The following is a 574,769-nucleotide window of genomic DNA, read 5'->3' as shown; positions in this document are numbered from 1 at the left end:
CTCAGCTTTTCTAGACTTTCCAAATGTAACGAGACCAAATTCCGATGGTGGAACTAATCATTTTGCTAGTTGTGACACAAAAACAACAAATAAAAATGTATCCACTGATTCACAGACGTCTCTTCCATTGCTGTAATTACACAGTTGATAACAATAAGCCTTGATATGACTTGACCCTATGAACAGTGATCAGTATCTGGTGGTAGGGTGTCCAGTGTTAAGTCATCAGCCCCAAACATCCCGATAGGAGCTCCCTTAGTTTTTGGCTCGTCCATGAGTGCATGAGCTTTCTGCCATCTCAGACAAACAAAAGGTTTTAACTAACATTACCGCCTACAGCAGGCAGTTTAGTCCTTTTTACGACTTTTTAAAAGACTTAAAAATCAGCCACTTGCTTTTCTCTAAATGCTTATGGAGGTTGTAGTAAAAGTGAAGACGCAGACAAAGAGGAGATGAAATGTGCAAGTGTGTGTTGATGTATACAGACAGGAGCTCTGAAACTATGGAATCAGATTTGTTTCAAAAGTTTCAAGCAAAACTTATTAAAAGTCAATCAAAATAAATGGATTTGAGAGAGAAAAAAATGAACTCAAGCAAAAAATTTTAACCTTCAAAATAAAAAATGTCTCTTGAAAACAAATAACTCTGTCTCTGTCAATTCAAGCAAACGGGAACAACCTCCGGGTCACAGCCACTCAAAAACTCAATAGCCAATAGGAACGCGCCCTTGAAAGAGCCCGCCCACGCGATAGGTTTGTGTCAAAACTCAAACAAAGAATCTGGCAGCGCAAACGAAAAAGCCAGAAGTGTAACCAAAAGAGAGAGAGGGCGAGAGCAAAACTACATCCTTGAACAAAATAAAAGACAGAGTTATTTGTTTTCAAGAGACATTTTTTATTTTGAAGGTTAAAATTTTTTGCTTGAGTTCATTTTTTTCTCTCTCAAATCCATTTATTTTGATTGACTTTAATAAGTTTTGCTTGAAACTTTTGAAACAAATCTGATTCCATAGTTTCAGAGCTCCTGTCTGTATACATCAACACACACTTGCACATTTCATCTCCTCTTTGTCTGCGTCTTCACTTTTACTACAACCTCCATAAGCATTTAGAGAAAAGCAAGTGGCTGATTTTTAAGTCTTTTAAAAAGTCGTAAAAAGGACTAAACTGCCTGCTGTAGGCGGTAATGTTAGTTAAAACCTTTTGTTTGTAAGTTTTGCTTGAAACTTTTGAAACAAATCTGATTCCATATGAAACCCAACATTACCCAGTAAAAAACAGGACGATAATGACTGGAGTTAAGGCATTTAAATCTCTTCGAGACTTAACATTCAGATAATTTAAGGCTTCTGCAGACGGTGTAATGACTTGGGGAAACCCCCCTCTTCTTCACACTGCAGTCAGAACAACAACAGACAGAAATATTAATGGCCTCTCAGCCCGTCTCTCCCTCTCTGAGTGGTTTTATCGTCCCAAATGCAGCCAAAGCCCTCAGGTCCATTTTTGACTATTAATACAAAACACACACATTAAATGAGTAAAAACACCAACAGACGGACTTTAAAAGGACAAAAATCTATTAAACAAAGTCTGTCAGAGCTAATGAAGAATATTGTGTTTGAGTGCTTCAAAAGAAATGAGAATATTTGGTGCAAACAACAGACAAATGGATTTAAAGCTTCAACGATTCTTTTTTTGATCTTTTAAATGTCAGAAAATAGCATCATTTCCAACAGCTAAATGGACGTCTTCAAAATGTTATCACATAAGGCAAAGATGATAATTTTTCCTGCCAATTATTTTCTGATAATTGTCAATTGATCGACTTTACAGACAAAAACATTTGTTTTGTCCAATTCAACAAATCAGAATATGATAAATATATATACTTCACCTAATTGATACAAAAAATGCATACATATATCCAATAGTTCCATGAATCTGTTCTGATCATTTTATTTTCAGCGACATACATAAAGAGAGTTTTACAGTACAAATGTACACAGTATTATGGTGCAAAAAATTGAATATGTCAACTGAGTTCACTGTTTCTGGGTATTTTGCCAACTTGGAACAGGATCCAAAATGGAACCACACACTATTTACAGTCTACTGATTGGCACCATCTCGATTATTTGGAAAAGATCCAAACAGGTCTACGTTAAGGACAACATAAATGTCTTGTATGTTGATTCAAGTACAGCTTCACCGCAGAAACTTTATAAATCAGCTGAACTGGAGCTGCATGGACATTTATTTGCTACTCTGGCAAACTTTTTGTTGCCATTTTGCATTATTGTGCTTAGATGAAAAAAAAGAGAGAACTTCATAAGCACGTGCAGGATTTAAAAAAAAAAAAAAAAAGACACTTCAGCCATTGTATTTGCTTCTGAGTATATGTGTATGTGCTCTGAGATTAGGGGTGTGTCACTCCAGGGAGCACCTTGTTTACTACAGCAGGGATCCACACACACACAGACGCTACTGGAAAAGACTCCAGATGAAGCTGTACCTGTAAAACTGTTACATTTAATCCTGATAACAAACATCCCACATGTCAGAGCTCCCATGCTCCCTAGCTCCCTTGCTCAGCAAACCCTCAGGACAAACACTTTCTGCTTTTAGTTTAAAGCTTTCATAGCACCCCCCCCCCAACTCTAGGATTTTGTCTCATTTTAGCTCCACTGTAAATAAATCAGTGTTTATAAATGAATTAAAGAGTTAGTGAAGTGTGTGTGTGTTTGTTGGTGTGTTATGTAGTAAGTGTGACAGAGGTAAACTGCCGGTCAGAGTAGAGGGAGGTGAGGAGGGATTAGCCTGATCAGACTCTGTCTGCCTGCACAGGATTAGACCGTCTGTGTATGTGTGTGTGTGTGTCAGTCAGTCTGTCTATGTGAATCTGTCTGTCGCTCCTCCATTAACAATATTAGACTTGTTAATTGCAGCAGGTCAGCAGTTTAAAACAGTGGCAGTGTACCTGAGGCTAAGCTTGTGTGTGTGTGTTGTAACCACCACTCTGCTCTCAGAAGAGGGAAAGTCATCTTCTGATATGTGATTTATCTGGACTCTAATTCCGACCTTAGTAATTTTTGAAGTGGTTTCACTGTTGGACAAATTTCCCGTCGTAATAAAATCATGAGAGTTTTGGTAGAGTTGCTTAGTCTGACAGTCTTTTTCCCGTTGTGATGTTCCGATAAAATCAATTATGTTTGATATTATCCAAAGTTTTTAGTGCTCATCCAAATAGTGAACGTCAAGAGGTGACCATTTGTTCCTCAGTACCAAACAGGAAGCAGCAAACCGAGTAGATAGTGAACATGAAGGGGACTCCGGGGTGACACAAGAACATCAACAAGTTCTCCTGGACTGTAGAAAAGGAAGACAAACTGGTAGAGTTGTGGAGTGATGAAGACTGCCTCCTCCCATTTCTGCTATGACAGAGTGGGGATGGAGAAAAAAGTGGACAGGAATCACTGCAGCCCTCGAATTCCCCAGTGAGTATGCTATAACGTTATGCTGTATAGCTAGCTAGCCAACTACTATGCCCAACAAGACATTACTTTCAAGCTAACATTAGCTTCTGAATGTTTGCTATGAGCGTACAAGCTGACCAAACGTTTTGACTGAAGATTTCAAGCTTGATCCATACAAATCTGGGTGCGGTGCTCCCTCTCTCCTTTTCACTAGCCTCACATCAGAAATGCAGTTTTGTAGCCTGATTTTTCAGGACTCCTCAGAGCAACAGAGAACTGTTGGAGCCTTCAGTGGTTGTACTTATGCTGTAATAATGATATGCATTTGTCTTAAAAGCACCACTGAATCTGTTTTCCAGATCATCTGAGTGACCTGATGGAGTTCAGGTGATCCTAGGAACCCCTTCATCTACTCGCTGTTTCTTTAATGTCAGTTCGGTCCATCAGGGCCTTTAGACCACCGGTTGCCACTCAGGTCTGACCCTGTTCGAGGACAATTCAGCTGTTTAATTAGTAACAGCAACGGAAAAAATGTCACCAGCTATTTATTTATCAGCTTGGCTCACAGGAGAAAGGGTTTTAGTCCTGGTGAACGGCAGTCTGAGAGGAGACAAAATGGCCTGATGACATTTATGAACCATGGCGAAGCCGTTTCTGCTGCTATCACCTCACAGCAGCGAGGAGGAAAATCCCTTTTAAAGCCTCCTCCTGAATGGTTACTGCTTTTTATAGCCTACAGAAACACATCAGGGTCCCAAGGTCGAATCAACACCAGTGAAATGTTAATTAAAAAGGGAAAGAGGTGTAAAATTAAGAATAAGTGAGAGGCAGTTAGGGGCATATGGAGCTTCTTGGATTAGAGAAATGGACCTCAATAAAACCCAGCTGACATTCACACTGAATAACTCACACAAACAGGACTGATATCACGGTTTCTAGCTAATAAACCTGAAGTCTATGTTAAAAAAAACAAAACACTTTTTTTACACTGAAACATCAAAGAAACATAATATCTACTCTATTCCCTCCGAGGTCTGTCCATCATTTGTCTCCGGGGTTGGAAACAAAGCTGCTTTCTAATACAAAGAAATTACAATCACATGAGAATTTGTCAAGACCATCATTGATTGATTTTGGAAATCACCTTCTCCAACAATTGTTTAGTCGATGAAATGTTAAAAAAAAAAAAAATAACTTTCTGGCTCAGGTTTCAAGTGTCTAAAAAATGTCTTGTTTTGTAAAAAGATATGAAAGAAATGCTGACAATCGTAACAAGTGATGAGAAAACATTACCTGGAACTAAGAAATGTTTGGCACCGTCTGTCGATTAATCACTCAACCAATCAATTGATGTCTGTTTAAGTTTACAATATATTTTCATCCTGTGGAGCTCAAGCTGTTCCATCTCTATCTTCAAAGACACCAGACTCTATTGACAAAAGCAGACATTTTACCTTGCAGAACACAGGAGTTGCTATTCTACAGCTGCCTCAATCAACAAACTAACACGTTAGTTCGGATGCAAATTAACCATTTAAAAACACCGAAGTGACACAAAAAACAAACTAACCAATTGGGGCAGCAGCAAACCAGCAACTCCGCAGTAAAATCAGTTTTTGTCAACGCAGTCTGGTGGCTTCAAAGAGAAAGAGAGCAGCTTCAGTTCCCTGTGAGAAAGGGTTGTAAAGCAGTGAATGTATTCTAAATATAGCATACACCTAAACTGTACCTCATACAACCCCAGTTCAAAAACGTCTAAATATTAATCTAATGTAACTGCAATAAGCCAATATAGGCTGATTGTCTTCATTATCTACATCTGCAGAGACAGTCCTTTTTTTTTCTTATTTTCCCTTTGAACATTTTAAACTGACAGCTCTGTCTTGTCATTGTCACACAGAACATAATCCTGCTTCAAACAACAAATCAACATCACATGTGGAAAGACAATGAAATGGGCCCCAGGTGACGCCTGTGTACCTGGACGGCAAACTAACCAATCAGAGTGAGGATTAGTTCAGCTGGTTAGAGGTCGTTTCCTCTCCTGGTGAGCACTGAGGCTGATTTGGTGTAAAATTGGTTATATAACAAAACGCCAGTCTGTCGCAGAGGCTTTATGCACGCGCACACACACGCACACGCACACACACAGCTATAATCACCTCTAATTCGCCAGGCTGGCTGAGTGCCGGCTCAGTGCCGGCTCCATGCAGCCACTCTGCAGGGCTGACAGGAGAGCTGCCAGGAGACAGTGGGAACACTGGGAGGAGTGGGGACACTGGGATGAGGCCAGCAGGAACAGAAACAGAGAGGCAGGGATAAAGGCTGCGGCAGCAGACAGACAGACAGGGTACTGATCTGATTCAGTCTGGCCCATCAGATGAGTTCACACCTGCCAGATTCCATTCATTTTTAGCCTAATTTTCACCAAGCTGAAGCTGCTGTTCACATTGACTGTTCCTCATCAACAAAATTAACTTAACACACTGAAGCCTCTGAAAGCATCAGAGCTGCAGAGACTCAATGCTCATGACGACAGCGTTACATCACTAAAAGACCTCTCTCACGGTGGACGTTTTGACATTTCACAGCAGGAAAGTCAGATGTTCCCTTTCCAGGATCAAGCTAATATGCATGCATGCTCGCTCACTGGACACTTCATTATACTTTGGGGCATTTTTGAGTCTTTATTAGGCAGAAATAGTAGAGCAATGACAGGAAATAAAAGAGGGAAAGAGATGGGGAATGACAGATATTCCTCAGTTTTGCAAAGAAGTTTGCTTGAAGCAGTTTTTGCGTTGTTCAAAAGAGTTAATGCATAAAATGGGAGCTGGAAACACCTTTGTCAAATAAACCTTTGTCGACATAGCGAACATTTAGACAGTCTGTCGCCGTCTTCAAGAACCATTGAGACCAAATTATTCTCTCATCTTCCCTCTCATCCATGAAAAAACAAAACCTTTTCCTCTCATTGGAGGAAAAAGTTTTTCCTCTCGTTGACAGCTGGGGTTTTGTTTGCAGTTTTGCAATCTATCGCCTTTAACACCAACTTCTGATGAAACCAGCTTAATTCATAATGCCTTTTTCACCATTTTTTTAAAACTACATTTCAAAAGGTTGCTTAAATCTCGCTTGAGATTAGATTCAAACACAACTAGAGATACAGCACATAAAACTACTGCAATATTTCTACCTCAGCGTTAAATGTTAGATTCTCGTGCATAAAAATCGGAGAAAATGCTGTATCAATTTCCTACAGCAGTGACGCCTTCAAAAACATGAAACTTGCCTGACCCTGCCATGTTTAGCACAAAGAAGCTAAAAAAGAAGGAAGAGTTATGACATCATAAAACCAACATTCTGCAACACTCTGCAACAAACAGCAGATAAATAAATGCGCCCATTTGGAAAAATCATTCAGTGTGAATGTGTGCTCTTTTATTTGGTCGAGGCATTTCTACTTCAAAGGTCAGACCATGTATGATATGTTGGGTTTTAGTGCGTTTCTACATGCATCTCCCACTGACTTCAACAGAACTGGCACCAAAGTCTGGAACCAAGCAGAGCATTAGAATGTTGGTGATATGACGTCATAACTTTTCGCAATACTTAAAAATCACAATACATGTCGACTTGCCTCTCCAGTATCGTGACAGAATCAAATGACACAGACTGAAAAAACATAAAGGACATGTCAAGGTCATCAATAGGTCGACATCAATATCTCTAAAAATGAAACGTGTAAGACGGAGAGGAAGGAGAAAACACTCAGTATGAGGGGAGGGTGGATAATCCCAGAAAGAGAGGGCAGAGAGGAGGATGAGGATGGAGGACAAAGAGGAGAGGGAACATGGGTTTAGGAGAAAATGAGGTTAAGAGCAGGCGTTTTCACTTCAGGATAAAATCTTTAAATTGAAGGCCGTTTCCTGAGGACACGACTTAAGTTCAGTCTGTGCGTCTCTTTTTGTTTCAGTGAAAGATTCTCTAAGATGCGTTCTGGGCGCTGTTTTCAGGGGCTGAAGCTCCTCTTGCTGCTGACCTCGTTGGCAGTCAGTCTGGAGGAGGATTTGGGGCCTAATGACTAAAAGGAGAGCTCATGAATATACAGCCGTCCTTCAGAGCTGCAACAGCACCAAAATAACTCAGAGAATTTGGGAATGTGGAGCACTTCAATCACTTAATTCCACCCAGTGAAAGGAGGAATTAGTTTCTTGTCGTCTCCCTTCCAGACTCTCCAGACATCTCGAGCTGCACTGTTTCAGAGGACGACGCGTCGGCTCTGGTCCAGACTCAAAGCTGTGACTGCTCCAAGGAAACATAAACTTAACACCGACAGGAAGAGCAGGAGGAGAAAATGTTCTTCTAATCAATCTGATGCTGACGTAGAGACAAATTTAAGTGAGGAAATCATCTCAAACATGCATACGGCAGCTTAAAGCAGATTGCTATTCAAAGTGTCTGCCAACCTTACGGAAAAGATCCCTTCAGCGACAGACCTGTAAGATCCTTTTGGTTTAAGCATAAACAGCCATTATGTGCCTCTCTTCAAAAGCCATCAGACTCCATTGACAAAAAAAGTAATTTTACCTCATATAGCACAGGAGTTGCTGGTCTACTGCAGCCTTGACCAGTTAGTTTGTTTGTTATTGTGTGACTTTAGTGTTGTGAAGGACTAGTTTGGATCCAACACAATATCTGTATAAACACACAATGACAGGAAGAAACTAACTGATCGATGTAGCAGAAGACCAGCAACTCCTGTGTTCTGCAAGGTAAAATTATTGTTTTTGCCAATGGAGTCTGGTGGCTTTGAAGAGAGCAATACAGCAGCCATTTGTGGTTCAAAGTTCAACAAAACTAAACTGTTGATATTTTTTCATTCCCATTAGAGGAGTTTATACATTTTATGTGTGCATATGACATGGTGAATACAGCCTGGGCAAACTCTAATGTTTCATCTTCTATCGCTGTTGTTTCCTGTTAATTCCCATGAAGAGCTCCCACCTTGATTAGTCCCAGAATTAAAAAGTCCTAGAGGATACCGATGACTGAAGGTGCTGTAACTTCATTTCTAAGCTGAATTTTTGAAGCTATTCTACTTTAAAAATGTCCCCACCTTAAAATTCTAACTTTTTCCTGTTTATGGAAGCCAAAAGACATTCAGTCGTTTCTCCTCCATCTCATCCCCTGTTGTGAATGCATTGTTCTAATTTTCTCTCTCCCACATTCCAGCAGCAGCTTCCACCAGTTGAGTGAATAAACAGTAAATCATCCAGACTGGGAGGAGCTCCTCCTCCTGTTCTTTCAGCACATTATTTTCCCATGAATACTGCTGAATAATCTCCCTTTAAGTTAAAGCTCAGCCGCGGCGCTCAAACTCACACAACATGCTGCAAACCTCTTTGTTGGTGCACAACACTGGACCCAACAGCTCTTCATCTTCCTCCAAAACTTCCCTTCCTTCCAATCACTGTGACGAAGGTTCATTCATTTCTAAAACAGGAGTCCATTACTGCTGCTGCATGGCAACCAGACCTACAGGTTTTTTTTTTTTTTTTTAAACACTGTTTTGAAGCAGTCTCTCTGCTTTTTCAGTCAGTCAAACCCCAACTTATACTGTGATGATTCATGTTGAAACACCGGAACCAACAATTACTTGGAACCAAGTCTGAGACTTCAGTCTGTACAAAGGAATGTCTGATGGATTTTGTGGGAAATGAGCTCAACAAGTCATTTCATCAATGTGTTTTTTACCATTTACATCATCTACTGATGACCAAGCAACTAATTTCTGCTATTATTAGCCAACCAAAAGCGGATTCCATTTTATCTTGCGCCGGTAAACCCTCCAACGCACCAAATCAGACTCTAAAACGTATCACTTTAAAGTTTCTTGGCTTACAATCCCGTGTGGACGCCCTGGGGAATATCAATTGACTACTTTTATAAAATCCACATGAACCACTCTTCAAATCGGCAGAAGTTAGATCCACCGCACAGCACTTATTTAAAAGGACAATGACAGACTTAGAAAACTGCTTCACCTCTCACTCCCGTTATTTTCTTCTTCCAGAACAGTGATGAAGAACACCAGGAGCAAATTCCCAGAGAACAGTTTTCACTGAAAACATTATTTTGACTGGTTTGTTACCTGCACAGCAAACTAACCGGGGGACACAAGGCCAAAGTACCTCCCGGTGTAAGAAAAGGGCTGTTTTTTTAAACGAGGTCCGGTGCAGTGCTTGCTCCACGTAGAACGCACCAGGGCTACATTACATCACTTCCAGCAAACTTCACGGAGAACAATGACGGTAAAACGGCATCCCGGCCCATTTAAACCGAATATCGCCTCTTCTGTCTCTGCTACAAACACTAAAACACCGAATACGTCTGTATATTTACCGCACGCCAGCTTGTGGTTCACCGCGGAGCCCGCTGGTCGCCGGTACCGACAGCAGCGTAGTATTAGCTAACGCCGGTGAATGAGAGTAACGGTTGCTACGTTCAAATGCAGCGACGTCATAGCACAAACGCAGACAGAAATAAACGGCAACATGGACGTTCGACAGCGGCCCACCTGTGACCCGCAGCCCGGAGGAGGAGGCAGCGATCCCGGTTCGGTCCGTCCACGGCTCCGGAGAGGAGAAGCGGCGGTTATTGTGTTTAAAGCCGTAGACCAGAGGGGGGCGGAGCTACTACCTGCAGCACTGTGCGCGGGCACGAGCGCGTGCATCAGTGTCAACATGTGTGTGTGTGTGTGTGTGTGTGTGTGTAACAGTAAGAAGTGCAGAAAACAGAGGACTGTTCACTCATCACTGCAAGTTAAGTTCCTCTTAACTTTCCCCTTAAGTGCGAAATTAGAAGTTCAGAACTTCAGCATCACCAGAGACTGCAGATGTTGAATTGATGGAAGGTTTTTTCTCTTTGGCTAACAGTTTGCAACTGCTTTCTAGTCTTTGTGTTAAGCTAGGCTAACTACGTCCTGCACCTGTCACTGTACTGGCCACAAACACATGCCACTCAGAATAAACTGAGGAAAATATTGTAGCTTTTACTAAACAACGTTTATTTGCTTGCGTCTGTCATTAAACGTCAATAGAATTTTATTATGAAATGGGCCATTCTGCGTAATCAGTACTTTTAGGACTTGAAGTATATTTTGATGCAAATACTAACCTGATATAATGTAGTATTGCTACTTTTACTTAACTAAAACATCTGAGTATTTCTGCCACCAGTGCATAAAACAGAGAACAAGACAATGTCTAAAGTGTTCCTTTAATCCCTGTGTATTTTATTTAAAGATATATCTAAAGTGCAAGTCTTGTTTAAGACAGAATTTGGGCAGCAAACTGCCCTATATTACATGTTTGTGTGCACTTTAAAAATTATTAGGAGATTTTGATTAAGTAATTAATACTGAATTAATACTAATTAAAAATCACAAGAAAATCCCTGCAGTCTGGTGTTGAAAATAAAGACACTCAGGAGTTAAACCTGTGAGCTGAAGTTGTGCTGTGTGTGTGTGTTTGTGTGTATGTATTGATCAGGATATTGATCACATTAGAAACACAGGAGGACATGTCAGGATCAATACATGGCAGCTCACCGCAGCCTGCCACAACACACAATGCAGGATTATAGAGGCCTCTGAGGCTCACAATGTTCATAATCAACATGTTTATTATAATAAACCTTTGACTGCATAACATGTCACCATCGTGCATTTCATTATTCAGTAACAGGTTTCACTAAATCATTCAAACTAATATGTTACTGTGACCCATTAGTACTGTATTAGCTAATAAAAAACACATATACAACATTTAAATGTGCCTCTGCAATGTGATCTCATGGGATGGCATGATATAAACAGCACACCATAACCCAGTCTCATGCCAGATTAAGATCCTGGCAGTCCAGTTAAGTGTTGCCATGATGAAGTTTGCTGGAAACCTCAGCAGTCCAACAACAACAGCATCATCATGCCTAAAACACAAAACGAGTTGGCCCTTTTTTTTTGGGAGATTCACTTTTCTTTTTTTGTTTACGAGAATGAGAAAGAACATTGGACACCAACCTCACAATAAAACCTCTAAAGAAATAGTAGAAATATTATCTACCACAAAAAACAGCTTCATGAGAGGAGCAACAGTAGAAACAGGAGTGGGAAAAATGTGGGGAAGAACCAAAGGGCACACAGTCAAAATGTGGTTAAAAATACATTCAGCGTGTTTAATAAAACAAAACAAGAGACGCAGTTTGTCTTACGAGTGTTTGGGTGGAGAACAGATAGGAACCACAGCTCAGCCCTCAGACATTCCTCTGGTGGGAACTCCTCAGCCTGGTTGCTATTAAACACAGGCCGAACTGGGCCAAACAGGGCTGTACAGAGCCAACCAAGGCCTCACTTGGAATCACTTCTATTGCTTATTCTTTACCAAAGGAACATTTCTCTTATTTTGTTGGACTAGAGGACTCTCTTTCTCTACACACTTTAGAGGACAAAGATTGAACATCTAAAAAAACAAAAGCTTTTCACCACTTTCAGACCTCATTCGGACTGTATGTTGGCTTTTATGACCCCTCTCTCCTCCTATAAGTGATCCATAAAATAAATTACATTCACTGTCCTGATGAAGACTCCCTATACTTCAAATTCAGTGTATTTTCAAAGCATAAATCCATTGACCTCGTAATACATTTGGTCTCATTTGGTTGCCTCAATCAGTTAGTTTGTTTATGTTATTGTGTGTTACACAAATATTGTGTTGGATCTGAACTAACCATTTAAAACACCCATAAACAAAAACAAAAAAAACTCTAAGTAGGAAATAAAAGAAAATCCTTCTTGTTTAACCAGAAACAGCCATATAATGGCTTTGAAGAGAGCCAGCCACCAGACTCCATTGACAAAAGCGGTCATTTTATCTCACAGAACACAGAAGTTGCTGGTCTCCTGCTGCCTCGATCAGTTCTTTCTGATTAACCCGAATTAACCCTTTAAAACACCATCAGTGTCACACAATGCCACATACAAATTAACTGATCAAGGCAGCAGTAGACCAGCAACTCCCATGTAAATTTACCATTTTTGTCAATGGATTCTGGTATCTTTGACTAGAGTGATAGAACGGCTGTTCAGACATTTAGGTTTAAAAAAATACTCAAGTTACCCCTTTAAGACAAAGTAATAAACTCTAAAATATTTAGATACTTTAAATATGGCGCTGGAGCTGGAGCTAGTTACCCCTAACGCCCGCTATGAACAGAACCGAATCCGCGCCTGCAGTCTGTTTCAGTTTCGGAACGCATCATGGTCTTTATCCATCGCTTTAACCTCTGTTCATGTAAGTCAAACGTTTCTGGCTGCTGCTTCACTTTAAAAGCCTTTCAGGTGCAAACCACTGGAGGGCTTTTATTGTGAAGCAGCAACAGGAAGCCTTGCCAAGGATAGCAACAATTGATAAAAGTTGATCTACAGCTAGATTTGAGCATCTTTTGATGCAAAGTACTCACAATAAACACCACAAGCTAGATTTTCAGAAAAAAGTGAACTAAACCAAAAAAGCTCAGTTTGTTGACAGACAAACAGACGGAGAGAAGAAAAGTCTTGTGACTGTCAGATGCTTGTTTTCACAAATACATGAATGGATCTGCCTGTGCAGAGAACATGCAGTAAATGTATGGAACTAGTAGTAAAACTTCATAAATGTTACAGCACGTTAGGACTGAAGGTTACACTTCACACCAAGAACCAGACTGAGACTGAACGAAACTGCTCAATTAACTAACCTCCTTGTTTTAAAATGAGCAAGAGCAAAAGAGCAGCTCTCATGTTTGGGAAGGTTGTTTGGGGGGATTTTCCAGCCGTGGAAAAAGCCGGGCCAGTTTTAACCCCCTGGTGAGAAGTTCCACTGTGGCGTGACACAAACAGCAGCGCTGATGTGATGACGTTTATCGCTGTGGATGTTTGTGGAGCGTCACATGGTGGGAGCAGCTCAGAGTCAACAGACAGTTATCTGCTAAAGTCAGAGAACCAGAGGTCACTGCTCCCGTCTGACAACAGCCACACCTGAAAACGCCTGTCATCCTCTGGGGACCATGATACATCTACTAAAAGTGCTTGTTTTTGGAAAGGATCCCTACAGAGACCGACCTGAAAGATCCTTTTAGTTTAACCACAAACACCTGTTATATCGCTCTCTGCAAAGACACCAGACTCCACTGACAAAAATGGTTATTTTATATCGGAGTTGCAGGTCTACTGCTGCCTTGATCAGTTAGTTTGTTTGTGTTATTGTTGTGTGACTTTGGTGTCTTAAAGGGTTATTTCAGATCCAGCACAGTATTTGACACATGATAACAGAAAGAACTGATTGAGGCAGCAGTAGACCAGCAACTTATGTGTTCTGTGTGGTTCTGTGTTTGTCAATGGAGTCTGGGGGCTGACTCTCTTCAAAGCCACAAGGATTATCGTCCTTTATTTCCTACTTGATTCTGTTGATGGGTACATTTATTCTTTTATGACTCTTTATCAGTCTTTTTGTGTGTTTCTAGGTTGTGTTTAATGTTTTTATTTGCTTGCGATGCAAAGCACTTTGTTGCCCTCATGTTCAGGTTGTCAAAAGCAGCTTAAGTATGGATAAAACCAGAGGCCGCAAACACACTGCAGAGCTGCTTCACGCTGTCCTGGAGGACTTGGAACATGACAAACATAATGTAGAGCACAAACAGGACACTCATCACACCTGCTCTAAAGCTCTGCTGAGAGTCTGTGATCAGGATTTTATCTGTTTTGCTTGCCCGGCAACCTCTCAGTGATGGCAAGACTACTTTGAGTGGATAAAAGGGTAAATTCTTTTTACTCTTTTCTTAAACCACAAACAGTCATTATATCGTTCTCTTCAGAGCCACCAGACTCCATTGACAAAAACATAATTTTACCTCACAGAACACAGGATTTTGTTTGTTTGTGTAATTGAGTGTTGCATCCGAGATAACCCTCTAAAAACACCAAAGTCACACAATAACACAAACAAATTCATCGATTGAGGCAGTGGTAGACCAGCAACTCCTGTGTTCTGTGAGGTTTTTGTGAATGAAGTCTGGTGGCTTTGAAGAGAGCAATATAATGGTTGTAAGTGTGTCATCATTTTTTCAGGGTTTTATCTGTTTGGTCCATGAAGTCGCACTTTGTTTGGTTTGAAAAATGTTTCATAATTAATTGGAGCTCCTTCCTTCTGTTTTCTATGCTGGTACATTTAAACAGACTGTTTCTGTGCAGAAAGGATCGAGACCTGCGACAGAAAGGAGGTCACAGGTCAGAGGTCACAGCACACAGACAACAGCTATTAATGGGGCTCCAGAGCCAGAAAACAGCCTCCAAAGCGAAGGAAAATGACAAATTAAAGCAGATTTAAGTGCATTTTATAACAGGACGTCAATGTTAATGTGGGGAAATATGTCAACCTTTTATTCTGAAGGAGCATTTAAGGGGCTCTTAACACAAATGTGAGATCTCATGTCACCATGGTGATGCTCAAGAGAAAAGGAAACACAACACCTGCTTTTATTCACTCATGAGATTCTTAAAATAAACATTTCCATCACAGCAAAGTCTCCCTGATTCACAATTGTGTTTCCCTAGTTAGATCAAGTAGAATGTAATATTTATTGTGTTTATGAAGAGGTAGAATATAATGTTAAAATTATTAGTTCAAACGAGCGAACATTTCTAAGACAAAAATGATTAAACGGGCGGTGAACAACCTGTGGTGACAAACCAGCAACTCCAGTGTTCTCTGAGGTGGTAAAATTACTGTTTTTGTCCATGGAGTCTGGTGTCTTTGAAGAGAGCGATTTAACAGCAGTTTGTGGTCAAACAAAAATGAGCTTCCAAGCCTGTCACTATAGGGATCCTTTCCATAATGTTGTCAGACACTTAGAATAACAATCTGAGTCTGTCAGTAGAAAAAACAAAACACTTTTGGTGGACGTACTTTAATCAGATGCAGTTGCCCCAAAGGATTACAGTGCAGCCTGTTTGGTGTCTGTCAGCTGAGGTGACCTACTGGACCAATTCTAACATTTTTAGTACCTACCAGTCATTTAGACACCAAAATATGTAAAAGTTAAAAAAATTGGAGCCAGGTTTAGAAAAACCAGAGTTGTCCTTTAAGTGAAGGTGGTGGTAATGGTATCTTCATCATCAGTATTACTATTATAATCGTCTTTGAAAATTAAACAGGAGTAAACTGGTTCAAACAGGACGCCCCCCCACCCCAGTAAACAGACACACACACACACACAGTGTCGGTAATGAGCAGGAAGCTGCACCACAGTTTCCCTCACGCCTGTTTTGGGCTGCAGACTCTTTGTATTCAAATCACAGCAGCTTTTTGTTTGAGAGCTGAATGAGAGACGAGTCTTCGCTCTCACTTCACTGAGCTCTTTGTTCATCATCACAAACATTAAATCACAGCCAGTGGGACCGAAAGGGACACTGACCATCAAATACAACTGTGTGACAAGATGGAAGCGACTCATTGTTGTGTTCATCTCAGTCCGTTATACAACCTCAGCTTCTCATCAGGGAGCACACAGTCACATATTTAGCAGTTTGTTTTTGATGAACTACACTAAAACTGTCATAAACTGAAGAGAAACTTATCTACCATTACATTATTGTGTGTGTAGTTACTCATTTTACAGTTAAGAGTTAAAGAGATAAAATGAGCAGATTTTTGAATGGAGTTTGGTGAGATGGTTCATCCAGAGAGAGGGGAAATGAATCTTATGCATCATAAAACTGGTAAAATCGAAAAACAACAATATTTGATTTGTTTTTTCCGTAATTGGAACCAAAAAACAGACAATTTAAGTTTAAAGTTGAAATATTTTGAGAAGAGTTGTAATTTTATGAGAACAGATAGTGGCGATTTCACAAGGAAAATTTTAAAATTTCAAGAATAAAGACATAATATGAAGAAAATAGAGGTATGAAGAAATATTTTGAGAAATATGATAAGATTAAAAGATAATACTCACTTTAATAATCTATGCTCAGTAAAAAATAGTCACATTTAATCCAATGGCATTTCTCCTGATAGTGTGACTTTATTCTCATAATACCATTATTTCTTTCTCATAAAACTACAGCCTTATCTTGTAACATTACAAAAATATTTGTTGAATGAACTTCTGTGTTTATACTTTAAATCAGCTGTGAGATGTAATTATACTCAAGTACAGTTCTAAGGTATTTTGTACTAGGGATATTATAGGTACTTTAAACTACACTTCCAATTACAACAATGATAATAATAAACTTTACTATATAGTACTTTTAAAAACAAAGTTTTCACGTGAAATATGTTTTTTAAGGGAATATCCACAAATCAACCAAAAGGGTTCATTTAAAGAAAAACACTTCTGGTTTCACAAGCTGAACGCTGAACAAACTATCAAGTGACAGCATACAGTTACCTCCGAGTGTGTGTGTGTGTGTGTGTGTGTGTGTGTGTGTGTGTGTGTGTGTTTTCATTTCACTATGTCCACTTCCTGCATGACATCACCCTCACTGTTTCCCCGTGTTACATCTCCACTGTTTACCCTCCCAGTCATATGATGGTACCACACACACACAAACGCACACTAAACAAACTATCATGTGACACCATACAGTTACCTCTGTGTGTGTGTGTGCACGCATGTGTGTGTGTTTGCTCTGTCTGTCTACTGTAACTCAGTCTTACTGTTCTATGTGACATCTTGTGAAATGTCATTTTGACTCTGATATTATTATTATTATATTGATTTTACCGATCATGTTAACGATGGAGCAAACGTGCAAGAATAACAAAAAGTCTTGAAAGGTTTTTTATCTGAGACTTTAAGAGTTTATTTAAAGTGTCTGAGAGGAAGAAGAGGAGAATTACACAGCGCTGCATCAGTACTTAACTGTAGTATGTGTGTAGTATCAGTGTCACCCGTTGGATCCCCTCACTAAATGACGTCAAGATTCATGTGAAAAAGACTTGTTGATAATGAGAAAAGCAGCGGTGAAAAGTATTTACAAAAGAACTGTACTTTAAAAGTACAAATTTTAAGTACTGAGAATACTTGTGTACTTTTACTGAAGTGAATTTTTAAACAGAGGACTTTTACGCAAACTCTGCAAGGATTAAAACGGTTTTATCATGTGACACATTTAAAGAATAAATACTATAGAGTATAAATACTAGGTGTACCGTCAAACGAGCTGCAATGGCTGCAATGTAATCCTTTGGGACAAATGCACCTGATCAAAGTAGGTTCACTAAAAGTGCTTGTTTATGCCGCTGACAGGCTCAGATTGTGTCTGACAACACTATGGAAACATTACTTTTCCACCCCACAGAATACAGACACAACACAAACAAAGTAACCGATTGAAGCAGCAGTAGACCACCAACAACTCCTGTGCAAAATTACTGTTTTTGTGAATGGAGTCTGGTGTCTTTGAAGAGAGCGCTGTAACAGCTGTTTGGGGTTAAACAAAAAGGATCTTACAGGTTTATCTCTGCAGTGATCCTTTCCATAATGTTGTCAGACACTGACAATCTGAGTTTTGTACCTACCAGTCATTTAGACACCAAAATATGTCAAATGGGGCGCAGGTTTTTTAAATACCACAGCTATGCGTTAACATAGACTTAATGAACTGATGAACAAATTATACTTTTGGCAACTTTCACCAGAGGTTCAGAGCAACAGGAAAAAGAAGATGGAGGACATTTATGATAAATGATCATGGATTCAGGAGAAAGGAAGACGTGACATGAGAGCAACGAAAGAGCTGGGAAATGTGAAAACTGCTTCCAGCCAACAACACAAACAAGTAGAGTGTTCATTTGCAACGTTACTGCGAGGAGGGTGACCATAAACAGTCAGGGAATGACGTAAAGCCAAAGCCAAACTGACCACTAAACCAAAGTGCAGCTGCAGAAATTACAGACTGAGCTCTGAATCAGCCAGTCTGCTGTTTAACTGTCTGTCTGTCTGTCTGTCTGTCTGTCTGTCCCTCCCTCCCTCCCTCCTCCTCCTCACCATACCTGCCAACATGCCTGATGTTTCCACACATATCACCATCAAATCTAAACTAAATATCATCCCTAAAACAGAAGTGTGTGTGTGTGTGTGTGTGTGTCTTTGTGCAGTTCATGATGAAATGCTCCACAGATGTTCTCAGGGTCAATGCAGTGAGTTCACTTAAGTTAGTTAAGTTATGTTCAAGATTTTAGGAAGCGTGAAGATTAGGGTGGACAGCAGTGTCTACATACTTATGGCCACGTGGTTTAAACACAGGTGAGATTATTTCGAAAATGGCCAGCAAGGGTGGAAAGCACCAAGAAAACACCGGCACGGTCCTTTAAAGAGTTGAGGTCTTAAATCAAGTTTTACAGTAAAGAGTTGAGATAAAATTAGCAGATTTTTGAATGGAGTTCGGTGGGTTGGTTCACCCACAGAGGAGGGAAAAGAATAATTAGTCATCCCCCGTCTCTTTCTCTCACCTTGACATACAGCGGCATTTCAGTGATCTCCTCCTCTTGCTCCTCCTGCTCCTCTTCTGGCTCCTCTTCCTCACAGTGACGGCTCCAGAGGAGGAAGAAGAAGTAGAAGTGAGATGGCAGTTTGATGCCTCCTCCTCCTTTATCTCTCCATGTCCACGCCACGCTCAGATGCCGTCTCCCAGGTGACTCAGCCATAGAATGACATCATCTCTGTCCGCACACACACCTGTTTCCTCAAAAAGCTCCGCCCCCTGAACCAGGGAGCCCCGCCTCCCATCTCTCCCATCACCTCAACCAAACTTCCCACCCCCTTGCTGCTATGTACTTCCTGGATCTCTTAAAGGGGAAGTGTCTGCCCCTCCTGCAGGGCAAACACAACAGGTGAGTTTGTTCTGTCATTATGTGACATGCATAACCCGAACTGCAAGTTTGCTACGCATGTAGCCTACCTACGTGTTGGTTTTATAAGCATGATTATATTTCTAGTCTTTGTCTCTGAAATGGTACTTAGCATTATAAAACTGCCATTCTTCAGGTATGAAGTAAAAGAAACTAAAACAGAGGAGAGAAAGATAAAGGTGAAGCGTTAAATGCACTGTTGGAACCACAATAAAAGAATCAGGGTTTAATAACCAAGTGCTCACAGCAGAAGTTTGACATTTTGGGAGATATGCTTCTAGCAAAGTTACATGTTCAGACTGATTCCACATGTCTGTACTCTAGATATTAAAGGAGAACTTTGGTATTTTTAATCCTGGGCCCTATTTGTACAAATGTTGGTGTCTGAATAAGTGGTAGATTACCTCAACAGCCGTCGAATAAGCTGGAATGGCTGTAAGGTGGCAGACCAGCAGCTCCTGTGTTCTGGAAAGTAAAATTACTGTTTTTGTCAATGGAGTCTGGTGGCTTTGAAAAGAGCGATATAACAGCTCTTTGTGGTTATTTCTTGGCTGGAGGCAGTGACTTTCTGAAGACTTGTTGCCTGGCAACCTCTCTGTGATGACAAGACTCCTTTAAATTTATTTTTAACCAGAAACAGCTGTTATATGGCTCTCTTCAAAGCCATCAGACTCAATTGACATAAACAGTTGTTTTACCTGGTTTAAACAAAAAGGGTCCTCCAGGTCTCTGTAGGGATCCTTTCCATCATGTTGTCAGACACTTAGAATAACAATCTGATTCTGTGGCAAAAACAACTTTTAGTGGATGTACTTAGATTAGGTGCAATTGCCCTCAAAGGATTATGTTGCAGCCATGCTAGTTAATTTACCACTCATTCCGAACCCAAAATATCTAAAAATTGGGCCCAGGTTTAAAAAATACCAGAGTTCCCCTTGAAAGTTGAAGTAGCAGAAACAAATGTGCCTGATGAGCAAGTTTTTTGACTGGATGAACCAGCAGACACAACCAGCTGCTTCAGTTATTGGGAAACGTCTCAGTTACAGTTTATCTCACATGTTCAGTGACCTGCTGATCAGAGGAGCCCAGGAGGACAGAGGAAGAAGAAATCAGCTTCACCTAAACAACAACATGACAAATTGACAGAAACAAGCAAAAGAACAGATCCTCAGGGGGAAAGATACAAACCATAAGAGTGTTTACAGGCTGAAGAAAGATGAGCAGAGTTTCATAACATTTAATACACACACATACACACACACACAGTGTAAGGCTTATCTTTATTGATTTTTTTCTTGTTCTTTTATCTTGATGGATGCTCTCTTTTGTTTCTGTAACAATTTGCTTTGTACACACACACACACACACACACACACACACACAAAAATTAAAAGCTCCGACTACACTGCACTTAGCCTGGGCCTAACAGCTCCCTTAGCTTGGGGCTGAGAAAGCTTTCACACTGGCACAGTTCTGCCATATTCCAATTCGGCTAACCCCGACTTTATGCTGGCCCTGTTCCGGAGCACATTAGCCCTGAGTTCACAGGGTAATCCCCAGAAAATATACCAAACACGGGGCTAAAAGGTGTTAGTGGGAAATGGGGCTTATGTAACCAATGGAATCAATGTTCTTGCTGTTAAAGAGTAGTGACATCAAAGTCTCGTGATCCAGTGAACATAAGATGACGACGGCCTAAATGCCAAAGTCGAGCCTGCAGAATGGCCCACAACAGGTCACATGACAGCGGCTGCATCCTGTTACATAGACTGTATTTCAGGAAATCAGATTCATGTCGCTTCTATTCCACAACAGAGTCTCCAGCTTCTGCTTAAAAACATCAACACTGAAACAATTTAGAATTTATTTCCTCATAGAGTCTCATCAAACACATCAGACACGTCACAGCAGGACACCTCACCCCATTACTGAGAGAAAGAAGGAGTGTGTGTGAGAGAGTACATGTGTGCAAGAGAGAGAGAGATGACAGATGTTCAAACTCCCTGCCTCTAATTCACATGTGTCAAACTCAAGGCCCGCGGGCCAAATGTGGCCCGCCACGTCATTTTATGTGGCCCGCGAGAGCTTAAAAGGTCTGATTGTATTAAAATAAAAAAAATCTAAAAGGTGCATTGACCATAAACTACATTTCCCATAATGCATGCCGATTATGTTACCCGCGACGGCATCCCGCCACTAGCTTGCAGTGTATTCACATCAATGCGATTGATGTGGAATTTAGAAATACAAACAATGACCCAAAATGTCCAGGAAGACAAAAATTGATGCAGATGGAAGATCTGTTTCAAGAAAGATGGGAAGGCGAAGACATGTTTGTGCTTCAAGGAGAAAAACCAGCATGTCTTTTGTGTTATGAGGTGGTGGCGGTTGTCTAAGAGTACAATCTACGTCGGCATTTTGACACCAAACACAGAGCTACGTATGCCAAAGTGTCGACGTTTGATCGTTGATTGATGGAGTAATGTGGGATTCATAACCTGACAAATTAAGAGGATTTATGTTATAATAATCTTTTTTTTACATCTATGCTAATATATAATATTTGTAAGAATGAATAAGTAAAAAATTCAGAGTTATTTAACATTAAGGAGTAGTTGCATTTATTTTACATTACATTTAGTTACATTTATACTGTCTTCCAGTTACATCTGGCCCTTTGAGGGATACCATTATGCTGATGTGGCCCTTGGTGAAAATGAGTTTGACAGCCCTGGTCTAATTGATTGGGTTTAGGCATGACCCACCTCTGATTGGTTAGTCAGCAGGTAGCCCCGCCCTAAAGCCTCCCCTTCTTCTTGGTCTATTTTCCTCTAAATGGGACCATCATTTACTAAATGAGCATCCTGTTGTGTTGAGGAAGACTGTAAACTAGCGACTGAGACCATAAACTCATTAGGAAAATGTTTACTGAGGTAATAAATCAAGTTAGAAGTTGGTTCATTTTCTCATAGACTTCCATCCAATCTGACTTCTGTTTGGAGCCAGTGGAGTCGCTCCCTGCTGGACATTAGGAAGAATACAGGTTTAAGGCTCTTCAGCACCGGCTTCATTTTCCACCCTGAGAGGACATGAACACTTTTATAGTCTGTGGTCCAGATGTGGTGACGGTAAATGACAAAACCGTCAAAACTTAAAGCAGAAAGTCGTTAATTTCTCCCTCATTAGGCTGCTGATCTGACCTGTGACCTGGACTGTCTCCATGCAGAGCCTTATATGAAGGTAAAACTTTATTTTATTTAGCTGAGTTATCGGAGTATATAATGAGGCTGAGAGTCTCCTGCCACTGAATGGGAACCATGTGATTATTCTAGAAAAACACACACACACACACACACACACAGAGGATGAGCCAACCAATTACTGAAATATGCAAATGCAGACAACAGAGAAAGATTATTTTCTTGTTAATTGTATTTTGGAGACGAAACGCCGGCAGGAAGAGGAACAAACACAAGTGAAACCCTGACAGGCTCAATATGAGCAAACACCATGCTGATGCTTTATCCGCTCCTCTTCCAGCAATAGAGCTAAAAACAAAAGAAGAAATACAACAATTTGCAGTTTTACTGGGGGGCATGTGCCAGATCAGTTCTAGCTCCAGAGGTGTCACCACTCTTTAACAGCAGGAACGTGAGCTACTTTGGGCCCGATTCACACCGTCATTGTCATGGCACATTCTAGGTTTTCTAACTCGGACTTTATTATTTGTTCTGGAGCAGGTTAGCCCTGAGTTCACAGGGTTATCCCCAAAAAATAAACTAAACACAGGGCTAAAAGGTGTTAGTGTGAAACAGGGCTAAAGTAACCAATGGTGTTAATGTTGCTGCTGTTAAAGAGTAGTGACATTTAACCAGAGCTGGCAGAATCATACAGTCCAGGGCTCAGGTTAACCCTGAGTTAACTATGTGTGTACAAAGAGGGGCTAAGCCAGCCCAGGACTAGTCTTGTGTAGCCACACATCTCTCCATACCTGGCTTATGGAGAAAGGTCATGCCGTCATCATTCTGCTACAGATGTAAAAAACGCTCTGGCTTGTTTGTATCTATTTAAACCAATCACATTTGTTTGGGGCATTGCTGAGCCCAGGATGCTGTGATGGTGATCTTACAAAATAGTACTGGGGGGAGCTTGTTGGAAACAGTAACACACACAGCGGAGCCGCAAGTCAGAAATAGTTGACAAGTGGCAGCAGCCTGCATCCTGGGAGCCAGACTAGCACCGGACTAAAAATGTGAAGTGTAAGTGTGAGTCAGCATGACCCATTATGACCCATCTGTGTGGCTACTGAACACCTTTTTACTAGAACTGCTACTGTAGTATTACACAGTACTGAAACTACAGCTACTGTCAGTACTGTATTGTACTAGTGTTTTGTGAAGAGAATGATCAGTTGTGAAGAAACAGAAAAACAATTACATCATGATGGCCTAGACAGCGTTACACACACACACACACACACAGAACATCAGCTCTATATCACTGTTATGTGTGGGAGAAGCAAACACACACCCGTCTAATGACAGCTTATTTCTGGCCTGTCTCCCATGGTAACCAGACTCCTCTCTGTCACCACGGTGATAAAGCTGCAGCTCAGGACCACAACTGATGGAAACCAGAGAGAGAGAGAGAGAGAGAGAGAGAGAGAGAGAGAGAGAGAGAGAGAGGAAAAGTTACTTTTTGTCAAAGTAATCTGGTGTGTTTGAAGAGAACATTTTTTAGATGTCAGATGTCAGACACTTAGAATAACAATCTGAGCCTGCCAGTGGAAAAAACACTTTTAGTGGACGTACTTTGATCAGGTGATCCCAAAGGATTACGTTGCAGCCATTGTAGCCTGACTGAGGTGATTTACTGGAGCAATTCCAGCACTACCTACTACCTACTAGTCATTTAGACATCGGAATATGTACTAATGGGGTCCAGTTTTTCAAAAAGAGGAGTTACCCTTTAACCTGCTGCCTGTTCACCAGCTGTTCCCTGATTAAAGTTTGGGATTCGTCACCTCCGCAGCTTTTCCAGAGAAACTTTCTGATGGCAATCTAAGAAATTTTGAACTTAATGAGTTGAAGGGATCGAACATATGACAGCTTGTTTTGTCTTCTGTGACATCAATATTACCGTTTAAAACCGAGAAATGGGCACAGTGACACCGTTTGTGTGTGTTTCATACATTTTCCCACACAGGAACAACAATAGGGGGGAAAAGGGGGGTTGGGGACACACACACACTCACACACACACACAGAGTGTGTGAAAGAATGTCTGGGAACTGAGTGTCAGTATGTAATGTTAATTCATTTGCTAATTTTACACAACAATGCAACAATACACACCCTCATTAAGAATGCGGAGAGAGAGAGAGAGAGAGAGAGGGCGAGGGAGCTTCACAAACACACACACACACACACACACACTGTGTGTGTTTGAGTTATTTTTGTTTTGATATTTTCAAATTGAATAACTTTATTTTTGTTAAACAGGTTCAGTTCTGTAGTTTGAGTTAGACTCTAAAAACACTAAATCCTATATTTCCCCTAATGCAACAGGATGGAGTGTCAGACTAACAATCTGACCCTGTCACCAAAATATGTCCAAATAGGGTCCAGGTTTAAAAATATTGGAGTTATTCTTGGAGTTAAGTGATTATTAAAGAGTAAAATGAGTAAAAAGTATTCAAGTCAAGTCTGCAGATAAAACGTTTTACATTTTCTAACATGCCAACAAAAGAACTTTTTAAGTTGTGTTTAACCAGAAATGTTAGTAAGCTCCTACTATACAATAATAATAATAAAACAAATGTTTTGGTCTAAATGTTCTGCCACCATTTTACACCAGGTTGGACGTTAAAATAGAAAAGGCAAAGCAAGTGTAAAGCTGGAGAAACAGCAGATTGTTCACATGTTGGCAACCCGGAAGTTATTGCTAATTAATTAATTAAGGACACATCAGCAGTGAGAGTCCCTACTGTCAAATAAATCAGCAAATAAACATTAACTGAAGCAAGTTTCTTGTGTCTGTAAGTTCATTTTAATAAAAAAATGTCTGTGTGGAAGGAAGGAGACGAGCTAAAAGCCAAATTAGGGCTTAGAAAATGATCAGCAGGGCTGGGAGGAGGAACCAGTGAGTGTTTACTGAGCTAGAACATATAAAACAAAGGGTCTGGTCCTTTAATAAACCTGAGCTTTTCAAAGTAACAGAAATAAACACAAAACCAATGTGTCTAATAAAGTATTTAAAATAAATATTAAACATTTCACCTTTTCAGTCTTCAGAGCTGTAACTGAAGCAAGGAAGTCAAAATGTTCCCTTTCTCTTCTAAAGGAGAAGATTTTTAAACCTGGGCCCTATTTGTACATATTGTGTTGTCTATGAGACTGGTGGGCTCAAAAAGTGTTGGAATTGGTCCAGTAGATCACCTCAGCCAAACAGGCTGTAACATAATCCTTTGGGACAACTGCACCTGATCAAAGTACGTCCACTTAAAGTGTTTGTTTTTGCCACTGACAGGCTCAGATTGTTATTCTAAGTGTCTGACAGCATTATGGAAAGGATCCCTACAGAGACAGACCTGGAAGATCCTTTTAGTTTAACCACTAACAGCCGTTATATCGCTCTCTTCAAACACACCAGACTCCACTCCAAACAGTAATTTTACCTCATTGGTCTACTGCTGTCTCGATTGGTATGTTTTTTGTGCGTTACACAGATGGTCTTGAATCTGAACTGACTCTTTCAAATAAATGGTAAAAGGTCTAATCATTTCGACTACTCAAAGCGATGAAGAAAGCGATATAACGGCTGCTTGTGGTTAAACAAAAAGGCAATCTATTGGACCAATTCCAACACTTTTGTACCTACTCGTCATTTCAAACCCAAAATTTGTAAAAAAAAAAAAAAAAAAAAAAAAAATGGAGCCCAGGTTTAAAAATACCAGACTTCTCCTTAAATGAAGGCGTTTGCGATTCTTTTTTTTCATTTCTAAAAACTCTGAAGCAGAATAAGTTCACATCCCGCCCTGCTGATGGTTTTCATGCCCTGTTTTCATGTCCTGAGACAAATCAGGTCAATATCCTGGTCTAATCCCTGCAGGCAGCTCATGTCCAGTTTTAATCCCTGGTTCAGGTCCAGGTCCCAGTCACGGTCCCGTCCTACTCAAAGCTCTCCAGGATGGGTTCGTGTCCTGTCTCTTTGAGGAAGCGCAGCAGGTCGTCAGGTAGGAGCCCCATGGTGGCAGCATTGGTCATGGGGTGGAAGTAGACCATCTCATGGGCTCCCTCCACCAGGTCCCGGTCCAGGACAAACTTCACACTCTGTTCTTTATCGAAGAGCAGAGCAAGAGCCGTCGCACAGCCCTGACCCACCTGAGAGGAGGTAGACGGAGGAAATGACTTCAATACAACCCGAAGAAACAAGACACCACCTTCTGCAGAATAACATGTACTGGTTCATAAGACACGGAGACAACAGTGCTGATGGTGGAAGCAGCTGTTTATTGACAAGCTGTCCTCTTACTAAAACCAACAACAGACGTCATTTTCTCCACGGGTTAAAATGACAGTGTTTACATAGATGACCTCTAATGGGTGTAGTAATTATATACAGGAGCAAAAGTTTAACCATAAACAGCGGTTATATTACTCTCTTCAAGATACCAGACTCCATTGACAAAATCAGTCATAAACTAACTCATCGAGGCAGCAGGAGACCAGCAACTCTTGTGTTCTGTGAGGTAAAATTTGTGTTTTTGTCAATGGAGTCTGGTGTCTTTGAGGATTTAACAGCTATAGGGCATTTAAATGCCAAAAAATTAATTGCTGGCATCAGGATTGTTTACATGACTGGAAACATCAAATCAAAAAGAAAATTCACTTAGATCACTCGTACATGTACGTGACACTGAAGAGTAGATCTGTTTACAGGAGTTCTTGCCATGTCTAATTGGTTTTGGTTATAGATGTTAAATGAGCCAGTTCTCACCTTAAGTTTCTCCAACATGGCCGCCTCATCTGCAAAGCGCAGGTTGCCGCTGCCAACCCCAAGCTTCTTGGCGAGATCGTTGAGGTTCACCTGTAAAAGGAACAGAGAGGATTGTGGGACGGAGATGGAGACAGATGAAATGTTGCTGTGGCAGCGTATGGAGGAGGGTAGCCAACCTGGCGGTCGTGGCGAACCGAAACCAGCCACAGGCCTTTCTTCTTCTTGTCCTTCAGGAACAGGTTCTTAGTGACGGCTCCACTTATTCCCTGCAGGTGAGGCATCATCTCCTCCACTGTGAACACCTGCAGGGGGAGAGGATACATTAAAACGCACCTGTAATGTAAAAAAAACAAATAAATAAAGCTACATTGGCAAAGAGGATGAGAGGTAGAAACACAGGACGGACTGCTGAGTGGAAGACCTCAGACCTACTGTACCTATGAAGGTGCAGCACAGACACAAACTATCTTTTGGCGCCTCCTGCAGGTCACAGCAGGTTTATGCAGCAGTCACGTGTCAAACTGGTTATAAAGTGATCTGTAGACATGCAACTGACCATCGTGTTCTACTTCTGGAAACAGAACATTCAGACTACTGTTCAATCTCTTCTGATGTAAAGATGTGTACTGTGTCTGTAGCTGCTACCACCAATACAAGTTTGATTTAAAAAAAAATGAATAAATAATATGCATTTAAAACACTTAGAAATGTGTGGAGGTTCGTGAGTAAATACAGTTAAAATTTCAGAATATCGCTGATAGGAGACCTTTTAAGTTTGTTGAGACTGTCATGCCAAATCCCATTCAAAAACTTGTCTCTTTTTAGATTGCCTTGATCCTCCGCCCAGATACACGGCTGCAGGAACAAATTTTGTCTGTATTTCACCATCTGTTGATCTGATGGAAAATTCAGCATGGAAGTAGCAGGCAGTGCAACTCTGCTATACTTCAAAAAGCAATTCTTGATGCGTCCACGTGTCCATTAACAATACAATGTTATAGAGAAGACACACCGATTACCAACACTAAGATTACATAACAATAAGTGTCACTAAGAGTGTTTGATAGCGCCGAATAACCGAGTGAATCCTAACGAGTCAATTAGTGTCTTCAAGTATGTTTTAAGATGTTTGTGTATATTACAGTAAGCAAGGAAACGTTAAAATGTGTCGTATCCTAACGGGATTCAATTATGTTTTGTTCATAGTTAAAAAATACACCACCGAATACTCCAGCACTGTATTCCTCTACCTGCTACATACATGTACTTTTGTTATAATTACATGATACTTTTAAAACAATCCCAATAAAATGCAGGTTGTGATTAAAAGTTTAGACGCTGTTTATCGGTTTCATTTTACCGGCGGATGTTCCACGCAGCTCGTCTGTATGTTCAGAGTCTGCAGGTACTTCTCCAGCTCTGACCGCAGATCCTCCGACATCTTTCAGAAATATCTTTTAAAAACCAATGAACAGAAACAGACGTGAACTGGACGTCAATGGGGGAAACAGCTGCATGTACCACGTGGCCCCGCTCACACCAATACGTCACCGTGCTGCGTTCAGGACACAAGGGAGCCTCGGGAGATTAACAATGCTGCATTTACGACACCTGCGAGCTGAAGGAATTCATTTTTTAGATTAAAGTTATGTTTAGATACGATCATAAATGACTGTCAGTCTAGTTTGATGTAAGAGAGACACATCGGAACAATTTCCAATTGATCTTAGGCCTAATTCATGGTGACGGGGACATAAAAGTCAATAGTTACCCTCTATGATAACTCTTTCATTTGATGCAATGTAGCACAGTTAATTTTCCTTGTGGTATTGAGCACCGATTTTAGCATTTCTTAAAAACAATCCTTGTTTTCCATGTGCTAGACCAGTCCGTGCAATCTCAACTGCCATCTTGTTGAGAGCATTGCATTATGGTTAGTGATTTTGTTCAACTTGCTCAAGTCCCAGGAAAAGGGCTTAAAAGCAAATGTGACATCATGGCCAAACCACAAATTGTATATGAGAAGTACAGGTAACCACGGCGACATCGCCCATTACTTTGTGGACTGCTGTTCTGAAGCCTCGAGTCTCACTTCACAGGTATCACCATCTTGGTTTCATGGCTGTCACAACCTTGTTTTTTGGACCCAGAAGTGATGTTTGTTGCCCGAAGACCACCTCTGATTGGTTAGTCAGCAGGTAGCCCCGCCCTAAAACCTCCCCTGCTTCCTGGTCAATTTTCCTCTCAATGGGCCATAATGACCATAATTTACTAACATCCTGACTGTGTTGTGGAAGACTGTAAACTAGAGACTGACACCATAAACTCATTAGGAAAATATTTACTGAGCCAACAAATCAAGAGAGAAGTTGGCTCATTTTCTCATAGACTTCTATCCAATCAGACTTCTGTTTGGAGCCATTGGAGCCCACCTGCTGGGGGGGAGAAAGAATGCAGGTTTAAGGCTCTTCAGCACCGGCTTCACTCTTCGTCCACGTCTTGCATACTGTCAAGTGCATTTACAACTTCTGGGTCCACAACATGATGCCAATGAGCCCCAAAACATTTTCACTCAGGAAAAGAAGCAGCTGTAAAACAGTGGATACATTTACTTTATCACAGCCGCCACAAAATGACTTATTTCACCATCAGAATTTGTTCAATTCAGTCCAACAACAATGGGAAAGTCTAGAAGACCCGTACGCTTACATCATCTTATTGCCATTGAAGTTAGCGTAGTGCTAAGTGGAAGTTAGCCGGCTCAGCTCGCCCAAGAGCTCCATGGGTTCCAGCATGAGGGAAATGTGGGTAATTTATACTGGAAATATTTTCTGCTTCATGCACCACTGTGCACATATTGTAATGTGTTCTGTCTTTTTTGTGCTGAAGAACAGAAACCTGCTGTAATCCAGTTTTAATTGAGTCAGGCCAGTTTAAATGGAACTGATAATTAATAGGAACAGGCGACAATCTGAGCAGATGTCAGCTTTAGGCTTAGATCAGCTAACGAGCTGCTACAACACATCTTCTTGCTTTACTGTGGTGTCAGACAAAGAAATCATGTTCAGTTGTTAAAGCTGCTTTCTCACCAATCATCACTAACCATCTCTCTGGCAGTAGGTACAATCAGTCCTCCCCGATCGTGTGTGACTTCCTGCTTTTTGTGATTAGCTTTGCTTCTCGGTAGGACACCTGCGCTGCCCTGGTGTTTTCTCTCCCAGTGACACATGTGGATTCAATTACTTTCTTCCGGCTCAGATACTCTCTCAGCTTGTTTTTAAAAAACTGAATTAAAAAAATGAGTGTATAACTTGGATGTTTAGTTTCTGAGAGGTGGCGTAGCTTGCATGGTTTCAATGCCTCATTTTCTAGCACACAGACGAGCAGGGGATCTTCATCTGGTCCCACACTTGTAAATCCCAGCGATAGGTGCTCAAATTAGTAATTCATTTTGTTTTCCTGGATTCATTTTCACCTTCCGATGATTCACTTGTTGAGGTTGAGTCTCAATTAAAAAACTTTCTTTTGCCACCAATCTGCCACCGCTTCATTGTAACTTTTTCCCACTAGTGATGCATTGTTCCATTGATTTTGATACCCCCCCAGTGACTGATGTAAGATACGATCCAGTGTTGCACCATATTTGATGTCCCATCAGATTCTGTGACTTCTTACCCTGGCATCACTCCTCACAACGACCAACCTAACCTACACTGCAGGTCACAGAATCTGATGGGTCACCAAATATAGCATAACACCGGTTCAAAAATAGGTCAGATAAATGAAGAATGATGTAATAAATATGTAGAAGAGCAAACACATGCATAAGGACATCATCCAGATTAGTCTTTACTATGTATATATAAACACAGTTTCTGAAACACTGTTACTGTTCTTAAAACTCTCATCATGCAGAAAAGCCACTCTAAACAAAAAGCCTCTCACTGTCACACACCTATAATATGTCCACTGTTCACAGTAACTATCATAATAGTGATAAGAATCTAATATACAAAACATTGAAGCTGATATATAATTGCACTAAATTACAGTACATATTCAAATGAGCTCCATCTTCACCAGCTGCAACACTGAAGATGAACACATTAATAATCAACAATGAGAATCCTATATAATATATATTATTCTGAAAGTCATTCACGATGATCACACGATAAAAGGTTAAAGGTTAATTTAGTCCCATTTGCCACACAAGACTTTGTGGTATTAGTACTCTTACTTTTACTGTGTTATCATGAAAGTAATTATTCTGTTACAATAATGGAGCAGGAATAATAATAATTAAAATTTAATGATAATAAATGATAATAATTAAAAATTCTAATTAAAAAGTCCTGTTTTGGGTTAATTTTTGCATCCTTCTGTGGTTACCCGCGGGTAAAGTTGTCATTTACAAACATAGTTATGGTCTACATGTGTGATTTTAGCAGACAGACAGTCAGGGAATTTTTCTGTTTTCTGAGTTGTGGCGTAGATACAGATGAAAATAATAATGATATTAATAATGATAATAATGATGATGAAACTAATAATGATAATAAAATGATACATTAATCCACTGGTATATCCACTGGTTCCCCACACAGACAGACACCCACACAGTCTTTTTGTATTCATCAAATTGAATCCCATCACTCTTTATACGATCAGGAGCTGATGAAGGACATACTGTCAGTGTCCCACTTTTACCTCAATGATGTTTGTTATGAAACGTAGTCGTCCATAATGGATAAAGCATTAACTTCTCACAACGACCCAGTTTAATACAGAACACAAGGTCGATGTCACAGCTGAACCCGTCGCTCTTTTAGCAAATGAACATTACAAAACTGTGTGAGATTTGGGTCGATGCAGCATCAAAAAGTGCGGTAAGACACCAACACTGGAGGTTTCAGTCCCACCAAGGCCACCAGATCAAATCCTAATCCGAAGATTATATCAGACAGTATCAGACCTGCTCATGTGTCTCATGTCGGATCCTTTCATGAAACTCTCTTCAATTAATTATCAAGAAGCTGAAATGACTTTAAAAAGTTCTGCTCGATTGGTCAGTTTGTTTGTGTTATTGTGTATTATAAGAATATTGTATTGGATCCAAAATAAACATTTAAAACACCAAACTATCCGATCAAGGCAGCGGTGGAGCAACTTCTGTGTTCTGTGAGGTAAAATTACAGTTTTTGTCAATGGGGTTTGGTGTCTTTGAGGGTAAAAGTGGAATGAAGAGAGAGACATGACCGCAATTACATCACTATGACATCATCAGGCTGGGTGAAGAGCGCAGGGGATTGTAGCCGTTATATCTTCAAAACCACCAGACTCGATTGACAAAAACAATCATTTTAACTGGGATGGGAGCTGCTGGTCTGGCTTCTGTGACGATGGTGTTTTAACATGCTAGTTTGGATCTGACTAACACTTTTAAACACCACAAATGAACACAAAGAAACTAAGTGATCAATGCATCGAGTCTGGTGACTTTGAAAAGAGCAAAGAGAAAGAGAGAACGGCTTCAGCTCCCTATCTGAAAGGACTGTCAGACAGCAATGTAAAGCAGTCAAAATACTTTAAATATAGTGCTCGCTTAAACTGACGGTCCTTTTTTGGGAGGCTAAAATCCATTTTCCTGCTGTCCCCATCGACATTGTAAATTGTCTGTGCTGGGACTCCTGTCTGCTTCTCCAAACTGGGTGTGTGCCAACCAGCATCTACTGTAGTTAATACACTAACTATGGAGAAGGACCACGTACAGCACACTTCAAAAAATATGAACTATCCCTTTAAGGTTGAGGCTGGTTAGCCCTCATGCTAACCTTGTAGTGACACCACATAAAAGCCTAATTTAGTTCCTTTTCAGTTTGCTGGCATCTCTGTAGTCCTTTTCACCAACTGAGAAATATCGTCAGTCAATCTCCAACTCAAAATTAGAAATTGGAGGCTGGTGTTTCCCTCTCACTCAGTTCTTGTAATCACAGTTTAAACAACATGATGTGTGTGCAGCCTTACAGAATGGTGACATAATGTAACCGTGTAGTTCTGAACCGCCACTTAAACAGGACTCCTGTCGTATGCTTCATTTAAATGTTGAGTCCATTAGACAGATGTAATGTAATTGTGGAGTGAAGTAAAGCATTTAAAATGTTAGTGTGTTTATCTGTGTTAAATGTTCTGTAGAACTGGGCTTCCTGAGAGGTTTGACATACTTTAGTGTTCGTCTCTATATGTGCCATTTGTCATAACAGCCATTCACTTCACAAGGTGATGACTCTGGTTTCTATTTGTTCGTTGATGTGCGTGTTTTCTTCTGTTCAATATCCTGTTTTCCTCAGAGAGGAGTGTGTACATTTGTATGTACGCGCGTGTGTGTAATGTTTGCCATTGATTGTTTGTCTCCATGCTGTTGTCAAGAAGCTCCCATTAGCACTCAGCTGAACAGAAGCTGAATAGAAGCCACAACAACTTTAGAAACAGGAAACAATAAGAAACAGCCTTCAGAGAAAAATACAGAAAGAGAGCGATGGACATAAAAGACATATGGAGAAGAAGTGCAGAGGACAGACAAGGATGAATAGAAACAGAGAAATGGATTGAGTAGAAGCAGTTTTAACACCTATTTTCATGTAACTGCATTTTGTTCCCAGTATGGTAACAACAATAATCCATAACAAAACAAACGGGACTTAGTGGCTTTGTGTCCCATGTGAACCCCAAAGTAAAACTTATATAACTAATGTACTTCTTCCAATCAAAACTATCGTCTTTCCTAAACCTAACCACGTAGTTTTGGTGCCTAAACCTGATGAAACTGCAACCAAGAATCTTATGCTTGTGTTTATTATTGCTATCATGACAACAAAGGTCTGGTACAAGGTCAGGGGTCAGTGCGTCTCATACAGATGCTAAAGGGAAATGATAACTGTTTGGATTGAAGGGTCAGCTGGAGCAGCTGCATCGGGTATTGCCACAGAGGGGTGCCTTGTATGTCGGTATCAGGCGCCAAGGAGTGTGCGACGGTATCAGACGATCGGGCAATGAGAACAGGTTTGATCAGCTGGTGAATCTGTTTGCAGTGCAGCCAAACAAACTTGTGTTGTTTTAGGGTGTTTTCACACCTTCCTTGTTTAGTTTAGTCTCAGTTTGGTTACAAATGAACTCTGGTTCAGTTCGTTTGTGGTGAAAACAGGATCCAATTTCGATCCCAACTAACTGCAGGAAGCAATGCACCTTTTTTTCAATTAAACCAGCTCCCGAAATGATTCATTCCTGAACTGATGTATTCCTTCAGTGACTAAAGTGCATTGACATGCTATTTTCCAGATGCATTTTCAAATTGTATTGTTTTCCTAACTCTTAATGATAGTTACAACCTGCAGTAGTAAGACAGTAAGAAGATGCTTAATCCAGCAAACAGCAGACAGTGAGGCTAACATCAATCATGTCAGATTACAAACAGTAGTACAGGATTACATGCAGCATTGTTTCCTCTCTGCCCCTCGTGTGTGTGAAGGCAATCGAGCAAGGGTATAGTGGACTGGTGGTAATTAGAGGGAAATACGTTGAATGCCAATTGCTGAGAGAATGCTGATAACTAGCATGAGACACATCGGGACCATAATTTAAACCTGATTATAATTCAACTTAAAAACAAAGTCTTCATGATAAATTAAACAGTTCCATTGTTTGATGACCAGCTGATTGGTTCCTGTATTGTTGGGAACACACACACACACACACACACACACACACACACACACACACACACACAGTAGACCCAGGAATTCAGCCTGATTGGCAGCCAATAGAGAAACAGTAGGCCTGACACCAGAGCTTCATCACTTCTGAGTGGCTGAGCTGAACACAGCAGGTATGTCTTAGGACTCACAATCATCTTTTTTATCATTATAAGTATTTTAAACATTTGATTTAACCCTTGTGTTCTTCCTGCTGTGAGTGTAAAAATAATAAGAATTCTTTTTGCTTTACTTTTTGCTGTATTAAAGACATGGTCTTAACAGAGCCATAAACCTGCATTCTTTCTAAAGTCCAGCAGGGGGCGACTCCACGGGCTCCAAACAGAAGTCTGATTGGATGGAAGTCTATGAGAAAATGATTGGTCTTTTCTCTTGATTTATTACCTCAGTAAACATTTTCCTAATGAGTTTATGGTCTCAGTCGCTTGTTCATAGTCTTCTTAAACACAGCATGATGTTCATTTAATAAATTTTGGTCCCATTTAAAAGGAAAATAGATCAGGCAGCAGGAGAGGCTTTAGGGCGGGGCTACCTGCTGACTAACAATCTAACAATCAGAGGCAGTGGTCTATGTGGAATGAACGTCCCTATTGGCTCCAGAAAACCAAGATGGTGACCCCCAAAATGGCAAACTCGAGGCATCAAAACAGCAGTCCACAAACCAACAGGAGATGTTAAATATTGGCTGTGAGTGCCTCATTTGCATATTTAAACATAACATTTCAGAAAACTGTTTTTCTTATAATTACAAAAAATAACTGTCTTAAAGTGAGTAATCATCTGGGGAAGTTTAATGATGATATCTGTTAAAAGTTTTACCCAATGGTAAAGCTGGAGCTCATTTTATTGACTTTATAAACCGCTGGCAGTTAAATCAGTAATAATACATCATCATTTATTATTGTTAATATTTTGTTTTAATGATCTAAATCCGACTAACAAACTAAAACTGTCTGATAAAAGTAGTAAAAAGCACAATAGTTCCTCAGAGGTTTGGTGGAGAAGAAGAAAGAGGCAGAAATACTGAGGTAAAGTACAAGTACCTCAAACTTGTATTAAAGTACAGTGCAGCATGAAGCAAATTGTGACTGAATTTGTCCTCAGACAGAGATTCAGAGTGACGACTGGGGGGTAAAAAGGACAGTGGAGGTTTGTGCGTCCGGCTGATTGTATATTTAGGCCAAGAGCTGATAAAAGAGGTTGAACAAAGATTATCTGCATGTTGGATTAGTGTCTTCTTATTACTTCACTAAATGCAATCAAACATTTTGACCTGAAAGGCCCAGACTGTTTTTATGTGTTTAAGCAGAAACTTAGGACAAAAGGAAGGACAAGCTTTACATGATCAGCTTCACTGCTGGTGAAACCAGATGAATCATAAGTGTCTTGTGATGATGAATATAAAACATGAAGAACCTGTTCAGATCCTCCAGTCCAGATGAACATTTACGATTTAGAGATCTTTGTGGTTCTGCGTGATATTTTTCTTTTATGTTGTTTCCTTGGTGCACTGACGACGTCCCACAGCAGAACCTGCTAACATCTGACTGCACATTAAACTTGATCCTGTTTTACTTCCAATGTCAGCGACATTCAGGATCATAAAGGAAAGCTCCAGTGTTTTTAAGCCCTATTTGTGCATAATGACTGGTAGGTACTAAAAGTGTTGGAATACAGAAAAAACTCTTTTACTTCAGATAAAACAAAATGATAGAATTGAAATCTGCTATAATTGAAATAAGAACAGTAACAGTAATAATAAAACCTATAAGAATTGTTTACAGTGCCTTTTTTAAAAACAGGAGTTTTAAGAAGCGATAGCATCGATGTAACATCTTTTACCTTTCTGCTGGTTACCTGCAGGTCTACAAGACTGCTGCAGGGCTGATGAGTTAAACTAAATATTCTGTGACGCTCCCGTTCATCTCTGCTGCACACATGATGTATATGTGGGACGGATCTCAGGGCTTCACATGAGATGAAGACTCACGAAGAAGACTGTTGTCTTTACCATCATTCAGACATACTGACGTGTCTTCAGCTTTAAATACCCTCACATTGTTCCAATCAGCTTCTATTCAAAGTGGGAGATGACCTTCAAGAATGAGTGTGTCCTCATTCCTGTAAACACTGTGTGTGTGTGTGTGTGTGTGTGTGTGTGTGTGTGTGTGTGTGTGTGTGTGCATGTGTGTGTGTGTGTGTGTGTGTGTGTGTGTGTGTGTGTGTGTGTGTGCATGTGTGTGGGTGTGTGAGTGGGTGTGCAATGCTACATTCCTCTCAGTTTCCATAAGTTTAACTGGTGATTAAACGGATGTGCTATACTGCCGTTACCTCTTATTGCTCTTTAGTGGCTGTGGATAAACACACCAGGTGTCCATTGTTTGAAATAATAAAAAAACATTGTAGGCCAACACAGTAAATAATGTGAGGTCTAAATGTGAAAATAGACAACAGCAGGTGTATAGAAAATGATATTAACAGATTTTTAAACACTGAGATGAGTTTGTTCTCATTCAACTATCCTTTGCTAATACCACAACCCACACTGTCAATTAAAATCAGTGAATCTGAACTATAAAGAGACAAAGTCCTGACCCTCCCATGGGACCCGCCATGGGACCTTATCTCAGAAAAAAACTGTGCGGTTGACAACAGCAAGAGACAAATAAAGTTTTGATCCCATCTGAATTGTTCCATGAATCACACACGTTTGTTAATTTAATTTAAATGTAATATTTCACACCAAACTAAATGGCACTTTACCATCTTTACCACAAACTGAGACTTTACAGACTTGTTTTTGTCTCATTCTGCGGGTTTTTCTCAGAATATTCCCCCTGTCCCCAGCTCCATTTCCCCCAACATTTCCCCCTAATTTTGAAGCATTTTTGAAATTGACCTTGTTGGCACTGTTACACACTGTTGCTGTTACACTGTTACTGTTACTGTTACAAAAATAAAAAGACAAGTTGGCCAATCACTGAAAATGCAGCATTTGGTCAAAGAGAAAATGTGACAAAGCTCTCCAGGCTGGAGAGCTCTACAGGAAGTCTTGTCTATGTCATACTGAATTACAGGGCAGCAGGTTGCTGCCGACACCTTGTAACTCTTCTTTAATGGGTTGAATAAATCTTCACCTGCCAGGAAGTTTAATTACAGACAAGGTTCATAGGCCGTGGCCCCCCTTTGTCATCAAAGAAGAAGAAATCACTTTCAGTTGCTCTTTGGGGGCATTTACCGGGACTGTTATGGTGATTATCTTCTATCATTATCACCATGACAACAATCTCAGTTTTAAGCACTGCTGATAAAAATCTCTAAATACAACTGGTGTGACTTTATTTACTTTATAAACTTTAATAACCTTATTTCCACTTCAAAGACTTTTTCAGCACATTTTCTAGAGTCTTATATTTGAAATCTCACAATTGATGTTTTTTTTGATACAGCTATTAGATTCAATACTAAAAAAAAATGTTCTATAGAGCGCCATGTGTGGCAACCAGAGGAAACTACAACAGCTTGGCACGGCTTGTGCAGGTACTTTAATATTGTTTTGTTTAACCACAAACAGCCATTACTTGTCAAAGACACCAGACTCCATTGACAAAAACAATAATTTACCAGGAAAACGAAATCATGGCTTCTGAAAAACTTGAGATTTTGGTTGCAAAACGCATGGTCTATATTCCTCTAAATGGGACCATAATTTGCCATAATTTATATGAACGTTGTGTTTGTATTTTGTAGTCTAGTTGTTCCTTCATTCATTCCTGTTTTATTTTGTGGTAGTGTCCTCATTTGTCACTTCCTGCCTTTGTGTTTTCCTTATGGATGTACAAAAAGAGCTGGATACAGCATTGGAGGCAGGACTCGTTAATTTCTCTGAGTTTCTGGGCATAAAATTACCTGTATCCTCTGCGTCACGAGGCCCATAGAGCATGGTGTATTAGCACCTCAACCCGCCTAAGCCCAAGTTAGTCCTCCACTAACTTGAATGGGGATAAAATTATTTAATTGTACGGCTCTACTAGACATCAAATTCTCATGGTGAAATGAGTCATTTTGTAGAGATTGTGATACTCGAAACATTTATTTTAAGATTCTGATTTACATACTTTTTGTAGGTCTAATATAGGTCTATGGAAAAAAGTCATTTTGTGCCCATTAGAGTCACGTGACAGATACCATTGTTGTAATTACCCCACCATGTAAAATTGGCTTCAAAGCCTGGCACACTTCCTGGGGGCTTGATTGTCTGCACCTGGTCCTCCCCTCATTAGTCAGCCAGCACTTCTACCCGCTGAAATCCCTTGTGCTCGTCAGCTCGTCTCCAGTTCAGTCGGTTTTGGTTCTTGTGTTTCTTGTACCTGCAATCTGGATTATCACCCACACCTTCTTTACCTTCTTTGGATTGTTTATTAGGTATTCAGATGAAATCAGGAGATCTACCAGCATCTGCGTCCCTTCCCTTTAAACCTGCCTCCCCACCGCAGAGACAGTTTCGCTATTTGAGGCCCTGGGACTGAGATCGGGTTCCTCAGGGTCAAAGTGAACTTGGTCAAGTCTTTTTACTTTGGTAGATTTGGGCTTTCAGCTTGAGCTCTGTTGTCCATTAAAGTGATAAAGAATTCAGAGTTCAGTTTAATCAAAAGCCGACACACACACACGGACACACACACACGGACACACACACACACACACACACACACACACACACACACACACACACACAGTACAATCATGTGTTTATCACCGAGAGGGTTTGTCCTCTGATGTGAATTAAGTCACCGCAGCATCAGCAGGTCAGCAGATAATCAACGTAATGACTTTTGATCAGAGTGCTGACCTACAGACCCACAAATATGTGTGTGTGTGTGTGTGTGTGTGTTTCTGTCCCTTATAAACACGTCTACCTGTGTGAACCTGTTCTCTGACCTGCTCTGTCTGACAACCAACTATCTCTGTGGATCAATAACTTCAACAGTTCAGAGCTGCAGCAGCTGATGATGAGTTCAAGTGTCGCAGTGATTGAGACCCCAGCAGCCAGGTAAAGGTACCTGGATGGTGAACGGGCTCCCTCAGAGGGTCAGGACATCTGAAGACCAAAGTCAGGCAGCTGAATTACCCATCAGCCCCCTTCACAGCATCGTCTCCAGAGTCTGGCATCAGGTTGTGTCCCGTCCCGGCTTCGTTTGGACCTGACTGTGGCTCTGGTCCAGGTTCTGGATTTTCGCCTTTGTCTTCTTGAGACTCGTTCAGGTACAGAAGTGCCTTTACTTTTAATCTGGCTCTTAATTTGGGGTCATATTATAGTCTCAGTTTGTAAATTCTTTCTCTTTTATCCCTGGAGTTATTTTATTTTATTGACTCTTATCCAGTGAGTTTTTTTTTTTAAAAAGACAACATTTTATTCTTTTTGCTCTATGAAGCACTTTAGGCAGCACCTTTGTATGAAAACTGCTGCAAATATAAAGTTCTGTAGAGAGGTTACAGTTTTCATACTGCAAACTATAATAAGTTAAGCACTTTAAAAAATGGTAACCTTATTACCTCGGGAAAAGAAACCAAGAGAACTTAACTGTGTCAAGTTGTAAGAAATAATTTTGTATTTAGAATGAACATGCGTTGATTGAGTAAAGTGCTTTGTTAAATATGTGAGCACTTAATGTGTCTCAGTATAATCGAATCCAAGTTGTTACAACTCTAAAAGTCTATGAGTCACATTAACTTAATATAACAAGTAGATTTTCCTTCAAAAGTACCAAACACTACAGAGTTTGTGTCTATGTCTAAATGACTAGTCGGTACAAAAAGTATTGGTCCAGTAGATCACCTCAGCCAGCAGCCTACAAACAGGCTGCAACGTAATCCTTTGGGACAACTGCACCTGATCAAAGTACGTCCACTTAAAGTGTTGTTAAAAGTGTTTCCACTGACAGACTCAGATTGTTATTCTAAGTGTCTGACAGCATCATGGAAAGGATCCCTACAGAGACGGACCTGTAAGATCCTTTTAGTTTAACCACACAAACAGCTGTTAAATCGCTCTCTGCAAACACACCAGACTCCATTCATTTTTCAGTCATTTTACAACTTAGAACTCAGCAGTTACACAAACTAACCAATCAGGCTGGTCCCGATGTAGTTAGAATAAAACTAATGAATAAAAGCAGCAATAGCCACATAATGTTTACAAAGTGATGCTGATGCAATTACATCTTTTAGAAAAATAATGAAATTAAATTCATGCTTTTACAATTTACTGAGGTTGAATGTCATAGTCATTAACTAATAGATGTTAAATATGGAAGGCCACATCGAGGCCACATTTGACCACGTTTAGAGCATAAAATGCTGTTTCATGCTCCTAAAATGTATGTACAAACGGACAGAGAGCAGCACAGACCAGTAAGAGTCCAGTTCTTCCTGAAACCCTGTCTGTCCTCAGCAGCAGCCATCACATTGGCGTCCTCACACTACACACCGGACGTTACAATGATTTGTGGCCATAAATTGTATTTTGTGTCCATGAATTCTGTTTTGGGTGCATAAAACTATCAAAATGTGGCCACCAGTTGTGTTTTGTGCACAGGAAAATAACATTTTGTATGCTAAATGTAGTCAAATGTGGCCACTTGTGTGTCCGTTTTTCTCTCCATGGCCACTCCAGGGCCCGTTGGCTAAATCTTTGTGTTTTATGAATTGTCTTTGGTAGCAGTGTCTGTCAATTAAACCGGCGACGCAAACAACTTTGTGTCAAACATTTAACTGAAAATCAATTAGTGAACATCATCAGGCAACATGTGATCAAACATAAATGATTCTGTCCTTTCAAACAGCAGTTTGAAATGGTTCATAAAGGAAAGATTATTTTGAATCACTGAGTATTAACGTTCCACTATGGACTAAACATTTATTACATAAAAGTTTGTGGAGTCATTATAAAAGTCTTTTTTATGGACAAACTTTTTATGTTAAAAAGGCATAAACAAAAGAGAATTAACCTTCAAACATGCAATAAATTAAATGTAACTGTATCAATAACAGCAGCTTTATGAGGGTTTGTCACCCTCATTATTTTCCTAAACTCTCTGGAGCCCCTCAGGTTTTGTTTTGTCAGTCTGTTTCACTCTTCTCTTTGATATATTACTCATCATACAAATATTAGATAAAAGCCTTTCTTTCTCCAGTTCTCTCATTTAACAGCAAACACACGCTGGACTTTGTTATTTTATTGTTTTCAGAGCCTTTGAGTTTTCTGAGCTGGATGTGAGAATGCAATATAATTTTTATGTTGTTGGAAGTGAAAGTGAACCCAGGCCTGCAGTTTTTATGGTGGAGGTGTTTGTACTCAAGCCTGGGGGGAAACAATTAAAGGGGATTTTAAATCTGGGCCCTCTTTGTACATATTTTGGTGTCTTACGGACTGGTAGGTGCAAAAAGTAGAAAGCAGCTGCTAAATTGCTCTCTTAAAGCCACCAGACTCCATTGACAAAAACAGTGATTTTACCTTTAGGAACACGGGACTTTGTGTTTCTTTTAGACATTTTTTTTGCCTTTATTCTTTCACAGAGACATGGACAGGCAGACAAGAAACAGGGGAAGAACAGGGTACAGCATGCAACAAAGTTCGACATACAAAATAGTTTTAAAGGGTTAGGTAACCCTTGTCAATGGAGTCTGGTTAGGTAACCCTTTAAAATACAAAAGTCACACAAAGTCCCATGTTCTGAGAGGTAAGATGGAGTCTAGTGGCTCTGTAAGATCCTTTTTAGTTAACCACAAACAGCCGTTATATCCCTCTCTTCAAAGACACCAGACTCCACTGACAAAACAATCATTTAACTTTTCAGAACACAAGAGTGGCTGGTCTACTGATAAAATGTGTTTTAATGATTATGGCACATTTATTTATCATGTAAATACACAGTGAGTGATATTAGTACTGACTAATATCACTCACAGACCTTTACCTGGACCCGCTGGGCCTTCGCCTAGAGTCATCTGTTAACTCGTTTTGGTGACACGTTGAATCTGATAATATTGATATTTGGACCTTGTGAACTATAACTGTGAACTGCATTTCCCATGTGCACTTGCACAGGTGTGTACGTTACTATAGGATTACCTTTGATCAAACATTTGTCCTGATGAGTCTGATGACCAGTTTGATGATGCATCACTTTGTTGTGGTGGCAGAAGTACTCGAATACTTCAGTAAATGTACTAATACCACACTATAAAAATACTCAAAGTAAAAGTACTAATATTACATTATTCTGTTTTCATCACTAACCAGTTACAAGTTGTTGTTTTTCATGAGAGAAGTAACTGTAACTGTATGCAGTGCAGTAAAAAGTACACTATGGAGTGGAGGAGTATGAAGTGGCTTTTAATTAATATACTATTGTTAAATACAAGTATGTCAAATGATCATTTATTGGTTACACTTTAAAGTTGTAGTACTTAAAAGTAAATGTACTTCCCACCAGTGTCACTCTGTAAATGTGTCAGGGGTCATGACCCGTGCTGGCACACCTTCAGTCCCACCTGCTGCACATGCGCTCACCTGCCTGTGTCTCCTTCCTCCTTCGGACAGAGCGCGTTAGGAGGAGCGAGGAAGAGGAGGAGGAGGAGGAGGAGGAGGATGAACAGTATGGAGAGCGCGCTGCCGCTGTCTGCGCTGCAGAGCGTCACCTCGTGCAGCGAGCCGAACTGCACGGCGCGCAGCACGGACACCCTGGCGCTGTCAGCGGCATCCGCGTGGAGCGGCAACGGCTCGGCGGTGGATGCGCTCCGGCTCGTGGAAATCCAGCTTCCCGCCTCCGCCGCCCCAACGGTGAGTGACTGAACTCCTAGTAATTTAATATTTACATTCGTATTGGTAGAAAAAAAAAACCCAAAACAAACGAAAGGTAGAATGCAACATAATAATTATAAGGGAAAAAGAGATGTCGGCATACATATAATTCACCAAGCACTAACAAAATATAAGGAATGTATCTGTTATAGTTGATTTTCTTATTTGACACACATGGTATGGTAGCATGGATATGGTAGTAACGAAATAATTCTAGTTAAGACTTCTTACCAAAAGCTTCAATGGTAATTTAAATAATGACGAATTGAGCAATCGTCCATACTGATTTGAAAACAATGCGATTTCATACTGTATATGGTATCTACCACTCTGAGTAAGCTAATAGGTATTTAATGCTTGTTGTTTTCTACTGAGTTCTTCGCGCTCTCCGTCACACATGGAGGTTATTTTCTCAGATGTTCAGAATGTTGCTTGTTATCACTTTTGCCACTGGGACAAGCTGCTTATCAGTTGACACGTTAGTATTGACAGTGTCATGATGAAATCAAACTTGAACGATTTTGAGTCACTTTGGCAACTGAGTTGAAGAAAAGTGATTGACAAGAGTACTAATGAGCAACAGTTTTCATGTCAGATTAACAGTTTAAATATAATATTTTGATTTCAGCCTATGATGGTATGATATGTATAAAATGAAATATACACAATCCGGTTGTTTGGCTTCATGAACTCTAGATAAACACTAACAGGCCATCACAAGGCCATAATTAATTACTGTTATAAATACTGTATGTGCTCAAATCTTCCATTGATTTCTGCAGACCAGGTTTCAGTTTATGGAACTAAATGGAACGGAACCTGCTTTTGCATTTTTGTGTAATTAGATGAGACTTAGAGCAGATGAGAGATGGAGGGAGAGACACGCCGAAACAGAAGGAGAGAGAGAGAGAGAGAGAGCTACAGAGGGATGTGCTGACAGCACAGTGTGTCTCTTGGACGCATCAGCATGAATGCATGAATGCAACTTTTCCCCCTCAAGGGCTTCGTTTGCGCGCTGCTGTCTGTGTGTCTGTGTGTCTGTGTGTCTGTAAAATCACACAAGCTGCCTGGACCACACGTACACACTCATGACTTCACACTCGGCCGCACAGGAAAGGAACAATTTTAAACTGAGTCTGAGGCTGAACCAGTGAATCTGATATGAACGCCACACATGCCGCTGCTGTGTGTGTGTGTGTGTGTGTGTGTGTGTGTGTGTGTTGTGTGTGTGATATGATGCATGAGTGAGAGTGAGGGACACCTCCGAGCTGCACAGACGTCACGCTTCACACCTGAAAGGTCGACTTAATATTCTCCTCCAGTGTTGAGGTCACTGTACAAGCCCGCAGGATGTTCAGTTGGTCGGCAGAGGACTGATAACACGGCCGTGTGCACATTTCCTGCCTTCCTGAGGATCACATTGTGTGTCTGGTATTGATTGTATATTTGCTGGCTGCTGTGTGGTGGTGTTGTCGTTGTTGTTGAACAAACACAGATTGACGTCAGTATTCAGAATGTCCGTCCATGCATCTGCAAATGCTGTGTATTGATTCATCACTGGTGCATGTGCGTTTCTATAAAACTGTTCCAGCTGCCAGCTCTGGTTCACTCTCATGCCAACTTTCCACTGATGGTTTGGGCCGCTCAGGTTTTAAAATGACAGAGACAGAGGAACTAATGTCAGTCTGATTTTATGCAGCATTTCTGAGGCTGAATATCAGTCCAGGCTCAAAGGGTGTGACGAGGGACCCTAGCCAGGGGAGTGGGGGTGGAATCAGTGGTATTCGTAGTAGTAGCAGTAGTATTCAGTCAGTCAGTAGTAGTATTATGAGTAGTAGCAGTATTGTGGGTACTGGTGGTATTGTGAGCAGTAGTGGTATATCTGTAGTCGTTTTTGTGAGCAATGTTTTGATGGGTGTGCAGTGGTTCTGGCTCAGGAGGTAAAACAGTTGTCTTTTTTTTTCTTTTTGCTAAAATGGATTGTATAGAGTTCATATTATTATTATTATTATTATCATCGTTTAGGAAGCTGTATCGAAGTCAAGGCATCTGTGTTTTGACTGATGCCCAGCTCTGCTCATGTTGTTGTAGACACACAGTGTTTCCGTTTTTCAACTGTTTCATAACCACTGTCAAAAATCTACGGGGGCAATTAAAATGTTATTCATAAAATTCAACTTCACTCATAAAAAAAACCCCAAAAAAGACAAAAAGAGTAGCTTGAAGGTAAACGTTTGTGAGGTCCGGACCTCAGTGTTGTCTTCTGTAAGGCTGTGTTGATATCCTGCTGGTCCGTATTTACTCAGCTGGTTTCTGTTCAGACCTGTTTTCCCTCCTGGCAGAGAAGTCACGGCTCGGCTGCTTCCATTTGTCACAGAGACGGATGCTGATAAGAGCTCAAATCAGAGATGGAGGGAGTCACTGCCTCTCCATCTCCTGCTGCCTCCTCCTCCTCCTCCTCCGTTTCTTATTTAAGACCTTTTCTCTCCTCCACGAAGATTGTAAGCCCTTGATTATATATATAAAAACAACTCATTGAGATCAGTTGAGAAATGTAAACATTAGAGCGATTTTTGTCCAGAAAAAAACGAAGCTCCCTTGTTGACTTTAGAGGCCAGTCCTGCCCGGTCCAATATAGCAGCCAATGTGGTGTTTATGCGTATATTAGTGTCTTCAAATATGGTTGTGTTTACTGTGCTCACGATAATTGTCCATATGAATGCCCCCCTCTTGAGGTTTCCATGACTTTGAAAGTGGAAATTTTCTGAAAGCTCCAAGTTCACAAGTTGTGATGTGTTTTTAAAAATGCTGGAGGCCATGAAGGTTAATTATTTGGTGGATGGTAAGTTAATATATTGTAATTTTTTATAGGGTTATGTACCATGTAGAGTGTTTTTATAGAGTAATTTTATGTCTGAGGAAAATGTTGACAAGGGCCTCACATTTCCTGCTAGCTAGGTGTTAGCCTCTGTGCCCTGCGGTCTGCACATTACAGTCATCTAGAGATCCTTGTTAGTGGGTGATGTTTAGAAATGTATATTTATATTTATACACAGATAACAGTGTCAACACCAAAATTATACTAATTTCAAAAACTTGCTTCAAAAAATGTAGAAAAACTTTTCAGACAAACCTTTAATGTGACAAAAGAAACTAAAGTTAAACAAAGGACAATAAAGTCTACATATCAACAAAATACACAAAGGTTATTACAAATAAGTTAATTTCACAGTTGTTGAAGCATGAAAACTAAGCTGTGCCAGCTAGCTGTTAGCTTGCTAGCTTATTCAGGTCAACTAGAGCTCAGTGCCATGCTCAAGAGCATCAGGACACACACACACAGACGCACACATGAACACACACATGCAGGCAGATTGGGAGGCATTCCAATCTGCATACATACAGCTATGCAAAGTATGTGTACACACAAACACACACACTCACACACAAACACACACTCACACACACAAACACACACACACACCGTGACATCGTAATCATCTCCTCAGTTATCAGTTTTGATAACAGGAAGTTATTTTGTGTTCCCCGGGCCGGGACTCTGTAAGCATCTGTCCACAGTTCAGGTTCAGCTCCAGTTCAACAGAAACCTCCTGCTGGACCTGATCCTGGTTTCTGAAAACTGACGACTGGAGATGAAATTCCCTCTCTGACATGAAATTACTTCAGACATGCAGGAGAACTATTCAACTGTACCGCAGAATTAAAGGGTAACTGTGGTGTTTTTAACCCAGGGCCTATTTGTACATATCCTGGTGTCTAAATCACTGGTAGGTACAAAAAGTGTTGGAATTGGTCCAATAGATCACCTCAGCCAGCAGCTGAAAACAGGCTGCAATGGCTGCAACTTAATCCTTTGGGGTAACTGCACCTGATCAATGGGCTCTTTTTCAAAGCTACAGTTAAGTTATGGCTATCATATGAAAATAGACAATCTAGGTACCAACCATATCACCAAAAATGTCAATAGTTCAAATAACCTCTACAACAATTTTATGTTTGATTTGAAGGATTTTAAAGGCCAGAGGAGGAGAAAGAATCCAATCTTTTACAATAAAAAGGCAAAAATTAAGCCAGAAAAATAAGCCTTGTTTTTGTCTTTTTTTTCTTTCTTTGATTCATTGAAGTGATCGACATGATTAAAAAATGTGGACCGGATACAATTAAGGATGAACGTGCGTTACCTTGTTTCTAACACATTTGCATCAGTAAAATCCGATTTATTATCTCAGCCAGATGAAAGCCTGGAGGGGATCATATGTTCGATCGTGTGTGTGTGTGTGTGTGTGTGTTCGCACGTATCTGTATCTGTCTGTTTGACAGCAGCTTAAAAACTGTCAAGTTTGAAAAGTTTGGTCTCATTTTTAACCGGGTCATTTGCAGATTAACTGCATACCTGATATATTCTGATCTACTAATGTTAGACATCATGCGAGACAAATAAATCCCCGTTTCTGCTTTCTTCACTGCCATGTTGAGTGTACTCTAATACTCTAATGGTCTCTTTCTGGAGGAGAAGGCTCATTTGCTTGTTGTCTTATTCACCCTCTGCGTGAACAATTAACAAAATGCCATAATCATTTTGCAAATAAATCAATAAAGGGAACATTAATATTGTAATTTTAATCCTTTTGAAGTATCAGCTGAGTACTGGTAAATATCAACACTGACAAACAGCAACTGCATCACTAAAATCCTAATGACACCCAAGTCCAAACACTTCCTGTGACATCACAGATGGGGTCGTAGCCACAAATGAACTTCAGTAGAAATCAATGAAAACAAAAACATGGTTAGAAACCAAACATTATGATTTATGCCAAAGTTTCTTCTTTGTTGTTCCATACACCGCTTCAGGACCGAGCTCCACTTCCAGCATATATCAAGCTAAAACCTGCATCAGCATGTTAAGGTTACAATATGTCATAATTTGATTCATCCTGTGTCAATATATGGAGTAGAAAAAGTGAAGATGGCTCTGAAATGTCATAAGAAGGCCGTCAACACTCAATTTCACTCTGACATTTAAGTGTCACGCCAGCCAGCGCTTTGCGGTCACAGGAAACAGACGTGCACATATGTGCACATCCAACAACCCACTGCAGGCATCACAACCTCCCTGCTTAGATAAAATCTGTTTGCCTTACAGACACACACACACACACACACACACACACACACACACTCACAAAGATCCAAAAAATGGGCCTCACAGGACCATGATCCGGCCGTCTGACAGGGGGCCTGTCTGCCCCACAGATTCTAATGAAGTCGTTTTAGATTTACTTAATTTTCACGGTGGCTTTGTAGATTTCTCGTCCTGGTTAAACGCTGTGTGGAAGTGCTTCAAGGGATCTGCATTTCTAGTTTTCCAGCTAAGATTAGCAGAGTAACGTCGAAACACATCAATCATTCACTAACATTAGAACTTCTATGTAAGTGATGTCCATTCCGCAAAGACCTCAGCCTCTGATTGGTTAGATTTAGGCATGACCTACCATTAATTGGTTAGTCAGCAGGTAGCCCCGCCCTACAGCCCCCCTTTTCCTGGTCTATTTTCCTCTTAATGGGACCATATATTACTAAATGAACATCATGCTGGGTTGAAGAAGACTGTAAGTTAGTGACTGAGACCTTAAATTCATTACAGAAAATGTTTACTGAGGTAATAAATCAAGAGAAAAGTCGTGTCATTTTCTCATAGACTTCCATCCAATCAGACTTCTGTTTGGAGCCAGTGGAGTCGCCCCGGCTGGACATTAGAGAGAGTGCAGGTTTAAGGCTCTTCAGAAGGCAAGCAAACTAAAGTCCTGGCGGATCCAAGTACAATTTAATATAATATCACACAGTCCGATACAATTTTTGATCCTGTTTGAATTGTTCCACAAATTACACACATGATGTTTTTCAGTGTAAAAGTTAAATTTTAAGCCAAGAAAGTCAGTGACTCCTTGTCCTTTTATCAGCTGTGAAGCCAAAGAACAAGCTGACCGCTCTACCTGCTTCAGCACCGCTGGCTAGGTTGACGCCACTCATGAGACTTTTGGGTGTGTCGTTTTTCTAATTACTTATTTTCACAATCTGATACTTGAGCAGTAAAGCTACTTGTCTCTCACTGTTGACGACCATACATATTTTTTCTGAAATAACGTTCCTTGGCGATCCATGACGGGGTGTGGGACATCACCTCTCTATTCCACCGTGGGTGCAAATGGCATCTTCCACTAAAAATCTTGCTGCTATAGTGGCAGGCCGTGAGAAAAGTTCATTTCAGACCCTGATCATGATGGTTTCTTAACCTCATTCAGAAAGCATCACATGAATCCTGCACTGTTGTTGGTTGTAACTGCTGCAGCCGACAGGGATGTCAAGCGAGAAACTGCTGATGTGGGTCATTGTGGAGAAAAATGACAACATATTTTGTCATTTAGTTTGGGGCCTGAAAAAGAGGAATGCTCAGGAAATCATCTGTGAACAAAAGAAATCTTCTATAGGGTAAAGGGAATTAAGATGAATGAAAACCAGGTATAGAGAGATGAAATGATAAGAGGAAGTATGTGCAGTTGATATATATCATATCATCCTCCCACACACACACACTGGAGGGATTTGAGGCTTGAGATATATGAAGCAGGTAAAGTCTGTCCTACTGTATGTGTAGCAGATAATTCCCTGGAGGTGAAGCTGAGGTCTGGATTTATAGAACCAAAGGAGCTGCGGTTTAACTCTTCTTAGACCAAACCTCTCTGTCTTTTCTCAGACAGGATTACAGACTCACTGCAGCTGGATGCAGGACCAGCTGCTTTTACAGCAAATTACTACAACTGCCACTTTATACTCCTACTCCACTTCAAATATTGTACTTTTTACTTCACTAATTTCATCTGCCAGCTGGAGTTACTTTTCATTAAAAGATGATATGTTAAAAAAATGAACCTTTAACTACACGAGGCTAAGAATACTTGTGTACTTTTACTTCTACTAGTTAAGTGAAATCTATTTGCAGACCCTTGACTCCATCGATTCGCCGTGTTCTTAATGTTTTTTCTGTCGGTGCTATGCGGTGATGCCGCCATGGAAACAGGCTGTTATTATAAAACTCCACAATGACACGTTCAGAAGCACTTTGACGGCGATAATGTTAGAGCCGGCTGCCAAAAAACACTTCAGTGCCAAGCTCATTTACCTGAGAGTCGAACTGCCAAACGAAGAGAAAACACAGACGTGGTAGAAAGACGCTGTTGATTGAAAGATGAATTTCAGTGATAAAAATCAGACATGTTCTGACCCATGAATTCTTTAACGTATTCATTAATGAGGCGTAAACGGGCTCGTCCTGCTGAAGTCGAGGAAAGAGCTGTGGCTTGTTTGGCCCCCTAGAGCCACTGGCCCATAGAGGACGTGGGAACAAGTCAAACTAAACTTTTAAACCTCTCTTCACACTGGTAATCTGTAAATAATCCCCCTCTGGACCTAAACGTGTATCGTTCAAACACCAAAGGATCTGGTGTCGTCAAAGCTTGTGTAATTAGAATAAATTCCTGATCTGTTGACTCTTCTCTGAGGAATGAAGTTCACAGATGGGTCAGGTTCAAAAGGCCGGCTCTTGATCCGGCTAGCTGTAAACCTGTGTTTTTGCATGTTTGATCTCCAGGGAGGAAAAACTTGAATGTAAACCGGCGTTAAAACCAGCTGATGGTGATGTTCAACATGTTTCTGTCTCCAGTCATCTGTGTCACATGGCTCTACAAGCATCGCAAAATGTCTCAGTAAATGTTTTTCATGTTAGCATGAAAGCACCATTGAGCAGTCCATCTTACCAAAGGTGGTGTTGTCGAGGGATGTGGGTGCATCCCGGGTCTCTTATTTCCTCACTCCTTGATCTCCTTCCATCAAACCGGAAGTCGTTCTGTTCCGCCATCCAAAGCTCTTATTTCTGCTCTGAGGAGTCATGAGTGAGGATATACGAGAGCATCCTTCATGGAAGTCTTTTTCCAGCCGACACACCCCCTCATTTGATATCAGTTATTGATTGGGTATTGTGACTGATCTGATACATCACAACATCAGTGGAGTTTCACACGGGAGTGTGAGGAGTGTTCTTTCTGTCACCTGTGAAGCTGATCATTCCTCAGCGTCAGGAGTGATATGAGTTACATCATTTACATTTTCCCTGAAACATTTAGTCTGATAAATAGCTTTTTTTTTCCAGCATTCAAATGACACTAGAATAATATTCTTAATAGATAATATTATTAATATATATATAATATTTATCAATAAATACAGACATGCAAAATGAATAAATCATGTAAATGCATTCTTCTGGTAGAAATGGTTTCTGAGAGAATACAGAGAGCAGGTTGTTCATGTGCAGCTGTTTGTTAAACAGGTAACAGGCTGCACAGAGGAAACACTGCTGCTCTGAAGAGCCTTCGTGCCTTCTTTAGTATTAGTACAATCCTACAGCAGCTCAACGGCTGTGCGGCAGCTCTTGCTGCAGGAGCCTGTCAGCACACACATCAGTAGCACCAGTCCCATACAGCAATTGAAAAGAATGTGTATATTGTGGTTGTGGCGGTTTCTTGACATCCACTGTGTCCATTGTGGTTAGCTTGTCAATAGAGCTGCGGACATTGCAGTGGTCCCACAAACCTCCTTTTCCCAGGGTGTCAACTGTCACTGCTCATCACGTCAAAATTGCCCTGAAATGTTTTTATAACATTTGAATTGAATAATGAATTGAATTGAATTGAATAATTTTAGGTGCAACTGTATATTTATTTCAAGATCAATGTTGGCAAGTTTCGATTCAAATTTAATGCAAATTTTAACTGAATTTCCAGAAAATTGTCCCAAAAAAAATTTAAATAAAAGCTTGTCTCCATCCAATCCTGTTGCATAAATATGAATACACTGGTTAGTGGAGATAAACAGCAGGTGGAGCTGATCCTCCAGTCAGTGCCTCTAAACCATTGCTGAACTATTTGAACCACCATTTGATTATCTATTTTTGTGCATGGCTACATTGAACCTGTGTCTGCACTGCAAGTCACAGGCAAAACAAGACAGTGACCTTTTGCTTTTGGGACCCAGAACAGTGCTGCTTTAGCTTTTACACTGAGTTTGTGTGATACGTGTATCTGCAGACTACAGTATGATATGTAGAATTTTATGGTAGTTTCAGTTTTCATTTTTGCACAAGATGGCCGTGCACACCTTGCATAAAAAAATAAACAGAAGACTGGCCTACTTGTACGTCTTTTCTGTGGATCTCCGTGACTGATATGCACCACTGCAGCTGCCCTCACGCCTGGTGGAGCCAGCCTTGTTGCTTACAGTGGAAGCGTCGCTTTGCAGCTTGACCTACATTTTATTTTCAATCAATGGAAGTGACTCACAATGGCCGCTGTACTGCCGCTTTGTCTTGTTTCCACGATCCAATATCTATTAAGAATTTCAATATAGAGTAAAACTTAGACTATTCTTTGACAGCACTAGATACCAGCACACATGGTTCCCAATTTAGATGCTCAGAGTAGCTGCTCCAGCCGTCCCTTCGCTCCAAATGGTTCACAGCACCTGCCCTTGCTGCAGGCGTACTGAACCTTCATTCTGAAACAATCGCAATTTTGTTACGCTTATGCACCAAAATGACTTGGTTATATTTGGGAAAAGACGATGGTTTGGGTTTCTCTTTTTTAGTATTTTAAAGGGTTAGTTCAGATCCAACTCAGTATTTGTGTAACACACAACACAAAGAAACTAGCTGATTGACGAAGAGATAAAACAGAAGATCCATTCTACAAAGCTCTGATCAGCTCGGTTGCTTCAGGAACGTATGTGTTGAAATTCAGAGAATCACACTAGCGGTGAGGATCACAAAACATCCATCCAGCTGTGTAGTTCCCTGCTGTGTTAAGAGTGTAATTACTGCAGACTTGTGATCTTGTTTGACGTGCAGATGAAGTAAAATTAAAAGTATTTATATGGCTCAGTAGAGCTCCACATCATCCATGTGAGGTAGAATCCATGTGTAAATAAAGTGCAGCTCCGTCTCTCTATGAGATCTGTCAGGTTATTCAGCCTGATCTCTCAGGGATGTCAAACTATTTCATTTCAGTTCACTGCTACAAAAATGCATTGTGTTTTTGTCTGTGTATCATAAGACTGGATTTTACAGTGAAATCAGTGAACAAAATCTAAAAGTTTTCACACCCTAAAAATGGTTGATGTTATGTATTTCAGCCATACCCATTCAACATGTTTACTCTCTGCAATTGCTGTTCTATAAAGTGATTTATGTTGTTGGATTTCAGATTGTTCCACAATTTACAAGATTGTGCATGAGAGATCTACAAGTTGTGCATGTGTAGTTTCTTGATCTATAAGAAACTATGCATGCACGTACTGGACCTGGGGACCAGCCATTGTTCTGGAAAAACCCCAGTAGTCCAAAAAATTTACCGTTGGACCGCAAGTCCATTTGTCCGACAGACTGTTATCCTGAAAACAAAAGTCCTTTGTTCCAAAGTGGTTAGTTGGGTGACTCAATTTAACCTCAGTTGTGTGCCATGACTTTGGTGTTTTAAAAGGTTAGTTTAGAACTGAACTAATCCTGTAAAACATCAAAGTTACGCAACAACAGAAACTAAATAACTGATGGAGGCAGCAGTAGACCAGCAACTCCTGCGTTCTTTCGGGTAAAGTTTTTTTTCTGGTGGATTTGAATATATAATGGCTTCTGATTAAGCATAAAGAATCTGCACAAGCTGGTCAGCCAAACCTCTCAAAATCTTAGCACTCCATTGTTTTCTGCCCCCTAATATGCTGCTATCTTTGGTGTGGGCCCTGTATGCTGGGCTGATGTTGGGAATGTTTTGGTAGTGTTTGTACTTTTTTGTTTAATGAGCATATACCAGTGCTCACTATGAAAAACCTGATAATGTACAGTTGCACCTAAAATTACATTGTATTTACAATCAAAATCAAATTGTATTTTCAAAACTGTGTTAAATGAACAACTCAAACAAGAACAATTGAAACAGCTCAACACAACTAATATTGCAGGGGATTTCTCTAAATTCAACACAATATGCCACTTTTAATGACGACTGCAGTCTCATAATTACTCAACCCCCTGAATAGAATCCCTCATAAGAGCACTCATTTGCAAATCAGGTGTTGTCTCAAGGACACCTGAAACAACTAATGAATAACATGATTAGTTGTTTCAGGTGTCCTTGAGATAGAACACATCAAATACCTGGACTGGCTACAGGTTTGTTCACAGTGAAGTTTGGTTGCATGTTAGAAATATGGATAAGTCAAGAAAAAAAGTTAAGAGAGGAGATCATTGCTTTGCACAAACATGGAAAATGATACAAAAAGACAGCAAAGGCACTGAATGTTCCTACAGATACTGTTGGCAGCATAGTTCACAAGTTCAAAGCTAAAGGAACACTGGCTACACTACCTGGATGAGGCAGAAAGAGGAAGCTACCAACGGCTGCCACCAGATTATATACAGACAGGACCCAGGTTTAAAAACACCAGAGTTCTCCTTTAAGAGGTGACCTTTCCTCAGCCAATAAGATCTCCTCAGGCAGGTCGCTCATGATTAAAACCAAAGCTCTTGTCCTCTTCTGGCTTTTTATCAAGCTGTCAGTAAAAGGCAGGAGGTGTCAGTGAGAGCCATTGTTTCACTGCACTTAGTGTTGGTTGGTTTTATTGATATGTGTGAGGATCAAACACAGATCCAAATCAGTTCTGCAACACTGGTTGTGTGAGAGACCATGAGCGCGCGTGCACACACACACACACACACACACACACGTAATGTCGATGGTTGTCATGTGATGCAGTAGTCAGTCAGCTGTGGCGTGGGAAGTTTTCAATGCTATACATTGCGGATGAAAAGAGGACAACACAGTAATTCTTTTTTTGTGATCAGCTCATTCAATCCAGAGCACCATCTTCAGTCTGCTTATTTTGTGTGACCAACAGTCCAAATGAAAAGCCTCTTTTAAACATGAGAAAGTGTGACTTAGTTTTATTTTTCTGTGTAAACAAGTTTATCCTGCATCTCTCTCCGTGTTGCTTTAAGGTTTTCACTTTGACATTTTATCCCTGCCTGTTGTATTTTGTCCAATTGTATCCAATTGTTTTTTCATCAGTCTGGCAAAAGCACAAATATGGGTTTAGGGAAGATATTTTTTCACTGTATTCCTCTGAAGAGTCTGCTGCTGTCTATTTTTGACGGAAGCACAAAGATGTAGCAATGTAGTTTTGGTGCGAAACCAAACTACAACTCTTTAAGAACGTTAACCACGTCGTGTTTATTATTGTTACCATGACGGCAAAGGTCTGGTATACCTGCGGGGGTCAGGCGATGGTGCGTTTCATACAGACGCCCCAGAGGCATCAGTGTCTTAAGGCCTGGGAATGAGAACCAATTGGAATGAAGGGACGGCTGAGAGTTGCAGCAGAAGAGCACCTCTTGTGTCAGTATGAGGCTAAGTGGAGGTATTTGACGCCCTGGGAAGAGAACAAGTTGGATATCAGCACACAGACACCTGCAGTCAAGTTAGAAATTCAGAAAACAAAGTGTTGAAAACATTATTATTATATTGTTGAGTTTGTTACTTTAACGTGATAAAAATGTACATGACACTTAGTTGGCAGCACATTATGTAACACGTACCAGCAGGGGCGTAGCACCAAATTCTGGGCCCTGTACACTCTCAATGTCAGTGGGCCCCATCCCAGTGGAGCCTATTACTATGACAACTAAAGATAAAGAGAAAAAATAATATAAAAATAAAAAAATCAGATATTGATTTATAATGTGTCAAGTGTTGTGATGGTTTCTCTCTCTCTGTCTCTCTCTCTCTCTGTCTCTGTCTCTCCCTCGCGAACCAACATACCAACGTAAGTTAATTGGACTTTGCATAACAAGCAAACTCGGTTCACCTTTGGGAAAGAAAGCAGTCAACAGCTGCCACTGCCTCCCCTCATTCTGCCTTCTTTCTTTTTCTTTCCTCTTCTGATACCCCGACTTGTGCTCCTTGGGCAGCATGATGTCTAGCCCCCAGGTCATTCGCCGGTTGCTGTCGGGCGGACTAAACCATTTTGCGCCTCCAAGAGGGGGCCCCCAGAATGTCCAATATGTTGGGAGGACTTTGACATAAAGTTCATTCTCTCAGTTAATGTTATCAATATATTTGAAATAAATTATGACACCAATTAATTGGAGGGCCCAATTCATTCGAAATGAAAACATCACAAAATATATATATATATATATATATCAGGATTTTCATGGGCCCCTCTCCCTACTCGGGCCCTGGGTAGTCAGGTCCACTTTTCCCCCCACTACCACGCCCATGATGTTAACTGTGCCCCAGGCCATTAATTGAGACATGGTTTTTATTTATTAGAAAAAATACGGTAAATGCAAGTTAATGGTCACAGCTGTGCTGACTGTTATTCTACGCTGATATTTAAAAGGAGGGATCACAGATGTGACCATGAAGTGACCACAGAGCCCCGACCCTCCGTGGACAGCTTTCATTTACGCAAAGCTTTAATTTCATTCACAGTAAAACATTTATCATTTACTGGTCACAGGCAGATTGCACATTATTCAGATTAGGCTTTTTTGTCATTAATAATTGGACTTTAGTTGAGAGTAGAGATCAGACTGGTTGTTGAGTCAGCGGATTATGAGCCAGCTCAGTCTGTTGAACAGAAATGTGAACGTCTGAGTGTTTGACTGGACTTCTTCTTTTTCCTGAACAAGATGTCATAGAAAAAGTAACGTATAGATGATTAAACTGTTTCTGCTGATGGAAACAGCCATACTGCGGAGACAAAGGAACCTGGAAGTTTTTAAATCCAGATCCAGAGTCGACAAAACTCTGACCTCAGACAGTGGAGTTCTGTTATCATCAGCTCAGAGAGTCACTGCTGGTCCTGAAGATCCTGTAATCGTGACCCTGAAACTAATCCAGACCTGCACCTGAACCCAGAAACCAAACCTGAGCCCTCAAACAGCTTTTTGAAGTATGTGAAGTTGGAACAATGTGTCCTCACTTTGTAGGTGAAACACACATACACACTCACACACACACACACTCAGCCACATCAAGCCTATGATTTGAATTTTCTCCACAGATTCTCTTCACAGTTTGACTCTGTCTAAACCTGTCATAATATTCCCATTGTGTGTTTGTGTCTGTGTGTGTGTGTGTTTATGTCTTTGTATAGTCATGACAGCAAACTTTGGCTTCCCACAGTGTTAGAGGAACGGGTCCTCACAACTTCAGAGGGCACTTAGAGTTAAGACTTGGTTTTAAGCATAAAGTTAGATTTAGGTTAGGGAAAGGTTCAAGGGAACGAGTATCCTCACAACCATAGACAGACAAGAATGTGCATGTGTGTGTTCAGATAGAACATACATCAGTGTGCGCTTGTCTTTTATATCAGTATGATGCAGGTGCGTTTGAAATGGTGCATGACAGATTTTTTGTCTGTCTTTGTGAAAACGCTGCAGGAGTGTGTGGTCTCCTGTCTTAACAGTGTCAGTGGCACGTGAGCAACGCAACCCAAATGTTCTTAAATGTTCTTCATCACCACATGCACACAAAAGCTCTAAATGTACATTGCACCAAACGAAGCAAATATTCGCCTCACTTGTGTGTAAACACAATGACAGGAGAGCCGGGGCTAATGCTTGTGCTTACGCTAACTTGCTTCATAGAAAAGTACAATCGAACACTAGAATCAAGTAACAGACACACGTTTTCAGAATTTAACAGGTAATCCAACTTTCTAGCTGGCTTTTCTCCAGCCTTCTCTTCTTCCTTCTGTCTCTCTGTCAGCATGGTGAGTGGTATCATTGAGCTCTGGATGCCCGCAGACTTTGGCCGGGCTGCTCCATGTTTGATTCACAGTCAAGACAGCCTGTCGGCGCTGAGATCCCCTCGCAAATACGTTCACTGAAGCTGTCTCCGCGGGAAGTTGAATATTTTCAACTCACATGACACACCTTTTTGCCTGATTCGCGTCATTTGCGCTGCATCACTTGCATCCTTCACGTCGTCTGCCGCAATTTTGCTTCTTTGATTTTGGATGCAATTCGCTAACGGGTAAAATTCGCCTTGCATTTGGTGGAAACACACCGTCCAAATATAATATGATATATTCATCAGCGTTCAACATAACAGACTGAATTTCCCCAGTAAAAGGTCGTGTGGTCGACCAAATGCAGACCTGGGGGGAAAAATGACAACTCGGTCAAGTCAGGATCAAAGAGGGCAGACACAGAACAGGACGATTATCTCATGTGTCGATCGTCAGGGTACATTTATGTTAATCAACAGGCTGACATCATTACAGCATGTGTGACAGTTCATCCTCCACACACACACACACACACACACACACACACATACACGCATGCATCAATAATGATTATATATACAGTGCATGTAAATGTTAAAAATAAAAAAAATGAGGCTGATAAAAAAAGTAAGAAAAAGATTCAAATAATTAAAAATAGATACATACTGCTCTGTATTGATCTGGTATCCCCCCCATCTGCTCCCCCTCCCCCCTCCCTGCATTACACTGAGGGCTGATGGGAACTGGAATTGACACATCAGGCTGTTTTTTTTGCCTTGCTCTTATTCCTCCCATCGTGCTCCTGTCGCCTCAGTCGTTTTTTATCCGCTGATGGCTGTTGACCCGACGTCACAGCTGAGCTGCTCAAACCACCAACAACACTGACAAACAGCCACACAACCAAAATACTCTCATCACCTCTCAACAAGAGTTATATTAAGGAGTAACCTCAGTATTTTAAAACCAGGTTCCTATTTGTACATTTTTTGCTGTCTAGATGACTGCTAGGTAGGGTAGGTAGCCGCCAAACAGTGATTGCAACTTAATCCTTTGGGGCAACTGCATCTGATCAAAGTACCTGTTTTTACCACTGACAGGCTCAAATTGTTATTTCTGACAACATTATGGAAAGGATCTCTGCAGAGACAGACCTGTAAGATCCTTTTGGTTTTACTACAAACAGCCGTTATATCGCTCTCTTTAAAGACACCAGACTCCATTGACAAAATCTGTATTATACCTTGCAGACCAACGGAGTCGCTGTATCTCTGTAGTGGGATCGACTGCTGCCTCAATCAGTCAGTTTGTTTGTGTGATCGTGCGGTTAATTTGGATCCAACTAAACCCTTTAAAACACCAAAGTCACACAAAGTCTCGTGTTCTGTGAGGTAAAATTACTCAAACAATGCTTTCTGGTAGGAAATGTGTGTGCGGAAGGCCAAAAACAACTGCAGACTGGCTGGCTGACTTTTACAGAGACAGCTTCAGTTTGAGATGATTTCATGACTTAAAGATGAGTTCATCAGCAGTGGGTGGGGTGGGGGGGGGGGGGGGGGGCAAAGACCATTAGATGGACTGTAATGAGAAATGGAACTTATGAAGGAGATATGGAATGATAATATACATTAGCTGTGAATTTTAATTACATTCAGAGCCATTCAGACAGGAGTGTAATTACAGTGTGAGAGTAATGTGGGTCAGCTGCATATAGAAAAGGTACACGGAGCAACATAATTAAAGTAGTACTGGATTCCTGCCTGCTGTAAGCCAGCTCTGATCCACTTTATATCCAGTTCAGTGATGATTTTCTATCTCCGTTCCAGACACTCGCTGTAAGTAATGCTGCGTTCACGGCATGTTTGCATGAGTGGGAAACACAGGAAAATGTCCCATTGTTTCAACTGGGCGATTCCCACAGTTAGTTACCCCATTATTAGAACTGCGTTAGCACAAGATATACTGAAATGTAAAATTTATAGTTCATTTCAGCACCGTATACATTTGTGGCTGGTTGTACAGTGAGTTGCTGGTTTCAGCTGAGCCGAGTTTCAAATCGTTGGTATTTTCTTTTTAAAGGTTTTAGCCGACAAGAATAAAAGATACAAAGAAAATTTATTTGATTTCAATTCACTCATTCATTCCCCAAAGAGAAAAGAGCACTAGTCATTAAAAGTGAACACCCTGTTCCCAACCGTACCACTCTACACACCCACCGGTAGTATTACATGTTATAAATATAATGGCATAATCAAATAATTGTATTCATTACTCAAACAAAAGGAAGAAATTTCATTATTTTAGGGGCAAGGCTACTTGGCTTTTGGGCACAAAGGCTAGATGCCAGGGCAGGTGATTAAATAAAACAGTGAAATAAGGCATAGCTCAATGGATTATTCTATGTTTAATACAGAATAACTATAGATATAAAATAATCATAAATGGACTAAATAAATGAATAAATATAGCTGTTTATTTCAGAAAATAATTCATAGGTATTTACAAATTACCAACATTTGTACAAACTCCTTAGTCAGAAGCTCACACACACTCCGCCAACCAGTCAGATGTGTTTTGTGGTGCATTCGTCATCAGAGGTGGGAAGTGACAAAGTACAAATACTTAGTAACTGTTCTTAAGCAGAGTTTTTGATTTCCCAAAATACTGATTCGTGCTAAAATTTTCCAATAGCTTGAGGTTCACTGTAACCTTACTTTAACTGTTGTCTACATACTGTGACACACTGTAATGATGAATACATAATAATGTTCCTGCATACTCATTAAGCCCTCACATGGGACTGTTGGAGGGAAAATCGCTGTAATGAGAAGAACGACCCTTGAGTAAAGTCATAGATATAATTGACATGTGAAGCTGAACAGACTGTAATTAGTTCATTAGTCTGTAATTACAGGCCTGCCGCCAACTACGTGAAAACTATGAATTTATACATTAGCTTCATGAAATATCAGTATCAGTGTCGATTGGAATGAAGCGTGTGGATTTGGTTTCAGAAGTCAGAAAAAAAGACAGATTAAAGTTTGTGTTCTAGAAATGATACAATTTATATTAATATAAAATAATGGTAGTCTAATTACTGTTACTGTAAATTGCTGTAATATGAATACAATAACCAAACTTAAAGTCACATTTAGTTTTTGTTGATAGACCAATTTATAATACTTCATAATATATATAATTTTCAGTCGAAGGAGCACTGCCATATCCAATAGGCTATTCAACAGTTGAATGATGGTACATTCTTGTATATGTTTAGGAGAATATTGACTTAAGAAATATGAATTGTTTATTTTACCATAAGAATGTGCAGGGAAGTTTGCAGGATGTCTTAAGGCACAGATACAATCTCCACCTATTGGAGGGGCCTATAAAGAGGTGCAGTCCCTCCTCTCCTCATGGTGGGACCTTATTTCAGAATAAATCTATATGGTCGTCAACAACAAGAGACAAATTATTTTTTGATCCTGTTTCAATTGTGCCGTGAATCACACACATGATGTTTGTGAATTTAAAAGATCATTTTAAAGTCTTCAAAGTCTCAGTTTGTGGTAAAGATGGTAAAGTACCATTTAGTTTGATGTCAAACCGCTCAGTGAACTACATCCTCTCATCTCCAACGACGTATGTCTCCGGCTAGCTAGCTAACTTTGCTACTTTCCACGCACTAATGTAACGTTATCTGACCTGATGTGTTTTATCCAGCCACACACACACATCATAACTTTAGCACCGCTCGGGTAGCTGGGCGCCTCTTATGCGACTTTCAGATGTATAGTTAAATGAATAACACAAGTAATGACACCTACACCAACAATATTAGTGTTTGAGGTACTGATGAAATTCAAATGAGTGAGTAGCTAGATAGTCATCAAAAAGAACAAACAACTAACAACTCGAAGGCAAATGGTGAGGCCAAATGAAAGCAAGACTAAATTAGGACAAAGTAAAAAAAAAAAAGAAGAGGAAACAGTAGAGAGAAGACAGAAAGTTGAAGGAGAGTAAAAGAGATAAAAGGCAAGAAAAAGCATAAAAAATGAATCAATACAAGTAAAAGCAATAAAAAAGACGACATCAATGAAAGACATCATTAAGAAGTTACTGATCTCCTCAGGCTGGGGTCCTGTTGGCAAAAGCACAGTCACCTTTAGACGTGCTGTAACGGGCCGTCGCTCTGAAGTCACGTGGTAGTTCACCTTGTCGGCCTGTCAGAGACTTCAAGGACTGTCATGATGGACTGAAGTCACATCCCAGCGACAGCCCACATGCATCCATCAGCTACATTCAGGCTTCAGTGTTTCTTGCAGTGCTGAAACGTCCTAGAACGTGTTCGTCGCTGTGTCTCCGCCTCCCTCTGAAAGACTGAAGATGTCAGTAAAGGTCAGCGGGGTCGGCCCAGAGACTCTGAGAAATGTGGACTTTTAGTGAGAGGACACAACCTAAAGAAGTATTCACACCATACTGGACATTATTGCTGGCTGATGGTGCGTTTAGGAGCGCTCATCAGCACATGAAGTCTGGAAATATCATGTGACCTGCTGGTGTTCCCTTTCCTGCTCACCATTACAGGCGAAAAGTCTTATGGAGAGACAATGGTGAATGTAGGGAAATGTATGATGAAATCTGTACCTGTGAAGCTGTTTGGCTCCTGATCCCACCACTCATGGCTCCAACTCCACATCCAGACACACCACTGCTCCTCAAAACACCACAATTAAAAACATGGCTCCTTCTCCTCATTATCATCTGCCCATGAATTTGCTGGCTTCCAGTGCACATGAAACTGGTATAACACTGTAGGGAATTTTTTTTCAACACTTGCTCGAATATTGTGCGTGTGTGCTGATAGGTTGAGGAGTTGGAATTTGCTCCATTTCCTTTTAGAGGTCCGCTGGTTGAAAATTTGAAATTATATTTTGTTAGACCGAGGCTCTGAGTGGCACCCCGGCTCAGTAGCCAGCGACACTAGCAAACAGAAGCTAATGTTGGCCAGCATATGTTTTTGTTTCACCGTAGCCATTAGCTATTTAACTGTTTTATCTACTGACACTAGCAAAAAAAAAATGCAGCTTGGTGGCATCTTGTGGTAGTGTGCTAACATTAGCTTCTGTGTATTGATACTAAATCATGTTTCAGATAATCCTAAATTATTAAGGTACATATTGGCCATGACGAGCAGAAACATGGAGAGGTCTGCTGACTGGATGTATCAGTGAGGGTCGAGGCTCGGAGGAGCAGACGGACTCTGGAGCGAGTGGGCGAAGCTGAAAGGCCGAATCCTTTGTGACAGGCCACGCTCCTCTCGGCATGCCAGAGTTCATCTGGTGACAAATTGGTGACTTCGCAGCAAAAACCACATCGAAAAGAGTCGCTGCTGATGAGGTGAAAAACATTTTGATAATGAAGGTTTGCTCAAAAAAAACGGTCACAGACTCTTGGAACATTTTCATCTTGGGTGTTTTTAACAAATGTGACTTCCAGGCGGCACACAGCTGTTTGTGTAAAGAATATAAAGACAGGAAGACAGAACATCCTTGAACTGAACCAGTGGATGAATAAAGCTTGTTTGAAAGGACGCCACTGACTCTTATACCCTGTGACCTGTCTGTCAAAAAGTCTAAAATCCCCATTTCAACACATCAGTAATCCTCCTACAGGTTTACATCCTACTTTTGTCTCTACTAGAGCAGATACTAGATTAAATTTTGAATTTATTTATTGGATATAGAAGTCAAGTCTGAATTAATCCCACATCCCAGAGGAGAAGACGTTGAATTTGGATATATAAAGCACTTATTTCCCAACAAGTAGCAGCTTCTGCCACTTAGAGTTGAAGTTGGAGTTGAGGTTTGTTCAGTAAGGTTCTTATAGTTTTTCACTTTTTTTAAGTTTTACTTAGTTTTAAAAGCAGGCTTGCTAGTTAATTTTATTTTTAAATTTTTTTAAGCTTTTGTTTAGTTTTTGGTTTTAGTGTTAATAGTGGGTATTTGTCAGGGGCGGCTTTCAAAAAGGCCAAAAAGTGTATTGTGTAAACTCAACTTACTCAGGTAAGCTAACTTAGCCTTCTTCTGGAAGCTTCTCAGGTGTATTTTCACAGTTTGGGGATTTTTTTTCCCCTCGAGAAAATGTTCTGCATTTAAGATCGATGTTTTCTGCTGCAAAAAGAACGAGTCCTCTATCTATTATAGTTTTTATTTCAATTACACATAGAGTACATGTTTCAAAACAGAATATATGATTGAATACAAGATTCCTAATTTTACCACAACAACTGTGAGTGATGAGTCTGTGAGCACAGATTGGATCTGTAAACCCGTCACCAGACAATCTGGGCCGAACATCGGTACTGAGTAAGGTACCAGACCAGATTTCTCCTTGGATCATTGAGTGGTTATTGATTGGTGATAAATTGGCCTAAATCTTCCAGCTTTAGGAGGTTAAAATAAAACCTGTGCAGACAGAAATGACTGAATATCCAATATGACTAAAAGCTTCATCAAATTCACACTGAGTCGAAGCGAAGTGTGACTTTTAATCATCGTTAGAGCTGACTTTCCTGCCGGTTGACACTCTGAGGCCGCGGTCAGATAGAGGCATTTCCTTCGGCCAGCGTGTTCAGCTGCATCTGCCACAACATGCCTTCCTCCATCACTGTCACCGCGCCCTTCACTGCGTCTTCCTCCTGTCTGCTGACTGTCGCTCCGAGCTCTGAGCATTAACAACCTAATACACATTTAAACCAAACCGGGCTGGATGTGACTTCTCCTTTCATGGGTCACTGCAGGAGACGTGAAGCATCAGCATCATCCACACGGATACTGAGTGCTGATTGGCCGGATGGTGTCTGGTAAACTGTTGGATGGACAAGTAGGTTTATCTTGAGTTTAATCGGATATTCTTAACCAAACTCTGTAATCATGGTGATGAAACTTTTACATGACTTGACTTTGGGTTGAGTTTTGGTTCAAATCTGCACCATTTCTCAGAACTTCTTTGTCCAAGAAGTGAGCAGACTCTCATATTTATTCTACTTCATACAGAATATTAAGATTTGGCATTTTGACCATTTTAAAACCACACACGGAGCCCGTCTGAAACTAACACCCGCCAGGCGCCAAATGTGGGTAGATTTTCCGTTTGATGACTAAAACCATGCCACTGAAAGTGCAATAAAATCATTGCGAGTAAAAAGCAGATAAGAGTAATTTATCAAAACTTTTAGAGCTGAAATGAATCATGGGTTTATTGTGATTATTATAAGACAACACCAATGATGCCATCAGTACCACCATCGATTCTGATCTGATCGGTCTGATTCTTCATTGATTCCCTCGTTGATTCCTGATCAACTTTCAGTGGTAGAACAGTCGGCCTGCACAGGTTTTTAGCAGCAGATCAACTGTTTTATTATCTGGGTCTGTACACAGAGTCTGACTTTCGTCATCTGAAATGGATGAAATGAGAGAATATTTGTACAACCACGATATAAAGGCCTTCACTTTCACAGTTTTGATGTTTGGCATCTTTCTATATTTCTATGTTTCTTGGATATACATACATACATATCTATAACATTTATACCTTTCATTGCTGTCATAATTCATTATATCATATTCTGTCTTTTGTGTGTATATATATACACACACACACACTATAATCTTCACAGCAGCGTTAGTCCAGATTGTGTAAAGCTTTAGTGTTAGTGTGAGTCGGCTGACATCAGTTAAAATGGCCTGAAAACCATTCGTAGCTGGGGGAGTGGAAGCTGCAGTGCTTACAAATGTGATCAGGTGATTGATCGTGTTTTGCTCACAGATATCTCTACTGTAACTGGTATATTGCAGCTTGTGGAAATATATACATATAGATATACACAGACAAACCTTGTCTGCATCAGAATGTACTGATGCATCGTAAAATGAAACCATACATTGGGAAGAATTACACAAATTACACTACGGGGCTCTAATCTGTAGATGTACTGAATACAATTGACTGGAAACATATAAGATGCCTCTGCCTGCACAATCTGCACGTCGCTGCATTTTGATTTATATTTTTCATCTATTTTTTTTAAAGATTAACGATGTTGGAAACATGAGGGACTCTGCACAGAACATTGCACACTGCCCAGATATAATCATATCAGCTCATGTAATGTCTGACTGGAATTACTCTGTGGATAATATGGTTGAAAAATGAAATAAATGTCTAGCACTTACTCAATCACCATGTCGCAACTTAAAGAATAACAGTCATTTTTAATACACGGTAATGATGTGAGGGAGGTGTATGTAGAAATACTGCAGTAAAGTTGTGATTCATGATGTTGTGCAGGACATCAATGTAGATGTATTAAAGACAGTTAGAGTGGGAGTGTACTGGCACGCCAGCACCCATAGATTTTTTAAAAGATTGTCATGAAAACTCCTGTTTAGTTCTCAGTCAAATTAAAGAGGCTGCTCCTCTGACTGACCTCCATCGCTGATTAGCTGTGGCTGATATTTCTGCTGGCAGCGGAGTAATTTATGCCGTTAACGTGGAAACGGGGAGACTGAAGGAAGAGATCTGAGACACGACAGAGGGAGGGAGATCAGGGCTCGGTAATTAGAAACAGTGATGTGCAGGACTTGTGGAGATATTAGTCTTTCAAAAGGAATTAAGGTGGCGATTAGTGAGGTCTGTAGATGTGAAGGCTTCTCTCTGGGTAGAATAATAATGTCATCGATATGAAGCACTTTTTAATCTCATCACATCAGAAAAGGCCGTAAAACTAAGATCAGTCTTACATGGCAGCAGATATAAAGCTTAAAACTGCAACTGAGGTTTTTATTTCTTAAAAAAAAGACACATTAATTATAGAAAGCAGACTGGATTTCACTGACATGGAGTTTTAAACTGCTGTTAACTATTATACTATGTTCGTTATACAACAGCAGAATGTGCTTCAACATCTGGTGTGTGTAACTGAGTTTTACCTTTTCCAAGGTCAGAGAGATGCATGTGGATCCTTTAAAGGGATACTTCATATTATTTGAAGTGTGGTTGTATGAGGTCCTTCTCCAAAGTCAGTGTATCACCTACAGTAGATGGCGATCAGCACGCCCCCAGTTTTGACACGCAGTCATTTTAGCTCGTAGAACACATGAGTTGCTGGTCTACTGCTGCTGTTAGTTTGCTTGTGTTCTGACTTTGGTGTTTTAAAGTTAGCTCAGATCCTGACTAACAGATTATGTTTGTTGATAAAGGCAGCGGTAGACCAGCAACTTTCATGTTCTGTGAGGTAAAATTACTGGTTTTATCAATGAAATCTGGCAGCTTTGAAGAGAGCAATTTAACAGCTTCAGTTCCCCGTCAGAAACGCCTCTCTGACGGCAATGTGAATCACTGAAAAATTTCTAAATATAGTGTACACTTGCAAATGTGGATTTTTTTAGGTGGAGGCTAAAATCTTTACCTGCTGCCCCGTCCACAGCAGTACATTGCTTAGTTTCTGTGCAGGGACTCCTGCCTGTTTCTTCAAACTGGGGGTGTGCTGACCGCCATCTACTGTAGGTGATAGACTGACTATGTAGAAGGACCTCATGTGTCTGCTCAGAGAATCCTGACAGATGTTGTGTGTTGGTGGAGGTGTGTGCTGTTTCAGCTGCTGGTGAGGTGATGAAGTTAGACGCCAAAACTCTGCACAGACACTCATTATACTGAGACTGTATTTTACAACTCTAGGAAGTCACCATGGTCACTATCATTCTATCTTTTGTTGCCTTGATTGCAAAGTAATTCACCAGGAATGTTATCCGGATGGCTTCTACCAACATTTACATGTCATGTCCTGTTTTTCCCTCCAGGTGGTGATGGCGCCTGAGGCCCCGCACCCCTTCCCCACTGTGGACGTGCCCGACCACGCCCACTACACCATCGGCTCGGTCATCCTCGCCATCGGCATCACCGGCATGGTCGGCAACTTCCTGGTTATATACGCCTTCTGCAGGTAGGATGACCTGCACCTCTGACCCTGTTAACAAAGAAAAGACGGAATAGGCAAAATACCACTATATCTTATTCATTTTTCATCTTATTCGATGTACTGCTGTGGATGGGGACAGCCAGAAAGTAGATTTTAGCTTCCTAAAAAAAGTCCCACCTAAGTAAAGCAACATCACTTTAAGTGTACGCTATCCTTAGACTTTTCACTGTTTACATTCGTGTAAGATGGCCCTTTCATTCTGCTGTGCTTTAACTAATATGACAGAGAATGAAGGCCACATCAACGGACAAAAAGTGATCTGAGACTATGAGAAAAGAGTTGTACTTTTGAGAAAAAAGTTCTAGTAATACAAGAATAAAGTTAGAATTTCGACAACGATGTCATAATATTACAAGAAAAAAAGCAGTAATTTTGAGAAAAAAAATTGTAATATTACATAAAATAGTTGTCATTTCAGGGAAAAAGCCATAATACTATCATACTCATCATTTTGAGAAAAAAATTGTAACATATAAATAAAACTTCTGTAAAAAAAGAAAATGCAGCAGAAACCTGACAATGCAGAAGAAGAGGAGGATGAACCTTCCTACACAGCAGGTACCACCGACAGATAGAAGAAGGTGGCTGTTACCAAGAGATCCTACCAGTGGCTGGAAAAGGCTTTATTAAAAGACAACGCTATTTATGGGGCAGCAGGCTCTCAGTACAAGATCAATAGAGGCAGGAGTCTACCACACCACACAAGTGGGACAGTTTCTGGATATATATATATACCCAGGTCAACAAGGTCTGCGTCAGGTGTAGGGGGGACCAGGGCAACCTGATGAGAAATTACCTACTGGAACAAATCAGAGGGAGAGGGAGAGAGATCTGCTGGAATGACACTATAGTGAGAGGGGCTGTGGGATATGTGAGCGCTTCTATGGATGCTTCGAAACCCAACATCAAAACGAACCAAGAAACAGCTATTAGCTCAGCGTTCCAACAAAGGATTGCAATCGCAACTGGCTGAAAGAGTCAATAGCGTTCTCATTCAGTGTTGCTTTTCTCTTCCATCCAAAGATGCACTTAATGGTTTCTTCTATAGATCAGCTTTGACTAAATATCTAGTAAACAAAGGTAGTGATAGTGTTTGTTTCAAATTCAGACCTGAGTTATTTTTAGTTTAGAGAGGTTTTGAATATGATTTAATTTTTTTTTCATATTCTTATTTTTATCCACCCAAGATCTTCCTCTTGTATTTTTGTTCATTTTGAAAAAAAAATCTCAAGTAAAGCGGTAAAAATGAAACGCCAAAGTATGGTTTACATTTTGTATTACCTTGTCAAGTGCCTTCATCATGTAACGTGTTAATTGTTAACAAAAAAAAGTCATACCGAGTCCCAACCATTCATCATTCACAACATCTGAACCACTGGGATATGCACCACCCCGGCACACTCCAAAAATTTCCACAGGAAATTGTCTAGTTTTCTCTAAAGTCTAGTTTTTATTCTTATTTCAGTTAACTAAAATGTTTTTTCCCACCTATTTTTAGTTTTTAGTTTAGTTTTAGCAGAGAGCAGGGCGATTTCTGGACGCTATCGAAGACACCTTAGCACTTAAGATGAGTTCGACTCACATATTGATTGGACCACTCATGGGACATAGTTTATAACTACACTTACCTGTAGTTTAAGGGTAACTTTGGCATTTTTAATCCTGGGCCCTATTTTTTTTTTTAAATATTTTGGTTTCTGGCTGCAGCATAATCCTTTGGGACAACTGCACCTGATCAAAGTACTTCCACTAAAAGTGTTTGTTTTTACCACTGACAGACTCAGATTGTTATTCTAAGTGTCTGACAACATTATGGAAAGGATCCCTACAGAGGCAGACCTGTGAGATCCTTTTAGTTTAACCCGCAAACAGTCGTTATATCGCTCTCTTCAGAGACACCAGACTCCATTGACAAAATAGTCGTTTTACTTCACAGAAGTTGCTCTTCTTCTGCTGCCTTGATCGGTGAGTTTGTTTGGTGTGACTTTTTGTGTTCTAAAGAGTTAGTTCATAGCCAACAGGACACACATACCCCTCATCACTCATATGACAGAATGATTGGGTCAAGAAGGCGCTGTGGCTTAGTTGGTTAAAGCGCCTGTCTAGTAAACAGGAGATCCTGGGTTCAAATCCCAGCATGTGATGTGAATCTTCAAAAACTTAAACAATGTTTGCCATTTATTTCTACCTTAAACATGGTGTGTGTGTGTGTGTGTGTGTGTGTAGGAGTCGCAGCCTACGGACGCCGGCCAACATGTTCATTATTAACCTGGCAATCACAGACCTGCTGATGTGTGTCACCCAGACGCCCATCTTCTTCACCACCAGCATGCACAAGAGGTGGATCTTTGGAGAGAAGGGTACACAACGCACACACACGCACACACACACAGTCAGGTAAAAGCAGTGCTTGATCTGGATCAGGAGGTGTTTTTGCAGAGCTGGCTTGACCATAAAGGAGAGAAAAACTGAATTATAAACATGATAAAAAACATGTGACTATAACATTTTATATAAAGCATGTGAGTTTATGTGTTAGCACTACACCATGTTAAATTAACTATTAAATGAGCTAATTTCTATATCAAAATGAATGCCAACACCAGTTTGATTGGTCTTCCCCTGAATGATTTAGGAAAATAAATAAAAACAGAGATATCTGAGCTGATTAGATCGGCCCCCAAATAACTGTATTTAATTCCAATAAATAACCAGCATCATGTTCAATGTCTCACATTCATTACAAAATTAACTTAATGGAAATCGGCTCAGAATTAAGTGCGTTAGAGTCAATTTTGTAGTGAAGTCTGCGTCTGTCAGTAGAGTTTACTAGTGGATCTTGACCTTCCCAATATGGCGGCCAATCGTGGATGAGAGCAGGTCTGACTGACTGAAGGAGTTTGTGGAGGATTGGCACAGAGTGTAGAAAGACCACACAAGATACCCTCAGAGGTCTTAATATAACTTGTTATAATGAAGCAGCAGCAGTTTCTCACACTTTTTTTGTGTTTTTACTGCTGAAAGTTTAGATCTGTTATGATCCGATCCTTATCTGTGTCCCACTTCTCTCACCCTCCACCTTCAGCCTCTCAGATTGGTTTTCATTTCCCACCAAGAAAGTGTAAATTAGGGAATTTCAGCTCAGAGTAAACAGTCGATCTCTCTCCGGAGAGACGCTGTGACCCAAGGTTGTTTTAATATGACACAGAGAGAGAGAGAGTTCACTTGGTTTTTAATTCCCACCATGGAAAGAAAAACAGAAGCAGAGGAGCAGCTGATTTACTTTTTATTAATTGAATTTAAAGTGATGAATTGACATGAAAGCTTAAAAAAAGGCATTGCAAAAGCAAAGATTAGTATTTCATATTAAATCATCTGTGCGTCTTTAAAGGGTCAGTTCACCCATATCACCAAAGAAAAAGAAACCCCTAGTATGTATTCTTTCATTCCTTGAACATTTTATTTTGTCAAATGTTTTATCGATTTAAAGTTAACAAGAGGTTGTTAAACCTTGTTGATCTAGTCAAGTCTATGATTCTGGTATTTTTGTCTGACAACATTATGGAAAGGATCCCTACAGAGACAGACCTGTAAGATCCTTTTGGTTTAACCACAAACAGCCGTTTGATCTACTGGACCAATTCCAACTCACAGTCAGCCCAGATTTCCGAAATTATTTTTATCAGGACACTAAAACAGACTTAAGTATAGCTGGTATTTGGTTACAATATTAAATCATATGAAATAAAAATAATTGTTGTGTCTTTGTCTTTAGGTTGCGAGCTGTACGCGTTCTGCGGCGCTCTCTTCGGGATCTGCTCAATGATCACGCTGACAGTGATCGCCGTAGACCGCTACTTTGTCATTACGCGGCCTCTGACCTCCATCGGTGTGTTGTCACGGAAACGAGCCCTCCTTATCCTGATGGCCGCCTGGGTCTACTCTCTGGGCTGGAGCCTCCCACCGTTTTTTGGCTGGAGTGAGAAGAGACACACACACACACACTAACACACCACCTCTCCACTGCTGTTCGGCTCTGCGTTCCAAAAAATCTATAATTTTTTATTTGTTCAGTTCAAAAAATACATAAGAGCTCCCCTGTGAGGCTGCACAGCTGTGTTTAAAGGAAGATTACGCTATTTTTAAACTCGGGGTTCTTTTATTTACTTATTTTGGTGTGAAAATGTAGAAGTACAAATAGAGACACAGCAAGTTTTGGAGTTGGTCCATGAACATGTCCATTAAAAGTGTTTGCTTTTACCACTGACAGGCTCAGTAAGATCCTTTTGGTTTAACCACAAACAGCCGTTACATCACTCTCAAAGACACCAGACTCCATTGACAAAAACTGCCTTTTTACAGAACTTCACAGTAGTTGCTGGTCTGCTGCTGCCTTGATCAGTTAGTTTGTTTGTGTTATTGTGTGACTTTGTTGTTTTAAAGAGTTAATTCAGAGCCAACATAATATATCTGTGAGAGAAAAAGTTTTAGTTTAGAGTCCAAAGAGGCGCTGTGGCTTAGTTGGTTAAAGTGCCTGTCTCGTAAACAGGAGATCCTGGGTTCAACTCCCAGCAGTGCCTCAGAACCTCAGTGAGGTTTTTGTGGTGATTAGTTTAGATCTTTTCCACAGGGCTGCTTTCTTTGGAAATACCACTAAGTACGATCTGATTTACAGTTCAAACACAGCAGCACATTTATACAAAAATTTGTTGTGATTTAAAATGTTACACAAAAGTAGTTAGACACAGAAACAGTCCTCCAGTGTGAGGCTCATAATGCTGTCAGATACCCAGAATAATAATCTGAGCCTGTCAGTGGGAAAAACATTTTTAGTGGACGTACTTTGATCAGGTGCAGTTGCTCCAAAGGATTATGTTGCAGCCATTTTGGCGTCTGCTGGCTGAAGTGATCTACTGGACCAATTCCAACACTTTTTGCACATACCAGTGATTTAGTCACCAGGATATGTAAGAATAGGGCCCAGGTTTAAAAACACCAGAGTTATCCTTGAAAATGATGTTGATTACTTAATTCTTACTGAGGTAATGTGATAATTAATTGTGATATTAAAGCTGGGCTTTACTGTTCTGTGTTCACCTCTTTTGTTCTCTCTGCTCTATTTTAATCTGCTGTCTTCTGCCTCAAAGCTTTTTGTATCGAATCAGACTTATTGTTCATTTAACCTCCAGATCCCTTTTATTATCAGTTCAGTTCAAGTTCACTCCGTCTCACACACACACACACACACACACACACACACACACACACACACACACGCTCTACATGTAGTGTGTGTTTCTCCTTCCTCTCACCTGGTTTTCATTCTCCTCAGCAGACTGTATCTCACTTTACATTTTTATATAAATTCTAATATTTGGAAACAGAAATCCTCCCCTAAATCTTGTCTCAGTCTCATGGAAAGTCTTTCCAGGCTGATTCCAGGTGGATACTGTCTCAGTGCAAAATTCATGTAGGTGAGCGGTGGGTTCTGTGTTGTGATATCGCAAAGTGATGCACTTCACTGACAAGAAAAATGTACCACTTTAACCACTACTTTAATATTTAAATTTATGACTTAAATCTCAGAAATCCAGACGTTATTCTGAGATGAATATTCTCCTCCCCCTGCTCCGTATTTTTTCAGTAATCAGTTTTACTATCCTGCACATCCTGTAGAAAGAGAAAAATGCTAACCCATCCACTGCCTGAAACTGCCAGACTGACAGAGCCTGATGGGACATTAAAACTCTCTCTCGCTCTGTCTGTCTGTATCTTTGTCTCTCGCCCATCAGGTGCTTACGTCCCTGAGGGCCTGCTGACTTCCTGCACGTGGGACTACATGACCTTTACCCCGTCGGTGCGAGCGTACACCATGCTGCTCTTCACCTTCGTCTTCTTCCTGCCGCTAATCATCATCATCTACTGCTATGTCTTCATCTTCCGTGCCATACGCACCACAAACCAGTCAGTTCTGGGTGTTTTATTTCTGGTGTTGTTTGTTGCTCTGGAGAACTCTGGTATTTTTAAACCTCGGCCCTATTTTTTTTACATATTTTGTGTAGTAGGTACAAAAAGTGTTGGATTTGGTCCAGTAGATTGCCAGCATTATGGAAAGGATCCCCATAGAGATAAGATCCCTTTTTGTTGAACCACAAATAGCCGTTATATCGCTCTCTTCAAAGACACCAGACTCCATTGACAAAAACAGTAATTTAACATAGGAGCTGCAGGTCCACTGTTGCCTTGACCAGGTAGTTTGTTTGTGCTACTGTGTGACTTTTGGTGTTAGTGTTAGTTTGAATTATTTGTTTAACACACAATAACACAAAGAAACTAACTGATTGAGGCAGTGGTAGACCTCCAACTCTAGTGTAAAATTACTGTTTTAGTTGTTTAGTGGACCTACTTTGATCAGGTGCAGTTGCCCCAAAGGATTATGTTGCAGTCTGTTTGCCGGCTGCTGGCTGAGTTGATCTACTGGACCAATTTCAACACTTTTAGTACCTACCAGTCATTGTACAGACAGGACCCAAGTTTAAAATGGAATTCTCCTTTAAGGCTTAGGAGGTTATTTTAGCTCAGTTTTTTTTCTCAGTTTGCTGTAGGAGCAGCTGGTAACAGCAACAAACTGAAAAGATGTCATGCCAATCTGTTAAAACTGGACCACATTTAGTTGAACATTTAAATGTTCTTGTCGGATCTCCTGTTCACAAAAGTGCTTTAACATTTGTTTGTATATTTAAAGCATAGAAGTCTCTCGACTCCCCATAAACATTTTCTTTTCTTTAAAATTCTGACAAAACAAACAGAGTGAAAGCTTTCGTGTGTGTGTTTTCAGGGCTGTGGGGAAGATGAACGGCAGCATTCACGGACACGGCGGCAGCAGCAACAGCCGCGACTCGCTGAAGAATTTTCGCCGCCTGCAGAACGAGTGGAAGATGGCGAAGATTGCTCTGATCGTCATCCTGCTCTATGTCATCTCCTGGTCACCGTACTCCAGCGTTGCCCTCACCGCCTTCGCCGGGTAAAACAAACAGATGGCATACAGCGCTGTGACGCTCATGAGTTCACTGTCACAAATTTAAACCTACAGCCATCAAATCATCATCAAAGGCTGAGGTTGTATTTCCTCTGATGGCCACTAGAAGCTGCTGCAAGAAAACTCTGCCTTTATTGAAGTGAACAGGAAAATCCCTCCACTGTTCTCAATTGTTAACAAAAATAATGATAAAAAAGAAGTTAAGAGGTGTTATGCTGCGATGTTGTCGGACTGAAAACAACGTGGCAAAAATGAGTTTCACCTCACAAGTCTGTTGTCGCTGTGATTCCTGCTGCAGGTACGCAGACATGCTGACTCCCTACATGAACTCTGTGCCCGCCGTCATCGCCAAGGCCTCAGCCATCCATAACCCCATCATCTACGCCATCACACACCCAAAATACAGGTAGTGCACGCACACACACACACACACACACACACACACAAACACACACAACTGATGCCCATACAATCAGTTTTCCCTGTGGATTCATCTTGCAAAATAGTTTTTAACACTTTAAAGGACCTATTTTTTATATACTCTGGTGTCTAAATGACAGGTAGGAACAAAAAGTGTTGGAATTGGTCCAGTAGATCACTTCAGCCAGCAGTTGCCAAACAGGCTGCAACATAACCCTTTGGGACAACCGCACCTGATCAAAGTACGTCCACTAAAAGCCTTTTATTTTTGTCTGACGACATATGTAAAGGATCCCTACAGAGACAGACCTGGAAGATCCTTTTTAGTTTAACCACAAACAGCCGTTATATCGCTCTCTTCAAAGACACCAGACTTCACTGACAAAAACATTAATTTTACCTCACAGAACAGAGAAGTTGCTGATCTACTGCTGCCTCAATCAATTAGTTTATATGTGTTATTGTTTGACTGTTTTAAAGGATTAGTTAGAATTATTTGTTTAACCCACAAAAACACAAACAAACCAACTGATCATAGCAATGGTTAACCAGCCAGCTTTAACCAGCCAGCTTCGTGCTCTGGTGTCATGAAAAAAAAATGGCTACAGGACCAATTCCAAAAGTTCTGATATTTTTACTAGCCATTTTGAATACAAAATATGTAAAAATAGGGACCAGGTTTAAAAATACTGGAGTTACTGGAGTTATACAGCATTACTATCTGAGCCTGAAACCTATTTAATTTTCATGAATACATCATGTGAAATGTGGATTTGACTGCAGTTCAGTGAACCGTCATGTTGCTCCGCAATTGATCCAATCAGAAAAAGCACTGCCGCCGATAGCACTCCAACAACTCAGCTGACGTGACCGCTGCTCAATTACCCTGAATGTTAACTGGACTGGAGAGAATTAAACACACACACACAAACATGCACGCATGCACACAGGATGGGTTGATACAAGACACCTGACCATGATTGTTATGAGATTTTAAGACTGCACGATAAAAAAAAAAACAGCTTATGTAACTGTAGTTTTATACAACAGCATCATGTAACATCACAGTTAAAGTGGAATATGAGAATTTAATTTGGTGCGAGAAGCTTTCAGAAGCTCTAACTTTTAATTCTCCACTAAAACAAAAAAAGCTGAAATGTGACATTAAATAAACATGGCTGCCCACACAGATATAAATCCTAAGAGGATATACATGGTCTAAAAACTGCTTAAAGGAAGAGTTCAACATTTGAGTGAGCTGTTCAGATGGACGAGGTTTGCCTTAGCATAGCAACACCTGGCCAGTGCAGCAGGGTATATAGGCCGGCCTGGAGAACCAGATCTCTCTCTTCTCTTCCTCTTCGCACATCCAGCCACACATGCTCTTTGTTAATTGTAAATAAAATGGTTGTTGCTTGCAGCGGAGCTTGTTGCAACTCTTCTTTTGTTGTGGCCTAGGAGCCAGCCATGACAGTGCTATAGTCAGGACACATAAATGTAGAATATAACATGGAGATATTTACAATACAGAATATGAGAAACTATCATTTAAAAAATATGTAAAATTTCTGACAAATTAAAAAGTTTGCATCAGTGACAACTTTTTGTTGTGATCTGACACTGTAGAAATAAAACTGACTTTCCAGCAGTTTCGTCAAACTTGCTAAGGTCTGGGGAAGTGGAAGTAGATAAACTGCAATTTTGGATCCTTATCTAAACATTACATTAAAACAACTTATGATTGAAAACGTTTATGCTACAACACATTTATGGCAGGAAGGTCGATGGGATAAAGATGGAAAGTTTTCTTACTTACAGAAGTTCTGGTTTCACTTTGGTCTCTCACTTGAGGCTCCAGGTACTTACCTGCCTTTCCCAATGGTGAAGTCCACCTCTGACCCGCTGAGGACTGATTACTGCTTCAGTACAGTCACACTTGCACTCTGTCCGTCTCTGTCCAGGTTAGCCTTAGCCAAGTACATCCCGTGTCTTGGCATCTTGCTGTGCGTCCAGCAGCGTGACCTCCGCTCGACCAGCAGCAGCTTCATGTCGACACGCCGCTCCACCGTGACCAGTCAGACCTCCGACATCAGCAGCCAGTTCAGGAGGCAGAGCAACGGCAAATCCCGGCTCTCCTCCGCCTCCGACAGCGAATCGGTAAGCTCAGACCTGTTTGAGGAAGCTAAGGCAGGTGGGTGTGTGTGTGTGTGTGTGTGTGTGTGCGCACCTCTGCATGTACCAAAGTGTGTGTTTTCCTGCGCAGGGTTTGACGGACACCGAGGCCGACCTGTCCAGTATGGGCTCTAGACCCGCCAGCCGCCAGGTCTCCTGTGACATCAGCAGAGACACTGCCGAGTTCCCCGACTTCAAACCCTCATCCAGCTTCAAGTCCAAGATGAGGAGCCACGACTCGGGCATCTTCGAAAAGGTACACGGCTCCTACCTGCCAATCAAATCCTTCAGTTGGATGTTGATGATTTGCCACAGGGGTGGATTTCACTTCTTTAAAGGCAACTTAAAACTGATCTGGACCTGTTGTCAGAGCAACAAGTCCTTCAACCCAAACCTACAAAAGCACAGACTTATTAACACTGGTGGGTGGATCAATAAAGTTTAATTTATACGTCTGTGTGACCTGAACTGCTGAACCGCTGTTGGAGCCAAAATGCTCTTTGAGAGTTTTTCAGGTGGACTCCAACTCATTTCCAGAGGCCAGTTACTGCTTCTGCTGGTGGTGTGATGAAAAATCGTGATGAATACCATGTATGTAAAACTAGCCTGTGATTAAATGCAGAAGAGAGTTCATGGTATTCTCCACCTCCACCACTGACCCTGAATATCCCACTGTTCAAACTTTAAAGGGCACCCAGAGACATACAAATGTTTAGGAATTTGACTGGACAGCAAACCATTCGTGATAATTCAAGATTCACGTTCAACACTTTACTCAAAAATTACAAATCAAACCAGGCTCCTAGTGTAGGATTAAAGGATGTCTATGGTGCAGTCAACCTTCATGTCCTGGACTGTGGGGATGTTGGCACATCTGGTTTCAATCAATCTATGACTGTGTTCTGTTTTGTGAATGTTGCTTCTTCTTGCTTCTTTAAGTTTGTGGTGTGTTCACAATAGAAACATGACAAAACTAACCTAAAATATGTTACATGACCGTGCTGCTTGTGTTGATGGACACATTAGTCCCACTATGCACAAAGGAAACAGAGGCTGTAATCTCAGCCATGAAAAGTTCAATAAGTTTCAGGTTGCAATGAGACATCCTACAGAAAAAATAGCATTAAATCTTTACTATTTAATGATAACAATAAAGAGGTTTAGGACGTCTTCACTCTAATACTACGAGTCAGGCTGGAGTCACAGGATGACTCGATAGGTGTTGGGGTCAGGAACTTCAAAGAGAAAATTCTGTGCATTAAGCCATTAAATTTTGTCCTGGTCAACCTCCAGGCAGCATGAAAACAGCCGGAGACAGATAACACATCTGATCACCACAGCAAGACTCCCTCAGGTTTTCTCAGAAGACATTTTCATGTCAGTTATTAGAGTTTACACTCGGAGGACATGAGGGGTCACCTGAGGGAGAGACCAAAGGATTCTGGGTCATTTCAGCTGAAGCAGATCTGTGTTTTTTTGCGTTGTTAATTTAATCTGCTCAATGTGCTGTTGAGCTCAGATCAGAAAATCCTCTTTTCCCTTTGATCTCAATCATTGACTCAAATCTGTCCCTTAAAACTCGGGGTACTTGATTAGGGATGCGTTTGATGAATGGTCCTGTGGTTTACTGCTGATGAATTTGATTAAAATCTAATTTAGGAATATTGACCTCTTTCTTGGCATTGAGTGCAACAGAAAGTTTTATTAATCAATAATAATCGAGGGCTTATATTCATTTGTTTTTTTCTTTCAGACATCTTTTGACACTGACGTCACAATGGGAGGAGTCAGTGAACGCAGCAGCATCCCAAATGTGAGTAATGTCCGACTCGTTTATTCACCGGTCTGTAAAACCCACAGAACTACACCGTAACACCATACAGACGTTGTCTTAGACATCAGTGTCTCCAGACTCATCACATAGCACAAATGTGTCCAATACTTTGATTTATGGAGAAATACTTGCTAAACTAGTAACATTCCCATCAGCCTCAGCTGTGTACATAAAGAACAAATCCAGCATTTATAAACCTGGGCCCTATTTGTACATATTTTGGTGGGTGCAAAAAGTGAAATCCTTTCCATAATGTTATCAGACACTTAGAATAACAATCTGAGCCTGTCAGTGGCAAAAACACGGTCTTTTAGTGGACGTACTTTGATCAGGTGCAGTTGTCTCAAAGGATTATGTTGCAGCCACTGCAATCCAAATAAAAAGAATAAAAAATCCCGATGTAAAACACAACATGGATTTCCATAAAAATATATAAAAGCTTATTGAAATAAAATGAAGATATAATAACTGTGCTTTCCTGTCTAACAGAACGGGGATTTTGCAGAGGGACACATGATGAGAGGTGCGATTGGTCGAATCCCGAGCATCGTTGTCACTTCAGAGACCAGCCCCTTCCTTCCCACTGGACAAAAAGGTTCCTGCACTGCCCGCCCCAAGACAGCCAGCAACAACACAAGGGCGGGGTCCGGGTAGAGCCCCGCCCTCCCAGCTGATCACCTGCAGCCATGTGACCTGCTCACATTCAGTCAAATATTTAGAAATGTAGAGAACAAACACACAGAGGGACTTCACCTGAAGATCAGAAACAAAGTTATTTGAGGATTACATGGTGGGCAATCTACTGGACCAATTCCAACACTTTCTTTACCTCCTACTCATTTAGACACTAAAATACGTAGGTTTAAAAATTGAGTTTTCCTTAATAATAATAAATACGAACAAATAGCCACTGTGTCTTGGCGAGGGAACATGATGGGGTCTGAGATTTATTTATGTCAATGGTTGCAATGAATAACATAGACTAGCACCAGAATGATCTGATATACACCAGTACAGTCATATTCTGTATTATACTAACTCATAAAAGTGTATTTAGTGTAAGTATTGGTATTAAGTATTGGCTAGAGAAGAAAAATCACCCTAAAACAATCAGTTTTAAAGCTCCATTACTGGTATTTTTATGTTAAAGGCTCTGCACACCCACACAGGTGTTTTTAGTTATTCTGGTTGATCAGACCTCTGTGCATGGATACACAGAGGTTAACTAAGTGAAAACACCAGTGTAGGGCCTTTATGAAATTGTTCCTTGTAGAACTGAAGCCAAACAAGTATCTGAAGGAGTTCTTTTACTTTGAGTTTTACCCAAAGAAAATTTTCCTGCACCTGATTTCTTGTCCCTGATTCAGAAGCAGATATATGATTTAAAAAACACGTCTTATTGTTGTATATTCCTCTTCAAGTGAGTTCCTCTGAGACAGGTGAAGGTTCCTGAGCGCTTTTTTAGGAAAAAATGTTAATATGTGATGACTTTTAGTATTGAGATGGACATTTTTTGGAGATTTTTCTACAAACCCTGTGGTTTTCTGCTTGTGTTTTCTTGTTGTGTGTTGCTTTTGATTTATTTATCTGTGTTTTTCCACCGCTGACTTCTCCTCTGTAGAGTCATTTGACAGGTGGAAAATTTTTCTGGTTCAATGTGAGGAAACTGAGATACCAGATACCCATACATATATATGACCCAAATTCATAACCCAACTTTCAATTTGAGAACTAAGGGCCTTCCAATTGACAGTTCGCTAATCCTCTCTCCAAACTAGAGAGGGGTTTATTGTTAGGATCATTAGTATGACTAGCTAACTAGCTTACTACCCACAGTACCCACCATTATTTACACGGCCTGGGGCATTTTATACAAGCATTCTATTATTTTGTGTTGTTAGAGGTTATATTGTGTCCACTTTCTAATTTTCCTCACTGTAGTGGCCAGCGGATATTTACATCCAGCAACCCCTGACAAACTTATTTTCCAACATAGCGATATATTAGCTAAACACGTTTTTATGAAACATTAAAAGGTTTTTTGGAGAGTTCATTTTCAACCAAGCAGTGGAGCCTAATTAGAAACTGCCTTGCGACAGTTGTTACTTCACAAAAATCGCAGGTCAGCGATTAGAAATGTGAACCAGCTTTTGTCTACTGTGTGAAATCAAGGGCAAATTATTTTTGAAAATTAATAAAATGGTTAACCTGCCATCTAACCATGTAATTATGAACTGAATGTGTGCCAGGCAAGAACAGAAAGATTGACAGGTGTAGCAGCAGTAACTGAGGGGGTTAGCCAACGGTTCATTTTTCTGTTGTTCAAAGGGAAAAGGCTGTAATTTAAGTTTAGGTATAAATTAAAATCTGTCATGCTAGTTAGTAAAACCAAACCAACATGTTTGTACTCTTAAGGTAGGTTTAAAGGGCTGATATATAATCCTTAAAAGGAACTGCACGATATTTTGGGAAATCCTCTTGCCATCATTTGAAATATATTTGTCCACCGTTGAAGGAGCTATTCAAACAGTTCCCCCCTGATTTCCAGAATTCAAAATCAATAAAGTATTTCTATCTATCTATCTATTCCAGTCTTTGTGCTAAGCTAGGCTAAAAACGTTCTGGACCCATCTCTGTGGTCGACACACACAGATGGAACGGATTTCCATCCACTTGTCTGATGTAAATTTCGGATAATAACTGGGTACAATAACAAGCAATAGGATTTTCCAAAATGTCAAACTGTTGTTTTGAATTAGTTGAAATGTTTGTCTTTATCTCTTTGCATCCTGAGAGCCCTGAGGCCTGCAAAAGCACTTTTATCAAGAAACAAGATTCTTTAAATGTTTTTAAAGGTTTCCCTGCATTCTGGTGTTGTTTAGTTTGTGCTTTTCTTTCCATTAGTGTTTCTTTCTTTCTCTTTCTTGTTTGCATATTTAAAGTATATTTTGAAGGGTGTAGTGGAATGTGACTGTGATGTTGTTGGTGTTCGTACTGGGGGGTGAAAAGGGACATAACTGTTGATTGTAACGCAGTGCTTGATAAGCCAATCTGACCTACTGGTCTGTGTGAAGTTATTTGTACATTCCCCAATAGTCTGTTTGAATGTTTCTATATAATAACACAGACATGACAACTGGTTTCTGCTGGGAGGGACGTTTTCATCAATTCACCCAAGTCAGAAAACCTGAAAGGAATCTGAACAAAACTGGATTAGTAAAACAAAACTGTAAAAAGCTGTTCAGCTCAGCTGAACTGTTCAGTAAACTAAACCAGCTGTTTTGGCTGATAAACTGAACCATTAGCTGAGCAGAACTAAGCTCTTTAAGTACTTAATTAAGTTGTGGCTAGTGGCTAAACTGAGTCACTAGATGTGTTGTACGTGTTAAACTGGGCTGTGAACGAATCTGAATTAATTGTTTTCATGGCTAATTTAAAGCATTAATTAATTAAGATGGTTTATCTGCTAAATTAAATTATTAGCTAAACAGCAACCAAACTACTCTAGCTACTAAACAGAACCATTAGCCAAGTGGAAATAAGCTACATTTTCATCTAACCTTTGACAAAACACTATAGGAGCTAAACTAAGCTGTTAACAAACCTGAGCTAAACTTTTTCTGGGTAAACTGACCTTCAGTTTAACCTTTTAGGATGCTAAATTATACCATCAGCTAACCCCAACTCAGATTATTTAGCTGCCAAACTGAACCATCCGTCAAGTAGATCTACAAACCGAGTTTTAGCTTTAGCTTTAACTTTTAAGCTGATTTGACAGCTTTGCTTCTATTGTTGGAGTTTTAAACATCGTTATATTCAGTCCCAGGTCTTCAACCATTTAACACCTTTATTTCTCACACCTCCAGTAACAAACCTCTACTGTATGCCAACGTAACCCGAATGCAGAGAGTTCAGTATGTAATGTGAAGCAGCAGCATGATGCAGTGAATCTCTGCATATACAGTAATGATTCTGTATGTAAATGCAGGTGTTTGTTATTAGTTCTTGTGTATTCAAGTTTCTGTTCTGAAAGACAGATGTTTGGAAACAGGACGATGAATTAATGTAGATTTGTTACTCCTGTTGACTTCGGTGTTGCTTTATTTATTTTTCTAAATAAATAATAAATATCTATTATTCACTGTATTCATTGTGGAACACCTGTTTGTGCCTCATCACTGCAGAGACTGGCATTAAAATATGATTGTCACAACTGGTATGTGACGCATGCTGAACTTAACAGCAACATTTCACCACATTTAGCTCCGAACAACGTTTAAAAAGTGTTGGGAATTATTTAAAGTAATTTTTATCAGATTTACAGCAACATTTGTGAATGTTGTCATCTACTTTTCTTACAAAAAACATGATATATTTTAATGTTAAATCTAAATATTACATCTTATCTGGTTGGTCAAAGACTCCCATCACAGGACTGATTCACTAAAGCCTGAAAACAGCCAAGAGGAGGAGCAGAAGTCTATTCTTCTCTCAGACCACCTGAAGGACAACATGGTGAAAAGTTGTTAAGCAATATTCACTAAAAATAATTCAGACCCCAGCTTTAAACCTAAATGTTAAAAGTAAATGTTAAATCTTATATCTAAAAGCTAAATATTAAATCTAAACATCACATGTGAAAGTAAATATGCAGCTAATATGCAAATTCACACTGCAAGTAAGTGAAAGTACCAAAATAAAAGCTCAATGAAGACACCCAGTGCTTTAAGACAGCTTGTTTTTAACGTTTTAAATATATTTATTTAAAATATAAATTTTTTACTTTTAGGACTAACTGATTCTACTCTGAGCAACATGATGATGTTGAATAAACCAAAACTGAAACAGTCATCTGGGGTGAAATGTGTCAAAAATGATTCAATTTGATTAAAAAGTGACTAAATTCACCTGCGTTTCATGAACAGTTTTACATTTTCTGACTGCACTTCAAAAGAGGATATTTACCCCAATAAACTAAAAATATTCTTTTTTGAATTAACATTTTACAAACGTGTAAGTTAGATAGATAGATAGATAGATAGATGATAGATAGATAGATAGATAGATAGATAGATAGATAGATAGATAGATAGATAGATAGATAGATAGATAGATAGACTTTATTGTCTGCCCCAGACGGTGACAGAAATTCTCCTTTGACAAGGCTCTAACAATAAAATACAACACATATGACAAGTGAAATGCCAAATATATGTACTGTTCAGTGTCTTATTTCATGTTGTTCAGGGTGGTTATTGCAATGGGAATAAAGGATTTGTTATAGATGTTTTTGCGGGCCAGTGGGACTTTGTACCGTCTGCCTGATGGAAGTAATGGAAGTAGTTACAGAGGAGGGAAAAATAATGAGGTCTTATTTGAGTGTAAAACACTGCAGACTGTGAAGCTGCTGATTGACTGACTCCTGCCTCTTTAAATAAAAACCCTGCTAATGAAAATCCACCGTTAACACCCCCTCCTCCTCCTCCTCCTCTTCCTCCTCCTCCTCCTCTTCCTCCTGCTCTCTGCCCGGCCGGGCACCGGAGCTGGATCCCCGGATCCCCGCAGGCTGTCCCGGTCTGTCTGTGACGGTTCTCGGAGCTTTCACGGGGATAAACCGCCTCTGCTCGGCAGGTATTCACCTTTCAGACTGTGTGTGTCCCACCTGTCTCTGCCCGCGTGCCCGGGCTCTCGCCTGCCTAATCCCGTCTTCATCTTCATCATCGTCACCAGCAGCGAGCCGCACCGCCCGCCGGGCTCTCGGCTCCCTCGGCCGGGTCACACCGGCGGCTCCGTCCCGCTGAAGTTGCGCCTGTTTCCAGGAGCCCCGCTGCAGGTGTGAAGTCTCACCTGTTGCTTTTGTTTCATTTCCAGGGGGGCGCTGAGTCTCGTGCACGGAGCGGCCCTGCTGGGCGGAGCAGAGCGGGGAGCAGCAGGTGGGCGGTGTCTGCCAGCAGGCCACCTGAGATACCAGGTGAACACACCTGACTTCATTCATGCACCAGAGGTAACATGGCGGTTTGCAGACGGAAATATATGGAAGATGCTGTTTGCCAAAGTCCTGAGAATAAAATAAAAGATCCATAAAGTCTCAAAATAATGACATGAGATAAAAGTTAAATTAGAATAAATATGAAAATAATGAACAGTTTGAAAAATAAGTCAGATGTAAATCACATGTCTGTTTGCAGACACATCTGGTACATGAATGAATGGGTCACATGATAATAATGATAGTAACAAACTTTTGTAAATCACTTTTCAAAGCACAGTTACAAAATGCTTTTCTGAACAAGGTAAAATAGTATACAGAGTGAAAACACAGAACATAAGACTTGATATAATAGCGAATAATAAGAAAACAAAGTGATAAACGAGGAGCACAAGCTAGAACAGATGGACTGGAAACAAAAGTTTTGAGGGGTTTTGAGGAGTGGTTTTTAAAAAGACCCAAACTCTTTGTGCTTAAATGGAAATTGCCCCACATTAAATCCAGAGCACACTACAGCAGTATGTGAGTGTTCCTGTCCTGGACTGAAAATACAAAGTTTAATGTGGCCTCTGAGCTTTATGAGGCCCAAACATGTCGCCCCTTATCGTGGCCCAGTCAGGAGGAAACACTGGATGTTTATCCATTGTACAAATGATGAATCCAGAATGAAAAATAATCATCAGCTGCAGTCTGATACTAAATAGTTCAAAATGAACTCAACCAACTCCAACAGTAAAATCCTACTTTTCCATCAATGATGAGGAATAATAATCTAATGATAGAAGATGTAATAGTACAACAGCCACGGGGGGGGCACTTTAATATTTGAACTACTGTTTCCTCATTATAGGAACAGGCTTTTACTGAGGAAACACTTAAATGCAGGTCTTTTCACACTGCTACATGGTTACCGCCCTGACATCCACCAATCTGAAAGAGCATTCTCCAAAAAATAAGAGCTTTTAAAAGCCGCTGCTGCCCCTATAGTCCAAGGCTGTGATGACATCATGGCATTGCTGCAACACTGCTGGACATTAGAAAGACTGCAGGTTTAAGGCTCTTCAGCATTCAGACCTGGAAGCTACATCTGCTTCTTTTATACTGTGGGTTAAAGAGCCAGCGAGCGGTGCAGCACAGGTATCACGTCTCTGGGTGCTCAGACCACCAGCATCATCAGCTCCTCCATCGCTCACATACTTTTACTGTACAAACGTTTTCAATGCAGGACTTGGACTGCTAACGGAGTATTTTTACAGTGTGGCGTTAGTACTTTTACTACAGAGAAAGAGTCTGGATACTCCCTGAATAATTTATTACACACACAGATAAGCTTCCTCTCCCTGTGTGTCTTAGACAGTGTGTGTGTGTGTGTGTGTGTGTGTGTGTGTTATTTACTGAACTGACCTTTAAGATGGCTCAATTGAGAAGCTGTTTAAAATGACAAACTATTCACAAGTGCTCAGAGGTCAGTTTAGTGTCGTGAATGCTGAGAGAGAGATCCACTATCAAATTCTCTCTCTCACACACACACACACACACACACACACACACACACACACACACACACACACGTACACACTCTTTAATGCCCTGAGATGATAGATGCGGCTGCTCTCTGCTCTCTGAAGGCCACTGAGCAGTGACTCACTGATTGCGCCGTCAAGTCAGCTGGGTTTGTTCTCTCAATTTGAATCTTCAAAATGTCATGAACTGAAAAAATACTCTTGAGTGTGAGCCTGACCCGATCTAACAAACAACATGCTAATGATTTATCTATTCTTAGAGCCTCTAGTGGTACATGGAACCTTTGTCCTGAGGGTGGCGTCAGAGGGAAGGGGAGGTCCTGGGCTCATTGAAGTCCAAAGGCTTTGTCCTCTGAAATTAAAAGAATACTGTCATGTTGTCTGCTGGGATGGCAGCATTGGTGGAGGAAGTAGTCACACCCTTCACTTCAGTAAAAGTGCCAAAACCACACTGTAGAAATATTCTGCGGGGTTTTCACACCGCAGCGTGTTCACTCACCGTCTCTGCTCATTTCAGTGAGGGGAAGCAGTACGCCTGGCTTTGGCTTGGCATCATCAAAGTCGCTGGGTCTTTATACCCATAAACTATATAAAAGAAGTCAACGTAACCTCCGGGTCTGAACAGTGAAGAGCCTTAAACCTGCATTCTTTCTAATGTCCAGCAGGGGGCGACTCTACTGGCTCCAAACAGAAGTCTGATTGGATGGAAGTCTATGAGAATGTTAATCTACTTCTAACTTGATTTATTACCACAGTAAACATTTTCCAAATCAGTTTTAGGTCTCAGTCGCTAGTTTTCAGGGCCGTTACCCCGTAGTGGTGTGAAAAGGCCTTAAAAGTCGTGCATGAAGGTATTCCTACAGTAACCGTATGTGAGTATAATGAAGAAATGTAGTTAAAGGCAATGTTGGAGAAATTAGCAGGTGAAGTTCGATTTTGAAAGCATCCTATCGAAAATATCCCACCCCCTTCCTCCAAAGTCACTCCTTTACAACACATGGTCGCTACTTGTAGGTTACTGCCGGAGGAGTCCACGACAGTGATGAGAAGACCGACCGCTACAACCGGGTCCCTTGTTCATTCTGTACACAACTGCTGACTGACTCTCTCAGCTTTTCAGACAAATAAACAGCTGTGTTAAATGCACAATCATAGTAACACAGGAAAGCGGCGAGCATGAAGGTAGCTGTAGCTCAGAGCTCCTGCTCACTGGGCTCAGAGACTCTGCTCTGTGCTGTTAGCTCACTAAACGACGGTGTGTGGTGCTCAGCAGCAGCTCTCTCTTCAGATCAGTGGGTGTGAACTTCCTGCTTGTAGCTTATGACAGTCTGTCGCTGAGCAGTAATTCAAATTTTGGCCGCACAGTGGGTGCAGTTGCAGCACAGTTGCTGTCCGGCTATTATGAGAATTTCAACCAATATGAGAAAAAGTGCTTCTAAGATAAGTTGTAGACCCTGCCTTTAAACTGTTCACGCGGTGTCCATGTGACTGCTATTATTTATTCTGTCATTAGATTTTGATTCCTCATCATTCATGGAAAAGCAGGATTCTTTTAAATATATGAATCTGTGAAGTAGCTGAAACTGTCAGATTAATGTAGAGCAGAAAACAGGACAAGATTTACTCTGAGATGTGACAGAGGCGAAGTAGAAAGACTCAAGTAAAATACAAGTACCTTAAAATTTGTACTGTACCTGAGTAAAAGCAGCTGTGCGCCAATTAAGGGAGAGCTAGCTAACAAACATGGAAGTAAATGGTGCAGTGGGTGTTAAGCATGCATGTACGTTTTGGTGAGAAACACTTAGTGAAACCTAAAACATGTCTAAGAGGTGTACTGGCCCACCGCCCCCTGAGCAGTATCTGCATCAGATTCCTCTCTGTGACAAAGCGTCTAAACTTAGCTGGTGATATAACTGACCAGATGAGGCTGCTCTGGGACCAGCCCACCACTCTGCTGAAGAGCTAGTCCTGTGCTTGACCCGTTGGTCCACCCCGACCTCCTTCCTACGCGCTCTTTGCTGCTACATTTCTGCTGTTTTTACCATGATATATATTTGAATTTAAAATGAAATATCATCACTGCACAATATAAGTCAGTAGAGACAATGTCGTTATGCACAAAAAGCAAAACAGTATGTAGACAAGACGCGTAAGATATCCTAAAAGGTGCGCTATTCATACACTATTTGGTGAGACCGGGCTGAACCAACTGTTGGATAAACTTGTTCTTTCTTTGGTTTAGTATTTTTTAGGTGGTTTTTACGAGGATATGAAACAGAGACTGTTATTGTTCAAAGTTTCTGTTGATCACAGTTGTTAGTTTTCTATCAGTCGACTAATCAGTGAACTGACTTGGTTGTTTCAGCTCTGCACTGTTATTATAAGTTGATAAATGAACATAGAGATACTTTGTTTATTTAATTAGTGCAAAAGAAAAAAGGCGTTTGTCTTACATTCATTAATAATCCTCCAGGTTTCAGTTCAGAAGAGAAGACAAAACACAGGATGGTCATGAACGTTATCTAGTTACAGTAACCAGAGGGATTATGGGTAATGTAGTGATAGTTGTAGTAGTGCGAGTTGGCATGAGGTAAAATTATTAAAGATAAAAATATTTCTGTAGCCACTGCATGAACCCTCACACATGCTGACGGATCAGCAGTGTGTGTGTGTGTGTGTGTGTGTGTTTATGTCAGGGAATTCTCACCTGTTGTTGTTAGCACCTGCCAAGATAAAAGACCATTAAGTAGACGTATAGACAGACAGTCTCCAGTTTGACTGCTTAAAGTTACAAAAAAATCAAATGATCAATTTGACAAATTATTTGAACACCTACTTTGATGTGTGATTAATGGTTTAATTTAATTAAGTCTATTTTCAAGCCAGATTTTCTCTGGATTCAGCTTCAAATATGAAGATTTGCTGCTTTTCTTCTATGACATATATGATATGAAAATAATATCCGTGAGATTTGGACTGTCGGACGATAAAAACAAACCACCTCAATGTGTTACTCTTGTCATTTAACAGGGGAACTCACATTTTTAAACATGTGCCCATATTCTGGTGTCTAAATGACTGGTAGGTACAACAAGTGTTGGAATTGGTCCAGTAGATCACCTCAGCCAGCAGCCACCAAACAGGTTGCAATGTAATCCTTTGGGGCAACTGCACCTGAATCAGAGTTTGTGTGTGTGTATCTGTGTTTTCATTACTGACTTATTATCTGTGTTCATTACTGTTACAGAATAACACAAACAAACTAACTGATAGAGGCAGCAGTAGACCAGCAACTCCCGTGTTCTGTGAGGTAGAATTACTGTTTTTGTCAATGGAGTCTGGTGTCTCTGCAGCACGTTTTGTGAGGCGATGTACTCGACCACTTCCAGAATATTTTGTCCTACCAGTCATTCTGAACCCAAGATATGTAAAACCTGCGACCCTGCTGTAATGGCCCATCTGCTGCTGACCTTTCCGCTATCGGAGCCACTTAACTCGTGGCCTTTCAGTTTCAGCTTTATCACCACAAAGATAATGAGACGTTTCCTGGCATCGCCCCTGATTGGGTCAGAGGGAGACCCTGGGCGTACCGCGATGAGCGTGGAGGGAGGGGGTGAGGGAGGGAGGGCAAGGGAGGGGGTCTAGAAGAATCTGCTGGGTCTATATTAGCTCCAGTGAATCACAGCGAGCCTGGCATACCGGGTGTCCCCTTTCACACCATATAAGTCCACCCCCCCCCCCTTTCCCCTTCTACCCCCCCGCCCTGCCTCACCCTGCCTCACCCCTCCATCCCCCACAATGCAACAGAGCTATCTTTTGGCTATTCTTAGGCTGTCACTTCAGCTCCTCTGAGCAGGCGAGTCCTCTTCTTTCTCCTCTCTCAGCTGCTTCTTCCTCCTCCTCTGACTCTCTTCCTCCTCTTCGTCTTTCTGGTTCGTGCATTTAACTGATTTTCCACTTTCTCACGTCAGGTGCGTTCCCTCGTCTCTCACCTGTGTGACGTCCTTGTCTCCGTTTCCTCTCACAGGCTACTCGGCACCGGCCCTCCCTCCCATCTCTCCAGCAGCTGTGGGTTTATTTAAGAAAAAAAACTCAATAATAATCTGGTTTAATCGCCATCGTCCATCTCGGAGGATCTTTTAGTCGTCTGGAAGAATGAGCGCCTACACTGTGTCGCTGCCCGGCCCCGGCCCCTGGGGCTTCAGGCTGCAGGGGGGGAAGGACTTCAACATGCCGCTGACCATCTCCAGGGTAAGAAACTGCTGGAAAGTTGATTAAGAAAACTCTTTTTTTTTTAGTTTAGTGTAATTTCATTTTGTCTGGACAGCAGTGCCTCCATCAGCTGGTTATCTCTTTTCTGAAACTGCAAACCCTTGATATTGCTTGTGCAACTCTTCAATTAAATTCTATTCAGTTTTAATTTTTGGCAGTGATCTTCTTTAACTTCCTAGTTAGCTCTTTTAAATCTTGAACAGTTCAGAAAAAAACTTTTCTTACCCACCAACCTTGTTGACTTTATTTCCTGTCGTCTGTTTTCACTTCGCTACCAAAATAATGCAAAATATAGAATTTGTATAGAACAAAAAACTTAAAACTGTTTTTTTTAAAAAGCTTTTTTAACTCTTTGAAGTCTGTTTTTTATATTATTGTTTTATTGTGTTTCATACATTTTTGTGAAGCACTTTGCAGCATTGTTAAGAAAAGCTAATCCTCTTTCAAAGTGCTTTACAAAAGAGCAAGAAATAAACACGTTAATGTTTTAATGTTTAATGTTCTTTCCACTTTTTCAATGACTTTTTCAAGGCAGACAGAAGTGATCTGATAAGGAGAATACTTTTGCACTGATTACTTTTTTCAATTTGTTTAGATTCATCTGGAAATCAAAATATGCTTTCAGAAGCTGGAAAATGTTTTTTATTATTGCCAGAGTTTGATTATTGTGTCATTTCAATTAAATCAGTCAAATAAACCTGCATTTTCTACCAAATCACCACTGAGTGAGAGAGAGAGTGAAGTTTTAGCAGTAAAAGCAGAGACTGTGAGGGATCACACAGTGATTTTTAAGTCTCTGCGAGTCCATTTTGATTGTTTAATCAAATGAATGGAAACCACTGTTAGCCTGGAGGGAGAGAAAACACGCGTTATAGTCCTTTAAAGCTACTGTTAGTTTTCTGTCATTCGCTTCCTGGTCCGTGCTGGCTGTTCAGTACCGGTTCTTTCCTGGTTTGTGCAGGTGGTTTTGACTATCAACTGCGATTCGCAGATGATTCAGAAACACACATGAAGCCTGTGAGGGTGAGAGCTGGGGCCCCCAGCGGCCCCCGTGGCCCCGCAGGGCATGACGGCTGCCAGGATTTGTCAGGGTAGCCGAAAGCAGAGCCACAGGCCTAAAACTGGATCTGGTGTTGGTTTCATAGACGCGTCTCTCTGAATAGAGCAGAGACAGAGAGAGAAAACACTCGTCTACCTCTCCTCTCTGCTTCACTCTGAACCACTCTGGCCTTTGACCTTTGATCTGTTGGTCGCTTGATGCTGATTTAGGCATCGAGGCTCATTCTTCCAGCTGCTCTGTTTGAAGGATAACTCTGGTATTTTAAAGCTGGGTTATGTTTTTACATCTAAGAGTAAGATCATTTTAGTTTAACCACAAAAAGCCGCTATGTCGCTCTCTTCAAACACACCAGACTCCATTGACAAAAACAGGAATTTGACTTGGCAAAACACAGGAGTTGTGGTTGATGGTCTACTTCTGCCACGATCGGTTTGTTTGTGTTATTCTGTAACTATGTTTCAAAGGATTAGTCCAAATCTAACACACAAAATTGTGTTACACAATAACACAAACTAATTGATCGATGCTGCATCGATCAATTAGTTTGTGTTATTGTGCAGACAAGCAACCCCTGTGTTATGTGAAGTAAAATTAGACTTTTTGTCAATGGAGTCTGGTGTCTTTGAAGAGAGTGATATAAAAGGATCTTCCAGGTCTGTCTCTGTAGAAATCTTTTCCATAATGTTGTCAGACACTTAGAATAACAACACTTTTAGTGGACATACTTTTTGATCAGGTGCAGTTGCCCCAACAGATTTTGCAGCCCGTTTGGTGGCTTCTGGCTGAAGTGATCTACTGGACCAATTCCATCACTCTTTGTACCTACCACTGATTTAAACATCAGATTATGAAAAAATAGGGCTCCGGTTTAAAAATACTGGAGTTACCCTTTAATAGCTGCAGCTAACTGCCTGAAATGTGCAGTGAAATTTAGTGTTGAAAGTGTTGAAATGACAATAATTATCATGCAGAATGGTGGAAATTTCATGTTGACTGGGAAAGGAACTACAAATCTTCAGGGTTGATGATAAATGTTTAATAGAAAAAAATATGTGGGTTCTTACGTTGGATACGTTGGAAAGTTGTTGGCACCACTGACACACAAACATATTCAGTTTATTGTGGTGTGAAACAGAGAGAAGCTTTAAATCATCACTCTTCAGGAGGAGGAACTGGTGCATGTTGAAAAATGAGAGAAATAATTAATCGATTATCAAATTAGGGATTTTTAGTGATCTTTAATTTTCCTTTGTGAAGAGCAGATTTGTACTGCTGGTTTACTGTGTTTACAACCTCCTCTCTTTCTGAGACAAGGTTTGGTGCTGGCTGATGCGTGAGTGTGTGAGTGATGGGCTGAGATCGACCTGAGAGGATGGAAATATGTTTCAGGATTTGATGAGCATTGATATTTTTTTCCTGAAAAGGTTTTGAGAGACATGAAGAGTCTCAGAGTTGTCTGGCTCCTTGTGAGCTGCTGCAGATAGGCAGGTTTTTAAAAACACTTGATATTTGAATGAGATTTTGCTGGACACGATGTTGTCCCTCAGTGTGATGCACAAAAGGAATGGAGGCAGCAAACATTTAAATGAACTGTGAATGAGACGACACTAAGGCGCTGTGTGAGGTGGGAGCGACAGGTGCAAGCAGGTGTTGTTGTAATTTATTGTAGTTTGACTGCTGATTTGGCAGCGAATCAAGACAGTCAGCAGTTGGTGCTGCAGCAGTGGCTGTGACACTCCTCAGAGTCATAACTCTGAACACAGACATGAAACACACGTGGATCATTTTCTTCTTAGAAATCATAGAAAAAAAATACCATCATTCTAATTGCAGAACTTGCTTAAGAATCTTCAAGTTTTTTTCAGTATCACAGCAATCCAGTGTAATTATCTGTAATTGGGTCGACTGCAGACCGACCTAATTTACTACTGTAGCTACTACAGGTACTGTAACTGCAGCTACATCTACTGTATTGATTATGACAATCATTGGTCTGTCCATTGTTCTCACCCACCTACTCCCCACCCACACACATTCACACATACACACACACACACACACACACACACACACACACACACACACACTCACTGACAGCAGTCTCCGTCATTCAGGAACAGCTGACAAGGACCACCCTCCCTTCCCCCCACTTGCCCCCGTGCACCTCCGTCAATCTGTACTCCATGTTGGCTTACATGTCACGTCACTGACAGGAAGAGACTAATCCACACAGTCTGCAATAAAATGTTCCTACAGTAAAGGTATTAGTATGATGAGGAAAATATAGTTAAAGTGGTGAAAGAAGTGAGAAACAGCGTCACAATGAGACAGAGCCCAAAGTGACTACTTCTTTATGTATAGATCTTTTTATTTTTTATGCTGACCCTTATCCTGTTGTACACTTATATTCCTTATATGTAAGACATAGTGCCTGACAAGGTCTCCATAATCAGGAATAAATGGATGATGTGTAGGTGGAGTCCATTAATGGCACCTTGAAGGTCATTATCCCTCTTATACCATGGTCACAAAAAATTAATTAAGTATAAATTGTATAAATGCACTGTTTCGGTGCGAATACCTGAGGGTTTGACTAATACCTGGAACAGTTATTACCATCCCTCAAGGTTCTTGTGTAATGAAAACGTCTTTCACTCCTCCAGTAAATAGGAGGACTCATAGATACGTCGTGGCAGCGGGAGATATTTCTACGCTAAACTAACAGTCAGTGTGTGGAGCAGGAAGCCTGTTAGACACACAGAAATCTGCAAGCTGTCACTTCAAATATGATAATAGTCAGTGATGGAGATAAACACGCACACACACAGAAACACGCTGATCTCTGCAGGGAAAATGTCTCTGTCTCTGTGTGCAGAGCCGTGTGGTGATAATCTGCCGTCATTATGACAGCTGCCGCTCACTAAATGGACCCCTGCAGCGTTTTCTAGCACTTTCTGAGAGTACTAGAGAGTCTCTGGATGAGCAGGGGACGGCAGACGCTTCCCATCATCCCCCTGGGCTCCAGGGCTCATTGTCTCATCAGGTTCAGGGAGCAGCAGTGAAACAGTGGGATTAACGGGCTGCTGAGGCTGAATCAGGCTGGGATGGGTTTATAGAGCAAGGGAGACCCAACGCTCTGCACAACGAAACAGGGCAGCCAGGTTCATTAAAGCTGGTAGAGGAACACAGAAAACTGTGTTTAGACGTAGCACAGCTTGTTGATTACTGAATTTTCTTTAACTCGGGTGATAAACACCTGTACCGGCTGTCGCTCATGTCGTGTCGCAAGACTGGGCTGATCTTTCACTCATAGACAACACATTATCAACACGGTGACAACATGTTGATCACAGACATCAGTTTCACATCATTCTGAGACATTTTACAGGCTAGTTTAACAGTTTTTCGTGACTTTCCAGAGACGGCGAGTCACACTGGACACCCCTGATTTGCATAAAGTAGCCTAGACCTCAACTTTATGCAGATGAGGAGCGGACAAAGTAACGCCTTGTCTCTCGAAACGCACCATAGTGTGGTGGCGCCGCTTGTCAGCACGTTGATAACATTTTATTAACGTGTTGGAAATTGTCTGTATTTCCACTGTTGGGTGTGTCATAGTTAATGGCATGTGTCCACAGGATCCATCATTTCAGACATGCAGTGTGTTTTGAGAGACAAGGCATTACTTTGTACGCTCCTACTTTATGCAAATCAGGGGTGACCAGTGTGACTCACCGCCTCTGTCGATCCAAAAAGAAGAAAGATTCAGCAGCTGTATGGCTTATTTCTGCCTCAAATATTTTCAGAAATGAGCTGCCATGTTGGTTTGGTCTGAAATCTGGGAGCAGACAGCCTACGAGTAAAAGCATCTAATCAGATACAACCAGGAAGTGTTTGCACAGTTGTACCCAAGCGTCCAGTGCAGGGAAGCAGCGTGACCCCTCGCAGCCATAAGCATAACTGTGGACTCTTATGATAATACTTGTGATTCCACCTCTCCACTCAGTTGAAAGAGTCTATTTTTGACAGAAACCTGTCTGGCCGCGTCAAGCAGCATGGAGCAGCTGAGTCAGGGAGGAAGTCAGACACAGGAACAGTAAAGAGAATCCAGTAAATCTTCAAAATAAAACACCCCATGCAGACTCCCGATCATATATTTCATGATTACATCAATATTTTTTCATAGGCCAGATGTCATCTGGTTTTTAACACCTTGGAAGGCGAGAGGCCCATTTTGGAAGTAGAAAACTACTTTTACTTTCGCTTTGGCTGCTACCTGGAGGCTACAGTGCAACAAAGCAGGACATTTCTACAAGAAACAACTAAAATAGACAAAATAAAACTTAATAGCCAAATCAAGAAAATCTGAAATGCTCCTGCTGGGATCTGAAGCCGCACGGAGGACAGAACAAAACCGGACTGCAACCAGAATGAGATGCTGATGTGTGTGGTGTAATTTCGTCATTAAATTCCACCAGGCACATCTGCATCGCAGCTGGAAGGGTTAGTGCGGATCCAATGTAACCCTTAAAAACATCAGCAGCACACAATAACACAAGCAAACTGACCGATCGAGCTAGGGGCAGACCTATTTGGTAAAATCATTGTTTTTATGAATGGAGTCTGGTGGCTGGACACTTTTAATAAATACCATTTATACATCAGAATATGTGCAACGAAAAACACCAGAGTTACCCTTTAAAAGCGTTTGGCTAGAAAACATGACTCCTCTCACTGATTCGGTTCCTGCTGACATTGAACATACGTATCTACATATATGCACCTCACGGAGAAGCAGCAGGAGATATAAACATCATTACAGTTGACCTTGTGTATCTTTTAGATTTGGTGGATTATGGATATCTGTTTATTGATATTTTTATATTTATAGCTGCACTGTTACTGATAGACCATATTTGCACTCCTTCCGACTTTATACAGCCGCTTTTCATCAAGATAAATAGAGTTGTGTGTCCTCCGGCTCATCGTGTGAACTCAGTGAGACTTGGACAACTTCAAACATCCCTGCAGGTTTTAGCATCTCTTGTTTTATTTTTTTCTCTCTGCTGCTCTGATGTGCGGAACATTAAGAAAACCTGATTAATTTCTTTGCCGCGTTGCTCAACTCTCAATAAAACAGACTGACATTTTCTCTGCAGAGCCACATGCAGCTGCAGGGTGACTGAAATGTCAGATGAGCTCTGAGTCTGTCAGCAGGCAGATGAGGACAGCAGCCGCCATGTTCGCAGGAGTTTTATTTGATTACATCTTACCTCCATTTTACCAAGAAGTCCTATTGAGATCAAACAGCTCAGAGACGTAGCGGCCAAACAAAACCACAACATGATAAAAAGAAACGTATAAAATATTTAATATGCAAAAAAACGGAGAACAACCATTAAAACAAAATGGCCTCTCAAGAAAAACAACCACATACCTCAGTCACCACTTCATCTGTTCATCAGTGGATATAAATGTGTCTAATTAAGTCTAAAGTCTAAAGTTTGTGGACATTAAAAGAAGATAACATTCATAAGGCAAAGAATGAACTGTAAGAGTTCAAGTTCATGGGTTGATTATGAGATTTCCTACAGCAGAGAGAGGTCACTGAAGTGACGTTTGAACTACAACCAAGAGGGCAGAACAGATGACCCTTGTTAACGTATATTAATACATGAATATTATTTTATTGTCAAAAAAATAAAAAATGTGACATTAACTTAGTTTGTATAACCCTATCAAAACAGGGTTTAGATAACAGGTGAAGTTAAAACAAAGGAAAAAAGACATTAAAACGTATGCAAATCTAGATAAATATAAATAAGAACATAGAAGCAATAAAAAAAGGAGTAAAATCTAAAAGAAAAACTATTCACAGGGAGTTCTGTCTATCATGCGTTTGATCATTTTAATTTCCGTGTTTTTTTTTCTTTCATTTTTGTAGAACTGTTTCCGTCTCCCTCAGCCGTGCCTCTGTGTGTTTATCTGTCCTGATGAAATGTCAAATAAATAAACGAGTGATAGGTTGAATACTGAAAATCTGTGTGTAACACATAAACTCAGACTTATTCAGCCTTCACATTCACTTAAACATTTCCTCGTGTCTGTATTTTCAAATAATCATTTTATTTTCAGTCAGACAAACCATTTAAAAACTCCCCCACTGCAGATATTCCTGTGTGGTCTGTGGTCCAGCTTGTCTCTGTCGGCACGTGACAAAAGTGATGTTGGCCATTGTTTTGGTTTGAGTCCTGATACGGACCCTGAATATTGGAGGTGGTGCTGATGCCGATCTCTGTGTCTCTGTGGGTCCAGACTGCTGACGTGCTGCTGAGCGTCGCTCTGAGCTGCTCTAATAAAGTTTTACAGTGTGTGAAAGCCGAGCGCTCTGTAACTGGACTCCAGCTGACTCAGTGCTCAGAACTGCTGATTCCACTGCATCCTGTTACAGGATAATCCTCACCAGGGGATCCCAAACGGGTTCTCATCAAGGAACCCCGAATGAGATCCAAGTTAGGCCCACAGAGCTCGTTGTTACGGAACTGAATTTTATAGAGATTGCTTGGTAGATTACGTCATCATGCTGCTTGTCACAGGAAGGCAGAGAAGCCTCTTTACAGGGTATCTACATGTGCCAATGAGCACAGGCCCAGGGGCTCAGGGGGGCAGGGAGCCCTAGGTGGGCCATAGTCAACCAAATGACTACCAAAAGACACAAAGTAACCACAAAGAGACACAGAATGACCACAGAATGAGTAAGACAAGGTTTTAGTGTGCACCACAGCCAGAAATCCATTGTACGTTTACAGGTGATATGAGCCGTAGAAATGAGAGTGAACAAATGAGAGTGTCTGCGCTGCAGCCTGGACCAGCAGCTCACACACAGGCCTGCAGTGTGGCAGGGAACGGCTGATGCTGCTGACAGGCAGAAGGCTGTTTTTAGCCTCTGAAGGTCAGTGAGCCTGCACACACACAGGTCTTATCTCTATTCTTCACATCTGCTGTTATGGACCTGCAGAGTCGCTGCTGTGTGTCGTCTGTGTATTTGATAAAGTCCAGATTCACATTTTTACCTCCACTGAACAAGCCTCCATTGATACTCTCATGTGTGTAGATCATTTCTCTGTGTAACTGCTTTTACCAAGAAAACTATCCATGTAGAACATGTAGAACCAGTTACATCTCGAAAGTACAGTCATCAAATACTGTTAAAGAACAAGTTATAACCTACAAAATGACATTATAATAGACGTCCGAACTTCAGCTCGCTGCTCAGTAACTCGACCTTTTACAGTATCATCAGACTATTTTACATGTGGTCAAATACTGCACTTTAAGGGTAGTTCCTGTATTTTTACACCTTTCCACATATTTTGGTGTCTAAGTGACTAGAAATGTAGGAATAGGTCCAGTGGCTCACCTCAGCCGGCAGCCACCAGAAGGGGTGCAAAGTGTTTGTTTTTGCCTCTGACAGGCTCAGATTATTACTAAGTGTCTGACAACATTATGGAAAGGATCCCTACAGAGACAGACCTGGAAGATCCTTTTTGACGTTATAGCGCTCTCCTCAAGCACACCAGACTCCATTGACAAAAAGTGTCATTTTACCTCACAGAACACAGGAGTAATCTGAGTCAGTGGCAAAAACAAGCACTTTAAGTAAATGTATTTTGATCAGGTGAAAAGGATTATGTGGCAGCTCATTTCCAAAACTTCGTTTCAAATCCGCAGAAACCTCGGAGTGGAGCTGAGGCACTGCTGGGAGTTGAACGCAGTATCTTCTGTTTACTAGACAGGCACTTTAACCAACTAAGCCACAGTGACTACCTTTGCGCTCTTTACATCTCAAATCCAATCTAAGAGGAATGAGAAAAAGGATTTTTGTTTAACCGGAAACAGCTGTTATATCTAGCGCTTCAACACCACCACACTCTATTGGCAGCAGCAGTAGACCAGCAACTGTGTGTACTGCAAGGTGAAATTACTGTGGAGTCTGGTGGCTTTCTGACTAACTCTTTACATAACGCCCCCCTATTCTTAGCCCTCATTCATAGGAGGCAGCACACACTATACACAAGACTCACATTGTGATAATACATTTTGTTTTAAAGGTGTGGGTCCGAAGCAGCTACAGGAATTAGGTTTTTGTATTTAGACACACAGATCAATGAGGACTTGTAGTCTGTGGAGAGGAAGAGGAGGTGTGCATATGTGGACAATGTGCTGTGAACCCAGGAAGTGCATGCATAGTGTATAAAGTGTGTATGGAGTGAGTAAAGTGTATGTGGGTCAGTGTGAATGGCTCAGGGTGAAAGTAGGCCACTCTGCAGCCTGGACAGGCCTCACATTGTTTGAGCTCACTGAGCAGTTTCCCGAAAGACAAACTCTCCAAACATTTGTTCACTTTAATCCAGCCGGTGGTGGTGAAATAATCTGGACGCTGAGTGACCCTAAAATCAGATGGAGTCAGCAAACCAACACAGTGACAGTGAAAAGCACAACAGGGGGGCTCAGCAACACTGTATTCACCAGCTGCTCATACATTCACACAGGTCAAGATGAGCTGATCCCTTTGCTTATGTTTAAAGGATAACTCCAGTGTTTTTAAACCTGGGTTCTATTTGTACATATCCTGGTGTCCAAATGACAAAAAGTGTTTGAATTGGTCCAGTGGATCACCTCAGCTAGCAGAAGCCAAATAGGTTGCAATGGCTGCAACGTGAACCTTTGGGATACCTGCACCTGATCAAAGTACGTCCACTAAAAGTGTTTGTTTTTGTGTCTGACATTATGGAACAGATCCCTACAGAGACAGACCTGAAAGATCCTTTTAGTTTAACCACAAGAAGCCGTTATATCGCTCTCTTCAAAGACATCAACTCCATAAACAAAAACAGTAATTTTACAACCTCAGAGAACACAGGAGTTAGTGGTCTACTGCTGCAGCAATCAGTTAGTTTGTTTGTGTTTACAAGACAGGTGCTTTAACCCACTAAGCCACAGTGCCTCTAATGTTTGATGTCTCCATTGTCCAAAACTTTATTGAGCTGATTATTCACTAAGCTTAATGTGTTGGTGTTTTTAAAGTTTTTGTAACTCAAGCTGGTCACCTTCTTCATTTTGATTGAAGGTTTCTGGTCAACTGTTTGCTTGGGAGGTGACCCAGTACATATGGCAAGCGAACACCACTTTTTATGTCATAAAAAGTCATGAGGCCTCCCACTTTGAAGACTCTGCGTTATACTCTGCGAAAACCCATTGAAAACATCGCTTTTTATGGCGTTGCTCTTACAGTAATGAGCCCTTTCTTCTGTAGCCAAACATGATTTACTCTAAAATCATCACAATAAATAGAGAGCATTAACCTGCGAAACAAGTTTACGCAGTCTAAGGCACTGCTGGGGTTTGAACCCAGGTTCGCCTGTTTACAAGACAGGCGCTTTGACCCACTAAGCCACAGTGCCTCTCTTGTGGTGCTCGCATACCAAACAAAAATGAAAAAGATATTTGAGCTACAAACACCATTAGCCGTTATATGACTCTCTTCAAACCCACCAAACTTCATTTACAGAAATACTACTTTAACAAAGGAGTGACTGGTGTTTGCTGCCTTGAATTATTGTCAGGTTAAATGACTGTTTGTGTCTTGTGTCTTTGAAGAGAGCAATATAGTGACTGTTTGTGGTTAAAGATCAAGTCATTGGAAACTAACCTTAAACTAGGAGGCTCTGAGGCACTGCTGGGATTTGAACCCAGGATCTCCTGTTTACGAGACAGGCGCTTTTACCCACTAAGCCACAGCGCCTTTGGTTCACTACTAATTGCCAGTTTAAATGGCTGTTTGTGGTCAAAAAAGGACTCTATAGGCCTGTTTTTTGTAGGGATCTTTTGATTAAGGAACTTTAGTTTGTTATCATTATCAGGGAAGCTCCATGAGGCACTGCTGGGATTTGAACCCAGGATCTCCTGTTTACGAGACAGGCGCTTTGACCCACTAAGCCACAGCGCCTCTGTGAGCTCCTGGTCATCTAATGTTCATATTAAAATACATTTTTGAAATGACCTAAATAATTTGTTCAACTGTTCAACAGGATGTCTCCTGCTCATATTTTCTTCCAGCTGGTCATTGATTTGAATAAAAATGAAGGAAGAATATTTGAAAAGGAAAAAGATCAATAAGCAAGTTTCCTGGTGACAGCAAACAAAGGAACTGCTGGGGTTTGAAACCAGTATCACCTTCAGCCCATTAAGTCAATAACACATCAGCACTGACCTTCTGGATGCTGCCTAAATGTATTCATGTATTTTACAGGGGACATATTATGCAAAATGTATTTATAATGTCTTCACAACATAAACGTGTCCAGAGACCCTCAGACTCTTGACTACTGACCGTCCTCTTTCTGTTCCATCTTACAGTAAATGTGTGTGGAAAAGCTCTATTTAGATCTGGCCCCTCTAGTGAGGTCACACATAACTGGCTGACTGACCTACCCACTGAAAACCTGAATCCACCTGGCTGTCCTCCATTGTTGTTCTCTGGCTAACGCTGCTCTACTAATAAGATGTTGAAGGTTGGAGCAGAGCAACAGATTGTTCTGCTGTCGGCTTCTTGTCCTCCCCCCATCTGAGGGGCTGAAGACCAGAGGATTCGCTTTATTTTGGAGGGAAATGTGTGTGACATTATTTCACTGGGACTACTTTCTTAATGAGGGTCAGCAACAGTCCGAGCTCCAGGATGAATCGATTCCTGCTGTCTGTGACCGACTGAAGCTGTGCTGTTTATTTAGTTGACCTTGGTGTTAGCATGTTGCTCGGCTAATGTGGCTAACCTTTGGAGACGGCAGAACTGATGCGGAGGTTGGTGGCCTGATCAATGCTGACCAATCAGAGAAGACTGGGAGGGGGTCCTTAAAGAGACACGAGCTAACGTAACTCAGAGAGAGGCTGAATGACAGTATGAGGACAATGATGTGTGTGTAAGCATATTTTAGTAGGATCCCAAATACAAGAAGGGACATGAACATGAGCAGAATGTGTCTCCTTTAAATCATCCACATAGAAATTAAAGCAGCTCTTAGCTCTGATGAACGTGTTCTGTGACTTGTTCTCAGTCCTCCAAATGGAGCTGGATCAGTCAGCTGAGGAGAGCTTAAGCTGGGACTTGCTCCCTGCTGTCTGTCACTCAGTTTCACAGCTAACTCCAGGGGGCGATGTTTCATTCACACCGATTAAACCGGCATTCTGTGGAAATGTCAGCCAGATGAGTCAGAGCAAGATAAGAACTGCAGCTGAGTGTCAGAGCATCATTTAACCTTTATCACTGTGTGTGTGTGTGTGTGTGTGCGCGCGCGCACATGTATAATACACTCTCATCCAGGTCTCAACTGTTGTATTTTCTGTTAATCCTGCAGATTTCTGTTTCCAAGCAGTCTGTTCTTACTCTTCTCCCAGCTGACAACAGGTGGTTAAAGGACAGGTTCACAGTGTTTCAAGTCTATGTTAATAGAGAACGCTGGTATTTTAAACCTCAGCCCTATGTGTACATAGTCTGGTGTCTAAATAACTGGTAGGTACACAAATGTTGGAATTGGTCCAGTAGATCACCTCAGTCAGGCTGCAACATAATCCTTTGGGGCAACTGCACCTGAACAAAGTACGGCTACTAAAAGTGCTTGTAATTTTACAGGGGGGTTGCTGGTCTACCACTGCCTCAATCAGTTAGTTTGTTTGTGTTATTGTATGATTTAGGTGTTTCTGAGGGTTAGTTCAGATGTGAACTTGAATTACTGTTTTTGTGAATGGAGTCTGGTGTGTTTGCATAGAGCGATATAACCGCTGTTTGTGGTTAAACCAAAAGGATCCTCCAGGTTTGTCTTTGTTGGGATCCTTTCCATAATGCTCTCAGACACTCAGAATAATAACTGAGTCTGTCAGTGGCAAAAACGAGCAGACCATCTTGGTGTCCACCTCACTTTCATGGTCATCCTTTTCCTTCATCATCTTCTTCACTCTTCTTCCTCCCTTCATCTTCCTTCTCCTGCTCCTCCTCCTCTCTCCTCTTCAGGTATAGAGAGGTCAAAGGTCACAGTCACAGTAACTCCTGTGGATGGAAATAGAGGGATTGTGGAGAATAGATGAGAAAGACGGAGCAGAGGGAGGCAGGGGGGGATTTTTGGGAGTAATTAGACTGAGTGGCTATGAGTCAGTCTGGGTTAGCGGTGTATGGACAGCTGTCCAGGGTTTAACATTCAGGCATGAACACTTGCGTCCTGTCATTGTGTTTGAGGCGCCACAGAGGCCTTGGGGTTACAGACTAGCCCCGAGTGAAAGGTCACAAGGTCAACCCACTCACATGCAGCAATGTTTCCATCAGCAGCCGTCTGTCCTGATATCTGAAGTCAGACTCTTCACAACACTTTGTTCATCTAATGATGAACGTTTGGGGTTCAAAGTTCATCCATGCAGCTCATGACTTTCCTGTGTAACGTAAACCTCTGCTAATCACTATTTATAGCTACTTTGGTTTAGAAACATCTGAAATATCTCAACTATTATAAGTTTGTTTACTTCGAAATTTGGATTCAGATCTCTGTCCCAGGGCCAGGAGTGACATTGACATTTTTGTTATTGTGCTTGAAGTTAGAACTAGAACTAGCACTAGCACCAGCCCAGAACCAGGACTAGCTTCACATCTGTGGATGGGGGCGTGTGAGCAGGTTAACATCACTCTGCAACCTGACAGAGGTATGAGTGTGGCTGTAGACTCCCAGGAATCACTCCCAAATTAGACATGAGACCAGGTCTAATGTGGGCAGGACTTCTGTAATAAACAGAGAAATGTTTAGCCTGAAACTGGTGCAGTCTCCTGCCAATTTGTCACAGGCGTGAACAGTTAAAAGGAGGCAAGAAACCAGTCTGATTTCACACATTTAAAACTGACAATCTGTGATTCTCTTTATATATATTTTGTATTTATTGTCCTTTCATTTTGAGTTGTTTCAGAGTTGTTCATGAGCAGCGAGTCATAGTTACTCTGCTGTATTTCTCATCACTGTGGTTTATCTGACCACAGACCGGTCGACCCTTTTGTTTTTCTGACAGTGTCGTTAAAGAAGGTCATGTCATCAACATGTTCTCTCTCAGGTCTGTAAACATCAACAGAACTCCACTCCTGAAACGCATTTTCAGATTAAAGGGAGTTTAGCGTGCATACGTGTTGATCATTAACTTATTGATTAATTCCTTTCCCATTTGATTGATTGTTTCATGGAAAACATCGGACCTTTTCCAGCTTGTCATGATTAAGTGATTGAAGGCTGCAGAGTGACATGTGCACTGACCTGGACTGGAGACCTACATTCAGAATATCTCCAAAAGGACTCATGTCCTCTTTTTGTTTCACGTTCTTGGTCTTTTTTTAAACCAGAATGGGAGAGTGGACATGTTGCAGATTTGTTCTGGGTTTCTTTAAGTTATAGAGATCAATAAAAACCCAACCAGGGAGCCAAAATGTTCTAAGATTGATCCTCTGATTAAAGATTCTCGGAGCAAACATAAGATCTAAACGTCTTCATCTTTGTGTTTTGGCAGATCTCTCCAGGGAGCAAGGCGGCGCTGGGTAACCTGATCCAGGGGGATGTAATCATCGCCATCGATGGCGTCAGCACCGACGGGATGACTCACCTGGAGGCCCAGAACAAGATCAAGATGGCCAACTACAACTTGGCACTCACCATGACCAAGTAAGGATGGAAACCCATGAGCATCACCTGGTTTTCTCATCTTCCCTCTCAAACATCATTCATCTTGCGTCGTTTGTTTTACATCTTGTTTGGAGTTTTATTTACGCCAGGGTTCAGGCCCATAATTTATACTTTACAAAACGCTTTTTTTGTCCCACTAACTTTTATCAGTTTAGGTCAACTCTCTGTAAACGGAACCCTCTCTCTGTACAGCCACCACAGTCCAGGTGGGCAAAGAGCAAATGTTAGATGCATAGATCTGAGTCGCATCCGGTGTTTACCTTCACAGTAATAAGCTTATTGAATAGACAGCATCCTTTGTGCCCTGGGTTTTACCTCTCAGGCAACATACATTCTGCCCTCCCGTAAGCCGAGTTTACGCTGCACGATATTTACCCTGATTTTCCACTGGTTTTCTGACAGTTATTTTGGAGATTGCAAAATTATTTTATTTTAAATTACTTTTTGTTTTGTTTGTTATTCGATTAGTGACAATAGATTACAAGCGATAATATTGAAACACAAATATACGGCTACGCAAATTGAGAAAAAAGTTATAATTCATTCTACAACACGTCAGGTTAGAAGTGATCGCAGGCCTGATCTGCGTGGAGCTGTTGGACCCTCCTGTGCTGTGAAATGTGTTTTGACCAGTAGTGACAGCAGGGAGGTTAAGCTGGTTAGATTCATATTCTAATTATGACAACATTTCACACAAATGTCTGATAAGATAAAATGATGAAGTGATGACATTTGATATCTAAAAGGTCAAAGGTCAGCGTTATAATGTTCTACAGATACACTTTTCCAGCTGTTATTCAACGGTGTCACTCAGGGACAGAAGGAGACTGTGACACTGATCTTGGTCTGGACAGACAATCAATCAATCGACTAATCAGTGCACAAACAACTTTGATTGCTAGCTTCTTGCTCCATCTATTTTTGGAGAAAAGAACACTGGTTTCATATTTGGTCTTGGCTCTTTTCCTGTGTGACATCTCACTGTTTTTTGGTAGTTTGGAGACTTGTCAGGGATTCGTCCGATAGGGATGGTAAATGGGGTTTTACTTGCACAGCACCTTTCTAGTCTTTTTGACCACTCAAAGCATTTTAACACTACATTCACATGCTATTCATATAGTTGTAGCTAGAGGGGATGCTCATCAATAAGAGACATAATAAGAAACATTCACACACATTCACACCCAGCAATTTGGAGTTCAGTATCTTGCCTAAAGAACACTCTGAGCCACCACAGCAGCCCAAATGCAAACCATAACCCTGTGCAGTCTGAAACAGTTATCTTCTGCAAGTACATTTATTTCACGTATTCGAACCTCAGACCAGCCGTCCCACATGACGTGGAGTGTGGACAATTGGCATGTGCAACGGGGGGAATGTCTTGTAATGTGGGACGTGCTGTCGCTGATCACTCCTGTTAATGTGTGAACCACAACAACAGACACGGTGGTGTCATGTGATCAGTGCAGCAGTCTGACAACTCTGAAACTCTGAAAGTTGTTTAGTGTGTAGGTGCTCTTATTTGTAGGGTTTGTTGGGGCCATGTGTTGGCTGAAAGGACGACCTACATTCACCACTCAGGGTTAAAAACATTTAAAATCCATCTTTTCAGTTTTTCAGGTAAATAAACGTTTAATCTGCAGTTTTACATGAAACTGCAACTAACGATCATTTTCTCGTTAATCCGATTGGTCTATAAAACATTAGAACACAGTGAGAGAAGCCTGGTACATTATCCTAAATGTCCTAAACATTATCTGTGTGACAAACATTTCGAATGTACTGTAATGTAAGCCTGAGGAAAACCGCAAATCCTCACATTAGAGAACCTGGAAATGTTGCATTTTTTTTGCATTTTTACTTGAAAAAGTGGAGGGCGAACAGCGTTTGAAGGTGCCGTGGGGACATTTATTCTTGTCCTGATTTTACTGTTTACCCTGACGAGTTGGAGGGAGGCATCACAGCGTCCTCCCTCCTGACGTCTGTGGCCGATTACTCGCTGTCTCTCAGGAGATGAACCCTTCCCCTCAGGCTTCCCCGCCATCCCTGAGTGGGAGCAGACAGTTGATTCGCAGGTGGTTGTTTGTGGTGCTCAGGGGCGTCCCACTGTCAAATCGTCAGGTGCACAAAGGCTACCTGCAGACATTTCGAGCTCCCAGAAGTCAGCATTTCAAAAGTTTGAAATTGATAATCGTTATAAAGAGAACAAATAGAACAGAAGAAGCTAAGGAATAACAAAAACTAAATAAAAATAAATATTGTCAAAGCTGTAATTTGCTGCACACTTTGCTGAGGGAAAACTACCTACAGTTCAGAGAAGGAAGTAACAAACATCAGATGAAAAGTAAGAAGGGTAACGTGACATGTCCCCAAAAACAAAACAGCTGTGGACTAATTGGTTATAATCAGTTATATATTTCAGGATGTAGTGCATCACTGCAAGCGATCTCACACCTACTAAAATCCATAACCACCATGAGCTTTACAAAATATTTATGTAACTTTTTAAAACTTTTTATTGCAGCTTTAGCCCCCCTGGCACATTTGTAATTGTAGACTTGTTACACAAGATGTTGTAAAATTTATTTCAGGTGTGACGAGTGAAGACAGGTTTCAGTACCAAACAATCACAACCACGTTTACAACACCCAAAATCCAGACTGAAACATTTCTAACTTATTGTTTGAGTAAAATAAATGATGTAACTGCATGAGGACCAGTGTTTCTCCTGTAATAATTAAAAATGGTGGCTTCTTCATTACAGATTGCTCTGTAGTTACTGGATGTTGATGGTTCCTTTTTACACATGCAGGCTTGGCTGCTGCACATGTTGACATTGGTGTCACATGGGAGTGAAATACCTGCCGTGAAATCTTCCTCCTCAGACCCTGGAGGTGTATGACAGGGGAGATCTGATAAGTTCTGTGAGGAAATGAATGTTGGTCCACACAGAGCTCACAGCAGAGTCTCATAACTGCAAACCCTCTGGGTGATGAAGATAAGGCTGAGGATGAGGAGCCTCGGCTGTCTCTTTCTTTACTCATCATTTTTTCATGTTTTATTGGTGCAAAGTGAATGGATGATGGAATAGAGGACATGGGTCAGGAGGTAGATGTGATGCCTCTGACACACATCAGCAAATATAATAGAGGCAGTTTGACCCCTGTTGACCCCCCCGCTGCCTTGTCTGATGAGGTGGGCGACAGAAAACACACTAACACAATGCAGAGAATAAAACTGTGTAAAGCTACAGATTTCTTTCCTTCCCAGCATCATAATCGTCGGTAGACCAGATTCATTCCAACGTTTACTCCAAACTAAACAAAACAATACACCATTTCTGATTGCCTTTAAAGGAGACCTCCTGTGTTTTTAAACCAGGGCTCTGTTTGAACATATTCTGGTGTCTAAATCACTGGTAGGTACAAAAAGTGTTGGTCCACTAGATCACCTCAGCCAGCAGCCACCAAACAGGCTGCAATGGCTGCAACAAAATCCTTCGGGGCAACTGCACCTGATAAAAGTATCAAAGTAATAATAGATTGTATAAGTAGTTTTACAAAAGGAATGTGTTGGCCAACCTGCAGCCAAATAACCTGCTGGCACATTTTACTGTGTCTCCAGATTAGCCATTCTCTGCCTTAATGTCACAACACCCCCCCCCCCCCTTCACACTTGTGTGTTGTGTCTGCTCGCTCTCTCACTCTCTCTTTTACTATTTCCAATAAATAGAGCTGATGGGCAGATTTGTGAGCCGACCGCAGTGCTCCACAGCCGCACAGCCCAGATAGTTAACATCAGTGCAGGGACGAAGCGCTTCAGGCCACTTCCACCTCCTGCATGTCCCCGCTGTGAGATGGATCATGTTCTAGTTGCTGTTGTTAGCTGTTGTGATAAAGGCTGAATGTTATGTAGATTGTTCTGGATCAGTGGACAGGGATGGTTGATTGAAACTAGGACACTGTGTGGTTTGTGTTGGTTTCTGTTTGGCATTCAGTACAGCGTCCTGACGTCCTGTTTGTGGTCTTTGATTATCACTGCTCTCGCATGAGTTTTTCTCCCAGCTCTTCTTTAAATCCACTGTATGAATAGTTGCTAATGTGGCAGGATTTACTATTGTATTTTTGGAAGTTCCACTTTCTGCAATTTTATTGAGTTCTTCTTTCATCAACGTGGACTATTTACCGTCTCTGTTATTTCTTGACCATGAGGTGAGAAATTCTATAGTCAGCGTGACCTTCAACCTCCTCCTCCTCCTCCTCCTCCTCCTTTTACTGGCAACTGAACAACTGAAGGCCTCTCTGAGCAACTCTGGGGCCTTCAGTTGTTCTGTACTATAGGTCCTTCTGTTGACACAGTTGTTGTCTCTCAGTGTCCTTCAGCTGATAACTAATCAGTGTTTCCTTCACAGTGACCCACACATCGATAGATTTCAAGCATCAAATAAATAAATGCTCCCGTAATGCAGCCTGATCATGATGAATTAAATAGTCTTAATAGTCAAAACAGGATTTTGTGGCACAAAATGTGTCCAAAAAGTTTGAAATTGATAATCGTTATAAAGAGAACAAATAGAACAGAAGAAGCTAAGGAATAACAAAAACTAAATAAAAATAAATATTGTCAAAGCTGTAATTTGCTGCACTGAGATCAGTTTTAGTTTGTCAAAGTTCACTTTCTTCATCTGACTTTCACCCAGCAACATGAATTGTAAAGCCGTAGACTGTTTAATGCACAATAACACTTTTAATTTAGATATAAAACACAACAATGGTTTCTACAACGTATGGACTCTCATGTGTCTCTTAAGATTCCCTTGATCATTAAATATTTTCCCACAAGCACTGCAGCCAAATGGTTTCTCTCCTATATGGACCATCATGTGTCTCTTCAGACTCCCCGTCAATGTAAATCTTTTCCAACAAACACTGCAGCCAATTGGTCTCTCTCCTGAATGCACCATCATGTGTCTGTTTATACTCAACTTTTGCATAAATCTTTTCCCACAAACACTGCAGCTAAATGGTTTCTCTCCTGTATGGACCCTCATGTGGGTATTCAGATTGAATTTCCTGCCAAATCTTCTTCCACACTCAGAGCAGGTAAAGGACTTCTTGCTCAGTTGTGGATCTGAGTTTCGGGCTAGTTCTGGTCCTCCACAGTCCTCTCCATCAGCTTCTGTTTCCATGTGTTGAGCAGAGCTGCCGGCTGGATCCTTTGCCTCTCTGTTCTCCTCAGTTTGATGAAGCTGTGAGGACTGAAGCTTCTCCTCATCATCTTCACTCTTCACAGTGACGGGAGTCACCGGGAACTTGGTGATATCAGCCTCCTCCGGTCCTTGAAGCTGCTCTCCCTCCTGATCCTCCTCACTGTCTGAGCTCTCTGGGCCTTCCTGGTCCAGACTGGGGAAGCACTCAGGGGGAACTAACAAATATTACTGTATGTTACTTCATATGAACACTGGTATCATTACGCGTTGACCACATGTATATATCTGTGTGAGTAAATAAGCAGCTGTTTGGTAACAGGTTCAACATATTAAAAGTAACATCTCTGCAGACCCCTCACGCCCCGCACATAAACTCTTCAAACTCCTCCCGTGTGGTAGGCGCTACAGATCACTGTACACCAAAACCACCAGACACAGAGACAGTTTCTTCCCCCAGGCCGTCACCCTGATGAACTCTAGCCACTAGCCTCAGAGTCTCAGGATCCACTGTACAATAGTTCCACCCCCCTGCACATTTGCAACATTTTACACCACTTTTTTGCACTGCAATTTCTGCACTACACCTACCTCTATTGTACATACCGTTGTTGTTAAAGAGTTATATATTGTTTATATTGTTTATACTGTTCTGTATTCTTGTCCTACTGTTGTAGTTTATTTCTACTTTACTTCCTCACTGTACAGAGAGTCAAGCTTCACCGAGTCAAATTCCTTGTTTGCCTATTCAAACTTGGCCAATAAAGTTGATTTGTTGTGATTTGAAAAGGTGTCAGTGTTGTGTTCACTGCCTGTTTCTGCTGCCCCCAAGTGGACAAAGCTTTTTGTTACTGCAGGTTTAACAAACATCACAAAACAAAAATGTTGCTCTCACATCTTTGTTACTATGAGGCTGTTTAGGAGATTTAGCACAATAGCTTTCTATGCTAACATGTAGCATATGTAAACAGTGTAAAGAAAAGCAAACAATAAAGACTGGAAACTGATTCAATCTTAGAAAAGCTTCACTGACTAAAACGAACTAAAGTAACTGAATCCAAACTGTTGAAAGGTGACTGAGGTTTGGCTGAATGCTATAAAATGAGTGTGAACTCTGAAAATGTACAAACCTGAGTGTAACTGACACTGGTTCACCAACGATCTCAGCTCCTGCATGACGGACATTTTCAGGAAAAAGACCCCAAACAGAAAACAATGTTTTTCTTAGTTCAAACAGTTTGTTGTCTGTCAAATGGAAACAAACAGCTGCTGTGTTGCTAGGTTACCACTCTGTAGCCGGGTTCCAGCTAGCATGCTAAGCTAACATTAGCAGTTTCAAACTGTTTTATGCAGCATGGGGTTGCTTTAGCTAAGTCTGAGTCATTTAGACAATATTAGTGTGTGCAGCTGTTAGCTATTTGCTCCATTAGCTTTGATAGCTCCTTAAGCTCTAATCTTTATTAGCTCTGTTCGCTCATTAGCTGTTAGCTCTATTAGCTCATTAGCTGTTAGCTCCTTTAGCTCTACAAACATCGACTCTGCTGCCCACTGGCTGCTAACAGATAACAGCTAACTAGCTCTCTTCCTGTAAATATAGTAACAGCATGAGGAGACGCACTCGGTTCAGTTTGTCATTTGCTGAGCAATGGACATCCATCCATCCATCCATCCATCCATACACTCCCCTCCAAAAGTATTGGAACAGTGAGGCCAATTCCTTTATTTCTGCTGTAGACTGAAAACATTTGGGTTTGACATCAAATGATGAATATGAGACAAGAGATCAACATTTCAGCTTTTATTTCCAGGTATTTACATCTGGATCTGATACACAACTTAGAAGATAGCATTATTTGTAACGGAACACCAAATTTTTAGGTGAGCAAAAGTATTGGAAATGAAGGAATTGGCCTCACTGTTCCAATACTTTTGGAGGGGAGTGTACATCCATATATACATACTTGAAACAATCCCTTCCACTCTGTCCTGGAGAAGATTGCTGTTTGTCCCAAACATATTTTCTATTGTGTCTGGGACAACAGAACATCGTTAGTCTCAAACCCTTGTAGATGAACGTGAAGAAGTGACAGTTTTTTTTTGTTTCTTTTTTTGTGCAGATCGAAGCGTCCCCCCCCGATGCAGAGAATCGACACCGCTCCTATTCCCATGATCCCTCACCAACAGGTAAGTTCACCTGTGATGCATTTCTACCTCTAGGGATACAATCCTAAAATCACAAATGTAAGGAGGCCCTGAGGGGTCATATGATAAGAAAAACTCATTTGAAAAAGGAGATTATATTAATAATTTAAATGTAAAATTTCATGAGAAGGACAAGAAAAAAAAATTTCATTCAGATATTAAAACAAAGTTAAAACAGGTGCATTCTTCCTTTTGTTTGAAGCTTAATTTTCACATCACATTCCTGGACTTCTTTTACTCTTGTTTACATTTTACAGTTATAAGGGTAACTCTTATTTATAAATCTATAAACTATTTGTATAGGTACAGGTAGGTAGGTACAAGTAACCTAACTGATAGAGGCAGTAGTAGACCAGTAACTCCTGTGTAAAATTACTGCCCCAAAAGGATCACGTTGCAGCCATCGCAGCCCTTTTGTTGGCTGCTGGCTGAGGTGATCTACTGGACCAATTCCAGCACTTTTTGTACCTACCAGTCATTTAGACACCAGAATATGTTCAGACAGGGCCCAGGTTTAAAAATGCCGGAGTCCTCCTTTAACTCCTGCAGATGTTTGATATGAATTTGTATTTTGTTTCTATACTAATTATCCTATATAGAATTATTAAGCTGCTACTATTAATCAGCATTCATTTTGTCAGCATATGTGTTTAAGTTTATTTTCTTTCTATAAACACCAAAATCTGGACAGTTTAGACTGGGCAAAAGAAAACAAACAGATGTATGTATGGGAGGGTGCAGCACATACCCACACACCCACACACACACACAAACACACACATCCACACAGTCACAGTGGTTCAACAATGAGCTGCCTCCTTCTGGTGGCTGCAGGATGAACCACCATGTGAAGTTGTGTAAAATGAAGTGTCATGATCTTTCTTTAAACAAAGAGTTACTAAGCATTAAAAACACTCATGAAGACGTTGGGTTGTCAAAATAAAATGATCAATATTAAATTACTATTTGAGGTCAACACTTTTCAGCTTCATGTATCAATTGATAGGACTGGGAAGCACATTGATAATAAAAATGTATGTAAATACAAATATACGTCTGTATTTACAGATTATAATGTGGAGCAAATGTTCAGAGATACTAATAATCACATTTTGTATTTTAATTTCAAAATATTTTTGAAACACGTAAGTAATTAATGAAATAATGAGACATTTTCTATCATAAAATATTACATATTATGATATAAAGGTAAGGAATGTTGACAGTTTTGTAGGCTCTTCTGCTGACAAGAGTCCTTGTGTGCTAAGAAAAAAATCAATAGTAATTAATAAGTAGTTTTTACATGAACAGCAGAGCTCTATAAAGGTCTATAAAAGGTCTGTAAAACATATTGATCAGATCCTGATAAGTTGCTACCCAACATTCTCTGCTGCCCCCCCGACCCTCCTCCTGCTCCACCTGAAGCCTCAGTCAGTGCAGGTCAACGGCTGCCTGTCGGCCTGCAGTGCCTCCTCTGGGCCTGAGGAGGCCGACTCCCCCGGGAGGAGGAAGCAGTATAACTCACCGATCGGCCTGTACTCAGAGGAAACTCTGAGGGAGATGGCGGCCATTCAGGCAGGTCGGCCTGCGGGGTACGTAGAGAGGGCGAGGCCCCACGGGGCGCTTTCATGATGAAGTGGAGGAGGAAACATGGCCGGAGATTCACAGCCGTTTCTCAGAGGCAGAGCTGCTGTAAGACAGAGGGAATAAAAGACAGACCTGATCAGGAGCTGGACAGCTCAGAAGTATTTACATCATATCAGAGTCTTAAGAGCAGCTGCACGAACCAAGATCTCCACATGAAATAGCTGATAGGCTAGCAGTTTCCCCTTTCCCCTTTATGCTAAGCTAAACTAACCACAATGTAACTCCAGCTCTGTATTGAAAGGGAAACTTAGGATTTGGAAGTGATGGAAGTGAAGTATTTTTACCTCGCAGAACACTGGAGATGCTGATCTTCTGCTGCCTCGAACTAACTGCAGCAATAGACCAGCAACTCCTGTGTTCTGCAATGGTAAAATTACTCTTTTTGTCAATGGAGTCTGGTGGCTTTATAGAGAGCAGAGAGAGAGAGAGTGCATTTCCCAAATTGCATTGATAGTTAACGTTCTGGAGGCAGACGTTTGATAAAGTTTAACACACTGAACCTCTCCAGGTTGTATTTACATGATATTGATGTTTTTGCTTGTTTTAGTCAAATATCCCTCAAATGGAGAACTGATGCTGTTAGCCATGAAGCTTAGTGCTCTGCTAAAAAATGATGTTAGTTAATGTATCATGGGCTTTCCACGGTCAAATATTTAATACCAGCTTAAAGCATCTTGGGTAGTTCGTCAACCAACAGGACCTCAGACTTAATTGATGAATGACCAAAAGTAAAATGTTGGTGTTTATTTATGTTTTCTTCATTCTGTAGAGTTTGAGTCCAACCATTAGCGCTCAGATAATCCAAGTTTCCTCCCCCTCTGCAGCAGCTCCACCTCTGAGATTCCCGCTGCACCATTATCCTGCCATGTTGGCTTGCACGTCAGCAGAGCGTAGGCTCCTCAGGAGAAATATTTCACTCTGATCAGAGATCAATAACTGGACCTCTGTCCATCATTGGCTCCTCTAACTCTCCGCTCTGCTCTGCTGACCTTTTATCCCGAAAAAAGGAGAAAAGTGGGCGCATCAGAACATTCAGTGTCTTAAAGTCTCTCAAAAAACAAAACATGGGCTGGATCTGAGTATAACTAATCAATAAATAACTGATGGATCATTGGTGTTGATTGATGATTAGATGTATGAGCTTTCATAGCAGATGTGGCTCAGATGTTTCAGTGAAGATAAGGGAGACCATTAGTGAGGAGGAGGATCAGGCGTAAAGTGAAGAGGGCAGCTCATCCAAAATACACATTACTGTGCTATAAACACACACACACACACACACACACACACACACACACACACACACACACACACACACACACACTCACACTCACACACACACACACTCACACTCACATTATCCCATAACAGATCGAAATACACACTTCCACTTTAGCAGTCACAGCATTACAAAGCTGTGATGAGAGCGAAGTATGTGACTGTTACCATAAGTATTCATAATCATAGCCACACACACACACGGTTACCCAGCATGCCTGTGGTGTTTCCTCAGTCCACAGTGTGATTCAGTTACTGTGACAGTGAAGACACCAAACACCTGTTGGTTCCTCTGGCTGCTTTCAAAGGTCAGGGAACCTTCTGGACACACACACACACACACACACACACACACACACACACACACACACACTTGTCCGGCTGCCCTTGTCTTGCCTCTGAACAGTAATGCTGCAGTACTACAGAACTGGTATGTTTCTAAACACACAAGTCTCCTGGACAATTGAACCATACAGAGGACTCCTCCTCATCTCCTGTGTGTCAGATGAGTCCACTCTCATGTCTGTACAGTACATATGAAGCTGCAGCCGTTATGCTGTTAGCGTAGCTCAGCATGAGGATGGAAACGGGCAGGAAACAGCAAGCCCAGCTCTGTCCAAAGGCAATAAATTCCACCCATCAGCTCCTCTTAAGCTCAATGATTAACATGTTATATTTAGTGTATTTAATCCTCAAAGAAGCCGTGGCCAAGAAATAGTCCAGCACATAACCCCTGTAAAACGTTTTGTTTTTACACCTACACATTTATTTTAACTGGATTTATGCTGAAAGTTAACTGGATTTCAATTGTATTTAAATTACATTTTAACCAAAAGTGAAGTAAATTAAAAGTCGATTTACCCATTTGCCTGGATTTATACTGGATTTAAATAGTCTGATCTAATCTAATTCAACTGTGGGTATATCTAGACTGGATATATTATTATTATTACTTTAGATATGGGGTGTTTTTTGTACAAATTAAACATAAAAGATATAATATGTTAACTTAGTGTCATATTCACTGTACAGACAAGAGAGAGAAATCAATCTGAGCATCTAACTCACTGCAAGAGAACAAAGTATTTTCCAAAATATCAAACTATTTCTTTAAAGGGAGTCACTTTGTAGTAATTTAGATTTTCCACCAGCCAGCTGATTCAATCTGTCCTCCACGCTTGAAGTCTGTGAGCAGTGGCCCAGTTCAATATCCACACTGGTCACAGAGGAAACTCCATACGCAAACCCAGTGTAGCTGACACTGAAGTGCCCTTAGCACATCACATTTCCACCCTCAATATGGAAATGTGACATTAATAAGGGCTCGCTGACTGGAGGGAAAACTGTAGAATTTGCTTTTTATCCTCTGATATGTTAATTAATAGTACAGAAAAAAAAACTTATTGAGGCAGGAAATGAAGCTGAAATCATGGACAGTATGTAAGTGGATCTACTGCCTTACTGAACAAGCTTCACGCTTTGGTGAGTGGTCACATCATTATCGTTATCTGAACCCAAAACTCTGCTCCTGGGATTTCAGTCATACGTACTCAGAAGTGGATGAAGTGGATGTGGTTTCTGGGTCTGAAAACCACTGCTGAAGAGTCTTAAACCTGCATTCTTTCTAATGTCCAGCAGGGGGCGACTCCATCGGCTCCAAACAGAAGTCTGATTGGATGGAAGTCTATGAGAAAATGAGTCTGCTTCTAACTTGATTTATTACCTCAGTAAACATTTTCCTAATGAGTTTATGGTCTCAGTTGCTAGTTTTCTAGTCTTCTTCATCACAGTAGGATGTTAATCTAGTAAATGATCCCATTTAGAGGAAAATAGACCAGGAAGAGGGAGACTACCTTGTGATGGACGAGTCGCTACCAAGATATATATTATGTCTAAAGATATAGTGAGATAAAGACAGATCTATATGTAGATCAAATACATATAAAAGATGAAGAGGTAATATAGATATGACAATATAAGACGACGATAAGGAGAAAACCTTTAATATGTAAGAGAACATTTTAAGAAAAGTCAGACATGAGGGGAAATCTTAACTTAGGGGTATTTTGTACAAATGATGTTATTTTAAGGAACTTTAACTCGGACTTGCAACCGTCTCCTTCTCCTCTCTGACCTCTGACCTTCTGTTTCTTCCCTCTCTGTAGCCTCTGTTGTCCTGACGTTTCCTCCCTGAGCTGCACCACTGACAAACAAACTGAACATGTTTTCTAACTACTCCATCTTCTCTCTCTCCTCTCTATTTTCGCCTCCTTCCCGTTGGTCGCACAAGGTGTTCTCCCCCGCTGCACCCAAGTTAGTATCTTCTCCCACTGAATGCATTGTGGGTGTGTGTTTGCTCTGTTGTTTGGACCTTTAAAGGCATGGTTTGGTCCTGTGGGCATCACAGTGTTCCCTGCTGGGATAAAGTGTCGCCTGTAGCCTTTTTTAATCATAAATGCATCACTGTCCAATAATAGATAACTGGGTAAAATTACCATAAGCAAATAAAACCATGGTGGGAATAGCTGTCAGCATTTCACATTACATTTTCACACAAGACCATGACCAATCACTGGGTAACGTTGGTCTGAATGTTGGATTGAGAGAGTTATTAGGTGCTGAAGATGCAGAAAGGAGGACATTTTACCTAAAGCATAATGACACCATAAACCTCACTAATAAATTTGTTTGCAGTTATAATCTGTACCATCGCTATATTTTATTAATCCTCAGCTCTCTCAAGAACAACGTTGTAGTAAGGTTGGTAAAAATTTATACATATCTGTAATCCAAGAAAAAGATTCCAAGATTAAAGCCATACATTCATGGGAAATTTTTTTTATTAAAGTGGTAAATTTTAGGGGAAAAAAACACTTGAGGGAAGAGGGGGATCATGTTCAGAGAAAAAACTCAGAAGTTCTGGAATTAAAGTCACAGATTTATGAGAGAAAAGTTGAATATTCTTTGAGATTATTAAATCAAAAATTTCTGGAAAAAGAATCTCTATCTTTTGACTTTTCAAGTAGGTAGGCTTTTCCAGTAAAAGATGACTTTATGACTTAATAATCTCAGAGCGTGTTTCATTGTTATAAATTTGTGAAAAATGTGTGGAAAAGTTTTTCCTTGTAGATTTTCTACTTAAGCCTCGGACATTCACAGTTTTGTATGCTCTGAATAGTGTCCCCCTCCACTGGCATTGTAATGTATTTTTGAACAACAATGGCCCTAATGTGTCATGGTATTCAAATCCATTTTACTGTACTTTTCCAGTGCTTCTTGGCATTTGGTTAAACCTGCAGGGCGCACCAGATAGGTGGAGTTTGGTGAGGTGTGTTTGATTAACTCTGTGGTGCTTTTCTGCAATCTCTCTGTGCACCTCAAACCCACCCACCTGGTACTTCAAGCAAAACTGATAGTTTCCCACCAAAGTCAGATCTATTTTTTGGAAACTTTGCCTCTTTTGTGTGTGTTTTGTCAATGCAGAGTAAATGTGCATCGTTGTGGTTTGCTGTGTTTCAGACTCAGTAGCTGTTGTTGTGGAGCTAATCACCATGAGGCTTCTCCTCTTTAAACTAAAGAGACAAATCAGAATCAGAATCAGAATTACTTTAATAATCCCCAGGGGGAAATTGCTTTTTGTTACACACAGCTCCAAAAGAATAAGAATAAGAATAAACTTCAAACACAAAGGAAAATATAAATATATAAAAGTATGAATAAAAGAGATGTATTAAAAATTATTATTACAAATTATTACACAGAGGTAAATTACTGCGCCAGGTGAGTCCAGAGTCTTATAATAATAATAATAATAATAATAATAATAATAATAATAACAATAATACCACTACTAATAAAAATATATATCAACATGCACAATCATAGTAAGGCGCCGTACTGTATAATACCAATAATACTACTACCACTACTACTACTACCAACAATAATATACAACAACATGTACACACAGAGTGAGGAGCTGAATCATATAATAATAATAATAATGATAATAATAATAATAGTAATAACATACAACAATATGTACACACAGAGTGAGGAGTTGTATAGATTAATGGCCACAGGCAGGAATGATTTCCTGTGGCGCTCTGTAGTGCATCGTGGTACAATTAGTCTGGCACTGAAAGAACTCCTATATCTAACCAGCACTTCATGGAGTGGGTTGGACACATTGTCCAAAATAGCTCCCACTTTGTGAAGCATTCTCCTCTCTGACACCACCGTCAGAGAGTCGAGCTTCACTCCCACAACGTCACTGACCCTGCGGTCCAGTCTGTTCAGTCTATTGACATCCTCTACCCTCAGCCTGCTGCCCCAGCATACCACAGCATAGAAGATAGCACTGGCTACCACAGACTCATAGAACATCCTGAGCATAGTCCTGCAGATGTTGAAGGACCTCAACCGCCTCAGAAAATAGAGGCAGCTCTGGCCTTTCCTATAAAGGGCATCAGTGTTCCTCCCCCAGTCCAGTTTGTTATCAATGTGTACCCCCAAGTACTTATAATCCTCAACAATGTCCACACTGACCCCCTGAATGAAAACAGGGGACACCGGCACCTTGGTCCTCCTCAGATCCACCACCAGTTCCTTTGTCTTTGTCACATTGAGCTGTAGATGGTTCTGCTCACACCATGGGACAAAGTTGTCCACAACAGCCCTGTACTCGACCTCATCACCCTTGCTGATACATCCAACCCCTGCTGAGTCATCAGAAAACTTCTGGAGATGAGATGAGGAGTCCGTGCAGTAGTTGAAGTCCGTGGTGTAGAGGGTGAAGAGGAAAGGAGAGAGGACAGTCCCCTGTGGGGCCCCGGTGTTGCTGACCACTCTGTCTGACACACAGCGTTTCAGGCGCACATACTGTGGTCTGCCAGTCAGATAGTCCACAACCCAGGACACGATGGCGGGGTCCACCTGCATCGCTGACATCTTCTCACCCAGTAGCCCTGGGCTGATGGTGTTGAAAGCACTGGAGAAGTCAAAAAACATGACTCTCACAGTGCTCGGCGTCCTGTCCAGGTGAGTGTAGTCAAGCAGGTAGATGATGGCATCCTCCACTCCAAGTTGTGGCTGGTAGGCGAACTGTAGGGGGTCCAAAAACGATTTGACCACGGGCCGGAGCTGCTCCAAGATGAGTCTCTCCAGGGTCTTCATGATGTGGGAGGTCAGCACCACAGGTCTGTAGTCCTTAGAGTCACCAGGGCATGGCTTCTTCGGCACAGGAACTAGGCAGGACGTCTTCCACATCACCGAGACCCTCCGCAGACTCAGGCTCATGTTGAAGACATGCTGAAGAACTCCACAGAGCTGGATGGCACAGGTTTTGAGCACCCTGGGGCTGACACCATCAGGGCCAGAGTGGCAAGGCTGCACTATCAGCTGTGATAGTCACTGAAGATGGAGGAGAGGGGGTGGGGATAGAGGTGAGAGAGTGGCCTTCCCTTGAAGATGAGAGGCTGCAAGGAGGGTGAGGGGGAGAGAGTGGAGTAGGTGTTGTGTCTGTAGGGAGTGCAGGGGCCTGGGCATCAAATCTGTTGAAGAACAGATTAAGTTCATTGGCCCATTCCACACTGCCTTCAACTCCACTGTTGCCAGCTGACTTAAAACCAGTGATTGTTCTCATCCCTCTCCAGACCTCTCTGTTGTTATTCTGCTGGAGTTTCCGCTCCAGCTTCTTCCTATATTCCTCCTTAGCCTCTCTGATCTTGTGCTTCAGGTGTCTCTGTGTGATTCTCATCTCCTCCTTGTTGCCAGCCCTGAAAGCCCTCTTCTTATCAATCAGGAGGGCCTTGATGTCCTTTGTTACCCACGGCTTGTTGTTTGGGTAACAGTGAACAGTCTCTACTGGAACAATGGAGTCTACACAGAAGTCGATATAATCCGTGATGCACTCTGTGAGCCCGTCGATGTCTTCTCCATTTGGCTCACAGAGTGCCTGCCAGTCTGTGACTTCAAAACATCCCTGCAGTTCCACATACACCTCTTCCGACCATCTCCTCACTGTCTTTATGGTCACAGGCTGTCTTTTAACCAGAGGCAAATAAGTGGGACTGAGGTGTATGAGATTGTGGTCAGACCTGCCCAGAGGGGGGAGGGGAGAGGAGCTGTATGCAGCCTCCAACTGATGAAGTAGCAACGAGTTAATTTGCTGTCAAAATTCCCTCTGGGGTTTTGTTAATGTGTGGTTTTTTTTGTTCCCCCGGTGTTTGTAGTGTGTTGATTGGCTCTGCATGCATCCTCAGACACATGAATATATTATGAAAAATGCTGAATGTGATTGATGAAATTGCGGCTGTGTTTCTGCTCTGGTACAATCATCAGCATTGCGTCTCCTGGCATTTCTGTTCTGAAAGTAAAGGTCACGTTTTCCCGAGGCTTGATTGATGCCACATTTGAACAAAACAGATAACATCAAACTTATCATCTCTTACTGAATGCTTAGGTCCTGGCATGTTGTGTTGGTTTGATGTTTTTCTATGCTTGTATGCGTATTCGTCTTGTTTCTGCAGCTGTAAAAAGGATTCGTGTTATTTCACATTCACGATAAATGACAGAAGGTTCAGACAGCGAGGGAACATTCATAGGTCAAATGAATGTGGTTATTTTTAGTCTTTATTAGACCTTCATCAGAAAATGTGCCACACAAGCCACAAAAAAACACACAAACCGGAAATGTATCTGGATTGGATCGCTTTTGAGAAAGTGAAACTCTGGCAGCTTGATTTGGAAATTAGATTTCTTTCATGTATTAGACCAATATCTCACATTTTGAGGTACATCAGCCGATGAATATGTCCCACAGTAAGTAACAGGCGTCTCATTTTGTTGATACACCTTCCAGTTGCGTTTCCATCGACGTATTTTTGGATCTCAGGAAAGGTTGATGGAAATGGTAAATTTTTTTTTTAAAGTTTTTACATTCTCTTGAGGTGGCTCACTTAGAAAGAGTTAATGCACAAAATGGGAGATGGAAAGACATTTGTCGAATAAGTTCTGATGTAGTCAACATTTAACTTACATGGCTGATCAGCTGTTCGTGCTGTCAACGTCTTCTCAGGTAATTTTCCAAAGGCCTCTCTCCATTTTTCTCTCATAGACAACTGAGCCAACTGGCGACTTCCATTTCACGACCTCTATGCAGCCTATGTAGCCAATACCACCAACTTCTGATGAAATCGTGCTTTGTGTAGCTCAGTTTATTCACTTCAAACCAGTTGATGGAAACACTCTTGATTTGAATTTTTTTTTCTTTTTTGCAAGTTTGCTTAAAATTTGCTTGACTTTAGATTAAAAAGTGATCACTGTCTCCTAGAAATTACATTTAGATATTCCGAAATTGCTTTCTCAAAGATGTTGTGCCGGCAAATGTAAGTGCTGTCTGGATTATGTTCAGAGGCAACGTTTCCTAGTGGATGATATATTTATCACCATATTTATCGCACACACAAGAGGTGGTCAAGGTGGATGGCTGGCATATGGAGTGCTTGACTTTGACACCAGATGCCAAGGTTTACATCCCAAATCCTGCCTGTGTTTTAGTAACAGACAGCACCTTGGTTAAGGTTACAGAAAGACTGTGGTGTTAGTTAAAGGCCCCATTCTAGTTGGTAGTTGGTGGGACGAGAACGGAGTGGTTGTTGCTGAGGAATGTCGCGAAAACTGTTGTTTGTCAAGGACATCACTGTTGTCTTTGAGTAAGATGCTTCACCTGCATGCTGAAGGACAACAACTATAACAAAGTCAGTGTTCAGAAGAGTTGTGTCACACTCTTCACTCTGCTGCTGCAGACCAGAGGCTACTGGTATTTTTGGCTCTTAACAGTGCTATAGTTGTGTTTTTGTGTTACCATGTGGATTCAACTATTCAACTATTAATTTATTTCATCTTCAGCATTTATTGTGGCATGAATATCCGATCTGAACTCCATAACCAGTGCGTTGAATGTCTGTATGTTGGATCTTATTTGCGTTGCTGGTCTGATTGCTGTGAGCACGACTATCGCAGATGTTTCTCCCCGTCAACGCCACCGCCGACCTTATCGTTTCCCGCCCTCCACCTTTTCCTCCAAATATCCTTCCTCTACACGTCCCCACCTCACATGCCTTCCTCCTCTTCCTCTCCGCCACCACCCGTCCTCCTCCACCTGCCAACAGCACCGGCTTCAACCCTGGTGCCCTGGACACCGCCCTCACCACCCATAAGCCCATAGAGGTGACAGGCCCCGGCGGCAAGGCCACCATCATCCACGCCCAGTACAACACGCCCATCAGCATGTACTCACAGGACGCCATCATGGACGCCATCGCAGGACAGACGCAGGGCAAAGGGCACGACGCAGGGTAAGAAGAACACCCCCACCACCATCCTCTTCCTCATCTTCACTCAGCCTCCTTCTGCCTTCCTGTTTATCCTCCTCTTCCTTTTCACCATCTCTCCATGTACTCCTCTTCCTCCTCATCTTTTTGTTTGTTCTCATCCTCTTCCTCCTCTTCCTCACCCATGTACTATCCTTCTTCCTATATACTTCCATCTTCTCCTACTTTCCTATTCTTCCTCTTCAAAATTACATTTCTATGATACCAAATTTTCCAACAGAAAATACGATTAGCGGAAACATTTTAACAAATCATTTACCAAATACTGAGGAACTACACGAAGCACAGACTTTAAAGCCAATTTGAATAAATATTAGATAAAAATGTTCTTCAGATGATGATTGAAGGCCCGTCTATATTCTGACTTTAATAACATCATCTTCCTCCTGCTCTCTGAACGCTCAACTTATGCTTAAACGGCAACGGCATGATACTGATATGATGATCTTGCCGTTCTTCTCTTAGATTATTGTGTGTAGATGATAACTACGTTACGTTACTCGTACAGATTTTAACGCTGTCACCCTCAACTCAATGGTTAGGTTTAGGAAAAGATGATAGTTTGGGTTAAGATAAACACATTGAGGTTTCCCAAAAGACAGGATCCCCAGTCTCCCCGGAGACAATCTGCTGTTTGGGGAATGAAGACCTTCAGATAAAGGCCTCGTCTCTGCAGCTGAGGGAAATAAAAGCCCGAACAATATTTGAGGAAACGATCACGTGATGAATTGTGCAGTTCCATCCCACAGGAATCCTTAAAAAAACATATTTGGCAAAACACAGTCTTTGCACCTAAAAGTAACATTAATGAGACAGGTCTGACTCTCTTTTTACTTCCTCTTCCTCCTTCTTGTTTTTCCACCTCTTCCTCTGTCTTTTGTTTCTCCTTCCTCCTCGGTCCCACACACTCACCCTCCTCTCCTCCGTTTTCCTCTTTACGTCCTCACACCCTCCCTTTTCCTTTACACTTAGCCTTCACCACTTTAGTTCAGACCTTTCTGGAGTTTGTTTGGGTGTCGTTTCAAGTTCGGAGTCAGAGCTTGTTGATTTCAGAAGGTTAGAGGGAAGATGAAGGACATGCTGACTGTCCAGAGGTTGCTGTTGTGCTCTTGGTTGTATGAGACTGTGACGTTTCGGTTCGAATGATGTTTGTTTGTTTGTTTGTTTGAGGTGCAGCAGTCTTCGTGTTCATGTGGTGAGCGTGCGTTAACCCAAGATGGCGGCTTTACAAGGCAGCCTAGTTTTACTTGCAAAGAATATACGCCTTACTTAATGCAGCTTGTTGTTTGTCCAGACGTAAGAATCAATTTTGTGTTTATGCTGGAATTTTTGAATATGTGATTTTGCAAGTTAGAAAATCAGATTAATGATATAGTATTGATTTGCTCTGATGGACGGTTTATTAAAAAGAGCCAAACAATACCAAAAGACCAAAATAAATGACATAACTGTCGATGCCTTTTGATATGTTTGTAGGAATAGGGCCATAATAACTCAATGTTGCCGTATATGTATGGACACAGTTTTAACAAAAAGCAAAAACAGCATCAGGAAAAAAAACGAAATGTTTTTTGCACCTTTATTCCAGATTTCAGCTGCTCTGCTATCATCTCAAAACTTCACTTCACATAATTGCAAAGAAATGCTTTTCCTTTTCCTGCCCCAACATCAACACATCAATAATCTACACAGGGGCTGCTCACTAACAGCAGATATTATATAATGTATACATTTTAATACATCAAGAGAAAAAATGTGTGAAGTGGTAACATGTTGGCTGTGAGTGGACACCCTAACAAATTAACCTCACAAATTAATTCCTGACATACCATGCAAACAACATAAAGCTCAGATAATTAAAAGAGAAGCTGAATTAAAATTAGGAAAGAGGAACATCTAATTGAAATCAAATCATTAAATTAAAGTCTGTTTTTAAGTGGTTTTTAAGTGGACACCTTTTTCTCAATCAATAGATTACTGTCAAGTGCTATACAAAGCACATAAATCATACATACAAATAAATGCGTGTTAGTTTAGAGATAAATTTAATTGAAATTCAATTCTAAGTTATTAATTTAGTAGTAATTGTTTTATTCCACTGATGTATTATGCATATTACATTAATTTTTATTCCTTTAAAGACATTTAAAGTGAAATAAACTTTCTAACTGTGCAGTTTTGTATAGTTTTCAGTTTGAAAATGGACTTAATAGTTAATCTTTTCCTAAGAAGATGGCAGAGTTGCATGAAAGCACTGACACTTGTGATGGAAACATGCAAACAATCAGTCTATCAGAAAAGTTGTGTTTGTCAGTTTGAAGCAAACATTGTTGTTGGTTTGTTTGCTGTTATGGCCACGGTGGAAACAGTCCTCCAGTGAATTCCTCTTCTGACACTAACAAATCAATTTTCCATCCTGGTGGAAAATTGTATCAAGAGCTGTGCTGTTGCATGAAAAATCGCTGGTTGATATTGCTCCAGACATCTACATCTACAGTCATTGTTCACTCAGCTGCTCTGATTTTAAACCCTGATGAACCCACTTTGGTTGAAAATCAACAGAAGACAAATTTTGGTGGTTTATATCTGTTTAGTCTGTGTCTAACAAACGACACACATAAAGTGTTGAATTTCTCTTGTTGTTCTTTTGTGCGCATTTACTGCAATGGCTACAACATAATCCTTTGGGGCAACTGATCAAAGTACATCCACTAAAAATGTTTTTGCCACTGGCAGGCTCACATTGTTACTCTGAGTGTCTGACAACATCATTGAAAGGATCCATACAGAGACAGACCTGGAAGATCCTTTCTGTTCAATCAACAGCCGTTATATCATTTTCTTCAAAGACACCAGACTCCATTGACAAAAACAGTAATTTTACATGGGAATTGCTTTTCTTTAGCTGCCTCGATCCTATCATTTACTTTGGTTTTTGTGTGACTTTGGTGCTTTTAACGGTTAGTTTGGGTACAGCAGAATATTAGTGTAACACACGGTAACACAAACAAACTCTCTGATCGAGGCAGCGGTACATCAGCAACTCACGTGTTCTACGAGGTAAAATTGCTGTTTTGTCAATGAAGTCTGGTGGCTATGAATACAGTGCTGTCATAGCAACAAAAAGGATCTTCCTGGTCTTTCTCTGTAGGGATCCTTTCCATAATGTTGTCAGACACTCAGAATAACAATCAATAACAGGCACTTTTAGTGGTCGTACTTTGATCAGGTTTCAAACCCGATGAACCCACTTCACTAGAAAAGCAACAGAGGACGAACTTCACTGAAAAACCAGTTACACTCCTTTGTGTTTCAGTCCTCCTTTCATGGTCTCCCAGTGGTCAAACCCTCATTTTGTGAGAATACAAAACTAAATGTTCAGCTCTCTCATGTTGAAGTAACACTGCATAGTAGAAAAGACAGACACTGAATGTTCTGAGCCCTTTTCTCCTTCTTTTGGTGGTTTGTATCTGTTTACTCTTGTGTCTAACAAACAAACATGTTACACGTGTAAAAAGCTGTATTTCTTGTGCTGTTCTTTGGTGAACATTTGTTCTCATCTGGTGAAATTCACAAATTTTAAATTATTTAACTTAACAGCCAAACACTGAACATTTAGTGCTTCCTGTTTACATTTCTGATTTTCGTTTCATTTCATGCAAAATCAATACCAGCTCAATTCTGCTTTCTCTTTCTTTTGCATTTAACTCAAGATCAGTTCAACTTCCTGCTTGTGTCTTTTTGGAAATCACATAATTTAAAGACATCTTAAGGCTCCAGGTTTCAGGCAGCAGGGCATCAAAAACTTGACCCTCTTCAACCAAAAACCATATAAGCAGTTAAAGTTCCCGACAGTCCGCTCCCTGAAGTTTTCGCTTTAGTGTCTCTGTGTTGACTTGGTTTGGTTTCGGGGGGGTTTGCGCCCGCTGTCTGTGGTTGCAGTTCTCTCCCAGTTAAAGATCGTCTTGTAGACAGCGCCTCCCCGGTCTATCAGGCCGTTCAGAGTGCAGAGAAGGACCCGGACCAGGGCGAGCCGGGCCGCCGCAGCATCAATATGCAGTCGAAGTCCTTCCGGGTCCTGGCCCACATGACGGGAACCGAGTCCTGTAAGTCCCCAGTCGTTGTTCTGTTTTATTTTAATCAAAATCAAAATATGTAGTAATAGAACCCAGGTTTAAAAATACTGGAGTTAGTTGAGCCACCTGCCTCACAGATACCTCACCTTTAAACATCTTTAAACAGAGGATGTGTTAAACTGACTAACGCCGCCTCTCCTGTGTTTTCTGTCTGTTTCAGTACCAGGGGAGGAGGACAAGGAGGAGGAGGAAGAGCTGATGAGGAGCAGGTAGGCAGCAGAGCTCCATTAGACAGCTGCTGACCCCTCCGGCTCCTCACCTGTACACTCTGCCCTGCCCCTGAACACAGCGCCCCGCCCTGCCCCTCACCGTTTCTCACCCCCCACCCGCCCAATCGTAAGCTAACCAGACCGTCGAGTTAGTCGTCTAAAATGATCCCGAACTTTCAATAGCAAACACGTAAACTCTTCACGGCTTTTTCTTACCGTCTTATTTTTAAACAAATCATAATCAAGTACATTTACTCAAATGCTGTACTTGAGTACAAAGTCAAGGTACTTGTGCTATTTCCATTTCCTGCCACTTTCTCCTTCTAGTTCACCTCATCTCGGAGGAACAACGCACAGTTTATAGTTAGATAATAGTTTTTTTTGTTTTTTTTTTATTATAATCTGTTTTTTTGTCAGACTTGACTGTATTACAATACAGACACAACACCGTATGATAGCAGCGGCCTCCCTGTCTCAGTAAACATACACCAACACCTCCTCTGGCTGGCTGACAAAGATATATATTTTAGTTTTATTTATTTTGTAAAGACACAATGACACTGCAATAGGTCTAGTTTTTATTTTTATTTCAGTAAATTAAGTTTAAAATGTAAGTTTTTTGTTTTAATTCAGTAGAATAATCCATGAAGTAGCACTTTTACAGGTTTGTCACGTGATTACAGGTGTTTCATTCATCAGAAGTCATCCATTCATTTTAAGTCCCATGTAAAGAGCTGGTGTGACCAGAAGGGGGCGCAGTAGGACTGACGAGGACCAGCCTCCTGTGCTCTGTGCTCTGTTAAAATGTTTAAATAGGTTTGTCTTAAGCAATGAAACATAAAAGTTCAAATAGAATAACTTCATAAAATAAACATTTAAGTTTCTACGAAAAAAAATGTGAGTTTCCTCTTTAAAAAATATTAAAACTGAAAAGTAAAAATTGAAAAGTAAAATTATTAGTATCAGAATATATAGTAGTATTAGTATTAGTAGTAGTATTTCTATCTAATATACTTAAAGTAAAAGTACTTATTATGCAGTTATATTGATCATTCATGTGTTCATCACTTAAATGTTGCAGCTCATGAAGGCGATTTTAACATAATTATATATTTTTTAAATATGACTGTATTTACATCCTGCTGATATAATAATACCGTCATTTATACACAAGTATTCACTCTCTGATGTGATGGAGTAGAAGTAGTAATATTCATGTAAAGTTCAAGCACCTCAGATTTGTACTGTAGTACAGTATTTGAGTAAATGTACTTACACTGTATTATTGCTACTTTTACATTAGTAAACTATCCAAATACTTCCTCCACCACTGCACATTAATGATAAAGAAATAATACACTATAGTAACTATAGTATAGAAATAAAGGCCTGATTCTCTGTTTTATTAACAGAAAAAAAGTCCCCAAACTGCTATTTGTTTTCCCACAATTCCCGGCTCCATCAGTATTTAAAGGGCTTGGACGTCATGTAGAGTCCTTGTGACGTTACCTGTCAAAGAACAATGGATGTAAAAGGAAAAACAGAACAATAATTTATTTCTCTTCTTCAGTATTGAGCAGCAGTGACTGACTGAAGCGATCTGCCCTCCTGCTCCTTTTATTATTGATCAAACTGTGTATCGATCGATTAAAGAGCTTTTTGGACAGTTTGTGGCTGTGACCAGGGGAGCAATAAAAGGGAAGAGTCTCCAGCAGTGTAATCCCCCACTCCTGTTATATATGCATCTGAATAAATAATACATTTAAATTCCTAGATCACAAAAACGACAAGAAACCAACATTTTAAAATAAGAACTTTTCACACACACACTTTCTCTAAAGTCTGCTGCCACATTTTCACAGTCTGGTGTTTTAATTTGGTACAAAATTAGTAGTATTTTTTTTATTTTTAATTGGAAACTGGAAAGTGAACAACAGCATTTGAGAAACACATTTCAGTTTTCCAAGCATAAAACGTGGACATTGAGTGTAAACATGTATGAGAGAGCGTAAAAAAGGTTAAAATTAGAGTTTGTTTATAAGAATAAGTTCCTGAGGTGCGACCATCCCAGACGCTCTACTGAGGTTTTTTTTTATCCCTAGGTTTAAAGGTATTTGTCATTTGTAAAAGATATTTTTTGATGTATTTGTGCTCATCTCTGACTGTAGTATGATGTACAAAGACAGAAGTACAGCGTTTCACGCCAAACTAGTCATATCCAGTGACATTGAGTACAGTGAGTACATTTACTGAAGTATTCTAAGTACTGTAAGTCCTGAGTCTTTCTACTTCTACTCTACACTGCATCTCAGAGTAAACACTGTACTCTTTACATGTGCTTCATTGTACGATTTTCGTTGTCATTAGATGCACCAAAGATCCGATGTTAGCTGGTAGCTGTTAGCTGCGGCAGCGCTACACCTCGGTCTGTTGGGCTGATGGCAGATCTTTACAAAAAGTAACCTGGAGGTCATATAGAAGTCTGTTTTTACATTATATATTTTATTTACTTGAGCATAAAAAAATCACATTTTTTCAGGTCTTTTTGTTTTTTTTCTCTTTAAATTACGATGAGATTCCACAAATACAACGACATGAGTGAAGGTTTGATTTAGCTTTTCAGGTACTTTAATGAACCCCACTCTGTCGTGAAGTGCTCAGCTTGATGCCTCCCTGAAGGTTTTTATTCCATTGTCCTGGAGTCTGTTCGCTTGCCCAGTTTGTTTTCTTCGTCAAGCGTCTCTCCAACAGAAATACAAGCCATGGAGGTCTGCTTAGTCTCTGAGAGGACGGACAAACCTTTTAACCATCCGCCCCTCCTCCATCCTGCCCGTCTCAGCGCTGATGGATGGAGCTCTCTCTGCTCCTCGCACTTATTTAATCATCCCTCCATTATGCACAATCGATCCAGTCCGCCTGCGAGGGCTGAAATACAACCAGACAGCCTCCCCTTGAAGCTCGTCAGTCTGTGTCCACCGTGCAGTGACTCAACATGAATCAATAGGAGCAGAGGTCAAGCTTTTATCTGCCAATAAAGAGACTGTGGTTTTTTGTTGGTTTTTTTCCCCTTTTTGTCTCTTAAGTCGTCCCAAAGGCAGTGGCTCACATGTGGCCACTTCGGAAATCACACATGAAATACAGAGAGATAACGAGGGATTTCATCTCAGATTCAGCCGCCACGTCGTTTGGTCCGATCCAATCCAAACCCTGCCCCCCAACCTGCACCTAAACACAGATCACATGAAGCAGTTGGTCCCCCCCATAGCCCCATCAGGTGTTCTGTCATTTGCGCCATCCATGTTTGAAAATACACTACTATTATTATTATTAATGTATTCTGAACTGTTGTTCTTTAACACTGTTAATTCTATAAAATGGGAAATTATTACTCAGTTTTTCATACAGCTGAACTATCAGTATTTAGGTTACTTTAAAGGAATAGTTACAAATTATTTGAAGTATGGTTATATGAGGTCCTTATTCATAGTCAGTGTATTACCTACAGTAGATGGCAGTCTATCTATTTTCCTGCTGCCACAGTCCACAGCAGTACATTTTTTGGGGGGTGTTATTTATTGGGTTGTTTTTTTGCAAATGAAACCTAACTTTAGAAGAAGAATAAAACATCACACTTAATCAACTTCCTCACATCAACCAGAGCAATATCGAGCATGTTGATTTGTGCCTGAGACCCATAAAAAGCTGGATGATTTTTTCTTTTACTAACCTGATCTGTGAACATGGAGTATGTGTACAGTATATATACTGTGTATATACAGTGCATGCAGGCAGGGCAGGACTGCATGTCTACATATATATATATATATATATATATATATACTGTATATATATTCATGACTCCAGCCCAGTCTGGGCCTGTCTGTCTCTCACTGTTGCTCCTAAACCCTTCCTGTGCTGTAGCCCTACTGAGCATGCTCCAGCTTCCGCCGGCTCCGCCCCAACCGCTCTGCCTGCTCGCGCCGTCGTGCAGCTTTTGGACACCACATCTTCATCTGACCCTCACAGGTAACCAGCCAGCTGTGGGCAGATGTAGGCATTTTATTCTGTTTGAATATAAACTGGAAAAATGGCTTTGACTGATCAAAAGAGATGATCATTGTGTTTCTTTAGTTTAGCCTTGAGTGGAGAGTGTTACTGTTGTAGAGAGTTTGTTGTTACTAATACTATGACTGAATAACAAAAAAAATAACTTTCTCACATGGACAGTTTGCTGAACGGGCCTTACTAAGGGCCTGAAGGGTCAGGAAACCCCTGGGCCAGAGCCTGTGTTTGAAGTGAGTGTTCACTACAAAGAGACATAAAAACAACTATAAAGGGACACAAAACAACCAATAATAGACTCAAAATGACCACAAAGACTTGGAAAATCCACAAAGTGACTCTAATGATCAAATAGAGATGCAAAAGAACAACAAAGAGACAGAAAATGACTACAATGAGACTAAATACAATTACAGAGAAGCACAAAATGACCAAAAAGAGGCACAAAATGATCACAAATAGACTAAAACCAACTAAACCAAACCAAAGCCAACGACACATACAACAACCACAGAGCTGCAAAATGAAAACAAACACTATAAAGAGACACCAAAAGACCACAAACATACTTGAATGGTCAAATAGAGATGTAAAACTAAGAGACTAAAAATGACAACAAAGATTAAAAAAGACTACAAAGGGAAACAAAAAGAAACTGCAAAGAAACTAAAAACAACTACAGAGATGCAGAAAACGACCAAAGAGAAGCACAGAGGCTCAAAAAGACTACAAGACACACAAAACAACCACAAAGAGATGTAAGTGAGCTCAAAGACACAAAATGAGTGAAAAAGACAAAACAAAATAACCTGTGCCTCCGGCTCTGATGTAGGTCAGGTCAGATTTATGTTTTCAACAAACGTAGAGTAACACCAGAGTTCAAGTATCTTTTAAAGGTTTACAGACGGTTGTTTGGATATTTTCCTGTTTTCATTTTTTTTTTGTCTGGTTCATGGGAGCCTGTTCAGGGAGGATGTGTATAACATTTTGCAAAAAATATTATCAATATTTATAAAATACATCAAATATGTAAAGCCATTACAACCAAATTCTGTGGAGGTTTTGAATGAGTAACCCTCCACCTCACCTGACCTCAGCGACATTGAACAGAACCTACATTTTTTTCGTGCAAATGTGATAAACACACAATTTACTTTGAATGAACAGCTGAGTCACAGATGTAGTTTTAAGTTTGTGTAGTTAAGATGTTCTGTCCAACTGTATTCATGAGCAAATATCTGTTGACACGTTACAATAAAATAAACAAACATAAACATAATAACATAAGAATATTAAAAGGGAAAAACTGAGTACAGTAAAATAAAATTAAAATACTCTTAAGAGTATTTGACAAAGGAAAAGGGTCAAATGAAAAGACCTAATTCTTCACAGTATATAAAGAGTCATATAATCATATATGTACTATACATGCAAGGATTTGATATGGCTGAATCTGTTTGACAATATTGGCCCTCCTGGCTTTCCGTAGCTGTGTCTGACTGACTGTGTCTGAAACAATGTGTGTGTTTGTGTGAGGTTGGCTGTGATGATGTCTCAGAGGTTTCTGCCACTGCAGGATAAACTATGTATGTTTTTAGGGAGGTGTTGTGTTCATGTGCTGGTAGGAAGGTCCGACAGAAAGTCTGACTCACAGGATGTCGGTGTCACTGTTTATTTGCTCATTTGTCGGCTCTTTAAAGGTGTTGATAATCATGTCTAACATGTTAGCAAACAGCTGCCTACTTCCATATTTAGCAGACGCAGGAGTGATGAATGTGAGTCCAGTATTCACTCTCTTTTCGCTCTGTTTTTGGTCTCCACCACCTCCTGAGGGAAATATCTGGCTCTTTATCTGCTAAATGCTCCACTATGTTCAACAACTGCTCTCTAACTGTGCAGGTCGAACACAGAGGATTCATCAGAGTTTGTTGGACGAAAACATGCTGGAAAAGGAGTCGATGATAGACAAATTAAAGGAGAAATCCGGCATTTCTAAACCTGGGCCATATTTCTGCATATTCTGGGGATCTACCAGACCTGTTCCAACACTTTTGTGCCTGCTGGTGATTTAGACACCAGAATATGTGGCCCAGGGCCCAGGTTAAAGACGTTATTCTTTAACCTGTCATTAGACACTGAAATATATGCCAATGAGGTACAAAGATTGAACAGAAGCATCAGCAGTACATGTGACCCCAGGCAGCCTGCAGGCACAGGTGACCTCAGGATGCAGACCGTCATGGTGACCTCTGCTGTTGTTGTCTCTACATCCGCAGCCTGAAGCGACAGTCTGCCGCTGGTTACAGCCTCCAGCACAAAGCTGCAGTCTCCAGGTACCAACATGTGCAGAGATCCAGCGCTCGAGTCCACATGCTGCAGCGTTTAGTCTGCTTCGCTGCGCACCATAACAGGCCATCTGCCATTAATCGGAGACTTTGTTATCGAAAACTTCTCGCAGCACCATGAGTGGATTTAAGGCCTCAGTATGCTTCATATTAGCTCGTCTTCAATCCATCTGACATCTTTAGTTACTTTACATATTCAGATTTTTACGCATTAAAACAAATGAGAAGTTTATTCCAGTCACTTTTACCAGTTTCCTCATTATAGGAAGAGACTCTTACTGCTAACAGTAGTATTTTACAGTGTGGTGTTAGTACTTTTACTGCAGCAAAGGACCTGAACATCATCCACACTATCAGACGGTCACTCCTGGGCGATAGTTGGCTTGTTGAGGAAGATCTGGGCCTGCGCAGAATGAATGCGACTATTTGTGTCCATCTTGGTCTCGACTCGCTCTGATGTCATGCACGTGCCAGATAATTTCATGAGTTCAAGGTGGCTGCAGTTTTTAGAGCTTATGCGTCAAGACATAAAATTAGTAAAATTGTCCGACCTGAGTCCACCATCATGTTTCAGACGCTGTTAGAAGCACACTGGTTTGAATCATACTGAGGCCTTTGTTTTATAATGCTGTTGGGAATTGAACCTCTAACTCTGCCAGTGTGGGTGCATTTCTGAGCTCAGGACAACGTAACTGCTGAGTGACAAGACATAACATCTTCATCCATTCATCTTCTAACTGTCACATTTTTTATTATTATTCTATCTTTTTTTGAATTCTGCTCTTTGTCAAGTTACTGACTTATTTCTTACAGGCTGCTTGTCAGGCTGGTTTGCACTGGTCTGCTTTCCTTATTAAAACCTTCACTAACTCTTAAATATCCTCTGTTCTATATTATGTGTGTTTTTGATCCAGTTCATTTGGTGATTTGCAGGAGAAATGATGAGGCTTTTTTATCGCTTTGTGTTTGTTTTGTGTTTTTTGTAGTCATTTTATGTCTCTTTGTGGTTTTTCTATGTGTGCTATTTCTCTGTTTTAGTTTTGCATCTCTGTGGTTTGTCTGTTTCTTTGTGGTTCTGTGTTTCTTTGTAGTTGTTCTGTTTCTCTTTATAGTTGCTTTACAACTCTTTGTAGTCATTTTGTGTCTGTCTGTGGCCATTTTGTCATTCTGTGGTTTTATGTCTCTTATTAGCCGTTTTCTGTCTCTTTGTTGTGGTTTTGGGTTTGTTTATAGTTGGTTTGCATTTCTTTGTCATCATTTTGTGTCTCCTTGTGGTTGTACTATGAAACATGAAATGTTTGTACGCATGTAGGTTACATACAACAGCATTTAATGGCCATATTCCAGCATTAGAACGGTTTCCCATTGATGGTTGAAGTACTACAAAAAAGGTCATATTGTATGGAATTTAGATGCAGATCCTGCAAATCAACAAATCAGTGCTTGGCATGTGTAGGGAGAACACGTAAGTATCTGTGCACATTTCCACAGGCATTAAATGTTATCACTAATGATGCAATTTGGTCACTGTGATGAGTTCAAAGTTGCAGGAGGGTCATGAAAATGTTCACAAAAGCTACAGTCTTTATTACAGGATAATGGTTATTGAAATGCAGGATTCTGTGTTTTTGGAGGTTTACTAGAGAACCAAAGTCCTCCTGAAAACTGCAGGCTGAAAGAGACACTATACAGAGTCATTTTGTGTCTCTTTGTAGTTGTTTTGTGTCTGTGGTAGTTTTGCATCTGTTCATAGTTGAGTTGTGTCTCTATGGTTCTGTGGTTTTTGTAGTCATTCTGTTTTTTCTTTATAATTATTTTACATCTCTGTGTGTTTCTATTGTGGATGTCTTTATAGTTGATTTGCATCTATTTGTAGTTTTATGTCTGTAGTTCTGCATCTGCAGTCTTTTCATCTCTATGGTTGATGTCTCTTTGTAGTCATTTCATCTCGTCATGGTCGTTCTGTTTATCTCAATGGTTGTTTTAAATCCCTATGTGGTTTTGTGCCTGTTTTAAGTTATTTTGTATCTCTTTGTTGTGGTTTTGCATAGTTGGTTTTATAGTTGATTTGCTTCTTTTGTGGTTCTGTGTTTTTTGTAGTCCTGTAGGTTGTAGGTCTGTGGTGGTTTGATGTCTCTTTGCAGTCAATCTACATCTCTTTGTGTTGTTTTTCCATCTCTCTTTGGTACTTTTTATCCCTTTGTGTTAGTTTTGGGTTTTTAGTGGTCATTTTGTGTCTCTTTGCTAAGGTTTTTTGGCTCTTTATAGTTGATTTCTGTTTCTTTGTCATCATTTTGCACCTTTTTTATCGTCATTTGTTTTTGGATGGTCTGTGTTTGTTGTTGTTTTGTGTCTCTTTGTGGTTGTTTCATAAAACATGACTGTTAACAGATACTTTAAGTAGAGGCTTTGTCCCCCTGACCCCGTGGGCCCCTGGCCCTGTGCCCATTTAGCTCGCTCAGTACCCTATACATTGCAAGGGGTGAAGTAAAATATCAAAAACCAAGTTCTAAGAAGATTTCAGGCTGGATGTGTTTTTCATGGATCAGATCACGGTTAGTAAAAAAATACTATATGCAGTTTGGAAACAGATGAATCAATGTTATTTCATCCCTCTACAGTCAATACAGTCAGCCTCCTGCCATGCATCAGGCTCCACAAGCCCCGCCTCCACAGCAGTATCAGCCAATCCCGCAACAGTATCAGCCAATGCCACAGCAGTACCAGCCAATGCCACAGCAGTACCAGCAGCCCCCCACACAACAGGCCCCACCCACTCAGCAGAGCTCTATTCAGATCCCTCTCGGCCCCGCTCCTCCCAAGGTGGTCAGCACCGCCTGTATCTACCCCTCCCAGCCAGGTGAGAACACCTGATCCACAAAGCACATGCAAAGACAGAACAACTGTTGTAAGAGATCCACTGGAAGCTTTTGTTTTCCTCCAGCTCCTGCCTCTGCTCCTGCTCCTGCTCCTGCTCCAGTTCCACCTCAGCCCCGCCCTCCAGCCGCTGCTCCGCCCCCCGCTCCAGCTGGCCCGGCCTCCTCCAACAGACCCCCCTGGGTGTCCGACACCAACTTCGCCGATAAGTACGACCCCAGTAAGACCACGTCCACCAGCGTAAAGGTGCAGCCGCTGCCCCAGGCTGCCCCTCCTCCACCAGCGTACATCCCCAACCCCACCTCCGCAGCACCTGCAGCTCCCAGCCCCGCCCCCATCACACAAAGTCCCGCCCCCTTCTCTCCTGTGGCAAGGGGTGTGGCCCAAAGGGCGGAGAGGTTCACCGCCAGTGGCCGTACACCTCTGTGTGGAGCATGCAACAACGTCATCAGGTAATTTAAACCTGTTTCCTCTCTGTATGCAGTATGTTGTGCCAGTCTCACAGTCATTAATGTATCATTGTGTTTATTCTGGACATCTAAGGATACAATTAAAGATTTGTTAAAGACAAGAGGACTGCAGGTAGCTTAAAGTCAGACCTGACATGGCATCCTGTTGTTGTTGTTGTTCCCAGGGGCCCCTTCCTGGTGGCTCTTGGCAGGTCCTGGCACCCCGAGGAGTTTAACTGTCACTACTGCCACATGTCGCTGGCTGACGTCAGCTTCGTGGAGGAACAGAACAGCGTCTACTGCGAGAACTGTTACGAGGAGTTCTTCGCTCCAACCTGCGCCCGCTGCAACACCAAGATCATGGGGGTGAGATGCTCCACCAAAGCAAGCATGTGCAGCAGTGTTGACATATAGTATGACACACCCCCTGCTGCTATTATGTCGTGACGTCAGACGTACTGTCAGTTTCTCCATCATATTCAATTGCAATCAAATGGATTTTTTAACATGCACGGCTATGTATGTTATACAGCTCAGGTAGTTTAAAAAAAACGCCCCATACCTGTCTAACTGTCCACCTGTATACCTGTCTACCTGTCTCTCAGGCTTATCAAGTCATTTCTGTCTGTAACTGAATCTTATAAAATGTATTTTCTGATTCATTTGGTCAATTTTAAACATTTTCTTCTCCTTAAAACACTTTAATTTTTTTACATAAATCACGAAACCCCCTGAACATATTAAAATCCTTTACTTTATCCAATATTCCAATATGCAGGATGACTGTACACCGCTTATGATCTTTACGATCTCCATAACAACAGTTTGTTATGAGAGAAAACAATCTTCCTTATTGAACTGAGCGTCATAATCACACGTCAGACATGATATTTTACTTTGTTCATCTAAAGGCAAATTTACTCGGCTGGCGGCTGTCTTCATTCGTTATTTATTTGTGTTTGTGTTCTCTACAGTCCACCAATATCAGGTTACCCTCAGAATCCATTTTGCCTACTAACTCCCTTTTGAGATGATTTATGAGGTGAATGCATATTTAACAGGCCACCTTTCAAATAGTGGAGTGAGCCTTTAAATTTGCTTAGCCTGACATGTCATGTCATGTTGTGTGTTGCAGGAAGTGATGCACGCTCTGCGGCAGACATGGCACACCACTTGCTTCGTGTGCGCCGCCTGCGGCAAAGCCTTCGGAAACAGCCTGTTCCACATGGAGGATGGAGAGCCATACTGTGAGAAAGGTACAATGATGTTCACAGACACACTTCGCCGTCTCTACAGACCGCTGGGGTCAGAGGTCAGAGGTTGGGCTGTAAACTGTAAGAATGAGCTCATAGAGGTATTTCATGTCATCTCTGTCTCTCTCTGTCTCTCCATCAGATTATATTGCACTCTTCAGCACTAAGTGTCACGGCTGCGACTTCCCTGTTGAAGCTGGCGATAAGTTCATCGAGGCTCTGGGTCACACCTGGCACGACACCTGCTTCGTCTGTGCGGTGAGAACCAGAACAAACTCATTTTCTCAATTACTCTGACACCACTTGAATGCACCATGAGATGTTAATAAGATACAGCCTCTGAGTACAGACTTCATCCGCCATGTTTGTTATAACTGCAGGTTTGCCATGTGAACCTGGAGGGCCAGCCTTTCTACTCAAAGAAAGACAAACCTCTGTGCAAGAAGCACGCTCACGCCATCAATGTGTAGACCAATCAGCTGCAGACCTGCTTCTCTCCGGGGGTAACACTGCCGGCCACAACGACAAACACAAGCTGCCGACAACAACTTTTACAGATGTGTTCTTTATGCAAAATACACTTTGGTTTGAGACTTATTCTTTGTGCATCAATGTTAGTGGTTAAAACGATGCTGCCTGATTATTCTGTTTCAAAACAGGAACTTATGCAAAGTCATTATGTTTTCTGTTGTCCATCCAACCCACTTTATAATGTACTGTAGTGTTTTTCTTATGTTTTCTACCAGATAGGACTTGTGTGTTCGATGTGACCGCTGTGCTGCTTAGTTCAAAAATAGAGGAGTTTATACGGAGTCTGAAGGGTGCCAAACAAATTAACTTTTTCAGTGTTGAATAAACTAATGATAGTAAAATAGATACATGTATCTAAATTGATAATACAATAAAGATATAATGATAATAATAATAATAATAATAATAGCAATAATAATAGTAATAATTTTATTGTGCCTCATTTGTACGTTTGGACAAAAGTGTCTGGCCAATTAATGAACATAAATGTCTTTATTCTATCCTTAAGTGATGACATTACAAAGTCATTTTCAAGTGTATAATTTAAATTAATTTTGCAATTCCATTGAAATTTAATTCAAATGCTGTTTCATTTTGTAGAGAGAAAATAAGGAAATAGAAATCTTACAAGCTAGATTTAATATTTTTTCTATTAATTCTATTGTTTTTGTTTTACTTTCAGTAAAATGTTTTAAATTGACTGTAAATAAACACTGAAAAATGATTTCAACAGCACACTTTAGACTCCATAGAACGTGCACAGCTGTAGTTTCTCTCCGGAGTTTTGTTTTTATCACATCTTTGACACATCTCACTATCGTGCCTATTTTGATTTAGACTTTTGAATGCTACCTACATTTTCTTTTCACTTTTCTAAACTAAAAGCAAATATATCATTTATATCTGGTTCTGCACTACAGTGTAAAATAGACTGACAGACAGCATCGGAGCCAAAAGGTGTATTCAGTTATTCAGAACAATGAAGAAACATCATTTACTTTTAAAAGACATGAAAAACGTGAACTTTTGGTTCCGGCTCTTGGACCTGGTCTGTACTCAGATGGTCCAGACTGAAGTGGTCTGACTGCAGCTGTCTGACAGTTACAGCTGAGCAGCACATGAAGAAGCCTTATCTGAACTGTGTCTGACATGTTTTTAGAAGTGAGATTGGCAGTGAACACAACACGACCAGGTGACACTTCACTCGCCTCTCTCCAGCAGGTGAACCTGACCTGTGGTCTACGATGAAAAACAAGTCTAAGTGCACAGTGAGGCTCTGTGTAAGTACCTGGTCAGGCCAGAACCTGACACGTCAAAATATATTCATGCATCGTCATGAGATAGGTGCTTCTGTCATGGCAGGGCCAGAGACACGAAATGACCACAAAGAGATGCAAAATGACTACAAACAGACACAAAACAGCTGCAAAGAGACATACAATGACTATAAAGAGATGCAAAAAACCACAAAGTGACAAAAACTACCACAAAGAGACCCAAAATAACTACTTAGAGACACAAAATTACTACAAAGCGGCATGAAGCAACCACAGAGAGATAAAATTACCACAAAATGACTTCAAAGAGACACAAAACAACTACTAAGAGACGAAAAACTACTACCAAGAGACGTGAAACAACCACAGAGAGATAAAATGACCACAAAGAGATGATTCGAGAAGATGTTTGTACAGTTGCCTCCTGTCTCAAGCTGACCTCAGATCTGGTATCAGTACTTTGTGGGGCTGTTTATAGTCCAGCAGATCAGATTATGTAACACGCGGGTGGCGCGACAGCTAATATGACAGCTTCCTCTATTTTGGATCTCCGGATGTCTGCGTTCCATCAAAGGTCAGAAATCACAAGACCGTCAGAGCTGATAAGTCCGAAATTACCAAACATTTAAAAAAGTGTCACCTTTAAAAAACTATTATTTCTGACATAAATCTAAACATCTGTGTGTAAATCACAAGCAGTCTGGACGTATGTCCTGCTCTCACTCAGTATTTCAGTGTATTTGGAGTTGTTTTTCCAGGTGAACCTGCTCAGGTGAGGCTGCTGCAGAGTGCCGATGGGGTGTGACGATGTGATGTGGAGTGTAGCTACTAATCCCTTTGACATTACACACAGTAGGTGTTACTAAGCAACAGATAACCTTGAATTTCATATTTATTGACTCTTTGGACTGTGTGATATTTATTTCAAAGCTAATATATCATCACTGCTGCATTCAGTGCTCATCAAATTATTAGATGTTTAATTTGTTTTGTGAATGTTTGGCATCACGGGATATATTTTGAGCGTTGATTTCTTTTTTTTTGTAATTATTCTGTTGATGTTTGTTGCTGTCCTGAACTGTATGAGCTTGAATGTTTATTATAGTGGTATTTTTCACTACAAGGCCACTTAAAGGCTCCGTTCACATTGCAGGCCATCAGACTGTTTGTTTAATGACTGCAGGAAATGTCGAAGCTCCTGAAGTCTCAAGAGATATTCATGGATCTCTTGAGATTAAGGATCTCGAGATCCTTAAACATGCAGTTACTGATTTCATTGTCTCATGAGCGCAACACTGACATCCAGTTTTAAAGGAGAACTCCAGTATTTTTAACCCTGGATCCTATTTATGCATATTCTGGTGTCTAAATGACTGGTGGGTACAAAGGGTGTTGGAATTGGTCCATTAGATCACCTCAGCCACCAAACAGGCTGTAATAGCTGCAACATACATCCACTAAGAGTGTTTGTTTTTTCCACTGACAGGCTCAGATTGTTATTCTAAGTGTCTGATAACATTATGGAAAGGATCCCTACAGAGACAGACCTGTAAGATCCTTTTGGTTTAACCACAGACATTATATCGTTGTCTTCAAAGACACCAGACTCCACCGACAAAAACACCACTGATTGTGCACAGAAACTTTGAACTTACTGGCTATCCGCAGCAGAAGAAGGGGCTCATTATGAAATAAAAAATGCCGTAAAGAACGGTGTTTTTGTGGGTTTTTGCATCGTATAAAGCAGTGTTTTAATGTTAATCACTCGAGAGCGCCATAAAAAGTGATGGGTTTAACAGCTTTTTACCACGTCAGTGTGGCGTTTAACAATGCGTGCTGTAAAAAATGGTTCCCTGACAGTTGCAGTTCCCTAAATGCTGCTTTACAGCGTGTTTAATCTTTTATATATGTATGTATATGAGTATGAAAAGTGACAATATTTGGCACTTTCTGCTGGCCATATTTTTAATTAAACACTGTAACATTTCAAGAAACATTTCAAGTGACACATTTTTTAAAAATTACACGCAGCCGCTGTTTCTGCACAATATAAGTCAGTAGAGATTAAAGGGCGTGAAATGATGTACTAAAAGCAAAAAAAGAGTTGTGATAACACACAAAATGGCTTACAGTTAGATATTAGTGTGTCACTCATACATCTTTTGGTGAGACCAGGCTGGTGCTTGAGGAAACAAAATAAAAGCACACAAAATAAAGAAACCCACATAAACTGGATCACTTTTGTCATGCAGTGTAAACACATACTGTGATCTTGAAGCACCAGACCTGATGTTTTGCAGTGTGAACGGAGCCTCGGATATTCTGAATAAATGATTTAGAACAGAGGGACTTTTGGTCGAAGAAATCTGTGTTTTCCTGATGAACTTAAATGACACAAGTTTCTGCAGGGAGGCGGTGATCGTTCACATGCGTCTCCCCACAGTGTTTTGTGCCTTAAGCCACTCTGTGATCCATCTGTCTGACTGGCACACACACTCGGCCAGCTGTGATCAGTCTGTGTGCTGGTGTACAGTTTTTACTTTGAATATTTTATACAGTTTTTCAGAGGGTGAATGTGTGCATGCCGAACAGTTTGTCACAGCATGTGGAGCGAAGCAATGTCAGTATTAGTTAGTGAACCTCACGGTGTAACATTATCACGAGTGTTTGAACTGGTTTTGAGCAGTAAGTGAAACAAAATCATGTCATATTATGTCTGACGGGAACGACAGAAAGAAGCTGGAAGACTCTCCTGGTTGTTGGAGGTTCAGCTGCTTTACTACAATTGTTTAACAAGTTTTAAATATTTGAAGAATATTTGTGTTGCAAGTTGAATAAATTGAGCACTTCAAACACTTGAAAACATTTTCTATAATGTTTTTTTGTCTGTTTTTGATACTTTTGTTTCTTGCAGGATCTCGAGTGAGTGAGAATTTTAAACCTGGGTCCTACTTGTACATAATCTGGTATCTAAATGACTGGAAGGTACAAAAAGTTTTAGAAGTTTTGGAAGTATGTCCACTAAAAGTGTTTGTTTTAGTCACTGACAGGCTCAGATTGTCTGATAGCATTATGTAAAGGATCCCTACAGAGACAGACCTGAAAGATCCTTGTGGTTTAACCACAAACAGCCGTTATATCGCTCTCTGCAAAGACACCAGACTACATTGACAAAAACAGGTCATTTGACCTCACAGAAGACAGGAGTTGCTGGTCAACCGCTGCCTTGGACAGTTAGTTTGTTTCAGTTATTGTGCGACTTTGGTGGGTTCGGGGGTTATTCTGGATCCAACACAATATTTGTGTAACACACAATAACATAAACAAACCCACCAATCAAGGCAACGGTAGCTCTGCGAGGTAAAAGTACTATTTTTGTCAATGGAGTCTGGTAGCATTGAAGACAGCGATATAACGGGTTTTGCAGCCTGCAGGCAATCTACTGGACCAACTTCAACACTTTTTGTACTTACCAGTCACTTAGACACCACAACATGCACAAAAAGGACCCTTCAATTCTCCTTAAATTATGTGACAAAATAAAGATAAAAAGATTTTATTTTGTGGGGGAGAAAAGAACTCCGAATAAAAGGTCTACAACAGAGTATCATGACTTCTATTTGATCTAAAATGATTTTAGATGTTGAGAATAACCCAGAAATAGGAAAAGCTACTATAGCTCTACAAAGTAGAACATTTACAAATAAAAATGGTTAATATTTTAAACTTTAAAAGCACAGACTAGAGCTTTTTACCAGCCACAAACTTTTCCCACCAAAAATTCATCAGAATCTAATTTTTCTCTTAATACAATTATCTTTTCTCAAAACACAAACATTTTATCTCCACCAGTGACTGAAATACTCATCCACCCACAGTGTACGTTTTTCTCACTTATCGTTGAATTCCATAGAAATTGGTTTTTATATAAAGCTATGACATTAATGTTAACTTTCATCATTTTACTGAGAAAAATCACTTCCCTCTTCTGCCAGTATAAATCATCCATTAGAAACATGATATAAAGTTACTGTTTCACTTCTTATTTCAGCTCTTTAGAAACTCTGACACACAGGTCACGACCTCACTTAGTTTTAAGTGTGGCAACACCTTCTGTATCTGAGTTTCACAAACTTTCTGCCACACCCAAATCCCTTTTTTCCTGTTTACTTACATGGATTAAGACTACATTACTATTATCATTATTATTAGTAGTAGTATCAGTAGTAGTTGTTGTTGTATTAGTAGTAGTAGTTACATTATTAGTAAAGTCAGTATGTTGATGCTCCGACCACCAGGGGGCGCCGTGGGCGCTTTTAGATTTGATTTCAAAATAAAAGCCCGCAGGTTTTTCTTGCAGCACTGAACAGAGCTGCAGTGATTGGAAGCACAGAGGAGGAAAATTTAAAGAGCTCTCACTCTGCCTCTGCGTCGGGAGACAAAACGAATCAGATAGAATGATTTAAAACCAAAATTTAGACACACTTGTCCAGCTCTGTTTCCACAGAGGAATAACAGCACTGTTACTGATGAAGACCATGAGATGAGATTGAAAGCCCTGTGGATATTGGCTATGGAGATTTTAGTCATTTGTTAGGTTACAGCTCTTAGCCTTTTCAAGACAACACTGTTATTGAAATATTTTGACTTCTACTTACTATTTTTTTCCCCCCTGAACTTTCAACAACATCTCAGAGTCTTCATCTGCAGATCGAGTCTGCTCATTTGTCGACCCTGACATCCACATGAAAACTCTGTAAAACTCTGATTTATTTGTCTCTTTAATACCACAGTTCCACCTCAGGTTTATTTATTCAGATTATTCATGTTAATTCATTCAATAATTGATTATATTTCTGTATAATTAAAAAATGTGGAGTAGTTTTTCGTTGAGTATAAAAACACTGGAATCAGCCTATGAAACACTCACCCTGTTTTATAAATTGTAGTATGAAGGCCCCTCAATTTACTAAGAAATTAATAATAAAGGGTAGTTAATTACAGCAACAACAGCAGCAACGACAATAATCCTTGTTATTTTTACTGTAATTTTTTTTATTCTATTCCATTTTTGTTATATTATTGCCCTCTATCTATTTTATTTCATTTTTATCTTATTATTATTATTATTATTATTATTATTATATTAGCATTTGTTTTAAGTCTTATATATTTATTTGTTTGTGTTACATATATATCGCTGTAAAATGAATAGAAAGAACGGAAGGAAAGAAAGAATTAAAGAAAATATCCACCTTTAAAAAATAAACATTTGAGGACACCTGACAGGTGAAAAACCAGCGCATGCGTGCAGGACACCGCCCTCCCTGCGGACCGGAAGTTCTGGGCGGTCTGTTTTTCGGCAGAGAGTGATCCCTCTGCTCGTTCGCACACGATCTTTGTCCGGCTGGTATTTGCTGTAGTCCACCATCAAACAGCCGAACCGCAGACGGACGGAGCGGGGACCCGAACGGGGGACGAGCCGGACACTTGTGCAGGAAAACAGGGAGACTAGCGCCTCTCTGCCCGCGGTTATCTGGTGGGACTTTGGACGTGAACAACTGGGATGAAGTAGCGTTTAAAGGAAGCACCACGTCCGCGGGAGGAATTAAAGACAGAAAGAAGAAGGAGAAGAGGGGGAAGAGGAGGAGGAGGAAGAAGAAAGGTGAGGCAGAAATCCTGAACTTCATTCTCAGCCTGCGGGTCTGAGCCCGACTTTTGGGCTCCGTCTATCTGCTGCAGGTAACGCACTCCCTGGGTTGGAGTGCTTCGTGTTTACGATTTCTCCACTTTGAAACTGCATTTAGTTCATCAATTTGAGGATATTTGTAAATTAATTCGTTTGTGTTTAGCTGATATAATTGAGTGTGTGTCAGAATCGTGATATTAAGCTACCAAAAACAATCCGTGTACGGATCTTTGTTTAGTGAGTGTGTTGGCGCCAGGAGATAGACGGACCCCTCTGGTTGCTGTCGTGGAAAAAAAAAGTTTGCTGCTGCTCCTTTGCTGCTGCAGTGCGAAGTTGACTCCTTTTGTTGTTTAAAATTCACACAGTTTGGCACAAACACGCCCTCACCGAGGACAGATAATTAAATTAAACACTGTTGTCGGTTATTTCGGGGATGTTTTCTGGAGTTTGTCCCGGGAAAGAGAGAGAGTGACTGTTGGACGCTTGTTAGCCGCATTCCTCGGTTAGCTAACTTTGCTGCATAGTTTGCATAGCTGGTCTTTAATTATACTTAAGATTATATTTCAAATACAGCAGCAAATCTGAGCCAAAACAGCTTAATTTTAATCAGTTTTATGGTCGGTAGTCACGCTTTTCTTCCCCGTCCAAAGTTATTCTCTCGGAGCTAACTTGACGCTAAATTGGGACGTGAACTCCAGGTTAGCAGAGTGTCTGTGAGAGCTAACCTCCTGCTAGCTGTAGCTCTGTGGGTGGTGTGTTGTGGTCACACAGGAACACACACCTGGTTAAAAAGGCTGCTTTTGGCCGTGTGTTAGTAACTCTGGTGGTTTATAGCGTTGACTCTGCTGTTTGTGGCGCTGTTGATGTTGTTATTGTAGCTAATTAGCGTCGCGGGCTAACAGAGCTGGGAAACTTTAAGCTGCTTCAAAGCGTTTATTTTCACTTTTATCAAAATGCACAGGCTGCCTGTGGGCCCTTTTTTTAAAAAAAATACTTAATGTCTATAGTTCAGTTTTTTAAAGCAATAGGCCTTAATTGTCATCAGATAGTCTTAACATTTTGTTTTTATTTATCCGTCTTTTGTTTTCTTTTTGTCAAAATTTTACAAGTTCTTCTGCATGAAAGTGCGCATGTCTGATGTTAAAAATATCTCCAAACATAACACTGTTTCTCTATTTTAAACATGCAAATTAACTCGTCACGCTCTGTAGACATTTAACTCGCAGAAGAAACCAGATTTTTTTTCCCATCAGTATCCATAGAGAGAAACACCACGAAGGTCCATGTCCTCACCTTATTAAAGCTTTCTGTCAGAAAATACTGGTTTGGTTTGTTAGCATTGCACTTTGCAGTTGAAAGTTTAAAACCTAAAATTAACCTCTGCATTATACTCCACATACTGTTGTACCTATCTGCTATGTTTGCAGTAGAAAAAGAGGGTTTATTAAAGAAATCAGTCCTAATTCTTCTTCATTCTTACCTGTCTTACACCTGTAGACACTGCGGTCTAACAGGCTGTTAAAATGTAATTATTCTGAGTTAGGTTTGGTTGGCGTGTCTGTTACCTGTGTGATGGCTTCACATGCAGTTTGAGATCTGTTGTCGACTTTTATCCTGTTGTTCAGAAGCTGCATTTAACATTTTAAATTTAAGTTAATAGACCTTAAATGAGAGGAGGACACACACACAGGCTCGCTGCTTTGTGGCCTGTGGATGTGTTGTTTCAGTTCATGCGCATGTTTTACATATTTTCACATCAGTAGCTTTAGTCTGAGCACACTGGATGATCAATAGCAGCCAACACTAAAATAATCACAATAAAGATCCGATAGATTGCTGATGTTCTCACGATGTTGGGTTTATTTACACAGCTCTTTTCTCAAACACCTGAAGATGTAACCAGTGATTATTTTCACTATCAGTGAATTATTTTCATCTATAAAACATGTGGAGCTGAAACGATTAACTAATTGTGAAAGACCTTTTTTAAGTAAAAGTTTAGATAAAATCTGACTGTTTTTCTTAGTCCTACATTCTAATGAACTGGCTATTTTGGGCTCTTGGAAAATTTGTCAAGATACTGGGATGAACATTTTTATTTCTCCTAATGTTTTATAGAACAACCGATTAATTAAGAAGATGACCAGATATGAAAATAATCGTCAGATGCAGCTCAACAAAAAAACATCAGAAAGTTGTTGACAGAGTCCCAGGTGATGTCTTCAGCTGATCGACAGTCCAGGAAGCTAAAAATGTCCAATTTAAAACAAGAAAAAAACAGAGAAAAGCAGCTGATTCTCAATCTAAATGAACTGTTTTGGTTGATAATAGCTTGAAACTGTGACTCAATGATCAGAGTTGTTGTAGATGAATCTTAGTCGATGAATTAATCAACTGATGATTTCAGCTCTGCGTAGCTCTACTAAATATTGTCTAAAGGTTCCCTTAAACTGTTAAACCCCTACAAGGAGCTTTATTGTTCTTAATCACACACACACACACACACACACACACTAAAAACACAATTGCTGTTTTGCAGCTTTTCTCTGTTTTAGGTCCTCATTAGGTGGATTCTGGTATTCAAAGTCTCGTTTATCATCTGCTGAGTGTCAGAGTGAAGGGTCCTCGCCAATCAAACTGACCATGAGACTGATCAGTAAACATGATCATTGCATCAGGTGATGAAAATGAGTATTTGAAGCCTTGATTTACCCGTAACAGGGTTCACACAGGTGCTGGAAATCCGTGAAATGAGTCGGTCAGTGGTAAAAACAAGCACTTTTAGTGGACCTACTACTGGACCAAACACTTTTTATACCTACCAGTCATTTAGACACCAACATATGTAAAAATATGACCAGGCTGAAAGCACTGGAGTTACCCTTTAATGCTTCACCTGATGCTGAAAGGATCAGTCAGGTAAACAATACGTGGATTAATTTATCAGCTATAATTTTGATAATTGGCTCTTTTTATTCGGTTGCCAGTGTGACCTTTTTACTCATAATCCCTCAGAGGTCGTGAGCAGCATTGGGTCTGCTGGCACCTTTCCACGGAGGAGGTTTACAGCGTGTATCTGAATACAGGATGATAATTTCATCATTTCAATTCTGCTGGCGTTACTGTCGGCTGCACAGTTCATCACATAATGTCGGATGCAGTCACTTGAATCAGGTGTGATGACTGATCACAGGTGGACCATCTGACCAATCACAGGCCTTTGTTTAGACTTTAAAGGTCATTGTGGCTTTCACTCTAATTTTTGCTCCTGAACAAGCAGCTCCCACGTGTCATGTTGCTGCCTTTTCCATGTCGATGACTGTTTAGTTGTGTAGTTACTGAGTCCAGTTGCATTTGCTGCCTTTTATAGTGTGTTTTTTCAAACCAAACAACGATCTTCATCTCAGTATTCCCTGTTATCTGCAATAAAGCTTTGAGACAGACATGAATGTAGGAATCACCCTAAATAGACACTGTCTGGAAAAACGGGGGATTTTTTTTCATTCATCACTGAAACTTCTCCTGTAACTCCTGTATTAAGTGACTTCATTTCAAGAAACTGAGCCTTTTCTAATGTGATGTTCCTCATTTTGTTACTGTCTGTGTTTGGGTCACAGCAGGGTGTGACAAACCTCATATAGATTAGTCTTATTTTGGATAAAGGGGAGAAATTCATATTTCACATGAATATGAAGGTGTTGTTTGTTCACCCATGTAAACATAGACCATTTTTGCATTTAAACAAAATATTTATGTCCGAATCAGGTTTATTGACAAGTAATTTGACTAGTTGTATTGTTGCATAATCAAGAAACATGCATATGAAATATCAAAATATAAATAAGACATATTTACCATAGAGAATATGAGAAAAGTGTAATAGAAAATGCACACTGTCTGTTAAAAATGAAAGAGCTGTATTTTTGTCCTCCACCAGGATCAGGAGAGACCTGTTCCAGTGTTCATACATCTGTTGTTGTTGTCAATTAGAGGATTTTCTTGTGCACTTGTTGCCAGAAAACATCAAGCTTAGCTGAATGCAAACACCCCATAACAGTAATACTCAACTTTTTTGCAAAAAAAAAAAAAAAAATGGCTTAAGGAAAAAAACTACTCAGTGGATCATCAATCCGAGATGAGAAGTCACCACATACGTGTCCAAAAGAGGCTTTTCGTATATCTACATGGACGTCCTGGTTTTATACTGTTCAGTTGTAGAATTTCTATTAACATTTGGCCTCGTTTTTGACTGAAAATAGTTGGTATCTTCAGCTCTGCTTTCTACTCCCCTACCTTTGCAGTCCATTTGCCACTGCCTTCTTCTCCTCCCCTTCCCTTCCTCCCTCCCTGTGAGGAAGGGGGGGGGTGAGTGAGAGCAGGGGCACTGGAGGGGGAGGCGGTGTTAGAAATTAAAATCTAGTATTATATCCATATGTCAGACAGCTGTACATTCCTCAGCCAAGCCCAGGATCTCTGTTACCAAAATAACAGAGTGAATGACAGTAGGCGAGGAGGAGGAGGTATTGTTTCAGAAGAAGACAAAATAAAATGAAGGATTTGTTGAACAGATGAGTTTTCTCTCAGGTCTTTTCCTCTTGTTGTTGGAGGATGAATTACAACAAATTAGGATTATTTTCCTTATCAAGTAATTTGACAATCATTTGTTTGATTAATCGATTAACTATTTGGACTACAGCGTGTCAGGAAGTATTATAAAATACTGATCACTAATCATAACAAAGCCCAAGATAAACGTCTCCAACTAAGTGCCAGCACAAAGAAAGAAGCAGAAACTTGTAGAAATGTTGCTTGAAAATGAAAATGATGAAATGCAATAAAAGATGTGTAAAATCTAGACTGACAAAACTATAGTAGATAAAAAAAGACAAAAGTAATTAGATAAAGAAAATGCTGGTGTCTCCTCAAAGGTAAATGTGTCTGCAGGGACAGACAAAGGTTAAAGGACGTCTCACCATGCTTTGTTCTCTGTCCGTCCTCCGTCTGTCACTTTGACTGACGCCATGTTATCTCTTTACTCTGCTGATTATGTATCGCTCAGTGATCAGTCTGTGGTGTTGCTCAATCTGTACTCTCTGTATGTGTGTGGCTGCAGATCTATGCTTTTAAAATGCCACCAGGCCCGGGTCAGTCCTGACCTCTGCACTGGGACCAGACCAGTCTCCTGGAAAAGACCAGTTAATGCTGCTGGAGTCTGGCACTGGGCTGCTTATGGAAAAATCAAATATCAGCCAGTAAAACCTCAGCTCAGAGAGCTCGAACGCAATGCACTGATCATGGGTTAAAGGTAACTTCTGTGTTTTTAAACCTTTTTTTAAAAAAACATAGTCTAGTGTCTAAATGACTGGTAGGTATAAAAAGTGTCGGTCCAGTTGCCAGCAGTTGTCAAATGGCTGCAATGTAATCCTTTGGGGCAAGTGCACCTGATCAAAGTACGTCCACTAAAAGTTCTTGTTTTTGCTACGGACAGACTCAGATTGTTATTCTAAATGTCTGACAGCATTATGGAAAGGATCCCTACAGAGACAGACCTGGAAGATCCTTTTAACTTAACCACAAACAGCCTTTATATCACTCTCCTCAAAGATACCAGACTCCATTGACAAAAACTGTTATTTTACTTTGCAGAACACAGGAGTGGTCGGTCTACTGCCGCCTTGATCGATTGGTTTATTTGTGTTACTGTGTGGTCTTAAGATTTAGTTCAGGTCCAAACTAACATGTTAAAACACCAGTCACATCAACTAAACCAGAGACTCCTGTGCTCTGCGAGGTAACATTACTGTTCACTGCAGCCGTGCTAACATGAGCTACCTGTGGCTGCTGTGAGGGTTGGATAGCAGAGGCGAGTTCCGCCTCTGATTGGGCTGACCCTGATATTCTTACCCGAACCCTAACCATGAATCAGTGCTTTATGGGCCGAGCCTTCGTGGTCAGACTCAGGTCGGACATTTCACCCTCACCTGCTTGATAAGTACTGCAGCAAGCATTGTTGGTGTCTAGATTTAAAGTGTAACCACACTTGCGACGACTTTCGGCTCACCATCGTCCTGACTGTTTTTGAGTTGGACAAGCTGCAGGGTGACGTAGTCTCGCTCTCGGTCTCTGTAATGTAGACTCAAACCTTCTTTCTTGGTACTTTGAGCATAATTCATTTGGTACCGTCAAAAGTACCGATTTTGGTAGAGAACCCTCGCTGTAAACGCCATTTAATCTAATTTAGTTTTATTTACTGAACTACACAATTCCACCCCAAACAGGAACTCTTTCACCCTCCACTGATTTTACTGCTTTTCAGTGCAACAGGTTTTATTGTCTCCACCAAAATACAAATACTGCAGTCTGTGCATGCATTTCTCCTCATCATTCACTTCACTTTGTGTTGTTCCTCTCTCTTCATTTTCTACATCTGTTTCTCCCTCTTCACAGTAATTAAACTACACGTGTTTTTTTCCTGGCTCTTTATTAAGACCACTATTAGAAATAACTCACAAAAGCAGCCTCTCGCGTTGTGTACGTTCAGACTATAAAACGATGATAATCTGAGTTTAGAAAATGTCAGTTTTTATGTGAGGATATGTCACGTTGGAAAGGCTCACAAACACAGATCTTTGTTTCCCCTCTGAGTGTTTGCCATCTGCAGTCCTGACCTACAACATCTCTCTTTTTTTCTCTCCATCTCTCTTCTCCTACCCTTCTTCTCTCCAGTCCTCTTTTCACTTTCTCCCTCCTCTGCCTGCTCTGCTTCTCAGTTTTCTCTCTCCTGGGACTGTTTCCAGCTCGGGGATCTCTCTCTCTCTCTCCTGCTCTATTTCTATTCCTCTCTCCCTTTTCTCTACCCCCCCCTTTTTTTCTTCCTTCATTTCTTTTCTTCCCTCCTCCACCTCTCTTTTGGAGTGTGTTTCCAGTCTCGGAGGCTGAGGATCAGATTACTCAGGGAGTCTCAGAGGCTCTCTGGCGAGGTGGCAGTGGAGGAGGTAGAGGAGGGAGGTGGTAGTGAAGGAGGGAAGAAGATCAGGTTTCACATCTCTTGCGCTCTCCTCTGTCTGCCTTGCCTCCCTCCCTTTCCTCCTCCTCCTCCTCCTTCTCTTCCCCCCCGGCGGCCTGGAGACAGAGTGGCTGAGCCAGGGAGGAAAACATGCAATCCACCCTCCTCCTCCTCCGTACGTCCAGCCTCTTTGCTGCAGCCTAGCAGATAAATAAAGGCAGTAAATGGGAGCCGAGCACACAGAGGGACGATTCTTCACCTCCTCCACCTCCCCCTCCATCCCCGCAGAGATATTTTATATCCTGCGCCGTGTGTTTTTCGTTCTCCTGGATGTGTGGCAAAGGTGAAACCACTTCAGGGAGACTTTAGTTCCTGGAGACGACCAAAGCCGAGGCTCAAACCTGGACTCAGAAATCAGTAAAATGTGTCCGTGGAAATGAAAGCAGAGAGGCCGAAGCAGCCGGGAGGTTGTAGAGGTGGTGGTGTAGCTGTGGGGCACTTGTGGCTTCAGCAGCACCACTGATGTGTATTAATGCATTTCTATCTTATTTGTGTCCCGCCAAAAGCTCTATGGGGAAAGATTTTTAGTTTAGTTTTAAAAACTCTTTTTATTGGAGTTTTCAGAAATGAACACAGCTTGGAAATAGGAGAAATTAAATTTAATGCTAATAAAGAAGAAACATGAAGAATAAATGAAAACAGACAAAAAAATAGACTTAAACATTATAGATGAGTTATCATGTGTGAGGAATAAAGGAGTTTTACAAATAGTTTATTTAATTGTTAGCGGTGCTAACTTGTTTGTAGAAAGTGGGACTTGTAGTTTGTGAACAAGTAACAGTGGAGAGAAAAAAAGATTACACTGAGCTCATGTATTTATTATTGTTTCCAGTTCGCACGTATTTATTTTTAGGGACAAATGTGATTGAAATACTCGGACTGAGGATCCCGGCTAATAGGGAAGACTGTTGACACAATCTGAGATGTTGACCAATACGGCAAAATAAGCCTGTGTAGACTCTCTCTAACCGCGTCTACTGGGGTTTCTTCCCTGCGTCGTCTCAGACTGAGCTGGGCCACTGCGGGAAATGATGGTGATCAGTATGAAGAACGGGTTTATGTGTTTTTATGATACATTGGATTCATTTGATGAAGCACTAAATCTTTTAGGTGTTTACTTTGCCGCATGAGTCAAAAGTCTAACTAATTGATTTTCCAGGAGATTTATTACTCTATAATGATCTATGTACATATTGATTCTGTGATAAATAGGGTTCAACACAATTTAATGAGTTTGGAAAAGGTTTGATTTCAGACGTCAAGTTTTCAGGGTTTGTAAAGGGCTTGAATTTAAATATACTCCCTGAAAAGTGCTTGATTTTCAACATAATCTGGCGTTTGATCTGCATAAGCGTTCATGTGAACCTTGGCAAGCCTTGAATAATCCTGAATGAAACATACAGATGGAATAAATATGAAAAGCTGGCAGAATAAAGTGACAAATGCATTGATCGCTGTGGGAATTCAGTTGACTTTAATTTTTCGCAATTATATTAATAGTGACAATTTAGATGTAATAAAGGCACCTTTAGTACCTTGAAAATGCTTGAAAAGAGCTTGAATTTTACTCATAAAAGGTGATATGAACCCTGGATAAAAGATTACATACACTAACATACATTGTCCCACTTCCAATCGGGGTTCGTACAGGTGCTGGAAATCCTTGAAAATGGCTGAATTTTAATGGCGGTATTTTCAAGGTTTGAAAAGCTCTATAGTTTAGATCGATGCGTGGGAGAGAGCCTAACTGATATGAGTATGTAACTTACCACAACCATAAGGTGCTGGAAAAGCTTAAAAATGCACCTTGAAAATGCTTGAAAGGTGCTTGAATTTGACTTTGGAAAAGGAGCAGGAACCCTCTTAGGGTTTATTTGATGAATTAGATTATTTCAGCTCACTACACTGAAAGTTAATCTTAAATTTACTCAGACTAATGTACACGCCACGCGGTTCTTAGCTTTCTGTTGGGCCACTGGTCCGAGAACATTTGGATATTTTGAAACCCGACTGTAGTTTTTGCAGCCAGACAAACGGTCCCTGCTGCAGCGCCTCCCTCTCTGCTCTGACAACAGTTGAAGGTCGAAGCGGCCTCCATGTCCACCGTCTCCAGTGGCTCCAGTCGTCCTGTAATGGTATTGATCTCTGCCTTAAATACACCCAGTCCATCCCAGTGAATAATTCAGACCACCTCACCACAGCAGCTCTGTGGCGGGCGACAGAAAACACTCCCTGTTTCTAATGGAAGACGCAGGGATGGAGTCCGGCGTCAGGGCTGTGTGCTCTGCCAGCCTCATTTCAAGTCAAACAGACTGTTGTCTTCTTTTTTCTTTTTTTTCCCCACTTGCTGTGAAAATGTGATTATTTGTGGCCATGTGTGATTTTGTGTGGTCATGTGACGGCAGCAAAGGGCAGTGAGCAGGACAGCATTCCCCAAGGGTTCAAAAATCTGAAACCACAGGAATGAAATCAGATCCTTATTTAGAGCTCACAGCTGTGTTTTCTTTTCCTTCACAACATTACAGAACAATGGCTCATAGTAGCTTGACCGTAGTAAATAACTCACCATGTCGTGTCCTCTGTTTGTGTCCTGGAACATGTCGGCACATCACATAGTAACTTTGGTACAAACTGATCTCAGAGGATTGCATTTTCTGAGCTTATTTTATGTTAGAAGAAAAGACATAAAAACACATAATGCTTCAAATGTCAAGTTCAACATAAGGCAGCATAATATTTCCATCAAACATTATTAGTACTGTAATAATATGTCATGTAATCGTTTGCCTACGCTGGTATTTTAGCTTGTTGTGAGGCCATTTCTTGGAGTATCTTCAAATGCTTCAAATCCCTGAAATCTGTACAGCCTAAACTAAAAGGTTATGGATGGCAATAAACCAGAATAACTGATTAAAGTAATATGAAAATATTGTGAATAAATCTTCAATTTATACACAATCAATCAAATACAATACATAATTCTGACTGTGGAGACATGAACAAAATATTAACACCACAAGTTATTTGAGCTCTGAATGCTTTAATATTATAGCTTTAATTTTACATCAGTTTAAGCAAGACAATGCTGACGTCTAGTGTATTGAACAGGTTAAGAGAGCTCCACTGATTTATCATTACACTCCATAACACTGTTTTTTTTTTTTAAAGGAGGATCTAAACCAATGCAGCAGAATGAGAGAGATTGTTGTTTTATACAGCACACTTTCTTCTTCCCTCTCAAGTTCTGATGCCAGGATTACCCACAATGCAACTGGATCAGTGATGGTTCAGCTAGCCATTTTGGGTGTGTTAGGCTAGCAGCAGCATCAGCTGATGTATCCCGCAAAGCTCTCACACTAACACATTTACTTAATGTTCAAACTCGTAGTCTTCATCCTGATGCTGGCTCCAGCTACATCTCGTGGACATTTATTAGACGCCACACAGCTCCCTCTAGAGGCTTTGTACTCCTTTTTAAAACGTATACCGAAGCACCCCCAAACACACTCATGTCCAGTTTGCCTTCTGCCTGAATCCATGTGAACGCAGCACTCACCGATTTTTAGGCAAAATTCTCTACTGAAGTTTTTGCTTCTCTGATGTTTGGATTTACTGCTTTGTCAAACTGCTCACTGAACTTGTTTGAGTTTCGGACCGTTTGTCAGACAGAACGAGATGTTTAAAGACCTTAGCGACTGCTGTGGCTGTTTTTTGTAACAGTTAATCAGGTAATTAGGGTGATTTTAACTTTTGACTCTAACCTGGTTTACATGTCGGCATAGAAGAACCAAACTGTTTTAACCCTTTTTAAATTGGACATTTTTAAGTGACTGGGTTGCATAAATCTTGTGTAATTGATGATTTTCAGTTACCAGGGCTGCAGATAATGATTATTTTTAATATTGATTGAAATGCAGGTTATTTTCTCAATAAAAAGAGTAATTTGGTCTAGAAAATGTCAGAAAATGGTGAAATCATCCTCAAACATCATTTGTGCACAACTCAAAGCTATTCAGTTTACTGTCACAGAGGAGGAAAGAAACCAGAAAATATTTACATTTAAGAAGCTGAACACAGAATTTTGACTTTCTTTTCAGAAAATTGTTACTCAGACTATTCAGCCATTAATTTAATTGTTGGCAACTAATTGACTAATGGATGCAGCTACAAATGTCATAATTCTGTGAAGGAAATCTGTCTTGTAGAAACTAAGCCTCAAGTTGAATTAAAGTTGAAAAAAGAAATAAAAGATACTGAAAAGAGGTTGAATTAAGAGAAAAAGCTGAAAACCAAAACTGTGTGGTTCTGTATCTTTAGGAACTCTTGAAGAACCAGTGCGCAGGGTGGAGCTTGTGTTGCCTTTAGGCGTCCTGGTTGTGCAGAGTTCCTTCTCTGTTCTTGACGGGGGATTTTCTCTTCCTTTCTCGGTAATCCTCCTGCCTGATAGGTGCACTGATCCCTCTGAAGCGACTCTGGCCCCTGACCTCCGTCGTGACCGCCGACCCCTGACTCCTTCTCCCTGACCTCGGCATCCTGAACCCCTTTCAGCTTGCCGCTAACAGAGCCGTCACCCCCTCTCTGGATTAGACGCTCTGACTTCACAACTTCACAGTGTCTGGTGGTGACGAGGCTTTCTTTACTGTTTATTCAGAACAAATACAGTCAGTGAAAGTTTTCAGGATGTTTCTGAGGCCGGACGGTGTGTTTGTGGTTTAATCTGCTCACATGGCTAAATGGAATATTCCCCATAGAGTTTGTAGGATGGAGGAGATCATGATGAAAATTAATTATCTTATTCTGCTTTATTTCTTATTGTTTTAATGCATTCCATGTATTCTACTTTAATTTTTATTTATTATCTTTTATTGCTCTTGTTAAGGGTTTTTTATTTAGCATTGTATTTTACATGGATTATGGCATTCTGTCCCTGTTTTTAATGCCATCCTTTATTGTAAAGCACTTTGAGCTGCATCTCTTGAATGAAAGGCGCTATACAAATTAGTATTAGTGATATCATTGTTGTCCATGAGAGGAAACTTGTCTTGAGCAGACAAACGTACAGAATAAAGAAGATCTGAGGTCAGTTTCAAGGTGTCATCACACCTGATCAGTGGACTGAACGATTAGCGATTGGTTGGATTTTTTTGGAGATTTTTTTGGAGGATTGGTTGGATTTTTTTGGAGGTCGGCTGTCTGCAGTGTGAGCAGTTCAGCGATACGATTTCCCACAAGGCTGCTGTAAAAAGACCTGCAACAAACTGCAGTGAAGCTGATTTTAGAGCTGCACCCAAGGATTATTTATCATCTGCTGTTCTTGACCAATTGATCAATGGTTTAGTTTATTAATCACTCAAAAATGGCATTCACAGTGAAGTTCAACTGGTGGATGCACCTGTACTTGATTTAGTATTATTGTTAATCAGTTCATTGTTTTTCAGAAACATTTGTGACAAAATGACAAAAATTCTTCACAGCTTCTCAAATGTGAGGATTTGATTCTTTTCTCTGTTTTTGACTGAATGTCTTTGGGTTTTGGACTTTTGGTCAACAAAGGCAAGAAATGTGAAGACTGGGAAGCTGCAATCAGCTTTATTCACCATTTTGCCATGGACCAAACGATCGATCAGCCTTAGTTTTCATATTCTTGTTATCAATATTGGTTTAATATTTTTTATATGTTACAGCTGACTGCAGTGCTATTAAATCGCGTTTAAATCCAACTGAACTCTGGGAGCATAGACATCGTATGTTTCTTTATTGTACTTCTTATTGCTGCCAGGATACGAGAACCGTTGGTCAGAAGAGACATTTAACATCAGGATTGTGTGCTTTTCAAAGTTTGTCATCTCAGTTGTTCATGTGAATCTTATTAGGGACCTTGTTTCTGCTGGTTAACAGCCATCCTTTGGGGTCTGTCTGATAAACTGTGTGCAGCAGCAGGTGGTTTTTATACTGTGCAGAAATTTCAGTCCAGCACACAAACGTCATCACTGAATTTTCTCCGCCTCCTGTGAAAGCAGCACCATCCCCTCCCTCCTTCCCTCCATGTGTCCTCTTGTTTCTGGTCTTTAATTTCGATTAGCTCTGGCTGCTGTGTGACTTTGATGGCATTAGTCTCTCCTCCCAGCCTCCGCTCCTGTCCCTCTGCTCTCGTCTTCCTCTGTTGGTTTTGGGAAAGCCGCTGGCTCTAACTGCAGCGATCAGAATCTGAACGCTTTGCTTCCACTACCTTAGCCCAACTGTTCACTCTCCCATCACTGTGTGCGTGAGCGAATAACGCAAAGTGAAATTTTGCTTGCCATTTGGTGGAAATGCTCCTTAAGGGCTTTAAAACATAGTGGCAGAAGCAGCTCAAAGAAGATCTGTCATACTTAAAAACCAAAAGGCCGTTTGTTGTGGTGCAGCAGTTAGAGAAATCGCAAAGAAATACCCAACAATCGTTGTCCATCACAACCTCCCAGAGTCCAAGGTGACATCTGCAAGTATCCTGTTTCGTTTGCCCAACAGTCCAAACCCTTATTGAGTTTACAGTAATATAAAACCATGTATTAATCGGTATGTTCTGTTCCCACGGCTGATGTGCAGATGCATGTTTGAGCTGAAAGAGCGAGCTGCAGGGTACGAGCCAGTGTTTGTTCTCCTGAGCTCTGCTGTCAGTCTCAGCTCGTGTTTGTCTGTGTGTGTGTTTATGTACCATCACGGCAGCCTGCATACCTCTGCCTGCCTGCCTGCCTGCCTGCCTGCCTGCCTGCCTTCCTGACGTGAGGAGGACTGGTTTCACAGCTTTCCTGTCAGACTGTGGTTTCACACCTTCAGCTGACACGTCGCTTCTCCACTGCAGGAATTTACTTTTAACCATCAGCTGCCTCGGAGCAGTTTACGCCTCAAAACAGACGTGGATTTCAGCCAACTCCACTACAAAAAGTGTTGGAGTTGGTCCAGTACATCACCTCAGCCGGCAGCCGGCTAACGGGCTGCAATGGCTGCAATGTAATCCTCAAGGCATAGAGTCTGGTGTCTTTGAAGAGAGTGATATAACGGCTGTTTGTGGTAAAACCAAAAGGATCTTACAGGTCTGTCTCTGTAGGGATCCTTTCCATAATGTTATCAGACACTTAGAATAACAATCTGAGCCTGTCAGTGGAAAAATGTGCACTTTTAGTGGATGTACTTTAATCAGGTGCAGTTGCCCCAAAGGATTATATTGCAGCCTGTTTGGTGACTGCTGGCTGAGGTGATCTACAGTCTGAGCCTACCAATCATTTAGACACCAAAATATGTACAAATAGGGCCTAGGGTTAAAGTTTTCTTTAATTGCTATATGTTGACAACAACAACAAATGTGTGGTTGAAATTTTGACTTTGACACAAACAAAATGTGACAAACTGTGGATTTACCTCAGACAGAAATGTACTTATATACTCACTTACATGACAGCAAAATGTCTCTCACAGCACACTGTATAAATGAGCCTAAAAGTCTTTGTTTTCCTGCTATCAGGTCATATGTGTTTATTTTAAATGCTGAAGCTGAAAGGACACAAGACCCTGGTTCCTACCTCATGACACAATCGCTTTCAGCTGTTTATTTGCAATTTGTTTTGCGCAACTGAAGAATGATGATTCAGAGAGATATCATCTGTGTTTTTAAAGCCATCTAATTGTAATCTTTGAATCTGCTCAGAACATCAGAGTGGAGAAAAGGAAAGTGGGGGTGAAAAACAAGAAATGTCCAGTGAAGATGAGATCGGTGTGCAGCAGCAGCAGACTGCTGCTTCCTCTGCTTCCTGTTTCTGTGTCTCTCTCACACACAGTTGGGTTTCCTTTAAATAGCCCGTTGCTCTGTTTCAGAGTGTAAACAGCCTAGAGTGATGGACTGTTAGCACAGGAACACAGGGAACTCTGGGAAACTGCCAGCGCCCATCATCGTCTGACAGGCTATCTTTCTCTCAGGCTGGTTTTCATTCAACGATTTTGGCAGAAATCACTGAGTGGAAATGGCAGAACATAATAAAATGCCAATTTAAACATGTTTTTCCCCTCTGTAAATCAGGTTCTGTGACACCACACTGAAGTCTCCACCTCAAAGTTGAATCAGATGATTCTTGGTGTGAGGCCTGGCTGCTCTTCAGATCTCACAAAGATCCACTAAATTGGGCATTTTGCCTTTTATGTTGATAGTGGCAGAAAAAATAGAAATAGGAGATGTGAGAAAAAGATTAATATGATGTGAGGCAAAGGTCACCAGCCAGAATGAAACGGACTATATTTTACACTTCTTAACCACAACGCCATGATACGGCTCACTGGTGTCCATTTTTGACATTTTGAGTGGAAGGATTTTAAAGAAGCCGGCAGTATTTTTTAAACCTTATTTCACATAATCGGGTGTATAAATGACTGGTAGGTAGAAAAATTGGTCCAGTAAATCATTTCAGGCAGCAGCCAAAAAACAGGCTGTAATCGTAATCCTTTGGGGCAACCGCACCTGACGAAAGTAGGTCCACTGTAAGTGTTTGTTTTTGCCGCTTACAGGCTCAGATTCCTACTCTAAGTGTCTGACAGAATTATCGAAATGATCCCTACAGAGACAGACCTGTAAGATTCTTTTGATTTAACCTCAAACAGCCGTTACATAGCTCTCTTCACAGGCACCAGACTCCATTGACAAAAATAGTAATTATACCTCACAGAACACAAGAGTTGCTGCCTCAATCAGTTATTTTGTTTGTGTTGTTGTGCCACTTTGGTGTCCATACCTGAACTAACCACGGTTACACACAATCCTGTGTTCTGAACTGTTAAACTACTGCGTATAACATGTCTTACTAACTTGAGTCCGTAAAAGCCCACACGATCTGGTCCATAGATATGTTTTCTGTGTAACTCTTTCTTGTTTGCATCATTTATATTTTAACCAAAACTAAATGGGGGTAAGAAATCTTTTTACTGTCTTTTCTTTTTTGCCGTGAGATGTTTCCAGTCAGCTGTTAGAATTCATCATAGTTCACATAAAAATAGTTGGATGGAAAGCAGAGCTGAGTTTCACTTCAGTCCATCCTCGTGTGTGGGAGAGCAGGATCTGTTTTTCCCTTCGTCTGTCTCTTTTTCTTGGCAGCGCCTCCCCATCCAATAATGAGGTGTGCGTGCATGTGTGTGTGTGTGTATTGGACAGAGTTGCAGCAGCTGTTTTTTTGCCAACCTCGTGACCTGCTCTCAGCCCCCGTCTTCGGACATCTATTTTCTCCTCGTCTGTTCTATAATAACTCAGCGACTGAATCCCCACCGCTGTCGTTTTTTTCCTCCCATGGGGTGGAGCCACACACACACACACACACACACACACACACACACACTGAAGCAGCTAGTCAGCTCATCAACACAGCTTTCCACATTGCCTTGAGTACATTTTCCAGCTGAGTGTGTTGGTTTTGGCGGCAGCAGGGTGGTGCAGTGTGAAGCTGGAGGAGGCGCCCTGCTGAGGAGTTGCTGCTCACTGCTGACCCCAACCTTTCACCTCAAGGGAGCCATTTTATTCTTCTTTTTAAAGTCGGGCTCATAACTGAGAGTGAGATATCTCAACACCTTCTGGTTAGATCTACATCAAGTTTATTCTGGACATTCTCTAAGTATTTTGGGTTGAAACAAATACTTCAGCCAATGTAGTTACTGCAGTAATGTCCTATTTTACTACCCACAGTCTAGATCAGGCTTGTTATTTATTAATTTCATACCGGTGAATACAAAACACACACAAGAAATGCAGATCATTAGCCACCTCATACATCCTCAGAATTAGTCTCACATGCCCCTTTCCTCATGTCACAACGCCAACGTCAGGATCAACATATATGCTAGCAGCTAGCTAGTAACTAGCTATGTAAATAGCATACAGCGTTTTGTGGTCATTACCTGCGTAATGCATGCAGACTTAGCGTGAAACGGTCTTTAAAATGAAAGTCGCAGGATTTGTGTAATTCTGAATATAAGCCATCAACTTCGTCAGCCGACGCCACTGGTAACGTTTGCCCAGCAACCAGACAAAGAAAAGACCGTGTGCAGATGGGTAGTTGTCGTATGGATTCATATTTACCGTGGATACGTCTTTTTGAACGATTTTGAGCAAGACACCTGAAAATAATAATCTGTCACCAGCCAGAGAGGGTACAGAATTGTCATTTGTTTGAAAAGTCAACACAAACTGCCAGAGCAATTGATGATGTGTGTAAGTGTTAGAGAAAGCTCTGGAGGCTAACTGTTAACTATCTAGTGGCTGAGATTGTAGCTGAGGAGAAGAAGCCATGTATGATTGCAGAGACACATCATCGCAGTGCCGTGAAAATGTGGATATGAAACAAAGGATCGTTCCATTCAATGAGGTTTTTGAAAGTCTCATTTTACCCAGAATTAGTTGAGAAATGAATACTGCTTGTTTCAGAGTGTCTGTGTCTTCACCAAATGACGTCTCCAGACTACCACAGTGTCAGCTCCACCCTGTGCCAAAGTTTTTAACTTATCATAGCGGATCATTGAAAACACTTTGGAAGGGAAGTGTTTTTTTAGCCCAGGTGTTGTTACAAACCATGCCAGCTATGCATTTTAACTTAAGATTCAATCAATTCAATTCAATTTTCGATGCGTTTTAAATCTGATTTCAATAAAGCGATTTGTAGGATGCAAATGTGAATATGAATCCGTGAGATGAAATGAAAAGGATGTGAAGATTGGCAAGACTTGACAAAATCCAACTTTCAATTTATATATCTGAGTTTCCTATATTATTTCTTGTTTTTGGATGAAATGCATAATTTGGTTAAAAAAAAAAAAGATAGAAGAAGTCTTTGGTGAGGAAATGTAAAGGGAATGGGCCAGCAGTGTGTCACCAGTGATTTGTACACATTTGAACCAAACTGAATTTTTAATAATTAAATTAATGAATTAATAATCCTGATTTCAGTGGCATTTGGATCATACTTTCAACATGTAAGTGGAGCGACAGGGTCTCCGAGATAAATGATTCTTGTCAAATGAAATTAAAAAGTGAAATCCTTCACATATGTTATAGTAAACGGGTTTACAAGGGAGGTGCCACCACAGTAATGGCGGCTTGTTAACTTCTGCCAACAACCTGGTAGTTTTCCAGGTGTCACACCTGTTTGTGTCTCTGTTGCTCTCAGCGCTGATATGACTTAATCACCTAAATTATATATTTGAAGGTCAAAGTTCACAGCCAGGTTTGCTGTAAAATCAGATGTAGCCTCAGACTGTGTGCAGTAGCTTTAGTTTAGCTTTTGTTAGTTTAGCTGCTGTGTGAACAGCTTCTTGTTCTGCCTGCAGTGTCCCTGCTCAGACTTTTTGTTTTGCCTCTCCTCTCTGCTCTCTGGCTGTGAATACTAACTCTCTCTTGACGTCGGCCTCCTTGACTAAATAAAGCCCCCTTTGAGGAGCTCTGCGCTGTCAAATAAAGGCTTCTGTGTCAGACGGGGTGAGGAGGAGGCTCTAACTGTATGGAGATGAGTGGAGCAGTGTGGCTGACAAACGGCAACAAGCCACAAACACGCACAGCAACACTCATCTAATGATGGCGCAGACTCGTGCCCAGGAGCTTGTAAGACAGTTCTGTTGGGCATCCAGGGCGCTTCAGTTAACATAAAGGGATGCAAAGTTGAGGGGGCTTGTGGTTCTGAAGAAACTACCATAGGTCGTTGGGCGCAGCGAGTCACTGGTAGGGTGCAAGGAGTCATTGTTTAAGTGTAAGGACTCGGTGTGAGGACAGAAAGGTTTGCAAGGAGTCATTTTAGTTTTTAGGGTCCAAGGAGTCATTGAGAGGATGCAAGGAGTCATAGGTCGAATAGGTTTTATAGGTTCCCGTGGGTCCTCTGATGGTTACGGGGTCATCAAGAAAGTTCTATTGGATGTCGCATGGGTTCTGGAGGTCATTTTAAGGCGTTTCTTAGGTTTCATCGATCTCTATAGGAGGCTTCAGTGGTCCTTGAGAGATTTTAGAGGCTTCAACTGATGGTAAAGGAGCATTCAAATTTAACTATAACGTGAATCATCCAATAAGAAATTGATTTTATAACAAAACAATCATTTATTAACAAATCACAGGTAAAACAATGATGTATGAAAATCTTCTGGATGTGTTAAGTAAGGAAAAATATCAGTTTTTCATTGAGCAGAACACATTTTCATATTGGCTCTCTACATTTATGTCGAATGAACTCTTCCTCTCTGTGACAGCTAATAGTTAAAATTTGGAGAAATGTGCAACTTGTTGTAACAGATCTGTTGTCGTCTGTAATTCTAACCTCTCATTCTAGGATACTGAAGTAGGTCACTTTCCACTCCTGTTCTTTGAACATGAAGCTGTTTTTTACCGAGAGGAGGTTGTCGCATCTAAATCGGTTCGATCATTTTCGTTTATCTTTCCGACAGGTCTGTGGCTGTGATGTTGGTCTGATCTGACTGGCTTCGTCTAGTTCGAGACTACATTTCCCATGGAGCTGTGCACCGACACACACACTGTTCTACCATGGAGCCACCAGTCAGGTATGGATACATGCGCACACACACACACACACACACACACACACACACACACACACTCTTTTGGATAGTTGTGAGGACACTCCCTAGCCCCTTACCCTAACCATAACCATCACAACTAAAAGCCTAACCCTTACCCTATCCTAATCCTAACCTTAAAACCAGGTCTTGAATTTGTGGGGAAGTGGAAAATTGTCCCCACAAAGCAGGAATGGTGAGAGAGTTTCTCACAACATTAGAAAGATACGTGCGTGTGCGCGCACACACGCACACAGTTCTGCCACAGAGCCACTAGTCAGGTATAAACATGCACACACACACACACACACCCCAATCAGAGTCCCGTTCCAGCTCAGCTCCCTGCAGTCAGTGTGTAACGTCTGCAGGATGTTTATTGTGGTCACATGAAAAACATTACTGGTTGGCTCTCTGCTCCTTTTGAGTTACCCTGTGTCCCCAACACACACTCACACATGCGCACACATGCGCACACATGCACACAAAACATAAACAAACCCTTTTTTGTGGACGGGCACCGGTGATTACTCCTTTAAAACTTGATTAGCCAACCCCCCTCACCTTTCCCCCCTCCTCCTTCTGCTTTCTCTTTGAGGAGATTAACCTTTGACCCCGGGGTTGAAGGCAGAGCCGGCCAATCAGGAGGCTTCCTGGCTTTTAATTGCAGGCTCTGATTGGGTCATTTGAGCTGTCATCTGGTTTGATTAATAACCACAGAGCAGGAGAGCAGGAAGAGCGGTGATTACACTGAGCCCGAAGGCTGTGTCTGGATCTGTGTGTGTGTGTGTGTGTGTGTGTGTGATATATAGGTGAAGTAATGCCTTGCACAGAGAAAGAAAGTGTAAGTGTGTGTGTGCGATTATCTGTATGTGTGTAGAAGGTGAAGTCATGCCTGTGTGGGGAAACTTTGCAGATGTGTTTTTGTGTTTTGACTTGAAATGGCTTCTTTGGCATTTTTAACTCTAAAATTGTTGAGGTTCATGGCAGCAAAGATTAATCGATTAATTGACAGGAAACAGACACTAATTTTTCAAACAAAAAATCCAAGTTCCAGGTTTTTAAAATGTGAAACTTTGAAGTTTTTCTTGGTTATAAAATTCACTTCATAAATTGAATATTTTTGGGTTACTTTTTGTTGGACAAACTCATGTGGTCACCTTGGGCACTGGGATATGATGATGGACATTTTTCCAAACCGTTAATCATTAATCCAGACCATACAAATGATTAATGGAGACAATAAAACACAAAGCAAAAATAATTGTCAAATGCAATGGTACGTACACAAGTCTTATTGATGTTGTTTGTTGGTGAGCAAAAGCTGCTTCTACTTTCCGTTGTCTAAAAGCGTTTTAAAAGGTCTGATCTGAGTCTGGGAAACTTTCATCGGTGTGTATCAGCTGCGATGAGGTCCTGAGCAGTTTGACTTTGCTGATGAGTTTTCTACAGTTCGTGTCTATGCGGTGAAATGAGGCAGATCGCTGCTGCCTTTTGTTTCAGGGCGACGTGACTCAAGTGTCTGAGTTTCAGAGCTCGCTGACAGACCTTCAAACAGAGCCGGCCAGTCTGCAGGGCGAAATCACTCCCATATGTCCCTCAACTGCTGCTCCGCCCACGCCGCCGCTGCCACCACCACTGCTCTGCCTGCACGCTGCAGCCCGGCTCAGATCAGATCGGATCGACTCAGCTTACAGTACAGCCTGGCGTACTGACAGAATTCAACCACTGAAAATTCAAGTCTGGAAGAGACTAGAGGATTACAGCTGTAAAATAAATCCTTTTGCAAAAACTGTTTTAACCCAGAGCTTCAACCAATAGTCGATTAGTTGTCAACTGTTTAAGGTAGTCACCAACTATTTTGATAATCAAGTATTCAGTGCGAGTTACTTTTTAAAGGAAAGTCCAGCTTCTTAAATGATATAAACTATATATAAATAAACAATATCTTTTCTGACATTTTATAGACGACACAACTAATCAATAAAGGGGGAAAACAAATCAATAAAATAATCATTAGTTGTAGCCATGAGTCAGATTGAAGGCAGAAAAGGAATTTTTGGCTGATTTGATAAAGTCCTTCTTCAAAATACACTTAACTTCATATTGCAGTACTAATATGCACTCAGTGTCCAGTGTTTATTTTAACTTCTATACTATTGTAACACCAGAATTATATAAGAAGTATTTCTATCTATCTATCTTATTAGGTAGAGGATGTCATGGACTATCTGGAAAGTCGTGGAATTAAAGACTTTTCCATTTCTTTGGTATTTGACTGGGGCAGACACTGTGCAGTGGATGGGTCGACTTAAATGACTGGTGCTGATGTTATCTTTACTGCCACTCAGTGAACGCTCCCCGAGTGGTCTGCAGTGTTTGGATTCTGTTGTTTATCAGAAACTGCTGAGACGGATCATAAATTCCTCAGACACCCCTCTGACTGGTTTGTGAGTCACTGTGGTGAGCTGCTTCCAGTCCCAGCTTCACTCTGCTCGCGTGTTAAGGGTTTGAACATAAGAGGAGAAAATCAAGAAGCTTCTTGTGAGGTGAGGTGAATGTTGTCCGAACAGATGGATCCTGTCCTGTCAGTGTTGGAAGGGACTGATCTAAAATCAGTTTTTAGATGTAAAGTGAGAACATTTGGACAACTTTTATATATAATTTTACATGTTTTTTTTCAGCAGGCTTGTAAGTTTTAAGACAGGGATTTATTTAAAGGAAAACTTCAGATTTCACACCCAAAGATCAGTTCATTTGTCATGAAAGGCTACGACCAGACTCCATTCACAATTCACAAGTCATTTTACCTTGCATAACATGGTACTTAGTTACACTGTTTTAAAGAGTTAGTTGTAAGGAAGGGCTATGATTTTCGAATATTCGCTAAATTATAAAAAAATCGAATAGCTTACACGACTATCGTCTAGTTTAACTATATTTTCCTCCGTTTTCACCGGCGCCTGGTAGCAGTAGATTGATATAGGGCGTTAATATGGAGCCAGTTCTGTAAAGATGTGTGCATAAACAGGCTCTTTCGTTGTTTGGGTAGCCTGAGTCCCGGACATTAGCTAGAAGCAGCGTTAAGTACAAAGCTCTGGGGGCAATAGTTCATTGTGACTATCAAATAGTATTTTTGCTTGAAATGTGCATCCCTATTTAGTTCAGATCCGAACTAACCCTTTAAAGCACCTAAGGCACATAATAACACAAATAAGCTAAGTGATCAAGGCAGCAGTGGACCAACAACTCCTGCGTTCTGTGAGGTAAAAATATTGTTTTTGTCAGTGGAAAGTGGTGTCTTTGAATAGAGTGATATAACTGCTGTTTCTGGTTGTAAATATTCTGGTGTCTAAATGAGAAAAAAGCCTTTTTGTTTCTCAAAGGACCCAGGATTAAAAATACAATAGATATAATAGTCTAAGGGGTTTCTTTGAAAGCCTCTACCCTCTTGCGGTTTCACATTTGATGCTGTTCTTCCTGACGGACCTTGTTGTTTTATTTTCATCCAACTCCTGTACTGTTTGTGGGGGGGGGGCATTTTGAGCATGTAAGCGTGAAATGTTTGGAGTTCAAAACTCACAAAATGAACTGATTTCAGAGCTAGCGCGTCCACAGACTTTGTCTCTGCATGTTTTTTACTTTGTCTTTAGTTCTTGTCAGTGTTTTTAGCTATTTTGTCTTCCTCTGTAACTTTCTTTAACTTTTTATTGCTGATTATGTATCTGTGTTTTCAGTTTCCTCTTCAGCACACACACACACACACACACACACACACACACACACACACACACACACACACACGACCACCTATATCGTTGGGTCGTCTGTGCTTGCCTCTGTGGCCTGGCTGCCGTTTCGAAGGCGACATGGTGGATGAAACCATCTGACCTCCCTGAACGAAGTCCAGTCTCTGACCAGACCACACACACACACACACACACACACACACACACACACACACACAGCCAGTATTCTGTCTGCTACAATTATAGTTATACTTTATTTTTATGTCTGTGGAGACATTCTGAGCTCCAGTCTCTCCAGTTCTCTCTTTCATACAGGGATCCGACCAGTGCAGCCTGCTAGCTGGCAGAAAATCCTTCAAAACCCACCAGAAAAGAACACTGGTGACTTCAGAGTCAGGTGACAGATAGAAAGGAAGGAAGGCAGGGCGTAACAGTGAGCTTCTGTCTTTGGGAAAGAAGTCAGATTTTAGCTGCAGTTTTCACAGTGAGGATGCTATCTGGGGTGGGATTCCCTTTACTGTGTGCGTTGGGGTGTATTTTCCTTTACCTGGTTGCCACATTACAGTTTGAGTGAGGGATGGGAAGGCGTCTGTAATTGATGAGCAGCAGAGATCAGCTGGCACTCGCTACGACTTCAAGACAGATGATGTTAAACACGGCGCAGAAAGAATTAACAGTTAACAGCAAATTAATCAGACTGTTCTGCTCATCTGCAAATTGTGATTATTTATTCTGTGGCTCCAGCTTCTCCAGTCAAAGGATTTGCCACTGTTCTCTGTTTTATGTCCAGACCTGCAACCATTAAAGGAGAAGTCTTAATCCTTCAGGACAACTGCACCTGATCATCATGCAAGTACATCCACTAAACTTGGCACAGATTATCTAATATCTATCTGCTAAGTGTCTGACAACATCACGGAAAGGATCCCCACAGAGACAGACCTGTAAGATCCTTTTAGTTTAACCACAAACAGACGTTATAGCGCTCTCTTCAAGCACACCAGACTCTGACAAAAACTACCATTTTACCTCACAGAAGACAGGAGTTGCTGGTCTACTGCTGCTTCGATTGTAGTTTGTCTTGTGGTATTGTGTGTGTGATACAGATACTATTGTTTGATCCAAACTAAACCGTTTTAACCTGGGATCTGAGAAGTAAAATTACTGTTTTTGTAAATAACAAAACGGTCACTGTTAAAAATATGTTAATTTTGAGGAATGAATCTTACCATCAGCTAAGGAGTTCACTGCTTGGATAAAGGAAGGGAAGCTATGGCTCGCAAAACTCAGGGTTTGGATCATATAATGGTTTTGAATCATGATCAGATCATTGTTCAGATCAGCAAAACAAAGATATAAATAGAAGTATAACATTGCTTTCCTTCTCATACTTTTAAGAACACTTAAACCAATTGGCATGTGCCCACTACTGTCTGTTACACCAACAGCTAAAGGGGGCACAACATTTGTTGAAGTGTTCAAAGTGATTCAGAAGACACTAACAGACCCAGAAGTGGATGACATATGAGCCGCTGCCTTGTTTAGGCCTGGACATGCTGTCCAGTTTTCCCAGCGTTGTTTCTGAGCCTGCCACCAGGAGCTCGGCTCTGTTTCCAGTTCTCTCTGCTACAGCATAAAGAAGCTAACTGGTTTAACAGGGAGGGTTGTGCTGGGAACCTTCCAGTGCAGATCATAAATCATGCTCATCAGCATGATTTATGATCATAATGTAGCTTTTATGGTCTGAGTGTGTCTGTTTCATGACTCAGCTGATGGACAAAGGCAACACTGTGCTAGTGATAGATGGAGCTGTTTCTATGACGATTAGAGTGATTAAAATCACCTTCAGGGAACCACACAGCACTGGTTTATTGCTTAATTACTTTGTGACTGAGCTCAGCGTCTGTTTGAATCTGCATGGAGCCACCTAACACGGCTCTACCTCTTCTGGAGCTGGTAAGGTGCAGGTTTGAGTCAATAAGAGGTTGGTATTGATGAAAATTAACTGATACTATATGCCATCGAAGTGTTCAGTGTACAGGGACCCTAAACTTGTGTTGCCCCAGTGGATACTGGGTAATTTGCGTTGCAGTGATATGGTAAAAGAAGACGGGGAGCTGATGTAGGCGTTCCCCTCCAGTCTGTAGCTGCAGCTGTTCAACAGATCCTCTAATGAAGTTAGGCCTCACTGCTGCCCACTCTGACACACACACTGATAAGATGTCTGTGTGCGTGTGTGCACAGCTAAAAGGCTGAAACTCTTCCAGGGTTGGGAGTTGAGTCCCATCTGAGATCACTAAGACTAAAAACTAAAACCTGTGTGCTCCTACAAGCCTGCGTGACCCGACAATTTTTATTTTAATATAAACTACCAACATCCTTTTCTCTCCCTTTCCACTTATATATGTACACCTTATTTATAAAGCACATTTTAAAACTACTAGAGTTGACCAACGTGATGAACAAAAAGTTAGCAGCTCAACAATAGAATGACATCAGTAAGGCACAAATTATGGTACCAAGTCCTCACAACTTCACATTTAGCCTAATAATCATCAACTTAAGACCTTTTTCAGTATTTACACCATTCCAGATGATTGTTGTCTGTACTGCTGCTCTGTCTGTTTAAACACAACAAATTTAAAGTAAACTAAACTATAAGATATCGGATATAAGATATAAGAACTATAAGATAAGTTGATGTGGAGGAAAGCTGTTCCCTCTCCAGTGATGCTGCAGGTCAGTTTGAAACAGCAGCTCTTAGTCTGGACTCAGTGGTGTTATATGAAACTGCTTTAAATGTCATTTCAGTATACACAACTATGGCTACAGCTAAGGATCTTTTTCTTATCGATTAATCAGCTTTTTATTCTTTTTTACCATTAATTGATCAGAATATCCTGGAGCTCAAGGTAGCTCAAACTAGCTGCTGATTAGACTCCTGTTGGATTAACTAATCAGTCGACTGATTGTTGCTGCTCTACACTTCAGATAAGAATTACATAAATTATCGATTAATTTGTAATTATTTTCCACATCTCAAATATTATACCATCACAATTTATAGGAGCCCAAAATCAATTTTTATTGCCTAATGTGATAAACTGCTTGAATAATTTACCAGTTTGTTCCAATCCTTTGAGCACTTGTATACGGTTATTGTCATTTCAATCAAGGCAAACTTTATTTATACAGCACAGGTCACAGTGCTGAACATAAAAAGGGGAAATAAGGATATGCTAAAAGGAGTGCAAGAATTTAAGAATAATTGAAGATAAAGAAGAACAAAAAAGAAAACATCTGTATTTTTTGGCATTCAATTTTCTCACTTAAACTCGAGGTACTTTAGAGAGACAAAAGATAATTTGCATCCTGATGGTCTTTCTTTTCTTTTACATTTGAATATAAATAACATTTTAAATCAATGGCTACCAGATGAAACAGGACACAATCGGGGTTGTGGCCTCTAAACCGAGAGGCTCCTGTGGCCTTAAGGTGGTTTAAAAAAAATCATCCTCTAATAGTTGTGCAGAAGAAGAAAAGCCTTCAGGATACATTTGTGGGATTATATTAAGGATGTTGATGAAGAGGAGGAGGCAGAAGATGCAGGGAGGAAGAGGCCCGCAGCGCTGCTCACCATGGTTCAGGGTATTCTGGGTATTCTTATGCTAATACATCGCCGGGGATGAGGCGCAGAGCAGCCAAGCAAACAATGGCAGTGGAGCCAGAAAGTCTGGCCTGCAGTCTCCCAGGCCCTGAAAGGCATGTCGGGCAGGGCGCCGACACCAACGGGAGGCTGCTGCAGCACCCAGAGGCCCGCCTGCAAGGAGGGGCCCCTGGAGGGGACGGGGAATTGGGCCAAGATGGAGGGAGAGAGAGAGAGAGGGAGAGAGGAGAAAGGAGGAGGAGGAGGAGGAGGAGGAGGAGGAGGAGGAGGAGGAGGAGGAGGAGGAGGGTCAGAAATAAGGGAGATGGAAAACCGGAGGGGGGAGAGGGCGAGGAAAGGCAAAAGGAAAGCAACAAATAGAAAGGGAGAATCAGGGAAGAAAGAGGAGGTAAGAAGTGAAAGGGATGGAGGAAAAGAGAGACTATAAGACACAGATATGAAGATGGGAAAGCTGCAATGATTAGTTGATTAATCGATTAATCTTTTTGAGTCCTGTTTTTCTTTCTTTTTTCATGTCATTTTTTAAGTTCATTTTCAATTTCGGTAATCATTTCATTTTCAAGTTGAAAAAGTAAAAATTTTCAGATTCCAGCATCTTAAATGTGAACATTTCCTGGTTTCTTTTAATCCTCTCTGACAGTAAATGAAATATCTTTTGGTTTTGGACACAACAAGACGAAGTCACCTGGGGCTTCAGGAAGCACTGATCAAAATGTTCACCTTTTTGTGACATTTTCACAAGAAAATGATTAAAAGATCAGAAAACAAGAAAATAATTGTTATTTGCAGCCATAGAAGGGGCTAAAGGCAAATCATGTTGAAGTGACACAAAACAAGAAACACAAAATAATGCCAGTAAGGAGAAAAAAATCTGATCCACAGAAGTCTTCTTCTGTGGTTTTGTAGCTGCTGCAGTCGACGAGAGGTAGAGAATCGGCCAAACTGCTGCCAAAATAGTCCAAACATCACAAAGAAGACCGTTCCAGGCTCAAGTTTAACACTTGGGTTGGGCAAGTTTATATATAACATTTTCGAAATCTGATCACACAGACATGAACAGTATAATTAACTTTTATAAACCTGCCAGAAATGATAGGGAAAAAACACTCTTTACAGCTACAGACCCTGCCTGAGAATCAAGTTTTTAACTTTCCTACAGTATCACACCAATACAGTGATAGTTGTCTGAACATCCAGGGGTCCACTGCAGACAGGAGCCGCTAATGGCTAATTCAGCACACTGTTAATGGAGGCATTTTAGGGGGCAGTTAATCCAGTTTGCTATCGTCATCATCATCCCTCCCACACTCATTGATTGCTAGTTTCTGGGAAGTGAAGTGCAGAATAGCACATGAAATTAAATATACAAAAATGTAGATAAAGTAAAATCCACTGAAGGTCCGTTTACCAACCTGCTCTGGGGTTTTTGACTGTATCACAGTCTTCATCAGTAGATAAGTTTGCCTACCTGCTTTTTCCATGGTCCAGTAGATCACCTCATTTAGCAGCCAGAAAACTGGCTGCAATGTAATCCTTTGGGGAAATTGCACCTGATCAAAGTACGTCCACTAAAAGTGTTTGTTTTTTCCACCGACAGGCTCAGATTGTTGTTCTAAGTGTCTGACAACATTATAGAAAGGATCCCTACAGAGACTAACAGTAATTTTACCTCACAGAACCTGGGAGTTGTTGGTCTACTGCTGCCTCTATCAGCTACTTTGTTTGTTTTATTGTGCGTTGCATAATATTGTGTTGGATATGAGCTACCTCTTTATAACACCGAAGTCTCACATAATAAACTAACTGATTGAGGCAGCAGTAGAGAAGCAACTCCTGTGCTCTGTGAGGTGAAATTACTGATTTTGTCAGTGGTGTCTGGTGGCTTTTAAGAGAGTAAGGCTGCCAGACGTAAGTTGTGTGACTTTTGGTGTAAAAGAAAAGTTTGGATTAACTAAGAAGAAAAGTCATTTACTAAGGAATGAGTGCAAACATTTGGTTTTCAGCTTCTTAACTGTAAGGTATTGCTGTTTTCTCCTTTTTATTATCATTGTAAACAGAATACCTTGGGTTTGTAATATTCGTCAGAGAGAATAAGACATTTAAAGATGTTGCTTTCTGCTCTAGAAACATTGATCAACAGTCCATCACTCTTTTTTTGCCATTTTATAGACTAAATGATGAATCAAGAAATGACTGGACAGATATGAGGAGCTAGAGGTCAAACAGTTGCGATTAACAACAAACAGAAATACGAACAGCGTCATTCTGTCCCTCCACCTCGCTGTGCTCTGTCCCAGCTGTCTTGTTAATATTCTCCACCACCACCAGCACCGATCCCAATCTCCCTCATTACTGCATTTATTTGTAGAGCTCAGGAGCTGTCGGTCTCCATCGGTCCCCCAATCAGGCCTCTGTGCCGTTTATTTAGTCTGCTGCCATTCTTCCAGTGTAGGGAAGAGGAGACGCATTAAGGCTTGATTATTGATGTCTGGCCCCTCATGCTGCAGTCCGTCCATGGGGGAAAGAGGTGGATGGATAGGGTATTAGGGGTGGATTATTAATGGCTGTAACCCCCACTACCCCTTCCCCCCTCCCCAGCAAAGGTCTAGTGTCGTTTTACAGCATTTTAACAGTTCTTTGAGGAGCTGTAAAGTTAGTAAATCAGATGTGGACACAAGGAGCTGGAACAGCTTCAGAGCTACAGCACAAAATGGGTTGTTTCCAAAACAAGCTGTCCAACATTTTGATATCGTAAAACCTATTCCTCCAGATATACACAACCTTTTCGTGAGTCTGTATTGTCTTGAAACATTTCTGAACCATGAGGCCACAGGTTTGAGTAATACTAAGGAATCAGTCGCACACTTAGTCAAGACTGTCAAGCTGAAGTGCTTGGTCAGATTTACAAAGACAGAGAAATGTTTTTGCTGACCTCCACTGAGTAGCTTTAATACAGAAATGTACTTCAGACTGGAAACTTTGAACCAGAAAGCTCAAAGACACACTGATTTTCCTACAGGTTTACTTGGCTTCAATTTGCTCATAAAGGGCGACACACACCAGCAGTGTATGCATTACGAACATAGACCGAATGAAAGAAGTGGACGTCACCACAGTGGCATGACCCATTTGTTTGTGGACCACCATTTTGAAGCCTTAAGTTTGGCATTTTGGGTTTCACTATCTTGGTCTTTGAACTAGAGGTTGCGTCCATTCTGCAAAGACCTCCACCTCTGATCGGTTAGGTTTAGAAATGTGTACTCTGCTCTCTGGTCTATGTTGCCTTTGAGCATGTTTTCAGTCCAGTTACCATGAATAATACAAATGGCAATAATGTAATGCACTTTCCGATGCTCTCCAAGTATACAAGGATACAAAAATCGGTATCGCAGCTGTCGAAATACTGCTTTAGACGCTGTTAGAAGATTCAAAAGCTGCGTTATTTGAAACGTACTGACAGCTTAGTCCTCTTCACTAAATCATTTTGCTCATTTTATAATGTATTTAGGTCCTTGTCAATCTATCAATTCATAACTATGTTATCTCAAGACACTTGCAATAAAAGAGCAGGTCTAGACCAAACTCGTTAAGAGAGACCCAATAATTCAAGAATTCAAAATTCAAGAATCCTTTATTGTGTGTTGTTGTGTTCGTGTTTACACTGAATACACTGAAATGTAAGGTGTTCATAAGACAATATCAAAAAATAGTGTAAAAATTCTCTTTGATATAAGTATCATCTTTAAATATCTTACTTTGTCCAACAGATACAGCAGAGAAACGCCGCACATTTTCACATTTTCAAATAAAAATACTGATATGTAGTTGAAAGCTGTGTCTAAAAATCCAGTAAGTCGACTTTGATTTAAGCTTTTTTGGTCAAACTATTGTGTTGTAATGTGTACCAACCCAGTGTCTAGTATCTAGTGATAGTCCTTGTGGGAATTGAACCTGTAACCCTGTCAGTGTTGGTGCTTTGCTCTGCATTCAGTTGTCTGAAATAAGACTAATCCTAGTAATAATAAAAGTAATAACTCTGTTCATTTCCTTTATGAAACTCCCCATACACATTGCTGTAGTAGCCAGCAGTCATGGTGGTGTAATATCATTTTACAGAATAGTTTTTATGGCCGGCTACCTCTCCAGCCAAATGAAAAGTTATTATACCCAGAAGCCTGCAGCTTCCATAAAAGCCTTTAAAGAGCTCTCTTTCTTCTACAAGTCTTAACCCACTGCTTGGGTTTCTATCCCACCACATTTCCCAGCATCCCCGGAGCGGTGTGACCTCAAATTCCTTCCCCTGGGGGGGCCGGCCATGGCTCAGTGGTTCCCTATAAGGGCGGTTTATTCTGTACAGGTGGGATCGCTAACAATACCCCCTTTCATTCCCATCGTCACGCTGTATGTTCCTCCTCCAAGACTCTGATGTCACGTCCAGCTAGCCAGAGCAGCTACGCTACATTAACCACTGAGACGGCCAGAGGAGGAGGGGGGGGGGGACAGGACAGGACACAGCAGGACCGGGCCTTGCTCTGAAGTGAGAGGATGCAGGCCTGAATCCCACAGAAGCCACTGTACTGTACACATTAGACTGACATGAGGGAACGCCTCGGTGCACAAGAGCAGCTTTATATCAGACTTATATTCAAGGATAAGTCCAGTGTTTTTAAACCTGGGCACTATTTGTACATATTTTAGTATCTGACAGCATGATGAAAGGATTCCTGCAGAGACAGACCTGTACGATCATTATTGTTTAAGCACAAACAGCCGTTATATTGCTCTCTTCAATGAAACCAGACTCCATTGACAAAAATAGTAATTTAAACAAAAGAACACAAATTGCTAGTCTACTGCTACCGATACTGCATACTGTGAAGTAAAATAACACAAAGTATACAGTATTTGGCTCTGAAATGTAATGGAGTCAAAGTACAGAGTAAAAGTACCTCAGAATTGTACTAAAGTATAGTACTTGAGTAAATGTACCATGTATAGACCAGATCAGATTTTATAGATCAGACAACCCACATCTTCATCCTCTTTTAAACCATACCCTTTTGTATATAGACATTTGCTTTCTTTATTCCTTGCTGTGTAATCAATTCTGCCGTTCTATTATTCTAATATCTGATTATTTATTCTTTAATCAAATAAAATCGGTATAAAAAGAGCAAAAGTAAGAAAAAAAAACTAGATTCTTTATTTTGCTGTTGTGAAGCACTTTATTATGTTATGAACGATGCTATACAAATATAAGAAGACGAAGAATTATTATTGTTATTGATAATGTTGTGATGATCGTTATCAATATTATATTTTCTCCACAAGTAATTGTACACCTTCAAAATACCCTTCAGGTCATTATACAGGGACTTACCTCACCCCTAATGACGCCTTATTATTTGTAGACCCGCACGTCCCAAACGGCTAAACCTGCAGTGAGCATGGTTTTAAAACGTATTGGTCAGTATCTGAAGAACATGAGTCGGCGGAAACAAAACACTTGTATTGACATTAAAAAAAAAAAAGTCTATTAGCTCCTGCTGGGGGAAGAAGGAGTTTGTTGTTTGATTGAGAAGCAGACAGAAGGATCAGAGACAAGTTTGAACATGAGGTGGTGGAGGAGGAGGAGGAGGAGGAGGAGGAGGAGGAGGAGGAGGAGGAGGAGGAGGAGGAGGAGGAGGAGTGAAAGTTACCCAACACCTACACTGTGCAGGGTTTTAGGATTTTTCATTTCTCTGCAAGTTGACAGATTTTATTGTTTGTTGACTAAGGATTCTTCAGTCTCTCAGCCTCCAGTGAGACATTCTGTGTGTTTTCAGTGTTTCAGCTGATGACCGTCTAAACGTCAGTCGTGTGCGTGTGTGCGTGTGTGTGTGTGTGTGTGAGAGACTTTACTTTGTGTTTTCAAAGGGAAATGTGTGTGTTGGGTGATTTAGGAAGGGTGTCTGTGAAGGGGGTGGGGGGCAGCTTCCTGTCTTGGGGGCTCACAACACAACAGACGGTCCTTCCTGAACCTGCCTCATCTTGCCTGCTCTCGCTCTGAATGTGTCTTTGTGTGTTATCTCACCCTGCTGCTGCTGTTGTTGTCGGTCTCTAAACGAAGCAAAGAGCCACAAACAAACTTCAGGTTTTGTTGTGGCAGCAAGGTGAAGATATTTCCACTTTCTGTTATCGAGACAGTGACGCCGACGCGTGCGTGCGTGCGTGCGTGCGTGCGTGCGTGTGTGTGTGTGTGACCCTCACATATAGTATCACAACACACACTCAAGCTGCCCTGCACACACACCCTGATCCTCTTTTTCATTCCGTCTTTCTCAGATGCATTTCCTTATCTGTATTCATGCATTTGAAAAAGAAAAAGAACCCTGTTGGTTTTTAAACCAGGACTTGCACCAACAGGGCAGACAGCTGCCGCACAAATAGATTCAGACAGCCATTAACTGTGCAGTAAAGCAGAAACTGTGTGAAAATTTCACAATTATAGTGACCAAAATCTCGGTTATCAGTATTACATAGTTAAAATATGCTGAAAATCCTCAAAAAATGTTGTTAAACCAAACTTTTATATTGAAAACCACAAAAAATTAGCTGCACTTTTAGGTTTGTATACACATTTAAATAATATACAGCACCTTATATAAACAAAAAACCATTTCAAATTTGCATTCACTGTAAAGTTGTATTCGCTGCGTTTGTATTTTATTATTTTCATCATAATACTGATGTTTTTTAAGGTGTATGAGTAGCATCTACACATCACTCTCTCCTCCTGCCTGCTTCCTAGCTCCGGCCCTGTTCAGACCTGCCGCATTAACATGCGTCACAGGTGGAACGCTCTCTGTACAGGTGTGAATGCACTCCTGTGATAACAATAAGTATTTGTTGATATATATATTTTTTTATTATTACTAAATTGTAATGATGGCGATTTTTCCTTTCACTCTACGCTGTTGAGTAAGGACAAGACGAAATAGTTGGCTCTGCTCGTTTTCTTTTCACTATTGAATAAATAAATTGTTCCCACCTTTTTTTTAAGATAAATGTTTGTACAAATGATGTTGATTTGCATCCAGAGTGGGGAAGTGAGGTCCAAGTGAGGCATCACAAACTGAGAGAAAACAGTTTGTAATGTCTCAGAAATACCCTCAGTCCTTGTAGGCACAATCAAACCAGAAGTTGAACCTAAAAGTCCTGAAATGTCTTCACTAACGTGGTGATAAGCAGCAGTTGGTCCCCACAAAGATAGCAATACGAGCCCACACACTGGTACATCCACTCGTTCCCTGACTTGGTACACACACTCACTTCTCTTGTCTCACATCAATACACTCCCCCCGCCTTCAATTTGAAAAATACACACACGCAAACTCGTATACACTCTCCTCAGCCTTTACTGTGTGTGCGCGCGTTTCTCTTTGTTCTCTGCCTCCTCGGCCAGAGATGTGTGAAAAGTGGGTCACAGGTCGGACCTCTTTGTCTCCCCCGGGCAAATTAAAAGTGACAGACACCGGCCGTGCATCGCCACTAATTCACTCTCACACATGCGCGCGCACACACACACACATGCCCCCACCCCTCCATCCCTCTCGGCGCCCACTAATTGTGACATGCCGTTATTAACGCTGCGCAGGGCCAGTGCCTGTAATTGCAGAACATCCCTGAACAAATAATTTGGTTGTTAGTCAGACCATCAGAGGCCAGCGCTGGGCCGGCAGGGGCCACCGGGTCACAGCACACTGAGGAAGAGGGGGACAGAGTGAGAACTGGAGCCACACAAAACCAAACCAAACCAAACCACATCAAATCACACCAAACCAGATCAAACTAAACCACACCAAGCCAAATCAAACCACACCAAGCCAAACTAAACCAAACCCCATGGTCAATATTATTGCTTGTTTGATGTTTGGTTCCATATCAGTTCCAAAATGTAAAAGGGTTTTCTCTGCCCAAGCTGCACTATTCCAGCAAGTTTGATAAAAATCGGGCCTGAAGTCTTTCAACAATCTTGCCGTCAGACAGACAAACAAACGACGCTGAAAACAGAACCTGAGTATTTTTTTTTTTTTAAACAAAAAAAACACCTACGTTTACAGATAAGTAAAAACAAAAACCACAATCCTTTAGGGCAAGTAAATCCACCCATGCAGATAAATGCTCACTGCATTGAAACTTTGTTTGCTGTAGCGACTGATGATGTCGACTTTTGGTGTGAAGACAAGTTTTAGGTCTCGTGGTTGGATGGTAAAAACTGTTTCTATGTGGAGAAGGTGACTTTGACCTGATGTGTTTTTATTCTGTTAATGTGCTAGTGATGGAAATGAACATGTTTGACTGCAGCTGTAAGTGCAAACAAAGATAATAACAACTGCAACTGTGAGCTGCAGTGGTGTCTGCCCATTACTTTAGGCCCAAACCTTTACTAGTCGGCTGATATTAAACTTTGTTTAAATCTGTGTTTCCTTCTTCAGGGTTTTGGACCCAAAGAGCCAGTGAGACAGAAGAGGACCTGATATTGTGATATCAACCCATCCCATCGTGTCTTCCTGCTGGTCCTCCTGCTGGTCTTCCTTTCCTCTCAGGCCTCATCAGGCCAGCTGGAGCTCCTCCCAGCACCTCAAGTCGCTGACTCCTGCTGATTAAAGGCTTTTTATCAGGATCTGAGCGTCTCCTCAGTCCAGCTCACTGAGTGGAAGCTCTGTGACGGAGCACGGCCCCGTCTGGGCCCACTTCAGGTCCAGTGTCAGTCCAGTCCTGCTGCAGGATGGCAGGTCTACCGGTCTGTTTGGCTCTAGTGGCTGCCGCTCTTCTGATGACCCTCAGAGCCGACGGTAAGACATTTAAAATTCAAAATGTGTATTGTGTTGATCTTTGTCACAGACGTCTAACAAGCGTATGCAGCATGTTTTACATTTTCAGCCAATCAGAAGCCAGGGCTGACACGGCAGTGAAACTATGGAACTACTTATCCTTAGCAATCAAATCTAGCAAAATCTAAATTATTTACTACAACATTTATGTTGTATAAATGGCTCTGACAAACAGATCCACAGTCATTTTTCTTTAACTTTTCAGCTTTTTCTGAACACAAAATGGGCAGTATCGTACTCACTGCTTCAGACATCTTTGTTTATGTTCTTGTACTCTGAAGACGGACCCATCTTCTCAATGGCATCATGCACATCAGAAAGTGATTATTGCTCGGGGAATTAATCACTATAATTTATCACTCTATGATCAGATAATCTGACACAGTGACCATCATAACAGACAGAAATGTTGTACTCCTGTTGCTCCCTTTGCGTTACCTGTGTAATGCTGAATTTTAGCGCTTTAATTTGCATAAATTCACAGGAAGGTCCAGATTAGATATGAAAGATGAGATGAGTGAAGATGGGAATTAGTAATGATGAGGAAAAAGCGGTTGTTGGATGGCCAGAGCTAAAAAATACTGTTTTCTGCCCAAATACAAGACAATATCTTGGTCTGTAGATTACATATTACAAAAAAGCATGTTTCATCATATTCAAGGACTAAACAGTAAGCAGGTGTCATTAAGTCTGTTTAAAGTGCATCTTTGAGTTTGTCAGTCCTAAAAGTATTGAGGGAAAACTCCTGTAGGAGTTTCTGAAGACTTGTGTTTTACTACCAGGGAGGAAATAAATTGCTGATGAACAAAACGTTCACTGAAATGAGAGCTGAGGGCTCGCAGACGATGAAGAGCTGAAAAAGACAAACTCAGAGAAAATCATTTCTGCTCATTAGACATGACGATCGCCGTCATTTCTCTGATTTTTATCCCCTCAGATGGTAGTTTTGTTTCCACATAAACTGCCTTTAAACTGAATGTTTTAGCGGCTTAGTTACTCATTAACCCTTTTGTTTGTTTTCAGTGAGATAAGCAGCACTCAGACCAACATTAGCATGAAAAGTCAGTATGCCCCTCCTCTGTAATCAGCTCCCCTCTCCTTGTACACTCAGATCTGTATCAGAGGCCTTTTGTTAAAGCTGTGATTAAGTGTCAATTGGCTGATAATGGAGAGAAGTTGGAAATGAACCCGCGGAAACAACAGAGACAACCCCCATAGAAATAACAGATCAAGTCAGAGACATGTTCACCCACTGTCATGTCTGGCAGAATAATCTGCTCTCTTAAGCTTTAGAGAACTAAAGCTAAATCTAACTCCGCCTTATGTATCCTAACTGATCTGACTGAGACGTTTACAGATTACAGGCAGTAATTTGTCTTTTTAAAGGTGTTTTTTTATTAAAGTAGAACTTTGATTGGCAGGAACAAGAAGTGTTGGAATTGGTCCAAATCACTAGATATAGATCGCTTCAGCTTTTGTCCATTGACAAAAAGAGTAGTTTTACCTCACCTGCATGTAGTTTCTAGTCTACTGTTGCCTTGTTCAGTTAGTTTGTGTTATTGTGTGACTTTGGTGTTTTAAACTGTTAGTGTGGATACAAATTGCCCCCAAAATATGAAAAATAGAGTTAGTGTGGAAATGTAACTTTTTAAAATGTTAACCTCTACCAGCCACTGACACATTAATCTTCAAATTCATCAGCCACTCATCAATAAATCATCATACTGTGTCTAAGAGCTGGTGCAAATCACCTACTGTTCTCACTGCCACATAAAGAAAAATGATGGTGAGTCACTGCCCTACTTACAATCTAACAACATTGACAACAAAGGCAAGACACACAAAATATTACATGTATCATTTAAACAAGTAAACTTTACCCACATTAAAGTTTTCATTGAGTTTTTCCTGATCTGAGTCAAAGGTCCAAGGACAGAGGCTTTGTATGTTGTGCAGACTTTAAAGCTCAGTTTTTGGGTGTGAAATATGTCAGCACAGTGTGGATAAAAGGCCAAAACACAGAGATAAATAAGTAGTTTTTCAGATTTAGTCAGCACACTGTGGATGTGATCTGAACATGAGAGGTCACCTTCTGACCTGCCAATCACTGACTAACTAACACACACAGAGCAGCAGGCTGATAAGAGCAGGGCGGTGCTCAGCCAAGTGTGACTGACCGTGATTGAGTCAGACTCTGATAGCACACACACACACACACACACACAGTAATCTGGGAAGGAAAAGGAAAGACTTTCTGTCGTCTTATCAAACTATTTTTCCACTTCTTTATTCACATCTTCAGTCTGTTTTTTTAGTACACTTTTTTTCACTTAAATGTATTAAAGAAGAAGTATCAGTATTTTTAAACCTCAGCCTTATTTGTACGTATCCTGTTGTCTAAATGACTGGTAGGTACAAAAAGTGTTGGAATTGGTCCAGTAGATCACCTCGGCCAGCAGCCAATACACTGCAATGGCTGCACAGTAATCCTCTGGGGCAAGTGCACCTCAACTAGTTTGTGTTATTGTGTGACTTTGGTGTTTTAGTTGAGTTAGTTCACATCCAACATAATATTTGTTTAACATACAATAACAAACTAATCGAGTCAGCAGTAGATCTGTGAAGTAAAATAATTTTAAAAAATTTCAATAGTGTTTGGTGGCTTCGAAGAGAGTGATATATTGGCTGGTTAAACAAGAGTGGTCTTGTAGCATATTGCAGTCAGTAATGATGATATAAATGAGGCTGTTGTCTGTTTGGCTAATGTTCTACTTATTGAGCATGTAACAGTTGTTGGTGGATATTTGCACACAATCATGCTAGTGTGTGTAGAATATGTAAGATGGATCGTGTTTGCTGCTTTTGTTAGTTGTCAGCGAATGATAAATTGGAGGGATGGATTATATTCGAAATGTAAAAAACTTAACTCTGCATCACAGTCAATGAGTTATAAAGCAAAATTAAACAAGATATTTTCCACAGTCAGCAGCTGAATAACCCCTGAGAAACTCTCGTTTCTCCATCCCGTCCACCGCTCCTCCCTGCAGGAAGCTGTTGAACTGATTGTTGCCGCTCTCACTTCCTCTCAGCACATTAAGCATTTCCTGTATGGCACTGTATGAGCTGTCAGCGGCACTAAATGCTCCAAACAGCCATTGTTCTCCGGAAATATCCTTCAGTCCCTCTGGAGACACATTGGTCCTTTGAAACAGTGTTTATTTGCTCTCTGTGGACTTTTTCTGCCAGAGCCTGGGTAGACTGAGAGCCACTGACCACCACACGGCTTCAACTGCATGTTTAAATAAATAAATCAGATTTTTGTTTGTAATCGCGACCATTAAGAAGTGAGTCACATGCAATGTGAATAAGTCTTTTATTTTCATGATTTTTTTTAAATGAATCGCTTAGTCCATAAAATGTCACAAAAATAATGAAAAATGTCCACGTTCACAAGATGTCATCAAATGTGCATCAAATCTTTACATGGATATACCTAGAACACGGTCTTTAAATAGATTTAAAATAAATAGAATTAAAAATGAATACACTGATATGTCTTATTAGGGGTTACCTGTCGATCTGCAGAAGTGATGACGGCTCGTAACAAGAGAACCAGCCTCATTTAACCTGCATAACGAATCTATTGCTGCCTCAATCAGTTAGTTTGTTTGTGTTATTGTGGAACTTTGGTGTTTTAAATGGTTAGTTCGGATCCCAAAATACACACCGTCCAAATGGGGCTTTGTTAACGTTAACTCAAACCTAAGTTGGCTAATGCTAGCTGGTGTTGAGGAGGGAATGGTGTAAGCAGGAAGCTGCAGGATATGTTGCCTTGTAACTGTGGTAAAAAAAGGACCCATACCGTCACAGCCCCATGTGAGCATGATTTACGTTATATCATTGTTTTCATGATGTGTGACCAATGAAAATTTCATCATTGACAATTTTTTGAAAATTTATTTTGAGGATGAAAACAACAATAAATCAGACTACTTAGACCCAGATTATGTGACTGCTGACGTGGTAGCTAAGACTCGGCGGAGGAGGATGAAGATTTCGGTGAAATTGCCGGTGTTGAACTTTATTTGGTAACCCATCAGATTCTGTGACCTGCAGCGTTGGTTAGGTTGGTTAAGTTTAGGCATGAGGTGATGAGGAGTGAGATGTTTGGGTGAAAATATCAGGGCACAGGTCACAGAATCTACAAGGTCACCAACTTTGGTGCAACACCAGCTTTCAAGATGACTGTAAAACAGGGAACTCCAGCTCCAACACCCCGGCCTCAGCCCTCCTGTGGCGTCACACAGTGTTTACTGACCATTTGTTTGTTAAGCCATGCATGGCATATCAGACGGGTGGAGTTTATCACCACAGGGCAGTTCATAGATAACGGTGACTTTGAGACGGTGTTCGAGACGACTTTCCTTCACACACACTTCACCTCCTGCGCTGTATTCTGACAGCAGCGTCTGGGACATGACAGTGGGGAAAACAAGCGCCCTCCGGCCTGGTTATGGCAACAGCTCCGCTTTATTCCTTTGTAATAAATGATCACTCAGTTCAGTCAGTGGAAAAAACAGACATTTTTAGTGGACATACTTTGATCAGGTGCGTTTGCCCCAAAGGATTACGATGCAGCCATCGCAGCCTGTTCTTCGGCTGCTGGCTGAGGTGATCTAGTGGACCAATTCCAAAAGTCTTTGTGTCTACCAGTCACTTAGACACCAGGATATGTACAAATAGGGCCCAGGTTTAAAAATATCGAGTTCTCCTTTAACATACTACATTTTTGCGGTGAGTCATTGTTGACTGACTCTCAGTCGTAAAGTTTGTCTGCATGAGAGCAGACCAGCTAACTTTGTGTGTGTGGACCACATTGTCCACGTTTGGCGTTAGTCTGATCAGTCAGCTGTTTAGATCAAAGTTGACAGAGGCTGCCAAGTTTTTTAGCAGATCGCTGCTGCTTGACGTAAATAAACATTGCCATGAAGCAGCGCTGTGACTTTAAGAGCTCATGGACAGAGTCTGATTACCCAGCGTGCTCTCTGCCAGACCTCAGTCTCCACTCAGACTGCCGGCACAATTAAGCCCACATGTGGATGCAGAGACACACACACACACACACACACACACACACTCAGAAACAGAACAGCCATTTCCAGCCTCAACCCACCCACCATCCCTTTACTTCTCCTTCCTTCTCGCCTCAGCCAGTCCTAGTTTTTCAGCCAATAAGATCCCTCCTAGCCTGAGAGGGAGGTGGGACGGCGAGAAACTGCCTGTGAGGTTTTTTCAGGTCTAGACAGCGATGATATCATTGCTCTGTTTTCATTTTCATGTTTTGCCACTGGAGCAGTTTGAAGCTGCACAGATTTTTCTGTAAAAACACAGTTGAAGGAGCTTGCCTGGTCATCTGCTCATGCTGACCTTTGACCTCACCAAGCAGAGACAATCAGCATGTCAGATACTTTCCAACATTTCACTTGAATCTGAGGATGTCGCTTGTCACACTCTGGATCCATCGACTTCTGCAGACATTTTGCGAGCAGCTCATGATGAAAAATATGGAATTTACTGCTTAAAATCAACAGAAATCAGTGTCTGTAGGTCTTAAGGAGCATTTAATACAGTTCCCTCAAAAACAAATCCTAATTTTCGGACGTCTTCAATATTGTTTTGCTTACCAAAGGCGGTGTCATTTTCACTTACAACATCTAGACGCTGTCACTAGTCCTGCTGTATGAAGTTGTGCCTGTGTGAAGGAGGCTTCACTGTAGCCTCTGGTGGAGTCACTGATATCAGACTCTGAACCACAGCACCAGTTTTTACTCTGAGAAGACATCTGTGGACGCTGTAGACAACAAGAGACACACATACACATGCAGTCTGTAACCATGGCGACCAGGCAGCTCAAAGTGTAGGTGTGCAGGCACGTCGTGTCCAGACATGACAACATGCACGTCTACACACCTCAGACTGTTCTTACTCTGAGGAGAGAAGAAAGGGAAGGGACTAGTGTTTAAAAGATGTAAAAGATAGAAAAAATAAATACAAGGTAAAGGAAAAGAAGTGAGGATATGAGGGAGGAGAGAAATCCTGCGGGAGGGATTAGAGAGGGAATGGAGATAAACAGAAAAGGGCAGTAAAGGTGGACTGATAAGAGATGAACAGAGCTGCATGAGGAGGCAGCAGGATTAAGACTTCTTCTCCTCCCTGTCTGACTGCTTTATCTCTCTGCTCCTTTGATAAACATTTTAAAGAATATTTTCTCTCTCCAACAAAACTGAATTGATTAAAGTGAATCAACTTATTGCATTTTGCTATACCAGCTCCGTAAAACTGTGATTGCAGTTTTAACACGGGACTTTATGTCATTTTGGTGTTTTTAAGGGTTGGTACAGATCCAGCACAATATCTGTGTAACTCTCAATAACCCAAACAAACAGACTGAAGCAGCAGTAGACAGCAACTCCTGTGTTCTGCCAGGTAAAATTGCAGTGTTTGTCAATGGAGTCTGGTGTCTTTGAATAGAGCGATATGACGTCTCTTTCCTGAGTCCTTTGACTTAAACCTGATCATCCGCACAGTCTAATCAACCAGCTTATTCACATTTGGGCTGCATTTGCACATATTTTGTTGGCTACATGTCGAGTAGGTACAGCCGAGAAACATTGACAAAAACTCACACAGTAGCACAAACAAACAAACCAATTGAGACGGCAGTAAACCAGCAGCTCCTGTGTTCTGCAAAGTAAAGTGACTGTTTTTATCAATGGAGTCTTTGAAGAGAGTGATCTTTGAGTGAGACTGTTTCACAACAGCAGCACAGGCGATATCCTGGACCAATCCCAACTCTTTTTGTACCTACCAGTCAAATATGTACAAATAGGACCCAGGTTTTTTTATTTATTATTATTCTTGAACAGACAAAGAGATTGATCAGAAAATTACCAGGAGATTAGTGGATATTGCAAATAATATCACCTGACAGTCCCTTTTACCTGCAGGCTGTGACCTCTTAAAAATGGCTGAAATGTGAAGATCATGAGAGAACACACTCACAGTTATTAGTACAGTATAAATAGCCTGTGGTCCTTATATGGAGCTTTGTCACATGTCCTCCTCCTCCTCTCTGACGGCTCTCCTGCTGATACAGGAGGAATGTTTCACCTCCAGCAGGAGTTACTCTGATAAATCTGACCTGAAGTCTGTTTCTGTGCTCCACTCTTTCCCTGAGCCCTGGACTGAGAACTGTTTATTTGTACAATATAATCAATGCTCTTAAAAGAGAACTGACTTGTAGCTATAGATGTGAAATAGGCGTAATTGCTCGTTTCAAAGCCAACAGAATCCATTAACAAAAATAATAATTTTACCTTGCAGAACACGGGACTTTGTGCGACTTTGTTGTTTCAAAGTTTGGACACAAACTTAAAACACCAAATTTATGTAAATATATGTAAAAAATAGGGTCCCAGGTTTAAAAATTTAATTTAAATGTGTCTCCTAATTTTCCAGTTATTACTGAAGAATTTAAAACACATTCAGTAAACACACAGGCACCCTGCGCTGCAGATGAGCTGTTTTGTTGTGTGTAAAACAAACTTTAAACGTGGTTCCATTTTTGATCTGGATCTGACTCTGTTTTCCAGCTGCAGGTCAGAACCCGGACCATGTCCTGCAGGGGACGGGGGTGAAACCAGAGGCTCGGCGGCCTGGTGAGGACTCAACCATTGCGCCCGAGGACGCCGCCCGTTTCCTCAGCTGCTACTGCTCTGGACACTGTCCCGAGGACGCCACCAACAACACCTGCCAGTGAGTAAACCACAAAGAAGACTCCAATAGGAAGGTCAAAGCATTGTTATTAATACATGAGGATGATCTCTCTGTGTGTGTGTGTCCCCTCAGGACAAACGGTCAGTGTTTTGCCATCATCGAGGAGGATGAGCACGGGGAGGCCATCCTCACTTCTGGCTGCATGAAGTATGAAGGTTCACACTTCCAATGCAAGGTACACACACACATGCACAGACTCTTGTCTTTCTATAGTTCCCTTGCCCTTAACCTTAACTTTAAAAGTCTTAACCCTGAAACAGAACAGGCAAAATGTCCTCATAATGCAGGAATGTCCTCACAACGAAGGTGTAAAATCAAAGACATCCATATGCACGTGTGCACACACTCTGAGATGTTTACCTGCTGTCACTGTTGCTCTACTTAAATATAAACAGTGTTTTTAACTAAGGTTTACGTATTTGAAACCGAAGTTGAGGTTTAACACAGATTACAAGACACTTTCTATGAAAATCTCAGAAAACGTTCAAATTTGAATTGGAAAAAATAGTAATTTAACAGAAGCTGAAGTCTGTACTTTTATAAAACTACATTCATATTCTGTTAGGAAATAGATTATGTCAGGAAATTATTTCTATAAGACAAGAACTGTATTTTTGCTGTTAGTTCGTACCATACATTTCCCAACACACAAGATAAACTCTCAGAGACAGAGATCTCAGTTCAAAGTTTTACTTGCAACAAGCAAGGAGTACAGGCAAATATCTACATCTGCACTGAGCAGTCTCTGTCTTTCAAGCATATATGTAACATGTACAAGCAAAGTTCCTCCTCTCAGCAGTCCTCCGCCGCACCCTGCTCCCTCTCCTCCTTGCAGGGGCGGTTGGTGAGAAATGCAGGTACGCTGACTTCTCACTGTTCAAGGCCTTCTGGAACTCTTCTTTATCTCAAGAATGCAAGCACAGTCTGATACATCCTACACCAACACACATCTCTTTGGTCTGTGTAAAGGTCACAGCAACTATCACACAGTCCTGCATCAGGCTAAAACTTCATGATAATAAAGCATACATGCCCAAAGCACAGCTCAGGTATCTCGTCCAAAGCCACTTTGACATGCAGCCTGGAGGAGCAGGGAACTGAACCGCCAATCTCTGGATTGGTGGGTGACCTGCTCTACCTCATGCCCCTGCGATCGTCGTCTGCATCATCCTGTTTAAACTTATCTAAAATATAAATCTTAAAGCTACAACTTTCATTCTTTTGTCTTCCTGTCATCATGACAGGACTCACCCAACGCTCAGACGAGGAGGACGATCGAGTGCTGCAACACAGACTTCTGCAACAGAGACCTGCAGCCGACCCTCCCCCCACAGGCTCCCCAAGGTAACATTTACAGCCTCCACAGGCGTTGATCAGCAGGTGAACGCAGACCTCAGCTAACCACAGCCTATTGGTTTGTCTTGGTTTTATTTTCGGATGTTTCCAGAAGGCAGCCCCCACTGGCTGGCCTTCCTCATCTCCATGACGGTCTGCTGCTGCACTCTGATCTGTGTCACCGTCGTCTGTTACTACAGGTAGGAGCTCACCTGCACCTCATCACCCACAGCACCTTACAGGACATAAAACCTCAAACAGCGAGTCACACTGTTCATTATCAGGTTCTCTGGACTAATAATCATTTCAGATCTTCTTTTCCTCATCTTAGTTTTCATCATCTCCCTCTTCTCCTTCTTCTAATATCTATCATAACTGGGTCAATTATGTTTGTAGATGTGTTTGTCTGTAGCTACCACAGGCTGGACCTCACCTGTACATCATCCAGACAGGAGCCGCTAACGGCTGATTCTGCACACTTTAAATGGTGCCAATTTTAAAAAATTAAATTAAGTTAAACAAAACAACTTTCATCTGATGGTTGTAGCCCACACAAAACTAATTCACTGATACTGTTTACAGCCCCCATTAAACAGAGCGGTGTTCCTGTTTGTTAGCCTACCCTCACTGATATGAAGAATACTATAGCTAGAAATTCTGTGTGTTTGTGTGAGACAGGTATAAGTGGCAGAGTGAGCGTCAGCGTTATCACAAGGATCTGGAGCAGGAAGTCTTCATCCCAGTTGGAGAGTCTCTCAAAGACCTCATCCACCAATCGCAGAGCTCCGGCAGCGGCTCTGGGCTCCCCCTGCTGGTAGGGGTGTGCACGAGCACACACACACACACACACACACAAACACGTTCTTGTCTTTCTGTCTTTGTGAGGACACTTACTGACTTAATTGTCTTCTTCTTGCTACCAGAATTGTCAGCAGTATATTTGTCAAAAATAAGTAAAATATGTTTGTATTGCTCTGTGCTTTGATTGAGGTTCAAAAAACAGCGTGCGTCACTGAAGACAGTCTTTGCTCCATGTTAGACATCCAATAGAGACAAACATAATATTGATGACACTCAGAAAACGCTGTCTTTCTCCCTCTATTGCCGACTCAGGTGCAGCGGACCATCGCCAAGCAGATTCAGATGGTGCGTCAGATCGGTAAGGGGCGGTACGGTGAAGTGTGGCTGGGCCGCTGGAGGGGGGAGAAGGTGGCCGTCAAAGTCTTCTTCACCCGAGAGGAAGCCAGCTGGTTTAGAGAGACGGAGATCTACCAGACCGTCCTGATGAGACACGAAAACATCCTCGGTACCAGACTCCATTCATAAAACAACAGGTTCTTTAAAAGCAGTTAGAAAATGACATTTCAGATTGTTTAAATCCCATTTTGCTACCATATTGGGCCCCAATAGAGGACAACCCTGACTGTAAGACAAAGACTTTTTGAAGATATGAAACATTTTTATACTTGTTCTGTTTGGAAAGTTTCCTTTAGACACTGTTAAGCCAAGAAAAAGAGATTCCTCAGCCGTGAGGCCTTTTCTTTGATAAAAGCAGAAAGTCCATCCCACATATATGCAGGTTGGACTAAATCTACAGTCCCTGCTTTCTTTAAAAAATCTTGTCCAAGGATCATCTGAGGTCAATATGAAGCTGCATATCTTGTTAATTTATAGACTTTTAAGTATAAAATTCGCCCTTCAGCTGCAGTGGAAGGTCAGTAAGAAAAGGAGGGAATTTGGCCTGAAAAAGACTTGAAGTATCCTTTAAGCAGCTTTGTACTTCAGTTAAACTCAATAAAAATCTGAACTGTGAGCTCAGAGCGACAGATGCCGTCAGAGCTGCGATGGGCTCCAGGACCGATCAATACCTTGATTGGTTTTTAATTTGGTTGATGATTTAAACTAATGACAGCGAGCGTCTCCTGTCGTCTGTCAGACTGAGACACAATGACAGCACTGTTAAGCAGAGACAGACGGCGGTCTGATGTACTGAAGACACAGTAATTCATTTAGAGATGAGGACGAGGTGTGTGTGCGAGAGAGAGAGTGAGGGAGAGAGCGAGGGAGAGCGAGAGGAGGGAGAGAGAGCGAGAGAGACTTTCCTAAGAAGACAGGAAATTAAAAACATTAAAATCTTCAAATCTTTCTTTTAAAACATGAACTGGATGAACTGATGAAGGTTTTGAATACAAGCTTCAGTTTTAATGTTTTTTCTGATCTGTCAATCATCTCTCTCTCCCTCCTGCAGGCTTCATCGCGGCCGACATTAAAGGCACGGGTGCCTTCACGCAGCTCTTCCTCATCACAGACTACCACGAGAACGGCTCTCTGTACGACTACCTGAAGCTGACCACGCTGGACACGCAGACTCTGCTGCGGCTGGCGTACTCCGCCGCCTGCGGCCTCTGTCACCTGCACACCGAGATCTACGGCACGCAGGGTAAACCTGCCATCGCCCACAGAGACCTCAAGAGCAAGAACATCCTGATCAAGAAGAACGGCACCTGCTGCATCGCCGACCTAGGGCTCGCCGTGAAGTTCAACAGGTATGCTCCCAGCTGGTTTCCTGTAGATTGGACAGTTGTGTTTTTATTGATGATGCTGTACTGTAACGTCAGGATGTTTGTTTTTGTTCTTAAGCACATGTTGCATATTAATTACAATTAACTGTAAGGTGAATTGAGGGTTTTGTTTTTTATGTTGTGTTGCTAAGTTAATTAATGTTTATTGAACCTAGTAGTAATATATACACACACACACTTTGTTTAAAATCACATTGATTCTTCTTTAATAACTAATAGATTATTGTGAAATTGATTTCATTTTAATGTAGTTTGTATAAAGCATTATGTTAAACAGCAGGGTCTCTGATCCAGAACTATTTTCCAAAATAATATTCTTACAAAATTAGAGACAGATTTCTGCTAAAAATGATAACAAATGTTCATCTGTGGCTTCTTATTTTCCTAGTTTTCTTTTCATTAATAATCTATAGATGGAAGCCCATTTCTGCCAGTGTGATGAATAAATCCTTGTGTCAAGATGAGAAATTTTCTTATTTCTCCAGGAAATAATGAGAAACCTTTTCAAAATAACTTACTGAGATACAAAGTCACTATTCAAAGATTTTGAGTCATTATTTTGAGATACTTTCTCATAATACAGAAAGGATCTCTGAGCTTCCATAATATTCTGGTAGTTTCAGAGTGTTTCACTGTAAACTGATCAGCAACCTCAGCGTCTGACTGACATGGCTCTTGTTTGTGTTGCTGTAGCGACACTAACGAGGTGGACGTCCCCCTGAGCACCCGGGTGGGGACGAGGCGCTACATGGCCCCCGAGGTCCTGGACGAGAGCCTCAACAAGAACCACTTCCAGGCGTACATCATGGCCGACATGTACAGCTACGGCCTTGTCATCTGGGAGATGGCCAGACGCTGCGTCACCGGAGGTACACACACACACACACACACACACACACACACACACACACACTCACACGATTTAATGAACACCTGTGACAGTGTCAGCATAAACCTGAAATAGAGGAAAATGGAGACACGAGTAGAATTTCAACCTGGTGTGAAGCTGTGAGTCCTTACTGTATTAATCAGTTTAATTTAAAATTAAAAAACAGATTTTTTGATTCATATCAATCGTTTATTTGAATGATTCAACATCACTTCTTAAAACCCAGGAGCGGCCTTTCAGTGCTCTCCTCTTCCTGTGGACATATGAAGACTTTACCTATTCAATTTATAATCCATCAATCAATTGAACTTTATTCGTACAGCACCTTCCACAGAGGTCAGCGCTGCTCAAAGGGCTTCACACTACCGACAATAAGACAACACACGTGTTGACTATAATAGTATAAATAATAAAACTACAGATGAAATAAAATATATATTTACCGTGCATAAAATAGAAGATTTTACAATGTAAATACAATAATAAGATAACAAATTACAATAGTAAATACAAAAATAAAGATCCAATAATGATGAATACAGATTAAATAGATTAAGATTTTACAGCAGATTGTTACTCTGTTCTTCTGCGTCATAAATCACAGTAGGTAGTAAACTAGTAAAATTGAAAAGCCACTGCAAAGGTAATTTTTTCACAGACTGAACGATTAATGTAATGGATTGAGAATAGGCCTGTTGATTACTTCCTCGCTTAATTGTTTTGTCTAAAATTATGAAAAATTATGGAAATAATGGCTTCCACTGCTGTGTTGCTTAATAGTTAATACACTTCTTAATTAATAATATTTTATATTTACTGTCAGACGGGACAAAGTAACACATCAAATCATCACATCTGAGAAAAAGGAACCAGAGAATATTTTATGTTTTTAATTGAAAACCAACTGAAACTATGAGTCCATTATCAAAATAGATCAAATAGATCAATCAGCCATCAATTTGTTGTCAGTTGTTCCAGGGTTTAGATACTCGGCTGTGATTGGCCGGTGAAGATATTCTGCTTCCTGTCTCTCAGCTCAAAGCAGACAGCCAGTTAGTTTTACCACTAAATGAAGCGGCTCCACCTGCAGGTGAAAAAGCGTCACTGCAGACACCTCAGCTGTTTATTGTTGAGGTGATTCTTACTTTTGAAGTTACAATATAAGAAGCACATCAATTTACATCTTTACCCAAATAATATTAAAATATTAGATTGTTAAACAGTCTCACATTAAAATGTTTTCAGCCTTCAACAAAATTACAGTGTAAGAAATGAAAGGATCGCAAAAAAAGGATCAATAGTCGACTAAATTTAGAGACATTAAAAAAAAAACACTTATCTTGTAGAGTTGAACATTCAACAGCATGTTTTTGATTATATGTTAATTGGTTATATTTCAAATAATGCTCTAAAAATTTTGCCAGTTTATTGAAGATGAGCTCAGGAACAAGTTATGGACATTTATCTGTACTTTCTGACATTTTATAGACCACACAGTAAGGTGATTAAAGGATAACTCTGAACTGACCCTTTAAATCACCACACAATAACACTAGAATAGCTGATCGAGGCAGCAGTAGACCAGCAACTAATGTGTTCTGTGAGGTAAATTTTTTTTTTTACCTACAGAGATAGACCTGTAAGATCTTTGTTTTGTTTTGTTTTTGTTTTTTGGTTTAACCAAAAGGATCTTCCTGGTCTGTCTCTGTAGGGATCCTTTCCATAATGTTGTCAGACACTGAGAATAACAATCTGAGTCTGTCAGTGGAAAAAACAAACACTTTTAGTGGACGTACTTTGATCAGGTGCAGTTGCCCCTGATCTGCCCAAGGATTATGTTGCAGCCATTGTAGCCTGTTTGATGACTGCTGGCTACTGGACCAATTCCAACACTCATTTAGACATCAGGATAGGGCCCATCTTTAAAAAATACTGAAGTATTCAGTAGGTTACCAATGAAAATACGTAGTTTTACTCTGATAGACTGATAGTTTTCCTTGCTCTCTCTGCTCAGGTATCGTGGAGGACTACCAGCTGCCATACTATGAGATGGTGCCCTCCGACCCCTCCTATGAAGACATGCTGGAGGTGGTGTGTGTTAAAGGACTGCGACCCACCGTGTCCAACCGCTGGAACAGTGATGAGGTCAGTTTACTCTGAAGTTTGTCTGTCAGGAGAAGAGGGAACGACTGAACCAGTACCTCTCTGTCACTGTTCCCATTGATACGTCAAATTTGTGCATCTTAAGGTGACAAACAAATACCCAGTTAACACGTCCATTTTTATCTTCAGGTGGTTAAAAGTGGGTTTCTGAGAGGAAACTCTACATACCACCCAGCTGTCTTTGTGACCTGAGGTTAAGAAATAATATAGATTTACTTTGACATGATTAACATCTGCATGTTTTATCGGCTGCTGGTCAATTATTGAGGAAAAATGTACATATGACATCAGACTGACACAAACAGATGGCAAAATTAGAGCACAAGTATCAACCTGTTGAATTTGAGCAGATTGGGGAAATATAAATAATTTGGTGTTCTGCAAACTAAAGGCAACATTTTAGTGCAGCCACAGGGCATTTTTTAACCCCTGAAGTATGATTATGTTGTGTACACTACTGCTATGTTGAAGTGGGAACTCATAAGACATTTCTTTGTGAGTCGAGTCATACAAGTTCAAAATACGACAACAACTCCTGTCAGACCAACAAACAAACACTACACTTACAAAATTGAGGAAACTCACATGTGAAGCGTCACATTAATCCACCAACCAACCATATTCAGATAAAAACAGCCCAGACGATCCACGTTTACATGCATTAATACCCACAGACAGCTGTTACATCATTTGAAATGAGGCGGCAGCTGTGCATAAACCCCAAGTTTTCTCCGTCGTAACTTCAGATTGGATGTAAACAGTGCCGTTACCATGATATCAAAATGGTGGCTGCACTCTGACATTTTGATTGACACCTCACTTGACCAACAGGATTTTCTGTGTGCTGATGATGGGCGCAGAGCAAAGATATGCTGCTCCAGTGGGTGGCTCTAGGGCCACAACAAGTCCAAGCATAATAAGATAAAGTGTCACACTGATGTGGACTGTTGGGGCACAAACTCCAGTCCAATTTAACTTCTGTCCTTACATGAACAGACATGAACAGGAATCAGTTTTCTGTTCAAAACCGCTTTTTTGTTTTGTTGCTCTCCTCAGCCGCACATCACCCCTCAAATCAATCAATCTTTATTTATATAGCGCCAATTCACAACAGCGTTATCTCAAGACGCTTTACATAAAGAGCAGGTCTAGACCAAACTCTTTAATTAGAGAGACCCAACGATTCAGGAATTCAAATGGACTGTACCAAATACTCAATCATGTTGCGTATAAAGCACATAATAAAAATATTACTACTGCAAATAATGATAATAATCTTTATTTTTACAGAACCTTTCATACATAAAATGCAGGTTAAACTGCCTTACAAAAAATTTAAAATAAAATCACACATCAACAAAGGTATTAAAAACGAAACACAATAATCAAAACGCACCAATAAACAGGACAAAACAATAAAATGCATTAAAACAATGATGATAAAAACAGGTAAGATTAATTAAAAGCAAAATAAGATTCATGATGAGGACAAAGCCCCATGTGAGTTGTGTGGCTGTGCAGCCCCTTTGTTGAAAAGGAACGAGCATGTTGACACTAGCCAATGGCTCCAGTGGCCAAAATCCCTGAAGACGTTCAACACGGACGCCTTAATAGACGGCGTTTTCCTGTCCTGTAAGTAAAGTTTCTCTAACTCTGTGTGTGTGTGTGTGTGTGTGTGTGTCCCTGCAGTGCCTTCGAGCCATGCTGAAGCTGATGTCGGAGTGCTGGGCCCATAACCCCGCCTCCCGCCTCACCATCCTCAGAGTGAAGAAGACGCTCGCGAAGATGGTGGAGTCCCAGGACATCAAGATCTGACCGCCCTCCTCGCCTCAACGCCGGACTCACCTGAACCCAGAGCGCCCTCAACCTGACCTGGACCTGATTGGACCGCATCAGACTGGACCGGACCGGCTTCCACCAGGCTCAGCACACCACTCTTCATCCAGAGGAGGAAGAGGAGAGGAGATTGGGAGATTTAAAAGAAAAAAGGACCCACCTCAGGGCTGAACTGTGCTCCTCCTCTTCCTCCTCCTCCTCCTCCTCCTCCTCTTCCTCTTCTTCTTTCAGGAAGCAAGACAGCCGGTTTGACGCTTTCTGTGAAAGCCAAACGAGACGATAGAGATAATTTTGATGACGACTTTCTGCGGGGAGGATGATGAAGAGGAGGGATGTCGTTGATGCTCATCGTGAATAAACTGCGAACTTTGTTTTTTAAGGATCGGCCTCACTCAGCCTTCCTCCACCTCTGCCTGTTTCAAGAACGCTCAAAATGCCAATTTTTGTTGTTGTTTTCTCTTCAGGACTGAGTTCTCCTGCCATATTGAAATATATCTCCGCTCTAAAAAGTAGAGTTAATTATAAAGAAATAAGGTACTATTATAATATGTGAATTTTACCGTGTAAATAGACGTTATCGTTAGATGCCGTGCCGACTCATGAGAAGATTATAAGGAACAGAACACTGCTGCAGTGGTGTTGACGTCCAGCCGACTCCTCAGAGACGTCGACAGGAGACGATGGAGTCGCTACGGAGACGCCTCCCGTCCTGTCTGTCTGTCAGTCTGTCTGTCTGTGTGTCTGTCTGTCTGTCTGTCACACAGGCTGAATGTAAAGATGGCGGCCAAGTCTCCTCTTCCTTCCACTGTACTAAAATGAAGCCAAAACATCCAGGCGCTGTTTTGCGATGCATTTGTGGAACCAGACTGCGCAGTAGTGATCGGGGCTGGAGCCACATTACAGAGGTCCCTCCCACACACCCGCTTGACCCAATCACGGGTTAGGATTAGCTGTCAAACATTGATTTGTGTTGCCCATTGGCTAACATGGAGGGGGTGGTGTTTATGAGCTATACTGCAGACAGCCACTAGGGGCAATCCAGATGCTTTGGCTTCACTTTAGGGGAGCCGTCATGTCGTCCATCTTTACATCCAGTCTCCGTTCTGTCCACATCCTGGTTCATGTCTGTCTGTCTGTCTGTTAGGAGGTCAGTTATAAAGATGGTGGCAGAAACGATCTCATTGGTCAAGTTAAACCTCTGTGGGTGGAACCAAAGGACCCGAGCCAATGGGAAGAGAGTAAAGTTGGGTTGCTGCTACAAAAATTTCAACTCAAGTAGGTTTAACTCATTTTGGCCCAGAATGAGACGAACAGAAGACTATAAGTAACAGACGATACAGAAGTCATTAAAGTACATTAAAATAAATAAAAAGGGTCAGGAAAAGTCATGGAATTACTCACCATTAGCTTGCAGGGCTAGCTGTCCGCTAATTGTTGGCTAGTGTCACCTTCAGCTACGCTAAAAACAATAAAATGGCAACAAAATGCAAATTTAATGTGGTATGCAGATTAACTTTGGCTCCTCCCACCAGGCTTCAACTCGTCCAGTAAGATTTTTTCTGAGTTTAAGAAATGTTTGTAAAAGTCAAACTGTTTGAGATTCATTTATTCCAAAGTAACATTCGCAGTTCTTTCTTGCTACTCAGAGATTCAAACAAAAGAAGATGATTAAGAATATTTGAGAAACCTGTCCTCATCACAAAGACTGCAGGCGTAAACTGTTAGCATAGCACCATTAAAAAAGAAAAAAAAAAACCCTATTATGTCTTATCTGGTTAATCGAGCAGGTGTAGAAAATGTTAAAACTGTGGTTTAAGCAGTAGCTAGCTACAACAGAGCTAGGCTAGCGAGTTGCCTCCGTTTCCAGTCTTTGTGCTAAGCTAAACGCAACACACCCTGGACTTCTCTTTCTGGACATGCAGATGAAGAAAGGTGATTCACCTAAAATGTCGGACTGCCTCTTTAACTGTTTTGTGTTGGTTTTCCTCTCCTCAGCAGCAGGACGACATGTGAGTGAATGAACGAATGAGCGAATAAATGAGTGAATGAAGCTAACGGTTCATACAGTAGCTATTTAAGAGCAGTAACTTAGTGTTTTTCTCTGTAATGAATATGCAACAAACCCCAGTATAGGAATAATCCCTAATATGTAAATCTATAATGTTCTTTTGTTTTGTTGTTTTGTACAGCATCTGGTTCGGTGCCTTATGAGTTTATCAAGGAAATGAAAAACTCTGTATACAGTCTGTCCAATGTAACGATTTTTAAGTAAATAACCTTATTTTAGTACACAAACGCCCGGCGTGCACTCTGCTTCTTTCACCTGTTCATCATGTTTGGTTTGTTTGACTTTGTTGTTGTTTGTTTTTTTCAGTCAGTCTTTCTTTGTGGCGCTAGTTCATAACAAACTTCATCTCAGGACACTTTTCAGACGGAGCAGACCAAACCATTCTAGAATTCATAATTCAGGATTCTAGAATCCCCACGTGAGCAGACGCTCTGCTCTGGTACGGAGGACCAACTCTGCCAGAAACAGAAAAACGTATGTCAAAGTCACCAATAATGGATTAGAACTACAGCCAACTCATTTACTTGTTAATATCTTCGTTATTATAAATAGTCATTTTAATATCAAGTTGGCAACAAAGTACAAACAATATAAATCACAGACTGAGCTGAAGGTAATACAAACAAATAAATCAATGTTTATTTTTTTATTTATTATTTGGTATTTACACATTTCAGTGCTTTCCTTAAAATGTTACTTGTCCATTAAGATAAAGAGTAGTGGTAGTAAGTCCCAATAAGATATTTTACAATTACAAACAAAACAATTCACGTAATATTCACGTAAATATTTTTTACAGTCACAATTAAGATAAGTCACAATTATGAGGTACAATGTCATACATGGTATAAAAAGCTTTATTTCATGAGGTCCAGTTTGTGATAGAAAGTCAACATTTGAACACAATGTAAAAGATTTCATCTATTTTCAAAATTTTTACTTGTGTTCAAATCTTTTGTTGTAGTTAATGTGTGATTTTGATCTCTTTAAAAAAACAAAACATGATTGAGTTAATATAATTTTGACAGTTATTTGTTAGTAAGAATTTTGTCTTTGCAAACCAGCTTCAAATTAATGATTTCATATCAAAATCATTTGGGTTTACTTTTTTGTCTGTTTGTTTTAATTAAGATTTCTTTGCAGGCTTGATCTTCCATACTCCCAGGTTAATCGTCGGGGACAATGAAGTATGTTATGTTGTGATGCATTTGAGCACACTGACACTGCGTCCTACCAACACACCAGAACCAGGAGCGGACAGGTGGTTTTTACTGAATGGGGATAAAAGTAATGTTTTTCATTATAGATTCACTTTCTCTGTGAAATCAGAGCAACTTGTTGTAACTTCCCAGAGTTCAAAATGTTTTCAAATAACACTTCAGTATTCCAGTATTTTTAAACCTGGGCCCTCTTGTTTCATATTTTGGCATTTGTCGTTATATCGCTGTCTTCAAAGAGTGTGTGTTCTCAGAGGTAAAATTACTGGTAGATGGAGTCTGGTGTCTTTGAAGAGAGCGATAGAACGGCTGTTTGTGGTTAAACCATCTTCCAGGTCCGTCTCTGTAGGGATCATTTCCACAAGCCGTTTAGAGGCTGCTGGCTGAGGTAGTGGACCAATTCCAACACTTTTTGATCTACCAGCCATTTAGACACCAGAATATGAAAAAATTGGGCTGTGGTTTAAAATATTGGTTTCCGTTAAAATAAGCATATCCTTCTTACCATCAGCAGTGGTGGAATATAACGCGTTTACTCCAGTCTGTACTTCAGTACAAATTTGAGGTACTTGTACTTATTTTCTATATTCTGTATTCTATTTTCTGTATCTTATTTTCTTCTCTTCCTACTTTTCTACTTAAGTATCAGTCGTTTCACACCACTACTTTAATCTGATAGTGCAGTTACATCACAAATTAAGTTTTTCTCTCACAAAACTTTAAGATTTGCTACTTTTCCTCTGATCTGAATCATTTGAATGTGTTTTTAATAACTGAGCTTTGAACTGCTGGTTGGACACGACAAGCATTGTGAAGGAATCACTTTGGGTTCAATCTGATGCCATTTTTGTTATTTTCACACACCAAAGAATCACTGGATTGATGGAGAAAATAATCAGTTGAATCCAGATTGAAAATGAGCTCCACCTCAACCGACTCCACCTGTAAAATTTCATTATAGGAACAGACTTTTACCGGAGGAACACATTAATGCAGGACTTTTTCCTGCAGTGAAGGATCCGAGTACTTCCTCCTCTAATCATGTTAATTCAAAATGTGACTATTTTCATGATTAGCAAGTTATTCCACTGTTCAGACACCATAAAATCCTCCTTGATGGTATACATTTCTAAGGGCCAAATTTTGATTAATGAATGTTTCCTGGGTACAAAACTCATATATTCAGTTTACAGTGATCAGTTTTTAATGAGGTTTAAACAGATTTTTATTCCATTTGTTTGAAAAAAAGGGTGTTAATCAAAATGGTTGCAGATTATGTCATGAAAGTTTAATTTGTGGAAACTCAGACCTTCAATGCCTTTACTGATCTGCTGAATTTACAAATCCAGAAACATCAAGTTTTTGATGTCGATACATCCCAGAATATTACAGACCACTACTATAGTGACAGACTGGTCACCATGACAATAGCTTGATTGTGAAAAGTGAGCATTTTACCATCAGTACAGTGAAATGACCCTTCAGAATAAAAACAGGCAGAGTCTGGAGTTGTGTCAAAACAGTTTCGTCTTTATTGTCGCGAGCACCCCTCTACTTGTCCTCGGGCTTGTTGAAGCAGTAGGTGAGGCAGCACTTCCCGCAGTAGTGGCGGTCGAAGTGGCTCGCCATGAACACGCCGGCGCCGCACTCGTCAGCGGGACACTCACGCCTCAGCCGGTGGATTTTACCGTTCTCGTCCACCTGAACCCACAAAACAAGTCACTTTTCCTTTTGTTCGTGATCTTCTAAACGCTTCCTGATTTCATCCAAACCCCAAATGATCCATTTCAGATTTAGTTTGGGACTAAAATCAGTTCAAATAAAAAAACCACATCAATCATCTAAACATACTGCAGTAAATACCATGTAAGGGATACTGAACAGCAAGAGACAGCCATTGCTGCAAAACCTCCGACAAGTTGACACCCTGTTCATTATCCTGCTTATTACACAGCTCCATACCAAGATCAATTATGTAAAAAATATTGATTGACAAGTGATTTTATTGCTTCCACCATCAGAGGTAGTCTGACCAATGAGAATCAAGTACTAAAAGCTGTGTAATAATGACGTAGTGTTTTACTCCAGTATTTCCATTTTTTACTCCAAACTGAGGTAAATATTGTTCTTTTTACTGCCCTACATTTATCCGACAGATACAGTTACTCTTTAGAACAGTTTCAGATCAAAGAAATAATTAGAGATCAAGATTAAACTACTGATCCCTGAAGGTAAAAGGGTACTATATCAAATCCTTAATGATCAAAATTTAGAATCCAGTGATTCAAACAGACTGAAGTGTTTGTACCTTGTAGTATTTGAGCACAGCGAGCTTGACCTTCTTCCTCTTGTGCTTGTTCTTCTTCGGGGTGGTGTAAGACTTCTTCTTCCTCTTCTTGGCACCACCGCGCAGCCTCAGCACCAAGTGCAGAGTCGACTCCTGCACAGGAGAGAACATTAAAACAATTAACCTCTTAAGACCCGAGCTCTTGTTTGATATGCATTTTTTATTTCTCCTTGCTCTTTGGGCTTATTGGACCCTGATAAGTATAAAACCTAAGCATCATCTTTTTACATGGTGTAGTTTTAGAGAAAAATTATGTCCACATATGTGGACAATCGGTCTTAATTCAAAGTCACCTTTGTGCAAAACTCTTTATTTCCACCCTGAACATAGTTTTTTTTCCTGACTGCTTTTGCATGTATTTATAACGCATACAAAACATGTTTTGAAAATCACGGTGCAAAAACAATATGAAATAAACAATTTTGCCCACATACATGTCCATACGGCCCCAGCTAAGCAGAATTAACTACTATGGTAATATAACCCAAAATGTGATGTCCACACGTGTACACCAGGTCTTTAGAGGTTAACAGACAGGCGTGAGGGCAGGAGGAGCCTCACTGTCTCCTGTGGAGAAACTCTCCAGTCTGGTCAGAGGGAGACATTCAAACAGCCACCAGACGTCTCCATTGTGCCGATTTAAGACCAGTTAATAAAGCTTCATGTTACCAAGTGCAATGACGGTTTGTATAGTAGTTGTCCTCTGCACTCAAGATAATTAACTCCAAGGTTCCTTCACCTTCTCTAGTCAAATGCAAGCACTAATCAAGCACCTCACAGCTGTGGTGATTTAAATACACTCAAATCAATGAGGGTCCAACAGAAGAATTTGATAGAAGCTTCTAAATTCCTTAAAAGACAGACTGCGGTCTGATGTGAGGGCTGGTCCCTCCTGGTTTGACCTCTCACCTTCTGGATGTTGTAGTCGGACAGCGTGCGTCCATCCTCCAGCTGCTTTCCGGCGAAGATCAACCTCTGCTGATCAGGAGGGATACCTGCAGACCAGAGAGCGACACGTTAAAGCCCAGTCCAGGTACGTCCGCCTCAGAAAGCCGTGCACGGTCCATTTAGACCGCAATGGAACAGATTAATATCCCCTGGTTTCAGCTTGAGCTTTAACAACACATCACGTTTCACTGCATCAACTAATTTAGTTTTTACAGGTTATGTAAAAATTGATCTAAGAACTAACTCACGTGACACGGCGCTGAATATTCACACAGCGTAAACAAACAGGTGACAGTGGTGCTGTCTAACAAGGGGATTAAAAGGAAACCAGGCGACTCTTACTCACTTCTGAAAGATCAAACTGATCAGCCAGTAACCATGAAGGAGGTTAGAGTGAGTGATTAGTGACAAAGTAACTAACGCTAATCTGATTATTAATCGCTCAGATAGTGAAAACTATTCTGTTCCATCTGATCTACAACATTTCAGCATCTTACTTTGTCCAAACCCTCAAGATTTGAATTACAGCAATATCCAATAAAGATCCTCAAATTTGCAGTAGAAAAATTACAAGACTTGTAACGTTTGATTTACTGTCAATACATTAATCACTCCAGTGAAGAGAAAACATTTCTCATCATCTTCAGACTCCTTTCTGAGCTCTCCGCCACCAGATAAACACAAGTTTAATGTACTCACCCTCTTTGTCCTGGATCTTGGCCTTGACATTTTCAATAGTATCTGAAGGCTCAACCTGGAATAATAATAATACAGGAGACAGGTGAGACACGTTCTTCCGGTCAAAGCTACCATAACATAAAAACGCTGGTCTAATTAACTACTTGTCATTTCATTAGACACCCTGCGCCCCGCAGTCTGACACACGTGTTTACGGTGCTCTGAGTAACCGGTAGCAGCTAGCTAGCTTAGCCACCTAGTGCCGCTTATAAAAAGATAAGACAGAACATGGCGCTCACTTCGCCTGACTTTACGCACACGCAAAGCACCGTAGAGGTTGATATAAGAGTACTTAAGTGTTTATAAGTGTGGACTTATCCGCCTAATGTGACGGTTAAACTTTGACTAACTGCGGCCCCTAAATGCCTCATCCCTCCATCACAGTCCTGCTCACCCACCTCGAGGGTTATAGTCTTCCCCGTGAGGGTTTTGACGAAAATCTGCATCCTGGCGTTCAACCCACCTACAAAGGGACACACATACAAGATTTTAGACTTTGTTTGGGCTGAAACGAGCTCCTAAAATGGCTTATTTTAAGGGAATAATCTGCTAACTTGCGGAGAAAGATCTTACCACAGACTCACCCCTAATGGCGGATCATGAGAAGAGGGCTTTCGGAGCGAGCGACGGGGTTTTCTGCACGCGTTTGCACGGGTTAGGTAACCATTACGGCGCCTGATCGAAAATATCAACAAACATTTGATTTCGTAGTCGTTTAGCGTCTTTAAGTCAACTGTACCATTATTAACCCTAGTCAAAATATATTATGGCACATCATTTAGCGTATTTAAAGAAGAAAGCGACCAAATATTAAACAAACCTCATTTCCCAGGTACCTTTTCGCTGTAACCGTAGCAACGGGGTTGTATGTACAAATGGCCGCCCCACAGGAAGAGTGATGAACAGAAAGTTAGCTTGGAAACGTGTAAATGAGGATGTCTGAAGCACACGACTCCAGCAGGTCATCTCCAACACAAGAAAAAAGACTTTCAACACCCGACATTTTGATATCTGAGCGCGATGAAGGTTTTTTCCGGTCTCTGCATGAGTTTATCGAACATGAGAAACGGTACCTGCGGTGTCCAGAAGAGGGTCCGGACGAACTGCGATACATTATCTACCGCTCTGTGTTTAATAAGGTGCTGCGCTATAATTATTCATATTAAAGGAATAGTTTGAATGTTTGGAGAGCGTGCTTGCTGCGAGGTACGAGGACGAAAATATTGTCAGTGTCGTAAATATGAAGCTAAAGCCAGCTAGCCGGTGAGCGTAGCTTAGCATAAAGAGTGGAAACAGGTGGAAACAGCTAGCCCAAAGCTTTAAAAAAAAAACTCAGTTTTGCATTAATTTGTACTAAAACTGAGGCACAAAATAACATATTTGGTCAATATCTGACCAAAAACTTTAGAAATATCTTTTAAACACCGTTTATCCATTCTGCTATTAGAAGTCTCAACGACTGATGAACTTATTACTCCCTTTTTTTTTGGATAATTTGGGATAATGGATGACTTAACCTGGATATCTCTACAGGGGTTTTTCACATTGCACTTAGCCCGGCTAAGAAAGCTGTCACACTGGCACAGTCCTGGCACATTTCAAGTGGTCGAACCCTGACTTTATCCTGGGACTAGCTGGCCCTGCTGTGGAGCAGTTTAGCCCTGAGTTCACAGGGTTATCCCCAGAAAATCAACCAATGGAGTTAATGTTCCTGCTGTTAAAGGGTAGTGACATTTAACCAGAGCTGGTAGAATCACACAGTCCTGGGCTCAGGCTGAGTTAACTATGTGTCTGTGAAAAGGGGCTAAGTTAGCTATAAGCAAAGTGAAAAGCTTTTATGTGGATTTTACAGGTTAAACAGACACTAAGACAGCTGTTTTAATCTGAGTCTGAATGAGAGAGTTAAACTGATCCTGCTCCTGTCCTGTTTTTCCTCCATCTTGTGTCTGACAGCTGATTACACGAGCGACAGCCTATAAGAGACTTCTGCTGACCATAAAGGCGGAGTATGATGATGTCATCAGGGTGCTGCAGAGGAGGGAGGACGAGGCCAGGACAGCTCAGAGAACTCTGGCGGCCTCAACATCACACTCCAAATCACTGATAACCTGCCAGAGAAGAGCCGCCCAGCTGAGGGAGAGGTGTGTGTGTGTGTGTGTAGATTTTCTTCAGTGCTTAAGGCCCTGAAAAGTTTTTTTGTGTTTATTTAAAATGATATATTTTTGTATTTGTATTTTTGTACCTGTACATCTGATCAAACCACAAGGTCACACTCCTGGTGCAGAAGATTACCTCAGTTTTTGAGTGTTAAATTGGAAAACAAAACCTGAGGATGTATCTTTCAAAATTTTACCTTCGACTGCTGCCTGTTTAGTCATGAATATTTAATGTAATCAAGAAAAACGAAGTTTTCACAGGCTATAATGTTAGAGCAGGTGCGAGGGAAGGCATTAATATATGTGCTTGAGAGAGAGGAGAGCAAACACCTGCACATTTGAATTCCTTTAATCTAACAGCTCTTTATGCAAAACGTTCCTTGAGATACATGATGTTTTTTTTTACAGAATATATCTTTTTGACATGGCAGCATAACCGAGTTAACATGGGAACACAATCAGATACAGCACGTTAAAACACGACGACAAACAGCCTTATTCACTCATTCAACTTTTACTCATACGGGGCAACCATCTTTTACAATGACACCAGGTCAATTACAAAAGAAAAACAAAACGACAACAAAAACACACCCACAGAGAAAAGGCTAGACCACAGTCCACTAATGAAGCCATTACAACTTTTCAATTAGGGAAGATCATTTCATTAGATTGATTAATCAATATCAATATTAGACCAATAATCAATACACATCAAATGTAAAATATGATACAGTTATATAAAACAATTACATGTCAAGGATGAGAGGTTTAAGATCAAATTTCTACAATGTCCAAAATGTATAAATGGTTTAATTACTGACTAGTTTATGGTCTCTGTCACTAGATTCAAGTCTTCTTCAGCACAGTCTTTCTGTCTCTTTCCAGGATCTCTGTCCTCCAGAGGGACACAGCAGAAGTTCAAGAGGAGATGAAGACACAGAAAACATTTAGGGAGCAGAGCTCCTGGATACCTGGTACTGCTGCCGCTGATACTTGTGTTGGGGGCACACTGCCTACCTGAGCAGCACCTGTTAGTTTTTATTTCAGAGTCCATGTGAACAGGTTAGAGGAACCACACAGGTTTCACAAGGTGACAACACCCATCAGCACGTCATCAGTGTTATCAAACACATGCTGATAATGGCAATGTGTTCTGAAAAGTTGAAGTTTGAGTGAAATGTTGTCTTCGTGTGAAAAATTAAATTGACTGATTGATTTAAGAGTTCATCAGAGGGGCGGCCTGTGAGAAAAGACTGTTGTGTCTGGGTGTTTCATAGACTGGATGGAAAAGTGTTTGTGTCCTCCAGGTCTGATAAGTGAAGCCACTGCTGGAGTATCTTAAACCTGCATTCTTTCTGATGCCCAGCAGGGGGTGACTCCACAGAAGTCTGATTGGATGGAAGTCTATGAGAAAATGAGCCGACTTCTCTCTTGATTTAATACTTCAGTAAACATTTTCCTAATTAGTTTATGGTCTCAGTCGCTGGTTTCAAGTCTTCTTCATCACAACAGGATGTTCATTTAGTAAAATATGGTCCCATTTAGAGGAAAATAGACTATGTATAATAAGCAGGGGAGGCTTTAGGGCGGGACTACCTGCTGACTAACCAATCAGAAGCAGTCTTCAAAGAACAAACATCCCCTCTGACCCATACAGCTGAACTCGAGGTTTCAAAACAACAGTCCAACATAACGGTGGGTACGTCCACTTCTGTTCTACAGTAAGTTCTGCAGTCTGTGGGTTATTTTGGTGCACAGTGTTCTGCAGCACCTCCCAGAGGGGACTAATGGTTAGTTAAGATGACAGTATTTAGTCACCTCTAACTCATTGATCAGAGCTGTTGTCATTAAACTGTCTGTATGTAGAGTGTCAGGCAGGCAGTTTTAATCACTGTATGTGAAAGCAAAACTCAAATCTACTACAATGTTGTCACATTACTAAAATTACGACCTCGATATGATACCTGCCTAGATATCTCGATACCAATACTGAAACGATACCACAGCAAATACTTCAAACTTCAGAAAAACTTTTACTCTCTGTATCATCTCATCTATGGTGTCTCCCAGGTTTGACGGTGTCTGAGTCTGAGGATCCTGAGGCTCTTGACGGGCATCTGAAGCATCTTGAAGCCCAAAGAGCTGCTCTGCTGGACAGGAGGAGTCACTGTGTCTCTCTGGAGGTCAAAACCAAGCTGGATGCAAAGCTGCAGGCTGCTGAGCGTCACAGAGACCAGCTGAGCATCGAGAACAAAAGGCTGAAAGTCCTGTAAGAGCAGAAACACTAACACTGCTGCTGTATCTGTCTGCACTGACTTCAGACATAATTAAAGGGATAGTTTGGATTATTTTAAGTGGGATTGTATGAGGCCCTTATCCATAGTCAGTCAGTTTTCCTGCTGCCACAGCAGTGCCTCTCCAAACACGACCTGCTCAGGAGCACACAGCAGACAGGCACAGTCAGAGAGCAGCTGGTTAACACAGTGGAGCATTTAGCAGTTTAAGAGCAGACATTCCTCTCAGGAGGTGCTGGAGACCAAAAACAGAGCTAAAAGAGAGTGAATACTGACTCCCATTCATCAGGTAACACAAACAAGCACGACTCCACATGAGGGATCGTGTTTCTCCGTAACTGCTGGATGCGGAAATAAGCAGATGTTTGTTCAACTTAAAAGGGGATGATAATGTAAATGTTTTCTCTCTTGCTGTGTTTGTCCTTTGAGCTGTTCTGTCCGTCTGTCTGCAGATACAAGCGTCTGAGGTTTGTGAGTGACCGTCTGTCCAGCTGGGAGGAGGAGGAGGAGGAGGAGGAGGAGCAGCCAGTTCCTCTGGAGGAACTCCTGGGTTCCACACTGGAGAACGTCAGGCAGACCAGCGGTGAGACGCTGCTGCAACTGTCCATCTTTCAATTATAAATTCCCACTGTGATCTCAGCATATATGGTGTCTTGTCCCTTTGTGGGAAAGATCAACCTGATGTCCAAATAAATAACATTTTTGTGAGAAAAAATTTCTTAGATTATGTAAATCTTCCAGGTCTCAGAAGGTAAAAATGGTAAAACTTCCTCTAAATATTGTGTCCGAGTTGTGTTTGTTTATTTTTATTTACCGATAATTTTCTATTATTGCAACAGATTTTCAGCTGTATTTACTGTCTGAAGAGTTCTTTCTGAAAATCAAATGGTGCCTTTGATATTTCAGTGTGCATTAATCTTTATGTTGACGAAACAAAGAAACAAAGAGTGCAGGTGTCATAATGCTCAGATATAATTTATTCTACATTTAAATACCAATAATCGTTTCTTGTTTGTCCTGCAGTGACGGATGATGATGCTCGCACCATAGACGCAGAGTTGTTTGAGGATGAAGAGCCGACCGGCGTCGACAAGTCCAAACTCCTGACAGACTACCTGGACAGGTGCTGCATTCACAGACGACTCCCGATCAGTTCATCTAAACTCTACAGACTCCCTCTGAGCCTTCTTCCTCTCCTCCTCCTCCTCCTCCTGCTCCTGCTCCTCCTCCTCCTCCTCCTCCTCCTCCTCCTCCTCCCTCTCTGGCAGGTATATTGATGTCTTTGATTCGGCTCAGTACGAGGAAGCTGCTCTCCTTGCTGCCAGAGCTCCCCGAGGAATTCTGAGGAACATCGACACCATGAAGATGTTCAAAGGTGGACACACACATGCAGTCAATGGTGGGATGAAACTAAACACATTTACTCAAGTACAAATTTGACGTACTTGTACTTTACCTATGTCTTTCTATTTCTTCTCCAACCAAATCTCAGAGTAAAAATTGTACTTTTTACTGTATTTTTCTGACAGCTTTATTTACTTTATAGATTCGGATTATGCATCTGCGTTTGTAGAACAGCCAATAGGAATGCTCTCCCTCTGAGAGGATCTGTGATTGGCCAAAGTCGCCCATCACGGGCAAAATTTTCTAAGGCCTGAAAACAGCCAAGAGGAGGAGCAGAAGTATACCACCTAAACAACATCCATCCATCCATCCATCCATCCATCCACTGGTCGCCAGCCAATCACAGGGCCTAAACTACAACATGCTGAAAGGAAATTATTTTTTTGCCCAGTGACACCAAAAATAAATTGCAGACCCCACCTTTAATCTCCCCTCAGTCCTCACCTTGAAGCATTTTCTGTTGTAAAAGTAAAACATGAAATAATACCAGCATGTTGATCCCACATTCGTGCAGCTTGTCTATGATTTTCTCTGATAGTTTCCTGCAGATCCCTAAAAAGTCTTAAATTAGATCTAAGGTCATAAAATGTTGTAGAACGTCTTATTTTTAAAATAATGTTGGTGAAGTTGTATAACAAACATCTCCCCAAAGGATTCCTGTAGAAGTGACTCAGTCCAGTGTTCAGCAAAATACTTCAAACTAATCAACCAATCATGGATGTTGCTTCTAACTCACTGCCAGTGCAACGGATTGTCTCTGCAGTTTATGTTTAGTGGTTCGTGTTTGTTATTGGAACATGTCTCCCTGTACACCTGTGTCTCTCTCTCTCTCTCTCTCTCTCTCTCTCTCCCAGGTGTGAAGGGGTCGCCGGGGTCTGTCCCCCCTCTCCTGCTTTTCTTACAGACCCTGATGTTGACCGCCCCAGCAGGTGACAAGCTGTCGGCTGCTCTCTCCCTGGAGGTGGTCCACGGTGCCCTGCAGCACGGCGCCACACAGCTCATCACCCACGCCGTCTCCCACAACAAGTAACCAACAAACACTCAGTCTGAAGCTTTAGTCTTTCGGGCCTCTGCTGATGCCGCTCAGGTCGTCACAGTCTCTGTCGTCTCAGGCTAACCATCTCCGAGGATTTGGGCGACATCCTGACTGAGCATGCTCACAAGAACCCTTGTGTGGCTGACACGTGTCTGGCGTTGGCCACACTCGTTTATGAGACCTGCGGGCAGGACAGGAAGGCCGCGCTGAGCATGTGCAGGAGAGGCCTGATCCACAGTGCCGCTGAGTTCATGAACCACTGCAAGGACCTCACAGCTGGTGTGTGTGTGTGTGTGTGTGTGTGTGTGTGTGTGGGCCTTTATTCAAGATTTGTGTGGTTGCTGAGCTTGAAAATGCTACAGAAACAATAGAAATCGGAGAGAGCCTGATTAATTTGAGTGTATGTGATCTACCACAGTCGTAAGGTGCTGGAAAAGCTTGAAAATGATGAATGAATTTGACTTTGGAAAAGGCACAGGGGCCCTGTGTATTGTTACCCTTGTCAGGACCTTCATTGAGTTTTATATTCTCATTCTGAGGACATTTCATCATTATGAGGATGTTTTGGCCAGTCCTCACCAGAATTACTGTAGTTGTCTATTTTTTATTAGAATCAGGTCATGGTCAGTCTTTGTGTTTTTCACTTTTTTTTATTTTTATTGATGTCAGCACTTATAAACATAGAACACCGACAACTGAACTTCTTAATAAAACTATGAAAAAGAGGAGCTTTCGTTTGAGAGTTACATGTTTAGCCGTCCTTCCCTTCTCACAGCTTCATCAGCTAAACCAACTTCTTTGGTGCTGTTTTGGGTCCTGAATAACATTTCTCACACTTTTGCATTATGTAGATTCTTTCTACTGTCTCTATGTATTGTTTTGGACACCCTATTTCTTTGCAGTAGCTTTTCTTCTATTTCTTATATCTACATTTTTTCTGTATAATTAAAATGTGCCATGTAGCTCATCAGGATATCACATCCGAGTGTCTTTTACTAAATTTTGTGTACATTTTCCAAGCATTCATATTTTGTGGTGTGTCCAGAATATATGTGATATGTGGTAGATATTCATGTTTAAGAAGTAGTGTTTTTTTGTGTGTGTTTCTTGCACAACTCTCACAATATTCTGTCTATGAAACTTTCTCTCAGAGGACTGTATGTGGGTTCTATGTCGCTCGCCCAGCCTCTCCTTCCTCCAACTGTTGACGGAGCCTCAGCGGGGCCAGGCAGCCATCTTGTCCGTGGGCCTGGTCTGTTCCACTCTGCTGGCGGACCCTCAGCAGCAGGAGGTAGCCGTACAGCTCCTGGACAGCTTTGTCAGCAGAGGTCGAGGTGTGTGGACCGATTGAGGAACAAAAGACTGTCAGTAACATTGTGACAATAAAACTGTAGAGACAAACCTCGCTGTGTGTCTTGGTCCTCTCAGGAGCTTTGGAGGAGGTGATCCTGGAGGACAGTCGCTCGTCAGTGGACGTTTGGATTGACATGGCGTCTCTGTGCTCTGGGCTGAACCGGGCTGACCTGAGTCAGGCCATCCTGTCCATCCTGCTGGACCAGAGCGGGACCAGAGTCCTGTCCCCAGACCTGGAAGGAGCCAGGCTCATGGAGCATGTCTTCCTGTGAAAACTGAACCTGAGACTCCTCCCACAGGTAGAATAATCATAGCATGATGACTTCAAACTTCAGCTGAGTGTCAGCTGTTGAATGCGAATGTTGATAGATTTAAACCTACATAAAATGACTGTTTTTGTTAATGGAGTCTGGTGTTTTTGAAGAGAGCGATATAACAGTTGTTTGTGGTCAAATAAAAAGGACCTATATCTGTAGAGATCCTTTACACACACACACTCAAAGCCACCAGTCTCCATTGATAAAAACAGTGATTTTACACACTTTTTTGTGTTAATGTGTGACTTTTGTGTTATAATGGGTTAGTATGGATCCAACACAATATCCACAATACAACAACACACAATTACACAAACAAATTATCCAACTGAGGCAACAGTAGACCAGCAACTCCAGTGTTCTGGGTGGTAATTTTTTTAATTTATTTTATTTTATCCTTTATGGCTACCAACTGAGGCAGTCAGCCTATTTTTCACATATATACATACATATCTTAGATACACAAGATATGTAAGAATAGGACTCAGGTTTGAAAATCATTAAGCTCTATATTAAAAACCAATTTCTTCCTCTAACATTTGTGTCAGAAAGACTTAACAACACTTGAGTTCTGCATGTTGTATAAAAGCTTTAAGGACTCTTAAATTTCATTCTTTAAGAGATTCTTCAATCTAAACTTCCACTCAAACATCAGATCCAAAGATTTTCTATATTTTGATTGATGAAATTGAAAAAATATTATATATGATATTAAATATGATGTATAATTCTGTTCCAATGCAAACACTAATTAAATGTTTGAATTTTTCAGGTGTAAATCTGAGTTTATGAGTTTATTCTCTTTCATTGAAAACTATCTAACAATGTGTTTCCTGTGTTGTCTAGTCAGCTTTGGCTGGTGTCTGTGAAATCGCTCAAGCAAAGATGTGAAACAGTGACTGCTGACGGCCAGCAGGTGGCGGACATGAGTGTGTGTCTGTATGTGGCCAGACAGGCCGCTGTCCTGCAAACACACACATACAGGGGATGAGCAGTTCTAGCTGTACTAACAATAACAGTGAAGGAAAACTTCAAAAATACCCCAAAGGACCAAAAGAACAGATTGTAACCTGGAAGCAGAGGAGAAAGAGGTACTCAGATGTTTTACTTAAAACAAGCAATACCACATTGTAAAGTACCCAAAGTAAAAGTGCTCATTATATAGGATAATCTATATTATATTGTTGTATTATAATTAATCATCAGTCACGAGTCATCACTTTAATGTTGCAGCTGGTAAATGTGATGCTCATTTTAATGACTATATATATATATACTGATGAGTAGTTTAATCTTTAATAATACATAATCATTTATTATTGATTATATTCTTATTTAAAAATCAGAATCTTTAAGGTAACTAAAGCTGTCAGATAAATACCGTGCAGTAAAAAGTATGACGTTCACCTCTGAGATGCAGTGGAGTAGCACTACTCAAGTACAAGTACATCAAAAATACTAAAATCCAGTACTTGAATAATTGCAATTAAAAAGGGGATTTTTACATTTTAAAAAGTCCTATAAAACATGTTCAGAGTCCAAATAACATTTCACATTTTCATCACTTTAATATATATATTTCTACATTGTGTCACAAATTGTTGTTTCATTTATCCATGTGATAATTTACTGATGTAATATTGAACACAGCCCTGTACGGCTGCAGAGAGAGGAGATGACGCAGTGCACACGGGGAGAGTGAGAGGTAAAAGGTCACATGTGGCAACAGAAACCTGATGCCGCCCCTCAACGTGTTATCTGTCTTCAGGGTGACGTGATGCAGCTCCTCATGTCATGCCATGAGTGGTTTACTGACTTTCCTATGCAGCCCAATATGAATACCTGCAGACACAAGTCAGGGTTGAAAAAAAGGATCTGTAAAGTACATTTTTGGGGTTAAAAAGTACTTAATCTCTATTTTTTATTTCCAGTTTATATTGGCCCAAAAGGATGCTGGATCTGTACATTATTTATCAGGAAGTATCTATAAAGAAAACCAAAACTGATTTTAAGTAAGGTTACAGTACAAATTTGATTTGTGCACTTGGTGTCCTGTGTTGTCAGGTTTAAAACATCCTTTTTGTTTCAGTGTTCTGCTTTTTAACAGTGGAGCTGAAATGACAGACCGTCTGTTTGTTTAATGAGGCAGGTTGACAAGCAAGCAGGTAAATGGAAGGTTTCCTCACCTCGGCGCCACACAGACGAGCACAAATCTGATGTGTCAGTCCTGTAAAACCAAACTGCATCAAACAGCGTGTCTGAGATCTGTGGCCAGAGGTGGAAGACGTATTCAGATCATTTACTTAAGTAGAACTTAAAAGATTTCAAAAAATGTAAAATTAAAACATGTAAAGATACTCAGTTACAGTTATTTAAAATCCCACTTGGCTATCAAGTAGCTTAAAATGAAAATAGTCAAATACCAGTACCCAAAAATTGGACTTGAATACTGTCCTTGTGTAAATGCACTTAGTTACATTTAGTGTTGATTTGAGCACCTGATTTAGATTTAATTTTAGTCTTTTGATGAAAATCTTTATTAGTTTTAGTCAAATTTCAGTAATTTTGATCTTGTTTTATTCAACAAAATCATGCAGTATCTGAATCACTGAAACTTTTGTTCACCCTCTGGGTTTATCTTGAAAGGAGAAGCTGAAATGTAAAAAAAAAATTAGTGAAAATCTAGACGTTTGACTGTCAATGAATCCTGAACAAAGTCTTTGCTTCCAACAGCAACATGAAAGAGACGTCTGACTGAAAGTGATGTTAATGTTAGCAGGCATATTGCCTGCATGTGTTTGATGAATTTAGTCCTTAAATCTATTTCTTCTATAAATGTTACTGAATTTGAAACTCTTCTTATTAAAGGGTCTGTCTTTATATCTCTATCACGGGTCCTCACAAGTCCATCTAACCTAACAACACACACCCACTCAGCAGGTCACACAGAGGATCCTTTGTGCCGCCGTAGACCTCAAATCTGAGCCACATCTCACACACGCACTGAACAAACACACTCCCACTAGTCTATAAACAGTGGGCCCGCAGCCACAGCAGGCCCACTGTTTACCCAGCATCCTCTCTGTTCATCTGCTCGCCTGTTAAATGTAGGAAATGAAGCTTTTGTTCTGGTCTGACCTCGACAGATAAAACAGACTGATAGCTTCGACGATGTAACGTCAGACATCTCTCTGTGTTCAGGGACAAATATGAGGAGCTCAGAGTAAAGAATGTTTTAGACTCAGATTTTTAAGCTGTTTAAGATTTTTTTGTGGTATTTCTATTTTATTTTCACATTATTTATTTTTGGTGACTTCTGTGTCTTGGTTTATGTTTTGGATCCATAATTTCCTGGAAATAAGTAAGTTATTTTTCATAGTTTAATTTGTACACCTCAAATTAAACATAATCAGCATCACAGCATTTGGATTTATTTATAAATGTTTGTTTTTTCCAAACTGGACACGTCACTTTTTTTCAATGGAAAGAATCAGATGAAAAGAACAAAGAGAGAAAAAGATGCAGAGATTCAGTGCTGACTCACAACCGCTTGGCTCCGTCACAGCGTATTGATCTCCGAGTGTGTGTGTGTGTGTGTGTGTGTGTGTGTGTGTGTGTGTGTGTGTGTGTGTGTGTGTGTGTGTGTGTGTGTGTGTGTGTGTGTGTGTGTGTGTGTGTGTGTGTGTGTGTGTGTGTGTGTGTGTGTGTGTGTGTGTGTGTGTGTGTGTGTGTGTGTGTGTGTGTGCTGGCCCAGCATGACACAGCTTCTTTGACTTCATTTTTTTCCCAACCTCTCCTTTTCTCCCAGAATTTTAAAGGATATGTGTACATTTTGAGTGTGAGTTCCTCCAAACATTCACTAAGAGAGAGACGTGGATGGCTCCCCTAACCACAAATAAGCTAAATTTGAAAATAAAGAACAATGAAAGTCAAACTGTCACAGTGCTTTCAGTGGCTCCACAGTCGTCAAGTTTATCAGAGTTTCATCAACAACAATAATACAATATGAGCAAAATTAGACAGCTATAAACATCATCAGTTATCACTCTATGTGTTGTAAATCTTTAGAGGTTTAATCTTTGTAAAACTTCTCCAAAGCCCAGAAAAGTCTATTCTTTCTATATGATGTCACCGCTATGGTACGAGCCAATCAGCAGCGCAGCTGGGCCAGAGGCATGATGGTATGAACACTATTAAACACTATTATTATTACCTGGAAGATAAACTTATTTGGCGTGAACACCAGGTGAGCGATTCTCATTAGACAGAATAGGCACCATTTTTGGTCCAGTATCCAGCTCCAGTGGCTCATCCACAGTCCTGTGAGAGGACATGTTTGACGTCTGATCTGTTCTTGTGGTGTTTGTTCTTAATAAACCATTATGTTGTAGTAATAGATGCTAATAGCATGTCAAATTTAAATCAATATCAAAATTAGCTTAGATGCTAACTAGTCCTGAAAGCCTCATGATAACGGCTCCTTTTTATGTGATGGCGTTATGATGGATTAGAGTTGAAAGTTCATGTATATGCATTTAGCTTTTTTTTTCTTTTTTTTATGTTTCCACTGTTTTACTACAAAGAAGGAAAGATTATCACCAAAATCTCTGAACTCTGTCTTTATCATAAGGATGTAATCTTAGCTATCTGCTAAGCCAATCAGTACAAAGCAAGATCAGAATAAAACATGTGTTTTCAAAGACACAAGTGGCCCATGACTAAGATAAGAGTCATGTAGATATTAGTCAGGATGACATCACGAGAGAAAATGTATTTAATTTAGATACAAGCAGTTTGTAGTTTAAAAATACAACAATACTTTCTATTCAATATCATCACATCTTACACATTTAGTGCATTTAGCCAAAGACTGTGATTGGGCTCATTGTTGTACAATTTCTTTCTACATTTGAAACCTTTGGATAAAAATGTGCCTTGTTTGAGACTAAAATGACATATTAATGTATTCTAAGTATTTCAGACACACAAAGTATTTTGTTTCAAATAACAGCTTATCTTTTTCCTGTCTATCAAAATACTGAAAAGTAATTCAATTTGTATTTTAAACACATTTTATTAACATACTCTGACCCTGGGAAACTGTGACGCACATTGTTTTCTGTCATTTTACAAACCTAACCAGTAATTGATCATTCTAAAAATAATAGACAGATTGAATGATAATGAGCGCGTGTCCCCTTTTTGATCTTTATCATCACATATAAATTAGGTTTTAATCATAACACACACACACATGTCACCATGCCTATCCCCATCAGTCTCGTGGCGGCTCTGCAGAATATTTTCCACCAAACCAACAGCAGCAACACCTTTAATCCATGGAAATATCAACACACACACACACACACCTTGTCAGACTTTATCTCTGTCTGTCTCCTCCCCACTAACTCCCGACTGAGCGAATTACATCAGGAATGGGCATCTGTTGTGTGTGTGTTTGTGTGTGTGTGTGTGTGTGTGTGTTAAAAATACTCAGACAGCACTAGAGAAAGTGAAAAGTGCTGTGTAATCCCCCCACCCCCTCATCTCTGTCTCCCAGTGGGTGAGGCTCAGGCGTGTGTGTGCTCTTGTACTTCTAGCTCTGTTAGGACCAGGTTGTGTGTTGTTGTTGACCATAGATACAGACACACAGACACTGTGTTCGTTCATGTGACATGCGTCTGAGCGGCAGCCATATTGGGAAGGTTATGGTCCTCCAGTAAACTGTACTGAGAGTCGCAGACTTCATGACAAAATTGACTCTAAACCGATTAATTCTGAACTGATTTTCATGAAAATTGGTTTGTTACAAATGTGAGAAGTTGAACATGATGCTGATTATTTGTTGGAATAAAATTCAGTTACTGGAGGCGGATCTACATTTAGGCTGTGATCTGCTATATTATATCATAGTATTGTATATTATTATTTTATTATTATTATTATTATATATCATTATATTAGAGTTATCATGTCATGTGTCTCAAGTGAACCATTGAACCGATTTAATTATTAATACTAAAACAAGCAACCAGGTGGCTTTACAACAATATAACAGATATAAAAATCTACATTTTTCTTTAACAACATTATGGAAAGGATCCCTGCAGAGACAGACCTTTTGATTTAACCACAAACAGCCGTTATATCGCTAGACACCAGACTCCATTGACAAAAACAGGAATTTTACCTCACCGAACACAGTTTGTGTTATAATGTCTTTTGTGTTTTAAAGGGTTAGTTTGGATCCAACACAATATTTGTGAAACACGCAATAGCACTAACAAATTCAGTCGAGGCAGCAGTAAACCAGCAACTTGAAATGCAAAATGAAGGAACGCCTGATTAACCAAGAGGATTTTACAAGTCTGTCTATGTAGGGATCCTTTCTATAATGTTGTCAGACATTTAGAATAACAAAAACAAACACTTTTAGTGGACCTACTTTGATCAGGTGCAGTTGCCCCAACAGATTATGTAGCAGCCATTGTGGCCTGTTTGATGGCTGCTGGCTGAGGTGATCTACTGAACCAATTCCAACACCTTTAGTACCTAGCAGTCAGTTAGACACCAAAATATGTACGAAAGGGTCCAGGTGTAATAATAATATTGATTAAATGTACATTCCACTCCTGCTCCAAAGGAGGGGATAAAGATATCTCACTTTTACATTTCCTGCTAAAAACTAAAAAGCAGAAATATTGCCTCCTTTTTTCTACTGGTACGACAGGATTTGCAATTGAGGCATTTTGGAAAAACAACCAAGATGGCTGCTGCTGATGTCAGTTAAACCTTCTATCGAGCCAGTGTTAAAGGAACCAGACTGTAAATTATCTCTAAAAGAAGAACAAATGAGTGCACATAAAGCTTTTAGCAATAAGAAAAATGTTTGGTAAATGTTTACACTCAGCTACATCATGTTTCATTGCTCTGATTGGTTGTGGGTCAATCCAAGTCCAGGGGGCAGTTTAATTCTGATATCATTTGTGATAAACAACGTTCAATCAACAGTATCTCCGAGAGGTGATGTCGTCTTGTGTCCAGTCGTGATGTAGAGAAGACTTATAGAGGCAAAGTCCCGCCCCTCCTGGTGGAACGCCATGGGACCTCATTTCAGAAAAAATATGTCAACAGTGAGCGACAAAGTTGTTCCATGAATTACACACTTGCTAACTAGTTAGTAGGTGAGGTATATCGTTGGAGACGAGACGATGTAGTTCACTGAGCGATTTTACACCAAACTAAATGGTACTTTATCATCTTTACCACAAACTGAGACTTTACCAACTTTAAAAATATCTTTTAGACTGACAAACATGATGTGTGCTTCATGGAACAATCCAAACATTTTCTGAAATAAAGTCCCATGGTGGTCCACCAGGAGCAGAGGGACCTGCTCAGTATAGTTGAACCATCTGCTGATAATAACATGGTTGATCATTCATTCAGTTTGCAGTATGTTAATGTGTGATTTCAAAAACACCCTCTGAAGAACACCTCCATGGGAGTGGCTGCAGGAGGATCCCATCCGATTCGATTTCCTACTGGTCCTGAATGCAGCCTGAAGCCCAGTTTGTCCACTTCACAACATATATATATATATATGTATATATATGTATGTATATATATATATATATATGTATATATATGTATGTATGTGTATACATATATACATATATATATATGTGTGTATAAATGTGATGTCTGCACACCGTATAACATAAAGTTTTATGCACATCATCTACAGCCTGACAGACGTTCACTAAAACCCCGCCATGGTTTTGCAGGCGTCTGTTAACCTCCACTGAAACTCATTGTAAACAGTACAAGCTGTTGCCAGGCAACGGCTGCTAATCAGAGCAGCTGCCATCATCCTCAGCCTCCCTGCTGGATGACTAAAGATAACTCAGTGTGTCAGCGGCTACCAGTCTGCAACAACTGGGCCACACACACACACACACACACACACACACACACACACACACACCATTTACTTGTTCTCATTTACATATTTTTTCAGCTGAACGAATGTAAAAGAGGAATTTAGATGCTGCTCAAAAATACTACCTGTTAACCCACACTTCTGCTTCCAATGTAGTTTTGGAATATGACTATGTACATTTACTCAAATGAAGTACTTCAGACACTACAGACAAAAGCATTGTGTTTGCTTGCATTGGTCATAGATTTTGGGTGATCTTGTTTCCATAACGTCCTCTTTCACACTAGTGGGAGGACAATGTTCAAAATCCACACATACAGGGTTCACAAAAAGTTAGAGATATTCGACTTTCAGGTGAAATTTATGGAAAATGTAAAAAGTGAATGCTACAGTGATATTATATCATGAAAGTAGAACATTTAAGTATCAGCATGCAATGGGAGTTTCTTCATCTTAAACAATTTATTGAAAGAAAATCTAACAACAGTGGAGGGTAAACGAGGGTAAACGTAAAATTGGGATGTGGCCAAAGGACGTCCACTCTTCTCCTCTCCAGTCTCTGTATCTCTGTTGCAACCTCCTGATGACACTCTGTGACCCTCTAAGCTCAGTGAACACTTCTGTCTGAGGACCTGTTTGAAGCCTCCAGTGTTGAGGTGCTGCTGATGGTGTCGTCTTGGTCTCATGATGTCAGAATGTGAACAGCATGATGAGGAGGACTGTTTAAATACCAATTCTAACTGAAGCAGGAAATGTATTGGTGGTGGTTCATCCTGAAATTTCACCTGAAAGCTGAATATCCCTAACTTTTTGTGAGTAGTGTAGGTGTTTATTTTACCTTATTTTGTGTCTGTGTCTCTGTAGATTTCTCCTTAATTCATGTCTTTAAAGGCTGTTTTCTCAAAATTAGAGACAGAAATCTCCACTTCAGCAGCACTTACAGACACCAAACATAAGTTAACAACATGCGTGTGTCGTTTTGGGATTCATTGGAAATTGACCTATTCTGTTATTTTGGTATGAGCATGTGTTGCAAAAAACACTGTTTTAGACAGAGGCCTGAAATGGAGGAAAAAGGTGTGTTTACAAATGTAAATGGTCTTTTTTTAGCGCCTTTCTAATCATTTCAACTACTCAAAGCGCTTTGACAGTGACTCGGCTCTCTGTGCTGTGACTCGACTCTCTGTGCTAAGACTTGGCTCTCTGTGCCGACAATGACTCGACTCTCTGCGCTGTGACTCGACTCTCTGTGCCGACAATGACTCGGCTCTCTGTGCTTTAACTCGACTTTCTGTGCTAAGACTTGGCTCTCTGTGCCGACAATGACTCGACTCTCTGTGCTGACAGTGGCTCGGCTCTCTGTGCCGACAATGACTCGGCTCTCTGTGCTGTGACTCGACTCTCTGTGCTTTGACTTGGCTCTCTGTGCCGACAATGACTCGGCTCTCTGTGCTTTGACTCGACTCTCTGTGCTAAGACTTGGCTCTCTGTGCTGTGACTCGACTCTCTGCGCTAAGACTTGGCTCTCTGTGCCAACAATGACTCGACTCTCTGTGCTTTGACTCGACTCTCTGTGCTTTGACTTGGCTCTCTGTGCTAAGACTTGGCTCTCTGTGCCGACAATGACTCGGCTCTCTGTGCTTTGACTCGGCTCTCTGTACTTTGACTCGACTCTCTGTGCTAAGACTTGGCTCTCTGTGCCGACAATGACTCGGCTCTCTGTGCTTTGACTCGGCTCTCTGTGCTTTGACTCGACTCCCTGTGCTTTGACTTGGCTCTCTGTGCTAAGACTTGGCTCTCTGTGCCGACAATGACTCTGCTCTCTGTGCTGTGACTCGACTCTCTGTGCTAAGACTTGGCTCTCTGTGCTAAGACTTGGCTCTCTGTGCCGACAATGACTCGGCTCTCTGTGCTTTGACTTGGCTCTCTGTGCTAAGACTTGGCTCTCTGTGCCGACAATGACTCGGCTCTCTGTGCTGTGACTCGGCTGTCTGTGCTGTGACTCGGCTGTCTGTGCTGTGACTCGGCTCTCTGTGCTGTGACTCAGCTCTCTGTGCTGTGACTTGGCCGTCTGTGCTGTGACTCGGCTGACTGTGCTGTGACTCAGCTGTCTGTGCTAAGACTTGGCTCTCTGTGCCGACAATGACTCGACTCTCTGTGCTGTGACTCAGCTCTCTGTGCTGTGACTCGGCTGTCTGTGCTGTGACTCAGCTCTCTGTGCTAAGACTTGGCTCTCTGTGCCGACAATGACTCGGCTCTCTGTGCTTTTGCTCGACTCTCTGTGCTAAGACTTGGCACTCTGTGCTGTGACTCGGCTCTCTGTGCTTTGACTTGGCTCTCTGTGCTAAGACTTGGCACTCTGTGCTGTGACTCGGCCCTCTGTGCTTTGACTTGGCTCTCTGTGCTGTGACTCGGCTCTCTGTGCCGACAATGACTCGACTCTCTGTGCTGTGACTCGGCTGTCTGTGCTGTGACTCGGCTCTCTGTGCTTTGACTCGACTCTCTGTGCTAAGACTTGGCTCTCTGTGCCGACAATGACTCAACTCTCTGTGCTGTGACTCGGCTCTCTGTGCTGTGACTCGGCTGTCTGTGCTGTGACTCGGCTGTCTGTGCTGTGACTCGGCTGTCTGTGCTAAGACTTGGCTCTCTGTGCCGACAATGACTCGACTCTCTGTGCTGTGACTCAGCTCTCTGTGCTAAGACTTGGCTCTCTGTGCTGACAATGACTCGGCTCTCTGTGCTGTGACTCAGCTCTCTGTGCTTTGACTCAGCTCTCTGTGCTGTGACTCGACTCTCTGTGCTGTGACTCGGCTCTCTGTGCTGTGACTCGACTCTCTGTGCTGTGACTCGGCTCTCTGTGCTGTGACTCGGCTGTCTGTGCTGTGACTCGACTCTCTGTGCTGTGACTCAGCTCTCTGTGCTGTGACTCGACTGTCTCAGTGTCCAAAGCTGCTGTTGCTGCTGATGCTGAACCTGCAGCATCGTCCGGTCAGCTGACTGCTGTTTCCAACACACTGTACAAACACTGACTTGAGACTGTCTGCTTCAACATGGAGGCTGCATCACCACAGTGTTTACATTCTTTTAAGGTTACAAATCAAGTGGTCCTAAAAGGGTACACCTCACTGTGTCACCATGGTAACCACAGAAATCACGAGGAAGATGATGCTAACACTTTGAAAGGCTTTTCACACTGCATATCCTTATAGCACTGGGCTAACTTAGCCCCTCTTTGTACACACATAGTTAACTCAGGGTTAACCTGAACCCAGGACTGTATAATTCTACCAGCTCTGGTTAAATGTCACTACTCTTTAACAGCAGGAACTTTAACCCCATTTCACACTGACGCCTTTTAGCCTCGTGTTTGGTTGTTTTCAAGAAGGATAACCCTGTGAACTCAGGGCTAACCTGCCCCAGAGCAGGGCCAGCTAGCCCCGGGATAAAGGACCACTTGGAATGTGCCAGGACTGCGACGGTGTGAAACAGGCTGCAATGTAATCCTTTGGGTGCCTGAGGCTGGCTGAGGCAATCTACTGAAACAGCTACAACAGTTGTTGCACCTACCAGTCATTTAAATAACAAAATATGTACAAATAGGGCTTACAACTATATTGTAGTTATAAAGGATTTGTTAAATGTTTACATGCTGCCAATGAATGTTAAATAGGGGGCCTTAAGGCAAAGATTTGACAAACATGTAGATGGTAGGACTGGACTGAGACCTTGAGATTGGGACTTTAGACCTTGTTAACATGCTCCTGGTTTCTTCACACACTGCAACAAGACTACCACAGAGGGATGAAGTAGACGTGCCCCTCCACCCACCTCCAGTCTGTGCATGTCTTGGCTTTCATTTCCTGTGTCTTTAAATAAAATACACAGCATGAGATACTGTGAGAGCACCTGGTGTCTCTGGACCAGGTGGAAATTAAACCTTTAATTCTTAACTGAGACCAAAACTTTGGAGTTTAGTTTTTTATATTCAGCCTGGAACTACGCATAAAGGATTTTCATGGTAAAACTTGCTCACCACCATGAAACCTCAAGCAGTGAGCTTCAGACTGCTGCAAAGTTTCAGTATTTCAGTATTTCTCAGCTTTCAGATTCTGTCAGTTATTTTTTCTCTTTATGAGAGTGAACCATAGTATGGACTGGTACAACACATCCTCACAAGTTTACGTGTGAGGATTTCCCCTTTATTACTCAGATCTCCACAGTTTCTCATTGATGTTGATGGTTCGCTGCACAGTTTGCTTCAGTAATGCAACCATAATCAGTCACTGTTTCAAAAAAGTACAGACGGTTAAAAGCTGACCAGCTAGTGCTGCTAATGTTAAAGTATTGGAGAAACAAAGTAAAACCATGTTGTTTTAAAGGAAACTCCAGTACTTTAAATCTGGACCCTATTTGTACATATTCTGGTGTCTTAAATGACTGGTAGGTACAGAGAGTGTTGGAATTCGTCCAGTAGATCGCCACAGCTGGTAGTGGCAAACAGGCTGCGATGGCTGCTACATCCACTAAAAGTGTTTGTTTTTGCCACTGACAGGCTCAGATTGTTATTCTAAGTGTCTGACAGCATTATGGAAAGGATCCCTACAGAGACAGGCCAGTAAGATCCCTTTGGTTTAACCACAAACAACCGTTATATCGCTCTCTTCAAAGGCACCAGACTCCATTGACAAAAACAATTATTTTACCTGAGGTAAAAGGGTAAGTTACAATTTGAACTTACCTTTTAAAACACCAACGTCAGACAATAACCAATAACCAATTGAAGCAGGTTGTTGTCCTTTTTTCTGGCTGCTCCCTTCCGGGGTCGCCACAGCGGATGATCCGCTTGTAGATTTTGGCGTTAGTTTTTTACATCAGATGCCCTTCCTGACGCAACCCTCGCCCATTTTTGGTAGCCGGGACTGGGAGGGAGTCGAATCCCGGTTCCCCAGGCCGATGGCATGCGCAATTATCCACTGTGCTACCGGCCGGGTCCTTTTTGCTCACTTCCGGGGTCAACCAATTGAGGCAGGTAAATTTACTATTTTTGTCAATGAAGTCTAGTGGGTTTGAAGAGAGCTCATTGGTTCATACTGTAGACATACATCTTAATGTATGTATGTTAATTCTTAACAGAAGGAAATAGTGCATTTGTTGGGGACAATTTTCAGCAGTGGATGAATCCACATTTGGTGTTCTGATGAGTATTTGAGGCAAAAGGACAGTGTATGTTTGAATGAGTCACATTAAACTACATATAGTTTTGAATTTAAGTCTGTTTCTGCATCTAAACACACATTTAGAACAAAAACATTACTTGAGCTCAAACCAGATCAATCCTATAATCAACATGTAATCACTCATGGTGTCAGAGTGGAGGAGGGCTGATTTTAGTTAGACATGTTCAACCCCCCTCTACCCTCTCGCTGCCTCTCTCACGTTATCATATGTTAGCTCAATCTATGAAGCAGCCATATACACTTACAGACATATAAATCCACATGTTATATATAGACTGCAGGCTGTCATCAGACTACCATGTAACTCTATCTGTCAGACTGAAGCCCAGGCCGGCTCCTTGATCCTCTACAGCTTCATGCTTCTTTCTAAAACCACATTTCCACCATCGACTTCCTCTGAAGAAACTTTATTGATCTTTGTGGAGAAACACGTGGCTGATTACCAGCAAAGGGGAACAGGAAGCAGCAACGAAGAGAATATAAAAAACTGAACAGGGAGGTTTTTGCAAAACATGGGACCTTTCACAATGAGTCTGGCATGTTTTCTATAGACACTCATGGTCCACAGAGGATTAAACCTACATACTTTGGTGATCCTCTGCCTTTTCCTTTAGTGTCACCATCAGGCTCATATGTTAAAGGATAACTTTGGTATTTTTAAACCTGGGTCAGGCAAAGCAGCATTGAATTTAGGGGACAGAGTGCACTAACCTCTGGCTGTGGCTTTGGTTGAACTGGGAGGCTCCCTGATCCTGTTCAGACCTACTGCATCCAGTCAGTGTTCATCCAGTATGATTTTGTTGAGTCAGACTGCAGCTCATACAGTTGCTGTGGGTCTGAAATGCTCTGAATGCTGCCCAGTTATATGACAAGGCAGTTTTCTCTCTGTCTTTAGTTTGATACAGTCAGAAAGTCTCTGATTTAAATCAAAATGCTACTGGGTTTAGTCATTATTTCATTCAGGTAAAGCCCGGAGGAGGCTGGTTTAGGGTTAAAATCCAGTTATCCAATTTTACAAGCACGTAGGAGGTGTAACCTACAATCCCCACGTTCCCTGAATGCAGCACGTCTCTGTATTGTGAAACTGTGATTAATCATCCTTGGCTGAGCAAGATGTTGCCTCAGAATGGTTTCTGCCCCTCTTTTTTAAAACATGCAACATGTGCGCTGTGGTGGAAAGTCACTATGTTAAGTGTAATTCTGACATACTTGTACTTTACTCAGGTATTTCCATTTTATGCCACTTTACACTTCTACTCCACTACACTTCTGAGGGGAATATTGTACTTTTTACTCCACCACAAACCTCATTTGACACTTAGTAACTATTTACATAAAAACATGAAATTCTTAAATGATATGATGCAGTACTGCACTACTAATCTATAAAGACACACACAAAGCATCTAACTTTGGCTTCATTTAGATGAACTACACCTTTAAAATGCTCTCATGTGTATTCATTAGTGTTAAAAACAGAATAATATAATATTCTATAATAGGTTAACATTCTCCAAAAGGAAAACGTTTACTTTTGATACTTTAAGTACATTCTGCTGATAATACTTTGAATTAATCTTTAGTTGTAACAGAGTATTTTTACACTGTGGTATCAGCACTTTTTTTTAACTTTAAGTACTTTTTGCTGATGATACTTGTGCTGAAGTACTCTTTGTCTTGTGGTATTTTTACAGTAGTAAAGTTGTCGATACTTCAGTGCCAGTTGTCAGTGTGGTACAGCAGAGGTCTGTCTGTCCACAGCGGAGGGTGAAAAAGACAAAGAGTTTGGTGAAGTTATGTAATGACTGCCCTGTTGGAGCGGAGTTATGTCAGAGCAGGAGGACGGCTCCACTCCCTGCTCCTCCTAACTTTTACAGGAGCTCTCGTGGAGGAGGTGTCTCCCCACCGGTGGGCGGGGTCGGTATCTGCTTTGACGAGCTCTGATTGGCCAGGGCCCGTGTCACTCCGGGATTAAGCCGCAGGTCATTGGTCAGCCGAGTTCCTCTTGTCTCCTTCTCAACTTCACCGCGTCCATCTGAGACTCGGGTCCGACTTTGTGGCAACTGTCGTGTGGCGCACTTGTCCAACTTCGCCCGGTGTCAGAAGCAGACTTACCGGAGGGGGTTACCGGCGCCGTTTCACAGCTCATCCCGGTGAAAGTTTGTCCCAGGAGGTACCTGAGCCGAAAAATCACCGGATCTGAAACTTTTTCCACCTCAGAAGACAGTTTGGGGAAAAGAAAAATGGCAGACAGCGTGGAGCGTGATGAAGTCTCTTCCAGCACCGCTCTGTTCAGCGACGAGGTGCACCACTACCAGGCCGAGCCGGAACCCGAGCTGCTGGTCCCCGAGCTGCTGGACAAGCCCAAACCAGACCTCTTCAGCGCGGATGATATTGTGGACCTGGTCGGCGGGGCTCAGGACGCCTTGGAGCGGCACATAGCTGAAGATAGTGCGCCACACGAGTTCACAGAAACTTCACTTTCTCCTCCAGAGGATCTGGTGACGTTACCGGAGCCTGTCCCCGTACTGGAGCCAGAACCGGTGTCAGTGCCAGAGGCAAAGGAGCCTGAGCCTGAGTTTGAGCCTGAGCCTGAGCCTGAACCTGAACCGGAGCCGATCCCAGACTCCACCACCGGCTACTCTTTTGTCCCTGACACCCCTTTACTTCTCCCGGAGCCCGAAGTTGTTGCCCCCAAAGTCGAACCGGAGAGTACAAAGATCGAACCGGAGCCACAGGCCGCCCCCGAGCCGGAACCTGCTCCGGAGAGCGACGCCCTCCCAGTGGCTGAACCCCGGAAAGCAGCCCCAGCCCCCGCAGAGGCAGCAGAACAACCTGCGGTGACAGAGGAACCACCGGCTCCAGCATCGTGTGAGTGTCTGAACGGCAAAACAGCTAGAAATTGACGTGGGGGCGAGTTTTAATCAGTTTAAATAATATAGATAAGTATAATTATGATCAGTATGACTGAAATGTAGTTTAACGGGGTTTTTGACGGTATTTTTCCATCTGATCAGTTTCTGCATCTAGGTTAGCACCGTGCGCTGGTCCAGACGTGGAGATAAATAGCTGCTTATGTCGGATTAATCAACTTTGTTTATCATAATACGTTAAATCCTAATAAAATGTGGTTATTTCGTCCAGATTGTTCACGTTTATTCGGTCCAGTCACGGTGAGGTTAGCATGTTAGCCGGTTGGCGGGCTAGTGATGCTAACTCACGGTGAGGGGAGCGGAGGGTGAGACCGACCTGCTGTTTGACAGCCGGCTGTAACGGGGCTGTGGGTGAGGAAAAGCCACACTTTAATCCAGACGTGTATATGTGGCTTAAAAACTGACGTTCCGTGTTTTTGCATGGGCTGCTGTTAGAGGAGCTAGCCGGTTAGCCTCCGGTTAGCCTCCGGTGGAGCAGTGTTGTGGGGATGCGGCCCACCTGTTTTCACAAATAAACGGCTGGAAGCTTAACGTGAGCTGCTGACTGCATGAGCCGGCGATAAACCTCCATTTTAGGCTCCAGCCTTGTACAAACAACCTGATCCATTAGCTGAATGCCAGTCATGTATTTTCTAGACATTTAACAAGAATGTATTTGGTGCATTTCACTGTTATAGGTGTCATTATTGACCGAGCAGGACCCATCTGCTCTCGCTGCGTGCCCGCTGCTGTGGCTAACAGGGCAGTGCTAACCGAGTTCCATTATCGGACACGCATTTTATCAATGCTTTTTTATTAGTCTAAACTATAATAATCAAAGAAAAAAACTCTGCTGACAGGCTATCAGGTATCAGGCCTGTTTTTCTTCCTTGTATACAAAGCTCAAGAACAGGACAAACACGCCCGATGGTGTTTGTTGTCTGTTCTCCGGTGTCAGGTTGACATCAGCGCTCCCCCGTAAACCACCGTTATAACATAAAGTGGGAGCTGGTCATTCTGAAGACTAATAATCTATGAGAATAAGTGAGGTGGACTTTATATATTTTGGATGTTGGATGAGTACGTGTCCGATAATGGAAGCACGGGGCGTTAGCACAGAGCCGTAACCCAGAGATTAGTCGCAACAAAGGAATCCGCTGTGCGTCCACTCCCTGTCGGCTCAACTGCGTTTTCATATCATCACCACACTGACTTCAGCGCTTTAAATCACTGTTGTGTTTAATTCTGTCGCCGGCCTGTTTTCAGTCATCCAGACGCCTCCCCCCTTTCCCATCCTCTCCATCTCCACCCAAACCAACACCCCAAATCCGGAAAATGATTCAGCCACAGAGGCCTGTGAGCCTCCTGGTGTCCTCTTTAGGCTGCTATCACCGGCTTCAATGCTCCTCAAGTGGCTGTTTGTGTAATGTTTGGACTGATGGTGATTTGGGGATGTGTAGTGTGATGTTGTTGTTGTTGTTTCTGCTGCTGCTGCTCCTACTGTTGTTTATCGGGATGTGGTGGCAGGTAAACAGGCCTCCTCCAGGAACGAGGAGCAGCCAGGCAGCAGAGAGGCAGGCAGGGTGGGGCTGCTTGGCAGGGCCACTGATGGAGGTGGATAAACCAGTAACAACACTGCATTCACCAGTCTGAACAAAAGACTGATGTGTGAAAATGTTCCCACCTGTCAGATCTTTACGCTCTGATTGACTTCGCTGTTCATTTGTATTGTCTTCAGACGCTCTTCCAGCCGTTATCACTCTCATACCGCCTTTATTTTTGAGAGCAACTGTGTTTAAACACTCGAGTTTGGTTAATTGGCCCTTCAGTCATTTTCTCTGACTGGGTATTTTGAATTTCTAGCAGTATACAATTGAATATTGTCTTTTGATTGTCTCTCCATGTAATTATGTCACACCCAAATCTGAGGCAGACAGGTCAAATGTGACCAAAAGGTTGTTGGCATGAGATTTAAAAGCTGCTTTCATTGGTTTCTGTCCATTAGAGGCCCTTTACTGAATCACAAGCAGACTTTTTAAATAATATTATCCAGTTTTGTTGTCTTTATGTATTGAGATGAGAGACGGACATGAGCCAGGGGAGAGAAATTGATTGTTTGAGTCATTTTTTCAAGCTCCAGCTGCTCACTGGTGAGGATTAGCTGCTCTAATTGGTCTCATTTGGAAGTGAATTGACAAATTTTGGGGTTGTGTACTTTTTGTCAGACAAAACGATTTGGTATTTGAAGACACCAACTTTAGGCAGCTTTTCACTTTATCTCATTACTTTTACAGACCGAATGAGAACATTATGAATAGAAGAAATAATCATTAGTTGCAGCCCGAGCAGTGAACCCTCACCTTTTTGGTTACAAACAGTATCACACTGATAGCTGTCAGATTTAGCACATTTTTTACTTTGATCTGAAGGTTCCTTAAATGTAAATTTTGCCTATTTTTGACTGTTTTTAATACGGAAACTTGTCGTTGCTTATTTTTAAACAACATTCAGGTTTCATATGGGTGGTAGACATCCCTGAAAATGCTTGAATTTTAATGTGGCATTTTCAAGGTTTGAAAAGTGCTTGGATTTTGACTGTGCCTGCAAGTCTAATTGTGTTGATATAATAAATCACAGAACAGTTTGCTTGTTGATTTAAATTACCATAGCTGTAAGCTGCTGGAAACACTTGACTATGCACCTTTTTAAAAAAGGCTTGAATTTGACTTTGGAAAAGGCGCAGTGAACGTTTGAAAACTTTGCTGCCTTTTGTTGAATGTTAAAAGAATTTTGAAGAAATCTGTGTTCATATTTCTCAATAAAAAGCATGGTAAAGAGTAGAGCTACAATGCTGAATTGATTAATCGATCAAATCAATGAAAAGAATCTCACTGGCGACAATCGAGCTCTCATTAGTCATTTTTCAAGCGAAAAATACAAACACTTCTCATGTGAGAATTTGCTGCTTTTCTTTGTCCAATTTCATAGTAAATAGAATATTTTGATGGACATTTTTCACTGTTTTCTGACCAAATGATTAATTGATTAATGTAGACTGATAGGCAGATTAAAGAATAATTGTTAGCTGCAGCCATAGTAAAACTTGCTTAGGGATCAGTACCGAAAATCAGTTATCATTTTGCCTCTGGTTCAGACTAGTGCTGCAACGATTAGTCCATTGATTGAGTAGTTAATCGATGGAGAAGTAATCAGCAACTATTTTTGTAATCCACTAATCGTTTAAGTCCCTTTTCAAGCAAAAACAAAAAAAAAGGGTGGTTCCAGGCAGTTTTTCTTGATTTTTGCAAGTAATAAACTTAATATTTTCGCATTTTAGATGATTGGTTGGACAAACTAAGGCATCTAGTGGAGCCACCTTCTAATATCTTACACACCAAAGGTTTCATTCGAAAAATAATCAGTAACCAAAATAACTGTTAGCTGCAGTCCGATAGATATCACCCCACACACGTGTTCACTTTACACCCCTCAGAATCATGTCGTCACTCTACAAAGGTGTTAGAAGTGAGGAGTCGTCCCGTCAGATGCTGTGACTGACGGGCTGGTTAATCGTCCGGGGCTGTGGGATCACCGCCGGCGGCCGGCCCACATCTTATTTTTGGGTCACCTACATCCGTCAGCATGTGTTTGTGAAGAGCTCGTGATGTGGTCAGGTGGATTAGATGGAGAGGGGAGATGTCAGACGCACAGTCACGGAGGCCTAAAGCTCAGTGTGTGCTGACTGCTGCTGCTGTTGTTTTCTCTGTATCCTGGTTAAGGCGACACAAAAGTGGGGTTAAGAGCTTCAGAGTCAGACCCCTCCGCCCAAAGCGCCGACACCAGCTAGCGCGGCAGCTGGCTCTCAAACTCCTAAATATAACGAGAACCACATGCTAATCTGTTTTAAATTTCTCCTCTTATCGCTCTGTTAAGCATGGAGATCTGCAGAGCTGCAGAGTGAAAGACGATACCAAGCCACGTTGTGCTGATTCATCACATTAATGCTGATTTTTAAGCCCTTAAAGGGATAGTTCAGATTATCTTAAGTGTGGTTGTATGAGGTCCTTCACCATAGTCAGTGTATACCTACAGTAGATGGCAGTCGGTACACCCCCCACTTTGGAAAGCAGGGAGGAGTCCCTGGACAGACGCTAAGCAGTGTACTGCTGTGGACGGGGCAGCAGGAAAAAGGATTTTAGCCTCCTGAAAAAGGCCCACCTAAAAAGAATTCAACATCAGTTTAAGTGTATGTTATATTTAGTTTTTATCAATGGAGTCTGGTGGTAATACAATGACACCCCAAGGTGCTTGGTCCTGGTGGACAGAATATGTTGTGGGCTGCGAGATACATACATGGTTTTGTAAAGCAGACAACGTTTTAAGAGAACTTATGAAGTGCTTTTAAAATGAGCAAAAATGAACAAGAATTCACTTGAGGCTTGTACTCAGAAGACGTACTGTGGTCAAACATTTCTTATCCCACCCTTCTTATTTTATGTTGTCGTACCTTTTAAACGCGGTGCAGTCCAGGTGTTGTCTTTGACCTGTTTTAACATGTAAGCCGCATCAGGACGTGGTTAGCTTAGGTGGAAACAGCTGGCCTGTCTCTATTGTAAAAATTACACCTACCAACACCTTTAAGCTCAGCAATAAGCTGAGTTTACTGAGGAGCAATGACCTGAACTATTATTACTACTATTATTCACAGGATGAATGTTAGAAAAATGTTATATTCTTACCATCCTGGACTAATATGTCTCATCTCCTCAGGCTCCTGGGCTCATAAATCGCATAGGTCATGTCCTCAGTTCAGTGGCAGCAGCTATTTACAGGGTGGCTGTCCAGACAACATGCAGTTGGGATGGGTTTGGTTTAGCTGGAGGCCAGTTTCCCTCTCACTCGGTGTCCTCACTCTAGACAGGAACAGATTAATAAATGGAACAAAGCTGATTCAGAAGGGTTTCAGAAGGTGATTCTGGGTTTTGTGTGTGTTTTTTTTCCTCCCCCAAAACTGCTGAATGCAGAGGAGGAGTTAGAAACATTTGTTAAATGTGTTTTTTTGCACAATTATATAACAGTCAGTACTGTTTTGTTGATGGGGGATTGCAGCAGAGACGATGAAATCAATACTCTGTTGTCTGTCTGTCATTAAACTCACCAGCAACAACCAAAATGACCTGCTCTGGTAAAGGAGGAATTCAGTTCTAAACCTGGGTCCTATTTGTACTTATTGGGTGTCTTAATGACTGGTAGGTACAAAGAGTGTTGTCATTGGTCCAACTACAATGGCTGCAACGTAATCCTTTAGGGCAACTGCACCCGATCAAAGTATGTCGACTAAAAGTGCTTGTTTTTGCGTCTGACAACATTATGGAAAAGATCCCTACAGAGACAGACCTGTAAGATCCTTGTGGTGTGACCACAAACAGCCGTTATATCACTTTCTTCAAAGCCACCAGACTCCAAAAAAAGGCAGTCATTTTACCTCTCAGAACATGGGTATTGCCAGTCTCCTGTTGCCTCAATCGGTGAGTTGTTGTGTGCTATATAAATATTGTGTTGGATCTAAATGACCCCTTTAAAACACCAAAGTCACTCAATAGCACAAAACCAGCAACTCCTGGGTTCTGCGAGGTAAAATTACAGGGTTTTTTTTGTCAGTGGAGTCTGATGGCTTTGTAGAGAGAGATCTAATGACAATTTCTGGTTAAACAAAAAGGATCTTTCGTGTACATGTACAAATGGGTCCCAGGTTTAAAAATGCCAGAGCTCTCCTTCTGCTAAACTGTTCACTTTACTTAAGTTTTACATCCCTTTTAAACGAGGGAAAGAGCAACTGCAGGAAGCAGAGCTCTGACAGGAATCGTACATTGAGTTCTTAATTTTACAAGATGGCAGCAGGTGAGTCGTTGGCCTGAAGTCGTATATCACTGTCGAGCTGTGAGGCGTTCTTGAGATACTTATAGCTTGAGGAGGAGAAAAATACGTCAACGGGTGAAGCACAGCGGTAAAGCCGGCAGAGTCGAGGATTGGACGACTCCTGGTTGTCTATAAAGATGTAGTTTGATAAATTTTAAATTTGATGATTAATTAAATTAGTTAATTAACATTTAATTAAAACTAGTACTAATATTTGAGAAACTAGAACCAGTTTGGTACTCCTACTTAAGAAATTACTTTTTTAAATAAAACAATTACTTAATTAACTGTTACAACTTAATTGTTACAGACCAACTTTTCAATCAGCTAATCTCTTCAGCTCAAGAATATTTTAGTAAAATAAACAAACAGTTTTTTCTCCCGATATTTATAACACTATGGCAAACACTTACAAAATCAACTAATGCTGCTGGTCTTCATCTACAGTTTGTTTGGGAGTGTTAGTTTTATGATGACGCTCCTGCTGTTAAGGCCATTAAGATTAAGAACACTGATGATCCAGCTGTTGTAGAAGTATAATTCTTTTAACTGAGGACAATGAAGACCACCTAAAAACTGTACAGGGCACCCACAGGTCCTAGAATTTCTGCCAAGTCATGTATTGGGGCAAGTCATGGAACATCAGGGAATCTCGTTTATTCACCAAACCAGTATATTTCTGTAAAGTTGGTAATTTTCTTCTTCGGATAGTTTCCAGTTACACTCGTGTTCTGATTAGTTACATCAAATTTTAGCGCCCATTTCTCCTCCTCAGCTCTCGCTCTAATGTTAATCTTCTCCCCATCAAATCGACGTGAAAAATGTGTCCATTTCAGGAGCTTTGGTTATAGAATAAAAATGTTAATGAATAGATGACAGAATGTTTTACTTAACGTCTGTAAGAGTGCCAATTACACAATTGTGCAACAAACACAAATGCTATGAACTGTTTGAAGTGGGTATGCGTGCGACCTATCTTTCTGAAAGCTGAGTTTCTTGTAAATCCATTTATCCAAACCATTTCAAGATATAATCACAACAGCAGGTAGCAGAGTGTCTCCTTTTTATAGAGGCAAAAACCACACATGCAATTTGATTTTTTTTTTTGGATGTCATTTTACATTTATAAGTCATTTAAATTCAGCCTTTTAGTCATGGAAAACGCCAGGGATTTTACATGCCCTGACTGTAGTGAGTCAGTGCAGCGTTGGGACTAATTGGACTGAAGTCTGATGTGTCGGCTGTAACCTGACCAGGCCCTCAGGCTACCCACACTGGACATCCAGCCCCAACTTCTCTGTTTCCAGCTGATCTTTGCCCCTCATGTCAGAAATGACAGGGTTGGCTGGTATTTGCAGCACCACAAGCCAAGAGCAGGTGCAATCAGTAGGTGCTGGTTTTTATGGGTATTATAGGTTTGTTCAACAGGAAACTGTAGGGTTATCGTATGAAAAAAATAAATAAATTGCAGAGCCGAAGTGGAAATTATTCAGAGAAAAACTCTGAGCTCAAAGTTCTAAATTAGAATTTTTTTTAGAGAATATTACTTCAAGCTTAAACAATATTACCCCCTCCCCAGGCTATGTATTTTGGTCTAACTTACAGTTGCCCTGAAATGCCATTGTAGGCTCAAACAGTCTTCTTGACGTTGATTGTTTTCTGAATTTCTGGTGATGTTGTAGCTTGATAATTAGACTGAATTTTCTCATAAATAAAATACAACTCAAAGTTCTTACGGAAAAGAAAACGGCAACAGAAAAAATATAAAAATCTTGAACCAGTACTACAACCATTACTACTGAAATACACTACTCACAAAAAGTTAGGGATATTCGGCTTTCAGGTGAAATTTCAGGATGAACCTAAAATGCATTCTAACCTTTCCAGGTGAACTTAATGTGACCTTCTCTAAACTTTTGAATGCACATGTCCAACTGTTCAGTGTTTCAGTACTTTTTGCACCAGCTGCTGTTCTCTAACAAGAAGCTTAACAGCAACATTCACAACAGGTTTGATCCATGAATCGACCAATACATTTCCTGCTTCAGTTAGAATTGGTATTTAAACAGTCCTCCTCATCATGCTGTTCACATTCTGACATCATGAGACCAAGACGACACCTAACAATTGATCAGCAGCACCTCAACACTGGAGGCTTCAAACAGGAAGTCCTCAGACTGGGGTGTTCACTGAGCTTAGAGGGTCACAGAGTGTCATCAGGAGGTTGTAACAGTGATACAGAGAGACTGGAAGAGTCACAGAAAGGAGAGGAGTGGACGTCCTTTGGCCACATCCCAATTTATTGAGACACCGAAAAAATTTTGTTGTGGTATACCTACCACTGTTGTTAGATTTTCTTTCAATAAATTGTTTAAGATGAATAAAATCACCATTGCATGCTTCTACTTAAATGCCCTACTTTCATGATATAATATCACTGTAGCATTCACTTGAGTAGTGTATGTGTGTAACAATTTGTAATATCAACTATGGTCCAAAAAATCCCTAAACATCAATCAAACACCAGTTACATGCAAATGCAAGATAGTATATTATTCTCCTTATATTTAAATATCAGATGTCAAATAGCATTTTTAATAAAGCTGAAAAAGATCAGATTTGAGTTGAAATTGGTCAAGTTTACAGTTTAGTTGTTGTTTTTGTTGTTAGCCTCGATGTGGATGTGGAGTTGGTTGGTAAACGGTGACAACGGTGACAACTAGTTTCTCTAATTTATCGGCAAAAATTATGGAAATGTGAAAAGCCTTTGCTGGCTGCTGCAGGTTTTAACAGCATAAGAAGTGGCCGTTTTTCGGAGCTATGTTTAGGATTGCATGTGATGTTGACTCTAATCTGGTTACATTTACTCAGGATGGCCCAGTTACTGCTGTATGTGCTCTAAACCTCATGTCAGACTAAATGTAAAAACTCAGAATTAGATGTTGAACAGGACAGTACAGTACTGGGAATACTGGAGGGATATCTGGATCCCGCTGGTTGAATCTCATGCTGAATGGGCTCTTAGCCTGCTGCTGTAGTTAAATGTTAAATGTGTCTTATTGGTTCAATCCTACAGGTCTTCTTCATGGCTGGAAGCTAAACCTCGACAGCAGAGGTAACCAAACAAAACAGCCTAATATGAAGAATCATTTAAGCCTAATCATTGTCAGATTATAAAAGCAGTAAATTACTATTTAAAACTGATTCTTTGAAGCTTCTGATTTACATCCATGTCCATGCATTTGATAATCAGCTTGAAGGAGAACTTCTTTATTTTTAGACCTGGGCCCTAGTTTATGTATTTTATTTATTTATTTTATTTTTTCACATATTTTGGTGTCTAAACTACAGTGTAAGATCATTGTTTTTTAATCAGAAATATCACTGTCTTCAATGCCACCAGACTCCATTGACAAAAACACTAATTTTAGCTTGCAGAACATGGGAGTTGCTGGTCTACAGCTGCCTCGATTGGTTAGTTTGTTTGTGTTACTCAAATTTTGTGTTGGATCTGAACTAAACATCAAAGTCACACAGTAACACAAACAAACTAACAGATCGAGGTTCTGAAAGGTAAAATCACGTTTTTTGTCAATGGAGTCTGGTGCCTTTTGAAGAGAGCGATATCGCAGCTGTTTGTGGTTAAACCAAAAGGATCTTATAGGTCTGTTTCCGTAAGAATCCTTTCCATAATGTTGTCAGACACTTAGAATAACAATTTGAGGCTAAGGCAATTTACTGGATACCTACCAGTCATTTAGACACCAAAATACACAACAACGGGGCCCAGGTTTAAAAATACTGAAGTTATACTTTAAGATACACCATTATGATTTATGCAGACTTTTGACTGTGATTGTCATTGCTTGATTTTTTTTGTCATTTACACTCACAATATGACTGGAATGGTAAATGGTCTGTATTTGTGCAGCGCTTTTCTTGTCATTTCGACTACTCAAGGCACTTTTACATTACACCCTCATTCACCCATTCACACATCTTTCATACAGGAGGAATCTAAGTTGGAGGAGACTATTGTTTCACACACATTCAATTCTATGCTTCAGGTACAAGTTGGGGTTCAGTGTCTCGCCCACGGACACTGGAGCGTTGTAACACTTTGTTTTCATTGGCATCACAACATCAAATATCCTTGATTATATTAACTATTGTTAACCTTAGGCATGCACAGTACATGTGGGTACCATCCTTCTTCATATTCAGGAGCTGCTAAATGCAAACAGCTTTCCCCAGTCCAGTTTCACTGATGTAGTGTCTTGCCTTCTTCTTTACTTTACTACTACTCTTTACTACTTTATCCACTAAAATTATGCCGAATTAGCTCTTAGCAGCTCCTGGTAGCAGTGTACCTGTGGATGTACAGACGGCTATCACTGGATTACTGCCTAAACTGATATCTGGAGGTTTACTCTGGATGGACATTAGAGGCAATGAAATGTAAATTGTACTGAATCTAAAAATATGTATATCAGGTCTATGCTCAGATTCGACTGAGTTATTGACGCGGTGGAGGAGTGTGATTTCACCTGTGCAGGCTCACCCACCTGAGAACACATACATATGCTAGAGTTTCAGACCAATATGGTGGGCTCTTACTGCTCACCAGAGGAAAGGCGTCCAACCTGTTTCATGTGTGTTTACGTCTTGGTTACCCCGGGAAGCAAGCCAAATCTCAAAGCCGCTCATAGTTAACCTGACATCAATCTGCCACACGCCGACCATCTGAGGGAGGTAACTCTGAAAAGTCACACTCCTGGTTTACTGCCAGCGACAGGTTTCCTCGGGTGGGAAACTTTGACTGATTTGAGTTTGTGCTGCTAAACTGAGGAAAATGCTGTTTTAATCTGGGTTTTAAATCTCTTGGTGAGTGTTTTCACTGTGTTTCTTTGTGTGTGTCGTTATTCGTGGGTTTCAAATTCCTAAAGCCACACGATGCAGCTGATGAAGCTTTGAAAGAATTTGTTGTGCAGCACTTGTTAACTCATTTAGATTTGTCTTTTGGTGTGAGGTTTTTTGTATGTAGCCTAAACAGCTGTGTTATATGTGAAGATTACAGACCACTAAGCATAATGACTTCCTCCTGATCAGAGGTGAATTCTTTCTCCTCTTGTGTCTCGTCCTGACAGCTACCTCTTTGTTTGCTTTCAGCCCTCTTTGTCTTCCTCCACAGAAAACTGTCATGTCTTGCTGCAGCTCTGACGCTCCGTCTGTTCTGTCCTTCTCACAACCAAATGAGACCTTGAGCCTTTTAAAGGTTGACTTAGGTGTTGTAAACCAGGGCACTATTTTTAACTGTGTTGGTGTCTAAATGACTGGTAGGTACAAAAAGTGTGGAATTGTTCCATGTGTACATTCACCAGAAGTGCTTGTTTTTGCCACTGACAGGCTCAGATTGTTAAGTGTCTGACAACATCATGACAGACCTGTAAGACCCTTTTGGTTTGACCACATTAGCTGTTAAGTTGCTCTCTTCAAGCACACCAGACTGCATTGACAAAAACAGTAATTTTACCTCCCAGAACAGGAGAGTTGCTGGTTTATTGCTGCCTCAATCAGTTAGTTTGTTTGTGTTATTCTGTGACTTTGATGTTTTTAACTCAGGTCCTAACTAATGTGTTGACCAAAGTCAGAGCAGCTAGACCAGCAGCCTGTTTTATACAGTTTATGCCAGCCACTCCCATGCCCTTCGAGATAAAATTACTGTTTTTGGCAATGGAGTCTGGTGTCTTTGAAGAGAGCGGTATAATGGCTGTTGCTTTTTAAACTAAAAGGATCTTCCAGGTCTGTCTCTGTAGGGATCCTTTCTATAATGTTATCAGACACGTAGAATAACAGTCTGAGCCTGTCAGTGGCAAAAACAAGCACCCACAACACTTTTGTACCATTTGTGTGTGTCATTTAGACACCAGAATATGCACAAATAGAGCCCAGGTTTAAGGATAGAGGAGTTATCATTTCACAGATGTTAACATACCTGAGAGAGCTTGTTGAGGAAGCTTTGTAAACACACAGTATCTTTAACATCTTTTAAATGTTATGCTCCTTAAAAAGATTCCCAGCCTCAGTTCTGTGCTAACTGGCTAGCCAGGGTGTTGAAATTGGGTTAAGAATACCCTGCGGGCAACCATGTGTCCCCCTTTTGGTTTGCCTTAACTACACTGATGTAACACACGCAAATTGTGATTAAGACGTCCCAGCTGAGAATTTCTGATATGTTAGTGCAGACATGTGGTTTCTGCATCAGGCTTTAAACATCTCAGACCCCTTTAATTTGTAATAGAGATGATTTCTATCACTTCCCCTGGTCTCTCTCTTGCGGGCTGACTGAATTCACTCTCTGCTGCTTTCTCTCATTTCCTCCACAGATGTACCTTCTCCTTCTAAAGCTCAGCCTCATCCTCTGATGCAATTCCCTACAGGCAAGTTCTCTCTGCTCGCTGTGTTTTCCCTGTCCTCCTCATTTTTATTTTCTTTCACCCCTGATTCAGTTAACTCCCCAGTTGTGGCAAAAATAACCCTTTTGCATGCAAGTAAGCTGTAGATTTTTGTCACCTGTAGCAGCATTTACATAGGATGCTTGTGGATCTTTCAGTATCTTTGAAACACTAAATCTGATGTTTGACTTTGCTTGTGTTTGTTGCATTGTGACTCACATGTGATTGTTGTAGAGTAGACTGACACGATCTTGCCTAACAAGTTGCTGTTGAGGAATAATGATTCTCCTCAGTGATTGATATGCCCGAAACAATATCGGAGTGCGTATAGAATTCATTATACTTGACAATATTTTGAAGATGTTCTTTGAGAGGAATCATTATCAACCATCACTTAACAGTTTGTGTTCGTAAGACACAATGAGCATGGTTTATTGGCGCCAGACCTGGGGCAAAAAAACATTGTTTTATATACTGAGAACCAGACAAATGCTGCTGAATGTTGGCTGTGGACGGTACTCTGCTCTCTGTGGTTACTGTAGTCTTGTTTAATGCCTATAAACAGAGCTGACTCTGAATCAGAAATGGCTATTAAATGTCTTCCTTCAAAGCCAACAGACCCCATTGACAAAACTGTATTTTTTTACCTAGTTCAGATCTGAACTAGCTCTTTAAAACACCAAAGTCACACAGTAACACAAACAAACTCACCAGTCGTGGCAGTGGTAGATCAGCAGCTCCTGTATTCTGTGAGGTAAAAATGACTGTTTTTGTGAATGGAGTCTGGTGGCTTTGAAGAGAGTGAAGTAACTGCTGTTCGTGGTTAAGCCTTTTTCGTACCTAAAATACGTACAAACATGGCCCAGGTTTAAAAACACTGGAGTCCTCATTTAACCCTCAGAGAAAAGATGCAGAGGTAGTGACTTTAGTATAGTTTATCTACTGACTAAACTGCCACAATATAGTGACAACAGGAGACTCTGGGTGTTTGAGTGTCACATCAATAGTATGTGCTTTTTTTTTTCTGTTACTTCCTCTCTGGTCTTTCTTATAGCAATAATGCCACATCCCCACATTTCTACATTTCAGCAATTAATGTGGTGGTTGAAACGTTAGCTTAACTGACAAAACTGATGAAACTTCAGATGGCTTTTTTTTTTAAAAGAATTTTAATTTCCCTCTTTAAACAGTTACTCCTGTAACTCCACACAAGATCTTGCTACAGTTATCCTTATTACTACACCTTATTTTTGACCACACCCAGCTGTGATGTACAGTTGTATTACAGCGCAATGGCTCTCAATCATGACCAATAATATTAATGCTGATCATGGTTTCAACTCTCTACTCATTTTGCCTTTATATGAAAGTAAAAACACGCTGTTTATAAGATAATTTCATCCAGGATTAACAGTTCTATCCTCCCATGTCTGCTTTAAAAAGGAGCCGTTGTTTAAATATAGATGAGATGTTGCTATTAAGTAGATTTTTTTTTTTTTAATTTTCTTTTTTAAATAAAATGTCCTCACTCTTTAAAATATTTATTCGTGTGCCTAACTGTAATTGGTACAGAAAGCTTAAAGGCTTGATTATTTCAGAGCTGTGTCAGACGCTGAACCATGCTCAGGATGATTATTCAAAATTGTCAATCCAAATTAAAGTTTACCATCAAAAATAATTTAAACAATTCTAAACAGAAACTAAATGATTTAATAAAACCATATAAATAAACTACTGTTACCACCATTAAGAATCTTATTATTAAGGTAATATTTTAACAGTAACAAATGTGCTTATTCAACCACAAACGGGTCATGGGAATCAAATCTGGACAATAAGTGACTTTATTTCTTACTCAAAACAAAATTGGACAAGTGAACATTTAAATCCATAGGGCATTTCACTGGCACCCCCCACCCGCAGGCAGGCATCATCTGTCGGATATAATATATCATAATCTCGGATAACCGCAATTAGATGATATTAAATCAGAAACGATCACCCAACTGTAGTGAGTTCCCTCTCATGCTGTCTGTCATTTACCAAACTGTGTGTGAACAACCAATCACAGCCAGCCTTTCAGCAGCACTTTGTGTGTTCTTTATCTCCAAGCCTTCCTCTTAATGCTTTTAGTAACACCCCCCCTCCCCCCAGGTGTGGTGGGCACTGTAAGGAATGGAGTATGTCTTTGATATGTGCTGTATTGCATTCTCCCTCCTCCCTCTCTACTCAAGCACTTGGGCAGAAGGGTGATTCCCCTGCTCCCATCTCTCCTCTCTCCCCTCTTCACTCCCCCGATTCTCTGGAGGAGCTCTCTCTGACCGAGAGTCCCAATCAGCCCCCAACTTCGGGATCTGCTGCACCCTTCGGCTCCTTCTCCACTGAACCCCCCGCTACTCATTCCAAGGACATGCCTTGGGTGGGTGAAGAGGGTGACTCTGGACCGGGCCGTAGTAAGAATGAGGAAGACCTTCTAGATCCATTAGCTGGTCCTTACCTGAGTTTAGGGAAAGACCCAGGGCCTCATAATCCGTGTGAAGACAGCGGAGTTTCCTTTTCACCTGAGGAGAAGCTGATTAGCTCAGACAAGTCCTCCACTGGCCCCTCCCCTGTGAACCCCCAGATGATGGTCCCTGAGTCTCACCTTGCCTCCTCTAACCCAACAGAGCACTGGGATTCATTCCTAGCATCTCAAGACAACTCCAAGGTCTCCATGGATACCTTCTCCAAGGACACAGCTCCTATTAGCCCCTCCAGGTATGAGTCAGACCTGCACGGCAACCAGTCTGATGAAGATGACGACCTGATGTATGAAGTAAAGAAGAATAATAACCCATTTGATGGCTTCTCGCCACTGGCCGACAGTGGCTACTCCAATTTTGGAGACTCCAAGTCTGACAGCAGGGCCTCAAAAATGTCAGAGAGTCCCACTCCAGATCTGGTCCAGTATGGCCAGCCTGGAGAATCCCAGGATACTCCACCATCTTTCTTGGACGAGGAGAAAACATTTGAGACGGGCAAGATGGCTGCTGAATCGCTTATGCAGTCAGTGAGTCAATTCTCATCTGGTCTTAAAGATGATGATGAAGAAGAGGAAGAGGAGGATTCTGCTCTGCCGCCGTCGCTTCCAGACATCCTGAAGTCTTCTCCGCTCAACCCCGACAAAATTGACTCTGGCTCCTCAGAGGGAAGCCCAGAGCAGAGTCCCATCCTGGAACGGAGGATGATGGAGTCGCCTAACCCTCCAATCAACTTGTCCGCTAACAACCCATTCGCCTTTGATGCTAAAGTGTCCCTGCTTAAGGAGATGACCGAGGAGATGGAGGTGAGAGCAGCCGACAAGGCAAAAGTCGAAGACGACAAGAGCTTTGGTGCATTTGATCTCGTCAAAGAAGCTGAAGAAACCACCCCCACTAAGGCCAAAGAGGAGGAACCCGTCAAGATCGAGCAGAAAGGATGGTTTTCTAGTCACGATTCTCCCAAAATGACCGAAAAGTTTGAGCCGCTTGACTTCCAGAGCAAAAAGACCCCCGCTGAGGAGTCAGACTCAGAATCGCCAACGGCAGACTCCCTGTCTCCAGTCCTTGAAGCCATGGCCAAGAACCCTGCCAGCTTCCAGGTGGAAATGGAGAAGAAGGACCTGACTATGGAGATGGAGGAGCCAGAGATGGCTGAGGAGGTCTCTGAGCATGAAGTCTCCTCCGAAGAGTTTGAGTTCATTGAGCGACCACCCAGGGGTGTTATCGACGAGTTTCTCGAGGCTCTGGATACTTCCAAGTTTGCCTCCTCCAAGCCCCCAGAGATCCCCATTGATGATGATCTAAGCTTTGGGCAGACAGATGTAGCCCCAGTTTCTGCTCTGCCTCCAACAAAAGTCGCACCTCCACTGGAGGTCAAAGAGGAGGCTCCAAGCCAGAGCTCATACTGCCTCCTCACCCAGGCATCTCCTCAGAAGAGCAAAGCAGAGCTTGAGACGCTCAATATCCAGCAGCCCCCACCCCAAGCTCCACTCACCCATTCCCCTGTCAGCAAACCAGATGAGGGGGCGGTCGCTAGGAAGAGCGTGGAGGGCGCCAAACTCTTTAAGATGCCAAACGTGAACGTGAAAGCAGGTAAAATAAACCAGTTCTGGCATGGAAACCACCCCCCGCCCCACCCCACATCCTTCTCAGTTTTCACTGGCACTTCCATAATCATCAACATTATTTTCATCTTCACGCTTTTGCTCTCCTCCAGTTATTTTCTCCCAACCAACCAGCCAACAGCCAGGTTTCACTTTAGATCCCATCGCTTTCTCCTTAGTGTCACCTTTCCTTTCTTTCATTGACCTTTTTTGCATTTTCTTTGAAGATTAACCCTTGCATTTTGTAAAGTCTTGTTTAATATGTGTGGTTGTGTGTTCATTTGTGGGTTGACCTTTTTTGTTTTTGCTGCATTTTGTGCATTTCTGTCTCATTAGAATAACATCATTTCTGTGCACCTGATCATTTTATTATAATTTTTTTTCTTTACATTTTAAGATGCGGTAAGTAAAATGTGACGTTATTGTTCATATTTATTTCTGTTCTCTAGACAACATGAGCTCCTTTTCATTGTCTTATTATAAATCCACCGAAAAGGGGCTTTTCACACTACTTACCATCTTAGCTCAGCGCTACACGATGGAACATGAGACTTTTGATGTCGACATTCTAGGAGGACGTGTGATGTCACTACTCTTCAACAGCAGAAACATGAATTCCATTGGTGACTTTCACATTGACACCTTTTAGCGCCGTGTTTGGTTTATTTTCTGGGGATAACCCTTTGAACTCAGGGCTAACCTGCTCCACAGCAGGGCCAGCTAGCCCCAGGATAAAGTCGGAGTTAGACCATTTGGAATGTGCCAGAACTGTGGTGTTGTTGTAGCTCTCTTAGCCAGGGGAGCTGTTAGCCCCAGACTAAGTGCAGTGTGAAAAACCCTGTAAATACAAAATGTCATGAAGATAATTTTATGCATGAGGAGCAGATATGAGAAATTGGGGGATACAGACAGAGGGAGGTTGATTTTCTCTATCCAACATGTTAACTAACACTCATACAGCTGTTTCTATTTGCCCTCTGAGCATTTTTGCTGTCGAGTTGGATTACCTTACTCCCTGGTTTTAGTTCTCTGCTCTGGAAATAACTTGAGATGCCAATGTGAAATCCAACACCATCGTACAGACCCCAACACCCACTCACAACTGTACATGCACACACACGCGTGCACACGCACACGCACACGCACACGCACACACAGAGCTACCAACCACATCCCGTCACTGACTCTGATTTATCACAGGATTTACAATCTTTACCTGTGATACACACCCTGTAGTACGTGATTCACCAGATTTTATGCACCTGAGGCCAAATACTGACTATCATTTGTGCCAAAGAACTTCAGCTGCACTGACTTCAGAGGGTGTTGATCTGTCTATCTACCACCAACTCTAAATATTTACCATTGTGGGATATTTTGCTAAGATTTATATTGAAAATGGAAAGTTAGTGCAAATTCTAATTTAGTTTGACACAAGAAATGACAGATGAAGGTTTTTAGAAGATCAAGTACACACTATACACTGGCTCACATGTGACCTGTTTTGTGTTTTGGTCCGAGAAAGCACAAGAGATCTGACCCAATATGATACCTGGGCTGACCACAGAATTCTTCTTCTTCTTCTTATCATTATTATTATTATTATAAGGTAAGGCTGTATCTCTCCCTGACTGAATAGTTCACTTTATAGATAAATACACAAAATAAGCAGAAGAAACCCTTATTGAGCTGAGCATCTCTAATATATCACAGATGTAAGACGCTGGCAAAGCGTGAAAATGCAAAAAGAAAATCCTAGAAAAGGGTTTTGCCTTTGCTAAAGGCGTGGGAACCTGGTCTTTGTAGCTGATCTTGCCCTGAAGTGTCTGTGTGGGAACAAAAAAACTCTGACATTGTGATGTTTCAGACGTGGTTTATCAGCTGCCTCCTTCAGGCCTTTTAGAAAGTGATGAATAGCCCCCAAGACAACATGGCTTAGCATTCAATTTAATGGATGACTCAGTTTTATTAAACTGATATTGATCGCTTCTCTCTCGCACGCACACACACACACACACACACACACACACACACCATGTTGTGTAGACTCAGAGTAGACAGCTACTCTGTAGCTACAGCAGCAGGACTTTGCTCATTGGGACAAGCTTTCAACGCTTTCACTGTCTGTGTTGGAGGGATGTCCTGTTAATTAAAGCCGCCTCCTCCTCCTCCTCCCTGCATTGCGACACTGGCAGGCCCACAAAGGGTTCTCCGACCCAGAAACCACTCAGCAAATGTTCTTCATTATACAACTTGAGGTGCAGAGCTGCGATCTGAGAATAGATCCCCCTCACTGTCACACCAGGAGCAGCTTGCCTCCGTTCTCGCTTCCCTCTCACGTTTCTTTGACTTTTTCTCTTAATTAGTGCTGTGTAAGTGCTGTGTATTTAAAATATTACAATAGCAGCACCATTATCAGTACCCTTAAAGTGATGCCAACACCAAAAGTACTTGATCTGCTTTTTTTTTTCTTCATATACTATTGAATGTTTTGGTGCCATCCTGGCATGCTGAGCCACCTAGTCGCACTGGACTTCTGTGCACATTACAGACCATATGGGTCATAGACGTTCAGCCCCCCCCCCCGACAGAAAGCTGCCCAACTTTAAGTCGAGGTTTCCTGTCAAAGGGAAGTATTTCCTCTGCTTTGTCTGGAATGCTTGGAATGCTTAGTTTTGAATTCTAGAATCATTGAAGGGTTTTGAATTCATTTGTATTCATTGAATTTCAGGATACTTGTCATACAAAAAGTAATTGTCTTAATGTCAGTAATCAGCTGGGGGAGTTTCATGCTGATATGTTCAATCTTCAAGTTAGATTTTTTTACCGTATTTTCACCTGGGGTGTCTTGCCTGAAGTACATGTAAAGTACAAGATGTTCATGCTCCTTCCCCCTGCGATGATAACGGGCCCGTGATAAGAACTGACACTGTATCACAATCAGAATTACTTTAACCAGTGGAAACAGGACGAGAGGTTGCCAACTAAGTTTTAATAATAATTAGTTCAGATGGTTTTGAACCTGCAGGTCAATGTTTTTAGTCTGGCATGCAAAGTGAGTTCATCTCCAAACTGCTGTACATGTAGTTTGGGAGTGAAAACATGTTTGAGTTCATCACACATGTGACAGGGAAGCTGCAACAGTTTTTAGGAGCTGAACAACAACACTGATGAAACAAAGGAAAGTGGTTTAGAGACTCAGGCAAAGGTGAAAAGTCACTTTGTTCTGCTTCGTCCTCACTCAGAAAAACGTTGCATTTTTATTAAACCACCACCGTGTGGCAGGTTTGTTTAACACACAACAAATGGAAAACGGAACACAATAATAACATTTGACACAACAGCAACAACAAATAAAAAAACTAAATAGAAATATGAAAGAAGAGTTACATTCTTAGAATAGACACAATAATATTCCACACATCAACAAAACAAACTAAATAAATAACAAAATTGAAATAAGCAATGAAGAGTTTTACAGCCTTAGACTGGACACAATATGAAGACAAATAATCAATCTATAAATAACAAGTTTGAGTTTCTCATCTGGTTTTAAGATCAGAGAACAACATTGTAAATAAATGAGGTGGTGACCGATATCAGATATTTACAAGTAATGTAATCCCATCCCAAACGATGCAAAAATTCATCCATTAATCAGTTTATTGATTTAAAATATAAACTTCAGTGTGTAGATGAAACAAGCTCTTTAACTTTAATTCACTCCTCATTGTTGTACGTAGACGAAGGATATTAAAACTTTACACTAAAACTAGGTTTGAAGAAACATTTTTGTTAACAGAAATAAAAACCAGAACTGAAATGGTGACAAGTATTATAATACTTGTCACCATTTCAGTTCTGGTATTTTTTAGAATAAAACTGAATCTAACATAAACTAAACAATAAAAACTAAACTTAAACTATCAAACCTGCACTAGAGACTAACTGAAACTTAACCTGAGCTGCACATTAAAAATAAAAGCACTAAACTACAAATAACTGCCAACCTGTCGTCTCTCAGAGGTAAATTAAATCAGATTTTATTACAAAAACATGAAACTTGTACCTGCAGGTGATCAGTCACACTGGAGAGCTGGTCAAACGTAATCATGCGTCTGTGTAGAGGAAAAGGAGGCAGGAGGGTAGATAAGGTGACAGGCGCCCTCTAGTGGAAGGAGTCAGTGATTACCCATCAGAGGATTAAAGTCGAACGTCAATTTAACAGACACCACAGGTTATAAACACATTTCCACAAGTTCAATCTGTAAACACACACCTCTTTGTTTTTTAGGTGACATTTAACAGTCTTCTTTCAGACAAGAGGAAAATGTCTAAAATTAGGTGTTTATTTCGCCTCACTTTGTCTCTCTGCGTCGGTAGATTTAAATGGACATTTTCCCCAAATTATTTTTTTCCTTACTCTGAGGCAGAAATCTCCACTTCAGGCGCACTTACTGACACCAAACACTCCAGTTTTATTGCTCTCTGTAAGATTTTACACACGGGTTTGGTCCTATCTCAGGCAGACCCTCGTTTATAGAACATTTTATTCCTAAAAACATGGCGAAAACCTATGTTTTAATGGCTTTTGACAGTATTTTCTGTTTTATGGAGTTATAAAAAAGATATCCAACATGTTTTCTGTAAAAACCTTTAGATAAAGCAAGTTCAGAACTCCTGTCTCATTTTGTTGACATATTGTTCAGGTTTCTATTAAGAGCATATTTAATTAGATAGTGCCTCATTCATAAATGTAAAATTTCAGAAAAACGTGTTATCAAAAAATAATTGTCAAATTAATGTCAGTAATCAACTGGAGCAGTTTCCTGGTTTTATCTGTTAGTTAGGTGGAATTCTTTGTTCAAAGTGAGCTGGTCGGTAAACCAACATGCAGCCACCTGGAAAGCTTTTCAGCTATTTACAAATTTGTTAATTTGGCAGGAAACCAGTCAAAGCAGCAACAGCAGTTTTTCTATTCATACTTTTGGGTATTTTGTAATGCGTGCTTTACTTAATGGAAAAAATGACATTGATTTTGTAACAAAGTACATAATAAGAGCTTGTATTTGTTTATTGTAAATACATTTAAATACATACTTTAATGTCATTTTATTCTCAAGACGTTTTTTGTTTTTTATTTTTAATAATTAGAATAGTAGTGAAGGTTATTCATACTGCACAATAGAATTATTAAAATAATTATGTTAAGGTACATTTTATTTTAAAGATGATAAAAATAAGTCTCGAGCTGTTTGTTAAAACTCCCAACAGAAGTTTCTGGTCCCATTAATGAGTTTCTGATATTTTACAGACAAATCTATTATGAAAACAATGGTCAGATTGATTGTTAAGGAAAATAATTGTTGCTGCTGTTAAGATGATTAGGAAACTGACTGGAGTCCAGTTCTCGGTACTTCACAGTGGAGGTCAACTAAAGTGGATTTTTAAAGGCCAATATAATAACGATGAGTCACACCAAAACAGAGGCGACCCACACAAATGACCACACCCAGACAGGGTCCAAAAATTTACACCTGCTCACATATACAAGAAAGTAAGCATCCCAAAAATAGATTCAGTTTGAGACTTAATGTACAAAACTTTCTCAGTGAGAACAAAACCAAGTCATCCAGAGTTTCCACCTCCCCCGGGGCTGGACGGCCTGGGAGCCGGGCGGTTTGCTGCTGAATTTATTGAGCAGAGGATGAAGCTGTTGGAGGTTAAAATTACAACTGATGGACACTGTGGCTGGTGTCCAGGAGTTAGCAGGTTAGCAAGCTAGGCTATCACGAACTGTGCCTCTTCCTCTCCACGCACAAAGGCAATGTACATCCCCATGTGTCTGATGGTGGCTGCTGATAACGATAGCTTGTAAAACACCCTGCTTCACAGCTGAAACTGAACTCAACATGTGTGCTTTGAGGTTTGTTGTACAGTTATCTGCCATCTTGTCTAATCTTCTCCCAGCTGTCGAGCTTGGTAGCGACTTTCTGCACTTTGATACGCGTGTCGATATTTGTTAATTAAAGGGAAACTTTGTCACATTTTAATGTGAATGCCCACTCAGTGTTAATGGTAAATATAGTCCACTGAGGCAATTACAACCTTGGTGTGTGCTACAGACAAAGCCAAGCTCTCCCGCTCGAGGAGCCGTGCCAGCTGTACCTACATCTACCATAATGCCTTGCACACAAGCTTCAGATGCCCAACCCCCAAATTTTCTCTGGTCTGCAGTCTCCAAAAAACTCTTTTGTTGGAAAACTCAACAAAAACCTGAAAGTCACTGCAGCGGAAGAGCTGGATTGGCCGAGCTGACAGAACCAAAGATTTTGAAGCAGGAAAACTTTTTTCAGTTTCCCTGGTCAGTACAATGCACACTGAGGTATTTATTGCTTCAGGGGACTACATTTACCATCAGCACCGACAGGACTAACGGGCGGGTTTATCCTTCCAGAGAGATCTGTAGCTGCTGCTGTGTCATTGATGCACAGAAATCAGTCATTGGCTCCGTTTCTCTGCCTCGTCAGCAAATTTGAGAAAGGAGAGAGATGGAGGGAGGGATGACAAAGGGAAAGCAGGGTGAGATAAAAAGGAAAAAAGAGGAAACGAAGTTAGAGGAAGAAAAAAGAGGGGAAAGGGAAGATCAGGCTTGGGTGGAGAGGAGGAGGGAAGGGAGAACATGCCAAAACGGCTGAGCGGAGGGAGGAGGGGGAGGGGGAGGGGGAGGGGGAGACGTTTATAGTTGCTGCGTCAGAGTGCTGGCAGCAGACAGTCAGCTGACAGCGCGCCTGCAGGAGGGAGTTCATTCGCTCGCTGCAGTCGTCTCCCCCCAGAGGAAACCTTGGTTAGGCTCTCCACCCGCCTCCTCTCTCTCTCTTTCTCTCTCTCTCCTTCCTCCTCCTCCTCTTCCTCCTCCTGCAGCCCTACACTCACACATTTCCTCACATTTACACTGACTGCCTCTGCACGGCCCTCTCTGTGTGGAATGTGTGTTTGCTGATCGGACGGCATGGAGAACAACTCTGTGGACAAACAGGAGTGCGATGAGCCTGCAGCCAAGCACTGGAGACAACAGGGTACACCTCCACCTTTCTCTCTTTGTCTTCGGCTTGTTAGACAGTTTCTCCGCCGTGGTCGCTGCCGGCCTCAGAGCAGGGGAGGTGTTCACTGGCGCAAGGTGCTGTGGGACAAGAAATCTCTTGCTCTTTGATACCGATTGCAGGAATAGTTTGACGTTGATGTGAATCCATTGGTGACACAGAGTGAGACGTCGCAGCACGTTTATCTGAACCTTGTCCACCCTTCAGTCCCGCCGCCGGTCCATTGATTCAAACCCAGCTTACACAAGCTGAGTTTAGTATACTTTGAGATGAGACATTAGTTGAATGCCAGGCTGAGTTCTGGGCTGTAGAAGATTTCCATTTGGCAGGTGATCTCAGGATCATGTCGCTTTTTAGGGGGTAAATTTGAGCGTTTTCATCTTGCTTCCTTCATCTGTAATTGACTGTTCAGCGTTTTATCGCCTTCGCTCCAGGAAGTTCTGAGCAGGTATACAGGTACACAATTGCAGGTTTTTGTGGACTGTGTTCAGGTCTCGTCCTTGGGCATCTGCAGCAGCCACAGAGAGGACCTTTGGACAGTCGGACAGTCAGCCACTGTGACCAAAGGTAGACAGTAGACAGGGGGAGGAGGAGGAGGGATTTGTGAGTGGAGTGACGTTTGCTGGCAGGTCAATGATTGGCTAGGGTGCTGAGGATATGTTAAAGAGCTGGAGGAAAGTCGGTCTAGAGCTTTTCAGGAGTTTGGCAGCTTTTTCTGCACAGACGTCATGCTTACTGTGAATGTGAGAGACAAAACTAATGTGAAAGCTGTTGTTGATTGAAGGAATCAGGATTCGGAAGCTCAGGGCTTGTATGTGTTCCAGAGTGTAAAACTGAGAATCAGTGACATACAACCAGCTTGGCCAATGTGACAAACGCTTGCTTCATCTGAGACCTGTCTAGAACTGGTGGTATATTAGTGCCGTTGTGGGTAAGAACTAACTCTTAAAAACGCTAAAGTGACACAAGAACACAAACAAACTAATCCAGTGGTGACCGTCTACGGTTAAACAAAACGGATATTACAGGTCCGTGTCTGTAGGGAGCCTTTCCATAATGTTGTCAGATACTTAGAATAACAATCTGAGCCTGTCAGTAGCAAAAACAAGTGCTTTTAGTGGACGTACTTTGATCAGGTGCAGTTGTCCTAAAGGACTACGTTGCAGCCCATTTGTTAATGATCTGCTGGACCATTTCCAACACTTTTTGCACCTACTAGTCACTCAGACACCAGGATATGTGCAAATATCAGAGTTATCCTTTAAACGTCAGTTTGTTACGATCATGAAAATGAGAAGTTGATCATATAAAGGGGTGGATTAGTAACATACTGTAACAGACTGTCCGTATCAGTGTCTTATCTGATGCTGTCCTGCTGCATCATTTGAGGCCGTCATGATGCTGTCACTCCTCACCTCAACACTGAGGCTTTTGTGCTCGTGTGTGTGTGTGTGTGTGTGTGTTCGAGCGCGTGCTTCATAAACAGAGTGTGAGCTCGGCTCTGTTCATCCAGCCGTTATTCATTGAGCTGGTAACGAGTGAGGGCCACAAAGTGTTTGCAGCACGACTGAAAGAAGCTGGCCTGTGTCCTCTGTCAGGCTGTGGACGAGGCGAGCCGCACAATGACTCTGCAGTATTTGGTGTGCGTGTGTGTGGTGGTGGTGGTGGGGGGGGACTCTGGTTATTTCCCTAATAATGCAACCACAAACTACATGTTGCAAGTGAGACAGAGCGCTGTGTCATCTGTGAGTAGGAATGAGAAACATTGTCATCGTTTTGGCCTCTTGCAAAGAGTGATTCACTATCGTCCTCGTCCAGGCTGCGGCCATAGTGACGCGTTCATTACCTGGACTCTATTCAGTCATCCCAGCATGCTTTTTTAATGAATCTGCTGGCTTGTAGTCATGCAACTGAAAACTCTTACAGCTATGCGCTCTTGTAACACTGGACCTAAACCAGAGGATAACTGGGGAAGTATGGGAATTGATCTGTTCCCTCCGACAATCATGTGGACACTCCCAATTCAGGGCTGGTCTGAAGAGATAATCTGGTCCTGATCCTATAGCATGAGGGGTTAATATAACATAATATACATGTTACCAACTTGAGCAGAGTCTTCCAGATTTTGAACCCTAAAAATAAACCAGATAACTTGAAATCCTGCAGTTTTAAATGTCCCACTTATGTTAAAAATAACAGCTATGGGCCAGTATAACTATCAGACTCTTAAAACTCTCAAAAATTGATGTCCATATTGGCCTCATCAACACAGCATGAGTCGGGCTGTTGTGGTGGTCGCTACTGAAAATGACCATTTGTCTCCAACAGTTAACAACTTCTGCTCAGTTTGTTTGAATAAAGTTAACCTGCATGTGAGACTGTTGTTCCAGTTTCACAGGTTTTATGGTCCTGCAGTTTGACAGTTCAAACAAAACTCATGTTTTGTTTAACACAAAAGAGCACCGCTGGCCGACCACAGCTGCACGCAACCTAATAGGTATCAACAGTATAGATTTCGTTTTTAATCATTACGTCAAGCTCTATGAAATCCCAAGACGTTTGTATCGTCTCCAAAGCTTTCGTTCTCTTCAAAACCAAATTGACAAAAACAATCATTTTATGTCATACAACACAGTAGTTCCACTGCTTTGTTTTGTTATTGTGCGACTTTTGAGTCATACTGTTTTTGTCAATGGAGTCTGGTGTCTGTCTCTGCAGGGATCCTCTCAACACTTTTAGTGGACGTACTTTGATCAGGTGCAGTTGCAGCCATTGCAGCCCGTTTGATGGCTGCTGGCTAAAGTAATCTACAGGACCAGTTCCAACACTTTTTGTACCTACCAGTCATTTAGACACCAGAATATGTACAAAATAAGGACCCAGGTTTAAAAACACTGAAGTTACCCTTTAAAGACAGAAGCTGACAGTAAAACGTAGCTGCTCTCTTACAGCACACGTCATATCTTGAAGGTATGAAAACCTCTATTCCCTAGGATTGTTAAATCCTAGTGGACTTGTTTTGGAGCCAGTGGCTTTCCCAGCATGCACCTGGTGTTCCTGGGCAGCTTGTAGATCCTTACATGGATTTTTACCCAGATCTCTGATGTACATTCTCTCTCTCTCTCTCTCTCTCTCTTCCTTCCCCCAGTTGGTTGGATTTGAATTCCTAACTTTTATCTTTTCTGCTTGGTGTCTCTGGAGCTGGGTTGTCCTTTTACAGCCAGGTTATGCAACACACCTCCGCCCTCCTCCTCCTGTCACAATCCTTATTAGAAAACCAGTTTCATCATGATAACAGATGGCCTTTCACATATATACAGAACAGTCCATGCCCTTGTCTGCCTTGGTTGGACTGTGAACATCATGCACTGTCACTAAGTGCTGTGTTCCCACCCTAAATTCATTCATTTATAATAACAGTTTAAACTCAACCTACTTTTATTTATCAGTGTCTGTTCGTACATATTCTGGTGTCTAAATGACTGGTAGCTAGAAAAATTTAAGATTTGGTCCAGTAACACATCCAGTAAAAGTGTTTGTTTTTGCCACTGACAAAAACTGACTGACTGCCACTCACATTGTTATTCTAAGTGTCTGACAACATTATGGAAAGGTTCCCTACAGAGACAGACCTGGAAGATCCTTTTAGTTTAACCACAAAAAAACGTTAAATCATTCTCTTCAAAGACACCAGACTTCATTAACAAAAACTGTCATTTTACTACACAGAACACAGGAGTTGCTGGTCTACTACTGCTGCCACCATCAGTTAGTTTGTGTTTTTACTAAGTTAATTGGTTGTGCAGTTGGTCATAACGTGCCTGTATGTTAACATATCTAGTGTATATTAAAAAAAGTCAACGGTAAACAAGACATTTCATTTAGATGACTGCCGCTGGCCGTCACAGACTTCTGTTTACTTTTATATCGAATACTAACCACACATTTTCTTCCACAAAGATCAAATGTGAAAGAGGATGTGGATGTTATCAGTAACACTTTATTTTACAGATCTGTTTAAAGACACATAGTTACATATTCATGTGACCTGCTGAATGCTGACAAAAAGACTCTTTAAATTAAACCAGAAAAAGCCTGTGTACTAAATGACCCAACTGCAGTGCCGAATTACAAAGTTCACATCAGGGAAAATTTAATCGGCAGCTATTTTGAAAATCCATTTGTGTTTCAAGCAGAAATGCCCAAAAAAGATCGGTCTCCAGCTCTTTAAATGTCAGGATTCCCTGCTTTTCTCTGTTTTATGTGGCTGTAAATAGAACATCTCTGGGTTTTGAGCTGCTGATTCAAAGAGACGTTTTTGATCGATTAATAGAGAAAATAATCCGAAGATTAATTGATAATAGAAATAAATGCTGCAACTCTGTGACATTATTCAGTGTATAAGTCATGAAGTTACACATTATATTGTGTCAAAATTTTGAATTTAAATAGACACTAAATTTGTTGCACTCGTCCATCCATCCAAAAAAGGAGGAGGTCTCTCCCCCTCTTCCTCCCTCTCTCTCTCCTCCTCCTCTCCCTCCTCCCCTCTCGTCAGCGCCGCCGTGCTGCAGCTGCGTGCTTAGCGGAGGTTCAAGATGGACGCCAAACAGGGTTAGTCTGCTCTTAATCTTTTGTTTACCGACCATCTCTCTCCTCTTTTGCATACCGGACTTGCATACGGTTGTGTCGCGGTTAGGGCTGGTGAAGTATTTGCATGAGCACCGGGACTGTGGCTGGGTTCAGCCCGGGGAGGGCAGGAGGCGGACCGGGCCGCCTGCGGAGGTCATGCCGGACGGTTTGACGTTTTGTCTCCGCGGTGAGGGGGACCGGGCAGCCGGTGGGGGCTCTGAGACGGCACCCCAGGGTGAATAATAAAACTCTTCGGGATACTGACCATGTTGGAGTGACAGGGAGGGGGGGGGGCAGGGCTGCCGATTAAACATAGCCGGGCTTTAGGTAGCTGTGATGCGGGTCTATTTTTAGCCAGGCTCCGGCGATGCTAGCACGCCTGCTACCATATGTAGCCAGGTAGCCACATTTGGACCGCGGACCCTCCGCCTCCTTCCGCACCCCCTCCTCCTGCTCATGTTGGCTGCTCACCCTTGTCTTTACATCCAGACAGCTGCTCTCTGTTTAAACACCCGGCCATGACTGGTGCCGTGTGTCGAACAGAGTGTTAGCATGCTGAGCAGTCGGATAACGAGGGGAGAGCTAAGCTAGCTGTCAGCTAACCTGCTAACGCACCAGCTAGCTGTCAACGCCCACATACCTACCTCAAAAAGCGAGAAGCTTCCACATTATGAAGCGGCCTGCTGTTTCTAATGAACCTGTGTGTGAATGAGCTGCAGTGAGAGAGCCAGCAGGCTGTTCTTACTGTTTTAAACGAGTAAAGAGGCGTCGTCAGTGCAGGAAACCGATCCGATCTGATCTGATCTGGGGTCAGAGGGAAGGTCCCTCTGTGTGGAACAGCTTCACCGCTGAATCCAGTTTTAAAAGGATAATTATTAAATATGTATTAATTATCCATCATTAACTGCGCAGAGTGGTTACCAGGCAACAGAGAAGGTGATGTCATTGGTATGAATAAATCAGAAGCAGATTTATTGACAAATCAGTTTTCACAATAAGACGAGTTTACTTTGGTGTGTTAGTGCCAAATAATTGTTTTAGTTACTCAGCAAATGGTGAAACGTGTCGATCAGTGTCTCTTGAAGGTGACATCCACAAAACCCAAAGATGTTCAGTTCTGTCACACGGGAAAGAAACCAGGAAATGTTCACATGTCACATGCAGGAACAGTTTAGACTTTTTTCTTTAAGAAATAACTCAAATTGATTATTCGATTATCACAGTAGTTACAGATTGATTTAATAATTGACAACAAATTGAGTAATCATTGCAGCGCTAGTTGGTGCATTCAATTAACAGAAAAATGCTAGAGTAGGCTAGAAACAAATATGAAAATGGAAACATTCACAACATAGAATGAGTAAATGTGATACAACTATGTGCAACATTTGTTTTTAAAAATGAATCTGTAGTGATTTTAATCTGCTGATCTTTGAGTTTTAAACATTGAAATATCCAGTAACTGTGAAAGATGCCTGTTAAAGCGTTACCAAGGTGATGCATGCAAGTGTCCAACAACAATCCTCCAACTTAAAGACATTTAACACCAGACAAGTTGGTGGCTTTATCTGCATAGGGAAAAACATTTATAGTTCATTTTTACTGTTAGTCTGACTTCATATATATTTGGCATTTATCATTGTGATCTTTCATAAATACTGACTCAATAATGAAAAGTAGCTTAAATGTATCTTTGTTTTCATTATTGATCATCTGTGTTGGAGGGAGATGCCAAAAACAGTCCCAAACACTGTGATACTGAAGATGCTCTGATAAAAATCACATTCGAGGAGCTAAAAGCATCATGTGTGATAACTTAAATGGGTCTGAGTGGATTATGTGTTTGTCTTTGTTTACTAAGCAGAATTGGCGTGTTGTGTCTGTGCTGATGGTGAATACATGCAGGTGTCCATTCAAAATCTGATTTGCAGTTTTCAGCTTTTGAAGCTCTTTTTTTTTTTAAATTGGCTGTGAAATAATTTGGTCAGCTGCCAAACGTATTGTGGCCGGTCGGCAGGCAGCCGGTCGGTCAGTGAGTCTGCGGTGCTGACCAACATGGCCGCTCTCGCTCACAGCACCTGCCATTGTCTCTCTGTGCAGGAGAGCGTCAGCTCAGCTCAGCCGGCAGCCTTAGTTTGCATTTTAGTGCTGCTTCCCTTATCAGCAAACACACTTTTATTTTAATTTTATTGTCTAATGATTTGTGATGTGGATCATGTACTGTCTGAACTCTGGTGTTTTTAAACCCTGTCCTATTTGTATATATGAATGATAACCACAAGTGTTTTTTTGCCACTGACAGGTTCAGATGGTTATTTTAAGTGTCGTGTCAGCTGTTTTATCGCTCTCTTCAAACGCACGAGACTGCATTGACAAAAACAGTAATTTTACCTCACAGAACACAGGAGTTGTTGGTCTATTGCTGCCTCAATCAGTTACCGTCATTGTGTGACTTTGGTGTTACAAAGGGTTAGTTTAGATCCAAATAAATGCGTTTAACACCAAATTCACAGAAACCAGAGTAGCAACTCATTTGTTCTGCCAGGTAAAAGTGAGTGTTTTTGTCAATGGAGTCTGATGTCTTTGAAGAGAGTGATATAAAGGCTCAACAAAAAGGATCTAACAGGTCTGTCTCTGCAGGGATCCTTTCCATAATGTTGTCAGACACTTAAAAAAAATAATCTGAGCCTGTCAGTGGAAAAAACAAATACTTTTAGCGGACGTACTTAGATCAGGTGCAGTTTCCCCAAAGGATTACATTGCAGCCTGTGTGGTGGCTGCTGGCTGAGTTGATCTACTGGACCAATTCCAACACTTTTTGTACCTACCAGTCATTTGGACACCACAACATGTGCAAATAGGACCCATGGTTAAAACCTATAGAGTTAACCTTAAATGATATGGGCAGAAACTGAAGATCCAGCCTGGTAGTTTGTTGAGTTCTCTCAGTGTTCAGAGTCAGAAAGTACAGCATGTGTCGTTTGTGAGCGACGTCAGAGGCTGCAGGAAACCCAGGACTCCTTCACTTCTAATATTGTCTGCTGACCTGCCTGGAATTCCCTGGTGAAATATAAGCATGCTTGGTGCTGGACCCAGGTCATGAGCTCAGCTGTTTCCCAGGAGAGTCCAACCCCAGCAGCACCCCGGTGTCAGAAAGACCCAACAACCGGCAGTTTAAACTCCAGCTGCGTGTCCTAACTAATTGAAATCAGCCGCTGTAGTTGGGGAAAATAAATCTGCAGCCTTTTCAGCAGCTAGTGCTTATTACATCTTTGTCTTTTTTGGGTAAATATATCCCCTGTTAGAGTTGATTTAATAGGAAGTGGTAAGAAAAGATCACCGCTCTGCAAAGGAGAGGCTGATGGCTCATTTCAGTTGGAAATTCAATAATTTTTTCGATCAATTTTTGTTTTCCAAAATCAGCCAGTTTTCCATTGAATTTTGACGATAATGTTCTGGGTCAAGGAATTTCTGGAAAGTCATGGAATTCAAAGGGGTGAGGTTTCAGATGCCATGAAATAATCATTACTGTTCTCAGCCCTATTTGTAAGTAGCCATTTTGTTCTTGATGAAAACAGGATAAAGAGGACAATAAGCTGGCCGAGGAGGGAATGAGTTTGTCCTCAGGAGACTGAGTCAAACATCCACTCTGAGATCCCATGAGTTAAGAACTGAGCTGTGGTCTGATGATGTCAACAGAAAACTCGGATGGAAACTTTAACTTTATTATTTTAGACGTCATAATGACATAATGCTGAGGCAAGTCAAAGCTGATGACCTCCAGTATGGCTGCTGGAGCTGGTGTTACATCACATGGAGGTTGTTTTTGTGGAGGAGAGTCCAGAGTGAGTCAGGAGCTGCAGTGAGTTTCCTCCTGCAGGCTGTTCAAGACCTCTGAGCCTCAGCAGGCGGGTCAGGGGTCAGTGGTGGAGGAGACCAACTTAGAGATGCGCCACCTCCAGACAGTCGCACTCTGCGGACATGTGACTCTGGTCTGACCTTCAGTTAGCAGTTACCATCAGTACCTTCCCTGAGGGTACTAACTTTTTTGAGAGGCTAACACTTTTTCTGGACCCAAAACAAATTGATCAGTGATTTCCTCTTTGCTCCCAGTCAGTTCACTCGCCTCATGACAGCGCTTCAAATCCCCTGATTTTAGCTAATGTAAATGCAGATTTCAAGGAACCTCTTTACTGAATCATCAGCTGTGTTAAAGAAGTGTTTCACCACAGGAAAGAGTGTTTTCATCAAACTGGGCCGTCTCTGTAGTAGGAGGGCACAAGTATTGTTGGATCTGCTGCTACATGAGCAGAGAAAACAGAGAAAAAGCAGCTGTGGTATTCCTGTGTAAACATGCAATGCAGAGAATTAATAATAATAAATAAACTTTATATATCACTGTTCATACAGGGGGTGCAGCTCAAAAAAAACCATAACAAACAACCTTCAAGCTTCATTTGAGGACATAAACTGGAGCTCAGTCACTTCTCTCTGGATGACTAACACTAACCATCATCCTTCCTCCTCCTCCTCCTCCTGCTCCCGCTGCAGTGGTGGATCTCCTCTACTGGCGTGATGTGAAGACCACTGGCGTGGTGTTCGGCGCCGGCCTGCTGCTGCTGCTCTCCCTGATGGTGTGCAGCATCGTGAGCGTGACCTCCTACATCGGCCTGGCTCTGCTCTCAGTCACCATCTGCTTCAGGATATACAAAGGCATCCTGCAGGCCATCCAGAAGTCCGATGAGGGACACCCGTTCAAGTGAGTATCACCATGGAGAAGGAGGTGGGGTAGAAAGGGTTCAGGACCACAAAATACACCACAATATTAACACACATTTGAGGCATTGAGGCAAGGCTCTGTCTTAGATTTTCTATTTTTAGATACTATCATGACATCATTGCTTGGGTGCAATTTTTAACTACTGTGATCTGATAATTATGCTGATTGCTTTTTTTTTTAGCACTGAACCAGTTGAACCATACACTTCTCGAGATAGCTCCTCATGAGGCATATTTCAAAAAACAATCACATTGCATCACATGTCAGTCAGTCATGTTCATGTACAACAGAATGAACAAAAATCTAAACTTTTTAAAGTAAACTTAATTTGCTACATTTAGCTGTCCCTGCTCACCATGCGAAGTTAGCTAACATTGAGCTTTCTGTGAACTGTTGGGGAGTTAAATCAATGATTATTTAATCCAGTGGGGGGGTAATTAGCAAGTTTCTCCGTGGTGGCGCTGCCTAGTGCTCCCGAGCAGGAAACGACATCATTAACCGCTAGCGTTATGCGAGCGTTGTCTGTGTTGTGCTGCCTTGAGTTGGGACAGAGTTAACCACGTCTGTCCACCTCAGAGTGCAGAGAGGGAGGCAGTGTTTGTGTTCACAACCTTGATACCTTCGAAATTAAAATGTGGAACTGCAGGTCGTCTCCCCACGGACCGTCTGTCTGTCTGTGTGCTTCCTCTCCGCTTCGTTTTTCTTAAAGCGAACATGACATTCATAGACCACAACAATGAAAGCACGGCCTTCTCCACATCCATCCATTCAGGCTACAAAAATGATCAAGGAATTGTAAAAAAAAATATATATATATAGATAATCATAATACAATTTGAACAGAATGCTTTTGGATTTATTCAGACACTTAACTAACTGAATAAGTATAGAAGCAATGTAGAAAAGCAAAGAGAAGTGTAGGAAATAAAATCAAGCCTTAAAGCAGTCTTCTGCTAGTCTGGTTTCATTGGCTGTTTAACGCAGCCAATCACATCACAGAGACCAGTGACCTGATTATACTACTCATCAGTCTGTACTGCAGGCAGTCTGATTCGATCTGATGTGGGAATGTATGATAGGCCAGATCAGATGATGTTTTTAATTCTGTACTGTGATGGTTTCAAAAAGAGCTCACAACAACCAGGTAGCAGTGTCACAGCATGTCTGTTTATCCTCAGAAGGGTCCTGTGCAGACTGACTCTGATTATACCGACCTGGCTGCTTCCTCCTCTTGGTGTCCTCTTGGTTCGTTTGGTTGGTGGTTCTGTCATCCTCCTTCCTGGCTCCCTGACAGAGCCGTCTTACCTGCTGGAAATGCAGCAAACTGACCTCACGGCACGTTAGAGGCCAATTAGCTCAGATTAACGTAAGCTGGGAGCACAAACTCACAGTCACATTACAAGCTGATTTTTACAGTGAAACCTTGGCGAGTGCAACGAAAGCTGTAGAAAAGAAGCTGCATGTCCATGTTTTTCCTCTGAGAGGGTAATTTAAAAACCGTGTCTGCAAAGATCTTAAAGGAAATTAGGTTTGAAACCACTGAAGTTGTTTTATTACTGTTATGAGGTAGAAATCCAAATTTGTCCACCTGTTGTTGTGACATTATTATCAGGCTGAGACATTTTCCACACACACCCATCATCTCCTCCTCCTGCTCTGTTTAACCTGCCTCTCTGCTGTCCCCCACAGGCAGTACCTGGACCAGGAGGTGGCGCTGTCCGAGGAAATGGTCCACAAGTACAGCGACATGGTTCTGGCTAAACTCAACAAGACCATCTGTGAGCTGAGGCGCCTGTTCCTGGTCGAGGACCTGGTCGACTCCATCAAGGTGAGCAGGACTCCGGTTCACTCTGACTGGACCCAGAATTGATTGTTAATATAGAGAAAAGACACAGTGGCTGGTGAAGGAGCATTTAAACCACACAAATACAAGCACAAGGTGACGTTTCATTAGTTTAAACCAAAACCAGAGTAATAATGATAATAAAGCTGATGATATTAGTAATGAGTGCATACCTAAAAGAAGAAAGAGAAGCAGACTGACTTGTCTTAAAGGCCAGGACACAGACCCTCTGACAACTTGGACCAAATAAAAACAATTAAAAATAAAGAAGCAATAAAGTCAGACCGTCACAGTACGTAGGTCTCAGTTGGAGGCTTGTGAAGGATCAGTGCGGTCACACTGAGCTCTGCAGCTGTCAGAGGCCTGTCGTCACCTCCCTGCACCCCCCCACCCTCCAACCTGCAGTCCACGTACGGATCTGCACCCGGTCAGTCAGACTGACAACACAGCAGGGTCTGTCAGAGCGGGTCGGAACAGGAACGGGAGGACGTTTGAGCCTCAGGAATGTTTTTAAATTCTCTGGTTGGATTATTACCGTGTGTCTGGGTCGTCTTCTGCCTCTTGATTAACCTCCTGTTATCGTCCTCACTGAGCCGGTGGCAAATATTTACAACCTTTGCCAGCAGGCCGTCAGAAACCTGACTTTAATAACTGCGGTGGGTTTCTTCTCACAGACAGCCATGTTGGCTCCAGGCTCCAGCTGTTTCCAGGGAAACATTCACGTTACATCACAGCGCTGTCAAATTTGATATCAAAATCACTTCAATCAAATAAACCCTCAGAATAAGACCAGCTGGAGGATTAAACGTTTGTTTACTATAAGAATGACTGGACGTCACACAAAAGTAAACAATAATTCCACTTTATTTCAACTTCAGTGACGGTTTTATCCAAATAAGAGCTGCAACGATTAATCAACTCCTAAATTAATCAACGAGTTTGATAAGCAATTAGTTTGAGCCAAATTCACTGATTCCACCATCATGTTGTGCTATGACTCATCAGGAAAATGTTTACTGAGATAACAAATCCAGTGAGAAGTCGGCTCATTTCCATCCAATCAGACTTCCGTTTGGAGCTGGTGGAGTCGCCCCCTGCTGGACATTAGAAAGAATGCTGGTTAAAGGCTCTTCAGCTTCACTTTTCAGACCTTGAGGGGACAAACTCTTTTATACAGTCAGCACAAACACCATAAAATCACTGTAAGGAAACGCTAGAGCAGCCTGTGGACCACTACATAAGCATAAACACAGGGAATAATTTCTACAAAACATGAAATGTAACATTAGGAAAAGCATAACTTTACTGATATAAATTCTAAAAATGTTTAACACCTCAGCAGCACTGACAGACTGTCAGTAAAGACAACTGTGGCTCAAATAGAGACAGAATAACAAAAGGAAAAAGTCAAAGGTAACGTCACCGTCAGCCCACGGCATTAGAATCACATCGAAAAGTCTAAAAGTGCAGGCGTGAAAGACGTTTTATAGACCAAAAGACGAGTCGACTAATCGAGCAAATAATGTTCAGGTTAATGGATAACGATGATAATAAGTAGTCGCAGCCCTGGTTGTATTTCTCTGGACCTTTGAACAAGGTGATGTCGCTAAATTGGACAATTTTTGTTGTTTGAGACATTTATTTACATTTATCAAGCTCAACATCCAGATATTTGGCAGAATATTTGATGCATATATTTTATATCTCTGTAAACTGATTATATTTTGTTGAAGTCACCTGAAGAAGCTCTGATGTCATTGGTTACAGGAAGATCCAATAGAGACATGTGGTGAGCAAACACGACCTCTGAGACATTTCTGTTGCTCTGGATGATCTCAGATATTCTCGTCTGTGTCGACTGTTTATATAAAGACAGAAACGGACGACTCGTCTCAGACAGATTGGTTCGGTGTGTCTGATCAATTTTTAGATTTGCTCTCTGGGTGTCTGTTGAATGTTAAGACTCTCTGCAGGAGACGTGATGCTCATGATAATGTGGTGCAGGGTCAGAGGAGCTGAAAGGTTATTGATTCCTGAGAGGAAACTCACAGTGGTATCGATCCTGAGCCTAACCTCAGCCCTATTTTTACATATTCTGGTGCCTAACTGACCGGTTATGATTATGGGAAAGATCCCTACAGACCATAATGTTGTCAGACACAATAATCTGAGCCTGTCAGTGGCAAAACAAACACTTTTAGTGGACGTACTTTGATCAGGTGCAGTTGCAGCCATTGCAGCCTGTTTGGTGACTACTGGCTGAGGTGATCTACTGGACCAATTCCAACACTTTTAGTACCTACCAGTCATTTAGACACCAGAATATGTGCAAATAGGCCCAGGTTTAAAAACACCGGGGCTCTTTTCTAAAAAGACTGTTATTAAGAGAAGAGTATGAACTAATGACAGTTTTCATCATCTGTGAATCTCTGGTCTATAAGTAGCACAAACCTCCATGTTTTTCTGCTGTAAATGTAAAGTTCACTGTGTCCTCTGACCGGACTGTGATGTTTTCTCTCGTCCTCTCTGCAGTTTGCTGTGTTGATGTGGATCCTGACCTACGTTGGTGCCTTGTTCAACGGGCTCACTCTCCTTATCCTGGGTGAGCAAACAGCCACGTGTGAGGTGATATGAAGCTGTCATTTCCCATCATCCACCGAGGCTTCACACCTCCATATGGAGTGGATGGAGTGGAGGCAATACTTAACTCTGGCTCCACCTGGTGGTGATGCCAAGAACACAGAAAGCAGCACACTGAAGTTATTCTGTAGACGTCAGATTTCTGTTTATGGGAGAATCAGACTGGACTCTGGTCAAAGATCCCACTAACTTTAATAATCTGACATGTACTTCTTCCTCCTCCTCAGCTCTGGTCGGTATGTTCAGCTGCCCAATCGTCTATGAGAAACACCAGGTAAGAACCACAGTCTGTATCAATAAGTCAACTAAAATGCCACAGTGGACAAATAAAACAAGCATTTCACTCACCTGATCAGGCAAGTAGTTTAAACAAAAAAATGTCTTACTGAAGAGAAATTTTTATTATATTTTTATCAGTCACAGGCAGATAGTTTTTTTTTTTTTAATAGTTTAATACTATTAAATAATAATACTTATGTACTTACACATGATCTTGAATGCAGGACTTTTACTTGTTGGAGTATTTTTACATTAATGTCTTTTACTGAACTAAAGGATGTGTGTACTTCTTCCACCTCCTGGAAATGTGTTTGTTTTTTAAATTCAGATCCACAGTGAACACTGATACAGAACAATAGACATTATAAATAAAACTCCATTTAAAATAATTATTTTAAAGAATATATAAATATAAAAAAATATTTTAAAATATATCACACCACTCATTCATGTTGTTCCACACATTTCTTTTGTTTTTTTTCCTTTTTGTGGAAACAAAGATTCTTTTATGACTTTTAAAGAAAGACGGGAGTTTATCCTTTGACACCAGATCACATGAGTGATTAAAGTATTAAATGTTATTGATCCTGATGGTGTGTTTGTGTGTTTTCAGGCTCAGATCGACCACTACCTGGCTCTGGTCAACAACCAGGTCAAAGATGTCATTGGAAAGTAAGTCGACCGTTTTATCACTGAGTCTGTTTTCACCGTTTGTCCTCATTAAGATAACCGACATCTTTCATGTTCATCTAAAGCAGACATGTCGAACTCAAGGACCACATCTGGCCCGTAATACAATTATATACGGCCTGCGAGATAATTTCATGTGACTATTAACAATGGCCCACTGGTAAACAGCACTCCCACCACTCATACCACAAATCCCACAATGCACTAAACAGCTGCCGCGCTAGTCAAGACCTGTGCAGCAGCCCCTCCTCCCGCTGGTATAATGACACACCGATCAGCGGATGAATGCATCGGTCAGCGCTGGTATAGCGACACTTAAGCTAGCCTCCAAAATAAATGGCTAAACGAAAAGTGAACTTTGAAAACGGGGACTTTCACAGCAGGTGGGAGGCAGAGTTTTACCTGTTTGTCGATATTGGAGGTAAACCTTGTTTGTCTTGTTTGTGGAGCTAATGTCGCCGTAATTAAAGAATATAAATGTAAGACGGCACAATGAGACAAAACATCAGTTAAAGTACAAAAAAGAAAAAAATAATTTCAAATTTTGGCTGTTTAAATTCATCTTTCTGAATAAAACATAGTCACTTTTAGACTCTTCAATAAATGTTGAGCCCGTTGACTTATACTGTGTTTTAAATTTCTTTGATTGAGTTTGACACCCCTGATCTAAAGTCACTGTTTTAACAAGACTTTTTGAATGTCCTCATGACTGATCTTTTTGGTACGGAAGCCAAACACTGACAGAAAAAAAGATGAAATCCATCAAATCTGTCAAAAATATGAAATAGTAAAGACTTTGAATTCCCAACTCAAGGTTTTGAGTTAATATTTGATGATTTTGACATACTTAGTACAAGTTTATTGTAGTTGTTTTATCGTAATCATTTGTTTGTCTTCCTGTTGTCCTGCAGGATCCAGGCGAAGGTGCCCGGAATGAAACGCAAAACGGAGTGAAGTAACGACAAGTCGAAGTTTGGATTCAGGAAGTCCTGAGAGGAAGATGGTTGGAGGGGAGGGGGAGGGTGTGTTTACGGGAGGGGGGAGGGAGGATATGAAGGAGGAGGAGAGAGAGGAGGGGTCTGGCGTGGACGCAGCCCTTCTAACTTTATTTGTCAAAATAATAAAAACACTTTTTTTCCAGTTCAGAATCCTTTTTTTTTTTTGTTCTCTGGAAAAGTTGAAGCAGGTCGGAGCTCAGCTGAGGTTCACGACACCGAGGTCGGCTTGACGAAACTTAACGTCTTTACTTTTTTAAATCAAGTTTTGAAATGTTTCTGTGAGATGCTGAAATTTGTCTCGAACAGAAAACACTTTTTAATCTTGAATTTACCCTCCCTCTCCCCTACCCACCCAGTGCATTGTGGGAGATCAGGTGCTCCTTCAGCCGGGTCATTTTGAGTTTTTCCTTCCCCTGCCCGCCGTCGAGCCGAGCAGAAAAGAGATTTCTTTTTTTTTCTTCGTCTGCTGTTTTTGAGGAACGACGCACCTCATTTGTATTTTTTCTTATTTTGGTATGATGACTGAGTTTAGAAGTATTTCGTGATTTTACTGTCGTGTCCCTCAAGCTTTGAGCTCGTTTCCTCGGTAACCTGCTGCATGGTTTCGCCTCGATGTGACAAATTTGTGAACGGCATCTTTGACTCCTGACGAGGCAGCAGGGGAGGTGTGTGGGGGGGTGACGGGTGGGGGGCTTGTACTACCATTTAAAAAAAGAAAGAAAAAAAAAACTTCATCGCTTCTGAGTAACTCTAGCTAGAAACATCTAGAAAACCTTTGCCAGACAAATAAAACGCATTAAATACATAAGTCGTTATTTCCATGTCATTGCAGCTGTCTAGTAATGATAAACTCTGGAAGAAACACGTTTACATTCATCCACATCAGATAAAATATTTAAAAAGTAAAAAAAAAATGAAATGGGATTTAAAGAAAAAAATAACCATACTGTCTGTGGAGCCAATATCTTAATAAAGTTGCAACTTGATGTAACTTTGGGAAACCTTCGAGCATTTGTTTGTTATGCAAGTATAATTGTGAATGATAAACTTCATACTTCAATTGTGACGATAAAAAGCTTCCAGCTGGGAGCCGTGTTTGTGGAATGCATTGTGAGATGTAAACAATTATCAATAAAGCTTCTAGACGAAGAAAGTCCCGCCTCCTCATCTGTCCGTCAACTTTGCTTACTCCAGTTAGCGTCCATTAGCTTCAGCCTGCTAAATACGGAAGCCCATTTCCATCAGGAAAAGAAATAATGGAAGAAATAAAGATTAATGAAAATATGGAGTTATGTTGACTTTGAAAGTCATAATTATCTCAAAGTCTCACTTATTGCCATAAAAGTAAAAGTTGTGATCGCTAAAATGAAATTATTTACTGTCTGTTGTGATTATGAGACAGTTTTGGGATAATATGAAAATGTACCAAAATTGAGACGCTAAATCTTTTGAGTCACAAAACTTTCTTTCTATGTTCATTAGTGTTTTCATTTCATTCCTGATATTAATTTTGTTTTTCTTTTTGGCAGAAATGGGCCTCCGTAGCTGTCAGTTTTCTGTTGTGTAGACGAGGCTAAAGTTGGCTCAAGTCTGCCCTCAGTTTTATATGAAACAAAACAACAAACAACCGGGAGAGAAAAGACTTCACCCTCCTCAGCTGAGATGATTTTTAGTTTATTTTTAAGGGATTTCGATCCTGATTCTGGGGAATCAAAGTGATAATATATTTATAGTAAAATCTGAAAGAACTGAAGGGATCAGGACAGTATGAGTTAAACAGATAAATATTCAGATCCATGCACAGGCTCAGAAATCAGAAACTCATTCAAAAAAATCTGACAGCTAATTTTCTGTCCTTATCTCAGATTTAAATTACGCTTTTCTAATCTCAGAATTACCTAAAACTACAAAATTAAATGCTTTTAACTATTGTTCACAGCAGCAGCAACATGTGACTATCGGAGAGGCAGAGGTTAAAGGGTAACTCCAGTGTTTTTAAACTAGGGATGTATTTGTACATATTCTGGTGTCTAAATAACGGGTAGGTAAAAAGAACTGTTGGAATCGGTCCAGTAGATCACCTCAACATAATCCTATGAGGCAACTGCACCTGATCAAAGTATGTCCACTGAAAGTGTTTGTTTTTGTCACTGACATACTCAGACTGTTATTCTAAGTGTCTGATAACATTATAGAAAGGATCCATACAGAGACAGACCTGGAAGATCCTTTTGGTTTAACCACAAACAGACGTTATATCGCTCTCTTCTAGCACACCAGACTCCATTGACAAAAACACGAATTTTACCTCGCAGAACACAGGAGTTGCTGATCTACTGCTGCCTCCATCAGTTTGTTTGTGTTACTGTGTTGTGGTTTGGCATTTTAAAATGAAGTGAATTTTCCTACGTGCAGCGAAGCTGTGTGTATCTGCCAATGACTTTATATTAGATACTGAAGCTTTGAGGGCTGTCGCTTTTTATTGAAGCTGCAATGACCTGTAAAGTAGTATAAGAAACTTGTATGGTGGCAAAATGACTGCAAAAAATCATGAAATTTCCATGAAAATATTTATAGAAAATAGAAAAAAAGTAGCTAAAATATGAACATTGAAGTTAGCGCAACATTTTTTGAGATATTTATTATTCTAAAGCGTCATTTATACATCTGTGTTGATTCTACGTGTACCCCACACTGTTGCCTCACAAACACATCCCATGAAAAAAGGTCTGCTTGGCAGCATCAGCTAGCATTACCTGACTTAGGTTTGAGTTAACGTTAATAAAGTCCCATTTGGACAGGAGTTATTTCTGTCTGGTCACTGATTTTAAAAGTATCTCACTCAACATTTCTTAGCTCCCACTAACAATACACATGATCCGCTCAGTTTGAGTCGCCATTGTTTGAAGGACATGAAGAAAACAGAGGAAACTGAACACAGCGGCACAGAAACCAACCAGCATTTTTTAGTGGTGAAATTAAAGACCCACCAGTGCAAAAATGCAGTGTAGTGTGAAAACAGAATAAAGGGTCATTTCACTGCCTTTTTTCTCCACCTGGACCACATTAGGACAGCAATTAAGGAAAGTATTCCTTATTATTATTGATTATTTATTGTTAATAATTGATTTGGGAATTATAGTTAGACTTGCCCGATTTGTGAACAGTTGCTTTTTGCTATCGAAGACAGAAGAAAAAATAGCCAGTTTTCTTGCACGAGTCTCATTTAATCTGTTTTTACATTTGGCTAGCACGCACACACACACACACACACACACTTTGATCACAATCACCTTGGTATAAAAATCAAACGGTGAACATAACTCACACCATAAAATCATCATCAATCACCCACAGACATGTTTCGGTTTAAAAATAAATTCATGCATCTGAGCATCTTTTATATTTCCATGTACATTATGATACAAATCATGTGGAAACAGAAGAGCTACACAGTCGGACAGCCGGCACACAGGGAAACATTTACTAACTAAAACTGATCTCAGTGCAGCATTTTACAGCTTCAACAACATTTATTTAGTTTTCTTTTTTCCTTGGCTTCTTCTCTTCTGTTGGTTCTTTTTATAAACTGCAGCCGTCGTGGAGAATCACAACCTCACATGCACTCTGCACAAACACCCTGAACATCACACCGTTAGCGAGGAACTCTGCATCGACAGCACGTGTCGTCCAACATTTGTTCTTTTCTAGATCACATGACCTCAGCAGACTTTTAGAAATTACTTCTCAACATCATTTCACAAATTCAGAATCTTTCATTTGAGCCCAAATGATTTGAGATGTTTTTAGTTTTTACTATTTTTCAGGGAAAATCCTCCACTTCAGTGACAGTATCATAGGAAGCAGGTGCTGTTGCATTCAGGGGCGCTCAAATATCTGAAGTTTGAGACGTTCTACAGCAAGAAATGTCTGAATTCACATTATAACTTCTTCAGACTGCGTGTTTGGTCAATGTTTGTTGTCCGGGTTTGATTTTAAAAGTTCAAAACTTTCACTTATTTATGGATTTTTCAGGCTGTGATCTGTCGTGTCAATTAAATCTTTTTTTTTTTTCAGACACAAAAACAGTCCGGCCTCCGTGATTACTTCAGTGACCTTCTGACATCAGGAAATCAAGCGTCACAACTGAACTTTTTTTCTTCCATCCGTCTTCACACAGACTCTTTTGACACTTTTCACAACAGTTAAGAGTTAATATTCAACAGTTCAGACACAGAAAACTCACCCACACTATAAATTAGGCATAAATAACACTTAGATATTTCCATAAATATTCCTCCTATCATGTATTTCTTTTCCTCAGATGTCTGCGTGTTTCTGTGTTGTTACGATCACAATGCTTTGGATGTTTTATGTCTTTAAAACAAAGCAGCAGCAAATAAAGTTGTTGTTTTTTTTGTCCATTTTGAATGAATACAGGTTCAAACATTCTCAGTGTAGCACCAGACAGAGTACAAAATAAGTTTGATTTTATGGATTAAATAAAAAAAAAAACTGTATGAAATATCTCCCTCAAAAAAAGAAGAAAACAAACAAACACAGATAGAAAGATCTGGAAAGGCACTTAAGTGTGATGATATCCAACGACAGATACAGTAAAGGCTCTCTGAAATTAAACGTGATTTTAAATCAGATGTCAAGTTTCTTTTTTCAGTTACAGACAAATTTCAGCAGGTTTCAATAGATATGAAATGTCCCAGTCCAGAGTCAGCTCCCAGTGATCCCAGCACAGAACGTCCTCAACGATCTGTATGATTTATACAGCAGTTTGATCATCAGTTATAAACCAGTGTGTCACAGTTTGTCCGTTAAATGGTCCCATCACTTCTGTTTGATGCGAAACTGTCTGTAAAAGCCACTTTTCTCCCTCTGATGTGGTTTTTTCCAATGGTGACCTGAATGCATCATCAGGCACAAACACATTTAGGTTGAATCTTCTTTGTCTTCACTCTTCATGTCGTTGTTTCCTTTATTTCAACTCACTTCTGCCATAACCACGCCCCCAGCCTCTGGAGCTATTTCATTGGCCAGCTGAATGACAGTTGGACACATCACACAGCGCCCATATGAACACACTTTGCTGTTCTGTAACATTATTGTTTAACATGCCTGCTAAAAAGGCAAAGAAAACGTAACTAGCTAGCTCATAACAAAAGTATTTCATGACATAAGCCACAATGTCTGTAGAAGGTCATTGTTCCTCCTAACTGCATAAATTACCTCAGAATCAATGCAGCTGGTTAGCTAGCTAGCTACTGTTAGCATTAATCAGAGACAGCTCACAACACTGTAATCATGCTAGCAATCACGGTTAGCAAGCTAATTACATTGCTAATCACTAAGGACAACTATAATTGCATTTGCTGCATGTGTTACATTTCTAGTGATATGCTTTGATTTAGAGATTTTTGTAATATGCTGTTAGTGTGATTACAGTTGGTGTTGGTGGTTAGCTAGCGAACATTAGCTTTCTAATGCTAGCTTGCTAATCATCTTAAATGTATAGTGAAATAGTGAAATGTATGTCATTTTAAATATAAGACGCAAGTCTTATGTAACTATAAATATAAGGCACGCATATCAATGCAATTATATGCATCTTTACTGATTAGCAATGTTGTTAGCCAACTACCTTGCTAACCATGATTGCTAGCATGATTACGGTATGATGAACTGTCTCTGATTAATGCTAACACTAGCTAGCTAGTTAACCACAAACGTTGTGGCTAATATTGTGAGAAACTTTTGTTGTGAGCTAAGCTAGCTAGTTAATGTCTGTTTTTCTGCTCCTGTTCAGACCAAGAAAAACCATCTGATTTCTTGAAAAGCAGCTAAAATTAGTTTTTTTTTCGTGTCCTGGTGGTTTGGTCCTGTTCAGGGTGATGGGGTCCATCATGTAATTCTCTGCCTGGTTAAAGAAAACCTGAACCAGAACTGAATCCAAACGTCTGAACACTGACGTTTGGCTTTCAAACTGTGGTGTCAAGACGTTTACGTCGTGGGTTTGATTCCCTCTGGATCCACTTGTGGTGCTGCTAAGGCGCTTCGGATGAAAGCGTCACCAGATGGCAGAAATCCCTGCATTTACAGACATTTCCACACAAACACACTGCAACAGACAAAGAGACGTTAACACAGTTTAATATTGGATACTTTGCTGTGGAGGAGCTGCAGTTTCTTACGACGGCGTATTAGTGTTGATATTTGTTTTTCAAAATAAGTAAATAAAAGGCTAAAGGGCTAATTCTGTTATTGTGTGTCTGTGTTTACAAACCTGATCCTGAGAAACGTTCCAGTGCAAATGGCAATGAACTCTATTCTATTCTAGAATTCTATTCTATTCTATTGTAATATTCCAATAAAAAATGAATGGAAAAAAAATCGATGACTCGGATATTCTCTAAAATTAAAGTGGCAAATTTATGAGTAGAAACTCACAAATTTATAATTGAATAATGCAAATTATCGAGTAAAAAACAGATTTACATAGAAAAAAATGAAATGTTTTCTGAGATTATAATGGATATATTTACAAGAAAAAAACACTACAAGAAAAAACCAAAATATTCTCTAAGATTATATTATTATGTATAAGTCACATGTTTGTGAGAAGAAAACTCACAATTTTGCAGGAAAAAAACTCAAATATTATTCTAGATTATAGTGGAAAATTTTACGAGAAATACACACAAATTTACAAAAAAAAAGCTTGAATATTCCCCTAGATTAAAGTGGTAATGTTTACAAGAAAAAACCTCACAGATATACAGGATAAAAACTCAAATATTATCCAAATTTACAAAAAAGCTTGAATATTCTCTAAGATTATTGTGGTAAATTCACAAATTTACAAGAAAAAAAATCTAAAAACTCTATCTAAAAAAATATTATCTGAGGTTATAGTGGATATATTTTTAAAGAAAAAACATGAATTTACGAGAAAGACAAGAAATATAAGAGATAACAATGAATACATTTACAAGAAAAAACATGCAAAGTTATCTCTTAGATTATAAAGTCATAAATGTACACAGCACTGACGCTGCCGGTTAACATTGAACGTCACACGTAAGTGAGGATGTTTGTGGGCTGAATATTTCCTTACAGCTAAATTAGATTGTAAAGTATCATTTGATGAGGTCGTCCACTGCAGCAGCAAATGCAAATGTATGACTTTATAATCTCTGAGAAAAAGATTTTTGGAGTGTTTCCTTGTAAATGTACCTTTAATGTTTTAGTTACAATGGCCCTAATACGCTGTGGTACTTTCTGTCACCAAGAAATAACTGTGTTACAGTTTTATTTCTTACATATTCTGGTGTATTTGTGAATATAAATAGTGATATAATATTTTTTACAAACTTGAACAAAATACGATCATATTTTGAGTGATTATCACTAAAGATTTGTACATTTTCATATGCCATTTTTAATGTATTCTGGGTTCCTGGCAGCTTTATGCTTTGTTAAGTTGACCAAATGATATCTGAACAGATTAAAATGTGATAACCAAAGACAAAAATGCTTTCTTTAGTGAAGCAATACCATGGTTCATGTTGTTCGGTTGTTATTGATCAGTGATCAGCTCACCTGCAGTCGTCCCCTCCTGTGCTGATCACGTATTTGTCTTCATGGGAGAAGCGGATGTTGGTCACGTGAGCTGAGTGGCCGAGGTAGCGTTTGTGTTTGGCCTGCAGACACAAGAAATACTCACATTTCCCTTCAATAAACAATCAATAAATGATCATTCAGTTGATACTCACTGATACTGTTTCTAAGCTTATTTCACTGTTTGGCAGATGAGACCGAACAGAAAATGTATCTAAACTTATGAAGTGAGAGAAAAAAAAAAAAAATCAGCGGGAGAAATCTATGTCTGAAGTTGACCTTTTTAATATCCAATAAACTACACTTGGGGAACGAAGGAAACGGATGCCTGTGAACGCCCCACTTTGATCATGAACGGTGATGGACGGATACTCAAATCATCCAAAAGCTCCTGTTGGGCATTAAAACAGTTCCTCAATCTTATCCTGCAAACTTCTGTCACTCATGGAGCTGTAATATCATATTTTCACTTCACTTTTATGCTGGACATTCAGGGGCTCAATCGTACATATTTATTGAACAAAATCATTTCTATCACCAGTTGTCACTAAATTATATTTCTAAATTAGTTCTCACTGTATAAGGATCTTTAATCAAACCAGTACAAGGTATTTTAATGGTTGTGACACGTTTTCAGAAATGTCTGAGGTCGTAAATGTTAATTACTCAGTGGGTGGTAAGTTAATAAATTGTCACTTTAGTCATACAGAGTTTTTCTAAGTGATTTCATGTCTGAGGGAAATGTTTCTTCCTGCGGCCTCACATTTCCTGCATTAATGCTTCTTGCTAGTTCTGACTTTTTAACAAGTAAATCCATCAAAGTTACTTATTATACAAAACTGCAAAGAAGCGAAGAATGACAAGAGCGAGGAGTCTTTTTGTGTCTCTGTTACCTAGCAGTGTTGCCTAGCAACAGCGTTGTCACAACATAAACATTAGAAAAGGGCTAAATGAGGGTGACAAAGTGGGCGACTCACAAACTTCTCTGTGCAGGGGAAGTCGAACAGTTTGACCAATCCGAAGTCGTCGCCGGTGGCGACGTTCAGGCCAGTGTGAGACACACACGCACAGTTGACTTCAGCTTTGTCAGCGTTTCGTGGCCAAATCCCCAAAACTTCATCTCCCAGAATGCTGTGGGAGGGAAAAGAGACAAGAAATGTTGACGCTGGAGCGCAAATTAACTTAATTAATTAGTGTTTATAGTACAAAAGTGTTTATAGTACAAAAGAAATGTGCTGAATTAGCTTCGTCTTCTCATAGTGATGCATCATCACCTGCTGTTTTCTCTCATCGTCATGTGTTAGTACCAACAAACTTGTAGGCTCATCTATACAGTTCTGTTTCATTGGTAGGTTAGACTTTTTATTATAATTTTTTTACAAACTAAATCAGTCATTCATGCGTGCGTGTGCATTACCTGGTCCAGGTTGCCCAGGTGATTCTGTCGATGATGGTCTGGTCACTCACCAACTTCCCTGAAGGAACCTCAAACACCTGCCGCTTATATGTTCCTGTAGACACCTGGATACACACAGAAAGATATGTGTGTGTGTGGATATATGTTTGTACTGTATACATGTGTGTGTATATGTGTGTACTATATATTAGTGTGTGTGTGTGTGTGTGTGTGTGTGTTCACCTGTATGTAGCAGCTGTCTGCAGAGAAGTCGAGCTGCAGGATGAAAGCAGGAATGTCGCTGCAGTAAACCAGCCGGTTCAGACTCGGTCCTGCGCTCACGTCGTAAACATCCACCGTGTTCTCCACCGAGCCGACCGCCAACAGCCGCCGGTCTGGACTGAACCTACACACACACACACACACACACACACATAAGAGGCCACTCAAACAAACACTCATTTATTTTGCTCTTTATTCCCTAAATTCTCTTCCTGTTTTCTATTTCTGTTGTTTTTTTAGAGGCTGTTATTGTCTCTTTCTGACACCCCCTTCCATCCTCTCGCCCACCGGATGTCCTGGATGGCGGCGCTGCGGTCCCGTTTCTTCGCCCACATCTTCAACGAGTTGGCGAGGAGGAGGAGGAACTCGCCGTTCTTCATCCCCACTGCAAGCATCTCTCCGTCTGCGCTGTAGCTCACACAGCGGGCAGCGTGACCAACGCACACCTTGTTCAACAGTTTCTACAGAAAGAGAGAAAAAGAAAGCACAAATTGTAAAACAGATCAAAAGGTTCTGAGGTTTTTAAGCTCATTATTTTACCCCAAAAAGTCACCAAAGAGCCCACACAGCACCTAAAAACTGCACTCTGCACAACACAACATGTGTTCTTGCAGCTTCCTGGTCCATGTTGACTAGTTTGTTTAAGAAAATTAACTTTACAGTGCATCTGTGCATCTGTCTGAGTACTATTTACTATATATGGTGAAATCAATAAAATACTTTCATTTAATACACTTAAGTCCAGTATGTGATTTCACATCACGTTATTCACTTGGGTCACAAGATGGGACGACAGCTGCTAAGCTAATTACCTTTATGCTAAGCTAGCTACCATTAGGGTTTAGCTGTTCTTCATCATGGACTGCTTTACCGGTGAACAAACTAAATAACCAAAATGTTAGTTCATTTAAACTTTTATTTCTAATCTACAGACGGCTAGAAAATAGCAATAAGTAAATTTAGCTTTAGCTTTAGCTTTAACTAGCTGTGGCTATCTCTAACTAACCTTCAGTTAATGTAGCCCTCTGAATTTAGCTGTTGAGCTAGCATTTCAGTGCAGTAGTGTGTGTGTGTGTGTGTGTGTGTGTGTGTGTACCTTGTCAGTCAGGTCCCACAGCCGGATGGTGGAGTCGTCGCTGGCGGTGATGCAGAGCTCTTTAGCAGGATGGGCGGCCAGACCCCAGATTCCTCCCCGGGCATGACTGTCCAGCAGCAGGTTGGACGCCGCATTCTTCTCCCCGACCTCAATGATCTCCCCGTCCTTCGTCCCCACCAGGATTTTACCCTGAGGAAGAAGAGGATGGAGGTGATGAGGAGGTGGAAGACAGATGGCGATGGTGATGGCTGAGGGATGAAGATTTAAAATCAGAAGTTCTCACCTTGCCTCTGCAGACCGATCGGACGCACTCCACCTGCTGTCCCGTCTCCAGCTGGAACGCTCGACAACGTTTCATCTCCTGATCCCAGAGCTTCACCGCCCCGCCCTCCTTAGTCCTGACACATACAAACACACACACAATCATTGTTTTTGTTGATTGTTAATCTAAGTGTCTGACAACATTATGGAAAGGATCCCTACAGAGACAGACCTGGAAGATCCTTTTTGTTTAACCACAAACAGCTGTAATATTGCTCTCTTCAAAGGCACCAGACTCCATTGACAAAAACAGTTATTTAACCTCACAGAACACAGGAGTGGTCAAGCTCAACTCTACTGGCTTGGAGCCATTTGTTTTTGGTTTTCCATTGGAAAAAGTTGTGTATAGTACTGGTATTTAAAAAAAACAAAAAAAAAACATTGTTTTTTATTCAATCAAATCAGACTTTAAAAAATAGTATCACACGACAGTGAAAGTGTCAGGAAAGCTGTCAGGTGTCAAGGTTATAGTCTGAATAAAGGTGTCACATTTAAGATAATTTTACGGCAGTTTCACATGGCATCAATATGACGACCAACAAAGACACTGAGGGGGTTCAATCTGTGGAAAACAAAGATCCTGGTACCAAAAGCGAGTGAAGTAAAGCTTTTTGATGCAGGACTATTGGTGCATTCAAATGATAGCGTGTTTACTGTGTTCATGATGAGAGTTGTGCAATTTTATGTGTGAGGAAAATATTGATTTCGGTTTCACATTTCCTGCATTATCATAATGTTAGCTAGCTAAATCATTAGATTCAGTGGCTTATAGACGTTGACAGCAAGGAGTCTATGGCGCCCATGCCTAGCAGCAGTGTTCTCACAACATAACGACTTGAATGCCAAACACGACAGAGTTGCATTTGAGGGCAACATTTGTGTCCGTAAAGATCTCGTTCTGGTGTGGCATCCATTTTCTCATTTAGAGAGTTTCAAACTGTGAAATTGAATTTTCCGTTTGTCTGTAATCAGATGTTGGTGTGCCACTCACGGCCTCTCCTTGCCGCCGGTGACGATGAGTCCGTCTCTCAGCGTGGTGTACATGGTGAAGACCGGCCCGGTGTGAGCCTTCGCCACCACCCTCAGCAGGTAGTGATCCCGCCACACGTACACGTCCCCGTTAATGGCTCCGGTGAACGTCAAGTTGTTCTGCAAACACAAATTACAAGTTACAGAACTACACTCGTCTCTGTTTTTTAGGTGAGTGAAGCTGGAGCCCAATAATCCCATAATCACATTGTTACGACCCCAAAGATGCTTAGTTGATGAGGGGAGGTACCAATAACGAAAAAAAAGAACCCACGAGGAATAACGGTGGGAAAAACAAATTGATGTGTAGAAAGCAAGTATTTATTCAAAAAGTTAACCAAAGAATTACACATCTTAAAGCGCTCAAAAGCTGAATGCCACTAATCAACTGTGGAAAACTCAACACAAACAACAAAAACACTGCAGGCTCTACTGTCACTGGGAAGCTACTGTGTCACAAAGACCACACTGATCAATGAGCACACGTCCGTTTTAGGTTGTAGCACTTTTAGTGGACCTACTTTGCGGCCATTGCAGCCTGTTTAGCGGCTGCTGGCTAAGATGAACTACTGGACCAATTCCAACACTTTTTGAACCTACCAGTCATTTAGACACTGGGTTAAAAACACCAGAGTTCTCCTGTAACTGTTATATGTGGTGATAGAAAGTGTGAAGTGTATTAACTGCTGACAGAAGAAAGGAAGGCTGATCCTGGTCGTTGTAGCTTTGAGTATTGTCAAATAAAGAGGAACAATAAGCAGTGACAGCTTACCTCCACAAAGTTTACAGTTAAAAGTTTGTATGTCTGTAAAACACAAGATAGCTGTAACATTTGTGGTTATTTGTGCACATTTGCACAACATATTTGTATTTTTAAAATTTTTTTTTTAAATCCCTGAAGTATTTTTTTCTTTGTGCAATAATCTTTTTTAACATGCTTTATGTTCTTGTGTTGTGTCCACTGAGCTTCATCCCCCCTGTATTGTTTTTAACCATCAAATTTGTTGTGCAGTACGTTTTTATACTGGGCTGTTTTTGCTGTCACTGTTTACCTGCCACATCCAAATATCTGTTTGTATTTATTTATTTATTACATAAGGTTAAAGGACGTTAATATTGTCTTGTTATTCATTTTGTTTTCATCCTGTTTTTATCTTGTTTTTATTGCTGCTCAGCTTTTCCAAATATAATTCATGGTATGTCTGGTATTAGAAAATGTAAGGGTAGAAAGGACTGTATGAACTAGAAGAGTGTCATCATACTGAATTTAAAAGTCATAAATGTATTAAAAACCTGTCCTTGACTTGAATTGTACAAAGAAAATAAAGACTGTCTTCAGTTTCCTCCTGGTTGTTTTACTTTGTGACTTCTTTGAATTCAGATTCTTAAAACATCAGCAGTGAACTCACGGCACCGAAGGCGACAGACAGCATCGTCTGCATCCTGCCGTCCTCCACTGTTCCAACCACACCCTTCTTGTACATCAGAGCGCCACCAGCCAGTGTCCAGAACTTCACGTGTTTGATTCCCACTGACACAAATTGGGAGTCCGAGTCCGGACGGAATTCCACCACGAAGATCCGGTCCGGTTGTCCGGCTTTACTGCACACTTTGGATCCTGGAGCAGAGACACCATGATGTGTTATTTTAATGGCAGATGCTATTTGCATCCTCATGTCAGTAGTCAACTACACTATTTACACCTGCAGGTGAATGTTGGAAAGAAGATATGTTGTGTTTAATATGCCCTGCCTTTATATTTGTATTTGACTTATTATTTTAACCCAAACTGATCTTTTCCTAAACCTAACCAAGAAGTTATGGTGCCTGAACCTCACCAACCTGTGACTGAAAACTGACAATAATAAAACAGTTAATACGTTAAACTGAAAGGCTAACTCATATCCACTCATCTGAGCTCAGACTGTGCTTTATTAGAAAAACACCACCATGAAAATCCCAGACTCTTCAACTGATATCTTGCATTTTAGTATGTGTTCCAAAAAAACCTTTAATTCTTTAAAGGCTCAGTCATCATGTGATGTTTTCTAATAATCAGTGATTGGATTAGTAGCAGCATTAGTTTCTAAACACACTCATTAATCATTATTTCTGTGGGTGTATTTGTCCGACCTTCCTGCCAGCGCCACACAGTCATGGTGTGTTCAGGTTCCACTCCGACAGACAGCAGCAGCTTCCCCGTGGCGCTGAAGTTAACGTAGCCGACGCCTTTAGTGTGTGGACAGCGAAGGATGGACAGAGTCTGTTTACTCATCGCGTCCCACACATGGATGGACGGGGTGGTGCCTGGGGAGAGATCACCAGGAGGGAGGAGGTGATACATACAGGATGTGTGTTTCATGAGGACGACAGAACGTGACAGAAACAGAGCCAAGAGACAATGCAGCCTGCAGACACCCTGAGAACCAGACCAGCACAGAGTCCTCAAGGGTTTAAACATCGAGCCAGAAGCAGGTGATTTAATTGTGAAGAGGAATCCAAAATAAAAACACAGAGAATAAAATATGCTTCTTGCATTATTGATGATTTAGATTAGTTTCTACTGCACTGCAACTGTGTTTTATTTAATTTTATGTGTTTTATTTCAGATTGTTTGGTTTCTGTACTGAACTTTTACTTCTTTTCATCTAATTTTTGAAATCTCACTTCGTTCTATCTTTCATAAATAATAATCAAGTCATTATCGGAGAAAAAAGACAAAAGATAGATACAGTGTTTGGTTACAGGTGAGATCATAATATCCTGTATGACTGTTTCGGTTAACTATTATCAATGATGACAGGTTAATTGATGTAGAGCCCCTCTGTGATTGGACCTTGTTATAAATTAATTACCTTTTCTGTTATCATTATTGCTTATTATTTTGAATTTGAAGTGCCTTTATGTTTAAATGTGCTGCATAAATAAAGCGACCTTGCCTTAAGCAGTAAGATATAAATGTATGCAACACTAAACTTCCTCTACAGATGTTTCTGTTACAAGCACAGGCAGCGTATTGATGCTGAAAAGCTCTTGAGCGCAGTCATGTTCGGTGGCTGGCAAGTGCAAACTAAAGCTACAACGGCCCAAAACATTTCCATTACAGAACAGCGCACACGCCACAGAAACGATTCAAAGGCAGAAACACGAAAACCCCAAAAAGTAATGTGACAGGAAAAAAAACTGCATCATCAGAGCTCAGGGCTCCAGGGGGAACAGGTGATATAAAAAGAACGTTACGTCCCTTTATTTTCTCTCGTTCAGTCTCTCCCTCTCTCTCTCAGGTTGAAAAGCTGTTCCACTCAGAGATCCCCCTGGAGACCGGGAGCACTTTGGTTGTGTTGCAGCATTATTCTGTCACATTTGCTCAGAGACAGACCTGTAAGATCCTGTTTGTTTAATCACAAACAGCCGTTACATCAGTCTTGCAGTCTTGTTTCTTTGTCTGTGGAACTATTGGACTCCATTCCCCAGTGTCCTCCAGTTTCACAGATAGGTGTGAAATCACCCCTGCACCCAGCTCCACAGTCACCATTGGCCGGAGGGGGGACACATGATTTTACGACCTCAGGCCAACAAAACCAGTTCACCCCCACTGAACTGTCTCTTTCCCACATCTCTCCCGAGGAGGAGAGACGTCTGTCCTGAGGAGGACAGACCAGCTCTTTCCATCGTTTCTCCTGAGGAGGAGAGACCTCTCTTTCCGGACGTCTCTCCTGAAGAGGAGAGACCAGCTCTCTTTCCCATTGTCTTCTCCTGGAGGAGAGACCCAGCTCTCTTCCCCGGACCTCTCCCCTGAAGAGGAGAGGAGCTAAGCTCAGCTACGCTCTGTCTCAGTGTGGCCTGTACAGGAGCAGCCACCTCCTTTATGGTAGCGACACAAGGTCCTGCCTGAACTAAATAGATCAGCGCCAGCAGGTACGAGTCTGCCAGCTGATAACCAGAGCAGACTACAGGGCACACCAGCAAGTTAGCACAGAGCTGCTAACTAACAGGAACAAAGGAGCGACCGGATTCCTCCAGCCTGCAACCACACAGAACCACACCTTTCCTCCAGCAACAGGCTGAGAAAGCAGCATCCTCAAGGACTCTTCTTCTCCCCTTTAAGGACTGGTAACAAACTCTAACTGGGCATAATTAGCATAGCATTACTGCATACATGGTTTACCCCTGTTAATGTATTGACTTGCTTTAATGTACAGTGAGTTTGATTATTGTGATGTGTTGTAGTTACTGTGCAGCCATTAAGTTTAGTTGATGTTAGTTTGTTCACACAGACACAGGGTCTACAAACTAACCATCCTTTCTTAACCTGGCACCTTTATCTCACAGTTTCCAACAGGCCACTGAGGGACAAAGCTAAGCTAACAGCACTTAGCTTCCTTTGTCTCCTTTGCCCCACACCCCAGGGGGGCTGGCCATCACCATTTGGGCTCTTCCCCCCACCTTTGTGGGCCCATCTCACATTCCTCAGCCTAATCACACACACTCTCACATACACACACTCTCACATACACACACACACACACGCGCACACACACTCTTATTATTTGTTAGTTAGTTTAGTCATAGAGACTTAGTTAGATTGTTTGATTGATTTTGTTCTGTTTTAATAAATGTTTTAATACCTGCTGCCTCCTTTAATGTTGTACAAGGGTGAACACTGCCAACCTCTACACTGTCAAGAACTCCAAAATCCTTCAGCTAGCTATCAATGTGGTAATTTTGGTAGTAATTATTAAATTAATTATAAAACATAATTCCAAATTGATAGTTTAGTATTTTTATGAGACTAAATCAATCAAAACAGCTATCTTTTCCTCGTTTTTCGAGGTGGTGCCCCAATCGAGGTGGACTTTATTCAAAGTTCCATTCATTTAATAATTATTAATTATCTTTGATAATTATTAATTATTTCTGATAGCCAAATTGAACATTACCACATGTTAATGCACAACAGCTGTTTACGTACTTTGCTCAGGCGCAGTTGCCTCAAAGGCTTTACCTTGTAGCGTGTTTGCCTTTACAGGCCATCATAGTCCTGGCTCTCACCTGCATTACGACAGTTTTGTTAATGTTGGTGTTTCAGGTCACTGCGTGGAAGGAAGGAAGGAAACACTGAGCTACTGCTAAAAATCCTGATGGACTAATCCTGCAGGTGGTGTCTGGGTTTCAGGGTGTCTGCTGTGGGGGGAGAGACGGTGCGGTTAGGTTTTTACCTGGGAGTTCACTGACGTCACCTGAGGTGTGGTGAGAGCGATGGTGACAAATGAGGCCAGCCAAAACACACACGTACAAAAAAAACAAAACAAAACAAAAAAACAGATAAAAACCTGGAGTGAGTTGTTTCAAACAAGCTAACAACGCCATGACAGAGATATTTATGGGTAATTCTTGTTGCTTAAATCAGGCTTAAACCTGCAATAACTGGTGTTTTTGGCCATTTCAGGGCAGGTACTTATCCATAGTCGGTGAATTACCTATTGATAATTTGGTTTGTAAAAAAGGCGAAAATGTTGAGAAAGGGCATCACTATGAGCCAAAGCCCAAAGTGGCTCCTTCACAATGCTTGTTGTGCCATACCAACAGTTCAGTCCTCATCATTATTAAAAACAGATTCAAACGACAGTTCATATTATCTGAAGTGTGGTTGTATGAAGTCTTTCCCCACAGTCAGTGTACCACCTACAGTAGATGGTGGTCAGCTGGGGTCCCTGCACAGACACTCAGTGATGTACTGCTGTGGACAGTGGCAGCAGGAAAACAGACTGTCGCCTCCTGAATAACAGGCCAAGCTAAAAAAATCAGTTTAAGTGTGTATTTAGAATATTTTCACCACTTTACTTTTCTGTCTGCCAAAACTTTCTGACAGGTAACAGAAGCTGTTCTTCTCTCTTTCACTTCACTCGCTTCCAGGCCACAAGGCTCTTTTGACAAAAACACTAATTGTGCCTCACAGTATGTGCGAGTTCGTTTTTTTTTAATTGAACCACATGTCTGCCGATTGTGTGGTATTTCCCTTTAAATACAAAGCTTCCTCTGCTATTGATCCCTCAGTGGAAAAAAGTAAAGCAAGCAGGTTAAACATGAAGCAGAGGAGAGAGAAGCAGGACTCGTTTAGTTGAGACGAGTTAGTAGAGAAACACACTGCCATGCAGAAACAAAGTCTCACACACACACACACACACACACACACACACACATTCACTCACACACACACAGTCAGTGTACCGATCTGTCCAGTGGCGATGATGTTTTTGTATTTCGGGTGCTGGTTGACAGTCAGGGAGAGGATGTCATCAGTGTGTTCCAGGTAGAAACTCTGAGTTCCTGCAGCACAAGAAGACATGTGAACACACCGCTCTGATCTCCTACTGTGTGTATGTCAACAACTAAACTTCCTGGACAACTAAAAGGGATATTAAAGACTAATTGGTTTGTTTCTTGATGTGATACAGCCACCTGTAGATTAGTGGAATTATTAGAGTAAAACCATCCACATTTAATTCACCCTCTTTTAACTCTGTTTTTGTTCTCCACCACCTTCTGATGGAAATATTTGGCTTTGCTAAACACTTTGCTATGCTAACCAGTGATGTTGGCTGTGCTATTCATACGCTATTTGGTGAGAGCAGACTGAAAGCTCCAGAAATCTGAGGAGAGCGTCAGATTCAGATGATAATTCACACATCATCCCTCCATACATTGTTATTAATATCAATTACAGGCACTTTAAGTGCTTTTAAATTAGTTTTTTGCATTGGGTCCCACGCAGCACTCTAGTGTGTGCTCTGTACAGCAGCAGCAGAGTCAAAGCAGGAGTGACATTTCACTGATCAAATGACAAGAATAAGGGGAGTTGTCTGACAGGATGATGGTGGAGGAATATTTCAGAATTAAGGGGAAGATCTAAAGATTTATAGACTATTGTCTTGAGTTGCCTTTTGCCAGTTCTAGGGCAGAACGGACGGTGTAGATCTGAGAAATATTTCCTTTGTCAATGTGGAGTAATAAAGTTTGCCGTATACCACAGATCATCTTTAGTAAGATGATATCAGTGGTGGATGTTGTGGCATCAGGTAATTTGACGTCCTCATAAATAAAAGGCCGGAAGCTAAGAGACAAAAGAGGAAATGTAATGACCCAATAAATGGCAATAGGGTCAAAAGTGTGTATTGTGACTGTGTGTGTTGCCGTGGTTACCGGTGCTAAGACTGTGGACGATGGCAGTGGCAGCCGTGTGGTAGACGATGTCGGTGCCGTCGTTGAGGTAGTGCAGGTTGTTACGACAATCAAAGCCCCGAAAACCAAAGACATGATCCAAAACCAGGTCCTACAGAAACAGAAGAGACAGATAAACAGGATGATGGACAAATGAACAGAGAGAGAAAGAGAGAGAGAGACAAGCAGAGAGACAGGCATACCTCGACCAGTCTCTTCTTCTTGGAGACGTTGTTCTTCTGGAGCTTCTCTGGCTGCGGCGCTGCTCGACTCACTGGAGGCCTGGATGATCAATGAATCAATCTATTATTTGATCAATCAATCAACTGTCCCTCGGTCCAAGAAAAACAATCAGACAGGTGAAGGAACGGTCAGTGAGACAGGTTTGGACAGACATGAGACGGCAGAGACAGACAGGTCAGCCGTAGACAGATTCCTCTTGCTGTGACACTGTGTGTACACCGGCATTTTAAACCTGCACCCTATTTGTACATATTTACATGTCTAAATAATTGGTAGGAATGAAAAGTGTTGGAATTGGTCCAGTAGATTGCAAAACAGGCTACAACAGCTGTTATGTAATCCTTTGGTGCAACTGCACCTGATCAAAGTACGTCCATTAAAAGTGCTTGTTTTTTTCCACTGCCGTTACATGGCTCTCTTCAAAGCCACCACACTCCATTCACAAAAACAGTAATTTTACCTCACAGTACAAAGCAGTTGCTGGTCCACTTCTGCCTCAATCAGTTAGTTTGTTTGTGTTATTGTGTGTTAAACACATTCTTTGTTGGATTGAAACTAACCCTTGGAAACACCAAAGTCAGACAATAACACTAACAAACTAATTGACCAATGCAGTGTTAGAGCACTGTTCTTTGAGGTAAAATTACTGTTTTTGTCAAAGTCTGGTGTCTTTGCAGAGAGTGATATAACGGCTGTTTGTGGTTAAACTAAAAGGATCTTCCTGGTCTGTCTCTGTAGGGATCCTTTCCATAATGTTGTCAGACACTTAGAATAACAATCTGAGCCTGTCAGTGGAAAAAACAAACACTTTTAGTGGACGTACTTCGATCAGGTGCAGTTGCCCCAAAGGATTACTCTGTGGCTCATTTGCCATTCCCATTTCACGCCTGCTGGCTGAGTTGATCTACAGGACCAATTCTAACACTTTTTGTACCAACCAGTCATTTAGACACCAGAACATACATACAGAACAACAATACATTACATACATTATACATTGTAATACATATATACATTATACATACATTATATACTTTGAAAATAGCATTACTTATTTCCAACATATTCAGTGTACTCAGTAGTATTTGTGCTGGTAACAGCTGATGAAGTAAAGTTAGTATATAAATACTTAAAGCAGTAGTATTACTAGCAGCAAAGTAGCAGTGGTGTTACAATACTACCAACAGTAATAGCAGAAGTACTAGTGTGGTAGAGGTAGTAGTGCAAAAATAATAGTATCAGTTGTCAAATTAGTAGTTCAGACTTCACGGTTTTAGCAGTACAGTAGTAGGAGGATGTGTACGGGTAATAGCTGACATAGTATAGTTAGTACTAATATGTTTTAAGGAGTAGTACTAGAAGGAAAACTAGCAGTGGTAATACGTAGTTAGAGTGGTAGTCACAGTAACAGTGGCAAGTAAGTAAATAAGAGTGGTGAGGGGAGTAATAATGTACTTCTCCTAGCAGAGGAAGTAATAATAATAGTTGGCAGTGATAGTAGTAAGAGTAAGTATAATAATGGTACAAGCCTTAGTAGTAGTTGTAATTGTGTCAGTAATGTAATAGTGTAATAATGTAATAGTTACAGTGGTAGTCATAGTAGTATTAGCAGTCATAGCAGTAGTAAAAGGAGTAACTATATCATGAGTATTATCAAGAGGGAGATGCTGTAATAGTACTTTTAGTCTCAGCAGTGGTAGTAACTAAGTTCTTTAATAATTGTCTACTTGATGAGCCAAGAACAAAAACACTATCACAACTATAACTAAGTATAACTGAAATTACTGTTTAAAATATTTAAAATAACCACAAAATGTAAATGAAATCCCCTGGATGGAAGATTAATATGACACCCCCTCGATCCCAGACTGAACTTATCAGTACCAATAAATATCATTGATTGTCTGACCTCAGAAATTTGTGTATTATCCCCCATTTTAAAGGAATGCTTAGAGAAAGATTGGTGATATTTTAACTCAGCAGTAAAACAGATACTTCATGATAATGAAGTTCTGCAGTAATGAGACCTAAAATCTGATGTGAATTTTAACACTTCTGGTTCCCTCGTCTGGAAGTCAGCGGGTTTTCAGAAATGGTTTTTGGTCAAGATGACTGAAATAAAGAAGTCCCTCCCTACCAGTGGGACCCGTGAAACCATATTTCAGAAAAAAATCTGTATGGTTGTCAACGGCGAGTGACAATTTTCTAAACCCTTTTAAATTGTGTTTAGTTTATTGGAGCTGGAAACAGGACTAGACTGAACAATACAGGAAATGTGCTGCAAAAGCGAAACTAGGAGCTAAAAGAGGCTAATACAACAAATTCAACGCTAATATAAAAACACTGACAAATATAGATTCATGGGTGATTTGAAAAAATGATCTGCAAGCTGAGGACGGCGTGAAGTAATGCCAACGCACGCACACACACACACACACACACACACACACACACACACACACACCGAGTGAAGAGGCACTGCATTAACAAACAGTAACACAGTAACAGACAGACAGCTGGGCAGACGAGTGGCCAGACAGGTGTTACCTGGATCCCCTGGAGAGCAGAGGGACAGAACCAAGGTACAGATCTTTAGAAAGCACACACAAACAAACACACACACACACACACACACGCCTCTCTACACATACAACATACTCAGTCATACACACATGCCTTGGAAAAACTACCATGCTACTGGTGCTTGTTTTTACTTCCGGGCTGTCAGGCTAACATGCACAGGCAATCTGAGAGTCCTGGGTCAAGAACAAACATGGAAGGTATCTTTTGGCCTGATGTAAAGACGAAGTATATAATATCACCACAGACCACAGTTATTTAGCTGTGGACTACATCTTCAGTCTTTTCCAGCTCGCACTTTTTTTTTTCATTTTTCAAATTGTCTCCATTAAAGGTGTGCCGAATTAACTGTTAGCAGCTCCTGTCTGTAGTGGACCCATAGATAAACAGCCAATTATCACTGGATTACTGTGATACTGAAGGAAGCTTAAAAACATGACGATTCTCAGGCAGGTTCTGCAGCGTCTTTTTTCTCTGATTTCTAAGTTGATTTCTGGAGGTTTAGTCTGGATTGGCATCAGAGATAATGATATCATCTGGAAGTGGACATCACACTGAATGATTCAATATGTGCGTCATGTCTGTGTGTGCACTCTTCACTAAGTTGACTCTAATTTGCCTCTTGCAGTATCTTTAGCCTCCTACTCAGCTCTAGAGCCGTCTGTCTCAGTCCTGCTGAATGTCTCCATGTCTATTACAGCCCAGATCGTGTCATTTCACCAGGTGTAAAATGTCGCCCTGAACAATGAGTTAAATTACTGAGGAGCACAGTGTATATTTCATTCCCCACCTTCCCCTGTACTGTTGATCCTGTCCGAATCTGGGTTTAAAGAGTTACTTCAGTGGTTTTGAACGTGGGCCCTGTTTGGAAATATTTTGGGATTGAAATGACCTGTAGGTACAAAAAGTTTTGGAATTCCCTAGATTGCTTTGGCCGGCAGCCGCCAAATGGGCTGCAATGGTGTCTTTTCAGAGAGCGATATAACGGCTGTCAGTGGTTAAACTAAAAGGATCTTCCAGGTCTGTCTCTGTAGGGATCCTTTCCATAATGTCGTCAGACCTTAACAATCTGAGCCTGTCCACTTTTAGTGGATGTACTTTGAGCAGGTGCAGCCATTGCAGCCTGTTTGGTGGCTGAGGTGATCTACTGGACCAATTCCAACACTTTTTGTACTGACTAGTCATTAAGACACCAAAATATGGGCCCATGTTTAAAAATAGAGTTCTCCTGCACATGCTTCGTCTGGAAACCTGTTTGAGTGGGATGTCAGAGTGATAAAAGAGAGGAGGTGCAGGACAGAAACCAGGCTGTGGAGGGAGGAATGATCTTTCCCACAAACCCCTAATAACACAAAGGTGATGGGAAGAAGGGTTAGAAAGAGGAAGAAGAGACACAGGAGATGGAGGGGAGGAGCAAAGAGAAATGAGAGAGAAAGAGGAAGGACACTAGGAATACAATTTCACACTGACATTATTAGAAGTACTTTGCTCATACAACAAATAATGAGAAGAAGGACAAAATGAACTGAAATCAATGCCTATGTGATTGTTTGAAATAGTAGATATAACTCATACTAATGAGAAACGTGGTTCTTACAGGACAGCGATGCTACAAACGTGATGATCTTACAGACCATGATGTGTTGCTGTAGATTAGTACCCAACAGCCTATAAATGAATTAAAATGAGCTGACCTTAAACATCTACTGCGGTATAATGCAACATCCACATTAATGTATCAGTAATCAATTCCAACACTTTTAGTATCTACCAGTCATTTAGACACCAGAATATGTAATATACAGCCCAGAGTTTAAAGTACCAGAGTTATCTTTCAAGTAGTAAGTAAATTTAGTAGTTACTTAAGTAGAACTCAGGACTGACTAAACACACACAGTTAGCAGTGGGTTTATGAATAGCTGGTGTATAATTTCCATTTTTGCAAATGTTTTCTTATTTCTGAAACAAATCCTGGAAATTTCTGTTTTCACTTTGGCTCTCTACACAGTGACTGAACCTGTACTTTCTCTAGTTTTCTCTGCATCAAATCAAACTCTGGACAGTTGTTGCTGGTTAACGGGGCAAGATGCTGATATGTTTCCTGTTCTTCAAACCCTCCTCTACAGAACCTTTTCCAACAGTAACGATTTTAATCTAAGAAATCAAATTCCCACTTTCAGTAAATAAAACACGACTAACTATTTTTGTTCTGGGTTTGATTTACTGAATTCTCAGATAAAATACTGGCATAAAAAAAAGGCAGTGAGTGCAACAAGTGACATGATCAAAATTACATTCACCAAATCAGGATTTTGGATAAAGTAGTTGTGAATTTCTGAAGCTCTAAGATGAACTCACCAGACGCTGTTTGCTTATTTTTGTAATCATAAACACGCGGGTCTACCTTACATATAACTTGATTAGGCCTATCATGGTGACATTTGGCCCGTCTGAAAATCACCTACACACTAAGTATCAGGTCATACTTACTTGACAATGCCCTGCCTCCAGGGGAATGCAAGTTAAAACACAACACAGATATTAAGAGTTTCTACATGCAAGGCCAGAGAGCAGCAGCAACACTCAGAGAGTAAGGGTACCCCAAAGGGACAAAAACAAGCTTCTTCAGGTTTACTGAGACAGCGTCAGGCCTTTTCCACTAGAGGAACTTAACAAATGAAACCCAGAGCTTCTCATGATATGAACTCTGAAGAACTCGTAAATTCTAGTTTTTAGGTTCTGCTGCTGACATTTTTGATAATGATATTGGACACCAGACCTTTGTCATTTTTATATCAATGGTGCCAATTTAGATTTTCTTTTACATTTACATATGATGAGTTTTTAACATTAGAATTTGTGATGGACGCATCTGCAGCTACACAACTTATTTCCTTGTTTTGCTTAAATTGTTAAAATATTCAAACTACACTGACTGTCCTGCTGTGTTTAATTTGTCCCGTTCTCTCTCTGCTCTGGGAACCAGAACGATCTGCAGCTCATGTTATATTTGCTCTGGCAGATCTGGCTAGTTCGCTTCCCATTCAGACAGTTTTCCAGCCGACCTAAACCAATCACAACCATTTATCTGATATGGGGTAGGGATGTGCATTTCAAGCAAAAGTACTATTCAATGGTCACTGTGAACTTTTCAAAAAATGCTACTACAATGTTGTTTTATCAGTTATCGGCCAATTTGTTTGCCTTCATTGATGAAATACATGTTACTTATGGCAGAATTACACAGCTGAATCAAGCGTTTGGATTAAAGCGGATCAACCTTGTTGATTAGAAAAATGTGTCTGCTAGTCTAGTTTACGCTCAGCGACACACATTTCATTGATCTGATTGATTGTAATCCCGTAGTGTCCAGGAGGCGGTTTGGTCTGTGCCGCCAGAAATGGGAAATTAACTGAGAGGTTCCAGACGAATCCATATTACTGATTCACTCTGGCGATACCGGTCTATCTCTGCTCCACACCGACACAAAAACATCCAGCGGCTCAGTTTTCCATTGAACCAGAAGACGACAAACTGAAGAACATCTGAGAAAATCATTTCTGAGCTTTAATTTGCTTCAAGAGAAAATAAATTGATGCTGCCTTTTGTCTAAAGCTACTAAATAAAAATAGCTCACTATTAAAACTGATGATTTTGTAAATTCCAACATAACAAAGGTTACGGGGAACTGTCATGAATTTTAAAATGAATTAGATTTTACAAATCACACAGGTTATACTGTATGTCTGGTTTTCGTCGCCTGCATACTGAAGGATTAAACATATGTGTGGTGCTTATCTAAACAGACGTCCTGCGTTTTTAATCGTGGTGTTTCCCATGATGCATACCAGCTGTTGCCATGGAAACATAAGCAGAACCAATGACACACGTGAAGTTACGATTGTTAAGTTCCTGTCGCGGAAAAGACTTTTGTGTCTCCACTGCTGCAAATTGACAAAAACTATTAGGATCTCTTTCCTCTTTTACAAAACTGGATCTTTGATCTGGAGCTTTAAAGTCACCAACTGTTTTTAGTCAGATTTTGGCGGAAACATGACTAAGGGGGTCATAATTAAAAGTGTGTCTTAGTATTTGTCTTTTTATCATGTTTTGGAACATTAGAAATTATTTTTTTATCAATTTGAATTAAGTTAATTTGAATGAATCAGAATTAATTTGTACCTTTAAGGTGCCCTTTGTTGTTGCTGGAGACAGAAACTCACTGACACTGAGTTTATAATAATCTGTTAGCACGAACAACATGGAAACAAACTGAGCTAAAATCATCACCACATCATGCAGAAGCTTGTGCATGCATGAGATGCAAAATCCTGATCTTGAATTAAACAAACACGCACATATAAACAATCACACCAATCGGACACACACACACTGACCACTGATGACACACACCAAGCAAAAGATGAAATCGTTCATAAGAAGTTTGATAAATGTTTCAGATCAGTACGTACTCACAGGGGTTTATTTCCTATTTTTATTCAAGATCCTGGTCTTTAAATTTCAAAACATTTCACGTTCAGATTTTGTGATACAGTTCCCTTAAAGCCCTGCCCTCACGCTCACCCCCCCCCCCCCAGCTGACGCTTAGATTTTCTTCTGCTCAAACCTTGACCAATGAAATGGTCCCTGCCCTGCTGTGGACGTTGCTTAGCTAACATCAGCTTGATGCACACCTAACATTAGCTCTGTTGCACTTCAGTATATTGAGTGAAAGTCTCAGTGCTGTGGTATATAACGTTATTGATTGTCATTGGCATTCCTGTTGACTATGTTATTGTACTAAAATGTCATGTGAAAACATAGCAGAGTTGACTGCACACCAGGCTAACGTTGAATGAAAGTGAAAACAGAGCACTTTCCTCCACAGTGTAAGGTTGGAAGGGAACTACAGGACTAAATTATAGTTTATTATAGCTAGCTTAATATGGGCAGACCACTTGGTTTTAGCTAGCGTTAGAAAGATTATTGCATTGCTGTTCATGAACGTGAGCGGAGGTGGTTGTGAAGTTTTGCATATGCAATGCAAATACATAATAATGATAATGGTGCCATTGAAATAATATCACGAATACAAGAAGTGTATGAAATCTGTGCAAGTAACAATATATTTGAAGCACAACACATCTAAGAATAAACAGGGGCTATTTGAGTGAGAGGGCAGGGTTTTGAGGTAAAGCATCACAAGCTATTAATGTGAAATCACTGAGTCATGCTATCAAATTTAAAGACCACACTTTTGAATAAAGATAAGAAATGAATAAATAAAGAATAAAGTTAAAAATATTTACACTGATTGTGAGGAACTGACTGACTGTTTCTACAGTGTTGACCTGCAAACAGGGAATTTTACACAGTTTAAAGCTGCACCAGGAACAACAGGACAGTGTTGAGTGGGATTTACGTAGTATGTATGAAGTAGGAAGTATGTAAGGCTTTACTCACAAAGGCTTCAAGGATAAGGAAAATATTATCCCAGACAGGATCTCAGGGAGAATGTGTTTAAATGTAAATTTAAGAAAGTGTTTTTCCAAAGACAGACATTGGTCAAAAGACTTAATTCATCCTCTGAGTTTTATTAATCTTTTCACATCTTTATCTTCCATCCCACATGATGTCCCTCCAGCATGGCCACCCACTCTGGTCACACATGCTCACCTCTTGAGTTCACAGGTCAAAGGTCACCAAATATGACATCTCAAAGCACAAAACAGATGCACATACCTCAAATAGTTTTACCTCGATGGCCGTTTTCTGGAACAGGTTTCTATTAGAGACTTTTATTCCTAACTGTTCCCCTAAAAATTTCCACGAATAAAGTTTCCTAGATTAAATTCACTGAGATTTTTATGTCATAAATTTACACGCAAAAAATAGTTTTTTTCTTTTTTCTTTTCTTTTCTTTTGGCTTTACTTCCCAAGCTTGGATCAGCCTCATTGCACCACAGATGCTGCCACTTGCCGTGTATTATACTTGCAGTGGATCTCATTAAATTATAGTTTGCTATCAGACAACAATCTGACCTTAGCCCAAAAAACATTCTTCTTCAAAGTTTTTTTTAAATGTACCATTTTATTCTGCAATACGCCATTGTTGTTCCTCAGTCACTCTAAACTGGAAATTTCCAGTGGAAACTGGAAATTTTCTTTATAAAAGAAAAGATTATTTAATACTGTAAATTCAGTTTTAGGTAAATTTTCACAGCACTTATGTTGTATGTGTAGCTTCTGTTTATCTCAATATGTCTGGTACAGCTTTAAACCCTGAACCCAATAAATTAGATGCAGGCTCTTTAAAACAACCTGTTGTCATGGTGACAGTGTTTTTGTGTGTGTGTGTGTGTGTGTGTGTGTGCATACCTCTCCTCAGCAGACAGCTCCTTCAGCTGCTGGTGAGGTTTGGTTCCTCTCATCTCTCTAATGCTGACGGAGTACATCTTCGTGGTGTAATCCACTGTCTTCTCCCGGGCAACGTCACTGTCGTAGCCTTCACACACACACACACACACACACACACACACACACACACACACACACACATTCCGAATCACTAAAACCAGTTAATTAAAAATATTTGTCCACCACTCTGATCCACTCACTGAACTGAAACACCGGAAAGAAACAGGCAGTAATGTCACTCTGATAAACAAACCAAACTCCACAGAATTCATGCTATTTTTAAAGTTTTTGTATTGAATATTGGAGATTAACGCTGATTTTGAACTTGCGAATACACTGGTTGGAAGATGAAGAAGAATAATGAGGATGAGTACCACTTTGCATTGTGGGATGTTTGAGAACCCACATTTTGATAAATGGAGGATAATTCTTATCATTCAGCAAAGAAAAAGCAAGGAAGCATGAATCCTCGTCAGCCTCTGTAGGTTCTCCAACACACTTTGAAAGGGAGGCTGGTCAACTGTTTAAAACCAGCTCCAATCAAATCGCGCACACACCCACCTCCGTCCTCCTCAATGTCATCATCAGACTCCTCACTGTCCACAGGCGGCCGGTTGTCGCGAAACAGAGGCGCCTCCCCCTCTCCACTGACCCCGCCTCCTCGCTCCCTCGCCCAGATCATCAGTGCAGTGTCGGCCCCTCCCACAGTCAGCAGGGTGGAGTCGTCCTGAGCCCAGCGGACGTTGGTCACCTGGGCGCTGTGGCCCACATAACGTTTAAAACGAGCGTACTGACCCTGGAGGGAGGAGAAACCCACCGACTCGTTTTCACCAGGGAATGATTTTAGCAGATGTGATACAAGTCCTGCATTCAAAATTTACTTAAGATTACGTTTTTACGATTAAGCATGTTTGTTCCTCCAGGTATCTACGAACTCCTGATATGAAGAGAAAAGCTTGGTTTTGCTGTTGGGTGAAAACCCCCAAATCTGAGGATTTTGATTTTCAGATCATAAAAAGTTAGAGTTAAAGAAGGAAAGGAAAGCAAGTGATCGAGGAAAGAAACTTACAAAGGAAAGGAAATGATGGAAGAGGGAAAGAATATGAGCAGGAAGGAGTGAACCGAGTGAAAGAAAGAGAAAGAAAAAGGAGCACAAAAGGAAACGAGCAAGGAAACTGGAAGAAAATGATGAATTAAATGAATCAGTAAAGAACAAGTTGGAAGGGAAAGTTGACTCCTGTCTGACGTACCCGAACGGGGTAGCTGAACAGTTTGAGGAAGCCAAAGTCGTCTCCGGTGGCGAGCAACGTTCGATCTCTGGTGAGTGTTGCAGCGTTGATGTCGGTGATGTCGCTGTGCGTCGGCCAGATTCCATCACAGCTCGAACCAAGAACACACGTCCAGCTGGACCAGTCGATCCGTTCCAACTACACACACACACAACAACAACAACAACATAATATACACAACAATAAGATAAGGTAAGCCTTTACCTTCGTTCACCAGAGACACAAATAAGTACAGAGGAACTGAGAAAAGTAATTCATTAGAAGAATATAAAATAAAAATAAGAACAAATGAAAATATGCACTTTATATATTTATGACAGTAACTAACTCAAAATGTACAAGGTAAGCACTACACATGACCAGTGGGTACTGTCTCTAAGTCCAGAACATGTAAGACTAATACAATACCATCAACTATAACTGCATAAACCAGAATACTATATGATATGCATAAGTTATGATACATGACTAGATATAATAGATATAATGAACACAATATGGTATAATGCAGTATGTTATATGAAATATATAAGTTGAAATGCAGTAATATATTGTAACCAGAGTAACTCTCTCACTCTCTTCTATAGAGCCTGTTGTTACGTTGGTTTTTGGACAGTTTATTTCTGTTTTACTAATCTATTAATTGGCCAGTCAGCTGAAGTGAAGTCACGCGGTCACGCCAGGATACTGAGGAGGAAAACTAGACGTTTATCCTTCAAGTTTACCATATTTCTCATTCTTTAACCACAATAGAAAAACGCATCCAAAAGTACCTCAAGAGAAACTGTTGAAATTATCTGTGATTACCGTAAAAGTTTAACTTATTCAGTGTCCACTGTGCTTCACTTTGGCCAGCAGAGGGGGCTCTCACCTTCCTCTTAATGTATTATAACAGATATAAACTTGATAAATTAAACTTACAATGCTCTCATACTTTGATGCTAAACATGTAACAAAAACAGACTGACCTCTGAGTTTCTTATGGTTTGTCTTTTCCCTCTCGGGGCTTCAAAGAAAAGTTGCTCTTTGGCTCCTGTGTTCACCTGCAGGAGTTTACCTGCAACACACATGCACGCATGCACACGCACACGCACACACACACACACAGACAAAACACATTCTTGGTCATATAATTAATGGGTCAGTTTGCTGACTTTATAGCCTCCACTTCCTCTACTGTTACACTACATTTTAGCATTCATCATCTTCCTGTAACTGTCACAACAGAGGTCACTGTTGTCACAGTTTCACTTTAACGCCATCTGATTATTGAAGAATAAGTGCAGTATTTTTAAACCTGGGCCCTTTGAACATATTCTGGTGTCTAAATGACTGGTTGGTACAAAACGTGTTGGAATTGTTCTTGATTTTCACCTCAGCCAGCAAACAGGCTACAACATAATCCTTTGGAGCAACTGTACCTGATCAAAGTACGTCCACTAAAAGTGTTTGTTTTTTCCACTGACAGACTCAGATTGTTATTCTAAGTGTCTGACAACATTATAGAAAGGATCCCTACAGAGACAGACCTGGAAGATCCTTTTGGTTTAACCACCAACAGCCAAACATCTTAATCTCAATGATACTGCCTGACTGAATAATGATTAAATTAAAAAGACAAAAAAAAAACTAATTGAGGCAGTGGTAGACCAGCAGTACCTGTGCTCTGCGAGGTTCAATGACTGTTTTTAATCAAAGGAGTCTGGTGTCTTAGAGGAGAGCGATATAATGGCTGTTTCTCAGTTTCATACTGGAGCCTGACTGGCTCCAAACTAGCTATGATGTCATAAGCCCTGCAGGTGTGTCCAGGAGTTAAACTGAGATTTCAGGTGAGCTCAGGTGAACTTTGCTCCTTCAGCAGAGGAAGGTGAAAACAAACTGTCTGCAGAGAGAAGCTCAAACATGTCTGAAATATAGAGTGTGTTACCTCGACTGTCCCAGTCGATGTGTGTGATGTAACTGGACGCTCCTTTGCAGATCCCAACCCTCTTACTGCTCAGCACGTTGTACAGGTCCACGAAACTGTCATGTGACGCCACTGCCAGGAATTTCCCTGAGTCTGAGACCACGTGTGTGTCGTATGAGAACAAGGAAGAGTGGACACGTCACAGAAAAATTGTGGGTGTGTATGTGTGCATGTGTGTACCTGGGGTGAAGCGGACGTCAGAGATGGCATCACGCCGATGGTGGAAGCTCAGCAGATCCTCCAGCGTGTCAGCGTTCACCACCAGCACGCCGCCGTCGCTCAGACCGACCGCTAACGCCTTCCCGTCCGGAGAGAAGGCACAGCAGCGACCGCCTGGAGAACACACACACACACACACACACACACAGAGTTAGTTAATCAGTTGATTTACTAATGAGTTTACATGTTCTGTGGTTATTTGATCATTCCCTGACTTGCTGTTAGACATCTTCTTTCTCTCAGTTGTCATTTCCTGTCAGTTTCCTGACAGCTCTCGGTTGCTTTACTATCTAATGAAAGCAGAAACAAATCTAGAAAATCTGCAATGTCACCTAAAAACACTTCTACCTCTCTGTACCGTTAAGACAGTCCTCTGCCTGCCTGTGATTGCTTTCTCCCAGGTTCTACCTTGTTTACTGTCTGTCTACTGTTTTCTGATTTATTTATAGATTTTTCATTCATTGTCTGTTCCTCTCATTCTACTAAAATGTTAACTGGGTATCGCTGTAAAAGAGCAGGTATACTCAACCATGTTACTGAGTTGTAATGTTACTTATACACTACTCAAATGTTTCGTGTGGACAAAATCTTTATTTGCAAAGCAACTACAGCTACTTAGCTGTTGTGGAGTAGATGTAGAAGCTGACATGAGAAGTAAAGTCTCAAGTAAAGCACAAGCACCTCAAATGGTGTAAATGTAGTTCATTATGTTACTACTGTGCTGAAGTGAGTTTCAAGCTAAGTAATAACCAATGTCTTTCCATAAGGAGCGGGATCGATCTAAAAACTGAAGGATGATTGGGAAAACAATGAGCAGGGATGTAAAATACACAGCATGTAGTTAACAAACAAACATATCAAATTGACGGTCTGATCCTTTATCTGACCTCTCTTCAGCTTGCGGACGGCCACCATGCGGTGATTGGCTGACGTCTCCCACAATCGCAAGGTTTTATCGTCGCTCACAGTGGCACAGACAGGGAGGAGGGGGTGAGGGGCCAGACCCCAAACCTCACCCTCCATATGACCCTGCACACACACACACACACACACACACACACATGTTAATCAATAGGAAAACATACATGTACTGTATGACTGTAGGGGCAGTATGCAGCCTGAAAGGAGTACCTGCAGACACTGCTCAGGGCTGAAAATTACTTGACGTTCTGTGTCTAAATGATTGGATGGCACAAAAAGTGTTGGAACCTGTAACACCCTTTTGGTTTAACCCCAAATAGTCATTATATCGCTGTCTTCAAGGACACCAGACTCCATTGACGAAAACAGTCATTTTACCTTGAAGGACACAGGAGTTGCTGGTCTACCGCTGCCTCAATCGGTCAGTTTGTTTATGTTATTATGTGACTTTGGTGTTTTAAAGGGTAAATTCGGTTCAGAACTAACCCTTTAAAACACCAACGTCACAGGACCTTGACTAGCAACTCCTGCATTCTGCAAGGAAAAATGACATGTTTTGTTTGTGGTTAAACCAAAAGGATCTTCCAGGTCTGTCTCTGTAGGGATCCTTTCCATAATGTTATCAGACACTTAGAATAACAATCTGAGTCTGTGAGTGGAAAAAACACTTTTAGTGGATGTAGTTTGATCAGGTGCTGTTCCAACACTTTTTGTACCTACCACTACCAATTTTGACACAATATGTACAAATAGGGCCATGGTTCAAAAATACAAAAGTTTTACAATTTACAGTTAATGTTCTATTAAAATTATTTTAACTGATTTAAAATCTTTAATATTAGAAATTATAAATGAGCATCAATCACTGGAACAGTTAGGCAATAAAGATGCAATTGTATTAAACTATATATGGTTTGAAATTATTAGCACATACACATAAGATTAAATAGCATTTCTAATCCTACCCACCACCACTTCACACACACACACACACACACACACACACACACACACACAGATCACAGACTGTTGCATACATCTAAAAGCATGCATAACACAGGAAACATCTCACACACGCTGTTGATCTTTTCTTTGTGTGTGTGCAACTGCTGATCGATCTGTGGTAGACAGCTCTCCTCACCATGGCAACAGGTGCTGTACCAGACTACCAGACATTTAAAAATACCTGATACCAACACACACACACGCACACACAGACTTAAGGAACTCTAATCGAATTGATCAAATTGATGAAAAAAAAACATGAATTAATTAATTAAATCAAAAGCATCATCTCTGGAGCTTTCAATTGTATCATATCCCATGACCTTCCTCAGCAGATCGAGTTCGCCCGGTTGTCATGGAAACGCAGACTTCTCGTTTGTGTTGGCCTTCGAGTGAAGATAGAAATCATGCTCTTTCTCGAACATCCACAGTTCCATTAAATAACAACAATGGAGTCCGTCACTTGATACCAGTGGCCCACAAAGACTTTCTCTCCATAGACTCACATTGTAAGAGACATCAGTGAACCAGTGGATGGATTTTTTGAGAGCACCACAAAACAACTTGTTTCACTATGAGAATTTGATCTATTGATCTGATAACATTCGGAAAACCTAGAAGAGCCACGCGTTAAAAGGATTTTATTCCCATTCAAGTTAGCGGAGCTGGAAGTTTTCCTGCTTGGCGGCCCAAGATGCTAGTAGGCGATGCTCTATGAGCCCAACAATGTGGATGATCCAGGTACTTTTACGCCAGTTAAGTTGAACTTTTTTGGCTTCATGCGCAACTGAGCAACTTTCATAGGCATGAACGCCTCCAACGCTGTATTCAGTGTCCTTATACGTTCACGGCTGCAGCGCAACACACAAAGTGTCCTTTCTGTAGCCTAAATTTGCTCATGTGATCACCTTATTCTCTTCAACTGAAGTGATCTCACATTTGTAGGGGAGACTGGGGTTGACTGGTCACACATTTTTACTCTTGTGTGAACTACTCATCAACAACACATCTAACTAACTAACAGTTGTTCCTACGTTAGAGGGAAGGTGAAGGTCTCGGCTTAAAATGGGAATCCTTTTCTTACTCTTATAGCTTATTCTAACAGCAGGTTATTAAACATCAAAGGGTGGTTGTCACAATGTACAGTACAATAATTATTGTACAATAACTATTGTCAGGTTGTTGAGGTTTCAGTTTTAAAAATATCATTTTAAAAAACATCTGCATCTGTATCTATCTATCTTTTTTTTTTTAAAGCTCAACACACCAAACTGTACAACGCTCTACAATTAATTGTTTAAGCCATGAATGTGAATCACAATTAGTTGCTTGAATTATTCTCTGTGACGAAAAGTAAATTGAAGGTTTTGGAAACTAAAGCCATATTATCGTTACAACACAGTATGAAAATATAAACATCTAATGAAAGTGACTCATGTGACATGTAAGGTTTTATGTTAACTGCCACACGTCTTTAGCTAGCAACTGAGAAGTAGCTGTTACAGCTGTTACCTTCCTCTTTTTGGTAAATGTTTGATTATTAAAATGCCTACTCACCTGCCCACTTTTATTGCAAAAACGAGAGCAACATGAAAAATTACTCTGACCCATAAAAGTTTACAAAATTCTTTTGAACCAGATAGAAATGAGCACAAAGTCACCACAAATATTCACTGTCAAAAGGAAAAAAATTGGCTGCGTTTAAATCAAACACACAATGGCTTTCACACTGGCACAGTCCTGGCACATTCCAAGTGTGCCAGCTAGCCCTAGGACAAAACCCCCATCTTTATCCTAGGGCTAGCTGGCCCTGCTTCAGAGCAGGTTTATCTCTTGAAAACCAACTAAACACAAGGCTAAACGGGCTCTCTCCTTGGTGCATTGTGAAAAGCCATTGAAAAGCCCTGCACACACACACACACACACCTGCACCAGCAGGGTCATGGGTCCGGTCTTGTCAATCTCCAAAACTTCTCCGTTTTTGGTTCCCACCAGGATGTGACCGTGACCCAGAGTGATGGCCCTGATGGATGGATTGTCCTCCAGAAGCAGGCCTGCACACACACACACACACACACACACAGACGCACACACACAGACACACACACACAGACATACACGCAGGATATAGTCCTTTGAGTCAGTCATGTAGTTTCACAGACAGGTGTGAGTCCCCATGTGTCCACCTGATGGCAGTGTTGGACAGATAGAGATTTCAGATTTCAACACTTAACAGTTAAAAACAAAGACCCCTCAGGTCCTCTGGCCAAGGGTATTATAGTGAACTAAAACTGTGTGTCCCTCCAGTTCTAGTTAAAGTAAAATTAAAATCTACAGGAAATGTCTTTAGATTGAGTCTTTGTCTCCCAATCTGAAGAGGCATTGGTGCACCGGTTTATTGAGACTGGGACATTGACATGACTGGGAGTCAGCTGCCTTGTTTGTGCTGTATAACCAAATTTGCCCCTGCCAATTACCCCACATATTACAATAAAAAACTACCATTGACACTAATACAAACTTAACTAAACTGAAACAAGCAAACCCACTTTGGAAACTAAAAAAGCTACAATAACTCTGCTCCAGCAAGCGGCTAAACGAGACCTCGCTGTGGGTCTTAGGCCAAGCCACTGGAACAACCAAGACACCAGACTCTATTGACAAAAACAGTGATTTTACATCACAGAACACAGGAGTTGCTCATCTAGCACAGCACCCATCAGTTAGTTAGTTTGTGTTAGTATTACAGTGAACTCCCGAAGTCTGTGAGATAAAATTACTGTTTTTGTCAATGGAGTCTGGTGGCTTTGAAACAATCAAAGAGAAAGAGAGAATGGCTTCACATAGTCCGAACTATCCTTTTAAATTATGTGGCGACAGTCTACCTTTGGAGCCCGGGGAAAGCGCTGCTCTCTTGATGGCGTAAGTCTTGAGACAGCGGTCAAACATGTCGTCCCACAGCTCCACCACACCGTCCTTTCCGCCCGTCACAAAGCCCTGAGGAGAAAATTATGTTTTTTGTTGATGTCACAGAGTGATCCATACTCAAAGATCAGAATCAGTGAGCAGTGAGAACAGATCTTTGTTCTGATGAGACGAGGCAGGAACACGTCAGCTGTCTGTGAGGCTGTTGCTGTCACACCTCCCCTTGCACTTTTACACCCCTCCTTCACTCCCTCACTCCTTCACACCCTTCATTCACTACTTCGCACTCATCCTTCGCTCCATCTCACCCCTCTATCACTCCTTCACACTGATCCTTCTCTCTTCACTCATCATTCCTTCACACCACTCCTTCACAACCTTCATTCACTCCTTCGCACCCATCCTTGCCTCCTTCGTACTGATCCTTCTCTCCTTCACACCTCTCTTTCACCACTTCACACCCCTCGATCACACCTCACCTTCACGCCATCACTCCTTCACAACACCTTCCACAACCCTCCTTACCTCCCTCCTTCCTTTCCTTTCTTCCACACTAACTTCCTCCTTTCCTACCCCCACCTCCCTTCCTGTCTTCCCTCTCTCCCTCTTTCCTTCCATCCTTCCATCCTCTTTCCTCCTCTCCCTCTGTCAGAGCTGTCAGCTGTCCTCCTTCAGTCTTGTCATCCTCCTGACAGGTTTTTATCTCTGGTCCTCCCACTCAGCCTAAGATCGTCACATCTGTTTGAATTTTCCTCTGAAGACTCTCACACAGTCTTTGTTGAGTTGGAAATGTCTGTTTTTACACTTCATTTTTTTTTGAGAGTCATAAAACATTCAGTGACACCGGGAACGCTGATCATAATAAAGATATCCTCTAGCTAAATACAGCTTCTTATAATGAAGACAGGGACGAGGTGGTCAATGATTCTACTCTGAAAGAATGTCCTGTCAAATACTTTCCAGATATAACATCTCTTAACAAGAATCAGTTCATGGACAAAATAAAATTTAACCAAAACCATAAAAACTTGAATAAAACATGAGGTTTTTGGTCCCTCCAGCAGATTCTGGAGCTTCTTAAGTGGCTCGATGAGTAAAAGGGAGGATTAGCCTAACACACCCAAATCTCTGACTGAAATTTCAGAAGTCAAGGTGCATTGTAGGTAATGTAGGCGCCAGGTTTTGACAGAAAAAAAAGTGTGTGTGGAATGAAAAAACATATTTCTGGTTCTGCTGCATGGATTTTTATACTTTTCTTTAAGGAACTGTTATTTGTGAGTTTGACAATGTTATAGGAGTGTGATGATGAATCAGTGCAGGACTCATCCAAGCCTTAAAAGATAACTCTGGTGTTTTTAAAAATGGGAACTATTTGTACATAGTTTGCTGTAAACTACTGATAAGTACAACAAGTTTTGAAATAGGTACAGTAGATTGTGAAACAATGGCTGCAATCTAATCCTTTGGGGCAACTGCACCTGATCAATGTACGTCCACTAGAAGTGTTTGTTTTTGTCACTAACAGGCTCAGATTGTTATTCTAAGTGTCTGACAGCATTATGGAAAGGATCCCTACAGAGACAGACCTGTTTTTCATTAGCCACAACCAGCCTTAAAATTGCTCTCTTCAAAGACACCAGACTCCATTGACAAAAACATAATTTTACCTCGTAAAACACCTTGAATTGCTGGTCTGTCACTGCCTTGATTGGTCAGTTTGTTTGTGTTATTGTGTGACTTTGGTGATTAGTTAGGTTAGTTTGGATTATACTAATGTGTTAAAACACGAGACTCACAGCAACTAGACCAGCAACTCTTGTGATCTGCAAAGTAAAATGATGTAATGGAGTCTGGTGTCTTTGAGGAGAGTGGTATAATGGCTGTTTGTGGTTAAAGTGGACGTAGTGGACATAAGGATCACGTTGCCACCATTGCAGAAACAAGGCCCTGACATGATTTGAAGTGTCCAGACACTGAGATCCTTGTTAAAGCTCAAATGTGTGTTGACAAGCCACTGAATTGGGTTTTAACAATGATTATAATCTGCATTGTGCTTAGAGAAAGACAAGGTGTTGTGAAAAAAAAGTCAAAAACATATGACAGCATGCAAGATAAAATCAGGGTAAATGTGAACTAACAAAGAAACAAGGTTTTGTGGATTTAAGAGTTTTTTGGTAAATCCAGACTCTCTTTTTTGCCTCTCTATTGGCTCATCTGTTATAAATCCTGTTACATAAAGAGAGAGAGCCATGTACTGAATGAGGACCGGGAGTAAAAACAATGAACAGAGAGAGGGAGGGATGGAGGGAGGGAGAAGAAAACAGATGGAAGAAGAAACACTGACAGCAAAAAAACATGTGAATATACTACACGTCTGCTCGCCTACATTCAGATTTTGGGCATTTAGCCAATGCACTGGTTAGAATTGACTAAGACTAAGAGTGCAGCAGTAGAGTGTGTTCACACTCACACACACACACACACACACACACACACACACACACACACACACACACACACAAACACACAACCAAACAGAGCTGTCAGAGTGTAGAGGGATCATTAGTAGGAGGAGGATCGTCTGGAGAACCAGTCACACTGTTTAATCAAAACCTGTTTCACTCTGAACACTGCAGTGAGCCATCACACACACACACACACATTATGTAAAAAGATGATATTCTGTTAGCTGATATCAGGCTGGTATTAATTCACTTTAGATTTTAAAACTGATGGTTCGTAGTTCATCATGTCCATTTATATATGACCTGGAAGCTATTTGAGGGGGGATGAAGGGGGATTACCTACAGTGAACAAGTGAACTCTGGCAGATAGAGCACACACAAAAAAAGCTCAGACATGCTAAGAGTGATATCACTGCACGAGGAGCTGAGCTGAGCCGTTGTGATTGCTCCCTTTGCCGATCAGTAAAAGTTTTGAAATGAACACGTCGTCGTGAGTAACATCAGGTTGGTCTGTGAGCTTCCATCAGCGTGGAAACAGCATGAAGCAGCCCACACTGTGGGCATCATGGCTGCTGGGCCCTAAACCTGGGAACTATTTGTTTAGCCAGAACCAGCCTTAAAACTGTTCTCTTCAAAGACACCAGACTCCATTGACATTTTCCTTTGAAAACAGTAGCTGCTGGTCTTGTGTTATTGTGTGTTGCTAAAATATGGTGTTGGATCTGAACTAACCCTTTAAAACTAAGAAGTCACACAATAATACAAAATAAATAACTGAATGAGGCTGGTGGATTAACGACAGTGTCCTGGATCTGTGTGTCCTGTGTGCACTAATATATTCATGGCAGTGTGCCGGGCTCCCACTGGGCCATACCCTCTGTCCAAGCTAACAAATGGCCTACTGTATATAACACTGATAGCAATTTAAATTTCTTGGCAATAAATCTGATCAGGGTTTTTTTTCCCTTTCTGTAAATCTGTACCATGAGACATTGTGCTGTTAGCTTTTTGCATTGCATCCAATCACTAGATGTTTTTATACAGAAGAAAACATCTGAATATGGTAATTATGGAGAAAGACTTGGTCTTTTTTTTCTTTTCTTTTTTAAAATTATTTTCAAGATGATCAGATAAACGCAAATTCCAGCAGCATCAATGCTTTGATTTGATTGATTTGAGTTGATTGATTGATTTAAACAGGAGGGGCACAAAGTTTGAACCAAATTGTCTCTATTGAGTGCAAGCTTCTCGCCAAAGCACCACCAGCCTATTGAATGAAGTAAAAGCATCTCACACGCAACCACACACACCTTGTCGAGAGAGAACATGGCAAACACTGGTCCATCGTGGGCTTTGACTGTTTTAAGGAGTAGTGGTTCCTTCCAGATGTAAACATCTCCGGTGGCGGCGCCGGAGAAAACCAGCGCCTCGCTGCGGCCGTAACATACCGACATCATGGTTTCTGGCCGACTGACGCTCCTGAATGCACCACGCCTGAAGGTCAGGCCGCCACCTGAAGGATAGAGTGAGAAATATTCCAACAGATTTACTGATAACCTTGATCACTGAGAACAAAACCACAGCCACAGTAATTATTTTAACCATTTTGTTCTTCAAGGGTAACTCTAGTGTTCTTACACTTGGTCTTAGTTTCATATATTCAGTCGTCTAAATGACTGGTGGGTACAAGTGTTGGAATTGGTCCAGTAGATCACCTCAGTCAGCTGCTAGAAAACAGGCTACAATGGCTGCAATGTTGAGGGATGGACCTGTAAGATCCTTTTAGTTTAACCACAAACAGCCATTGTATCAGTCGTTTCAAAGATGCAAACTAACTAGTTAAAACATCATAAATCGCAGCAACTATACTGGCAACTCCTGTGTTTTGCGAGGTAAAATTCCTGTTTTTGTCAATGGAGTCTGGTGTCTTTGAAGAGAGCGATATAACGGCTGTTTCTGGTCAAACAAAAAGGATCTTCCAGGTCTGTCTCTGTAGAGATCATTTCCATAATGTTATCAGACAAAGAGAATAACAATCTGTAAGTGGCTAAAACAAACACTTTCAGTGGATCTACTTTTATCAGGTGCAGTTGCCCCAAAGGATTACGCTGCAGTCATTGCAGCCTGTTTTGCAGCTGCTAATCGAGGCGATCTACTGGACCAATTCCTAACTACTGGGTCCATCTTCAGGGAAACCCTCATGTTAAGGGTCCATATTATAAATACACAAAAACTACTTTGCTGCAGTAACCAGAGACCTGAATTAGGTACACCACAGTAGTAATGTGGACTAAACATCCTTCCTGCATTTTTACCTGCATGTTGCCAGAACTGGATGTGTTTGATTCCCACAGTGACCAGTTTGTCCATCAGTATGGGATTACACTTCACCACAAATATCTTCTCCTTGTGACCCCTGCAGAAAGAGACACACAGGTATTTACAGAAGGAACACGGGATGTACTCTGGCTTCCACTTAATGAAAATTATAAATACTAACAGTACTAACAATTTTTTTTTACAGTTTATTTAAATTCATGCTCACAGTTAACAACTGAAAAGAAGCAGATTTAATAAAAATCTAAGTATGTACATCATTATACATCATGAAACTAAAAATATAAAGCTATACGTATATCTATATACACACATGGACATTTACAATCACAACCAAACACATACATACAACCATGCATACATTTAGAATGCCATAGATCAACAATATACAACAGTAAACAGGAAAAAGAAAAGCACAAAACAAACAAAGACTCCAGCAATCATCTTTTTCCTTTCAGTTTTGTAGTTTTCACTCTGACTGCTGTTGCAGGGTTTCTTAGGGTTTATTAAAGTAGTAATAGTAGTATTTCTTACAGTACCTAGCAGTAGCCAGTTTCTCTCCCCTCTTCCAGTCCCAGACTACTATCGAATGTCCATCGTCGACTCCCACTGACACCAGACTCTTCCCATCAGCTGTAGAGAGAGAAAGCAGATCAGAGAAGGTCTTTACAGTCTTCACTGCCCAGAGAGTGAAACTCCTGCTGGACGACCAGCTGTGGTTGGCTAAAACACAATGGGGAAAGCATAAAAAACCTGAGTGGACAGACCTGAACCCTGATCACAACTATTTGCAGTTCTTTCAACATCTGATGATGATCTTCTGTGTCTTTGGTGTTGTATCAACTCAACTTCATGTCTTAAAGTAGTGATGGACTGTCGGACTGTCGTTTCTTTATATTTAAGTTGAGTTGTTTTTGCCATAATATGGATAAGAATAGGGCTTTTCACTGTATAGACCTGTGTACCAACCCTGCCTCTGCACAACACAACTGATGGTCTCAAACACATTAAGAAGGCAAGAAATTCCATAAATGAACCTTTGACAAGGCACTAAGTGAAAACCATTAAAGGTGACGACTTTATGAAGCTAACTGAGAGAAAGCCAAGAGTATAAAGGTGTCATCAAAGCAAAGGGTGGTCACTTTGAAGAAAATATCAAATTATATATCGTGATTACATTTATACCTTTTAGTGCTGTCATACCTCATTACATCATATTCTATTTGTTACAAAGTTGTTGCAAAGTGGAGGGAAAATGGGGAATCTGGGGAGGAACTTTAAACTTAAACCAGACCAGACACACACACACACACACACACACACACACAGCGTACCTGAGAAGTCCAGAGCACACACTCCTCTCTGATGGAAACCTTTCAGCAAAGAGAGACACTTCAGAGTCTGGATGTCCCACACATGGATAGCTGGGTCCCTTCCCACCTGCACACACACATCACACTTTTTCATTAATTTAATTCAAATATACTGGATCTTGTGTGTGTGTGTGTGTGTGTGTGTGTGTGTGTGTGTGTGTGTGTGTGTGAGAGAGGTAAAGCGGCGTGAATTTTGGTTTTAAACCATCATTGTGAGGACCTTTTTCCTGGTCCACACAACTTCAAAGAGGGTTAAGACTTGCTTTTAAGATTAAGGTTATAATTAGGTTAAGGTTGGCATTAGGCATTTAGTTGTGATGGTTAAGGTTAGGTTAGGGTAATGCATATTGTCAATGAGTGTCCTTACAAATATAGAGAGACAAGAAAGACCATGTGTGTGAGTGTGTATGTGTGTGTGTGTGTGTGTGTGTGTGTGTGTGTGTGTGTGTGTGTGTGTGTGTGTGTGAGTGTACCTGTCCCGTAGCAGCGTAGTCCTTCAGTGGGTGGATGCTGAGGCTCAGGATGTCGTCGTCATGGCCGAGGTAGAAGCGCTGGCTGTGCAGCTGCCGGTTGTAGACCACGCCCACTGCTGCCACATGGTACAACACCTCCCCGCCCTGAGTGTAGAAAAGGTTGTTCCTGCAGTCGTACCCACGGTACCTGCTCACACACACACACACACACACACACACACACACACACACACAGACACACATACGCACACATACAGTCTGAACATAAGAGCTCAGTAATTTATAAAGAGTCTGACACAGTGCAGCTTTAGTGGGACCTTCCTCTTCTACTACATCTGCTGTCACACCTGTACAAGTAAACTGATCCAACAGGTAAACACATGCATCTGCGTGACTATCAGGCTCATCGGTACTGAATAACACATTTCCGAAAGCCTGTAGAATCTCGTCTCTCAGCAAATTTCACAGTTTTCTTTGAACATACTGTCGTATAACATGAAAGTACATTATTTCTATCACAGGTTTACATCTTCATGAAACTCTAAGCATAAGACTAAGACATCTCACTCTCAGTGTAGGTCCCTATAGTGAGAGTCTATTATTAGTGTATTTCATAATAAAACACTTCACTGGAATCATGTTTTATTTTGGAAAATTAAGGAGAATTTGTATCAATCAAGTTCTAGCCCAGTCTGTTATAACATAGAGATGATAGTGCAATAAAACTTTGGAAACGTTATATGAGAACTTGAGTATATTTAAACCTGGACCCCATTTGTACATATCATACTATCTAAGTGATTGGCAGATAAATATTAAAATGGATAAATAAATAAACCCTTACCCTAACCCTAACCTAAACCCAGTTCTAACCTGAAGCTTAAAACCAAGTCTGAACCTTAAAACAGCCGTTTGAAACTGTGGGAACTGGCCAAAATTTCCTAACTGCCCAAAAATGTCCTCACTCTGTTGGTTAAAAACGATATTATGGTCCTCAATATGTAGCAAATACAAGACCACACACACACACTGATCTATTACCCATGCACAAACTGCAGCCGGAGGCCTTGGTCTGGTCCTCTCTGTCTCTTCAGAGATCCAACCTGCTGCTTCTTCTCTCTGCTCTGCTGCCGCAACTGAGGCAGGTCCTCCTTATACACCTGCATAAACACACACACACACACACACACACACACACACACATATATGAAAGTGCTGGACAGAATAAACAACATACAGATTATTTTGATTTTTCAGAGTTGTAGGCCACAGCAAACTCCCTCAATCACACTATATGGCCTGTTCGCATCTCTGAAAGCAATATGGCGACGTAGTTCCAAAATATAGAGCCTGATTATCCCCAAAATTGAAGTAAGATGAAGAATCTTTTTTCATGTTGCACAATGAATATTTTTTTGACACTACAGAGTGTCAAGATCATCAGCATCTAAAAGGCAGAGATTTCCTTTTGTTCCTTCATCATCTTTGTTTTAAAATCATACACCATCTCCTGAAGAGCCTTCATCACAACGCAATCGTCAATACATGATCTAACATAATGGCATAAGGCCTCTACTGTCCACACATTTCTCTGCATCTCTATATCGGTAGAGAATGAAACTGAACACACTCTGCAGTGTTTTTCGCCCTCAGCAGAGGCAACGCCTGCTCATTTTTCATGCAAATTATTCTGTTGAGGGTGAGTTGGCGCATTTCAGTCGTCTGAGAGTTTCACAGGGAGAGACTTTGCTCCCAGGAGGTTCAGGACTGGCAGCGCTCCACTTTCATACTGCTTTCCATTTACAAAACTGCATATTTCTGGAGTGCCATGGAGGATCAGTGCGGTGAGTTATACTTCGTTTCACTGTGACTGGAATCCAGACTCCCTGTTTCCTACACAACTTTTCCCACATTTTCTTCACTGTATCTTAAAGACAAATAATGAGAAAACAATAAAACACATTTTCTTCTTCCTCCTTGGTAGATGCAAGCCCAGTCTGCACCATGGATGTATAAAGAGAGATGGATACAGCGTTGGAGGTGGGACCCTGTTCATCCCTATGAAAGTTGCTCAGTAGCGCTTGAAGCCAAAAAATGGGGTTGAATGATTTAATGATTTAATGATTTAATCTTCTAGACTTTCCAAATGTTGTTGGACCAAATTAATCTAATTCTGAGTGAAAGTCATTATAAAACACTCTCTTCAAAGCCACCAGACTCTATTGACCAAAATAGTAACTTTACTTCACAGAACACCTTGAATTGCTGATCTTCTGCTGCCTCGTTCAGTTAGTGTAACTTTGGTGTTTTAAAGAGTTAATTCAGATCCACACTAACTTTTTAAAAGACAGCCATGACACTAAAAACTCCCATGTTCTGGGAGGTAAAATGATGACAAAAATATTTGTCAATGGAGTCTGGTGTCTTTGAAGAGAGCGATATAACGTCTGTTTGTGGTTAAACCAAAAGGATCTTACAGGTCTGTCTCTGTAGGGATCCTTTCCATAATGTTGCTAGACACTTAGAATAACAATCTGAGCCTGTCAGTGGCAAAAACAAACACTTTTAGTGGACGTGCTTTGATCAGGTGCAGTTGCCCCAAAGAATTGCGTTGCAGCCTGTTTGGTGGCTGCTGGCTGAGGAGATCTACTGGACTACTACTACGACTACTACTACTACTATTTAGACACCAACAAGTTAAAAAAAAGTTTAAAAATTCCAGAATTATCCTTCCAAATAAATATATAACCAATAATCTAAAAATATGACCTTCATGATGACACACGATGGTCTGTCCAAAATTTTCTGACAATTCATCAAATATTTGTGGAGATATTTTGGTATGGACCAAGGATACAAGCACGGCTACAACAGAAACAGGCAGAGTCAAGGAGGGAAGAAAAGTAAGTTGGAAGATGGCTAGAACAAGGAAACTAAGGGGGGTTATAGGCAAAAAGGCAGGAAGAGGGAAGGGAAATAATGAGGGAATACAAAATCAACAATAATCCATGTTTTCCATCTCGTTCCAATTAAACTTTGGGTTTCTGGTAAATCTAAACACACATGCACTCTCTGTATCTTTGTCTGTCACACACATGCACGCACACGCACACACACACACACACACACACACACACACACACACACACACACACACACTTTGTGTGCACAGCACATTGTTGCACACTAGCAGCGCCCGGCAGCAGCTGGCTTTGGAGATAAGGCGTGCTTTAGCAGCACCATGGCAACCACACAGAGCCCTGCCGCATTGTGGCTGATGGGAATACGAACGAGGAGCTGATACAGTTTAAACAACATTCACACATGTCAAAATCTGCTCTGTGGAGGCACGTCGGAGCAGCCAAGGGGCTCAATGCCTTGCTCAGAGGACTGTGGGTTGCCATGGAAACAACCCATACAGATGCTTCTTATCGTACCTGTCTGTCATAGTTGATTTGTGTTTCCTGCTCAATGTCGGAGTCAAGCTCCGGGACATCCGACACGTCGCTGTCCGACTCTTCACTGTTGGAGTCCCCATGGCTGTCTACAGAGGACATAGACAGACATGTTCTGTTTTACTTGCTTATTCACACCATCAAATTGGTGAACTAAGTAAAAGCAAACGGCAAATTCAAATTACTACCACAGAATTACTTATTAATTCAGCTTAGGTTGTAGGATAACTCCATGATAAAACCTGGACAAACAGAGCTGTACATATTCATATCTAAATGAATAGTAGGCACGAAAAGTATTGGAACTGGTCCAATAGATCACCTGCAACGTAATCCTTTGGGGCAGCTGCGCCTGACCGATTGTTATTCTAAGTGACAAAACAGTAGTTTCTGGTTGCTGGTCTACAGCTGCCTCGATCATACAATTTGTTTTTGTTATTGTGTGACTTTGGTGTTTCAAAGCGTTTGTTCTGATCGAACACAAAATTTGTGTAACACACAACTGATGAAGGCAGTGGTAGACAAGCAACTCCTCTATTTTGCCAAGTAAAATTACTGTTTTTGTCAATGGAGTCTGGTGTTTTTGAAGAGAGCGATAGAACAGCTGTTTGTGGTTAAACTAAAAGGATCTTCTAGGTCTGTCTCTGTAGGGATCCTTTCCATAATGTACTCAGAATAACAATCTGAGCCTGTCAGTGGCAAAAACAGTGGACGTACTTTCATCAGGTGCAGTTGTCTAACTGGATTACGTTGCAGCCTGTTTGGCGGCTGCCAGCTGAGGTGATCTACTGGACCAATTCCAACACTTTTTATATCTACCAGTCATTTATACACATTAAATATGTAAAAATAAGGCCCAGGTTTAAAAATACCAGAGTTATTCTTTAAAACCATCTTTAGAACCCTGAATGTGTGTGTCTCACAGCAGTTTCTATATCCTGATCAAAACAACATGGAACCACATCATGAGAGTTCACAGCCCAGTTAGTGACCACTAGAACTCTTAAAAGGACCCCAGAAACCCCTTCAATGACCTCTGGAGCCCTTTAAAGACTCTACCTAGTTCCTCAGGCTCTAATCGGCTTATTTTAGATGTCCTACTCAACTCTACCCTGTTTACCCACCTTGTATATTGATATCCAGGCCTCCGTTCATGACCGACTCGGGTAGAAACCTCCACTGGAAGAGGGCGTGGTCAGCCCCACCCGTGGTCAGCACCCACTGCAGGTCATGTGACCAACGGACATTGGTCACATGGGCTGAGTGACCAATGTACTTCTTGAATTTGGCTCCTTGGAGAAAACAAACCAAACACACTTAACTATAAAAAACAAGCAGAGTAAAAATGAGTAAAAGAGAGTAAAGACAAAGAAAAGTGGAAACCTTTCTTCAAGCAGGGGAAGCGGTAGAGCTTAACAAGGCCATGGTCGTCTCCGGTAACAAGCACTCCAGCAGCGTGATTGGCATCCACGGCGTTGATCTCGGTGAGATTGGAGTATTTAGGCCAGATGCCGCTGACCTCTGAGCCCAGGACACCACTCCAGGATGCCCAGCACTGACCTTTCACCTCCTCCTTACTGATGATCGGCTTCCCCACTGCAGGAGAGTCAAAGACAAATGTGTGTGAATCACAAATTCACTGTTTTTTCATATATTAGCATGCGCCAGTTCATCTCTCTGTAGATGCTCATGATAACAAACAGCCTACTTAGGTGGTTTTTTTTTAATCAATAATAATCATTTGAAACAGACAGAGGAGACAAAAAAAGGACTGTGTGGATGGTGCAGATTTTAATCTTCCATGCTGAGTCGAACCTCGGAGCCGAGAGTCTCTCTTGAAGTCTTGTGTGGAGACAATGAACAGTCTGTTACATCAGCACCACACAAACACACTCTCCCACAGTCTTGTGTTCTCAGTTCGCTCTGTCATCAAAGATATGGTATGATCTCATCTCTCCTTTCTTTTCTCATTCTTTCTTTTATCCATTATCCATCTTCCTGACTCGTTTTCTTTCCTTTTTCTGACCTGAGAGAAAAAATCCTGAAGGTTTTCATTATATCAAACCCTATCTTTTATGGTCGGCATTCTTTAGCCGTTCAGTGTTTCCCTTGTTGTCCACTCCTGCAGCAGACTCAAACTGACTTCACATGGACGAGGAATTCATAGGAAACGATGCTGCTTGTAATGCAGTGTAGAGATCCGTTAACCCATCAGACTTGGGATTTTATTTTTTTTAATAAGCCCTTAGGATCAACAAGGCTGAGCTCCTTGCTGTTTAACATACTGATCTATCATCAACACAAAAAGCAGGTAGAAAATAAATTTGATAGAATTAGATTTCCTTGTGATGATTCAGTACAAACCATATAACTGCAAAGTCTGTGGTTTGGGTCTGACTAGGGAACCTTCAGCTCCTCATCTTCCCTGTCGCTCTTCTATGTCAATTTTCATGAAGAGGAAAATATAACATTGCTTAATGAAACATCAGTTCAGTTCTTCACTAATTTGTTATTGTTTATCCTTGATTTGTGCTTTATTTGCTCCTTAAAATACTTAGTTCTAAAGTTCTTTACTTGTAGTGTTAGTGTTAAATAGAAAAGCTGAAGATATTAGTTGATAAACATTATGCATACATATATTATTTACATGCAATACATGCTACAGTTGCCATAGACTGAACATAAGAAGTGGACGTAGCCACTGTGACGTCACTTTTTGATGTGAGGACCGCTGCTTTGGCTTGATTTTGACCATTGCCATCTTGGTTTTGGAACCAAGAGTGACATTCAATCCGTGAAGACCTCACCTGGGATTGGTTAGGTTTAGGCATGATCCGCCTCTGATTGGTTAGTCAGCAGGTAGTCCTGCCCTAAAGCCTCCCCTCTTCCTGGTCTATTTTCCTCTAAATGGGACCATAATTTACTAAATGAACATCCTGCTGTGATGAAGAAGACTTTAAACGAGACCATGAACTCATGTTTACTGAGGTAATAAATCATGTTAGAAGATGGCTCATTTTCTCATAGACTTCCATCCAATCAAAAGTCTGTATTAATATGATTGTCAGTGGCACTGGTAGCTATGTTTGAGGCCTATGAATTGACCTCTTAGTAGCATGTGTGTTTAAGCACATCACAGAGAGCTTAAAATGATACACGTGTTAGTTTTGGCCGGGGTTGGGCTCAGGTTGAAAAATTGTGGAGTTTTTTGGGAGGTCTCCAATACAATGTAATTTTATCAAGGGGATGGCTTTTGTTGTGATAGAGCACAGGAAAAAACATTTTTTTGTTACTGCGGTTAGTGTTGATCCCAATTGGGAATTGGGGAAGGAATGCGTCTACAAAACAAGACAATTTTAGCCTTTTTTTGTCAGTGGATCAATTGCAAATCTGTCAGGGATGGATGAAGAGTCAGTGAACTGTCAGATGAAGCACTGCAGGCTGAACATCTCCAACATCACCGACTCCTGTTACTGCGTCCTGCTGCTGTGTGGAAAAATACAGGCTGTGTCTCACTGCATGATGGGAAAAGGATGATTATTCACTGACGTCTTTATTAAAACAACAAAGTCAAGAGTGCCAGCCCAAAAAGCGTTTGCTGCCCCCAGATTACAATAAGAAAGTATTGCATCTGCACCTACTGTTACCATGGTAACCACAAGTGTCGCCAAACCAGACTGAGATCTGCAGGATTTTAACTTTAAAAAACATTTCTGCAGTTCTTTTGTCTCTGATTATGTGTCTGTGTGTGTGTGTGTGTGTGTGTGTGAGCGTGTGTGTGTCTGTGTGTGTGTGTGTGTGTGTGTGTGAATGTGTGTGTGTGTGAGCGTGTGTGTCTGTGTGTCTGTGTGTGTGTGTGAGCGTATGTGTGTGTGTGTGTGTGTGTGTGTGTCTGTGTGTGTGTGTGAGCGTGTGTGTGTCTGTGTGTGTCTGTGTGTGTGTGTGAGCGTGTGTGTGTGTGTGTGTGTGTGTGTGCGTGTGTGTGTGTGTGTGTGTGTGTCTGTGTGTGTGTGTGTGTGTGTGTGTGTGTGTGTGTGTGTGTGTGTGTGTGTGTGTGTGTGCCTCCTCTGGCAGGTATACTGGAGAATTTCAGTTTTATTCAGTTTATGAATACATGCATGACTTCGACTGTGTCCACTGGTATCCAGCAGTGTGTCTTGGCGTGTACACACTCTCAAATGTATTTTTTCAGGCCCACTCTTGGACATTAAGCTAAAGTGATATCTAGAAACCGTTTTCTTTCATAATATTGGCAAGAGAGGAGATCAGGGCCCCTGTAGACATTAACTAGCCAGCTCCTAAAGGGTAAATGCCAGAATCATTGCAGGAGTTAGCAAGCTAGTTAGCTACATGCCTTATATTTACAGTGACACGAGTAAAGATATGCTTGTTATATTCATAGTGACATTTATTTTCTAATGTGTTAGCGTGATTACAGTATGATGATATGTCTCTGATTAATGGTGTTGTTAGCTAACTTAGCAAGCTAACCTTAATTAAAAATAAGTGAGAAACACTTAAACACAATAAAGTCTCAGTTGGTGTAAAGATGCTAAAGAATGATTTAGCTTGGTGAAACTGCTCATTACATCATCTAATTTTCAAAGATGTACATCACCTGCTAGCTAGCTAACTTGCTAACTATGTTCCACATACTAATAATCTAATATCTTATGTTTTATCCAGGAACTCCTGATCCTTTTATCAGCCAAAGCAGAGCAGACCACTCCTCCTGCTCCTGTGACTACATCCCCATACAAAACACACATCGTAGCTTAGTGGTGTGTCGTAGTTTGACGCCACTTGTGCGACCGTTGGTTGTGTCTTCTTTGTCTTACATTTCAACAGTTTTACCACAACTTTCTTGACTGTAAGATTATCTTTTAAACTGACAAACATCATGAGTGTAATTTATGGCACAATTCAAACTGGATCAAAACTTCATTTGTCTCTCGCCGTTGACAACCGTCAATGAATAGATAGAATAAATGTCCCATGTTCCTTGTGGTCACACACAGTACTATAGCAACAAAAAATCCCCTGCAGCCCAAAAAACATTTTCTCCATAGACACCACTGTATCCCCTACAGCTATAAACATGGTCAATTACTTTTTGTGTTGTATATTTTTAAGTCATGGGGGTTTAATCTTTATTTAATCGTTTTCCAAAACCCAGACAAGTTATCTTCTGAATAAGGTCACCGTCCACACTGTGGTACAAACTGTTCACCATATTTGCATATGCACTTATTCAGTAGGCTGCATACCTGAAACCTCACCGAGAAGCTCTCAAGCAGTTCTCATTGGACAGAACGCCATTTTCTGTTTGGTATCTAGGCCTTACAATACAACCATAACTGTTGGCCACTAATATGGAAAAGCAGCAAAATTCATTAACATTGTTGGAACATTAGGCTCGACCACAGAGACTCACTGGGCATTCGGTAGAAGAGGCGCTCTCCGGCTCCATCGTTGGTCTGCAGGATTTTGCTGTCCAGAGACCAGTCCAAGTGTGTGATGAAACTGGTGGATTTACTGCACTCTCCTACCTGCAGGCAGACAGGAAATAACCAGTCAAACTACAGGAGGGAAAGCAACATGGCCTGTCATGCATGTTAAAAAAAAGGAGCTTTTTCAGCATCAGCTTCAATGTCTGATGCAATTATGTGATCATGATGGCTGTTTTCTAACTTGTTTAAGTTCAAGTTTTCACATCCACAAGTTCTCTGACCTCCAACCCTACCTTCTTGTATCTCTGGGCGACAGCGTAGATGTCCACAAGTCCATCGTTGGAGCCGACAGCAAGGTACGCTCCGTCTGGAGAAAACTTCATCTCATGGATCACCTCCTTTCTGTCTTTGATGTGAACGACCTCAGTCATGTCTCTGAGACCGACAGAGGTAAACATCCCATTACATTCAGCAGTGTGTGTGTGTATGTATATATACGTGTGTTTTTGTGTGTGTGTGTGTGTACCTGACTCTCAGCACAGTGAAGGATCCGTCCTTCATACCCAGAGCCAGCTGGTATCCATCCACACTGAATGCCACGCTCCGCACCGCTTCCTCCATGTTACAGCGAGCGATGAGGGCGTGATCCACTAAACTCCACAACCTGACACACACACACACACACACACACACACACACACACTTACAGACTTTTTCCATGACTAACTTAAACTTTTTTCATAAACCTGTAGGGCTTCGGATCTAAATTCAGCCCATTTTTTTTACAGCGTTTTAAAGACCATGTGTCTGATTTAGGAGAATAACCTTCATGTCAGTCCTAATTTTAAAACTATGTTTTAGGTCAAAGAGTGAGTGGAGATTCAGACCAAAAACAGTGCAGGTGGCTGCATTGGTGGGGGAGTGCTGCATAACTGCATACCGCTGAGACATGACACATAATCCAGGAGGTCCAGTTTGAGTAACAGATTAATGAGTTTAAAGACTTATCAGAGGCCAAAACACTACACAATGGATTGTAGTACTCAGGATTTGGATGGTTATTACAGCAGCAGCTGTTTTCTCTTTTTAGCTTGTTTGTAAACAGTGACGTTACAGAGCAACCAACCAGGGAAATATTTGGATGTTTACTTGCATCTTCCAATACAATTACCTGTTAAAAAATGTAGCCAGTAAACTCGACCGAGGATCACAACATTGACCCGGACCTTGGCACTTAAATGGTCCGCCTGTGTCAACATTGGTATTTTTGCTAATTGTGACGTCATTTCTTGAAGTATCTTCAAAAATTTCAGATCCCAGATTTGTACAACCCAAGCTAAAAAGTAAATAAACCATAATCATTGATAAAAGTATTGAGATTGTGCCATATTTAATTAAAATTTGACTAATGACACAAAGCATACAGATCAAAAACAATTCTGAATGTAGAAACATAAGCAAAATATTTCATAACATTTGAATCATTTGCATATTTTAGTTTTTGAGCGAGCCTCATTTTTCTGAGTAGTGTGATGAAGATTTCATAGAACAGAAATATTTCCCCAGTGCCCACATTGGTATTTTTGCTTATTGTCAACATAGGCCTCCACTACACACTAACACGCTACCTAATTAACTACCGTACACACACTATAGACCGACACTATCTTTTTTACACTGTACACTGAGCATCATGAGGTCAGAGGTCAATGGACCACTTTGAAAATGACTCACAAAAATTTAGACTCCGTACTTCAACAGGACTGGAGTCGCTCTGATTCATAGACATAGACACAAACATGGACGTAGTCTCTGTGACATCACCCATAGGTTTCTGAAAATCCCAAAATCAAGCTCATTGGGAGGCTCTCTGGAGGACACCATCTTGGCAGTGCCTGACTCCACCTACTCCCGGCTAATCCAAAAATGGGCAAAGAGGCAGGCTGAAATTATACATAACTTTAAGCCTTAACATAATTTAAAGGGGTGAGTTACAAAAAAATTCCAGAAGGAAGTACAGAGGAATCCTAAATCACTTTCAGTCGGTCATAAGCCTTGTTGCCTCAGCATTTAAATAATCCATGGCAACGTGGTCAACCTGGCCTCTTCTCTTTTGCTAGCATAGGAGATCTCAGAGTTCCTCAGTAAAAGTTGTTTTCAGCAGCTTCGTGGAAAGGTCTGAAGAGGAAACTTGACTTTAACTTTTCTCAGCGTTTAGAACTCCTGGTAGTGAGATAAGACCCTTTGTGGATACGGCCCCAGAATTTCTCAGAAAAACACCAGCATTTTTGCCATCGTTTCCATTTTTACCATCGACAAATGTGCTCCCTGCACACGGTAAGGTGTAATTCTCCACAAGAAAGAAATGTAGTTTTAGGAACATGCCTCCAAAGTGGTTGTAGCACAGCTACACCTTGTTGAATTTGATAATCATTGTAACAGAATAAATGCCCCGGTAGAATGGTTAGCTTGGCTGTTGTAACAAAAGGCCAATTTAATGAAAATATGATTATATTCTATAAAAAATGAAGGAGCTGCATTAGTCAGCAGACAGCAGAAGTCACATCAGCATATTTCTTTGTCTTTACTGCTGCTGTATTACTTGCTGTATTTGTATAATGATATGATATATAATTGGTCTCCGAGGAATCTCCTGCAACACTGAGGGAAAACAGTGAACAGATGATGGTGATGAGCAGAAACCGCCACACCAGAAGTCACTCAAACACTAAACATGACCCTCCAGCGTAGCAGGTAGCGTCCAGTATGTGTGTTCCTGAAACTGACCTGACGGAGCGGTCGTCACTGCCGGTGACACCCAGAGGTTTTTTGGGATGAACATCCAGCGCCCAGAGCTCGCCCTCGCTGTGTCCCTGCATAATCAGCAGCGGCTTATCCCGATCCCTCACCATCACCTGGACGAACACAAATGGATGCAAGTCAAAGTCACCTTCAGGGACATCTGTTAAAAAATCTGGGTCGTACTTTTAAATATCCTAATGTTTAAATGACTGTTAGATACAAAAAGTGTCGGAATTGGTCCAATAGATCGCCGACAGTTGCCTAATTGGCTGCAATGGCTGCGACATAATCCTTTAATCAAAGTATGTTGATACTAAGCCTTTAAAAAAGCAAAGTCACACAATGACATAAAATAACTAACCGATCAGTGGAGCAGTAGTCGAGCAACTCTCACGCTCTGCGAGGTAAAATTACTGTTTAAATCAATGGGGTCTGTATTGTGTCATATACACACTGGTTATAGTGAGGTAAAGTGTGTGCGGGCCAATGAGGAGCCGGCGTTCAGCCACTTGGAATAAAAAGGTTTTAAAAACGTCTCTGCTGGGAGGAGCAGCAGCAGACTGGGATTTGTCTCCTAACCTCGAAGATCTCGCTGTCCTGCGTCCCCGCCAGTATTCGGTCAGCTCGCCAGCAGACGCTGCGAATAGATAGACCTGGAGGAGGAAGAGAAGGAGGAGGAGGAGGAAGATTAGATCAGCAGTCAAAAACTATTAACATTATTTAAGAAGGAAGGAGCTGTAACATAAATGAACAGTGAATCTAATTGAAATGTAACTGTAATGTAACTGTATTAGCACCAGTGATCGAGGTCGGAGCAGCTTGTGATCATCTGGAATCTTGTTTCACATCACAAAGAAAACTGTGATTGAGTAAAAAAAGAGGAGAGCAGAGGAAATGTGAAGGATGGAGGAAGGAGGAAAGAAAGACAGAGCAAAAGAAAAGCTGAGGTTGGATTGCTGGAAATAAAGGTCAAGAAAGAACAGGGAATGGGAGGAAATGAGGGGACGGAGTAAGATCGATGATTTTTGATGGTTTCTGATTCAACCTCTTGGCTTCAAAAAGTGAAATATCTATATCACGTTGAAAATACACATACGATAACATTGCGTACATAATCCAGCTCTTCTTTAATCATTTCTGTCTTTCTTGTCTTTCTATCTTTGTGAGGACAGTCATTGATCTAATGCGCTCCCTAGCCCCTTACCCTAACCTTAACCTAATTCTAACCTTAACCCACAAGTCTTAACCCACAAATGGCCCTTTAAAGCTGTGAGGACCCGGCAAAATGTCCTCACAACAATGGTTTAAAACCAAAACTTTAATTGTTTTTACTTCCTGTGTGGTTACTTTGGTTTTATTCTCACTTAAACCATCTTGTCTGGTTTTCTAACTGGACGTTAGTGGCTTTGTTGACCTGAGATGCTGAGATCCAGGATGTAGAACTTTTTTGGTTTGATGCGCCACTGAGCAACTTGCATAGGAATGAGCTACGCCTCCAACGCCATATGACTTGACTGACTTGAGTTTTTCCTCTCAGTACTCCTGTTCCCCTGCAGCTCAGATTTAATTAGCAGTGCCGTTCAGCACCGCAGCTCTCGCCAATTATCTGTCACTGATGGCATGAATTGGTGTGTGATGTTTTGTGTAACTTTGTTAGAAACTCCTCTCTGGGGGTTCACGAGCGACCTGATACCAGAGGGGTTTATGAGGAAAATTGGAAATAACTGGGTGAGACTTCCTGCAGTGTAAGAGTGGCGTAGTATTTCTGATTCGTTGTCTCAGAGGTGTTTATAGCAGCCAGAAAGTAGCAGAGAGGAAAACTTCACCGCAAATCACTTCTAAACCGCCCAGAGGAAAGAACAGTGATAAAAGAACGACTATATCTTGCTCACATTTCAATTTGAAGTTTTCCTTCCTCCTCCACACACTCTGCTCCTGAGAAACAAGACTTTGATTTATTTACTTTATTATGCTCCTCACTGAGATTTTTTTAATGTTCAGTCTCAGGTTGCTCCATTGTTTTTCAGGCTCTTTTATCTGTCAGCAGTGTGGAAGTGGAGCTTCGAACAAATGTCTCGCTATACTTGCCTCTGACAGAGAATACCGGTATTTATTCTCTTGTGAATCTGACTTATTTGCCCTGAAGTGTTCAGGAGATCATCAAAATTAAACCACTGTTTCTCAGTTCCTTTGTGCAGAAGAATATTGGTGCCAGGCCTAATGGGAAATAAAAAAAGAGTCAGAAGATTCTTTATATTTTTCAAGTCGAAATGTTGGGAATAATGTTGAACTTTTAGTATTAGTGCCAGTGAAGTTCTCTTCATCTCTAAAGCTCTTCGCCAATAATCACTCGTGTTTTATTGTGTTTATTTTAAACCTCTCTTTTAGACTAGAAAATAAACTGCCTACTTGAGCTTTAAGTCCGCCTACACTGAGGGGGAAGACAGTCCATCAATTTAAGTGCACAAAAGCTGCGAGCACAGACAACAAGTCAGCAACGCTTGTAATTCGTTATCCATGATGAGTTAGTCTCTGATAGTCAAGGCTGACGTTTGTTTTCTTCGGGTTTCTACATGGGACAGGTGATAGGGAAGGGACGAATCAGGGAAGGAGACGCTGTGATTGATCCAACGTGACCCAATCAGGAAGTGAATGTAGACGTCTGGGTCATTCGTTTCCGTTTCCTTCCATTTCCTCATTAATCTCACTGTTACCAAATAAAATAAAATATCGTCAGGAGAATTTGCAAAAGTCTCCATTTTAGGGAGGTAGTGAAGATGCTCGGCGTAAACATAGCAAACATTGTGCCTTTTAAAATGAAAACGCATCAGTGTGGATGTAGCCTAAAAAAAAAATGCTACCTTCTGCAGTCTGAGCCTCCTCTAAAGCTCTCTGAGAGGTGGAGGAGTGACTTCTCCAAAATGAGGCCTTTTCCAGCTCTGAGTGGGAACTGAGATGACAAAACCTTTACCTCCCTTCTTTGGTCTTTTCTTCTCTAACTTCCTCTCCAGAAATCTTTAGAGAGGAGACTTAAAAAGGAGGCCAGGGGCTTAAATGGTTCACCCCCGCATGTTTTTTCTAAGAGGAATACGCCTCCCTCCTGCTTGGGGACGGCATTTAGGAGTGAAGAGGAGAAGAGGAGTTCAAACATTCACCAAAATCAGGTCAGTTTCTGTTTCCTGCCGACGACAGGAGACAGACTTTTACATCCTTGTTACTGAAAACTTCCCAGACGCTGTCATAGAAAAGAAAGAGAAATCAGGTCATTCCTCTCTCCGACTAAAGACAGAAGAAGTCTTCAAATATCTTCAAGGGGAAGAGAGAAGGACTGAGATGGAGATGAAGGATTCAAGCTTTCTAGAGGATGACGAATTCAGATGAGACTTCAGCTGACAGGAGAGTCTTTGACTCCAAAATGACCTTTTCTCTTCTCTTTCCTTCATTCTGCAGGGGGCAGAGGGGAGGTGGCATGCAGCGTTTGCCTTTAGAAAACAGATATGGTGATATTTATCCTCTGTGGGTTTATTCAGGTTTAGATAAAAGGTTTAAATAGCCAGGCAGGGTGTTTTTAGCCGAAAGATGCAAAGGCCAGAGCTCTCATTCATTTTCATTCGTACATTCATTCATTCAACCTTTATTTAAATCTCAGTGAATCAGTGAGGGCATGCCCTCGTTTTCAATGATCTCGAGAATACGCTTAAAACAGACTGAATATTGATTTATGATGACAAGCTGCTGTTAGGGACTTTTTGAATAAACAGAAACCAATGCCTGTCCTGTCTTTCCTATTAGAGAAACCCACCCAGCCTACTGATACCACATGCAATGATGCGCAGAGTAACTGTAATCAATCTCAGAGCAGAGACTCAAGTCGCGCCGACACATATACGGATATTTCTAAAAACATTTTCCCCATCTGTTTGCAAAAAAATATCATTCACACCAACAGTGCTTTAGACACGACAATGCAAAAGCAATGCTTTAAAATGCTCGCACAAGCACACCGGGCCAGCAGGTGGTGATAGTACATCATGTTAAACATCACAGAAGAACATGGTGAGTGTATGTTTGCGATGTACGTTGAGCTACGTACAGAGAGGTAGATTAAGAACTACTGGATGCAATATATTGGTCTCCGCACAGTGTTGTAATGATGAAGCTGGTCGCCTTGTAAACTTGTAGCTGCCATCTTGGGTTCATGGCACACGTCCAATAAATAACAACTGCCATGTACAAGTTGAGGTCAGTTTTCAGTGAGCCAGACCTGTTTTCTGCCATTTTCTTGTGTACGGGAGGCCAAAACATATCCGTGTATGTGTGGACGGGGCCTGAATCTAGTGTGTTAAGAGCAGTGTTGGTCAAGTTACTTGGAAATAGTAATAAGTTACTGATTACTGATTACTTCTCCAAGAAAGTAATCCAGTTACTTTACTGATTACTTACTTTTAAAAGTAATTAGGTACTTTAATTACTTTACTCAGTTACTTTTCAAAAACATGATGCACAACCTGAATACACTATAAAGCAATAGACCTTTCAGCCTAATTCTATTCTTTCTGCATATTCCATTATAGAAAATTGAATCAAATGAAACTGTCTTTTTTAAAACTTGTTTTATCAGTTTCAGTCTTTTAACTTTATGCACATAAACTTATGCACATTGCATCACTAAGTCCTGTCGCTCTCAAGTCTATTTTCACCTGTTTAGCAGGAGAGGGGCCCTCCAAGTTTCGCCCGGTGGAACTGGATGTGGTAGCCGCAGCGGGCATGTCGGTGGGGGGAACCGGGGGTTTGACATTCCCGTGCCGGCTAGCTAGGTGCTTGGTTAAATTTGAGGTGGAATTTTTTGATGTGGATAAAAGTTTTCTTCCCACGCAGAGTGAACAGCGGACGCTAATATTTTTGTCACCTTTTACCGAGTCAAACTCATAGTAATGCCGGTACTTCCAACCATTAAACGCTGTATGTTCCTGCTCTCTCCCGCGCTCCATGTTGTCTGTTGTTCTTCACTTCACCTGTCTGTTGTTTACCACTGACGTCGCGCCGCTAATACGTCATTGTCACGAGACAGTCTCACAAAACAAAATCACGATTTAGTAACGCAGTAGCGCAGCCTGAAAGTAACAGTAAACTAATTACTGTTTTTGCAATTGTAATCCCTTACTTTACTCGTTACTTGAAAAAAGTAATTAGATTACAGTAACGCGTTACTTCTAACGCGTTACTGCCCATCAGTGGTCAAGAGTGGGGGCAGGGGTGTGTCTGTAGATCACCATAATATCAATGAGCACAGGAAAATTAGCTAGTACCCAATTGTTTGTCAGAGCTTCCTCAGTTTCTGTGTTTATTGAGTGCTTTATTAAATAGGGGTCATTGTATTTTTGAGTGAAGCACTTTCTGTTATATTTGATTTGCATGAAAAGTGCTATACAAATACAGACTGATTGACTGGTTGATTGACGTGATACTGAAATTAGACTGTGTGGCTTCCATATATCTAAGAATTGAGGCTTAAATAAGTCTGGATTCTATTTCTAATCACAAACAGCAAAAAATTATAATATAAATCACAAGTATAATGTTAAAATAACTCCAGCTAAGAAACATAGTTCAATTATTTTCACTGGAACACTCTCCTTTGTTCCCTGAGCTTTGATGGATATTTAAAGTCCCCCTTCACTAAAAAATGCTCACTTTTCTTCAGTGTGATGTTGTATTTTTAGATGCATTTGCTGATATAGGAAAGTTTCTCTGAACTCACCTTAAATGAAAACTATTTTTAAACATGGGCCCTATTTGTACATATTCTGGTGTCTAAATGACTGGTAGGTACAAAAAGTGTTGGAATTGGTCCTGTAGATTACTTTAGCCAGCAGCCGTCAAACGGGCTGCAATGGCTGCAACGTAATCCTTTGGGGCAACTGCAATACAAAAATACATCAGTTGTTGTGTTGTTGTGTGTAGGTGTGTGACTTTAGTGTCATTATTCGGTGGTTTAGTTCCAATCTAACACAATATTTGTGTAAAATCAAACAACACAAACCAGTTAACCGGTCGAGGCAGCACTAGACCAGCAACTCCTGTGTTCTGTGAGGTAAAATTACTGTTTTTGTCAATGGAGTCTGGTGTCTTTGAAGAGAGTGATATAACGATAATGTTGTCAGACACCGAGAGAATAACAATCTGAGTCTGTCAGTGGAAAAAACAAACACTTTTAGTGGACGTACTTTGATCAGGTGCAGGTATCCCAAAGGATCACGTTGCAGCCATTGCAGCCTGTTTAGTGGCTGCTGGTTGAGGTGATCTAATGGACCAATTCCAACACTTTTTGTACCTTCCAGTCGTTTAGACACCAGAATATGTTCAAATAGGGCCCAGGATTAAAAACACTGGAGTTGTCCTTTAAATTTCAGTTTAATGTGGACAAACAACACAACTAGTCTGGAGCCGATCATTGTCCTGTATGCAACATTCAGAAGACTGGTGTGTTTCTTTTGTCCAAACTGTGTAACTGTCACTTTGTGTTTTGCTGATATCTCTGCTGTGTTTTGGTGTTTCTGTTGTTCAGTACCTTTGTATCCCTGCTCGGTCTCTCGTAGGTCGATCTTGGTGATCGGTTTGAAGTCGACGTCCCACAGTCGGACACAGCCATCTCTGCCTCCTGTGGCAAAACCCTCCTCACAGGAATACATGCTGAAGATACCAGCCTGCACACACACGTATACACACACACACACACAGATGCGTATAGTCACAGAGATATTCATTAACATTAAATGATAAAGAAAAATGTAACAATCTGCCCTCTTAAAGTGAGCAAATCATATTATGATATTCTTCTTTTTTTTCCTTACAACAAATTCTCCTTGTTGTTTGATACTAAATTTATGCATCACTACAGTATTTGAGTGTGTGTGTGTGACACATTTCCCAAGATTCAATATTCCCACAAAACTGTTTTTTATCACAGTCAGAAGTCTTCTGAAACACAGTCTTGTTTGTTTGTAGGTTCCCGCAGAAGGTTTCACTCATCTCCTGTTCATTGGCACGTTTTTGCCGCAAATCCACATGAAAAAGATTATTTTGAAATGGGGTTTATTCTGCAATAACGACCGACATCCTGTACATTATCCCTTGAAGGCCAAATGCTCACTGAATGCCCAATAATAAATTTGATTTAACTGGACAGATGGAATATATTTATTACTTTTCCAAAAAGCCAAGTGTATAGAAATTATATTTATGCATGTTGAGCAAATGCAGTGGTTAGAGCAGTTATTTCCCATTATCGATGACAAACAGCAGCCTAAACGTCATGTGGGAGACATTTTATGGACGATACTCTGCCGTTGAGAATCTGTTGAGCTTCACAACGCTGACAGAGACACTGACTTAAAGAGCCATTGCTATGGACCACAGACTGTATAAAAGAGATGGACGAAGCCTCCAGGTCTGAACAATGAAGCCAATGCCGAAGAGCCTTGAACCTGCATTCTTTCTAATGTCCGACTGTATTGGCTCCAGGGTGGCTTCCTGCTGACTAACCAATCAGAGGCTGTCCTTGATGAATGAACATCACTTCTGGCTCCAAAAAACCAAGAAGGCGGTGGCCATAAAGCCAAACTGGAGGCTTGAAAATGGCAGTCAACAAACCAATGGGTGGTAACGTCTACTTCCTATTCAAAGTCTATGCTATGGACACATGAGACAGTGTATTGTGGTAGTGGCAGTGGTGTAAACTTACAGAGTTTTAGAGTGGAGGAGATCCGCTCTTTTGCAAGTTTGCATGTTGAAAATAGTTGCATGGTTCAACCCCCCACTTCCCTTTTCGAGAATAACGACACACGGCACTGAAATTGTCCATTTCGCTCATCTCTGAGCTTATTGTTTTGTCACTATTTGTTGACAAGTCACATAACAACACAAACAAACTAACTGTCTGAGACAGCAGTAGACCAGCAACTGCTGTGCAAAATTACAGTTTTTGTCAATGGAGTCTGGTGTCTTTGCAGAGAGTGATATAACAGCTGTTTGTGGTTAAACCAAAAGGACCTCACAGGTTTGTCTCTGTAGGGATCATTCCCATTATGTTGTCAGACACTTAGAATAACAATCCGAGCCTGTCAGTGGTAAAAACTAACACTGTAACATGCTTTCACTCACATGGCACTCAAACTGTCCCTTTGGCCCATCTCTGCACTCAGTGTTTCTTCACTATTTGTTGGCAACAGTGGAATGAAATTTGTCAGTTTTTGTTTATGAAGTTCAGTATTTATTTTATTATCTTGTGTTCATTGAAGGATTTTCCTTGGGGGCCCACAGACCAGAGGACCTAAGCAACTGCTTATATCACTGTATGAGTAGGGCTAGCTTGATTAATCCAAAAATTAATCAGCATAATAATCGATAATGAAAATAATTGTACCTAGACCTACAGTCAGCAAATGTACTTTTTCTCAAACAAAAGCCATTTAGCTGTTTGCTGATACATTGAACTTTCCTTCCAGTTATGTTAAAAAACAGTACAGGCATGCCAAAGAGGTATCTGTCAGCTGTAATGACACTCACCCCGTGAGCAGCCTGAACTGTTCGTATCAGGTTGAGTCCCTTCCAGACGTAAATGTCCCCGTTGAGCGCCCCGGAGTATGTGACATCATCTTTAGCCGAAGCCACACAGAGGATGGTCTGCAGGTCGCCTGTCTTCCCGAAAATCCCTCGCTTTGGAGTGAGAGCGTTACCACACAGAGACCAGAACTACAGAGAGAGGACACACGGACCCTTCTCAGACTTGGATAATGAACATTTCTGGATTCATCTGTCTGTTATGGCATAAAAGTGACAGCTTTTATATTAGAACAAAGGGGGCCCAGGTTTAAAATACTGAAGTTGTAGCTCCTGTATGTTTTTATTACAGAGATGTTATAGTTATACTCATGCAGCTGGTGCCCTTTTTATGTTTCCCCCCCTCAGGCGGCCTGAGTCCGCCACTGTTCGAGTCTATGATATGATATGATATATGTCAGAATCACCACGCCAGCTGTGTGTATTGTGCGTTACCTTGATGTGTTTGACTCCGCAGCTGACCAGACGGTTCTGCTGAAATGGATCCCAGCAGATATCGAAGATCTGGGGAAAGAAGAGATGTTAACACACACACACACATAGACACGCGCGCATATACACACGCACACACACATTAACACACACTAACACGCACACCCTAACACACACATACACATACTAACACACACACACACACACTCTCACCCTGTCTGAGTGTCCGGTGGCCGTAGCCAGGATCTTCCCTCTCTTCCACTCCCAGATACACACTGTGTTTTTGGCGTCCAGGCCGACCGATGCTAAACGCTACAAAAAAGAGAGAGAGAAAGAGAGTTACTAATCTAAATGGGACATCGTCACAGAAAACATCTGTTTACTATCATAGAATAGACATAAATACTGTGATTTTCTTTGCGAAGTAATAAACCAAGTGCTTGGAGTTGCTTAAACACATCCATAAAACATGAATCATGCTTCAGTTGCAGTGGGTTAACCAAATAAAATACATTGATAGTGAATGTTCCATTAAATAGAAGCCAGTAGTAAAATAAAAGCCAGACCTCAAATAATGGCCTGGGGTGTGGTTGACACAAATAAATAAAAGCTGGGCCCAAATAAAGGCCCTGTCTCTAAAATAAGCCTGCTTCATAAATGATGCTGATGCTGGTATAAATAAAGATTTCCTGTCAACCCTAATAACACTGTGAAAACTAAAATGTTGAGAAGCCAATAAACCTAAATAAGATGTTTCTTTTGGCAATTAACTTTAATTTGTCAAATTATCCAATTGACTGTCTCCAAGTTAAAGAAATGTTTAGACCTGTAAAATCCTTTTTGTTTAACCACAAACAGCTGTTATGTCACTCTCTTCAAGGCCACCAGACTCCATTGACAAAAATATCATTTTACCTTGGAGAACACAGGAGTTGTTGGTCCACTGCTGCCTCAGTTTGTTTGTGTAATTGTGTATTAAACACCAAATTCACACAATAACACAAACAAGTTAAGTGATTGAGACAGCAGTGGACCAACAATTCCTGTGTAAAGTCACTGTTTTTGTCAATGGAGTCTGGTGACTTACCAAGCACTATAACAGCTGTTTCTGCTAAATAAAAAGGATCTTGCAGGTTTATCTCGGGTCTCACAAGCAAACACATTAGCATGCCCGAGGCTTGTAACGTCTGTAGCATCAGGAAAAGTTGCTCTAAAGTAAAAAATGGAGCTTGTGGGATTTGTCTTCCACAACCCCCCCAATTTAAATTCTTTTTAGTTAAATAAAACATTATTTTCTGATGGCATTGTGTTGAAAATTATCACATTAACAGCATGCTTTGCTCTTCTTTTCCCATGCAAAGCCAAAGTCAGACCAAGAGCTTTCTGAGGCTAATCCTGAGCTCTGAATTTGAAATTTGTATCCAGCGTGGCAGGAGTGCTGACAGCATAATGCAAAGTACTCCAGGTTCAGAGGAACATCCAGACTTAATAATAAATCAGCTGCAGCCTGAGCACTTGATTTATTATTAAGGTGGATTTATGATTATTTTATTGATTCTGCGTTTACTGTGATTTACTCAGAGTTGTTAAGTCATCGTGACCGAAATTTCGGCCAGAGGCAAAAACTGCCGACACAAGAGTATGAATCATTTACAGAGTCACTTCACTTCTCACTCTGATTTTGCATCATTCCTTTTTAACAGAAGGGATTATGCTCTCAGGACCAAAGCCAAATAAAACAGAACTCAATGCATTTTATTGCCAAAATATGTAAATGTAAATATGGGCAATGGGTTTGGAGCAAAGTGAACAACACGGCTTTGTTGGGAAATAATTTCAAATCATTCAGCCGACAGAGAAACTTGTGGCAGAACAGGAGTCAGAAAAGCAGAAAATTCTTTTGTTTATTGTTCCTTTGAGGTTTGCTTTTTTGGATTTTTTTTATTTAATCCCTGTAGTTTTTCTGAGGTGAGAAGAAGAATGTGGTTCAAAGAAAGCAGCAGACCGCCATTGTTGTAAAACACTTTCAACGATCTATACCAAAAGATAAAAAAGAACCCAAACAAAGCTGTTCTGCACTCGGAAAACAATCTGTGCTTCATGAAATATAAAGCTATCATGTATGCAGCACGCCAGCGACATCAGCTTTAAAAAGTCCAGCCAGAGCTGAGTTTTTAAACTACATGCCAGTACAGTGCAACCAGAGCAACACACACATGCACACATGGAGCTGCAGCTTCTCTGTATGTGTGAATGTGGGGCAAGCAAACTCCTGTGTTCTTTGAGGTAAAATGACTATTTTTGTCAATGGAGTCTGGTGTCTTTGAAGAGAAATACAAAATTTGCGTAACACACAACAGCACAAAAAGTCTAACTGATGAAGGCAGTGGTAGACAACCAGCTCCTGTGTTTTGCCAAGTAAAATTACTGTTTTTGTCAATGGAGTCTGGTGTTTTTGAAGAGAGCGATATAACAGCTGTTTGTGGTTAAACCAAAAGGATCTTCCAGGTCTGTCTCTGTAGGGATCCTTTCCATAATGTTGTCAGACACTTAGAATAACAATCTGAGTCTGTCAGTGGAAAAAACCCTTTTAGCGGACGTACTTTGATCAGGTGCAGTTGCCCCAAAGGATTACGTTGCAGCCACTGCAGCCTGTTCACTCTTTTCTTTTAATGTTGGATTGTTTCAACATGAACTCTATAAATGAATCTTTGATCATCCTTGTGACGTTCAATGATGATGACTGACATTTCACAGCTGAAGATGGTTTACAGGTTCATGTGATGAATGGACCATTAACTGTTCAAGTTACAGAATCAAAGTGATGAATAACTATCGTCATCATCTTCCTCCTACTTTGTCCTTTGCCATCGCTCTTTCTCACAGGTTTCTACCCCCCATCTTGCTGCTCTCGATGCTTGAGTGTGTGTGTGTGTGTGTGTGTGAGTGCGCAAAGCACTTTTCTACTATGACCTTTATATTGGTGCACGAGCATCCTTTAATGACAAAAACCATCTGTTGGACACACACAGCTGCAGAGATCTGCTGGTTGAATCATTATGCATCATTAATCATGCCTCCAGTGTGTGTGTTGGTGTGTGTGTGTGTCACCTGTCCGTCAGCGCTGAATGCGAGGCAGGCGATGCCGTGTGTGTGTCCGTCACGGAGCAGAGAGACGGTCTGGGCGGTGAAGGAGTCCCACACACACACGTAGGGGTCCTTCCCCACCTGACCGGTTGCCACCAGGGAGCGCTCCGGGTGCAACGCCAGGCTGATGGGGGAGGAGAGGAGGAGAGGAGGAGAGAGGAGGAATGGTGGTGGGAAGGGGAGATAAAGACCAGAGGTAGAGGAGGAGAGAGGGATGAAGGGAGAATGAACAAACATAGAGAAACAGATGTCAATAAGAAAATTTCATATTCCTCCACTTGATTGATTAGAAATGTGCATTTTAAAGATTTTTGTATAAAACAGCTGTAAAACGCAGGTTTGCTGTTCTTATTATCACATATTGAACTAATAAGCAGGTCAAACCTCAGATGGCGTCAAAATGAATGGCTCAAGGTATGTAGAAGGTATGTATGTAGATTTAATTTGAAAACTTCAGGCGTGTATCTGCCTTGTTACTTTGTTTCAATTACAATCCATTTTATTTTTCTGTCTGGAGGGTGAAATATATGACGATGTTCTTGTAAGATGGTGCATTAGGACAACTGCAGAGACCAAAGCCTTAAATGTAGGAGAAAAAAACTGTTGTCAGAGATTTTAAAAATCTTCTTTTTTTTCCTGATGAGACATGAGCCACAAATACACAAGAAAAAAACTGAAAAAGAAAAATTGTGTTTCTGTGAGATATACGGTGGTGTATTAGTACAAAGTCATATTAGGACCACTGTAGAGATCAAAGTCGTAAATTTATCCCCCAAAAAATCCAAAATTTACATGAATTTTTTTTTTTTTATATTATAAAGTTGTACATTTGTGAGAAAACGTCTTTCTGGGCCAAAATCAGGAGTATTTCCTTATTGTTAAAGTAATAATAAGTAATTTAATGAGGTTATTCCACTGAAAGTATGATACATTTCAAGCGGTAGCATCTTTGGGGTGATGAGGTTGATCCAACATTGAAAACTGAAGCTATGCTGTTACTTGACAAAAAAAAAAGCTGAATTTTTACGGCTTTAATCTGTGAAAGTCAAAGTTTTTTCTCTGAATTGTTCCCAACGCCCCCAGCTCCTTTTTTTAAAAAAAGCAAGTAATGGCCCTCACATGCCACCATACTCTCTAAAAATAAATCTACATCTATAAATAAACAAGAGAAAAGACAAAATGAGCGACGTGTCCGCCCTCTGAAATCAACTTTTAGTTCAAGGCAAGACTCTTTTTATAAATCTGTCTTCTTTATTTCCCTGTCAGAGGGTCAGCGTGTGCTCTCCTTTACAAAAAAATCTATGCTATAAATACACTCACCGCTTATTGGCATCATTATCAACACACACACACACACACACACACACACACACACACACACACTCCTCTCTGCTCTGTTGATGGTGTAATGATCCCTGATGCTTCAAGTATCCTTTTGTGTCCTTCTACATTCCTTAGCCGGGTGTTTGACAGAGTACAAGAGAAAAGTCACAGGAAAAGTCTACTGTGTGTGTATCTGTGTGTGTGTGTGTGTGTGTGTGTGTGTGTGTGTGTGTGTGTGTGTGTGTGTGTGTGTGCGGAGTCAGGGAGGGTCGGTGTTGCTGGCAGCAGTAGTTAAACATGTAGGGACTGTGTATGAAATAGAAGAATAAACTAGAATAGAAATAGAACAGGTGTGTCAGCCACAGAGACCCATTGATCTCAGAGATACTGTCTGCTCTGCACACACACACACACACACACACACACACACACACTTCAACATCGACTCTCCTCCTCAACCTGCCAGCCAATGAGCCTCCTGGCTGCTGTGGTTGCCATAACAACCCTATTGCCAAGGGCATAGGAGCTCAGGATTGAACACGACAACTGTGGAGTCAAGGTCAAACATCACAAAACACACACATACAGACACACACAGACACACACACACACCTGCACACACCTCTCTTCTGGCTGATACATGATGATTGCATGAGTTATTGCTCATTTTTGTTAATATTTACACTTTGAATCATTTGCCTGATGCTTTTGTCTTGTTTTTCCACACATTTAGACACACACCAGCTGGTCAGGGCTTTTATTTTGAAAATATCAAAACATTTGTGTGCCTGTCTGTGTGTGTGTGTGTGTGTGTTTGACATATTTACATTCATGTCATTACACCTGCAACCAGACTGCTTCACAACCAAGAATAAAATATGGAAACAAATACATCATAATCAATAACTTATAAAATGGAATGAATATAAGATACAATATAAGGAACAATCTTTAAAAAATGGGTTTATGACTTTGTGCAGCCTCATCACCCTGTGTATGTTTTTAAGATTGCTGTTTTGACATTTATTATTATCTATTGACATGTTTATTATCACCAGTTCAACATATAGTGTTTTAAGCTTAGAGCCTTTGATGGTTTTTAATTTAGTGTTTAACAGCTGCAGACAGACACAGGGACAAATAAAGTTGGATTGAACTGAAACTACAATTAAAGTGAAAATTAGTCTTTTCCAGTTATACTTATAAAAGGCCAAGAATTAAGTTGGTACCACTAATGCTATCAAAATAAATATGTTTACAATAAATATATTCTATGCCAGTACTTGTGTTTACACTGGAAAATAATGTATAATATTCTAAAGTAACTCATTTTAACAGCTTACAAAGAGAACGTGTACAGAAATGTGAAAAAAAGAACTGCAACTCTGTTGCAGAAAAATGAACTCCAATCAGAATCACACTGGCATTTATAAAAGCATAAATGATGAGAGATCAGCTCTGCTGCATCACTTTATTTAACAGTTTGTTCTGTGGTTCACTACTTTTGTCCAAATGAGGATAGTAAAGAGAAAAATGTTTATTTAACTGCTATTACAACATGATAAAAGCTCTCACCTCATTTATCTGTATTCATATTGTTATTCTAAGTGTTTCACAACATTATGGTTATCATTATATACATTATCATAATATTATTTGTGTTATTGTGCATTTTTTTTGTAAAATTTTTGTAAAATCCCAAAGTCACACAATAACATAAACAAACTAATTGATCAAGGCAACAGCAGACCAGTAACTCCTACTGTGTCCTGTGAGGTAAAATTACTGTTTTTGTCGGTGGAGTCTGGTGTGTTTGAGAAAGAAATATAACGTCTCTTTGTAGTTAAACAAAAAGGACGTACTTTGATCAGGTGTAGTTGCTGCAAAGGATTACGCCATTGCATCCTGACTGCTGAGGTGATCTACTGGACCAACACTTTTTGTACCTACCAGTCATTTAGACAGCAGGGTGTGTACCAATAGGGCCCAGGTTTAAAAATACCAGAGTTCTCCTTTAGTTTTTTCATAAAGGCTGATGAAAGAAACCCAAAACTTAAGCTGAGACAATATTGAATTACGTTAGTTAAAGAATCCAAGGATAAACAGTGATTTTAGGCCTCTGACGCACTAAACCAGTATGACCAAACATCCATCAGCTTTTATATCAAACCAAACTACCAAGAGAAACCGCTGAAGGTCATCACCAAACTAAAGGAAATCAATGAGAAGATAGAAGTCATGTCTGTGTAAAAGGGAGAGCCGAATAATGGAAACACTGAATAGAAGCCATTAGAGTGGAGGAGGTATACACACAGACACACACACACACACACTGTGACACACACTGTGACACACACTGTGACACACACTGTGACCGGTGCAGTTTACATATCAGCCGAATAGGATCTTTTTTCTTTTTGATGGAGAACGCTGAATCATTTTCACTCTCAATAAAAAAAGCTTCTGTGTTGAACCACAAAATGGTTCCTCAGGTTTCTACTGATGCAGATCTGTCATGATGAAGGTCCAGTCTGATTGGCTGGGGGGAGCGAATTATAGTCCGATAACACACAGACAAATTATTTCTCACAGGTAGACGGCTGCTGCTGTAGCGCCTCCTACTGACTGGATGATTGGATGGATGATCAGTTTAAAGCCAAACCCAAACCATCATCTTTTCCTAAACCAAATGAAGGAGTTTTGGTCCTAAACCTATAAAAACTGTGATCATTTCACAATATTAACCATGTGTTTATTATTGTTACCATGACAATGAAGGTTGCTGGTACTCTCCAACAGTTATATATGTTGTTTTAGGAGTGTTTATAATAGCGGATGATATAAACGTGATGACCTGCTGGTAGGTGCTGTCGGCTCCATCTGAAGATTTCTAATGAAAGTGATAACGACTGATAACCAGCTGTTTAATGGGCTGATAACTGTCAGTCATTAGGAACAACGTCTGGAAACCAACAATGACTGCATTAAATTTGGTTCCCATCTGTCCGTTTACAAACTGTGAGGTGAAAGGGACAGGTGCATTCAGGTGAAAACAGCAGGAAGTCAGTTATTGTGGTCTGGCTACTGATTTGGCCCTTACAATGCCAAATGGCATTAAAGTAGTTAAACCTTTAAAGATATACATATTTTTAAATCCTCAACAGTGACTGTTCATCATTACATCTGATATCACATAATTCTGCTTGGAAATAATAGAAAAAATAAGACGCTGTTCATAACTGCAGAACTTGCCTGAGAATCTTTGCATTTCTATTTTTTTGGATTTCAAGGATATCTAGTGAGAGTCGTCTGAACATCCACGGGTTCACTGGAGCAAACAGGAGCTGCTAACAGCTAATTCGGCACTCTTTTAATGGAGACATGGATTCTCCAGGCCTTTTCTTGCATTTCATTCGCATGTTTTCATTTAGTCAGATTTCCTCTTCTTCCTCCTTTCCAATCATCCCCATCCTTTAACAATAACTCTGCTCTCCTTCATCCTGCTCTTCCTCTCTGTTCTGAGGCTAACACCTCATCTTTCCCATCTTCCTTTTTCCCTTCGCTCTCTAATTTCTGGCTGGTTTACTTCCCACTTTCCTCTTCTCCCCTCCATTCATGTCCTTGGGACAAATGGCCATCTGTTTTGTTGAAACAACACTAGCCAGGTGTCTCTCTCTCTCTCACACACACACACACACACACACACACACACACAGGAGTCCCTCTTGGCTATTTATAGAGGCTGCAGTAACTTCAATAGCTGCTAATAATAGACTGTTGTGTGTGTGTGTGTGTGTGTGTGTGCTAAGACATGGTGGAGCGGAGATAATGTGATTTATAAATGATTCACCTGGAGAGGGACAGACAGCGATTTGTTAAAGATTTAACAAACAAAAAGACATTACGTAAGGTTTAAATATATTATTTATATTCTATGTTTATAATTGCACAGACTGGTGGTGTAAAGTGTTTTTGAGCAGCACTGTCACAAAGCTAAAGGCTGTTTAGAGATACGTTGTTCTCATAGGACAGCGACGCTACAAACATGATCTTAAAGACCATGATGCATTGCTGTAGATTAAACTACCAATTAGGTTATAAACGAGTTAAAATGAGCTCAACCTTAAACATCTACAGCAGTAAATTGGTACATACACATGAAAGCTGCAGTGATATTGATCCAGAAAGCTCAGATATAACAGGAACATTTGACTGAAACATAAGTACTTTTACTGCAAATACTTCAAATAAACATTAATATAATATGTGATATATAATATAATAAAATATACACTTTTACTTTAGTAAGATTTTGAATGTAGGACTTAGTATTTTCACATTGTGGTTATAGTACTTTTACTTCAGTAAAGGCACCACTCCAGGTGAAATTATACCTAATATCACCATGAAACTTATCTTGTTGATTACTTATATCAAGACAAGAGAATGAGAAAAAAAATAATTTTGAGGAAACAGCATGAATGTAAAATTGTGAAATGTCACACACAGGCACACCGTGAAGTAAAATAAACACCTGAATGTGTATTTTGGGTGCTGGTTACCAAAGATGGTTAACATGTTCCAACATGGAACTGAAGCTCTTCTCTCACTCAGGGCTCCTCAAAGCCACCAGTCTCCTTTTATAAAAATAAAAATTATAAAAACAGACCATGGGAGTTGCTGATCTACTGCTGCCTTGATTGGCGAGTTTGTTTGTGTTACTGTGTGATTTTGATGTTTTAAGTTGTTAATTTGGATCCATACTAAGATGTTAGTTTGTTGATTGAGACAGGGGTAAACCAGTAATTTTACCTCATACAATATGGGAGTTGCACCTATATTATATGAGGTAAAATTACTGTTTTTTTCAGTGGAGTTTGATGCCTTTGAAGAGAACAAAGAGAAAGAGAGAATGGCTTCAGCTGCCTGTCAGAAAGGGCCGTGTGATGACAATGTAAAGTGGTGAAAATGTTCTAAATGTGGTGAACACTTAAACTGATATCGTTTTTTTTTGTAGGGGGGCTTTTTTTAGGAGGCTAAAATGTGTTTTCCTGTTGCTCCCATCCACAGCAACACATTGCGTAGTGTCAATGTAGGGACTCCTGTCTGCCGACCACCATCTACTGTAGGTGATCCACTGACTATCGAGAAGGACTTCACACAACCACGCCTAAAAAAAACCCAGAACTATCCCTTTAAATGACGCTGAGATGTGCTGTGACAGACAGATGGTTTTCAGGGACGAGTGACAAACAGTGTAGAAAGTGAGCAGCAGCAGATCAAAGTACAAGACGCTGCTGCTGCTGCCAGCGGGGAGATCTGACTGACAGCAGGCAAACACTCATCGCAGGAATTAATTGGTAATGAACCCACACACACACACACTCACACTCACACATACATATTTACTTTAATAGTGCCATTTAATGAATTGGAATGAGCACACATCCTCCAATTAATATTGTAAACGCTTTGTGAATAATAAATTAACCAGCTCTGTGTGTGTGAGACAATCATATTTCCCTCCTGTTTGTGCCTCTGTCAGTCCAGGGTGACAGCAGCTCTGACCTCTGACCTCCTACAGCTGATGAGGATTATTCCACCTCTCAGACAGCTTCATAAACACCAGCCATGCAGCTATAAGTAAAATCAGTGTAGGTGAGTTTATTTATAGCAAGTGGTAAAATCAGGGCAGCTTCTATAAATAGCCCAGAGGAACTCCTCCTTTATGTGTGTGTGTGTGTGTGTGTGTGTGTGTGTGTGTGTGTGTGTGTGTGTGTGTGTAAAAGCTTGTTTTCCTTGTAGGGATAAATGAGAACAGCAGACGGTGTCTTATAATGATATTTTTGTACTGACTTTCCTGCTGCTCTCCTGCTGGTTTTCATGCAAATTACACAACACAAATAAATCAACACATTTTCAAAAAGTCATTAAGTTTTTAAGCGTTTCATTAGAGGATGCTGAAAATCAATCCTGTAAAGAGATTCCACATTTGTTTCCATAAATGATGAAACAAATCCAAAATCACTTCAAAAGATTATTAATAAAAAAAATGTCCTTCAAGACACTAAAATATATAACTAGTACTCATTGTTCGAATAACATTGTGGTTATTGGAGCCCTGCTTTTAGGGGCTTCACATGGAGAGAATTTAGCCTGAGACAACAAAGAACAGAAACATCATTCACCTTTGCTGTTTTTTCACCTCTGAGAAACAACAACAATGCCAATGCACAGAGGACATGCAACAGTTTGTGCTATTTTGCTAAACAAACCACACTGCGGTTGTATCCCACGGTCTAAAATCTTGGTTTTGCTGCTGTAATCGATCAGGCAGCAGTAGATCAGCCAGTAACTACTGTGTTTTGCAAGGTAAGATGATTGTTTTTGTCAATGGAGTCTGGTGTGTTTGCAGAGAGCGATATAACGGCTGTTTGTGGTTAAACCAAAAGGATCTTCCAGGTCTGTCTCTGTAGTCTGCGAAAGACGTCCAAGTTGAGGTTACAAGTTCAAATGAATTCTCAGGTAATTTGAGAAAAAAATTTGAATCTAGAGTCAATCAGTACGGATCTAAATTGAGTATCAAGTTAAGTCATTTGAAATAGTCTCAAGTCTGTCAAAGCACTCAGTCTCAGGTCAACCTTCAATCTTTCAAACCCAATTTGAGTTCAAACAAACTAATTTATCAAGGCAGCAACTCTCAAGGTCTGCATCATAAAATTACTGTTTTTGTAAATGAGATCTGGTGTGTTTGAAGAGAGCGATATAACAGCTGTTTCTGGTTAAACCGAAAGGATCTTACAGGTCTGTCTCTGTAGGGATCCTTTCTGCAAGGTATTACTACAATTACTGTTACCACATTCACTGCAATTACTGTTTTCGTTAATGGACTCTGGTGTTCATACTCTTGGTCTACTGCTGGGGGCAACAAATGAGGACAACTTTTGTAAGGCACTGACAAAAAGCCTATTTTTTCACATTGGTTTGAGGACTTGTTGGTCACTTTGAATGCTTTTTATTGTGTTTGACACAGTATTTTGCCAGTGAGTTAAATTAATCATGAAAACATAAACTATAAAGCTGTAATCGATAACAACGCCTGTTCAGGTCCGATTTCAGCAGCAGTATATATAATCGTGGCTTTAGGGGAAATGTTGCAGCGAGCTGTTTGGTCGTGCAGTTTAGACAAAGAAATTCTGCTTTAAACACGTTCATGCAACGGGAAATTATCGTGTTTTCTGGCCCAAAACTTGCCCGGAAAGTTGCTGCTGGGTATCAGCTGCCTCCAGAGAGAAAATAATAAGAAGCGGACGGATAAGAAGTCTAATAACTGCCTCTGAGGAAAGAACATTTCCCTAAAATAAAGTCTACATCTTCTCTTCTTTTAAAGGCATGATAAGGAGTTCAGTCTCTCTCTCTCCTTACAATAAGTAGCTTAAATTCAGTTTCCAGACCTTTCCGAGCTGCACTGAAGAGTGACATAACAGCCTGAGGGGTTTGTGTGTGTTTGAGTAAATCTGTGTGTGGGGACAGCGTGTGCTTCAGTGTGTTTGAGTGCCAGCAGATCGTGGGAACATCGGTGGCTGCGGGGCAGATTGGCGGTGGGATGCTGGACAGATAATTTCTTAGTCATCGTCATAATGAAGACCAGTGAGCTGTGAATCCACAGAGCCACCAGGCCTGTGCTACACGCCGCTGCCATTAACAAACTCTGCCAAACAGAAAAAAAAGCAAGAAAAAAAAAGCATGGGAGCTGAAATGAATGAGGCTTCTAGGAATTTTCTCCCAGGTCCTCATTAGATATTGAACAGCGCTCAGAGTCAAAGAGAATTAATGACTCGAGTCCAAACTCATCTCACTGTGCACAGTGAAGAGTGTCAGGAGCTCTTAGCTTCAATTATTAGCACTTAGTAAGCACTGATTTGGTGATTTTGTGGTCAAAAGACGTCTAGATGCTTTAAACCTCAAAAACCAAAGGGGTGGGGAGTAACAAGTAAAGTAACACACACGTCACAGTTGCTTTTTCCCTACATACTTTTATATGTTTGTATTTAGATTTGTACATTTGTTAAATGTTTTTGTTTAACTTAAATCTTTATGTTTACTTGAGAAAAATGTTCACATACATGGCGAATGAAGCTTGAGTAAAATAGTAGTAGTAGTAAGGAATGAGTACTTTTAATGATCCTTATCTTATATATTTCTAGTATTCTTCGAGTTTATTTGTGAGCCAATAATCTCCTTTTTACTTCACTACATTTGCTATTTATACATACGTTACAAGTAGTCTGCTCTAAATGCGGCGACTGACACAAAGATTGCATGATGACGGGTGAGGCTGCATCGTATCCGGGCTGCGGTCCAGCTTCATACCCACCAGGAGCGTGTCAGACACAGACAGTTTTGCCTGAAAGGCAAGATTTTATTGATTTAGTTATTCTTATTGATTTTTGAGCTTCTACCACGGTTGGATTGGTTACTTTTTTGTCTGTTTAAATTGTGTTTACAGTCCTACTTTGTTGTGGTGTAGCCTATGGACGGAAGGCTGAAATGAAAGTCAAAGTGTTTTTCCATGGATGTTTTATGATTTTATAATATAATTTTATCATTTAAATCACAAGCACTGGCGACCTGCTCTAACAAGTCAGAGTGGCCATGTTTTTATTGTAAAACAATAAAAATAAAATTGTAAGTCCTGTTTGAAATGACATCAGATGTTTTACACTAGAAAGTGTAGGGAAGCCACTGTATCTGCTCAAGTTAACCAAACTAACCAGTGAGTAAACAGAACTAGATTTTTTAAAACAAAACCAGGTTTTCAAAGTGTCAGTAATTACATCAAACACAAGCAAAAATTGTTTAAAGGAGCAGTGTGTAGGATTTCTGAGGCTCTATATTATTGTTTATAGTCGTTTATAGTCCAACAACTTCATCCTTCACCACCATCCCTGGGAACTGACTCACATCGTTCCCGTAGCTTCGCTTAGATTGTTCATTATTCACAAGAGACATCACTCAGCTTTGTTTTTTGGGATATTCCTTCAAAGGTACTATACAGTTTACATACGTTCTTGTATGGACTTTCTAAATTCTATATAAACTATCTATTCATTGCATTTACAGAAATGTATCATATCTGAATTCTATACCATAAATCACTCAGCACGACTTTATATCTGGTGTAAATGTTTTCATACTCATATTATGTCTTTATATTATTCAACGTATTTCTCAATAGCTCTTCTTATCCCATCATGTGCCTTACTGTTACAGTTTAACAGCAAAACTGAAAGACTAGTGGCAACATCTGAGGCACGTGATATGTCATTATTTGATACTAGCCCTGATATGTAGTGAAAGGGTACACTTCACAGGAGTGTAACAAGCTGCAGAGCTTCACTATCATCCACCCGTCCTAATTTCAGATAAATCATACTCCAGGTGAAGATTACTTCGGCCTCCGTGTGTCCTTCCACCACTTCGCTAATCCTTAAAGTGGGTTAAACAAATGAAACTAGCAGCAGTCAGAGCACACACCTAAAACAGACACAAAAATCACTGAACATTGGTTGAAAACATTATTTGTTAGCTCAAGTGATCCAAATCTAGATCCCAGTGATCCTGATCACTTCGATCGTGCCACAGTGCACTTATTAGGTCACAGATTAGTGCAGAGGCTGCTAAATGTGTGCTCTTTCACGTCATCATGTACATTACAGGTTTTGTCTTGATTTCTAACCAAACAGCACTACAGTCACTGCTAACTTAACTTCATTTCACACACCATCCCTCAGCCTGAAGCCACAGCCAGCAGCATCGTTCTGCTGACAGTGAACGCATCGCTGACCACTCTGCATCCTCTTTGGCTGCGAGCCGAGCCGCTAACAGCACTAGCAACAACGCTAGCCCTCCTCCTCATCTACTTAGCCAGCTAGCATAGACTGTTCCCCCGGTGAGAGGGGAAATGAGCTATGCTACGCTTCAGAAGACACACTCTCAGCGCCCCGGGTGTCCCTGCTAGTCAGCCTCAGCTCTGCATTAGCAGTTGCAGCTGAATCGGTTGGTTTTGTGGTTGATAATGATGATGATGATGATGAGCAGGTCAGTTTGACAGCCTGCCTGCTTTCTGTATCATTGGATGCATGAAGGCCAACACTTCAACTAGCAGTAACATCTACTACTTGATTTACATCACAGTATTTTTACACTGTTGTATTAATTCTCTTATAGTTTGTATGTTTTTAAGTGTGATGGTATGAGGTCCTTATCAATAGTCAATGAATTTCGTACAGTAGATGGCGGTCGGCACGGCACCAGTTTGAAGAGGCAGGCAAGAGTCTGGTCCAGATGCTAAGCAATGTACTGCTGTGCACAGGGGCAGCAGAAAAACAGATTTGCTCCTCCTAAAAAAGGCCTACCTAAAAACATCAACATCACTTAAAGTCTATGCTGGAAAACTGCGACTACAGAAATGCAAACCAATACTGTGGTGCTTTCGAGGGTCACACCTGTGTTTTTGAATGTTTCAAACCATTGACTACTAAGTACTTTTCATGTCCAAATCATTATTAATGATTTTCGTACTACGAAATGTCAACATATCTGCTGTGAAAAAGGCAGAGTGCAGACTGCTTGTTGAACTGTTTGTTCATCAGCTGCATTTGCGAGAAAATAAAACTTTCATAGAAATGAACTAAAATGAATGGCAGTCTGGTAAGAGGTAGAGTTGGAAGATAATTGGCAGAAATATGAATGGGTGGTTATTTGATAAAATGGGTTATTTTGCATGGTTCCTTCAGTTTAATGTGAAGACTGCTAAATCATCACAGAGCAGCTCAGTGTTTTTCTGTGTGTTTTTAAATGAGAGTGTGTATTTGTGTGCGTTGCCTATACTGTGTGCGAATGTATGTCTTTCTGTTTCTGTGGTGTGGGTGTGTGTGTGTTTCCATTGCATTGTGCCTCTCAGGTAATCCTTGTGTCAACACGCCTGGAAACATAAACACAACAGCAGCTTCTCACTAAACATCGAATTGTTACCATTTGAAAAATTATTTATTCACAAGGAACAAGTGATTCAAAGTGGCCATAATGTTCATAAGAAGACTCTATATAATGACACTATCAGCTAAATCTGCAGCTCCTCAACTCATAGTTTATATAGTATAGTATATAGTTCAACTTTACTGATCTGGATCACTCTCACAACTCTCATAGCATCATTTTCAGAGAAAAAGACGTAAAAAACTCACTGTACAAGACCTGCTCAGCGGCAATACAGCATACAGACACAGTTAGAGAGCAGCTGGTGAATATAGTGGTGCTTTTAGCAGCTAAAGAGGCAAATATATTCATCAGGAGGTGGTGGAGACCAAAACAGAGCTAAAAGAGAACAAATACATGACTGGGTGTGGAAATAAGCAGCTGTTTGCTAACAAGTTCAACATATCATCTAAACCCTTTGAAAATGGACCTCTCATGCAAGAACGGATCATGCAGTAGGAGTAGGACACAAAATTTAGTAAACTTTTTTGAAGGATATGTCACATTTTTGTATTTCTTTAATCTATGACACAGTTTTAATTCTTTTATTAATTATAATGGTTTATTGACCAACAGCTTAGCCTTTTAACTTATGTTGTATAGATTTTAGGGATGTGAAGCATTTGAAGATACTCCAAGAAATGAAAAATCACAATAAGTTATTAGTTGATAATCAAAAGTTAGTGATAGTATGTTAACATGCTCCTAAAAAAATCTGGTGTTGCAGGTTTAAATTTCTGCTAGCAAAGAAAAATATGAGCTCAGTTTCATCCACCGGACTTCATTTCTCTCTTGAGCTGCTGAGCATTTAGATGACCAGTTACTTTTATCCAGTCAAGCATAAACACCATCAAAACTACTCAACAAACATAATGATGTCCTCTGCTTTGGTTCCTCCAGCGTGTGTGTGCGTGTCAGTTGGTCGGTCAGGTTCTGCCTGCAGGCGACCAACAGGAAATGGGACAGGAGGGGAAAGAAAGGAGAAACAGAGGACGACAGAGAGAGTCTGTAGTAATGAAGTGAACTCGGACGTACCAGCATCCTTCACACACAGTTCATCACCTTAAATGTGAGACAGCGACATGTGCAGTGCCAACATGTACAACACCAGCACCTGAACATATTTATTATTTACCAGAATGACCTTCGTCTTCTCAATGTTTTATATAACAGACTAGGTTGTTCTTTTTTAACACATCATTGCACAATGTTAGACACACTCAAGTGAATCTATTGAAATAAGATGTCAATTTCTGGTATCTGTTTTTTTCTAGACATTTTCTGTTCATTTTCAAGTTCGTTCTTGTATTTGGGGGTCCTTCCAGAATATCTTTACATTTTGTAATGTTCAAAAAAATATTGCATACTGCTTTGTTCAGCCTTTTTCTGAATGCTCCATTTTAGCGCCTGTTTCTTTAAGACCCCTCTCCAAGAAAAGGCCTGTCTTCTCTGATTGGTCAGCTCCTACAAGCCTGATCAGGCACCGCCCACCAACCTCCGCATCAGTTCTGCTGTCTCCAAAGGTTAGCCACATTAGCCGAGCAACATGCTAACACCAAGTTCAACTAAATAAACAGCAAAACAACATAAAACACGACAAAATTCACAGTTTCAGTCGGAAGGAATCTATTCATCCTGGAGCTTGGACTGTTGCTGAACCTCATTAAGAAAGTGTTACATATTAGTGTGTCTCATATTGTAATGTTTTCCTCCTGTTGTGTGAATGTTTATTTGGTACCCCTTGATTATGAGTTGATACATCTCAAGGGGGTTATCCTGATATTATAAATACATTTTGATATTTACATATTTTAATTGTTTCCTTAACGACCCCCTGCACACAATATGACCTTATTTATGGCTGTTTCCCAGTGCAGTCTCACAGCAGGACCCTGGCTGCTTGCTCCTCTGCACTATTTATTTGCTGTAGGAACCTAAAGATAACTTAGTTACTGTTGATACTAACACAACACTCTCTGAAGGCTCTACATACATGTACCTTGATGGTGAAATAGTCCTGGGAAATGTGCCCCAGAGCAGTATTTGGTATTGAGTGGGGCACACTAACATGATGTGATGATACTGATACACTCAATCCCATGATAAATTGCCTCTCCATCGTTGAACAGTGCATGACTAATAATTTTCTTAAATTGAAGCCAGGACAGAAAGTCTTATAATTGTTAACATCCCGTTAATCATTGCCTTTGGTGTTTCCTGTCTTATTTTGCTATGCTAAAATGCTAAAATGTCTTAGACGTAAAGACCTGCCTTTAATGCAAATCCGTTTTAAATAAAGGCCTGGTGCTCTCTGCAGAATAAAAACATTGGCCAGTGTTTGAGGAAATATGGTATTGCAGGAGTTAGACTCATCACTGGAAGATGCAAAATAAGTTGACCCATGCGTTTGTGTTTTCTCGCCTGGATTAATGCAAACTACTCTATACTAGAATACAGGAGAAAAACAGTGACAGGCTGCAGAGTTCAGCAGCCATAATTTTAACAAAAACCAGGAAAAAGAACCCAGTTTTAGTATCATCACAGTAGCTGCCTACAACACTGATCAGTGGTTTAGCACCTTAATGCCTTTCTGACTGCTGATTTGTTCCAAACCATTCTCTTAGGTCCTGTCGTGCTAAATGTGCCAAAAATGAACCACAAAAAGCAGCCTTCTGTTATTATGCACCAAAGGTTTGGAACTAGGAAAACGAATTGATTAGTCGACTGGTCAACTATCTAAACCACATGTAAGGCATGAGCGAGATGAGAGCAGTGCGTTAGCATTCTGTCGTCCCATCCACACTGACCTGTCGTCTGTAAACAGTCTGTCAGCAGCAGCTCCTGGGAGCTGATTGGTTAGCGGCTGGCTAACCTGCCTTCACCAGGTGGACTGACAGCAGAAAGTTACTGCTTCATGTCAGCTCCCGTTTTTGTTTTTATCAGCAGGTACAAAGTGGAAGTATAACCATATGCTTAATATAATATGCTTCAAACATGAAGCTGTGGGCCATATAAAGCTGATAACTTGTGAAATCAATAAATGTTGACACACATTAATATCATCAACAGGCGCTAAAAGTTGCCAAACTGTACGTATTTTATTCCAAATTTTATACGAGGATCATTATAAGAGGCAGGCATGTTGTTCAGTTCATTTGTGATTATTGATTGATTGATTGATTGATTGGTTGGTTTTCCTCCGTGGTCCTGCAGAGACAAAGTGAAGATTTCTATTTGATGATCCAGAGAGTTTAGGAACATTTAACTCTGTTTTGTAGTTTAAGTAAAAACGCCGAAGCTGAAAAGTGAAGTGAACCGAGTGAGCCAACAGATCTGAACTGAGCTGGAAATGTGAGCTCCTTACAGCAGCATCCCGCCTGTGGTAATAATTGCTGCCATTCAGCAGCAGCCTGATGGTTCACTGTAGAGGAACATAAAGGCTGATCGCCCCCCGGGAGGCCTCGGCCATGAAAGAGCCAATGAAAGAAAAAGACAGTCCCGCTCTCTCCCTTTCAGAAAAACTCGACATGGATTTAATGCGTCAACATGGAGCCTGCAATTACTGAAGTGATCCATCAGGCAGGCAGAGACAGAGAAACGAGAGCAGTTATGATTCAGAGCTTTCAGCACAAAGAAAAGAAAGGAACAACTCAACATCCTGTATAAACCATTATATACTTGCAGACTCAAAATGGACATAATTCCTGGGATGCTCATCTGGAATCAGATCTAATATTGCAGTTTTCTGCTGAGCAGCTCTGAATGATAACATCAGCTCTTAGACTCCTTGTTTCCTCTACAGTCTTTGGTTTAAGATCATTTTAGCTAGAAGCCTTCCTGATGTCTCTGTGGTCAACTCTAATCAAGTTTAGTCCGTCCAGTAAGACTGTGTTTGTATTAAGATGCAACAAGCTGAGCAAAAGCAATGGTTGACTCTCCGTGAAAGAGAGACATTACCCTCTCAAATCTAATTAATAAGAAATTCAGGAAATAAAGCACACATCTCTGCTGTTCTTCTTCCAAATTGAGACTCAGCTGAGAAAAAAGGGACAGGTCTTAAAGGACAGCTTTGTAGTACTTTTAAACTATATTTATTAAATACAATCTCAAAACCTTATTTCTTGTTGTTTCTGTCTTGTTTGGTAGTAGTAGTAGTTTGGTACACTTTGTTGTGCAGGTTTTGTTTCAAATGTCTTTAGAGGCCTTTTATGTGTAAATAAGGAAATAGTATAATTGTGTATGTATGAAGGCTCATTTTGTTAAATTAATGCCCTGAAACACACTTCAACTGAGTCACTTATTTGTTTTTCACAGAAAAAAACAAAATTTAAAGCAGTTTTTTTTAACCCTCTGTGGTGTGGTGACCTCTGACCTCTTCACTTCTGCTTGCTTGTAAAACTTGCTGATCTGGGAACTGATACATTATTTTTATTCTCCTGTCACAGTCGCTATAAGTCTGCCCAAATCACAGCGCTGGCTAAGTGGCTAAAATGCAAATGTAATTAACTACCTCAGTCCAGTCGTCTGCAGGGTTCTCACCATCAGCTCCAGTCTGTGGGCGGAGCAGAGCAGCCGCAGTGCAGCAGACCCTATTTCCAACAAGTCCAAACTGTCGTCAGAGATAGTTAAAAATCGTTAAGATCAGTTGTTTTCATCAAACAAACTCTTCTTTCCCTTTTGATCTGAGCTGTGGACAAACCTGCAAGCTGAACGTCACATTCAGGGTACAAATGTCTCCTCGCTTCTGTCACTAATCTTCCTTTGCTTTCCTTTCCAGACACATCAGTGAGGATAGGGCCTACCCAGGTCACAGTCTGTCCGACCCCTCGCCATCAGGGACGAGATAGAGAGGCATCACAGCCTGACCTAACAGGCTGAGGAACAGCTTCTTCCCCAGAGCTGTAGTCTCCATCAGCCCCCAGCCTCCCACAGCTGCTGAAGACTGAAAACTCTACTGTTCAGTTTTTAACTACCGAATCTGTTGTGCAATACCTCTTTTATACTGCGCCGTTTGCACCGGCCTTTATATATATGACTAGTCAGCTCCAAACAGGCTGGCTCCACTGGCTCCACACAAAAGTCTGATTGGATGGAAGACTATGAGAAAATGAGCTGAACTTTCACTTGATTTATTACCTCAGTAAACATTTTCCTAATGAGTTTATGGTCTCAGTCTTCTTCAACACAGCAGGATGTTCATTTAGTAAACTATGGTCATATTTAGAGAAAAATAGACCACTAAGCAGGAGAGGATTTAGCAGGGCTACCTGATGACCAACCAAACTCATCACTTCTGGCTCCAAAATCAAAATGGCGATGGCCAAAACACCAACCTTTAAGCTTTAAGACGGCAGCCCACAAACCAATGGCTAAAATTACAGTAAAGTGACATTACATATATTCTTGCAGCTGTACCCAAAGCTAATATAAGAGCTAGCCTTAGCTAACATGGTTATTGTTAGCCTAACGACAGCCACCATAGCCATATAGAATATGACACATGTATTATTTTTGGTGAGTTTATCAGTAGGGCAGGATCACATATTACATCATAATAAAACTTAATGCCACAGAACATTCTCCAGGCCTACGCATGGAAAATTATTTATTATTCGCCATAAACGCTGTGAATGTGTAACTGGTTGCTAACATTGTAGCATAAGGTTAAGCTAGGCTATCAGGTGTAATCAGTACGTGCATACAGTATATCTGCAGACTATCCGAAGATGGATCATAGACAGAAAATACAGTGATGTCATATCTATGTTGGCGTCAGCTTTTAGTGCTAAATACTCTTCTCTCCATCTTCCCTTGATCTCATTCCCTTGAGTTCACATCCATTCACTGCGATGAATTATGTGATTCCAGCACCAGAGAGGGTTCAGTCAGGAACAGCCATGGTACAAAAGAGAAAAGCAAATGTTTTGAAAGGCGAGATCACGGCAATGTTAGTGTTACTTGTTTAGGCTAACAGGACACCCCAACATAACCAGCAGGAAAATCACTTGCGTCAGACTTAAGTCTGGTCTTTGCTTAGAGATAAGATCATTTCCACGTCAAAGTAAGGTTTTATAAATAACTACTGCATGGTTTTCTACACAAGTCATACTTATAATCAAAACTGATCGTAAGTCTGTTATATAAATGAGGCAAAGGATGCCCAATTGCTAATATATGACATAAGATGGAGGCCCTGGTTGAACTCTGAGGATATTTTTTATGTCTTTCCAGTCTAAACTGAGACCAGAACTCTTCTCCATCCATTTGGAGTGTAATGGCGTGTTGGCAGATTTCCGCTGTAACAGCACCGGCTGTGGTGCCAGTAGTGATGAAAAGGCCAATGCATCAGACTGGGCCAGTGACAGTGACATTTCCTGCAGCCAGCGCTAACCCAGATACTGTGAGAGTGCTGGGCCTGTCCATTCTGCCTCTTTATTACTGAAAAACACAGACATGTTTGAAAGAAACATGACACTAAAGGTGGCATTGATTTCATCCGTTTCTGTGAACATCAGGTTATTGTTTCTGTTAACAAAGCGACACCTCTGAAGCTCAGCAGTTAACATCTGTTTAATCTGAACAGAAATGTAAAAATATCAGCATGGGATTTCAGTCTTTTGTACTTTTGTGGTATTTATTGATTTGGTGATGTGACGGCCGCCTTCATTTGGACACACTGATGATCTCATAGGACAGCATATAAATAGCACTCCTTTTTATGGACGTTTTGCGTGTCATGTCTATGGATTTTTAGCTTTTCACGTACAGTTTAACACAGTTTGCCTCAAGTGTCAAAACAAGTTCTCATTCCACGGTCGAGTTAGCAATAATAAATATGCAATTTCGGTTACACTTTCAAAATAAAGCTTACTGAGAAACAACTTACAGTAACTGAAAAATAAAGGTTTCAGGTGCAATTTTGATAACACCAGCGTTATGTGGCTAGGATTGACACTGAAAGTATGTAGCTCGGCTTATGAAATGATGATGTTTTGGGTTAAAATAAGTACATTAGTTACAGAAGTGAAGTTGAAGTGATATTATGTATGTAGTTACTTGAGTTTCAAATAACTCACGGTCGACCTTTTGGTTTCACTATTGTGGTCTATTGTGTGAAAATGATCAGCATGCAGGGGGTGTTTGTTACTGAATACATCTTTATGTTCAACAGCCAAAGTTGTTGTTTGTGTATAATTCTCCTTATGTAAAGAGGAATATACTGTACATAATACACATGTACCACACACACACACACACACACACACCATTCATGCTGTGTTCAAAATACTGCACACATTTAAATGTAGCATCTCCTCATCCAGCTGTGAACCTGCAGTCAGCTGTGAGGGATAATTTGGCACAAACACAAATCTAACACTCCTATTAGAGAGCACGACTCGGCTGAGGCAGCATCTAGCTTTTCAATTAGTGTGACACACATTCCACACACACACACACACACACACACACACACACACACACACACACACACACACACACACACAGAGTACTGCAGGCAGCAGCTGACTGTCCTGCTGTATAAACTGTCCAAACACGCCTGCTGCTCCAATGACTCATCGGCTGTTTAGTGTCGGTGAATACACCAGGTGTGTGAGTGTGTGTATGTGAGTGTGTGTGTGTGTGTGTGTGTGTGTGTGTGTATGTTGGGATGATTGGGCGACCTCACTGAATCATCTTCCTCCTCCACTCGCTCTAATTGGCTCTCATCAACAGAGAAAATCCCTTCTGCTGCTCTCTGAAGTCCTGATTTTTTTTCTTTTTAAATCATCATGAATTAAAAATGTTAAAGCAAACATTTGGAGAGACTCAGCCCACATCCATAAATGCTGCAGATGTCAAAACACAGTCAACAAAAGGAGAAGGATGATCTTGTCCAGAGATATGCCGGGAAAAGAAACTCTGTCTCCTAAAAATAGTTTCATAGAAAACTAATTTCCAACAGCGAATACATGATGAAAAAAGATGTTTCAGCATCTCAAAGCACGCAGTTAAAGTTTGGGAAAATGTATTATATGAAAAAAAACCCACAATGTTATGCCGCCATTTAGCGTCTGTGTGTGACACTGCGCTGTAGTGTATAACAGCAGTAAAAGGCTGCATATGGAGGTGGAGGGGTGGTTTGGATTTGACTGAGGCGAGCAGAGGTTGTTTGTCATGCGAAACTGAAAGTTTAACTTCAGTTATAGGAAAACCGTTCTTACTTTAACCAAAAACCATATTTTCCTAAACCTAACCAAGTCATTTTAATGTGAGCAAGTGAAGAAATATTTAAGATTCTGTACGATGATTAGATTTAAGCAAATTTGTGCTACAGACCAACTTAACTCTTTCTCTAAATTGTTTCATAAGGTCAGGTTTCCTTGAGTTGATTCCCTTCCATTGACGATGCGTTCAGATGACAGTCCAGTGGATTTGATCTACTTTCCCTTTTGTGCAAAGGAGTTAAGTTGAACACTGCACGCCTGATACATTATCTTCATTACTGTTCTATCAACCAGCTACATATGAGCAGTATTTGTGTCCACCTGATGAATCTAAGTCCAATAGTCTATCTCTTTTAGCTCTGTTTTTGGTCTCCACCAACTAAATGCTCCAGCTGGTCACACCTGTGTCTGTGTGAGGCCAAACCAGATAGAAAGTCTGCCGCAAAACCAAAACTAGGAGCTGAAAGAGGCTGAAAAGCTCCATAAGGCTGCAGAGAGAAACTTCTGTGGGTTCAACACCATGAGAGACCCCTTCACAGTCCGTCCTGACTGGGAAACAGACTCTGTTATATAAATATGGAATAATCCCAGATTAAAGGTTTTGGGTGTTTGTGGACTGGTTTGTCACATTTGGAACAAATATTTAATTAGTTCATGTAGACCCACAGATGGTGTTCTAGGTTTTAAATGGGTTTTCCAGGATTTTAAGGCTTTTTTTTTTGGAGACATGACTCGTATTTGTTTGCAAAATTATCTTCATTCAGTATTTTTGTTCAGTTTGTCTTTACAGAAAAGTAAAAAAAAATCTATAATAGTAACAGCAAGCTGTGTCAGAGATGTTTCTCCTGGTCAGTTTATGTGACCTGTGTTTTCTCCTGCTTAGTTTATTTTTTTTAGGCGAGCACAATAACATTCATCACCTGAAAATGCATCTGGCTCTTATAAGATCCCGGCTGTGCAGCCCGTTAGGAGTTCATCTCATCTGTCTTGTTTTATTAAATTTGGAAACATCCCCATATTATTCAGTAGTTATTGGGTATATATTATATTACATGTTATTATACACAGAAGATGTGTCAGCAGTTAAAATGAGAAATGCATTTCATCTTTGTTATGTTTGCTGTTTTTATCCTGTTCGTGCTGCCTTCATGTCATCATCAGAATTAGTTTAGTTCAGTATTAGTTAGTTTGAATTTACAATATTCATTCATTTGTTGCTCTTAGGCCTCTTAGTCTAAAGAGCGATAAAGTCCACATAGGGAGGGAGTTGGGGTGGTTGGACGAGTCAAACACAGGACTTTAACCCAGACGACCGCTATTCGTGTCCCCCATGTCCCCCATTATGTTACATCACATATGTAATGTAACTTAAATTCTGTCACATACGTTACTTAATTTATTTATTTTTTTTTGTTAACTTAACTCAGGACTTCAACCCGGGAAACCGCTGTACGTGTCCTGTGTGAAACCAAAAGTCAATGCTGAGTTATTTGAAGCTCTGAAAGTTACATCACATACATTTAACATAATTAATGCGTGTAACGTAACTTTCAATGTAACTTAAGCTACTTCACGTAGGTAACTTAACACTTAAGTTATGTATGTAATGAGACTTTTAACATAACTTATGTCAGTTATGTAACTTAAGTGACTTCACCTACATAACTTACGACAGGACTTCCACCCAGGAGACCACCGTTCATGACTCATGTGAAACCAAAAGTCAATGATGAGTTATTGTGAGTTTTAACATAATTTAAAGCGGTATCTTAAACAGATGTGTCATCGTGCTATGAAACAACTGGTGTCCAGCTCCCAGTTTATCTGATGTAATACAGCATATTTACACGATGGAGAGGACTCACAAAGTGAGTAGATTGCTGTCTGAATGGTAGAATTCAAATATGAGAATTCCCTGCTTACATAGATCCACTGACTTAGATACCAGTGATGTCCGACCTTAAAAAACCCAGAAAGAAATCATCCTCCAAAGCCTACAAAGCTGTTTTCTGGCACGGCGTAGACGTGTTTCTGTTTAGGTTCTAGCTTCTGTAAAACTAGAGCAGAAACCAAACTGTGTGGGAGAGATAAAACCCCACCAGGCTTTCAAAAAAACATCCAAACCCAAATGAAAAAGAGACAAAATGCAAAAGAAGTGGACCAGTCGCCCCAAGACAGAATCTAACGATCTGAGTAGGAAGTAAAACTCCCTCCAGCCAAGTCAACCATGTAATTGTGTAAATTGCTTACTTGTCTTACAGCCCACATACATCCAACCGCTCTAATGCTCACACGAAAATATTTCAAAAAATTATTTAATTATTTGCAAAACGCAAGAAAATCTGGTATCATTTCAGAAAATTTCTGATAATGTTTTAGTAAATATAAGCCAAACTCGATCAAAGTAAGAGATACATTCACCAATATCACAAAATACACACAGCATAAGAAACACATATAAAGAATGAGGCTTCAACAGTCTCAGTTAATCAAATCCAGTGGGTATCTTTCAAAGTTAAAGGGTAACTTCAGTATTTTAAAACCTGGGCCCTAATTGTACATATTTTGGAGTCTAAATGACTGGTAGGCACAGAAGGTGTTGAAACTGGTCCAGTAAATCAACTCAGTAGGCTGCATATCTCATCGCTCTCTGCAAAGACGCCAGACTCCATTGACAAAAACTGTGATTTTACCTCACAGAACAACAGGAGTTGCTGGTTCACAATAACACAAAACAAACGAAATTATTGAATCAGCAGTAAACCAGTAACCCCTGTGTTCTTTGATGTGAAGTCATTTAGTTTGTTTTGTGTTATTGTGTGACTTTGGTGTTTTAAAGGGTTAGTTCAGATCCAACACAAGAATTGTGTAACACACAATAACACAAAGAAAATAACTGATCAAGGCAGCAGTAGACCAGCAACTCCTGTTGGTCTGTGACGTAGTAAAATGACTGTTTTGTCAATGGAGTCTGGTGTGTTTGAAGAGAGCGATATAACGGCTGTTTGTGGTTAAACCAAAAGGATCTTCCAGGTCTGTCTCTGTAGGGATCCTTTCTATAATGTTATCAGACACTTATAATAACAATCTGAGCCTGTCAGTGGCAAAAACAAACACTTTTAGTGGACATACTTTGATCAGATGCAGCTGCCCCAAAGGATTATGTTGCAGCCACTGCAGTCCGTTTCATGGCTGCAGACCGAGGTGATCTACTGGACCAGGACATTATACTGTAATTCAAAATTCTTTGGAGTTCAATACTGGCTTTAATGTATTTTAAAATATTTTACATTGTATGTACGACCATTTCTGCCAGTGTGATGTAAAAAAGATCCTGTAGGTCATTATAAGAGGAACATTTCTCCAATAAGTCATTATTTTAATTTCTAATTACAATGACTTGGACCTTTTTTTTCTCTTCACATTGGCAGAAATGGTCTCTGATTGGTCTGTCCCGTCTTAAACACATCTAGGTGTTGCAGCGGTCTTACCTGATGATGTCATCGTTGTGTCCCAGGTAAAACCTCTGGCTGTGCTCTCTGGTGTTGTAGACCACTCCCACCCCGGCCACGAAGTATACCACCTCCTTCCCGGCGGTGTAGTACAGGTTATTCCGGCACTGGTGGCCCCGGTACCCGTAGACCCAGTCCAGTCTGAGCCGGCAGCCCGGGGCGCTCCGGTCCGACATGTTCACTCATCTGACGGGACACCGTGCCCCCCCCACCCCACCACACCACACCCACCCCTGCCAAATAACCTGTGGATGGTTCTGTTCTTTGATATAAAATATGATGATTTAAAACTTTTAGTCAAATCAAAATTTGTTCTGTCGCAACATGTGACTTCATGTCATTTGGTTTTAAACCTTAAAGCTTAAGATATCAGATTTTCTTCGCGTCTTCATCCTTAATTTCCTTGATGCTTATTCACTTTTCTCAAAGCACAAAGTAAATAAATGACAAAAGTGGACATGATAGCCTATTTAAAGACAACTACTGGCCTGTTGATCAGCCTGATGTACAACTCTTAATAATCTGACACAGGTCCCCTTTACGCAGGAAGAACTGGAGTTTTTTTTTTTGTCCCTCTGAAGCTTAATAATCAGTTTAGATTCGCCTCAGTTCACATAATGTCATTTTAATTGTGTAATATTAAATAAAAATAATAAATAAATAAAACGACTTCACACTGAGATGTGTATGGCTCCTCACGCTGCGTCTGTGATGGTGAAATTATAATAAAACTCACTCTTCACACAGTTCCTGTGTGCCATCCTCATCATCCTCACCATCTTCCTCCTCAAAGGGAGATCACTGTTTCAGATGACTTAATTGCATCTATATATTTTTATCCACTTTATCACTTGTGGTTTGAGAGTAATGGTCTTTAATGTTCCTAAATGGACTCACAGTGTCTTCATCGCACCCTGTGGTGAGTTTAAAACGATCCCATCATGCCTTGTGGTGCTTAATAGCAGCAATTAAAACGAAGAGTTCTTGTATTCGTGAATCTCTGAGCTTCATTCATAATTTCTGCTTCAGTCTGGAATATTCTTCGGTTTCCTTCGCGTCTGGAAAGTTCTCGTCGTGTCCAAAAAATGTAAAAATAAAGAGACAGAAAAACAGCAACACAATTGATGGAGGATTCCGCGCCTGGAGAATATAATCCCTTCTCCTCACACTAATCCTCGACCTCGGTACCAGCCACGGCCACCACAGCGCGGGTGTGATTCCTCCCGAGTCCCCGGCGTGTTCACATCAGCCCTCCGCAGGTGGAGAGGGAAGGAGCCGCTGGAGGGAGGAAGACATGCGCCTCCTCACAAACCCATTCACAAATCTGTGCGTGCGTCCGTGCGTAAAATCCACCAGAGTCGGGGGGACGGGATGTGTAATAATCCCGAATCTCAAAATAAAAGAAGCGGATTACTTCCAGTGGGAAATGATCGGGCAGTTCCGGAGAGAGCCGAGGAGAAAGAGGTGGTGGTAGTGATGAAGAGGGTGAAGATGAGGAGGGGGGAGGCACATAAACAAGTGTTTAATCCCGCGGATGATCCAACTTCAGCGGGCAGAGGAGAGGAGAAGCCCCGGGTTCAGACCGCAGCATCCCGGCCGGATGACGGGAGAGGAAAGTCCTGATTCCCGGCAGGAGGAGAGCATCCTCCGGCCGCAGCTGACCCTCCACCCGCAGACAGAGAGACAGACAGACAGAAGGACGGACGGACTCAGCTGATCAGGACACCGGACTGTGGACGCCTAATGGAGACCCTCCCTGACCGCCGAGTCTCACCACAGTGATCTTTTCTCGCTCGTTTTCGGACTGACAAGCAGGAGTGTAAAGGCACCACAGAGCCGATCATCAGAGAGCGTTTCCGGTGTGTAACCTAAAAAATAAAAGGATGCAGGTTTAGGGCTCTTCAGCACTGGCTTCACTTCAGAACCAGAGGCCACAACGTGGTGTTTTGACAGGTTTTTATGGCGTATAGTTTAACAGTCACATGCCTGAAAAAAATGGCATCCTGACAGTTTGAACGCCACTTTTTGAAGAATTTGTTTTATTTAAAAATATTGAGTTTTAAAAGTGACAATATCTGGTCATTTCTTGCTTGAGGGGAATGATGTAGGATGCAGCTACTCAAAGCCAAAGAACTGTACTATTACAACACTAATAATAATAATAATAATAATAATAATTACATTTGCACAGCTCCTTTAACAGAGTTTACAACGTGCTTTGACAGACAAAGCAAAGTCAAATATTGAACGAGCTTTATGTAACAGCGGAGAGCTGAACAGTGTACTCTTCCTACATTTAACTGATAGTTTAGGTCCTTTCTAAGTTCACATTTTAACCTATAAAATGCAGAGTTTATAAAATATGTTAGTTTGTTCTAAATTAAACTCCCCAAAAGTTTCTACAGTCCAGCAATTTTTCCTGTAAAAACATCTGGGCTCATTTCTCTTTTTACAAACCAATCAATCGATGATTGATGGAGAAAATAATCTGCTGATGAATCCAGAATGTAAATAATCACCAGCTGCAGTTTGATACTAAATAGTTCAATGAGCTTCTCTCCTGTTTAATGAGGAAACAGCGGAGACCATATTTTAATTTTTACATTTTATTTCATACTGATTTTTTATGTCTTTAATAGTAAATACGAAATATTTATCAATTATTCTAATCTCTTGGTTTCACTGTGGGCTGCGAAATCCCGGGTTTTATTTTGAAGGCCGGACCTCTCCACTTCCGGTATCATTATATTGAATTGTCACGTGCTTGTCGCAGCTCAGGCTCGGGAGGTAACCATGACGCACGGAGAGAAAACACCCCGGCTCCGCTGGAGAGGACGCACGGCCGCGAAGGACTGTGGGACTTTGAGTTTCCTTTTTTATTAATCATCATTCATGGGTTTTTATCAGCACGGAAGTCAGAGGTATAAACAAAAAAACTACAAATACCAGAAGCAGCAGAAATGGTGGAGGAGCTGTCTGCGGTGCTGAATGGAGAGACTGTGGGAGAGAAAGTTAGACTCTCATTTATTTATAGACAACAGTAACAGCACACGTGATGAAAGCACACATAACCAGAAGAAAGTGGACCAATAAACCAATTAAAGCAATGAAAAAGAAAAATCCACACAGCCACAACTATAAATAAGATCTCAAATCCAGCTGTAAGCAGCGTACGAGCTCAGTGTACAGTAGAGCAGTATCTCCAAATAACGTACGTAAGTGTCCAATTATTTCTCCTGTAGCACGTCTCCAAACGCCTGAGTGCTGTTTATACTCCATATGTGACGTTAAGGTGTGTTTGTTTTGATTTTGTTTGTTATTTGTGTGTGAATGTTTTAGATCAGGGGAATTACACAAACACACACACACACACACACCTACACACTAGGTCTAATTATAAATGATAAAGTCTGTGTTTACCTCTGTGCCCCATGACAACGCTCACCAGCCTGCAGATGGAAACAGCTGCTGCAACAAAACAAAAACAGGTCGCACTGTACTGATGCTGCTGCTGGCAGGATGTTCAGGGATTAGACACAGCTGATGCAGGAAGTAGACAGACTCTCCTCCCTCACACATGCATCATCCTCCTATAAAAGCCTGACTAAACACAGAGTCTGAGAGTTTGAGCTCAAAGAGTCTTTGGAGACAGTGGTGTGACAAACGGCTTTTCACTCAAGGTTCACTTACTGGACTTCCTCGGGACCTTTCAGACACATTACATGGATGGACTTTACTTGGTCGTCATCACCAATAATGGAATGTATTTATGTATATTTACTCAGGTGCTATACGTTTCTACAAATTTGAGGTAATTGTACTTTACTTGCAACTTTTTCGTCTCTAGTTTAACTCCACTACAAATATCTTCACTTCACTGATCAGGATTTCCATGCACTACTATGTTATGAAAGACAGATTACAGAAACTTTAATCTACTACTGTAGAAAATACAGAAAGGGGAATAAAGTGTGGGATGATGGTTGTATGACATTTTGATGGATATATACAGAGTGTAAAGTCTGTAAGTCTGATTTACAAGTTGCACTTTGTAATACTATGTCCAGAGGTGTTGATGGTCTAGTTGCTGTGACTTTGGTGTCTGAACATGTTATTTTAGATCCAAACAAACCGTTTAAAACACCAAAATCACACAATAACACATACAAACTAACTGATCGAAGCAGCAGTAGACCAGCACCTACCACATTTTATGAGGTAAAATCAAAATCTTTGTCCATGGAGTACTTTTTCCACCACTGCTGCTTTCAGAGACTTTCAAAGGCTGCATCAACTTTCTGCAATCTGCTTCTTTCGCCATCTTGTGGCCAAAATACAAAAAACACTAAAGTTTAAACAGCAGAAGGACAGTTCTTTGAGGCTTCTGTGTTTTCTCAGCACAAATTTAGAGTCACTTTTTATTTAGTTTACTGTCTTTCATTAGGGACTTTCACATTATTCACTGAGGATGACAGAACTAGTCATTTACTAAATTGAGCAATCTCCAGCGAAAATCACTTGGTTTTTTGTTACCTTGTTAACATGCCCATGTGGTGCTTTTCATGCACCACAAGACATATTAGGAGCAAAATGGGCAGCCAACACCACAGCAGTGTACCAAGGACAGTCTAAAAAACAGACATGTTCCTTCAGGCAGGGTTTCATACGTCACAAAGGAGGAGCTCTTTAAATATCAGTACGTACACCTGCTTCAGCGCCGCTAACCAGAGCAGAAACCAGGTAGAGCTACTTCTTACAATTGTGCAAGCTAGCAAAGTTTCACAACTTTGAAAACAATCTTTTTTCAGCTACCTGAATTTGTTTTTCTTTTGTTTTAGTAACATTATGTTTTTCTTGTCGACATACCTGCAGTATACTAACAGTACCAGCAGAGGTGAGTGAAATAACTTGAAAATGAGAGGCGAGAGAGAGCTGGTGCTCTGCTGGAGGCAGAAAAAAACCTGTGTGTGTGTCTGTGTGTGTGTGTGTGTGTATGCCAACACACTGGACAGTCAGTCTGTCAAGCTTCCACAGCTGACATGGTTATTCAGTCAAACATGCAACAGTCGATAAAATAACTATATTTTTGAGGCAGTAATCTAGTTTTTACTTCACTATATTTTCCATTTCTACCTTTGTTATAGCTAGTCTGCTTTAAATGTAGGGATTAAGTGTAGAGCCGAGATTTAAGTTCAGCTACCTTGAAGAACTGAAGCACCACATTATCAACTTCACACACATGAGAAAACAAGCAGAGTCTGTTTGGTTCATTTTAAAAGCATTTTAATGGCTTTTTGCACATATGTAACAGAGATGGGGAGAAGTCTACGGGTGCAGATCCAACTAGCAGTGACCCCCGGTCCACATCACACTGACTACCTCACCTACAAAACCCAGCCCCGCCCACCCCCACCCACCCACATCGTGGCATTGTTGATTGTGCAATATGAAGAAATATCTTGTTACTATGGTTACAGTGACAGAGGAATGCACATTATATTTATCAAATTACCAGAGACTGTGGTGAAAAAAAAAAAAAAAAAACAGGAATCATTTCAGGACCAATCACCCAGTGAAAAGTGTTTCAGTTACTTGAGGTGTTTCACCAATGTAAAGCCCGAGCTCCACCCACCAAACCCCACCACCTGCTGTGTAAAAACAAACACACCCACCTTTTACACTTTGGGGCTCTTTCCTGCTGTTTTGCTTCCACTTTTCCTGGCAGGTATGGAAGTTAATTAATGACAAAATGACAAATGAACGTGTAAAGTAAATTCAGGCTTTAACCAAGCAGGCTTTAAGAGAAAAAATTAATTGAGGACACCACGTTCAGGGTTAAATTTGGATTTAACAACACATATAGCTTTTGAGTGCACAGCTGTGTCTGATATAACCCAAACCATCGTGTTTTTGATGATTTGAATCTTACTGATATTTTGGCATTAGGAGGTGCTATTGGGCCAAGTAACAAAATTAAGTGTGTCAAAGTTTTGGCGTGCAAAGTAAACAAACATGGCATGCACATTTTAAGATAACATGTGGCAGGCAGGCTGTTCACATGACGTCTCAAAACATTGATAAATATCACAATTCTGCCCTTAAAATTGTTATCTTGCTTGAAAGTGCACATTTTCTGTTAATTTTGTCATCAAAGAACTTCCATAGAGGACAAGTAACTCTATTTCACTGCGAGGTTACTGGCGGAAAAAGACTGAAATCTTAAAAAATGGAATGCTGAAGCCAACAAGCAAGCGACCAATTATTCTGCAACATTACTCACTTTCAGTAAATGCTTTTTAGAACCAACTTGTCCACTTAACAGCAATGCTTAAAGTAATTTTTGTTTTTATAGTACATCTACGTCTCCATACTTGTCAGACTAAATAAACCTTAGACATAGCTTAACTGTGGAAAAGAAAATACACACGGGAGGAAACAAAAACATATTCCAAATAACTAAGGGCAGTAAATGTAAATGTTTCAAAAAATGTAAAGAGTAGAAAATAAAACTTACTGGATGTTTTAAAGTTTGAGTTAACAAACATTCTTACTGGTCTTAGTTATTTATTCCCCCATCGAGTTGGGTTGCGCCGACTCGACGGCTCCTTCATTCAGATTTGTTAAGTGTACATTTCATTAGGTTTTCAGGTAAAGAAAGTTATACTCAAATGAAGCTTATTACGGTTGGTAGGTCTTATTAGTAGTAATAATAATATAATAGGTGAAATTAAACACAGGTTTATTTTTTAACATTTTGTTATACACAAGTTATACATACAGTTCAAAGCACTGCAGGGTAACGCTCCAAATTACAGCCACTTCCTGTGATGCTGCAGGAATTAGACAGCACCAGAACTCAACAGAATGTAATGACGATAATTTGCTTTTCACAGGTTTATTGCACAAACTTCACCGAGAGAAAAGCAAAATTATTCAGTGCGCAAAACACTCAGGGTGATCGTTTTGTACTTTGAATGTTTTACATATTGACTTTCACGACACGATTCTTTCCTTTTTTACACGTTTCAGCTGAACTTCCAAACACGTGAGAGGTGTAATTTCAGAGGTTTACCCTGCTGTGGTCTCAGTTTTCCCCACTACAGAGGGATACACGTCATCTTGCAAAGACAAGGCCTCGCAAAAACTGAGGATGGACCCTAACAGAAACTACCTACAACTTCCCAAAAAAAATAACTCGGGAGCGTAAACACAACCCACAAAAGGCAGTAGTCGACAAAAAGCTGGGATGATGAAGAAGCAGAGAAGAAAAACCAAACAGGAGGAGATAGAAAACACAAATAATAGCAATAAGAATAATAAACAGGAATATTCTGGGAACTCCTCTACATGGTGTTGTTGTTCAGCGGCAAACTCTGATTTTTATTTTTATGACAGCAGCTGCCTGAAGCGTTTGCAGACCCCCTTTAAATTTTTTTTCCTTCAATCCGATCTTTTTTTTTTAAATCCGTTTTTCCTGCTCCTTATCTTACAAAAAGTGAACAGAGGATACAGGTGGTGTGTTGTTAGCTGTACTGTAGCTCTGAGCCAGACCGGACGGTTGATAGGCACAGAGTGGAGAGTTTTGGCTCGGAGCTTGCATGCTGGAGTCACGCTTTGACAGGAAGAGGAGGAAGAAGAAGAAGAAAGAACAGAGGGAGGAGAAAGAGTGGCTGTTTGGGATTTTATTTGACATAACTGCTAATGTTGTAACTGCTGGATGCTGTAAGAACTGTCCACATCTTTTAGTGAGTTAAATCTTACTAAAAATTGATGATGAAGCACGTTTTTCCTCATCTTAGCATTATTATCATTTGATGTTATTGCATTATTTGGATATTTATCTCATTTAACGGTTTTGATTCAGTTTAAATACATTACACTTCGGGCAATGATCGTATCAGTTTTTAGTTATTACAGTATCAGTTGCTACAAGCTGACTCTAAATCAACATTCGGTTAACTGACGTGGACATCTTCAACAAAAATGTGACCAGAAATTGATCAATAATGGAGAGCGACCCCAAACAGCACCAGGAGGAGGAAGAGGAGGGAAGAGGAGGAGGAGGAAAAGGGAAGCGTCTATTTCTTCTTGCTGAACAGACTGAAGCGTTTCTCCTTGTCTTTCTCTCGTTTGCCCGGGCTGGACTCAGCTGCCGCTGCCGTGGCAGCGACGGAGGCCGGCAGAGTCTGGGCGCGTGCGGCAGGGGCGGGCGTGCTATGGCTGCTGGGCGTGACCTCCAACTTGTCGCCTGACACGGCGGCCGAGATGGCCGAGATCCACACGTTCATCTCCTCCTGAAGGACGGGGAGAGGGAGGAGAGAGAGGAAGGGAGGAGTTAGCTGTGAGGAGCAGCTATTTAACACACTGTTACATAGCTTGTAAGCATTTATTAATGTGCAAAATCTGTAAACAATCAGAACTTCTCCATTCATCCATTTTATATCATTACAACTGTGTTTTACTAATATGTGAGTTAAGTGTTTAGACATAAATTAACACTTAGATATGTTCAAATGCAATAAAGAGTGCTAAATTTATTAAAAGTTTATATGCTTGTAATGAAAGCTACAGGGGGACTAAAAGTAAAGTGTTGCTGGGATATATAAATAAAATAGATACAAATACATAAGTGAATGAATACCTTCATATCAAAATATGTTTTAATTCTAAAAGGTAAAACTAAACTTAAATAAAAAAACATATAATGGCAATTTTTTTTAAACAAGTTCAAATATAAAAATATAAAATAAATCAATAAAAAACAAATAACAAAATTTAACTAATACAGTTATCATTATTGGAGGACCGACTCATGAGGGAGGAATTCAAAAATGGCTACCATTGTGAATATAAAAAAACAGGAAGCACCACAATATTGGGAAAAAGAAAAAATGCAGGTGAACTGTTTCTTTTTTTACTCACGTCATCTTTGGCTTGGAAGAGATATTCATTCCCATCAGTTATCCTGTAGAAGTTAGAGAACGTATTAAATAATAATCAGCATGAACATTTACCAGAGGACGTTTATGGGAGTAACTTCACTGGTTCACCTACACTTTGTGTATCTTTACCTCCTGCCTAATAAAGACACTTTCTTTTGGTAAAAGAAAGAGAATAACTAACTGTATCATCCTTTAACCTGTCAGATTTGCAAACCAAATATGTTTCACAATTCAGCTTTCAGTCATAGTATAGTGTCATCTGCAAACAAAGATCAGTATACTCACTTTAGTTTGAAGACGTGTTTCTTCTTCTTGTAGTCCAGCGCCACCTCGCAGACGGCATCCTTTAGGCTGACGGGAATCTCGCTGTGGTAGGGGATACCCTGACTGGCGCTCTTCTGATCCTTATAGAAACCCATCTCCTGCTGATTGATCACACAGTACACATGGTGCCACGACCTGCAGAGACACAGCAAGAGTCTGATCATTATCAGTGGTTCATTTTTATGCTGCAAGTTCTATTATGGCCAATCATTCTATTTTAGAATAAGTAAAATATAATACTTTGGTCTAAAATCTTTATATGAACAGATGAATCTATGCAAATGCAGTTAGATTTTGTTTTTTATTTCATTGTGAAGAAGAAGAGAAGATTACAAACGGAAACGGAACAGCATTATTTTGAAGGCTATAAAAATGGTGACTTTTGTGTTTCAGCACGTTAAGACACACAGTCCACAGACACTACAGACTTGGTTGCATTTCAGATGCTGGTGTTCTGACAAACGCCAAACCATTATTACCTGCTAGAAGCCTTCTTGTTATGCCCCTCCCACTCATGCTTGCGGTGCAGGAAACCCTCCAGCTGGGACATGGGAGCGTCCTGCTGGGTCTTGGCCGGCAGGGTCGCTGCCTGGCTGGCCTTGCCCTTGCGAGACGCCCCGGGAGACCCTGCAGGGCTGGGCTCCGACACCCCGTTCACCACCTCACCCCCTTCAACGTTATCCTGGAAACAGAAGAGAGGGAGGAAAGTCAGAAGAGGATTGTAGGTAGCTCATACATTCACTCTTTTCTAAAGACATTTCTCTCTCAGACACAGAAGCTGTAAATCAGAATTATCAGAGCTGCAGCATGCAGAGCAGAGTCAGAGGCTGTATGGACACTACGTCTGAACGAGCCTAAACTCAGTGTACATAACCCTGGCAGACTGACTTAATGTGCCAAACTGCTATAGAAGGCGCTAGCTTTGATCTGTAACATTAAAGGGATGTTGTATGAGGTATTTATCCATAGTTAGTGTATACAGAGTCTCGGCACAGACTCTAAGCAAAGTACTGCTGTGGAAGGGGGCAGCAGGAAAATGTATTTTAGCCCACTAAAACAAAAAAAAAGCCCAGTTAAAAATAAACATCAGTATCACTTGAAGTGTACACTATATTTCAGTGCAGACAGACAGGCCTTTCGACAAGGAACTGATTCAGTTGCTAATTTTAACACCACCAGATTCCATTGACAAAAACAGTCATTTATCTTGCAGAACATGATGGTCTACTGCTACCTTGATTGGTTAGTTTCTTTTGTATTATTATGTGACTTTAGTGTTTTAAATTGATAGTTTGGACAGTAATTAATGTGTTAGTTTGCTTGATTGAGGCTGCAGTAGACCAACTTCCAGGTTCTGCAAAGTAAATTTACTGTTTTTGTCATTGATTTAACGGCTTCAGTTCCCAGATGAAAGTGATGAAAATACTCTAAATATAGCATACAATTAAATTGAAGTTGAATATATATATATTTTTTTTCTTTCTAGGTAGGAATTTGTTTTCTTGCACACCCGTCCACAACAGTACTTTGCTTAGCGTCTGAGCGGGAACTCTGCCTGCTTCTCATACAACCACACTTCAGATAATCCAAACTGTGATTTTAAAATCAGAGTTACCATCTAGACAGAATTATATTCTGGTCAAAAGCAACAAATCACAAATATGTATTAAATGATGCAGTGCTATCAATCAAACATTGCTGGTCTATGCTGGACGTTCCTCTTTAGCATGGTGATCCCAGTCTTTAAAGTTGAAAACCTTAAGTTAAACCCTAAAGTTTCTAGAGTTTAAAAGTCTATCTTGTTGGAGTCATAAAGTTATCAAAAAATCTCATGTCTGGCCTGAGCCCCTACCTCTGAACTAACCTAAAACATGGCTCAAAACCAATGCAAGGTAAACTTAGGCGCTAGACATTTCTAGACATTAAACAGCCGTTTTAATGCATTTTAAGCATGTAATTGTGTGAGCTCAGCGCTGGATTCCAGTACTGATTAGAAAAACACAACATTGTATATCAACAGCACACAGAGGTAAAACAGTCTGATCATGCACTGATTACAAATTTTAGGACATGCATAATAAATCACAACAGCACTTCATAAACACACAACATGGTGGACAGTGTGAAGAAAGCTGAGGGTATGGAGAAGCTAGCAGGTGGGAAGAACAAAAAACGCAAAACAAATCTCAAACAATCATCCACAAAATTGCTTGGAACTCATTACTGGGCATCATTATTGGTGAGGGGGGAATGCGATTGGCCTAGTATCAAAACAGATTTAATTTTCCACACCACACCCACTCCAACCGGATGCTTATTACCCTGTTACTGAGCTCTTCAAGGGCTGGACGAATGATGGATGCTCGTTTTGAGAACAGGTCAGAAGCTGGACCAATCCTGGGAGCTTTAACTGAAGGGCTGCAAAAGGGCTGGACCGATCCTGGGAGCTTTTATTTGGAGCGAGGCGAGAGCTAAGACCAATCGTGTGAGCGTTCATTGGGAGCGTTAAGGGCTAAGATAATCCCAAGAGCATTTACTCAAAACTTGATAAAAGTTGGACCCACTCAGAGATTTCTTGGTGGAATTTTGTCAAACCTCTGATCACTTCTTGAAGGTGTTAAACCAATCCTGGGAATTCTTACTGTCCTGTACTCCTACACTTCTAGGAGTGTAACTTAAAGCCTTGGTCCTATTTTGTTTTTTTTTGGGGTATTAAATGATTGGTATTTCTGCTTGAACAAAAAGCATCTTACAGGTCTATCTCGGTCTTTAAATGTCTGACAATATTGAAAGGATCCTTACAAAGACACACAATCGGAGCCTGTCAGAGTAACATTTTGAATGCAGGATTTTTGCTACTTTTACTTTATGTGAATATTTATTTTACCACTGCCAACAATATGTCAATTGGCAACATATTGAAATATATAAAAATATCTTGTGATTGAATTTACCCAGCAACCAACCAACAATTGTTTGGTGAGCTCCTTCTTCTACTCTGAAAACAAAGAACATTTATTTGAATATTCCTTTTAAGAAAACAGCCTACAAACCAAATGAACAAGAAATAATCCACCTAAATATATCATGTATATATGCTGAGGTCAGCCCCTCGATAAAGATCGGTGAAGAAATACAACATTGACAGAAAACTAAGCTGAAATGCTAATGGTGGTGACAGCATGCAAAGACAACAAAAAAACATAGACACCAACATAACACTCTCCATATGTACATGGAGAGAGGTCACAACTACGCATGGATAACACATGGACAGACAAACCAGGATGGGTCAGAGTGCACTGATTGGTTCTGACAGGGTTTATTGGGGAATGTGTGTTAGTCAGGGAATGACTGAAGGAGCTGGATGGACATGCAACAGAAATAAATAAAGTATAACAGTAAACCATGGAAACAATAGAGACTGATCATAATGACAATACAAAACAGTGTCGTAGTGACACGAGGTTGTAACTGAGTAAATATAATGAGGAGGATGGAATACACACACTCACTCTCTCTCACACTCTCACACACACACACACACACACACACACACACACACACACGGACATGTCTAAATGCTCATAAATTCATGGACGATCAGGTGAAGCAGTGGAATTATTTTGAAGATGGATAATTCATACATTCATGGTCAGTATGTGCAATGATTATGTGTAAGAATAAAATACAAACAACACGTTTTTACTGCTAACTTACTAACTAAAGTACTATTTTTATGAGTTAAGATTGTTGAAAATGTTTTACAACTACTAATTATCAATTGGACTTTTAGTCTAAGTCTAAATGATCTCAGGATCATGAAATTCACAAAACAAAAATAAAATATTACAGATGCACCGATTGCAAAGTTCTTCTGATTTCTGAATTTGTAGTCTGTAGTCTGACGTGCCGTTCTTTTTAATAACTATAACTGAATTTCTCACCTCTTGTTAATGAAAAAAATCAACTGTATATTGATAATAAAAAACAGAATGTAGGGTTTGGGGGGATTATTATCTACTCACATTTATACAGTGTCCATGTAATTTATTAATGCTGAGAGGAAATCATGTATTAATCACATGCAGAGCTGTTCAATATTAAGAAATTAATGTGCTGTTGACTGAATGGTTCTTTGCATAGAGTGTGCATCGTATGTGTGATGTTACACATACTGCACTCTATGAAAAACATAAATGAAGATGATAAATTAGGGCTGTTTGATGTAGACTCACCTGGGGCAGGTACACACAGTATGAGTTCATTTCTTTAAGTGACTTCACTAAATAGCTGTCTCCCAAAAACACATTACTATTTTACAAAAAAAAATTCCAACTTTGATATATTTTAAATATTTTTCTAAGGTAATATGGATTCTTAATACATTTGATTGATTTCATGTTAAACAATTTATAGAGTGTGTTAATGATCAAGCTAATCGTATAGCAGGTTAAAATCCTTTATTTTAAGACAGTAAGAGTAAGACATAATTAATCTGAATATGAACTCAATCTGTTTTGGAGAATTTCCACAATGTTTTTGTTGATTTGTTATCATTGATGAACATTTGGGTTATATTTCGAGGGTTGTTGTTAACGTATATCTTGTTATGCTGATGAAATCATGTTTTATATTACTAAATAAATGTAATCTATAAAAATCCAGCAAATGCCCACAAAAACTTGAACTGATCAACAGACTTTAACATCACTGTGTTTAGCTTTTAAACTGATTTCGGGGTGACGGCCTTCTCAGGTGTTCATATTCCAGAGGGTGAGTTTAAAAATGATGACGTAAACTAGCAGAAACATTAACAGCTGAGGGGAGAGGATGACAGGAGTGTCGAGCTGAGAGAGGCAGAGGGAAGAAGGGAGGAGGAAAAAGAAAAATGAAGGGAGGAATGGATAGAAACTCAGGTGAGGCTTGTTTTTGTGTTTGTATTTGTGTGTGTTGTGGTCCCATTCACTACTGATACAGTCATACTCACACTCACACCAAACAGAGATTCACACCGTTTTCGCTATATGTCTCAAAATACAAATATTTGAATGTTTAATTAACATACGTTCTGTTTACTCATGTACTTCTGCTCTGTTTGGTCAGTTTTGGTTCAAAAGGGTAAGGAGCACCATTTTGTAGCAATATTATAATTTTTACTGTGGTCCATCATGTCTCTCACTAATTACTTTCATTAAACTAGTCCAGTACAAAAGGGAATGTTAGGCAAGTTTAAGAAAATGAGCAAAACAAATGCTTTCCCCCCAAAGACAATGTGTCACATCAACAAACTGAGAGGGGACACGACAAAGATTAAAGGACATCATCTGTGTAAGCTACTTTGCAGTAGTAAATAGTCCCTAACTTAGTTTCCTCACTGATCTTTCAGTAGAAAGTTTGTCCTCCAGCTTTATGAAGCAGAAACAGAATTAAACTGAATGTCTGTGTGTCCACCTGGTTCTTCTATTCAGTGGTGACTTTTTTTATTCCTCATTTTCAGTAGAAATGAACTGTTTTCACGTTTCAAATCCTTCTATTGTTTCCTTTATTCCCTCTTTTTTGAGAAACAGCCAGAAGTGCTTCTTCCTGTAAAAACACCTAATTTGAGGATCCAGGCGGACACAGAAGCATTTCAATACAATTTGCTGTTAAGCTCTTAAATCACTAAAACAATTATTGGTGGTGATCAGACCTTTCACACCACTGTTGCTCTCAGTCCCGTTGCTTCCTGGTCCTCTTATTATTAGAGGTCTCTCAAAGATGAAGATCTCAGTTTGTTAAAAGCAGTTATTCTAATACCTCAAAACAAAGCAGTTTTCATCACTTAAAAGTAAAGTTCCTTAAATCCGCTCCTTAAATCTTTAAAGTTTAACTTATTACACATAAAATAAGAAATTATTAATCAGTGAGAAGGAGAAGCAAACAATGAATGAAGATGAAAGATAACTATAGGAATTAAGTTAACTTGGTTATCAACAGAGTCTGTGATATTTCTGCATGAGGTCAAAGGTTAATGTTGGGTGTGTTTTGTTATGTGTGAGGTTATATTTAACTCTTAAATGTACACATCATGAGAGAGGGTGTGTGTGTGTGTGTGTGTGTGTGTGTGTGTGTGTCAGGGTGCAGCGGTGGGCCTGCGGCTCTGCAGGGTGCTGCTGTATTTCTGGTAGGCAGGCGAACGGTAACTAACCCTGGGGGACTCCTGATCGGATGGCAGACCATTCTGAGACACCGGCTCACCCTCTCTGCAAACACACAAAGTACACAAAGAGTCAGACACACTCGGATTTCACACAGATAAACACACAACAGCTGCATCTGCTGTTATTAGTCACTGAGCCATAATTTAGTTTTCATTCCACACACTTCTGCCCTCTGTCCTGATGAGGTCTGTAACCGTTTCCTTTGTTTTTGTGTTTTGTTTTCACTTTCACTTGAATATCAAAACTCTGCAGAGACTGAAAGCTTGTCTTCACTGGACAATGGAGGAAGTGCTACTTGCATCTGACAGTAATGAAACTCATAGCAGTTGCACAGGTAAATTCACCCAATCAGCTCCTGATTTCCTCTGACCAACTGTCACAAACCTCACAGATGTTCAATTTAATGAAACTGAGAGAAAGAATGTGCAGAAATACCCACAAACACACACTCCTCTTACCTCGGCTGAGCTGCAGCGTCACCGGGCTGAGCCTCGGTGGGCGGGGGTTGTCTCCTCTTTTCTTCTTCCTCTTGCGCTCTTCTCACTTCCAGTAACTCCAACTGGACACACAAACACATCGAGGCTCATTCAAAAACCACTTGTACCAACAGATGAGTGATGTGTGAGGATTAGTGGAAATCACCAAATTCTTTCTTTAATAGGTATGAACAAAAACATGTATTTGACTTAAAAAGTTTAAAAATGATACTGAAATGAGCTAAAATAAAAGAACAAAGTCAATGCAAAATGAAAACTCTGTTCACCAGATCATCATGATCCTGACTGCTGATGTACTGAGAGTTTTTTTAAAAGCTGTGTTATTGAAAGGATACTTTGGATCATTACAAGTGTGGTTGTATGAGGTACCTAAAGTGGACTAGCGTACACTTAAACTGATGTTGGTTGTTTTTTAGTTGGCTAAAATTCTGCCCTCCCCCCCGTTCACAGCAGTACATTGCTTAGTGTCTGTGCAGGGACTCCTGCTTCTCCAAAGTGGGAGTGTGCTGACCGCCATCCACTGTAGGTTATACACTGACTATGTGACCTCATATAACCACATACCCATTCAAATAATCCAAACTGTCCTATTTTGTACTGTTGACATTGCTCGCTGGCGTGTCTCACCGTGGTCAGTCTTTCCAAAGCAGCGAAGCGTTCCTCCCAGGTGGCGGCCGACTTCTCGAAGGCCTCGTGGCGTTTGATGAGTTTCTCCACTTCGTCCACACTCTGGCCGATCTCCCTGCTGGACAGGTAAGGCTCCTGACCCAGCAACCATGACTCCGCCACACCTGCATCCCTAGAAAACTGGTGCACCTCCAGGACTGAACACACACACACACACATTTTTCCTCATTCAACAGATGCTTTCTGTGATCATACGCCCTGACTCTGTTGTTTGATGATTGAATGAAAAAGCTTACTCAGCCTAAGCCACTCCCATCTGTCCTCCCACTTGTCAATCATGTCTTTCCTCTTGTCCGTCAACTGTAACAACTTTTCTTTAATCTGAGGGGAGAAAACATTTAGACAGAAGATTTAAATGTGAAAGAAATAGATGAATGTATGGTGTGTATCTAAATGACTGTAAATTAATATACGAAAAGTGCTGAAATTGGTACAGTAGATCGCATCAGCCTGCAGCCGCCAAACAGCTTGTAATGTAATCCTTTGGGGCAACTTCACCTGATCACAGTGTGTCCACTAAAAGTGCTTGCTTTTGCCACTGACAGGCTCAGATTGTTATTCTAACATTATGGAAAGGATCCCTTCAGAGACAGAAAGGATCTTACAGGTCTGTCTCTGTAGGGATCCTTTCCATAATGTTGTCATTTATCTAGCTTGATTCAGATTTTTTGTGCAGTTTCTAGGGCCTTAAATTGATCTTCAGCCATGTGGATATTATAAGTTGTATTTGTCTCCACCTCCTCTGAAGCGTAGTGCTTCCTGGCCAGCAGGGCTTTGCCAAGCTCAATGCAGGCTGTGAAGCTGTCGTTGCGGGCATCAATCTCTGCCTTGATGCCCTGGTGGTTGTTCATCAGCAGCTCCACCGACGAAACGTCCCTGAAAACAAAGAAACAAACCACATCAACAATGTTTAATCAGAGGAAATACTTGCAGCTTGAAAATGGGAGCTGAGGAGCTGTTTTAATGCATGACTTTTAAACATGACTAACTGGCATTCATTGGTCCAAAAAATTAATCCTTGATAATTCCAAATTATCGCATTCATGTATGCTTTTCCTGCAGATCAATATCGGACAAAATCACTATTTACTTCAGTTTACTAGACACAGATAAAGAGACAATAGGAGAAAAGAGGATAAAGACACTCCAGACAGACTCTTTGTCCTCACCTGGGATTCTCCTGAGCCTCAATCAGGCGGATGACGTCCTCCATCCATAGCATCAGGTCCCGCACCATGCTAAAGAAGCGGAACTTGTCTCCAGTGTCGACCAGCTTCAGCCTGCGGCCCTCCGCCGCCTCCAGCAGGTTCTTCCAGGCCTCAAGGACCTGAAGGGGGCGGATGACAAAAAGTGGAGTTCAGACCCAGAGAGACCAGAGGCTGGGAGAGCCCCAACACACTGATGATCCTTGCTTTAACCTGATAAATGAAGACTTTGTTTTCATTTACATTCATGATAAACCCATTTCAATACTATTGGATATTCTCTTTTGTAGGGTATGTTTACATTCTCCAGGATTCTGTGGGGGAGCATAGCAGCCCAAGAAATCAATAAATGCGATTCAGCCAAATAAAAAACAACACATTCATATGTGCAAAAGCAAAAGCGATAGAGGATTTGATCCTCAAAGCCAACCCCCGCCTCCATGTGTCCAGTGGATTATGTTCACTTGTGTCTCCACCTGAGCAGCACACTCAGACTCTCCTAAATCTGATGGCACTACGTGGACACGCTCATTCATTATTTATTTAGATCCTCTAACAAAGCGCTGAGATTTAACAGAAGCTGTTTGTTGTGTGCCCATGAATATAAAACTAAAAAATAGATACCATATTTCCTCTAATAAAGGGTGGATAAAGGGGCAGCTGTGGATCAATGGTACAGTGAGTTGATCGGTAGTTTGATTCCCGGCTCCTCCAGTCCTCATGTTGAAGTATCCTTGGCCAAGACACTGAACCTTTAATTGGTCCTAAAGTGATGTGATTGCGTGGGAAGGGTTAGTTGGCGAGTGATGAACAGGTTGGTATCAGTAGCAAAACTTTGATATGACTATAAATACATACTAAAATATGACCAAATATAGTGTTACTATATACTGAGTTACTAATAATACAGGCCCGATGTCCTCTGCAATTAAGGCATCGGTCACCATATGAGGAAATTCTGTAGATTCTTTATCCAGTACTCCAGGACTCTAATCTACTATCTTAAATAAATAACTAAATTAGCAGGAAAGGCTTCAGTGTCTTGGTGTGATCGGACCACCGCCCTTCCCAGTGTTGGCCGACCTGCTGGCGGAAGCAGCATGTTGTCCAGGACGTGTAGATCTACACAGCGATGCTCTGTTTGGACGGTTTCAGTGGGATCCTGATAACGTTCACAACCTCCACCTGAGCTGTTAGCAAGCTAAATACCCAGTGGCCATATTAATCTGTTAGCATGCTAATACTAGCTTCTACTCGCTTAGTGAGCAAGTGAGGGTGACAACCAGACAGTGGAGACTATTGCACAGATAATATGGGTTGCTAAAGACAAGCTATTTTCTAACAACAATCAGACGGCTCAGCGAAGACCTGATCAGTTTCACCATTGGCTGTATAATAAGAAATGGACGTAGCCACCGTGACATCACACGTTGGTTTTTGGACTGTCATTTTGCAGCCTTGATTTTGGCATTTTCAAAATCTCCATCTTGGTTTTGAAGCCAGGAGTGATGCACAAGCCCCTATGTTAGAACTCTCTAATATGAAGCTGGCACTTCGATGAAGACTTTCACTAAGTGTAGACATTTGCAGCTGAAACCAGAACCGCCAGTCAGAGTATTCAACCATCATTCAACTTCACCTGAATTTCAAAACCAGCACGCTGTTTTGTTTCAGGATGAGCTGTGATTGGCATCGCTACAACACAACACATATGAATTAATACGATTAGGCTCCTCTGCATTTTCGTGCCACAAGCAGCAACACAAGTCAAAGTATCTGAGTCCCATGAGGCAAAGCTGCACATGGAGTGTTTCTTCGGCTGACTCTGACTGTCAGTCTGTCGTCTGTTGTCTGTTTTAGCTGCAAACGTCTGCAGAATGAATGTCTGCATTTCTTTGCCGGCCATTTGATTGCATTACTACTTGTACTTGCAGTACTGACTTTCACTTCCTCTCAGTCACATTTTTAGCCAAAGATCCATCTTGTTAACAAAGCTGATGGAAACATGGCTGCATAGGACTGCAAGCAGCTAACAAGCAACTACATTTAAGCAAATGCGAACAAAAAGTTTTGATTGCACACTGTGTGCAGCATGAAACATTAAAAATGCATCTGACATTGATTTGAGTAAAGCTGGACACAGGCCTACAGTCCCGACTCTTTCACTGACTGACCAGACCCAGACTGTGTTTGCAAACCACTGGTAGCATTTGTTTTAACCTCCTCAGAGGCCCAGGTGGGTGGAGATTACAGATTACTGGTGCTCATGCAGCAACATGTGAGCTGAGTTTGTATCGAGTTTGCGTCAACATCTGTGCAATGACCCACCCACACAGCGATCCAAGAAAGATATAAAACAAATCCTACAAGAATTTACAAATCACCAGGTCTGTACTAAGACTAAGCCAGAACTAAACTACACAAAAACCACTAAAATGTCGCTAAAATTAATGAACATTTTAGTCAAAATATTAAAAGAAAGCCTAAAACTGCAGCCAAAATGAATGCTGATGCAAAGGCAATGTTTTTGGTAAACGGAGTCTCACCTCTCCCTTTCTCTTCTGGGTGGACAGAGAGGATATGCAGGGAAATGGACATACAGGGAATGGTCAAAACACAACGCCATCAAAAACACTCAGTGCTTATCATTATCAACAGTCCACTCCGGTCGTCAGGAGACAAGAAGCTTTGGCACGTCATGGTGGCTCTACCACTTGATTCCACTTAATTTTAGGTTGTTACTGTTCACCAACATTTTCAAAAAACGTCTGTTTCAGATTTTATGATACGTACTGTATTTGCAGAATCAGGGAATCTGCTATTTTATTATGCAAAACAGCATTTACTGAGAGGGATGAGACACATTTGTGGACAAAAATACAAGGAGTAAAGACAGATGTTTGGTTTGAGTTCAATAAATCTGCTGCATCTCGGTCATCATGGCAGGGCTGCATGTTTTACACAGTGTGGTGACTACAAACAGGTTCAGCAGGATTTACACTTCTGTGTTAAAGGATAACTCTAGTATTTTTGAACCTGGACTCTATTTTAACATATTTTGGATTTGGAATGACTGGTAGGTAAATAAAGTGCTGGAATTGATCCAGTAGATCACCTCAGCTGGCGGCTGTGAAACAGGCTGCAATGGCTGCAACGTAATCCTTTGGGGCAACTGCACCTGATCAAAGCAGTAAAACGTTTTTTCCACTGAAAGATTCAGATTGTTATTTAGAGACAGACCTGTAAGAACATTTTGGTTTAACCACAAACAGCAGTTATATCGCTCTCGTCAAAGACACCAGACTCCATTGACAAAAACATTCATTTTACAAACTTCCAGAACGCGGGAGTTGCTGGTCTTTTGCTGACTCAATTGCTAAGTTTGTTTGTGTAATTGTGTGACTTTGGTATTTAAAATTCAGAATCCAAACTAGAATGTTAAAATATCAAATTCATGGCAGCTAGACTCCTTCGCTCCTGTGTTCTGTGAGGTAAAATTACTGTTTTTGTCAATGGAGTCTAGTGTTTATGAAAAGAGTGCTATAAAGGCTGTTTGTGGTTAAATAACAAAAAATCTGAGCCTGTCTGTGGCAAAATCAAGTATTTTTAGTGGTCCTTTAGTGGTACTTTGATCAGGTGCAGTTGTCCCAAAGGATTACGTTGCAGCCATTGGTTTAGCGGCTGCCGGCTGAGGTGATCTACTGGACCAATTCTAAAACCCTTTGTACCTACCAGTCATTTCACACTCAAAATATATATAAATAGAGCCCAGGTTTGAAAATACTGGAGTTATCCTTTAAGGGGAAAAGCTAAAACCTACAGTGGCTACGGACAGCGGCTCTGAGGTGACGCTGTAGTTTGACGTGTGCTGGTAGAGTGTGTGTATGAGAAGACATTACGCAAGTTTAAGAAAGACTCAGTAGTCACCTCATTCTGGTGTCTTCAATCACAAGTTTCTTGAGTTCAAGACTTGAGTTCAAAAAGCTGAACATAATAGATAATGTGGAAAAAAATCCCAAGACTCTAACCTGTACAAAAAAATCATTGTTCAGTGTATTCAGGCAGAACGTAAAGGGAACTTTTGGCAAAAGTGTGAATTTGACGGCTGAACTACAGATTCATAAAGAATAATTTCACTTAAGTTAAAACATTTTCTCGTAGAATTTCACCTCCAATCTTAGCCTCAACTTGCAAACTGAATTTCCACTGACTGTGTACACGACTCGGTTTCTTTCAGTTTAATTAAACTTTTTGTCTGAACACGCATTTAGTAATTCAACTTCCAACATGACATATTTTGCTCTCTAATACAAGAAACCACTCTGTTGGAATAAAATGTGCCATCAGGTGGAAACGAGCATTAACATACTGCAACTCCTCTCAGCTGCTGTGCGGTAAATTATACTGGAAAATTCAGGCTATTTTTTTTTTCAAAATAACAATCCCTATTTGACTGTAAATAAGATATTTGGTTTTGAACCTTAAAGATTTGGAGGGAGATTGCCTTCCAAGTAAAGGACCTGTTTCTAGAGAGCAAACTGAATTTTCTTATTTTCCCTTTGTGTACTGCACCATAAGAGAGGAGACTTTATTTTGGTGTTCCCTGTATTTTGACCACGCCCTGTAAGATTTTATTGTGTTTATAATCTACAGCTTGTTGATGACTAAGAATAAAATCAGTCTTTGAATGATTTGAGGAACAGAACTGCTTGTTTTGGCATCAACATTGCACATGCTTATTATTCTTCTAATTTAATTCATTTCTCCTCGTGGGAAATGACCTCTGTCTGACCTCTAACCGAACACCCACAAACCATACCGCTTTATTTTCCAATCAGGCTCCTTGCAGGAGCGGAGAGATAGTGCAAAGTTAGTGCAGCAGCAGTGCAGCATGCATGAGGAACAGAGCCTTTACAGCGACTTCATTAACACCATCGCTGGCTTCAGTACTCTCTCAGTCCAGTCAGTAAGAAAAATGCCTGATATGTCTGTTTTTACATCTAGAGCTGTCCGCAGCGCTGATACTGAGACTCAGATTTACTGACTGGATTAAAAGTGAACTGATCCTGGTCAGTGGTTTATTTTTTCACTGCTGCCCTCTCACCTCTCCTTCTCTCTTCTGAATGTCGTCAGCTTTATCTCCAGCGTAGGCAGACTGCAGACGGACGGCGTCCTCCTGAAGCTGCCGCACCTGCAAATGAAATGAAGGAGGAGGGAAAGGTTCAGGTTTTATAAGATCAAATTGAATCATTCGAACATTGGCATCAGAGGCAGGTGGATCCAGAGGAAGTGAAAAGTGAATGCTGAAAAAGTAGGATTTTCAGGTAAAATGCTGTGGATGGGGGCACCAGAAAAAAAAATTAACATCAGTTTAAGTGTATACTATATTTAGAATATTTTCACAGTTTTACATCACCACCAGACAGCCCTTTCTGGCAGGGAACTGAAGCCGTTTCCCATTTCTCTCTTTTTGGTCTCTTCAAAGCCACCAGAGTCCATTGACAAAAACAGTGATTTTACCTTGCAGAACACAGGAGTGTTGATCTATGGCCGCCTCAATCAATGAAATAACAGAGTTGTCAACATCAATCGAGGCAGCAGTAGACCAGCAACTCCTGTGTTCTGCAAGGTAAAATTACTGTTTTTATCAGTGGAGTCTGGTGGCTCTGAAGAGTGAGAAGAGAGAGAACGGCTTCTGTTCCCCATCGAATAGGCTGTCTGATGGCAATATAAAGCAGTGAAAATATTCTGAACACATTCTAAAACATTCTACACTTAAACTGATGTTTATTGTTTTTTAGTTGGGCCTTTTTTAGGAGGCTAAAATCTGATTTCCTGTCCCCCCCCCCATCCACAGTAGTACATTGCTTAGTGCCGGAGCAGGGTCTCCTGCCTGCTTCTACAAACTGCCATCCAACGCCATCTACTGTAGGTGACACACTGACTATGGACCTCATATAACCACACACCTCTTCAAATAATCCCAAGTATTCTTTTAATATTTTCTACTGCTGAATCATAACTACCCCTTTAAAATAAACTTGGTGGCTGCACACTTACACAATCTTTATAAGCTGAAATAAACTCAGAAATTTGGACCTTGACGTCTTTGCTTTCATTAAGTTTAAATTCCAGGTTTTTCACGTCTCCTAGCAACAGTCTCCAGTTCCTAACCCAGGTCGCGTACCTGTGTTCCCAGGGCCTGAATGTCGTGTTCGAAGGTGGTGTGCATCCTCTGCAGGGTCTCCACTGTGTTCTGGTCCCGGCCCAGCTCCTCCGGGAGCTTCTTGTGCTTGTCCAGGATCCGGTTGAGGATCTCCTTGGCGTCGTGGTAGAACTTGTGGAGTTCGTAGGAGGCGGCGAGGATCTGCGTTCGGGTGTCGATGAGTTCCAACAGGTCGGCCCAGGCCTCGTTCAGGCCGTCCTTCCACTCCGCGATGGTGGCGGCGTCACCATGGCCTGTGTTGATCAGCTCGTCCGCCTGCCGGTTGACAGCGTCCACGCGCTCCTGGCCGATGTTCCCAGTGTCACGGGCAAATTCTCTAAAACGTTCCTGCAGCATCTGAAAAAGGACATAAGTTATAATTAAGAAGTAGAAGTACTAGAAGAGGACTGGGATAATAAATCAGGCCGGGACTCTAACGTCAGACCAGATCAGTCTCCACACACTCACACAGTTTTTTTTTTTAGAACACAGAATCATCTCTGGAGGGGTATCGGTGACATTACACCCTGTTAGCATGTTTGCTCCTTTAACACTAACCATGTCACTTCCTCTGAAGCATGTCTGTATTTTGCAGCATTTAATGTCACTTTCTTGCAGCAGCTGTCAACATGTTGACAACATGTCGGTAACATTTCACTGATAATGTTAAAAACATATTGATTTTCCACATATTGTCAACAGGTTGTCACTATCACTATCTGCCCCGTGTTGTTTTGGTTTTGGTTTTATTTTGTCTTTGTAACCCCGTCCTGACACTCAGGGCCAATCAGTTGGCAAGTCCCTGCCTGTAGACGGCTGTAATGATTACAACTGTTGTGTCAGACATGTGCAAGATGAACAACTGTACGAATTATGAACTTTCAACCAAACGACTGACTGACATTTTAACAGTAGATGATCTAAAAACAGCCTGACGTACAGCATGCTGGACCTTTGAGGCCAAATACTGATATCAATATTTGAGAGTCTAATTACAATATACCTGCCAATATTCACCAAGAGACGAGGAATGCAGAAACTGTTTCTAAATAACAAGTGTTTGACATTGTTACTCAATAATAAACACCAGCACTGATGTGTCTGCCTTAAACTAATATCAGCTGGTATGGTGGCCACACATCCGACATGCATGTTTCCAGGAGCATGAAAACACAGATGACTGGTTTACAGTAAACCAGGTCAGCTTGTTTCCTCTACGTTTAAAACAAACACAAGAACTGCTTTAAACGCTAATTTCAAACAGCCAAAATTAACACTAACAGGTACAAAAACAGAAAATGTAACGTGTAGTGTCGTGTGTGTTGTACTGACGGTGACGTGTTCGTAGTCCTGCCCCAGCTCGTGGGATCCGGCCACCACCTCCCTCTCGGCGATCCACTGCTCCAGGTCGTCCACCTCTCGGTTGAGCTGGAAGAGACGGAAACGCTCGTCCAGCTTCCCCCGACGCTCCTCCGACAAATCCTTCAGGCCGGCGTAGAGCTTGTCCACCTGAGACTGACGCATCCCGATACGCTCACTGCACGGCGGGGAGGAGGAGGAGGGGGAGGAAGAGGAGGGATAGGAGGAGGAGGAGAGAAAATAATGACAAACTGTGATTTATGACTGTCTTTCCTTTGGTTTTCTAATTTTTCAGATCTTTTACTTTCTCCTCCACTCATACTTTTGTTTCCTCTTACCCACCTTTACCTTCTTCATCCTTTCAGTCTTCCTCTTCCCCCTTTATCTTATTTCCTTAATTTCTTTGACATTTATTTTCTACTTTTATTTTCAGCGTCATTTCCTCCTTCCCTTGATAAAATGTAAAAAGCTTCCAGGAACAGACAGCAGGGAAAATACTCCTCGTCCTGACTGTGGTTCCTAACTTAACCCCCTGACTTTTGACCCCCCTCACCTGTCAGGGTGTTCGGCAGCCACCAGGCCCCGGCTGGTGCTGGACAGCTGGTGGACCGTGTCGGCATAATCTTCCACCGCCTGCTCCAGGATCTGATGCTTCTTCAGCATGGCAACCGAACTCTGCTCGTCCTGAGAGACACACACAGATTTTTCTCTCGTTATGTTCACATTGAATTTGATAGAGGAAGAAGGGAAGATAATGGAAGAATCCCTGGCCAGGAGGCAGAAAACAGAGCAAAAAAAGAGGGCAGAGAGAGAAACCGAAGACAAAAAACAAGTGGAAGCGGTAAGAAAATGTAATAAGAAACGACAGTTAGGAAAATAAAAGGCAGAAACATATGAAAACAGAATAAGAGACAGAGAGGGATGGACAGAAATAGTAGGCAGGAGAGACAAAAAATAGTGCTCGAGTGAAAACAGAGAGAAAGAGATTTAAAAAAAACAGTGACGTTGAAGGAGTAAAAGAAGACAAACTCAAAGACAGACTTAAAAGATAACTACGGTATTTTTAAACCTATTCATGCATATTTTGGTGTCTTAATGACTGGTAGGTACAAAAGGTGTTGGAATTGGTCCAGTAGATCACGTCGGCCAACATAATCCTTTGGGTCAACTGCACCTGATCAAAGTACGTCCATTAAAAGTGTTCGTTTTTGGCACTGACAGACTCAGATTGTTATTCTAAGTGTCTGACAACATTATGGAAAGGATCCCTACAGAGACAGACCTGGAAGATCCTTCTGGTTTAACCACAAACAGCCGTTATATCGCTCTCTGAAAAGGTAGTCATTTAGACACCAGAATATCTACAAATATGGTTATCCTTTAACTTAAAAACCTCAGCAGTTAAAGAAGACCTGATTTACAGACAGTACGTTCATTTGTGAAGCACAGTAAAGGTTTAAAATGGCTTCTCTGTAACAGGTTTTAGGTTTTGTGAAAGGTCTGATCTTTATAAGCTAAAACTGTGAGACTGTAAACCAAAACTGAACAACTCTCAGATCAAACAAACAACAAACAATATTAAAACAGGGAGTTTTTGATCAGAGTATTGAATGGGTACTGACCGGCAGTGATACGAGCAGCAGACAGTCTGGCACCAACTAACCAAACTAAGAGAGAACCAACAAACTGAGGAACTGGCTGGTGAACTAAAACTAAAACAGAGAAAGAGGAAGTTTTTGACCTGCAGGGTCGAGACAACGAGCACCACCATCCTAAACACACCCTGATGTGTGTGTATCGAGCTACATTTTATAAGGCTCATCTGTGTGACCTTGGGTGTGTTTGACAGAGGGTGGGAACATCAGGGTCATGTGCAAAAAATCGTATTCAAGAAGTCTTCAGCATATGCAATTTTAGGCAATCAATTGCAGAAGTAACAGTCGTCTACAGCTGCAACACCATGTCAATCAAACAACGCCAACATCACATCTGCTGTAGAAAGCACCAGCATGTCAGCCAGCCCAGCCACAGCAGCGCCCAGTATCACTGCCCTAAAACGTGACAAAGGAGGAACAACTGAAGGAATGACGTTAACAGCTTTAGCCAAAGATAATAAATCAACCTTGCCTTTAGAAGTCAAGGAGTTTTTTGTTTTGTTGCACACCTTACTTTTTTGTTGTGTTGTGTTTTAGTATGCAAATACATTTTTCTTAAAGTGTTAAAAATCGGCCCTTTCAGAAAGTGGTGTGGACACAGTGAACGCAGTGGAAATGTCACCTATGTTTGGAATAATGCTGAAACATCCAAAAACTCGCTCCCGCTCTTTCCATTCTTCTGCAGACGGTGGCTTGTGAGTAAAAATGATTATCTCTTGCTGTCAAGATATAAGGAGTAAAAAACATGTTCCAGGATTTCCTGTGACTGAGTGACCCTTTCTCACCTTGGCCTTCTCCTCTGACATCATGTAGAGCTCCTGTTCGCTCATCCACGCCTCGGCTTCAGCGGCATCGAAGTAGTACTGCTGGGCCTCGTGGGCCTCGCTGAGGCGGGTGTGGCGCTTTTCTGTTTCCTTCTTGATCTGTTCCCATAGCGACTGGAAATCGGTGAGCCGCTGGCGAATCACATCGGCTGTCGGGCTGCCCGCCCTCAGGACATGCTGGCTGCGTTCGAAGATGTCGTCGTAGCGCGGCTGATGGCCCTGGATCTCCTTCTGCAGGGTCTGTGAGGGCCGAAGGTCGCAGAGAAGGTTTAGGAAGGAGGAAAGACTTTGATTCCAAATGTTCAAACAGACATTTCCTTCCATCCAGGCAGATACAGATATGTGTTTTTTAATCTATTTTTTTTTTTATTTTTGTACAGGTGAGCGTCTGTGTACCTGGTTCTTCTTGATGAGCAGCTGTACAGTCTGCAGGTTGTGTCCATGGTCAGTCGATGTGGCCAGAGGCATCCTCTCCTCAACCCAGAGCTGCAGACACAGAGACAGAGACAGACAGAGAGAGAGAGGGAGACAGTCATTATCATCCGTTAGTGGTACAGTGTAGCTTTAATATGAACACTCTTGGTTTTCCATCACTGCTGCCACTAATCAGAGCTTCTCCAAAAGCTCCGGCTGCTGGTCAAACAGGTGACTATCGTCTAAGACAGGCCGGCTACTTTATTATATTCATTTCATAATATATATATTATATTTATGATAGATATATTCATTATATTTGTGTATGTGTATGGTCAGCTGAGAGGGTTTGTCTTGAGTCGTCTTCAAATATTAGCAAAATAATTGATGACCAAACACATAAAGATCTGCACTGACTCCAGACGGATTAGTTATGAAAACACTGGTGGCAGCAACTTGTCAGCAGTGCAAAAAGCATTAGAGGGTCCACTGACAGTGCTGCGTTTTCCATATACACCACACAGACATTTATGGGCTTAATGCGTACGAACAAAATAATTATTTTTATTTTCAAAGCACTTTTTACAGCAGAGCCATTTCTGAGACAGTGCAAGCTCATACTAACACAGGTGATGAGGTCATAGTGAATACCACTACTACTATTACTACTGTTTCCACTACTGCTGCTATTGCTAATGATGCTACAGCTACCACTGCTATAGTCCTACATGTACTAGTACCTCTACTGATACTATGACTTCCTCTATTACTACTACTGGAGCTGCCACTTCTATGAGTGATAGTTGCAGTATTTACTTTAAGTACAACTTTCACTGCTCATGTCACGATGAGTAATACTACTGTAGTATCACTACTGCTATCAAACAGCTCCACTTCCTGTACAAACTATCTAATACCACTTTGGTTCTTCACTTTTGGACATCTTGTTATGTGCACTGTGTCACGTTACTCCTTTAGACTCTTCCTGTGCGAGACGCTGCACTTACGATCTCATCCTCCACGTCCCTGTTGAACTGGTGGATCTCGCGGGAGGCCATGAGGTTGTCCCGTCTCTTCTTCAGCGGCTCCTGGAGCAGGTCGAACTTGCTCTCCACGCTGATCCTCTGGCCGTCCACCTCCTCAGAGCCTTTCCCCTCCTGACTGAGGGCCTGCGACTGGCTCTGCAGCTCCCCCACCTCCTTCTGACGCACCTCCACCTGGCTCTCCAGGATCTGCAGGAGGATGATTTACAGGTCAGTTTACAGGTCAGACGATGCGAACACAGGTTTCATTAAAAAAAAACAACACAGAAATAAGGACAAAAAAATTTAAATCATGAGGAAAAAAACGTCTCCCTACAACATCTACAAATACAGGCAATATGCAATAATATAATAAACAATAACATGAAATATGAGTGTGAAATATATATGTATATATATCAAAAGACATATTCTCTCAAGGTCTATTTACTACCTATTACCAGAGCTTTCAACCAGACCTCGTGGTCTTCCTCAGTGGGTGGAGTTTTGCTCAGTTATCTCCATCACAACTGAGAAAACATCAGCTGCTCAAGAAGAGCATAGTAAGTGGACCTGGAGGTAAGATTTTTTTTTCCTTACATAAGCAACATTAAAATGATAAATTGAAATGAATGAAAGAAAAACTAAGAAAAAATAAAGAAAGTGTCCCTAAATACACAGAACTGCAATTGAAGCTATGAAATCGATTATATAAATATATATATATATATATATCGAACTATAGAGGAGGAGAAAAAAAACAGCGTTACAAAAATGTTAGATCCTTCAGAGACCTCTTCTCCTCTTCTCCTCTTGCCGCTAAAAATCTTCAAAATCCAACATCGCTAACACGAAAAATGAAAATGTCTCGAATAAGATGCAAAAGTTGGTCCAGATGATCATCTCCTGCAGCCAGACAGTGCGATAACAGTCTGAAACGGCTTCATGGAGGAGTGCAAAAACAATAAAAAACAGGTAGAGTCTGACCTGGGTAAAAACTAGAGCACAGAGGAAGAGGAGAGGAATTGCTTCTCACTGCTCTCTCGGCTTAACAGATCAAACACTCTGCTAATGATCTCACTTCATCATTTACTCTCCCACACACAAACACACACACAGGAAATTGCAGCCCAGATCTGAAACGAAGACGAATGATAAGAAAAGCGAAACTGCTCTCATAGACTGAAAATACCAACTTCATCTTTCAGATGGCTTCACATACAGCTGTGTCACACACACACACACACACACACACACACTAAACACTTCTCAGATTCAGTGCTGCTTCACAACACATCAAATGAAAGATTACATAACTACTGTGTTAGAGAGAGTGTGTGTGCACGGCTGAGTGGATTTTTGTGGATATTTGTGTGTGTGTGTGTGTGTGTGTGTGTGTGTGTGTGAGAGAGAGAGAGAGTGTGTGTGTACCAGTAGATGAATTACATAAAAGGGTGGCGGGACCACTCTGACTCTTCCCTGCATGACTGTAAAAACTGAGAAATTACTGAAGGGAACCTCTTCGGGAATTTAAGAGCTCTGGATCACAAAAACAATCACTTATTCTTCTGTAATGATTCTGTGCTTTGCAACAACAGTTCAACTGCAGGAATAAGTTCAAGTTTCTATATGAAATAATGAAATTTAAAACTACACTTTCCACATGATTCCATGTAGGAAATGATCCAGAACATTTCAGGGAGTGGATTATGGCCATGATAACTCCTCCAGTGTACATGAAGGCTTATAAGTTTCACCTAAACAAAAATCAGCTAGTGTACCATCAACAGTGTCTAGTGTTTTGTTTGTGACGTATATTCTAACGATATAAGAGTTCCTCTTTAGCTCTCCTTTCAGCTCCACTCTGACTGTCAGTGGAAGAGAAACTCTGCTGTCAGACTTTAACAGGAAGTTTACAGGAATAAACGAGTGAATGTCGACACTCAGTAACAAACAGCTCGGGTACAGACGCTCCTCTGCACCCGCATCAACGTCCATGTTGACGCACAGTTCCTGGGAGGATCTGAAGACCGTGACAAGGAGGTAAATAGAGCCCCAGCTGCTCACCTGCTGCTTCTTGAGCAGGATGTTGACGGAAGTGAGGTCTTTGCCGTAGTCGTCGGACTGCAGCTGTGCATCCATGCCGTTGAGCCACTTGTCGAGGTCGGCGCAGCTCTGGGTGAACAGCTCGGCCTTGTTGGCATCAAACAGACACTTGGCCTTGGTCTGGGTGGTCGACTCCAGGTCCTCCCACATCGTCTTCAGGGATGCAAGCTTCTCTTTAACCATGGCCTCCGTCTCTGGCTTCTCTGCCATCAGTGCCTGTCCGTCCTGAAACACAGAGCTTGTTTTAAACACTCAGCTCGGATTACTTAATGAAATGATACGTCTGCCTCGTAATATTCGAGTAGAGGGAGACATGAACACACACAGCAAAATATGACTTATTATTAAAAGTGTGTGGGTGGGAATTTGGTCGTTGCCGCTTAATACTGGACAACAATCATCAGTCTGTTAGTCACTACAAAGCACAACATCAGGGCTTCTTTTCCCAAGAGCATCTTTAAGCTGAGAGGATCATAAAATTCATTTTATGAAGCTTAAGCTTCAGAGGTTTCTCCCAAAAGCATCCTAACTGAGAACTTAACGAGCGCAAGAGGAACCAAAAACTACATCTAGTTTGAGTTTTACTTGAAGCTTATGTACAAAACATCTTTATGTAGTTAACTTTTTATGGTTTGTGATGTGATTTTTAATATACAGCAAAGACCAGCACAGACATTTACTTTAAATTGTAGTTAAGGTTTCAAAGTCTAAACAAATGTGGCAAATTGAATTCATTAACTAATTAGAAAATGTGCATAAAGATGTAGAATACTACTTTGGGGAAATTTCCATTTAAACTTTGTTAAGGGGGAAATCTAAGGCGAACATTTAGATCACAACAGTTCATATATTCATCATTAATCTGTACTGATACATATATACATGTATATAATTTATACTGTGCCTTATATACTGTATATATCTTTATGTATATATCTTTTTATATCATCTATTTTTTATATAATCTGTTATTTCTGTTATGCCTTTATTAGCTGAGTAAACACTGGTCTGTGCAACGACTGAGGTATATTCTGTTCCCCTCCATCCCACCTTGTCGATCTTGTCCAGCCACTCCTTGTTGGACTGCAGTTCAGCCATGAAGGCCTGGTGTTTGAGCCACTTGCTGTGCAGGTTCCTGGCCTCGTCGTATGACATGTCCTGAGCCGTCAGCATCTTCTCATTTATCCACAGAGACAGCTGAAGACACACAGACAGCAGATTACGTCCAGTACAAGCCCCGGACCTTTGATTCATGGACGACTCTCCACTACATTGCTGCAGGTAAACTGAATTAGTGTTAATAACCAGGGTGTGCTTTACCTCCTGGCAGTCCTGCAGGAACTTCTGCAGGTCTCTGTTGTCCTTCAGCCTCGCCAGCAGGTCGCTGGCTGCTGATCGGTTCTTCTTGTGTCTGTAGAATCAAAAGCAATATGTTACACGTTACCGTAGTTGGGTTAGAACATAACACTGCTTCATAAGGCTAGGTCACTAAGCAGCCGGTCTGGTACAGACAGAGGAGGAGTGTCTTGCTCAAGGGCTACTAGAGGTAATGAATGAAGGACAGGAGAGTATTAACCATTTGGTTTTCTCCAGGAACTTAACAATATAAGTCTCAAGCCTGGTTCTACAGCCATTAAAGCTGCAACTAACCCGAAACATTAGATAACTGACATGTGAAACAAAAAAAAAAAACAAGCAAATCTTAATATTTAAGAAGCCTTACCCACTAAATGTTTGCTTACTTAATGAAATAATTGTTTATAATGAAGACAGCCCCCCCGACAAACTGACAGAATATTGGTCACCTCTGGTCGATGGAGTCCACCTTCTCCTGGATGCGCTCGATGTTGATGTTGCCGTCGGTTACCAGGCGGCGGCCGGTGTCAACCACAGCGCTGATCTTCTCCTCGTTGGCATCCATGGTGGTCATGAAGTCCTCCTGCTTCTTGATGGCGGCCTCGGCCCCCTCCAGAGTGGTGGGCATCTCAGTGTGAGCCAGGACATACTCCTGACAGGCAAACACACACAGGAGACATTCAAGGGTGATGATGGCATTCAGCCACAGACTGATGGAGCTATCCATCCATCCATCCATCCATCCATCCATCCATCGTCTATTCCGCTTATCCGCCAGGGTCACGGGGGGGGCTGGAGCCAATCCCAGCTGACATTGGACTGGTCGCCAGCCAATCACAGGGTCAATACATAGCCTAAGCTGCATGTTTTTGGACGGTTTTACATCAGACCGTCCTTTCTGACAGGGAACTGAAGTGATTCTTTCTTTCTTTATACTTGCTCAAAGCCACCAAACTCCATTGCCAAAAATAGTAATTTTACTTGTCAGATCGTCAGTAGTTCGCTGATGTACTGCTGCCTCAATCTGATACTAAGTTTCTGCTATTGTGTGACTTAACGTGTTTTAAATGGTTACTTCGGATCCAGATGAATGGATCCTTCCTGCTTCTCCAAACTGAGAGCATGCCTACTGCCATCTGCTGTAGGTAATGCACTGACGATGGATAAGGACCTCATACAAAAAATGAAAACTATTCCTTTGAACAAAGGTCTTTTTCCGAGGAATACATGCTCATCAGCAAATGACTATCTTGTTTTTATGTGATTGTGTGCTTGAAAACAGTCATTTCACATTGTCTGAAGATGTTGTTGTAATTTAGGCCTTCTACCACTTGGTGGCAGCCTCTGACCTCCTCAAAGTGGGAGGGCAGAGACGCAGTCCTGGTAAATGGAATAAGGAGAGGAGAAGGACAGAGGGTCATCACAGTTTTCCCAGGACCCCAGTGTGACTTTAAATGTCCTGTTTTGTCCGAGCTGCACTTAACCTGAAGATCCAGTTAACAAAAGCAGGAAATCCTCTTTGATTACAGTTCTGTATGACAACTAATCTACTAATTGTTCCTCTACCTCTATCCATTTTTAACTACTTATCCTGTACAGGGTCACCGTGGGGTTGGAGCCTATCCCAGCATGCACTGGGTGGGGGAGGTGTACAGCCTGGACCGTCACAGGAACAGTGAGAGTGTGTGATCTGGTCTAACCCACATGATGCTGGACTGGACGAGCGCCCAGTCAGAGGTTTATCTGCTGATCTGAGTGTCTTTGTGTGTCACCATCACACTAATGAGAGAACGGTTCACCCTGTGGTCAGATCACATGTCAACAACTACATGAAATCAAACTCCACTCTGAAATATTCTGCGTCCACAGCAGGGACAACGTCTGAGAGAAGGCAGGCAGAGAAGTCTTCGGGCTTATTTCAAAAACATAACAGTCAGTAAGTCAGTGATCAAAACGTTTACTGGCTGACAGGATATGGATATCAGTCTCAGAGGTAGATGGATATTAGTCTTAGCTTAGCTTAGCTCAAAGACAGCATTACTCCAGTAAAATAGAAAAAAATGCCCCTTGCATCAACTAAGAGCTGCCTGATCTGATCTGATCATCTCACCTGACTTATATTCACAAAGTGTTGAAGTTATGGCTGCAGCTCATGGTTGTATTTTTATTGCTGATTAATTTCTCGATTAATCAATTAGTTGTCGGGTGAAAAATTTCAATGTTTCCCAAAGCCTAAGATTATGTTCTTAAATGTCTTTTGTCTACAACCCAACAATATTAAGTTTACTGTCACAGAGGAGAAAAGAATCTCATGACTAACAAAGACAACTCAGGAAAACCAAACTCTAGGATTGTAAATGTACTTCAGACATCAACAGCTGACACTATAGACACCACAGATGTGTTTTTCTGCAGTCTGGGGTTCACCAAAGCTCGATGTGCAGGGTTGATGACATGGCAGGGTTACCTGGTTGTTTAGGAAGGCCTCGGCCTGCTTGGTGTCCCTGAGGAACAGCTGGTAAGCGTGGGACTGGGACAGTAGGTTCTGCCGGTTCTCCCACATCTTGTGGAGCTCGTTCCAGCCGGTGTCCAGTGCCTGCAGCCGCTGTCGCAGGAACATGTACTGCGCGTCTGTCTGACCCTGTGTTACCATCTCGCCCATGTCACGCATCTTCTGGTAGTCCTCCTCGTAGTTGCGGATCTCGTTCTTTATGCCCTCATGCTGGGCCAGCAGCTTCTCTGCCTCAGCCAGCGTGTTGGGCATGTCCTCGGAGGCGATGGCCGTCTGTGTCCGCGACAGCCACGACTGGAAGTCGTCCACTTCGCGGAGGAACTGCTGCAGCTTGCTGGCCTCGCCAAGAGACTCCTCCCGGTTCTTCATGCTGTCCTGAAAACAGAAAACAGAGGGGTCATGCAGCACATTCACAGAGAAGTGGAGTTTGTTGCCTTTTTTTTAAATTAAGACTACACATAAAGTAATCTCTGTTTCGCTAAGAGAGCAGCGGACGAGGTTCATATGGCTTCAACAGCACTCCAGGAATTTAAGAATTTGTATGTCACAACATGGAAGAACACCGGAAGAACTGCACTGTGATTATTGGCTACAGAATCCATTGAAATTAAATACGTGTCTTTGGTTGAAACTAAATCAGAAACTGCACCAGTTTAAATGATGGTTAGAAGATATGTCTTTTTCTTTATTTGCTGTGGATGGTTTTAAACAGATTTAAGGTCAGAGTGTAGATTTCAAACAGATTTCAGGTGTTGCTGATCTTATACTGTGACAGAGATCCTCCTACCTTCATCTCGTCCCAGACGCCGGTGATCTCAGCCAGACGTCCCTTGATCGCCTCTGACTGTTCCGGGTGCTCGGAGCTCAAACGGTCCGCCTCTTTTCCCAGGTCGCCCAGCTTGTCTTCGATGGCGGCCAAGTCACGCTCCATCCCCGTCAGCTTCCTCTGCAGGGCCATGACGCCGGCAAGGTCATTCCCAAGCTCCTGAGTTGACTCGATCAACTGAGGGAGGGAAGGATGGATGAGTAGGACAAATTACATTACAGTAGATAAGTTACTGTTGTGCAGCCACACCATTTTGATGTGAACCTTGCTGATGGGTTGTTCTGAGCCTTTGTAATCTAAAAACAGAATTGTTCACATTTTTGAAAACTGGTATAATTAAAAGTATGCCGAATTAGCTATTAGCAGCCCCTGTTTGCAGCGTATCGACTGATGTAGAGACAATCAAAAATGGATTTGTTTAATCCTGAAGAAAACTTAAAAACATGAAGAGCATCTTTTTTTTTTTAAAGATTTCCAAGCAGGATTGCAGGTATTGATTCTTATGGACATGGGATACTGATAACACCTGGAAGTGTGAGTCTCACTGAATCTAACAGTGTGTGTATCATTTCTGTATGGCCAGATTTTTATGGTCAGAAGTTATGACTCAGTGAATTTGTCTGATTTTTTATTCAAATTTCTGCCATCGGTCACTAAGAGTTCAAAAGCAGTCAAACTAAAATATCTGTTGTTTTTAGAACACCTGAATCTTGTGCCTCATGGTCTCCCCCTGGCTACTCTCTGTGGGGGCTGTAGAAGCAGACTCACCTTGGTCTTCTCTTTGATCCAGGACTTGGTCTCGTTACACTCCAGGTGGTAGTTCTGGACGCCCAGAGCCGAGCTCAGACTGTCTTTCTTCTGGTCCACCAGATCTCTGAACTGACTCCATCTGGACAGACAGACAGAGACACCATCAGCAACTATATGAAGTAATCCTGAAGGAGGACCGAGTACCTGCCAGGTGGGTTACCTGGTCTTTATTTTTTCTGTATATTTACTGTATAGTTCAATCAAAGTATGTTCATCTGTTTATTCACCTGAATAATCTGCATGTACCTCCAGTTCAATTTATTAAAAGATTAGTTACTGTTAAATCTCAGTTTAATAACACAGGTAATCAGAGTTTAGATACGCTTTTAATCAATGAATGTACCTGTTTAACTTCCATTAAATACATTTCAGTAAATTGACCCGTTTAATCCTAGTTTAGTGACCTGATAGTTAGACAAGTTCTTTTTCTACATCATTTGTCTAATTAATTCCAGTTTAACTTTAGTTAACTTCTTAATTAGTTTTCTTTATAATCTGTTTATCTTTTCGGTCTTACTTTATTTAACTGTTCAATCTCATCAATCCCATTTTGTAATCAAAGTTTACAGACCTGCTGAATCATGGTTTAGTTTACATGTTAATCTCAGTTTATTTACACCTTTAATCCAGATTTACAGGTCTGTTAAAAAAAAGTTTATCTCCCCTTTGACTCTTACAGCAGTGAAATTAAATCCTAGATTTACTGCTTTAATTACACTCTTAATAAAATGATTTGCCTGCATGATTGCAGCTTTTTCTATTTGTTAAAAACTAGTTTTGTTGTTTGTTTTATTTCAGTTCATCATAAAGAGTCTTCTTGCCTGATTAATCCCCAATTAATGATTACTGTTTAGGAAGTTTTAATCCCAGTTTGGAAAGTTGCTTAATCCCAGTTAATGACCTAATCTCATTATTCATCAAAGCTAAAGTGCCTGTTTGATCCCAATTACACGTACAGTTGGCACTACAGTAAATAACCTCTTAATTTGAGATAATTTTCCTTTCAGTCCAGTCCTCTGCTCCTGTTCAGTCCTATTTCACCTCTTAATCTAAATTTAGCTTCGTAGTTAACCCCACTTGAACCAAACATGGAGCCCCATTTAATTCCAGTTCATTAACCAGTTTATATTATGTGAATGACATAGCTAAAGACTGAGTGAATGATGATGAGGATCCCAGTTTACGAGCTGGTTTAATCCCAGTTGGATTACCTGGTGTTGAGTTTGTCCTGCTGGGCTTTGATCTCCCTCTCACTGGGATGTCCGCTGTGGATCAGTTGCCTGGCGACCTGGTTGACCACGGCAACCCTGGATGCCTGGTTGTTCATCTCCGGCTCCAAACTCTCAAATCTGGACAAAGACGGATGGAGTCAGACATCATGACAAACATCGAAGATTAAATTCTGGCTTTAACGTTTTATAAAGTGATGTGTTGAATATTGAATATTTATGGCTTTTTGGGTGAGGAGGGTTCCCCGGCCGTCAACAAGAGACGTTACAGTTACATGTTTAGCATCTAGAAACTATCTTCTCTATGTGTTCACAAGCTTCCAGTAAACAGGTTTCATGTTGCTGTGAGGAGAAAATGTAAAATTTAACATTAACACTTCAGATTATGGCGCAATAAAATATGGTTATAAATAACAGCTGAGCAGGACATTTACCACCTAAAAATAAACTTACTCTCAGTGATCTCTGATTGATTTCTCTTCTGATATTTACTGTTACTTCTTGGCTGAAATACATGTTTACATGTCTGTATTAAGATAAACTGGTCTGACAGTATCTTTATGATGAACGTTGATAGTTTTACAAATATAAAAAAAATTCAACAGGTTTCATAGCACTATAACAGAAGCATGTCACAGCTGGAAAGATGTTTTGTTTTTATCAAAGTGAGACGTCTCTGCAGCAGAGGTGTGCAAATATTGATGAAACTGAAACTGGTGCAACATGAGCAGAGAAAAGGGAAAAAATGTGTGGATTGGGAATGATACGGAGAGGAAAAAGTTTCTGGGAAAGAAAAAGGGCAAAGAGAACACACACACACACACACACAGAGTTAACCAGCGTCTGGGAAACGCTCCATGTGATGTTTTGCGGTTGAACAATATGAAGAGACAAGTGGCTGAAAACCAGAGTCTAAGTCTTCTGTGAACGAATTGTGTAACCACAGTCCAAAATACACACACACACACACACACACACACACACACACACACACACACAGTGTGGGACCTGCAGTCTGGTCTAATGAACAGTTTACTGCTGCCCAATTTTGTTCCTTTGAAGGCAGTTTGAAAATGATCGGTGATGCTGACATGTTGTTGTCAACTTTTAAATTGACTATTTTGATCTTTTAAGAGACAAAAAGTAAAAATTTACTGATTCCAGTTTCTAAAATGTGAATATTTTCTAGTTTCTTTCCTCCTCTATGACAGTAAACTGAATATCTTTGGACTGTGGACAAAATTAGGTATTTGACGTCACCATTAAATTTTACGGACCAAGCAAATAATAGAAAAAGAAAACAAGCAATAGATTAATCAACAATGAAAACAATCGTTAGTTGTTTTCTGCCCTCCTTTAAAAAGACTTGAGTTTCCGTTACCCAACAGTAAAATTTTAACAGGGAAAACTACCACACGTGCTTTATCCCTTTCACCGACACGTTTTCCTTTTTGTTCTTCTGAATGTTTTAGAAAATGTATTGATTGTCTAATCAAATCAAATGAAGTCAACTTATTGATTGTATAATGTCGGCGAGTTCCACGAGTCGAGTCCTGTCCAGTTCCATTGCATTAGACAGAAGGCAGACATCTCTACAGCCTAAATCTCCAAAACTCAACAACCCACCCCTAAACGACCTAGAGTGATAAACAGCACTCCAGGTAAGAGGAACAATATGTATTTCTGATTTTGGGGTGAACTCTCCCTTTAAAGACTTAAATTTTCCTAAAAGAAACAGTTAACTTTCACAGTGAAAGTTGATCCGATTGGGAGAAGAGACTGTTGTCCCCTTGGTGGTGCGTTTTGGGACACACCGACATTATAGAATCAATGAATTAATGTCATTTGATTTGATTCGGTCATTAAACAACATACACGCAGCACATTTTCCAAAACACTATTTTTGATTTTGGAACTGTTCCTTTAAGTGTTTTCAGGTGGAATGCACCTTTTCTCCCCGACTGAAAATGTATTATTTATCTCTTTATCTGACTGTGAAGCCCCTTATGTTTCTGAAAGTGTTACACGACTAAAGGTTTGTGTTATTAGAACGATTGCAGATGCAGTAAACACAAACTTAGTGGCTCTAAACTGATGCTTGATGAACCCAAACTCTCCGCTCTGGTTCTCACCGGTGCTGGACCACCTCCAGGTCCTCCAGTTTCTCTGGGATCTCCATGCTGTTGAGCCACAACTCCTTCTCGTCGATCCAAACCTCGCAGGCGCTGGCTTCGCTCAGCATCTTGTAGAGCGCCAGGGCGTCCTGCAGCGCCTGCTTCCTGAGCCGCGTCAGCTCCACCACCTCCTTGTAGCGCTCCTCGATGCCCGCCAGCCGGTTCTGAACCTGCAGACACACGACCGACGGCAACCAAAGGCCGTCAGAGACTGCAGAGACACTAAAACCAAGCTTGTTGTGTTTGTGGTCTGTCGGAGTTTCACCTCCTCTGAGTTGGCCTTCTCGGCTGGGAGCGTGCGGGACTGTTCGTGCAGAGCGTCGATGACGGGCCGGTAGCTGCCGATCTCCTCGGCCACGTCCTTGTGTTTCTTCACCAGCGCCTGAGCGGAGAACTCGTCGTGGCCAACGTCCACGCTGGAGACGATCCGCAGCACGTCCAGCATCCACGTGTCGATGTCGTCAGCATCAGCCTGCGGGCGGAAAATTAAACGTTTAATATAACCGAATTCACAAGAACCTCAATCATTTCTTTTATTTATTATTCTATTTTCACGTCTTTGTCCAGCAGACAGTAATGTTTGGTTCTTATCTAGATTTGTTTTTGCTGCCTGAGCAGAAAACGAATTTAAAATGTTTTGTTGGTTTCCTCTTACTGATGTTCTGCAGATGTCTGACTAGAGAAAAAAAAACAGCAGCAGTGAATATTGCTGCCTTTCTGGCTGCTAGATAAGGAAGAACTGAATCATATAGAGATGCCCAAAAACAGCAAATAGGAAATGCAGCTTTGTGCTTTCAAATCCAATCAGATGGTTTCACTGAGAAACTACTAATGTGTGTTTTCACCTGGAACTGGTGCTGGTTGCAGGCCTCCTGCAGACGAGCTTTACGGACGGCAGACAGACGCTCCAGAGCCGCCCACTGCTCCTGCAGCACAGAGGGAGGAAGGTGTGAGGAAATTATGCAATACTAATGTTAGAATGATTTACATAAAAACTCAGATCTTTACGTCTTCCATAGCATTTTTTTCAGGGCTGTACTCAGGATTGTAGAAAGACTGATGTCATGTGTCCAACATGCAGGTTTTTCAACGTAAAAGTTTTTTTCACTTTTTGACAAACCAACCAGTGGGGTTGTGGTAACAATACCTCCATATTGTCTGTATTTTCTTTTCTTTTCTTTTAATACCTCCTATAAGATTAAATATATAACTGAAATTATTAAAATGACACAATGACAATACATATACATGATGGTGTAATATAATAAAATGAATTATGAGAGACTTTTAAGGCCTCATTGTCTCAACATCAAGAATAATGTGTTAATCAATTTGACCTTTCAACACCATTGTTATTATCTTTTTAGTATTTGACAGTTTTAAGAAGCAGATCAGGAATCATTTTTGTGATCTTGCTTTTGATTTACTTTTTTTTCCCTACATATTATTTTTATGTGTTTGTCCTTATTTATTTATTGGTACATTTATTATTTAGTATTGGTACAATACCACTGGTAGGGATCTTATTTTTTCTTGTAAAGCATTTTGAGCTGCATGTTATGAATGAAAGATGTCGTATAAATAATAAAGTTTATTATTATTGGACGTTTAATTTCCCGTGGATCAGAGGCTCTGCTGGCAGCTGATGCCTACCTGGATGTCCTGGATGCGTTCTTTAATCTTTTCGGCTCCAAAGTGGTTGTTGGCCACCAGCTCCTCGCCCTGTTTGATGGTCTGCTGCAGGTGGGCAGCTCGCCCGCTCATCTCGTCTTCAAAGGCTTTGTGCTGACTCAGCAGGCGCACCGCTCCCGTCAGATCCTTCCCATAATCCTCGGAGGACAGGATCTGCTCCTTCTCCCTGATCCAACCCTCCTACAAACCGCAGAAACATTCATGTCTCGGTCACATCACAAACTCACCACAAACTCAAACAATTAAATTCAAGTCTGATCAGCAGTCTGCCGCCAGAGAAAGTGTAATAATTAGAATAACAGCAATAATAAGGACCTCTTCGGCCATTTCCCAGAAGAACTTCCAGAGGCGGCGGGACTCCTCAAGGCGAGCTCGCCGCTCTGCTGCCAGTTGATTCAGCTCCTGGTAGCAGAAGTCCATGTGAGCGACCCGATCCCTGATGATCTGAGGATCACAGGGCTTATAGCCTGAGGAGGAGGAGTTGGTTTAGAGGGAGAGCAACTATCTATTTGTTTCTGTCTGAACAAAGAACAACTGAGAGCAAATGAAGTGATAATAAAACCGTCTCTGTCCGTCTCACCCTCCATGTCATCGGCGAACTTCTGAGCGTTGCGGTTGACATTTCGGACTCGGTCGGCCTGGATGCCGATGTCGGCCTCCACCAGCGTGTGTTTCTGCAGCAGGTCCTCCACACCCAGCAGGTGTTTCCCATAATCCTGAGAGAGCAGCAGCATCTGCAGGGTGACAGAGATCAAAACAGCGAGACGTTAGATCAGCGGCCCCCGAACTTTTAAGGCCACCCAGGGGCTGACATACCCCCAACTCCCACACCTTAAAAAACACATGGCCTGTTTATAGTGAGAGGCATTAAGTTTATCATGCACAAATAATCAGAACATACATTCAGCTTTTACCATTGACTGTCTGAAGAAGTTCTTGTAGCCTCCTGCTTTGAAAAGTTAAGCCAACGCAGAGTAGCCTTAAATCTGCAATCTTTCTAATGTCCAGCAGGGGGCGACTCCTCTGGCTCACTATCCAGATTTTAGCGGCAGAAGTAACGCATATGTATTTTTTTTGTTTGGTTAGGTTCAGGCATGACCTGCCAGTGATTGGTTAGTCAGCAGGTAGTCCTGCTGTAAAGCCTCTAAATGGGACCATAATTTACTAAATGAACATCCTGCTGTGTTGAAGAAGACTGTAAACTAATGACTGAGACCATAAACTCATTATGAATGTTTACTGAGGCAATAAATCAGGTGAGAAGTCGGCTCATTTTCTCATAGACTTCCATCCAATCAGACCTCTGTTTTAACGGCCGTTAAGCCAAGATGGCGACTTTGAAATTGCTAAAGTTTCGAAATAGCTGTCCGCAAACCAACAGGTGACATCACCATGGAAACCCCCTCTTCTTTCATACAGTCAGTGGTTTCTAGGCTGCATTTTACAGTCACTGGATCAGATGGAATCACTCTTGCACTGTTTCCCCAAAGCTGGACTAAAAACATTTGGTTTCTGGTGCGCCTCTGGTCTACCCTTCATCACCTTCATCATCTTCATCTCCTCCATCCACAGCCATAAATGTTCATCAAAATCATTTCCTGTATTATTTTCCGCCCACAAAAAACGTGAAGACGAAACCCAGCAAAAATTAAGCTGATTCCACGTCCGTACCTTCATCTCGTCCATCCAGTCCATGATGTAGAGCATCTCCTGGAAGACTCTCTGCAGGCCCAGGTTCAGCTCCAGCCTCAGCCTGCGGGCCTTCAGCAGCTCCAGCAGGTACTCCCACAGCCGGATCACGTTGTCTTTCCTGGCTGTGATGCGTTTGATGTCATGGTAACTCTCTGCCTCCAGCTCCTTCGCCACAGAAACCACCGCCTGCAGCAGCGAGAGGGGGGAGGATGGACAACAAATGATATCAGAAGAATAGCCATAAATGTTCCAACAGTGTTTCTTTCTTTGTTCTTTGTTTCTTTTCTTCTTTCTTTAACTACAAACAATATGAACCTTTCAACCGAGTTGACATTAAACTTCTTCATGCTAAAGAAACAGACACTTCTGGAAGCCCCTCAAATAGAAACCTTTCATGAAAAGTTTTCCTCTGATGAGTTCACTGATTTTGTTGTATCCATTTCATCAATAGTCCCCTCTGAGACAAACTCTGCCTGATCTCATTCTGTGTTTAATCTGCGTCTCCAGCTGAGAAAACACTGACCAATCAATGGGCAATTAATGATCAATAATCAAAGGATCCATGAACCAACCTGCACTCGCTCCTCGTAGGCTGCGATGTCTGTTTCTATGGCTTCATGTTTCTTAGTGGCAGCTTCTACAGCCTGGAGGTCAAATCCAAAGTTATCCTGGAGGAGAGAGGAAAGGAGATGAGGAGAGGAAAGGAGATGAGGAGAGATGGAGAGAGGAGAGGAAAGAAGTCACGGAGAGGAGAGAGGGGAGGATATGAGGGAAAGACAGAGAAACATTTGGACAAATGATTATTATTTATGTATGTTAATACTTCTATGACCGGCTCAGTAATAACAGGAACATATAAACAGGACTGACGGACTGTTCCTGAACTTTAAACCGGACAGGATATGTGAGCACATATCTGGTGAAAGTTTCGGCGAAAGTCGAGAACGTGGTGAAAAGTTATGCGTTACCTGGGAGACCAGCCTCTGGTTTTCGCTCAGCCACGTCTCCCTCATGGCGGCTTTGCGGTCGAAGCGCCGGGCGAGCTGCTCCAGTTTCTCCTGACGGATCAGCTCAGTCCTCAGAGCCAGCTCCCGCTCATGCTCCGCCTTCTCCAGACGCTCCCATGCCTAAAACGACACACACATACACACCATATCAGCTAAACAGCTGCCCAAATGAAGGTGACAGTGACTCCGGCACAGATCAACATTAACAAAAACAGTAATTTTACCTCACAGAACACAGAAATTGCTGCCCTCCTGTTGCCTCAGTGTCTTAGTCTGTTTGTGTTCTTGTGTGTTACTCAATTATTGTGTTGGATCTGAACTAACCCTTTGAAATACTAGAGTCATTAAATAACACAAACAAACTAACTAATTGAGGCAACAATAGACCAGTAACTACTCTGTAAAATTACCATTTTTGTAAATGGATTCTGGTGGCTTTAAAGAAAGCGATTTAATGGCTGTTTGTGGTTAAATCTAAAGGATCTTCCAGGTTTGTCTCTGTAGGGATCCTTTCCATAATGTTGTCAGACACTTAACATAACAATCTGAATAACAATCTGAGCCTGTCAGTGGCAGAAACAAAGACTTTTTGTGGATGTACTTTGATCAGGTGCAGTTTCCCCAAAGGATTACATTGCAGCATGTTTGCTACCCATTGTTGCCTGCCAGCTGATGCAATCTACTGGACCAATTCCAAATGCTTTTGTAATCAAAATATGTAGAAATACGGCCCAGGTTTCGTACTGGAGTTACCTTAAGACTACCTAATGACACTAAATATGCACATTGGGAATCAGGAAGTGTAACGTTAGCAGCATGGTTGTTACACAGCATGGCGGCATGGTCATCGCTCACTCTGCATAGGCTTCAGCACATTTTAGTCAATAAGAGATAATTTCCTGAAATCATTTTTATTGTTGCAAATCAGTCACAATCTTAAGACCCCTATCTCTTCAAATTGTTTTAAACTTAGAGTAATGGAAGTGACTGTTAGCTGCAGCTGTTTCAACTAACAAACACATGGCTGAGCACTGCTGCTTTGTGTTATGTTTCCCTGTTCGATGTGCTGTTACCATTGTGATGTTGTCCTCTTGTGTGTTTGACGCTGCTTTTGAGCCCGTCTTGGCTACTTTCTCTCTAATAAAAGAGGTTTCTGTCTAAATGTGACTTGTTAAATAAGGTTAAATAAGGTCATCCAAACACAACAAACATATTTATAATTATGTTTAGATGACGACATTGCAGCAGCAGCAGCAGGTGTAGTTACCTTGTTGATGTCGGAGATGAGTTTGCCCTCTCGGGGAGTGAAGACTTTCTGGTTGTTGGCTCTCATCTTACTCTGGATGGTGAAAAGAAGAACCTCCAGGTTTCCCTTCTCTGTGAACCTGCACACACACGTAAAAACACACAAACACTATATTATTACTATTGTTATATCATGTTATATTTGGTTCCAGCTCCATGTTTAATGACACCTGAGCTGAAAAAATAAATGGAGAAATTCTGCAGTATAGTGACGAACTCAGACAAAATCCAACAAAAACGACACAATATTTGAAGCTGTAAAAACATACTGCGTATTTTCTGTTGGATTTTCCTGGAATTAGAGATTCAAGTTAGCTCTTGAATGAGCCATTTGTATTACGTGATCCTTCCTTAACCTGAACCTCAGTGATCTGAGGTCAAATCAGTCAGACTTTCACATCATTCCTGGATCTACTTCCCTAACCCGAACCCTACTGGAGAGTATCGGGTTCTCTTCTCTCCAAACCTTAGGACGAAATACACACAGGCTTTTGGCAGTATTTCTACCCTTTTTTTTCATTGGTTAATTTCTGCCCACCCTTAACCCGATTGCTGCTGGGCAGGTGGGATGTGAGGTTGAAAGAGGCTGAAACTCATCTCATTGTTTAATCTTGGTGAGCTGCGTTCAGGATCATCTAATTATGTGTGAACCTCACTCATGATTACAATAAGGCATGTTTACAATTTCCAGTCAGATCAGTGTGACTCTTTCCAGGAAAACTGTTTCTGCTCAGGTTCAAAAAAACACTCAGCTGGTTTTGGTGCTTTGTGCTTTTCCTCCTTCAGTCTGTGTGGGAGGAGAAGAAAGGTCAAACACAGAACTGGTGGTTTCCAGTGAGAAGTGAAGGGAGCGAGGGAGGAGATCTGTGCACTCCCCTGGGAGGGGATTATATTGTCACTTTTATTCTATACTCATGTTTTCATGTGGTTTTTCACAAGGAGGTGAAGACAAAAAGAGTCTGGGAGAGCAAGTTTATTGCAATTTATTAGGGAGAGAAGAAGTGTTAGGAGGAGTATGAGGGCAAGGAAAGAAACAAATGAGAGGAGGATTTTTTGTTATGTTGTGTTTTGAGATTAAAGTTGAAATATCAAGAATAAAGTCAAACATTAAAAATAAATCAGATCAGATTTTTTTGTATTGCAAGATAAAAATGCAGAGAATAAAGCAGGTGCAGCAGGTAGTTAGGCTACCAAACCCACTCCTGATGTCTCCGGTTGTTGACCCTGCCTTTAGAGGAGAATTTCCTCCTTCTGCTCACTAACATTATTTTTTAAATCAGTCAGTAATACTTGGCACCATTTGAGGGAAGTTTGAAGTAAAAGAAAAAGGCAGGATGAGCAGGATTTTCCTAAAAAACAATGAATAGATCATACAAAAATAATCCCCCTTCATCATCACATATGACCCGTAGAGATGTGAGCAGGACTGTTTTTTAAATTCTGCTCCTGCTGGATTTCTGACCGTCACCACCTGCTGTGTTCCAGATCCCATTAGATCCCAGATCCCAATGCAGTCCTAAATCATGTTCGCCTCCTCTGCATTTAAATGAAACACATTGATTTTTGTGAATCATTTGGCAAAATGATTCTTATTAGGTCTTATTATCAGCCTTCAAACCTTATATGAGTATCCATGGCAACGCTAGTGAACGTATTGAGGTTCAGTGGTATTTATTCTAAATAAACCAGCGGTTTATCAACATCGTTACAGTGTTGATCTTTGACTCGCATATGAAAGAACTAATTTCTACAATTTTCATTCTTTGACCGCCTGATCCTGTGAGATTTGCGTTGGTGCGGCTCCCAGTGCAGCGCTCTAGTGCCTGTGTCTGCAGAGACCCTGCTGATTTTTTTATTCTCCAATTCTTTTACCCGATTTCACACAGTGTGTGCTGTCACCTAAAATGTGGCGACCACGTCTCTCTCCTCTGCTCTCTGTTTGACAGCAGGATGAGGCTTTTGCACTCACACAAAATTTGGCGATCAGCAGAATCCCCGCAGGGATGTGCAGAGGTGTGGACGTGTTTGTTTGTGCTTTGGAAAGAAACAATTAGAAAATGGCTTTTTATGGCTCTGATTTACTGCTTTGTTCTCGCCAACGCAGCTCCCTCTCTTCATAAACTCTCTAGCTTGCTCGCTGAGCCGAGGAGGAGGAGGAGGGGCCAACTGCAAACAGCAACCAACAAATCCTGCGCAGTATGTCTGCAAATAATAAACTGGACGCTGCCTAATTGTCAGTGTGTGTGTGTGTGTGTGTGTGTGTGTAGAGTGCTGACTGACTTTGGCGGTTTCTCCACAGTGCGGTAGGTGTTGAAGGCCTGCAGCTGCTGCTGGACTCCCACCAGAGAGTTGGCAAACTTCCTGTTGTTGAGGATGATGATGGTCTGTTCGATCCACTCCAGCAGGTCTGACGCCAGAGACTCGTACTTCTCGATCATCTTCTCCGTCTCAATGGCGTTGTCCAAAACCTGGAGGAGGCACCAGAGGAAACAGGTTTAACAGAAAAACACCATCATGGTCCTTTAAGTGTCTACTGAGGTGAGAGCACGGGTGAGAGGGTGGGGGGCAGCCGGTCACCTTGCCGATCCTCTTCCCCTCCACCTTCAGCGCCTTCATCTTGGAGAAGTAGTGGTAGTAGGTCACAACGTAGGTGATGATGGACTTCTCATCAGGGTGGTCCACGCTGATGTCTGCACGCACACGCACAGAAAACAAAGGTCAGTGCATCAGGCTTCTGTCTCATTTTAAGAAACAACCTTTCCAGGACATTTTCCAGTGGTTTTTCACAGTCACATTGTTAACTGGTCGGCCTGGTACTGACACATTTTACCCTAGCTTTATTCCTCCTTATTTTATTCTGCAGCGTTCCTAGACGTGATGAGCTGATCAGCTCTAGGATGTCTTTTATTTTTAAACTTAGAAAGCTCTCCCAGACAGACACCTTGTTAGTCACTCCAAATACTGGCTGACACTCAGGTACCGGATTCACAAACATTTCCTTTAGATAAAACTCAACACTCGCAACACTCATAAGAAAAAAAGTGAGGAAGTGCTTTTGAATGTGTGTATTTTCAGTACAGTTTCATTTTGTATGAATTTCTGTGTTTTCTTATTTCTAATGAGGGCATGAGGCGTGTATGGTATGACGTGTGTGTGTGTGTGTGTGTGTGTGTGTGTGTGTGTGTGTGTGTGTGTGTGTGCTGTTCCTCACCCTCGGGGTCCAGCAGCTTTGTGAGGCCCAGGTGTTGCTCGGCCAGGTTGAAGGCATTCTGCAGGTTGTAGTGAGCGTTTGATTTCTTTAGCTTATCAAAGTCGATCAGGTCGGGTCTGAGGAATTACAAACAATTTTTTTTTAAATAACAACAGTAACAGAGACAGGTTGACATCAGGTGCAGGGGCAGGATCTTAGAACAAGTTCTCCCAAAGAGGATGACGCTACAGTTTTTTTTATTACTTGGATTTTTTGTATCTTATTTTTCAGCAAGAAGGTAAACAGGATGTTACTCTGCAGCCTTCTCAACACTGTTGGGAATATAATGCTGGTGAAAACTCTACTTATCTAATATTTTGTTGGGCAAAAATTAGTCCAAACAAAATATTCAAAGTCTAAAAATACTGAAATCATTTTGTAAAACACAGACTGTGTGGAAGTTTCTGACTGCAGGCTGAGAACTCCTCTGTCAGGCTGCTGAGAGGAGGAGCAGCTGTGGCTCCTCTCGAATAAAAATCTGTTCTTTTCAGCTCATATGTGCCAGATATTTTCAGTCTGACTGAACAAAACCACTTGTGTTGCCTGTCTCATTCGACTGTTGTGACCTTTTCCAAGCACACCTCCCATCAAGGTCACTCAGATCCTCTTAGTCGTCCTGAGATCAAGGCTGAAGCACAGGGGAGATCGCACCTTTGCAGTTGTGCCAAAACTTAGGAAGGAGTTGCCTCTGCATTTTAGGCAGGCCTCTACGCTGTCTGTCAATAAACCCTGCCTAAAGACACACTTTTATTCCTTGGCCTTTAACTCACTATGACAGCCTCTTTTCTTCTTATTGTCCTGCTGTTGTTCTTTTGTCCTTTTGTCTTTCAAACTGTTTCACTTATTGTGCTTCTGCTGTGTTGTCTTTGGCTTTGGTCTCTGGCTGTTCTGATATTGTAGCAACTTGGGTCGACACTTGTTGCTTTTAAATGTGCTTTATAAATAAAGTTGGATTTGGCTGGTGCGTTGGTGTCACTGCTGTTTGGTTGTAGCATTGCTGATCTCAGATTAAAGGCCTTGACAAAGGGTCAAGTGGAAACACAAAACCCCAAATCATTAATCATCACTGAACACGTGGGAAGGAAACAACACGGGTTTTAGAGGATAAATCGATTATTTTGCTCCTCCGGTGTGAGACAAAATGTCTGAATGTCCTCTTTATTTAGTTTAAACATAGTTTTCTTTATGTTTTGGATAAAGAAATGTTATAAGCGCCCATGTGGTGAGAGGGAAACAGTCTGCTGACTGATCAGCTGAGACGCTCTGCAGAGAGGAGAAGGCTGTCTGCAGAACACACAGAGGGCCCGAGGGTCGGCGTCATGCTGGAACTTCTTCTGCTTTGAGTACGGAGAGAGTTTCTCTTTAAAAACCTCGTCAGCAGGCAAGAAAACAACTGCAAGCATTTGGAAACATCTTACAACCTTCTGCCTGGATGAGAATAATGAAATGAATCGCACTTTATTGACCAACGTCATGGCTAAATACAAAGAAGTCAGATTTTTATTTTGTTTGGAGTAAATGATGTCAACAATGTATAGGAGCCTCCAGGCTTCTGGCGTCTCGCTATTTGATTTTAAATTGATGCTCAGACTTGATACTGATCACCTTTAAAGCAGGTCTGTGTCGGGCCCCCGAGCTACAGAGCAGATATGTTGACCCTGTATGAGCCAGAGCCTCACATCCCCAGGTGGGTCTGTGCCGGCGCTGAAATCTAAAGTGTGTGTGGACCGACCTGCGTGAGGAGATGAAGCTCACACAATCTCTGACTCCTTAAAACCTTGATCTTTACAGACCTGCTTTTATCTGATGTTGTCTTTTTATTGTTTTTTCCTTTTTTTGTTGAGATGTCTGATTTCAGCAAAATCATTTTTTTTTTTTTTGTTATTCAATTTTTGTGTATTTACAGACAAGCTGTCAGTCCTCAAGAAGCCTTGAGTCGCCATCTTAGTTTTTGTGAAACCAGAAGTCACTGTTCTGCTTGATTGGTTAGGTTTTGGCCTCTGATTGCTTAGTCAGCAGGTAGCCCTCCTGCTGGACATTAGAAACAATGCAGGTTTAAGGCTCTTCAGCATCAGCTTCACTTTCAGACCTAAAGGCCACAAACACTTCTTTTATACCGTGAAAGATGTGAAAGATGAGAATCAGCGGGCCTGTGTGATGAGCCTCAGTCTCAGCTCCTACCTGTGCTTGTGGATGAGAGCGTTGAAGGCCATCCCGTCTCTCCAGCTGGTGGAGAAGTTGTGGATGTTGACGTTGGGATATCTGGACAGGAAGAGGAAAGGACAGCACGTCAGGTTCTCATGTTCGACTGACGCTGCTGAAAACGCAGACTGTCAAACGTTATCAGCCTCCACTCTGAATCTAAGAGGCGATTTTCTTTCACTGCAAACAGAACTAAAGCTTTCAGAGATCCTGGTTAATGGTGGAAAGATAAAGGCTTCTTATTTGTTCACCCGCTTCGGGGGAAACAGGGCTGATGGGAAATGTAGTCTGAATTTTGGAGGAACAGGATCCTTAAGCCCGTGTAGACTCACCCTGCTGTCTTCATCTGACACCAGAGCAGCAGAGCATCTTTGGCCGACTTCTTCTCCTTGTTGTCCTCCGTCTCCACACTGATGTCCTGGATCTGAGAGACACACACACACACACACACACACACAGGCTGAGTGCTGATGTAACAGACTTTTATTGAGAAAGGCGATAGCTTCCAACAAAACCGTCTCTTTTGAATCATAAATTTGAGGTTTATTTACGAACTAAGTGAAGAGTTTGGATTTGTTTGTAATTGTCTTTCTGAGACACTAAATTTGTTAGAATAAACTTCATTCTTGGCGTTTGACAGTTGATTAAACACATTTTAAAGTTTAGTTTAGGAATTTGTTCAATCAAATTTTCTCTCTTCCCTTGTCATTAAGCAAACTGCAGACTCATTTGTAAAGGAAGCCAGATGAGTTACACCACAGCGTGAAAAGATTAAGAGCAACAGTGTGTACAGAAATCTGAGCTCTCTCAGAGATCATGGCATCCACAAAGAAATTAAATGACTGTGAAAATAGCGCCAACTTTTAACTGATTTGCCTAAGGGCCTTGAATGCAGCTTTAAACCTTTCAACACAGATGAAATTTAACATGCGCCAACATATGCACACGCCATTAAAAAATTCCCAACTAGACAGGCAAGATGAACAAATACATCATCACACACACGTGTTGTTGTTTTCAATCTTGTCATGAGCCACTGGCATCCACGTGTAATCCACCCCAAGCAAGATCCACCGCCACGATGCGTTCGCTGCCTGCAGACTCGCAGCTACACGTCTGACCCCTCGGCCGAGCCTGAACCTCACAGCTAAACCCAAACCTTCGCCTACTTCTAACGATGCCCCTAAAACCAACTCTCAAGCCTTCAAATGGTCCTGACTTTGATAAGCTGTCCTAAAATACTCTCAAAAAACGTCCTTCATTTTGAACTCATGTTCTCACGTTGTAAAACCTGTCACTGTCCAAAAACCTCCACGCCTCCCTATACAGTCCTCGCCACCCAGACGTGTCCCTACTTTCTAAAAAAACATCCTCACACAGGAACTGTCCTCATTTCCCAAAGTCCTCCATTTTCTAAACAGTTTTAAACTCTAATAGGTCCTCACAAAGGTAGTACAAGAGCAAGCGCACACCCACAAACACACACACCTCACCTTCATTGATTGACATCCATCAGTTTCCGTCTGACAGAAGCGTGAGCCACATCTGAGCCACAAATCAGCAACATCAACACCACCAAAGCGTATCACACACACACACACACACACACACACACACACACACACCCACACACCCACACACACACCCACAAGCCCGTCTGTCAATCTGCTCTCGGCTCCATTTCGCCCTCATTCCTCCACTGCTGGATTTAAAACCACTAAAAAGAGTTTTTTAATCCTCACGGCTTATAAAAGCTAAATCCTTTTCACCCAACTGTTCACTGTCCCCAAAGATGACATCACCGCCCGACATGACACGACAGCCTCATCAGCATATGGTGAAGTGACGCTAACGAGTGTTTTTCTCTCATTTATTCAGTGAGGCGAACGCGCTTGGAGCAGATAAAGAAGCTCAGGACTGATTGTGGGGGGACGTGGGGAGGTGAAGGAGAACTTTAACAGTGTTTAACGTTGTAAAGATGAACTGGAAAATGTCCAAATAACAGTAAAATATTAAGTCATTTAACTGACAACATTTAATCTTTCAGTAAATGATTAAAGATTTAGCAATGTGACATTTGTAGGATTATGAAGGATTTAATATTACACTGACTCTGCTTTCACACCTGCAGAAATCACGTGGAACTTTATCTTTTAATTAAAAATATGAATGAGGATTCATCTGATGTTTTATCACGTTAACAGCTGATGTGACTGAGTGAATTCATCTCATCTTGGGATGCTAACTAGGGTGTCTTATTGTACCTGGAAGCGGAGGATGATGGTCCAGATGAGCCCCAGGGTGAGGCGGTGGTTCCCGTCGACAATGTCGTGGGAGCCCATGTTCTCCAGGTGGACCCTCTGCTCCTTCAGGAACTGCAGAGCCTTGTCCACGTTCTCCAGACAGTGGATCCGCATCCGGCCCTTGGTGGGTTTGGGCTGAAAGAGAAACAAATCTGTTTATTTACCTAAAAAACCAGGAAACCGTGAACGTGTAGAGGAAGAAAACAGCTGCGGACACAGCTGAGTGGTTTCAAACTGACACTTCTTGTTTTGATAGTGTTCTCTGCTGAGGGAGAGTGGGTTTGTTATGCAAGAGAACAACCTTTACTTTACTACATTACTAAATCATAATTTAAAAGGATTTTCTAAATGTAAACATCGAAAAACAGGAAGAGATGTTAATACTTGAAGCAATAAATATCTCCAAAAACCAATAAATTACATGCAGAACCAACAGTTGCAGCTCATTTCTAAAGAAACCACAGATCTTCAGTAAGAACTGGTGCTTTATATTGATGTTCACGAGGAAACATTTCTTCTGTAATGTACATACTGTGATTGTCGAGCTTTTCATCAAATGACTCAACAAAAGCCTGAAATATTCTGGTGATCAAAAACTTGAATTTGTATGTTTTTAAATGAACAAAATTTTGTCTATTGACTATTCAGTTTATTTCTGTAGTAGCGTACTTAAACATATGCTTTAACAGTGATTTCTGAATTTTGTTGAAGATGTGAAGACTTGGAAAAAAAAGTTTAATGAACTGGCCTTTTTTCATAGTTTGAAAATGTAAGCACTGTCTTCTGGATCTGATTTATGCTGGACATGAAAAGACAACAAACAGTATATCACCATCTACAGACATTTTATTATTAAATGTCAATTGTCATTGCCATTTAATGTAACAGTACATAGTTACTGGCAAGTCTCCATCCCTCTCTAATACATGGATCAAAATAAAGGAGTTTGTTGAAGTAATTTAACAAGTCCCTGTGATGCTGCTGTGACAACACACAGGTTGGCATCACCTGGGTGACAGTGCTGTTTTCTAGCTGACTGAATGAAAGACAACAAGTGAGTGACGGCTCAGACTTTATTTTGGAGGAGGGACTTTTAGGGTGATAACCTACTTTACTGCAGAGATTCAGTCCTGCATCAGACAGATGTCTGACAGCTCTGTAGTTACACAACAAACAAAGAATTGACTATGCTCGTCACACTGTCTTCCTCAGAGCTGTTTTTTCCACTGACAGGCTCAGATTGTTATTCTTAGTGTCTGACAACATTATGGAAAGGATCCCTACAGAGACAGACCTGTGAGGTCCTTGCAGTTTAACCACAGCGCTCTCTTCAAAAGGCACCAGACTCCATTGACAAAAACAGTGATTTTATCAGGGAGGCATTGCTGGTCTAGTTGCTGTGAATTAGGTGTTTTAACAAATTATTTCAGATCCAAAGCAATTTCACAGATCCAGGCAGCATGTACTGCGGGGTAAAATTACTGTTTTTGTCAATGGAGTCTGGTGGCTTTGAACTGACAAGCTTAAACAAGACATTCAGGGATGTCACCTTGGCCTTTGGGAAACACTAATCGATAATTTCTGACATTTTATAGGCCAAACACCTAATCAGTGCATGGAGAAAATATTCAAAAGATTAATCAAGTGGTGATAAAAATGCATAAAAAACGCGTTTCTTCAATGACCTATTCCTGTTATTGAATGATTGGTCACTACAGAACTGCAATAATATTAGAACTAATTTCAAAAGAGTCCATCTGTTTTTTAACCAGCCTCTGTGCTGTGCCTGTGTGATACATGGAGGATTAAAGCCACAGGATGTTCTGCAGGAGCACAGCTCTGATGTAATTAACACGGACCAAATGATAATAAAATAAAAGTCCGCCTGGTCAATATCTACCTTCAAACTGAGTCAGTCTGTACTGGGGAACATGTGTGACCAGCTGGGGATTATCAACCTCATTTCAGCCTCCTGTCTGGCTGCTTCTCCTCCTCTGCTCTGACTTTTTCCATCCTCTCCTGAACTTGATTGATGCTGTTTGTCCATTGTGAAGTGGATGTACTATGGGATTAATCAGTCACTCTCACTTGCGTGTCATAATCAGTTTAGTTACTATGTGGCCATCCACAAATTTCACTCAGCAAATTCATTTGTAACTTTTCTATTTTTCCCTAAAGGTTCATATTGCATTACATGAAAGTTTCTACCTTTAAAGGTGCAGTGTGTAGGATTAGTGGCATCCAGCAGTGAGAGTGCAGTTCACGATAGACAGAATAGTCCTCGGCTCACGCCTCCATTAGGAAATACTACAGTGGCCTTCAGGTAAATAACACGTATGATCCCCCAGTTGACAAACTTCTCACAACACAAAATCTGTTAGTCAGCATCAGTGACCATTTGTTCCTTTCTCTTAGAACCACTGCGTTCACACTAAATCCAAGCTGCTTCAACATAAGATCACAAAAGATCCTGTTTGTCCATTCTGGGCTACTGTAGAAACATGACACAGGAAGTGGTGGCTTCCATGGAGGACTTATATCACATCTCATTATTTACCTTTTATTAACTTAACTATCTATCTCTTATTCTTGTCTTTTTTGTTTGTTTTGTGCATTTTGAATTGCACTGATTTGTTTGAAAAGTGCCATATAAATAAAGTTTGATTGATTGATTGATTGTTTGGTACACATCATTATTCAGTAAACACACTGTTGAAAGCTGATGACATTTGGTGAATTAATCATGATGAGCTGGAGAAGAACTGGAGTTAACGATTCCTGCTGACATTAGCAGACAGAGTCTTTATTTAAGGTGAGTTATAAAACAAACCGCTGCCAAAAACGCATTATTAAATTACAACTTTCTGGTCGTAACATTAGTCCTTTACATGGGCGATGCTGTTTAAGTCTTAAGAAATATAAATAAAACACTACATAATAAATAACTACAATAAAACAAATGACCAAGGTGTCAGGGCAGCAATGTTACATCCTGCACCACATGTCCTCTATCCAACACTGACCCTCCCAACTACAGCCAGGACGCCATCCAACAATAACACCGCAGTCTTTGCTTTCCTCACACAGACACATAAACACCACCCAGCTAAAAGTCACTCAGTGATTCAGGACCTGGACTCAGACCAGAGATATTTTGGACTGTTGTTTGCCGGTGGCTCAAAGCCAACAAACCACACTGAGATTCAGTGTTGGTCGGTCCATGCAGCTCCAGATCAGCACTTTATTCCATAAAAACTAAGCATAACAGTTTGGTGCTGATCTGAAGGGGGAATTTCCCCAATCAGAGGGTTTTCAGCTGTTTTTAGACTGAACTATCATGCGCCTTATTGTGTATAGAGCTGCCAGGCTCCTTCCTTTTTGTTGTGAGGGCTTGCAATGTCTCTTTTACTCAACCAGGATTTATGTATGATCTTTGCAGTCTTTGCAGATCCGGAGCAGTCTTAAGGCTGCTCTTAGCAGTCTTAGCTTCTGTATTATTAAACCTGGGTCCTACTTGTACATATTCTGGTGTCTAAATGACTGGTAGGTACCAAAAGTGTTGGAACCCCCCCCAATAAAGTGTTTTTTGTGCCACTGACAGGCTCAGATTAATGGATGTGTGTCTGTCCAAGGCTCCAGCCTGTCCGTCCTTGGGAGCTGGATCTCTCCTTCATTGTGGTGCTCCGGAGGTTTCTCTTTTCCCACTGGGTTTTTTGAGTTTTTCCTTCCCGAAGAAGGAGGGTCATAAAGGGCAGGTGATGCCTCGGACTGATCCATCGGACTGATCCATTGGCCTCATCGACTGCTGGACTCTTTATTAGATTGTTTGTTCGCTTACACTTGTTTATTTCAGTGAACTTTGTAAAGCACTGTGAGACACTCTGTTGTGATATTGGGCTATACAAATGAATTGAATTGAATTGAATTGAATTGAATTGAATTGAATAGATTGTGAGAAGTGTCTGACAACATTATGGAAAGGATCCCTACAGAGACAGACCTGTAAGATCCTTTTGGTTTAACCACTAACAGACGTTATATCGCTCTCTTCAAAGACACCAGACTCCACAGACAAAACAGAATAACAATCTGCGCCTGTCAGTGGCAAAAACCAGCATTTTTAGTGGACTCGCTTTTACGTAAAAATACGGCCCAGGTTTGAGATGATCACTGAGCCTTTTGATCGGTGTTTTTAAAGTTTTGACATCTTCAGTAGGAACCAGTGGGCTTAGAGCGGAGGGCTGACAGGGTGTCAGAAGGTGCTGAGAGACGGACTAACACATCGTTCACTTTAGTCTTTTCATAGGACTTATTGACAATGAGAAAAACATAGAATAGCACCAGCGTTCTCCTTAAGTGCAGCCTTAATGTGCTGATGACTACCGATTAACAGTGTTGTAGATGTCACCATGTCCCCAAAGCTCACTTAAGAACTTAGCTTCTTTCATGGCTTTGTCCATCATTTCTACTGGCTATGATAACTATGGTGTAGTTGTTGGAAGTACCCTTTAAATGTTGCCTCTGCAATGTGGAAGCAGCCGCTCGCTCTCAGATTCTTCTGCTGCTTCTGGGGGCGTTTTGGCTTCATGTAAACCCTGAAAGTTACTCAATGACCCCTTTCACAACTCTAGCACCCCCCACACTGTCTCCCACTGTTATTCCCCCCCATCTGTCCTACTCACCACTTTACTATTACTCGGGTTTATTTCAAAATGTATGCCAATAACCTTTTTTCCCCCCCAAGTCATGTCTCTCATTCTTTCTCCACTCCCACTAATTCATCCTCCCTCTTTTCCCTTTGTCCTCATTTTTCCTCTCCTGACTTCCTCCTCCATGATGCTACAGATTCTCTGGCGCTTTGTCCCAACAACAAACATGGAAAACTGTAGAACTAAAATAAAGTGGTAGAATGTGAAATAATCAGTGTATAGAGTGAAGTTATATTTAAGTCCTGGCTGACTGTGTCTTCTCTCTCCGTGTGTTTGACAGGTTGTGAAAAGGCCGGATGACAGCAGAGAGGAGAGAGGAGAGACTGGCGAGACGGCCAAGAAGAAGAAGAAGAAGAGGAAGGGAGTTTGGCTTGTAGCACTGGAAGTCACAAGGCGGGGGGGGTGAAATTTGTGCAGGGTTCAGGCTCTGTTTTCAGAGTCATACTTTTAATACCACACAGAATTGTGTGAACTTAAAGCGACCACAGTCATGATCACAGCCACCAACGTATGGAAAACCAGCTGCAACTATGTTTTTTTGCTATTCATACACATCTTTTCAGTACCTCCCAGCAGTTTACAACAATAATTCCTAATAATATGACGAATTAATGCACATTACCTGGTGATAGGAAACAAATAAAAAAATGTATTCAAGTTCAGTAAAATTGGTGCTAAAATCAACACTTGAATCAACACAGTGAGCTCCCAAGCAGCTGCAGCAGATAATATATGTGAAACAGTCTCCAGTCCCATACAGATACATTTTAATAACTAAAAGTACGGCCTTCATCAGAAAAGAGACAAGATTCAACACTTTTTTATCATCAGTGGCCTTTTTCTGAGCCAACTGAACTCAATGATTTTTAAGATTTTTCAAGCAATGCAGATATCCTGGCAGGCAGGCGGATAGAAACACAAAGCGCAGCAAGACTAACAGTAATGTATTCCTGTTGCTATGGTGACGGCAGACCAGTAGAAACTGTATCTCCAAGTGGACGTCCGTCCGTCCGTCAGTCACTCACAACACACACACACATTCTTGTCTCTCTATAGTTGAGAGGACACTCAGTAACCCTTAACTTAGCTGTGACAAATCAACGGCTAATCCTTCCCTTAACCTAATTCTCACCTTTATCTTAACACCAAATCTCAGCCCTCAAACGACCTTTTGAAGTTTTGAAGCAGTGATGACCAGGCAAAATATCCTCACAGGCAAAATGTCTGGTGTAAAACAAAAATTTGTTCTCACAACTATAAAAAAAAGACATGCTCACACACACAAAGACAGGCCAAACACACCAATCAACATTTCCTTCTTATCATTTATGCACTCTGGGACTTTTACAATGAAAACTTCTGTCAGTGTAAGTTTCATTATTCGCAACATTAATGTGTCACCTACAAGAATGTCTGAGCAGCTTGAACACAAAAGTAATGCAAAGTCAAAGACAGCGCCTGTGTTTGCTTTGACTGATTCATTAAATATTTCCATGATTTAACACTTTGGATACTGGTCAGCGGAAAAGCAACTGCTGAGAATCTGTTCCTGCTGTACCTCATCCAACATGCGTGTTTGTCAAACCATCAGACAGGTTTTTAATTCAGTCTCAGATTTATCCAGTTATTTAACCACCTGACAGGAGTAAACACGAAGGTTAATGACCCTGAATGGGTCTGTTCATCATCCACAGCTCTGTGAAGACAATGAATACAGATGTGATGTTAACTTGACCACTGAAAGTCCCCTGAAAATCATTCTCATTAGTGTCATCACTTATTAGAGATCATGTAAAACACTGCTGCTTGCCTGAAAGTCAGATAAATGATTTCAGGATGGGACGTTCTGTAAAATGTTTCTCTGGATATTCTTATTGTGAGCAACTGATCATTAAAGGGGACATAATATGCAAAATGCACTTTCTAATGCCTTTTCAACATAACTGTGTCTATGGTATCTGTAGGGACCCTCACACTATGAGAAAAGACCATATTCTCTCCTCTCTAAAATGCTCCGTTTAGATTAGGCCCCTCTCGTGACCTCACATGCAGGGATCTGTTGATCATATGACTTCTTGCAGCAGGCTGATGGTCCCACCCACTGAAAACCTGAGTCCACCTCGCTGTCTTCTAATAATAATAATAAGATATTGATGATACGAGCAGAGCAACAGATTGTTCTGCTGTCGGCTGCAATAACAACAGTGTTGATGTCCTCCCCCATCTGAGGGGCTGAAGACCAGAGGATTCACTTTATTTTGGAGGAAAATGGGATGTTTCTCATGCAACTGAATTCATGTCCGTTACCATTATTTGTTTCTGATTTACAAACACTCATGTTATAAACATTACATGTGCTGATGCCATTCATTTACATCTGCTCAGGTTTATCAAAGCTAACTTGCTAACACCATAAGCTACATCAAAACTAAGCTACACACACTAATACGCAACAAAAAGCGACAGAGACAGAGAGTGATGGTGGTGGTTTGTTGTTAATGATTGCGAGAGTTATAAATGTCAGTGTTCAAACAACCAGATATGACGAGTGGGAGAGTAGAGACACCCAGCAGCTGTTCATGTGTGTGCAGCCAGGGAGGGACTGTCACTGGAAATAATGCTAATCTGCTCTTGAAGCCTTAATTAATGAACAGTGTGATTCCTGTTTTCACAGAGACTGGAAGACAGATAGTTAATAAGTAATATGTTTTATTTTTCTATTTATCCTGAAAAAAATAACAAAATTATTTTACAGGCCTATTTGATATGAGAAGATTCTCATCTACAACTTAAAATCTGAGCTTATCAAACTCACTTTGTCTTTTTTATATGTAAGAAATTAAATCAAAATAAAACATTTATCACAGTGCTCTTGAGAATGTGTGTTCTGTACATTAACATGACTGCATTCAGATCATATCTTTGCAGATTTATGCTGCAAGTTTTACAGAAATGTTGCCACAATGTGAAACCACCACCAAAAGACCTGAAAGAGTCAAAGGCACCAGGATTTTCCAAAATGTTGACCAGCTCCTTTCCCTGTACCTCCCTGCCTTTCAAAATAAAAGCCTCTACAGTGACGTTACGTACCAGTCTCTCTCCTGAAAGGACCTCCAGCAGTTTGATGAGCATGCGTCCATCCCTAAGGTCCATGTAGAGGTCGGTGATCCGACAGGAGACTCTGGACAGGTGAGAGTTCACCCACTTGGTGAAGGTCTTCTTCTGCACCGCCTCACGCTCATCTGGACAAGACAGAGGAAGAGAGAGGATCAGGAAACTGAAAGCTCTGGATAAAGCCAGTAAGTGGACGTGGACAAGAGTTTGACAAATGAGAAAATAAACTCATTTGTCAAACTCTTGTTTCTAAAGGTTTCTGACAGTCAGAGCAGCACGTATGAGTCCTCCAGGTGTGTTTCGATGTGTATGTGTTTCCTGTGTGTGTGTGTGTGTGTGTGTGTTCTCAGCATCACATAGGCTCATTGTTCCTGGAGAACTAGTGTGTGTGTGTGGGAGAGGTTTCCTGTGCCTGACAAAGACAGACTAAATCTAAATCACTGCTGTAAATATTCACACACACACATACACACGAACTGCAGTCTGACAGTAGACACCTGCTGTCTGCAACACAACTTAGTTTATTTCCCAGAGGCCTGATGGTTATTGTTACTGCTCGCACGCACACACAGACACATTGAGAGTGTCATCACATATAGTGCTGCAGAGACTCAAAGTTTATGTGTGTGTGTGTGTGTACGCATGTGAATACACAGTATATCAGAGCATTTCCTCTGCTGAACTCGACTCGACTCAGTTGCCATGGCAACCTACTCTAAGGAGGAAGTTACGCAACCTGGCACCGAGAGGGAGGACAGGGCGTGACCCACACACATGCGCGCGCACACACACACACACACACACACAGCTGCTGCAGATTCAGTTTCTCTAACACGATTATTTCATGAGACAGAGGTCAAAGGTCAGAGGTCAGCAGCCTGTTGACACTCCAATCTCACCAAGTCTTTAAACTTCAACTTGTGATCAGACGTTGGTGACTCGCTGCCAGCAACCAACCAAGACTGACTGATGGAAACCAAAGGTGGAAACACTGGATTTTATAATCATACTGACGATGACAAAGAAGCGACGTTGAATGAAGAGAGGTCATGTCATAGCTAATACTGATGCAGTGTGTTGGATCTGTGAACAAGATATGGCTCTTTTCCTCTGTTAATACACTTATTACACATTATTAATACACATTACTCTAATGGATTTGCTTACCCGGTCTTGCGACAGTTAAAAAGTATTGTGCAAAGTCAATATATCACTATTCCCATTAATTTTGGGTTTAATTAATTAAAAAGATACATTTTGGCTGATATGAGGTGTCCGTGTTTGTCTGGAATTCTTGAACTGCGACTTGAATGTTGATGCTATTTATTTAAGACAGAAACTGCTAATTACAATTACTCTCACGAGTCTGTGTTTTTTCTTCATTTTTGTTGTAGAGCTGCAACGATTAGTTGATTGATAGTTGATATCAATTAGTCGATCGACAGAAAACTAGACGGCAGCAAATTTTATCCTCCACCGATCGTTTAAATACTTTTTTGAGAGGAAATTCAAAAAATGTGACGGTTCCAGGTTCTCAAATGCAAAAAATGCATTTGCTGCTTTGCTTTATAATAAATTGAACATTTGAGCGATTTGTCAGACAATTGACGAGGTCACCGTGGGCTCCAGGATATTGTGACGGAAACAAAACAGTCAGAAATTGGAAGGAGGTCATGAACTTAATGCAGAAAATGAGACACGAATAAACTCCGTTTGACTTCTGGAAGGAAACTGACCGATAAACACACACACACACACACACACACACAGATAAGTGATAAGAACCCCTGACTTCTTTTATACATGCAAACAAACATTCATACAAAATCTATGACCTTCAGTCTGTGTCAGCTTGGAGCAACACAATAGCGTCAGTGTTCACTGGCATTCAGCAGCTTTATCACTCCCCACAAACACACTGTGGAGTTTCTGATACCAGGCTGGAGCTGCTGGACACACAGCGTCGCTGCGTCTACGATCCATCGGTTACATCCACGGAGGGACGCCGCATTGGTGACAGAGCAGAGCTTGAAACACTGTTAGCAGGGGAGCTTTATGCGACATGCTAATACAGATACGTACACACACCAAAGACCAGTTCACAGTAATGTACTGCTGGAATATGAGAGCCCTTATCCTGTAAAAACACTGGTTTGGCCCAAATATATATATATACACACATTTTTCTAGGGCTGCAACTATTTCTTATGTTTGTCAATTTGTAGGTTATTTTCTTGATTAATCATTTGGTCTAAAAAACATTAGGAGACAGCGACAAAAGCCTTTGATCGAGTCCTAGAACCTAAAGTGACTCCATCAAACGTGTTGTTCTGTCGAACCAACTTTTCCAAATCTGAAAATACTAAATTTATTACAATGTAAGACTGAGGAAAGCAGAAAATCCTCACATTTGAGAACTTGGAAATGTTACTTTTTTGGCCTTTTTGCTTGAAAAATGACTTCTGTGAATCTGTCAGTAACACGTAAATGTCCTTCTTTGATCTGCAGTGCATCTTATCTCCATCTTCATGCTTCCTCCTGTATTTTCTACAGGCACGCAGTGCTGTGTGTCCACTTGCTATCTGGCCTCTGTGTGTGTGTGTGTGTGTGTGTGGGTGGGTGGGTGTGTGTGTGTGGGTGGTGGGGCTTCCCCTTCCTGTGCTGAAAAAGAAGCAGATGCTCGTCCCAGCAGGAAAACAAACACACAAAAAATGCTCAACTCCACCCATAGAGCCCAGGCTTGTAGAGTGCATGTATGCGTGTGTGTGTGTGTGTGTGTGTATCACTTCTATTATCAATATTCAAAGGTGGTGCTCTGTCTGGAGCTCTGGCCTCTTTCCTCTTTTTTTTCAAATCTGTACACATTTATTTTTACTCAACACCATTTCAAATATTTTTCAAGTAGTAACCATTCATTTTGATTAAGCTAGCATTCGACAATGGGAAGGAGTGGTGAAGATACAGGACGTGCAGCGTACTGCCCTCTAGTTCCACCAGTCCTCTCTGATTCCAGCACACTTGGCTTTTGTCAGTTCACTGAGACGGGACTTTATAAAAGATCACAGTCTGTGTTCCTGTGCTGCTCTTTTCACAATGACACAGAGGAAAAAAGCCTTAAGATTTGACTTAAAATGTGAGACTTGACTGCATATTTGTCAATGTGTGTGATTTCAGTGCCTTATGTGAAGGTTGTTCTATGACCAAACCAAACCAAACTGAAACAAAGGCTCGAGGGTTTATCAGTGTCTAAGGGACTATATCAATATTTCAGTTTTAGCTGCAGCGGAATTCGATAACATTTCCAACAGAAGTCGTTTAGCATTGAGCTAAATAAAGTGGTTTGTCCTGCTAATGCTAAGGTACACACACACACACACACACACACACACACACACACACACACACACACACACATACACCTAAGCAGAACTCAATGTCAATGGCTTCAATTACCATTCCTGGCTTTCTGGATACTGCTGAATCCACAAGACACAGTGAGTGTGTGTGTGTGTTATTAGCGCTGGAGTAGACAGTGATGTATTGATGGCTTGACTCTCTGTGGGTCAATAACACACACATACACACACACACACACATAATTACAGCACAGGATGACCTTAACCTGAGCCTGAGGAAACACACACACACACACACACACATACACAGGCCAGACACACGCACGCACACACACACACACACACACAGGCCAGACAGGGGTGTGGACTTGTTTGTCTCCATTGGGACAAAAAACAAAACAAAAAAAAAAAGAATCAATGTCTCCTCCCACTTACAATGAACGCCTCACACACACACACACACACACACACACACACACAGAAAGGAATGTACAGCCTGAACATCATGTGAGAGGCATCATTCCTCGTATCATCGTGTGAATGTATCATTCTCATAAGCCACACACACACAGAGAACAATTGTAAGGCATCATGGGAAGTCAAGGTTGTGATATGACAAGAATTCATAACACAGTTTCAATACACATACACGTCATTGTCCATTTCAACACACACACACACACACACACACACACACACTGTGAGGGCAGATGAGGACATGGTGGCAACTAATAAACATTTTATTTAACTTTTGGCAATTTCAGTTCACCAAAATCCCCTAAAATAAAAAACAATTAACATCTTTCTCCAAATATTTAAACAGTTGGAGAACGATGGGAGGAAAAGGAAAGGAAAGGAAAGGAGGCAAAGGCAAGTGAGGTAAGAAAAAAATAGCATGAAAGGAAAGAAAAACACAGGAAGGGAAAGGAAGTAAGAACATGATCCAGCTGTAATTAGGCTTCTCTGTAGATACAAAAGAAAAGAGCCACAAACAGAAGATTTGTGTCCTGAACTGAGCCTTCAGGCAGCGCTCCTGCCCAGCTAAGTCCAGGCCAGAGCAGCTCCACCAATCAGCTTCTTTCATTTACACATTCGGTTAAGGTCAGTGTCGGGGTCAGGGTCATCTCAGCCCGACCCCCAACGGACGGACGGGGGGGGGGGGGGGGGGGGGCTTATACTGAGAACGGCATCACTGAAAAAAACCTCCTGAGAAACAGCACACTAAAAATGATGTATCTTATCACACACACACAGCTGTGCTCCCAAGGGTGATGACTGAAAACACACACCCATACACAGATATAGTCCAGAGTGTGTGTTAATGTGATTTAGGTTAAGATTAAGTGTGTGTGTGTGTGTGTGTGTGTGGCTGGGGGATTTTCGGAAAATGTCTCAGCAGTTAGTTATGATCTTACTGTTCCCTCCCTCATCCACGAATGACTAATATTTGGTTTTGTGTAGGTGTTGACATACACGCACGCACACACACACACACACACACACACACACACACACACATCTAAAATAAATCCTAGATTAGATACATGAGTAGGAAGAGGTGGACTGAAAGATTAGGAGGAAGACTGGAGACGACTTGTCATCTACTACGTCTAACAAAGTTTTATGTCATTTTAGAAGTGAGGGTGGGCGAGCTGGCGGTCACATTGAAACACCTTTGGTAAGAATCTACTGGTGCACAGGTGGTGTCGTCTCTTGAATTTAAAACCTAAACTGGATCCAAAACTAAAGCCGGCTACTGAAACCCAACCAGAGTCTGGACACATCTTTGAAGGAGCCTGGGAGGAGCCTTCAAACACAGCCGACACCTCGTTGTCAGCACGGAATGACCCTTTAACATAAAAATGTCCTCTGCTGAACAGGAGAGAGGAGGTGGATGGGGTAAGAAGAGGGGAAGGAGGGAGAGGAGAAGTGGGAAGATGAGGAGAAGGAGAAAGGAGGGGAAGAGGAGGAGTAGGTGGAGGAGGAGGAGGAGGAGGAGGAGGAGGAGGAGCGTAGCTATGACCGTGTAGACTTCATGTGTCTGTGTGTGTTAGACAGGCCGAACATATCAAACATCTGTTTCCACTAATACTCAGTCTGTGGTGTGTTTCCAAATCCAACCCAGTTCTGGGCCATTCACGGCGGATCGCATGACATTAACCAAACACACACACACACACGATCATATAACCTTATCAAAATACACACTTCCAGTTTCGCAATTCCAGGATTCCAGCATTCCTGATCTCCCATAGGAGGAGCAGGGAGGCCGCTGAATGTTATCCTTACTGTGTGTGTGTGTGTGTGTGTGTGAGAGAATGTGTGTGTGCTTTACTTCAGATCAGTGGAACGCATTTCCTTCGTCATGCTCGTGATTATTCTACGTATTGTGTGTACAACATGAGTGTCCACTGTGTGTGATTCAGCTAGTGTTGAATATGTTTTATGTGCCTCTGTGTTGCAGGTTTTAATTATTACCTGACATTGTAGTGTAATGGGCTCCTGTAGGGTGTTCTTTTTACACACATTAATATTCTCTTGTGTCTTACTAAATGATGAGGAAGAGTATTAGTGCCAGGCACATTCTTTCTAATAGCCCAGGGTGGGCGACTCCACTGGCTCCTGGCAGAGCACAGGAGCTGCTCTTCTAACCCTGCCTCAATCAGTTAGTTTGTAAAATTACTGTTTTTGTCAATGGAGTCTGGTGGCTTTTGAAGAGTGATATAATGGGGCAGCAGGGCTCATCAGTTCCAACACCTTTTGTACCTACCAGTCATTTAGACATCAGAATATATATAAATGGGACCTGTGTTCAAAAATACTGATGTTACCCTTTAAAACAAACCTATAAAATAATGTGTAAGAAGATGCCAAATTAACTGAAAATGTCTCCTTGTGAGCAGGATGTGAAACAGAATCCATGAAGAAAACCTGTAACATCATGTTTCTGCTGCTGGGCAGAGAAACTCAACATCCTGCAGACAAACAGCAGGAGACTGTCAGATTCTTTCAACCAATCACACGACACAATACTGAGCCTGTCAGTGTCTCAGCCAATAACACTGACCTCTGTTATTGTCTGAAATATGAGAGCAGAGTCGGAATGAATGGAAGTGAATGAGACGCTGTGTGTGTGTGTGGTCAAAACCAAAAAGAGAGGTTTTACACACACACACACACACACACACACACACACACACACACACACACACACACACACACACACACACACACACACACACACACACACACACACACACACACACACACACACACACACACACACACACACACACACACACACACACACACACACACACACACACACACAGTGCTGCGGTGTATTCCCATCGGAGGAGGTAGTGAGCCAGAATTAGGAACAGAGGACTATTGAGGGCTGCTGAACACTGACTGACTGATTATCAGACTGTTGAACTGACTGAAACCATATGTCTGTTTACTCAATGACATTTTCACCCAGAACTGTGTTACACACTTATTGAGTCCATCGAGTCTCAAGTCTTCAGTGGCAAACTACAAGTTAACTACTTACAATTAGAGCGTTTCAGGTCTCAGGACACACGTTTACATGCACGCTAATATTCCACTTTTATTCCAAATTTGACATTACTCTGAATTTGATCTATACAGCACATTCAGAATATTCATCTCAGTTTGGGTTTGAACAAAATGTTACGATTTTTGCCTTTATTGTGTTACTCTATTTTAAAGGGTTAGTTAGGATCCAACACAATATTTGTGCAACACACAATAGCACAAACTAACTAACAGACTGAGGCAGCAGTCGACCAGCAACTCCTCTGTTCTGCAAGGTAAAAATGCTGTTTTTGTCAATGGAGTCTGGTGGCTTTGAAAAGAACAATATAACAGCACTAACAGTCCAAGTCTCAAGTTTGCACCTGCATGAGCACAAACTGGAAGAGGAGCTACGGTTACTGAGCAGAACAGTAACAGGGTGGAGCTTGTTTGCGAGTTCACACTTTCACACATTCAGAAATCAGCCCTGATCCTCCTCCTCTCACACACACATTCACCCAGTGTTGCATCATCTGATTCCAAGCTGAAAATAGGGCAAAAACAAACTTTACTTTGGTCCCTATTTCATTAAGGTTTCTTAATTAACAACAGCAGGTAAACCTCTCAGGTTGAAGTCCATGCATACTGCTGACAACTGACAGAATTAAGAAGCTATCTTGCTAATACAAAACATGTTTGCTCAGGATGGGACTTGCTCAGGTTGCGGTTGATTTACTTGGAACTGCTCAGACTTAACTGTGGACTTTGAATTGGGATTAGCTCACGTTAAACTCAAGCTCATCCTCATCCAAAATCCTTTTTGGAAGTAAGACTGACCTAACACATCTTAGAAAGTCAGTCAGACTTTTCTATAGGAACTATAGGTCCCACAATTTGGGGGTTTTGGGGGATGTTAACAGGAAGTCACTGAGTTAGCCATGGGCTACAACTTCAGTCCCAGTTTTGTAGCCTGTATTTGTTCACAATTTGGCAAAGTGACACCTCCATAAGTGTGCTGAATTAGTTGTTGGCTGCTCCTGTCTGCAGTGTACACGTGGAAGTACAGACACCTACGGCTGGATTACTGTGACACTGAAGAAAACTTGAAAACAAGAAGATTCTCAGGCAGGTTCTGCAGTTATAAAGGAGGGTGTTTTAACATGATTTCTTAGTGGTTTTATGGACGTTTATTTACAGAAGACACTGGAGATAATGGTGATGATAAAAACCGGTCCAAAGTCTTTTGGAAGTCTTTCGGACCAAACATTACTTGGACATTCAGACGCAAACACACACACACATGCCCTACAGGACAGGAAGTTTATGTCCTTGAGGAGACACACAAAACACTGCCATATTACACAGCAACACCTCCTTAAAGGAAACACACACACACTCACTCTGATAAAGCAGCCAAGCCCGTGTAACATTTACATTCCTGGTGCAGGTCATTACAAAACACCACCAAGATAAGAGACAAGATCACATTGTCACACACACACACACACACACACACACACACACACTTAACCTATCACACAGATCTAATTGACTCACCAACTGAAATCTTTATTATCAAGCTCACTCATTTTCAGATCGGCTGTTAGTGATTAATGAGAGTTATAAGAGCTCTGAGAAGTTGTATTTGTGTGTGTTTGAGTATGTGTGACTGTCTGTGTATGTGGCCTGCTGTTCTCTTCACACTCTGACAGCTGAATAAAGACTCCATGCCTTCCTCCTTCCTCCTACTTTCCCTTCATGCTGCTTTTTTCTAACAGTCGTCAGCGAACAAATGGGCTTTTCAGCATCACTGTCAGTGGAAAAACCAGAGCTGATTCACAAGGCTGTCACATTCTCTCCACTGTCAGCCATCAGGAAACACACTGCTGTCGATATAAATCAGCTTTCCTTCATTACAGAGACCATGTTAAGTTCCCCACAGTGACTGCTCACTGGTGGATGACTGAAATTCCTCATCGCTGAGAAGAGAAACTCTCTATGGGTGTGTGTGTGTGTGTGTCGCTTAAATGCTAATGAAACAGTGTCAGCATGCCACAGACATACATCATTATCTAATAAGTTTCTGCATGTAGCACAAAGTTTATCTTATCAGCAGAAATAGTCAAAAGTATCTTAATACTGAGTTTCGTTTCAGGACCTGTCGGACTGCTTTTCCTACATTATTAATATTTTGGTAATAATAGTAAATAACTAAATAATGCAGCCTTATTAACACGTAGAGGTTTTAAAGGATTATACAAATCTTTTTCCCAGCTTTTGTCACTGAGACGGGTAAGGCCCTGATCAGACAGAGAGCTTTTCAGCAGCCTGGGGTGGCTTTTTCTTATTGTTTTTGACGAGAGTGGACTTTGAACATTGAAACACGTTTTGCCTGCTGTGATCATTCCTCCGGTTCATACTGAACATCCAGACTGCCAGCCCAAATCTGTTTTTGGCACATCCAGATTGTGTCCAGGTTGATATTTAAAAAGCCTGAAAATAAGAACCAAGATATGTTTGGAGGTGGTTTGAAATGTGTTTCGGATCAGATTTCTATAGATGCATCTCAGCCCGGACTCTCAGGCCGCTCAAATCGGATTTCAAAGTTTCACAATTTGACATATGACAACATCAAATCCGGAGTGATCAGAGGTGGATCCACGCTGCTGCTAGCAGAACAGTACAGACGACACTGAGAACAGTGGTGCGATTTGACAGCGCAATTGTAGGTGGAGCACGAGATGATGGATCTCCATTTCTCACGCATCAACGTTGGAAAGTTGCCTCACCGGTGTGCGTGGTTACTGAGATTGGTCATGCCTGGACACACAAATCTGATCTGATCACTTGTAAATAAAAGTGTGGAACAAAATCCACAGCCCTCATTCTGAGCAAAAATGATTCAAAAGTTCAACCTACTAATCACGTTACATTCAGAGAAGGTGGAGGCTGTAGCAGGATGTAGTGATTGCCATAATATTAACTGCGTTCTTCGTGTCATTGGCTCTGCAGTGTAGGTAGAGGAACAGTTTTAGCTGTCACCGAAGTTCATCTGATCAGATTTGTGCTACTATTTTTAACCTTATAAACACCTGAGCAGAGACACTATAGTAGTCAGAGATCTATATTTGCATATAGGGTGGAGACCACTCAATAACCACCACTGTGATCATTTTTGGTGTGAATCACGTCAGTTTTTGGTAATTTAGTGAATAACTCTAACTAAAAGTCTGTGGTTTGAGTGAATTTCTCTTTTTTAAAAACATAACTAAAGATAACTGTTCATCCTGTGCAGCTGATAGCAAACACAGACACACACACTTTATCAGTTTATTTTTAGAGTGTTTTTTTTTATTTTATGATGTTTTTCCCTCTTTGCTCAGATATGCCCCGCCCCCTCTCTGAGCATGCTCAGTGGAGCGCCCCCATCAAAGAGCCCTTTCATGCCACAAAGCTGCATGTGGAACAGAACAACGTGATCACACACACACACACCTACCTACACACACACACACACACACAGAGTGATTTCCCTGTTCTTCCTCAGACTGTCACACACACTCAGCCTGAAAACACATGGCTCCTTCCTTAAACACTTACTCATGTCACTTTCTGGCCAAACAATGACACCGTTCTCTCTCTCTCTCTCTCTCTCTCTCTCTCTCTCTCTCTCTCTTTCTCTCTCTCTCTCTCTCTCTCTCTCTCTCTCCCTCAGTAACTGACACTGCTGACTCCACCTCAGGTGAAGGTTTCTGCATCGTTTCAACACTGTCACCATTTTAGGAAATTTCATTAAATGCAGACCTAAGAATGTCACGAAGAAACAGGAGATTAGGAAAAAATAAATGTATTTCTGTCTGAACTGTAATCATTCCTTAAAAAAATATGAGGTTTTCATGAACCTTCTTCTTTTATAAATAACTGAATATCAGACTTAATTGTCAGGTAATGTTAAGCAGACTTTTCTAATTATTCCTTCTAATCAATCTCACCTGCTCACCACTTATCAATAAAAATAATTTTCTCACTGTGTACTCTTTATTTAATCTTTATTTTTTCTTAGATGGATAAGGGTGTTAATCAATTTCTGAAACTAGCAGTTGTCTGAAACTGGAGGAAAAATGCATCACACATCTAAAACGATGAAAATAGTCGGCACAAATGATGTTAAGACATGATTTGTAGATAAAATGATAAACTGGAAATTATATCTCTGAAATAAACATTAAATTTATATGTTACATGAAGCCTTGAAATACAGAAGATTTAACGGCAGCAGCCAGTCCATAGCCGTAGCCAACAACATCCAACACCATAAAGGTTCATATTATGCCAACAAATGTCAAAAACTCCAATGTGCAAGTGCAGGTTTCAGTCTATACTCAAGATAATGCTGTGTTTGTACATGATGTGTGTGCTGACTGTGTGTGTGTTCTCTGTATGATTGTGTATATTAAAGTCATTAATTAAAACGTTTTTTTTAAATAACCTAAAATACACTCCTACGATTGAAATACATTGAAATTCTCTTTTTTTAACATTTGTGTGCGAAGTGCATGATCAGATTATGTCAGAAGCTGCTGAGTGGAGATCACAGGCTCCCCCTGACACTGATGATGGAGGGTGGAGGAAGAGGAGCAGGGGTGAAGCTTTTCTCATCCCGCCTTTGTGTGAGCTTTATCAGGACGAGACGGCTGAAGCTTCCTTTTAATTTCACTAAGAGGATGGATGGAGGGAGGTAGGGAAGGGCAGTGGGGAGAGGGGGATGATCTGGGCAATGACAGACGCTCTGCAGAAGCTCATGAAACATTGATGAGGTGGAGGAGGAGAAGAAAGAGGAGAAGAGGAGGGAGGACGAAGGAGTGGATAAACACCTTTTCGACAAAGAGAAAGGAGGGAGGACAATGTGGTTTGAACATTTTTGTGCCTTGCAGACCATGTTAGACGCACCCCTCCCCTCTGTTAATCCTCACCCCCACCTCACTCACACACGCAGCTCGGGGGCTCCCATACCACCAAGATGTCTGCTGATTGGCTGGCTCAGGACAACACAGGAAAAGAGGGGGATGATGGGAGCAGAGAGGACTGATGGTTTTGTTTTGAGCATGACTGCGTGTTAGGAGTGTGTGTGTGTGTGTGTGTGTGTGTGTGTGCATGTGTGCGTGTACGATGTGATTTGATCCGACAGGAAGGCTTGTGTGTGCCCCAGTCAATCAATCAATCAATGATTAATACGTATTTTACTGTCTTTTCCACAGTATAGCCCCGCCCACACCAAATTTCAAAACAAAGGACTGGAGGCTCCTCGTGATGGACCGGGACTAACACTGGACATAAATCGACTCAATCACAAAGTCAGTATAACAGTCATCATTTACAAGTAAAGGAAATGCTCCATGGCTGTTCTCCTGAGTGATTTACTTCAGCATTAGTCAGCGTCTAACAGAAAAACCTCCCATGAGTCACTTTAGTGGGCAATTTCATGACTTGTTTCTCTCCATAATTGCTTGATTTCTATCAGGGGATGCTCGCTCAATACTCGTCCTAACGAGGGGGAAGTGCTGCTCCTCAGCTCCTCTCCCTCTCAAATCTCAAGGTCTTTGCAGTGCAATAATCAGTGCCTGCTTCCATATTCATGATCCTCCTGGGAATTGAACCATTGGTCTTTTAGGATGCAACGTGCTGCTCTGGTCCACCTGGGCCACCCATGGGACAACACATGGATTTATATTCACTCGACACTCCACAACTGCCCTCATAAAGTCATCTCCCAGACCTGTTTATCTGTCTGAGCGTTATCTGCTCTGAGAAGTAAAAGGGCTACGAGGGACCATCAGGGTTTCATGAAGAACAGTGATGGGTTTACTCTCAGTTGAAGCCCTGACACGTCAAAGCAACATCAAAGAACCAGCGGTGATGAGGGCCAACAGTTGCATCACCTCATGTACCTGAACACACCACAGACTAAAGCCAACAGCCAATGAGCATGTTTATGCTTGTGGGAGAGGAAATAACTCTCCACACCACCAGGTAGTGGCAGTCTGTATTCCTCAGTCTGTACTCCTTTTGTTAATCAAAGATGGTTTCTCCTCTCATGCTAATCAGAGTGATCTCTATCACCGACGGGCTAAGCCGCCAATTCATCATGCTCAATTGGCCCAAAAAACAGTCAGTCAGAGGTCCAACAAGTGCTGACAATGCAATACACAGCACAAACTAGGGTCACAGACGCTTAACGATGGCCCAACAAGGTCCGATGGTGTTCAGCGCCGAGTTTGTTTTCATAATGCATTCCAATAATGTTTTCATGCAAAACAACATGCAAAATAAATGGCAAAATACACTGCTTCCATTTGTAGAGTGACAAACGATTCACTCTGCAAGCTTTAGGGCTGAGTATTGGTACTCAATATCTTTAAGGCATCGACCGAAATATCTAATACCATAGCAAGTACTACTGAACCCTCTACAGTCAAACCACACCTGCTTTCACTCCATTTGTACCCAGATTCAGAAAATATGAACTATTTGAATAGTTTTGCCAAACGTTCCAAGTCTTCTTCAATTTCAAGCTACCATCAAAATGTTTGAAAGTAAGGCTAGACACCTGTGACTACACACCTTTGGTGTTTGATGATTAAAATAAATGCGTAAAAAGCATACAGATTATTGCTTGAACTACTCTGTCAGCATTGATATTTAAGTGCACTGGTATCAGTGCTGGTGTCCAATCTTTTTAAGCAATACCCAGTCTCTCTAGCACTGCAGAACAATTTAATCCACTCACATCTCAGCACTAAAACTGATCACTTTGACCCTTTCCCCAAATAACACACAAACTCAAAGTCAAAACTTCTTTGATAAGACATCCAATGACATAATGCAATACTTCTATGAGCCTCTAACAAGGTGGACTTCTTCTGGGAAAATTCTTCTCAATTGAAGTCTGAGAGTCTGAGATTTCCAATTGGATTACGGGAAAAAAAAAACAAATCAATTAATGACCATGAGAAGGGAAGGGTTTATACATTTACCAGGAGCCGTGAAAATCAGGAAACTCTCAAAGGAGAAGCTTGTCTATGCCAGCGTGTCTATGAGGATAACTGAGGTGTTGATCGACTCCATTTGGATGCTAGAATCACTTTGACACACTCACTCATTAAAACAAACGATCAGCTCAAAGCCACTTTGCAGTTCTTAGTTTACAGCCCCACAAACCGCCTGCTGCGACCACCTTAACCTGGCCCAGAGCCAGCAAGCTACTTTTAGAGAGGAAGGACAATACTGAAGGTTTCTGGGAATCAGCATGTCGATCGGTAAACCAGCGCCATTAACCTTCAGCTAAACTCAGACTGTCAATAATTTTACACTTAGGTCTTTGTCCAAAAAAAAGAAAAAAACCTTCTGGTATTAAAACTTTTCAATGTACGCATATTAATTGTAAACAACCGTCCTCTTAACTTGCATCAGGTTATTGTTTCTTGCTAGAATTCAAAGAAGATTTGCATCGGATGTGCTTTCTAACAATGCGACAGAGAATAACAGTGATTCAAAATTACTGAAGCACCTTCTATCAATTCCCCCAGTACATACACACTACAGCAGGCGGTTGTCCATATCAAAGATTAATTCCATTGCATTGTGAAACACAGGTATTACTTAGTGATACTAAGAACACTTGATTTCATTGGAGCCGCACTGCTGGAAATCATTTGCACTGAAGTTGAGTTCAAGTTAATGAAAAAGAGACACTGAAAAGACCTTCTTTCCAACCCTGTCTCAGAAAAATTACATTTGTATATTACTAATTGTTGTTTATTACTGTTTTCATAATTACGTTTTGGTAACAAATGTTATCGCTGCCTGGATTATGTTCATGGACGTTTCTTTGAATGAATGAAGGAAACAAAAGCACTTTGGTTAAGGTTGGGAAGAGATTTTATGAATAGTCCCAAAAGGTATTTTGTATTTTGCATATTAGCTGTATATGAACATAATTTGTAGGAGACAGAGCTGTTTTTTCAGTCAACAGGAAATGAAAAGTAATAAACTGCTAAGCAGCCGATAGGTAGATGCTTTGATCCAGTAGTATCTGCATATACTAAAGTAGGAAATAGTTTGCACGCTTCAGTGAAAGTTCAAGAGTAAACAGTGGGCTTGAACTCAAATAAGGTGCAAAGTCCAATGGATACTAATCTTGGGAAGAAATTATGAGCACTTGTGTAGACCAGCATGTCTTTAAGTAACAACAGAGAGAATACCTGTTTGATACCTCAGCAGTTTGACTACGATGTTGCATACATTGTTAGTCCAAGTAAGACTGCAAGTCCTCACCCTGCTCTTACAATAGTGGATTTTCTGAATCACTTTCTTTCCAAAAGTTTTTTCTACTGAAGATTAAGGATCTGTGGACATCGGGTGCTGTAGGCTGCACAGACTGTATGGACCTTTGGGACAAAGTTGTGATTCTGGGTTACATAAATTCACTTAAACTAAACAATACCAAGACTTGGTATTTGTCTTAAAAATCAATTAGTTGATTTAACACAAAATAAAATTGTCATATTTTCCAATATATGGTGCCTGGTAAAGCCCAGCCAACACCCTGTTGATTGATTAGATGCCTAATTGACAAAGGGGCGGACAGTTCTGCTTGTGACTGAAGGGTCACTGGTCAGATCGCAACTACCTGAAAAAATCTGGGTGTGCGAGCTGACTGAGAAACACTCATGTCATCTTTCAGCAGTGCCCCTCCAGCTGCCCTTCAGCAAGGCACAAAATACCCAATTGACTTGATGCCAGCGATCAGCTTTATCAGGGTCACTGTGTGAATGTGCAGCAGGGTGGGGCTCTGATGCAGGGAGAGTTCGCTGAGATAAGGTCTGAACTGCTGACTCACCCACAGTTAGACTCTGATTTCACATTAAAATACTATAAAGATTTAACATAATAAACCTCCAATGATTACACTAAAAAAAGTAGTTGTAGTTTCTTTCCAACTTTTCCAACATTGTGTGCGTTTGCGATCATTAAACTGATTATCAATCACCTTGCGACTAAATCAAGAGTGGAATCAAACTAAATGTGAGTGTATCAGACATTTCTTCCTCGCTTTAAGCTGCTCTCCAGCTGCTGTTTATCTGCAACTTTTAAGCTTGTCATGAAGTCACTTTCTCAGCAGATTCTCTCGTTTTCACTTTCAGGAAACTACTTAGTAAAGCAGTTTAAAAAGCTGCTGTTGCTCTCATCCAGCTCGTTGAAGCTTTTCTGGCTCTGACTCCCGGGGCTGTTTCTAGGAATTCAGGCTTTCTAATGTTTCACTCCCCGAAGCCACTTTGTCTGGATAAAGACAGCAAGTGGGAAAATGCTAATTCCGATATTTTGCAAGTACATTACATTGAGATTATCCTTTAGCCAAACCACCAGGATTTCTCTCTTCGCATGTTCCTTTTTGGGGCATTTTTACAGATTTCTGAGGTGAGTTCCCATCTTACCTTGAAGCTGTTTAAACCTCCCTTCCAGCTGGTTGTAGTTGAAGGCAGCCTGGCCCGTGAATCCAGGGCCAGGGCTGGACCCCCTGATGGGGCTACGGCTGGGGCTGGGACCCAGGCTGGGGCTAGTGTGGGATGGGCCGGGGCCACCTGATGATGGGGACAGAGGGCTAGCATAGTCCAAGGTAGGGGAGAGGGGGCCAGGGGAAAGAGGGCCAGGGAGTCCGCTGGCGGCGCTCTGAAGCTCCATGGTGAAACTCCAGAGAGAGAAGATTCAGACGAGACGAGTCCACAGAGACATTGATGAAAAACTCAGCAAAGAAATCAAATGTCTCCACGTGGATCAAACAGTTTCCTGTTAAATCAAATTGTCTTCAAGAGGAGAGAGAAACAGAGTTTGAGCCCCGCTGCTGCAGTGTAAAGCTCAGGTTTCAACGGGACTAAGTTTCGTCCAGGAGAGGAAAGTTGAAGAAGTCCAAGAGGATAAACGTCTCTGCCGCGGTCTCAAGCTAAACAGGATAAACTTGTGCCTAGAAGAACAACCTCAGTTTTCAAGAAAATAAAAAAAGTTTCCAGGTGATTAAATGAGACTTTAAGAAAATAAAATGATTTGAAATTATTCAAACCTGAGTTTAAAGCACACAAGAGCTTCTAATATTGTAAAGAAATGATCCCAGAATCAGCTGTTGTCTTCACTTCAGACAGCAGGAATGAGCGAAGGAGGGAAAGCGACACAGGAGATGAACCACAGAGTCTCTCTCTTTCTATGTTTCACCAGTGTGGAAGCAGAAATCGCTGGCTCAGCAGACGCACAGCGGCGATGGCAGTGGCAGCATCATGCTTCTGTTCTCTCTCCATCCATCTGTCAATGTCTTCAGATATCACACCTTCCCCTCGTTCAGGAATAAACCCATCCTCCGTTCAAACTCCAAACCCCGCCTGAAGAAGCAGCACAATGGGGAGGTGGAGACGCAGTGAGAGACGGCGTGCAGGAAGCAGAGGAGGAGATGGAGGGACGTAGAGAATGAAAGCGTGGGTTTGTCGTCCAGCATGCAGCAGCAGCAGGCGGCTCTCAGACACTGAAAACACCTTTCAGACAGAGGGAGAGTCAAGGGGGGGAGGGGCCGCCAACAGGAGCAGTTACTCCTCCCAGCGGCCAATCACAGCCCTCGCTTGTAGCCGTGATGTCATCGACATTTTAGCATAAGGGGTGGAGTGGGAGGAGGGCGAGAGAGACAGACAAACTGAGAGAGAGAGAGCTGAAGTGTTTCTGTTCACACTGAAGATGAAATCAGAAAATGAAAAATAATGTTTACTACAGTTTGGAGCTTCTTCAAGATTCTTCTTGTAGAAAATGAGGAGAGACGTACAATGACTGGATATTTTGAAGACTAAGATTTGTTTCTTCAAATCAATAAAACTGTAGAAGAGAAATAAGTGTAGACTTTTTTTCTGTTAATCATTTCTGTTAATCACAATTTAATTTAATCTAGTTTAGACTCTTTCAGGTTTGGGCTGATGGATCGACCACTGAGACCTTGTGTGACATTGTGTTTTAAAAAGGATATAATCCAGCATACATAATAATAACCTAACATACATACATATAAAAAGTGTAAAATCAATCAATTAATCAATCAATCTTTATGTATATAGTGCCAATTCATACCAAACGTTATCTCAAAACACTTTTCATAATGATCAGGTCAAGCTAAACTCTATTATCAAAAAAAAAAGAAAGTATACATGTATTTGACTTGTTTTTTCCTATAAAAGATCCTAATTTCATTGTAAACACGCAATGACAATAAAGGCTATACTACTACTACTATAGCACAGCTGAAAACTTCACCATGACTAAAGTCAGTGTGTCAAAGTCAAACTTATCTGCAGGCAAACACTGAGACCTGTGTTTTCCTGTACGAGCCTCATGTACAACACACAGACAGTTCATGTTTTATAAAACAAATATGAACAAGTTCTGGATTCCCGAGTGTGTAAGTGTAAGATGTTGCTGAAAATCCAATTGTTCTTGAGTGGAAACAGACTGAAAGACAGTTCACCGAAGTTTAACACACACACACACAAGAAGAGGAGATATTCATTCTGCTTTATCAAATTCATCTTAACACTGTGGCAATACGGCTTCTTCATGCCAATAAATCCTTACAGAGAACACAAGACTTTGAGTGCAGAAGGGACGGGTCGCACCAAGAGAAAGGAAACAGGGTGGAGAACGTGTGTGTGTGTGTGTGTGTGTGTGTGTGTTTTTCAGGGTTTGTCTGAACTCATTGCTCACACACAGACATCCAAACATCCTGAGAATATGTGAGCTCTAATATTAGAACCTGTTACAGAGATGTGTCTTCCTGTCTAAGCCGAGCCAGCACTTCCTGTTTTATCCTGCTGTCCATCAACAACACACATATACACATGCACACACACACACACACACACACACACACACAGACACACACAGACAAATTTGCAGCTTCACCTTAACCTACAACAGGTTTGGGAAGAAGGAGATGGAGGAAAAATTAGGGCGTTCCAGAGAAAACTGAGTGAAAGAGAATCAGCTCCACTTCCTGCAGAACCGATGGGACACATGAGCAATGGCAAGGAGGTGAAAGTTCAGAGGTCACGACACGGAGACAATACAGGGAACAAATATTCACGTGAGCCCGAAATAACTGCAGGAGACTATAACGTGAAAACGTTTGACGAAACGAAAAACTCTCACAGCTTTGGTGGTTTTACGTCTCAGTCCTGCAGGTTCTTTTAATAGCATGTAAATGAGCTTCAACTCCACATTTTCAACAACTCTGAGCAGGATGTGACTACAAGGAGGTCAAAGGTCACCACATCCAGACAGTACGTACAATCACAAACATGAAGTTTGACCTTCTGATTAAAAAGGGCGGCAACTCCACCCAGAGCTTGTTTCACTTTTACTCACAAGCCAGTAAACTGAACTGCATTATTCACAAACGAGAGTAACATCAGCATGTCTTTCGGTACTGAAAGGCATCATCAAACGTTTGGTCTGACTCATAATCTTGTCAACTTTTCCTCTGATTAAACTGCTTTTGATTTGAATCCATTTTTATTCTTTTTAGACACTATTTTGTTTAAAAAAAAGTTCTTATGCAGCTGCTGTCTGATGGCAGACAAAACTCCTCAGACTACAGACAGAACTGAAATGACAAAAAGTTGCATATTTTGGGCATTCGGGGCCATGGGAACACAGTGGTGTTGGGAAAAAAATCTTCACTCAATGCCCACTTACTAGCCTCCTACGGGGCTTTCAACCACATTCCACAGTCTTCTTCAGTAGGCTGTGGGATGTAGTTGAAAGCCCTGTAAAAGGCTAGTAAGAGGACATTGAGTTAAGATTTTTTCTCCCTGTGACATTGTGTGTGTGCTCCCCAAGTCCTGCCGTCCGGTGGGATGCAACTGAAAGTTACAGGAAAAGCAAGTAATATTTTATCACACACAAAATGAATATTTCACTCTAAGGCTTTAACAAGGCCATCTGTGAACGATACTTTGCACCAACAAACTTAAACTCCTTTACAATGAACACATTTACATCACTATATGATTATGTTGTGGTACATCACATTTATATTAATGTGTGTTACTGAAGAGTGCTTGAAGTCAGGCTGAGGTTACCACCTGACATTTATAAGGCTTCCTGATTTGTTAAAAATGTCAAAAAGTGGAACCAGCTTCAGCTCCCTGATTGCCAACATTACAAGCCATCATCAGTGCAGAGGTCAGAGGTCACAACGAATGGACAACAGATGAGCCAAATATTTCTGCAGCTGATAGAAACAGTTGGAACTGATCTTTATGTTCTCTTGGTGGTCTGTACATGACAACATGTTCTGCTGAGCGTCACGCCGTGTTTCCTGCCATCATCTGGCTTCCTCGTGGCTCGGCCCCTCTGGGCGACCCTGCCGACGAACCAAACGCACCATTCATCCAGCCGGAGCAGAGTCAGACCGCTGACACGGCTCACAGCGGCCGCAGGGACCGAACGCTTCCTGAAAGCACTGTGACTTCATTTTTACTGGGTGAAAAGCTTCACCTAAAAATATTTCCTTGTTTAAACTCCATTATCTGAAGCCTTTCAGCACTGAGACATTACAACACTCATGTGCAGAGCCAGTGGTGCGTTCAGCATGCAAACTTGTGGCGCAGCAGTGGTGAATGTCACACCAACACGCTGCCTCACCCCCCTGACCACATAAAAACATTCCTGTGAGGTCACACCAGCAAACAACAGGGCCTACGGCAGCCATGCTGGACAAAACAGCCTCCCAGAGAGGTGATGGGCGCTGCTTTCCTGTCCACTGTAAGAAGTGACTGGCTGTGTTTGTGCTCGTTTTAAATATACCTGAAGCTAAAAGGTGAGATAATGAGAAAAGCTTTCCACCTAATGACTTTCTCACAAATCTACGTTTACTACAAGTGTGTGAATACACATCGTAGTTACTTTTTCTGTTTTGTATAATTTCCTTACTTTTTTGTTGAGCTGTAATGATTCATCGATGAGTTGATTGACAGAGAACTAATCAGCAACTAGTTTGATAACTGACTCATTTTGAGGAAAATGCAAATTGATTCTTCCAGGAAAAGTTGGTGCTTTTCTTGATATTGTTTTCTAATAAACTGAATATTTTTGGGTTTTGGATGATTTGCTGGACAAACCGACACATCTAATGAGGTCATGGACATTTTCTCTGTTCTGTAATGTTCTAGCAAATGATTAATGAATTAATGGAGGAAATAATCAGAAGACTAATCGGTAACAAAGACAATGGTTAGATGCAGCCATGTTTCCTTGTTGTTTTTTCATCGTTAATTTTGTACAACGCAGAAGGAAGGAAGGAAGGAAGGACGCAGGGAAGGAAAGAAAGAGTAAAAGAATGAATGAATGAAATTAACAGTGAAAAGATAGAAAACAATACTAAAGGAGAATAAAAAATAAAGGAGAATAAAAAATAAGCACGAAAATGAGACAACTTAAAGAAAATACAATGTGGAGAAGAGCAGAAAAAAATAAAAGGGAGAAGAAAGAAAGAAAGAAAGAGGGAACAAAAGAGGAGGGAACAGGAGGACAGAAAAAAGGGAATGAGACGATTCTTTACTTTCACTTTCTCTCATGTCTTAACAACCACAAACATTCATATTATAAAAACAGACGCACCAACATTCCCAGCATTCCTCCATCTGGTCCTCTGAACAGGAAGTGTGTGTGTGTGTGTGTGTGTGTGTGTGTGTGTGTGTGTGTGTGTGTGTGTCTCTGTGGGGGACCTGAGTGTTCCTGTTTCTAATTACTGAGTGGCTCAGTGAGTCGCCATTGTCACATTTAAGCTTCAATGCAGATTTTCAAAAAGTCTCACTGCTTCTATGAAACTAACTGTAGCTGGTAATTATGACATTATTATTATATTGTTTCTTCTATTGATTTTTCAAACCACCAATTGCTTTAGTCTATAAATGTGTGACTATCTTGAGCTTGAGAATAGGGGCCCTGACACTAGTCAGACAGTATTCATGAATATATATCTACTAACATGTTTTTAAAATGTATCCTACAGTAACATATATACCTACAAAATACACACGACAAACTTAAGACCCTACAACACTACAGACCGAGACCTAAAACCCAAACAGACTGCTAGTTGGCCCTAAGATATTCCTCCATCAGTCTAAACGTTGATTAAATAGGTTTAAATTTAATGCATTAGTTTAGAAGGTGCTTTGCAGTGAACCACGCATCGTAGCAAAGCTGAAAACAGTTTTCTTTATAGAGACGCAACGCTACAAACAAATGAGGATCTTACAGACCATGATGTATTGCTGTAGATCGAACAAACAGTAGTAGTGCAAAAACACCTCAGAAACACCTCGTGGACACAGCTGAGGTCCCAACAGGTCAACGGGTGTTAGAGGCCAACGAACTGAGGCGGCGTCCTCCTCAACCTTCACTGGACTGAAAACTCGTTGTTCTACGACTTTTTCCGTAAAGATCTCTGTCTTTCAATATCTATGCGTAGCCTGTTGTGTGAAAACAAGATGCTAAACATCAAACTAGGGGAAAGCGACAGACGTTAACGTTAATCACAGTTTTTTACCCTTTTGTGTTATATCAAGGTACCAACTTTAGTTTGGAAGTTTTGGATGAGGAGCCTGTCCTGCCCCTTTTTGTAAATAAAGTAAATACATTTATAAGAAAATTTGTATCTGGTATGTATCCTTATTAAAGAGAGACATGGGAGAGCATTGTGCATTCTCAACAGCATTCCTTCAACAAAAATAAAAAATTCAAATGTATAGGTGCAGGAGTCAAAAGACAGGTGGGTTTCCTTCCCAGAGTTCCTCTTTGCCTTCACTTTGTGTTTCTGTGTAATTTTGAAACAACCTTTTATATAAAGTTGAATTAAATTAAACTGAGACTGTCGGTGTGTGAAGCAGCAGAGGAAATGTTGAACATTAACCCCGGGGACAGAGGAGAGTGTGGCACCGGGAGACGTGCGGAGGACGACCAGGCCGAAGCCACCACACCACACTCTGGTTGCGGTTTGGATTGGCGAGTACTGGTGGGGCCGGTCAGGAAGAGGCTCAGACTAAGGGGGCTGAAACATGACGCCGACATCTCAAGGGCAACCAGCGACCAGCCGGCTGCGGCCTTCAGTGGAGGACAACGGTCGCAGACAGGCAAAGACAAGCCGCTCACCGCTACATCAGACTTTACACAGAAAAAATCCACAGTGAAAAGAAACACACAGGCTCCATGTTGAGACCAACTATGAGCTACTGCAGTTTTATTTGTCATAAAGTCACACACACACACACTCAAACAGAAACCCGCCCACACTGAACAGACACACACACACACACACTCCTTCTGTTTCTGCCTTCACTGTAAGTAGATCTGCCTGCGTTTCCATGGTGACTGGTGGTTTTGTGTTTCCCAGGATATCATATGGAGGCGTAACACACTTGGCATCAACCACACACACACACACACACACACACACATACACACACACACACAGAGGCTAAAAGCAGCAGTGGATGTTCAGGTCTCAGCATCGGTTTTCAGATGTTGCTGATGAAGGTTTGAGTGACTAAAACACTCTGACCTCATGTTCCTGGTCCTTTTTTAAAGAGACGTCTTTAACGACCAACAGCTCAAAACCACAATTATTCAAATTCAGCTACTGCGACTAAAACTACAGCTTCACCAACTACCAACAACTGCTCGTACAACTACTTGAACTGTTGCTAGTTAGTACTCTGGTGAACTGAGAACAGCAGAAACTAAGACTCTATTTGTAATCAAAGGAAAGAGGACACACACATACACACACACACACACACAGACACGCAAACAGTATCAAATGCAGCGCTAATTCAATGTCATCGCCCCACACATCCTCCGGCCTGCTGAGCTCAGCATGAACAGGAAAAGAGGAAGAGAAGGAGGAAGAGGAGAAGAAGAAAAGGTAGAAAAAGGAGGAGGAGGAGGAGGAAGGCACTAAGTGGACAGTCAGACTACGTCCTCCCTGAAGCAGCTACATGTGAAAACATCCAAAGAGGGTCAGTCTGTCAGTGAAAGTGCTCTGAATAAAGGTTAAAGCCAAAAGAGAGAATACACTGTGAGTGGCCACTTTATTGGGGACGTGTGAAGAATTCAACACAACAGACTCCACAGTTACAAAGTTTAAGATGTTCACTTCCTGGTTCCTGAATGTGATGTTGTACCACTTCACACCATCATTGATTTAGATCTATCTATGGAGATAATATTGGTAACACCACCACTGCTGCACATTATCCCTCTGATAGCAAAGCTATAGCAACCCTGCATCCATAGCAACCGTCTGATATACAAAAATAACAGGAAGGAGACCAAGTATTCAACAAATGTGTGTAATAAAGCCAAAGTAACACATCAGTGACACATTAATCACAGTGATCACTGAGACACTGTCACCATTAGGAACTGTAAGCAGGACCTTCCTGATACTTTTCACAGTTTTCACATTTTATCATTGTGTTTGGTCCTTTTAGTTTCAGCTGTATGGGCTGTGTGTTGTTTTTTGTGTTTTAAATAAGTAATAAAGTCTTTTTTATTTGTGCCTTCTCAAAGAGAGAAAGAATGTGCCTTTTAGGCTTCACTGTAGTGTAATTACTGTCTATTGAATGTATTTGAACTTCTATTATTGTACAAATAAATAAACTAAACTACCTACAGTAGATTTTATGATAGGCCAGTTGTATTGGCTCATATTAGACTGTACAGGTGTACCTAATACAGTGGCCACTGAGTGTATATTCACATTGCCTTTAGTTATTCCTGTTTGTTCATCCAGTATAGTAACAATATTTTGTAGTTTTGTTTTTTTATTGTTCTCTGTGTAAAATGAACAACACGCTGACTGATGTTAACACTACTCAACTACAGTATATTTATGCAATGATGAAAAAAAACTTCCACTTCCACACTTTTTCTTAATAACTTTCCATTTAGACATGAAGTGTTGTTTAATTTCCACATAAATAATGAGCTGGATGTTGTACATTAATTCTGATAGAAGTGTTTGGTATTGTTATGAGATATTTTAACACCACTGATCATTTCACTCAGCAGCTGAACTGACGCCATCAGGAAACACAAGCTCCGCCCCGTACCAAGACACACACACACACACACACACACACACACCATCAACCTTCTTCTGCTGCATATTTAACACTGGTGTGAATTATTTAGTGAAGTGGGACACTACTGCAGCAGTCGGCCATCAGGGTGAAAACAGCAGGCGGAGAGAAAGGTAGAGTTACTGTAACACAAACACAAGACACACTTCTCACTAAATAATGTGAGCAACACTGATAATCTCATGCTACATCTTTGAAATCCTGCCTTGCTGAAATGAGAATATTATATTATTATCATGAGAATAGTTAAAGATGTATGAGAAAAGGTAAACGTTATCATAAATACTGATTGTTTTACTGGAACATGAGAGATGATATAAGAAAAAGTTTTAAAATGTTATTGACGGTATATTAAATGTCCATTAAACATAAAATACCAATTAAAAATACAATTAACGTGTAACATCTGCTGATTTAAGTTTCATACATACCAATGTCTTTATGTCTGTTCTTATTAAATAAATGACTAAATGATGAATCATGGAGATGATTAACGAAAGATTAAATCTATCTTGAAAAACGCTCACAGAATATCCACATTGTTGTCATATTTGTTTGTGTAAACCCACAGCATCAACGTTAATAATTTGAAGGGTTAAATCATCTCACTACACTTTCACCAGATCGCAACAGCGCCTCCTTCTGGACTGGAGGAGGACCGACCCCCCCCCTCATCTGGATAAGAAAGACTTGGGATGAAAAGTGTAAAAAAGGGGCCCGACGCATTCAACTCCTCCAGCATGAGGCTCGTTAATGAGCCTTGTTAGCACGCGTTCCCTCCAGATTATTAACAGGTGTGAATCCTAGAGAGGAATCCAGCCTGAACGCTCTAAATCTTTAGCTGATCTCCATCTGGCTGTTGGCCCCAAAAACTCAGACCAAAGCTAAATCAAAAGCTTCCATCTTTATTCTTTGTCACTCTGTTGATCGTCCAGAGATATACTTTATGTTGCAGCTTGAGCTCTGAGAGGGTTCATTGTTCTCTGTTTGTGGACACAAACCGTGCGACCCCAAATCTTATGAAACCAGTCAGACTCCCGCTGAGTAAAGACAAAAACTCACAGAAACAGGACAAGGCCGAGCCAAAGAGTTCTCAGAGGACAACAAGAGTGACGTCACCGAGCGAAAGGACTTCTGGGTCCAGTTCTTCAAACGTGGTTCACTAATCCAGCCATTACAGCCAAGTTACATCACTTCTGTGCAACAGACAACAATCAGCTGCTCCATTTCTACGTGTTTTTAAAATATGTTTTGTGTCGTCTGGTGTTTCCAAGGCTGATGTTAACACAAGTTTTGAAAAATGGCGGCTCATTGACTCATATGTTCGACCTTTTGTGTACTGGGAGAGTACCAACTATGCAGTAGGAGCTAGTACAATGAAAAAGTTCCATCTTATGTTACAGCTTATGTTAGCCAGATAAAAAGATTCCGTTAACTCTAATCCAGTTAATTAGGCTCCATGAACGCACAATACAGATAACACAAACACACTTCCACCATACTCCACTGACAAACAGTAATTTTATCTCACAGAACACAAGAGTTGCTGTTTCACTGCTGCTTTGGTCGCTTACTTCGTTTGTGATACTGTGTGCTGCACAAATAGTGTGAACTGTGAGAACTAACCCTTTATAACACCAAATTCACACAATAACACAAACACATTAACCAATCAATGCAGCTGTACACCAGCAAGTCCTGCTTTTGGCAAGGTGAAATTACTGATTTATTGGATCCAACAAGCACTTTTAGTGGACGTACTTTGATCAGGTGCAGTTGCCCCAAAGGATCACGTTGCAGCCTGCTTGGCAGCTGCCGGCTGAGGTGATCTACTGGACCAATTCCAACACTTTTTGCACCTACCATTTAAACACCAACATATGTACAAATAGGACCCAGGTTTAAAAAATACCAGAGATAGCCTGATAAAAGCGTGAAAGTCTGGATTAGTCGGCCACAGTTCAGAATTAGCATCAGTTCAGCCTTCCCGAAGCTCAAAATCAATGTCAGCGATTTCTGAACATCTGAACATCAAACCCTCAACCATTTTCATCCATTCGTCCTCCTACCTGCGAGGGCTTTGATGCGGGACCGCTCAAATAGGCGTGCCGAGCTGTTCTCGTTGTCCCAGTCGTCCGCGTCCCAGCGGTTGTTGACGCCATCACTGTACTGCTGCTGGATGTCCATGTGGTCGTAATCCGCCGCTACCGACGTCATCTTGACCTCACCCCGACTCCACCCTGCCGCCGCTTCCTCTGAGTCCTTCCACCTGCTTCCCGCTGATGTTCGCGACCCTCAAACACACACACACGCACACCCTCACACACTCTCAGACCGGCTCTGACTGGCAGGCCGAGAAGCTCGTCCAAAACCTGCAGAGATTAAAACAAAGAGAGAACACAAAGAGAAGGTTAGCGGAGGTCCAACATTGTCTCCAAACACAGAAGAATTAAAACTACAGACCACAGAGAGCGACTGCAGCTCTGTCAACACCAGCTGCACAGACAGTCTCTCCATCTCTTTTCAAACTATTACAGCAAGTCAGACTTAAATAAAGTTCCATAAATTCTGGATGGCCTCACACACACACACACAGCATATAACACCAGGATTTCAAATACTATACTTGAGGACAACTTTGACTTACTTCTAATGGACTGAAATTATTTCCTTTTTATACTACTTTAAACTTTTCCTCCACCACATTTATTTAATGTCAGTCACTTTGCAGATTCAGAGTCTGTGTGACACATATCATAGATTACTGTAAGCCAAGCTCCACCTTTTCCTGCTGCAACATTAAAGTGATGAACACATTAATGATCAATAATCAAAATCCAGTGATACAATATTTACTATTCTGACAAGGACCATTCTGCATAATGAGTGCTTTGCTTAACCACAGGTACATTTAGATGCAATTACTTTTGTATGTTCACATAAATAACACTTTGAGACATAAAAATAAGTCCAACAAACACATATTCTATAAATTAAATCATAAAAAAGAATACCCCTTAGCTTTTGAACTCATATTCCTCTCTACATTATAAATGAGTCCTTTAATGTTTCGACTTTTATTTTGAACATTATTCTTTTAGTCTGCTCTGGAGTCAAACAGCAGGTCTCTGAGTCTCTGACACAAACTGATCCAGGAACACCAAACTCGAAATGATGTGAAACACCCCAACAGTGAAAATATGAGATGCGCAGTCTGTTCTGCACTGCTGACGACATCATGTGACCACTGCTCTGCTCTTTGATTGGCCTCAGGCTGTTACAGCCTCTTCCTGATCTGCACTCAGATTCCCTGTAAACTGAGAGAGTGGCTCCTCCCTCTGGCCACAGCTCGCTACTACAAGAGCTGAGAAACAAACAAACACACACACACACACACACACACCTCAGGGCTGTGAGGTGTTCAGGAACCAAACACATTCAGTTCCTCCTTAATATATCTAGTATTACTATTATCATTATTATATCCAAGCAAACAGCAGATTGGTTGTTCAAAAGCATAAAATGGTGCAATACGCTAAGATTCCATCAAATTCCTCCAGGGTCATTCATTAATAACCATCCTGTGTCTAAATTTAAATTAATTAATACTCTGCACTGTTCACGTGTAGAAACTGTGACTCCGGTGAATAATTAAACATCACAGGACGAGGCAGCAGCAGAATGTTTCAGCTTCAGGTGGAAAAAAACTTCAGCTCAGTGCAAAAATATGAGACACCCACAAACCAAGAGCCGAGTTAGAAGCCTTCTCTGATACGATGATAGATAGATAGATAGATAGATAGATAGATAGATAGATAGATAGATAGATAGATAGATAGATAGATAGATAGATAGATAGATAGATAGATAGATAGATAGATAGATAGATAGATAGATAGATAGATAGATAGATAGATAGATAGATAGATAGATAGATAGATCTGTTTCTGCTGAGGACAGTTTAGAACTTCAGATAATGACCTGCTCATAGTTAAGTTATGACTAAATGATTGTTTTTTCTAACATCACCCGGGGCAAACAGAATATTTGAACTCAAACGCAGGGCCAGGCGATGTGTGTTTACGCTACCTTTCGACGATAAAGAAGATTTACGGTTAAATGCATTCTCATGATGAGCTGAAGCTTCAGCCTGCTCCTTTTTCAGATTACTTAGGTTGTTTATAATCATAATCACAGCATTAATTCATTAAAGATGTTTTCTGGCATTATAAATTGTCATTATTTAGTTAAACAGAGTGAGAAATAATATAATTACCCACAGCACTGTATTTACTTGATGAATTAATTATGGATTTGTGTGACTGTTAATCACTTTCCCCAGTGAGAAGTAGATTTTGATAGACCACCGGCCGGTGTGTTCGCTGTCACTGACGGAGTGGAAACAAACAGCAAGTAAACAGAGAGCAGCGGAGTCAGCAGCACGACTCAGCACAACGAGTCTGTTTGGATCCTGCAGTCAGCAAACGGCACCATGACTCGGCACAAAGACGCCACAGCAGAGGCAGCGGACAGACGGCTGCAGCGATCGGGTCACGTCTCAGCCACAAGAGGTCTTTAGTGTCCTCCTCAACATGTCGTGACCGCGCAGGTTTTTACTGCAGAGCAGGAGGAATGACGATCTGACACAGAGAACATTCTCCTCAGGGTTCAGGCTCACACGCAGCTTAAAAGAAAGCCTGAATCCCATCAGAAGAGTGTTTAAAAAGCTGATGTCAACCTGAAATAAAACCAGACGAGGCAAGAAATAAAAATGGAGGGCATCACATTGGGCTCTGGGAACCTTTAATGGGGATCTGTCCCTATTTCTTTTTATGACTTAACAACTCACTTGGGGAAAATAAATATCAATTGACAGCTGCAATTAAGAGCCACAAAGATTAGTCAGCAGACAATTATTCAACGGTCAGCGTCTGAAATGTGAAGGTTCACTGTTCTTTTGGCTTCACTTTGTGGTAAAGTTCTGTGTTTTGGATTGAAGGTAAGTATCAACTTGTTTTATAAAGCAAACGATTCATCAGTTTGTGGAGGAAATAATCAACTATGAAAATCTGAGTTTTCTCTTTTTCACATTAACATTTCTATTACAGCTACAGTTCTGTAACTGACTGGCTGCTGCTTCTTCAGATTTGTTCACTGACTCACTAAACCCCCCCCCGCCCCAAAACCCCATACTTTGCATGTCGGCACCATTCTCCATCACATCACAGTGTATTCTGTGGCTCCGCCCACTGACGCTTCACTGGACCAATGACAATATTTCTGCCTCTCAGGGTCTGCAGAGCCAAAATTCTGTTTTTCTTAAAAGGTGCAGAGATACACACTGACATTCTGTGTGTGTGTGTGTGTGTGTTGCCACCCACTTGCAGCTCAAGGACCAGTCAGACTGGAGCTGCTTGTGTTGCTATGCTAAAAATACGCTGCCACTGGGACCCTGACAGTGTGTGTGTTTCTGTGTGTGTGTTTCTGTGTGTGTGTGTGTGTGTGTGTGTTGCTGTGAAGCTAACACAATGTGCACTCATTCAGAAGCAATAAAGCACACAGACACATGGACACACACACCAGCCATGCTGCCATGACCACACACACACACACACACACACAAAGAGTTTCTAGAAAGTGTGTCACGGAAGGACAAGCAAGACCAGTGAGTCTTTTTGTGACACTTTCATCGTTTGGTTTCTGTTGAGGATGAAACACCACACTGACTCAATTATTTTCATTCTTGTTGAGTCTATTGATGAATTTTAGGATGAATCAATGAATCTTTTTATCTGAAAAATGTCAGAAAATAGTGAAAATATCTTTCTCATAGATTCCACAAATGTTCATTTTACAAGGGTATAAGACACTCTGACGAAGCCGGGCCCAGACAATGTTTGCTGTTGTTGCTTCATAGATGATGTAATGTAGCAGATTAATGTCACATTAAGCTGAAAGCACAACATCTGATAGTTATTAAGTTGTTATTTCTACATACAGCAGACACAGAACAACATGTGGAGTCCAGTTTTTGCTGATTTTTTAGCTCTGTTTTTGGTCTCCGCCACCTCCTGAGGGAAATATCTGGCTTTTTGGCTGCTAAATGCTCCACTGTGTTCACCAGCTGGACACCAACTGTGACTATCAGGTAACTGTTTATCAGAACTTGTTTGATGAAAACAACTGCTGCTGCTGCTCCTGAGACAACAACGTAGTCCACAGTTGCTGCAGCAGTGAATGTGACGCAGCTCATGGAGGATATCAACATACTTTAAAACAGTAAGAGGCTGATTGCTGCAATTTGATTCAAAATACATGCTCCTTCTCTGAGTCATAACTCAGTAAAATCTCAGTCAAATCTGCAATCTAACACATCAAGAGGATTATATTGAAAGCGAATAAACTTCCATAAAACCACTTAGGAAAAAAAGACCATAAAGCTGCAGAACTTGCCTGAGAATCTTCATGGTTTTAAGTTTTCTTCAGTATCAAAGAAATCCAGTGATAGCTGTCTGTACATGCATATGCCCACTGCAAACAGGAGCTGCTAATAGCCTATTTGGCAAACATTGAATGGCAACAATTTGCTAAAATGCAAACTAACATAGGCTAAAAAAACTGGACTAAACATGTAGCCCACAGCAAACTCAGTGAAGCAACATTGTAATATTAAATATTTTTGCCATGACTGTAGAGATACTGACATCGACATGTCTCATCAATGTGGTTCTTATAGTCTAGTAACACCAACACTTTCTTCTATCCATCCATTCATATGTTAAGAGTTCAAAAACCTGCGGACTTGCAAGAGAGCGATTGATTAAGACTTTGACAAAAAAAAGTCATCAAACTGATTTCTGCAGCAGAGTTTGAGCCTGCAGACGCCCACAGACGGAGAGGAAGGACAGCACCAGTTTGAGCCGACGCTCGACCTGAAAGCATGATGTCATGTACAGACTGTACGATGGGCGAGAGAGCATGCAGAGAGAAGGAACAGTAGGAGAGAGAGAGGGTGGGACAAATGACTGGTTACTGTGTCTGTGTGGTAAAGGCAGAACAACTGTGGCTGCTCAGGAGTGATATTTATAGCGGGAGAGAGGGAGAGAGAGAGAGAGGATGGAGAGATAAGGGAGGAGAGACAGCACTGATGCTGGCAGAAAACAGAAAGGACAGAAATAGTGAGAGATGACAGGATGATAGATGGAGACATAAAAGAAGTCAAACTAAGACGTGAAAAGAATCTGAGTCACGCAATCTGTCGAAAATTAATCAGTAACTATTTTGTTCATCGATTAATCATTTAGCAAAGATTTGCTGCTTTTCTCGTGACTTATGGTAGTGAACTAAACAGAGCTGCAATGTCAATTGTTCAACTAGTCAGCTGACAGACAACAAAATGGCAACTTGTGTGATCACTGACTAGTCGCTTCGTTGCTTTTTTGAGCAAAAAGAAAAAAAAAAGACAAAAATTGCTGCTTTTCTTGGTTTTGAATCACAATAAATTGGCTTTAGGTCTATTATTCAGACAAGCAGAGACATCTGATGAGGTCACCTTGAGCTCTGGAGTATTATGATGGACATTTTTTATAAACCAAACAGTTAATTGAGAAAATAATCAGCAGACTGATTGCTATTAAAATCATTTGTTAGATGAAGCCCTAAAGCTGAATACTGTTTAGTTTTAGACGGCTGGCTGGTTAAAATAATTGTCACACATCATCATAACACACAGCCATTGACATTGACATTAACATGCCCAGTGTTTCATATTATGCTCTGTTGCTTATTTTGATCGCACTCTTTACGGCAATATTTTTCGTCATTTGGACGACACTTTGCATTCTTCCACACGGCAAAACGCAGGCAGGAAATTTGCATGGATGAGGTTTGGGGATGAAAAATCAGACGTGGACCAGAAAACTGAACTTTTTTAAATTATGCCTATTCAAGAATCAGGTGTAGAATTAACTGAATGTACAGAAAATGAGCTATAGTGTGATACGTATTGTGTGAAATAACACCAATGAAATGAAGTTTCACAGTCCATTTTGTTTCATTTCTTTCCGAGCATCCTTCCACCGTCACACGGATCTTTTCTCTCCTCTCTCTGTCGCCCACGTCCGCCTCCCACCTCTCTCACCTCCCAGCATCCTCCACTCCACTAAAATCAGCCCTTATTAAAGCTCTCTCCACCCTCTCTCGCTCTACCTAACTGATGCATGCTGCAACATCTCTCCAAGTCCCTGTTTCTCTCGTCCTTTCAGCACAAACGACACGTACAATATGTTTCATTACACGCATTTCTCATTTCATCTATTAAATGTGTTCATTGCTTTGGTCTAAAATGCTCATGTGAAACTTTAGCTCACCAATGTTTGTTGTTTTTTGTTTAACGCTTGAACTTCAGTCAGTGACAGGGCGACCTCTGACCTGCCGACCCCCTTAATAACTGTTGTTATGCCGGTCAAGCTTTTAAACTGTACAGTGATGACAGCGGTAGATTTACCATCAAAACTCGCAGCAACGAATTAAGGTAAAAGAAGTAAAAGCAGAGTCTTATTTCTAGACGAAGGCTGCAGATTTTGTCAGATTTTTGTCTGCTTCATATAGCTGAAGACATGCAAAGCAGATTCCCAGGTATCAAAGTACAGTATTATTTATACAAATATAATTGAAATGTCATGTATTCTCATGCGAGCAGTGGATGGATGGTATAAACAAGCAGCACAGTGGAACATCGTCCAACACAAGACTGGCTGAAGCAGTTTGAGCATAAACTTCCATAAAACCCTCTCACAAACATTTCATTACTATCCGCAGTGAATCATGTCGCATCTCTCCCTTCTTCTCTCTCTCTCTTTCAGTCCACAATGAAAGACGGACATTATCAAGTCAAAACCACAGGTCGCCATGGTTACAGCTGTTCCAGCGTGCATTGTGTCGGAGCCGCTTGTCAAGCTGCCGACAGCTGCACAAAGACTCTCGGCTGGAGCTTCAGAGGGAAGAAGAAAAAACTTTCCCGACGACGAAGCCAACTCACAGAGATGGTTTACAGGAAAGAGCTGAAGAGACGCTGCAAGAAACTGAGATATGAACAACGAACAGCTGGAAGAAAGAAGAAATACGAGATTTTTCAAAAGATTATAAGATTAGTATAAAAGTACTGAACAACCTGGAACAAGAACTCATCTCCTTTACTGCAGTATAACTATCATATGAACGGAGCTTAGCTTTGAGTCTTTACTTCTAGGTAGTTTTTCGCCTACCAAACCTTTGGGCACGTTAAGTTGTAAGTTGTTCTGACTGTAAATATTCTGTGTGATTCATTAAACTTCGGTACAGTCTGACTGAACCCTGCTCATTGTCACTCTGTAGATGTGATCATGAAACGGACCAGAAGTACAAGGCGGTTTGGCATGAACCAAACTGAATAATCAAGGTGACTTCCGTTAGGTACAAATATTGGAGTGAAGTAGAAGACAGTCTCCACAGTGTGAGTCTAGCTCTGCAAGCAGAGACGCTGTTCCGTCACACGTCCAGATGGTAAAGCAGATGGATCTCAGCCTGCATGCGTCTTCTATTCTCTGTTTTTTTCAGTGGTCTCGACAATTCTGCCATTCAAGTATCAATTGTTTGCCATGGCAACTGAAAACCCAGCACAGAGTCCCAAGCAGTGCTCGAACTCCCCCGCAGGACGAGCCGCCTGCACACCGACACCGCTGTGCAGCCACAGCTCTCACCCTGATCTCCACACACACACACACACACACACACACACACACACACACACACACACACACACACACACACACACACACACACACACACACACACACACACACACACACACACACACACACACACACACACACACACTGTTTTTCACATGGAACCCTGCAGCAGTTATTCAAATAAAAGCCTCTGTGTGCTTCTGAAGAGTAACATTTTTATGACTCAGGTGGGTTTACGTAGATTTAAAAGGGTTTCGCATTCATAAAGACCTTTGGGCCATTTTCAGAACAAAAGCTTGATCATCTCTCTGTTTACCAGAAAAGCTTCCTCTGTATGTGAACTAACATTCTTACTTTCTCATTATGCGTCTGTGCAGGTGGGAAAACATCAGATATCAGTTCACAAATACTCCAAACACTTATGTCTTTGTTCTGCTGGCCGCAGCTGCTTTGACTTTACAGAAACTCAACGGTAAGAGAGAGAGAGGGCATCTCTCCCTGAGACAGCTAATACTAAAATCCCCTTTTCAATTCTTCTGTGCTGCATATTAAGCCCCCTTGCTCTCTCCCCATAACAAAACATATTGTGACTGTCAAATAAAGGCATACTAAGTGAAAAAAAAATCACATTAATGTACAGAACAAGTCTGGCAGGAAATTTCAGGAAATCTGCCTTAATATTTTGGACGATATTTGGCTATTTGGTTTCTCGTCCATCCGTGGAGAAGTTACTGTAAAGGCTAAAAAGGAGAATTCCAATTTATCATCACTTACATCTCTACGTCAGACAGGTCAGGTCAGAAGCTAATCAGGCAAGTTGGAAACAAACCAGATGATCTAAAAAACTTTACGTGAAGCTCAAACTGAAGACAAACACGAATTGCAGCAGGAGCTGGATCTGTGATAGATGTGGGAATGGACAGCCAGTTCCACATTGTCTGATCCATCGGAAGCGCACGCCTCAGAGCTTATCACTTCCTTTTATTGATGTTGGCGTGTTCTTCTGACAGTTGCGAAACAATGACGTCAAACTCGAGCGTCCATGCAACAAGAAGGAGTCATGGCGGACAGGAAGAAACAGTCCAAAGCGAGGCTTCATTCACTAAGAACGATGCTAACAGTGCTGTGTGCCATCTTGGCCGCTGTCTGCCATTGTCTTACGCTGATGCTGTTCCCCTAAATATGATAGACTTCACTTCCTGTTGGTTTCATACAGAGGTCTTACTAAAACGTACTAAAATAAGATATACTAAAATATCTCACCAAGTTGAATTCTCAAGGAGGAGGAACAAAAATCAACCAAAGAAATCCAACTGGCGATAGACTCAGCGCTGATAGCTGATATATTCATCCAGTCACCCAACAACCCTCTTGCAGTGGGATCAAGTTTCAACACACAGTTCTGTCCAAGGTCACTTCAACTTTCACTGGAGGGTTTTTCAAAGAAAACACACACACACACACAGGTGTATGTGTATATTTAGGACATGAAAGTGTGCATGTGTGAGTAAGTCATCCATCACCCCCTCCTCTCTGCAGTGGTACAGTATGTAGGACACATAGATCCATGTAGGGCAGCAGCAGCTATCTGACCCGACACGATCAAACTCAAACAGCATCACACGCGGTGGCTCAGCGTCAGCCGGCTGGAGCTCCGAGCGCCGCCGCCCGCCGCCGACGGCAAAGTCTCGGCACATGTCCGAGGAGGAGGAGGAGGAAGAGGAGCTGGACAGGAAGTGCAGATGCCGGATCTGTCCCTGCCGTTGTTCTGTCGCAGTGCAGATGTCACATTTTTATCAGAGAAAATGGTTTCTCCTATAAGTATATTTGCAGCAGAACAGGCTGCGTTCACCTTCTGCATGTTTTGATCTGATCACCTCATAACTGCTGTGTCTCCTGCTTCAGTTAGGCTCCCATACTGAGATAATACCAGAGAGACGCAACGACACTTAACAGTTATGTAATTTATCTACAGAGTCTGGTTGCTCTGCGCCTCAGCTGAACTCTGGCTTCAGGTATCTGATCCATGACCTTTAGACACAGTGAGAACTCAATGAAACAATATTCCTGAGTTTCCTTCCTGTTGAATCCTCTGCGTTCTGACAGCGATTGTTAAGATGACAGGGTACAGACAGATGTGTTATTATCCTCCTGCGTCAGCTCTGTTATGAGAAAGACAAAGTGGCACATGAACAGCATCTGTGAGCCAATCACAAAGAGACAAAGGAGTTCTTCCTGTGTAATTACGGTGCCTGGCGAAGCAGCAGCAGCAGATTTAGATATTTTACACACTTCAGCTGATGACTCTTTGCTTCCCGTTCCACTCCAACAACACACTGACTTCTGCGAATCACAGTCACAACCATTACTGTTGTAACAGTAGAGGCCTCTGAATGGAAAGTTACATTTTAAGCCTTATTATGACTCTTCTGGGTGATTTTGTTTCTGACTCTGATTACTGAAGGTGAGATATAGAATAGTCCTTGGAAATCTTCTGACAGCGTTACAAGGTCTGCAGGACCATCAGCATCTTCTGCTCCACTAAATTAGGTTATCTGAGAAGGTTAACTGCTAATGCATTTAGCAGTTGCCATGGTTGCGCTGATAAATCAATGGGCCAACGGAGCGAAAAACCCAAACACACACACATGCAAAGCCCCACCCGTCTCATTTTACAACACTGGTTTGCAAAAGAAAAACGTCTCTCTGTGACTTCCTTTGCCACGGCTCCATTTACTTTAGTGCTGTTAATCATTTAAAATCACACTAGAATAGAAGCTGTTATCATCACTCTCACTCTAGAGTCCTTCTCTGACACGCTGACATTTATCTGTTTGTTTGTTTGGTTTTATTAAAACACTTTCCACTAAAACCTTCGCTAAATACACAGAACTGGTGGTTACATCAGTAATAATTAGCAGTAATCCAGTTGTCACTCTGCCCGGTTCCTCATTCAGCCTCAGCCACATGTAACCACAGAGATCGGCAGAAGGAGAATAGAATAAAATAACACTGCTACAGAAATTCTACCAGCAGATGAATTTTATACGGACTTCTGTATTCAGCCATCCACATGCTGCTCTCTGTGTGAAGGAAAAACGAAACGGACTCGCCTTCCCAGTTTACTGCAGCTATCATATGATTATTATTAATCTCTGCAGTTAAACCAAAACTGTTTCATACACATTTTGCACCAGATCTAAAGCTGTGCCCTTTTTTATGTGGCAGCAGATGTTCCAAATAAGACAACTTTACATGTTTGTGAGTGTTGCCAGGTCTGCTTTCTGCTGTGAGTGACCGTGCAGCGGGCAGGCAGCTCAGGAGCCGGCTGCTCTGTCCTCCCATCAGAGGACAAACAGCCATACCTGGAAACACAATCCACAGCTGCATCATCAGAACAAACACATGCAGCCGGGCGTCGGAGGGAGGAGGCACCGCACGCGCCCAGGGGCAAGGATCAATCAGGAGAGTCGATAATGACACAAAAATAAAAGTCTGCTCCAGAATGTGGTCTCTTAAGTTACAAAATAAAAGCTTCTCTTACAAAGTGATGAAGCCATTTTATAGGCTTGACTGTCCAGATGAGAAATATGTTTTTTTTTGTTTTTTTTAACTGCTGACTTCAAGATACAATATAATTATGAAACTGTCATAAACATGTTACATGCACATAGATTTAAACGGAAAGCTTTACGCAGCATTATATTTTACTGTACAGTAACTGCTTTGAAATTATTTTGACGGGGTCTGACTGCTGTGTGTGCAGATGTTTTCAGTTTTCCTTTTCTCTCCACCCTGAGCTTGTGTCAAAGTCTGTTCCCCTTCCAGTATTTTTTCTCTCATTAGAACAGTGCGGCACACGTCTTCGCTCAGATGAAGACAAATAAATGCGCCGGCGTCCTGTTATTACCATTTGGGGCAGCAGAGGCCACCGTTGCTCACAGAAAGTTACAAAAAGATGCTTTAAAACTACAGATCTTGTTTTGATTTGAGGATGAATCAAAGTCCTTTACTAGTTTGTTTAGTGAATTTCATCAATGATCTTTGGTTCTTAAATGTCCCATACTACTAAAATGCACTTTTTAAAGCCCCTGAAGTGGCCGCCAAACTCTGAGAAGATACTGCCCTCTCTCTGTTTTTCCAGCTCCATCTTTCGGTAAGCTAGGAGGATTCAGGAGGATTTCAGTCAGCAGGGACAGTCGGACTGCTGGAAGAGGTCACATGAGCAACATATGCCGTTATGACATCATAAAGGGAGCCAAATCTGAATGGAGTGTTTTCACACACTTTTGCTGGAGAAACAGAGAAGGGGACTGTCTTCTCTCTGAGTTTGGTGGTCTGTAGGCAAATCTGGGTCACATGTTTACATCGAAAAGACATTAAAGAGTGAATTTTGCATTATGTGGGACCTTTATAACTACAACTCTGTTCCCTGTTGTAACTACAACAGAAAAAGAGAGATCGATGTTAATAAGACAAGAGGAGTGTGTGTGTAGAAGCAATAGATCCTAGTGCATTTGTTTGTTTTTTTTCCTGCTACACAGAACCTGGACTCTTAAACCAGGGAACGAAGTGAACACGGACTTCTGTGTACCGTGGCACTGCTTAAGGGTCACACACATGAATAGTGTCCAGTTCTCAGGTCTAATGTGTCCTAAATGTGGCTGAAAACCCATTGTGTAAGTCTGGAGTGGTGCTGGCCACAGCCATGTAACATACATGTAGCAGCTTTCATGGTGTAGCGTTCTAGAGTTGTACTCATTTTAGCCTGGAGTTGCAAATGTTACAGGTAAACTTGATAAGATTCAATAAGGGATTTGAGAGGATTTTGATTCAAATAGAGAGTTCAATAGTGGGTTTGAATTTGATGAAATGCTGCCCAACCTCACTAAGCTGCAGTAAGTGTGTATGTAAAAGAAAACACAACTAAATACTGAAGCCTGGAAAAAGTGAAATCCCTTTCATACAAGTAAAGCAGAATCAGTGTGGACGCTTCTGCAGGTTACTCTCAAAAACACACACACACACAGTCACACACACAACTTTATCCAGGTCTTAAGCTGGATGAGAAAACTATTCAGTCAGTTTCCGGGGCCTCTCTGCTCCGTGATGTGAGAGAATATCCGACACACACACACACACACACACACACACACACATATAAACACTAACCAGACACACGCGCACACAGATGACAAAAGAATGAGAGAATAAAAGGCTGAAAGCAGAGGAATGTGTCAGCAGTCAGAGGGGATGAGATCACACTTCCAGAGCTGGCTGAGAGAGAGACAGAGGGCGAACGAGCACATGTGTGAATGGAACCAAAAGAAAGAAAAGGAGAGAGAGGGAGAGAGGAAAAACTGAGACATGGGCCCGTTTCCGTCTGGTAATAGCATATGATCTGTGGCTGGATATCTCATGGGGTTCAGGAGAAACTCCCTGCCACCTGCACAGTTTGGACACATTCTTGTGAAAACAGCACACCGTCATTTGCACATTGAGCTCTGACTGAGGTAATGAGAACACTAATTACTGCCAGGCGTTGATGCAATGACCACTGATGACATTATCCACAAACGTAACAGTGACTGACAACAGACTGAAACATCTCCCACACAACAGATTTTCATGAGATTTTCTACAGTCATTCATGGTGTCTGGAGGATGAATCCCAATGACTTCAGTGTCACCTTTACATTTCTCTGGCGCTGAGTTGGCATGTAGTTACGAGTGTCTCAATCTCAATTTACAAATAAAATTCATTAGTTGTTTTTTTAATTTCTTATTAATTAGTTTAACCAGAAACAGCAGTTCTGTCGCTCTCTTCTAAGCCACCTGACTCCATTGATAAAAGCAGTAATTTTACCTTGTGTCTACCACTGACTAAATTGGTTTGTTTGTGTTGTTGCGTGTGTTATAGAGTTAGTTAGATCCAGCACAATATTTGTGTCACACACAATAACACAAGCTAACTGATCAAGCTAACTGATCAAGGAAGCAGTAGACCAGCAACTCACTTGCTCTACAAAGTAAAATGTATGTTTTTGTCAATAGGGTCTGGTGTCTTTGATGAGACACTAGACAATAGCGGCTGTTTGTGGTTAAATCAAAAGGATCTTACAGGTCTGTCTCTGTAGTGATCATTTACATAATGTTATCAGACACACAGAATAACAATTATAACCATTTAGTGGAAGCACTTTGATTAGGTGCAGTTTTCCATAAGGATTACACTGCAACCAGTCATTTAGACAAATGTATAAAAATAGGGCCCAGGTTTCTCCTTTAAGAAACAACAAATATCATTTGGGAATGTGATTAATGACACAAAAACACAAAGGTTCTTGTTTTTTGTGCATATTGTAATTTATCAGCATCCCCTATTTCTGCTGCTCTCAATCTCTTATTTAAAGTCAGTATCCAGCTGCTTCCACATCAGAGGAACTCCGACATGGCCGCCAGAGCAGGCAAGTAATCATCCAAAAACTGTTTTAGAATTGTAATCAGTCACACAACTGTACAGGATTAATCGCTGTTGTGGAGTGTGAGTGCGTGTGTGTGTGTGCGCTGACCGAATTAAACACCCCTCAGCAGCTCGTTGCCCTCTGACCCTGCGTTCCTCCCACCTCCCAGTCCAGTCTAGGACGTATCACCGCGGCGAAGCTGATCTGAACCGAGCCGAGATGAACCAAACCGGACTGAGGCGACCTAGCCCACACGGCTCCTCACCACTCAGCCAAACAGACCAGAGTGGCGGCTGGCGCTCGCCATCAATAAGTCATGTGCTCACATTTGCTCACTCAGGCGAGTTGTTTTCTTCCAGAAACCAGAGAGAAGCTCACGGAGAGCAGAAACACTGACAACTCAATACACCCAATCCACTGTTTTACTGTGAAAGGAGATGCAATCACACTGACACATTCATATATATTAAGATGTACTATTACAATACAGTGTAACAGTTTTACTCACAACATAAGACAGACGATGAACACGGATGAGAAAATCTGTAACTTCTGGTTAACAAAACAGAGCAAAATGCAAGGAGTTGACTGGGGAGTAAGGCTGCAACTAATGATTATTTTTAATCTCTTAATTTCATTGGTTGTTCTGTCCATTGTTTCCTTGTTTAATGTTCGATTATTGTTTCCCAAAGCCCAATCTGACGTCCTCTTTGGACTCTTTGGAAATATTCACATTTAAAAAGCTGGAATTGGAGAATTTTGTGTTTTGTCCCTTTAAATTACTTAAATGACTCAAACCAATCAACCGAATATCAAAATAGTTGGTGGTTAAATTAATAGTTGACAACTACTTGGTAAACTGTTGTAGTAACTGCTGAGATGCAGATATTCATATGCAATCAAAAACCTTTACAATAATCATATTTCTAGAGCTGCAGTGGTTAGTCAGTGCATCCATTTTCCAATAATTTATTTAGTTTATTTGTCAAGCAAAAGCATGACATTTCTCAGTTCTCAAATTTGAGGATTTGCTGCTTTCCTCAGTCTTGCTTCATCATAAGTTTCATACTTTTGAAATGTTGGTTAAAAGGCTCTGGAAAATTCTAGCAGGTTTTTCCTCACTGTTTTATGTTTTTTTTAATCCAAACTCGATTAATTGAGAAATTAATTAGTTGTAGCCACACATTAGTAGGACATACTATATGTACTGGTCTTAAAGATGAAATTAGACTTCATCACAGTAAAACACACAAGAAAAACGTCAACTAGTGAAACTAGAAGAAAATAATAAGATGCTTTTTACTGCACATGTATGTGTTTGTATGTGACAACAGAGTTTCAGTCTGGATTAAAATGTCCACACTATTGATGCAGCACAGGCCGACATGGAAGCCAAGTCGTGTTGCGTTCAGTGTTGTTCTGTGTGTTGCGTATTTTTGTGGATCTATATTTGATAACTCCACCATCAATTATTCATCTGTTCATGTTAGTGTGTTCATGTGTGTGTGTGTGTGAGACCAGGCAGCACACACACAGTTCCTGCACCCTTTATTTAAGTCCACCATACTATTAACTGCTACACACTCACACACACACACACACACACACACAACAAATATACGTACATGCCATCATGTGAATGCAGCTCAGGAGGCACTTAGCACTTATGAACACACACACTGTCTGTGCTGTTAAGCACACAGCTGCCACACCATCTATCAATTATCAATGAGGCTCCTGAGTGCTGCGTGTGCGCATGCACGTCTTTGTATAGTTATGAGAACAAAGTTTAGTTTTACACCATCGTTGTGAGGACATTCCTGCATTGTGAGGACATTTTGCCTGATCCTCACAAATTCAAAGGACCTTCTTAGGGTTCAGACTTGTTCTTTAAGGTTAAGGTTAGAATTAAGTTAAGGTTTGGGGCTGGGGAGTGCATTATATCAATGACTGTTCTAACAACTATAGAAAGACAGGAATGTGTGTGTGTGTGTGTGTGTGTGTGTGTGTGTGTGTGTATTGATGCAACACTATGACATCTTCATTTCCTGGTCAAACAAAGGATGGCATGTGTCCTCGACAGTTACTTATGGAGGACACACACACACACACACACACACACACACACACACACACACACACACACACACACACACACACACACACAGTCTGTTAGCTTATGGCTGCCCATAAAATCCAGTGATGACTTCCACTCCTGTCTCATAACACTGCAGTGTGTTTGGTGTCACACACACACACACACACACACACGGGTGGTGAAGCAGAACAGGCTCACACTGACAGAGGGGTCTGTAGTAACACTAGAGAGAGGAAGAGGAGGGATTGTGGAAGGAAAGGACGGAGGCAGAAGAGGATAAGAGGACGAGAGAAAGCAGCAAACGTTGTGTAACAGTGTCAGTGTTTCACCAGCAGCAGCTCGCCCTCCTTCTGTCTTTCTCCGCTCTCTTTCAGTTCAACTCGGATTTGCTTTATTGGTACAAATGTCACAACAGCAGTCCTATCAAAGAATTGAGAATCAGGGAAACTAAATAAAAACCTTTTAACAAGGAAAGAGCAGCACAGCATCATTAAAACCTGCTCTGTACGTGTGTGTTTGTATGTATTTGTGTGCGTGAATCTGTGTGTGTGTATAAGCAAGAAAATACAATTGAAAGAACAATCATAACAGCAATAATCATTACCAACGGCTCTTATTTTGATGTAAATAAAATAATAATGTCTTTGCTTGCTACTTACTGCTCTACATTTACTTTTCATAATTTTACTTTCATAAGAAAAATAAGGACAAAACTCTTGACAGACACCATGTCAACACACAGGACTGACATGTTCCAATACAAAGTCTTTTTAACATTTTCAGGGGGTCTACTGGGGTTGGCTGGACTAATACAGCTAATGTCCTTTATTATGGAGCTGCATGAATCACAGTTCAACAAAAAGATTCCATGTCTGAAAAGGGGGCTTTGCTGCATCACTATTTGTGTTACATGGTGGTAGAGGACATAGTAACATTAGGAGAGCTCTGCATAGTGGTGATGATGGTGGACAGTGTAGTGAGCGTGGCTGTGAGTGTTTCCAGCTGAAGGGTCTAAAGGTTTGTGTATAAACATCATTTAATGATTGTTACATGTTTATACAGATGGAGAAGAAGGATATTAGGACCGTGTGTGTGTGTGTGTGTGTGTGTGTGTGTGTGGTGAGTATTACAGTCGATGGATGGTGTGATGAGGTGAAAGAGTGGGAGGATGTAGGCGAGATGGAGAGAGTATCTATCTGAGAACATGCAGAGCTGTTTGCAGCCATTCACTGATACACTGATTATGTCCTTCGACGCAGGGAGTCACATGCACAATATATTTTTCCTCTTTTCTCTGGTTAAACGTATGAGCACACTGTTGCTCGGCAACTGACAACATAATAGGATGTAGCCGACAGAGAACAATTTTCAGTTTTTGTTTTATGTTTTAACGTCAGGATAAGAAATGAGAATTATTAGATGTTTTTTTAGGGTTAACTTTGTTGGGTGCACACAGAGAACCTGCAGACCCCAGTGAATCCACCACTACTTTTTTTACACTACTGCAGTCGTTTTAATAGATGGAACTATTTATTCAGTTCCTGTTTGCCGTGGGTCCTGATTTGAAGAATCTCACATATCAGATGAATGGATTTATAAAGAGACCTGCACACAATCTAAGTCTATGAGGAAAAAGTAGCGCTCTTCTTCATCCAATTTCATAATAGCTCTTTGTGGCTACTCTAAAATGCAGACTTTGATGCTTCACTGTTCAGTTCAGGGCTGCACAATAGTTGCATTGTTCTACTGAACTCAAAGAGAAGAGGAGCTGACAAATAAACATGATGCTCAAAAGTCTGACATACTAATGTGCTTATAAAGGTACAGTGATACTGGTGCATTCTGTCCATGTTCTGGGATTAATGTGTATCTACGATAGAGGTTACAGAATCTGAACATTTGTTATTCTGACAAGAGTTTACAAATAATTACTATCTGGCATTCAGCCTCTACCCTTCCCATGAATCTGTCAAAACTCTGAACTGTTACTGAGAATCTGTGGAATCCTTAAATATTTACTTTTCTATATGCAAACCCGTCATTTCACTTGAATACTGTACACTGCAGACAGACAGAAAGAATCCAAAGCATTCAGTTTCCACCCAAATACACTGATAACAAGATTACAGGCTGATTACTGAGAGCCATATTAAAGCAGTGAACTCAGCCTGACTCCACTTTGTTCATCATGTTTCTCTCACAGTGTTAGTCCCTTCACTTCTTCCACAGCAGGCCGAGTGGAAGCATCATGTTTTGCTTCCTGGGCCATCCAGGATTTAAGGTCCCGAATCCTGCACCATTTAGACTACATCCACACTAAAACATTTTCATTTTAAAACCAAAAATCGATCAGCGTACAAACAGTACGTTTTTTGTCCCATTTTAAAAATAACCTCCGTCCACACTGACACTATGGATGTATTATAAGAACTGGATCCCGGATGAGGCCTTAGAGGAGTGATGAGGAACAGAAAATCACAGGTTTTACTACAGAGTATTAACTTAAAACTGACCGCCGCCTCCTCCTCACGTTCTTCACACTCTCCCCCCTTTCTCCCCTCGTTCCCAGTCCGAACTCTCCCACTGCTTTCCTGCCATTACGCAACTGAAGCCTGCAGCCAAAAACAGGCTCCCTGCCTAGCCGCTCTCCTCCTGTTCAAACAAACAGCCTCTCCTCCCTCTGCAGCGACAGACGGGTGGAGGACTCCAATGAATGAGGCAGAGACCCGATCGCTGTTCGCAGCCCACTGGGTTTTATCTCACAGAACATCAAGATGAACAAACTTTGAAGGTTTTAAGTGGAAATCCCCGAGCTCTTTATTTAGAAGAGTTTGTGTATTTTGACAAAGTCTCAGCGCACACCAGATTTCTTGGACGTTTTCTTTATTTGTACACAACATAAAAGGTGACGGAGAGTTCAACATGTTCGGCCTGTACAGTATGTCAATGTGACGTGGTGCATCTGCGGCCACGGCAAACAAAAACCAATTGGCTTTCAATACCTTGATCTATGAGGGCACATATCCCCGAGTTTAGCCCGGGGCTAGCTAAACCCAACTGTGATGCGTGGTTAAGTGGGGAGGGGTGAAAGTTCATTTTTACCTTCTACAGCTCTGGATGTGCTAACAGATTCCAAAATTTTATTTTTGTACATCATTAATAATGTTGACTGAACAGAAAAGATGGAGCCATAGACTATACAAAGTGGACGTAGCATTCGGGGCTGAAAAGTGAAGCCAGTGCAGAAGCCTTAAACCTGCCATCTTTCTAACATCCCTCAGGGGCCGACGCCACTGGTTCCAAACAAAAGTCTGATTTTATGGAAGTCTGAGAAAATGAACCTACTTCTCACTTGATTTAATACCTCAGTAAACATTTTAATACCTCAGTAAACATTTTCCTAATGTTTCTGGTTTCAGTCACTAGTTTAAAGTCTTCAACACAGCATGATGTTCATTTAGTAAATTATGGTCCCATTTAGAGGAAAATAGACCAGGAAGCAGGGGAGGCTTTAGGGCGGGGCTACCTGCTGGCTAACCAATCAGAGGCAGGCCATGCTGAAACCGAACCAATGAGACATGGAGGTCTTCATGGAACTAACTTTACTTCTGGTCCCCTTTGAAACACAGTGCACTGGTGTAAGATATTTTCTATTAATTGGCTCAAGAATCACCTCTGAATTGAATGTCGGCCCCAAGAACAGAAATCAAACCCAATCCTAAACTTCCCCAAACTTCAGGCTTCAGTGCAAAGCTGCAGCATCCACTATTTTGATAACTGACTGATAATTTCAGTCATATTCCAAGTAAAACAGGCCAGACCCTTCTCTGGTTTGAGCTTCTCAATTGTGAGGATTTTCTGTTTTTCTTCATCATGTATGACACTAATTGAATACGCTTCCCTGTAAAAAAATATATATAATTCACTCACTTTCAGGGCAACTGTCCTCACTCAAACTTAAACTCTTAAGTTTTGAAAAATGAACCAAAAAAAAATCTAAATCTTGAATCTAGAAACAAAAACAAATCTGTATTTAAAAGAATTGTTGAGAAAACTTATTAAAGACAATCACAGTTAATAACTTAATATCATCAGTTGCAACAATATAATTTTCAAGCACCCAAATAAAGAAAACCAGGTTCACAGCTCACTTGAGATGTTTCTCTTTACTGTAGAACATCAAATTGAGTTCTATGAGCTGAGACCAAGTTTACATGCATGTAAAGCTGACACTGTCAGACAGATTTTTGACTTCTAAAAGTCTAAAAAGATTCAAGTCTTTCTAAAACAAGAAAAGTAAACAAGCTCCACAAAAGAATATAGGTTGGCAAAACTTCTTTAGTTTATTTCAACTTTCAAATTAGTTTTTGAGTGAAGACAGTTGCCTTGACGCAACTTTTTTTTTTTAACAGTATAAACAATTGATCGAGACAATAATTTGCAGATGAACTGATAATGAAAATAAATGTTGTAGTTCTACATCAGTATACTTTAAACAAAGTGTTTGTCAGATCATATAACATAGACATTATTTTTGCAGTGGCGGCAGACTTTTCCGCCTTCTTGAGTGATAACTCAGAACAAGTACACGACAAGACACATATCAGATTTGATTCTACTACTTTACTTAAGTATTTTTATTTGATGGAACTTTTATTCCACTTTATTTCAGAGAAAACCACTCCAGTGGTCACCCTTCTGCATGGTAGAACCTGTCAGAGAGCGGCCATGTTGGAGCTTGTGGTCACTCAGTGATATAAATGGGTGGAGAGGCACTTCTCAATAAAAAAAGCTTTGGAGAGCAGATAGCAGGTTTCCCCTCTATGCATACTGTAAAGGCCAAACTCAGCAGCCAAATGGCTCCAGGATAAATGTGATATTCTCAGATAAACAGCACAATTATTCCCTCATATCCATTTCTGAATAGCTACTGTGTCTGAGCGAGCAGACAGATGGGCTGATTGTCGGCCCAGACGCCTGGGAACCTTCAACACTGACAACAACACATTGAGCGAGCGAGGACCGGGCGAACGAAGGGCTCAGCTCTCATGCAATCAGACTGAGACATTTTAATGAAGTTAAGCTCTAATTTGCCAGGCAGAGAGATAGTTGGAAGAGGAAGAAAGAAAGAAGCCCTTTCTCTCCTCTCATTACTGTCTGTTTTCCAGTGTGAATCTGTGACCTTCAGAAAGAAAGGAGCAAATTAACGGGAAGACCTGAACTTTCCACGAACCATACGGATCAGGAAAATCCACGTTACTGTTCGCAAGCCTGAGATGTTTTACCCAGCGCAGGGACCGAAAATAAAGGCCGATAATTTAATATTATGATTTCTAGAAATTGGGCAGATTCATATTGTGATGATATGATTGTATCCTTTGATCTTTCTACAAAGTTGTATTGTAACGATTCCTTACACTTGTGATACATAACACTGCAACATATTGAATGGTTTTTAACATTGGTTGTTTACTTACGTGTGATATATCACTTTATATGGATTTGCCGAATCATGATGAAAATATCGGAGAATGCGGTGTTGATTTCACAAAGTTTCACAAAAGTCAGGTGTGATATTGGCATCAAATACCAAAAAAAACACCCAGCCCTAAATGCAATATAATCAATGACTAATGGCTAATCAATGACTTAATAATTACTATTCCGTATAGCTTTAAAATTCTCATCTATATGTAGCTTACAATATCGGTACATGTAGGTTAAAACAAGTTGGAGGTCAGAGAAAGAATAGTGGTTGACACCTCGACTCTCCAGCTCTCTACATGCAGGTCACACTGCTTCCTGTGTGAGCAGTGAGTGATGCTGCAGGACGTAAATGTTAGGATGCAGAATCGTCCAGAATGGATGCACGTCCTACAGATCCTGGACTGTAACAGAGTTGGTATCAGATTGGTATTCAGATCCTGAGTTTAGGTTGCAGTATTAAGGGAGAAACAGTCGGATTGGTGCATCCCAAATATACACCATGATAGACGATTTTATCCACCCTACAAGAGATTAACGCTGAATAAAAATGACTAGATTCGAGCAGAGCGTGACAGGTGTGAAAGTGGAAACAAACACTTCTAGTAACAGACGCAGAGGGATTAATTATTGGCTCTTAGATTCGCTGGAAACAAATATAATATCGATCATTGTGTAGGCGTCTGTGGGCAGCAGCTCCAAACAAGCTCACAAACACATGGAGGGGTCGGACATTTTGTGGCCGTGTGCGGTAAATGGAGAGGAGGAGCTCCACTGGGGACAGAGGAGGCTGTCAGGAGGAGGAGGAGAGCACTATCTCTTTATCACACACACACACACACACACACACACACACACACACAGGCCTGACAGTGAGTAGAGCAAATCAGACCATCAAGAGTCAACAAAGACCAGAGCAAACCCACAGAAACCAATAGACCAAGAACAAGAAACCAGTTCTGACCACTTCGCACCAGTTGAATTAACACAAACCAGTAAACATCACTTTCAGACCAGTACTAATAAGTAGAGGCCAGTTTTAGTCCATCAGAACCTGTGAAACGCATTAAACGTTGGTATCTGTCAATGTAACTAAAATCACATAATGAACAACTACATTACCCAGAATGCCCGTATAAACAATAGCTCAAAGATAAAAAATGAGAAAAGGATGAGAGCAGAAAAGAAGACAGGAAAGAAAGAGGGAGGCAGAGGGATGGAACTACAGGAGGAGAAGAAGACGACAAAGAAGTGCAGAAGAAGAGAATGAATGGATGGGGCTACAGAGGGAGAAAAAATGGAGAAGGCTACAGGAGATGAAGAGAAAAGATGAAACACATTAGCGAGGGAATGCATGAGTAAAGATGGAGTGAAGGAATGTGAAGAGGAAGGAAAAAAACAAGGGATCAGAAGGCAGGCGGAGGAAAGGAGTACTCGAGATAAACAGCGGAGGTCAAGAGGACTCTTCAGAAGCCGTCCTGATACGTCCATCTCTCTGAGGAGGAAGAGGAGGAGGAGGAGGAGTGTTCAGACAGACAGATGATTCATAATTCACTAAACACCAAATATGAAAGGACAGCTACAGGAGCCCTGACAGGACATTTTGGTTCAGTGACACCCATTCTGCAAACTGACTGCTTGTTCACGTCAGACTATCTTGGCTTGGATGCTATAAAATGTACATTAATTGATTTTCTGGCTGTAGCTGAGGTGTTAAGCCACCCTCATCGTGACATCTTATCTCATGAACAATTTAGTTAGTAATTTACCCACATGCACTGGAATACGAAGCATTTTCTGTGTGAAATACTACCACAACCACCACTAGTGTGAGCAATGCCTCTGCTGCTTTTCTCCTGGTGGTGAATGTTTTATTCCATCTGAGTGAATGAATGTTTTATGATGTTAGAGAAAGTGCCTTTGTTTCAGGCCGGCTGGTCCACCTCTATAATACAGCAATAATAAAAGCTCACAATAAAAACACAGACGGTTAATGTCGAGGTTTAATTATCTGAATGTTGTGTTCAAGAAAGCATGGCTTTTTACCCTCCGTACTCATTCTGTATACCCATGAGCCTCTGCTGCTGCTGTTATGAGGAAGAAGCCAGTAAGAGACGAAACATCGGAGCTGTAACACATTCAGAAACACGCTGTGTTTTCTAATCAGACGCCGTTTCACGTGACTGTTAATGATGAGTGTGACCCTCGCTAGCAACGGAAAATGGCCAGCTAGCTAAAATAAAAGTGATAGCTGGATACAGTTTGTCAAATACTGATCTGTTACGCAGAATTAACTGACTTGTTGGTGAATATTGTATCATGTCACAGCATATTGTGGCTCAGTTGTACAGAAGCACTGTGGATGGATTGATGTAACAAGGGGCCAAGGAGCTACGCTCACACAGAAGGTGAAAAACAAAGATGGCCGTCAGCCAGCATCCTGTTTACTGTTTATATGCAGCAACATTTGTACTAAAAAAAAAGAGGTTAAAAAAAAAAAGCAGACCTTGGTGAGATCCTGGGTGGAGGCGTATAGGGCTGTAGAGCTGGAGCTGAGGGAACTTCAGGTAAAGAAGTTTATTCACAGGTGCGTCTTCCTCGGTCATCGCGGTGACGTCAGATAGCAAACCAAAAAAATTGTTACGATTCATTCACAGAACGCCTTCAGAACGTATCACACACTGGAACAGACCTGGTCCAACTGCCCCACACTGCGATAAATCCAGATTAGTCCCATCAGTCTTCACTGAGAATCAGCTGAACAGCCAGTCTTAACTTTTGAGTTTTACTGGAGGAGCCCTAAATTATTTACAACTTTAATTTGATCAGAAAGAAAACTGGAGGAATCTCTACAGCATGAAGCCTCAACGTGCAGCCATGAAAGCAGCACAGAGAGTAGACAGAGGCCACTGCTGCTTTACAGAGCAGTAAAGTGTGTGTGTGTGTGTGTGTGTGTGTGTGTGTGTGTGTGTGTGTGTGTGTGTGTGTGTGTGTGTGTGTGTGTGTGTGTGTGTGTGTGTTGGGTGGGGATTCGGTCTCTGGCAACCGGATCTGTGGAGAACTGGTTGTTCTCACTGATAGAAGCAGGACGGATCACAGAGCAGGAGGGCGGAGCGGCTGGGAGAGCGCCAAGGAGTGAGTGGGTGGGTGGGGGGGGAGAGGGAGGGAGACAAGTTGTTAGTGTTTACCCTCTTCTTCTTTCAGTCCCTGATCATCCTCTCATTTCCCCACCCAGTTTTTAACCCTTATCCCCTTCCGATCTAAAAACCTCCCCCCTCCATTGCTCCCTCCAGTAACTCCCCTCTTGTAATTCTCTCCTCCACCCTCTTCACTACCGCCTTCTTTTCCTCTCTGCACTCCACCCATCCTTTTCCATCTTTAACAACACGTCATCCTCTTCCTCTTCCAAATCACCTTTTTCTCCCCCCCTCCCTTTTCCTCTTCTTCTCCCTCTTCCTCCTTGTCGTCCTTTCATTCCCTTTTCTTCCCCCCTCCACCCTGCACTCTTTAGTCATAATTGTCAGTGAGGCTAATCTGACACACACACACACACCCTGCAAAACCACATGACCCACACAACCAGATGTGTTTTGTACAACACGCACACAGACACACACACAGACACACACACACAGACACACACACACAGACACACACACACACACACACAGACACACACACATACACACACACACACACACACACACACACACACACACACACACACACACCCTTCAGATGACCGTCTGAACAACCCTGCAGATGTTGGCTCTCTGTTACAAACTGCTGCAGACCAAACTTTCCTGCCTTGCCTCACCTCTTTTAGCCGCTCAATCTATTATCCGACCTTTCCCCCCTTTGCTATTTTTTTTGTTATAAAATCTGTGACCTGCACTAATGTATGGAAGGTTTCTTTTTCTACAGTTTCAACCTTGAACTGCCAGCAATATCTCACAAAACCTCCCACTTTTTTTTATGTATGGCGCCCAAACTCTTTGTGTAGCATTTATGTATCAAAAGTCTTCAAAAACTCCACTTTAATGATGTAAAGCTTCACGTTTACTCTGCGTGTCACAGTTATGTGACACAAAACCTGTCAGTCTGAACACAAAGTGATTTAACATCCATTCATCAACTCTCACTTTATTCTTCAGAGGACCAGACTGACAACGTTACCCTCCCATCGTTGGCAGGAAGTGATGTCATTCACAGTCGACCAGGAGGGAGGGTGCTGTTCAATACTCACTGAGGCTTAAAAAAAAAAATTTTTTAAAAAAGAGACCGACGTAACATCTAAACAAAATAAAACCAAAACTAGACTGACACAACATTAATCTGCTACTACAGAGGAAACCTCTTAAAGTTATCACTATAAGCGCATGATTATTAGAACCATTTTTTCCTTTCCTTTTTTCCCCTCATGCAGATACCATCTAATTGACATTAATATAATTATAAGACAAATATAAAAGGTAATGAAACAGTTAGATTCTATATTCATTATGATATTCATAACTTGATCAGGCACGTTTTCTCTGTGTGCATTTATTTGCTGCCTCCATCATTCATCTCACTCGTTTTTGGAGTCCACCGCACGAGGTCACCTGAGGAACGCCAAGTGTCATTGCTGCATCTCGTCAGCTCGTTTTTGGGCACTTTTTTGTGAAAAGCGTCATGGTGACGATGGTTATAAAAAGGACTTTGTCTTTTACCGTCATGACTTCAATGAGTGCGCTCAGTATATGAAAAGCACAACAGATCAAATACACATTGACAACATGCTAACAGCACATTAGCCACACACAAGCATTTTGTGTGAAAAATCAGCACATTCTTAGTTGTTTAATAACAAGTTTGCATGTGGTTAACATGTTGCTAATGTTATGTTAACGTGTTGAAAAAAAATCATGTGTATTTGAACTGTTGGGCTTTCCGTACATTTGAAGACATATTTTTCTACACAAATCTGATCACAGCACATACGTTTATTATTGATGTATTTTAATGCACTAGCCTGAGAGGAGGTCACTTAGCAGAATATAAATATTACATTTTGCTCATTAATCAATTAAAGCACTGATCTGCTTGACATGGTAGACATGATGTGCATTATTATGTATTGTGTGTAATCGTAGTAACTTATTGTAGTGTTTAATGTAGTAGAGATCTACTGAAGTATTAGTAGCACGAGTAGACGCAGCAGTAGAAGCAGTTCTGCTCAGCTCTGTTGGTCTGTTGGGGGCTTTAGCTTTGGCAGTAATGTGAGCTCAACATTCATGCCAATAAAGCTTTTTGAATTTGACACAAAAAAAAAAACAAACATCCAAAATATGATTTTCATTGACAGAAATATTCAAAATATCTGTTTAACACTTCGGCTCCCAGCAGACCAAAAATAGCACGGACAGCATATGAACACACACACACAGACGTACACACACACACACACACACACACACACATACACACACACAGTACGCAAACTCTCGGCTCTTCATAGCCCAGATTGGAGGGTCGGCTGTGTCGTCATGGTGATCCATCCCATCATTTCACCCTGGCCAGCTGCCAGACGCGCTCTCTCTCTCTCTCTCCCACAATCCTGCCCAGCTCATGCAGCAGTGCATTGTGGGATGTCAGATCTAATCTATTCCACAGGACGTGTGTGTGTGTGTGTGTGTGTGTGTGTGTGTGTGTGTGTGTGTGTGTGTGTGTGTGTTCACAGTAACTGTAGTTCTTTTGTTCCAGGGTCTGTGTCCTGCTGTGAGTGTTAAAGTGGGATCAAACACATTCCTCAACAGTGCAGGTTCAGGACTGACCGCCCACCTGCCGCACTGACTCACCAGTCTGTCTGCCTGTCTGTCTGTCTGCCTGCCTGCCTGTCTGTCTGCCTGCCTATCAGACTAACACACAGTCAAACACAGATGTACCTCTGCATAGGCAGTAATACTCAAAAAGGCCAAGGAGATGGGGAGACGATGAAGCAAAGAGGTTCCTGGGAAATGTAGTATCTTTTTAAATGTGGTAGGGCAGCTTTGGCTCAGGTAGAGCGGGTCATCTACTGAGTGTGTGTGAGAGAGAACAGTCTCCTCCTGTCCAGTCAGGTGCCTGTGAATGTAGTAGTAAGTGCAGTCCATTTAGAAAAAACAGAGCAGCTTTGATGAATTATCTTTTGATGTGTTTTCTGCAGACCTAACGATGAGAGAAATTAGCTAGACTGGGGACAGACAAAACTGTTCTAGGTGTTGCTCTGCTGTCTGAGAACTAAACAGATCAGCATGTTAACATCTACTGGATGTCAGTATGTCGATGACGTAATGTCTAACTGCATATCAAACTTTAACATACTAACACATACTCTGTAGTATTACAGTACAGCATTATAGTATTATACGTGTTGTATGGTAGTATTTATGATAGCTACCTGGCTAAGGTTTTGCCTGGCAGCACCTCCATGTTGACAGTGATTGGTTTAGAGGTATCCTGTCATCGCCTCATTTGTCTACTTTACCTTTGACATTGCAGCTGTTGTTTGGCGCTGAACGCTGAATAAAAAGTCTACGTATTCAACTGTTTCTATTCACAAAGAAACATTTTAAGATTCAGCTTTAAGTGTTTTGTGAATTGATGTTGAATCATATCACAGGAGTCTCAATGAATCAATGAATGAGCCGAGTATTTTCCCAGAGCAAATTACACTGAGCTCAAAGGTACGTCTGACAATCAATAGCATTCAACAGTGTTCAACAGTGTTAAATAACTTCTGAATCAGGAAGGACACAGACAGTGACACAAAGAGCAGGACTGTAACAGTCATCTGTAAGTGTGTGTGTGTGTGTGTGTGTGTGTGTGTGTGTGTGTGTGTGTGTGTGTGTGTGTGTGTGTGTGTGTGTGTGTGTGTGCAGATCCTTTTGAATGTGCATTCGGTCAAGGACATGTGACCCCTCCCACTCCCTGTCCAATGTCATCAAACTCATTTCCCATGATGCCAAATGTGTCAGGGGGTATTTGTGGGTAAGGAATACGCTGGTGTAAATCTCCTTAATATGCACACACACACACACACACACACACAAACACACACACCTTCTGCAGCTGTGTATCTGAAGTCGCTCACAGATAGAAAACAATGATTTCTCTACTATTCAGATTTGTTTTATGTTCCACTGACAGGTCACGTCTTAGTTAGCATCAGCACAGAATGTTTCAGTGTCTATGAAACGATAATTCTCACTTTCTTTGGCAAGATACAAATCCGACCATTAATAATCACAATTTTTCTTCCACCAGATCCGCTACTGTGAAAACACATTTTTAAGTAACAGGATGAATAAAATATGTTTGATTTGGAGATTTTTATTCATTATTTCTCTCAATTATTTGTTTAATATAAAAACTTAATATAAAAACATTCAGATACTTATAAACACTCTCAAAGTAAAAGCTCATTTTACTGTTTAGAAACCTTAAACTCAGCAATGAGAATCACAGGAATGTGTTTCTGCAACACAAGGTATTTTCAAAGCATTTTTTTCACCTTTAGAAAACACATCTGTACAGATTGATTTGTTATGAAAATACAGATGTAGTTCGACCAGCAGCTCAGCTGCGTGCACGCGCATAATATTGTCATACATGATGTCACTACAGGTCGTGTTACATCTCTGCCCTGGAGACGGGAAGGGTGTAGGTCAATGATGTAAGCCTCTCTATCATCATAGCAACACTGAAAAAAAGCAGCTGAAGTCAACTCTACTGAAAATATGATCCGAGTTTCCAGGAATCCTCAACAAGAAACCATCGAAGCAGAGACACGCTCAGAAATCTTACAAGTTTATCTCTGTAGCGATCCTTGTCAGACACTTAGAATAACAATCTGAGCCTGTCGGTGGCCAAAACAAACACTTTTGGTGGACGTACTTTGATCTACTGGACCAATTCCAACACTTTTTGTACCTACAGGTCACAGAATAGACACCAGAATATGAACAAACAGAGCCCAGGTCTAAAAACACAGGAGTGACCCTTAAAACATGTTATTCCTCCACATTCAGACAAAGTGGGACGATGAGTGTGGGAACAATGTTTGCTTTGCAGCCATTTGTGTCTCAAAAACGCTGTTAAAAATCAAGCATACAAACGCTATTAATGTGGAGCTAAAACAGCTAAAACAAGAAGGAAAGGATGCAGTTTCAAACGTATCCAACACACACACACACACACACACACACACACACACACAGATAACTGATGGAGAAAGGTTTGTTGAGCAGTGTGAACGCAGCCTCAGATCACTAGAGAACAGACAGTTTGCAGCCCAGAGGCTGCGTCCCAGTTTCAGCTGATCACTCATTTCCTCTCATTCACTGCCTGTTGACCCCACCCTCACTGTAACAGCAGCACCTCAGGGTGTACACACGACATACACACACACACACATACACACACCTTGTACTCTAGAACATTTCCATTTCATGCAACTTTGTACTTCTTCACTACATGTTATTGTACTTTTTACTCCACTACGTTTATCTGACAGCACACAGAGAGTACTTGCTGATTATACTGACACACTCTGACTCCAGTCAGGGTTTGAATGAATGAATGAATGACTTTTACTTGTAACAAAGTACTTTCATAGTTTGGTGTTAGGACTTCACGGTCACACACTTCCACCACTGACACACACAGCTACAACCGACCCCAGAGGGCCAAGTGACAGAGCAGAGCTTCACCCTCTATTCACATTCTGAGTGTGCCGTCCTCTGAGCTCCATCATCACTCATTTCCCATGATACTAAGCAAATTGGGAGGCCCAACCCCTGCTGTACACATCCTGGGATTTGAACCGGCAACCTGAACACAACACAACCCTGCTTCTGCCATTTTAGGATACCACAACACACACACACACACACACACACACACACACACACACACACACACACACACACACACACACACACACACACACACACACACACACACACACACACACACACATTCCTAATAAATGAAATGTTCAGAGGTCTCCAGATGTGGTCAAACAACACGCCACCATCTGTAGTAAGTATGTGTGTGTGTGTATGTGTAAGAGAGAAAAACGCCTGTGGCTGAATGGAAATCAAATTAAAAGGAGTTCTGCTGAAGGTCAACACAAAGGGTGTGTGTGTGTGTGTGTGTGTGTGTGTGTGTGTGTGTCCCATCTGACAATTTAATGTAAACACGTGGACAATACGTCACATTACTATCTCAGTCTGACACACTCACTCACACACGTCTCTGTGTATTAAGTGGATGGACATGATGTGATTTGCTGGCTGTTTGACTATAACCACACTGAGTGACTGACTGACAACAACAAACAAGTCGATGATTAATGAGCTGGAAAAGTAACAAAAAAAACTCTTTTTTTAAAAAGACTTTTCTACAATTAATCTGCAGAATAAGACCCTCCAAATTATTGATTTAATATCACGTAAAACAAAGAAAAAACAGTAGGCCCTCACTGTAGGGGACATTATTTTACAAGCAGCTTCCATACTTGGAAGTCTTGAACATTTTTCACTATTTTTGTTTTTTAAAGACCAAACGACTGATCCAGACAATAATCAGGAAACAAATCAGTGACGACAATAAGCGACTGGAGTCTTTTGACCTTTTTGAAGCTTCCTCGAGAACAAGATCCAGGTTTTAGTCTCTGCTCCTGAAGTAAACTTACAAACACTCACAGACTTCAGCTTCATCAAAGAGAGATTTTCTCTGTGATATGTCACACTAAAATAAATAACTTTGGATTACTGGTCGGTACATATTGGGAACAACGCAGCTGCCATTGCCCCTTCAACCCGATCATCTCTGTTTTCACTTTCCCCTCCAACTGTTTCTGGGAGGGTTTTGCCGCCAGTCAGCAAGGGACCAATGGATAAAGACAAACTCCTTGAGTCAAACAGGATTATCATTAAAGTCCAATTTGCTGGCCAGTTGAAACTCAGTTTGCGTGTTTAGATTTTTTTCCACCTCTGCCCCTGCAGCCACCTTCATCTGTCGGGAATAAACCAACAAATCTGAGCAGAACGCCTTTTTGGAAAACATGTAATCGGAAAACGCTTCCCGCTGCAAATTAGTGCAGAGTCTTCATAAACACTCTGTTTGCATATTTTATTCATGAGGTATCACGGGTTTGTAACTGCAGCTTATGTAGTTTTTCTAACTCGGATGGAAATTCACATGAACATTTATGAGCTGAGCAGCTTTCATGATCAGTTTGGCTCTCTGAAACCTTTTAGAAATCCATTTCTGATCTTATCAAACACATGCGGAGAGAGCACTCTCAGCAGCTCGCAACACCTCAGGGACGATTTATCAAGCCCGACGCGTGAAAAGAAGAAGAACAAATAGTTCTATGTGTGTTCAACCCCTGCTGAGGTTAAACCTGTTCCCCATCCACACACACACACACACACACACACACACACACACACACACAAAAGGCTGAAAAGAAACAGAACCACAGTTCAAACACACCTCAGAAAGTCCAGTGTCTTGTCTGCACACTTCACAGATGAAATGATAAAATAACCAAATGGCAGGGTCTGTTTTTGGTAAAACCAGTGAGTTAAAATCGAGAAACACTTATCATCATCGTCATCATCATCATCTTCATCATCAAACTGAAGAAAAGATTCTGTGAATCTGGATCCCTATATGACTTCTTGTCCATGTTGGCATTAAAGCCTTACACAAACACTAATGCTTCACTTTAAAAACTTTACAGAAAGGCTTTTAAGACTTTACATTAATTCTTTCCTTTGAAGACTTTACTCAAATACTTAATGTCACAAATATTTTACTTTGAAAGCATTACACAAAATCCCAAACAAACATGGACAAAAAGTCCTAAACATGGTCAGTATGAAGGAAAGCTTGAACATCTACAGGTCCACGACAACTGAGTAACTTCATGTGCTGATGAAGACCATGTGATATGGTCAAAAGCTGTACAATAAGTGGGTAAGTTGACTTTGAACTGACACCGCGGTCAAGACTGAAGTGTCCAGCTCCGCTCTGATGGATTAGTGTTTGACAAAACCTGCAGTGTTTTGATGAAGTTGATGGTCGGCTCTATCAGACTTCTCTATATTTAGCTGAAGCTTTGCCGCTGGGAAAAACCTCCTCCTCCTCCTCCTCCTCCTCCTCCTCCTCCTCCTCCTCCTCCTCCTCCTCCCCCTCCTCCTCCTCCCCCTCCTCTCTGTCGCACTGTTCCACTTCCTATCTGCTGGACATTTTCCAGAACATTCCTCCCTGTCTCTCCTCTTCCCTCCTTGCAGGGACATTTGTTCAGCTGGTCGGTTTAACTCCTGTCCTCCTTTTCCCTCCCTCTACTCACTCCTTTATCTCTTCACCTCCTCATTCTTCGTCCCTTTATCATTGCTGCACCGGAGGTATCTCCTCCCAAATAATCCTCCCATCATTCTCCTCTTGCCTTTTCTGGTTTAGTTTTATTTTTTCTCTCCTACAGAACAAAACATTGACAGCAAATAGTTTTCAATGTAGTTTTTGTTGGTAAGAATTTAGCCTCCTTTCTCCATCATTCTCTTTCCTTCCGTCTCTCCTCTTTTCTCCCTCAATCTCATCCCTCCTTTACTCTGCTCCTGTATCTCTTCTCCCACCGCCTCCTGTTTTCTCCCTTTCGCCTCACACCCTTCCACCACGCCCCTCTTCTCCCCCTTACCTCCTCCCTCCTGGCTTTCCTCTCCTTCCTCCCCTCCCTTCATCCATCACTCTCTCCCTTGCCTCCCTCCTCATCCTCAAGGCCTCAAGATGAAGTTTTCTCCTCCTCTTCCATCCAAACTCTTTCAGCTTAAAGTTTAAGCCTCAAAGCCATGAGGGAGGAATGGAGATGAGGTATAAACCAAGTCTGCTTCACAGTAAAATCCTTGAAACATCTTCAGCTGCATTTGTACTCTAGTTTTTCATTTTCTGGATTTTATTTTGAAATTATACTTTGATTAATTTTAGTGAGAGAGACACACTACGCCCAAATTTGAGGAGAAAGAGGTTACAAGAAAATGTAAAAGTGAGGAAAGAAGAGAGGGAGGAGAGGCAAGGAGTGGAAGCACAGAGAGAAGGAAAGGAGATTGAAAAGATTAAATTAAAATACTAAAATAAAAGAGATGTGTGGTAAGGAAGGATGGTATGAGAGAGAAGAAAGGATGGAATAAAGGTACGAGAGGGAAGAAAGGAGGGTCTGCAGTTGGGGAGGAGGACAAGAAAAAGGACGACAGAAATACTAACAACTGGCCTCGTTTCTGAAAATACAACTCTGGCACAGCTCTCTGTCTTAAAGGGGCAATACACCACACCTCCAATTTTATGACCTTATCTTCAGTCAGTAATCACCTGTCAATCAAACAGTGTGGGGGTGGGGCTTTGACGCCTACTTTCTTTGGATTATGGCTCAAATTCTTTACCAGAAACCTGAACACATTCTTGCTTTCTACTGTTTGTCTCACAGTCCCATGTGGGACCAGCTGTCACAATAGATTAGTTTATTTGGAGACTTGTATATCGCAGTTTTCTTTTCTTATTAGCAGGTTTCAGTCACAGTTTGGTTAGGTTTAGGGAAAGATGGTAGCTTGGGTTAAAAGTCAAATATAAAAAGGCAGGGTACACTAAACACAAAATATCTTCTGTCCAACATTCACCTGCAGGTGTAAATAGACACACTGGCTGCTGACACCTAGGTGCAAATAGCATCTGGCTAAAAAATAATCCTGGTTTTAGCATTATACCTGAATCTCATAGATTATAGTTCAGTGGATATAACCCACTGAAACATCTCAGGTACACCAAACTTTTCTTTACCTACAAACCTTTTAAGGATAAAAGCCTGAGGTTTGCAGATGATTACAGGGCTGGAGAAAAAACAAAGAATAAGAAAACTAAGCATTTTGTAACACAAACTGATTTTTCCTGCTCTTGTCTAGTGAAACAAGACAATCTTTGCCCTCTTTGGGCCTCTAAAGCTTCTTCAAATGAAACCATCTGAGGGGGAAATATTTCAGTTTGTTTGAACAGCTCACAAGTCGCGCTCACACGGAGGCCACAGTCTGTGAAGAGGAGACACTGCCTCATTTCAAGGGGTCACAAGCCAGGGATTAAATGGAAATCGACCATTTCAATCAGCTTTGTATCATTAAAATGTGGGTTCTTTATGCAAATGAACAATGTTTAACTTTCCTCCATGATGCCTGCACCCAGAGCTGCCCTCTCATGTGTCAGGCCGTTTGAACTACAGATTGTAAGAAAAGGATGTTAACAGTTTCTTGCTGGAATCAGACGCTCAGGGCTCAAACACAGCACTGAGGAATAACAGCGTCTGGAGGAGGAGCCGATAGTCGAGCACCGCCAGCCGCTGAGGACAGCAGCAGTGCATTCTGGCCGTTGTAGGGCTTCTACCTTTTAACTAAAAGGGGAATACCACAGCTCTTTTTCTCTCTCTTTTATCTGCTAATGTTGCACCAGTTCTAACAATATACAATGAAAAGCACATCTCTCCAGTGGTGAAATGCTTCTTAAGGAGAAACTTGGGTCACAGATGTGAAAGCTCAGCTGAAGTGCATTATTCCCAAACACAACTGAAAACTTAATACGTGACCTTCACTCCTCACAGCACAACCAGAACCAGAATTAATCTCCTTTAAGTTAGTCCTAAGTGTCCTGAGATTCACTAATAACATTTTTAGATTAAAAAGAAAAATTATTACATTCAGAATCTAAAAACTTCATCTTTGGCCACTGAGAGACAAAAATCTAATTTTTGAGAACTGAAAGTGTCTGGGCTCCGAGGGTGCATAAATTATTAGAAATTAATTTATTTGTCCATCAAAATATAACAAGCCATCAAAAATTTTGTTGATGGATTCATCATTTAAAGTGTTTTTAGCTTCTCTGTAATGTGAGGACCTTGTTTGTCGGACAAAAAAAGATGTCGGACCTAAAAAAAAAAAAAAAACCTTCCTCAGTTTTCCTCACTATGATTGCGCCCTCCGTTCCACCATGACTGGACAAACCCTGCTCAGTGAGGACAGAGAATCTGCACACAGGTGGATCAAAGGCATTTTAAACACCTGATTTTCTTTCTTCACCGCGTGTCTGATCACATGACCGCAGCTCCTCCTCCCCGTCCCTACAATGAAGCCAGACACCCCCCCACCCTTGTCCTCCTCTCTGCAAACAACCAGACCTCTGAGACACACACTCTGTCGACAGCGTCCTGCACTAATTAATACAGCGATACACTCACAGATCTGTTTACAGGAGCGGTGGAGCGAGCTCAAAAGAGGAAAAAACTATGTGAGAGACAGAAACAGAGACAGGGAGCGAGGAAAGAGAATCACTTCGACAAATAGATCAGACTTAGTTGCACGACATGACTGTGAAGACAGATTCAACAACAATTTGAGCCAATCAGCACTGGGTCCAGCTGAGTCACAGTGAAACTTTGACTCAGCGAGGTGCAGTATAAAGTGTCCACTAAAAGTAAAAGAAACAACAACAGGACATTCTGTGATACTGGTGCAGATATGATACCTCACTTTGACAAATTTTCTCTTTTAACAAAAGAAGCCAAAACTGTCATATGACAAAATTGTCATAATAAATAACGGTACATTCAATACTTAACACCGCAACATACACAGTGTAATAGTAAGTTCCTAATTGTTCTTGGTTGCTGCAGCGGCTCTGTGGCGTCTTTCCAGGGACAGTTTTGTGAATTCCTCAACCTAGATCTAGATCTAGATCTTTGTCTAAAACAGGTAAAATTATGATTTAAATCAGGAGCGATCTGCTCAAAGAATAAGTCAGCATGATAATGGATCCAACAATACATTCAACCAGGCTCAATACTCAACTGGTAAATGTTCATCAGCAGTTAAGAGCTTTAACTGTTGTCCTCAAGTCGCTCATATTCTTGGATGAAAATCACAGTCTAGTTTTAACACAGCAGATTTTTTAACTTTCAGAAAAACATATTTATTTTTTTTATTTCATTTATTTTTTTCATGTGCATGTGCAGGTTTTTCGACTTCCAGTGCTTCTCCAAAAGTTTGTTATGTAACCAGTACAGATGTGAGCTCCTTCGCTGCCTCCTCTCTCATGCAGAGAGCTGAAGAAACGCGACATGAGCAGTTCACAGCGCCATGGCGAAGCTGAAAGCTCAGGACTCTGGGACGATGATTTGCAGCTCAAACCTCCGCCTGCGTAATGCCCACTGGGCCGAGCCAAACCTACACCGTCATCCTCGCCGCTGGGGTGTTACCGGAGGAAAGGAAAAAAAGCTGATATAGAGCCAAAAAAGCACCCGGCAGCACCACTTGTGCTTCCTGCAGGAGCATCAGCCTACTTAAAACACCCCTGCAGATCATTAACAACATTCAAACCTGCTGATGGAAACTGACTGAGTGGATATGAGTCAATAAATAATTCAAATGAATAGTTGCAGGTCAAAGGTTGGACACCTAAAATTGGAGGAAACAGGTCCGGAATGTGTTTTTATAGGTGCTGCGTACGGTGTTTTAAATTAAAACCACATTTCCCATAAACCCCACCCTGCTCTCTTTTCCATCTATTTCTGGCGTTGATTCATTTCATTTTATGGAGCCTGTAAACACGAACAGCAGATCTGACCACGCTGCGAACGTCACATGGAAACTACTAAACTAAACTGCTTGTAGAAAGTCCTGCACTGGATTTAAAGATGGTTCCTCTTTTGTTCCATAAAGTTCAGAAGAACGAGGCCAAAGGGGGAGACGATCAGTTTGCTCTAAGACATGAATTCAGCCACATCTAAAGATAAAAACATTCCTTTGTAGCCATGGTTAAATGTCTCGCTCACATATGTTCTGCACGAGCCACCACTAGCATTACACACCTGCTGAACTGAATTGAATTGTGGGTAATGGAAGCAACAATATCTCTGGTTTCGCTGCATCCGTTTATTAAACTGTCCATCGTGAGTCTGACGCTGTTGTAGGAATGTGATGCTGAATCTGTGGAACAGTTGGGCCGAGGTAAAAATGTCCGGTTTTGTAATAAGCCTCAGACCAGGCCGAACCAGGCTGGTGATACCTCCTCACTTTACCTCCAGGTGTCGCACATGACTCAGACGCTCCCGAGGGGAACATAATGACAACCAACGATTGAGGGAGTTGCGGCGTCACAATCGCGACAGCTGACCTGAGGGACACTGCCATGGGGGCTGACAGTGAGATCCAGTCACCGCCGTGACTTTTTTCTTGCTGCGTTGGGTGCAGTTTTTGTTTTCTTTGACACTAACTCATCCATGTGTTGCCTTTTAACCACCCCACAAAAAAAAAACACACTGACTTTACAGTACACACCTTTGATTGGTCCATTTGATCTCCTTGTCACCAACCTCGGCATTAAGCTGCCAACAGTGTGTCACTCAGACACTAGTGGCTCCATTTACAGTCTAACCGAACACAGTATTGGGTTCTTCACATTGCCATATTTCCCAAGTTAGACTTTGTGTCTTTGTTAGACTTCGATTTCACCGATTGATTTAGGGACACACGTTTGGGTGGACGGAGAGGTATTGCGATGTTCTGTAGCGGGTCGGCTCGATTTGTTGTATTCCACACTGATGCAATAAATCTACAGCCAACTGACGACACCAAGTGTCAAGACAGTTTAAAGTGCAAACAGTCGGCCACACAATCAAACACGCCTTTGATTGGTCTGCGGAAATTAGTCACCGACCTCCAGGGACCATTTAAACTGTAAGTTCCAAGTCCAAAGATTTACACAAAGAGCAGAGCTTAAAGTTAAAACCAAGATCTGAATGTTTGACCTCCACCGTGGCGTCCTTCAGCTTTGAGTCCCTGACCTTTGACCCCACCCGTGTGGACTGGGCATAAAATCAAACAAATTCACTACGAACATTAACGCCATTTAACATTTTTATCCTCAAAATGATCTTTCTAAGAACTCACTGACATCCCGGGGATTAAGCGTCATCATAGATGCTGCGTTTTACTGCATTGTGCTGGCGGAGCGGCTGGAGAACGAGCCGACACCTCGCCGTCACATTCTAACGGCTCGAGTCAACAAGTGGCCAAATGTTTCCCAGTTGCTGCATCAAAAGAAACGGAGAGAGAGAGAGAGAGGGGTGGGGGAGGATGACGGAGGGGGGGACGATGACAAGAGAGACGCTGAGGTGAGAAAGAAGATAAAGAGGAGATAAGTAGAGGAGTGAGGAGGAGGATGGGAGGGTGAGGAAAAGGTTAAAGAGGAGAGGACAGAAGAAGAGAAGCGGAAAATGAGGAGAAAACAGGGTGGGAGGAAAACAGACGAGAGAGAGAAAAGAGGAGGAAGATTAGGAGGGAAAGAGGGGAAAGTAATGGGAGGGAGGGAGGAGAGAGAGCAGCAGGCCAGCCTGTATCTGATTACATAATTGCTCTACAGGATTTGAAACGGGGTCTGCGCAAAAAAAAAAGGAAAAAAAGAAACGCCTCAAAGCAGCAGCGTTTTCACTGTCACAGAACAACTAAAGTGACCTTAAAATACATTTTAAAATGTGCCAAATCACTGCAGGGACGTTAGAGCCAAATCACTGCGACACAAAAGAGATAAAAAACTAACAAAAAGTGCAAAAAAATCACAATAATCTCTTTATTTACGACCAGAGGAGGACTCATGAGGACTGGGTCTGGACAGATCCATTATTGAACAGCAGCGACGTCAGAGGAGCTAAAACAGACCTTAAACTACACAGAAGGTCACTGCAGAGTCCCTGAAGGGGTGTCAGAGGAGCATTGTGGGAATATTCTGGTGATTTTGCTCTGAGGTCAGCAGAGGCTACCACGCCTGCACCACCTCCACCATCATCATCATCATCATCATCAACATCAACATCATCATCTCCATCATGGAGATCAGAAAAACACCCTCCATCAGTTTAGAGCTGTAAAACACTGTGAGGCTGCACAGCTCACTACAACAACAACAACAGCAACAACCAGCAGCAGCTCTGGCGCACTAAAACAAGCACACACACACACACACACACACACACACGGTGTAGATCAGGGGGGAAACAGAGGGACACAGCCGAGGAAGGAGGTCGCTGTCCGGCTTCTCTCTGCGCCAAAAAGCCGCTGCTGCACCGCAGTGGAGATCCTGCGGGTTTAACTGGGAGCAGTTAACCCGGGATATCACAGTGGAGGGACACACACACACACACACACACACACACACACACACACACACACACACACGTCCCCGCCACGGTCGTCGTGGATGTGGATGCTTCCCCGTGCAGCCACGGAAACAACGAAACACAAATCCGTGCGGAAACATGAAACAGCAGCAGGATAAACAACACAGCTCGGCCCGGCTCGGCTCGGCTCGGCGCGGGTCCTCAACTCACCTGGAGGCCGACAGAAGCGCAGCAGAGTCCCGCTCGGAGTGGAGGACGGACGGACGGACTGCTGGGAGCTCGGAGCAAACACGGCGCAGGAGCAGAGAGTCCTCAAATCCACCGATCCTCCTCCCTCTCCTCCTCCTCCCCCTCCTCTTCCTCCCCCCGCCCTCCGCTCTGCCTCAGCGCGGCCCGGACTGCAGCGACCGGGGCGCTCGGTTCATACAGCCCGCAGCACCGGCGGGGCGGCGCTACATAAACAACTGTAGACACAAAATCATTTTTGATCAAAAATCAATCAAACTGAGCTTCGAACTGTAGAAATGCTCTGTAATAAGTAAATGCCCTGCATTCTAATTATTACTTAATTTAAAGTACAAAAATATCAGCATCTGAATGTACTGAAAGTAAAAGTGCTCATTCTGCAGAATAATATATATGATATTATTGGATTCTAACTATTGATCACTGATGTGTTCATCACTGTAATATTGGTGAAGGTGGAGCTCAGTTTAATGACTATAAATCTGGGGGTGAACATGTGAATTTCACCAAGGGATCAATAATGTTTTACCTTTATGTATGTGAGTAGTACTGTGTGTGTAGTGATAATCACCTGTATCATTTGTTGGTTGTATTTTGTATTAATAATCTGGATCTGCTATGTAACTAAAGGTAGATATAGTGGAGAAAAAAGTGCAACATTTGGCTCAGATATTTATAGTGGAGTAGAAATAGAAAGTGGCATGGAATTTAAATACTCCGGTAAAGTACTGTATGTATAATCTAATTTGTCCTTAAGTGTCAAAGGGTTTTACTCCAATGTCTAATAGAATGACAATAGAAGTAAAAAAAACATTTAGAAAAATACGTTAGTTAAAATTTTAAGAGTAACATTGGCAATAAACAATAATATTGCACACAGTTGTGGAAGAAGTACTCAGAATTGTATTAAAGTACAGTACTGATAACATAGTGAAATGTAATATTGCACACAATGCTGAAAGAGTGATATTGTATAAACAAAACTGTGCTCTGTTGGTGAGAAAGTGTTCCTGTTGGTCTATCCTGAAATATATTTCTATACTGATGTACCTTCTTGGATTACAGATGATGTTTATGGTCTCTACATGAGTCTGGAGAGTAGCAACACATTCATACTTACAGTGTAAAGTGATTATTTCTCTTCCTTCTAACAATAAATGACTCACAGTAAAAGTGAAAGTGACGATGCATTTTTAGGATCCATGCGTACCTCTAGAATGTCTCCACCCCTGCAGGGTGCATTGGGATGCAAATTAAGCGCTCCCAATTCCTAAAGTCTGAGTGAGAGGCGGAGATTCAGCCAGTGGGTGTGGGTGTGGGGTGGGGGTGGGGGAGGTGAGAGTCTGCAGAGACTGAATGATGCCAAACAAGCCTGACTCTGAAAAGTTGGGGTTGAGTGTGATCAAACAGGATGAAAACATATATGTTTTTAAAACATACATCAGTGATGCTTTGACATGACGACTGGAAATGTTCCTCTACTCTAATCTCATAACAGTGGGTTCAAAATGTTTGAGTTTCCAGACACGTTTCCTATCAGCCCCTCTGTGTGAGGGGGAGATTTAATGCTGACCCTGCTCTTATCTTCACAGTTCAACCACCACGTCCTCCCTGTGACCAGCAGCCAGCCAGCCAGCCTCGTCTTCACAGCCCTCCTCTTCTGATGAATCATCGCACATGAGCTCCATTTGTCCACCTCAGTATGGCCTCGTTTTAGGCCCCTTACATTGACTGTAGGAAAAAGGACAGATGCTGTTTTGGCAGAAAAAACCCTTCAAGCGCTGATTTGGTTGTTTTCAGGTCAAAAGAAACCTCAGTGTGCAGGTTAAAACTGGACTAAATGTGGCAAAGTGGTCAAAGTGTTGAAAGTGCCTCTCTTTGAGATGGTCACTGTGTCACAGTAAGGGATCATACAGTGCATTCAAGTATCGTTGCATTAATTAGAAAAATTTGTTTCAGAGTGTGAAAATTTACATGAATGCCCCCACGAGTCAGAAAAAAAGTAAAGTCAGGGAAGATTTTAGGACACAACTCAACGGCTTTGACGTCATGTACGTGGAAACGCTACATGGTTTGCTGAATACGTGGTTTAATTAAGCTCAGATGTTTTGTTAGTTTTATTTAATAATCTACATAAAGAAGGTTAACTGTAGCATTTTTAAACCTGGGCCACATTTGTACATATTCTGGTGTATAAATCAAGCAATATCACAAGCAAAGTGACTGATCAAGGCAGCAATAGACCAGCAGCTCTCATGCTCTGCGAAGGTAAAATTACTGTTTTTGTCAATGGAGTCTGGTGTCTTTGAAGAGAGCGATATAGCGACTGTCTGTGGTTTGGTGGCTGCCAGCTGAGGTGATCTACTGGACCAATTTCAGCTCTCTTTGTACCTACCAGTATTATACCCACCGCATACAGTATTGTAGTCACAGATGGCAGGCAGTTCAGGGAGCTGAGAGGAGGAAACCAATTAATAAAGCAATTCAATTTAGTTTACTAAAAGCACACACATGTAGGTAACTACATAAATAAAAACATAAACTATAACTTCTTCCTGCTGTTGATTTTTGCCCTAAAATGAGCATATAAGTGTTTCACTGCCAATAACTGGAGCACTGTGGGATTCACTGAGCTCTGTACCCTCCACTCTGAAGCAGTATTAAGAAAAGGGAGCATCGAGTACGGGTTAAGTGGACTGTGAGTTGGCATTTTTCTGATGAGGGATGCACTTGCCGACCACTTAAGTGCTTAAGACCACAATCAAAAGTTACGGGACGGATCCGGCATCACCCATCTTTCTCATCAGCCCGGTGTCACCAAAAGGAGTATGAATAGTTCAGCTTTTTAAGGACATTTCACGGGTCATAACTACACATTTTCTGCTTTTAGTGTGTCACTTCACATGATTTAATCTCTACAGACTGGTATTGTTCAGAGACGACGTGTCATTTCGATGGCAAATATGCAAAAAGCAACATGAACGTAGCAAATAAGACTTTAACACAGGAGACAGGAGTTTATTTACCTGTGGAACCTCACGTTATTTTAACTGATACAGTTTACATCACATAAGCAACGTAACTTCACTCCACTTCCATAACTACCTATTTCAACCCGAACCATCAGCTTTTCCTAAACCTAACTACATAGTTTTAGCGCCTTATGCTCGAATCACACTGGAACCTGTTGCTCTTTATTTTGGAGCCCCTGTTGATAGTTTGTTTTAACTCAGCAATTCCTACATCAGTTTCAAATTTATTTTAAATTTGATTTAAAAGCCCTCTAGCCTAGTTTTATTTGATAGCTGTAGAAGCTGAATGAAGCTGAAATGTTTCTCAGCGAGCTTTATTGTGCACATTTAATATCGCTAACTCACAGAATGACAACGTAGAGTTTTGACACTTAGGCGGGGAAAACATTGTTACATGACACTTGAAATGCCTTTAAATGTGTCGTGCTACTTATACGGCATCTCATGAGATCACGTTGGATATTTCTTTGGATATTTTTGATTTTCTGACCGTGGTGTACACCACACTGGGAGGAAACTGTGGAACCTCGGCATTACTCTAACAATCTATTTCAAATAACTTCTCCACTCATACTCATACTCGACCTAAAACAACCTGCACTGACTGAAACCCTTTGGACTGCAACAGGAGATGTACAGTGGCTGTCAGTCGGTTTGTTGACATGTTGTCATGTCCTGGTGATCATGACTTCTCTCCCTCACACACACACACACACACACACACACAGATAATGAGAATGATGCCTTCTGAGTCTGAAGGACATCCAACTGTGCTGACATCCAATGCAGCAGTCTGTGTGTGTGTGTGTGTGTGTGTGTGTGTTGGCAGAATGTGATCTGTCCAGGTCTTTTTAGCCTCTTGATGAGACACACACACGCACTCACACACATTCTGGCCTTTGCGTGCGTGTGTGCAGAGGATTATCACCCAGAGACCAGACACCATGTAGAAATGTCCAGCAGACCGCAGCCATATTTGTTTTGAAGAAGAAGGTCAGAGGTCATGCAGGTCATTCCCTCCATGCAGCAGCTGCATGAGAGCAGCGCTGTGACTAAAATCACCCAGTGTTTTCCACCTGCTGCACTTAGTCAACGTTCTGACATTTTATTTCAATGTTCGAATTCTCAAATTCTCTTTCAGTGTAAAATAAACTTTTCTGACTTTAGACATCAGGTCACCAATAGTACGAACATTAGAGGGCAGAAGTCTCAGCATGATGAGGGATGAAACATGACTGTGTTAATATGGGTTTTATCAATTCCATATTAACACACACGCACACACACACACACACACACACACACACACACACACACACAGAGTCGCTGCAGTTCCTGCTGTGTCAGGGTTTCTGTTGTTGTCGCCAACAACAGGTGACAGCCGATCGGGGATTCTCTGGCTGTGATTTAATTGGATCAGATCACAAGTAATCGGGTCATGTGACTTACTGTAACGACTATCGCTGGGGTGTGTTCATTTACATCACACAGTAACATATTCAGACACACATGATATTATCTACCAGGAATTATCCACTGCAGTGATTTAAAGGGTTGTTTCAGTTGTGCCTCTTCTCACGTGGACAGATTCAGTTCATTTCATCTTTCTAACACTGACGTGGTCACAAAACGCAAGAAGTTTCAAGAACTTTTTGTTATAGAAAATTGTTAATTCAGAATCTTACATTGCTTAACTTAAGTACAGTGTTTTACTTCATGTCATAATTCAACTTAATTTAACTTAACTTCCAAACGTAATGTAACAGTCACAGAAATGCTGTGTCAGTCAGTCGTTCTTTGGTAGACACTGGTAAAACTATATATACATATATACACACACATAGATTTAACTTTACTTACTTTACCCAAGTTAACTTTACTTAACTTGTGATTTCCATTGTAACTTACCAGGACTTGCTATAATCGATATTTTGAGTTAAAAAAAATTTGATGACAATGTGAAAACACACAAGGTAATGAATAAATAGAAACATCAAGCAAACACAGTACTGAATGAATGGTCCTTCAACACTCACAGAGGAAAAGAAAACAAATATGTCATAGTGATCTTAGAGCAACTAGGCTACCATTAACTTTCATTTAGTGTTGATTTTGGCACAACAAATGCAGCTAATGTTAGCTACATTCAGCTTATATTAGCCAAAGCATTAGCTAGCTTTGTTTTAGCCACCAACGTAAATTCAGATATTGATGAAGAACCACGTCTCACAATGTATTTCATAGATTAAATACACTTATTACATACCTGTCTAAGAGGAAGAGGGACAGTTCAGAATTGGTTTTGAATTTCCATCACTTTCCCTTTTAGCTTAAAATTTGTTTTTGTTTGTCAGAATCTTATCCTGCTTCTGTTAAACTGGCTAATGAGAGACTGTTCGTGGAAAACCATAAACTTAAGCTCTTCCAGTCTACGTGTCATAAATAGTTTAGTCTGATCAGCAAAATCAGTATTTCTTTTTACTTTCTTCATTATTTCGACATGTTTCTTTATACACATCAGCTGTATGTATATATATGTATATATCTACAGTTGTAAAATAGATTAAATGAGATAATTCGATGATGAGCGTGATGTGTTAACTTTTATATACTCCTGAACTCTACTATGTTTTAAACACAAATCTGAACATGCAGCACACGCATCGACAGATTTCACTGTCATCTTTTCAACCGTTGACATGTTTCTTAAAATGTATGCAGAGAACACACGGCAGAGGACACAGCTCAAAGAATATGGTGTGTCTTTACCTTTAAAGCAGCCTGACAGCCCTTTAAATGCCTTAAAAGTCGCCTGCAGTAGAAACAGTGTTTAACAATCCCTGCCGAGGGTCAGATGCTAATTTTTTTGTTCTCCAACATTCGCTGTGGCTTTGTCATTTCAATTATTAGACATAAACTCTATCAGAAAATAGAATAGAGCAGAACAAAAGATGCTGTTTGTGTTAAATGTCAGCGTTTTGTTCACAGTCGAGTTGGACTCAACTTCAACATGTTGCCTGGCAACAGCTGGCTGTCAGCACCCACTCAGGTGTGTGTGTGTGTGTGTGTGTGTGTGTGTGTAATGTGATGAATAAGTCTAACTGTGTGGGCAGTTGAAGTGCTGGAGAGATATTCAGAGAGAAAAGATGGATGGACGGAGGAGAAAAGAGAGGGGGACGAGAGAGGGAAAGAAGTTTCTAGAGAGGAGGAAGGACACAGGAGAGGAGAGGAGAAGAGGAGAGGAGAGGACGGGAGAGGACGGGAGAGGACTTTTCTTTCTGTATCTCTCTCTCAAACGCTTCCAGACAGAGTGCCGTTTCCATGGTGACCACTATGGGATGCCAAGCTCGTTGCTGGGAGAGGAAGAGGCGGAGGAAGAGGAGGAGGAGGAGGAGGAAGAAGAGGTCGAGGTTGGTGGACTTTTTCCAGCTTTTCCACAGTGACTGAAGTGTGTGGGTGGGCTCTCTCTCTCTCTCTCTCTCTCTCTCTCTCTCTCTCTCTCTCTCTCATGGCACCAGGATGAGTGTGGGGGTGGCTGTATTATTATTTGCTGTATTATTTGCACCAGATTTTGCAGAGAAGCAGCAGAGGAAAGTGTGAGCAGTGCTGTTGGAGAGGCAGCGATTATGGAGAAAAAAAAACAGGCTGGGAAAAGACAGAGCTGTTTCAGATGTCAGGCCTGTGATGCTCTCTGGCACAGCAGCCGGCCTGGTCTCAGCTTTGGGAGGGAATTTAAAGATATTGTTGATCCCCATGTGGACACCTGGACAACAGATAGGTCTTGTTACAAAAGTTTTTTTTCTTTATAAAATGGTTAAACTGGTGCGGCTCACCTGATTGGATGTATGTCTCCTTCATTATGAAACGTCCCAGGTGCAAATGATGTCATCACTGCTCCAGCCCGTGTGATCAGGCACCTCCAAAGATCCAAGTGAGAAAATGTCCATAAGAAACAAGGAGGGACTGGATTTTCTCAAGTGTGTTAACTAAAATTTAGGCCCACAGCTGAATCAGAGTTTCTCAAGTTGAAACTGATTTACCACTGGACTTGACATGAAACAAGCTTCTTTAAAAACCTTTTGTTCTTTGCAGACATTTTTGCTCTTTTACAGCAGGACAAGCCCACATGCAACTAATAAACCAACACGGGCTCTTCTATATTTAAAGGGTAACTTCAGTATTTTTAAACTGTGTCCCTATTTTACTTATTTTGCTGTCTAAATGACCAGTAGATGACCCCAGAAATCCCACTGGATGTGTCTGTGTCGCCGGAGGTGATCGTACCCACAATAGTTAAAACTTCAAATTCCACTAAAAGTGCCACGGCCTGTTTCAGGAGCATACCAGAAGTGGCTCAAAGCCCTGGATTATATTTTTATTGCCATTATTTTGTGAGGAGCAAAGAGGAAACGGGAGAGAGAGGGTTTTATGACATGCAGCAAAGAGCCCGGATAGGATTTGAAGTCCTCCCACTGCGGTAATGATGCCTTGTTGTTCATGCTCCACCAGGTGAGCTACCGGGGACCCCCCACCATGTCTATATTTGATGGAAGCCATAGACTGACTACATGAAGCAGCACAGAGCAGATGAGCCGGGCAGGAAGTCAGACACAGAAACAGCAAAGAGAATCCAGTAATTTTCAAAATAAAACACCTCGTGCAGACTCCTGATCGTTTATCCCATCAGTACATTACTATTACTTGATAACAGGTGCCAGATAACAGCTGGTCAGAGGGTTCTTTTTAACACCATGGACGATGATGGTACTTCTTAGAGGTGGCAAAACGCTTTCATTTTCACCTGCTGTGTGTAGGCTACAGCACAACAAAGTAGGAAATGACAACAATAAACACACCTAAAGAGACAAAATAAGAAATGCAGCCAATTTGCTCATGTTAAAAGAAAAAAAAAGAAGGATAAAAATTTATAAAATCTCAGCAAATCAACTAACCGGGCAGGTACACAACTAACACTCAGCTCATGAAACACTTCCGAAACACAGCAGCCGGAATGAGACAAAGATGTCAGACAAGGAGCTTCGAGGAATTTCGGGGTTACTGTCTTTCCTGCTCGTTCGGTTTAACTTAAAAAGAAAAACAAACAAGTTTTGGTTGCCGGTTTATTCTAACTAGCTAAAAAGGATGCAGTCTATGCGACAAGTCCTCCTGCGTGAGGGTTATAATGTTCATTCCTTGTTAATTTGCTGATTTAACCCCCCCCACACACACACACAAACATGCACACACACACACAGCACCCTCCTCAGCCACCTCCTCCTCGCTTGTCCCGATAGTGTGTGTGTCTTGGATAGAGTTGGCATGACGACAATGTGTCCACCTCTCGCAGTGTATCCAGGGAGAGTTGGTCTCTAAGCACACGCTCTCTCACTCACACACACACACACACACACACACACACACACACACACACACACACACACACACACACACACACACACACACAGAGTCGCTGCAGTTCCTGCTGTGTCAGGGTTTCTGTTGTCGTTGCCGATCAGGGATTCTCTGGCTGTGATTTAATTGGATCAGATCACAGGTAATCGGGTCATGTGACTTACTGTAACGCCTATCGCTGGGGTGTGTTCATTTACATCACACAGTAACATATTCAGACACACATGATATCATCTACCAGGAATTATCCACTGCAGTGATTTAAAGGGTTGTTTCAGTTGTGCCTCTTCTCACATGTGGACAGATTCAGTTGTTCATTTCATCTTTCTAACACTGACGTGGTCACAAAACGCAAGAAGTTTCAAGAAGTTTTTTATAGAAAATTGATAATTCAGAATCTTCTTACATTGCCTAACTTAAGTGCAGTGTTTTACTTCATGTCATAATTTAACTTGATTTAACGTAACTGCCAAACATAATGTGTCTGTCGTTCTTTGGTAGACACTGGTAAAACTATAGTATATATACATACAGTATATACACACATAGATTTAACTTTACTTAACTTGGGTAGAATGTTTTCTATTGTAACTTGCTATAATTGATATTTTGAGTAAAACAAAATTAGAAGACAATGTGAAAACATTTGACAATGTGTTGGGTGTCTCTGGTAGCTACTGATCAGCTGAATCTGCAGCTCCTCTCACTTTTATAGTGAGCCTCAGCTCATCATTTATCTGTCTGACAACAATGTCTCTGTTCTGGTACATTGTCGTGGCTCTCATAGCTTCGTTTTCAGAGGAACTCAGCAGCAAACAGACAAAATTAGAGAGCAGCTAGTGAACTTAGTGGAAAATGTTCTCATCTATTATCATAATTAAAACATAACCATATGTTTATTTATCTGACAGAACACTTTCAGCGTAAAAGCAAGTGAATAAGATAAAATCAAAATAAAATTACCTCTGTTCTTATCTGGAGGGACTGCATTGCGCTGGCAGTGGGCCTGCAGGACTCCCATTACTTCTATTACTAGTAACTGTATTCATTATAGGTTATATCACTATTAATATTTCAGTTAATGCTATCATTGTTATTGCTATCCTTTTCTTTTTCACTCTCTCTCCCTCTCTCTTTCAGTCCATCCTGCCCATCTCTGAGCTGGGTTCAGCTCGTGGTTTCTATTGGCTAAAGGGGAATTTTTCCTCACCATCTTCGCCAAGTGTTCATGAAAGGATTCTCAAATCATTGGATCTTTGTAAATTAAGGAGTTTGGCTTTGACCTGTTCTATATATCTTTAGATAACTTTAACTTTAGATAACTTAGATGGTGCTTTATGAATAGAATCTGATTGACTGAAACCTGAACAAGAGCAACAAACAAACAGCAAACTCCTCCTCCAGTATGTCAGTCAACAGTCTTTGTTCATAGAGTTCACAGGAGCACGGAAATAAAATCTAAACTCAAACCGTCACCGTTAGCTGTTCCACAGGCCTGAACACTAGGAGCAGCTCTCTGTGTTTTTGTGTCTTCAGAGTACGTTTGATAAACTGGTCAGAAGCGAGTCTTGAAGCCGGAGAGCTCCAGCTTGTCGATGGTTTTCTGGTTGGTGAAGGAGGCTCTGGTGATGCGACTGCTTGGGCTTCCCTCTTTACTCAGCCACACCTTCCTGTGGAGGACACAGACGGAGGAAAAGGGCAGAAATTCAACCTCAAAACTACAACGACCATGCTGTATGTAACTGTATTATTCTGTCCACCACATGAGGCAACGCACCGCTGCTTCCTTTGATCACAGTAAAGTCGCTGAGTTCGAATAGTTTCATTAAAATGAAAAGTTACGTTATTTTTTTGTTATATATACTGTTCTCACAGTGCTGCCATTTTGGGTAAACATTTTCTGAGCTGAATGTGGTTACTCAGTCAGCCATGATTTCTGTTTTTAAAAAGGTCTTTATTTACCCAGAATTCACAGCAAAGTTTTGGCAGCTTTGAGATGTTTTGCTGTGGACCAACGACAGACTGACGTCATCTTCATGCTCGTGGGACAAAAATGCAGACAAAAATAAATGAATTAATAAAAAAAGAAGCCAGTAGCTGGACAACTAAGGGCATGATGGGAAAAAGACAAACATTCCTGCAGCTATTTTTAACGCTGAGAATCTGAATGTGTCCTGCAGCAAAAAGTCTCTGATTTACCACTGATTGACTGACTGACTGTTTCCGTGACTCTGATTGTGATGCCTCTGATGGGGTGTGTGTGTGTGTGTGTGTGTGTGTGTGTGTATGTATGTGTGTGTGTGTGTGTGTGTGTGTGTGTGTGTGTGTGTGTGTTTGTGTGTGTAGATTAGAGGAGATTGCAGGGGATCAGGGTCACGTCCGTATAGCTGCTCTGACTGAAGCTCAGCCAGAAAGAGAGAGCAAGCAAGAGAAAAAGAGGGGAGGTGGACAGAAAGAGAGAGAGAGGGGTGGGGGGGAGATGAGCTGTCCTACTTTTTCTTTTTTAGCAAAAAACTTAAAACTCCATCGACAGCTGACTGATCTGCTGTATGACCTACTGTACACACACACACACACACACACACACACACACACACACACACACACACACACACACACACACACACACACACACACACACATACAGCTTAGCATTAAGTCTTCAGCAGCTGGATGTTTGTTGGTTTGTAATCTGCTTCCATTTTCCTCTAAAACAACACACTGATCCCGCTCATTCAAACACACACACGGGTACTTCTGTACTTGTGAGGACCCTCACTGCCACTGAGACTCCAATAAAGACATTTCTTGTTATTAGAACTTGAGCGCTGCTTTTTTTTTTACCTGCGTCCACCATCTTTATCAATGATGGTGACATCATACTCACCAAGTTACCACGATTACTTTCACTCACCTGTAAAATTTACAGACAAAACCACAAAAATGAAACCTAAATTGCAATAAACTGGAATTTGTCTTAAAAATCAGTTTGGTCCCCACAAAGCAACAAGTCCTCTGAACTAAAAGACAAAATAAGTTGTTTGTTCTTCATTCCAAAGTGAACCATATGAGTTTATATGATTACAAATATTAGGATTTACAAAAATGATTCCTCTATGGTGAACATATGGTCAGTGTAGGCACACAAACGACATGGTTAAGGTTAGAAAAATATGATTACAAGAAGCCAGCAATAAAGACAACAACTAGTCAGTAGAATATCATATTGTTCATAAAGGTGTTTGGTACGCTCGGAGGCAGATTCCTGAATTTACAATATGACAAAACTAAGATAGTAGATACAAAACTCAAGTACAAGTGTTTGAATGACACATAGTTTATTCTGTGCACTAGTCAGACTGTCCTCTGAATAGCTGGGAAGATTTCTATGCTCACATTATATGCAAATGTGGAAGCCCCAATTGGTTTTGCCCATAGATAATCCTAATAAACATGATGGCAACTTCAAGAATAGGAAAAAGAAGAAACGGTCCGCTTTGCTTTGTGTTAAATTACTAGACTGAAAAAATTAAGATGAAGAAATAAAAACAAGAATAATTGTGAAATTATTATTATTAGAAATATTGTGATTAAATTGTGAGCATTGTAGTGGTTAGAAAAGTGGCTATGAAAAAGACTGCATGTTTAGTGCCGCGTGTCCACAGACACAAATCTACAGTTACTATCTACAGACTATCTCATGAGCTTCTGTGATATCGGGTTGGATATCTCAACAGTTTGGCTTAAATATGACATTTTTGCAGGGCCTCTCCCTCATTTCTACTCCATCGACTCACTGCAGCAAAGTCCAAAATAGGAAGAATTTTTACTTTCAGTTCATTCTTTGTTTCACCAATCCCCTCCCCTCTCTCTCTTTTCCTCCATCCTCCTCAGTCCTTTACATGTTTTCAAGCTGCTAGGCTCTCTGGGACTTTTTTCTCAGAGGAAAAAGAGGAAACCACCCACTTGTTCACCTCCCACCACCAGCTCAGCTCACTAACATTTCTCACTTCCATCACCCTCCTCCCTCCCTCTCCCTCTCTGTCTCTCTCTCCCTCCTTTCTCCCCTCCTCTCCTCTATCCATTACCCTCCACACCCCATATGTCCCTGCCTAAAGGAGCAGCTGCTTCCTGTTTCCCAGGCCCCGGCAGGAAGTGAGGTTGTGGTGAAAGTGGAGTCGACAGGAAGTACGTGAGATTGAGAGTGAGAGTGTTTACAAGGAAAAGATCCCTGATAGAATAGACGGAAATAGTAGAGAGTGTGTGTGTGTGTGTGTGTGTGTGTGCGCGTTTAATGTCTTCAATGAAATTGAGTGTTAATTCATGTGTGTATAAAAGCCACCATGTTATTTTCTTTAAGCAAACCCATAACACAAAGCCCACATCAGCTTCTCTTTCCCTCTTTTATCATAATCAGACTCTTGTTTCTCTTCCTGGCGTCTCGAGCCAAATGTAATGAGACGTCCAGACACAGGACTTTATACAGAAAGCAACACTTTGCTTCATGCTTGATCGTCATATTTCCTGGAGTAAAGGTTTAAGGTTTCCATTGCATAGGAATCTTATAGGATGGGGGTGATTTTTCTAGGTATTAGTCAAACCCTCAGCTGCTACAAGGGAAACAGTGTTGTAGCGTACATGCGAAAATATAAATTAATGGTCGTCTTTCTTTATCTTTGGCAGGTGAAATATAAAAAAAAAACAAAAAATAAATAAATAAATAAATTCATTTATTTTTGCATTCTTTAATGTTCTTTATTGTCTTTTATCTCTTTTACCTTATTGTTACAAATTGCATCGTGTGTATCCTTGAGGTCATCATAAAATCCTATTGAGGTTGATATTTGACTTGACTCCACCCGCCTGGCGCCGCAAGGAGTTAAAAACAAACAGTAGGAATTATATCCCTGTTTCACACTATGCGAGTGTATGAATGTGTGTGTGTGTGTGTGTGTGTGTGTGTTAAAAGAGCAGCAGACCCCTGGAGACACTGATGTCATCTAAATGAGGCGTCCACACCCGGTGACATCACTTCTGATGAGGACAGAGAGGATGTCAAAACAAATGGAGCCCCAGCTTCAGTTTCATGATTAATAACTGATACATTGACGATTAATAGATTATAAATTCAGTGGAGGAGGAGACAGGACGAGGACAGAGAGGAGGTGAAATGTGCTTGTACACATGAATATATACTGTTTCTCAGCCGAGGCCAGGACTGTGGTCTTGTAAAGGTGAACAGTGCCATCTATTGGCTGAACAAAGTAAAACCACCACACTACAAGTGGTGAGAGTAGAAGTGGTAGAAGTATTTAGATCCTTCACTGAAGTTCAAGTACTAAAACCACACTGTGGTATTACTCAACTACACAAAGTCCTGCATTCCAAACCTTACTGAAGTAAAAGTGTGAGTATAATCAGCTAAATATACTTAAAGTATCAAAGGTAAAGTTAAACTCTTGTTGCAGTTATATGTTCCCAGTTCCCATGTTCACAGTGTTCCTGTTAAATCTGATGTTTCTGGATTAATATCACTGCTGCATTCGTGTGTATGTAGCATTTTACTGCTGCAGATGTTTAAGCACATTTTAACTCCTTTATATGCCGTCGGGTCGTTACCCACCACAGAACGATGCATCTCTAAAAAAGTCGAGAAAACAGACCATTTTGCAGCAGATGTAACAGGGTTTGAAATGGATTAATTTTCTCTTTCCATAAAGGAACACATCATCTTTCAGTTTATCACAAATATTCACAATCAGCACATGTGGAGATTAATGGATTTCACTGGACAGGGAGGGGATGAAAACTGTAATCTGTGAAGTAGCTAAAGCTGTCAGACAGATGTAGCGGAGTAAATAGAACAAAAATAATTGTAGTAGTGGAGGAGACTTACAAAAGCTGCATGGAATAAGTAAAAATACCTTGAATTAGTATTTGAGTAAAGCACTTCTGCAAATGTACTGAGTTACTGAGTTCCCAACTGAATTGAAGATGCCGTCTGGGGCTGGGGGAACTTGCAATGTTTGTGAATTAAATGTAATTTAATAATGGATTGAGAAAAATAATTGATAGATTAATCAATATTGAGTAATAATAACCACCTGTTGCTGCTGATTTTCAGAGAAATGAATCAAAATCAGCAGCTGCCTGTAATCAATCTAATATTTGTTAAGATAAGATAAACCTTTATTCGTCCCACATTAGGGAAATTTGCATATTTAATAGACAATGTAAAAATATTACTGTAATTTCACAGTTGATTGCTGGCTAATAAATAATTTACAGTAGTATCACAATAAGTAACCCAGACACCATTCATGTGAAAATATGATATTATATTGTAAAATTACAATATAGTTTTATAATAAGCATCGATAATTACTATAAATTCACAAACATTTGCAGCAACAGCACAACAATGAACTGTTTTCACATTAATCCATCCACAACATTACTGTAAAAGTAACTAAATTACAGTATAGTGCTGAACCCTAACGACAGTTATTACCTGTAATTTACCACTTTCATTGTTTTATTTTATTACTGCAACTCAGTAATCTGTAAAATCCTGTACATTTACAGGATGTGTACTACATTAAAATACTATAATTTTACATATTAAAGTCTAGTTTTACAGAATCATGCTGGCCGATATTTTTCTGTAGATTTTAAGAGTACATATTGAAATATAGTGGAGTCGATGTGTAACACTGCATTAAATAGAGATACTTGACTACAGTACTTACTTACTGTAAATGTTCTTAATTGGAGGAATTTGCCAGCAGAGTTTCAAATATAAAAAAGATAAAAACGGCACATTTTTCCTGTATCTTGCTGATGTATTTATAATCAATGATTTGATCTGCAGAGTCTAAATCACATTAAGTATGCATGTAAATGTGGACTAATGTGTATAAATAAATCAGCAGTAAGTGAGTTTTTTCCACTTATACTTCATTAAAATCCCTTTCCTTACCTCTTTCCCTATCCTATGTTAGATTCTTCTAAAATGAAAAAATCTAAAGAAGAGAAACAAAGGATTGTGTTCTGTTCTTTTGTGCGAACTCACATTTCCTCCACCATGTCAGCAGGACCCTGGACCTGTCCCTCCACCGTCCCTCTGAAGGTGTTCCTCACCCAGCCCACCAGCCCCAGCTGCAGGCCCTGCTTCTCTGTGTACTGCAGGGAGGGAGGGAGGGAGGGGTTAATGCTGCACAGTGAGTTTAACATAACACAACCAAAATATATCAGAACATATTCAGTTTTGATTTCTGCTCAGTGTCACTGAGCTGTCATTGGTCAAATTGTTTGTCAAATGTATGAACAGTGGAGCCCCAAAGCCTCTTTCCAGATGTGTTCAAAGACAACACAGTGAAAGAGTCATTTGGACCATGATGAATGTCAACTGTGAAACACCACATTGTGGATCTGAATTTGGATAATCAGCTTTCTCCATAAAGGGCTGTCAACTCTGGAACACATTAACCAGCTGAATCAAATTAATTTCAGATACAGAGTCTTTTACGACAAAGGTTAAGTGCTGGCTAACAGCAGACCAGAAAGATGTTCATTTTTACTACACTCTAAATTATTGGTGTGTGTATTTTATTGTTATTCCATATCCGTAGTGAAATGTGATTTTATTACACTGGCATCTGTATATTTTAACTACACTTTGCATGTATAGACCCACCTGCAGCCAAGAGATAAAAATAAGCAGCAGCTACAAACAGCATGACATCAGTTTCATGATCTGTTTTATGTTAAATCAAAACAGATCAAAACAGAAATTGAAAAAGAGCTTCAGGGCCGTCTTGATGCCATTGGTGCGCTGAATTGCATACTTTCCCTGAGTTTGTAAATCCACAGACCCTCTGGAAGGAATCACCCACAATTCATTGTGCTCTAATGAGCAATGAGTAAAGTTTGGTAAGTTCACATCATTGCTATGCTTTTACAAAATTAAATATGTCGGGCCATGATCATTTTGTTAAATGCTAGTCTTTTGGAGCCCAGTAACTCATGGATCATCCAACAGGAACTATAAAGTGTCCTTATCTAAATCCTCATGTGGACAAACAGCCTTTTCTGTTCACCAGCAGAACTCTGACTGGGATCACTGTAAACTGTATATAAGAAGCAGACATAGTGGACTGCTCTTTTGAGGTCTATTTTCATGGAGTGTTGAAGAAGACTTGAAACTAGAAAGTGCTATTTCTGAAGAAATTGCAGTGTGAATGCTGTCTGCTGCCGCCGCCATGCCGCTCTGCCACTGTCACGCTGAGATGCTGCTCTAATGTTGCGCTGCTCCTTTCACGCAGCTCCGCTGCCACCTGGTGGCTCAAACGTCAGTAATATGCTGCTGCTCCTCTCGTGCTCCCTTACTGATGGTACTGTTTTCATTGAGATGACACACCTCTGAAAATGCAGGTTTTAGTTTTATCAGAGTGATAAAGTATCTACACAGCTCTATGTTCTGAATATCAGTTATCACGTCAGTAATTACTTAATTAACAGTCTAAAACGCAAACGGTTTGTGTTTATCTGTTTAAAAACTGAGCACACGGTGAGGAGACACTTTTACCACGAGAACGCTGGAATGTCCGACTGTCCCTGAACGCCCCTCGTCGGAGTTCTGCTGGAGCTCTGTCAGTCAGCTGAGCTCCTCTTACAGAGATTCATGCACCTCTGAAAATGCAGGTTTTACTCAAACCGGTCCAGTCACAGCCATGAAGTGCAGACCAGTGGACATGAGAGAGTCTCCTGAACATGTAGATGTAAGCGAAGGTCTCTATCTGGTGAAATGAGCGCTTGCTAGCAGGTAAGAGAAATGTTTCTCTCTCCCTCCCTCCTCTGTCATTTTAACATGGCAGTCAATGAGGCAGTCGGTCGGTGCTCCCGTCGCTCCGAGGCTCGTACAACGCGCTGTGTGTGTTTCTGTGTGTTGTGAGCCACATGACTGCGTGTCCAAAGACTTAAGCTACATTTTGAGTCATAAACTGTGACTGTGGGTGAAACGGTTCGGACAAAGCAGCGAGTTAAAGACAAAAGCTTCATGTGATTTTTCCGCTCCTCCACGCTCTAGCGATGACGTCGCTGCTCTAGCGCGGCCACATACACACTCATGTAAAATGAGAAAAAGGAGGGAGAAACTTTATTTTTTTAAAAGACGACTGTGATGAAATGGTGAATGGCACAAAGGAGGTAGAGGTATGTTCTGAAAGAGGGAGAGATGATGGACGTTTTACAGTTTTAATGGAGTTTCTAGCTAAAAGCCTGAAGGAGCTGTGAGGGCTAGAAGTCGGGTGAAGAAATTTCACCTTGTGAAACTCTTCTCCATTCATTCCTATGGGGAAATTTGGACCGTTAATATTGAATATTATGGAAACTGTACATGTCAGAGATGTGAAAAGTCATTGCCCTCGATTCCTGATTGAGCTCCACGTCCTCCATTGGAATGAAGTTTCTACCTTGAGCGGTTTGGAGGCTGAATCGCGGCAAAAAATGCGACGGAAGAATAAGAACTAGAAAATTTGCAATTCCTGAAGAAATTGCAGTGTGAATGCTGCCTGCTGAATAGCTGACGTCACACTGCATTGCTGCCTTTTGTAACTGTAATTCATGGTTTAAGCTTCCCTGATTTGAATGTATGTTCTTTTCTTTCCATGGCCACATCACTGCGACGAGCACGATTTTTCCTATGTTTCGATGTATAAATGGTGAGTGTGAGTGACACACGTTGGGCGTGAGAGCGAGATAAAGACAAAACTTTCCGACGATTTTAATGCTCCTCTGCGCTCTGGCGATGACGTCACCCACTCTAGGCAGCGCAACACACACCCATAAAATATGAGAAGGGAAAACGACATAAAACTAAAACTAAATATCCGTAAAAGATATCAATGAGCTGAATTATGTGGTAACATAACAGGTGACCTGTTTAAAAGTTGAATGAAGTCTCTAGCTGAAAGTATGAGGAAGCTATAACCTTTCAAAGTGGAGGACGTTGAGGATGATTTGAACATTCAGCCCATAGACTTCAATGTTAAATGAAAGTTGAAAAAAGCAGAATATTTTAAAAAGTTTAAAAAGGTTGAAATGTTTAAAAGTCACAGTTGAATGTCCTCAACGAGCTGAAGTACACAAAGCACAAAGTATGAAGGAGTTGTTAAGTGCCAAAAAACGTACGTTAGAAGAAAATGTGTGACTAATAAAGAGGATAAGAACAGTGTGAACGCTTTTCAGCAGCAACACTTCAGACCTGATGTCTACCCAAAATATTAAATAATATATATAACACAACACAAAAACAAACAAAACAAAACAGGTTCAGTAAGGACATTTGAACACATCGGTTGGGGTGCAGGTATATCTATGTCTACAGGGCCGGCTCTAGGCATAGGCCATGTAGGCGGTCGCCTAGAGCGCCAGCTGCTGGAGGGGCGCTGCTGCAAGCCGGTAATAATTTGCATCCCCGAGTGGCGCCCCCAGTCCGCCGCTGTTGAGACGCGCGCCCCCCCCGTCCGCCGCTGTTGAGACGTGCTGAGATGTCCTACACCATGGAAGGGGCGCAGGGCGAGTGATCGGTGCGCATCTCGCCTAGGGCACCATTATGGCTAGAGCCGGCTCTGTATGTCTATGCCTATGTCTATGTCTATATGCTTTAGTCCAAGTTAAAACATGGCATATCTCCAGGATATAACAAGTTGTTTCAACCTTGCCGTTACTTTAAAGGTGTTTTTTTTTCAGAATCAAATGTATTTTTTCTCTGTAGCTTGAAGACGTCACTTTTGCCATTTTTCTTTTCTTTCTTTTTAACTGATAACTTGATAAAGCAAGTTCAGTCAATCTGACATTTTCAAGTAGACAAGATGATGAATGTAAATTTAACCTACAATAAACTAGAATAACTGAGTTAAAAATCTAAAACATATCCGAGCACTTTGAGTTAAAGAGAAAATGTAAATTGAGGGGGCTGTGATGTTTTACAGTGTTCAAACTTAACAATGGTGTCAAACAGTGAGAAAGCAAAAGGCATGAGTTTATCCCAGTTTGGGAGGGATTACACAATCTGAGGGGAGGCTGAACTCACCTCTGCCTCACTGAGCGCGTTTCCCTGTAATTTAACAGGAAATATGCACATTTAGCTATTTTGATTTTTAAAAATTATTGGAATCGTACAGAAGTGACATTTATTGCACAGGTCACTTAACAAATATTCAGATTTATTTTATTGTATCATTATTTGTTTTTTTACTTTTCATGATGACCGCATGTCCCTGATATGATCCCTTATTAATTCTGCTTCGTTCAACACTTTGACACTTTAGTCTTTGTACCAATCAAATGTGAGAACAGTTATCATACGTTCATTCTAAGTTTTTAACAGTGTGCAGGTATATTTGATTTCCACTGTAGTTATGTGTTTTTTCTCAGTTTTCACAATTTCTGCCAATAATTCAACCCTTGATAGAAAACCAGTATTTGATCACACTATGATATGAACAGTGAGACGAGCATGAAGGATGATGAACAATGTTCTACAGAAATACAACGATACAGGTACAATTTATCTATTTGTATTTTATTCCAATTATTGTTCATATTGTCTATGTGGGAGAAACCGGAGCACCCGGAGGAAACCCGTTCCTGTGTGTGTGTGTGTGTGTGTGTGTGTGTGTGTGTGTGTGTGAGAGAGAGTGTGTGTGTGTGAGTGTTAGTCCAGGTCCTGGACCTTCTTCTTGCTCTTGTACTTGCGCCGGTGTTTTGGCGTCAGAGCTTTCTTGAAGAGCCTCCAAGTTGAGATGTGCTCCTCTGTTTCCTGGATGTTCTCAGGAGTGTCTGCGTTCTCCGGTGGGGAGGATGTTGCAGTCAGCTCGCACATCATCTCCACTTCCCTCTCCAGTGCCTGATAGGCATCCTGCTGAGTCTTCAGCTGGGAGGCCAGCTCCAGTTCGGCGCTGGTCTTTTCTTCCAGCTGCTTCTTCACCTCCTTCAGCTCCTCAGCAGTCAGTCTGCAGACCTCCTGCTCAGTGTTCAGCTGGGAGGCCAGCTTGAGTTCTGCGCTGGTCTTCTCTTCCAGCTGCTTGTTCACCTCCTCAAACTGTTCGGCACTCAGTCTGGAGACCTCCTGCTGAGTCTGCAGACTTGAGGCCAGCTCAAGCTCGGCGCTGGTCTTTACTTCAAGCTGTCTCTTGACCTCCTTCAGCTCCTCAGCAGTCAGTCTGCAGACCACCTGCTGAGTCTGCAGACTGGTGGCTAGTTCAAGGTTGGAGCTGGTCTTCTCCTCCAGCTGCTTCTTGACCTCCTCGAACTGCTCGATAGTTTGTCTGCAGACCTCGTGCTGAGTCTTCAGCTGGGAGGCCAGTTTGAGTTCGGCACTGGTCTTCTCCTCCAGCTGCTTCTTGACCTCCTTCAGCTCCTCAGCAGTCAGTCTGCAGACCTCCTGCTGAGTCTTCAGCTGGGAGGCCAGTTCAAGTTCGGCACTGGTCTTCTCCTCCAGCTGCTTCTTGACCTCCTCAAACTGCTCAATAGTCTCTGTGCTGACCTTCTGCTGAGTCTGCAGACTAGAAGCAGGCTTGAGTTCGGAGCTGGTCTTCTCATCCAGCTGCTTCTTTACATCCTCAAGCTCAGCCATCAGTCTGCAGACGTCTTTCTGGTCATTTTTCAGCCCCTGCATCACTTTGCCAAGGGAGATGTTTTTGGCTGTCAGCTCTAAAATCAGGCTGATGTCCTTGTTGATTCTCTCCCTAAAAAGTTGCAGGACTTCTACAAGTGTTTGTTTGAAGGAGTCAGCCTTCTTTCTTTCACCCAGGACCCGAGCTTCTAGATCCCTAATAAGATCCTGGTTGCCACTGTTGTTTGACTGATCCTGGGGCTCGGCTGTGGAGGAGAGACTCTTGATTTCTTCTTTCAGCATCTCCACCTCATTTTCTCGCCTGCATCTCCAGTTGCGCTCCTCTTGTAATTTCTTCTCTGCCTCCTGGAGCCTGGACTTGAAGATGTCCACATCACCTTCTGCCTTGAACCTCTTCTGTCTTTCTTGATGCAGCTGCTGGTGTAGAGATGGCTGCCCCCTCGGCTCGTTTTGAGGCGGCTGCCCGCTGTTGATGTTTTGAGGTGGCTGCCTCCTCGGCTCGTTTTGAGGCGGCTGCCCCCTCGGCTCGTTTTGACGCGGCTGCCCCCTCGGCTTGTTTTGAGTCGGCCGCCACGTCCGGCTGCGAATGGGATGGTCGATTCCTTCCATTGATGTTCTCTGTAGACTAACTGTCTTGAAGAACTGGCTGAAATCGCTATCCAAAATCGCTAACCAAAATCGCTATCTAAAATCGCTAACCAAAATCGCTATCTAAAATCGCTTTCCCAAAATCGCTGTGTGTATCTGTTATCTGTGATCGCTGTGTGTATCTGTGAGTGTGAAACTGGTGAGTTTTCAAACTTGTACCTTATATATAGTCAAACTGAGGGTGGTAAACATTCTAAATGGCTTTGTGTCATCAGAGCATTTTAGAATGTTGAGGCGTCAGAACCATTTTGAATGTTGACGTGTCATCATATTTATTTACAAGTTTCAACAAAATGGCCGCCTCAACATCAAACCACGCCCCCAGGAAGTGCTCAAGGATTTGATGCCAATTGTACATAGTAGCCAGAGATGTCTGTAAATCAGTCTATAAATGTTTTTTAGCGTCGCAAACTGTGAAATCACTCGTTTGACCATCGGACTTTGATCCAGTCAACAGCATCACTGAATTTTATTATTTGAAATAGAAAAATTGCAATTCTTGAAGAAATTGCAGTGTGAATGCTGCCCCCTGCTGTCTTGCTGCTGCTGTACCGCCACCACGCCGCTGCTGCTGCTTTACATTCTAAATGGCAGCTCTGCTGCCACCTGGTGGCTCACAGGTTTTTAATAAGCTGCTGCTTCTGTTTGACCCGTTTGTAACGGTACTGAAGAAAGCGCAGATGACGTCACCACATACACACTCATGTAAAATGAGAAAAAGGAGGGAATAAAATTAAAGCTGTGATTTTTGTCATAGAGCTGAACCAACACCGCCATGAGCAGCAGAAGACTCTGCTGAACACGAAAATGTGTTATTTGTTTGGATAAAGTTGAAAAATGACCTTGATTTCACAGTTTTAAAATTCCAAACTTTGTAGGTTTGGTCACAGATTTCAGAGCTGAAATAACATTAGAGTCAATGAGGGTTGAGTTGAAGTCGTGTCCTGGTGCTTTGGGGCCGTGTCACCAAAAACCGCGTGTCCAGCAGCTGAAATGCTTACATGGTCTTAAACTAGTCATGTTTATCTACATTTTATCTATCTTGTGAAATGAGCGCTTGCTAGCAGGTAAAAGAAGTTTTTCTCTCTCCCTCCCTCCTCTGTCATTTTAACATGGCAGTCATGAGCCGTTCGGTTGGTGCTCCCGTTGCTCCGAGGCTCGTGGGATGCGCTGCGTGTTCTGAGCCACATGACTGTGTGTCCAAAGACTTAAGCTACATTTTGAGTGATGATAAACTGTGACTGTGGGCGAAACGGTTCGGACACAGCAGGGAGTTAAAGACAAAAGCTTCATGTGATTTTTCCACTCCTCCACGCTCTAGCGATGACGTCACCGCTTTAGCGCGAATGGAAATTCCGACGATTCTCCCTATTCACCTCCATGGACTCATAACACACCACGAGCAAAAATTTCATACTGAATATTATGGAAACTATGAATGCTATGAATGAGAAAAGTCAAAGTACTCGATTCCCGATTGAGCTGCACATTTAGCAGTTTGAATGACGTTCATACCTTGAACGGTGTGGGAGGAGAAGCGCGGCAAAATATTTCAGTAGAAGAACATATAGTGTGAATGCTCCAGAGCATTCACACTAATAATATATAAACTTTTTGGAACAGAAGAACATATGTTAGCTAGTTGTTGTGAATGCTGTCAGCATTCACAACAACTAGTGATTGACTTCCATCTAATCAGACTTCTGTTTGGAGCCAGTGGAGTCGCCCCCTGCTGGACATTAGAAAGAATGCAGGTTTAAGGCTCTTCAGCACTGGCTTCACTTCTCAGACCAGGAGGCCACATCGACTTCTTTTATACAGTCTATGTTTGAAGCTCAATCTGACAGTTTTTGAACAGGGAACAGTCATGGATGACCTGGAGCTTCTTCTTCTTGTTTTATGGTGGCTTATTGTGTTATAGTTTGTGCCTTGTATTAACTGTTTTCTTGTTGAGATCTGAGTTTTTGTGTTTTTAATATCTGTGTTTATCACTGAGTTTGTGTTGTGTACTCTCTCGTGTATTTGTTCTTGAGTTTTATGCATTTTGAAAGGCTCCTCTATGGACTGGCATTGCAAATTAGCTTAAATGATGTAGTGTGTGGCGTCCGTTTGCTACATACTTGTCCCTGTACAAATTAACAAATAATGTTGAAAACAGTTGCAGGAGAAATCTGAAAACATTGGGTGAGAGTTCAGTGCTCAGACTGTATCATCAGTCTGATGACGGCAGTGTTATATGGTTGAATCCTCCAGAAAAAGCTAGCAAACCTTAACCTTAGCATATTTAATTACAGATTAGTGTTGAGTCAATTGCACACCATTTGTTCAAAGGAACAAATATTTGGGGTGAATTAAGGGAATTGAGTCACTTCCTGAAACGATCCGTTCATTTCTCAGTTCAGTTTGCGATGCATAGTGAAACCTGCAGTATGAAAAAATGGGTTGGCTGGACACTGTCTCAGATCATTTAACTGCAAGGGCACGGGACCTGTTAAGTGATTTATTCGTTCACTGAACGTACGACATAGTGAGCTCTGAGTGATAGTCAGCGTCTCAAACTGCCAGAATCAGGCCTAGAAAGTTCAAGAGTAATGCCGAACTGTGATCAGTTAAAACGTCTTTAAAGTAATTAAAAACCAGCGTTCATCTGTGGCACAAACTTTTAAAATATTAAGAAATTTAAATGGAGTTTGGCATCTTTGCTTCTGGTTCCTGAAGTTGGGGATCATGAGAAACACACAGTTCAGCTCAGTTACTGGGACTTCACAGTAGTAGCTCCAGTCAGGCAATGAATAAATCTTTTGAATGAATCCTTTTAATGAACTGTCTCTTGTAATTCAACACACTGAAAAGAACTGCTTTGTGCATCACTGTCACAGTAAGGATTATAGAGTAATAATAAGTGAAGGCAGGGGTTTCTGAAAGAAAATCAGCCAAACTTCTGTCTGTCCAACATCTTCTCACTACATCCAAACAGATCATAAAAATGACATATTATAATTGGTCCTGCTGTGAACGTATCTAACATATAATGGGACACTTATGGTGCAGGAAAAAGCAGGTGGTGATGGGAAACTCACCATTCGGAAACAGACTCCTGTCAAAGATGAAAAAGGAGAGAAAGAAAATGACTTAGTGTTAGTATATGTGATCATGTAATCGGACAACAAGCAAGATTCATCATAAAAGCCTGGTCATGAAAGTAATTAAGCTGTTCATGTGTTATTTCTGTAATACATGCATTAGCTTTTCAAATTCCCACTGACTACAACAAGCAGCTCATTTGATCTTCTGGTAAAATCATGCTAATGTGTCCCGAGGCTGCAGGAAGTTAAAGTGCAGCAGCAGAGCTGTGCTCGCTCCTAAATAAAGCTGCAGCAGATCAGTTTACAGCCTCGGCTCACACAGCGCAGCACAAAAGAAAAGAAGAGGAGGACGAAGGAGAGTTAAAAATACAGACCCTGAACGTGACCGAAGATCTCAAAGTCCACCGACGCCAGTTTGGTTCCTGCTGATTCAGTGTCAGACATCCTGCGACAAAAACAAGAACTGTCCCTTTAACAGAAGAGGGGGCTAAAGAACGAGTGAATTCTCTCCGTGCTCTCTCTCTCTCTCTGCCTCTCTCTCCTCCTCACCACTCTGTACCAACATGGTCATACCAACGGAGGGTCCAGTCTGTGCAGATGGTCTCTGTAGTCCATTAAAACTACAAAGACCATGACGCTGTTTTTTGGACAGACATTAATGTCCACTTGCTCACTGAACCAACGTGTACGGTTGTGGCTCAGTCTGCACAGTAGGCTGTGATCTGCAACCAGAGAGCCAAATCTGACCATTGACTGTATATAAGAAGTGGACGTAACCATGGTGACGCCACCTATTGGTTTGTGAATGACCGTTTTGAAGCCTGGAGTTTGGCTTTTTGGAGCCATAAGTGACGCTTCAGTTTATTCCCATCTGCATTCCATGAGGACCAACGTCTGATCGGTTTGGTTAAAGCTGGATTTTTACTTCTGTGTTGACACTACAGCGCCAATACCAGGCCTGATGTGCACCTTCCCAGAAATAAAGCTACATGTCGCTGTGATTGGTCTGCTTGGTAGCATTACGTTGTCTACACCAGCTAACATCAGCTAGCATTACCCAACTTATGTTTGAGTTAAATTTAACAAAGCCCCATTTGGACAGGATTTATTTCTGTCTGGGAGGTGATTTTAACATCAGTTTCCTTCCATGATCACTGATTTTAATTCAGTCCTGAGCCCATATGTCTTAGTTTTTCACCCCACTGTTGCTCTAGTTATGGCAGCTATGGGCTGGTTCTGGTAACGTTATACTCCATCTGCTTTAAGCGCTGATGCCATCAAAAGTATGCTGAATTAGCTATTAGCACACCCAGTTTGCAATGTAGCCATAGATGTACAGACAGCTATCACTGGATGACTTTGATACTAAAGATGACTTAAAAATGTGATGATTCTCAGGTAAGTTCTGATGCATCTTTCTTCTCTGATGTCTAGGTGTATTTTTGGATGTAACTTGGTGATTTACAATAGAGATGTCTAAGTTTAATCACACTGAAAGATACTCTGTGTTTCATGTTTGTCTATTTCTGTGTTGCAGCTGTTTTAAATAAAAGTAACTGTTATTTAATATTTATCAGATACAAGCCAAACATGGATCGCTTAGTATCAGTCGCCACTTTTTAAAGTATACTAAGAAAAGAAACACAGCGAAGTTTCCACATAGATTTATCACAGAAGTATGAATTAGGCTTTATGCATGACTCACCTCTGATTGGTTAGTAAGCAGGTAGCCCCGCCCTAAAGCCTCCTCTACTTCCTGGTCTATTTTCCTCTAAATGGGACCATAATTTTAAATGAACATCCTGCTGTGTTGCTTTACAAACGGGATATACAGCTACAACAGTATAAGAAAGCACAGCAGGACATATTTACAAAGTGCACAGTGACAGGTCAGGATGAAGTGTGTCCCCAGAGCTCGGTGATGATGACAGCGAGTAAAAGGTTTACATAAATAACGGAAATGTTGGACAAATGTATGGAAATTTGTCCAATGCATCATCTGCCCACTAGATGTCAGTGAGACCTCACTGAATCCAGTTTGACTCTGCTATCTCACACACACACACACACACACACACACACACACACACACACACACACACACACACACGAACATTTTGGAAGCTGTTTTATTTTTATATGAAATGTTTGAAAGTGGAGAGATTTTGTACAATCCTCACTTGAGCTTGTTGAATTTAGGTCTGTATAGTCAATACACTGTATTTAGGCGAGTGTGTGTGTGTGTGTCCAGACCATCTAGGAAAATACTCGGCGATCAGACCACCACGTCCCTGTTTAAGCCCTTTAATACCACAGAACAGGCTGTAATCTCCACACACACACACACACACACACACACACGCACACACGCACACACACACTACACTAAGAACGTTTGACAATTAGGACAAACACACACACTCCCCTTCAAAACACACACACACCATTTGGAGCATGAGAAAACACACACACACACACACACACTCAGAGTAATGTAACAGTGTGTTAATCTGTTTAAGTGTCAAAACAAACAGCAGGAGCTGAGGAGGCCATAAATCCAACACACTTGTTCACATTTCTGCTTCAGTTCGGTGTCGGCCTACCCCGGGAACCAGACCAGTCTGCGACCTCATGCTTTATCCGCTCTGGCAGATGTGTTTGATGCCGGGCCAATCACAACTGTTTATCTAATATGAAGCAGGTTTGATATGAAATAACACACTGTTGAGGCATTTTTATAAACGACCAAGATGGCTGCCGCTGATGTGGAACGTACTGTAGAATCTGGACGGTTCATTTTCTCTAAAAGAACAAACAACTGCACCGAAAGCTTTTGTTGATAAGACAGATGCGTTTGCTGTACTTTCAGTGGGACTTGGTCACATTTTGGTCACGTTTCATTGCTCTGATTGGCTGTAGGTCTATCCTACTGCGTTCTAAGGTGTTGAGGTCAGGGCCAGTTGATGCCACTCCTTGGAAATCGAAGATGAACTGAATAGTTTGACAAGCTGGTGTCTGTCTGCACTTGTAGGAAAACCTGATATTCTAACCCAACACTGTGAGGACTGATGGATGCTTTGTTTTTTGTTTTTTTACATAAATGTTGTCGGTACGTGATGGACGCCACTTGAGATTTTTCCTGGGAAAGTCGTCGATAAGGGCGGCACGGTGATGCAGTGGTTGGCACTGTTGCCTTACAGCAAGAGGGTTCGCAGTTTACATGTTCTCCCTGTGTTTGTGTGGGTTTTCTCCTGGTGCTCCGGCTTCCTCCCACAGTCCAAAGACATGCAGGCTAATTGGTGACTCTAAATAGCCCGTAGGTGTGAGGTGAGTGTGAATGGCTGTCTGTCGCTATGTGTCAACCCTGTGATTGACTGGCGACCAGTCCAGGGTGTACCCCGCCTCTCGCCCAATGTCAGCTGGAATTGGCTCCAGCCCCCCACGACCCTTCAGGATAAGTGGTATAGACAATGGCTGGATGGAGTTTATAATAGCAGCAAGAACACTGCAAAAGTAAGAGCTTTCATCAGTCAGCAGGCTCAGTCACCATTGTGTTAACTCGTTTGGTGATAGATAATGACTTAACTGACATTTATTCAACCAAAAATCTTCAAGATGGTAACTTAAACTTCCTGTCTACACCAGAGGTCCAAATGTGCTCTGTAGTGTAGTTTGGCATCTGCTGCTTGTGATCACGTCGTGTCTTCGGTTTCATAATCTAATGTGAAACATGGAGAAATATGAGTGACTTCTTCTTCTTCTTCTTCTAGACAGCAGTCTGACTAACACTGGACACTACTTACTGAGCTAATTAGATCACTTCCCCTGCACAGCTCTGGGATCAGCGTCTTACTGATTATCCTACAGTTGTAATGGTCATGGCGGCTGGTCAGGATTCACAGGTATTAATGTATTAAGAACATCATGAGAATAAGCTGTCTGAGTGGACATTCAGAACGTGAGTTACTACAGTTCTTTCATCTTCACTTTAATATTTTCTCTTCTAAAATACAGTGGAGACTCGTCTGGTCACTTCCACTGTTAGACCCTGTGCTGTTTTTCTATAATGTGGGTTTCTCATCTTCTAACAAGCTAATAATTCCAAATGATATTAGAAATAAAATGTAGGTCAACATTCCTAGCAACAGGTTTAGTGATTGTTTGTGGCGACTGCAAATCATTTTTTAATATGTTTTTAACAATGATTTGCATCATTGTACTGACAGGTTAAGGTACAATGCTTGTTTGCTTGCTTAAGAATAGACAATGCACATAAATTAACATGTGAATGTGTCAGATTTAGCCATACAGGCTAACTTTCACCTGCAGTCACTGTCAGGTTGATGGTATATAATAAATATCAAAAGGGAAAGCATAGAAGAGCACCTAAACACAACAGGCAAACTGTTAATACTAATACTGCTGCAACACATAGCAGGCTAGTTTAGCTAGTTGTAAGCTGTTTTAATAATGACGGATGTGGTGTTGTCGGGTCACATGACCTCCATATAAATATGGATGTGTGTTCCCAGCTTTGTGAAATGTATTATAAGCTGTCTGAAGCATATATTGAACATATGAACACAGATTTAGCTACAAATTCACTATTTCGAGTTTTCTGTGCCTTTAAATGCCCTGAAACACACAAGGGCGTACAGAGATTTCATTTAATGTGAAAACAAAATACAAAAGCTCATCTAAAAACAGACTATTGAGTGAAAAAATAGACCTCTTAGGACATATGCTTACTTTTTTGGTTGAGAAAGTCGATACCACTCTAATGTCTGTTATGTAGATATGAAGCTCACTGTTTTATGGGGGTTATGTGCCAGACTACTTCTAGGTCAGGACCAGGAACCTCCTGGTTGGTCTGATGGTTCCAGACAAAGAAAACGGTCCAGCACGGCTGCCCCTCTACATTAAAGTGATTTGCTGTTTTTACACTTGAGTGCAGCTGTTATAAAACAGAGCCTGAGATAGTCTGATGTAAGTGTTTGTCTCACAGACAAACAGACAAAATAAAGACATGTAGACTTCAGTCAGAGTAACAGCAGCTGAAATGTTGATGATGAGCTGAGTCATGGTTTGTTCCTGTTCCACTCTGACAGCTTTAACCTTGGCCTTATGCATACCCCGCACACACACACACACACACACACACACACACACGCACACAGTCTCCCCTAACTCATCTTTAGATGAAAACCAAGAAACTAGTTTAGATCAAAGGTCCTGAGGTGGGAGAGAGACCAGTGACTTTACATGAGACGTGTGAGTGTGTGTGTGTGTGTGGTGTGTGTGTGTGTGTGTGTGTGTGTGTGTGTGTGTGTGTGTGTGTGTGTGTGTGTGTGTGTGTGTGTGTGTGTATGTGTGTGTTGCCAGCTGAATCAGCTCCATAAGTTAAACTGTCTGGTCTGACTGGTTGTCCCCTCAAGCATCAACACTACACAAAAAAATAGCACACACACACACACGCACGCACACACCACAGACTGACAGAACAGATTTCAGAGACTTAAAAGCAGCATAAAATACCGGCACACACTCCACAATGTAAATAAAATGCAGCGTGTATTAGGGCCAGTATGGGTGTGGGTCAGTAATATTGGGGGAGTAGTATTCTGGAAAAGATGAAGGAGGGAATTTTCTAAACAAAATTTACAGCAAGTTACAAGAAAAACACTCTGACATTATAAATTCATAAATTTACAGAGTGTGTCTTTGTCTATATTTTAGTATACAGCAAAGTGGTGGAACAAGACAGATGCCCTTGGAGCTGAGCCATGAGATATTTCGTTTAAACCTAAAGGTGGAAAGTCTGGCAACCATCAAAATCATTAGGATTCATCCTCTTGAGACCAGGAATGTTTGTGTGTACACAATTTCATCCAATTGAACTGTTGCTGACACACTCAGTGTGAGCAAAGGTCTGATCACCCCTAGATGAAGCATTGAATGGCTAACAACCATCCAAAAACCATGCATTACAGCTTATTAAATGTTCAATTAACAGGAAACTTCCTTGGGGTTTTGTTTGTTTCCAAATTATTTACTACACTCTACTAATATACATATTTGTCTGTGTAATACTTACATTGTAAAAATAAAAAATCAACTTACAATCACATTTTTGGTTTCATGTGTAAGTGAAAGTTGTGTGTCATGTCTTTAAGAACATTCCTCCTCTCTATAGTATAGTAATATATAGTACAGTACAGTATGTACAGCAGACCCAGTTAGAGACCCTGAGATTCACTGAAAATAACGACAGACTTCACTTAACGGCTCGTCGGTTTGAATCCTGAAGGACGGCAACAGGAGGCAGGAGGTCAGAACGTACCAGAACATCAAGTACATATAGTACAGCACGCCTCAACACACACACACACACACACACACACACACACACACACACACAGTCAAGTCAACCTGCATCACAGCATACTACTCAGTACATCAGCAGCAAGGATGAAATCAAAAGAACAGCTGAAACATGAAATATACACAAAGACAGAATGTAATGTACACAAATAGATGTATAGATGCACACACACACACAGTTTCACAGGGTTTATGAGCCACCAGGAGGTTATTGCCTCTAGCCTTGAATAAATACCTATAATCCTTGTAAAATCACAAATTGTTGTTTTTTGGTTGTTTTTACAAATTAAAACAACAAGATATAATGTGTGCACATGTTTCCAGGGTCCTATATTCTCAGAATCCCATGTTCCCCTTTGTTCCCAGGGTCCTATGTTCCTTGAGTCCTATGTTCCTAGGGTCCTACTTTCCAAGTCCTACGTTCTCAGGGTTTTATGTCCCCAGGTCCTGTGTTCCCAGGGTCCTACATTTCCTAGCTCTATTGTTACGGAAAAACCTTGAGGTGGGCTGTTTTTCTTCATAAATTAAGTAACACACTGAATCAGACAGAGTTCAAAGAATAAAATGATTTACTAAGTATTAGTCCAATACAGAGTAAACTGAAGGCTGGCACATGGAAGAGCACACTAAATCTCACCTGTCAACGTATCCAGTAAAATACCTAACCTTTTTTCACCAATATTTCTGGACGTGTCTTAGATCTGAATAAAAAAAAGGTGTATGAACTTTATTAAGCAACTGATTACTTTAAGCTGTTGTGCATCAAAAATTGACAATGAATTGACAATTAATATAACACAGAAGACTTTACATCTGTCTCCCTAGTGATTTAAAAGATTTATAAATATATGTTAACAATTATTATCATAAAAAAAAAAAACATTGCTCTTCCTCTTTACAATGCAATTCATTGTTTCTGTGGTTTTTACCTAAGTGTTGCTCCTTTGCTTGTGAGGTTTTACGCATAGGGCAGGACAGTGACTAAGGTTAGGGCATAAGTGGGTGATAGGTTAAAGAGAGGGCAGGCCAGGCTTAGGGTTGATATGAATTAAGAAGATAGTGAGCTAAGGATCAGTGTTGGGGAGTAATTAGTTACACGTAAATAAAATACAAAGTTAATATGATTGTAATAAGTTACAGTCACTGAAAATATATAATTAAACTCCAGTTACTAATGCTAGTGATTACAAGTGGTTGCTCCAGGATATATTTATTTTGTCTTATACATATAATATAACATGCATTCTGTTCTTTTGGTATTTCCAGACAAAGCCGGTGAGCAAAGCTGTTGCAACACCATCAAAGGTAGGATGGCTTACAAGGAGCTGTCTCCATGCCTGCACAGGCTCCGTTCGCTGGCACTTTGTGCTCAAATTTTGTTTTTGAGTGGCAGACAAGGCAGTACAAATTCAAACAAGAGAACCAACCAAATCAATGCCTGTTGCTCTAAGCAACCTGAGTCTGCCATGCCTGCAGACAGCCGACCTCACCGAGGCGGGTGGCCAAGTCGGCGGACAAGAACGCTATCAGTGCTGGAAATTCAACAATATTTTCCTCAAGCTGAATTTAAGCTACACTGAAGATCTTTTAATGATAGTTTAACAGTAATTGGTGTTGAGCACTGTGAGGTGTTTACACTGTCTGCTTTAAATTCACATTTTACAAATTTATTTCTCAGTTTAAAACAATAAAGTATAAAAGCAAAGTATAAGAGTATAAAAAGTATAAAAGAGGACAGTCAGGCTTTAACTAAACACTGGGAGGAGATCGAAATGAAAACCAACCTCTCTTAGTTAAATGAAACCAAGCAGGGATTTGATGGTGCAGGAAACCCATTTTTAATAAGGATGAAGGTAGAAGTGTTTCTCCTTAGATGGCCTCAGGTGAATACGATTTGTCTGCCTGGAAGCCGATAACGTTGTGTCAAACTGTGACGATGTTCATGATATCAGTAGCTGAGGTGGCTGGTTGGGGGGTCAACGCACACAGCTCATTATGTTTAATTAGCCTCACCTTTTCAAATCTCATTACAGCCGGCTTTGGTCTTAACGTTAGCACACAATGCCGCAGCCCAGCACAGAGAAAGCCTCTCTCTCTCTCTCTCTCTCTCTGCCAGGGGCCGGCGTTGTGCTGACAGCTGGGGACTCTGACATTAAGCCAAGATGATCGCTCCTGTAGAAATATTTACTATACACAACCACAACACACACACACACACACACACACACACACACACAAACAAAACCACCTCCCCGACGCACCCACAAACACTGAGCATACGTATTCCCAAACACACAAATCACACACACTAGCCTTTCATAAGAGCATGCTGATGTACTCTAACTTCATGTTAGAACTGTGTGTGTGTTTGAGCAGTGTGACGGGAAATTCAATCAACACACAGATACAGAGGCAACCAAAAAGGGCTGGAAAGGACCTTGACAAAAAGTGTTGGAATTGGTCCAGTAGATCATCTCAGCCAGCAGCCACCACACAGGTTGCAATGTAATCCTTGGGGGAAACTGCACCTGATCTAAGTACGTCCACTAAAAGTGTTTGTTTCTGCCACTACGAGCTCAGATTGTTATTCTAAGTGTCTGATAACATTATGGAAAGGATCCCTACAGAGACAGACTTTAATTTTACCTTGCCGACCACAGGAGTTGCTGGTCGACCACTGCCTTGATCGATTAGTTTGTTTGTGCTATTGTGTATTTCACAAATGTTGTGTTGAGCCAGACTAACCCTTAAAGCACCAAAATCACACAATAGCACATACGAACTACCCGACTGATGCAGCGGTAGACCAGCAACTCCTGTTTTCTGTGAGGTAAAATTATTGTTTTTGTGAATGGAGTCTGGTGTCTTTGCAGAGAGCGATTTAACGGCTGTTTGTGGTTAAATTAAAAGGATCTTACAGGTCTGTCTCTGTAGGGATCCTTTCTATAATGTTGTCAGACACTTAGAATAACAACCTTCATCAGGAGATTAAGTTTGCTCAGTCGCCATGGAGATACAATAGGAAATTATTTTGCAAAAGGTTTTGCTGGTTCATCACCTGCAGTATCAGATGGTGCAGAGGTGAAGGACACACACACACACACACACACACACAGTGTTTTAGGTGTGTGCGTGTGTGTGTGTGTACATCTCTATTCTTCTACTCAAGTGTGTCAATTTGTGTGTTTATGTGTCTGCATCTGTGGATCTGCTGTGTGTGTGACTTAATGCATGTGTCCACGTGGCTTGTGGGTGTGTGTGTGTTCACAATCGTCCCTATGTGCTATGTGCTGTGTGTGTGTGTGTGTTTACACTTGGATGAGCCTTCTGTTCGGCGTGCAGTCGCTCTCAGTGAGCTGGGTTTTTAGGTCGCAGTGTTCTTTCTGCCGCAACCGCACACACACACACACACACACACACACACACACACACAGCCACGTCAGGGAAAGATGTTGGGCGCTATTAGGCGCCAGGCTGCCGAGTTTGGGTGGGTGGGGGTGGTGTGTGTGTGTCTGTGTGTGTGTGTGTGTTTAGGGGGTCCTAGAGGTCTTGTCATGCATACGGGCACAGAGCCAAGCTGAGAGGCTGTGTGAGTGTGTGCGTGCATGCGTGTGTGTGTGTGTGTCTGTGTGCGTATGATGCTTGAGGGTCTGAGGCCTCCACTGCTGTGTAACATGTCGACTCTTTTTAGTAATGTCATCCAACACACACATACACACAGTAACATGCTGGACTTTACGTTAGCTTTAGCATGACTCTACACACGCGCACACACACATGCACACAAACGCACGCACGCACGCACACACACACGCTCAGTAAGTGAAACAATAAGCAGCGAAGATTGTCTGATTCAATGTGACTCGACAGCAGCCGCGTACAGTCTCAGATGCATTAAGGCTACAGGACGTATATTAGATATATTACGGTCATCGGGTTCATATTCGTCATTCGTCAGTTTTTATCACAAATGTTACAGTCCACACATTTAGTGATGTAACTCGCTCTGTGGTGGCCATGTTTGAGGTCTTCCGCTCGGCGAGCAGCTGATTGTGTTTCAGTTCATCTCTACAGAAAGAAACACGCTAATTTATCTGAGTAGAAAGTGAGAGTTTATCTCAGATCGTTCCGACTGGCTGTCTGGTGAGTTTCACACAGGCACAATGGTGGTAATGATGAGCTGGGTGAGTTATGAATATTTCACCTGTTCTCCTGTGTCATTTAGATAGGAAACACACAAGCACTGTCTCTAAGATATTACATATGTTACACTAACACCGTGGCTGCTATGGAAATGTTGCAAGTCTCATTGCTATAAATTATATTATATGTACAGAAATATAGTCATTCCTGAGAGTTAGCTTAATATTTAACACACATACATGATAATGGTGTCGAGCTTCTCATCAAACTGAACAAAGAGAGAAAATTTCCCAAAAAGTCAAACTATTCTTTTAACCATGTGTTAATGGCTGTCCACACCAAGAAAGATAACTATAACAATGTGGCATCCACACTGATGAACAATATATATTTCTGTATGCAATGGCGCAGAGCACGTGCTGCCCAGTTACCAGGTAACCTGAAGGGTATTGGGTTCACAAAATTATTCAACTACAAGAGGAGTTAAGAAAATCCAGCACTGCATTATAGAAATAACAGAAATCTTCATCTGGAAATGGTATGTAATCATATATATTGCATGCGTCTCGAAGCTCCTCTTATTCCTTCTATCAAAAGTGAAAAATGTCACTCAGTGGTTACAGTAAATCACGATGAAGCGCTCATGTAATGCTACATGTCCACACATACAGTGGGATGGATGGGTGAGGCAGTACAGAATGGTTGATTTGGCTCAGTACAAGTGTGTGTGTGTGTGTATGAGGATGTGTTGCCAACCCTAGTTACCAAATTGACCTTAATCAAAGGACACAGGAGCAGTGGGCCGCTATAATACACACAAACCTGGAGGGTGGGCACGAACAGACACACACGTTCAAAACACACACACAAGCACACGCGCGCGCACGCGCGCGCGCACACACACACACGCACGCACGCACGCACGCACGCACGCACGCACGCACGCACGCACGCACACACACACACACACACACACACACACACAGAGCCCAGTGTTAGCCAGCGGCAGTGTTTGAGAGAAAAAGCAAAAGAACATTTGTCCGGTCAGTTGGTGGATGACTCCTCAGAGTCCAAACAGGACACTGGATGCCTGTTTGTGTTTGTGTGTGTGTGTGTGTTAGAGTTGGATGAAGGGTGCTTATCCTTTTAATATAAACAAATATCAGGCCAAGTCAAATCCCATTTATTTGTGTAGCTCAGTGTCAAAGTATACAAAGTCTCAGCGGGCTGCGCCGCTCGGCAGCATCCCAAACTGTCTAAGAATAAAAATAAAAACTCCTCGATAAATGTATTTCACACACAAAGGATAAATATGTTGTTTAGTAACGCCACTGCCCTCAAAAATGACACAGCAGTGATGGAAACTTGGCTCTTTTTAGAGTGCCAGTTTATTTGGTTCAGCTGCGCTTTCAGCTCCCAAACGTCTCTCCATTTAGTGTCACTTGTGGGTTTATAATTCATCTAAATTTAAATATTATTATTATTATTATTTATAACTTATTATTACCAGATTACCCTAATTTTACATTATGCATTGTATAAAAACCTTAAATGATGTAAAAACATAAGAAAGACTAAGATAATTATATTTGTATTGTATTATGCTTTTATTTCTGATGTACATAAGTCGCTCAATGTCTGGGTCTTAATGTTATTATTAACATGAGACATTTCTAGATTGTTTTTAACAAATGTGTGATAGGATCGTCCCATTATTCTATCTTTTATATATATGAAAAAAGAATCCATAAAAACTGTGTTTACTTGAACTGCCATCACATGTAGAAAAGACAGCATGAATTGCTTTCGCCTTCCAAAATCATCAAGAATTATTAACACAAATCGGCTTCTGATTCATTTAAGAGCTTGGTTAAATTTGGGCACAAACACGAAAACAACTACAGGATGAGAACAGCAGGTATGTGTGTTAAAGTCACATGCTTTGCTGATTTGATCATCCACCATAACCTTAGGTTTACATCTGCCTTTGCTTCTGAGAAACTAAAGTCATAATTCCCACTGCCACAAGGGATTCTTGTAAGATAATACGTTTGAGACTTAAAGGGGCAGAGTGTAGGATTTAATGACATCCAGCAGTGAGAATGCAGATGGCAATGAACTGAATTCCCCTTGCCCCACACCTCCCGTTCTGTGTGTAGGAGAACCTATGGTGGCTGACGAGGATTCACACTCCCTCACTTTTTCTTGTGCTAAATAATAAGTCTGATCCTCCATTCGTCACAAAACGGTAGTCCTCTAATTTCTTCTATTTCTTTGTCTAACAACTGGCGCGTTCAAGTAAAATTCAAGTGGTGGACTCTATCCACTCTTTATGTAGATATACAGGGCTCACTAAGCTAATTAGAACACAACAATTCTTAGTTTAAAGTGATATACACTACTGAAAACAGAATTATGAACAATATATTGTCTTCATTTCTACCAATAGATCCCTTCTAAATCCTATGCAACTTCAAATGGCCGATGCTTGTTTTGTCTTTTCAAGAGAGGACAGTGACTGATGTAAACCCAACCATTCATCAATGGTGTCAAATTCAAATGGCAAAATGTAACCTCTAACTAATGTACTTTAACTCACGCCATCATCTTTTGCCTACACCTATTCACAAAGTGTGCCTAAAGTGCATAAAACTAACCAAGGCAAACAATGTGAAATGACACGACAAGCTTAAAATGAGTAGACTTCACACATGAAACGACCTTAAACGTGACCCATCCCATGAGATCACTGGATTGTTTCTGTATCAGAGTTCATGAATTGCTTACCAACACAAAATATGTATTTTATCAGTATCAGTTTTCTTTTACAGGGTGATAATCTCAGCCTTGTACTCTCATACTTGCAGATCATCTATAACAAAGTATTGATCAAATTCAGATTCTCTGTGGTTCGAGCAACATGTTCTACTCTACCTCCCTGGGCTGTGCTTATTGGTTGTTGTTATGTTCATTTTCTCTAAATCCTGTCACAGTGGATTTTCCCTCTCAGACACCCTGCATTTTGCTCTACATGCAAGGCTTCATTGTGTTGTTGTTAAAACTTGGCCAACAAAAACAAAACTAAGTGATGCCTCTTGTGATTAATAAACAATCTGAGCAAAGCTCCACAAACACCAGAGTTAACTCCACAATCCATCTGGAGAAGGGTAAAACGACTAATGGTGTAATATTTGGCTCTTAGCCAGTTGTTGGCAAGCTTTGGATGGACTGTTTTTCTTCCACACCACCCCCTCCCCTTCCTTTCATGTGCAACGCAATGAAAAAAATTATAATATGAAACAACAGACATTTTTCTCATCACACAATTTATATTGTTGTGTTGCACAGCTGACTGAGTACCTGTTTAATCATCAAAAGTGAAAAAAAGCAAATGCCTCCCAAAGTAAAAATGGTACATATTATTATAATTAGCATTATTACACAATATCGCAGTATTACAAAAAAGGAAATTCTCAGCTCAATGTTTCCTTTACTCTTAACAGCTGTGTTAGTTGGTTTATGAGCTTTGTATTTATTGTAACATGTTTTACTCTCAAGGCGACACCTCTGACTCATACAGGAAAATGAAAAAGTAATTGTTATTATTGGTAGTGCTTTCTTTTATATTATGGCATCCATATAGCTATAAATAACTAGTTATCTTAAAAGCAAGTCTGATGATGAAATCAAGTCTTCAGAAGTCGGCTCTATGTGAACTAGATGAGTTTGGATTTGGACAGACCCCGACACTTCTCAGGAACGTACACATTACCTTGGTACAGTGCTTTAAGCTACTGCATTTCTTTGTTGATATTCTGTTTCTTTTATTGAAAGATGTCCTTCTTCATCTTTAAGGACTTGATTTGAATACTGTACTGCTCCAAACAGGAACCGTTTTCTCTCTCCAGAGCCTCTGCAAGGTCCTGGTAGTTCCTCTGTGCTCTCACTCAGCCATCACTCTAACAGATAAAGGCAGAATTGTTATGTAAGCCCCATTTGGACGGGATTAACATTACAGCGGGAGGTGGGGAATAAAATATTCACTGTGCTTCTCTGTAATTTGAGTCATTGTTCCAGACGGCATTTTAACCATCAGGGAATCACAGGATGTGGTCTGTAATTGACATGGACATTCTGTAGGATTAACCAAAAGAGAGACAGTACCAGTAGCTACCTGTGGCCAACATTTCAGCAGCACGCAAGCTTTTATAGGGCTTTGCTTTCCTGATGGCTTTCATTTTTCTCTGTAGTCATACTGGAACCCAAAGGGGCCTTTATGTTGGTGTTTGGATGTTTCCATCCATCAGGTCAACAAGTTAGCAGGTTACCTCTTATGTTTTCACACAAAAGTTCAAAATTATATATACTGGAAAAGAGTTTTTCATCAATTCCATTGTTTCTCTGTTTCGAGAAAAAAAAGAAATGCTTCCCTGCAGTTCAAAAAGAAATGTGTGAAAATTTTACATTTTTGACACCCTCAAAGTAAAACTCGATGTCTCTCTTCAGGCTTTGAAACTAGACAAATATGCACAAAAAATAATTATAGCTTATAGTAGAATTCAAATGTCAACTTAACTTGTGTACTTTATTTTGTGATTTTGGTTTTATCCATTGAACTTGACCTATTGAGGCTCTCAGCCTGTTAACATTTAAAAAAATTTAAAGTAACTCAAGAAAATAACATTTTAAAAATCATCAAAATGTGGCCTTTAAAAAATTGCATTCAAATAGTTTATTTAGAACATTATTTTAAGAAAGTTATGGTTTATGTTTCTGCATGGCATCATTCTACCATTTTACTGGGTGTCACTGTTTCTGAAATCAGATGTCTCAAATCTCTTATGCCTCCGATAAATCCTTTGTCATCTAGCTTCAAACCCACTAACTGAAGTATAGTACGTCACCATATCTTTCTGACCTCACTGTGAACCCGACCTCACAACCCTACTTAAGTCCTGCAGCTAAACCCTGAGCTGGAGGGTCAAGGAGCCGAAGCAGGGCTGAGCGTCAGCTTCTCCAGAGCTCAGCTGTTTGTCACTCAGCTCCAGCTGCACCGTCATGAATAAGTCAAATGCTGTACCCGCCTTACGTTGATCACAAGGTCCCACCAGCGGCGGCACAAATGATCGCACTGTGCTGCATAATTTACCATGTCCATAATCTATATTTCAGTGGAGACTCCGGCGTTTCACACAACCGTTTAGCTGGACTTTCTGTCCAGTTATAACAAGAAAAACAGCGGCTTGTTTCTACACTGAGAAATTCACAAATACATATTGCAAAATCCACAGTTTTGGTGACTCATGATTGCTTCAGTTAAACGCAACCAAAATGATGGACCCGTACCCTAAAGTGCCTGGGAAATTTGTTCCAATGGAACCGCAAAATTTATCAAAAAATGTAAATACCGACCAACTTTTACCGGAGGTATTACAGACCAGACCCAATATATGTCCGAGAAGAGCCCCGAGACCTGTATTGGGCTTATTTTATGGACCTGACAAACCCGTGGATTAAATTTACTACTAAAAATGTTTTACTGCTAAAAACATTTATCATGGTATATACACCATATGGTGCCCTAATAAAAGGAAATCAAAATAAATGAAAGGTTGACCAATAGCATTTCTCTCGTGATCAGCACTGATCCACTTGAGTATTATACATGATGATGAATGCACCCATGATCTGACTCAACTATCCAGAATGAAATGTGGACCCAACCTGTTCGGGTCTCAGGTCCGATCTACTTCTCTACTTCTCTCTGATTGACAAACTAATGTCACTGCAGGCGGTTCCATTTTGTTTCCTCACATTACTTCTCAGATGGGTTTGGTGTCGCAGCAGTTTTCACAATTTTAGAGAAGAAAGTAGCAGCGTTTACTGTAATTACAGCGTGTCACACAATTGGTCTGATTCCCTGGGTGAAGCAGGGCATCACTGCAGGTTGGTTTGCCACCTTCGACCTTGGAGATGCGTACTTCCAGATACCCATCTAGCAGAGGCATTGGCGCCTTCTGAGGTGCAGCTTCAAGGGCAGGATATTTGGGTTTTGGATCCTACCTTTTGGCATATGGCTGGCTTCTGGGACACTTGCCTGATGCATGGTTGCAGCCCTTGCACCCATGAGACAACAAGGACTCAGTATTTTCAATCATCTGGCAGGTGTGTTCACATAAAATCTAGATCTGTGCCTGAACAGCAAAAGGAGCACGCTCTAGTCGCCCCAGATGATATTTCTGGGCATGCTTCTGGAATCCAAGAGAGCAATCATCATCCTAACTCTAGAGTGGGAGCAGGCCTTCAAAACCTGCCTTGAGCACTTCCAGATGCTTTGTCTGGTCAAGTCAGGGCTCTGCCTTGGTCTCATGGCCCTAATGGCAGTCATGGTGCAGTTAATCCCCTCTCACTCCTATAGATGCGACCAGTCTGGAGGTGCCATCTGAACTTGGGCCTGTATCCATAACGTCACAGAAGGGAGTGCATTAGGACAAGTGGTCCTGTCTTGGAGCTGAGAGCTGTTTTACTTGCACTCCATCAATTTCTGCCAAGACTGAGAGGTCACCATGTCATTGTCAGGACCCACAGCACAGTGACAGCAGCCTGCATCAACAGACAAGGGGTCCTAGGATCCTATGCAAGCTGGTAACTCATCTGGCTCATCTCCTCTTCTGCTCACTCAGAGCTGTATAAGTGCCAGGGCCATTGAACATGGCAGTAGATATCATGTCAAGAAGAGGTCCAAACCCACGAGAGTAGAGACTCCATCCTCAGGTAGTCAAGAAGATCTGGCAGTGCTTCAGCAGAGCACAAGTCAACTTGTTCGCTTCCAGAGAGTTGACACATTGTCACCTCTTCTTCTTCCTGGGGAATGGGGATCTGTCACTGGGGTGGGATGCTCTGGCATACCCATGGCCTTGGGATGTGATCTATGCCTTCTCTCCCTTCACTCTTGTCCAGTCTCTTTTCTGTATGGTTCAGGTGGAGGGATTGAGACTGATTTTGGTATTTCCTCTTTGGCCCCACATGCATTGCTGCCTTGGGAGAGGTAACACCTTGGAGGCTCCCGCTGTGGAGGGACCTGCTGTCTCAGGTGAGCAGGAATAGGGTCCTGCTTACCTGAAACAGCAGGTCCCTCTGATCAGTCCAGGAAAACTGATCAAACCTTTTTAGCCCCTTGAAGTTGCTGATTTGAAATGACTTTTAGTCTGCCAGGAGGATAAGTGAGCTCCAAGCTCTGTGAGTTCAGGGTCACTGCTACAGGTTCTTGCCAGATGGGTCAAGTGTAGTTCTCTGCTCCAACTTGGCATTCCTGCCAAAAGTTCTGTCTGAGTTCCATATGTTTCAGTCGGTCGAGCTGTGGTCAATCCACTTTTCTGAAGAAGACCAAGAGGTTAAGTGAAGTACATCTGCCGCACACAGGCTATCCGGAAGACTGATCAGCTCTTCATCTTCTTCAACCCCAGTAGTTTGAGATGACCCTTGTCAAAACCTAGGCTGTCCTACTGGGTTGAGGACACAATTAAGCAAGTGTATGTGCTATAAGGTGTGTCCCATCTGGGGGTTGGGCACACTCGATTCTCTTACTATTATAGGTGCAGCAGCTACATGGTCATGTCAATCCACATTTTCGAGATTCTACCATTTACATGTGGCAGCTAGTCCCTCTTTCAGGGAACATGTTCTGAGGGTTACAGTGTCACCACACATCCTGTATTTAAGGTTCTGGGTTTGTATCTCTGTTCTGTATTTATGGATCTGTGGCCCAGTTCTGTTTTAATGGTTCTGTATCTCTGCTCTGCATTTACGGTTCTGTATCTGTTTTCTGTATTTATGATTCTTTTTTTTATATCTCCTTTCTGTATGTATGGTACTCCATTTTTACCTCCGTTCTGTATTTGTGTCTCTGTATCTCTGTCCTGTATTTATGGTTCTGTGTTTGTATTTGTGTCCTGTATTAATGGGTCTGTGTTTGTATCTCCTTTTTGTATTTATGATTCTATGTTTGTATCTCTGTTCTGTATTTATGGTTCTGTGTTTGTATCTCCTTTCTGTATTTTCCACCAGAGAGCTCTGGCTCTCTCTCCTCCCCTCTGTCTCTGCTCGGCTGAACTCTGTCTGAACTGTAACTTGAACCCTGGATGAACTTCGCTAAACTGACCCATTAATCCACTTTGGGTGTAAAGCGGGCTATACGGTGGCCCATGAGGGACACCTTGAGTTTGTTCAGACTCAACAGCAGAAGAAACACCTGCTAATCACCAAGCACGTGCACATCAGGCCACAGGAGGAGAGCAAATTGCATAAGAAGGAGGAGAAGAAGGAAGGAGAGCTGGAGAAAAACAGTAGATGTTTTCTGTAGAGAGGAATAAAAACATCTGATGCACTCTAGCTCTCATTTAAAATCTGACCGATTTATAATTGTGTTTTTCAATAGAAACAGTGAATCATTTCTGACAGGCAAATAAAACTCAATGATAATCAGCACCTTTAGTTCATTTCTATGTGCTTGCAAAATAGTAACAGTGAATATTAATCAGTGCAATCCAAATAATGAAAGATGACCTTGCCTGGAGAAACACTTTGAGGAATACTTAAAATTCAAATTATATATGTATTATATGATATATTTCTATCTAAATATTTATGGATTGAGGTAGGGTTTGCATCTTTCTGCTAAACTTAATTCGTTTGTATTTTTTTACTTGTACTTTGCAAAGTTGAATGAACAGCCAGGATGGCTAACAGAGGGGAAAGAGAGAGAGTGTGTGTGTAGAAACCTTCCGCCTCGTTAACTGGATCATGTAGTGTGAAATATGTGTCATGACATTGTGGTACATAATAAAACACAAAATAATGGTTTGGTATCCCTGATATGTAAGTAGCTGAATAAAAGATTTAAAGTTCAAAACAAAAGTCAGTTTTCTTGTTTTGTTTATTCATTATATTGTACCATCTTATGGTAACAATATAGGTCTTATTTTTGCCTCTCAATACTGTGCTTTTGACTGCTATATTACCTTGTACAATGTGCTTTGACAATGCTAAACCCACTTTGAGTTTGAGTTTGGGTTGTTTTGGACAAGGAATCCTTGAGTCACTGATTATTGATCAGCAAGTGACAGATAAAAGTAAAACAATGTTGACAGTCTGATGATCTGAACTAAGATTTGGACGTATTTAGTAGACTCTGTGTTAGTCTGTGTTAGTAGACTCTTTGTTAGTCAAACTCCATTTACCTCGATTGTTTCGCTGCTAAATAAGCATTTATTAGCTCATACTCAAATATGATCTGCTCAGTCTCAGTTGTCTTTGTTGTAAGTACATGAAGAAACTAGAAGCCTCAAGTTTGGCTTGACGGACGTCACCATTTTTGTTTTATGGCTGTCGCTATCTTGGATTTTTGGAACCAGAAGTGACATATTTTCAGTGAGGACCTCAGCTGATTGGTTACTCAGGAGCCCCGCCTTAAAGCCTCCCCTGCTTCCTTGTCTATTTTCCTTTGAATGGGACCATAATTTACTAAATGAACATCATGCTGTGTTGAAGAAGACTGTAAACTAGAGACTAAGAAATGTTCACAGAGCCAACAAATCAAGAGAGAAGTTGGCTCATTTTCTCATAGACTTTACAAGTAAAAGTCCTGCAATTAAATGTTCAGTTCAGTACAAGTTCAATAGTATTGGCGTAAAAAGCTTAAGGTACCAAAAGTAAAAGTAGTCATTATGCAGAAATGCCATCTCGAGATTACTATTGCTGGATAACCATTATTTATTAATTTATGCATACATCACTTTGATGTTAAAGCTGGGCTAATTTTAATTACTTTATATACACCTAAAAGGGTAAATGTAGTTATTTTCCGCAACTTTCTTCAGTGTACAGAAGCAACCACATGCTACATATTTCAAATCATAGAATTTACTGTCTTACTGACATGTTTACGCACACACATACAAACATTAAATGCATGTATGCAGAGGTATAAACAAACCCTCACACACCAGGCTGACATCGCCAACCACACACAATCTCATAAACCCCCCCGATTTCATCACTGCTTGCCAATGTAGGTCAGTGTGTGAGCTTCCCCAACACAACAGGGAGAGGGAGGAATGGGGAGGAGGAGGAGGGGGAAGGAAAAACAACCCAGAATGAATCAATTTTAATGTTTTGATTTGCAACGGACGTTTTGTTTTCTCTCTGCCTCGTGGCAACATTGGTGCTCTCTCGCTGCGCCAACCAGGCCAGCCTTCCTCCTCCTCCTCCTCCTGCTCTTCTCCCTCTTCTCCTCCTCCTCCTCATTCTCTCAATGACTAGTGTGTACGTTACTGTAGAGTGTGTATGTGTGTGTGTGTGTCTGTGTGGGAAAAGCCTTGCGGGGGGCTGCAGGGATGAATGTACTCTTAAATATATTTTCTGTGAGCGGTGTGTTGTGGTATGGGAGGAGCGATGTGTGTGTGTGTGTGTGTGTGTGTGTGTGTGTGTTTTCAGTTGGTGTTTCTGCTCCAACACCCGGTGCTATTAATAGCTGTAAACTCCAGATGACCCCGAAGCTGCCGGCGAGTCAGCCTGATTTAGTTTGGCGTCTCTCGGTGTAACGGCTCAGGCTGTAATAATATCGCCAACATGGAGGACCAGGACCCATCTCTTCCCTGCACTGTACTCTCCAGAGGGTCTTACTGCGGTACAGTATGGCCGCCTTGGTCTTAACATGCTTTGACAGGAAGTAAGTTCCCGTCCACTGTCCTCATTTTTCCGCTGAGACTCACTCCTCCTTCTGAAACTGTTTGGTTTAAACTTTAAACTATTTGGAGCTGGATCATGTCAAGCTCAATAAGTGAATATGATGCCATTCGCCGATGATGCTGTCATGTCTGTCACAGTTTGTTTGAAATTAGGCGAATGACAGACCGGAGTACGTACCTGAAAAGAAAGAAATCAGGTTGAGAGGTCTTTGTCAAACATCCAGCGAGCGCGTCTGTGATCCTGGAAATCCAGTTGGTGACGACAGCTGCGGCTATGGCCGCGTGACCTTCTGCGATGGCACAGGTCAATCAAAGACTCAACACAGGGGTCAGAAATGCGGCGGTGGAGTTGGAGGGGCAGCTCATGCTTGAAAAACAATGTTGGTGATCCTTCATAGTGACAGACAGACTGTCAGATTCTGTCATAGTTCTCCACAAACCATTTATGAATTATTTGACATAGTTTTCCTGGTTCACAAAACAGTGCTGCCACTATCAAGGAAAACAGCAAATCATTGAAGCTGTAGAACAATGTTTTTTTGATGGTGTTCAGATTTCTAGGATATGTGATCACGCATCAGATGTACCATCACAATAAAGCTCTTCATGATGCTGTCTAGACAAATATTTAAGTGTAACTTCACCCCCAAGTCTGAGCCTGACTCCACCGACTGCATAGTTTAAAAAAATGCTAGAAGTTGGGAAGACGCTGAGACGATGGGGGGCCGCACGTGAGTTCCTCAGTGACATCCGATCTGATTAGGGGGCATTAACTTTCTTTTTTTATATAAAATTCATTACACAGATGTGTCCCAACAGTTCGACTCCATCTCAGCCATTTTCAACATATGTAATGCCAATTTTTACAAATTTGGTAAAAAAAGAAAAAGATAAAGAAAGCAAGTATGAACACCAGCATTGATGCTTTTCATAACAGTAATGTAAAATCATTTAGTTCACAGCTCAAAATAGCAGGTATAAGCATACAGTGCATTTTTAAAAACCCCTCACTCCTGAAGGCAGTAAAAAAACAGTTTGTAGTTCCATCATTGACAGAAAACTAAAACTATAGGGGCCATCACTGGAGTGAAAAAAAACTAAGGTTTCAAGAATGAAGACCTAACATTTTGAGAAAAACATTATGAAAGCAAGGTCAGTAAACAGTAGCAATATACAGTGTGCTTGTGAATAACAATCTCCTGCATAGATCTGCTCCTACACAATAGGATCTGTGTGATCAGATCATTCAAAACAGTCAAGAGTTTCACCATTAATGGCTAAATACACAGATTCTCTTTGAGCATCTGAACTTCGAGAGGGGTGGAGAACTGTATTCTTCATATTTTGGTACAACACGCTGATCAGATGGACTTTTCTTCTGTAAAGAATTGGCAGTGTACTGTGCATCACTCCCTGCAAACAACTGAGAAGTTGTGTGCATCTTATCTGCATTAAGTTGAAAGTTTGTGCAACCAGGTTCCCGCAGCAGTCATTGCCATAAAGAATGCTATGTTGGCTGTGCTCAAGCTGATCAGCTGATATTAATAGTGGTTGTGGACTGTCTCAGCCGTAGTTTGAGCTCTCCAGGTCAAAAATGATCATATCAAGACTAAAAGAATATCTGCCTTGAAGCAGAATAGATGTAACATGTAACATATGCCATATATACATCCTACTGAACATGATGTGTGTGCAGATAATTTTAAATGAACATCCAACACACATCCAGGCTGCAAACACTTTAAGAACCAGTTGGCCTCAGGGGGAACTGAACATAAAATCCTGGCAATGTTAATGCCTTGCTTTTCCCAGTTAGCTACACTTACACATGTAGCCCTCAATGTTGTGAAATAATTATTTAATATGGTGGTTAATGATTTACTGGCATAACATTGCATGCACGAACAGGAACACGAACACACACACACAATGGTTTAAAGACATTTATCAGTCAAGGTAGACTCAGACTGTATCTCATGTCTTTTTGTTGCTGTAAACTCCAGCTGCTGCCGGAGCTGCTGAATCAAATACAGATCTATTTTCGGAACCCTGTTTCCACTTGGTATGAACATGTGATGTGTGTCAGCATACCTTACCTGGATAAAAGCTAATGTAGATGCAGAAAACACACCCTGGGATGAGAATCAGATCAGATCATCCAGAACACTTGGGCATGGCCAGGCTGACATTGTGGTGTGTAAATGGCATCTGTAGTTGCCATTTGTTGTAGTTGCCAAGTTTGGACCAGTGTTTCCAGCTGGACTGAAAAAAAGACAAAAACGTGGCCCACAATCACAGCCTAGAGGTGATGCAATCATCATAAAAGTACCTACATTTTTAATGTTCATTAGTAATAGTAATAGTTAAGTAATAGTAAGAGTAAAGTTGATGGTTTTGTGACTCAAACACCGATTTGAAAAAGAGAGCTGGTGGAGCTTTAAACCTCCTTCCTGCAGTGTCTCCTCTCCTTGATGACTTAATCGGCTTTACCAGGTGAAATCAATCAGACCTTCAACTTGATTCACCTCGTCTTAGACAGCAGCAGTTGGTCCTGAGGTTTGGAGCTCTCAGTGCAGGCCACACGAGAGGGAGACGTACTGCAAGAATACTGAAATGAAAGCCGGGAGGTCACATCAGGTTTCTGTCCCCCTCCTCCATGGAGGGCTTATGATAGCGGGCGAGTGAACCAGGAGTCAGCCAAGTTCATGTTTTGTAAGACCAGACTCACGATAATCTAACTCCAAAAAGCCGCTCATAAATACTTGCGCTGTTTTGGCAACACTTCTGTAATCTGTGCAGCTGGTGGCGAGCGCGGCCAGCGGAAAAACTGACACCACCGGCCAACGCTGGAACTGTCCGACTGTGGAGATGAAGCAGGTTACGGCACAGGGTCCTCAAACAGAGGAAGAGAAGAAGAGTTCTGCAGGGTTCCTCTGTCAGAGTGGAAACTAAAGGAGCTGCAAAACTTTGTTTTATGGAGCTCTTAACTCTGGTTTCTGGTATGAAAGCTGTCAGTAAAACTGTGGACTGGAACCAATGATTATTCTTGTTACTGCTTTTCTCCACTAACCAATGAGTGATTTTGTCTATAAAATGTCAGAAAACAGTGAAAATTTGCTTAATTCCTCCTCTGTCCGTAGTGATGTTTCAAATACCTATTTGTACAACCAACAGTCTGACACCCAAACATATTCAGGCCACTAACATATTATGACAAAGAGAAGCAGAACATCCTCACGTTTTAGAGGCTGGAACGAGCAAATGTTTGGCAATACTGACTAAAGCATGACGATTAATGTTGAAATTATTACCAATACATGTTTTGTTGATTGGACAGTCAATTCATTGTTGGAGTTCTAGTGTGGACTAAACAAGCAAACCAAAACCTGTATCAGATCAGGACAGATACCGACCTTCATGTATCTGCCATGACATCTACACTACATACAGTTATGAAATCTAATTTCATTTATCATAATAAATCTTGTGAATCCTCAGGAATTAATGATATATCAAAGCAATCATTTTATGGATATAGAATCACAGAAGATTCTTCAACACAGCTGAAATGTGACCAGGGTGACCCCACCTCTCACCCACTGTAACAGGCTCCAGCCCCCCACGACTGCACAGGATGAGCAGGTAATGGGGATGGAGAGATGGATGGATTTGCCCTTACGCTGCAGGCTCACAGTGCAGACTGCTTACCTTATGGCAAGCAGTTAAGCCCATAATCGTTAATGTAAGAGCACATTAAGCAACACTTGGGATCTCTTATTCCTGATACTTATTGCTGTGCTGGTCGCCCACTCGGATAACACTGTTGTCAGTGTGACGGGGCCAGGACACATGCACTCGGATGATCTGTCAAGTTGGATGCAAACCAACAGTTTATCGAGATTAAACTGAAAGTGAGAGTGACAGAAATGCCAGTAATAATCCCTTATTGCACAGGAAGAGCCTCTGAATGGAAAATATGGCACCTGTTAAGTTTTTGGGGGTTTCGGGTTGATTGAGCATGTTTATAATACAGTTGGACTGTCCCTTTGTTTTGGGCTGCTGTTGCTTGAAGTGGTGCCGATTAACTGGGTTATACTAACTTTTATCTGGTCTGATGTGAATCTGTTTGTACCAGCAATGGCGGTGAACAACTGAACGCGCTGCATCGGGGAGCAAAGCTTGGCCCTATTCGTTATCTAATGGACACCACTGATTTGTTTCCTGAGACGCTGTAGTTGAAGAGGTAAAAAAACACACCTGCGCCAGCTGTTTGTAAATATGAAATCCTACAGATTGGCGACGTCTGGCACACGATGCTCCAGACAAGCAGCAATGAATATGAAATGGTGATGATTTTTAAGGTTGATAATTGATTAATTAATTGTGTCATTCAGAAACATGTGACATCACTGAAGATATTTGACTCTGAATAAGATAACCAAACATAAATAAAGTAAATTAATCAAAGGTACTCTGTGTGTGTGTGTGTGTGTGTGTGTGTGTTGCCTGTGCCTTCATGCTTGTGAACGCAGCCCAAACAGAGCCTTTGTTGGACGTTCAGATCCAGTTAAACAGAAACACCATCTGGCACAAAAACACAGCAGAGATTTAATACGGCAGAGGAGGAGGAAGCGCACATGCGTGCGTGCGTGTGTGTGTGTGTGTGTGTGTGTGCGTGTGTGTGTGTGTGTAATCTGGATTTCAGATCTGTTGTCATACAAAATCTGCAGTGACTGTAAACAAACAGTAGATCACTGTGTGTATCACTGAATATTTACATTAAATATGTTTGAATTAGAGATTTTGAATGCTTTGAACTTTGAGTAGATGGACTTTTGATTTTGAGTTGTGTTTTTCTGAGTCCCAGTTTAACAACCGTGTCTTTTATTCTGCTTTAGAGGCTAATAGAATAATAGAAATAATTTGGGTTTTTCTTAAAAAACACAATTCAGTTTTGAACTGAAAGACGAAGAGGTCTGCCAGGTTTCTTTACTTTTGTAGTGACTCTAAATTTAAATCCTTATTTTCACAAAGAAAATATGTTTGGAGGAGTTGGGCAACCGTTTACAAACTGTCTCAAAGTGTTTCCAACTCTAGCTCCCCAGTCTGGAGCAGAACCAGGGCCGCATTAGCAACCGGGCAAAACTCCAGAGGCCCTCAAAGCTCTGCGAGTTACTGCGAGTAAACTGCTTTGTCTTAGTTTATTAAGAGGCAGCACAAACCACAACATCAACTGACTTCATGACCTCACACCTCACTGATCCTCAGCACCTGCATCTGAGACGGTCCATCAAAATCTAACTTTAAGTCTTCTGTAGGAGCCACTTGTGTTTGTTGTTGGCATGTTACATTATTTTGTTTAGATATGTCTTATATTATCATTTTGCACTCTGGGTGGCGGTGATTAGATGCACAGGGTTGTATATGTGGGGGAATGGGTGAGGAGAAGGGGGACGGGGGGGCACAGGTAGACTCCAAGACTCCGTGCAAAGCTGCACGCTGCAACAACAGTATTGGAAAAATCCAGTATGTTAAACTCTGTGTTCAGCTTAAACTACACCAATGACTGCAAAATATGTTTTGGGTCAGTGTAAGATAACTCACCTGTGTAGTCATGGCAACAGGGAAAGCACCTGGGAAAAGTGGGAAATGACAATCACATCTTATATGTAGCATATTAATGTTTTATCTGAATTACACATCACACAAGTCATATACAGAAACGACTACGTGACTTAACTTAACTTCTTGCTCCTCCTGCTCCACTGACGCCTTCTATTCTTCACTTTTTCTTTTAACCTAAATGTGAATACTGATGTGAAAAATCAGGAAGGCCTCCGTGATGGAAAAGTTTTAAAAGGAAATGAAGGGCTTTTAAAAAAATATCAAGTCTTTAGAAAATGTCTCCACTGTAACATGATTTCCAGTGCGATTCTTCAAGCAACTTTTAATACTAAGGGAGATTATAAAGTTTCCAAAGATAACGAATATGCTGTCTGATGTGACTAAACTTTGGGAAATGAGTGTAAAATGAAGCTCAAGACATAGATAGATATAGATTTTTTTAACCTCTATTTGATAAAAGGCTGCAGCCACGATTTTACACTGATTTTACACTGAGGTGAAGAGTCCAAATGCCCTTAAATTCGCCTGCAGAAGAAATGTGTGAGACACCTTTTCACAGTATGTTTCTTCATTTAACTGATTATAGATTCCAACATGTTGGTGTAAAACCTGTTTCAGATCATCACCCACACAGACAAAATATCAATCTGGTGGACAACGAATAATATCCCTCATTTTATTTCACCAGTCACAGAGAAGTTTTTTCTGCATTTAAAGTCATTTGCAGGAACGCTTTCAAAAAAGAAGTTTCAAAAAGTTAAGAACAAGCTTTCTTATTTATTATTCTAACTATTATTATTATCATTATTATTATAGTCTGTAACACATTGGTCAGAAAAAGGTTTATTCGTGCTGCAGTACTCACTGCTACCAACAGAAGGCGCTCTGGTTACAGCGTCAGACCTGCCGCCTCAGGGCTCTGAGTGTGTGTGTGTGTGTGTGTGTGTGTGTGTGTGTGTGTGTGTGTGTGTGTGTGTGTGTGTGTGTGTGTGTGCGTGCGTGCGTGTTTCCTGCCCGGCACAATGATTTTTATTAGTAGACAATAGCGGCGGGCTGGGTGCTTCACCCCTCCTCCTCTTCCTCCTCCTCACCTCCCCCCAAAACACACACACACACACATGGCCGCACACGGACCGTGCACGCGCTGTGTTTGCCGACATGAATTCAAACTATTGCTGTCGTTGAGAAAACAAAGCCGAGGAGGCTGCCTGCCCTGAATGCCTGTGCGCTTTTACGCACACGCACAGGCGCGCGCACATTGAGACGGACGTGCGCTTTTACGCACAGGCTCAGAATGGGATTTTACGCACACATGCACAGAGAGGGGAGCGCGTGACGCACGGCACATTTACAAGAACGAATTTAGGCAGAGGTGCATGCGCGTAAATACCAAAAGAGAGAGAGAAAGATTGAGGAGAGCAGATAAAAATGACAGGTTTGTGTTGTTGGAGACGTTAGAGGTCGTCAGAGTCTCCGTTTGGAGACGGAAGGACGGAGAGGAAGAAGCAGAAAAGAGGATTTGTTGACAAAATCACCAAGTTGCAGAAGCTCCTCCTCTCCGTGATGTAGCCTCGAGTCGGAACCTCCTTAATTACTAATTTCTCCACATCCAAGCCACGCTCTCTCTCTCTCTCTCTCTCTTCTCTCTCTCTGTCTGTCTGCCTCTATTCTCTCTCTCCACTCCTCCATCCATGCATCTCTCATCCTGACCCTCCTTTCTCTCTCCTCTCTGTCTCTCTTTCGTTTCCAGCCCGGATAACGGAGGTGGACGAGCTTGGAGTTGTAGTTGTTATTTTTTTTATTATTATTTATTCTTCGTTTTTGGGAGACCCGCCACCGGGCATGGAGGATGTAAAAGACCCGCCGACCGTCCACCGGTCCTCCTCCTTCAGCATCAAGAGCCTCCTGCTGCCCTCCAAGTGCGACAGACCGGACTCCGTCGCTGCTGCTGCCGCCGCCGCGGCCGTTGGCATTCACGGGACCGTCTCTCCTTCCCCGGGTTCCGACTCTGAGAAGTCGTTGGACCCACCGGAGGTACCGGAGGTGGACTCCACAGCCGTGGCCCTGGACCAGGAGAAACCGGGCAAGGAGGAGCAGGGGGAAGAGGAGGAGGAGGGCGGAGGGGGTGGCGGAGGAGGGGACGGCGCCAAGGCCACACCGGAGCAGAATACTAACGGTAATAATAGCGGGAAAAACGGGAAATATGACAAGCCTCCTTTCAGCTACAACGCTCTGATCATGATGGCGATCCGACAGAGCCCCGAGAAGCGGCTCACGCTGAACGGCATCTATGAGTTTATCATGAAAAACTTCCCGTATTACCGGGAGCACAAGCAGGGCTGGCAGAACTCCATCCGGCACAACCTGAGCCTCAATAAGTGCTTCGTAAAGGTGCCCAGGCACTACGACGACCCGGGCAAGGGGAACTACTGGATGCTGGACCCGAGCAGCGATGATGTTTTCATCGGGGGGACTACGGGGAAGCTCCGCAGGCGCTCCGCCACCTCCCGGGGCAAACTGGCGATGAAACGCGGGCTGCGCTTCGCTCCTCTCGGCTTGGGGATTAACGAGCGGGCGAACAACCCGCTCTACTGGCAGATTTCTCCGTTTCTCTCCCTGCACCATCACCATCACCACCACCCGCACTACAACGGATCCTCTCCCGGGTTTTTGAACCAGGCGGCCGGCTACGGGTCGCTGCTGCCCGCAGTGGAGCAGCTGAGTAACGGGGACCTGGGGCGCTCCATCCTCGGCGGCTCGGCTGCCGGGGCGCTGGGCTTAACGAACAGTTACGGGATGAGCACGTCGCCGGTCGGGCTGCTCTCCGGACAGACTGCCGGGTATTTTGTCTCAGGGACCCAACACGCTGCTACAGCGGCACCGGGGCCGCCGGGAGGAGGACCGCCGCCTCCGCCGCCACATCTCCAGCAGAGCGCACAGTTCGGCGGCCTGGCGACCAGCAGCTCCCCGCAGTCCCTGCTGTCGGACTCCCTCAGAAACAGCTCCCTACCGGCCTTCTCCCCGGGCATGTCCGCGGGGTTCCCCGGGGTGCTGTCCCATCAAAAGAGGGTGACCCCAAACGCTTTCCTAAACTGAACTCCCCCCTCTCTCACCCTCCTCCCCCATCACCACCACCTCTCCGTGGATGGCACCGGGACGAGGACGCACAAAAGACGCCAAGTTAAGGGCAAATAATAAGTGGTAAATATCAAACATTGATCGCAAAAAAATATATATGAAGTGAAACTTTTTGGCCATATTCTTCCCCGAAGAGCATCGGGTTTATTTTTATTTTTTTCGCATTTTATTGAAAAAGGGACAAAGTTTTGTTACCCGCGGGTTGTACAACTGTAAACTAGACTTGCCAAAGGTAACACTTTAAGTATATTTCAAGCTATTTATATCTTGTACAAAGATTTTCAGTACTTTCTTTGAGTCTTTTATTTATGTTTTGTATTTATTGTACAATGTATTTAAATTCTATTTGTCAGTGTGTACTCATCAGTATTGAGGAAAACGGGGAGGGAGGGGGTGTGAAATAAGTCATACAGGGTTAATAATTATTATTTATGAATTTTGAGACAATCATGAAGAAAAAAGACAATCTTTTTTTTTTTCTTTTCTCTTTTTTGTGAGGAAAAACTTTTGAAAAAAATAAATAATGAATAAATGAAGCCTTAAAATCAGCAGAAACAATCAGGGGTTTTGAGAGGAAAAATAAGCCTACAAATCATATCTCTACTCAGGTTTGACCCCGGACAGGCCTAATAACCATGACAATACAAATAATAAGAAAAATGCTCTCTGTGAAGAGTTTCCTTCCAAAATAATGATATCCAAAAATAAATTGAACCTTGTTTTTTTTTTTTTTTTTTAAATCAACGTGGCTGAACTATAGTTTAAGCTAAAATGATCCTTAATGCTGCTTTTCACTGCTAAGAACAACGGATGTTTGACTTAAACGGCCCCTTTACATACATAAATAAACGAATAAATAAATAAATGGATATAAAAGTTTTTGGAATAGAACTCTTCATGTGTAAAATTATGCAAAACTACGCAGCTGCAACACGAGTTTTTGTATGTTTTCTGTCCATCAAAGCCCAGATTGTCCTTTTCACTTCGGTTGACTTTGGTTTGTGTGTGTGTGTGTGTGTGTGTGTGTGTGTGTGTGTGTGTGTGTGTGTGTGTGTGTGTGTGTGTGTGTGTGTGTGCGTGTGTGTGTGTGTAGGCCCGTATGAGCGTAAAAGCTCCTGCGCATGTGCGCTAAGGGCCACCGTAAACAACCTCCTTAAAAAGAAAAGAAAAAAAAAAAAAAACACACCACATCACTTTTGTCGCCTCCTCCCGGTTCTTCATGACCCGCGGACCTGCTCTGGTTTCCCGGTAAAAGTTTTAAAGTGACCGGCAAGCTGGAACATTAGTTTCTGCTGCTTGTTTGAAGGGGGAAACAAATCATCAGACCCCACATCACACACACACACACACACACACACACACACACACACACACACACACACACACACACACACACGCGGCTGCTGTCAGTTGAAAAACTTGTATCTCAAAAACTGTTTTTTCCCCCGTAAACTAATAAAAACACCCTGTTTTATTGAGCATCAAGGTTCAATCTTCATCTTTGGAAACAGAAGCTGGACAAAATAATCTTAACTCCATTTTTCTGGAGCTTTCAGCCGCATCTCATGGCCTTCTCATGCCAGACGGCGCAGTCGTCGTGGAGACGAATTTAGTGTCATTTGATTTTTGGATGGTCGACTTTGCATTTTCTGTGGGGGAATTACCTCGAGGGTTTTGTGTGGGGAAAAGTAGCAGCAGAGCAGCATGTAATCCCTCCAGATATCACCGTGATTGGAGATACAAGGTTTTCAGCCAGCTGCAATGACATGATGAGCAAGTTATTATTATGATGTTTTATTATTATTATTTCTTTAAACTCTTTCTGCACTGCACTGCAAGCCTCAGTGGCATCTTGAAAACGTGCATGAGCTGGGCTCAGCAGGGAGGGATGGGCCGCTATTTACAGCCTGACACCGATATTAATATTTCATGTGACGATGTACCGATATTTACCGAGGTTTCACTGAAGAGACGACTAGGTGTAAAACATGGAAAAATGTAGTTTTTTTTTTTTTCCTATAAAGTTTTATTTTTACACATTTTCGTTTAATGAAAGAATTGTTTTAACTTCTTAATTTCTGTAACAGGCGGCAGGTTTGATAAGGAGCCTGTGTTAGTTATTTGTAGCCCTGAACTTCACATTTCTTTAAAAAAAAAACACTTTCTATACATTTATACTACAAAAGGACTCCTAGATGTCTTGTCACCACAACCGTGTTCATTTGGAAGTGCTGCTTACATGAAATGGATTTTTTAAAATGTTCAAACTAATGAAGAAAAACAAGTTCTATTCCTCAATAAATAATTCCTTTGAAATTATTATTTGGTGCAGGTTAGTCGGTGTTTAACTACAGAAATCACATGACACAACCCAGCCAGGGACTGTTAAAACAGCTCAGAGGCTACTACAGTGATAGGTACTAATAAGTTTCTTAATCAGTGATATATAGAAAACTACAAAAATCTAACTTTCTACTACCACTGATCTCTTCCTGTTTACATGTCAAAATAAAACGCACAGAGATCTGATGCTAATTTTACATCAGCGAGAACTTTGTGGCGGATTCAGAAATTCAGGATTCAGGCTAAATTATACGCTAATGCTAACTTTTTAAATGTATGTTTTTTTAATATTATTTTCATAATTATAGGCACACCAAATGCAAGCGTTTGATTATCAAAGTATCGATCACTGTAGTTATCGATCTGCCTGTCCTCAGATCTCTGGTCAGTGTTGTCTGAGCTGGGGGACACAACCCGCATCAAATACAAGTTGTGAAAATAAACGTAAAGCAAACAGAACATTGGTGTTATTTTACAAAGCAGACATGAAAAAATATTTTTTAAAAAACTTAAAGTCAAATTATGATGCGAATTACTTCAGTTCAAAGGAAGTTGATAAATTTCTTTTCAAAATAAATTCTAAGTCAGGCTAAAATCCTCCAGTCACTGCTGGCATTCATATTCAACTGCACTGTTGAAAATCTGATTATTAAAATGGCCATCTGTTTTGGGCCTTTTGTTGCAGAAATAAGTATCATCTATTGGCCATAAATGAGCTGCAGGATGGATTCAGTTCAAATAGATTTAAAAATGAATTATTAAAAAAAATTTCTTTGTTGACATTTCAAACATTTGAGTGTGCAAACAGCAACTGGCAGCTGCTGAATGGCCATTTTATCCCCCCCCTTTTTTAACGCTTATGTTTTTACAGTGCTACACAGAAAAACTTACATAACCTCTGACCGAAAATAAAAGCCTCCTGGAGCCCAAAAAGAGCCTGACCTTGTCAACACACACACACACACACACACACACACACACACAGTACTACATGCAGGCAAATAAATATGAAAATAAGAGAAGAGAAAAAAATAAAAGAACATTACTGTCAAAATAAGAGCACAGATGCAGTCCAGCGGGTCTGACTGAGCCTCATCACAGTCAAATATTAAATGTCTAAACTTCCCAAACAGCAGGAGCAGAAACAGGGTTGATTCCCAGCAGGATGCAGACTGATCCAGGCTCAGTTTGGTTTTTTTTTTTAAAAATCTCTCTCCATGTCAATTTTTTCCCCATTTTGGTTTTGTAAAAAAATGTTTTGGAGGTTTTTTTTTTGTTTTATTTTTTTGCACTTTTGTCGTTAGCATTCACTTGTATGAAGTCTGTACTGTCTGTTTCGTTGCCGTCTGTCTGTTTTGTTTTTTGTTTTTTTTTCAGAGAAACTAAACTTGATTAAAAAGGATGAAATAACCTGACGCAGAGTTTCGGCCTGATGTGTGCAGAGGAGAACATCACTGAACGATTTGAGGTTTTAAACAAGTGGATCTCATGTAATGCTCTGAGGAACATGTGTCATTGTGAATTCATTTTACTTTAGTTTTATAAGTGAATTACAGAAGTGACTTTTGGTATCTTTAAAAATGTTTTACTGGTTTAAGCTTATTGTTGTGGAGATTTTATAAGCAACTTTTCTCTCCCTATCGACTAATTTCTTTGACGGACTTCTTTTTGAGTTCCTGTTATACAACCTTTTTTATTCTCTTTAATGTTTTTGAATTACTTGCTGTGGGATGTCATCATGACTTTTCTTACACATGACCTTTTAAAAGGACTTTGAGGTAATTCAATTAATTCATTTATTCATCATCAGTTTTATTAGTGGCTGCAAACACCTTATTGAGCAATTCTGAGTGTGATTTATTACATTTTGTCTGTGTGTTAAGAGCGCTCGGTTGTATCATGATTCACTCATCTTCTTTTCGGACATCTTTATTTCATTTGCGACTATTTTGAGTAACTCTGCTCCTGTTTTTCAGCCTCATTCGTATGTTTTTATAAATATTTTTTCTTCCTCAGGAATTAAGGAGCATTTTACATTTCATGTGTTCATTTGCTCTTTTTAGAAAATTCATTTACTTGCAGTGTTATAGAGGAGTTCTATATTTTTTTGTCTGGGTTATAATGAGGAATTTGTTACAGGGTTTAATGCCTTTTTTTTTTACATGAGACTGTCTGTACAGAACCTCTTACTTAATTGTTGATTTTAGTTTCAGTTGGTTTTAATATTTCATTTTACAATCAAATATTTCAGGACGTTTATTTAAACGTTTATTTGTTGTCTTTTAAGAGAAGAGCGAGGAGTCGCACTCCTCTTTGTTGTTAACTATTAATCTTTATTTCTCAGTCGATATTATGACTTCACTGCAAGCTTCAGTTTAGCAGCGTGAACCACTGTATTAAGAGTGTTTCGAGTGATTTTTAAAATTCCTACAGGCCAAATCACGCAGCAGTTTGATTCTTTATCTCCGCAGTTTGTGCCTTTAAACCTGACAGCCTTTATCCTTATTTTTGGATGAGTGTGAGGTTCATTTCAGCAGCTTTATGGATGCTATGCTTCTGTGATTCACTGCTGTAAAGTTCATTCAGTGGGTCTGCAGTTTACACACAGTTTGAGCTCTGCTGCTTGGACTTGGCAGTGTGTAATGTCATGTGACGCATCTGTGTGTGTGTGTGTGTGTGAGCAGTACTGACCTAAAAATAAAAACAGGCTAAAATTAGAGGGTAAACTGGAGTTTCAGAGGCAGATGAGTTTATTGAAGCAGATAATTCTGTTTTGGATATCATTTTTAGTGTTTAATCTCTCATTTGCCTTCAGACTGTCCTGCGAATGTCAATGTTTTCTTACAGCACAGAACTAATTTAGCAGCAAAATAATTATCACATTTATTGTTACAGCTGTATGAAATTACAATTTCCTATTAACGTGGCAAGTTTTTTCCTTAAAAATGTAGCATTATTGGTTACTTTAGCGCATAAATATTCATGTTCATCCATTCGGCACCACTCGTTGATTAATATCAGTATTATCAGTTTATAATACAGTCCTCTTTAGCGTCTTCAGGTTCTTATAATATGTCATTATGAGGCTGTAGTGAGATAATCACACACTGAGGTGTTGTAAAGGTCTTTTTTTATTCCTGTAATATTCTACATTAATCACATAACTTACATATAATATCGCTAAAGCTGCTTTTAGACTTTTTTGTAATGGGGCTAAACAGTGTTACAGTTACAGTAACGTTTTCAGCCTCTTGATATTTGTTCAGTCACTAATGTGCTCTTGGAAGGCAATATTCAACTGTTATTGGCTTTTGTAAGTTATATTCATCTCATTATATTATCCTAGCAAAACCTAACTGAGTTTAAAAATTGTATTTATACCATTTTTATGAAAGGACAGAGACAAAGTAAAGAAAGGTAGACCTGTAATGTATGTGTAAGCCAATGCTACAGCATGATGAATAAATAAACACATCATTTTGTAATAGATTACTGGTCATCTTAGACCAGTAATTCATGGCACAGCCTAAAAAGTCAAGAATAAGAAATAAAAAAAACATAAATAGTAGTAGTAAGTGAAGGTGTTGAATGGAGGTCAATAACTTTGTTGTTCTTAAACCTGAGTTTTATTTTTACATATTTTGCTCTTTAAATGACTGATAGATAGATCCTGTAACTTCCTGTAACTTGTCCCAGCTGACAGCCAAGAAACAGGGTGGGTGTTACAGAAATGTTGTGTCAGATCCAAACACCAAAGTCACGCAATACCTAACCCACTGAGGCAGCGGTAGACCAGCAACTCCTGTGTTCTGTGAGGTAAAATTTGTGTTTTTGTCAATGGAGTCTGGTAGATTTTGAAGATAGCAAAAGTAAAAAAAAAACACTTTTACCTTGCAACCACTGCAGCCTGTTTGGCTACTGCTGGCTGAGGTGATCTACTGGACCCATTCCAACACCTACCAGTCACTTAGACACCAGAATATGTACAAATAGCGCCAAGTTTTAAAAATATGGGAGTTGTCCTTTAAAATCCAAAATGGGCTTTTGTGATTAATTATAAAAACTGCGGGGAAACGAAGTGAAGAGTGAAAAACACACAAGTAATTAGAAACACACAAACACTCCAGAACTCTTCTCTCCGTCTCAGTCTCTTCTTCTCTCAGCACCTTCCTGTCTGTGTCTTTGCTGTTTCTTAGTCTCTGTCTGTGTCTTTCTGTCTCTATCCATCTCTGTCTGTGTCTCTGTCTGCCTGTCGCTGTCAGTGTCTGTCTCTCTCTGTCCCTGTCTTGCTGTCCTCCAGTCTGTGCATTTGTCTTCCTGTTTGGCTGCTGCTGCTCTGCAATTCTCCGCCTGTGTCTTGGTCAGTCTTGTCTGTCCCCGCCTGTCTTTGTATCTGTGTCCGTCTGTGTCGCTGTCTGTCTCTACCTACCTCCATCTGTGTCTGCCTCTCTCTGTCTCTGCATATGTCTTTCAGTTTGCGTTTTTTCTTTCTCTGTCAGACCGTCTCTTCTTGTGTCTGTCTTCACCAGTATCTACCTGTCTCTTTCTGTCTCTGTCAGTGCCTGTCTCCCTCCGTCTGTGTCTTATTCATTTCTCTGTCTGTATGTTGCATCTGAGTCTCTGTCTGTGTCTCTGTCTTGTCTGTATGTCCCTCTCAGCCTTGTCTCCGTCAGTGTCCGTCTCAGTCTGCCTCTGCAGGTGAGTCTCTGTCTCTGTCTTGTCTGCGTCTGTCTTTATCTCTGCTTGTCTGTGTCTCAGTCTCGGTCCGTCAGCGTCTCTGCAGCTTTAAGAGGACTCTCTCTGGGAGAATTTAGGTCAGCGCTGCGCTTCAGTCCGCTCACTTGTTTTGGCAGCTGGGTCGGCCCAGGGGGGCGGGGCTGAGATCAGGGGGAGGGTGTGTATAGTGATGTAATATTGTGCCTGAGCCAGTCGTGTCGCACACAACCAATGAAACTTACTGGAGAGCAGCAGGTTCACACTTCCAAAAACCTGGCTGTAAAGTATAAACCAGAGCCGACTCATGATTGGTCATCTGGTGCCAGAACAGAGCCGAGTGTGCCGACATTCAGCCACAATCAGGGAACCTAGGAAGATAACAGCTGTAAGAACGTGATGTTACTGGGACTTTAACTGTCTGCGATCCTCACAGCAGGATTTTTTTTGTACCATTAGGCTGTTTTACGGTGTCACTCTCGTACTTTTATGGCATCATTCAGAGAGAGGAGAATCCAACTTTCCAGGCTCCAGGTTCTGTGTTTGTGGCTGAACAACAGTGGTTTGACCAATCAGTGTAAGGGACGGGCGGGGTTCAGGTGTGACGACAGTGGGAAGCAACCGTTTGCTCCAAAACAACCATGGCGGCTCCTAAAGAGGTCAACGTTGATGCTGCTAAAGCATCGGTTCCATCTGAACTGGAGAGGATTTACTCACTGAAAGAGGAGCAAAGAGCGACACTTCTCCATCCCAACTGGCTTCAGCAAGAGTTTTAACTACGTTATGTTGTTTTTTAAAATCTGATTGGTTGAAGTTAGCCTGTTTTAGACGTGATAGATGGTTCATCCAATCACCTGCCAAGTATTTTTGAACGTGCCCGCCCCTTTACGAACAGTTTCCACGGACGACTGCCCAGATGGATCTGATGGGGGGAAGTCACCCTACAGGGCTGATAAGTGACGGTGATTGAACGTTTGGACCATTCCCGTCCCCTGCAGGAACGTAGTTTTACACTCTGTCAGAAGCACACACACAGACACACAGTCACACAGACACACAGACACACAGACACACACACACACACACACACACACACACCCGCTTGAGGAAAGACCAGCTGCTCGCTCTGATGTGGGACCAAACCCTGAGACCTGGACAGAGTATAGACAAAACAACGCTCATCGTCTCTCACTGACTGCTGCTCTGAAGCTGAATTGTACTTCCTTTAACACAATAAATGTCTTAATGTTTAAATCACAGTCTCAACATAAACTTTTACACGTCGTACAGACAGGGAGGAGACCAGGCGCTTCCATAAAGTATATTTTATGAAAGGAACAATGGACGCTCTCCATTTCGCTGGTGTTTTGCTTGTTATGTAGCAGCAAGGGTGGAGTGCAGGAAGTGAAAGGTGACATTAAATCTCTACCAGCGGATGATCAAACAGCAGCAGGGGGTCCAGATGCTGTCAGGGTTTTGCGAGTGAACCCAGTGTAACATTTTTGGCAGTTCCCATCTTACCCAAGGGTAGATGAGAAGATTGATCCTCTCTCATGTCTGTATGGTAAGTAAGTATAAAACTATACCACTGGCAGCTGGTTGGCTTGGCTTAGCGTGAAGACTGGAAACGGAGCATAACAGCTAGCCTGGCTGTGTCCACGACTTCAGGAAGTCACTGCCAAGAAAATAAGACAGTACATCACTTCCCAGTGAAACCAAAAAATGTGATGTATCTCCTTCAGTTCTTGTATATATCAAACAAAAGGGATATGACATGCTTTAGAGATGCTAGTAGGTACAAAGTGCCATATAGATCCAGTGGTCCACAAAATGATGTGTCAGTGTCACGTTTTGCTTCGCTGAAGTGTTAAAACTGCACATTCTGCAGTCAACACACCAATAAGAAATGTGCAACATCCAGTTACATTTTTAAGAAACAATGTCTGTTTACACTTGGCTTGGCGGGTTTATTACATGTTGGTACTGGGGGCATGAATTGTGGTACCTTTGAACAAAGCCAGGCTAGCTGTTTCCCCCAGTTTCCAGTCTCTATGCTAAGCTAACAGCTGCTGATGGTAGCCTCATATTTACTCTGCAGAAACGAGAGAAGTATCTTAACAAGAAGTGTACTTCCCCAAATGTCAAATTCCTCAATTATTAGTGATCAATCACTTTCATGGTTTAATGACTCCAATTTTTGGATGAAACAAAGTCTCAGCATTGGCAGTGGGCGAATGTTAATCCATATTGACTTCATATGTTAAGATCTACATTATATTTCAAAGTTATTAATCAAACAGTTCCATAAACCTCAACAGTGTCACTGTATGTTTAGGTTCTTCATGGTAAGTAAAAATATTAAAATAATAATAATACAAATAATTTTCTATTTGCAAAAAAGGAACCAGAGTTATTGAATTGAGTTATTTGTGGTAGCTGATGAATTCTCTCATGTGCTCAGTTATAAAAGACTCAGTACTTTTCTGTGTTTGTTTTGTTTACAACCTTTATCTATAGTTTCCCCTTATTATTTTGTTTTGAGGCTGACAGAAACAGAAACAGAAACAGAAAACATCTGATCAAATTATGGCCAGAAAGTGAGATTTTCTAATTGATTGCATCTTTGCTGAGGCATAACTGAATCGAGTCATTATACAAACAACAAACTGAACAAATTGAACGTAATGCTCTCCGGATTGAAAATGAATATAAAGCGAATGAACACATCAGTAAGCTTCATTGTCCGTCTTAAAAGAAATAATTCTGCACCACAGAAACGCATCGGACGCAGCTGCTGATGTTATTTTTGGAAGTTTGACGGTCTTCAGTCGTGCGTTTGCATCGTCCAACAGTTTGTTCCAGTGAGTCACGAAGAGTCACCTCCTTCCAACACTCACAATACTGAGCTGTCAGGAGCTAAAACTGGGTTGCATCCATGAATAAAACATGCAGACTAACCTTCAACCTCCTTACTGTTGGCTGTCGAGTCTGTGATCCAGAAACTGATGTGGACTTTTCATCATCAATATTTGCTTGTAAACCCAGTGGGTAGCTCGTTTGGGAGACCAGGGACACGTACGTAGTTGTAATTTATATCTGCAGAAGAGAACACAATTACTCGACGTTGAAGTTAAAAATACCAACAAAAATCATGTGTTTCAATGCTTTTTAATCCACCTCTCAAAGTACATTGCAAACGTATGCTCATGCGTATACATAACATACAGAGAGACAGAGGGATAATAGGAAGCATAATTGGTTTGGATGGGTGTTTTTAGACATATCCATATGTCCATGTGGCCTCAGAGCTCTGCAGCCTGAGTGCTGACCAGGACCAGGAGAAGGAGAGATCCCATGACAACAGTTTCAAAGTCCTTACACTGGTCGCCTGTCAGTTTAGGTATTGATTTTAAATTTCTTACTCGTCTTTAAAGCACTTGGTGATCTTGCACCGGCAGCTGTCTCACATGCTCACGGTGTATGAACCAGTTCTGCCCCTCCGTTAGTTGTTCCAAAGTGCAGGATAAAAACCATCTGCCTGAGGATCTGAGAGCAGCTAGAAGTGTTGATATCAGAATCAGAATCAGAATTACTTTAATAATCCCCAGGGGGAAATTGCTTTTTGTTACACACAGCTCCAAAAGAATAAGAATAAACTTCAAACACGAAAGTAATAATAATGATAATAATAATAATAATAATGATACAATAATGATATCTTTAAAGTTAAAACCTACCTCTTTCTTTTTGTCTTCAATCAAGTTTTTAATTTCTCAAATAAAGATCTATTCTACCAAATAAGGATCTATTCTACCTATCTATTCTATTAAACTCAGAATCACAGTTTGAATATCATCAGAATATACTGGATATTTGTGTATCCAGGAGTTTAATTCAGTAAATATTACAGTGTGTGATTGGGTGAACATGTTGCTGTAACCGAAGCCCAGCTGACAGACAGACAGACAGACAGACATATGACCCTCATGCGGGTGAATTACACATAAAGAAAGGCATCCGCAGCCCCCATGGCTCAAATATATACAGACAAAAATACTACTATGGCCATATAGAGAGTGGTGTATGAAAAGATTACAATAAAACAAAAAAAAGGAGCTACATGATGGATGTCACCTGTAGAAATACTGTGAATTTAGGATCCATTAAATGTTGTTTCTTGTTTCTGGTTGTTCTACCCTTAAGAGTATACAGCTCCTAAATTATTATCAAGTGCTCAGTGTTCCTAAACCACAGAGACACCACAGTTGTAAGAAAGGACTTCTTCCTTCAAACCTACTTCTGCTCTAGTGCGACTAGGATATGTTTCTTGCAATCAACCAAGATTTCAAGCTAAAATATGAATGATGATAAGGTGAAATAAGCCTCTACAGACTTATGATATTGTCATTTTATGTGCAAATGTCACGGAGACAACAATATGAAAGTAGCCACAAAGTGAGCATAGGGAGGAGGTCATGGCAGAAAGTTGGATCACACAGAAGAACTGAGTTTGTTTTCCGTGTGAACCAAAGTTCAAAGTTATTTTGACATAACTTACATCACTTATGTAACATAGCTTCACTAATGATCTTATGTGAACACAAACCATCATCTTATCCCAAACATAATAAAGAAGTTTTAATGCCTAAAGCAAAGTTGCGCCTGTCACCTGAAATGTTTCTCAGTAAGCTTTACTTTGAAAGTGTAACCAGACGTTGTATAATTATTATTGCTAACTTGACTGCGTAATGAGTATGTGTAGTTTTCGACACTTAGGAGAGCCAAATGACATTAAATGACATATGAAAAGTTTAAAATGCACTGCCATCACACACAAAACGTCCATAAAATGCCAAGCTATTCAAGCGCCACCCTGTGAGATTGGGTTGATGGCTGAATTCTCTCTGCTGGTTGTCAATCCACCACAAAAATGTAGCTAACACCACGTTTGTGTCTGATTACCAGAGTTCAGTTACAGGATTTGTGTTTTCCCGGACAGCGTCTGGGAAGTTTGCGCTAAAAGGATCCACTTCATCTGTCTAGCTCAGACTGCTGAACTCTCATATTAACTTCACACTAACTTTGGAATACGGTTTTACACAGAACGAGGAAGATCATGAATACTGTTTTAAGACAGACATGAAAAAATATGAATCTATAGTTGAGTATTTTATACTTTTTATACAACTAATCTATACTATTAGCTGTTAGAGGAGATGGCTATAATTTCTACTTTAGTTTCTGGCACACTGCAATCTAAATTTGCGAGCCCAGTGGATGCACTTGTCTATAAACATGACACAATGACACAAGCATTCGAACGAATTATCATTACTGTCGATCTTCCTGTAATTTAAATCTATAAAATAAGCGTAAAAGTGACAACTGATAATAAGGAGTCATTGTCTTCAAGCATATAGTTTTTTTCTGTTTCCACGGTGTGAAGTTACAGGTGATTAAAACATTTGTTCAAAATGCTCCTTTAAACTTCATGTGAGGTGTAAAGAAATGCTAAATATCTGTTCAATATCAATACTTGCTGTTGAGGAAATATCAATATAATATAATATTAAATATTCTTAGGAATGAAGAAATGAAACGTGATTTATGCGGTTTCATTACGAAAAATGCTGCCAAAACATTTACAGCTGCCAGTTTGGGCATTTATCTGTTTGATTTGTTAGCTGCAGCTGCAGAAAATAACTTGAAATAACGGGCATTTCAAACAACCAATAATAAGGAAGCCAGGGGTCGCAGGTCACGGCATCCTGACCTTCTTACAAATATAACAAGGAAGCTTAAAGGGAATTTAAAGTTCAGCCTGAGTTGAAAAGGTTATACAAACTTAAATCCTTAAAAAGGTCCTAAATCCCTTCAATTCAGTAGGTTTTAACAATGCCACACGATCAATAATATTTATAATTCAAACTGAACCTCAGGTCTAATCAGTGCTTTTCTGAATGGGTCAAAGTTTTACTCTGCCCATGAAGGTCCATGGGGCACTGAACCCTGTAGTTTTAATTCAAGAACTGCATATAGATCAACTCTTAGTTCATTGATGGAATTAGTAACACAGTGCAGTGATCTTTTTGTTCATTAACACTATGAGGAAAAACATTTGACAAATACATTCCACAAACAAATTTGCTGCTTTAACCGTTTTGATAATAGGCGGGTTTTTCCATTCAGGCCATCTGCCAGTTTTCATGAGGATTTGCGATTTGCACATAAAAAAACCTGCGTGGTAACGCCAAAATTAACTTAACTCTTAACTCCAAACAAGTTTTTACGCTTGGTTCAGCTGGTAAAGTTAGCAAAGCAAAATGCAACAAAGCACAATAGAAACAGACATGACATGGTGATTTTTTAGTTCCACTCACCATCTCTCTTCTTCCACAACAGTATAACGGCATCTCAATGCACCACTTAATACTTAACTTGATGAAATCCTAATATTCATGTAAAAGTGGTACTTTAGCTGTTAATGTGCTAACGGCTAGCTGTCAGTATGCTAACGGTTAGATGTCAATATGCTAACGGTTAGATGTCAATATTTATAATCATAATTCATAATAACACTTGGTAGATGGACTTAGTGCTAAAATGATTGTCCTCCATTCTAAATGCCTATGGTGCATGTACAGTATAATTCCATATTTGAACATGCGCGTGACCGTGCCGTAAACTTAAGGTGGTTTGGGGGTTTGAAAATATGGTCAGGTAAGGAGCCTCACTGCAAAAACCTATTGATTCAGTACAGTCTATTCACCCTGTAGACTTGTTGATAAAGACTTGTTAGTGCTCTGGGTGTTTGCTAACGTAACAATACTGGATTAAAGTTCTCCGAAGCTTTAGCTGCTTGTTGCTAACTAAACTTTGTGGAGAGTATTTCAGCGAACAGGCGAGTGAGGATCACCCTGCAGCAGCGGAGAACCCAGGCTGCGGCCGACCTTTTCTACCCAGCAGACATTTTGACAAAGTAGAAAAAACACAGGTGCTGCTTATAACATTGACAGTGGTGTTGTTCTATTCAAGTTTCCCAGCGAGTCATGACAGTGTGATGATGAGCCAGCATGAAGGATACCAGGACCCTGAAACTGAAGCAGCTACGTGAAATTCAGCCATCATTCATTTAATTATCCACACCTGGGCTTTTCTTACTAAGATGTGTGTAAATGTGACAGAAATGGAGTGACTACAGTTTCTGAATGACAACTTTAAACTAAAAATGACCAAAGCAGATTTACAATCTTACAAATTTCTAGTAAATAAGTGTGTCTATCTACATAAAAGTGACTAATGCACAATCAGTTAACACAGTGTTGACTGAGCCTGTGGCACACTGAAAATCCTCACATTTGTAGTATTCTTGAGGATTATGAACTGGGTGTCAACTCAACATTCCTGGGAAAAATCACAATAAACATTAATCACCTGGCAGCGATTGGTCCACCAGAGAGGGTCGGAGGCAGCGGTGTACTGTCTTCTGCATTCTCTGTCGAGTTGTGAGTAAACTGAAATAACAAAGAAAGAAAAGGTCGATGACTACAGGCGATTAAAATACAGAAACAAGTGCAAATGAAATGCAGATGAAGAGAAACAGTCAAAAGTGTCAGCGAAGATGCTGTTTTGAATCTAGAGTGAGGTCTAAAAACGCGGCTGTAGTTACCGCTTGTCACCACTGGTGTCGCCAAAGACGACGAAACGCAAATCTTTAAAATCGATACTGTAATAAAATGATATTAAATTAAACTGACAATTTTGTTAAAAAAATCAAGACTAAAATAGAATAAAAATAAGGTGCCAAAACTGTCTCGATATCAGCCCGATTCTGGCCAGTTTCAGACTTTGAGGCACGTTCCTGCTAAGTCCGCATATCGAAATCATCACATGCACAAGGGCTCTCTCACAGACATTTTCAGGTCTTTACGCACGATCTACATGTGTCCGCATTTCTGCAGACTTTGCCTGAGGGAATTACCTACAGCTTATAGTGTTGTGATATTCAACACGGAGTTACCCGGGGAAAGCCCTTAGTGGTCAAACGAAACAAGAAAAAGTAAAAAGGTAAACAGACATGGAAGGAGCAACTATTAACGACAGAAATTAATGAACTGATCATTTGAATGTTACCGCTCGTCCACCATGGCCAGGACGAAAGTGAAAAACGTCAATAAAGTCCCAAACCCACAAGTGTACCCAACATGTTTCCAAGTCGTCATGGATAAAACCCCATATACAAACTGTGGAATAACTTGGCATGATTTACTGATATCTACCCTCTCTTATCATAGTCTACTTTGGAAAAGTACATGACAGGAATCTCTGTTTGCAGTTCTATTTAATCAATGTGCTTATTATTTTTTTCAATCAGATTTTATATTCTGTCAATTATTGAGCAAGAAGCCAAACTTTTTAGAGCCGACTGTCCATAACAACCAAATATCTTCCACGTCTGAATGTACAAACAAAAAGCTGCTAAACCCTCCAATCAGTGAAATCTTTACAAGATATTTCACCTTTTATTTCTTTTAAATCTTTTTTTATTACGTTAGTCCCCCTGGCATGTTTGTCACAAAGTGCCATCCCTTCCCCGTTTATACCGTTTCCAGGCCACTTTCCAGGAGACGTCACAGAAGTCTGGTAGGGTTCAGGACTCAGGCCTCAGGGTGGAGTTTGTGATTGGGTGTCCGTCACTCCCTCCCTGACCTGCAGTAACCTCTTGGCCCCTGCCCCTGTGCTCACCTGGTCCCGCTTCCCTCACCAGCCCTGCAGTATATAAACGCACTGGCTCATTTCCACCTGTTCCCTGTCAGATCGTCTTATGTGTCCCTCACTAAGCGCTCCAGCCACTTCATCTGCTTGCCAGTTCCCCGTCTCCATGATCTCCTGCCTCTCGGCCCGCCCCCTGCCTGGTTCCCTGACTTAAAAAATTACCTCCACATTTCACCCAAAGGGGCTTTTGAAGTTTGATACCAACAATTTTGCATTTGCGATCTCAAATCTGAATATTGAAGTTGACCACAATAACACACTTTGTCGTTGAAAAAAAAGGCTCTAAACTTGCAGGTTGGTCTTCATAATATAAATAATAATAGCAACGATGGCTGTTGGTGCCTTGTTTGGCCTAATGAGTTCAACAGAATTAAGCCATCAGCCACATTTCGCTCTGACGTGGCACAACAGGGCCTCGGACTGTCCAAACTCAGGTTTGATGCCGATACTTGATTTGATACTTGATTGTCTTTTGTCCGCCGTCATGTCAGGTATTTACGCTCGTAATCTGTTTGATAGGGACGGTTTCAGAGATCAAAACATGCGCCTGCAGACATCGTCTCCACTGCTTCCTCTATGCTCGGCCGTTCATGCTTCACTGAGCCACAAAGGCCTTCAGGACTGACGCACTCATCAACTGCCTGACAAAGTCCCTTATAGAAGCTACGGGGCCGAGCTGAGCGACTCTGAGGGCACAAAGAGCCAGCTGTTTGAGGGCGACGTATGGATAAACCTCTGTGCTGTGGTGAAGGGTTTTGGAGAATTCTTCGGGTGTTTTAAAATGCAAATCACGTGTTCTGTGGCATCGGGGATAAAGGATTATTGTCTTATTTTTGTCTAAAAGTGTTTGTAGAGACAATGTGTATGTATGATCGCATGTTTTGTTTCTTAAGTTAACACACTAATCCCCATCTTTGTTATTTTGTCTTGATTGAGTCTTGATTTTTTCACTTTTTGAATCCAACAAATGTATGAATATTCATAAATTTGTGTTATAATCAAAAAATATATTATAATGTATTTTCATTATGTTAGCTGTTAAAGATTAACTGCATTGTTATTGCTCCAGAATCAGTGATGTACTGTATTAAACTACAAATATACTACTATACATTGACTATAAATTACTTTATGTAACATGTCTCCTTGTAATTACATTTACATTTTACAAAGAAAATACAGTGTGAGATTGAGAATAACAAGTGTGTGGTAAAAAAAAAAAATAAAAGGAAGAAATTAGATTACACACGGAACAGTTTTACGATAAAAAAGTGAAAATGCACAATTAGTTTTCGTGCATGTGTTAACCGAGCTTGTGCTAATAGGTTTTGTGAGAAATCAACAGGCGCAGCAGGAGGATCAGTGTGTCTGTGTTTTCGGAGACAGGAGAGAAACTCTGTCACTGCCAGGGATCAGTTTTGCTTTTTAATGCTATTTCTCATTCGTCAAACCTTACACTCAATATCAGTTGCTACACCCATTTTCCCAAAGTGATGTGATGCTCATCATACTGGGTCCTGCTGATACTGGAGCACTGCTCATGTTGCTCAAAACGAGCATCACTGTGTAATGACAGTGTGAGAAATATGCAGAATAAACACTATTATGTTATTTTACTCCTTTTTTTTGTGCTCAAATTGTACAAGTTGATTAAGTGGTCACAGGCACATACAGTAAAGTGGCCCCTCTGGGCACATGTAGTTGTCAGCCTGTGTCTTGTGATGCAAGTCTGGTTTCAACAGTTAAAAAAACTCTTTGAGTGAACACATCTGTCCCAAGCCAAGCAGATCCAGGTCACATTATTTCACTCTCCATCTTTACTCATAGGAGACGCCATGTTGTCTGTTAGTCATTATCAATATTAGACACGGGTGGCGGCGGCAGCAGGCCTCCAGGGTACGTGATGATGGAGCCAGACTCCGTTGTGTGCGGTAAAAATTTAAAAAGTGCGACGTGGTTTCAAACAGTGTCTACTTTGGTGTCTGTTGTCTGTCACACTCAGCTTCCTTTTACTTAACCCACAGCAAGACTGACAGCAGAGGAACGCCAAACACTGGACTGCAGCTCTGAGCATGAGGCAGGGAATAAGCAGCGCTGTGGGACATTTCATAAACATTACAAGAGGAGCTAAAACCTTTTCATACCCGACATCAATATCTGTGCAGAGCAGATCTGAAACCCGTGACGTCAAACCACAAAGACCCCCGTTCAGGTTTGGGGCCAGTGGAGCAGTGCACTCTGACAGCCTCTGGAGCTTTAGCTAATACACAATGACCTGGGATTTCCATCAACATCTCAGCTGAACACAGGATTGTAGTAGTTTTCAGGATCTGTCCCTCTCTAACAGAACTATCTGATTAAAGAAGAAGCTTACAAGCTCTCAAATCTGAGCAGACACTGGGCATCTGTGTTTTTCTTCATCCGACACAAAAGTTTTGGCCTGTAGAAATAAAATAATGTACGGGTGTAAAGAAGTAAGCTGCAGTTTCTGGGAGGTGTGCGTCCATGTGGAGGGTTATTCTGGTCGTCCGCCTTTTGAGCTTCTGTGTTAAGTGGCATCTAATCTGCTTCAGAGCTGAAGTTTAAAGGGTGACTGCTCGAGCCGCCGGCCCCCATGCTGCTAAACAAAGTCCTTCACAGGCCATTAGCAATGACTCCCACTCAGCTAACACCGGCCCGCACGGCTCGGCGCTCGGAAGAGCTCCAGGACGGGGGACCGAGCAAAGGGTCTGACGACGAGGGCCAGAAAAACCATCATAAGGGGAAAAACAACGACATGAAAATCCCTTCAGAGCTTTGTTCACCCACTGCAAAAACATGACAGCAACATGAAAACACATGGCCGCAAGTTTTCTTTTCTAAAATGAGACATAACTGCTGCAAGTTCAGCTGCATATTGTGTATTACTCCATTTCTGACCAAATACTACAAACATTTCTAAATTTTCTCCTTTTCAGGTTTAGCTTGTTTTTTTTTTTCTCTCATTATCAGCTGTATGTTTGACTGTCACATTGTAGGATTACATTTACAAACAGGCTTGACTTGAATGTGCTTGGATTTTCTTACATAACTTAGACATTTTCATGTCATGGAAACTGTGAGAAAACAAAAATGTCTTTGTGCTGTGTTATCGCAGCATTATTCACTTTCAAACAATTTCTTTTATTCATATTATTGATTTTTAGCTCTGCTTTATCGAGGTCTTATTGCTTCATATGATTATCAGTTTTGAGGTCCTTGTGCTTGTGTCTCCTGTTTATGACACTTTGTATTTCTACTTCATTACACCCAGGGAGGAATATTATACTTTATTCTGCACTACATTCATCTGAAGTTATCATCTCCCATCTGATCACGATTTTTGTAAAATCGTTTGTAAAATTTAAACTCTTATTGATTCAACTACTCAACAAGATACATATTCAAAAATGAACTTAATATTAAAATATTGTTTATTTGTATACATTAGTATTAGCTTAGCTTTTTGTTGCTAATACTCTAATTTTACTTTTTGTAGTGAGATTTTAAATGCAGTTCTTTTACTTCTAATGTAAAAGAAAAATGTATTTTCTGACGTGTTTTTGCTACTTTTGCTGAGGTAAAAAGTTTCGGTTCTTACTCATCCACTCTGTTATTGCACCAACGTGTGCCTGTTGCCTGTCGCTCTGCATGATTTGTAGAGAATGACTTATTCATTATTGTATTGTCTGCTGGACGTTTTTCTTAATCTTTCTTAACGCCATTTGTTTAAGAACATCTTGGAGAGAAAAGCAGCTGGAACACCAACATGTTTTATCCTTATATATCTCTGTGTGTTCACACTCGTGGACGTCTGGCACATTTTGGTGTTTTCTGTGTTGTTGTTTTTCCATTCAAGATTCATTTTGTGTTCAGATGTTGAAGTTTCACAGAGAATAAGAATCACCTTCCAGCTGCTGTTGGTGCAAATGCAGAGAAGGTGAGAAGGTGCTTTGGCTTGTCTGTTTTCCACCTCTTAAAAACACATAGTGGAACTATAACTGGGGTCAGCCTTTATTTTGTCACAATGTGTTACATTTGGACAATTGTGTCCTGAACATCAAACAATCTCCTGAAAATGAAATAAGACCATCTTCAGATGTTTAAAATGTCCTCTGAAACCATACAGTGTAAAATGTTTAATCTAAATTGTGTATTTCTTGTTTTTATTTGTGCATTCTTTTATTTTTACAGCGTAAATTATATATTTGTTTCTATTATTGCGTCATCTCATTTTCCCAGTGATTGATATAATTTAATTGTTTTTAATTCTAAAATTCAACATCAAACAAACTGATTTCAGATGTTAATAAGCTGAAGGCTGCAACAGGGAGGAGAAGTTTATTATCTTAATTTTTAAGTGAAAGATGACAAAATAAATCGAGTATCTTCACATGGTGGTTTATTCACATCACATGGAATAAATCTGAGAAATGTCTTTGCTCTGTGTTGAAAACCCACTCAAATCTTTTTTTGAGAGTCTCAGAGATGTGATGTACTTTTGAAATTATACAACAGGTTTTATAAGCCAGGGGGTTCACATGACGTTCACCTAGAGGGGAAAAATATAATCCCCCAATTTGAGCAAAAATAAGACAAATCCCCAAAGTGGGAGCGACTGAACAGCTGTGAAGCAGGAAACAGAAAACTTTATTGCTCTTTGCTTTACAGTTTTGCTGCTTTGCAGAGAAAGATGGGAACTCAGCAGGAAGCTATAGTGTCTGAATAATATTTCAGAATAAAAGTGGTTGTAAACAGACAGCCAGGCATGTGTTGATGGCTTGTGTCACACTGTTTCATCTGCATGTTTATGATTAAAGTCTGCAGAGCTGCTAAGTCCAGGATGGATGTGCTGCTTTTTAAAGTTGAGAAGCGACAGAAGAGGACAGGGAGGAAAAGACAGAGGTAAGACATCTACTGTACACTTCACAGAACACACTCAAATCGACATTTAGACTTCAGCTCTGTATTTTTCTTTCATCAAATCTCAGGGTGATGGTGATTTTAATTGTTTCCACGTAGCTGAACTTTGGGTTTCTGATACCGAATTGATCGACTGACCTTATTTTAAAAATGTCGAAACAGAAAAAAACTCATCAAGTGTGCAGCAAACTCATCAAGATGAGTTCATTACATTTTTTTGAGGCAAAAAAACCCAACTTGTTTCAAATATTTTCAGTGGTTTTCTTGATGTGAATAAATGCCCTTTCTGGGTCTCAAAAGACCTTCACTTGTTTCAGCAAAAAACTGTATTTTTATCAAAACAAAAGAAAAAAAGTTTACTGGTGGGAAAATTCTTCAAAAAGTCAACACCAAATATTCAAATTTATTCTGGCAGTGAGTCTTAACTGCAATTATTTACTGTAATGAAAAGTACTTGCCTGTTCAGTAGATTTTAGGAGTTTGCTGAATAAAGTGTGACCTGTGAAGTATTCAGACAGACTTGTGGGTTGTGGCCGGTTTGTAAAACTCCTCAAACAGATGAAACTGTTTTCTGAACAGAAGGAAAAGAAAGAAAAACAGGCAGCAAACATTTAAAGTGCAGTAATCGGTTCAGGAAAATAACTCTTAGTGCTGAAAGGTCCAGAGATACTTCAAACAGCAGAAAAGGTCAGTAAGAGATCGATTCATTGGCAAAGACTCAAACTCTTTCATTTGAACAGTAAATTTACTGGGATTTGTCAAGATGTCGGTAATTTCCCATAGTTTTTTACATGTCAGATTAACTTTCACCTCGAATATGAAGCATCTTCATCCCAATCAAAACCACACAAAACCTCGTCATGACATCTGATTTTCTAATTATTTGGATTGTTAAATTGTTTGCTTTTTGTTCATTTCTAATAGAGTTAAATACAAATGTTTCTGTATTCTGAATTTGTTGTGATTCCATTTGATAGTTCATAGATTCAAAGAGTTTTCTGGGGGAATTTCTGACTTTTATGATAAAAATGTTCAATTACTCACTTAACTATTCACTAACAAATGCTAAATGTGAAAAAAACAAAACAAACAAAAAAACAAATTTCATCCGTCGGCCTTCAAATCCTTGAAATCAGTCAAATGCTAATTTTAACCTTTTCTTCCAGTAACCAGAATTCATATAAAATATCTCCACCTCCCTCATGTTTGTTTGTATTTATGTGTGTTTTTTTCCCTCTGGGCTTCTGTTGTGTCAGTGGGTGGAGCCTGATGCTTCGCCTGCTGCAGACATGGAGTCTGTTCGCTCTCCACAGGGCCGACAAACACGCTTTAGTAGAAAAGGTTCTTTATCGCCCTGAAGGAACTCGTATATCTGCAGAAATAAATTAAATGAATAATATAGTTCAACAACATTCTTCTCTAAAAGACAAATTTGTGCGTATAAAGACACACTTTATGGAAAACTCCATACAGGCTTGGGGATTTCAAACCCTGCAGAAATCTGACCAAAAAAGAATTAACCCCTTCATTAAAAAATTACATTAAGGTTAGTCAGCAAAATACAGTCAACAGAAGTACAACACGAGTTCAACTTGTGAAACTAGAAAATCTCTTTTTTAAAAAGCTGCCAACTCAAAAAGATGCAAAAATAAAAAAAAACTAAATGATTTATTTATAATTTGATTTATTTTACTAAACAATGTAATTATCCGTTGTAGTTTATGGCATCAATATGGTTATTTTGGCAAAAATAAGGAATATTGTCAAATTCAAGATTATAAAATCATTGTGTTTTGGCACAAATATATGAAAATATAGATAATATTTCCTTTGCATTTGCAACTTTTATTTGTGGGGGGTCTTCATTTTAAAACTTTTTCTGGGATATAAAAGTGCATTTTATGATGTGACACAGAACCATTTGAATGTAAGAAAAACAGCAATTATATTTAGTGTTTTGATATTTGTGCTACTGTGTATTCACAAATGCTATTACAGCATATCACAATTTAATGGCACTGTTTAAATATGTTTGAAATCTATTTATTAGTTGAGCTAAAATATTAACAAAATACATATCAAGTGTTATATAAATATGTTTGTGAATATATATTTAAAAAAGCTTGTTAATCTTTGAATGTAAAGAGATGGCCTAACAAAGAATCTGTTTATGAAACTCAAATGTTGAACGAACTGAAAGTATTTTTGTATAAATGATTAAATAAACCAGAAGGAATGTTGCCCAACACCAACCCCCTTCATCACACACACACACACACACACACACTGTTAACCCTGTGACGTCCCAGCTTTAAACAATTTATTTCTGCTTATTCATGCATATTAATGAAAAACTCTTCGAGTAGCGTCCAAACTCTGACCTTTTCAATACATCTTTTAATAAAAGTCTTCACGCCAACTAGAAACACACATATTGTCTCAAACCTTCTGCTATTTTACACATTTAATAGGTTCGAAAAACAGTTAGGAGCATAAAACCATTTTAGATGTATCATGATTAGTGATGGATCTTAAAGTGATTAACAAATGAAAACCCTGTCACTGGTGGACAAAAATGTTGTAAAAATGCTTAAAATTGCCTCAGTGATCTCTTCATGTATGCAAACAGCCCTTAATATACCTCAGGATTCCTTAAATCTCTGAATGTAATACCTCAAATCTCCCTTAATTTGCAGGATTATGGTGCAGGCGCTTTAAATAAACCTAAATTTAGTTATTTAAACCTTTAATCTCCAACATGTGTGACTTCACTTTGGTCTTTTAAAGGTCACAAGGAGCTGTTTCATCACTTAAAGTTACTCATTCTGCGCCTGCTTCTCTTTAATGTTAACATGAAAAGTTTAAAGGGCGTGTGAGGTGTAAAACGTAAGGCTTGTGTTTCCTAAAGCTAAAAGGTTAAATGTGTGTTTGCGTCACGCTGGAGCAGTTTTGACACATCAGATGGGTTTTGTTCCATCAGAAGGAGCACTGGTGGTTGAGCGGCGACGCTATGACGCTCTGAATTTTATCTTTTTAAGCCCAGTTCAGTGAATTGAGCAGAGAGTCGATGTATTTTGGCAGCGTCTGATGGCCTTGAACCCTCCGTGGCCTGTTCGTCAGCCGCAGCCAAAATGCAGCAAAACTGTGCTGCAGTATTTTCAAACAAACAATGCAGAAAACAAGAAAAAAAAAAAAAAAAAGAGCTCTGACCCGGCCGGCTGCGGCGCCCAGCGCCCGCTCCCACCCCGCCCCCCGGTGAAGATCGCGTGCAGAATCCAGGCAACCCAGAGCGTGCTGAGGGAGCTCGCTGCTGCACACCCAGGCGACGTGACCTTCCCTTCCCTTCGCCATACAGCCCAGCGATGTGGGGGCTGCCCGACTCACTGAGCATGCCCAGTAGCATCCGCAGCGTTTCGTGACAACACTAATAGTCTGCATGGATCACTGGCACGCAGAGTCACTTCTAATTAGAATTATCTCAATCTTCCACCCAGGTTTTACGTTTTTTTTTTCTTCGTAAAGCGCCGCCATCTGAGTGGCCCGCCGAGGTGCCAGTTTCCCCGCCGACTCCGCCCCTGCTCCCTCCTCCTTGCTTTCACTTCAGTCAGAGGGGCGGGCCTCCGCTCCGCCTCCCTCCCCTCCCCCTTTTCCAATACACGAACCAAGAAAATACAGAGGGGGAAGGAAGGGGGACACCCCGACCCGCTCTTCATCCTCACCTCGTGGCTTCACGCTCTATTATCTATGCATGCTTTCCTTTCTGCTGTGTGGTCTATGTTCGCTTCCTTTCGTTCATCCGCCCTTCCTTCCTTCCACCCTACAACCATCTGCTCTGAGGAGCTTTTCATGGAAATCGCTGCACGTTTTCCAGATGTACAGTAAAGGCGCAGTCAGTCGCTTTCGCTCCTGCTGACCCACTCCTGACACTTCAGCCATTTTTAACCCACTTTCTTCATCTAACTGCTGGGCTGCAGAACTAAGCTGCTGTGGGGGGGTGGGGGGTCGAATTCGGAGGGGAGAGTGAAAGTGATGGACGTCGCCCAACCAGCTCGGATTATAGCTAGTACCTCGTCCAGTAATTGACTTTATTTAAGGGAGGAAGGAAGTGATTTATCCTCCTCTGTTTGGCCGTCGCTTTCGCTGATTTAACAGAAGAGTTTTCTTTTCTTTCTTTAAAGCCACTTTGGTTTGGGTTTTTTTGTTCTGGTTTAATCGATGTTTCCGTCACCGTCACTCTCCTCTAAAGCGACCCGCGGCCAGCGTGAAAGAACAAAGAGCCTCAACCTCCAGGTCTCCAGCTTTACAAGCAGGAGGTCAGAGGTCAGAGACTCGGCCAGACAAAAGGTGCAGCAGATTCCTGTGCAGGAGCTTCATTCACGGTGCAGTTAAAACAAGGAAAGTTAAGCAGAGCAAACATGAGAATATCAGCTCTATATGCTTTTTTTCATCTTCTGTTTGTTTTCTATTGACAGAAAAATATTTCAAACAGTGACACACTCACATGCAGCTGCCCGAGGACGCACAGGTAAACTGAGGAGAGACTTTAGCGAAAAGTTCAGCACACTTTCTCTGAATTGTACAAAATATATAAAGAGGCAGGAAGAGTTCAGGAGGGAAGGTGAGACCGGATTTAAACTGTCCGTCCACAGACAGATGGACAGGCTGGACAGGCTGGCACAGCTCGGATAGACGGACGGGGAAAAGGAAAGAGACAAAAACGAGAGGAAAATATCAAGTCAGACAGACGGCCGGTCAGTCAAACAGACAGAGAGACAGACAGGTGTGTGAGCCGAACAGACTGGTGGGAAAAGACGGTGAGATTTGAACAGGCAGGCAGACAGACAAACTGCCAAGGAGTTAGACAAACCAACCGAGAGACATCCGAGTGAAGACCTGCCAAGCAGACCCATGTGCTTGTTCAATCTGGGTGTCATTCAGCTTAAAAACCGTCAGGTTTGTCCAAGTTTAGTTTGTGCATTTTGGCCAGAAGACTTGAAAACCATGGGCATTTTTCAAACGCCCGAGGAAGATGTTAAATCTACAATGTTATACATGGCAATTTTCTGACTGATTCTTGTTTGTCATGAATGATCTTAAAGTAGAAGTGTGGGGACCAAATCAGATGAAAAGACCAAATTCAACAATGTGGTAGTTTGTCTCAACATTTTCTGACTTCCTGTCTGTGACACTCGGCCAACTGGCTCCCACTCAAGACTGGTGGGTTTTAAGCCATACAAAGGGGCAGAGCTGCTTCCTGGTAGAAAATGGTAAAGTGGCATCATGAGGCGAAGGTCGGGGGAAGAGTAAGTAGAGGAGGAGGATGAAGAAGAAGAAAAGGAAAGAGGAAGCAGGCTGTATATGGTCCTCAAAGCTCTTGTGAATTTTACTATCAAATAAAAAAATGAATCTTTGCATGTTTCCTCATCTTTTCCTGGGTTAAGATTCGGTAGACAGATTTGCAGTTTTGTTGATGCTCTTACAGCTAAATCGACTAACTAAAGTCGTTGTTTGAACGTTGAAGCATCCAGTGCAAGGATCTGCTGAAATCGTGGTTTTACTTAATTTAACATTCAAATAAACAAGTTCACACAGAGTTTTTTGGACAGATTTTTCCATTTCATACTGATATGAATGCTTTTATTGTTGAAGGTGGTGCAGAAGAAGCAGGGAATATGTGAGACTGCGAGGAGAGGAAGGAGGAGGAGGAGGAGGAGGAGAGGACCTCGTTAAAGAGGTGAAGATAGGATGGTGAGGGTGGAGGTGGAGGAGGGGGCAGGAGCAGTGGGAGATGGGCAATGGAAAAGATGAGGACAGCGAGGAGTTGGAGGAGGGGAGAGAAGAAGAAGAGTGTGAGGTTCATGAAAGATAGCAGGAGGAGGAGAAGCTGAAGAGAAAGAACAGGAGAAAAGAGGAGGTGAGACTGACGATTGAGGATGAAGGGGCGGAGGCAGAGGAGAGATGAAGGAAAATAGATATTATAATAAAGGTACGATACCCATGAGCCCTGACCTCGGTTGCTATGGTGAAGAAGCCAGTCAGCGGTGACCGGAGCGACGAACACAACACAGACAAAAACAGAGCTGAACGCTTCGGGGGAATTTAAGTCACTTTTAAAGGATCGGGAAAATAATTCTCTTTGTCATGTGATTGTTTCTGAACGTCACTGCCTAATAGTTTTATAAAATTGGACCTGATGTTGTTCGTATTAACAAGATATTATGTCCACTGCCGTGTTGCGTGTTCTTTGTGTCTATTGCTGCAACATCGTTAATGTTGCCCTCCTT

The 574,769-nt window shown here is 41.2% G+C and overlaps 12 protein-coding genes and 5 non-coding genes across 25 annotated transcripts; 9 read left to right on the top strand and 8 right to left on the bottom strand.

Moving 5' to 3' along the window:
* Positions 1-26,248: 26,248 nt before the first annotated feature.
* prorsd1 (prolyl-tRNA synthetase domain containing 1) lies at positions 26,249-28,918 on the bottom strand. Its single transcript, XM_070841157.1, has 4 exons — positions 28,784-28,918; positions 27,600-27,725; positions 27,424-27,513; positions 26,249-26,807 (listed from the first exon to the last, which is right to left on the bottom strand). The coding sequence occupies exons 1-4, from the start codon at positions 28,862-28,864 to the stop codon at positions 26,595-26,597; spliced, it is 510 nt and encodes a 169-aa protein (XP_070697258.1). The 5' UTR covers positions 28,865-28,918; the 3' UTR covers positions 26,249-26,594.
* Positions 28,919-43,845: 14,927 nt separating this feature from the next.
* opn4a (opsin 4a (melanopsin)) lies at positions 43,846-81,141 on the top strand. The gene is made up of 11 exons (XM_070840694.1): positions 43,846-44,037; positions 68,844-68,986; positions 71,249-71,382; positions 72,798-73,001; positions 74,815-74,986; positions 75,861-76,046; positions 76,360-76,467; positions 78,443-78,638; positions 78,745-78,909; positions 80,407-80,466; positions 80,977-81,141. Exons 1-11 carry the CDS (start codon positions 43,846-43,848, stop codon positions 81,139-81,141), a joined length of 1,725 nt encoding a protein of 574 aa, XP_070696795.1.
* trnat-agu (transfer RNA threonine (anticodon AGU)) lies at positions 71,093-71,167 on the top strand. Its single transcript has one exon. It is a non-coding gene; the product is annotated as a tRNA-Thr (tRNA).
* On the top strand, positions 73,529-73,602 carry trnat-cgu (transfer RNA threonine (anticodon CGU)). The gene has a single exon. It is a non-coding gene; the product is annotated as a tRNA-Thr (tRNA).
* A 10,715-nt stretch (positions 81,142-91,856) lies between the features above and the next one.
* ldb3a (LIM domain binding 3a) lies at positions 91,857-141,833 on the top strand. Of its 2 annotated transcripts, XM_070840735.1 has the most exons (12): positions 91,857-91,931; positions 92,027-92,250; positions 106,925-107,076; positions 114,421-114,487; positions 119,721-119,743; positions 125,605-125,790; positions 139,200-139,438; positions 139,523-139,907; positions 140,090-140,270; positions 141,040-141,160; positions 141,300-141,415; positions 141,538-141,833. In XM_070840735.1, the coding sequence occupies exons 2-12, from the start codon at positions 92,155-92,157 to the stop codon at positions 141,625-141,627; spliced, it is 1,656 nt and encodes a 551-aa protein (XP_070696836.1). In that variant the 5' UTR covers positions 91,857-91,931; positions 92,027-92,154; the 3' UTR covers positions 141,628-141,833. The 2 variants fall into 2 exon arrangements, with proteins under 2 accessions (XP_070696836.1, XP_070696837.1); XM_070840736.1 differs by lacking the exon at positions 125,605-125,790.
* On the bottom strand, positions 102,722-102,795 carry trnat-ugu (transfer RNA threonine (anticodon UGU)). The gene has a single exon. It is a non-coding gene; the product is annotated as a tRNA-Thr (tRNA).
* trnat-cgu (transfer RNA threonine (anticodon CGU)) lies at positions 103,063-103,136 on the bottom strand. Its single transcript has one exon. It is a non-coding gene; the product is annotated as a tRNA-Thr (tRNA).
* trnat-cgu (transfer RNA threonine (anticodon CGU)) lies at positions 103,267-103,340 on the bottom strand. The gene has a single exon. It is a non-coding gene; the product is annotated as a tRNA-Thr (tRNA).
* Positions 141,834-148,395: 6,562 nt separating the features above from the next.
* Positions 148,396-203,504, top strand: bmpr1aa (bone morphogenetic protein receptor, type IAa). The gene is made up of 13 exons (XM_070840450.1): positions 148,396-148,630; positions 168,159-168,272; positions 184,178-184,537; positions 192,229-192,391; positions 192,485-192,587; positions 193,657-193,756; positions 193,860-193,947; positions 194,426-194,561; positions 194,861-195,053; positions 195,996-196,293; positions 197,023-197,198; positions 199,233-199,363; positions 201,071-203,504. Exons 3-13 carry the CDS (start codon positions 184,471-184,473, stop codon positions 201,194-201,196), a joined length of 1,581 nt encoding a protein of 526 aa, XP_070696551.1. The 5' UTR covers positions 148,396-148,630; positions 168,159-168,272; positions 184,178-184,470; the 3' UTR covers positions 201,197-203,504.
* A 2,507-nt stretch (positions 203,505-206,011) lies between these two features.
* rps27a (ribosomal protein S27a) lies at positions 206,012-469,083 on the bottom strand. Of its 3 annotated transcripts, none has more exons than XM_070840452.1 (6): positions 469,078-469,083; positions 208,934-208,999; positions 208,497-208,551; positions 207,759-207,844; positions 206,811-206,942; positions 206,012-206,203 (listed from the first exon to the last, which is right to left on the bottom strand). In XM_070840452.1, the coding sequence occupies exons 2-6, from the start codon at positions 208,979-208,981 to the stop codon at positions 206,054-206,056; spliced, it is 471 nt and encodes a 156-aa protein (XP_070696553.1). In that variant the 5' UTR covers positions 208,982-208,999; positions 469,078-469,083; the 3' UTR covers positions 206,012-206,053. The 3 variants fall into 3 exon arrangements, with proteins under 3 accessions (XP_070696553.1, XP_070696554.1, XP_070696552.1); XM_070840453.1 differs by lacking the exon at positions 469,078-469,083 and adding an exon at positions 209,120-209,144 and having other exon boundaries at positions 208,934-208,998; XM_070840451.1 differs by lacking the exon at positions 469,078-469,083 and adding an exon at positions 209,109-209,137 and having other exon boundaries at positions 208,934-208,998.
* Positions 209,471-217,178, top strand: LOC139211312 (clathrin heavy chain linker domain-containing protein 1-like). Its single transcript, XM_070841602.1, has 11 exons — positions 209,471-209,674; positions 210,489-210,676; positions 211,580-211,668; positions 212,765-212,963; positions 213,441-213,571; positions 214,012-214,111; positions 214,257-214,363; positions 215,247-215,418; positions 215,505-215,707; positions 216,580-216,762; positions 216,857-217,178. Exons 1-11 carry the CDS (start codon positions 209,471-209,473, stop codon positions 217,051-217,053), a joined length of 1,773 nt encoding a protein of 590 aa, XP_070697703.1. The 3' UTR covers positions 217,054-217,178.
* On the top strand, positions 232,304-272,665 carry LOC139210546 (reticulon-1-A-like). 5 transcript variants are annotated; one of them, XM_070840583.1, is made up of 8 exons: positions 232,304-233,148; positions 245,495-245,548; positions 265,973-266,180; positions 267,891-268,029; positions 270,577-270,646; positions 270,912-270,958; positions 271,577-271,635; positions 272,565-272,665. In XM_070840583.1, exons 1-8 carry the CDS (start codon positions 232,521-232,523, stop codon positions 272,605-272,607), a joined length of 1,248 nt encoding a protein of 415 aa, XP_070696684.1. In that variant the 5' UTR covers positions 232,304-232,520; the 3' UTR covers positions 272,608-272,665. The 5 variants fall into 5 exon arrangements, with proteins under 5 accessions (XP_070696684.1, XP_070696685.1, XP_070696686.1 ...); XM_070840584.1 differs by lacking the exon at positions 245,495-245,548 and adding an exon at positions 242,185-242,223; XM_070840585.1 differs by lacking the exon at positions 245,495-245,548.
* On the top strand, positions 247,746-250,335 carry LOC139211261 (probable serine/threonine-protein kinase kinX). Its single transcript, XM_070841549.1, has 2 exons — positions 247,746-249,675; positions 250,136-250,335. Exons 1-2 carry the CDS (start codon positions 247,746-247,748, stop codon positions 250,333-250,335), a joined length of 2,130 nt encoding a protein of 709 aa, XP_070697650.1.
* Positions 278,757-364,022, bottom strand: LOC139210755 (echinoderm microtubule-associated protein-like 6). Its single transcript, XM_070840901.1, has 46 exons — positions 363,826-364,022; positions 339,711-339,870; positions 336,813-336,911; positions 336,603-336,671; positions 336,114-336,299; positions 334,117-334,252; positions 328,125-328,198; positions 327,531-327,658; positions 325,270-325,407; positions 325,037-325,178; positions 324,728-324,842; positions 320,677-320,889; positions 320,418-320,585; positions 319,276-319,382; positions 316,880-316,998; positions 315,839-316,025; positions 315,327-315,432; positions 314,532-314,625; positions 313,971-314,071; positions 312,966-313,168; positions 309,151-309,262; positions 308,192-308,319; positions 305,227-305,368; positions 304,301-304,453; positions 304,082-304,213; positions 303,123-303,211; positions 302,116-302,292; positions 301,427-301,661; positions 300,827-300,953; positions 296,939-296,953; positions 294,416-294,424; positions 291,829-291,907; positions 291,608-291,737; positions 290,636-290,734; positions 289,624-289,644; positions 286,538-286,711; positions 285,814-286,022; positions 284,367-284,524; positions 283,338-283,452; positions 283,055-283,243; positions 282,247-282,419; positions 281,920-282,082; positions 281,698-281,801; positions 281,258-281,411; positions 280,263-280,363; positions 278,757-278,781 (listed from the first exon to the last, which is right to left on the bottom strand). The coding sequence occupies exons 1-46, from the start codon at positions 364,020-364,022 to the stop codon at positions 278,757-278,759; spliced, it is 5,955 nt and encodes a 1,984-aa protein (XP_070697002.1).
* On the bottom strand, positions 370,569-492,890 carry LOC139210467 (spectrin beta chain, non-erythrocytic 1). 2 transcript variants are annotated; one of them, XM_070840449.1, is made up of 44 exons: positions 492,825-492,890; positions 452,666-452,968; positions 425,447-425,598; positions 417,609-417,782; positions 415,677-415,768; positions 415,324-415,404; positions 413,104-413,219; positions 412,470-412,582; positions 412,173-412,360; positions 409,855-409,972; positions 408,549-408,707; positions 408,153-408,248; positions 407,560-407,766; positions 406,469-406,622; positions 406,204-406,355; positions 405,850-406,068; positions 405,042-405,122; positions 404,462-404,668; positions 404,155-404,366; positions 402,005-402,142; positions 400,752-400,872; positions 399,945-400,160; positions 399,113-399,532; positions 397,095-397,297; positions 396,610-396,700; positions 396,340-396,486; positions 395,251-395,514; positions 393,169-393,393; positions 392,144-392,233; positions 391,709-391,987; positions 389,822-389,952; positions 389,242-389,446; positions 387,892-388,266; positions 386,809-386,895; positions 381,669-381,826; positions 381,237-381,375; positions 380,736-380,820; positions 380,440-380,636; positions 379,774-379,874; positions 379,303-379,357; positions 373,592-373,794; positions 373,074-373,247; positions 372,769-372,811; positions 370,569-372,140 (listed from the first exon to the last, which is right to left on the bottom strand). In XM_070840449.1, exons 2-44 carry the CDS (start codon positions 452,811-452,813, stop codon positions 371,925-371,927), a joined length of 7,032 nt encoding a protein of 2,343 aa, XP_070696550.1. In that variant the 5' UTR covers positions 452,814-452,968; positions 492,825-492,890; the 3' UTR covers positions 370,569-371,924. The 2 variants fall into 2 exon arrangements, with proteins under 2 accessions (XP_070696550.1, XP_070696549.1); XM_070840448.1 differs by lacking the exons at positions 452,666-452,968; positions 492,825-492,890 and adding an exon at positions 441,858-442,433.
* A 9,820-nt stretch (positions 492,891-502,710) lies between these two features.
* LOC139210913 (acylphosphatase-2-like) lies at positions 502,711-518,213 on the bottom strand. Its single transcript, XM_070841118.1, has 4 exons — positions 518,053-518,213; positions 517,673-517,689; positions 508,377-508,486; positions 502,711-502,974 (listed from the first exon to the last, which is right to left on the bottom strand). The coding sequence occupies exons 1-4, from the start codon at positions 518,120-518,122 to the stop codon at positions 502,860-502,862; spliced, it is 312 nt and encodes a 103-aa protein (XP_070697219.1). The 5' UTR covers positions 518,123-518,213; the 3' UTR covers positions 502,711-502,859.
* A 28,204-nt stretch (positions 518,214-546,417) lies between these two features.
* On the top strand, positions 546,418-547,671 carry LOC139211213 (forkhead box protein G1-like). The gene has a single exon (XM_070841495.1). The coding sequence runs from the start codon at positions 546,418-546,420 to the stop codon at positions 547,669-547,671; it is 1,254 nt and encodes a 417-aa protein (XP_070697596.1).
* Positions 547,672-574,769: the final 27,098 nt, after the last annotated feature.

The sequence above is a fragment of the Pempheris klunzingeri genome, chromosome 12 (assembly GCF_042242105.1).
Source record: "Pempheris klunzingeri isolate RE-2024b chromosome 12, fPemKlu1.hap1, whole genome shotgun sequence".
Lineage (NCBI taxonomy): Eukaryota > Metazoa > Chordata > Actinopteri > Acropomatiformes > Pempheridae > Pempheris > Pempheris klunzingeri.
The sequence above is the reverse complement of the archived record's forward strand: the minus strand, read 5'-3'. Positions and strand labels throughout refer to the sequence as shown.

What these genes read in the sequence shown, in the direction of transcription:
- prorsd1 (XM_070841157.1), bottom strand. Translation starts at nt 28,864, where the DNA reads ATGTCGGAGGATCTGCGGTCAGAGCTGGAGAAGTACCTGCAGACTCTG. An exon ending in GCTGCGTGGAACATCCGCCG is followed by an intron (nt 27,726 to 28,783) that starts GTAAAATGAAAC and finishes CTCCCCCTGCAG; the next exon opens with GTGTTCACAGTGGAGGAGAT. An exon ending in CCATGTTGGAGAAACTTAAG is followed by an intron (nt 26,808 to 27,423) that starts GTGAGAACTGGC and finishes ACCTCCTCTCAG; the next exon opens with GTGGGTCAGGGCTGTGCGAC.
- opn4a (XM_070840694.1), top strand. Translation starts at nt 43,846, where the DNA reads ATGAACAGTATGGAGAGCGCGCTGCCGCTGTCTGCGCTGCAGAGCGTC. An exon ending in GTTATATACGCCTTCTGCAG is followed by an intron (nt 68,987 to 71,248) that starts GTAGGATGACCT and finishes GTGTGTGTGTAG; the next exon opens with GAGTCGCAGCCTACGGACGC. An exon ending in ATCACACACCCAAAATACAG is followed by an intron (nt 76,468 to 78,442) that starts GTAGTGCACGCA and finishes GTCTCTGTCCAG; the next exon opens with GTTAGCCTTAGCCAAGTACA.
- ldb3a (XM_070840735.1), top strand. Translation starts at nt 92,155, where the DNA reads ATGAGCGCCTACACTGTGTCGCTGCCCGGCCCCGGCCCCTGGGGCTTC. An exon ending in TTGGCACTCACCATGACCAA is followed by an intron (nt 107,077 to 114,420) that starts GTAAGGATGGAA and finishes TTTTTTGTGCAG; the next exon opens with ATCGAAGCGTCCCCCCCCGA. An exon ending in TTCTCCCCCGCTGCACCCAA is followed by an intron (nt 119,744 to 125,604) that starts GTTAGTATCTTC and finishes ACCTGCCAACAG; the next exon opens with CACCGGCTTCAACCCTGGTG.
- bmpr1aa (XM_070840450.1), top strand. Translation starts at nt 184,471, where the DNA reads ATGGCAGGTCTACCGGTCTGTTTGGCTCTAGTGGCTGCCGCTCTTCTG. An exon ending in CCCCCCACAGGCTCCCCAAG is followed by an intron (nt 193,757 to 193,859) that starts GTAACATTTACA and finishes GGATGTTTCCAG; the next exon opens with AAGGCAGCCCCCACTGGCTG. An exon ending in CTCGCCGTGAAGTTCAACAG is followed by an intron (nt 196,294 to 197,022) that starts GTATGCTCCCAG and finishes GTGTTGCTGTAG; the next exon opens with CGACACTAACGAGGTGGACG.
- rps27a (XM_070840452.1), bottom strand. Translation starts at nt 208,981, where the DNA reads ATGCAGATTTTCGTCAAAACCCTCACGGGGAAGACTATAACCCTCGAG. An exon ending in CAAGATCCAGGACAAAGAGG is followed by an intron (nt 207,845 to 208,496) that starts GTGAGTACATTA and finishes TCTGGTCTGCAG; the next exon opens with GTATCCCTCCTGATCAGCAG. An exon ending in CTGTGCTCAAATACTACAAG is followed by an intron (nt 206,204 to 206,810) that starts GTACAAACACTT and finishes TTGTGGGTTCAG; the next exon opens with GTGGACGAGAACGGTAAAAT.
- LOC139211312 (XM_070841602.1), top strand. Translation starts at nt 209,471, where the DNA reads ATGTCTGAAGCACACGACTCCAGCAGGTCATCTCCAACACAAGAAAAA. An exon ending in CTGACAGACTACCTGGACAG is followed by an intron (nt 214,112 to 214,256) that starts GTGCTGCATTCA and finishes CCTCTCTGGCAG; the next exon opens with GTATATTGATGTCTTTGATT. An exon ending in CTGCAAGGACCTCACAGCTG is followed by an intron (nt 215,708 to 216,579) that starts GTGTGTGTGTGT and finishes ACTTTCTCTCAG; the next exon opens with AGGACTGTATGTGGGTTCTA.
- LOC139210546 (XM_070840583.1), top strand. Translation starts at nt 232,521, where the DNA reads ATGGCAGACAGCGTGGAGCGTGATGAAGTCTCTTCCAGCACCGCTCTG. An exon ending in GATGAGGGACACCCGTTCAA is followed by an intron (nt 266,181 to 267,890) that starts GTGAGTATCACC and finishes TGTCCCCCACAG; the next exon opens with GCAGTACCTGGACCAGGAGG. An exon ending in ACCTGGTCGACTCCATCAAG is followed by an intron (nt 268,030 to 270,576) that starts GTGAGCAGGACT and finishes TCCTCTCTGCAG; the next exon opens with TTTGCTGTGTTGATGTGGAT.
- LOC139211261 (XM_070841549.1), top strand. Translation starts at nt 247,746, where the DNA reads ATGTCTTTGATATGTGCTGTATTGCATTCTCCCTCCTCCCTCTCTACT. An exon ending in AAACGTGAACGTGAAAGCAG is followed by an intron (nt 249,676 to 250,135) that starts GTAAAATAAACC and finishes TCTGTTCTCTAG; the next exon opens with ACAACATGAGCTCCTTTTCA.
- LOC139210755 (XM_070840901.1), bottom strand. Translation starts at nt 364,022, where the DNA reads ATGTCGGACCGGAGCGCCCCGGGCTGCCGGCTCAGACTGGACTGGGTC. An exon ending in CATTCAGCGCTGACGGACAG is followed by an intron (nt 336,912 to 339,710) that starts GTGACACACACA and finishes TCTTTTTTGTAG; the next exon opens with CGTTTAGCATCGGTCGGCCT. An exon ending in TGTCTGTCGCCTTCGGTGCC is followed by an intron (nt 284,525 to 285,813) that starts GTGAGTTCACTG and finishes TTGTGTTTGCAG; the next exon opens with AACAACTTGACGTTCACCGG.
- LOC139210467 (XM_070840448.1), bottom strand. Translation starts at nt 442,104, where the DNA reads ATGGAGCTTCAGAGCGCCGCCAGCGGACTCCCTGGCCCTCTTTCCCCT. An exon ending in AGGGGAAGAGGATCGGCAAG is followed by an intron (nt 412,361 to 412,469) that starts GTGACCGGCTGC and finishes TGCCTCCTCCAG; the next exon opens with GTTTTGGACAACGCCATTGA. An exon ending in CTTTGGAAAGACTGACCACG is followed by an intron (nt 379,875 to 380,439) that starts GTGAGACACGCC and finishes TTGTGTGTCCAG; the next exon opens with TTGGAGTTACTGGAAGTGAG.
- LOC139210913 (XM_070841118.1), bottom strand. Translation starts at nt 518,122, where the DNA reads ATGTCTGACACTGAATCAGCAGGAACCAAACTGGCGTCGGTGGACTTT. An exon ending in GCTGACATGGTGGAGGAAAT is followed by an intron (nt 502,975 to 508,376) that starts GTGAGTTCGCAC and finishes TGTCCTCCACAG; the next exon opens with GAAGGTGTGGCTGAGTAAAG.
- LOC139211213 (XM_070841495.1), top strand. Translation starts at nt 546,418, where the DNA reads ATGGAGGATGTAAAAGACCCGCCGACCGTCCACCGGTCCTCCTCCTTC.